Below are 474,812 nucleotides of genomic sequence, written 5' to 3' on the forward strand. Positions count from 1 at the left end.
ATAAAAATATTCCATCATAGTAATTAAACTCCCCTAAAAAACAATCATATTCTTATCCTCTCGGGACAAATAGACATACAGCAAATTTCTTTTTTCGAAGTTAACGCGGTTTTTCTATATAATATTATTATTAATAATATGATAATGACGATATACTCTTCCAATATAAATTAAATATTTTTGATAGGCTTACACCTAAGCCATGTGAGATGCACATGACACCGACTTCTTGCTGCTCTAATAAATGCTACTCTTATAGGATTTTCACAATATATAATATGCAAAACTCACACACATTTTAAGTAGACTACATCAAATGTACATTAAATGCAATACACACACACACACACACACATATATATATATATTAATATTATTTATGCTTTTTGTAGAATATAAGTAAGAGCATGTGGAGAAAATACTCAATGGAGTTACTGAAATTCGATTAATAAACATTCACAAGAATATATATGAATTATAATTATAAATACTTTTATAAAGGCTCGTGTCAAAATCGTCTGACAAATCTAAATTTATAAAATTGTTAGTTATATTCGAAATCAAACTCACATTTAACTTTATATTTTGTAAGTAATTTATACTACTCTCTTATGGGAACAATTTGATAAGTCTATTGATACGAATTTATTTCATTATATTTTAATTGTAATGGATTCCTCACTCTCTTATAGGGGAAGATGTGAAAGCACACTATCTTTTTTGTAAGCTATATAGTAAATAAGAACATATTCCCCTTTACCACTTATAAAGAAAATTCCTCCATAACGGCAACAAAATTTACGTAATTTAATGTTTAAGACTATTTTAACTAACTATGATGATATTAATTTGTTAAAAAATTGACAATTATATGATGAATATAACATAAAAATTAATACTATGTCAAGATAGATTTTTTTAAAAAAAATCACAAATGGTATATATACAATCAAATAAGCAATCGTATATAGACGGAACCATTATTTAAAGATGAAAAAATAATCGTACACAAAATTAAATCCAAAATCTCATATATAGGAGAGTTTTTGGATGCGTCAATTTTGTTACTTAATTCATAGGCGCCAAGATAGAATTTTTAATTAACGAATAAAATTAGAATTAAGTGATAGGTAGTGCAATTATCCACACAAAGAGTAATATTCTCCACTTTTCACCTCTTACCGTGTCGCAAACAGCAGCTCTGTCTCTCTCTCTCTCTAAAAGTTTATCTCTCCAACTCATTCACTTTGCAAAGCCCCTTTTTCAGTTTTCCCCCATATTTACATGCTTGCATTAGAGATCATCGCCAACGATCTAGGAAACTCCATTTTTACAGCTACATATTCTCAAACCTCGTACACGCTTTCGCCCCTCGAAAACCCAAAAAGGAAGAAAAAGAAAAATCTATTCCCATTAAAAAGGAAGTCTTCAACTCTGCTAACTCGTTTCAAGATCATATTGAATTCTCCAGCTAGCCTTTCTCTTCAAGTGTTGAGGGTTTTCACTTGAGATATCATCTGGGATTTCTTCAAAATTTGTTCTTTTATTTATTTGCTCAATCAAGTCCCTTCATTTTTCGATCCAAACTCGGTTTGAGGCTTTTGCTGATTAGTCAACATTTCTTGGTTTCTTTGTGATCTAATCTTTTTCTATCTATATTGCAAAATTCAATTGGGATAATATGCAGCCTGATCAGCGGAAAAAGGTGACTTTTTTTTGCTGGAAATTAGATGTAGATTTTATTTAACCGGATTATTCTGAGTTGGGATTATCTAGTTTGATTTTGGGATATGTGTGATTTCATAAAGATTTGATTTTGGAATTTCTGAGATTTGTGGTGGAATTTCATTTTCAAGTGTTTAAGAAGATGGGAGATGCTAGGATTCATATAGATGATTATTTTGGTCTTAGTGTGCATTACGCTAAATATTACTAGCATTTTATTTGAGTTGCATCAATTTCTTGATCTTCTCTTTTGTTACACCACCTTGATAAAATAGTAAATTAATTCACAAATGTACTTTCCTCAGTTATGTATAATTGCAATTATTTGGTGAATTAGTTTATCTAGAAATTGTAAGTTGAAAATTCAAGCTTCCTTGGTTGGATTCCTGTTTGAATGGAAAATCAAGACTTTATTTTTCTTTGTGTGTGTGTGTATAGTGAGATAGGATTTGTTTAAAATGTGTGGTTTTGTTTAAATGTGAAGAAATTAGCAGTGTTGGCCAGTCGTGAAATGATCATGTTTTGCCAAGAATAATAGATCGGGCGTTGCAGTGATGTTGATTTCGTGTTGATGAAATACTGGTTTTTGTGTAGTTTGAATCTTGTATGCTTGCTGTAGTAGTCTAGTCTTCAATCTTATGTTCTTTAACTTTTTTCGTTGATCTATCTCATAACGGTTCCTGCACGATTGTAGTTATACTGTTTTAATGAGATTGTAGTTTGTAATCCATGGTGATGCACTCATTGTTTTATCTGAATTGTTATCAAAACCCTATTCGTGAATAAATTGTCCGTTTCTGCCTCCTCGTCTCACTACCCCTCGTTTTTCCAGTGCTCACTTTTCTCCACGTCTGAATAAGTTCTGCTGTTATCTCTATTTTCAGTCCATAGATGTGGATTTCTTCACACAATATGGTGAAGGGAGCAGATATAGAATCGAGGAAGTGATAGGCAAAGGTAGCTACGGTGTTGTCTGCTCAGCATATGATACGCGTTCAGGGGAGAAGGTTGCGATCAAGAAGATAAATGATATCTTTGAACATGTATCCGATGCCACACGAATCCTTCGTGAAGTTAAGCTTCTTAGACTTCTTCGACATCCAGACATCGTGGAGATCAAGCATATTCTGCTGCCCCCGTCTAGAAGGGAGTTCAAGGACATATACGTCGTGTTTGAGCTAATGGAATCGGATCTCCACCAGGTCATTAAGGCAAACGATGACTTGACTCCGGAGCATTACCAATTCTTCCTATACCAGCTCCTTCGCGGCATGAAATACATTCATACAGGTTATACAACTGTAGTGATCTCGTTTCGTCTGACTAGGATGTGCTTTTCCTTTTTTTTTGTCTTTCTTAGAAGTTTTATGTGTTGACGAGATGCATCCCTCTGTGCAGCTAATGTGTTTCACCGTGACCTGAAGCCTAAGAACATCTTGGCAAATGCCGACTGCAAATTAAAAATCTGTGATTTCGGCCTCGCGAGAGTGGCCTTCAACGACACTCCTACTGCAATCTTTTGGACGGTATTATTCTTTATTTTCTCGAGCGCTGTTTTGTTTTCTATATCGACTAAACTTCTTATCTTTGGCATTCTTGTAGGATTACGTTGCAACGAGGTGGTATAGAGCTCCTGAATTATGTGGCTCGTTTTTCTCCAAGGTATAAGTCGACGACTCTTTATTACTCGTAGCAAATTCAAACTCCACACGTCTAACGCGTTTAAAATGCCATTTCTTTGCAGTATACACCTGCCATTGACATTTGGAGCATTGGCTGCATTTTCGCGGAACTTTTGACCGGAAAACCCCTCTTCCCCGGAAAAAACGTGGTTCATCAATTAGACCTGATGACCGATCTATTGGGAACCCCGCCTCCCGAAACCATAGCAAGGGTGCGCCTTTATTATCATTTTTTGAGTCTTAAGACCTCCAACGTGAGTTAGCTTATTCGATTGTTGATCATATCTTATGACAGATAAGAAACGAGAAGGCTCGGAGATACTTGAGCAGCATGAGACGGAAGAAGGCGATTCCATTGTCCCACAAGTTCCCGAATGCTGATCCCTTTGCTCTTCGCCTCTTACAAAGAATGCTCGCTTTTGATCCCAAGGACAGACCTTCGGCTGAAGAGGTTTTGATCCCTTTTTCTTCTGTCCAAACTGTTTTACAAATCGGGATCTCGTCTTTTGTTGTTCGAGTTTGTGAAAGTTAATTGTTTCGAGCTGTCAGGCTCTTGCAGATCCGTACTTCAGGAACTTATCTCGAGTAGAGAGAGAACCTTCTGCACAACCTGTCACGAAAATGGAGTTCGAGTTTGAAAGGCGAAGGATTACAAAGGACGACGTTCGAGAGTTGATATACCGCGAGATTCTTGAATATCACCCGAAGATGTTGAAGGAGCATTTGGACGGAGCAGAACCGACGAGCTTCATGTATCCAAGGTAACGCCGTTTGCCTCTGAAATTTCGAACTCTGTCATACGTATTTGCCGTGAAACGACGTATTTTGATTGCTTCGTCCTCGTACACAGTGCTGTCGACAAATTCAAGAAGCAATTCGCGTTTCTTGAGGAGCATTGGAGAAACGGAGGCGCTGCTCCTGCTCCGCCTGCTGAGAGGCAACAATCGTCGTCTCTGCCCAGGTAAATATAATTCTCATTTCTGCTCGTCGTCTACGCTTCGTCTGCTAACGATCTCGTTGCAGGCCTTCCGTACTGTATTCTGGTAATTCGATTCCGAGTATGAGCGAAGTTGCCAACGATCTCTCCACGTGCTCCATTAATGAAGTCGAGAAGCCGCACGTTGAACGGTCATATGCGATTCCGATGACGCGATTGCCTCTCCAAGTTCCCGAAAACATCCAAGGTACGACATTTTCGTATACGGTGTGAGACTTCACGTGTATCGAATGACATCACAAGTATACACACGTCGTGCACTAGTGAAGCGAAATACGAGATGTAACTTGTCGACCGTCTTTCTTATCTCAGCGAGGCCAGCCGCAAGGCCAGGGAAGATCACCGGCCCCGCACCGCGATACAGCAACTACGGAGCGGCACCGCCACCTGCGCCGGTAGACGCAGCCGAACACCGCAGGACGATGAGAAATCCCACCGTGCATGCTCAATACATGGCTCCTAACCCTTCGTACCCAAGGAAGCACGCCCCCTGCAAGGCCGAAGACGGAGAGGGCGTCGTCGGTGATGGGCCCAACGGGCTGCAGCGGAAGCAAGAGATGTACATGGCAAGAAAAGTCGCCGCTGCGCAAGGCGGAGCCGGGAGCCTCTGGTACTAAATTCTTGATTCGATGATGGCGAGGTGGAAACGGGTCCAAGTTGCCGAGGTATTCTGCGACCCGGTAACGGCGGATTTCGTCCGGATTCGGTCAGCCAAAGCTCGATACGTTCGGCAAAACGCAGCCATACCATCTACGGGCTCGACAGGTACGGATACGGCTCATGTCGGTGCTTCCGAGTCGTTAAGATCAGATGATTTCGCTGCTATAGATGCGCACGTGATATACCGACCTCGATCGACGAAACTTTTTAGGGTTTAGTGAGATCCAGATTGAAGGTGAAGATGATGCAGAAGTTTAAGAAGGCTTAAGTTAACAAAGAATGCCATGAGAAATTGATCTTGTTTTCTAGTTAGTAGTATTTGCTAATTTATGTTATATTGTTGTATTTTGTGATATATTCGACGTATTTTATCATGTGTAGCATCTATGTTCAAATACTCAAATATATCCTAAATTATATCACTCATATTTTCCATTTTATTATGAACTATCGATTTTGATAAATTGATATCTAAGAGATGCAGGTGTGAAAATAAATAAACATTTTAATGCTCTGGAAATTTAATTTTTTCAACTTTTTTGAAATACAGCCTCAATACTACTTCGTTTTGAACTTACCTGACATTAAAAAGAAATCAATTTTACACAAGAAAACGTGCACTTTATCATAATCCAATGGTCCCAAAAGTGGAAGAAGGAATGTCAGCATTTCATATCTCTGCCAACCAAAAAAATGTGGCATAGAAAATCCAAAAAAAAAAAATTAAAATTTTTTTTGTTGCAAATTGCTTTATCTGAAAAATGATGATTCTAGTAGTTGAATATGTAACAGAATGTCTATTTTCAGACAGTATTATTTGCATTTCGGACATGAAAATATTAGTTCGTTGGCTTCCAAGATCAGTTTTTTATGTCATTTTGAGCCATCAAGATTCTAGATTTTTGAAGCTGCTGTTGTTGTTTTCTTTCTTGGGGTGGTGGGGTGGGTTGGGGGGGGGGGGGGGGTGAGGGGTTGACATCAAACAGTCTGCATTACCAAAGATCCTAGCATTGTTAAAGCAGCTTTGAAATCATCAAAGTTGTGGAAATAAACAAGAAACTGATTCAAAACTCCCTGTCTGTATAACTCTACTGCAGCACATGTGTGTGTATATGTGAGAGAGAGAGAGCCCTTATCTATGTTTGTCAAATTTCTTCAAAACCTTAGAAAAGATCAAAAACTATTTTCCTCCACAAAAAACACACTTGCCCCTATCTACTCTGTAAAAGCCATAAAACTCTTTATATTCTTGAAAACATTCTGTTTATTTATCCTCTCTCTCTCTCTCTCTCTCTCTCTCTGCTTGCAGCTGATATCCAGGTATATTCTGCTGTTTAATCTCAACCTAAATGCATTGGATGCCAAAATGTGATCTCCTGATAGACTCCCTCGGCGTGGGCAGTTATGAGATTCGAACTCGTGATCATCGTTTACCATTTTAATGTTCCCTATCTCCTATGCAGGGATCAGTGTGAAGAAAAATGGCACAGATTTTAGCACCTTCTGCACAATGGCAGATGAGAGCTGCAAAGAAGTCATCACATTTTAGTCCATTGAGCTCAAATTTTAGCTCCCTTGTTATGAAACAACACAAAAAAGGTGCAGTCTTTAGAAACTCAGCCAAATTCAGAGTTTTTGCTATCAAGTCTGAAAATGGCACCATCAACCGTTTGGAGCAGATGCTCAACTTAGATGTCACACCCTATACAGACAAGATCATTGCTGAGTACATTTGGTAATGTGTATACGACGTCGTTTTGCTCCAAGTTTAGCTGCTCAATGACTCCACATTCTCTGTTTGCAATCCACATTTGATCCCATCATTGAAAACTTGCATTCAAGATTGTGTTGCTTGCTGCTTGTATGGCAGGATCGGAGGGTCGGGAGTCGATGTTCGTAGCAAATCAAGGGTACTACAGATCAATGCTGGTTTAATTAGTTTCATTTTTTTCCAATATTTTTTTTTTTTGAATTTTCTTGTTTATGTTGTGGTTTTGACAGACCATTTCGAAGCCGGTTGAGCACCCCTCGGAGCTGCCCAAGTGGAACTACGATGGCTCGAGCACGGGGCAGGCTCCCGGAGAAGACAGTGAAGTCATCTTATAGTATGATCATCTTCATAAAATATGCATCATATTTTGACAAAAAAAAAATTAACTAAAAGGAAAAGTTCCACATTTTTGCATTGTTTTTTAAATATAAAGTGTGAACCATCATGCTTGAATAAACCATGTAGCCCTCAAGCAATCTTCAAGGATCCATTTCGCGGTGGCAACAACATCTTGGTGAGTCTCAAAAATGTTTATTGCATTTTGCTGATGAAGTCTGCAGTTTGATGGATACGAAGCCGTTTGTTTGGGTGATACGAGAACAGGTGATATGCGACACGTACACGCCTGCAGGGGAGCCGATTCCAACGAACAAACGCTACAGAGCTGCTGAGATCTTGAGTGATCCAAAGGTTGTTGCAGAGGTTCCATGGTAATAAACTACAAAAGGTCTCATTTTTTTTTTCTTTTCTAAAATTCTGTGTCTTTGCTATAATAGCCTTGTTTTTGGACTTGAGTTAGGTATGGCATTGAGCAAGAATACACATTGCTCCAACGCAACGTGAAGTGGCCGTTGGGGTGGCCCGTTGGGGGCTACCCCGGCCCTCAGGTGCCTGCCCGTCTCTCAGTTTCATCAAGAAACGCGTTTCTTGCTCAGTTTAACACTAACACCTGATTTTGATTGATTGTCTGGTTTTAGGGGCCTTACTACTGCGGAGCCGGGGCAGACAAATCATTCGGGCGCGACATATCAGATGCTCACTACAAGGCTTGCTTGTATGCAGGGATCAACATCAGTGGTACCAATGGGGAAGTCATGCCAGGACAGGTCTCTCTCTCCCTCTCTCCCTCTCATCTCTCTCTCATCTCTCTGACTCAGTCTCTTCTTACCTCAAGTGGGAGTTTCAAGTTGGGCCGAGCGTTGGCATTGAGGCCGGGGATCACATCTGGTGCGCGAGGTACCTGCTCGAGGTAACTGCTGCAGACAGCAACCTAAGACAAGAAAGAAACCAACACAAGATTGCTCTTTTTTCCCTTTTTTTTGTGTGTCTTATTCTAACATTTGCCTAATCTTGATTGTGTAGAGAATTACAGAACAAGCTGGAGTTGTTCTCACACTTGATCCTAAACCAATAGATGGTGATTGGAATGGTGCAGGATGCCACACCAACTATAGGTTTTATTCTTTTCAAGATTCATAGTGAATGAATCAAATCCAATGCATAGAATGTTGCATAAAGATGCTGTTTTTTTTTTTTGCAGCACAAAGAGCATGAGAGAGGAAGGTGGCTTTGATGTGATCAAGAAGGCGATCTTGAACCTGTCGCTCCGCCACAAGGCGCACATCAGCGCCTACGGGGAAGGGAACGAGAGGCGGCTGACGGGGAAGCACGAAACGGCCAGCATCAACACTTTCTCATGGGTACAAAACACACACACACACAAAAATGGCCTCAAATTTCTGCTGACATTATTTATGAGCTCAAACTGATGGTGTGCAGGGGGTTGCTAACCGCGGCTGCTCCATTCGTGTGGGACGAGACACCGAGAAGAACGGAAAAGGTACGCACGACACGAGCACTCGTAACCAGACAGCAAAAAACAACAGCTAAATTGGTATAATCTTATGATAAAAATGGGGTCTTTTTTGAAGGCTACTTGGAGGATAGGCGCCCGGCTTCAAACATGGATCCCTACGTCGTGACCGGGCTTCTAGCTGAGACGACGCTCCTGTGGGAGCCCACGCTCGAGGCGAAGCTCTCGCTGCACACAAGGTCTTGTTGAAGGTCTAGATGAAGGTGGTGATGACACACACCATAGATATATACATATAGAAGCAGCTCACTTGTGAGAGATGTTTGTGAATAAAGGGTGTGATTTGAGGAATTTTCACTTTCAATGTAATGGTTCTTTGTTGTCTTGAAATAATAAGGTTATCCAATTTTATCAGATTGTTTCTAAATAAAGGGGCTTCAAAAAAGTTCAAGAAAACTTCTTGTTGTTGATGATGATCTATGTCAATTCCAACTATGTTCAAAACTTTGAATATAGTTAGTTTAAATAAGATTGTAATTAGTTTGAATTTATCACTTAATAAATAAGATGAGCTCGAACCTATCTATACATTTATTACAAGGTTATTTGTAAGAGTGATGAAATAAAATACGAGACTGAAACACAATATAAACGATTTTTTATAGCGTATCTATACCTTTATTATTATGTTTATTTAAAATTTAAAATTCACATCACGAGCCATTGCGATGTCATAAAAAATAAAAAATATATATATAAATATAGCATTAAAATGGCCATATTTAAAATTATAGCATAAATATTTTTCGTTTTTGTGTAGAAAATAAACGTAAGACTAAAAACCACAGCGGAAATAACAGAACTTCCCACCTTCTAAATAACCGACCTTCCGCTTCGGCTGCGCCGCCGCCGCCGCCGATGTATCCGGCGCTTCTCACCGCACACCCCAAACCTCCGGCGACAGCTCTACCTCTCCGCTCGCTCCTCTCCGCCAGAAATCACACACGGCTCCTGCTGCAGCGCCGCCGCTGCGCAACACTGAAACCTAAAATTCAATGTGCAGCAATCAGCAATAATGGAATTGGGGGAAATAATAGCTGGGAAAAATGGTTGCCCAAAAATCTGTTTGCTGCGGAGAAAGTGTTTGGAGCAATATCAGGAGCGACGTCGAGCCCCATTGCGCAGTACATATCTTCTCCCACCACTTTCTTGCACAGCGTGGACCCCAGAATCAAGATGGTATATTTCCTTTTTTTCATTTAAATTTGTAAGAATTTATCAAGAGTTTGATTTTGTTGCTGTAAAAATTGTATCTTTTCTGGTTTTGCAGTGTTGATTTGATCTCCCCCTTTTCTACTTCTCTTACCTTTTGTGTGTGTGTGTGTGTGTGTCTTTTTTGTGTTGGAAATTCAGCAATGTTTCTGCCTTTTTGTTGGGTGAAGAATTTGGTGAAAGTTCATGTATTTTAGGCGCAATTACCCCTAAATTATATATTCTGTGAGTGTTTAAGGACTTGATGTATGTATCTTGTATATGAAAAGATCATCTCACTGTGAACTTTTGGGAGCTTGTTCTTGCTTCATTATGTCAGCTCTAGTAAAGAAAAATAATGTGAAGAGTGTTTTGATATAGTTTATCTTGTTTGTAAGTATAGGCATGGCTGCTCGCGTTTGTAGTTTTACCAGCGAAGTCTAATATGGCGGTGCGTGTGGGAGTGGTAATCTATCTAGCATTGTTGTCCGTGTGGGTTCAGCCGACTGAGGTGTGGAAGGTGAGGCCTAATCACAAACGCTTAGACGAGAACCATTTCTTGCATACATACGAGGAGAGTAAAAGTTTTTTGGGACGTACTTGTAGTAATTGTACTTTCGTTTATGCAGTCCGATGTTGTTGTAGGATCAATTGGGGAGAGTGACATTGCTCTGTGGTATCTTGTTTGTTTTGTTGGGGTTGAGTACTGACAGTGCGCCTTCCCTTCTGCGCTCGAGAAGCCCGCCATCTTCAGTGACCGGATTGCCAAACCTTGCCCCGTCTTTTGAAGGTTATAAATACGTGATAATGAAGTTTGGACCGTTGCAGCTGACCAGTAAAGGCTTGTCAGCTGCTACTACGGCAGCTTGTTTAACATTCACTGTAAGTTTCGCCTTGGCTTTTTCGACTAGTTGGAATTACTCCTTCACCTTTGCAAGATTCTTGGCTGCATACATTGTTGTAGTTTCTTAGAGCTTATATACAATGTCTGATTTCTTTATCTTCATATCATATATTTATGCTTGATGACATTGTGATTGTCATTTATCGAAGACATTGAATAGATCCAACGCCATCCCCGTCCCACCTATGAAAGATGGTCATCAAACTTTAAGAAATGTGTGAGTTATCCAAATATTTGGGTGAAGTGTGAATCAATTAGGTTGTTTCTTCTCCACTTAGTTCCTAAAGGGAAGTATTAGTGATAATGCTGAGTTCTCTTATTTTATACCACATATATCTTATTAGTTATTACCCTTTTTTGGGGTTGTTTATTTTTCTCTTGAAAGATCTTCCAAAGTGCTAGTCTTTGCTTGACAACCACGACGTCGGAGCAGCTCGCGTTTGCTTTGCAATGGTTTATTCTTCCTTTAAAGAATTGTGGTGTCCCGGTGGCTGAAATCATCCTAACCCTCCTACTCTCGTTACGATTCATCAGTTTGGTGTTCGATGAAGTGAGATAGGCTCTTCCTTAGTTCTCCATTTACTTTTTCTTGTAGTGAAAGTCTTCGTCGTTCTTAAATCTCTCTACGCCTCTACAGGTTCGCAACGTGGCCCTGGGAATCGTATCGCGTAGAATCCAATGGGAGCAGTTAACGACACTCGAGACAGTAGATGGTATTTCTCCATCTTAAATTCTCTAGATTTTTAGCTCTGCTTATTGTTACAATAACCTCCTTTGCAGTTTTCTTCACATACATTCGACGGATCTTCAAGAATATCTATAACCACGCGGAGCAGATAAGCCAGGTTCGTATTGTTCGTTCATCTTCAGCCGAAAGGGCCGCCTGTCATGGCTCCCGCAGCAGTAGAAACCTAACTGTTGCTCTCTGCAGGCAATGATCGTTAGGGGTTTCCGTGGAGACTGCAATTCCTATCGCGTTTTCTTGTCAGCCGGCTCGTCTACGAAGATGGCGAACATCGTCTCTTGCTCTTGCCTCATCGGCTTCTTCGTATGTGCTACCACTTTGTCAAGATTCTAGCTTTGCTGTAACTATAATTTTTTCCCCCCCAAATTGGGAAATACTTCATGTTTTGTTTAGATATTGAATTTGGCAGAGAAAATAATTTTTTACAATAGCTGAATAATCCTGTCTTGATCAGCTTAATTGAACTGCAAACCCAGTCGAATTGGGACTTTTTTGCAGTAAACTAAAAAAATCGATCGGTTTATGTTGTAAATAATTACTTATAATTGTTAAACAAATAAATATGTATATGAATATATATAAGGAGGGGTTCAAATGAGAGCTTTTATGTAAAATAAGAACGAAAAATCATTCTCAGCCTTACGATTAGAAACAAAATTTACCGAATCATATAACCCTAACTCGAGAATCGAGAAATCCATCGAATTTTAAATTTTTGAACTGAACCAAAAAACCGCGTAACGAAAACTATTGGTGGTTCGATCGGTTTTTTTGATCCGGTTCACGGTAGACGAAACGGATATCAACAATTTGAGCTGAGTTTTCCATTAGAACTACGATTCTTGCCAAGACTCAGCTAGCAAATACAGATTGCAAACAAAAAAAGGGGTGATGCTATCTAATTACATGGCTGAAACAGGAGAAAAAACTAGCCCCGAGTTACAAACGATTCAGAGGTGAGTTCAGCTCCGAGTCGAACGAGCTCGAACCGAGATAAATACATGTGCACAATTTCTAACAGATACACAAACACAGCCCTAGTTTTGCCAGCACAGATTCCTCCTACCTTCCTGCATGATCTCGAACGCGAGTTTGTATCTCTCGAGAGACGCGGCCCCGGCCTCGATGTAGTTCCGCGCCTCCTCCCTCAGGCTCCACAGCATCAGCGCCTTGAAATCCTGCGCCCCGCCCGCTGAGTCAGCATCCCTGAGGATGCCGTATTTGGCGTTCTTGCTCCACCGGTGCAGGATATACCGCGACGGGAGCTCCCTTATGTTCATGATTTGGAGCACTTTGAGCGCATGCCTGCAGAGCACGCCTTCGAACTCGAACATCTTGCAGCTGCAGTTGATGTTGAGATTGGACGCGTTGAAGGCGACGGTTTTCCTCTCGTCGCCGTTCCCGCACTTCTGCACCATGTACCTGCTGATGGCACCTTCGACGTTTATCTTCATCCCGACGTAACTGTAGCACTCCAAGAGCTCCTTCTGGAAGACCTTGAACATTGTGATTGTGTAAAGCCTTCTGCATTGCTCCTCTATTGGGTCCTTGGTGTGCAGAATTGATTGCAGATTGAAGGAGTTGAAATCCTCCTTCCTTTCCTCTTCGCGTCGCTGCTCCAGAGCCTTCTCGTATCTTACAACGAATTCATTCAGAGGTGTCTGAGCCGTCAGGAGCGTGCTAAAATATGACTTTAAGCTCCCGTCCACGGGGATGCCGGCAAAGAATGTTCCCTTGAGGTACAACGGGACCCAGCTTTTACGCGTTCTGTGCATATCCTTGAACCAAGAATTCTCTCTCAGGTTGTATTTGTCCATGAGCATATCCCAAGCGGAATCAAACTCGTTAGCCGTCTGACTCTGGAAGACGCAAGTTTCATAATCGTATCTGAAATCGGCATACATGGAGAACAATGGGCCTAAGTTCTCCTGTTCTTTAGCCAGGATTTGCCAGGCAGAAAACCGGTGATGCGTCCCCGGGAAAACCTGAGCAATTGAATGCTGAATGGCGTGGTCTAGGTCGGCTATCATAGAAATGGGGCGGTGCCCTGACATTGCCCTAAGCCAAGCTTGAAAAATCCAAGTAAACGACTCCTCAGATTCGTCCGCTACTAATGCGCAACCAAGTAGTACTGGTTGACGGTGATGATTAACGCCAACAAATGAAGCCAATGGCAGTGAATAACTACCTCTTCTGTATGTTGTATCAAAGACAATGGCGTCTCCAAATTGAGTGCATGAAAATCTTGATCGTGAATCGGCCCAAAAAATGTTTGAGGCCTTACCTTCACGCATTTCCACACCATAAAAGAATCCTGTGTCTTCAGCTTGCCGAGATTGAAAGTACTCGAGAAGCAAAGGATACCAAGCACTACTGATGTTACTCTCTGAAACTCGTTTAACGAGGCTCAGACCTCCATTCGTCTCTACCAAATCCAAATTCTCCAGCATATTGCTTCCTTCCTCTCTGTACCCCCCCTTTGATGCAACGGTTACAGTTCTACTAAGATCTGTAGGAGTTTCAAATTCATGATTATGCTCCTTCTGTAGACGATCAACGACCCACCTTCCTGATTCTTGCCTCTGTATTCTCATATACGCCCCACAGCCAACTCTTGAGGGATGCTGATGCCCTTCTTTGGAGCACACAAATCTTCGAGATGTAATTGACCCGTCATGCTTGGAACGGAACAACTGACCTATTCTGATCCTGAAACCTGCACTAGCTGCATAAGTGTAGTAGAATTTATAAGCTTCATTGGCAGAATTAAATTCTAGCCCTTTTTGTGGTTCGGCTACAGGCCCAACCATTCCATCCATCTCTTCCTTTTTGAGACGTTTCATATCAACTACACCAGTCGGACTATCATCCTCGTGTGATCTGATTCCAGTCCGACTTGCCCCACCAGCCGATGATGACCTTGGAGTTGGAATAGTTTTCCTCTGTATCCGAGGTGGACAAAGTTCTCCAGATGCTTCGAATTCATGATTGTGCTCCTTCTTAATATTAGCTAAAACCCACTTCCCAGAATCAACCTTTTGCACTCTTATGAAAGCCGGACAACCAGTTCTTGAGTTGGTCTGGAACCCCTCCTTCGAACACACAAATCTCCGGGAAATAACAGCACCGTCAACTCGAGATCTATATAACTGCCCAATCCTAATCTTGAACCCAATTTGGGTAGCGTAGGAACTATAGAACTCCTGCGCCTCTTCAGCCGAATCAAACTCTAACCCCACATGTGGCTCCATCTTAGACTGCCCAACATCTTCTCGGTGGCCATTGCTTTTTGGAATAACTAGAGCTGCTGGTTTTGTCCTGACAGTCATAATATTACCCAACTCTTCCCTATTCATATCAGTATCTGCAGTCGCCAACAATAATTAAAAGTTATCACACCTTAATTGATAGTGAATAACCAATAAATGTAGAGAGTTGGAGCCTAATGGCTTTTTCTCCTTCATGTCTTCAGCAAGCTCCCTCATGATATTTCATTTCAATTTGTATATGAATCTAAGGCGTTTTCCCTTGTGAGGAACAATAGGCCCTTGTATAGTAAATTCCTACAAACCGAACCCTTCTATCAAGTAGCCTTATCAGGATACATTTCATTAACATAACACCATTTACAAATTTCAAGAAGCAACTTTTCAGAAATCCTCTCAAAGGAAATTAGCTGCAAGTTGCCTACCATAATCACAACTTGTCATTGTTAATCAAAAGAAACCATATTGCAATACCAGAAACTTTAACTGTCTTTTTCCATATAGGGTAAATACTGAAAATATGTAAGGATCCATCGCTTTGTGAAGTAGAACATTTCCCGTGACTAAAAAGATTTCATCTTTGAGTTAATTTTATTGCGACTAAAACTAAAAGTAATCAAAGTAACATCCGCCACCCCGCCCCAACGTAAATTTACTCACTAGTCACTCCATGAAAAAGCATATCGATTCTTAATCCTTTCGAGAAGCTCGTATTCCACGAAGCAGGTCGCATCAAGTTCCAAAAGGTTACCACCCAGTAACAGCAATATCTACCACAAAACTATTACATGATTCTCTACCTTCATCTCATCCCATTTTACTAATGCCTGAACATTGGAATCAGCTGTTTATGGCCTAAAACAATGTCTTGGTATGGAATGAATAAGAGAAAACATGCATATAAAAAAGCACAGATACAATGTCATATAGAATGAACTTCTTGGGAAAATAGAGAGAGACAAAATCCACACAACTTCCCCATAAGGTTATTGAAACAAAATCCGCATGCAATTTCGAGAAAATCAATTTTTAAAAACTACTATTCCCAACCCCAAAAATCAAATATCCAAACAAAAAACATTAGTCCAGGTTCAGCTCAAACCCACAAATCCTCATTCCGCCAGCACAATTGAAGTTCCGCGGCAGAAAAAAATAAAAAATAAAAAGCAAAAGTAATACTCGAAAGGCCACAGCCTCGAAACGCACGGAGGAATCTAAGGGAGAAACGAGAGGAGCTAGGGTTTTACCTTTCGCATATCCGCTGAAGCTGAGACAAAAAATCCCCAAAATCTAGGGCTTCAACCGCCTAAAATCCCAGTAATATTTCGGCAAATTCAACAGAACCAGCTCGCATTGCTGAAACCACCCCCAAACACGCGAACAATCACACCCCAAAACTGGAATACAATGCGGAAAAACCCATCATTTCAACCGCAAAATTGATCAACGCCGGTTTAGCAAATAATACTCCAAAATCCGAAAGATAAATTGGTTTTTATCTTTCCGAGATTAATTTAAATTTGAGCAGTGGATTTTGTGGGCTGAGATGGGGTTGATGCTGAGCTGAGGTGGATTTTCAGTACGTTTCGCCTTTTCACGGTCGTTGGAAATGGGCGTCAGAGTTTCTATACTGTGGTACGGAGGTCCATGGAATCTTCGGTACGCCCTCTCACTAATTTAGGGGAGGCAATGGATAAGCTTTAATTTCGAGATTACTCGAGTTTGAATTGATTTGAAATTATATCATAATAAAGTGATTTTAAAATTAAATTTTATAATTAATTTATCAATGTGAATGATATAACATGATATCAAATACTATCTCCGTTCCACAACTAATTTTTTTTTTTGGGACTTCTCCAAATAATTTTCGCTTTTTTTTTTTTTGACAACTAACTCACTACTAATAATACTTTATTTATTCTTACTTTTTATTTTTCACTATTCTCAATACTCTAATTATAACGCATTTTCACAACTTCCAATAATAATTATGACACTTTTTCTCCATTATCAATAATAATTATAATATGCACACACATGCATATTTATGGGAGATGAATGCTAGATTTGATCGTGCAAATAAATGCCTACATATAAATAGGATAGTGTGAAAGCTAAATTATTTTTTATATATAAACTATATCAATTTTATAAATCATGGAGTATTTATATTAAGCAATTAATAAGTTCACTTATTTGAAGAAAAAAAATTATGGTATTCGAGTAATGTACAAAATATACAAATTTTTATAGCTAGCATTACTGTATGTTGTGTATATTCCTATAAAATTGGGGTTAGTGTTTTTTTTTTCATATAACTATCATATTTTAGTACTTAGCTAATGGGCTTTAACCCAAAAGAAAAGGCTCTGGTTTCACTGGGCTCAAATATACAAGTGAAAATTTGAGGCCCAAAAATGAGAACAAAAATTGGGCCCATAATCGGTTCTTATATTATGCAGGTTATCAAATGCAAGTACTATTAGTATTTTCCCTGAGAAAACACTACGAAATTTAATATTTCATATTCTACTGTAGTTTTTTCCCGGAAAATTCAAAAATCTATTATTTATAATATCCTTATTTATAATTACGAGTAAATTAATTCAAGTTATTTCTATAGCGCTTATAAATGGGCCAGCCCAATCCTTGGGCTACCAACATATTTTGTTGAATGCAGTCCAAGATGGAGTAATGCCAAAAATATTAATTTTCTTAAATTTTGTGTATAATTACTAATTAGTAGACGAAATAAACCTTAATCGACATAGTAAATAAGTGTAAGACACATGTTATAAATTTTACTCCCTCCGTCCCACTTCAATAGGCTCGTTTTTCTTTTTGGAATGTCACACTCTAATAGACTCGTTTTCCATTTTGAGTAAAAAAATATGTACTTAATTGGTGTGGACAACACCAATTTTCTACCACTTTCCTACTAAAAAGTAATTTTTCTTAATCTCCGTGCCCAAAAGAAATGAGCCTATTAGAATGGGACGGATGAAGTATCATTTATCATGTCTATTTTAAACGATTAACAAATAAAATGTTGGAATATAAGCTTGCGGGCGTAGTTACAATGAAATAGAAAAGTAGGAGATGAGATTACAAAAGAAACTGTATATAAATTACAATAATAACGAAACCAGGAAAACAGCCGAGTCGAGGAAGATCCTCTTTCCGCAAGACGAGATACGCCCCGGTAGTGCTCTCGGTTTGGCGTGTCGTCCCCAAAGATGAAACGGCTTCGTCTCGTAGGTAGCAGCACCGCAGACCAACGAGCTCCGGCGAACTGAAACGAGGTGAGAACAGAGCTCCTGTACTATATGAGTGCACAGAGTATGTGGATGCTAGAATGCAGATTTCAGAGTGTTTGGATGCATGGAGTGACAATCCTATTTATAGGCACAGTCCACTTATGGAGGATCCCGTCTAATAATGACGGCAGTTACCAAGTAACCCCCACCCGTCCAATAATGACGGCAGTAATGCGGCAGTTACGTTGTAACTCCCTCCCGTCCAATAATGACGGCAGTAATAACAGCAGTTACGTTGTAACTCCCTCCCGTTCAATAATGACAGGAGTTATGGAGGTATGGAAGATTCTAGTTGGGAGACCAACGGGTCCTCCCGTCGGGTCGAGCCCCTTGTGCACGTGTAGGCCCAAACGATTGGGCCTCGTTCTTTGGACCGAGAAATCGTTGGTCCTTTGGGAGCTAAGGGTAGGCCCAAAGACCAACCCAATAGAACCAATTGCCAAGATCCAAGTTCACGGCCGAGGTCGGGGACCGGGGCCGAGCGAGCAGCGGCGGCGCGCGCGTGTGGGCTTTGCAACCCATCACTTGTGCACATCTCTTTTATTACATGCACTGATGTAATAACTTATATAATGTCTTAATTATCATCCACATAATAATGTGGCATAGGCATTAACATCTTTTTAATGCTTATCTCTTTCCACAACTCCATATTTCAAGTACCCAACTTTAAATAATTATTTCTCACTCACCGGAAATCGGTTTTGAGTAAATAAATATACTACGATTATCTACTCGGAACGTAGATCAATCATGTCCCAGTTAATTATGCTAAATTAAATATTTTCGGTACTCGAAAAATTATCAAACATTGGTTACTCACAACCAATTTCCAACATAAAATATGTAAACATACTACAATACTAAACTAAATTATATTCTAGAAATTATGAGAATGAATAAATGGGGGTGAGAAATGAGAATGAATCTGTAACGTTAGATTTTTAAATCATAGAGTTGATATTTATTTCGAGGGAACGAAAATATATCTGGGATCAAATCATGGAGCGATCGAAAACTTTATCGATACGGGGAAATATCACATAAGAAACAAAGAGATGAAAGAAATAATTAATTATAATTTGCGTGGAGCAATGAATAGAAATACGGCTATGTATATATAGAAGTGTATGAGAGAGAATGATGGAGCGTGTTAGAATTTCATTAGTGATATTATACAAAATACACACACATATATGTATGTGTGTGTGTCTTTTTCTATAAAAGTGTGGAAGAATTATAATTTGTAAGCACTTGAAAGTCTACTAACATGTCTTGTTTTCTTCAAATATTAGATGATGAATGCATGAGACCTTCCAACTATGAGCCATCATTGGCTCATGGGGTCTCTCCAAGATAGATTGGTAAAAAAATAAAAATCTATATATGGAGAGAGAGAGAGAGAGAGAGAGAGAGAGAGAATTAAGGAATAGAAAAATTGTTTGTGGATAAATAATTGATAAATAAATAAAACCCTAATATATGCCTATTGTCAAATGATGTCAATCAACTGCATGCATTTTTCATTAATTTACACTATGTACTAGAAGGTTCCGTACGTACATTGCATAGGTATTAAAAATATAATTAAAAAAACATTTATTTTTCTTGATCAACGTAAAATATAAATGTTATGTATGTATTATTCATATATATATCGTTGATGCATGGACGTAGTAGAAGTATGAGGTTGTATTTCTTGGTAAAACCAATTTGATATCTATATATTTTTTATTTTTATGATATTTTCCTATATATGAGCTTTGCCTTTGATGGGAGTTTCTAGAAGCAACACATAATCCCATGTTTGTCGATTTTGATTTGAATTTTATTTATATAAAATGTGTTCGATATACTTAAAATAAAATTGATTGAAGTTTACTTAAGATTAATTTTAACAAATGAAAAAGGGCTAAAACTCATAAGTCAAAATTATATGTAAAAGATATACTATCTAAGTGAAAGAAAAGAGAAAAATAAATATCTTCATATGTATATAAATGTATACTATATAGTAATTTAGGCGTGCAAGCATGTATGGCGGCTAAAAGTCACTTTTAACCCTCTCAAGTTTGTTCCTCTAATGTGTTTTAATTTAGACATATGGGCCTTGCTTGCCTTTGAGTTAGGGCACATGCTTATACCATACTATGTAGTTTTATATTGTTTTGATGAAATTTTCTAGTTCATAGGAATTGTATTTCATTATTGAACTTTTGATCATGACCATACTTACATGATAAAGTGATTTTTCGTATTTAATTCGACGTTGTATCTCTTTGATGCTGAAATTAAGTTCAAACTCGAAGTATGAACTGCGGATTTGGTTCGATTTCTCGAACTATTTAAGAAGAGGTGAATTAGTTGGCATATACGTAACATACATAATAAATACATAAGTAAAAAAAGCTGATGAGGCCTAGCTCAAGTGGCAAAGTTGAGGCACCCAAAGACTCTCATTTGTGAGAGGTCTTGGGTTCAATCCCGTACGCAAATTTTCTTATTTTTGTGCGGGTAGTGTTCTCACCTTTGTGTGGGTAGTGTTCCTTTCGTCTACGTGCAAACTGCAAACTATATTAGATGCCTTTTGTAATTTTCAAAAAAATACAGAAGTAAAAAAAGTTAGATAAAATGTATTGCAAACTATACTCAAAACTATAATTAACCAAATTCTAGCCCTAATAACACACACGTACATGTGTATGTGTGTGTGTAAGGAAGTTGGTGGTAGGCGTGCAGGAAATGAGGGGAGAATGTGGCAATAATGTGAGTGTGCCAACATTGCATTATGAGTATTAAAATTTTTGCCCTCTTTTAAATAGAAACTGCAAAATTTTGATTTTAAAGATGAGAATTTGGAATGACTATCATTCCAACTCTTTTACCCATTCTTGATGTTCATACACTCTTTCACTTTTTGTCTTTGTTTTCACTAACTTTACCATCATATACATACTCACTAGAGATATATATATGTACTTAATTGTATACATGTATATATATATATATATATATATATATGATTCACCTTGTCTTAGAAGCTAAGTGTTTTCATTCATTTGTGTATCGTGAGTTGGTACATTATCGCTGTTATCTTTAAAACTTAGACTACTCCTAGTAGTGATCGACCCAACCATCTAACCTTTTAATATTTAATTAATTTCTCTTTCTTTCATACCGGGATCTGTCCGTCAGGGGCCGTGGGCGGTCTTGCTTCCAAGAATTGAAATGATTTTTTTTTCCTTAATGTAATACTGATGTGGCGGCCGACCTTGACACCATTTGGGCGCTGCTAGGGAACGTCTTAGGGAAAACAATTTGCACTATCACAGTGTGCGCGTGTTGCTCAAGTGATAAGAGGTTAATGTCTAGGGTTCGAGTCCCCTATAGTGCGACCTTTAAATTTCTTTATTTAATATTGTTAATTTATCAAAATAAAAAAATAAAAAATTACAGTGTCACAACGCATTTGATGTCATTTTCAATATAATGTCATGCTCTTCAATTTATGGTAAACTTGTTCACAACGTTTCAGTATTTTTTTAAAACATGAATGTAAACCCTAATATTCCTAGTTTTTGGAGAAAAAAAAAAGGATATATCCAAGAGTATGGTATAATAATTTAAATTAAATGTGGATGGGCTAGATATATATATTATATTATATATATATATATATATATATATATATATATATATATTGAAATAAGCATGGATCTAATTATTTTAGATGTCACGCCTGATTCCCCAATGTAGATTTTGAAAAGGAAATTCTTCAAAAAAAATTGGGAACAATCGATGATTTTGGGGCACGACTAGCATTCTTTATGCACACTTGCTAATTTCTGTAAAAGCATATTGTTGTCCCTTTCAACCAGTTATTTTCACTCACTAATTAAGTTCTACCCATTTCTATAATTAATGTGGAACCCCCCAATTTAATTTCTCTTATTATATTTTATATTTCAAATAATAAATGTAATGTATATTATAAAATTTTATTGAGAATTTTGTACTAAATAATGTATAGAGAAAAATAGTTTTTGGTAGGGAAAATAATAACAGCTTAATTAAACACAATGTATAATGTCAATGTGTGTGTATCTATATATATATATATATATATATATATATATATATAGGGAATGGATCAATAAAGAATGCTAAATGTAGAAGGAAACAACGAATGCTGAATAACTCAATACATTTACTGAATAAATCACGTGAGCGCATGAACGAAAAATGTACGTGTTTATTCAGTAAAATAACTATTCGTGCGGTTGCGTGATTTATTCGGTAAATTTATTGACTTATTCAGAACGAAATATAGCTACTTCTTCATAGATATATATATATATATATATATATATATATATATATATATGTGTGTGTGTGTGTGTATTCATGTATATAATATAATATTTGCTCTTTCAAATCATGTATGGAAATGGACCCCTACACATGGAAGTCTGCTTCACCTTAGGAATTCTAATAATTGTTGTCATGCATTGAAGCATCTAAATACATAATTATGTTTTCTACTTCTTCTATCAATTAGTCTACCACATGCATGCCAATAAAATTGGCTATATTAAAGTGATCTCACTTAGACAATCTAAATTGAAGCACATATACGTAATTTCCACCATATATATATATATATATATATATATATTTGGACTAATAAATTAGTTGGTTAATTAGCACATTCTTCAAACAAAATTTGAATATTTGACCACTCTCTATATGTAATTAGTTAGTATATAATTAGTTCCGAGCCCATAATTAAAACCACAAGAGATTATCTAGCAAATACGTGTTTCACTTTCAATTATTTTTTTATTCAATTTAATTTATTATATTTATTTGAATTAATAACTGGTCATTAGAGTTGATTAATCTAAAGTTGTGGTACGTAATTTTTTTTAAATTTTAAATTTTAGTGACAAATGGTATTCCATTAATTAGAGTTCATTATATAATAATAATAATAATAATTTGATTTCTGTAATAAATAATTATACAATAACAAAATTAAGAGTGAGACATGATGGAAAAAATAAAAAAATTATGGGAACAAAAAAATATGGAGATGCAAAACCCTTGATCGTCACTTTCTTTTACATATAATTAAAAAAAGTAGAATATTAATAAAGAAAATACATAGGCATGAAGTTACATGCATTCATGTATTTGTCTTCCAAAAGATCTTACAACTCACAAAAATCACCATCATCTTGCACTCATTTTGCCTCTCCAATCCTATTTATTAATTTACTCTTGTTTCAACCCCCCCCCCCACCCCACCCCACCCCACCCCCAACTATGAATATATATACACACTCAGCCATAATAACACTTCAACTTCTTCATGCAAAAACACACACTAATCCTATATGTATAGCTATACAATTTCATTTTCCTAAATTAAAATTCCACTTGTTTTGCAATGGCGGTTTCCGGGTTCGAAGGGTTCGAGAAGCGAATCGAGCTCCGCTTCTCTCCGGCCGCCGGAAAAGGGCTCCGGCAGCTGGACTTCTTCTCGCTGGAGAAAGTGCTGCATGCGGTGCAGTGCACCGTAGTCTCCGCTGTGGGCAACGACCACTTCGACGCCTACGTGTTGTCCGAATCCAGCCTCTTCGTCTACCCCACCAAGATCATCATCAAGACCTGTGGGACCACCCAGCTCCTCAAATGCGTCCGTCCATTTGTCCACTTCGGCATGATGATCGGCCTCACCCTCTGCGGGTGCAGGTACACCCGCGGCAGCTTCATATTCCCCGACGCCCAGCCCCCACCCCACACCAATTTCGAAGAGGAAGTCTCTTATTTGGTGGAGAATCTTCCTCGGAATCTCTCCATCAAGAAGAGTTTGATAATGAACCAAGGATCTTCTCACAAGTGGCACGTTTTCACCGCGTGTGATGACGTGGCTACTGTGGGCGCGCGTGTCGAGGATAATTATTACACGGTCGAGATCTGCATGACCGAGCTGGACCGGGTCCGGGCGGGAAAGTTCTTCCGCCGGTCCGAGTCCCGGGGGAACCGGGGACTCGGACGGGCGGGAGATGACGGTGGACACGGGGATCGACGCCGTCAACGAGAGCGCGTTGATCTGCGACTACGCGTTCGATCCCTGTGGCTACTCGATGAACGGGGTCGACGGGAGCCGTTACTCGACGGTGCACGTGACGCCGGAGGAAGGGTTCAGCTACGCCAGCTTCGAGTGCGTCTACTCCGCCCGGGGCGATGGGGAGGAGATCCTCGAGGCGTTGCGGAAGGTGGCGAGGATTTTCGGACCCGGGGAGGTGTCGGTGGCGACGACGGGCCCCGCCGGAGACGGGACCGTGGACGGGCATGGCGGCGGCGGTCGAGCCGCTAGGGTTGGGATTGACGAGCTGCGCGACGGATGAGTTTCCCGACGTCGGGACCTGTGGTTTTCCAGACGTTTAGCACTCGTCGGGAGTAGGGTTGCCGGCCACGGGGGCGGCGGCGGCGGTTGTGGACATGCCAATTTGTGTAAAAGAGTGAAGTTGTGCATGCATGGCGAGTGGAGAGATTAATTAGTAGGAATGTTTTAGAATTTAGGTGCAAAATTTTCAAAAATCTTTTTCTATTTCTTCAATTTAATTTTTTTATGGTCTTTCATTGTTAGGAAATTAAATGATTAAATTTACGTGCATGCCAATTTGTCACTGCATTGGATGATGATGACAATTTGTGTGGGGTTGATTTGTCTATAAAAACGCATTAAGAAAAAATAGAAAATTATAATAAAGTGGTCTTCATAATATTGGGAGTTAAAGAATGTCATGATGAATTAACACGCGACTCTTAATTCTTTAATACAAACTTGCAAGTGCCATTTATGGTTGTGATTTGGATAGTGGAAATATTTTGTTTTCGTGTAATAATACAAAAATCAAAGTATATATTAAAATATTACTTCCTTCGTTTCATTGATAATATTTTATACTCAATTTATTTTATACTGTAAATAAGTGATTCTCACTTACTATACACCATAAAATTAATAATTTGACAATTTCACATGTATAAAAATACTCATCTCATTGTCATTTCGATTAATTTAATACTTCTTTAGTTGATAAAAAAATTATCACACTGTAAAAGGCATAAATTTTAATAAAATATGAATGGAGTAAGAGTCAAAATATAATCTTTCGAGTTTGTAAAAAAAAACTCTTGTAACTTGTTAAAGAAAAAAGAGATAAAAGTTCAGAAGAACGAGCTCGAAAATCCCAATTTTTATTTTATTTTTAATTTTAGAATTTTAAATTTTAATTATGTTAAACTTAATCATAAATTTGTTATTATCAGTTAATAGAGGTATTAAAAAATGTAGGGAATCTAGGGATTTTCTCAAAAAAAAAATGTAGGGGCCTAAATTGAGAATTAAGACATTCCTAAAGGACTAGCTCGCAATATTTTCGCTAATTGAAAAGCAAACGACGTCGGATTTGTTAGTCTAAATTCAGATAGGCGAAAGCAATCCCCTAAACCCTTCACACATCCGCCGCCGCCGCTGCCGAATTTCCGGCGGTTTTTGTAGCACGAATCCTTTTGTATACATGGAGAATGAGGACGAGAAGAAGCCGGAAAAATACGAGAGCTACGTGGTTGTTCACAACATAGCGAAGCGGCACAACGTCGGGACGCTCGCCCGCAGCGCCACCGCTTTCGGGGTGGCGGAGCTGATTTTGGTCGGGCGGCGCGACTTCAACGCCTTCGGCAGCCATGGATCCACCTCGCACGTCCGTTTCCGCCATTTTCACTCCCTCTCACTTGCCCGTACCTATCTCAAGGTCGCATCTCTCTCTTACATACGTCTGTATATGTTGAATTGTATGTATTTTTTCCATTTAGATTCGCGTATATGATTGAATTTGAATGCAATGTGAGCTGAAATTTTGCTTCTGAATAGTTCACACTATGCTAAGATTTCACCTCACCTCTTTGCTTTGATTTGAGCTACGTGATTTTCCATTTATTTTCGCGTATATGGTTGAATTTGAAGTCAATTTTTTAGCTGAAACTTTACTTCTGAATAGTTCACCCTAAGCTAAGATTTGATCCATTCTTCATTTGAATTTGAAAGAAAGCAAGTGGATTCTCCATTGAAAGAGTAATGCTCTTTGTTGATATGATTTTTCTTAATATGTCGGTCTTTCTTGAATGGAATGTGCAATATGAATTCTAGCACAATTCTAATATGGATTTCTTTGTTATTTTTCGCGTTGATTAGGAGAGGGACTGTGACATATGTGGAGTGGAGATTACAGATAATGCTATGCCAGTGAACGCGCATCCTTTCAGAAAGAGCACAGCTTTTCTCGTGGGCAACGAGGTTGGATGCTGTTTCGATTCTTGCATCTGAAATTCCAACTCTTAACCCTAAAATTAATGGCTAAATGTGTCCGGTGATGAATATAAAGTCGAGCTTGTTGTAGATCTCAGTAAACTGGTTGTATGTTATTGATTAGGAAATGAGGGGTGTTTACTGTTTTGTACTATGTTTTAGTACCGACTATATTTTCATTTCTGCTTACGACAACTTGGCCTTGCTTCCATTGAGTTTCTTTCTGTCGAGGGCGAACTATATATCTCGATGCTGAGTATGAAATGCGGGTATTATGTAGGGAACAGGGCTTTCTCCGAAGGAGTGTGAGATGTGCGACTTCTTTGTTTACATTCCACAATATGGCGGTGGTACAGCTTCTTTAAATGTAACAGTAGCTGCTTCCATTGTCCTACAACATTTTGCAGGTATGCTTATTAACTCTGTCGATCTTATCTGAGTCGGTGTTTTGTGCTTTCATGTAGAAATTGCTTATCAGCTTAAACATCAAACACTTGCAAATTGGAAATTGAATTGCTTATGTTTTTTTTTTTTCTCTCATCACTGCTATTATATGTACTTTTTAGCAGAAGTTTGTGTTGGCCTTCCCAAATTCTAATGAGTTCCAACATGATAAAAGTAAATCTGAATATCGGTTTTTGGTACATATACTGACTTTCAAGAAAAAAAAAAAAATCAGTTTGGGCAGGATTCTCTGAAAGAACTCGTGAAGGGAACAAGTTTCTTGTGGCCGATAGACCTGCTTCGTCGGGAAGGAAGTTCTGTGAAGAAACAGCTGAATCCATAGCAGAGGAACGAAAACTGAGAAAGGAAAGCGCTGCAAATGGTTTCTTCTCTGAGAGCGGAAGCAACGAAAATCCTTCCAACCTCTTGGATTCATTGTTCGACTCATAACGGAAGGGACATCAGAAACGATCAATTTCAAGGTTCTTTCGGCACCCCCTTGCTCTAGATTGCACTATTTTTTCGTACTAGAGTTCGTCTGCAATTCCAAATACCACACACTTATTCTGTATCTGACATTAGTATATATGCTAAAACACAGTATTTATAGAATGTTAGGGATTTTTCATTTCTGCAGTTCTGAACTGAAAATGGTTAATGAAGCAGTTATTTTGTACATATACACCAACTCTTTTGTCAGCTCATAACTATAATTGATTTTGCTAGTGTAATTTTATATGCTTATTGTTTAAGTTTGCTATTAATCTTCCTATCCTTTTCTGCCTTACTGTTTTCTTGTTAGTTTTTTGAGAGGAAAAGCGAACTTCATTCATTCAAATCAGAACGAGTAATATCTACAAGCCAGGTAGGGAAACCCGACTTCCAGATCATTACATCATTACAGGAGAAAGCAAAGCGAGCGAGCTCGTGGGCCGCTCTATTCGCCTCACGGCGGGCATGAAAAAACTCAAGCACAATGGAATTCCGGGCATGAAAAAAGGCCTCAAGGAGATCATCACTGAGTGATTCGGAGCCCGAGTGGGAGTCATGGAGCACGTGGATCGCAAGGAGAGAGTCTGAAAAACACACCACCGGGCCAAAGTCCTCCTGAAGGCAGAAGCCAATTGCGAGTAACATGACGTGAAGTTCCCCAAGGAGAACGGTCTCGGTGTAACCAACTGGCTGACAACCAGCAGCCATAATCTTCCCCGCAGAATCCCGGAGAATGAAGCCTGCTCCCAGTCGACGACCCTCTTCCTGAAAGGCGACGTCCACGTCAAGCCGAAGAACGTCCCTTGGAGGAGGATACCAGTAGTCCACCCCTTCCGAGGGCAGAGCCTGCTGCTCGATTGCCACTTGATCGCGAGCTTTCTGGAATGAGGTGAGCAAACGATCACTTTGCTGGAGTTCAAGAGTGCAAACACCAGTTTGCTTGCCATGTTTGGCTTGACAAAGGAAGCGCCACACCATCCACAACTTGAAAATCCACTGTTCCAGCCCTTCTTTGTCGCATTTATCAGCAAAAATACACCCAAGCACCTCAAGACTGACATGTTTGTGTTGGCTCAAGACCTCCCAAAACCCCGAGCCCTTCCAGAGGTCTCTGACAAAGTCGCACCAGAGAAGGCAGTGGGTGGTCGTTCCCCAATCTTTATTGCACCACCAACAAATACCAAGAACTGGAACGTGATGTCTAGCGAGATTCCCATCAGCTGCAATAAAATCATGAAAGGCTCTCCAAGCAAAATGTTTCACTTTAGGTGAAAGGTCCAACGCCCAAATTTTTTTCCACCAACCGCTCATGTGGAAAGATGAGGACGAAGAAGGAGGCTCATAGAAATTGGTTCCACAGAGATAGCCGGACTTGACGGAATACCTGCCTTTCTCATCGAAAGCCCAAAATCTGGTGTCATCACAAGCTTCCTGTTTTAATTCAATCGAGCAAATGAAATCCACCACAAACTCCGGAAAATGATGCAGAAGCTTTCCTCTGTCCCAAGTTCTATTTTCCTGGATAAAATCTGCCACCAAGACAAGATCTGTAGCCGATTTGTCCCAAGCACCCAAACCAGGGATCCAAATATCACGGAAAGCATTGATGTTTTTACCGTTCCCCACCTTCCAGCGTAGCCCCTTCATCAAAAGATCACGTCCCCAACAAATCGAACGCCAAGTGAAAGAGGCGTTGTTTGACACCGGGACGTCCATAATATCCCCATCCCGAAAGTAGCGACATTTGAACACACGGGAAAGAAGAGAGTGTGGATATTTAACAATCCGCCACACTTGCTTGGCGAGGAGAGCTTGATTAAAAGGAATCAAGCGCCGGAAACCAATCCCACCACGTGACTTGGGTTCACAAAGCTTGTCCCATCTTGCCCAATGCATTCTCTGGCCATCGTTGTCCTCACCCCACCAAAAATTAGCACAACATTTCTCAATATCAACACAAGTACCAACCGGAATGCGGAAGCACGACATGGCATAAGTAGGTAAGGACTGAAGGACTGATTTGATGAGAACCTCTTTGCCGCCAGAAGAGAACAGCTTGTGGTCCCAGGAAGAGATTTTCTTGACTACCCGATCCCGAAGATAAGCAAATTGAAGCTTTTTCTTCTTGACCACAAAAGTTGGAAGGCCCAAATAGAGTGAATGACCGGTGGTTTCACGGATACCGAGAGAATCTGTGACTGCATCAATGTCCGCCTGGGTGGAATTGGGGCTGAAAGAGATCGTGGACTTATCAAAGTTGATAATTTGGCCGGAAGCTTTGCCGTAGCTGTCCAAGAGAGCGCTGAAATTTTCTGCAATCTGCCTAGAAGCCTTGAAGAAAACCAGGCTATCGTCGGCAAAAAATAAGTTCGTAATAGACGGGCAGTGCCGGGCCATGGTAATTCCACTGATAAGACCTTGATTCTCGTAGCTTCGGATGAGTGAGGAGAAGCCCTGAGCACAGATGACAAAGAGAAAAGGGGAGAGTGGGCACCCTTGTCGAAGACCCCGAGACGGAGTGAGGCGGCCATAGATCTTAGAGTTGATGACAAAAGAGAACTCCGCAGAACTGATACATTGCATAACCAAGTCGATGAGTGGGAGAGGAAAGCGGAGAGCCACCATCATAGCTTTCAGAAAACGCCATTCAACTCTGTCGAAGGCTTTACTCATATCAAGTTTAGCTGCAGCGAACCCCTCCTTACCACATTTCTTGTTTCTAAGCCAGTGCATACACTCATAGCCCAGAAAGATATTATCGGAGATAAGACGCCCTGGGATGAAGGCGCTCTGCGACTCATCAATGATATGATTAAGCACGGTTCTCAAACGGTTTGCCAATACCTTAGCAACGATCTTGTAGGTCGTGTTGCACAAGCTGATGGGCCGAAAGTTCTTTAACTCCTTAGGATGCTTAGTCTTGGGGATAAGAACAATAAGTGTCTTATTCCAGTGCCGAATGCTGCATCTCCCATTAAGCACATTGAGAACATCCTTCGTCACTGCATCGCCAATTTCGCCCCAGAATCTTTGAAAGAAAAGCGGGGGATAGCCATCTGGCCCTGGTGCTTTATTAGGGTGCATTTGGAAGACGGCCTTTCGAACTTCCTTTTTCGTGAACTGAGTGCTCAAGTTTGTGAGGGGAGTATCGCCAAGGACCTGACCAACCGTGCTCGTGACTTCCTCCACTTGGGGTAAAGATGGGGTGCTTGACTTGAAGAGTTGTGCAAAGTACTCCTGAATAACATCTGCCATCTCCTCTTCTTTCTTAACTTCGATCCCATCATTTCGAACCAAGCACGAAATAGTGTTCCTCTTTTTCCTCTTGCTGGCGAATGCGTGGAAATATTTGGTGTTTCGATCGCCAAGGCCAAGCCAGTTGACACGAGAACGCTGCTTCCAGTGTATCTCTTCCACCTCCGTCATCTTCTCAATTTTCTTTGTAATGGTTTTGAGCTCAACGTTGAAACCTTTGTTACCTCGCATGGATTTAAGAATTTTCAACCTCTTTTCCCGCAGTTGCATGAGCTCCCTGGAAGGCCTCACAAACTTGTCTTTGGACCATGAGTCCAAAAAGTGCTTGCACCTTTCAAGTCTTTCATGCAGCGGCTGGTAACCCCACGACCCCCACTGGAGCATCAAGTCGGAGGCGAAGGTCTTCTCAAGAAACCATTTCTGCTCAAAGTGAAATCTCCGCTGCCCGTTGTCAGATGTCGTCGGTGCGTCCCGCAGTTGTAACTTGAGGAGAAGGGGCAGGTGGTCAGAGCCAAAGGGATCGAGGGCCTGGACTTGATCAAACTGAAAAGCGTCATCAGCTTGCCTGTTGTAAACAAATCTGTCAAGTTTCAAGAATCTGGCGTCATCGCCTTTCCGTTGGTTGTACCAAGTAAAGGCGGTAGAGCACGGCATGGAATTCAGCCCGCAAAATTGGAGTGCTCTATTGAAACTAAGAATCTGGGTCCACGGCCTGCGCCCCCTCTGACAGCTGTCTTCCATGCAAGTGATTTCGTTGAAATCGCCCCCAACAATCCAGGGTAGGTCCATAGTACCGCTGCAAGCAAGTCGCTTAAGAAGCTCCCAAGAATGGGGTCGTTTCTGAGTTTCGGGATTACCATAGAAACCGGTAAATCTCCAAAGAAAGTCATCAAGTTGAATAACACAGTCAATGTGGCCATCAGAAAAGTTATTAATGCTCACAGAACATGGGTGTTTCCAAAAAATCATGAGACCACCACTCGCGCCCTTAGCATTCACAACAAAATGTCCATCAAAGTAAAGAGAAGAGCGCCACCATTTACATTTATTAAGAGAAACTTTAGTCTCGCAGATAAAGAGAACATTTGGGGAGAAACCGGTAGTCAACCGGCGAAGTTCATGGAATGCCCGGGGGCTCCCCAACCCCCGTGCATTCCAAACGATGACATTCATGGTGATCGGCGGGACTGCTCAGCAGTCGCCGCCGTTAGATCATTAGAAGAGTCCACTGTCTCAATCCTCATCATGGTTTTGCATTTCTTTCGGTCCTCTCCTTCCGCCGTGGGTCCTTTGCGTTTGAAGACATTTTTTAGAGTTTTATGTCCAACATCGCCTTCACTTGTGGTCTGCCGGGAGAAATGTCGCGCGAGCCTCTTCCAACCCCGGCCACAAGGATTTGTGCGAGCTTTGGCTGGAGAGATTCGGTGGGAGTCGGAAGTCGCTGTGGAATGGGAGGGGCTGCTTGTCGTCCTTTTCCCTTTGTTGCTTCCCTGGCTATTCCTCATGTTCCTTTCAGCGTTCCTACTATCGTGTGCAGGTGCACACATCCCTTTGTTGAAGTTGTTTGGGTCCTCTTCCTCCTTCCTGCTGGCCAAAATCTCGGTAAGAGAAACCGCATTCATGGGTGTAGAGTTGGGCAGTTGGGGCTCCACAGCAGCTTGCTCTGTCATCTCCTCCGCGCTAATGGGAATAAGCCCATGTTGGGCTTCAGGAGTGTCATAAATAGCAATGTCCATCGCCCTATCGTAATCTGCCTCATCATGCTCAAGTGGACTAGGGCTGGAACGGGCACCAGGAGGAGAGGCATGCCCTTTCGAGGGCTCTGACATTTGAGGTTCCAATGCCAAGATGCGCTGATGTGCTGGTCGAACTGAATCACGCGGAGGGGGTCGAGGACCGTTTGGGTTTCTCTGTGGCTCAATCGGGGGGCTGCTCAAAGAAGGCCGAGAAGTGAGGCGGGGATAGGTGTTGCGACGGTAATCGACGCCACGTCCTGCTCTAAGCCAAGTTCCGAATTTGGGGTTATTTTTCTGTTCTTCAGAGCTGTCACAATCTTTCTGTTCCGAATTTGGGGATAGGTGTTTTCTTGTTAGTTATTGACATTTATTTCATCATTTTGTTTTGTCCCTAAGTTGAAAGGAAGACAATATTTGATAATAAAACATCATTGGACTAATTTTCAAGTTGATAGTATATATTGATAAGCATACTTCTAAACGTTGTATTTGTATAGTAGTAATAGATATGAAGAAGGTATCAATGTAAAATTAATGAGGAAAATTTTATTGATGAAAGAAGGGAAAACCCTAAAAACCCCAAGACTACATGATTGGAGGCAGACTTTGGGGCCGAGTCTCGTCAAAACTTCTCCAGAGAAAACCTAAAGGGAAAAATACCCTCGTCTAAATATAATGAGCAAAGAAAGCAAAATAAATATCCCGACCATCGTCTAGCATCGTATGGGAAGCCATCCTATCGGCAATTCGATTGCCCTCCCGGTAAATATAAGAAACACGAACATCCATTAGGGCCAAACATGTGCAAACTCCGGCAAAAGAGATTGCACAAGACTCACAACATAAATAGAATCCGACTCAATCCAAAGCTTGTGCCAAGTTATACAAAGTTCATTTATTTAATTATAGAAATAGGAAAGTTCGGGGCATTTGGTTGCCGAGATTGACTATTCGTGACATCATCCCGGGATTAAATAACTATTCCCGCGTGCTCTAATGGAACAAAATATCATAAAATTAATCTAAAGAATACAACTCAATCCAAAGCCTGTGCCAAATTGTACAAGATCATTTATAGGAATTGGATATAAACATAAAAAACTAAGTAAATACATTTCACTGATAAATTAGTAAATTACAAATCCCTAACCAATATCTACAGAAATTTCTGCAGTCTTCACAACAATCTATAAATAATAGTAATAAAAAAAACTACACAATTAACCAAATTAAAAAGCTAATCACTAAAAATAAATACAAATCTTGTGATTAAATACAGAAAAAAAAAATCTAACTAAATCGCCTTCCAGTTTCCTCCGAAATCCCTAAAATCTGGTAGAATCCCAATCCGTAATCTCAAAAAATAAAGTTACCATGAAGGATCCACGAAATTCCGAGCTCAGAAAAGCAAATTAGTTACCATTCATCTCTGCATCAAATCGCCGATTTGATTCATTCTAAACGAAGCATACGCCGCAGGGATCTCGTCGCCGCCTCGTCTTTCTTGCTGCAGAAAGTAGGCTGCGGCAGGCATCGCGGCGACGGCGATGATTCAAACCCCGCTCCGGCGTACACGTCCACCATCGGCGGCGGCGCCGCCCCTCGGACCTTCCTCGGCACCGCCAATTCCGAGTCGGATCTGGCGCGGATCTCCGCCGGCTCTACAGCGCTCGAGTCTCCGATCCTGGTAGCGAGCGAATTTAGGGATTCGCCTCTCCTCAGCAGGGTTATCTTCACCGCGGCGCCGCCGATCTCGCTCCTCCGCCGAGGATCGCCGCGCTGATTCGGTCTCCTCGTCCTCTCCTTCTTGGTGGCAGGGCTCGTGGATGCGCCGTTCGTCTTGGTGGCAGGACTCGTGGATGCGCCGCTCGCCGGGAAATTTCTCCGCCGGGGACGCGGCGTCGCGTGGACGCGGAACCGCTGGACCAACACGTCTTGGGGCACTAGAACCTCCGTCGCCATCTTGAATTTTGAACAGAATGTATATTCTTGAAATTGGAGAAGTTCTCCGACGAAAGGGGAATTTATGAATGTGTGATTGGGAAAAACCAAAATTAGGGTTTGTGGGAAAATTGAGAGATCTGCAACTGGTTCCTCGATGGCGAGGAGACCCCTCTTTTTTCCTATAAATTCCCTCTCTCTCGCAAGATGCTTTGTGGAAGAATTGGATGAGGATTGACTGCTATATGTAGGAAACTAGAGAGAGAAATTTGAGATATGACAAATTTCATCTCGTATTTCTATATCTATAAGGAAAATGAGTATATTAAAAATAAAATAGAATTTTTCTATTTGATTTATTTTCTTCTTTTTTTATATAAGTATTTTATTTCTTTTCAAAAGTATGAAATTCAATTAGTTATAAAACATTTAATATGCATATTAAATTAAAAATCACAATAATACTTTAATTTGATATGTTTTATGTAAATATTGAATTTAAAATATAAAATTTATGTATATTTAAAAATTATATTCAATAAATACATCAATATTTATGCTCGGTTTGATTCCGAATCAATTTAGAAGATATATAGATATGTTTATGAAAATATACTAATTTTTTTATGAAAAAATCTTTAATATTTTGTTAAATAATAATGGTGCAGATTTGATAATTATCCTAAATGATGGTGCTTATCCGCAATTTCTGCATAAGTCGGTCGTGGCGACGCGTTACCAAATTGGAATAAAAGAAAAAATGAAACTTGATGAGAAGGAAACAAGAAACTTACTATACAATTTATAAATAAATAAAAGAAAAAAGAAAATAAAGAAAGTTGACCCGTCGTATTTGACTAGACCTTGTCGTTGACGTGGATACGTGGGGCCCAACCCGTTAGTTTGATTTCAACGGCGCTTCGTAGTCAACGTCAGCATCACCTAACAACGTCTATTCGTCCGTCACTTCTTTGTCCTTATCATCATGCCACGTGGAAAATTAGAATAAATATTTGTTAATAAAATGCTAATACATGTTTTATCTAAAATAAATAAAAAGGAAACTATATAACTATCTAAATTAAACATGTATTTCTACGAGAAAACCGATCACCTACCCACCGTGGGCAAGAATAATGTGCCCACCACTGATGTGGCAATGTTAATTAAGAAGGAGAATCAATAAATCTTACTCTAATTAAAATAATCTTACTCTAATTAACATTGTCATATCAGTGGTTGGCACAATATTCTTGCCCACGATGGGTAGGTGATCGGTTCTGATTTCTACGATACTCGTTTTTCTAATTATCAAGTGTGGCTAAGTGATCGAAGAGTGCATATAATCTCTGATTTTTTTTTTATATATCAAATAATTATGTCTTACACAACATGATTTCAAGTAGATTGAGCTCTAAAATTGTTGGTTCAATAAAATACGTGTCATATTAAAAAAATTAAATGTGCACACGACCTTCACTTCATCATTAAGATAAATTTTAGATTATTTTAGGCACATAATCAATTTCTAGACCCAATTCAATCCAATTTTTTCCTTTCATTAGAATAAATATTTGTTAATAAAATGCTAATACATGTTTTATCTAAAATAAATAAAAAGGAAACTATATAACTATCTAAATTAAACATGTATTTCTACGAGAAAACCGATCACCTACCCACCGTGGGCAAGAATAATGTGCCCACCACTGATGTGGCAATGTTAATTAAGAAGGAGAATCAATAAATCTTACTCTAATTAAAATAATCTTACTCTAATTAACATTGTCATATCAGTGGTTGGCACAATATTCTTGCCCACGATGGGTAGGTGATCGGTTTTGATTTCTACGATACTCGTTTTTCTAATTATCAAGTGTGGCTAAGTGATCGAAGAGTGCATATAATCTCTGATTTTTTTTTTATATATCAAATAATTATGTCTTACACAACATGATTTCAAGTAGATTGAGCTCTAAAATTGTTGGTTCAATAAAATACGTGTCATATTAAAAAAATTAAATGTGCACACGACCTTCACTTCATCATTAAGATAAATTTTAGATTATTTTAGGCACATAATCAATTTCTAGACCCAATTCAATCCAATTTTTTCCTTTCATCATTTGAGATCGGGTCGAATTAGTTAAATATTTTACGCATCACAATTTATCATAGGATATATTATTATCATTCACCATGTGTATCAAAGAAACCATGCAATTAGCATAAATAAGTGATGTATTTTTTCTAAATTCTAATTTTAACATATTACTCCCTCCGTCCCACGAAGTTTGAACAATTTCTTTTACTGTACAGATTTTAAAAAATTAGTATTTTGTGTGTTAAGTGTGATAGATGAAAAAATGGAAAAAAAAATAAAGAAAAAAACTTTTACAATATAAGAAAAGTGTTCAAATTTCGCGAGACAACCGAAAATAAAATATTACTCAAATTTCGCGGGACGGAGGTAGTATTTAATACTAAAACATATTTTATTAAGCATTTTAACAATTTTAATTTTAAACTTAATAAATGGACAATGTCGCAATAACTCAGTGGTAGTTATTGTTCAAAATAATATAAAAACCTCATTTTTATATGAAAGATCCGTATATTCCATTTTCTACAATTTCAGAAGTTCATGTTTTATTTTTTCTTATCCTTTTCTTTTAATTTCTAAAATCGCTGGGATTTGTCGTCATCCCAACTTAAGTCGCATTTGACAATTGGAAAATCGCACCGCAGAGAACTGGATTGTTTTCTTCTCAAGTTTATTCACTGTGTTCTTCACTGATCCACGCGACACAGCTGAGCTCTCCAATTTCAGGTATTTATTTTTTGAATTCTGTCTTTATCAGTAGGGTTTTTGGTTTGTGTAATCAAATTGTGGAAAAATAGGCTTTGATTGTGTGTATTATTCGTCGATTTGATTGCTTTAGCAAGTTTCAAGACTCGATTTTTATTTTTATTTTCAATCGCAATTTTATGTTATTTTTTAAAAATTCATTGCCAAATCAACAGCTTTCTGAAATTTGAGGTTCTATTTTGTGCGATATTATATTTATATCATGGCATTCTCTCGTTACATTTATCTTAAATTTGTGAATTATCTGAACTTTCCTGTCCAAAACTGCTGTTTTTGTGGACAACCAAGTTCGTAATATATCTAGATTAACATCATTTATGTTTAGGGCTTCGAGAATTTGTAAATGCTAGTTTAGTTTGAAGAAATTAAGGGATTAATCTTGAAGCTTTATACTTGTGGTGCTAGAGTTGTTTATATGCATTATATCCAAATGGGTCTCTAAGAGACAAAAAAAAAGACATAAGTTGAATTTTGAATTAGGTTTTTTGGCATTTGTTAGTTGTTACTAGCTCATAATTTCATTTTTATTTTATTTTTCCCCAGCTGATTGGTTTGTGGGAAAGAATTGCCTCCATTGTGGACCTTGTGGTTGTGCTGATTTTACTCATGTCAGTGGCAAAAGAGGATGGCATGCCCTTCAGTTCCGAGGTAACTAATGATCGTTTCTTCGGGTTATTCGATTTTGAGGATTATTTCTATGTTGTTGTTTTCCTTTTTGCATTTCTTAGTTTCAGACATGTAGTTATGCAGCTTATATGTGTTGATCAACAGCTGATTACTTGCCTGCATGTTTTGTATAATTTTGTTTGTAAGCTTCTGTGCTTCGTTTCTTGCGATTTTGTGCCCCTTTCTTTGTTCATTGACAAAGAGTGGCAAGAATTCAGTGAACGATGGACACTCTACTGTGAGAAATTTGATTGATGCGCTTTGTTTCTTGCGATTTGATGTGCAGCTCTTATCAAATATTTTCGAAGAGCTTCTTGATTGTATTATTGTTGATGTGCTTTGTTTCTTGCGATTTCGTGCGCCCTTTCTTTGTTCATTACCAAAGAGTGGCAAGAATTTGGTGAGCAATGGGCTCTCTACTGTGAGAAACTTGGATTGAAATTCACTTGTTCTTAGATTTGATGTGCAGCTCTTATCAGACGTTTTCGAGGAGCTTCTTGATTGTATTATTGTTGATGTTGCATCAGAGTCGCACCGTATAGCTAGGCTAGGGACTTGACCGTCATCTGGACGAGGAGGAGGAGGAGTTGAGGCTGTCGGCTGAGGCACGGGCGAGGGCATCCGACCCTAGCCATAGTGGGGAAGCCAATGGCAAATACGTCGTTGACATATTCGGGCAAACTCACCCTGCAATTGCTGATGAGATATTTGAGTGCATGAACTGCAGCAGATCTATTGTGGCTGGAAGATTTGCTCCTCACTTGGAAAAGTGCATGGGAAAGGTAACTAATTCCTTTGAAATCGAGCTCAAACTTGATTAAGTTGACACTCTTGGCAAATTCACAAACATTTTCTGTTTGGGATATAATAAAAATAGGATCTTGATTCTTGAAAGCTGCATTCTTGGTTACCTTGTGTTTGCTGGTTCGTTCTTGAAATGGTTCGCTTTTCAGGGTAGGAAGGCGCGTCTCAAGTCAACCAGGAGCTCGACTGCTGCACAGAACCGGTACTCTCGAGGGAGCCCTAATTCCAACACAAACCGTTTGAATAATGGAGGCGTTGGAAATGCAGGTCATGAATATTCGAATGGAGCGTTGGAGGGACCATGAGAAGACACGGTCCGAGGTTACTTCGAGCTCGAGCTTTAGGCGTAGCGTGCACCCCCTGGCCCCATCGAGCCTACGGCACCCCCGGATTCTTCTATGTATTACTTAGAACAGATTCTAGTCTCCTGGCTCGTTTCTGAGATGGCATGTAAAAATGTAGCAAAAATGGATCATTAATATTTTGAATTTGATACTATTGCTTCTTGGATAAGGAGTTTCTTGATATATTAATGTGATATTATGTTATAAATATTATCCTATTCCTACCAAAAGCAGCAAGAGGATTTTCGAGATCTTGAGTTTGAATTCTACCAATTTTTTTTTATCTACCCAAAAAAGATGTGCAAATTTTAGGTGTAAAAGAATTATGTAGCGTAATAGATACATTGTAAAAAGAATTTATATGAGCAAGTAAGAAACGTGTGGAATTTTTAAAAAAAGTTTTGATTGAAGGAGAATCGAATCATTACCTTTTTTACTATTGCAAATGTAGTGGGCATCTTGACTGTGCGTTTTATCTTCTTGTTCCCTTTTTTTTCCCTTCAATCTTGATAATTATATATGAAAAAAAAAGTGTTACTTTTTGTCAATATAGTATATTAGTGGTGGAAATTAAAAGGATGGATGAAAGTGAGATTAGGAAGAAAAACTTATGTATATATATAAAAAAGATGGAATAAAATTATGCATATTGAACAAGCCAAAAGAGGTGGTGGCCTGTAATTTGTAAATATAGAATTTAGATAATTTAAATGCTCCTCGAATAATCTAAAAGGGAAAATCTTGGACTTGTCTCTCTACATTAATAAATGCAATCAAATTCCCTTTTGAGAGAGAGAGGGGGAGAGAGAGAGAGATGGAGGTGGAGCAGCTGCAGAGTAGCTTCATTGAGTATACAAGTGGTCTGTTTCGTGAGGTGAGTATTGTTTTTGGCAGTTCTGAAAAAAACAAAAATTTAAAATTCTTTGTATATATTTAGTAGTGTGTTTTTGTTTGGGATTTTTCTTCTTCTTCTTTTTTTATACTACTACTATTTTTGAGGGTGTTTGGTTATTGGTGAAGGGATTCTTGGATGGTCAGTTTAGTCAGCTGCAGCTGCTTCAAGATGAAACCAATCCAGATTTTGTGTTTGAAGTTGTTTCCCTTTTCTTTGAGGATTCTGAGAGGCTCCTCCATGATCTCTCTCTAGCTTTGTAAGAGCCTCTCCCTCTCCCTCTCCCTCCCTCTCTCTCTCTCTCTCTCTCTCTCTCTCTCTCTCTCTCTCTCTCATTAAAATGGACATGTTTGATGCAGAGATCAGCAGAATGTGGACTTCAAGAAGATTGATGCTCATGTTCACCAGTTCAAAGGCAGCAGCTCTAGGTAAGCAGGAAATGTTTTTCTATAGTTTACTATATTCTTTATATTTTGAGTTTGAGATTTTGGAAAGACAATTTTCTCAATATTATTTGGTAATAAGGGCTATAGTATTGTGTAAGGATTCCCACAAATGTTTGATGGGGGCTTAAGCCCCCCCTAAATCTGGGATAGGTCGGGTCGGTCTAATTTTGGCAGCTCTACTGTCTGAATTCTTTGCAGATATTGATTACATTTGCTCTGTCTTGTAATAGAAACTTTGTTGGTTTTGGTTGTGACAGCATTGGTGCACACAGGGTTAAGAACACTTGCATTGCTTTCCGCGGTTTTTGTGAAGAACAGAACGTCGAAGGGTGAGGTGTTTTCTTTGTCGAGTTTTTCGCCTCTAAACCCCAAACTCTAAATCCGGAGATTTGCAGGTGCCTGAGATGCTTGCAGCAAGTGAAGCAGGAGTACTTGCTAGTCAAGACCAAGCTCGAGGCGCTATTACGGGTTAGTTTCCCTCCTGCAAGCGTTGTTCGTTCCATTCGAACGAACGACGTGTTTCCCGAGATGCGACCCGAGATTGTGATTCTTTCTGCTGTTTTTTTCTTTGTTGCAGTTGGAGCAGCAGATTGTGGCAGCTGGTGGAACAATTCCCATGTTGAATGAGTTCTGCTGAAGCAAATGCAGAAAAATAGAAAGGCAATGTTAATCTATTTTTGATATGTTTAAGGTTGTGAGAATATTTTCAAGATCATTTGTGATTTCTAAATGTGGGAATTCTTGCATCTGGTTGACAATGATTGTAGTTGTGTTTGGATATTGAGTTTCAACATAAATGCTCTTAAATCTTAAAAAGGAAAAAAAAAAAAAATCAAATTGCATCCTATATCTGATTATGCTCTTAATCAACAAATACATATTTTTGCCATCATGCGATCTTTAAAATTATTTATTAATTAAAAAAAATACAAACATGGACATTTTTTACTCAAAAGTTACAAAGAAACCGATACTAGGTATGTAGGATAACATTTCTCGAACCAGAAGGAAAAGGCAGAACAACATCCTAGTACAAACAATTTTATGATTCCTAGTTAAGAGTTGCTCTTCTTTCTTTCCCCAAAAATACAAAATTGTACAAGAACAAAACAAAACGCTTATACACTAGGTCGTGCGAAACGACCAACGGTTTCTAGGTCGAACCAACGGTCATAGCGACGCGAGCGAGAAAATTTACAGATGGAAAACGCCCCGAGTGACGAGTTAGCGTTGGGAGATGTCAAATAGGCAGCTGTGTATGGTCAACGTGATCTGGCCGACCCGTTGAGGGTGGAGGACGGCCGCACACACTCCGAAACAGACACCGACGGCCATAACCGCCACTATGAGGAGCCGCGAAGTAGAAAGTGTTGTTGACAACGAGCGACTGCAAGACCCTCTCGGCCTCTCCTGAAGATCGACGTTCATGATCACTTTGTCTTTCAAGAGAGGAACCGTCGCATCTTCTTCGTCTAGAGAGGACGGGGGCCTCGCGACGAGCCCCAGCAGACTCCTCACCGTGCCTACGGAGACCCTGAGAGATTAACTTCCGCACATTATAATCATTAACATAACCAACACGTGTTGCTCGTTGAGAGGTATCGAGACACTTGATGCATACCTGATTAGCATGACTGGGACGAAAGGCGAGGTATCGTTTTCCGGAATGTGGCTGCAACGATCTCCACTCGGTGCAGGCGTATCCGCAACCACTTTTTCATGTGATCTCGGAGCGAGCCTCCTTTGTGCAGCGTCGATATTTTTCTGTAGTAACCTCATGTTGGAATTAGAATCGCCGTCAACCAAGTTGTTGTCTATCGCGGATCTCAACGAGCGACACAGTCCCTCCAGAACGACGGTAGACTCCTTTTCCATCAAGTACTCCAATAAACAGTTAGATCTTAGAATGTGGGACGATGTCAGCTTTTGCATCTGATGCTGGTTTCTTTAGCAACCACGCCACATCTAAGACGAGCTCGTTGAACTCCACTTGTCGAGAAGCAAGAACACTGCATGCAGGCTGTGGAGACAAATGTTCTCGTTCGTGGGAGGAGGAAGGCGTGCCGGACTTCTGTTGCAGGATCTCCATCTCTGCACACGTTTCTTTGTCACCAACGAGGACCGGGATGAAGTTGGACAAGCCAGACTGGTTTTCAACCTGCAGAGACGGGGCCATCTATGTAAGAAAGAGGCTCAACAGCAACCACAGTAGTTAGGTCTCGACTCAAGTATCAATCGGTTCTACATCACTTCTCAAGTCAAGGATTCTTTTGGTTTCACACACCAAAGCATGTCGGTCGAGCATACGTTTTTTAGTAGTTGACAGACGATATACTTCAGACGTTTCAGCACGAGCTAACTGCCAAGAAAAGCAAGTTTTCAAGGCGAGAAAGTTAATTTACAAACAAGCCTCAAATAAGGTCGGAAGCATTGTACAGAATGGTAGAACAATTAGATAACAGCTTGGATCGAAAGGGATAAGGTAGAAGATAGCAAATATACTCACCTCGACAAAAGCGGGGCCAGAAAGAGCAATATCAATTTGAGGGACATATATCTTCAACAACTGATGGTCAGCACTTTCGGCGTCCCCTTTCTCACACGGAGACGAAACACGGATTTTATATGCTAGGTACTGTCCAGCAAATGAAATTAGAAACCTACAAGGAATCATGCATGATAACAGAGATATTCATTATCAAGTAGAAAAAAGAGTAATCTAATGTCGAGCCAAACTTGAAAGCTGAAAATGATAATTTGGCCAACATATATATATATATATATATATATATATATATATATATATTTTTTCCGAAGTATTGCATTGCATAAAATCTTACCGGAAGTTCGGTTGAAGTAGATGGCTTCCACAGGCCACGAATTCCATTGGCCTGCCAGCCTCAAAGCAATTTGGATGAATGTAATGAAGCTTTGGAGCTCGATCCTTTACTTTAACCTCGTGTACCAAAGATGCATCTGTTTTAACAAGAGTCCCAAAAATTAAAAGAGGACTATGACCATAACGAGAGGCTATTTAGTATTTCTCGTTGAAATAACGACTATTCTGCCAACGGACCTTTTGTGATTCGAAAAATCATGTCATTTAGATAAACATGCATTGGGCCTCTTCCCGACAAAAGGCTCCCAGGTGACAAGACAAGATCTTTTATGCATAAAGACGGTTCCTCCAATAACTGATCAATGCAAAAAAAGAAAAGACGACAAGTATTTATGACTATCAAATCAATATATTTAGAAACCCTACGAAGTAGATAGTGATGCAATATTTGATTGGTACGCATAAATACGAGAATGGTATCCATAGTACCTCATGCCACACTGGCTTTGGCATTGCAATAAAAGCAGTCAAGATTGTACAACCCGGACGGATATACCCCTCCAACTCGACAGGCATGCTAGCCAACCATTGGAATATCTACGAACACAGGCACCAACATATCAATAACAACTCCACGCGTATTTAACACAGAGAAGCAGTTTAAGTAAACTGAACTGTAACAATTAGAATACTTGAAGTCGGAGTCGTCGAGGAAATTCAGCTGGATTCCAATCGTAGAGCTTGAAAGAGACCCTACCTGCAGGGCACTGCAAGAAATATCAAACAACTGCAGCTTAACCAAACCAAGATTCACCGGAAGAATAAATAAAGACATGGCCATACCGCGGAGGAAAAACTGCTCTTGTTGTCACAGTAGGGTGGAGACTGCTTGATTTTCGGATTCTGTGTATCAGCTTCGACGTGAGGTTCGCCAGAGGTGGATAATGATACAACACTATCACTTTGGAGAGTCTGCGAGCCTAGAGCAGAGACCTGCCCATCCGACTCCAGCAAAAGCTCCTTATCTTCAATCTGACCATTCACACTTATTCCATCTGGACACGAAAAACTGATTAGTTAGTATACCCAATCACCCTAAAAAGTTGGATTTGAGAAAGATTTTGTTTCAGAATCTAGCAAACTTTACCTGCCGAGCATTAAGTAAATATCGAGAACAATATCACTTATATAAGCGAATGAAACAAAAATGGTAGTATGTTGGAATGTTTAATTGCGGCATACCTTTTCCAGCATCATCATCGCCGCTGAGATCATCAGCCAAGACTATCAATTGAGATTCCTTTTCCGCACCTTCTTTGGAATCATTCGGTTTTCTTCTACGTCTGTTATTGTGACGTTCTAGTTTCCTCCTACAACTACGTTTCCCCTCATCAAAATCTGACAAGATATGGAACCTGCAAAAGAGCAGCTTTCCAACAGCAATTAGTTCCTCAAAACAACTTCCATCTGCAAAATTTAATGCATTAACAGCATGGTTTTCTTTTCAAAGGGCCAACGACTAAGCACGAAAAAGGACTCTGCGGCTACCTCAATGTCTTCCCAGCACAAATCAAGAAAAACACCACACAAGAAAAAGTATCACCTCGACAACCAATCTGCATAACTCATCATCAACGCTATCAAGAAGTCACCTATACAAGAGCATTACATATGAATTGACCAACGCCAAATCCATTTCATTTTAAGGGGCATTTAGTTTTGAGATAAACATAGCATAGGCTAATCCATTGTTTACTAAGATATATTGGAACTTTGGGATATACCAAGGCCCTTCATAATTCATATCATTTGAGCTAATTTTGCTTGATTCATATCCCATTGAAGGTAGGATTGGAGAAATCATGATAATACTCAATCACGCATTTTATCAAGCCATAAAAAGTAACGCCCCTTACAAGATTATCCGAATATCAAACACAATATGCATCATCCCACTAATCTAAAAAGAAAAAAGAACCCAACTTTCCACATCGTCATCAATCCATCATCAAACTCAAATGCATAAAAATAATAATAAGAAGAAGAACAACATACTTTCCACACTGCTGGCAATATCTCTTGCTATCGCCATCAAGAAGCACAGAGCCCGCATTGGCGCACCGCAAGCAAACACGGTGCCGCCTGTGGTACCCTTTAAGCTCACTGATATCAGCCTCGCAGCCGGGCACCTGGCACCGGGCCGGGCCGCCGGGCCCTCTGGCTATCCGGGTCCGCTTCTTGCCGGGGAGCTCGCGCTCCTCCTCAGCCAGCTTCTGATCCAATTCGGGGCAGGCGCAGGGGACCCGTGCCAGGAAATTGGAGCACAGCAATCTCGGGTCCCTCTTCCTCACCGCGCCGGGCTTCTCCTGGCCCGGGTCAAACCCCCCGGGCTGCTCCTGCTCCTGCTCGGATTGGGGAAGCGACGGCGCGGCGTGGAGGCCGCCCTCATCGAGGTTGAAGTCGAGGAAATCCGACCAGTCGAAGAGGGACGACGCGGCGGGGTCGTCGGCCGGAATTAGGGCTTCGGTTGGTGGAATTGGGGTTGGGTGCGATGATGGATTTTGCTGCATTATTGGAGGGATTTGGGATTTTTGAGGTTGCCGAGAAAATGGGAGAATTGGGAGAAGGGGACAGAGGATTTTACCGATTAGGAGTTAGAAAAGTCTCCCTCTTTCCACTCTCTCTCTCTCTTTCTCTCTCTCCACTCTCTCTCTCTCTCCCTCTCTCTCTCTTGACTCTTGAGAAAATGGGTGTCGTTAGGTGGCGACACGAAGAGGAAGCTCTCTGCGTCTGCTTGTAAACAACTTTGATTGATGTATTTTTGTATTGTGGAGAAGAATCAAATTCTATTTTGGTCAATTTTCAATATTTTAGTATATCAACTTTCAATATTTTGTAATTTGGTTCAAATTAATATATTTCAATATAAATTAATTCTACTTATCAAAATGTTATTACTCTTAGAAGGCTAAAGTATGAGTATGTTTTTTCTTTCTTTGGGTGTAGAAATTTTTTTTTCTCTTAAAAAAATGCAATTACTCGACATTTCAATTCATAATAAAAGCATTACTATATTTTTCCTATAGTATGAAAACGATGTCGTTCTCTTTCATATTTCGTGTTATGTTACGAGTAATAATTTAAAAAGCGTGATTTTAGGAGAAAAAAAAAATGCATCATTTTATATTATGAAATAATGAAACGTAACGTTTTAATTATCAGCTGAAATGTCACATAAGATAATTTTGACATCTTATGATTAATTATGGTCGAAATTTTGATTTGGACTAAATTTTAAAACGATGAAAGTTCATATATTAATTGATAAAACAAAAAATAGGTATATTTTGTGTATTTACGTAAAAATAATTCATTCTATTTTTTATTTTACTTCATCTTGTTGTTGTCTCTTTTTTGCCCTTGTGTTGTTTTGTATTTTTTGGGCCCATGTTGTCAATTATTCCTTTTTGGGAGGCAGAAAACGTGCTTATTTGGGAATATTTCTTATTAAAACGGCTCTTCGCTTAATTTTAAGGACAAGTCGCGTTTTGATTTCAGATTTTTTTGTGGATGAAGTAAATCACGAAATGGATTTTTAGTGCATATTGTTTTATCTTTTTGTATATTATATGATGCATACAATAAAATATTTTGGATTCACTTATTTACATTTTTTGACTTTTTTGTGATTTATTATATGTGCTTTAATATTTTTATATAATTGTGCCTTTGTCTAAATTTTCAGCTTCTACTTATATAAAATTTCATATCAGAATCCGATGTGTGAATGCGTGTTTACATGCCTAAAATTACCTCTCTTTTTTTGCATGAAAAATAAATAATAATTGAAAAATTTCAATAAATTGACAAATGGTTTCTTGGGCAATCTATAATCTATACAATTTTTTAAAGTAGTTTTCATCATGCACATAAAATAAGGTGCAAGAAAAAGACTAAGATTATCAATGAGGCAATGGAATCCATCAATAGTTAGAATAAAAATGAAACTGGAAATTAAGTATATTATCAATAAGGGAAAATTCCAAAGTCAAATTTGCGGCTGTAATAAAATAAAATGTGAAGCTGTGTTCAACTGAATTAGTTGGTCTGACTTGCATTAATGACTTTATAATTGATAAATGAAGTCTTTTTTTAGCTAAAATTAAATTGAAATATTAAATACACTACTCACTCTTTGTAATCGAACACTGAAAATTAATTACAAGCAAATTGTTTTATATTATAAAGAATATAATATCGCAGGAGATGTGTGTGTGTGTGAGAGAGAGAGATGAAGTAAAAATGGCGACACCTAAATTCTCTATAGCGAAGTGAAAGGAACGGATGAAATTGAACGCAAAAAATTCTTATATGAGAGAGAGTTGTGTGTGTGAGAGAGAGAGAGGTTTCATTATAAGCAAATTTCATCAAATATAAATATATTAACTACGGGCTCGTTTGATTTTTAGTAAAGGATTATGTAGTATAATTTATAATTAGGATATTTAGCGTGGATAATGACATATTATTAATACTGAATTGATGTTTGTTATCATGGCTAAATACAGAATATCCTGATTTAAGTTAATCCTAAGGGAGAGGTGATATTATTAATCATAAGAAATTTGGATTAATAATACTGGATAGTAGGATTAAATCGGGTCATCCGCATTATTACTAAATAATACCAAACACTAGACTGATCTGTACTAAATTAGTTAATACAATGTATTAGCCAATATCAAACACGTCACAATTCTAAAAAAAAAAAAAAAATGTATTACAATGGGTCAAATGTGTGTGTGTGAGAGAGAGAGAGAGTAAAAATGGCGACACCAAAATTCTTTATAGCGAAAGGAACATATGACAAAATGAAGCCAAATCTCAATCGTACATTAGGAATCAAACATTATTGTTCTCATATATTTATGTTGTCTATTTTCAATTTTATTTTCCCATAAGATCTTTTGTTTCGGGATAATTAATACTCTCCCCGTCCCACGAATCTTGATATGTTTGGTTTCGGCATTGGAATTAAGGAGTTGTAGATTAGTGTTTTAAGTGTGTAGTTAATAAAGTATAAAAGTGATAAAGTAGGAAAGAGAAGGCCTAAAAAGGAAAACACGTCAAGATTTGTGGGACGGAGGGAGTATGACTTAACGACAATTAACAAAATCAATCAATATCAAATCATTTTATCACATGCGATAATTATAGCAATTAAAATATATAGAAACATAGGAAGTAGATGTACATAAATCCACATACATAGGTTAGTGGATTTTTATTTGTTTTATCATTTTATAGAAAGAAAAAGCATCTAATTGCAACTATAATTGAATTATAAACATAAAAAACGAATATAAAAGCACAAATTAAATGGGTTTATCATATGTTTGTCCCGATAGAATAATATAATTGCAACTAAGAGGAACATTGATGCCACGACGACATAATTATAAATAAAAATAAAAATTTGTACATATTTAAAATAAAAAATTCGTATATATTAATTACAATTTTACAAGTCAATGATGGTGGGCCCAACATTTGTTTGTCAATAGTTTTCTCAAGTACGTATCTGAATTTTGTAAACTATATATTATTATATTATGATTATGATATCCACTATCTTAATATCTCAAATGATTTCTCCCTTTTTTCAGATACTACTTTTTAAATAAAGTTCAACTTGTAATCATCATAATCGTCTTTAACATTAGGCTCTCAAATTGAAAAATGAAACTCTTATATTTTCAAAATTTGGTTGAATGCTAATCTTATATAATTCTATGATGCTTTTTGTTAATTAAATTTAAATGCAATATATAAATGTAAATAGATTCTAGTGGAACTAAAGCCCAAACTTTCAGCCCATTAAGCAGGCCCACCTAACTAGTTATACAGGGCTTATTGCAATACAGAAAACTTGAGGGGAAAATCTGTAAATAGCGAAATATGAAAGGGGAAATATGCAATTTTCTCCTCTCCCTCCAAAACTTATCTCACACAATAGATAAAGGCGAAGAAATAAAACACTAACGAAACCGACGCCACTCGATTTCTCATTTAGGGTTTCTGATTTTCGCATTCTGAATCGAATTAGGGTTTTGAAACAAGAAATTGCGGCTTAGTTAGGTGATCGGGAGCTGAATTTATGGCGAGGCATCGTAGCAGAAGCGGGAGCCGCGGCCGCAGCCGTAGTCCGGCCAGAAGAAAGTTGTACGACGAGCCGCGCGACCGCCGCCGTGATCGTCGCTCGCCAGCTCCTTCCGGTCTCCTCGTTCGAAACATTGCTCTCAGCTCCAGGTTTTATTCCTTGAGGCGTTTACTAGTGTAGAGTTTTTCACGTTTGTAATGTTGTGGAATGTGTTTGTGTTTTGATTTTAAATTTATGCGGGAATGACAGATGATTTACGGATATGTGATGTAAGGGTGGGAGAAAGGGAGAAAGTGGCCGATGATAAATGTTGTTGAAATTTTGGAATTATAAGGAGTGCGTTGTGTTATTAATGTAGCTAAAGGATAATAGGCTAATTTATTTTTGTAAATGATTTCATTCGGAACTAAATTATGATGAATAATTCTATATATTTATATTTGGAGTCCTGATTGTTCCATTAAAGTTAATCTAGGATTAGTTAGATTGCCATAATTTAGCAAATTGTTGAGTTTCAAATTTTTAATATTTCTTAATTCCATCCCGGCTTCATAGTTGAATGATGATCATATTTTCATAATTTACTTTTCTTGAAGGCCTGAAGACCTGAGGGTTCCCTTTGAAAGATTTGGTCCGGTAAAGGATGTTTATTTGCCGAAAAATTACTATACAGGGTAGGCTTCATTATTTTTTCAAGGACATTTTAGTGGTTATATTGTTGCCATTGAAGTTTATTTTCTGGTGACAAAAACTTAGGGAACCTCGTGGCTTTGGATTCGTCAAGTTCCGTTATCCTGAAGATGCAGCTGAAGCAAAAAGCCACATGGATCGCACTGTTATTGGTGGACGTGAAATAAGAATTGTGTTTGCTGAAGAAAATAGGAAAACTCCTCAAGAGATGCGTAGAGTCACGCGCACAAGGTTGTGATTGTGTTGCAGCATGCTCCCTTAGTGGTTCCACTAATTCCGATCAAATGTTCTTTTCAGGGAATTCCTGATACATATTGTAAGTTTAACTGATCTTTTTCACTTTGTTCTGAATTTGAAGCTCTCGAGGAAGCCATAGGAGACGAAGTCCATCATATTCCCCTAGAAGGCGATATCACTGTTAGTATAACTCTCACTGGGCATCTAATCTTGTACATGTTGAAACATGGCATGCATCTTATACTCTCAGTATTTACATAATTTACATGTAAATAACTGTTCTGTTAGCATATTAGAACACTGTTATGCATGAACTTTGATGTTTTGCTTGCCTTTCTGAGTGATTGCTGTTTCATAAATGGCAGCTCGATCACACTCCCCTTCTCCAGCAAGGCACCACGATTCAAGGTCTGTTTTTTAAGTCTTGCCTTTAATTTTTCATTTTGAATGAATACAGAAACTCCGACTTGAACGTTGATTGTCTGTAGTAGTCTTATGTGATTACCACATTAGTTTTGGATAATGTTACAAAGCCATTCATACCATCTGATGGGAATATCTATTAGCTGGTTGGCTGTATGTTTCTGAGAATCCATGTGAATGTACAATGTCAGTCAAATACCCTGGCGATCTAGACATAGTAGTTAGTTATTTTGAAGAATGCTTTGTTATAGTGTTTGAGTTGATTCTCTTGCCTTTTGCCTTTTAGGCTTAAGAGGATGCAAAAAGGTTGGACGTAGTTTGCTTTTTAAGTTTTACATTTACCAGCTTCTTCATATTTCTTGTAAGCCTAAGTTTGTTTAAATCCTAGTCATCCGTAGATCTGAAAGATAGGTTTGTTTTGTTTTGTTTTGCGTTATAATTTTGTTTTTCGAAGCAATCATGGGGATTCATTGATCAATTAGGATATACCACATCAGCAAATATGTTTGCTTATAGCTAAATCCAAAACGTTTTCTTTTTTAGGAATTTCTCTTCACAATTTAAAAAATTTATGATGGGTTTGTGTAGAATCATTCTTAGTTCTTCCACTTCCAGGGACTTAAGTCTGATATTTTGTCACTATACTTTCTTGGAGCTGTATCTGAATCTCTCTTAAGTTGAATGTCTTTCAGTGGATATGAATGACAAAATCTGCTGATGGCCTTATCTATGCAGATCTTAATTGACAAAGAGCGGTATAAAGAACTCGAGACTAATATGTTAAAGTCAAAGCTTACATTATTGTCCATGCGTCTCCAGAAGTTTCTAATTGCAAATTCATCATGGATAATCTTCAAAATCCACGGAATTATGTTTGTTTATGCCTTTGGGCTTGTAAGGCTTTGCCTTGCGTCGGATAGCGAGCTGACTTTGGTATGATCAAATATCAATGTGTGAAATGATTCCAGGACTAGAGATCCTCTTTTATTTTTTGTTTTAGCTTTTAAGATTGATTTCCTAATGTTGCATAAATAGTTGGCCAAGAAAGAACTCATCTGCAAAGAAGCAAAGCCTTTCAAAGTTATTATGAATGAAGTGTGGTGAAATTGCCCATGAAAAAGATAAGATGAGGTTTCTAAATGTCGAGACAAGGACAGCTTGGAAGTTTTGAGCTGCTGATGAACCACTGCTATAAAGCCTTAAACAATGAGTGGATCAAAGTTTATAGTTTTTCAGAAATTCGGGAAAAGATGCAGGTAAAGGTCATGTCTTCCATCATTAGATATTCCGAGGGAGGTTCTCTTGTTTCATCATTACTGTAAGGGTCGTTCTTAAATTTGTCACTACTGGTTTAGTTGAAATTAATTGTGGAGTCTGTCAAATAAAATGATTGCACAGGTATATGTTGTACGAGAATCAGAGTGTGTGCCAAGTGATTCATGTTATGTTTACTATCTTGTGTTGTTATATATACTTGAAATGCTGGGGATAAATGTTTAAATATTCTCCAACTTTTTGCTTATTACCCTTTTGTGTTTAATAGAGATAGGGGCTACGGAACCAGTGATGGTCGCTACTCTGGACACAGATCGAGATCTATTTCTAGATCAGTTTCTCCTAAGGATGACAGAAGTTACAGGTCCCGTGAGAGGCGTTCCGGACCACTCCTGAGATCTGTTTCCCCACTCGATGAGAAAAATCATTTGCCGAGCCTTCATTCCCCAAGTCCTCGAGAAAATGGACATCCTGGCTATGCAGGGAGCAGATCCCCGACTCCAAGAAGAAACTCTTTGAGTCCGATCAGGTGTGTTTTATTTTCTTTACTACTTTGCTTGGTTTTTGATTTTGAAGTCTTAAACTTAACGTGAGAGTGCCGATTTTTCCTGTTAAATTGAAGATAACATACTACCCTTTGCCTTTGCTATTATGTTGCTGCAATTTCTCAAATTTCTATGCTCAAACCAAACACTTGCTGCAGTTCAATTGATTGACTTACTATGAGTCTTTCCTGTGCAGCCGTCGCTGAAGGCCCCTTCAGTTTTTCTGCTGTCACGAGTGTGGTTTCTGTACCGTCTTGGGGAGGTTTCGAGCATGGCGTCGTCGCGTAGGCTGTCTGACAGTGAGCATGAAATGAAAGCCTCTGCAGGGACGAGATCTGAGTTCACTAGTTTGCTAGTTTGTATGTTTTTAACATTGACTATGTTTTGCTAGACCTTATAATATATGGAGTCTCTGTGGTTTTTGGATTTTCATTTTGTCATAATATCAGATGCTTTTTTCTTCATCCTGCTTGCATTCTATGCACGTTTTGGTAAAATGCATTAAAAAAAATGTATGGTATATTCACTCAGATTCGGTTGAAAATCAAATCGAAACACTATGCAAAACATAGGAAAGCCAATGCATATATACTATAAGAATGTGATGTAATCTTGAACAACTGATAAATCAATTGCCGAGTGCAGTGTAATATTATATTTACCTCATTTAAATAAAAAAACTTATACAAAATTTCTATTAAAATATATGTATGTGTGTGTTTGTGGGTGTTAATATATATATATAATATTATATATATATATTATTTAATGAATATATAGTGCAATTTTAAAATTTATATTTTGATAAAATAAGTAACAAGTACAGCCTAACAACAACTATCCTAAAATAGAAGATCAAGAATCATGTCATTTAAAATATTTTTATGTATTAAATGCATAAATTAATTTCGATCAAATTCGGGCATCAAATAAATAAATTTTCCAACCAAAATAATAAGTGATTTTGTCAAAATAAATAAATAAGTATAGAATTTAGAGTTACACAAATTATTATTAAAATTATATATATTCGTTATTAAATTTTTGGACAATTAATTTAGCTTCTATATTTTTGGAGTATATAGATTCGTTATTCACACAATCATTTATGAACCAAAAATCTTGATAATTACTTTTGCAATAAATGTACGTTCGAAAATTCGACGAACCCAAATTCTTGTTTTCAAGAAAACGATTTTTTACGCTTGAAAGAAAAAAAAAAGAGAAAATCCTTTTTATGGTTGAAGCATGAAGCACATTACCACAAAAACACAATTACTAATCACAATTTCAATCCAAAAGTCTCGACAAATTATTGAAAAAAAAAAAAAAAACACCCCTAAAAACCATTTCAATCAGTTGTCCAAGAACATGGCAGCGTCAACATCGTCTGAGAAATCTTGTTTGGCACCCATTTCCTCTCTCACTGCAAACTATACGTACACTATTGTATATCTATCCAATTTGTGGCGGCTGCTGACGTGGCCAAACGAGATGGTGCCACCTCACTCCCATCACAATAAATCCTCAAACAAGGTGAATTTGATACTTGCATTGTCAGCTTTAGTGTTGTGCAAGAAGGCCATTATAAGAGAGGGAATCCCATCAACTTCTCTTGATTCTTCAAGAATCCTTGAAATTTAATGCCCTCTCTCTCTCTCTCTCTCTCACACACACACACACACACAGAGTTGCCAGCATCCAGTGGGATTTCCTTCTAAGGTCTAAATGAAAGTAATCCAATATCAGATTTTGTGCATTGGAACTGAGAAATCAGTGATGAAACACATTTTTGTGTGTGATTGGATAATAAAGTTGCAATCTTTTTAAGAAAGTAGAGAGAGTTGATATCCATAATCCATAACCCATAATCCATAATCTTTGTTAAGCTTTCTGTGATTTTGGCTTCTATAAAACTCCACCCTCTCTCCCCCTCCAAAAAAAAAAAGAAAAAAAAGAAAAAAAGAAGAAGAAATCTCTCTCTCTCTCTCATGGCTCTGAACACACTCTCCTTTTGTGGGAGTCTGAGAAAGGGAGTGGGCTCAGATGCTCACAGCAACAGGCTGCATGGGGTGGATCAACAGTGTCACTTTTCTTTCAAGGTCTGAAATCTTCATCCTATTTCTCATATCATTTAAACCAACACAGATTTTGGAATTTTTGAGAAAAATAAAATTAATTTTCCAAAGCTGCAATTTTCTCATGTCTTTGCTGATCAAGATCTTTTGAATTGTTTATGCTCTATTTTTGTGCATCCCAAAAATTTGTAACTTTGTTTATTGAAAAATGTGTGTTTTTTGCTGTGATGTTGTTGGACTTCAAAAGGCAAAGAGAAGTTCAAGTGGGATTTGTGCATCATCTTCAAAAAGAGGGGAATATTTCTCAGGATAAGCCTCCAACTCCTCTTTTGGACTCTATCAACTATCCAAACCACATGAAAAATCTCTCACTAAAGGTACAAAAACCAAACACCACATTCTCACCAAAATCTTGATTTCATCCTATGATATCTCAACTTGATCATTTGTAATTTTGTATCCAGGAGCTGCAGCAACTCGCGGATGAGCTGAGGTCCGATCTTATTTTCAATGTGTCGAAAACGGGGGGCCACCTTGGCTCCGGCCTCGGTGTGATTGAGCTCACCGTGGCTCTTCACTACGTGTTTGAAGCGCCTCAAGATCGAATACTTTGGGATGTTGGCCACCAGGTGGTGTTTCATTTTGTGTTGCATATGAACTTTGTGATTGTCTTTGTTGTGATCCTTTTGTGTTGCTGCAGTCTTATCCTCACAAGATTCTAACTGGACGAAGAGACAGGATGCCGACCTTGAGACAGACAGACGGCCTCTCTGGCTTCACTAAGCGGTCTGAGAGTGACTACGACTGCTTTGGCGCTGGCCATAGCTCCACCACAATCTCTGCAGGATTAGGTACAAATCTTGAATGATTTTGTTATGGATCAAGAATCATGAGAACTAGTCATTTTTTGTGTTTTGTATGATATGAATGTTTGAGATAGTGATCTGTGATGTTACATTCATGAGAAGAAATGCTGAAATATGTCATGGCTTTGGTAGTGAGGAGGAGATTGAGATTTTAGTGTGTTGTTGTGCCTTATGATCAAGTTTTTGTTGAATGAATTTGTTATGGATCCAAGAATCATGAGAACTAGTCATTTTTTGTATTGCTTCGCGTGTTTATATGATTATGAATGTTCGAATATAGTGATTTGTAATGTTACATTCATGAGAAGAAATGTTGAAATATGTCATGGCTTTGCTAGTGAGTGAGGAGGAGATAAGATTTTAGTGTGTTGTTGTGCTTTATGATCAAGTTGTTTGTTTGTTGATCATTTTGATGGTGAAATCGGCGATCCGTTTCTTCGTGTGAATAGGAATGGCTGTGGGAAGGGATCTGAAAGGAAGGAAAAATCATGTAGTTGCTGTGATAGGCGATGGTGCCATGACGGCAGGTCAGGCATACGAAGCAATGAACAATGCCGGCTATCTTGACTCGGATATGATTGTGATTCTCAACGACAACAAGCAAGTCTCTCTCCCGACTACAACTCTGGACGGGCCTAGCCCTCCCGTTGGAGCACTGAGTCGTGCCTTGAGCAGGCTGCAGTCCAATCGACCTCTCAGAGAGCTAGGAGAAGCTTCCAAGGTTATTGTCATGAACCAAAAACTTGTGTTTCTTGGTCGTGAATCCTTCATCTTAACGTCGTTTGGGACTGATTGCTGCAGGGAGGGTCGATGCACGAGCTTGCAGCAAAGCACGGTCGTGGCCTCATGAGTGGCTCTGGCTCTACTCTGTTTGAAGAGCTCGGGCTTTACTACATCGGCCCCGTTGATGGTCACAATATACATGACCTGACAACAGTTCTTGCACGAGTTAAGAACACGAAGATAATAGGTCCGGTGCTGATCCACGTTGTCACGGAGAAGGGCAAGGGGTATCCGTATGCAGAACGAGCTGCAGACAAGTATCACGGTGAGTTTTGAGACGACAGGTTGTTGGAATGAATGGAACGAATGTATGGATTTTGGTTAGGTTTTGCTGTGTTTGCAGGTGTGAGCAAGTTTGATCCGGCAACGGGGAAGCAATTTAAGGCCCATGCTCGGACGCAGTCCTACACGACGTGCTTTGCAAGGGCGTTGATAGCAGAGGCCGAGGTAGACGAGGACGTGGTGGCCATCCACGCTGCAATGGGGGGCGGGACGGGGTTGGACCTCTTCAATCACAGGTTCCCGACAAGGTGTTTCGACGTTGGGATCGCGGAGCAGCATGCTGTGACATTTGCTGCAGGTTTGGCATGTGAGGGCATCAAGCCATTCTGTGCAATCTACTCGTCTTTCATGCAGAGGGCTTATGATCAGGTGGTGCACGACGTCGATCTGCAGAAGCTGCCGGTGAGGTTTGCAATGGACCGGGCTGGTTTGGTCGGGGCGGACGGCCCCACACATTGTGGGGCTTTTGATGTGTCCTTCATGGCCTGCTTGCCTAACATGGTGGTCATGGCTCCCTCGGATGAGGCCGAGCTGTGCCATATGGTCTCGACTGCTGCTGCCATAGATGACCGGCCGTGCTGCTTCCGTTACCCTAGAGGAAACGGGGTAGGCGTGGAGCTGCCACCGGGGAACAAAGGAGTTCCCCTTGAGGTATTTTCTCACTTGTAGTATCGTAGAGACAAAAAATACTGGCCTCATGGTGCAACGAGTAACGCGTTTTTCGTGTGTTGGGGTTAGGTCGGTAGGGGCCGGATACTTGTTGAAGGCGAGAGAGTCGCGCTCTTGGGCTACGGGGCAGCTGTGCAGAGCTGTTTAGCTGCAGCTGCACTGCTTGAGCCCCATGGCCTGCGGTTGACGGTTGCGGACGCCCGTTTTTGCAAGCCGCTCGACCGAGCCCTCGTTCGGAGCTTGGCTCGAACGCACGACGCCCTCATCACGGTCGAGGAGGGATCGGTTGGTGGCTTTGGATCACACGTTGCTCACTTCTTGGCTATCGATGGACTTCTTGATGGCAACTTGAAGGTATATATGATCGAGTTCTATATTTGCAATTTCAACGTGGGTTTTGAAAAAATTGTTATCACAATATTATGAATTGCAATATTGCCATTTTTGCGCGTTATAAAACCACGTGGTTTTATTGATAAACGATGTTGTTTATGGTATATGTCATATAAATTTCATTAAAATATATGAGTATATGTTGTAATTACAACATTTTAAAAACCACGTGCAAAAATTGTCATATTTAAAATTTATAGATGGAAAAGTATATTTCTTTATTTGAAGTCATACTATTTAAAATTTCTGAATGCAAAATTATATGATTAGTAACTTAATCAAACAGACTACTTGAAAATCACCATGAATCTTATCAAATAAACTTTACCTTTGCAGTGGAGGCCACTAGTACTTCCCGATCGATACGTCGACCACGGAGCTCCGGCCGATCAGCTGACGCAAGCAGGGGCTAACGCCGTCGTGCATCGCGGCAACGATCTTCAATATACTTGGGAGTTGGAAACCCAGAGAAGCTTTAGAGATCATCTTTAGAAATTAGAGCTACATAAATCGATATTTTTTTTCTCCCAATTTATAAACTCAGTAGATATGCATATTGAGTTAGGTCGAGCTTTGAATTCACTATATAGCCTCCATCCTTAAAGATACTGTAGAATGTAACGTAAAATTTTCATATAGATAAAAGATATTGTGTTTGTGACCAATAAATTTATTCTCCCATTTATATATAGAGACCGAGCTAAGATTTTAAAAATATAATTGGACAAAATTATAAGATTGAATGGACAGAATTATAATTTTACATATAAAAATCGAAAAAATATAAAACACGACTTAAATATATATAAATATAATAACTAAATCTTTTTTTTTTGACCGGCCCGATTGCAGAGTCGGAGTGCATATATATATAATGGGCCCAATTACTTTTCTGTATAAATGGGCTTGACTATCTGAGCCCAATTACTGACCCGAGTGGGGTGGCGGGTTGAGCCCGACCCGTCAGTTTGTCGAAGCTATTTTTCGTACAACTCTCTCTCTCTCTCTCTCTCACTCGCTCGAGCGATAAACCCTATAATTTCCCCCCCAAAACCCACTCGAATCACAATTGGATTTAATTTTGTTCACCGATTTGAATTTTTTCTCGGATTTATCAGAAATTCTCTCACTAATGCCGCGGTATTCGTCTTCTTCTTTGTGGATCAGTCTGTAGATTATTGGGAGTATTGTTCTCGGTTGCTGAATATAACCATTCCTTGTTTTTGTTGTAGGTACTACTGTGATTATTGCGACACGTACTTGACTCATGATTCTGTAAGATTACTCTAAAATTTCTGTTTATGTGTGTGTGTGTGTGTGTTTAGTTTTGATTTGAGCTCAATCAATTTCCGGTATGGTGGCGATTGACTAAGCCCTAAATTTATAGTTTGGTTGTTGGAGAAATTATTAGAGAATGTCAGAAACAAATTTTTGGCTCCGGAATGCGCTTCCTAAATCATGATTGTGCTATAGTTAGTTTTCAAAAAGTTTGGGTCTCATCTCTCATCAACTGCATTGCAAAAATCGATCTTTTCAGCAATGACTCGAATTTAAATAGCTATTTTGTGTTTCTGGAATTGCAGCTAATCTAATGATTTTTATGCAAGTTGATGCTGCGTTGGTTCTAATAAATTTTCAAATGCTTTGTCTAGCTGAGCTGGTTGTCTGTGTTATGCTGTTTTTGCTGGTAATGACTAGTTGTCCTTTTCTTTTATTTTTTCCAGCCTTCTGTCAGAAAGCAGCATAATGCTGGCTACAAACATAAGGTATACCTCTCGTCCTCCTCGATGATGTAGTACAGTATTGATGTTATAACCGTCTTCAGTTATTTACTTTGGCTTCAATTTCGCTGGCAATTAATATATGTGGGTGTCCAGGCAAACATAAGATCCTACTACCAAAAGTTTGAGGAACAACAAACTCAGATTTTGATCGATCAGAAGATCAAGGAGCATCTTGGGCAGACAGTAGTATACCAACAGATTGGTGCAGCTTATAACCAACATCTTGCTGCTTTTCCTGGAGCAAGGCCGCGCCTACCTGTGATGCCGCCTCCTATGTTTCCGGGACCCCCTCAGATGGTCCCTGGTATGAGGCCTCCAATTTTGCCTATACCCGTTCCTGGTGCTCCCTGGTAAGTAGTTACTCAATACTATTCGTCTCTTTATTTCATTTGCTATTATTAATTTGTCGTGCTGTGATAAGATCATGACCTGTGGGAAAATCTGGTAATGTGTTTCTGGCAAGATGGTCATGAAATAGCTCTCTGCCTTGCCCTTGCGGTCTAATATCATGGGGGGTTAAAAAAATCGGAATTTTGACTAATATGATGAATAGGATGTGTGATAAACAAATCTTGGATGTATTCAGTTTAACACGGTGATTGCTGTTAGGTTATGGAAATTCTCCAATGGCGCCAATGCAGCCTCCGCCTGCTCCTTCATTGCCTCCACAAACCGGTGGGCTTCCACCTCCACCAAGTACGAGTACCCCGTCACCAGTTCCAGGAGGAGGCCAACCCCCCAGCTCTAGCAGTGTGCCACCTAATGCTACTCAAATGTACAATGTTAATCCTCCAGGAACTTCTGCTGCTTCTGCAACTGCCGGTGGCTATTCTTATCCACAATACTCTCAAACCGGCCATTAGTTACTAGCCACGGTAATGTTTTGTACTTGTGATTACCAGTTCCTTTTTCTCGATATTTTTAGTTTAAAGAAAGGTCCCTCTGAAAAGATAAACCGCACATTGAGTGTCATATCTGCATCTTGCGTGATTTCGACTCTGGTGTTTCTTCCTGATTTTAGAAAAAAATAGGTAAATCGGTAGGAGAGGCAAAGAATGTATTTTCAGGAAAACGAGCCCTTTTTACCCTATGTATGCTATGTAGAGTCCGAGCCTCGTGTCACCCCTTGCTCGCTAATGAAATCAACTGAATTCGATGAGATAAATTTGGAAAACATCGATTGTTGTGGAATTCGATCTCTATGCTCGTTTGTGTGGTCTAACATGATTGGTCGTTCTTGATTTTCTTGCAGGCTAGAGTGTCGAAGAACGTACAGATTATGCTGAGCGCAGAGTGTTGTATTTCAAGCATCCAGTGAGATATTTGAATGCATTTTGTGGAAAACTGCTGGTTTAAGCATTGGAGATGTGAATTGGTGAAGGAATTTCTTGTAATTGTGGTGATTTTCTTTTCTTTTTAGGGGAATTTTGGTGGTGATTTACTATTAACAAAATGCTGAAGTTCTAACAATTTGTGTCTTTTCTTGGCTCAAGTCTAAAGCATACACTAATTTCTTGCATTTTCTCTAAAGCTTAAAATGATGTTTTTGAATTTGATGGGTTCATTTGCAACTTGATATCATCATAACAAGTAATTCAACCTCAAAAATGCCAATAAAATGAAACGAAAAAGAGGAAGATATGCAGACAATATCAACTTTCATTCACAAAACTGAATCCATCTCTACATGTAGAACGAACTGTTGAGACGAACTTCAAGACTAGATTATACATACGCTATGGCTCGCCGGCAACAACGAGCGACGAGGCGGCCCCTAGTAAGAAGCAAACCTCATCCCTTTGCAGGAAGAAACTTGTTCGTCTTCTTCAACCACATTGTCGATCTAGTCCTCTTGACATGATCAGCAAAGAGGCTCGCCAGCAACGAGCGACGAGGCGGCCCCTAGTAAGAAGCAAACCTCATCCCTTTACAGGAAGAAACTTGTTCGTCTTCTTCAACCACATTGTTGATCTAGTCCTCTTGACATGATCAGTAAAGAGGCCGTGCCTGCCGATGAGAAACGAGTATAAACACAATGCAATGAAACTATACTGGTAAACAATCGTAGCTGCAACTTGACTGAGATGAATTAGGACGCACCTTTCATATTCTAGCTTCTGTTTCACTATGCCATTCAACAGCAGCTCCGAGCTATAGATGGTGCCACCTGCAATGATCGTCTGATGAGAAGCTCGTTCGTTTAGTTTAGGGTGGCAGTTATGGCGCGAGGGAGGGATTACTGACCTTTCTCAAGAAAAGGAACACATGCTTCATAATCTTCCTCACAAGATAGAATCAACAAATCGTCTGGAAGTTGCTCGTCCTTGAATACAGATCTGCCAAGTCTCTCAACCGGCTGGTGAGCATGCGAGAATCAGTATTTTTTTCCATAACCTGTACAATTTTCTAGGAAAATATGACAAATTGTAGTGCAGCTCATCAGGGATGGATGTATCAAAGAGAAAAAGCTCTTCTACAAACTGGCTCTTCGACTCATAATGCATTTTCATATCTTGAAATAGTTCAAAAGAGAACAGGCCTAGACATTTAGGCTTTCAACTAAATGTTTAATAGAACAAAAAAAGGAAAAAGGAAAAGCTGAAAAAGATGAGCAGGAAGAATCAAGCAAGTAACCATGCATGGAGGAAGAGGTGATATCTTACCAAACCATGAACAGCCTTGACCAAGTTGACTATAATGTCTTTACCAGGCTTCGTATTAGGGGTAACAAAGACCTTTTGTCCCTGCATTATGACTGTGAGGAAACTGTAAATTTACATAAGCTCAATATTGTACAAGTCGGGCATTTACCTGTAAAAGTGGATGTTGAGACGCCCTTGCCAGAGAAACTGGCAAACAGAAGCCAAACTCCTTTTCCTTTTTCGCATCTCTAAGTATGTAATTTTTCTCGTCGATGAGACAACTAGCTTGTCCACAACTTTCAATCCAAGAGCTAGTAACCACAGGTTTCCCGGAAGCAATTGCTTCTAGCATATTCCTTGTGCGGACAAACTCATCTGCGACAAAATGTGTAGCATCTAACATAGAGGATACAACTGTACCCCCCAGCCGAGCCAATATCTGTAAAAAATAATTCTAGCTACATAACTTGCTTTAACATAAAAAGTTGCAAAAGATTACCAGAATGAAAGCATACCTTTTTCTGCTTGTTGACAACATCCACATCCAGGTGCTGGCTAAACAGGACTCTTATAGTTGTGATATCCTTCCTCTTCCTCGATTCTCTCATTCCACTACATGGTTCCGATGAACCAGTACGAAGGTCATCAAGTTCTTTCATTAAGGACATTGCAGACAGGTTCTTTCTGCAGGACTGTTTATGATATTCATCCCCCATGCATATAGGAGATACTTCGTGTCTCAGTGTCGTACGAGTAGTAGGTGTAGCACAAGTTGAGTATGGAGTTCCACATCTTGGTGACGCTTCTCGTCTGCCATCTCTTTCTGCACCTCCAGCAGGTGCCTCATCATAATCTTTCTCATCACCTTGCTTAGATGTGCTCGTGCCAACAGCATCATCTGGAATCGATTTCTCATTAAGGCGATCAGAAACACATACAGCAGCATCATTCCTTGATTTTCTTGCTGTTCACAGTTTTTCTTGAGATAATTTTTCTGGATTCTGAATCTAAGCGAGGTGGCAAGTGATTTGAACAATCTTTGTCCGGATTTATAGGAGTACTTGCAGCAACCTCACTTGATCTTGCTATTCCACTACACCATCTATCAGCTGATGTTTCTGGTCTAGATCTTTTTTCTTGTAGATTACCTACTACGTTAATATCAGAAGTACTAGATTTATCACATGTTTTATTTGATTGCTTTAACCGAGTTAATCCAACCCTTCTAACTTCCTCTATGGTCATAGTGACAGCATTTTTCCTTTTCCCACGTCCAGGGGCACTCACCTGTTCATTTATCGCATCCTTGGCAATAACCGAATTAGCAGGCACTTTGGGGACAATTTACTTTTGCAGATCTCCGGGTTCGATGAGCCACTGGAATAGAAAAATCAAGTTGATCCACCTTGTAAGACTTCTCTGACCTTTCACCCAGTTAATTTGGTTCCATCATATTTAGAAACATTTTCAGCTGCCGACCTCTTCTGTTCTGCTTTACCTAGCACCCTATCGTCTCTCTTCTTTGTTATTCTGCATCGATCCGGTGCAAGAGAGGACGTACCACTGTTTCTGGTGCTGATCCTCTTTGTTCGTTTGGCTTGTCTAGTGACAACTCCAATACTAGTGGAATATGGCAAGTGTTCTTCTGAATGAACAGTAGTATTTCTCGACTTATTTCGTGGAGCAGTTTTTTCTGTGCTGCTAACAGCTTTATCGCACTTTTATTACTGTCAGACAAGTGTACTTCAAAACATAAATCCCCCATAGCTTCAGCAGCCATTTGAGTATCAGGACCTATATCTCTTATATCCAGAATGTTCTTGTCTGCACAATTATCTGACACCTCAGGCCCAGACACCACATGTAACTGTTCTTCCAAATTCTCTATAATATTCTTCGGCACCACCTCTTCTCCATGAGAGTTTTGCTTTGATCTTGTTTTATGCAACAATCCAGAATCTGAGTACAGTAAATCCCCTAGTCTAGTCTTAGTGCACGGTTTCTCCTTTTTATCACTATCTCTAAGAGACTTGGATTTACGAGGTTCAGTGAAGCATCTCGGCTTTGGACCTTCATTGTCGAAGAACAGTTCTTTCTTCTTCAGAAAAAACTCTCCCCCACCATCATCTTCACGAGTATCATCCCAATCATAGATCCCACGTTCTCCGACTGTATTTTGGAGAGTAGATCTTTTGGCCAAATCTCGAGAACCTTTTGCAGCAGAGACACCTTTTGGTTTATGTACATCTTGAACTTTCTTGCCAAAGCCTTCATCATGTTCCATGAAACTAAGATCAAGAAACCTGTCGACAACCTCAAGTGCATGTGCCTGTGACAGCTCCCCTGGTTCCTGAGAATTGACATAGCTTAAACCCGCCATGCTATCTGAAGCAAGCAGCTCAGGCATATCATGATTATCATCTTTCTGGTTGATTTCGGTTTCTGATTTATCAACTTCTGCATCTTGATCCTCTCCGAAAAGTTTCCTCACAGCTGTACAAGGAATCTTGTATCTGTTTGAATTCCTCTCACATTCACTATTGCAGTCATTCTCAAGAAAATGTCCATCACTTTTCCTGCCAGACTTAGACACATGTCCAACAAGAGACGAACCATCTAGCTTCAGGTGTCTGTTGTTCCAGAGAAGATACATCAGTACAAGTGGGAGACAAACCATGACTAGCTCCTCGGCTACGGGCTGACAAACCAGAAGCCCTAATTGATGCAGCACGTATTGAGGTAAATCCCCTGGAAGCACGGGCTGCCAAACCAGAAGCCCTAATTGCTGCAGCGCGTATTGAGGTAAATCCTCTGCAAGGTGATTCTGAAACAACGTATTATACAGCCAGACCAACAAAAGGAATAGATGCATATCAACAAAAGCATAGATATTGTCAAACCAAGCAATCTTAAAGCCAAAAACAAGGATAAACGTACAAAAATGCAGAGGCAAAACTGGCACAATGATTAGGCAAGAATACTATCGTAATCTCCAAAAGTTCTGTAAAGTTAGGAACTCTTCTACGTTATATATCTTATGCACAGGGCAAGCATCAATTGTACAGGTTAATACTGAAATAATGAAAAAGAGATGATATCATATGGGAAAATGGGTGTCCTGGACAATGCTAGAATTATAGGGATATAAAGGAGAAATGAAAAGATTAACTGAACACATAAAGATAGCTTGACATTGTTCAAATATTCACCTTCCTTGGGAGGATCCTTGTCCACTGTGCTATCCAGTTCGACGGAGACACTGCCATCAATATTAGCAGAGTCTTCCTCTGATAGTCTTTGGGTCTCACATGTGACATCAGTTTTATTTGTTTGTCTGTATTCAGCAAGATCAAGTTCGGCATTGAACTCATCCAACACCTGAGTTTCACCTGGAAGATCCACCACTTGGGTTTCCTCATACAAATCCACCATTTGGGTTTCGTCGCCAAAATCCACCATTTGGGTTTCCCCATCAAGATCCATCGCTAGGGTTTCCCCTTCAAGATCCACCACTTGTGTTTCCTCAGCAAGATTCGCCATTTGGGTTTCCTCAGCAAGATTCGCCATTTGGGTTTCAAATTCATCTTCCATTAGATAAGTATCATCAAAGGGCATATTCTTGATGTTTAGGAAATCATAGTCTCTGCCTACCTTCTAAAGCACAACCTGCCACGGAAACAAGAATGTCCGAGCTACTAAGTAAAGAAATGCAACCGATAAAAGTACTCCTATCTGCAATAACTTTGTTTAGTTAATTCATTTTTCTTGATTAAAAACTTATTAGTAAACAAAATTCCCCATGAATGTGCAAATAGGCTACGCCAAAGTAGAGTTTTGTTGCTTGGCTTCACAACAACAAAGTTTATGCCAACGCGACTGCACCCATCGATAAATTATACTAGAAGCCGAATAATCAGAGCTGGTTCCTCACTAGTCATAAACCCAGTACATAACACTTAATCAATGCTCTTGCGTTCATCAAAAAGTTGTCTCCTTTCACAAATAGATATGCATTGAAGTGTATAATGCCTCATTGACTAAAGCAATTCAAACTGCATGCTCCTAAGCAAATAGTCCTCCATAAAATAAACCCCGAAAATAAAATGAACAAGGATCAACGCACTGATTTCTCGGCTTGAAAAACAATCTTTCTCGAAAAGCATAAAATCTTGGTCATAAAACCCTAAGCTTCACTATAAAAGATACAGTTTCCAGAAATGAAAATGAACACCCAATGTTATTTTATTATCAAACTTTGCACAAGTACAATTTTTCAAAAAATTGCATGCCGAGATATAATAAACCACAGCCTGAAAATACAGAAAATAAATAAAGAAAAACAGTACCTGGAGAAAACTGAGTGTCAATTTGCTGAGCTGCGGCGCCGGTTGAATCGGCATTCGAATTTTTCCGGTTAGAATCACTGTGGTTGCGGCTTCCTTCCACAGTCCCCATATCAATTCATCTACAAATTTGCTTAACATATAAATAAAGCTAAAAAAGCATCACCGATCAGAAAAAGGGAAGTATGGGCAGATCCCGCGATGACATGTAAATGGAATGGACTCAAAAACTTACATAATAAAGAAATAAAGAATTCGGTGGAGACGAAAGTGGGAGTGATTGCGATGGTGTGTAAGTGATTGAAGGGCGACACGGTGTGAAAATTGGGGGCAAAATTGACGATTTTGGAGGGAAAAATAAAAACCGAGCCCTAACTTTTAATGAGGAAACTGTTTGGGTCGCGGTTTATTTATTTTATTTAATTTAATATTATTATTGCTATTTGCTATCAAATAGTATTAAATATTTATCGACATATCGGATTCAAAAATAAAAATATTTATCGACATATTTTTTCGTAGATCATCAAACGCAATTTGAACCCATTGGACTTTTTTATATTTTTAATCTAACATCAATATTTTAATATTTGATTTCCCAACTTACGAGTTATTTTTCATAAGTTTTTCCTTTTTAAAGATTTTTTTTTGTTTTTAGTCAAGAAATACGAATACAAGTATTTATTTATTTATGTCTATGGAATAATTGTTTTTTTTTTTTGTTGAAAATGGAATAATTGGATTTAGTGACTAGTTAAGAAGCCCAACACCATGAACAATTTTAATTTCAACAATGGGCTCAAATATCTTTACATCAAAAACAAAAGCCCACCAAAATTATCACCAATTATTCATACATGTTAAAATATTAAATATGTCACCAAATAAGAGCTTGTTATATGTCGTTAGTCAAAAAAAAAAAAAAAAAGACATGGCTACGCATCCATCACCAAATTTATCTTCACAAAAAAAAAACCAAAAAACAAAATAGACAATCACATTAAAAAGACATTCACAAACACGTCGATCTTCATAAAAAGGGATTAGACATAATCACATCAAAAGACATTTCACGATCACAAGCGTCATCACAAACGGTCGATCCTACGCCACGATCACTAAATTTATCTTCACAAAAAAGGATTAGACATATTCACATCAAAAGACATTTTGCACAAACAGTCAATCCTACGCCATGATCACTAAATTTATCTTCACATAAAAGGATTAAACATATTCACATCAAAAGACATTTCGCAGCCACATGCATCTTCACAAACACGTCGATCCTACGCCACGATCGAGCCCAACGAGGCCGGATCGAGCTCGAAGAAGCTCCCCACACCACCAACACTAACCGGGAAGGAAGGAACCCTATGTGAAAACCTCAACCTATCCTTCACCCCAATCACCTCCCAACAACTCCCCTCCTTCCTCTCAAAAACACACCCAAACCCCTCAACCCTAACCAACACCGCCACACTCACACCAAACTCCCCGAAATAATCCGACACGATCTCGACAACCTCGTACTCGAATGTATCAAGGCACTGCGATCTGACCGTCTCCCAATTCTTGAAAACGGCCCAAGTCTCGCCCTTCCGAGGCCGGATTGTGTACACCTTCCTCAACACCGCGTCCCTCTTCCATTCGGCCCGGTGCGAGAACACCCCGTAGTCTTGGATCACCTCGGTGTACCCCAGCTTGAACCTCCCGCAGGTCGCGGGCAGCCCTCGGTACAACCACTTCATCTCGCCCTCATCTTCGGGCAGAGGCTCGAGCCACGTGATCTGCAGCTTGTTGTTGTCCAGGATGCCGTCGATCATGGCGTAGAACCTCGGCATTGCGTCGAGCGTGTCGTAGACTGCCCAAATCTGCCCTGTTTCAAAGCATTCCTTGCTCCTCTCCCGCTCGAAATCGTTGAACTCAGCCACCGTGTATTCGAGAATCGCGGAATCCGGCTTTATCATGCGAGCCCTTTTGCAAGCTTGCCACTCAGGTGCCATGGTTTTCGGGGTTTTAGCAATCTCCCCTTCATCGTCATGGCCCGAGGTTTCCACGTTTCTGCCCGGCCCTCTGCCCCGTCCACGGCCTCTGCCCGGAGGCCTACCTCGAAGCCTCTTAGGTTTATCTATGTCTTGCTTGACACTACTCGGCTCGTTTAGCTTTTCAGTTTGTGAGGTTGAAAAACCATTCTCACAACTAGGCCCTCCACTAGTATTCATTTGAAATTTTTCATCATGATGAAATCTTGAAATCCCAAAATCCGAATTTCCAATTTCCAAAGGTACTAGCTTGTCACTACTCGGCTCGTTCAATTTGGACCCTATGCCACGAGGCCTACCCCGAGGCCTCTTAGCAGTAGCTTTTTCCTTGATATTATTCGGCTCGTTTAGCTTTGACCCTCGACCACGACCAATAGTAGCTTTTTCCTTGATATTATTCGGCTCGTTTAGCTTTGACCCTCGACCACGACCACGACCTCGACCTCGACCGCGACGATCATTTTGTAACATCAAAGCAGCATTATCCCAATTAAACCCTCCACTATCAATCACACCATTACTACTCCAATCAATTTTCTGATCATTCAAAAACCTCGAAAACCCAAAATCCAAATTCTCATCTTCACCGTCGAGCTTGGCAGTACTCGGCTCGTTCGTCTTGCCACGAAATCTTCCAAAGCCATTGCTCTCTGCACATTCTCGAAACCTCGAGAAACCAAAGCCCCATTGCCCTTCCATGGCGTCAGCCCTACGCGAGCTATCATACACCCTCCTTTTCTCGCTATCGCCGAGCACGGCCTTCGCTTCGACGATCAACTGGAAGGCCTCGCTCGCCCCGGGAAGCCCGTTCTTGTCGGGGTGGAGGGCCATCCACATCTTGCCGCACTGCCGCCGGACGGCCGCCTCGTCGGCCTCCTCCGCGACGCCGAGAATCTTGTACCAGTCCTTGCCGTCGCCGCCGCCCGCGGCGGCGGCGCAATGCACGTTGCAGACGGTGATCATCTGATCGAAACCCCCAACGCCGGGGGAGAGGTTGCGCGCTTCGACTGCGAGCTCGAGGGCGCCGGAGAAGTCGCCGTTTCTCATCTTCTCGAGGGCCGCTTCCTTCGCCGCCGCTGTCTCCATCTTTTTCTTTTTTTCTGCGGCGGAGTTATGGAAAAAGGGGGAATTTTGGAGGGGTTTTTGTGAAGAGGAAATTTGAAGGTTGGAAAATAAGGAGACTGTTTGTTTCCGGAAAAAGAAAGAAATAAAGAATAAAGAATCCTAGTGGAAATAGAGTGCTAGAAAATATTTATGGATATTCATGAAAGTTAGTTAGATGTTGTATAATGTGTATATTTTATTTGTATAATATATGTGGAGAAATTATCACATAATAATTGTTGATTTTAATGTGCATAATTGCTATGTGATTAGGGATTTATTAGTGATGTCACGCTATTGATGGACGCTAATGGCATTATAATGTGAAAAAAAGTTTGGAGATAATTAGAGGGTAATAAATAGATGTAGCATCTAGTTATGTCAATCGAAGCAGAGTCTATCTTGTAGAGATTAGATTTTTTGAAATCCAAAACCAAATCATATTAGTTAATTTTCCTAATTATCGTTTTGGATCACAAGGGAAAATATATTTTTATTCCTTCTCCAGAGTCCAGATTGCAGATATAGTCAAAGAAAATTAAATTTGTTGACAAATTGAGTTTATTTCCTTTTCTTAGGAGTTAGGACACTTTGAAAAATTGTAAGTATTACCTAAATCCATAATATATTAAAAAAAATACTAACTTCTAATTTGAAATTAATTTCAAATGTATACATTGTATTTTTTCAAAGATTAAAACGTAACAAAATTCTCTCCTCTCATCTTTTTTTTGAGTAAATCCATTTTTCAGTTCTTTTTTATTTTCATTCTTCAACTTATTGTTTAAGACAAATAACACACCATTTTCTTTGGCAGACTTTATTATTTCAGACAATTTTTAGAATACTCAACCATCATATAAAATGCATGGGCTCAAAATGCATATATGCTGCGATGATCAGACACAAAATATTTGGATAAAACAGATAGGTACAACTGCAATGCATCAAACCCTTCCAACAAAAGCTTTTATTAAGATTCTAAGAAAACTCTAGGTAGTAAACTAGAGTGTCTATTGCAACGAGAAGTAGCGCACACAACGGGTCGGGTGTCGTCGTGTCTTCAGCCTTGGAGGCCGATGATACCTGCGTAACATGGTTATAGCTGTAAGTAGGAATCGCGGATGTAGCTATCTTATACCGTCAGTTATAACCTAAATAGTAGAAGGTGGTCGAAAACGGGTCTTGTTTATGAGATGGTCGAAAACTGAGGCCTTATATTAGTTATCAAGAGTAATGTTTCGCTAATAGGTTGACAATTTTCTTGGCACTTCAATGGAGATGACAATGGTCGAAAATGGAATATCCAAACCTTAAGTTTGAATTATTAGCATCGCGTTTACACGTCAATATTGTAGAGAAACTTATACTCGACAACATGTCTGAATAGCATTATAAGATATCAGAATAATGTTTTCCTTACCACAAGCAACTCTTCCACCAGCATTTCCAGTGGCCTTGCTAAGTTCATGTCCACCTGTAGCAGAAAAAGGTGATTTCACACATTAGTTTAACACCGCGATGACTTCATAAAGAGGCCAAATAAGCGTATACACGCAGAGAGAGCGAGAGAGATCTAAAGAGCCCTCTTGTATGATTTTCTAAAATAGTTTCCAAATACCCAAGAAAACCAGACATCAAATAAAAGCAATAAGGCTAGTTTAGTTAGGGGAAAATATTTATAACACTACTTCAAATTACAGGATTAGCACAGCTGGCACCAAATTATAATATCACAACCATATAATTAAAGGCCCCCTTGTAAGTTCTCTAAAATAGTTTCAAACGACAAAGAAGACCGGAGGTCAATAGCTTATGACTTAATATGAAAGCTCTAATGCTAGTTTAGTTAGGACAGGGAATGGAGACGACTGACCTCTTCCAAGATCATCAGGATCGGCATGGACAACTACAGCTCTCCCAACAATGGAATGTGGTCCCGAAAGTGGTATCTGCAAAAAATTCGAAAAGCTTCCAATGGTCAAGCCATGGAACCACTTCAATAACTCTAGAGAAACGGGTGGAGAGAAAACTAACCTGCTTGTCAACAATGGTGAAAGTAGCGGTACCTGGAACATTTGAAAGCATGATGATGAACATTGGAACATAAATTCTCACCTAAGGAAGCTAAAGAACAAGAACCCTTTCTTCTTTAGTCAGATAGAGAGGATGAGGTGATGTTTCAAGTTAATTGTCGGAAACACTAATCTCAAGAACTTTTTAAGAACGAAAAATCTAATTACCGTCGTCTCCAGCTGTGACGTTGCCAAGATCACCAGCGTGTCGAATCTCATCATCAGGAGCACCGTGATCTTTGTCAGTCGGATTGAAATGGGGCCCTACAGATTGAGGAAACCACAAATATGAATATCAAAGTTCCACTTCTCCAGCATTGAAATAGCCACAACATAGATACTACAGAGGATACCTGCATCGATGCAGGCAACAAATATTTCACATACACGTTAGGAGTCGGTAAATAAAGGAGAAATTACCAGTTGACATGCAGCCATTGGTGGTGTCACCGAGGGCATGCACATGAAGGCCGTGGAGCCCGGGCGGCTTAAGGCCGGAGATATTTCCCGTTACGTTCGTGGGGCCTGTAGCATGAAAGAAACAATAGCAAAAGCACCTATGAGAAACTTTTAATCAACTATTTACTACACGATTATATGACAAAATGAAAAACTACCATCTCCTTCCTGTGTGAAGTAGATAGTGCCCTTGACACCCTCACTGCTGCTGAGCACTGCAACAGCCTTCGCCATGGTTTCGCGTCTTCTGCAAAATCAACAACGACACGATCTTACTAGCCAATACTTCACGCTGATCAACCAAAATGGTAATCTACATTGTAAAAAAATCATTACGCAACAACTCAATGGCAACTGATTTCTCATAAAATAAGAAAGAAATGGATAAAAATCTGACTAAATCTCATTTATTCAGCTCATTATTAGTATAAAAGCGATTCAACATTTCTAAAGGGATAGACATGCAACCATACTTCAATACACCTTAATCAATACATGTTATAACCGGGTACACGATCGAGATATTACAAAATGAATATTTTGAGATAATACAACTCAAAATAATTGAAAATATTACAAAGAAAATAATTTGAGAAATTACAACTCAAATAATTGTATACAACTGAAATATACTGTATAAATAAATTATACGTATAAAATAAGTCGAGTCGAGATGAATCTCTTCCCGCAAGAAGATTATCGCCCCGGTAGTGCTCTTCGGTTTGGCGTATCTTCCCCAAAGGTAAAACGACTTCGTCTCGTCGGATGTAGCACCACAATCCGGCGAGCTCCGGCGAACTGAATAAGGATCGAAAACTGAGCTAGAGGTTGAGGTGGAATGCAGAATATGTTGTGAGTTGTGAGTTCTCAGAGTCGTTAGTTCTGAGTTGTGAGTTCTAAGTTGTCAGTTATGAGTTCACAACACACCCGTATTTATAGGTGTTAAACCTAGTGTGAACGGCCGGTGTGAACGGCCGGTGTGAACGGAACGTCAGTCAATTCCGGCGGGTGCGGTAGGTGGCCGCAATCGTTGAACGCGGTAGGTGGCCGCAATCGTTGAACTCGGTAGGTGGCCGCAATCGTTGAACGCGGTAGGTGGCCGCAAACGTTGAACGCAGAAGTTGAAACTGATTTTCCCTCTTCAACATCCAAACTTTGACATACAATATCTCACTCACCGGAAATCGGTTTTGAGACTTCAAGTATATCACGTTGATCTACTCGAGATGTAGATTAACATCCAATCATTATTTTAATTAAATAATAAATATTTAATTAAATAATAATTTTCAGATATGGCATAAAACCATATTTCCAACAATCCCCCACATGAGTGAGAAATCAGTATGCGAATGTATGCAGACACTTAGCTCAGTCCTCTTAAGATACAACATTGCATTTGGAAAGGTAGCTTGTGGCTTTGAACCTGCCATAGTCAATATTATCGAGTATACCGGCGGCCTAGTGGATTGTGTTCCTTGAACTAGTCCTCCTCGGTGTATACTGAGTCAACAATATTGACACAATATTGCTTCAATCCTTATTCGTTCTCACGTTTGTGTCCATTACAGGCCTTGGAACACCTCTTTGGATTCATAAGTGTTTCAATCGAAGCGGCCCCACTTCACACTTACATAGGTGACTCTTAACTCAAGTATCCTGCTATACTTGTCCTCTTCGAGGAGTTCTAGAGTCATTAAAAGTCAAAGACTTAACCTCACCACGTGCAGGTTTCCGAACACTCACTGTTCTACAAGGAATAGGCAATTCGAGTGTTCAACACACGGATTTTCATAGCTTAGTTGTCCCATTGAACCAAGTTCTTGGGATCCTCCAGTCATCATGGTTGGGTTGCCACTATGATTATCCTTAATTTGTGGACTTCAAACCCATTCCCCCTAACAGTTTATACATCTGATCTCGAGGATACTTTTTGTCAAAGGATCCGCTATGTTATCAATTGATCTTATATAATCAATTGTGATAACTCCACTAGTGATCAGATGTCTCACGGTATTATGACGTCGACGAATATGTCTCGACTTACCGTTATACAAATGATTTTGTGCTCGTCCGATAGCAGCTTGACTATCACAATGAATTATCACGGACGACACAGGTTTCGACCAACATGGAATATCCTCGAGGAAATTTTTAAGCCACTCGGCTTCTTCACCAGCTTTATCCAAAGCTATGAATTCTGATTCCATGGTCGATCTAGCAATACATGTTTGCTTCTTGGATTTCCAAGACACAGCACCACCCCCCACAGTGAATACATAACCGCTCGTTGAAAACGAGTCTTTGGCATCAGATATCCAATTTGCATCACAGTACCCTTCAAGTACAGAGGGCTCCCTAGTATAATGAATCGCATAGTTTTGAGTATATTTCAAATATCTCAAAACCCTTTCAAGAGCTTTCCAATGTTCATTACTAGGGTTAGCTGTAAAGCTGCTCAACTTGTTGACCGAGCATGCTATATCGGGACGAGTGCAATTTGTTAGATACAACAAGCTCCCAATAATCTTCGCATATTCTATCGCGTCAACAGGTTCTCCCTTGTGTACACTCAAATGCACACTAGGTTCCCATGGTGTCTTAGCTATTGGCTTGTCAAAAGCGTTGAATTTCTTTAACACTTTCTCAACGTAGTGAGATTGTGTTATAGTAATACCATCAGGTCTTCTTAGAATTTTAATTCCAAGGATAACATCAGCTAAGCCCATATCTTTCATGCTAAAATTTTTACTTAGCATGCCTTTGGTTTCTTGAATCACTCGGGAATTACTTCCCATGATGAGCATGTCATCTACATAAAGACAAACAATAACATATCCGTTATTAGAATTCTTAATGTAGACACATTTATCGCACTCATTGATTCTGAATCCATTTGACAACATTACACTGTCAAATTTTAAATGCCATTGAAGCGGTGCTTGCTTCAACCCATATAAAGACATTTGAAGTTTGCATACTTTGTGCTCTTGCCCAGGTACTACAAACCCTTCAGGTTGCTTCATATATATTTCATCTTCCAACTCGCCATACAAGAACGCAGTTTTCACATCCATTTGGTGAATCTCGAGATTGTGCAAGGCAGCAATAGCGAGAAGCATCCGAATAGATGTTAGTTTAGTCACAGGTGAATAGGTATCGAAGAAATCGTACCCTTCTTTCTGCCTGAAACCTTGAACGACAAGTCGGGCTTTGTACTTATCTATAGTACCATCAGATTTGTACTTTTTTTTTTTTTTAGGATCCATTTGCATCCTAAAGCTTTACTTCCAGGTGGTAGATCCACTAACACCCAAGTATGATTCTGCATAATGGAATCAATTTCAATATCTATGGCTTCTTTCCATAGAACTGCATCTGAGCCAGACATAGCTTCTTTAATCGTCACCGGTTCGCCATCTAGCATCAAGACAACATAATCCGGTCCATAGACATTAGCTTTTATAACTCGTTCCCCACGTCTCGGTTCTACATCCATAGGTTTAGACCTTGGTCTTTTCCTATTAGGTGGTACATGATTAGAACCCGTGGCATCATCTACTTGAGTAGAATTACTAGCTACTTCCATAGGTTTAGAACTTGTAGCATCATCATCAACTCCATCATTAGAGTTCGATGTACCTTTATCCTTGTTAGGATAGATATTTTCAAAGAATATAGCATTCCTTGATTCTATCGTTGTCCCAACATGTATATCAGGTATCTCCGATCTGTGCACTATAAAACGATAGGCACTGCTATTAAGTGCATGGCCAATGAAGATACAATCCACCGTTTTAGGTCCTATTGTAACTTGCTTTGGTAAAGGTACTTCTACCTTGGCTAAACACCCCCACACTTTGAGGTATTTATACGAAGGTTTCCTTCCTTTCCATAGCTCATAGGGAGTTACATCTTTCCCTTTGAGTGGAATCTTGTTCAAGATATAGTTGGCCGTTAAGACAGCTTCCTCCCACATGTTCTGGGGTAATCCTGAACTAATCAACAAGGCATTCATCATCTCCTTAAGAGTTCGATTCTTGCGTTCAGCAACGCCGTTAGATTGTGGTGAATAAGGAGCCGTCGTTTGATGGATTATACCTCTTTCGTTGCATAATTCAGCAAACGGAGCTACATACTCTCCACCTCTATCACTTCGAACCATCTTAATTCGACATCCAAGTTGATTCTCGGCTTCATTTTTGAAGTTTATAAAAGCTTCAATAGCCTCATCTTTACTTTTCAATAAGTAAAGGTAACAATACTTTGTGCAATCGTCTATAAAGGTGATAAAGTACTTCTTGCGATTGTTATAACCGGGTACACGATCGAGATATTACAAAATGAATATTTTGAGATAATACAACTCAAAATAATTGAAAATATTACAAAGAAAATAATTTGAGAAATTACAACTCAAATAATTGTATACAACTGAAATATACTGTATAAATAAATTATACGTATAAAATAAGTCGAGTCGAGATGAATCTCTTCCCGCAAGAAGATTATCGCCCCGGTAGTGCTCTTCGGTTTGGCGTATCTTCCCCAAAGGTAAAACGACTTCGTCTCGTCGGATGTAGCACCACAATCCGGCGAGCTCCGGCGAACTGAATAAGGATCGAAAACTGAGCTAGAGGTTGAGGTGGAATGCAGAATATGTTGTGAGTTGTGAGTTCTCAGAGTCGTTAGTTCTGAGTTGTGAGTTCTAAGTTGTCAGTTATGAGTTCACAACACACCCGTATTTATAGGTGTTAAACCTAGTGTGAACGGCCGGTGTGAACGGCCGGTGTGAACGGAACGTCAGTCAATTCCGGCGGGTGCGGTAGGTGGCCGCAATCGTTGAACGCGGTAGGTGGCCGCAATCGTTGAACTCGGTAGGTGGCCGCAATCGTTGAACGCGGTAGGTGGCCGCAAACGTTGAACGCAGAAGTTGAAACTGATTTTCCCTCTTCAACATCCAAACTTTGACATACAATATCTCACTCACCGGAAATCGGTTTTGAGACTTCAAGTATATCACGTTGATCTACTCGAGATGTAGATTAACATCCAATCATTATTTTAATTAAATAATAAATATTTAATTAAATAATAATTTTCAGATATGGCATAAAACCATATTTCCAACAATACATGCATTAACAAACTGTCAAATTCAATCAAGTAATCGATCCTATATAAAAAATCAACAGCCAGCTCAAAAATCAGCTAAAGTAAAGGCAGTTGCCATAAAAAGGCGCACTAAACCATCAACTCATCCGATCAAACCACAAATAAAGCTAGGAAAACAGATATCGTTACAATGAATCCAACAATTTTGCGGAAATTGTTTGAATTAAGCGATTTAAAGAGATGGAGAAATACCTCACAGCACCTCTGCACCGTTTGCTGATTGAAAGAGCGAGAGTAGAAGATTCTAGTTGTGAAAAATGCTTTGGGTTAGTAACTTATAAGGTTTATTGTTTTTTCAGATTATTTTCGGAAAAAAAAGAAAAAAGAAAACATTGAAACGTGTAGGTCATTTAACAAGTTGATGTTTTTCAGATGTAATATGTGAATTATATATATACACATAAATTCTCATATATTAGTAATAATTCAAATGTTATTGTATTCGGAAGAAAAAATAAATTTCATGATGGCCAACCCTCAATGATTGAATATACGAGGTGCTTCAATAAGAATTGTTAATTATTATGAAATATATAATTATTTTTATTTTAGATTGGTAAAGATGCACGATAAATGCATTGCCTTATTCAAATCGAACAAGGAACAATAATTTCATTTTTTGAATGCACTAAATTTCAGTGTAAATGCAATAAATAATTTTATATGTTTAAAATTAGACATTAAAATTATTTTTAATTTTTTGATCGCTAATACCATAAAAATCAGCCCTCTATTTAATCTCATGTTCCAAAAATTTCAAATACTATTTTAATTCTGTAGGCACTGTTTGGCTAAAAAGCCCACACTACTGCTTTTTCTATTTCCCCAAATTTGAATTTCAGTAACTCTCTTCACCCGCTCTCGCTCTCTCTCTCTCTCTCTCTCTCTCTCTCACACACACACACACACACACACACACACACACACACCTCACACAGAAGGCGTTGATTGACGCACAGATTTGAAGAAGCCCAAGCATGAATCACTACCACATTTACGAAGCCATCGGCCGCGGCAAATATTCGGTAATCCTAACTCAACCGCAATTGCTGTGTTGCTCATCTGAACTGTATTTATCCGAAATTACTGTGTTGCAGACTGTCTACAAGGGAAGAAAGAAGAAGACTATTGAGTATTTCGCCATTAAGAGCGTCGACAAATCTCATCGGAGCAAGGTTCTTCAGGAAGTAAGCATTTCCACCAGCAGTTTTTTATTTTTTGACGATTTTTATTCAATTTTGGGTGATTTGAATTATTTGAAACGGCCTGGTTTATGCTTTCAGCACCATAAAGCTGTAGATTTAATGTGGCGCCCACGAATTGTTCAACTCTATGTAAATGGGTTTATTTAGACTTAATTTCTGAAGCATGCGATCATGTTCTACTCATTTGAATGAGTTGAATTGCCTCGTGATCTAGAGCATAGAAGGCCCGGAACTACGGCGGGATTTTTCGTAGAATAGACATTTGTGATGTTGGAAACTCATTGATGAATGTGGATGCTACTCGTTTGTTAGTAGTTCAGTACTGGATTTCAATATGATTCAGTTTTGTTATTTTCTTTTTACAGGTGAGGATTCTTCACACTCTAGATCATTCTAACGTGCTAAAGTTCTACTCATGGTAAGTTTGTCCAGTGAGAACTTAGAATCTTTGTTGACTTGCTAATGACCTTTGATCGATTAGTATGGTATTAGACACTTTAGCTTCATTCTTACTCTTTTTTCTCGTCAACTGATGTTGTAGGTACGAAACATCAGCTCATTTGTGGTTAGTTCTCGAGTATTGCGTTGGAGGAGATCTGATGACTTTATTGCAACAGGTGATTGATTGTTATAACTGTTCGTGTGTATCAACTTGTTGCCTGAATCAAGATATGTGACAATATTTTTTTGTCACATGACTCATATTAGGACCTAAAAGCTTTAAGCTGTCCAGATTACTGTGAATTGAACCCCGTTCTCTGTTTTTTAAGTCCTTATCCTTGCTATTTTTACAATAAAATAACTAGAGGGGTCTCCTCTTGAAAGTGTGAAAGAAGGAAGGTCATGATGAATTCATGCCAAGTTGGCTTTCTTAAAATTTGGATAGAACTGGTTCAGATATTGATAAAAAATAAATCTCGTGCTAGTATGTCGCATGTGTGTCTCATATGGCACAAGCTGAACCTTGAGCCTTGCCTTAGTACTTATTAAAAAAGATTATCTCATGAGCCTAAGTTTGTTATGTCATACCTGTGCTGGATAAAAGAAACAGAAGCTAAAGCTTTTGGTTTGTTCTCTCACATAATGTTATGTTCATTGATCAACTAACCTCTGTGGTTCGTTGTTACATCTTATGTATTGGACCCTCTTTGTGTTATTACCCATTTATCAACTCCCAATTGTTTTGGCTCTCATGATCCACTAACAACTAAGTTTCATGGCAGGACGGCAAGCTTCCTGAAGAGTCTATACATGACTTGGCTTATGGCCTTGTAGCAGCTCTGCAGTAAGAATCAAATTTACCTAAACTTTCTTGTTAATTATGGCAACTAGATTGCTTTTGAAAATATTACTGGCCTGACCAACAGGTACTTGCATTCAAAGGGAATTATTTACTGTGACTTAAAACCGTCAAACATTCTTTTGGATGAAAACGGACAGACAAAGGTATTATCTTGCTCCCCCTCTCCATGTAGATCTTTGTGAGTGCTTCGAATAATTCTGAAAATATCCCATTTAATGTTTTCTATGATCAGCTATGCGACTTTGGATTAGCAAGAAAACTGAGTGACATATCCATGACCTCCCAGGTGGGTTTTATACTTAATACTTTTTTGCAAATTGGAAGTAGGGTTAGCTGACTTGTGACTTGATTTACTGGATGAAGTTGTTTCCTGTTTCCCTACTTGATAATATGATTATATTTTCAATTGCATGCCTAGCTACCCCAAGCAAAACGTGGAACACCTTGCTACATGTCTCCCGAGTTGTTCCAAGATGGAGGTGTTCATTCATACGCTTCTGATTTCTGGGCTCTTGGTTGTGTGCTATATGAGTGTTATACTGGCAGACCTCCATTTATTGACAAGGAATTCACTCAATTGGCGAAATCGATTCTTTTGGAGGCACATCCTCCTCTTCCTGGGAATCCAACCCGTCCATTTGTAAATTTGATAAATTCTCTCTTGATCAAAGATCCAGCTGAAAGAATACAGTGGCCTGAACTTTGCAATCATGCTTTTTGGAGGACAAAATTTGTTTCATTGGCATTACCTCCTCAGCCTGCTTTTGCTAACATGATTGAGCTGCCTTCTGAACCACATCTTACGGAGCGCAATGGAGATAGACCTCTCCGAAACAAGACTCCAACAAGATCTTGTGGAAAAGATTCAAGAATGCCTAGTAAGCAAGATGAGAATCTTAGTGCTGCTGTGAAAGGAGAAGAGACGCCGACTAAAGGTATATATAGTGGCCGTAAAGCTCAAGGCAAACCTTCTGGCAAAGTACCTGATGCAAAGAAAAAAGATGGTTCAAATAATATAGGTGGTGTGAATCTCCTGCGTCTTTCGAGAATTGCAAGATCTAATCTGCACAGGGAAAACGAGAAAGAGAATTACCGAAGGCCATTACCTAATAGCTCTAAGAATGATGCAGAAATCAAAATCGAAAACAATGACATGGAACTTGATTTTAATGAGAGCACAGAAGATGATGGGCATGATGAAGCTGATGTATCTGAAAATGAATCATCCATTACAGAAGATAATTTATCAACTCCTCGAAAGCATGAGGGAAAAGTTGAAGAGACGGACAACATGATAATCCAGTCTGAAGGATCAAATGTTGTTGACACTCCTTTGACTGATAACTCAAGAGCAGAAGAGCAGGAATCATCTTCAGACATGGATGTGAGCCCAGTAGTATCCACACCAACCAGTGCTAGCCCTCACCTGAAGACTCCAAGAATCAAAGATGTTTCTGGGCGTGTCCTTGATTTTGATGCAGCCAAATCAACTTCAGACCTCTCCGAGGTGCTGTGGCATCCATCTGATCTCTCTGTTAGGCCAGTAATGCCTAGCAGAAAAATTGATAAAGGATCGGATGTAATGCCTTCCCTTCCCTTCCACGCTATTCCCCCAGCTGATTTTACAAAGATGCCCAAGGATAAATTGGATGTTATGTATAACAGGATTATAAGTATCATGAATGGGAATGTCAATGGTGAGAAGCAAAATGTGCTTAGGTACCTCGAGATGTTGAGCACCAATGCTGATACTGCCAATATTTTGACCAATGGGCCAATAATGCTAGTTCTTCTCAAAATGCTAAGGCAGTCTAAGGCTTTGGCCTTGCGGGTGCAGCTGTCTTCACTTATAGGCTTGCTGATTCGCCATTCCACCTTCATTGGAGATGATTTGGCAAATTCTGGAATTTTAGGTGCTCTAACAGATGGTTTGAGAGACAGACAGGAAAAAGTGAGGAGGTTTTCCATGGCTGCTTTGGGCGAGTTGTTATTTTACATATCTACTCTAAATGATCCTACTAAGGACAATAATCCTCAGGAATCTCCATCGAAAGACAGCAGACCACCTTCTAGCTGGCAGGTTAGCTTCTTTCACTATTTTCCCATGGCGTTTGGAACATATTAACCTCCTATTATTTTCTTTCTGATATGCCTTTTCCAATGTTATTCAGGTTCCCAATTCATTAATCTCTTTGATATCATCTGTCTTACGGAAAGGAGAGGATGATCTTACCCAGCTTTATGCTTTAAGAACAATAGAGAACATCTCGAGTCATGGAGGTTATTGGGCCACTCGTTTCAACAGCCAAGATGTAATTACGAACCTCTGTTATATGTATAAGGCTCCAGGAAAACAAGAAAGTATGAAACTTACTGCTGCGTCATGTTTGGTGCGTCTGGCTCGCTTCAACCCACCTAGCATTCAACAGGTTGTTGAGAAAATTCCGCTGAAGGATATTAGTTCTAGTCTTTTCAAGGGAAACCAACGTGAGCAGCAAATCTGCTTAAATCTTCTAAACATGGCTATGCTTGGAAGCCAGTTTCTGACAAATATAGGGCGTCTCCTTCTTCCCGTAATGGAAGACAAAAATATTGTTTCAAATCTTTTGTCTCTTATTGAGCAGGGAAATGAAGTTCTGAAGGGAAAGGCTCTCCTCTTTGTGGCTCTACTCTGTAAGCATGGGAAGAGATGTCTCCCACTCTTTTTCTGCAATGCAAGATTGCTATCAGCTATGGATAGACTTGCAAAAGAAAAAGATAAATATGTGCAGCATTGTCTGGACGCATTTGTGCATGCTGTGGTATCAACTTTACCAGGTTTGCTTGAAACAATAACAGGGGATATTCAACAAATTATGGGAGGCAGGCGTCAAGGGCTCATTCCTGGTCTCAGCAGTCGGAATACTCCAAAAAACAGTATTCATTTCTTTCCTGTGGTTCTCCATCTTCTAGGGAGCTCTTCATTCAGGAATTCAGTAATTACTCCACAGGTTTTGCTACTGGTTGCGAATCTGCTTAAATTGACGGAATCACCTTTCCAGGTATACAACTGAAAAAATGTTGCTGTTATTTTTCTGAAATCAGTCTTCCCTTTCATGTTACCTACTATTTATTTGGGCCATGACTTTTGGTTATTGGCGAACATGGTATTGTAGCCATGTCTAATACTTACAAGTAAATAGGATGTCAAAACTTGGGTGCTTGTTACGATTCTCTTATAGCAATCAAGATTTGCGCAATAACGTCTTATTACTTATTGATTTCAGGGCAGGGATGACTTCCAAATAACTCTTCTGCGAGTTTTGGAATCAATATCAGAGGAGCCAACAGCAATCAATGATAACCCTGTCGTCTTCATCCGCCAGATCCTTCCTAGCCTGGCTGCCCTGTACAAGGGAAACAAAGATGGAGATGCTCGGTTTTTATGCTTGAAGATATTCTTCGATGTGATGGTCCTTTTCCTGAGTGAAACGGTGGAGGACGAACAGAGGGCAGAAGATTTAAAGTCTGTATCTAATGTTCACTTCCTCCCACTATACCCATCTCTGATTGAGGACGAAGACCCGATTCCCATGTATGCTCAGAAGCTGCTTGTGATGCTCATCGAGTCCAACTACATAAAAATCTGTGACATCCTTCACATGAAAGCTGTCTCCCAATGCTTCGAATCTCTGCTGGGTGATTTCTCAACTATAAACGTGAGCAATGTGATGCTGTGTCTGGCTCTAGCATCCGCCCCTGAGCTAGAAACGAAGATGATCTCCCAATTAAAAGTTGTGAGGAAGATAGGAAATCTCTTGGAATTCGTATTAGCCAAGGAGATGGATGATTTCATCGAGCCAACACTTGGTCTGTGCAGGGCATTCCTCTTACGCTCTGTAAACTCCAGGCCAGGGTTCGTCTACTCAAAACAGCCCGCACTCTTATATGATGGCTCAAGTGAGAGCAGTGCTGACTGCATAAGAGATATAACAGACTTTGCCAGCAACGTAGGAGCCCTCCTCGAACTGAGCAAATCCTCCGAGGCCAACGTTGCAGATTTAGCCTCCGAGTGTTTGGTTCTGCTGTTCAAGGCAGCTCCAAGAGAAGCAACCATGAACTTCTTCATGAATCTCTCCAAAGCATCTGCATCACTCGAGGCCGGGCTCAATGGCAGCATCTCCGAGCTGGTGGTGGAGCGAATTCTGCATGTTGTTGGTTTCTCTTGTCGACAGTACATGCTACACTCGATGATACTATCCATCTGCGCGTCAGAGCTGGCGAAAATCGAAGCAATTGTTTCTAATCTTAAGGGCTCTAGCACAAAAGGTATTGCCAATGCCTCTGTTCAAGTAGCACAGGAGTTGCAGAGGATCCATCGCTAGCTTCCCAGCTGCTGAGGTTCGTATTTCTTCACCTACGTTGTCTTGCTTTCGAACATGGAGAGGTTTTATCTCGAATTAACTGTCGATCTTCGATCTTTTTCAGAAAGCAAAGGTGGTTTTTTCTTACAAGCAGGATCGACGCAACCTTATATAGTGAAGGTGCATCTTGCAGAGAGATATGGTGAGAGCTCATTTATGCCTTTTTTTTCTTTTTCTTTTTGTATTACACAATTCCTATTACATTTTGTATCATAATGGTATGTGTTGAATTCAACACCATTTCTTCTAGCATCTCTTTTGTTTTGGTCTCACAAAATCAAGTAGTCCATTAAGAGAGAGAGAGAGAGAGATGTGGAAAATGCCTCTGTCATTCAAAGTTAACAGTGAAAAAGAAAATCAAGCTTTGAAATAAGATAAAGTTAGGTTAATTCAAATTTTTGCAGTTAGTGACAAAAAAAAACACTTCGTTTCCCTTTTCCCATTTTTCATTGAGTGGTTGGTTGACAACCTATTAAGGGAATCTTTAGGAATTCTTTTAAGGGGTGGGAAAATAATAGTTTATATGCACCAATCATATTATAAATAAACAAATTATATGTATTTCTCTAAAGCCATAAGTTTTCAATTTCGATATTAACCAGTTCCTGCAAATCAAATCCAAATTTTAGGATAAATCATGTAACTTGATTATTCAAAACATGCCCTCATCAACTATGATTACAAGATCATTTGAGTACTATTTCACATAATTTTTTTAAGGGTGAGAAAATAATAGTTTGTATGCACCAATCATATGATAAATAAACAAATTATATGTCAAATACACAAAAATAGTAAAACGTGAATACATGATCATGGGCCAAAACAAAGTCAAGCGCCAATCAAGCATTCTCAAAAATAAAAATAGAAATAAAGATAAATCTAAATATATACTATTGCTAAATTCACCCTTAATTTTCCCCTACCTTTTCACCACATGCAAATCCCACTTATTACATATTTTCATCAACTCCAAATGATCACAAATTCTCGTGACACTTTCTCCTATATTGATTTCACACCCTCAATCATAAAACCTCAAAGAAAAGAAAAAAAAAAAAAAACATCTCATATAAGTGTGATCATCTTCATTCCACCATCATTACATGTTCAAAATGACTTCTTTAAACTTTCTTGCAGCAGCCATCACTACAAGCTTCATTGTCTCATCCACTTTGGCATTGTCTCCATACACACAATTGCCACCCTACATTGCTCCTCTCCTCCCTTCCGCCGCCGCCCCTCCCACCGGAGCAACCATGCCGACGATCCCCTCCACCCGTAGCCCTCCCAACCCCGATATAACGGGCTCGACCGGCCTCGACACCGCCTTCGGGCCGTCGGGCCCATTGCAAGATTCATCCGCAGTGCCTCAAGTTGGACTCAATTTTTTTATGGCTTTTGGGTTAGTGCTTGTTTTAATCATTATTATGTGAGGTATTTTAATTCTCTATAGCATGCAAACTACCTACATATATGTAAGTATGTTTAGTCACATTTCCAATTTAAGCACAAGCATATGATGGACTTAATCTGAGTGTGACATAGATTCTTCTTGGGTGCAGCATTTAATGAGGTTGAAGGTTGAGTTCTTGACTAGTATATTTCTTGAAATTTAGTTACCTTCCCACTTGAAGCACAAACACATGAATTATGTTGTTGATAGACCTTTATTTGATGATGTCCCCATTAGTGATATCTACTAATCCATTCGCGTAGTTCATCGTAACATTGTTGGTTTTAACGTATAATTCATCGAGTTTAGCATAAATTATTGATCGATTCAATCGAGTGTAGCAAAAACCCTAGCACGAGCCTTCGTGCTAGGGGGTTTTGAGAGTTTGTTGGAAGACAAAAAAGGGAAAGTGGTTGTGTGCTTTCCAGTTAGGTAAATTAAATGTAAAAATGCTAGCTGGAGACACCACCCTTTGTTGAAAGCGCCATGCCAAGAGGGCCACTCAACCTATTACTCCCTTCGTCCCATTACAAATATCTCACTTTCTATAATAGAATATTATATTTCACTACAAATGTTCCATTTTTTTGGTAAAATATTCTCTCTTTATATCTAATATTTAAATAATTTTTACCGACTCACTTTATCTACTAATTACACATTTATTAATCTACGTGCCAAAAAGTAGCAGGACATTTATAATGAGACGGAGGAAGTATATATGTTCGATTTTTCGACATCCTATGTACAACTGTCTCGAGACCAAATTTCGAACCGAATTCACTTAACCAAACAACATATCATGAAACTAAATCTTATCTAATTCACGAAAGCAAACACTCCACATCTCTCTCTCTCTCTCATTGCATGCTTGAGTTGATTAATGACCAGTTTAATTATTTAGTTTCTCGTAAAGTGTTGAAGTAATCTTTAACGATAGAAACCAAATTAAAATCACAAATATCTATTTACTTCAAAATAGTATCAGTAATCAGAAATGGACACTACATCACAATCTTTTTGCCATGGATGGCAGAGCTTTTTGCAAATGAAAGCGAAAGCGAAAGCTCAATATCGCCCGATGCAACGAGCAAATTTTTCGATGCTATCTTTGGGGACACTGTATTCGGCTTCGGGTGTGAGCATAATCGAATCGAAATCCAGAATTCGAACCGGACCAAAGGGGTCCGGTCGATGGAGGAGTTCCGCAAACAACGATCTAGAGATAGTAGAAATACGGATAGGGGTGAGCATAATCGAACCGAGACTGAAAAACCTAACCGGGCTACCTGGTCGAAATTGTCGAAAATTATCTTCAGCCCTTATTGAGCCGTTGCCGTTGCCGTTGCCAAAAATGTTTAAACAAGGAATATAACCCTACCAATATTTTATTTCTTTCCTGCGTTCGCACCTTATACTAAAGATGAGAGACAAGAAAAATGGTTTCTTTCCCCATAATAAGATTGCATTCAGAGATGATAGTAAACATTCATGTCTGACAGGGAAAACTGCAAACGAAAACGAGCTAGTTCCTTCGATGAAATAAACCAAGCACCCATAAAAGGCTGGATAAGTTATCGCGTTTTCCTTTTTTTCTAACCAAGTCCCTCGTGCCGAGCACAAACCTAGGAGAGATGGAGCTGTCGTTCATCATTTCTTCTCAAGGAGTTCCTCGATGAGATCTGCTGCTTCTTGAACGGTTGTGATGCTCTGGGCACTCTCTTCCTCAACGCATATCCCAAACTCCTCCTCGAGTCCCATCACAATCTCGACCTGTATGGTGAAACGTTGTTTATCAATGGCGAGATATTTATCAGGGAAGCAAAATTCAAGATTATATCATTTCCATACCCAAAAAAGGCCTTGATATTCATGAGAAATGCATAGTTACATTCCTATACTTTAATCATCTCAAAATTATATTCTTGCATCAAATTTGAAACCCTATTTATATCACTTATGTTAAAGTTAGGTCCTTGTGCTATACAAAAACATCGATTTTACTTACAAAAGAAAGTTGAAAAGTGAAAGTATAAAAGACTCGATACAGAATAGACTCGGAAAGTGCAGGGACCTAAGTTGGTTTCATTCATGAAATAAATAAACACAAGAAGATATGTGTTGTCCAATTACACATCACACTAGATTACATCAGTGATTAAGTAATGATGTCGTTTAATAATCCACATTTAGCATGCAGCAATACACGATTATGAACGAGGCAAACACTAAGTATATACCAACAATATGACCATGATGGGGGGAAGTATTACCGTGTCAAGAGAGTCAGCACCAAGTACTTGAAACTTCGAGTCTCCACAGACCTCTCGATCATCAGGAAGAGCCAACTGCTTCTTCACGATTTCAACCACTTTATTGACTGTCTCGGGCTTGGCCTGCTTAATGGAACAATCAAGAATTGTAGTCAATCTTGAAATCTCAAAGTTCATTGCATGTTAATGATGAAAAAGCTAATCTGCGAACATCTAGTATTTCTTGATTCTTCATCACAAGCATACTCAAAGACAAAGCATAATGTGAGAACTAGAACCAATGTAGATCAGTGGATCAAGCTGCAATAATCATACCGCGCAGGAAACTCGGAAACGAGGTAACGGGAGCCTGTGAGAAGGGAAGCTCTTTCCACTGAAGGAAACTGATGCCTTCCTCAAATTAGAAGCCTGCTTAAGTTGAAAAACAACAGAATTAACAATTACCAACACAAAATCAGCCTTGAATAATTAAAATTTGGTGAGAGAAAGCCAACTGACTCACATAGCTGAGAAAATACAAATGATATATGAAAAAAATCCTTCAATTTAACAGCTTATTTAGGCTGAACTCAATAATCCAAAACGAAATTGCAGCTGCAAATCAAAGCAAACTAAACGGAATTGTTCGATATTTTTGGCAGAAATCATCATTCACAACATTGTTAGTGCATTAGATTTTCTTGATAATTTCATCACATGCAAGAATAGGAGCTTGAAATATAGTCTATACTCAAAGATGAGGAAAAAACTCTATTTTGCACAAATGAAATTAAAAAAGGATATTTTATATCAGCTTCTGATTTGCAGAAACACATTACGCAACTTCGACATTAATCAGCAGATAAAGCCATATTATATCAAATCAGAAGGATTAAAACTAAAAAATCAGATGACCTAATGAAAACAGAATCGATTTTTAACACATAATCAACAAATACTAAAGAAAACAATATAGATTTACAATTGAAAAAACTTCGCAACTCACGATCCATCAAAAAATGAGATTTTTGATCATCAAATTAAATAATTTAACTATAGCTATCACTAAAACCCTTAAACACAAAAGCTGAAAAAAAATCAGAATTCAGTAAGCACGAAATCATAACTAGAGATCATAATATAGATTTACAATTGAAAAAACTTCGCAACTCACGATCCATCAAAAAATGAGATTTTTGATCATCAAGTTAAATAATTTAACTATAGTCTATAGCTATCACTAAAACCCTTAAACACAAAGGCTGAAAAAAAAAAATCAGAATTCAGTAAGCACGAAATCATAACTAGAGATCATAATATATCACAATGATTTAAAAATCGAAACACACTGCATAGCTACAAAAACCCAATAAATTAAAAAATGAAAATCCCGAAAAACTACAAACAATTTAAAAAACTAACCTGGCTCTGCTTGAACGAGCAAAAGGCGGAGGATAGAGAAACAGAGGAAGCAGTGAAAGAAGCCATATCTGATGGGATCAAAAGGAACAGGAAAAAACTCAATTTGGATCTGAAAATTTGACAAGGAAGAAGAAAGAAGAGAAGGTGGCGGAGAGCACGAAGAGTGTGAATGGCTTGAGTGTAGAGTAGAGAGGGAAGAGAGAGAAGTGAGAGAGAGTGGAAGAGTTCTGCCGCTGTTTTATAGGCACTTTTGAGTTTTTTGTTTTATAATTTTTCATCGCTCGTATCGAAAATTGGGAGTGTTTGGATGCGGGTTTAGTGGAATCTTTGATTTTTATTTTTATTTTTTTTATCTATATATATATATATATACAATTTTTTTTACTTGGGGAAAATCCAAATTTCAATTTAACCAGTCCTAATTAGAATAATAGGATGTGTTCTTGGTTTTATTAGAGCAACTCCAATGCTTGTGTCTTAGAGGGGTGTCTTAGGAGTGGGCCCCACCTAAGACACACCCCTCTCTAATGTATTGTGACTTAGGTGGGTGCTTAAATCCTCATTTCCACAAAATTCATATTTCTACACTTTTATTTTAAAATTTCTAATTTCATTAAAAATAAAATTAAACATTACAATAATTAAAATAAAATTAAAAACATAATTAAAATACGATAATAAAATAAAAATTAACATAATTTCCTAATTTAAATAAGCCCTCGACGCATGAGCATTTCCTAATTTTGTCTCCTTTTGAACACGGGCGAAGTGAGACTTGAGATGATCCGGCTTTCGTGGCGGCGCTGCCGACGTATTGAGCGCGTTGAACTTCTCGGCGATTGCTCCCCAATATTGGAGCAACTTTTGGGAGGTCCCCAAAATAGGATTGTGGGTTGCCTCCGCCCACAATATTGCCACGAGCTCGGACTCCTCGCTAAAATATGCAGCGCGGGTGCCCTTGGCTTTCGGTTTCACCTCCTCCGGCTCTTCTTGAACGTTGGCGCTCGCCGCCGGCGTGGGAACATTTCCCGTAGCCAAGACATTGGAGGCTTGTGAAAATGGAGCAAACCCCATCATTGGAAGCCTCGATCCGCCTTGTTGCTCGAGGTATTCATCGAATTCACGATCCATTTTTGGAAATGTAGAAGAGAGAATTGTTGTTGGGAGAGAATTGTAGTTGAAGATATTGGTGAATTTGAAAGAGTGGAAGAGTGGTATTTATAGAAGGGGAAAAATAAAAATAAAAAAAAAAGAAATTCAAAATAGCCGTTCAAATCAACGGTCGAATTTAAAAAAAATAAAATAAATAACCAACGGTCGAATTTAAAAAAAAAATAACGATTTTTGATTTTTTTTTTAAATTGGGACGCGCCATACTCCTTCAATCCTCGCCCCGGGTCCAGCCTTCGACCTCGCCTCGCACCTGGCCGGGTCTCCAGCGCACGCCCCTCTCCTTCGACGCGGATCGACGCGTCCTTTGACCTCCGCGCTGGAGGTGCTCTTATGGCGATGTTTGATTTGATAATAAACATTTTTAGACACTTATATGTTTTTATTTACAAATAATAAGATATGGTACATGCTTTATACAAATTTTTAATTGCAAATTGTTTATTAATTTTATCCGGGCATGTTTCGTGGTATTTTGAAACGATTATAAAAATCAAGTCGTACATCATATTTGATGTTGTATTCTATTAAATTATTGTTTATGAATATAAAAAAAATTAAATTCAATGTCTAATGAGAATTTCATAATTTTCTATTAATTTTATTCTTTAATCACTTTTTTTTAATAATCATATCTAATAGTAATGAATCATTATCAATTAAATGGAAAAGAGTGATATTTAGGTACACATGGCCTATACAATGTACACATGTGGTGGGGCGCCTAAATATTTAAATATTCAATTGCCCCAAACTAAATGCAAGAGAAAAGCACCAATGTTGGAGAGAGTTTAGCTGTCTCTACTCAATCAGTTTCACATAGTCATAATTGTATCCAACTGTTTAGCATATGCCTATTTAATTTATTTGACCAATCTAGCATTAAGACATAGCAATAACAAAAGATGTACTATTATTTCGATTTTTTTGGTATTTTGCCATGACTTATGTTCAATCGATTAGTTATTAGTATTACTCCCGTGCACGCAATATTTATTTAATTAAAATAATAAAACAAATTATATTTTTTAAAATAATATATTTAAAAAATAAAATTATATAAATTACTTATATACACATTATATTAAAATAATTTATACAAAATTTTTACTAAAATATATACAATACTAGAAGAATATACACATATGTATATGTATATATATGTGTGTGTGAGTGTTAATATATTATATCTATATATACTTTTTTACATTTAATGAATATATAATTTAAATTTAAAATTTATATTTTGATAAAATAATAACAAATACAACCTAGCAACAATTATCCTAAAATAGATGATTAAGGGTCATGACATTTTAAATATTTTTTATGCATTAAATGAATAAATTAATTTGATCAAGTCTGGCCAACAAACGATTAAACTTTCCAACCGAAATTATAAGTGATTTTGTTATAAAAAAAATGATGCGATTATAAGTCATATTTAAGAGATAAGAAATTAATTAATACTAATTTGATGAATTGTATCAATAGAAAAAGTTATAATAAAAAAAATATCTGTATAATCTAGAGTAGACGAAATGAATAAAAATTAGAAACAAAAAATTATTTCCAAAATTAGTAAGGCGATTTTTGACAGAAAAATATAACTTACTATTTTTTAAAATGGTTGTACTTAATAATAATAATAATAATAATAATAATAATAATAATAATAATAATAATAATAATAATAATAATAATAAAAGGTAAAAATAATAAACTAATCCGTATCCAGTAACAACTTACCTAATTTATTGATAGATGAAGAAGATCGATGTTTATTAAAGATATACTTGCTATGGCTCGGCAGAATTTATTGATCGGTATTCGTCGTGTGTTTAGAGAAGCAAATGTAGCTGCGCATGAGCTCGCTAAATATGCTGGTAGAGGGGATGGTTCGGTTTGTTGGACTTGTAATTTCCCCTGTTGATCGAGGGACATTGTTGATTCCGATATTTCTTAATATATGAGTATATTGTCTTCTTAAATAAAAAACAACTTACCTAATTTTCTATAACAAAAACTAAATGTGAAATTAATTGAGATGATTCAAACGTATATTATGTATTCCGGAGAAGTTACAAAATACAAATAATAAAGAAAATTAATTACAACATAGACTATACATACCAAGACCACATGCACACAGCCTTGCTAACAAAAATTCACACCAAAAACTGGTGTTTCTGCAAAAACTAGACAACATTTCTTTTAAAGTTATCATAGAAACAGAACATTAATCTGTTTGAAGTCATAGGCTAATCTAGAGGCCGATCACCAACTCACCTAACACAAGGCCAAATATATGTGTATATATATATATATATATAGAGAGAGAGAGAGAGAGAGAGGCTTAATAATGAAAACAGGAAATGTAGAAAACCTGAGAGTGAAGTTAGAGCAGCAGCAGCATGGCTAGTCCTTGGCTTCTTCTGCAGGCCATTGATGCACGCTTTGTTCGGTCGGGGAGCCCGGCACGTAGGGGACGAAGCCTCGGCCACCAAAGACGGGGCGCATGAAGGCATTGTCGAATTTCCTCCAGTAGTAGTGAACGGTGCGAGTAGGGGTTGTGAGAAGCATGCGTAGGCTGCTCGGGCGGACTACAGGCTGCTCGTCTCCGTGGGCTCCGGACACCTGCCCGTTGCCGCTGAAGAGTTCTGAATCCGAATCCTGACTGGCAAGAAGAGGCACGGTGAAGGACTTGGGCGTGCCGGGCTCTGAAGACATTGATCTGTTGAGCTGTTTTGATGAGGGCATCAAGAATCTCACCAATGGTTTCGTAATCAGCCCGCAAACCTGCATCAGTGTAGAGGATTATTCGTATACGCAGCCGTCGGCAGACACACGTAGGGGCGAGGAGGGGCTTAAGCCCCCACCAAGCCAATTCTTCTCTTTTCGTGCAAATTGTTGTGCAAAAGCCCCCCATTAATGAACCAAACACATCACACTAGGAGGAGTTTTTAAGATGTCTTACCACGGTGCTGAAGAGCACGACGGTTATGGTGCTGGTGATCATGATGGCATTGCCGCGTAACTGAGTGTGGCCTGCCCTGGTAAACTGCGCGGCAAAGAAGAAGAAAGTCGGGTTAATACGACACGGATTGGTACCCGTTGAGTAAGGATGTTTGTTATAAGGGTAGTCTTGTGTAAGACTGCCAGACGGGTAATGAATCAGATCCATACGCTATACAACACCAGCAAAATTACGAACACGGAGCTCGGTGGAGCAGAGGATTCCTTTTTACCTGGTTGTAAGCAAGAGCCATGGATACAGCGCCTCGCATAAGTCCAGCCCACCATATGGTAATCTGCAAATCAAGGTTGGTGAAACTATGCAGAGGCAAGTAGATATAGGTCTTGCACAAATGAAGATTATAGAGTTTGTACTTGCTGCTTAAAGTCGATTTTCTCGCGTGGAGACTTCTTGAAGTTGGACAAGATTGACAAGGGAAAAACAAAGGCTGCTCTTCCAACCATGATCAGTCCAAGTAGAATTGCACTGACTTTGATTGAGGTTTTCGGGCTGAAAAATGGAAGGCGATGAAGTAAATAAAATAGAAAACTCGTGAATCAGGAAAATGGTACGATGTGCAATACGTACCTGTCGCTTACAACGCTCCACTTCTCAATGTCCAGAGCATCCATGCCAACATATAGAAATATGAATGTCTCAGCAACAAATGACAATGCTGCAAAGGTGTGTCTGCATTATGGTTGAAGATATACTTTGAAGTAAACATGAAGCAAAGAGAAATGGAAGCAGCAAAAGAAAGAACTTGATCGAATGGTCTGAAAGTTTAAGGTGATATCATACTTGGTTGTAACTCTCGAGTTCTGAGTCACATTATGCCAAGTGTAATGTGACATTACAATCCCACAAAAGAAGACGGTGAGGATCCCGCTTAGATAGAATAACTGCAAGACACCTCTGACGTTATACAAAAAGTTTAATTCCATAATGTTGGGATCTAGAACTCAATATAGTCACTAAGTTGAACCTTATAAATAGCAAAAATCTTACTTCTGCCGACATGTATGATAGGTAAGCCATGAGCATCATGATTGCAACCTCGCGGTCAGTTGAGTGCCTGCAGTTGATCAGAGTACTTGAGCTGTAAATATTTTTCCTTTTCTTTAACATCATCAAAGCCAAACAGCAAAAAGGTTATTGAAAGGTTCCACAATTTCATGATGCATCGGGGGTTTAGCAATAGCAAATCAGCTGTGCAAGCTCATTTCTTGCATGTCTTTGGTAAATTATGTAAGCTCTGGTGAAGTAGCAATTTTCAACAGTGGATATAATTTATACGAGTCAAAGACACACTATTGGTATTACCTTCCAAAATAAAGCTTCTTTATGATATAAGCGCTGAGCAGTCCAAGCTGCAGTGAAAACAAGATGTTTAGTAGCAAGTAGTAAATGGCATTTTGGAAGATAAAATGTATTCACACCCCCAACTGAAAAAAAAGAAGAGGAAAGAGTAACTCACGAAAACTCCCAACACAGTGCTTGAGATAAATAAATAAATAAAATTTCCAATCAGCTGCAAAGCTATAGCTGAATTGATACGAGAAAGGTCAAAATCCTGGATTGCGTTGAAAAGCACCACTGATGTTGCATCATTAACAACGCCTTCTCCAAACACTAGACTGTATAGTAGTGGTGTCTCATCCTGACATAGCACCTGTGAAATTGCAAACATGTTGCATCATCCCATAAAGAATTTTTTCGATGAGGATTTTAACATCAAACAAACAAAACCACGAAATGAACCTGCAATGTACAAACAGAATCTGTTGCAGCAAAAATAGCTCCAATTGCTGGAAATACAAAAGGTGGTTAAAAGCAGAGATGAATAAAAATATTTAAATGTGTGTGTGTGTACGCGCAAGAGAGAGAAGAAGAAAGGGAGAGGTTTTACCAAGATAATCCCCAATTACAAGACCAAGATCCATTTTGCCAAAGATGGCAATAGCACCTGCCATAATATAGAAGATTAGAGTAACGCAAAAGTCAATTAACATTCCACAGATAAAAAGTAAGCAAAATATTATTTAGCACATAATAGTTCCATTTTCCAGCACCAACTAACTCTATTCTCTCCCTCTTTTCTCTGTCTCACTCCATTTCATAAGTTTCCTCACACCAAACAGAATCATCCTTCTCAAGATATATAAAAATACAAAACAAGTATGTGAACTGATTTTCAATAAGTTGTAATTCTATATATGACTTTCATCTGAAAATACCATTTAAGCCTGTAACATGTTACAAATAATTTTAGCAGTGTGCTATCTCTCTCAAGCTTTCTTTCAACTTCCAGTTAATCAGGAAAAGCTAAGAACAAGGTCAGTCAAAGATGTAGAAACTTCAATGAAACAGCTGATGTAGACTTTCCTTCACAAGGAAGAGCACTGCATCAAACAGCACTCACACAGGGTCTTCCATTTTCACTTTAAGGAAATTCAGTTCAAACCACAAGAATGAAAAGAACAAGTAAAAGGTACACGACAATGTGCATCTTGAGAAACACAGGATTGCAAAGAATGATATGTCAATAGGCAAGAATCACCTTTGCGGAAATAGATAACCATAACTGAGATGTATTAAAGGTAGATTGCCATACCTAGTGATATGATTGTGAAAGATACTAGTGTACCGAGTGCTCCAAACATCATTATAGTCGCAAAATTGCGGAAGAATTGTTTCTTCTTAACCTGGAACCTGATTTTTAAATTGAGCCATGAAAAGGGCACTCAGAATATAGTAGTACATAAAAGGGTGACTAAAATTAAAGCAAAACAGATATGCAACTGATAGAGTGAAGAGGAGACTCAAACAACTAAAGAGGCACACAAAGCAAACTGTGACCCTATAGTAGAAAAATCTTACCCAGCATTGAAGATGATTGGAGGAAGGAGATAAATGAAGAAAAGATCTTCGCTGAACACAAAAAGATGTGAGCTTTTCCCTCCACTTACAAGTAAAATCATAACTCCGGTCCCCACACCCTGTCGATTTGAGTTGGTAGTAGTCATTTTAAAGGATCAAAGATACACATAATGACTAAAAAATATGCCATCCGAATCACAGGCAGCCAAATGCATTGAACATGAATACTCACAATTATAAGGGCAGTGATTGATTCATTCATCCAAGGACTTTCCTCCAATAGATGACCGATCACAATACACGCACAGAGGAGCGTGACAAACAAGGTGATTGAGACCACTGAAGCATGGTCAGAGGTTGACAAATTTCTCACCGTCTCCAACACAGATCTCAAATCAATCCCCATTCCTTCCTATATTCAAATTTTCCACACCACGTTGGCAAGATTAGCAGAGTTCTTATACAACTGAAGATTCTAGACTCAAGGATTAAGGCAAAGGCAATAACTTCACACCAGCTAAATTTCTGTCAAATTATGCCTCTTGTAATTAATTACCATGTTCAAACGTCACCAGCTGAATCCAACAAAACCACATAGATTACACGAGCATGCAATTATTAAATACATCACGTGAATCAAACTCTGATATCATCTTATTATGAATATCATGTTTCCCACCAGTAGGCCAAATTCGCACTACGTTTTGTCCACATCTTAATAAACATTTTAAAATATTGCATCGGTTATTTTGTAAATTAACGGCTACACGATCGAAACGCAATCACTACACGAAAACTCATGCAAATCCACATCATTAATTAATTCATTAAAACAAAAAAACGACGCAAATACGGCTACATGATTGCGCAAACGAACACAAAACCACCAACTTTTCCACACAACTACACCTCGAAACAGAGCAATATTACCTGCGGAGTTCGAGACGAAAAAAAACTATATGAATATTGAACTCCGAACTCCGCACGCGAGCGATCTGAGCTTTCAGATTCCAAACGCGAATAAAAAACTTCGTTATTCAAACTACGTTTCCTCTCAGAACGCGGCGAATCGACGCCATAAAAAAAACCAGCCGAACAGCGGAGAAATGTTAATGCAGACCTTAAATCTGAGCTTTTCTTCTCGAACTTGCGCAATGAAAAAACAAAACAAAACAGAATCGAGAAACTTCTAGCTGCGAAACTCAGCCTTTCTTCTCCTTCAAATACAGCGAGGAAATTGAAGATTCCAGAAGAGCTCCTATACAATATCACGGATTTTGACGCATCTTTGAAAAAGTTCCAAATATCTTCTCTACATTGATCACTCTTAAATCGGAAACGAAAAGGAAAAAAAATCTACGCAGAAAATTGTGGAAGTATGTGTTGTGTGTGAAATAGAGGGAAAATCGACGGGCTAATAGAGAGTCCGTTTATGGGAAGTATATATACGCAACATATATGTGAGAGTGAAAACGATTGGAGTCTGGTTCTTTTTTCCTTTTTTTTTTTAAATCTAAATATAGCAAAATGTAAGTAATTAAAAAGGACACGTGGAGCCACGGATGTGGAGCCCGCTATTTTCAAAGCAATAATCCCCACCGTCCTATTTCCCTAGAGTTGAAGACGCCTTTTTTTGTCATCTAATCCAACGGCTGAAAATCACGGTTGAGTTGTCGTGTTGGAAACTTTTATTGATGTAGTATTAAATATTAAGATTATTTTAATTTACGCAATTAAGTAAAATTGGACAGATTTAAATTTAAATTGCTTTTGTATAAGCCAAGTCACATGATAATTGATAAGTGTGTAGGTTAGGAGAAGGAAAGAGCACCACGTATTAAACTAGCTTTTAATTTTACATAATTAGTGTAATTAATTTCGATGAACACGTGCTTTCAAGACTCTTCTTCACAAGGATTATATTTATTCAAGTTTACAATTCTTAAAATATTAGACTTATAATATACTCAGCCCGTCCCATTTGATCTGATCTGTTTTTTTTTTTTTTATGTTTGTCTCGTTTAACTTGATCTGTTTTCTTTTTGGATAATCGATTTTCACTATAATCAATATAAGTTCACACATTTTTACAGTGAAGTAAAATGAAAAGAGCAATTTTTATTTATTTTTCACAATTCACGTACAAACACGGGCAATATTTTTAAGACAATGTCTCATGTGAAATCGTTTTATAGAGCCAAATTTACATTATTTATTCAATATCAAGATTCAAATATGAATTGTGACTTATAAAATAGTTTTCCCAATGATAAAAGAAAATGTTTTAATATTTATATGTGTCGAGCAAAGGCCATGATATCTGCTTGCTTATCACAGACAATAAGTATTTTTCAATAGTATTCGAATTTGTTTTTAGTGATACACGAGGGCCTTAATTTATCCAAATGATTAAATTCATTAACCATATCTTGGCACGTGCAATGAAGCCAAGGCTCCTTTCTTTAATCATCATTCAATCAAACAAATATAAAATTATTTATGGGCCATGAGTATATTCAAACAAACATGAGTATAAAATTATTTATGTTAATGGATAATTAACACAATAAAACTACTCAAATTTGATAATGCATACATTAAAATAATTGCTTCTATAAGAATATATATTAGAAAATATCCATTTTTTAGTGAAAGGATTAAAAAACCATTGAATGTGATAAAATTTGCGTAGAAATCAGTGACATTCTGACGTTAATTGCTCAAAATATATTTTATCGATAAATTCATTAGTCGGTCAGCTGGCAAGTCTACTAGCAAATATATTTGTCTATTGAAAAAATACATTTCAAGCGATTAGTCTCATAGTGTCATTAATTTCTATGCAGATTTTAATATTTTTTACTTAAAATTAGATGTTTTTTCACATATTTTTATAAAAAATGAATAATTTCTACTTATAACTTAATAAAATGAGCATTTTATTAAAGTTTTAACCATAAAAAAATATTGTCAAAAATATAATTATTGAATATATATAAACTTCGCTTTATTATTGAGCTTACAGAAACAGTGTTTGCAGAAAAGGAGTAAAAACCTCACTGCACAACAGTTTCAAATTTGCCTAAGTAGAACTACAATCCTCTTATGATATCAAATCATCATGGTTTAATTAACCACATTGTTTCTATCTAAATCATATTTATATATATATGTATATACATGTAACTCATCCTCTTATGCAGTTTGCAGGCGACGCCGAGCCTAGAATGCCTCGTCGTCGCGGCCCTCCTTTGACGCTACGTCGTCCGACCTCCGGATCGGCCGGTTCAGGCACCGGGCAAACTGCGCAAACGGAGAAAAGTGCTCGGGGGTGAAGAAGGAAGCTCCCATCCGTTGGTACGTGAACGCGGCCACTGATGAGTTGGCGGCCAGCACCGTCTTCTTGATCTGGTCGAAGCCCCCGGAGAGGCCGGAGGGCAATGAGTTCTGGCCGGACACCGTCACCCCGTGCTCTCTGCACGAAGATGTTATCTCCTCGAGCAGCGCCTGCGGGCTCGAGCGGATCTCGGCTGGCTGGTGCTCGTCGGCTAGGTCCATCCCCGGGAGTATCATGCCGCAGGCGTTTCTCGAGAAGATCTCGGCGACACGGTCGTATCCGTCGCGACCGGCCGGGTTGTAGAACCCGGCCGTGAGCTCGGCCGGGCGCGAACGGGTCCGGTGCCATGAGTGGACGAGGGGGACTCTACCGGACACGGTAATGCCGGCATCTTTGAAGGTCGAAGCCGCGAGGGACAGGATACGGTCGCCATGAGATAATAGCTGACTCGAATACCACGAGAGGAAGAAATCGCCGTACGGCGTCTCCCAAGATCCGCCGTTTTCGGCAAAGAAGCCATCGGAGAGCGGAGATAGGTCGTCGCCGGGGGCGTCGTGGGGACCACCAAGACCCCATAGAGGACTTCCATTTGTTTCAGCATGCTGCTTCAGATTCTTTAGCATATATCTGTCATAACACTGGAATTCTCCAGCTCCGCGGATGCTTTTGTCGAGCCGGTGATGCGATGGATATCGAAGCTCGCCATCTGGGCCAAGCCCAATCGTTACACTCTGTTGAATTCAAGGAAAATAAGCAGCTAGTTCGAATGACTTACACTAATATCCAATCACAAAAACTAGTGTAAGACGGCCAGACGAGTCAAGATGTGTAGACGGGTAAAGTATCCAGATTCAAGTTGCATATCGGTGTTTGGATCCGTATCATGACACGTATGGCAAATCTTGACCCCTCGGACCGTCTTATACAATACTATCCCTCCCTTATTCGATCGATCAAAATGAAATGCAACTAAAATCAGCAAAATCAGTTGGAACGACACATGATTATCCGATAGAAGAGTAGTCCATCAATCAAGATAGGTGAACTTACCGTTATTGTAGAACCCAAGAAAGGCGAGAAAGTAGCTTTGAAGTCATCACAAAACTCCTTGTACACTTGGACCGGAGTCTTTCCATCTAAGACAGGAATGTCACCCACGGCAAATGAGAGACAATCTTTGTACTGCTGTCCCAACCTATCTGAAAAGTAGATGTCCGGATCGCCTTCACCAATCCGAGAAACCCATTCCGGGAGGCGAATCCCGCATTCTTCCGAAGCATGGAAACAGAGCGAGACGTGAAGCTCAAGGCCCAATTTTTGGACCATATCCACAACAGCAAGGTAGCTTGTCCATTCATATTTCCCCATAGCTTCCCTCTCGGCTACTCCCCACCAAATCGGGAGCTCAACACCGTTCACACCCAATGCTTTCAAAGCCTTCAGCCCTGCAGCAATTGCTCGTGCCCGGTTTATCTTATTAGATTTGGAGACGGTATCAAGCGGCAGACCAACGAATAACTTGATCCCATCAACCTCCTGCAATAAAAGGCAAAAAAGCCTCTCATATATCTCTCTTTTTACAATTTGTAAATGCAGAAGACCATCTAGAGAGATAAGCATTTCCATTCCTATCAATCTCAAAACCGTAGGGAAGCACATGGAATATCAAGAACAATGCCACACACAACACATGTATGATGAAGCCACATTGATTTTTGATGAGTTCATAAGCAGTTTACTTCATCTTTTGAAGGTGAAATTCAATATAATGGAACAGATTCAATAAACATTATACATTCCTAATCGATCTCATAACCGAAACGAAGCACATGTAAATACCAAGAACAATTTCCACACACAAGTATTATGAAGCCACATTGATTTTTAGATGAGTTCATAAGCAGTTTACTTCAGCTTTTGAAGGTGAAATTCAATACAACGGAACTGATTCAATAAACTTACACATCCTTATCAATCTCAAAACCAAAACGAAGCACATGTAAATACCAAGAACAATGGCACACACAAGTATGATGAAGCCACATTGATTTTAGATGAGTTCATAAGCAGCTTTTGAAGGAGAAATTCGACCGAATATAACAGGTTCAACATAATATACTACATGAAGAGATTCATCTTTACCTTATTTTTGAACATTTAAGACCTCACATTGGATTGGATCTTGTAGCAGATAAATTAAAACAGAATTCCAGCACCAACCACATAAACTTAATATAAATTCTAGTTCTAATTTCTCAAAACAAAGCTCATACACAATTCTCTTTTTCATTTTACCAATCCTCTAAACAATGCAAAACATATAATCAATTTCAAGAATACTTCAGCCTTAAGTAGATAATTTCTGCAAATTTGAAAATCATGAAATAACAAAATATCAACACACACAAACACACACAGAGTAAAAAGTCCATTTCTCATCACTTCAAATGTAACCCAATTAAGAAAATACTTAGGAAAAAAGCAGGGCTTAACACGAGAGAGAGAGAGAGAGAGAGAGAGAGAGAGAGAGAGAGAGAGAGAGAGAGAGAGGCAACTTACATGCTTGGTTCTTGAAATTATTGGAGCTTTCTCAGAATTGACAGCATCTGCAATTTGAGCAGCAGCAGAGGCTCTGAGAGTGAAACCCACAGCAGATTTCGAAGGCCATTTCAAGCTTTGATTGTGAATGAAGCAGCACGTTTTCGGATTATTGTTCTTCAAATTGCAGATTTTGGCACCCAAATTCTTGCTAAAACTAAACAGCCCAGCATCAAAACTTCTTCCTAAATTCACCTGTGAGCTTCGAATAGCTGAAATCTCCATACTTGCATAAAAGCCGGATGAAAAAAAAAAATATTTAACAACCCCCCCCCAAAAAATTGAATCTTTAGCCCCAAATCTTAGGGCGTCTTCTTCTGCGAAAAAATTGACTTCGTTTCTGGCGTGATTGGTCTCAAAATCTTGATTTGAATAAGCGAATATTGGGGGAGAAGGGCCCGAATTTGGATTGAGAATTTGAGAGGAAAAAAAAAAGAAAATGAATATGAAATGGAGAAGATAGAATTTGAATGAAATATTTTTTGGTTGATTAAAGAAAACGGCAGAAATTTTAGGATCACATCACAAATGCAAGGAGCGAGAATTTACTATTTTTAAATCGATAATCCATTACACCAAAAAGAAAATCTTGTTTTTTTTTTTTTTTTTTGTAATCTATAAAAAAAAAACAATTTTTTTCACCGTTAAACCCCGGAATTAAACGAAAAAAAAGAAAGGGTAATGGCCTTGATTTGGGATAAGATTGCTTTTCAATATAAATGAGTTTGATTTATTATTTTTCTATTTCCCTTTTCCGACATGCAGAATCCCAATTAATTTGCGATCACAGGATATTTTTGTGGATAAGAAAACGTGGAGACACATATGACATGTACTGAAAAAAAAACATTTAATAATGCTAAATGTGCCATTTTTTGGGTTTTAAATTGGGAGAGATAATAATGATCTGACACGTGGCGGAGGCCCAGATGCAAGATGACTAATTGCTGACTCACTTCCAACACATTTTTTTAAGGATTGCACAAACCTCAAAATCTGAGCTGCAAATTACTGTGGATAAGGTTTTTGGCCTCCAAGTGTGACTCGTCGTTGCTCAAATTATGGAAAATAAATAAATACTAACATTATAAATAAAAATCACATAAACTTTTTTTTTTTTATCGGGTAAAATCATGTTCAATTTAATATCAATTTAAATAAATAAGTTCTTTCCCTTAAAGATTAACAACTTTCTCAGAAGGCCAACACACACTAATTTTTCTTCTTCTTTTTCTAAAAGATCATAAATGGTCTATACAATAATCTTCCAATCCAAACAAATTGTTTATTTATTCCCCACAAGTTTTTCGTTTCCAGCTAAACTTTTCATTACCGAAAAAAATAGAGAAAAAATTACAATTAAAATAAAATAAAATGATATTGTTAAGAATGTAAAAATTCTTGAATAAAAAGGCAAGACTTTGATTTTTTTTTTTTTTATGATTTTTATCCTAATAAATATATCAATTAGTGACAAATTCCTACCAATTAGTTTAGTGTTGTAATCAAGGCCAAAATTATGGCCACCAATAATTGTAAGTGTATTTAATTAAAAAAAATGGTGGGTGCGTCTAGAGTTATAGAAATCATCAAGTCACCGTGCCGGGCTGGGCCGAAAATTAGAATTCATTTCGGGCCGGATCAAAAATCAGTCGGGCCCATTTTTCCGCAGCACGGCTGGCCCGAGCCCACATTCGAAAGGGCAAATTTTACACCCGGCCCAAAAATTGTTTTGAGTTTCAATATTTTGTAACTTAAATCGGACTAATAATATTTATATTCAAATAAAATTGACAATTTTTAACAAAACAAAATGTAAGAAAATAAAATTTTGCATTTGGTAAGACCAATTATATCATAATTTAAAAAGGGACCCATTTTTTCAAAATAAAAAATAAAATTCTCTCATCATTTTCTCAAGTGGTGGGGATGATCAAATTGGCATAACAAATACAAACACATGTGAAAATGCTTAGTAAAATGTAAATTATTTCATTGGTTTTTTTCAGGTTCACTAAAAAAATCAAATCAAAGCTAAAAAAAGAACAACTACATTTAAGATATTCCGAGAAAAATAAATAAATGCCTTTTGAGTAAATTAAATTATAATCGTATATACCAATGGAACACCTAACATTGGCCTTTTCCTATTCTAGCAACCAATCAACTGCCTTCTTTACTCATGAGAGTGTGGTCTCATTAGCTCGACTTAGAAGGCGTTGAACCCGAACCCGAACCCGAACCCGAACCCATGACTACACCAACGCCCCGTCCGGATCGAACCCGAGCCGGGAAAGGGTTCAAGAGATGAAGATACTAAACCTTGATGAGGCCAAAGAAAAATGTGAGTTAACATACACATAAGAAAGGCAACCAGGGGGCTTAGCCCACTGGCCACCAGGTCCTCACTTAAGTGAAGTGACCCGGGTTCGATCCCTCTTGGGAGCGAATTGGAGATTGGAGATATAAGGTGGATTTGGTGAATGAAGAGATAAGGTGGTTCTTGAAGTGGATGGGGAACTAACTACTAACATCTAATATGACTTTGCCCGATCAAAAAAAAAAAAAAAAAAAAAAAAAAAAAAAAAAAAAAAAACATACACATAAGAAAGGCTCTGCTGATTCCCAAGAACAGTCGAAAAACACGAGAACCGGATTCCGTCACCTCTCGAGGCAGTCCGACGTTTCTTGGCTCGGACGCAGCGCGCGAGTTTGCAGCATCCGCACCTACATTGTGTTGAACAAGTGTCGAAAACGATGCTACGTCACCGTGCTCGTCTCGTTGCCTCGGGCGGAGTTCTTGTCTCTGCGATGATCCTTCTTCGACGGCTTGGATTTCCTCCGGGGAGCTCCGAACGCGGAAGGGTTCACCAACGGGCCCGACCAGGCCTGGATCGGGTCCTTGGCGTAGGAGAAGTTCATGGAAGTGAATGGCACGTCGGGAGGATCAAAGGCCGGATCGACGTGATGGGACGAGCCAAGAGGGAAACGGAGCCCTCCTCCGTCCTGGTGCGGAGGAGGGAACTTCTCGCTCTTGCTCTTTGCGTTCGCGTGACTGATCAGCCGTCGTCTCTGTTTTGTCGAGGGCAAGATCGTGAGAATACGTCGTAGAATCATAAAAAAGGCGATAAACATGAAATGCCAACAGGTAAAAAACATACATCGATGTTGGTTTGTAGCTCAGCGTTGGCTTCGGGGGCGGGCATTGCCCGGATTCCTCGTTCCCGTGGACGAGGAGCCTTCTTGCCAGCGTCGTTTTGGGCTTTACCGGCAGCTCTCAACCTACAACCACATAGATCCATCTAAAATCTTGAATTCGATCAAGGTAAGTAAAAATGTATGGTTGAGAAAAAACCTTCGAGCTTCTTCATCGCGACGTTTGGCATCCATCTCCTTACTCGGTGGATACTTCGGGAGGCTGGAGGGATCGCACGCGTGAGGCTCGGTCGTGAAGAACTGTGACGGGAACAAAACGAGATCTCTGTAACGCGTAACCCGCAACGCATCTATTACTATTATAAAAGTGTGTATTTTTACGAAAGAGAGGCTTACTTTGCTCTCTAGTGCCGATGCAGCAGTTTGACGCTCGCTCGGATCAATCGCAAGGAGCGTGTCGATCAGAGACAACGCTGATGGCGGGAAGTCCTTAAACGTCTCGTGTATGCATCTTTTGTACGACTGCTGGGGCTTGAATATGGTCGCGTGAGGAAGCTTCGCCTTCTTCCAGTACTCCTCCGATGGAGAGCCGCATAGCTTGAAGATCCGGTGCAGCTGCTCCACCTAACGCAAATTCAAGAGTTTCGTCTCAAACACGAGGAACCCTAGACGAAGAAAGCTTGCGAAAAACCAACTATTAAGTGGCTACACAAACTCGTTCAAACGAAAACCTCATACATCAGACAATGTATCAGAAACACCTAGATTACGAAACCTAAGATCATCAATTGTCGATCATCATATATATGTCAGATGGAATTATACCTCGGTTCTTCCGGTCATGATAGGCTTCCCAGCGAATAGCTCGGCCAAGATGCATCCCGCGCTCCACAAGTCCACCCCGACACCATACTCAGTCGCACCAAGAAGCAGCTCCGGCGGCCTATACCAAAGGGTAACCACGCGGCTAGTCATGAGCTGCTTGCTGTTAGGGTCGTAGGTGGAAGCCAATCCGAAATCAGCAATCTTGAGCACCCCTCCGTCGTCAATGAGGAGGTTCGACCCCTTGATATCACGGTGCAACACATGGCGGCTGTGGCAGTGCTCGAGGCCGGATAACAACTGACGCATGTAGCATTTGACCTATCATTCCATTCAGATTACGCATATGAGGAAAAACTACGAAGCCAACTGCGAAAAGGATACGAAATGAGTATATGAGAAGAGCCCACCTGGGGCTCAGTAAACTTGACCCCGGGGCTCGATGCAAGGCCGGCTAAATCATGCTCCATGTAATCAAACACGAGGTACAAGCTACACGACATCCGAGATGTCACCAGTCCTTGCAGCTTCACGACATTGGGATGATCCAAGCGGCGCAGGATCAATATCTCCCTCGCCATGAACCTCACGCTCTCGGGTTCCAAGTTATCAAACCTAACCTTCTTCAACGCGACAATCTTCCCCGTTATGGTATCTCTAGCTTTATACACATTACTATAAGTACCTTGTCCGATCTAACACATAATCACAAACACAACAAACCATACACACAATTAGGTAACGCAACAAACTAGGAAAAAAGAACTAAACCAACTTCTTACCTTATCAATTTTTTCGAATGAATCAGCACGACGAGGTGTCCATCCGTTGATGGCCTCCCCGGCCACAGCAGAGAGCCAAGACGGCCAACCGGCAGCCACTTGCTCGCCATGGATGTGCTTAGGAGGATTACTTAGCCTCGGATTTGGCCTCGACCTCCTCCTCCCGCCCCTTGGCCGTCGTGCATTCTCCTCCTTCCGCTCCTCCTCCTCCTTCTGGCCCCCATTCTGAACCTCACCACCCCCTCCTCCTCCTCCACCACCACCTCCCTCCTCGGATTTACTAACTGAACCAACCACTACTTTCTCTCGCCTCCCTGATGACAAGGCCAAATCTTTCTCTCTCTCCTTCTCAACTACAAGATCCCTACTCGACTGGATCTGTTTCCCAAAAACACACCCCATTTCTCAATAACCCAAAACCTCATTTCTCACCACATACTACACTCTTGCACAACATCCAAACCCCACCACAATATAACCACACCCCTCCAAAAAAAATCAAAACTTTACACCATAAAAAAAAATCTTGAATTCCCAAATCAGATCAATCTCACTCACTGCACCACCTGAAGTATCCAACAGCAACCAATGAAATGTGCATTTTTCCACATCGAATTAATGAGTAATGAATAAAGATACAGTCTTTTACTCAATGGAAAAGAAAAAAAACCCTAGCTTTAATTGAATCATAGCAATAATTGAAATACAACATTTCAAGAATGAACAAGCAAAGACAGCATACCTACAAAAGGCAAAAACACAATAATATAACAGTAGAAACTATTAGCCAATGGATTTTATTGCGACTTACCTTTTTTTTTTTCAGCTGCCCTTTTCTTGTGGATTAAACAAAAAAGATCAAGAAGTGAGCTAAAGCTGAACAGTTGAATTCCCACTTTCCACTTTGGTCAGAAAATGGAAGAGGAAAAAGAATGGGTTTTTTGTGTTTGGTGTGAGTGGGGCAAATGATCAAACACCAGATCTGCGCTTGTGAGTGTTCGATTTGCGCATATTTTTTATTTCTCGAATAAAATATAATGCTTTTAGAGAGAGAGAAAGCGTGTGCTTCGATTTTGACTTGAGGCAGAAAATTAAACTGTTTTTTCTTGCAAACTTCCTAGTCAAGCGAATTGGATTTTTCTTGTGATATATTTTTTTTTTCAAAAAAAAGTAGATATATTGATTTTTGAAAGAATATATACATTTTAAATTTATACAGTTTTGTAGCATTTATGCTCTGATTTAATATTGTCAAATTAGTAAATCAAAAATTGTTATTTAGTGCGAGAAAGAATCTAATGCGAATGATCTGTAAGTTGAAAAAGCTCGAAACAGCTCGGAGCTTAGCTGATTTTGTTATTTTTTTTTAAGATGTAATAATTTGAAAGTCGAATTTCTTTTTGAACTCCTAATATATTGTTCATTCTGATCTGGACTTGTTCATTCTGACCTAGAATAATACTACGGCTATCTTTTTCCTCTCATAAAATGTATACGAATAAGGTTCGAAATATTAAATCATCATATGCATATTTCAAAATATACATAAAAAGGAATATATGTCATTTTCCGTTCAAGATCTCCAAACTATACAAGACAAAATAAAAATTAATTTTTAAATCCAATTGAAGAAAACATTAAAATCACTTTCATTTAGAAAAAAAAAAGAAAGAAGGGCATAATCAAACAAAAAGAAATGCCTGTATAAAGTAGACAAGTGAAATCCCCAAAAAAAAAATTGACAGTAACCTAACAAAATTTGGAAATGAATTATTTGTGGTAGCACTTTTTGTCGATAGAAAAAAGTTATACAAAATATTTGGATATTCAATTTATACCATGGATATTATTTAGTTCCTACTTATGTAATATAATTCATCCATATAAATATACAAATGTTGTCTATGCATGTATGTATCTATTAAGAAAATGAGGGAGATTTTGTTATTGGAATTTAAATTTAAGATATGGTGATAGCAACCCAACATCCAAAATAGCTATTAGTGGACTAACATTGACAATGACACAAATATGTCACTACAAAATGTATTCATTCAAAATCATTTAAATTCAAAGCTAGTTCATGTGTGAATGACAAAAGTTGATATAATCATTGTAAGTTGTCCAAATCTTTCCCTTTTCTTTTCCTTTTTTCCAACCATACATAATTCAAATATCTAAAAATGCATACGCAATATACCTTGTTAGATATCGTAATTATTTATTGTACTCAATAAAAGAGTAATAAATATGTCACACGCAATATTCTGAATCACGTAAAAGAATATTTATTTCCAAAGCTTCCCTTTCCCTTTTCAATTCTCACTTCATTACCTAAATTCTAGTATCAAACTTAGCGTAAACTCAACAAAAATACATAACTTCTAAGCGAATGATAATTAACCTAATCCATCGTATGAGAAAAGAAAATTACTAATCCATCTTATTAAATGTGTTGTTTAACTATGATCATTTTTCATAGTGAACTACAAAATATATTTATAAAGTAATTAATTTTTAAAGAAAATGTATATATTGCATTTTTTTTATCACCCGTAATATTATTTTTTTCTAGTGAAACAAATAATAAAACTAGGAGTAGAATTTATCTCCCCCTAAATGATGTAGATAACTGACCATGTGAGCCCAATTCAATAATCACCACAAAAGGCCCAACTAAGCCCAATAAATAAAATTTCAAGGCCCAAAAGGCCGAAATTTCTTAGGTTGGATTTTCATTAGGACCAACGAAGCCCAAATCACAAAAAAAAATCAGTAAAAACACCATTTTTATTAATTAAATACTTGAAATAATTAGATATTCACTACTATTTGTCTGAATCTTTAAATTTAATTTTTTTCAGATTAAAATTTCCTGAAGTCAGATTACATATTCGAATCTTCGTTAAAGCTTGGCACCAAATTAAAACTACAAGAACTATCACTTCAATTCAACCAAATTATGCACATGACGCATTCAACAAATCAAATATATACACATGCAAGAACATAACTACATTTTCACAAATGGCACAAAATGAATACACAAAGTCATGAATCAATTCACACACACAAACACACACTAGTTCGTTGTTGTGCAGCGTTGTCTATTTTGGGACCTTCTTAGAGAGAGAGTGAAGAGAGAGAAGAACCAAGAGAGCCAGCACGACAGAAGCAAACAACGAGACAGCGACGGAAGCTCCGACGTATGTACAAAACTTGTCGTAAACGTCGCAAACTTTCCCCCATCCCAAATGAGAGTTTCCCTTCAAACCGGTGTAAGCAATCGAACCCGCAGATCCAGTTGCCGCAGCCACAATTCCTAGCAGTATCTATAAAAAATGATAAAAAAAGTTCTCCTTATTAGGGTTTGATTAACAGATCCTTCCGTCTACAAAAAAATAGTCCATCTTCCATTTCGGGATGTCCACAAAAATTAGTCCATTTCTATTTTTGGAAAATATCTATCACATGGCGAGCTCTATTCTCCACTCACAATACAATTAATTATCATTATAAACACTATTTTTTAAGTGAGACATATTCTCAACTCACAATACAATAATTATTTTTTATTAAAACTTGTGTCGTCCCTTATTATGACTATTTTTTGTGGACATATGTAGTATATATGTAAATCCAGCTAGTGAGGGCTACATTTTCTAAATTTTGCATTCGATCGTATTTTGAAAAGACAATTTTCTTACGATTCGATCTGATGATGAAGCTCCCATACAATAATTCATACAAAAAGCCGATAATTTGACGACTTTAAAATGATAATAAAAAAAAATCTTTTATTTGATGAGGGTTTAAAGGCCACTCGCCTCCTCTTGAGTCCGTCACTATATGTAATGCAAACATATGGTGATGCCGTCTAAAAGCCATTTCGGGCTTAATTTTTTTTAACCTAAAAAAATATGGTTTCATCCCAAAATTTGGCGGGCTATATACGTTTGATAATTTTAGTGAAAATAAATAATTGAAGTATATATTTAAATTTGTAAAAAAAAAAAAAAAAAAAAATAACTTACAACATCAACAATGACGAAATGAGATAAGAGTTGTGGACAGCAGCCAGGTTTCAGGAGAGCATAAAACGACAAAAGTGTGGTGATGAAGCTGTACAATCCCGCAACTGAGAGTGCTGCTACGAAATATCTGCATTTTTATAATTAGTACAATAAATTAATTAAATTCATATTTAGAGAATAATAATTAACTACCTTTTCAAAAGTAATCTTGAATAAATGATAATTTTTTTTATGATAACAAATGTAATACTCCTATTAGTTAGTGAACAGTTTTGCAGTCAAAGCATAATTTATTTACTATAGCGTTGTCTGTCAATTGAGGTGATGGCAAAGTAATTAATTAAATCACCAATCAATTTTGCTTTATCTAATTTGTTGCCTTCCACAACTTTATATAGCAATATTAAATACATGTAGCTCAAAATTAAGCTTGGAAGTATATATTTTCCAAACCTTTCTAAGAATTTCAAAAAAATAATATACTTAACAAGTATAATTGCAAGGTGCATGGGCCTAGTATAATTAAACAAAATAATTTAAATTAATTTGCACTTTAGTTCGTCAATTAAGTACTCTGAACTTGCCAATTAATCTCAGAAGGTAGTCTATACGCAACTCTAAATATTTTTTAAATAAGTATATATTCTTAGAGGTTATGGTTTAATCAATACTAGTATATTTTAATATTTGAAAAGGAAAGTAAGATGCACATAATTCCACTCATATTATGATAATTAATAAATTGCATGTAGCCTTCATTTATTAAGTAGGATATGATCAACTGCACAACAATAATTATCACCATTAATTTTAAAGACTTGCTTGATTATTTTTTTTTAAAATAAAAATTAATGCATGCATGCATGCACGTGGACGTGAAAATATCATTAACACGAATTCCATTTGAATTTATCTATTATAACTTCGTATCATCAAAGCAAGTTAATCATTTATAATTTCATCATTACACAAAGTGACAAAACTACGTACATAGTATTCTAAATCATACTATTATATTTGTGTGTGCATCATATATATATAGGGGGCCGCTCCAATGAGACCCCCTAATTTTAATGAGATCTAGGGCACGATCTGGTTCGTTTATTTTATTAATCATATGGCTGATATTGTATCTGGAGGATGATTTTTTTTCGCAGGGTTCGAATCCTGGAGGGATCAGAATATTTTAAATTTTGTTATTCATCAGTATATACTGCATTGTTCATCAGTATATATGGCCTTGTTCATCAGTATATATGTCTTATTTATTACGAATTTTTTAAATTTTATTTTTCATCAATATATGCATCTTGTTCATTAGATATACGTTTTGTTCATTAGTATTATATGTCTTATTCATTGTACTCATGTTACACGAAAAATAGGGGGCCTCACTGGAGCGCGCCCCTATATATATATATATATATAGGGTCAAGTTAAACAGAGAATTATTATATATTTCATTTTGAACAAGTCTATACATTTTACGAACAGATCAACATAACTAACGAACAGACGTATTTAGTAAAAAAAGAGAAAAACTCACCACCAGCAGGATTAATTGAACCTGGGGCAAATTGCTGTTCATGCGGTACATTGATTTGTTCGTAAAAATTGTAGATATGTTCGTTTTTATTTCACGAATTCTCTATTCTCTAAATATTTAGCATTCTCTGTTTAACTTTTCTCTCTCTCTATATATATATATATATAGATTGACAAATAAAAACCTTTGTTAATTAACGTATAATTACAAATCGTTTGCACTAATCTATAAAATAACTACGTTTTTTACTTATAGAGTATTTGCATTTTTGTGGTCAGGTTCTAATATCAAAAGGGGCGGAATTATATACAAAACAATTGTGTACGTTACCACGAAAGTACAATTGCTTTATTCGTTAAGTGCAGTTACTCTATAGATTAAGCCGAGCGTAAGATTCATTGTATTTAGTTTAAGTGAAATTTGTACTAAAACTCAATTATATATATACATATATATAACTCACATGAGAGCTGGTGAATAGTTGAATTTGGCATCTCTTGAATTCTTTGTTTGCTTGCTTGTAACAATCACCACAACCGCCACTAGAGCTGAAGCAAACAACAAAAAACGCAGCACCACCTCAGCTAGGGCTAGGTAATCGAGGGGCGCCGCCGGAGTTTTGACCTCCGGGGGTGGCTCCTCCACCGCCTTCTCCACCTCCGTGGGCGGCGCTTCCTCCGGTTCTGGCTCGGGAACCGGAGTCTCGACGACCGGCTCGGGCTCCGGAACCGGTGGGGTCTCTACGGAGGCCATGGTGTAGTTAGTGTGTGTTGTGTGTGTGATTAACTTTTGGGGGTGGCTTTAGATGTGGAAAGATGATTTAAAGTGTGTGAATATGATGTATATATAGAAAGAGATGTGTTATTTTGGTTGGGAAATTAATGGGAATTCTATACATGTACGTAACGTGATTTTGTATTATTTTTTGTTTTTAATTCAAGTATTAATATACGATACATCTAATTGTGGAGTGACTGATCTTTTATTTTCAAAATTATGAATATAAAATATAAGGTAGTGATAATTAATTCCTCACATTTGTATTGGTGAACGATGTTGGAGATCAATCTCTAAATCCATCTACCTCACTTTAAAATTATATAAATAATAATAATTCCAATAGCAGAAGTAGTATGATTTAAAAAAAAGTAGAAGTAATAAATAATCCAAACCATTCGTTCTATAAATTTGATTTGAGAAATTATAACTTAAATAATTAAGATTAGAACAATGATTTATAAGTTAACTTGGAATACATATAATGACGTAATAAGCCACTAGATATTGAATATACCATTCTCATCTTTTTCTAGTATTTTATATTATTAATATATATATAGTTATTGGTCTCATGTCATTTTTTCTCCTATAAATAGTTAAACTCCATTTTAAACTATTGCCCTTAAACCCCTTTCTTCTCTTTGTTTAATAATCAAACTTTTAATTTAATGTAATATGCTAGTTGGATGTGGGCCCTGCAACCAACAACGTTGCTGGTTTCTTCAAATACCTAAACATCTTCAATGATTGAGGTCATTATTTTTTCTCCTATGATAAGTGACAATTGCGACTTATTCATCAAATGATTGATTGAAAGCTAGAAACAACTCAAATTAAGCTATATTTATGGACCATTAAGTCTAATTATGAATTAAGACATTAATCATTATAAATTTGCCTACAAGTTTTCATCTTATAGAAATATTTGAGTTTTTCTTTATCTCTTTTTTTTTTTTGGCGCACATAATAAGAGAAATTACTAAATTTGTATCTAAATTAATAATGTCTCATTTTTATTCTTTAATTATAAGGGTTGATTGGGACAAATGTTCCAAGATATAATTAACTCTATATAGTTGTTTTTGGAGATATAATCTAGAGATAAGATCCTAGCTCTATTCAATTTCAAACCATCAAATGGCACATTTTTAAGGAATTAATTAAAGAGCCTTTTCAAAAAATCAAACCAATCATACGTAAACGCCTTTTGATTTTCTCATCTATAATTATCGATAAAATAATTTTATCTTTATTCTCGAGTGTAAGTAGTTCAAGACTCTTAATTTTTTCTCAACTAAAACATAAAACAGAAAAACAAGCATCTTCACACGAAAAGTAAAGATATACTAATAAAATAAAACTCAACTCACCTAATTAAACACGTCACTGAAAATAGTTAATTAATTATTTCCCATTAATTTCTCGTTGGTAGCTGAAAAGTCCACATTAGTTGATCTAAAAGCCATCACCATGAATCAAACTGTTATACGAAAACATACTTATCGTTTAGAAAAATAAACCAATAAGTAAGATTAAAAAATATGTATTGATATATTAACCTAGTTACCTAAGTTGCTGTTTGTTTTGAATCTATACTTGTTTACTACTACAAACATTTGCCTAAACCTTTTGAATTAATTCCAAAAAATGCTGATTTTTTTTTTTAAAAAAGGTGGTGCTAAACAACCACGTTATGGCCACCTACAAATTATTTAAATAGAAGAAAGATTAATTTATTTAACTTATTTTTAAAATTAAAATAAGATTTAGTTATTTCGTTATATTCTCTACATTATATTTATTTTTTTGTAACTTTTTATTTTTATTAAAAAATAAATATAAATAAAAATGTGAAAAAAAATTAATTATAATGTAGAGAATACAATAAAATAACTAAATCTTATTTTTATATAAAAAAATAAATTAAATAAATCAAAATTTTTCTTATTGAACTAGTTTGTGGGTGGCCAGTGGCCATAGCATGCCTGCATAGATTTATTGTTAAAAAAGAAATCCACAAACTCCAGTTAAGGGTTGGAGATTAGTGGTGTTAACTTCCTATGGGTTGCTCGGTCGCCGGCGGGGGACGACGACGGCCCACTGTACCGGACGGGAGGGTGGTGGTGGTGCCGGGGTGGGCGCTGCAGGCGGCGATCTTGACGCACCGGAGCGTTGGGGGGTTCATGACGCACTGCGGGTGGAGCTCCGTTTCGGAGAGCGTGTTTTTCGGGGTTCCGGTGGCGGCGGCGCCGCTCAAGGACGATCAGCCGGTGAATGCGCGGCTGGTTGTTCTTATTTTACATATAAAAGCATGATTGATTCTTATCTTTAAATATTTTAATTATGCATGGGTGCCACTAACACATGCAAGACACTTTCTTACGACTTTCTTATTTTAAAAATTAAAGAATCAAACATTTTCCTTTTTGGGATTACACATTTGCTTTTATTTTTACTTACGGAAAAAAAAATCACTAGCGACATGAGGTTTCGTAGCTATTATGATGTAGTTAATTATTAATGATTACACTTTCAAACGCCACTAATTTTTATAACACAAATATTAACTACCAAATCTCATATCGTTAATTAACAATATAAAAAAAAATAGAATGAAAACCGAATTAAAGCTAGCGGTATCAAATCCGATTCACTTGATTATATTAACAAAAGTCAAATATTGAAGGAGTTTATATTAATAGTGGCAGCGTAATGAGGGGATGGGCATTGGGCAATGTGACTGCAGCTTCATAATTGGACTTCAATTAATTTTCAAATGAATAACGTGGGATTAAACAAATGTTGCGTGTATATTTTCAAATGAATATAAGGTGTTTTCAAATATATTTTCAACATGTACCTTTAAATCTAAAAATTTAATCAGTTTAGGATCCGAAAATCAAATTAATTAATGCATTGGACAGCCAACCACCAGAGATCTCGAGTTAATTTTCCTCGATCCACCAAATTATTGAATCACTACAACAAAGTGATCTTTGAGAGTTTTTTTTTTTTTTTAAGAGTTTTTTTTATGTCATATAATGAAGCTTCGTTAGAGAGATCGAGATAGAGTTGTAGCAACAATGGATGCAAAACAAAGTGATGATTTGAGGGTTTTGATGTTCCCATGGTTGGCTCATGGCCATGTTTTCCCCTTTCTTGAACTAGCCAAAGGCCTAGCCAAGAAGCACTTCCACATTTACTTTTGCTCCACTCCCATCAACCTCGACTCCATCAAAAATCACTTGAACAACAACAACAATAACAACAACAACGACGCTGATGATCATCGTGTCTCGATCGAGCTGGTCGAGCTCCATCTCCCAACCCTACCTGAGCTCCCACCACACTACCACACAACCAAGAACATCCCACCCCACCTCATGCCCACCCTCATGGGGGCCTTCCACGCGTCGGCCCCCGCCTTCTCCGCCATCATCGCGAGGCTCAAGCCCGACTTGCTCATCTACGACGGCTTCCAGCCCTGGGCCGCCAGGGCTGCGGCGGCCCAGGGCATCCCGCCCGTCCTCTTCGCCACCTCCGGCTCCACCGCTCTCGCGTTCTTCCACCACCTCCACACACACAAGAGTTGGGACACATTCCCTTTCGAGGATATAAGACCGAAAGAGCATGAGAAGAGGGATATGATTGCGGCAGGTGAATCCATCAAAGTTAGCAATGTTGATGGAGCCGATCTCTTCTGCTTTGGGATCTTCGAACTATCTTGTGAGATAGTCTTGATCAAGACGTATAGAGGGTTCGAGAGCAAGTACATGGATTATCTCTCTAGGTTATGTGAGAGAAAGCTCGTCCCAACCGGCCCCTTGATCTCACATGGCGATGATCATGAAGATCAAGATTTGGAGATGATGAAGTGGCTTAATGAGAGAGAGGAAGGCTCAACTCTTTACATTTCATTTGGGAGTGAGAATTATTTATCTAAGGAGCAAATGGTGGAGATAGCAAAAGGGTTGGAGCTGAGTGGTGTTAACTTCATATGGGTTGCTCGGTCGCCGGCGGGGGACGGCGGCGCCGTCCCGGAAGGAAGAGGGGTGGTGGTGAGGGGGTGGGCGCCGCAGGCGGCGATCTTGGCACACCGGAGCGTGGGGGGATTCATGACGCACTGCGGGTGGAGCTCGGTTTCGGAGAGCGTGTTTTTCGGGGTTCCGGTGGTGGCGGTGCCGCTCAAGGACGATCAGCCGGTGAATGCGCGGCTGGCGGTGGAGGCCGGCATCGGCGTGGAGGTGGCGAGGGGGGAGGATGGGGGGTTTGATGGGGATGGGGTGGCGAGGGCTATCAAGGAGGTGTTTGTGGAAGGGAGAGAAGGGTTTAAGAGGAGAGTGGAGGAGTTGAGGGAGAAGATGAAGGTGGAGGAAGAAGGAGCCATTGATGAAGTTGTGGAGGAACTTTCTAGGGTTTGTATGAAGAAGTGATGCTAATTTTGTTTTCGTATAAATCGTGTCGTATTCGTATTCGGATTGAATGATTTTCCTTCATAAAATCGTGTTGTATTTGAATTTAGTTGTGGAGTTATATATATGCTTTTGTGACCTCTTATCATATTGTGTTAAGTAAATCGTGATGTATTTATTTTCCTTCATAAATTTTTGGTTAAGGAAATTGTATGATTGTTGGATTTAAACTCTCCATTATGGAGTATACACCTCACACACGGTTTGATTCTTAAAGACAAGTATAATAATAATAATAACAAACAATATTTTTATAGATTATATAATTTCAAATAACACAATTATCCTTAAATTAAGTATATATATAAGGGAATATAACAACCAAATAGGTTTTTCTAAAACAAAATTCTTTTATAATAATATATGAGAGAATATAATAACCAAATACTTTTTTATAAAACAAAATTCTTTTATAATAAATATAAACATATATCTATGTATATTAAAAAAAAAAAAAAAACTCGAAATTTGGGAGGGGGCTCCATGGCTCCGCCCCTGCGATACAAGCCAAAGCTAAGAGTCTAAGACAACAAAATTATTAACATCTAACAGTCGAGTTGTATGCATATTAATTAATATTGAATATTTAAAGCCTCAAAAAAAAAATATTGAATATTTAATTCAAAGTATGCGCTTCATTATCCTTTTATCCACCATCCAAATTAAAAATCAAACAATGTGAATATTCTCACGACCTGCAGTTTAACTCATTAATACAATCAAGATAACTAAATGATAAAAAATAAAATCTTTTATATATGTCCAAATAAGTGCTATTTTCTAACGTTACCTATTCATGGAACCAAACACGTACGGCCAAAAATCGTATTTCGTCATTTTTCAAAATACTTCCACTATATAATGCACTCCGAATTTCAAATTCCTTCACATCCAAATATCCAATTTTATTTTAGAATCTCGAAATATATTTTCTCTTATTGAATTATTATTAGCTTCGCAAGAAATGGAATCTCAATACAAGGATAGTGACAATGGAGTTACCAATGGTGGAGAGGAGGAATTTGTAGCGGTGGCTAACAAGAGAAAAATGGTGGGATGGGGTTTGTTTCTGCGTGCGGCGGCGGCGGCGCTCAGCCTAGCAGCAGCGGTGGTTCTCAGCCTTGATAACCAAACGACGATGGTGGCGCTGCGGCCGCGGGTGATTGTTCCGGTTACGGCTAAGTGGCATTACTTGTCCGCTTTTGTGTAAGTCATGTAATGTACTCCCTCCGTCCCATTTGTATTGGGATCCCTTCAGCGAGAGTAAAGGGGCCAATACAAATGGAACGGAGGGAGTATATAGTGTAAGGGTACGAACGTTTTACTTACTTTTGATTTTGCAAATGAACTAAAAAATTATGCTTTCAAATTAATATATAAATTTTCAATTATTATAATTGTTCACGTAGTTATCAATTTTCAATGAATTAATGCTATTATGGTTAGTTGAAGTGATAAAGTGATAAATTAGTGGTATCGTAACTAACTGAAGTGGTGTGCATCCAACTGCATCTTTATAGTTATATATATATAGTCACGTAGGCATTTCAGGCGTGAGGCGACCATCAAAATAATTTAATATTCTTGAATTTGGAGGCATATATATTTTTCGGATGAAATATTCTGTCACACAATTTATAATGTCCCACTCTCAATTTATTATATTTTTAATTATTTTTTCTTAAATTTTAATTTATTATGTATTAATATAATTTTAAGATAATTAACTAGGGTTCACTCGTTCAATTATTTTAATTTTAATTAGTAATGATAAATATTAATTAGAATTCATTATATAATAGTAATATTTTTTTTATCTTTATAAAACTCTCAATATTAATTATAACACATTTTCACCACTCCCAATACACTCAATTACCTTTTATCCACGCTTAATACACTCAATAATATTTTTTCTTAAAACCCGTGTCACTCCCTCCTAGGAAGTTCTTTCATGGACGGAGGGAGTATAAAATAGGGAGATTAAGAGCGAGACACGATGAGACACAAATTACGCGACAAATGATCTCATTCATGTTTTTTTCTTAATTTATGTACAAAATCAGAATTGAATAAAAATTTGTGTGTTTAGACGTAATTAACTATAAAGTTAAAATGTTATTTATAAACGTTGCAAATATATATTTTATTGTTATAAAAGTATTGAATCTACTTCATATGTTCTCTATTAGAAAAATAATTTTTTTAAACTACTCAAATCTTACTATATATTTATTTCGAGTTATATTATACTTATGTCATAGGTACTTTGTGGTGGCAAATGCTATAGCAAGTGTATATGGAACCATCTCATTACTCTTGACATTGGCAAGTAGTAGAGGCGGAAAGAGAAGAATTGTTGTGGTGGTGGTTGTTTCCGATCTAGTGACGGCGGCGTTACTATTTTCGAGCTTCGGAGCCGCCGCGGCCGTCGGCCTCATCGGCCGGGAAGGGAATTCGCATGTCCAATGGCGGAAGGTTTGTGATGTGTTCGACAAATTTTGTATGCAAGGCGCGGCGGCGCTCTTGCTCTCCGGCGGAGCCTCGGTGATGTTCTTTACGTTGGTGGTCGTCGCAATCTTTAACCTTCACAACAAAAACTAATTAAGTCCTCTTTATTTGAAGATTTAATTATGATCATGATTGTATTGTAATTATTTGTTGGTAAATTATAGTACGTTTATTTTCGAGTGTAAGTGTATACTTTTCTTTTCATCTTTTCAATATTTTTTTTAATGGTTTTTAAGCTAAAGAGTTCTAAAATTTAGATTTTAAGCTAAAGAGTTTTAAAATGAACAAATATAAGTTTAATATTTGTAATTACATTAAATTGTTATAATAAAATATATATATACAAATAATACTATATAGTAAAAATATAAAAAAAAAACAAAATAAAATAAACAAATTTTAAAATGTTATGATCCTTGATCATTTAAATTTCATCTTTGCTAGGTTGTATATGTTAATTTGATCAAAATACAAATTTTAAAATTAAACTATATATTCATTAAATATATATATATATAGATATAATATATTAACACACACACACACACACACATATATATATATATATATATATATGAAATTAAAATTCGGGCAAATTTCGGAATGAGCTAAAGTTTATGTATTTATATTGCAACTTTATATAGTTGAAAAAATAGCAAAATTCACTAATAGTTTGTGGATTTACAGTCAATTAACACCTCAAAAAAATATATTATGAAATGCTAATCAGTAAAAAGTAATTAAAAGTTCCAAAAAAACCTTTCAAAACTAATAGAAAATTTGAAAAAAAAAATATCTAGATATTTTAGTGGAATTTTTTAAATAGATAATAATAATCATTAGTTAAAAAGCTTTTGTCAAGATCTTGGTCATTCATTTTATATGCCTCTCATTATAAAATGGTTTTATCTTCATTTTAATGCTATTATCTTTATTAGAGTATAATAATATAAGTAACTTATAAAATTTTATTTTCTAAATATAATATTCTAAAAAATATAATTTTTTTAGTGTGCATCACACGAGAGTAATATTAGTTTTGTAGAAAAAGAGATTAAGAGATTTTAGATAACATAGATTTGAAGATGTCGCAGATGATTTTGCAAGTAAAATTTGCTAGAAGAAGTGGATAGAGTTAGAGTTTATAAAAAAAATAAAAAAAATAAAAAATAAGGAAAAAATGGATCAGAGTAAGATTTCTTTTGAAATGTATGCCAATTTGTTTCTAATGGCACGATTACTTTCACCCTCGCACCAAGGCTTCCCGTGGCTTTCTCCAAAGACTAGGCAAGAAAGCACTATAGTAGATATCACAATTCGGTGGCAGCATTATTGGGGATAAAATCTCCGACGTAATTTTTGGGCCCTCTCCTTCCTACCACTGTGGCTGATCACCCCCGCTCTTACGTCGCCATTTCCTTCAAGAAATTGTTACAAAGTGTGCAAGAACTCAAGAATCGAATCAAGATCGAACTACATAGATTCAAGAAAAAAATGTGCAACTGTTACGTAGGCAATCGTGATGGCCTGTGCTCCTTCCTCGGTCGCTGGAGGATGATACCATAGCTGCTCCGCCGCCATTTCCACGGTCTATCGAGGATCATACCACAGCTGCTCCGCCGCCATTTCATTGTTCCAACATCGGACACCGCTGCTGGTATGTCGACCTACGAAAACTTTCTCTGGGCGGCGCAGTTTATCACCATCGCCTATGTGATTTGGAGGCATCTTTTTCTTTGATATGTGTGGGTCTTGATTTCGTCCTTATAAATTCTTGATATATTGCAATATTTCGCAGACCTACTATATCTGTGTGGTTCTTGATTTCATGTATGTAATTCTTGATCTATTGGCATTTTTTCAAGTTTAGTGCTCATTTTTTATTATTTCACTGTTGTATATATATAACTATTTATTGAAAAGAAATACTCACTCTGTCCCGAAATAAGTTCATCTTTTTTTTTTGGGACGTCCCCAAATAAGTTCCTCTTTCTTTGTTTCTATTTTTGGACAACTACCCAACCACTAATAATACTTTATTTATTCTTACTTTTCACTTTTTCACCTTTTCATCACTCTCAATACTAATTAGTATAACATATTTTTCTCCACTATCAATACATTTTACCATTTTTCCTTAAAACCCGTGCCGTCCCCAAAGATGAACTTATTTTGGGACGGAGGGAGTATTATATAATGAAACCTAACTAATATTCATCATTAAAAATTGATTTTTTTTTTTAAAAAAAATATACTGTAATTTTAACTTGATTAACCTTATAAACAAATAATTTAGAAATTCAAAAATAATTATAAACTCTTACTCGGTTGATGAACTCTAATAAATTATTTTTAAAATATAATGAAATTTAAATTTAAAAATTATTTTTTAAACAAAGTTGAAAATATGACATGGAAACATAAACTGCAGATACATATTATATGGCTTAGTGCTCATTTTTTATTATTTCAAAATGTACTCTTTAGTGCTCATTTTCTATATATGACGAATAAAAACAGATGTGGTGATTCAATATAATTTCTATGATTAGAGAGTATTAAATTGCTCTAATTTATAAAAATATTTATATATCCTAATAAAATAGAATAAATTCTAATTAAAAATCTCTAATTTAAAATAAAGTATATAAAATTAAAAATTAGAGATACACTAGTAAATATTAAATGCCAACACAATCCAACAAAAATTCGAATCAACAAAAATATCCACTACTTAATTAACCATCCCATGTAGCTGCCGACTTCTTCATGCAAACCCTCGAAAGCTCCTCCACAACTTCATCCATGGCTCCTTCCTCCTCCACCTTCATCTTCTCCCTCAGCTCCTCCACTCTCCTCTTAAACCCTTCTCTCCCTTCCACAAACACCTCCTTGATAGCCCTCGCCACCCCATCCCCATCAAACCCCCCATCTCCGCCCCTCGCCACCTCCACGCCGATGCCGGCCTCCGCCGCCACCCGCGCATTCACCGGCTGATCCGCCTTGAACGGCACCGCCACCACCGGAACCCCGAAAAACATGCTCTCCGAAACCGAGCTCCACCCGCAGTGCGTCATGAACCCCCCCACGCTCCGGTGGGCCAAGATCGCCGCCTGCGGCGCCCACCCCGGCACCACCACCCCTCTTCCCTTCCGGATGGCGGCGCCGCCGCCGCCCCCCGCCGGAGACCGAGCAACCCATATGAAGTTAACCCCACTCAGCTCCAACCCTTTTGCTAGCTCCACCGTTTGCTCCTTGGTTAGATAATTCTCACTCCCAAATGAGATGTAAAGAGTTGAGCCTTCCTCTCTCTCGTTGAGCCATTTCATGATTTCCAAATCTTGATCATCTTGATCATCGTCACCATGTGAGATCAAGGGGCCGGTTGGAATGAGCTTTCTCTCACATAACTTAGAGAGATAATCCATGTACTTGCTCTCGAACCCTCTATAAGTCTTGATCAAGACTATCTCACAAGATAGTTTGAACATCCCAAAGGCGAAGTGGTTGTCTCCATCAACATTGCTAACTTTGATGGATTCACCTGCAGCAATCATACCCCTTTTCTCATGCTCTTTTAGCCTTATGCCCTCGAAAGGGAATGTGTCCCAACTCTTGTGTGTGTGGTGGTGGTGGAAGAACGCGAGAGAGGTGGAGCCGGAGGTGGCGAAGAGGACGGGCGGGATGCCCTGGGCCGCCGCGGCCCTGGCGGCCCAGGGCTGGAAGCCGTCGTAGATGAGCAAGTCGGGCTCGAGCCTCGCGATGATGGCGGAGAAGGCGGGGGCCGACGCCTGGAAGGCTTTCATGAGGGTGGGCATGAGGTGGGGTGGGATGTTCTTGGTCGTGTGGTAGTGTGGTGGGAGCTCGGGTAGGGTCGGGAGGTGGAGCTCGACGAGCTCAATCGAGACATGATCGTCGTTGTTGTTGTTGTTGTTGTTGATGCTGTTTTTGATGGAGTCGAGGTTGATGGGTGTGGAGCAGAAGTATATGTGGAAGTGTTTCTTGGCTAGGCCTTTGGCTAGCTCAAGGAAGGGGAAGACATGGCCATGAGCCAACCATGGGAACATCAAAACTCTCAAATCACTTTGTTTTGCATCCATTATTGCTACAACTCTCTCTCACATGAAGTTTTAATAATATATGCTATATATGGCAAATACAAACAGCTGTTGTGAACTTGTGATTCAATATGATATCTTGGAGGAAAAGTCTCTTCGACAGAATCGTCACATAGTTGGATTTTAGTGGGCTGTCCAACCACCTCCCTATAGAAGGTTCTGTTACTACTATTCATGGCCTAACCTAAGAATCAAGAAAAGTAGTGCAGTATTTATTGAAATTAGGGAGAGAGAGAGAGAGAGAATCACTTCAAAAATGACCGACCTAAATATGTAGAAGAGTCCATTAACCTCAAATATATGTGCAATTATTTCATATCCATCATCGCTTAGTCAAAATAGTTTAACACAGATTGATAGAAGAGTCCATTGCCAAAATGCTTAAACATTTAGTATTACTTTTCGACGTGGGATGTCGCAAGATTTCATGAGGCGATGAGGAAATAGCATTTTCAACAGAATGTTGCTCAGATCAAGAAAAATCTCAAGCCCTTTTCATCACTTCATTGTCTATCTTTTCAAGAAGCGCAACGACTATTATATGCGCTCGTGCAGATTTAAAGGAACAAGCAAAGGCGTCTTTCATTTTCGGATTTGCAGTTGTATAAAAAAATTGCTTCAACAGAGATCTAGAATTCTACTAGCCTGGCTCGTAGCAAAACTGCTACTTTGCGGTATGAGAGTGAAGTTTGAGGCTTCTAAGAAGAGATGGGTTCGTTTTAGCTAAATTGTAGCATGGTGATGTTTTCTCTCACGCCCAGGCTTTGTAGAGCACTGATCAGCTCTGAGATATCTGTTTGTAGTGCTGCGGCAAACACCTGACGGAAACAACACGATATGAGTTTCTCACGTGCAACGACCTCTAGCTAGTCTTTGGAAAGCTAAACTTCGTCTAAGAACTTGTGTATTACCAAGAATTATAACATGGCAAAGATCGAGTTCATTCCCAAGATGCAAAGAGACAATAGAGTCCTTAAAGTAAAAATTTGAAGAAAAGGGAAATGAGAATACCTTTCTGTTGTCGTCGTTTTGATGCTTCATAACATCCAAAGGCCATTCGCTAACTAGCTTCTGAAGCTCAACCGCAATAGATGGCCTTCTGACGTCGGGCACAGTCTGGGCATTTGAAAATACTCAGCTTCAAAATTCTCGATAACGTGTGGGGGCTTAAAATAGAGTTATCATTCTGTAGTAAATCATGTATACAAGCCTAATGTTTTACCTGATAAAGTACTTGAATGATAGCAGCAGCACTTTCAAGCTTATGCTCAAGAAGGAAACCCTGGACACAACCATCGAGGTTAAGCTTCATGTACAACTATGCAAGCATGCTTTATATATGATATAGTGGCTATATGATAGATTTCAAGTTAGACAAATAAATTTCAAGTTACTTGTAACTACTCCTTCCAATGCATTCAATAAAAATAATTTTAAGAAAACAGTATTATATAAACTACTGTTATATATTCAATATTTAGAATGTTGCACTTGAAAATTATCTTGAGATAAAGTATGGCAAGTAACTGATAGAAATAAACTAAAATCTTACTGAAAATAAACGACCAAGTCATATGTAATAAAACATGAATTGAAGGAGAATGAACTAATCTTTAAGGGGTCAGATCAAAATCCTCAAAATTCTCAACAGCACAAGAAGACAATCGCAGAACCCTTACATTACCTTTGCACAGGAAAATCCAGTCGAGACACTATGCTGTTTCATAGCCTGTGATCTCCAATTCTCAATCTTCCATAAGGATTCAACATCTCCTGCAAGACTAAGTGTTAATGAACTAGTTCGTCATTTCTCCCCCAAGGATAAAATAAAAAACAAGGAGATAATTGATGGAACCGCAAGAATTTAATTCCATTATTGTAGGATCAAATACTTGTGTTGAACCAATCATTTGAAATGACAGGGAAAAATGATATCCAGAAAGTGGACTCTAATCAGGAAACAAACAGATTAAGACCTTTTCTGGCAGCAAATTCCATCCACTTTTCAAAGGAAGTCTGTCTGAGGCTTACTCCTGATTTGACGAACCTTTTCCCATTTTTCGTTATCAGATCCCATCTGTCCGTGTTACAACATATGCTGCAATAGGCAAAATCCAGTAGGATAATGTAAAGATACAAGTGAAACAGGTGGAGCAAAATGAGGAAAAGAATATTCCCATCAGTAAAAAAAATGAATAAAAATAATAAGAAAATGCTAAACAACAAAGACCAGATCGAAGCTGCTATAATTTTTTTTTTTCCTGCAACATCAGAAACCTAATCATTTCTCCATCATGACTCTAGCTACATATGCATGTCTTGTCATAACTTCCAATTGAAAAGAAAGGCTATGGATGAGAGAAAGAAAACAAGAAAGCACACAAAATACAGAAACCAGATACTCAATATTCAAATCCATAATGAAAAACTGGAAGGGATTGTTACTTGACATATACCTGAAAACTATATCCGCTGTGCCAGGTTGCAAAGGTAAATCATTTTTCAGCACAGCTTTTATTACTTTGACCATCAGTTTAGCATCATTATGCTCTTTAGCGTGTAACTGCATCCATGAAAGAAGCACTATTTCCCATGTCTACACAAGCTTGCAAATACACACAAAAAGAAGACGATTACTAGAACACTTACGTACCAAGAGCTGGTGAGCGCAGCCAATGTCAGGAGTCAATCCATACAAGTTGTGCTTCCACAGTGCCTTCATACCTGTTTGAATATAATTTCGTTAGAATTCCATACTGCTAAGGAAAAATGGGACCATAAACGACAGATCATCGAAGAGATTGGACCTTACAAATAATGATGCTATGAGTAAAGGGTTATAGAAAGAAGAAAATCATAAATCATGTAGAGTTTGATTGACTGCGGCAATAGGAAATAGCTGACCGCAATAAAACTAACACTTTTTTCGTACTCAAAATACACAAGATAATGTATGATAAGTTGACGCCAATCACTAGTAACACAATTCTTCTCTTCCTTCATTTTATGGAAAGAATGCATTCTTTCTAGGAGACCATGTCCTCGGCAGCACAGGCTTACCAAGGGCTATTTGTTGAATTTTCTGCTAGAAACCGTATGAAAACATGTTCTAGGCATCTTAGCTTACATCATATAAGGCCAGAGCATTAAGTTTGTGTGTGACTGAAGAAACAGAAGAAAGAAAAAGAGGAAAATACACCTTGTCCTAATATAAAAAGATGACTCTTACCAAAGTCAATAGCTCCTGCACGAACACAAGCCTTCGTAACTGCCCTACAAAGTGCGATGTTAAAGTCATTGTGTATCTTGAGATTGGAGAGTCTCTGCAAGACATAAAACAAAAACGACATATAAACAAATAAACAAAAGAAACACAAACCAAGTCTTAGTACCAAATCAATAACTACTGACAAAAGTACGAAGTTTCGGCAGAATATCAAACAAGAGCTTAATATCTTCAGTGGTAGAGCATTTAGCAATGAGCGACCACAGCCATGCATTCGGAGGTGCAGTTCTTGTCTTTACAACACTGTCCAGCACCTTATCATATATTTCCTTCACTGTCTCTGCACCAAAAACAACAAACGGATTTGCAAGCTAAATATCCTTCAAAAAACAAATTCTTAACCCGTAAAATTCATAGCAAATTAGTATAAGTACAACCATCTGCAGCAGAATCATTTCCACTCCCTGCTGCTTCTGATGAAAATAATCTGCTTGGTGTCACCATTGATGATGGTGGGATTTGTATTTTATCTCTCCGATTATATAATTCAACATTTGAAAAACCACCGTGCATATTCCCTGCAAATTTTACCATCTCAAGTTTTCTATTTTATATCAATTTAATAGAGGAAAAAGAGCACATTGCCTCATAAATTTCTAATCTATCACCTCATTCAATTCAACATCACAGTAAGCGTAAAATCGAAAGAAAAAAAAAAAACAAACAAACAACAAAGCATTAACGCTTCTAATGCCTAACATATTTTCTTTCAGATTCAGATAGTGCAAACCAAACCAGAAAATCATTCAATAAACTACATAATAATAATAATAAAAATCAGCTCCAATCTTCATTTTCAGAATATCGGACTTCACATGTGAACTTATCCATTCTAAATTTAGCTCAATGTGGAGAAATCATACCTGATGAAAACGCTGCGGAGTGAAAGCCGCGGCGCGGTGAGCTGAATTCACAACACGAGTCGACTCGTTCCGTCGACACTGAGTTGAGCAAACTCGGCGGAGGGTTTCTCAAAACCCTAATCGACCTACGCGTTAGCAATCCAATGGCTTGCATTTTTTCATACATTCAGCAAAGAGCTGATTCCACAACTGCGTTTAATCAAAAATGGGGGCGATTTCTCACTGCTGTTGTGGAAGAAAAGACTGAATTTTTTTCTTTCTAAAAATTCGATATTTGAGTTACTGCTTGCTTCTTCTTTTTTTTCATTTTTAAAAAACTATTAATTGAGAAGTAAAGATATTGGGCTTGGGCTTGGGCTTAAACTTGATATTGATTTTGGGCTTGGGCTTGCTTTCTTTTCATTTTAATTATACTTTTCTTTAAGCATATTTATTAAAATATAAATGAGACATCGAGTCTTTATTCAACTTAAAATAATTCACATAACTCCAACAACGCATTATTGTTAGGGAAAATAGTAACTAAATACATAAACGTTCACACATTTAAAATTTTGCACATATGAAGTATAAATTTCATCTCTAAATACGTGAATTTTTATTTATTTTACTCACGACAAAAATTTCAACGCTTACAACTCATTAATTTGATGGAAATATTTGTCATTGTAAAAAATTAGAAGAAAAAAAAAAGTTCGTGCATTTATAAGTAAATTTTATAATTCATATTCAGAGCTATAAATATATGAAAGTTAATGTATTTTAGGCGCTATTACCCTTATTTTTAATACTTGCCTAAAAGTACAAATATTTCTTTACAATTATCAATAAACTGTTTTGTGTGTTTTATTGTAATTATCAAGAATTAATGACATTTTTGTTAAATGGCCAATAATTTAGAATATAAAATTATATTTTTTATCAATTAATTAACAATTAAATTTAAAGACTGCATCATGTAAATAGTCGTGTGTGTATATTTACACATGAGCTAAAAGTGTAAAAGAAGAAAATTTCACAGATATTTACAGCCATGAAGACTCATCTTCCTTTTCAAATTCTTGAAGATTCTGCTACTGTTTCATTCTGCATATCTACAAACAGGTAGCTCAATCTCCTTGATCTGCATTGAGTTTCAAGATAGACTTCGAAGGGTCCCTCGAGAAGACGACGTTCCCATCATCATCTGTTCTTCTATAAGCAGCGAGGCGAGGATCTGTCACGATCTTACAGCCACTAGGCGAATCACATCCCATGTGGACACCGTAGTATGTCAAGTGATCGGAGATACTTCTGCCACTCACTGATCTGCAAATGGTTTCGACAATACATAAGATTGCGTATTTTGGAGGATTACCTGATCGAGCAAGCTCAAAATTGTTCAATCCATTCATCGCCCAGGCGACATGAAGATGCTATTTGGTGTGAAATCAAGAAAATAAAGGAGGCTAAAGACATTAGGGAGCTTGGAGGTAAGTGCTTGCCTGCTACAGGTTGGATCTTCACCGGAACCGTCACAAACCTTCTCAACCATACTTCCGTCGTTACTGTAAAGCCAGACCTGCAACGAGACAATTTCATAATTCAATAAACAAGAAGCATTATTAACAACTACGGATAACAACAAAAAAGTGAGATGATTCAGGTGGCATCAAGCTAGATGCACTACTTGAAATGAATGTAGGCAATGGATTTGACATACGTAAACACGGGGCTGGAACAGATAAGAAAAGTCAATAGCTACTGAAAATTATATGCCGTAGATATGGATGGCTCGAGGAGATGGTATAGCTAACTACACCATTAAGCTACCAAAAAGCATTACCTCTCTTGGGAAGTGGTGGTATGTCTTCTGCGGAAAATAATGATAGTAAGGGGGCAAATGGGGTACAACGTCATGTCCATTTGTGACTCGAATGGTGTCCGGAACCACTTGGTTATAGTAGGATGCAAAGGCAGCATTTCCAATCCGTGGTTGCCCGAATGTCATCACCTGAACATTCTGCTCACCAAGGCTGAGCTGAGAACATGATAAGTAGTTGAGCACAGAAGTCGAAAAATTAACTATTTTAATGTTAACAGCATTGCTAATCGCAAAGCACATGCACGATCCATCACACAACTCAACTAAACATGTAACCTTATACAGTATTCAATCATCACCAGCAATAGTTTAAGTATCCAATTTGTATACGATCCAAAACTGTAAAAGATCCCCATATCCAATCTTTAGAACTCAAAATAAATGGTTCTGGCACTTGATAAGATGTATGAAAGCAACACGGCAAGTTCATTATGTATGAAGGATGTAGTGTATGATAAGATATTTACACGGAGATCGAGTCCACAAAAAGAAGCCATTGCCCCTCCCATCGAGTGCCCAGTTACGATAACCTTGATGTCTCCATAAAATGCCTTGACTTTTCTAATGGCACTTATAACTCCAGGTCGTAATGTAGTGTTGTGGTAAGCCGAATAGAAACCATGATGCACCTGATTGGAAGATGAGCATAACATTAATGCAAAGAATAGGCCAAAGTACTTTCAGAAGAGACTCAAAAGACCAATACTTACTTTTGCATCTTCGACTCCAGGGTAACTTGTATCTAGCTGCTTCCAGAACAAATCTTCCACCCAGTTCTGCAAGCTGCAACCAAAAGGGCAACGTGAACATGATGAGATTGAGAGAGCAGCACAGACAGCATCCAGAAATGTACTATAACTTGCAGTCGACAAAATCATAGGGTAGCATATAGAATCACAAGAAGCATGTTTCAGAATTAGACAAGTTAAGGTCACATGACTTGATCATGGAAGTAACGTGAGCACATAAAGCATTAGAGGTAGGCCAACCTGGTTTCTTGAGTTCCTCTGAATGCAATCACGGTAGCGTTTAAATCCGCTGCAACCCCAACAAATGCCTATACCAGGCATAAACAGTCTATCATGTATCATGATCTACTAGATAAAAGAGAGAGAGAAATATCTTCTCAAAGCGAAAAAACACCAAGATGAGTTCGTCAAAGAAAAACATTATGATCAAAACATAACATTTCCCCAAACCTGTAAGCAGCGTTTAACATCAACAATCAGCTCAACGATTTCAAAATCCTGGAATCCAAAAAATGAAATGGAGTTAATGACTATATGGCAAAGAACGAGATGAGACCATGCAGCCTCATCTAATGTTAATAATAGCACTATGTTGTATCACTTCACCTCAATAAAACCATCACACCTTGAGCAAGTCCATGTAAATAATTCGGTCAAGTCTGACAAATAGACCTGCAAATCAAACCCCTTCGGTTGACATTTGAATCAAGACTCAAAAGTTACAATTATCCAACAAATTGAAAACCTCAGCACTATCAAGAACTCTGCCTCATCATAGTGAATGCAATCTATGAGACTAATAGCACAATTGGATGAACGTGACCAACACGAGAGAAAACTCAGTCTCATTTATGATTTGGTAAGAAGACGTTAGCTAAAAACATGCTATATCACAATCCACGTATAACAGCACATATCTCTCAGGAACAAGCATCAAAAACAGTGGACTATACCAGTATATTTCTTGACATAGATACATGCCATTTCTTTCTATTCGATAACCAACCAAATTAAACTTACTGCAGAAGCATATTGCACCACAATTCTTGCAGCTGTGTGATTGTAAGGCGCCAACTGAAGATGCTTGTGCTTCACCTTCAACTCTGCAACGAAAAGTGAACACAAAGTCAAAAAGCTTCACATGGATTTGAAAAATCTAAGTTAAAAAAAAAAAAAAAAAAAAAAAAAAAAAAAAAAAAATCTTTCAGATAAATAATGATTCTTTCTTCCATGAATTTATGGCAGTAGCACTAAACCCGCATGTATATCCCATAATTGGTTCATAACAAAGCAATGCAATCAGCAAAATTTCCTCATGAAACGGAGAAAGATACAATCATAATAACATTTACATGATCAAATAATTACAATTCGATACCTCTGCAAGATGTAACTGCAAATAAGGTAATGAATACTCCCACAATCAACAAAGCCCTTTTCTCCATACCTGCCAGCATTCATCATAAACTCGAAATTAATCAACAAAAAGTGATAAACGTAAGTTTATAACTAATAAAATCTTCGAGAAATTCGAGCTGAATAGCATACGCGAAACGCCGTCGTATGAACAGAAGAGGATTGCCGGCGTCAAATTCGAAGGTCCGGCATGAACCGGGTCGCCGGTCTTCCGATGATCGGCCGCCGCGAGAAGAAACCGAACGTCGTCGTTTTCGTGTTTTCGCGGATTGGGACATAAAAAATACCGTAGTTTTAAATAAAAAATCCGCGAACTTCAAATAACAGCCCAAACCCGAGTACACGACCCGACTCACGGCCCATTTATGATTCAAATGAATCCGCAAACTTGAAATAACAGCCCAATAAGCCCAAACCCGAGTACACGACCCGACTCGCGGCCCATTTATGATTCATATTTTGTCATAGCTTAAATAGCTTTGGCTGCTGACTACTCAAACAGCACGTCGCTTTTCTTCTCTTTATTTATTTCAATTTATTTTTCCTTTTTTTCGATCGATCACTGCATTTTTCCTCTTCGAATCGGCAGAAAACCAGCGCCAATGGCGAAATCGTCGCGAGCTGTCGACTCATCCGACGACTACATGTCGAATTCATCTTCGGAGGAAGAGGAGGTCAGGGATCAACCCGACGACGTGGACGACGAGGAGCTGGAAACCGTCGCGGGGTCCGCCGACGAGGAGGCGGCGGAGGAGATGACCGGAGTCTCCGGAGACGATGAGGATGACAATGAGGTTTGTTTGTGTGAGATCTGGTTTTTGCGCCCGTGAGAATTAGTGGAAACTAGCTCTGCGGTTGTTTGTTTGCTATTGCTTGGAGTGCTTTGACGGTCTGACAGGCGGAGACGTCGCGGTGGTGTCTGCATGTCTGATATCTAGGGCTCCGCTGCTAGACGATGAGCTGGAGATTGTTATTTTCGTTTGTTTATTTGTTGATGTAACTTTTTTTTTCTTTTTTTTGGGGAACTGTAGCATGATGGATGGGTATTTTTGGTTCATCATCGAGTTTCTTTTTGACGGAATTGATGTTGGGTGCGTTTTTGGTCAGTCGAATTTGGTGCTAATTTCACCTTGCATGTAATTGTTTTGCATACATTGGAGAAAAGTGTCTTTCGTTTCTAGGAAGTTAGTGGTTTGTTTTCTTGGATTCAGTTGGTTGCATGTGTTTATAGAGTTTGGGAGTTTAGTGTTCGAGATAGTTGGATAACTTGAAAAAAAGGTGGTCATTGATTTCAATGAATTTCTGTTTTGCTTTCTTCGATTTTGGAGTATTTACCAGGAGTATGGTATAATAGTAGCTTTGCTACTTCTTATTTTAGCTACGTTGAGTTATACTTGAATTGATCATTTGGGTCGATTTGCAGGTTGATGATGCTGTCAAAGCTGAAGTATCCAAGCGTGAAAAAGCCAGGCTCAAGGAAATGCAGAGGATGAAGAATCAGAAGATACAAGAAATACTCGATGCTCAGAACGCTGCTATCGATGCTGATATGGTTAGTTGTCCATTAGAAGTTATTACTTGATATCATAGCTCTATTGTGCTGTCTAAGTAGATTGGACGTTTTGAACTGGTTATAATGTGCAGAACAAGAAAGGAAAGGGCCGTCTGAATTATCTATTGCAGCAGACGGAGTTATTTGCTCATTTTGCAAAAGGCAGTCAGTCTGCGTCTCAGAAGAAGGCAAAAGGAAGGTGAGCAATATATTTACTTTTTATGTTTGTTGGAGTTGGGTTGGGGGACAAGGGAGGGTTGATAATTCTTGGTGAGTATCCTTTGCAGTATAATTGCATGACTTGATATTTCTCAAGAATTGGTTTCTCTCGATCTTTCAAATGTAAATATGTAATTACCTTCTTCAGATGTTCCTATGGGAACTAAAAGATGTAGCATTTAGCTCTTTAACAGCTTTGCGGTGTTCTTTTCTTGGTGACTCAAGATGACCTAAATAATGTGTTTTATAATATAGTGTAATAATGGCCTACTCGGCCATGCAAGTTTGTATATGGAGAGAAAAAAATGGGCAAAAAGAAAAAGGGAGGGAAAACAGGGAAAGAAAAAACCATCTTGTTCACAAGGTAATTCACATGATATATGTTAGTGAGGTGTTCAATTGATCAAAGTAAATGATGCATATAGATATTATGGTAGCCATTAACGAGACAATAGTAAATAAATTATTTATATGTTACTCATCCATCTTGTTTGTCATTCAAATTTATATATCACAAATCCATCTTGTTCTATGGAAGTAAATGAGGCCTTCGTGTTTTCTATTAACTTCACATACATCCTAAGTTGTCTACATATAGTTTTCAAAGTCATACCTTACGTTGAGTAGTTGACATAATTGAACTGAACTTTCTGTACTAGCCAATTATGTATGTGTCACTAAGATGATTTTAAGTAAGGAACTGAATTCAATGCTATTTATGACCAAGAGGCGACTTGGAATGGAAAAAAAAAAAAAGAGAGGCTTAAATTCCTATAATTATAGAACAACGGATGTATTTACTTTGGAAAAGCTAGGTTGGAGGAATTAAGAATAAAGACGAGAAAAGACAAATAAAATACTAACACATTCAAGAAAATAAGGGAAATAAACAATTTGTGACCAAGGGTATTTTGGGAGTATAGTTTTAGTTTCGGCCTTTCAATATTCCTTGATTAAGTACATGTGCATTTTACACACACAAATACATTATACACTAACCATTCAAGTAAATGAGTCGTAAAGTTCCCACTTCTGTTGCGTTTCATGGTTTGACAAGGTTGTAGCATTTATTGACTAGGTGCCAAGGGAGAGCCAAGGAGCCATGTATTCTCATAAACCTGAAACATTAATTATATATTTAAATAGATGCATCTTTCAATGTTCATTATCTTAAATAAATGAGCGAATCGATGAGAAAAACATGTAACAAGCCAACACCATCATATAAAATTTGTCCTATTTATTCAAAAATAAAAGCAGACTCATGAAATGACATATTTGGCTTCAGCAAAATATAAAAAGGGAAAACTTAGACCAAAACGACATCGTTTTGTTCATTAAAGTAAAAAGAAAAGGATAAATCAATGCGGCCGACCTCAGGCCAGATAGATCTAGTCCGTATTTACATAAGTTTTTATGGCAGTGTAGTGAAAGAGTTACGGACACTGAATCCACTGCATAAATACACTATACAAGTATGTAGGCTTACGTATTAAAACAGGTGTTGAAGCTTTCTTGGTAATGCAATCTTTAGACAGCTCACTTCATACATATTTATTTTTTGAGATTGCCTCTCTCTATCTTTTGTTTCTTCTGTTTGTCCGCCACTGTCAGTAGAGATGTGTACTGTTAATCAAGGGAGTGAGGATAGGTTATCCATTTATTGAACATTAGGTAATGTCCAGAGCCCCCATTCAGTCCAAAGGAGATATACTAGTTGGAAGGAGCAGAAATGGATTTGGTTAAGAGAAAGGGGATTCCAAATTAAGAAACTACATATAATTTTTTTTCTCAATTTCACCGAAGTAATCTTATGTTAGATAAAGTTGATCTTATCTAGCCAAGTGATTTTGTACTTTGAGATTCAACCTAATGTTTCTTGTCATTTCCAATATATTTTTTCAGAGGTCGGCATGCATCTAAGTTAACTGAAGAAGAAGAAGATGCAGAATATCTGAAGGAAGAAGATGATGTCATTTCTGGTGCTGGGGGTACAAGACTAGTGGCACAACCATCTTGTAAGATGATTCCGTCTCCCCTCACCATTTTAATTGTTTTGTCATTCTTTTCTTCAACATTGCTCGTCCTTAACATTTGCAGTTTTGATCACAGTTTGGTGGTGAGTACTATGTTATAGTCGTAGTCATACATGTGGTTTTGTATCCCAATGATGTCCGTATAGAACAATTTTTTGTTTGCAAAATACTATGGCTAACTGAAAAAAAACTATGTTGGTTGGTATCAGGAGGTATGATGCTTTACTTCAACTTTTGTCTGACAGGTATTCAAGGAAAGATGAGGGATTACCAACTTGCTGGTTTAAACTGGCTTATACGGATCTATGAGAATGGCATTAATGGAATACTTGCTGATGAAATGGTATGAAGAGAGGGAACGAGAGTAGGATTTGTATATACTAATTTCATATATTTGAATAGGGATGATGTAATTGCTGTTTCTAATTTTTAGGGGCTAGGTAAAACATTGCAAACTATATCCCTACTGGGTTATTTGCACGAGTTCAGAGGGATTATGGGCCCTCACATGGTTGTTGCTCCGAAATCCACACTTGGGAATTGGATGAACGAAATCAAACGGTTTTGTCCTATTTTGCGTGCTGTTAAATTTCTTGGAAATCCTGAAGAAAGAGTAAGCCTGTTATAATAGATGACATTGCTTCACTTGTCCTACTTGGCTACTTCTAGTCTAACTTCCCATTCACTTTATCCTCCAGAGATATATACGTGAGGAATTACTTGTTGCAGGCAAGTTTGATGTTTGTGTGACAAGTTTTGAAATGGCCATAAAGGAGAAGACCGTCTTGCGCAAATTCAGTTGGCGCTACATCATCATTGATGAAGCTCATCGGATCAAGAATGAGAATTCTCTTCTCTCAAAAACAATGAGACTTTTTAATACCAACTACAGACTTCTAATTACAGGAACACCACTTCAGGTATTGTTGCAATAATTTATGGCTTCTAATGTCATTTGCTTATTGATACTAATATTTGTTATACTAAGTTTTTACTAACCATATACTATTATTTGTTATTAGCTTCTCTTTTGGTTGCCATAACCATCATCTTCTGGAGCATATTTTCTGCAGCTGTAAGTGTGTGTTAATGTGATCATGCCTCGGTTTTGTTTGCAGAATAATCTTCATGAGCTCTGGTCTCTCCTAAACTTTTTGCTTCCGGAGATATTTAGCTCTTCTGAGACTTTTGACGAATGGTTTCAAATCTCTGGAGAAAATGATGAACAGGAAGTTGTGCAGCAACTTCACAAGGTAATGCTTGTTTTCAAAGATGCTTTTCCCTGTGGTAAATTGATATCTCCTCAGTGGGACTATAGTAAATTTAAACGCTGAAGAAGAATTAAGAATTTCCAAAGATGTGTCGGAGCCTGATTGAATCATATAGTATGTAGTATACACTTTCTCTATTACATTGAAAGTCTCTTAAATTGTTAATATGATGAACAAAACTGCATGGGATGATGCCCTTTTCAGACTGTTATGCGTCTTTGTTCCTGAATATGTGCATTGCTCTTAGATTGTATCTACTACACATAGTTGATTTGGTAAAACTGCCAGGCATTATGCTAAAGTTATCAGTTCCAGTGAGTTGGTTTACTGTAAATGCAGTTAATATTTGGTTAGGCTTATTTTATTGCCTATGGCTTATTGCTGGGGCACAAAAAAGATATGAGTTAGTTGGTTTGATTTTGTCTTAGTTGTTTCTTTCTCTGGTTGACTGCTCTTTCATTATTGATTAACTAGGTTCTTCGGCCTTTCCTTCTAAGAAGGCTGAAATCTGATGTTGAGAAAGGTTTGCCTCCGAAGAAAGAGACGATACTTAAGGTTGGTATGTCTCAGATGCAAAAGCAGTACTATAGGGCATTGCTACAGAAAGATCTTGAGGTTGTAAATGCTGGTGGAGAACGCAAACGTCTCCTCAATGTAGCCATGCAACTAAGGAAGTGTTGCAATCATCCATATTTATTCCAAGGTGCTGAGCCCGGTCCACCGTATACTACTGGAGAACATATAATAGAAAATGCCGGTATGCTCTTTTGTTTGACGTCAAAGGGAAAATGATGATAACTTTTCCTGCTCAACCTATCTTTCATTCTTTATAATATGGCATCATCGGATACAGGCAAGATGGTTCTTCTTGATAAGCTGCTTCCAAAACTAAAGGAGCGTGATTCCAGGGTTCTGATATTTTCACAGGTTGGTTATCTGGACCATGTGTTCTTTTTATGCTTTTCTCTCTTTCTGAAAACCTAAAATAGTTTTGATTAATTATTACTGCATCCTCTCTCAAGTTATACTTTTTGCTTCTTCCAGTTCTCTTTTAAGAGATTAATCCCACTTGATGAACCTTTTCATTGTATGGACAGATGACAAGGTTGCTGGACATTCTTGAAGACTACTTGATCTTCCGTGGTCATTATTACTGCAGGATTGATGGAAATACTGGTGGTGAAGATCGAGATGCTTCTATTGAAGCTTTCAACAAGCCAGGAAGTGAGAAATTTGTCTTTCTGCTGTCTACTAGAGCAGGAGGACTTGGTATCAACCTTGCTACTGCTGATGTCGTCATTATTTACGACAGTGATTGGTAAGGCTTCTGTTTGATGACTCATTAAATTGACTTGAAGATAGTGTGTCTTAACTCGGTTTTCCCTGCAGGAATCCACAGGCTGACCTACAGGCTCAGGACCGTGCTCACAGAATTGGACAAAAGAAGGAAGTCCAAGTTTTTCGATTCTGCACTGAGGTTTTCTGGTTCTCATATTTATGGAATTTGTGTTGATCTTCCTGAGCACAGCAATGTATTCATAATCTAGTCTGATGATGTTTGACAGTATACCATTGAGGAAAAGGTGATTGAGAGGGCCTATAAAAAGCTTGCCCTCGATGCTTTGGTGATCCAACAGGGGCGGCTAGCAGAACAAAAGAGTAGACTATCTTATCACTATTTTCCTCCTATTGTTGGAGTTCGTTGCTACTATGTAAATACTAACACATTCAACTAATTTATGTCATGCAGCTGTGAATAAAGATGAGCTGTTGCAAATGGTGAGATTTGGCGCGGAAATGGTTTTCAGTTCCAAAGACAGCACAATAACCGATGAAGATATCGATAGAATTATTGCCAAGGGAGAAGAAATTACTGCTGAACTCGACGCCAAGATGAAAAAATTTACTGAAGATGCCATCAAATTTAAGATGGATGATAGTAAGCTTCTAACTACTGAATTAATACTCAAGATACTTGGTTGTATTTGTTATTTTGACATTCTTGGCTGCTGACACTTTGTGTAAATGTCTGTAGATGCTCAGTTGTATGATTTTGAAGATGAGAAGGTAGATAGCATACTTATGGATAACTATAATGACTTCTTGTTTAATTCTTACTTTGACCTCGTATTCTCTTGTTTGTAAAGGATGAAAATAAATTTGATATCAAGAAAATTGTCGGTGATAACTGGACAGAACCTCCAAAAAGAGAGAGGAAGCGCAAGTATGTTTCTTCAATTGCACAAATTACGTCTCTTTACTTTTGGTCAGTGAAATCATATGTCTATTGATATTTCTTTAGTTACTGTGAATCGGAGTACTTTAAGCAGACACTGCGCCAAGCTGGTCCTGCAAAACCAAAAGAACCTCGGATTCCTCGTATGCCGCAGTTGTAAGCATTTTGCTTGATCCGACTGTTCTGTTTGTTGATTTCTTCAACCTAACACATATTGCTTTTTACAAGGCACGATTTCCAGTTCTTCAATACGCAACGTCTCAGTGAATTGTTTGAAAAAGAAGTCCGCCATCTTATGGTGGGTGCCTCAGCCACTCTGAGCTTAATCTGCTTGAAGTATAAATCGTATTTTTACTTATTTATTTTGTGCCTCAGCAGGCGAATCAGAAGAGTCAAGCTAAAGATGCTATTGATGTTGACGAACGTGAAGGTACTTCCTCTAATTATGGCATCTTTAATTGGTCTTATATCACCATCACTGGACATTCTCTTGATGCATGGTCGTTGACCCAGATGTCGGAGACCCTCTGACTGCTGAGGAGCAAGAAGAGAAAGAGCAACTGCTGGAAGAAGTATACTTCTCTAACCTTCAACCTCACTTCTTCAACTTCTCTACTTTGGGTCACCTGATATTTTGTGTTATATGTAAAGGGATTTTCAACATGGAGCAGACGAGACTTCAACAGTTTCATTAGGGCCTGCGAAAAGTATGGTAGAAATGATATCAAGAATATTGCCACTGAAATGGAAGGGAAAACAGAGGAAGAGGTCGAAAGTTATGCAACAGTTTTCAAAGAAAGATACAAAGAATTGAACGGTAAGTAATATGAAGTTAGCTTTTAGTTGATTGCTTATTTGCTTGCCATTTTAAGAGATTTCATCCTTTCCATTTGTCTTTTTCCTCAGATGTTCTTGTTTATAAATATTTGATATAGAGGAGGTTGATGAAACAATTAAATAATTTTTTTTAACTGATTCATTATGTTTCCTCCAAGGCTATCGAACATAGATTTTACTCTACTTTTTATTTTTGTAGTTTTACCACACGCTCTTTAGGTCTTTCTCTGCCCGTGATGCTTGATATTAATCAATGATTATTGTATTTCCAGAATATGATAGAATAATAAAAAACATTGAAAGAGGGGAGGCGAGAATTTCGAGGAAAGATGAGATCATGAAAGCTATCGGGAAGAAACTAGATCGCTACAAGAACCCGTGGCTAGAATTGAAGATCCACTATGGCCAGAACAAAGGGAAGTTATACAATGAAGAATGCGACCGTTTCATGGTGAGACTTCTTATAATCATTTTACTTTTTAGTTATGCCTTGATTCGGTTACTAACTTCTTCGTAAAACTACTCTCTCTCAGATGTGCATGGTTCACAAGCTTGGGTACGGGAACTGGGATGAGCTCAAGTCAGCCTTTCGTACTTCACCATTATTTCGATTTGATTGGTTTGTCAAGTCTCGAACCACTCAAGAACTCGCAAGGAGATGCGACACCCTTATTAGACTGGTGGAGAAGGAAAACCAGGAACATGATGAGAGGGAGAGACAGGCTCGCAGAGAGAAAAAGCTAGCCAAGGTATGCTTATACTCTTTTATTTGTTTATTTATTTCGCTTAGAGCGTATGAACAACTAAGAATTTAAACCATGTTATCGACTGTGCCTTTAGAATATGACCCCACCCAAGCGCGCTTCTTCAAGGCACGCCGCAGAGAGCCCTCCTTCGACTCTGAGGAAGCGCAGTAAATTCTCAATGGACGACAATGGGAGCTCGGTATGTTTCTTATCCATAATCATCTACACCTTCTCTTGATTGCTTTTATTCCAAGTAGGAATATATCAAATAAATAATTTCTCTATTCATTTATTATGGCAGGCAAGGAAGAGAAAATGATACCAACGCTGTGTTTGCCAGGGCCCTCGCTGAGGGCGAGCCCAAATTTTTACATCCTCTTATATATACTATTGTTGTTACGGGCTCAAAATTTATTGTGTACACTATTATTATTATGGGCATTGAAGGAAAAAAAATGGGGGCTCAAAAAAATGGATTATACATCTTGTTTAGGACTATTTAATATTGAAGATGTTATGGGTCAAGGTTATGATAATGGTATAATATAAAAGAAAAACACCAAGGAGTTTAAAAGAGATTGCTTGAAATAATGTCAGCTATTGAAATTCTTGATTTTGTGAAAATTGTAGATTGTTATCCAAATGTTGCAATAGCTTATAAGATTGCAAGAATAATTTTTTTGACATGAAATCCATTTTCATGCATAAAGACCATATTTGGAGCCCAAAAAAGTTCATACATTCCCAATTTTCTTTATAACACCAAGCCTCTACATACACAGATTCATCCATTTCTCCCATCTAATAGCAGAGATGCCTTAAAAGGGCATGCTCTAAACCCCATCTGTTCCCACCCCAGTAAACATCCAGCCCCTTGCTGAATCACAAGAAAGATTCCGACGACTGCTCGAGCAGTCCGGAAATCGAGATGAAACGACGCCGACATACTCGATTGTCTTGATCCCAGAAGAGCAAACATATGGTGTGAGATTCATTCATTCATTGCCATCGAAGCTACCCACTGTAGTTGTCCTCTTTCTCCCCCTCCAGTTCTCACCCCACACCTTGGCCAGAGCAACGGCACGTTCTCGTTCAAGATCGCGATTCCTCAAACTCGCCGGGCTGTCTCGCTGAGAGCCAGGGCGATCCGGCTCGTCTGAAGCCCACCTGCTCCCTGACCCGCCGGCGGTTTCAATCCTCCGGAGCTCTCCTCCGCCGACGTTGAACTCCCTCGGAGAGTCTCTCTTCCTCGAGTCGGGCGAGTTCTTGTGTGCGGAAGGGGAGCGATGGAGGCCTCCACGCCATGCGTCATCCAGGCCATCTGTTCCATTGGATGCGCTCCTCCTCTCGTCCCTGTGCCTCGGAGTAGACGAGCCGGTTTTGTTACTCTGCGCGGAGGAGGGTGAGTTAGGATCGTAAGTTTGGGACGCCAGGTACGTCAGGGCAGTCACGACGTCCCCGATTAGAGGTCTCGTGGCAGCTTGCTCTTGCAAGCACATGGCCGCCACTGCTAGCGCTTGATACAGCCCGCGGATCGGGTACTGGCCTTGCAACTCCGGATCGGCCATTTTCGGGAACTTTCTCCGATCCTTGAAAAGCGGCCTCGCCTGAATCCATGGAATCATTTTCATGTATCATATATACACACATAGTAAAACAAGCACAGCAATGGAAGGAAAGAGCGAGCCACGTACCCACGCAACGAGATTATGCTCCCCTGCGCCTCTATTATTGTCGATGGCCTTTCGACCGGTGATGAGTTCGAGGAAGACGACACCGAAACTGTAGACATCAGATTTCAAAGTCAGCTGACCAGTCATGGCATATTCCGGAGCACAATAGCCGTAGGTGCCCATCACCCTCGTTGAGACGTGAGTTTTATCGCCAACCGGACCCAACTTTGCAAGCCCAAAATCTGACAATTTAGGGAAATATCCCTCGTCAAGAAGGATATTAGAGGATTTTAGATCTCGGTATATGACCGGTGGATTGGCTTTGTCGTGCAAGTATTCTAGTCCCTTGGCCGCCCCAGCAGCGATTTTCATCCTTGTATTCCAGTCCAAAGGTTGTTTATCGGGTGGAAGATCTGCACACGGATACATTAAATGGTAGACAAACGAAGGCATGCAATAATCTAAATCCATTCAAACAAACATCTCTCTAATGGATTGCTTTAGCATCGACTATCGACCCCATTTTTAACCAAAGTCGCCTCCAAAACTAGCCCAATGCAAACCTATAATCGGATTATAGACTACTGATCACTCGGCCAACAGATATCCATTGGCTACTAGAATACCTTGCCAATCTTCGCACGCTTTTGTTCCGATTCTATGTGAGAGGGTCACCCACATCATATAAGTTTTCCACTTCTAATATCATTCAAATCTTAGATCATACCATTATCCCCTAATAATAATAATAATAATAATAATAATAATAATAAAGATTATGAAAGCCAGTTTCAAGTTATGACACTCAATAAACTGTTCGTGAGAGGTCGTGCAAATACTATATACAGACTATGAATGTGCTTCAATCTCAAAGCCGGGACACTCACTTATTTCAAGATATTTTTTGTCACGTGTGAGTGGGGGGAAAACCAAAAGAGAAAAATATCAGCAATGCATAAAAATCGACTCACCATGTAAATGATCTTCCAGAGACCCCAACGGCATGTACTCATAAACAAGTAGACGCTGATCGCCGTCAGCACAATATCCTATCAAGTTAACGAGATTCGGATGGTGTAACAGGCTAAGCATGAGAACCTCAACCAAGAATTCTCTATTCCCTTGAAGACCATTCCGGTCAAGTTGTTTAACCGCGACCACCTGCTCGAAAAAAAAAAACAAATTTTGAGACTACGAGTTTCAAACACTTAATAGTATGGTTATATGATTTACAAGGGATCTAGCATACCTGTCCCGACTCCAACTTGCCTTTGTAAACTCGTCCGAACCCACCTTCACCAAGTAAGCACTCGGGTCTAAAATTCTTTGTCGCTGCAGCAAGGTCCCTAAACGTGAAGGTCTGGGCAGCAATATGAGCTGTTGGCTCTTTTGGAATCCCTGGTTCCTTCTTGGAATCACTACTATTTCGAGCTTTTGATTTTTCTGGAAAACAACGATAGTGTGTATAGAGTGAAAAATACCGATTATTTTATGAAAAACGAAACAACCAGTTCTACTCATAACACTTCCTCACTCTGCATTCCATACACGAAAAGCAATTACATTCGATAGCTATAGTGCATAAGCGCTCCTACTCGTGCAACGATGGATAGATGCATACAGAAACCTTTGCCTCTCCAAGATTCCAACCGCTATAAACCATCTAACTACAATAACTACATTTCTTATAGAAGATGAAAACTAAGGTCATAAGTAGACCAACGCGATTATCTTGCATTCGGATAGATAACGTTTAGTAGCCCGAATTCAATATCACATTCTCGGAAACATCCAACTAAAGCCAGGTTCTGTTCTAATCTAAAAATTGAAAACACAAACTTAAGAAAATTAACTATGAATTGCTACATTATCAACACACAATTGGATGAAAAAGCAATAACAAATAATAACATCATCAACCAACATTTTGCCCTTTCATCCAAGATTAGGAAAACCATAATATTGACTAAAATTCATCAAAATCACCAAAAATTAGAAAACACCACAGATCAAGAAGAATAACAGATCTCCCTACCATACCATAAAAAACACAAACATATCTTTCCAAATTCAACACATTCAACCACATATATCAATCCACCAAACCCAAAAATAAAATTTTAAAAAAGAAAAAGTAAAATGCTAAACTATATACCTGAACTCACTCTATTATTAGAATGAGGAGCTGAACCGTCTTTGAAAGACTCCTTTTTCCCCATTTCTTTCACTCCATTATCACAATTATTGCCATTTCCTTCCTTATTTGATGATCCAAAGCAAGGAACACACCCACCCATATCAACTCAACCTCAAAAACCCCTCTTTTATTATATAAACTATACCTTTATATACATCTATTCATGCACACGAAATCCCAACACCAGAAATGCTTGTTTTCGAAATTTCAAAGCAGCCAATTCATAAAAATTCAATCTTTGGAACTTTTTTGGAGGGGTTTTTTGTAGCCGTGAGGAAATGATCAATTATTCCAATTAGCTCAATATTCGGGATCAGCACACTGCTTAAAAAAATAAAGTAGATCAACAAATCGAAGAAAATCGTTGATTCTTGAAAAGTATGGTGAAGGAAGAGGAGCAAAATTAAAATAAAATATTAAAAATAAAATAAAGCTGAATTCGAAGAAGAAGCAAAAGGAAAATCAAATAAATTAATGTGCAAGAATTTGTTTTTCTGCTGCTCGATGTGTGTTGTGGGGTTTTTATATGTGGAAATAAGGAATTAAGTGATGGTGAAAGTCAAAAAAGTAGGATTTATCTTTTTCAGTAAAAACAATTAAAAAATAATTTTAATCAAATTTCTGTAATAACGAGATTAGGTGAATCTTATCTGCATAATCTTCTTGGAACTGTGGAATGTATGTAACCATTAAATTATGTAATTTGTTATTCCCTCTGTTAATGTATGTATATTTGTGTCCAAGAAATTCAAATTTAATAATTTGTGTCAGAGATTGATAATTTATACTATATAAAATTTAGTTATTCAATTATTTCTTTTATATTGTCGTTATCCAATTATTTTCTTTAGCTTACCAATACCATTTATGTTCTTTTTTACTGCATACTGCATAGCATTAAATAATGGTAATATGTGAAATTTAATTGAACACTAGTACTAGTACTAAATATTGCAGTACATTGTATACAAATTATTAACTGGCAATATTATATGACGGACTTCTAATAAAATTAGACTGGATTAAAAAAATCAAATCATTTATCAAAAAAAAAAAAAAAAACAAATCATTATGGTTTATTATAAGTTTCTACAGTATAATAAAACATTAGTCACAAAAACCTATATGAGACCGGTCTCTCCTTGTATAATAACGACTTTTGTCGAAAACAACCACCCGAGATATTGAATGGTGCAGCGGTAGAAGTGTTGTAAATTTAATGATTGAAGAATTAAGATTTGTTACATTCGTTTTATTTCTGATTTTATATAATTCAGTTCTTTCAATTGCTGTTTTTTTTTAATTATGTTTTATTTTGCTATGTGTGGCTAGTTTCTTTATCTGATTCTAGGGTTTGTAAATAGTTAATTGAATTCATGTGATTAATTTGTTAATACTTATTTGTCTTCCAGTTTATGATTCATAATTCCTGGTGCTTGAATTCTTGTGAATTATCTGATCAATAGTTTGCATGTGTAGCTATTCGGTTTGAAACCTAGCGGAGATAACTGTTTAGCGAATTCAGGAATGTATGATATGATTTTAATCATGAGACCTGACGAAAATAGGTGGATCATAAGGAGCTATTTTTAGGTGTTTTTGAGAGTTAGCGGCTATTAAATGTGTGATCTCTCGTCATAACTGGATTAAATTGGTAAATATGATTAATAGATTGATTGTATAAATTTGATTAACGAATTTACTTCCCTAGGATCAGTTATTTTATCATTATAATAAATGCAAAATATGGTTTAAAAATAAAATACTAATTACTCAATAAAATTTTGAATTTAAAAACGTAATTTTCAATTATGTATAAAGTGTAATGATAATTAAAATTATTAAATTATTTTAAATTACTTATTTGATAATGAAAATTACACATTATTATTATAGAGTATTTCTCATAATAATAATAAATAAATATTTTCATACACAAACATAAATAAAAAGTTGTAAAATTTTAACAAAGAGAAAGAAAATAAAATATTTTAAAATTTTAATAACCTATTCGTTTTAAATTCATTTTTTATAAATTTTATATCATATTAAAGAACTTCTGACGAACTTAAACTTAAGATGCACATTGAATATTTTTTTTATAAAATAAATTTGACAATGTTTAGAATAGAATTAAAATTAGAAAAAGAAAAGAGAAAAAAATAGTAAAAATAATTGACGGGAAAATAGAGGGAAAAAATAATTGAGTTTGGTAAGCAATGGAACGGCGATGAGGGGTTACAGAGATAAGAGAGTTTGAGGAAAAGGATTTCAGATATTGGATATTTTTCATTAAAATCGAGAATTTGATGTACACGTACGTGGTGTGCTATTACGCGCTGAATGGTGGAGGTGGGTTAGTGGAGACAGTTCTCTCTAAATTAAATTGAATTAATCTATTATAAATCCAATCACCAACCCTAAAACACACACCGCACTAGCAAACAAATTTAATTAAGATCTAAAACTAAAATCTAACTTTGATAATCTCACTTAAACTCTCATAATAATTTTATATATTTTTTTCATATTATCGTGTCCAATTACATGCAATTAGAAATGTTAGTTCATATCGAAACTTGTGAGTTGACCTGATTATATCGATAATCAGAGAATGTTAGAGCTGATTTTTTTTTAACTCGATAAAATTACAAATCAAATAGCTCGTAATTGAATAGCCCGACACCGTCAATAAGGTTAGTTCGAAAATAAGCCGAACTCTATAGGGTTGACAAAAAACCAATGTATTCGTCTGATTATATTAAATTTTTTTCGTTATTTTATTCTCAACTTCGTTACTTTACTTTTGAAAATTAATATAATAAGAATTTTTTCCTAAAAGTTTATAAAATATATTTGATTCAATATTAGTAAGTTATACTCCGTATTCATCATTTCCTTGCTCCTAATAGGCCGAGGCCGGGCCATTCTGCTGTATTAGAAAACTAAGGAATTTCTTTTAAATGGGCAGGGTCGGGTGGGTAAACAAGCGGGTCGACCCAGACTCATATATGAGACTTGGTTTCATGCAAGTCCACCTCTTCTCTGAAACGCAGGGCGTATTGGAAATCTCAAAAAAGGAAAACAAATTTCTTTCACCGTAATTGCGATCGCAGTTATGCCATCGCTGCCTATTGTCATGGACGGTTCTGGATCTGAGAGCGAATCAGAGGAAGATGATGTGGTCATGGAAGACATGGACGGTTCTGGATCTGAGAACGAATCAGAGGAAGATGGTGTGGACATGGAAGGATCTGGATCTGAGCACGCAGCAGAAGAAGAACCACCGATAGAAGCATTTAAAGCTGGTAATGAGTTTTTAATTCCTGAGCCTCCGCTGGTTGTCACACTCGATGCTTTGGCCTTTCATAAATGGAATTCTGCGTTCATCAATTTAGAGAATAGGTATATGAATAGGATTAAGTTCGAGCCATTTGTTGATGTTTTTGGTGATGATGATCAGGGCCGGTCCTGAGAAAAATGAGGCTCTGGGCGAAATTATAAAAATGGACCCTCAATATATTGAAAAATAAAATTTTCCATTACTTATAAAAAATGACTTTATCTAGCATTTTTAGTTGCATGTTATCTAAAATCTCTTAATCTCTCTATACATAACTAGTATTAGTTCCGTGCGATGCACGGTAAAAAAATTTATATTTTTTAGAATATTATATTTAAAAAATAAAATTCTACTATTATTATAAAATAGTATTATATAAAATAGCTCTAATAAAGATAATAGCATTAAAATGAAGATAAAACTATCTTATAATTGGAGGATATAAAATGAATGATCAAGATCTTGACAAAACCTTTTTAACTAACTATTATTATTATCTATTTAAAAAATTTCCACCCAAATATCTAGATATTTTTCTTTCAAAATTTCTATTAGTTTTGAAAGGATTTTTGGAACCTTTAATTACTTTTTACTTATTTGCATTTCATAATATATATTTTTTTGAGGCGTTAATTGACTGTAAATTCACAAACTATTAGTTAATTTTGCTATTTTTTTCAACTATATAAAGTTATACTAATATAAATACATAAACTTTAGCTCATTCTGAAATTTGCCCTGAATTTTAATTTCGTTCATACATGAAAAAATTAAAGATGATATAATATATACACATTATATTAAAATAACTTATACAAAATTTCTACTGAAATATACACAGTACTAATAGCATATATATATATATATATATATAGGCAAGAGTTCAATTGTGAAGTGCAAATAATTTGAGAATTGAGAATTAATCATAGCCTTTGAAATATTAAGATCCAATGGTTTCAAGGCATTCAAAGATTCAGCCGTTTATATTTACTTTAAGGGTACTATAGACTTTTGAATATCCACAATACAATTTACGTTGCTAATTTTATGGGATAGGATTTTTGTATTTTTGGAAGGTATGTATTAAGAGTATATCTTTTAATCCTAGTGCGTAAAACCTAGGTATTAAAAAAAATTCAATACCGTCGCCGCAACAGTTTTCTTAATCACACTTTGCTTTCAAGAGATTTCTCAGTATCATGTTAGAAACCAATTGTAATGCTGGAGATTCAATGGATAGTCAAGGTATGTTTAGAGAAGATCAACATGATATATAACATTCCTATTTTGTTTGATGATGTAGTTTAATTTGTTGTGTTGTTGAAGGAACACGGATAATATATCGTGTTCCTTCAATAACATTATATAAATAACACAACAAATAACACAACTAATTATGAAATGCAACTCATAGTATTTTAAAGATATTAAAAAACTCTAAAGCATCTAATAAGTTATTTTTCAGAATTTATAAGCTCACCCAAGCACACTCTTAATTTGGAATCTAATGTTTAAGGCATTATTTGTGTGAAGAAGCTTATTTTATTAAGCCCTCAAATCGATAACACTACATTACAAGTTACAACACAAACATATACTTCAAAATTTAATAAAAAATAATGTAGATTAATACTTTAAAAATTAACAAAAAATTTCACCAATAATCCATGCAAGAACACTCCCCATCTTTAAAATGATGAAATCGGCTTCGATCCCTCGCAACAATCTCTCTCTTGAAAATCTTCGAAATCTTCTTCGTCGCAGCATGGCAATCACCACAAACCCTTAGATTCTTCACAATCCTCAACGTTGTTCCCGGCTTAGTACTAATCAACCCAAAAGCTATCGCCAACCTCTCACTATGCTCACACACCTCCTCTCGATCGGTCGACGCGTCGGGGGAAGATGAGGTTTCCCCCGACGTGTCGGCCGCCCTCAGCAGCCCCTCGACCTCGTGGAGCATCCGGTGCACCTCCTCGCTCCTCGGGTGCGCCCGGTCGCTCACGAGGAACTCGTGCACGACCCCGCCCACCTCGATGGAGGTCGACCCGGGGACCTTCCTCAGCCCGGCGTCGTTCAAGAACGTCCGGACCCTCGCCACCTCGTCCCACCGGCCGGCCCCCGCGTAGATGTTCGCGAGCGCCACGTAGTTCCCCGGGTTGCCCGGCTCGAGCTCGGCGAGGGCCCTGGCCGCGTACTCGCCGAGCTCGACGTTCCCGTGGAGCCGGCACCCTCCGAGGACGGAGCCCCAGATCGCTCCGTCCGGCTCCTCCTCCATCGATTCGACCATCGCCACCGCCTCCTCGAGCAACCCCGCCCGGGCGAGGAGGTCGACCACGCACCCATAGTGCTGCACGCGCGGCGCGATCCCGTGGTCCCGGATCATCGAGGCTAAAAGCTCGCGCCCGCGATCCACCAAACCGGCGTGGCAGCACGCCGACAGCACGCCCACGAAGGTGATGTCGTCCGGCTCGACGCCCTCGCCCGCCATCTCCGTGAAAAGGCCGATAGCTCCGGCGGCGTCCCCGTGCATACCTAAACCCGAAATCATCGCATTCCAACAGGCCAAACTCCTCCCCTGCATACCATAAAAGATCTGTTTTGCAGCCTCAATATCCCCACATTTAGCATACATATCAATGAGGCTAGTCCACAGAGCCTCGTTAGGGAACTCCACACAACACTTCTTCACATACGTGTGCAGCCACTTGCCAAGGTCGAGCGCGCCCAAATGCGCGCAGGCGGGGATCACGTTCAACAACGTGACGTCGTTAGGCTCCACGTTGTCCAGCAGCAGCAAACGGAACACCTGCAGCGCCTCCTTATACTTGCTCGTGTGAGCATACCCTCCGATCATGACATTCCACGAGACGAGATCCTTCTCCCGTATAGAGTCGAACAAGCCACGGGCCGTGTCCGGATCTCCACACTTGGCATACATATCAACCATGGCGTTGAGAAGCTTGAGGTTTGAACCGTGCCCGTGTTCCTCAATCCAAGATCGAACCACGCCTCCCGTTTCCATATCACCCCGGTGGGCGCAGGCGGAGAGGATGGTCACCATTGTGCTCACATTAGGACTCACACTCTGTTTCCCCTGTTTCCCCTGTTTCCCCTGTTTCATCATCTCATGAAACAAGCTAAGAGCCTCATCAAATCGGCCGGTTTGGGCGTACCCCGACATCATGGCGTTCCACGACACCACGTCTCTGACAGGGATGGCATCGAACAGCTCGCGTGCTTCGTCCACACGGCCCCTCGAGGCATACCCCGTTATCAAGGCCGTGAACGACACTGCATCTCTGTAACCACCCTTATCAAACACCATCCTCGCATCACTCAAAGCCCCATGCTGAGCATACATGTTGATCAGCGAAGTGTGCGCGTACACATCATCAACGAGCCCGAATTTAAGCACCTGCCCGTGAACCTGCTTCCCTGCATCCAACGCCGGGAGCCTCGTGCAACATTTGAGAAGGAAAGGGAATGTGTAGGAATTCGGGTGAAGGCCGAGAACCAACATGTTTGCATAGCAATTCAGGGCTAAACTCGGGGAAGAGCTCAGCGAGTATCCACGGATCATCATGTTGTATATGACGTGATTCGGATTGTGGATGGAGTTGAGGATTGAGACGGCATAGGGGAGGTCCCCGTGGGGGCTAACGGCACAAAACTCCACGAGTTTGCTCAGCGCAAACTGCGTGTTGTGGAGGCCGAACTTGATGAAATGGCAGTGGATTAGCCTAAAGGTGTCTAGACTCTTGCATTTGGAGAGGAGGGCGAGGGACGGGTGGGCGTGGATGAGCTCGTAGGGCGGATCAAACGAGCCGGGGAGGAAATGTAAGGGATCTGAGGGCAGCAATGGTGCTACACTAGCCATATCATATCTTGAAAATCCACTCTTACTTCACTACAGCCTTAACAACTCAACATAGTTTCTTCATGTTCAAATTAGACTACCAAATTCCTGCAAAAAACACAAATAAATACATGATTTAAGTGGGAAATTACTTCAACACTTGCAAAACAACCAAGAATTGTAGCAATGAACTTCGAATTCTCAGCTGTCCCTAAATCAGCACATAACAACAAAATCACAGCCCATTATTAAAAAAAAAAAAAAAAAAAAAAAAAAAAAAAAACAATACTTCCAAGTACAAGCAATAGTGCCTACTCCATGCTTTTACACAATACATGTATGCCAATCTATATTCCATTTTTCACAATTTTACAAATAATTCATAAGTTTTCTCTCACAAGAAAGAACCCCAAGAATTTCATCAGCTGGGTTGATCCGAGCTTCCATCATCCATCAAACTAACAACAACAGGATCTTTCATAAAAGGTTTCATCTTCAACTCATTTAGTATGTCAATTTCCTTAAAGCCTGAACCGAGCTAGGACAGAGAAACATTCTCATAAATTCACCCCATCATTTACAGAAGTGCATACATGAAACATACATATATATACATGATGGCAGATCATAAAGTTCATGTTTTTAAATGAGCTATTTCGATTTCAAGAAAACTAATTTTGTTGTAAAGAAGATAGAAGAAGTAGAATTTTTTAAGTTGATTCATTTTTGGTCTCTGTTTTGGCTTTTGAGCCGGTGGTGTTGTCTGAGTCGAGTCGGGTCTGGTGTAAGCTGCTGTCGAATCGAGTCGGCGGTGAGGTGGAGACCGTGGAACCGCCGCGGTCGCCGGAGCTCGGTGAGGGTGGCTTCTGAGAGGACAGGGTCTGGCTGGAGAAGAGAGAGTGGTTGTTGTGTTGAGCTAGTCGAGAGGGAGAGATAGAGGGCGGCGATGGTGGCGGCAGGAAGCTGCTGCCGTCGGCCAAGGTTGAGCAAGGGAGGCTAGGGCACGGTGGCCGCGAGGAGTCGTCATCGTCGTCTGAAATTGGAGAGAGGAGGCGGCGGCATGTTTCAGTGTGTGTGTGCTGTCGTGAGAGAGAGAGGCAAGAGGGGGGGGGGTTAAGGAGCGAGTGGGCGGCGGCCGGCGACGCTACCGCCGCCGGAGAAGGAAAAATGGGGTGAGGGGTGCTGCGCCGCTGAGGTGTGTGCGTGTGTTTGTGTGTGTGGGTGTGTTGAAGAAGGGTGTTAAATGATGCATTTCTCAAGCAAAGTAGGTAACGAAAAGATGCCAGATAAACACACCATACACGATTCAAAGGCTCAACTCAAAATGATAAAAGAGAAGAAGCTTACCTCCATGAATAGCCAAATTGTTGTATGCCTCTCAAATGCTCCTATCCTATTTATTCACCAAGATTATTATCTCAATAAAAGATGTGGACTTGGGCTTGGAAGAAAGAAATTGGGCCAAATAAATATTTGACGCAGCTTTTTTTTTTGAAGGAAAGAGCGTATATATTAAGACAAGTCGGAAAGAGCAATATCCAAAAGCCAAGGAGGAAATCCCGACTTCCAGATCATTACATCAGTAGAAGAAAAAGCAAAACGAGCCAACGCGTGCGCCCGCTCTATTAATTCAAAAGATATTTATTGATTGAAAAGATAGGTTAGGTTGTATAGAATTGTAGATGGTTATGGTTTCTTCCTTAATCCTTATATATCCAACTTTTATTATTTTGATAATATGGCTGCGGTGATGGAGATATTCAAGCGATTGTTTACTGGGAGCGTGCTGAATAATCATGCAACTGATCTCACTTTGATGGCTGAGAGGGTAAGTATTTTCCTAGATTAATTTTGTGATATTAAAATTAATTCATTAATTTTAGGTAATCTATTAATGCATAAACTCATTAAACCAATTAATGTTGGTTTGAATTTTGTAGATTTTCGCGATCGACATGAATAGTTTGGTTGTCGGAACAAAAGAGGAGTTTGAGAAAAGGATGAGAGGTGTGTTGGAGGAGGTGAGGCGAAGTGAAGGTAGGGTGATATTGTCCATGGATGAGCTGCATACTATGATTAAGAGCGTTGCCAACATTATCAAACCGGCTCTCTCTAGAGGAGATTTTATGGTATGATTTAATGTATCTTGTGTTTTTATTTCGATATGTCCAACAATATGAATATCAATCCTAAATTTATATTTATTAATTGTAATTTTGATGTTGTATATATAGTGCATTGGTGGTACTAGAACGGAGGAATACACGAGATACATAGAAGGGGATGCAGCATTAAAGCTCAGGTTTGAGAGTATACATGTGCGTGATGAGACCCATTGCGCCTTGATCTGCAGTTCCGTACAAAGGAGACTAAAGGCCGGCGCAACCGACTTCCAGTCTGTTATATCCACGCCCACAGGAATTTTGGTGGATGTCAACACTATTAAGTTTAGTCTGATCGGACAAGAAGAAGCCTTGGTGGCCTTGAGTGGCGGCGCTCTCCTCCGTGGAGGAGTCAAAGATGAGACGAAACCCATGGGTTGTATATTGTTTGCCGGCCCCACCGGAGTCGGGAAAAAGGAGATGGCTAAATTGTATGCCGAGGTGTATTTTGGGTGCCATCTGCGTGTATTAGTTTTATTAGTTTATTGTGACATAATGTTATTGATCAAATCTTAATCAATGGAATGTTGCAGGTCTGGGATGCGGTGCTCGAGATTTTAGATGAGGGGAGGTTGACCGACGGCAGGGGCAAGACCGTTGATTTGAGCAACACCATTGTGATACTAACTTTGAATATGGAAAGGGAGAAGAAGTTTCGGGACGCTTTCAAGCCGGAACTGATCAAGAGATTCGACCAAGTGCGAGAATACGACCAATTTCTTGCTTTTTAATCTATCGGCTACTTCATTGACATTTGACAACGTTTAACTTATTGCGCCCATGGTAGATATTATCTGTGCAATAGTGGAGTTCGCCTGGCCAATCTACAATATGATCATATGTGCACATGTTGCTACCTCATTGGTAGAGGCATGTGAACCTATAACTGAAGAATTGCAGGCTCTTGACACCGTGGTTCAACAAAAATTTGATACAATTGATGTTAAAGTAGAAGAGAGGATAGAGATTTCAAGAGACAATTTGACCGAGTTATGTTTATTTAATAATAATATTAATTTAAGAGTAATTATTTTATATTAATTCATTTGTTCATTTTGTAGATTGGCCATGCGAACTCCACTACTGCGAAGACAATCAACTTTTGTGAGAGTCCATACATCAACTCCTATGCAGAGGAACAACTTTCGAACTTTCGAATTCCACTACTGCAAAGACAATCAACTTTTGTGAGAGTCCATACATCAACTCCTATGCAGAGGAACAACTTTCTTGTTTGGGTGGTAGGTTCACTACTTCTTTATTTTCACTAGCTAACTTCTTATCGTCCATTCATTAACAAATATTTGCTCAAACTAGTTGATGTTTTAAGATAATTCTCTATGAAGGACTAGGCACAACTTTCATAAATGTAGATACATCTGTTTTCACTAGCTAGACACATCTTTCTCGCTTTGGTACTTCGTGTCTTAGGGCATAGGACTAGTTTAGTACTCAATAAGTTGCATACAGAAATGGGACCAAATAGTACAAGATTACTTCATTTAAACGGCATTGTCTTGAATTGCAGCTTGTTCTACTTGTTGGCACAAAGTTGCAACATATCATAGCAACCTTGGCATTAGAGAGTGCGGGAATTACTGGGAGTTTTAATGTACCTAAGTTTAGACCACGGGATGAACTGTTTTTGGTTCAAGAAGCCAGAACTGTTGCTATCCCTGATTCATTTTGTCCTGTTCCAGGTTGGCCACTTTTTTCACTATTGATTTGTGTGTGTCTGGGGTTGTCGCGTGTTTCCTTTGACACTAACGATTTCTATGTTAATCAATGAATGTTCCAACATACACCAACATTTATTTCAAACTAAAAAAAACATGATATTTTTGCATAAAGAAAAGGCCAATATGAGGCAATTGGCGCGGCCGAGTTAAAAACATGATGTTTTTGCATAAAGAAAAGGCCAATATGAGACAATTGCTGCCGCCGAGTTTTGAATGCTACTATGTTTTTATTGAGCTTACCTTACCGAAGCAGATTGCAGTCTTTTTCTATTCATTTTCCGAGGACCGCTCATTCTTCCAATTTTGCAGGCGTGCAGGCATAGTCTTTTGCAGCGCCTCGATCGTTATAATCAAGGAGCTGCAAAAGACTCTGCCTGCACGCCTGCAAACTTGGAAGAATGAGCAGTCCCCGGAGAATGAATAGAAAAAGACTGCAATCTGCTTCGATAAGGTAAGCTCAATAAAAATACAGTAGCATTCAAAACTCGGCGGAGCCAATTGCCTCATATTGGCCTTTTCTTTATGCAAAAAATATCATGTTTTTAACTCGGTGGTCCCAATTGCCTCTCATATTGGCCTTTTCTTTAGGCAAAAACATCATGTTGTGGACTTCAACATCGGAGCTTGCCTCGCTAACCTACAAAATGTAACAACAAATTAATATAAATTAATTGCTCTTTAAATTAAAACTATTATTAATTGAACATACCCCATTTCGAATCTCTTTTGTCTGATCTATCTTTACTTCAAGACCTACCAAACCCCATTCACTTCACTCTCACTCTTCTCTTAAACTCTTCGACTGCTACAGTAATCTGTTCACCCTGCTGCACCAGCGGAGCAATGGCCTGATTAAGATCATCAGCCGTAGCTGGCATGACTTGAGAAGCACCACAGAAGATCTAGAAAAAAAATAAAAATAAAAATAAAAATGTGAATAATCTCAACACACCAAAACATAATCAATAGCTTACTTTTTTGCACAAGTAGGCGACAATCAAGATGAAGGCTATTTGTATAGCTATGGCAGACCAGACGAAGTACTCTAAAGTAACAAAAAATGAATGGATCATATCAGCATAATTGAAAAAGGGGAATGGAATCACCATTGATCAGCAGCATGCGGCGTCATGATGAATGTGTGTGATGAAATTGTGATGTTGTGATGACCTAATGGAGCCAATATGATTATTTACAAAATAGTCTCAGCTGAATTATTTATTTCGCAAAGTTCCCCGAAATTTATTAAATTTTATTTCGCATCTCTATGGCACAACGTGCACACATAGAGTAAAACGCTTGAAAGGGGATTTTTAATTAAACGCAATTTTTTAATTAAATAAATATAAATATTAAAGTATAAACAAATACAAAATATATTTTAAAAATAAAATTAAATGATCCACATTAATTACTCAATAAAATATCAAATTTGAAAATTTAAATAATTAAATTAAATATAAATATTAAATAAAATTAAAATATAAATAAATACAAAATATGTGAAATCCGGGAACATGGTGTCATTTCACAGTATATTAGGTCGTAGGACATGCAAGATGCTGTAATAATTGGTACTCTGCCTCCACCAATTGATGTAGAGGCGCTTGATGATGATGTTATTATTTCTTCGCCTACAGCATTTGCAGAAGTATACCATTGAGACTGATCATATTTTGGGCCAGGTTGGCCCGACCTGGCCCATTTGATAGCTCTATCAACGGGTATTAGTTTATTGTAACATAATGTTATAATTAACTAATTGATCAATCTTAATCAATGAATGTTCCAGGTCTGGGATGTGGTGCTCGAGATTTCAGATGAGGGGAGGTTAACCGACGGCAAGGGAAAGACTGTTGATTTTAGCAACACCATTGTGATACTAACTTTGAATATGGAAAGGAAGAAGAAGTTCTAGGACACTTTCAAGCCGTAACTGATCAAGAGATTAAACCAAGTGCGAGAATTCGACCAACTTTTGTTGCTCAAGCCGTTTTCGAAGAAGGATACACAGATAATCCTCGAATTCTTGATCCGCGAAGAATTCGTCAGAGTTGCTGCCAACAAAAATATTAAAGTTAGGGTTAGCAAAGGATTGAAGGAGAGGTTGGCTTCAGAAGGATGTGATAAGAGGAATGGTGCTCGGGCCCTTCAGAGGGCTATGGCTAGATCGGTTGAAGATAAGTTAGCACAAGAAATCTTGAACGGGATAGTTGCGGAACAAGATTCTATTATCATCAAGTTGGCAGACGAAACGGTGGCGGAACAAGATTGTAAGGTCGTGGTTGAAATTGGATTAGGGATGAGCAAAACCAATTTGATGGTGGAACAAGATTGTGAGGCCGTGGTCGAAATTAGACTAGGGGTGAGCAAAATCAATCCGAAACCGAATAATCGAACCGATATTTGGTAAGTTTGGTTTGGTTTGGTTTGGTTTCGAATTGTTTTTATATTGAAAAACTCGAAAAAAAAAATTGTCGGATCGATTTTGTATTTAAAAAATTCTGATGGAACCGAATCGACCGAAGTGTTTTTATTTAATCATTTATTATATACAGTGTTCATGCTATAAATCCTACCGATATTATTTTGGTGATTGTTCCTAATTGTTAGTATTTCATATTAGGATCGTTGAATATCATTTCTTTTTGGATTTTTGGTATTATTTCTTTTTTAATTTTTGGTTTGATAGTTGTTGAACTTATGGTATCTTATTAGGATGGTTGAATATTATATTTTTCCATACAGAGAACTGCTTTACAAGATGGTAACAAAAAGGCCTAGAAATATGTAAGAATGGGAGTTGAGCTTGGTTTAATTTATTTTATTATAAAATTTTGATTATTTTAATGATAGGTAACATGTTTCTAAAATGGATCATTAGTGAATAAATACATAAACTTTACTCACTTTTTGGTATTTAACGTAAACTCTAAATCCTAGTTACCCATATGCAATCGCCAACCTCTCACTATGCTCACAAATCTCCTCTCGATCCGACATGTTGGAGGAGGTTTTCCCCGACGTGTCGGCCGCCCTCAGCAACCCCCTCAACCTCGTGGAGCATCCGGTACACCTCGTCTCTCCTCGGGTGCGACCGGTCATTCACAAGGAACTCGTGCACGACCCTGCCCACCTCGATGGAGGTCGACCCAAGGACCTTCCTCAACCAGGCATCGTTCAAGAACATCTGGACCGTCACCACCTCGTCTCATTCTTTTCTCTCTAAATAGAGAAATAATTTAACGAGGTATAAATTTATAATTTAAAATGGGGACTATATTTTTATATTTTATTTGTTTTGGATGTATATTAATCTCAATCTTTATAAGATTGTATAAAATTATAACATCCTCCCTTAAATATAAACTAGTGTGTAACCCGTCGAAATTCAACAGCTATTTATTTTAGTTATATTTACAATTGTAATAAATAAAATAATATTTATATTAAAGTGATGAATTTGTTTTGTAAATAACGATTACTATTTGTTCTCATCAAAACAATGTATAGTAACATTTGTAAAATATCCACACATATATATATTTATAAATATAATTTATCACAATAATTGATTATTCGTCTCAATAGAGACTCGAATATTAAATAATAAACATTCATATACAAAATTAAGATATTATAAATTAGAAAAAAAAATCATGTAAACATATTGATAAAATATTCGTACCCGTAAAAAATGTATGTTACTCATACCCAGATAATTTGAATAACATAACATTTAAAATTAGAGAAAATTCTACGAAGACATGTTGATAAATGTTCTTACCTGTCTAAAATGAATATACTCGTACTCGTCCCAATTTTGATTAGTTACACGAACTCATTTAATTTTATAAATATAAGTTGTTATATTTTAAAATATTTATTCTCGTTTATAATTTATTAATAATCTCAAATTCAATTAAAATATATTTTTGTACTCATTCATGTCTCAATCTCTTATAGTAATATCCGCTACTTAAACAATATCTCAACACTAATATTCGGTATTTAAGTAATATTTTAATAATCTAAACATTTATCAAATTAAAGCTCTTGCAACGATCTTTAATTTGATATGTATATTGAATATTTGTTATTAACTAAAAAATATTTTTTTTAGGAAAAAAGAAAGATAAAAATTAGAATAAAAAGGAAAAAGTAAAAAGAAATAAAGAAAGTATGATAATTATAAAAAAAAAGTTTACATGTGTAGTTTGAGATATCCATACTGAAGAAATTTCCATGTTTAAATTTATGCTAAAGGATCTAGAATTGCAGATATTTGAAATAAAGCTCTTTCATGAAGCCATGTATGACCTAGAATTAAGGAGAGGCCAAGAATCTCCAACCGTATTATATAATGATGATGATTATACCTTACAGATTTTTTTGGTAATATCTCAAAAAAGACACGCTCATAGTGATCGAAGAATAAATCTTTTTTGATAATAGGGCCACTGAATAATATTGCAAAATCAAAAGAGGCGTTGGAATCTTGTGTTATTGGCATAACCTTTGTTGAGGCTTCATCTTTTTGCTTTGAGTAATCCCCCTTTTTATTTAGAGCAAAACTGTTCCATTCTGTGGAAAATAAGCTTAGTTTAAAAACTAAAATTGAAAAATTCCATAAAAAGAATTGCCCTAAAGAGTCTTGAAAGGCCACACATACTGCACTTGGGCAACACTTGCTGCAGAAGAATATGCAAAATTATAAGTGTCATTTCAGTTTGGTTTTTGTGTTTTGATCAAAGAATATATCCACACTCACTCAGATTCTTCCACCATCTCATGTTCGTGTTCGTGTTCGTGTTCGTGTTTGTGTTCGTGTCTTTTTACTTGGTCTGCAGTGAAAACAGACAGCAATCACTAGGAAAAGATGCTATCTTGATCACATCTTCATGCTTAATACATGAAAAAATTTAGTTAAATTTTTTTTGGCTGATAAAGTTAAGTTATTGTAGATTGTAGCAGCAATCTATGAGCTTCAAACTGGTCTGTTTAGATTAAAGAAAGTCTATCTACACCCTCCATACATTTGTGATGCAAAATCCGCGACGTCTAGCTAAAGATCAAAAGGGAAAAAAGAAGAAGAACTAGACAAGATTTGTGGAGCTGGATTAGGCCTTATTGAAAAACCACAGCCTTTTTTCTTGTTGATGTTTTTGGGGTGATTTTTCTATAGCCACAAGGCCCCTGCATCCTTGAGCATCTTCTTGAGGGAGCCGTTGAGCTGCAGAGTCATCACGGTGTTTGCAGAGCCCACGAGCTTGCCCCCAACGAAGACTGCAGGTGCAGCAGGGCTGCAGCCCAGCTTCAACAGAGCCCACTCCATTTCCTTCCCCCTCGAGTCCTCATCCAGCTCATGGATCAGAGGGCTCACGCCTTGCTCGTAGAAGAGCCTCTTGATGGCGTGGCACATGCAGCATGTGCTCTTGCTGAATATCACCACAGCCCTCTGCGAAGAGATCTTAGCCACACGATCCATGGATCAATGCAGTAGTTGAGTTGAATGGACTTAAGAAGTGTTGTTGTTTTTCTTGATGTGAAAATGCTAAGTTTTGTTTTGTTTGTATTTTGCTGCTTGTTGTTTTCTGATTGCTGTTAGGCTTTGTATTTATAGAGGGTTTTGATTGTTTAGAAATTCTTGGAAAAAATGAAGAAATTCTTGCAGATATTTGAGTAGATGCTAATAGTCTTGAAATGACATCTGTGGTTAAATTGCATATTTTTTGAAAGTTTTTTCATTATATTCTTGGAATCTCTTGAGGCCTAATAAACTATGCAGATAACCAAGAATTCTGACTTTAGTTAAAAGCAGATTCACAGCTATGTTTCTGAGAACTACGAGCAGCCCGATTTTTCATCATCTTTTTCAAGTGGATAGGAGGCGCCTACGTGCTGCAAAACGCGATCATGTGAGAGAATGTCAACTCAGCAAGATAGGAGGGAATCTGATATGTGCAAGGGATGTGGACAGATTTTCTTGCATCAGCTGATGGTGAGGCGCGACGAACATGCTTTAGGCGAGTGGATAGAACATCCTACTACATGTGTTGGAAGATTTTTCGAGGCGAAGATTGAGGAAGGTTTGGACCACCATCATATGTGTTATAAAAGTGAGTTTGGATAAGGCCATAACCACAGACAGAATCCTCAACTTTCCCAAGTTGTAGAGTTGTTTGCTGCTGTTAATGATATCATAAACTTATGCAAAAGAACTTTTACACACACAACACACACTAGCTTGTAACAGAATTATCTGTTTGATGTGAGATGACAGCAAAGTAGAATCAAATGTGGAGAATACTGTCCTAACTGAACATGCTATCCACTTGAATCTGGCCGCGATTTATCGGTCATCACCACATAAGCCTGATAACAGAATCTGTTCTTCACTCTTGAATGCTCTCAATCATGCTCCTCATGTTTTGAAACGAGGCGAAAACCGGCTTACAAAATTCATTCTTATCAGAAAGAAAAAAAAAAACCACTGGCTCCTGTGATGACATGAAATCTCCCAAAAAAAAGATATTCCTTTTCATCACATATTCTGCCACTTTGTGCTGCTCAGTGTATTTCATTCTGTATCAGAGATTCCTTGCAATATTCAAATATATTTGTGATAGACACATTATTGAAAATGACTAATAAACTGAATTAACTCCATTGCTTCCCTAATTTGAATCCATTTCTTAATCAAGAAACACTAGTTTCTACTTAATCACATAGTAATCCACAAAACATGGCCATTTATCAGCTGATTATTTCAAGAATGTATATATTTGTGATTAAGACAATGAAAAAGACTTGTATAAACAGAACTCCATGCTGCTGTAAGAAGTTGATTGCTGTCCTAATTTGAATCCATTTCTCAATCCAAAAGAAAATACAAACTCTTAAACAACATAGTCTTAGTTTTACTTTCAATTTATCACATGGTGTAAATCCACAAAACATGGCTATTAATCAGTTGATTTATTTCAAGAATGTAGATACCGGGCATGAGTTTTGAGATGCGTTGCGTTTGATTCTATACGTCGTGCTTACTATAATAAGAAACACAAGCTAAAAATGCAAGACAGAGAAATTCACAAAGCATATCCCATTGAGGTAAGAAAGTTACAAAGAGTGATGAGTTGAGCCAAAGTGAAGCTACATTACATCAAAGCTCATGAATAAAACTGAGCTCTATGCTTCACCTTTCAAACTCATGCTTTAAAAAAAAAAAAAACTACAATTACAGTTTCACACAGTTCACACAGTTGGCCTTGTTTGATCCAACAGTAATGATGCTTTCTTTCTTTCTTTCTTTCTTTGTATCATACAACATGATTAGAGATCAAAGCCAGAGAGCTCCTGCATCCTTGAGCATCTTCTTGAGCGATCCATCGAGGTGAAGAGTGAGCACGTCGTGAGCTGATCCGACAAACTTCCCACCAACAAAAACTGCAGGGACAGATGGGGTGCAGCCAAGCCTCTTGAGGGCCTGCTCCATCTCCCTGCCATGCTTCTGCTCGTCTAGCTCGTACACCGTTGGATTCACGCCTTGGTCGTAGAAGAGCCGCTTGATGGCGTGGCACATGCAGCATGTGCTCTTGCTGAAGATCACCACAGCATTCTGTGCAGCAAGCTTTACCACATTTGACTCCATTTTTCTTGATCAAAAAAGGGGCAAGAAAAGTAGTTAGTGTTGTTGGAGTTGAACTACTTTGTATTGTCCAAATTTAGACAAATATCTAGTGAAGATGTTGAGATTGTTTGTTTGGTGATGATGGTTTTTGGTGCTAGCATAAGGTGGTGTATATATAGAGGTGGGAAGAGTTTGAGTTTTTGCAGTGTGTTGAATTTGTTTAATGCATAAATATTGGATTTTTGAGGCATTTTGAAAAAGGTCAAAATTCCTTGATATCAAGAATAGATGCTGTCATGCTCTAAATAGGTGACATTCTAACTATTATTTCATCCAAAACGTCTCTTGTTGAGCTTAAAAAGGTGGATTGCTTTGAGAATTATCAGATATCAATTATTGTCACGCAAGGATTAGATATATGTTTGCTCAATCATAATATAAATTAATTAATTAATTAAATTAAATTAAATTAAATAATAAAAAATATTTATATACGTTAATTAGATAGAATAAATCATAGTTAATAATTACAAAATTAAAATAAGGTATATAAAATTGAATTGAAGAATAAAATAATTTTAAAGTAAGACACATACTTGATCTCAATCCTAAATGCTGAAATTCACGAACGTTTTGTGGAACGCACGTAAAAATTATGAATTTAAATAATTATATATATGGCGATATATCAAAAATAGCTAAAAAATAATAATAACTTTGAAAAATTATTGATGCAAAGATGTTCTTAATTATTCTTATATCAAAATCAATAATATGTATACATGTATATATTAAATTACTTAATTATCCTTATAAATTAAAGTAGTAAGAATATAATAGTAATAGATACATGCAATGAACATAAATAAATAATAAAATAGTATTATTTTTACTACAAAAATTTATTGGATTAGTAATATTCTTTCTCCTGCATGTTAAGAAGGGCCGAAAGTTTGATCCTGATTCTGATTCCATGCTATCTCGTCAGAAAATAATCAGATAATTCCATAATCTAGCACAAGATTTTTGACAGAATATTAAAAATATTATAAATTAATACAAACAAGTTAAAGCAGTGGGACTTGTAAACTTTTTATGTTTATTTTATAAAGAATATATTTTTAATACTTTTTTAATTAGAAGCATAATATATTTGCAGATGCTGATTGCTCAGAAAGTGAGAACCGCCTCCGTACTAATTAGTGCTTTAATCTTTATTCTTCTTATTAATTAATATGGTTAATTAATTATCTCACTTTAATATTTGTTTCTAAACATGCACAGGCGTATAGGTTAATTCATTATATTTCCAGATATACTAGATTTTTTTTAAATACTTATATTCTCCAAATTGTCAAGTGTCAATACGTAATTGATTCGACATGCATGGTAGAGAACTAAGAAGTTATTAAGATTTAATTTTGGATAATTGACTTCTATTTTTCATCTATGTATTTTATAAATGTCCAAATTAATTCTTCGATTTTTAATAGTTCTATCTTTTTTGGCCATCGATAAAAAAAATAAAAATAAATAAATAAAATAATAATAATAATAATAATAATAATAATAATAATAATAATAATAATAATAATAATAATAATAATAATAATATATCGCAAATTATCACGAATTTCTAATTCCCTCATAGGAATATCGATGTTGACCTTATATATATATATCTCAAATTACAAAAATTATTCAAATTTATCTTTGGATAAATTTTTTTAGTATCTAAAAATTGAGTATGCTTTATCAAGTATTCGACATGACATGAAAAAAATACATATATAAAATGACTTCTTTTTTTTTTTTTTATGTTTATACTCCTATCAAGATCTCGACGATTCTATATATTCAGTTCCGCTTTATCGATAATAGGTACATAACTTTTTCATAATTTGGATATAATTGTTCAAAACGAGATAATTCAAAATAAAATTGAGAAAGTAGTCATAATTTAGAATATATTTAACTATTTTTTTAGGAGGAAATATATTTTAAGTATTTACCTGCATGAAATGTTGTCAAATAAAACCATCTATATCCAACTCTCATTTATCCTATAATAGAAGCTTCTATTTTGTTTCCCAATGAATTCTAAACGCACTTACAATTATTAATTATATATTTATATACTATGACGATTTCTCCAAACAAACCCAAGCTTATTGAATTGCCAAATGCATGTCTCTCTCGCTATGGAAGCTTTAATTCGATTTTTAATTGTGTTTTTCATTTGTTTTTCTTGTAGTTCACAAATCACACTCGTCTACTCTAAAGACTTTTTGGCCATGCTGCTTACCAAAATAACTACAAAAGCAAAAGTTTTTTTTTTAATCAAATGGGTTCCAAATTGTTTATTTATTTATTTATGAAAGGATATTTAAACAGTGTAGAGATCTCAGTCTATCAGTCTATATATAAACAGTTAGATTTAATTAATAATTTTTTATATATTTTAAAATTACAATTTACACCACGACTTTTAAAATCTTATATTATCAATTTATATGAATTTTTTTTAAAATTGGAGTTGAAAGTGAACGTTTTTTTACCAATTAACCTTGATTTTGTCGCCTCCTTATATATATATATATATCAATTGAACCAATTCCTATATATATATATATATATATATATATATATATATATATATTTGTTTCCTTATGTATATTTGTTTCTTACTTTTTTTCTTTTTTCTTTAGCAGAAAATGGCCTAAAATTAAATTAGAAGAGCCTTATTTAATACCGTCGACGGTGAAAACAAAACAAAGAAAAAAGAATAGAATATTTTCTTCTAGATGTATCGGTGCGTAAACATGCATGTAAATTTAATTTGACCAAAAAATAGACCAACAATTATTTTATTTGCCACCTAAAACGATGCCCATAATATAATATATTAACGTAAATTGAAAGCTACACACAAAATTTTCAATCTTCATATCTTTGAATAATGTATTCAATTCTTTCCATCTTCCTCCAAATTAAACTTCTCTTCATATATATCCCCTTTATACAAACATCAAACTTATATTTCTGCAAAACCCATAGAATCAACAAAAAAAAAAAAACCTAATTTTACTCAAAAAAGCAAAAAAATGGATTCCAATTCCAAAACTTTGAAAATCCTAATGTTTCCATTCATAGCTCACGGACACATCACCCCCTTTCTCGAACTGGCGAAGAAGCTTTCTTCCAGAAACTTCCACATCTACTTCTGCTCCACTTCAGTCAACCTCGACTTCATCAAAGACACCCTCACCGGAGATTCCTCGTACAGAATCGAACCGGTCGAGCTGCATCTCCCTTCTCTCCCTCAGCTCCCGCCGAAATTCCACACCACCAAGAACATCCCGCCCCATCTCCGGCCGCTGCTGATGCAGGCCTTTCAGCAATCGAGCTCGAGCTTCTCGACTTTGCTGTCGAAGTTGAGCCCTAATTTGCTGATATACGATGTTCTGCAGCCGTGGGCGGCGAAGCTCGCGGCGGCGGAGGGCATCCCGGCGGTCCTTTTCTTCACCGGCGGCGCGGCGGCGGGATCGCTCCTGCATCACTGGCACTCGCGCGGCGGGAGTTTTGAGGATTTCCCCTTCGAGGAATTGAGTTTGCGAGAGCACGAGAAGAGGGGATTGGTTGCGAGTAAGAGATTTGTGAAGGTTGAAGATGAAGAATTAGGGTTTTTATTTGGGGTTTTTGAGCTGTCGAGGGATGTCGTGTTGATCAAGAGCTGCAGAGGGGTTGAAGGGAAGTATATGGATTATCTCTCTACGTTGTGTGAGAGAAAGCTCGTTGCTACCGGTCCTTTGATCACGCGCGGCGGCGACGGCGGCGGAGAGATAATGGAGTGGCTGAGCATGAGGGAGAGGGGCTCGACTTTGTACATCTCTTTTGGGAGTGAGAATTTCATGAGCGAGAAGGAGATGGTGGAGATCGCGAAAGGGTTGGAGATGGTTGAGGTGGGATTCATTTGGGTTGCGAGGCCGCCGGGAGGGGCGGCGGCGGCGGCGGTGCCGGAGGGTTTTGCGGAGCGGGTGAAGGGGAGGGGGATGGTGGTGGAGAGATGGGCGCCGCAGGCGGCGATCTTGGTGTTAGAACCGGGTACACGATCGAGATATTACAAAATAAATATTTTGAGATAATACAACTCAAAATAATTGAAAATATTACAAAAGAAATAATTTGAGAAATTACAACTCAAATAAATATATACAACTGAAATACACTGTATAAATAAATTATACGTTTAAACAAATCAAGTCGAGTCGAGATGAATCTCTTCCCGCAAGAAGATTATCGCCCCGGTAGTGCTCTTCGGTTTGGCGTATCTTCCCCAAAGGTAAAACGACTTCGTCTCGTCGGATGTAGCACCACAATCCGGCGAGCTCCGGCGAACTGAATAGGATCAAGAACTGAGCTAGAGGTTGAGGTGGAATGCAGAATTTGATGTGAGTTGTGAGTTCTCAGAGTCGTTAGTTCTGAGTTGTGAGTTCTAAGTTGTGAGTTATGAGTTCACAACACACCCGTATTTATAGGTGTTAAACCTAGTGTGAACGGCCGGTGTGAACGGCCGGTGTGAACGGAACGTCAGTCAATTCCGGCGGGTGCGGTAGGTGGCCGCAATCGTTGAACGCGGTAGGTGGCCGCAATCGTTGAACTCGGTAGGTGGCCGCAATCGTTGAACTCGGTAGGTGGCCGCAATCGTTGAACGCAGAAGTTGAAACTGATTTTCCCTCTTCAACATCCAAACTTTGACATACAAAATCTCACTCACCGGAAATCGGTTTTGAGACTTCAAGTATATCACGTTGATCTACTCGAGATGTAGATTAACATACAATCATTATTTTAATTAAATAATAAATATTTAATTAAATAATAATTTCCAGATATGGCATTAAAACCATATTTCCAACAATCCCCCACATGAGTGAGAAAACAGTATGCGAAAGTATGCAAACACTTAGCTCAGTCCTCTTAAGATACAACATTGCATTTGGAAAGGTAGCTTGTGGCTTTGAACCTGCCATAGTCAATATTATCGAGTATACCGGCGGCCTAGTGGATTGTGTTCCTTGAACTAGTCCTCCTCGGTGTATACTTAGTCAACAATATTGACACAATATTGCTTCAATCCTTATTCGTTCTCACGTTTGTGTCCATTACAGGCCTTGGAACACCTCTTTGGATTCATAAGTGTTTCAATCGAAGCGGCCCCACTTCACACTTACATAGGTGACTCTTAACTCAAGTATCCTGCTATACTTGTCCTCTTCGAGGAGTTCTAGAGTCATTAAAAGTCAAAGACTTAACCTCACCACGTGCAGGTTTCCGAACACTCACTGTTCTACAAGGAATAGGCAATTCGAGTGTTCAACACACGGATTTTCATAACTTAGTTGTCCCATTGAACCAAGTTCTTGGGATCCTCCAGTCATCATGGTTGGGTTGCCACTATGATTATCCTTAATTTGTGGACTTCAAACCCATTCCCCCTAACAGTTTATACATCTGATCTCGATGGATACTTTTTGTCAAAGGATCCGCTATGTTATCAATTGATCTTATATAATCAATTGAGATAACTCCACTAGTGATCAAATGTCTCACGGTATTATGACGTCGACGAATATGTCTCGACTTACCGTTATACAAATGGTTTTGTGCTCGTCCGATAGCAGCTTGACTATCACAATGAATTATCACGGACGACACAGGTTTCGACCAACATGGAATATCCTCGAGGAAATTTCTAAGCCACTCGGCTTCTTCACCAGCTTTATCCAAAGCTATGAATTCTGATTCCATGGTCGATCTAGCAATACATGTTTGCTTCTTGGATTTCCATGACACAGCACCACCCCCCACAGTGAATACATAACCGCTCGTTGAAAACGAGTCTTTGGCATCAGATATCCAATTTGCATCACAGTACCCTTCAAGTACAGAGGGTTCCCTAGTATAATGAATCGCATAGTTTTGAGTATATTTCAAATATCTCAAAACCCTTTCAAGAGCTTTCCAATGTTCATTACTAGGGTTAGCTGTAAAGCTGCCTAACTTGTTGACCGAGCATGCTATATCGGGACGAGTGCAATTTGTTAGATACAACAAGCTCCCAATAATCTTCGCATATTCTATCGCGTCAACAGGTTCTCCCTTGTGTACACTCAAATGCACACTAGGTTCCCATGGTGTCTTAGCTATTGGCTTGTCAAAAGCGTTGAATTTCTTTAACACTTTCTCAACGTAGTGAGATTGTGTTATAGTAATACCATCAGGTCTTCTTAGAATTTTAATTCCAAGGATAACATCAGCTAAGCCCATATCTTTCATGCTAAAATTTTTACTTAGCATGCCTTTGGTTTCTTGAATCACTCGGGAATTACTTCCCATGATGAGCATGTCATCTACATAAAGACAAACAATAACATATCCGTTATTAGAATTCTTAATGTAGACACATTTATCGCACTCATTGATTCTGAATCCATTTGACAACATTACACTGTCAAATTTTAAATGCCATTGAAGCGGTGCTTGCTTCAACCCATATAAAGACCTTTGAAGTTTGCATACTTTGTGCTCTTGCCCAGGTACTACAAACCCTTCAGGTTGCTTCATATATATTTCATCTTCCAACTCGCCATACAAGAACGCAGTTTTCACATCCATTTGGTGAATCTCGAGATTGTGCAAGGCAGCAATAGCGAGAAGCATCCGAATAGATGTTAGTCTGGTCACAGGTGAATAGGTATCGAAGAAATCGTACCCTTCTTTCTGCCTGAAACCTTGAACGACAAGTCGGGCTTTGTACTTATCTATAGTACCATCAGATTTGTACTTCTTCTTTAGGATCCATTTCCATCCTAAAGCTTTACTTCCAGGTGGTAGATCCACTAACACCCAAGTATGATTCTGCATAATGGAATCAAACTCAATATCGATGGCTTCTTTCCAGAGAGCTGCATCTGAGCCAGACATAGCTTCTTTAATCGTCACCGGTTCGCCATCTAGCATCAAGACAACATAATCCGGTCCATAGACATTAGCTTTTCTAACTCGTTCCCCACGTCTCGGTTCTACATCCATAGGTTTTGACCTTGGTCTTTTCCTATTAGGTGGTACATGATTAGAACCCGTGGCATCATCTACTTGAGTAGAATTACTAGCTACTTCCATAGGTTTAGAACCTGTAGCATCATCATCAACTCCATCATTAGAGTTCGATGTACCTTTATCCTTGTTAGGATAGATATTTTCAAAGAATATAGCATTCCTTGATTCTATCGTTGTCCCAACATGTATATCAGGTATCTCCGATCTGTGCACTATAAAACGATAGGCACTGCTATTAAGTGCATGACCAATGAAGATACAATCCACCGTTTTAGGTCCTATTGTAACTTGCTTTGGTAAAGGCACTTCTACCTTGGCTAAACACCCCCACACTTTGAGGTATTTATACGAAGGTTTCCTTCCTTTCCATAGCTCATAGGGAGTTACATCTTTCCCTTTGAGTGGAATCTTGTTCAAGATATAGTTGGCCGTTAAGACAGCTTCCCCCCACATGTTCTGGGGTAATCCTGAACTAATCAACAAGGCATTCATCATCTCCTTAAGAGTTCGATTCTTGCGTTCAGCAACGCCGTTAGATTGTGGTGAATAAGGAGCCGTCGTTTGATGGATTATACCACTTTCGTTGCATAATTCAGCAAACGGAGCTACATATTCTCCACCTCTATCACTTCGAACCATCTTAATTCGACATCCAAGTTGATTCTCGGCTTCATTTTTGAAGTTTCTAAAAGCTTCAATAGCCTCATCTTTACTTTTCAATAAGTAAAGGTAACAATACTTTGTGCAATCGTCTATAAAGGTGATAAAGTACTTCTTGCCACCTCTAGTTTGCACGAACTTTAAATCACAAACATCGGTGTGAATAAGTTCCAAAGGTTGAGTGCTTCTTTTTACCGATTTAAACGGTAACTTAGCCATTTTGGCTTCAACACAAACTTCACATTTTTCTTGTGAGTTGTATTCATCAACTTTTAGTAAATTCATTTTTACTAATCTCTTTATAGCATTTAGATTAACATGTCCAAGTCTACAATGCCATAAATCAGAACACTCAATCAAGTAAGCAGAAGAAGTTGATGCATCTTTATTGATCTTAGCCTTGGCAGGCTTACAAGCTCTTACTCCAAGTTTGAAAAGTCCTTCGGAGGCATAGCCTTTCCCTAGGAACTTTCCCCACTTGCGTATTACAACATAGTCAGATTTGAAAAACAATTCAAAATCCTTATTCGTAAGCCTAAAGCCCGAAATTAAATTCTTTCGGACAGTTGGAACGTGTAATACGTCTTTTAATGTGATCTCCACGCCCGACGTGAGTTGAAGAATCACATCTCCCATGCCAAGGACTTGGGATGTCCGCTCGCTAGCCTCCATTATCGTTTTTGTTTTCCACTTCCTTGTAGTTGTGGAACAACTCACGATTTATGCATATATGGACGGTAGCGCCGGTATCCACGAACCAAGAGTTCGGGTTGTCCACATGATTCACTTCGGAGATCATGGCAGCAAAGTCATCGTGGTTCCAATCGTCGAAGTCCTTCTCGACGTTGTTCACGTTGCTCTTTGCATTCTTCCGCTTTGGCTTGCGGCAATCCTTAGCCATGTGACCTTGTTTGTCACAATTAAAACACACACCATCAAACTTTGATGGTTGATGTCCGCCTTGCTTCCCTTTACCCTTATTATTAGGGTTAGGGCGACCACGTTTGTTGTAGGGACCGCCTTTCTCGGTGAGATTGGCCTTTGCCTCCATCGGAGCTTTTCCCTTTTGATCACGACTTCTCACGTGATCCTCCATTTGAAGCTTGGATAACAATATCGGCACGGACATTTCCGAGCGCTCATGCTTCAAAAGGTTTTGAAATTTCCTCCAACTAGGAGGTAATTTCTCTATGATGATTGCAACGAGCAATGCATCCGCCAAGGGCATCCCTTCGGCTTGAACCTCATGTGAAAGATTTTGGAACTCTTCCACTTGGTCCATCAATGGTCGGGAGTCGACCATTTTATATTCCAACCATTTGGCAACGACATACTTGGTAGTATTCGCTTTGTCCACTTGATACTTTAGATCAAGGGCCTCCCACAATTGTTTCGCGGTTTCATGAACCTTGAAAACACGATAGAGCCGTTCGTCCAGAGACATGAGAACGGTGTTACGGCACAAGTAGTCGCCGCGGCACCAGTTCAAATATCCGGCACGAATTTCTTGGCTTGTCTTCCCTTCCCCTTCACTCGGGGTTGGAGGTTTATCCTCCATTAAGAATCCGGCAAACCCCACGGTTGTGAGGTAGAATAGCATCTTCTCTTGCCAATATTTGAAGTTCTTGCCTGAGAACGTTGATGGTTTCTCGGCAAGACCAATAGTTCTAGATGTTGACGATGATGCCCCCGTTGATGCAAACGAGGAAAAAATTGACGACGTGGTTGAACCGATGGTTGCAGAGGTGGTGGAGCCGTCCATATTGACGTCGGTGTGAGCCATTTCTCGAACGTGTATCAACGGCAGAGAAATAATCTTCTTGCGATTGTTAGAACCGGGTACACGATCGAGATATTACAAAATAAATATTTTGAGATAATACAACTCAAAATAATTGAAAATATTACAAAAGAAATAATTTGAGAAATTACAACTCAAATAAATATATACAACTGAAATACACTGTATAAATAAATTATACGTTTAAACAAATCAAGTCGAGTCGAGATGAATCTCTTCCCGCAAGAAGATTATCGCCCCGGTAGTGCTCTTCGGTTTGGCGTATCTTCCCCAAAGGTAAAACGACTTCGTCTCGTCGGATGTAGCACCACAATCCGGCGAGCTCCGGCGAACTGAATAGGATCAAGAACTGAGCTAGAGGTTGAGGTGGAATGCAGAATTTGATGTGAGTTGTGAGTTCTCAGAGTCGTTAGTTCTGAGTTGTGAGTTCTAAGTTGTGAGTTATGAGTTCACAACACACCCGTATTTATAGGTGTTAAACCTAGTGTGAACGGCCGGTGTGAACGGCCGGTGTGAACGGAACGTCAGTCAATTCCGGCGGGTGCGGTAGGTGGCCGCAATCGTTGAACGCGGTAGGTGGCCGCAATCGTTGAACTCGGTAGGTGGCCGCAATCGTTGAACTCGGTAGGTGGCCGCAATCGTTGAACGCAGAAGTTGAAACTGATTTTCCCTCTTCAACATCCAAACTTTGACATACAAAATCTCACTCACCGGAAATCGGTTTTGAGACTTCAAGTATATCACGTTGATCTACTCGAGATGTAGATTAACATACAATCATTATTTTAATTAAATAATAAATATTTAATTAAATAATAATTTCCAGATATGGCATTAAAACCATATTTCCAACACTTGGCGCATCCGAGCGTGGGGGGTTTCATGAGCCACTGCGGGTGGAGCTCGATCACGGAGAGCTTGTATTTCGGGGTTCCGGTGGTGGCGCTGCCGTTGAAGATTGATCAGCCGGGGAATGCGAGGCTGGTGGTGGCGGCCGGGGCCGGGGTGGAGGTGGAGAGGGACGAGGAGGGCGGGTTTGGCGGGGAGGCGGTGGCGAGGGCCGTGCGGGCCGCGGTGGTGGAGGGCGGCGAAGGGATGAGGCGGAGGGCGGCGGAGCTGGGGGAGAGGATGAGGGTGGAGGAAGATGGAGGCGTTGAGGAAGTGGTGGAGGAGTTGTCAAGAATTTGCATGAAGAAATGAGGGTTTTGTTGGTGGAGTGATAATTAATTTGCATGGAGAAATAAGGGTTTTGTTGTCGGGTGATTTAATTTGTAGAGTGATTTGAGTGTATGAGAAATAGTAAAATTTATTCGAATATTAATTATCGATTAGCTAGGTTATTATTGGTTAATTATCGAATTTATATGAATAAATAATATAATTTTCGTCGTTGTATTGTACGTAGTTTAGTTGGTGGAACGAAGAAAAGGATAACAATTACAAAAAAGTAAATTAAATTTCACTCATTTGTGGCCATAATCTTGATTCAAGTAACATTTGATATTTAATTACTACTAGTACGCATCACACCAACATTAAAATTAAATGATATTTTAAATAATTAAATAAAATATAGTACATATTAAACATAATTTTAATATGAGTGCAAACATGAATCTAAAAAAATTGAAATTATCCACGACACAATCTCGATTAAAAAAAACATGAATTTAAAAATATTTGAATTTTTAATTTTTGAAATACCAATTAATTAATTTTAATTAATAATGTGTATAAATATATACTCCATCCGTCCCAAACGAAATGTCCTGTTTTCCTTTTTGGGCTGTCCCAAACGAAATGTCATGTTTCCTTTTTTGGCAATACACTCTCTCTCTATACTTAATATTTAAATAATTTCCACCAACCCATTTTATCTACTTTATACACATTTCTTAATCTCCGTGCCGAAAAGAAATAGGACATTTCGTTTGGGACGGAGGGAGTACATCATAAAATATCAAAAGCAATTATAAATGATAATGGGTATCATTATGCATCAAAATTTGTATTTGTGTTATTTTATCAATATTTTTTTATTAATGGATAAGTAAAAAAATATGGGGTTGAACATGAGATATAATTAATGCGAGAATAATTTTTGCGAAGAAAACGTAAACCTAAAGAGATCAAGTAGTCAAAAATCAACCACTATATATTACTACCTCCACTTCGCCGGTCGGTAAAAGCACACTCGAGGTGACACATTTTTTTTAAATATTATTTATTTATTTAGTAAATAGAAAAAGAGTCTCATAAATTTAAAAAGATAAAAATAATTAATAAAAAAAAGTCTATGAATTAAAAAATAATGGATTCATAAATAATGAAATTAAGATATATTTTATGAAAGAATGAAAATAACATATTACTAGAACTTATTGGATTGAGGGAGTACCTTAATTTATTGCAACAATTATTATCCAAATTTGCAGTCAAAAGTTGCTGGCCTTCCACATGAGGAAGAGATACGTTCAACTATGGACTACCTATCACTATTCTTAGATTTTATTTAATTTAATCAGAATCGATCACCTATCCACTGGGCAAGCATAACGTGCCTACCATTGATGTGGCAATTTTAATTAGGAAAGATAACTAATAAATCTTACTATAATTAAAATTATCTTACTATAATTACAATTGTCATATCATGGTGGGCACGTTGCCCACGGTGGGTAGGTGATCGGTTATGTTAATTTAACAATTAATAATTTCATTAGTGCATGCACAAACGTTTGTGGTGTTGCCGACTTCTGCGGATGAGGAAAATTCCAAGAAGTGTGACATACTGCATCTCCTTCTCTAGGTAGTATTAAAATGGGAAACACAAGAAATTTAAATAAAACTTTCATCACTTAGTAGTCTTTCTTTGTTATTGTCATTAGGGGAACTTTACCTATTTGTCTTGTTATGTGAAATCACTCCCTATTAAGTGAGAGAGAGAGAGAGAGTTGAAGCAATGATGGATGCAAAGCAAAGTGATTTGAGAGTTTTGATGTTCCCATGGTTGGCTCATGGCCATGTTTTCCCCTTTCTTGAACTAGCCAAAGGCCTAGCCAAGAAACACTTCCACATTTACTTTTGCTCCACTCCCATCAACCTCGACTCCGTCAAAAATCACTTGAACAACAACAACAATAACAACAACAACAACGACGACGCTGATGATCATCATGCCTCGATCGAGCTGGTCGAGCTCCACCTCCCATCCTTGCCCGAGCTCCCACCACACTACCACACGACCAAGAACACCCCACCCGACCTCATCCCCACCCTCATGGAGGCCTTCCAAGAGTCGGGCCCCGCCTTCTCCGACATCATCGGGAGGCTCGAGCCCGACCTGCTTATCTACGACGTGATGCAGCCGTGGGCCGCGAAGGCCGCTGCATCACGGGGCGTCCCGCCCGTCTACTTTTCGACGTCGGGCGCCACGACGTTTGCATTGGCCCACCACTTGTACACGCACAAGAATTGGGACAGCTTCCCCCACGAAGCCATACGGCTTAAAGATTATGAGAAGAGGGGGATGGGAGCTGCGGCTAACACCATTCGAATCAAGGATGCAGGGGAAGGCTTTGTCTTTGGGGTCTTCCACCTATCAAACGACGTCGTTTTGATGAAGACGTGCCGGGGTTTGGAGGGGAAGTATGTGGATTATCTCTCTAACTTATGTGAGAGAAAGATTGTGACCACTGGTCCATTGATCACATTTGCTGACAATCAAGAAACTGGTGGCTCGGAGATCATGGAGTGGCTGAGTGAGAGAGAGGAAAGCTCAACTCTCTATATTTCATTTGGGAGTGAGAATTATCTAACAAAGGAGCAAATGAGGGAGATAGCGAAAGGGTTGGAGCTAAGTGGTGTTAACTTCATTTGGGTTGCTAGGGAGCCTGCTGGGAGTGAGGTTTCATTGGAAGATGCAGTGCCTGAAGGCTTTCTGGAGAGGGCGGAGCCGAGGGGGCTCGTCGTCCGAGGGTGGGCCCCGCAGGCGGCGATTCTGGCGCATCCGAGCGTGGGCGGCTTCATGAGCCACTGCGGGTGGAGCTCGATCACGGAGAGTTTGTACTTTGGGGTGCCGGTGGTGGCGCTGCCCCTGAAGCTCGATCAGCCGATGAATGCTCGGCTGGTGGTGGAGGCCGGCGTCGGCGTGGACGTGGCCAGGGACGAGGAGGGAGAGCTCGACGGGGGCAGAGTGGCGGAGGCCGTGAAGGAGGTGCTTATGGGGGAGAGTGGGGAGAGATTGAGGAGTAGAGCAAGAGAGATGAGTGGGAAGATGAAAATGGAGGGAGATGAAGCCTTTGATGAAATTGCAGAAGAGCTGATCAAAATCTGTAATAGAAAATGATCACGAAATTCACTTGCATTTTTGTTTCTCTTTTGAATTTATTTGGAAAAATGGGAAAGCACTATTTGATATGTAAAACTAGACAACAACAAAAACAGGATGAATAAAAGAGAGAGCTTCTTCAATATTTATTGGTTGTGTAGATGATAATTTAAGTAAAGAAGCATCCAGTGTTTAACATTAACTACAGATCTTACATGAGAAAGGCAAGTATACAAATTGCCCCTTAAATTAATCTGATAAATATCAAATTCTTCCACCAAAAAGCCCCAAGACAAAAAAAGAGGGGGGAGAGCAAGATCACCCTCACATTATTATTCATCCCAAATTGGTATGGTTCCTCCTAATAATGGAATGACAAAGAGGTGTGAGTACAACAAAATCCGGTGGAGAACGAGGGCATCACGTATTTCTCCGGGAAACGAGTTCCCGAAAAAAGCAGCACGAATAGACACAGCATGCTCCAAAATTTTGAGCAGTGACAAGAATTACCTAGAGGGGAGGCCAGTTGGGTGGTTATCCAAAATCGGACCGTCTGTTTTATGGGAGTTGCTCGAAAAGTATTAATGGGATGGGATATATGCAGTTTCATTCAACTCGAGATTTTAACCTCGCCTTCTGGATTAGAGCTGCTACCGCCGGTTGAAGAGGCAGTGCCCTGCCCAGAATGCTGAATGCCAAACTCAGGAATCGGCCCACTTCTAGAGAATGTTGAGCCAATGGAAGCGCTTGAGCTGTTCGTGGATGACAAATTTGCTGAGAAGGCGTCTTTGCTGAAACCCGAGAGAAGTTCAGGCCTCAAGTCCAAGGAAGATGATGACGATGGAGCCAAGGTCGCGTTAGTAGATCCCACAGGGTAAGGAGCTACTGGCATATCAGTCAGAGAAGATGCAGATGTACTGTAACTCAGAGCTCTCATTGGGTGATCAAATTTGCATGAGGGCCCGAATTTGCATACTCCGTTTTGAGCGTAGTGGGAGCAAAGCGGTGCGCCCTAAGAACAAAACAAACATGTTTTGAGAAAGATAATGTACGATGACACAACAGAATATAGTATTACCAATATGAGACATGAAGTGAATAGTATGAGCATATATTACTATAAATATGATCCATTCTGAGAGGCGAAAAGGATTGAACGACTTACAGGGCGCATCGGAAGGCCCATTGGATTCAGTATAACAATTGATTTTTGTGTACTCCACTCTGGTGGATGATGATATTTACACGACGCGCCGAATTTACAATCCCCAGTCCTCAAATAATACTGGCATTCCGGTTGACCAGGTCTGTCAGGAAAGCCATGTTCCTTTTGGCTGCTGCTTGAGGGGCCAGCTAAAGAAGTACCCCGAAAAATGTCCACCCATGTATGTAGTCGACGACGGAGGTAATTGTGTTAACCCATAAACTGGGCCTGCACCAACGGTAGGTTGAGTAGTTTGCAGGGCGCCATGACTAACTTGTGCCTATATCATTTATATCTAAAATTTAGTAAAAGACCATGACATATACAAGAAAGGTTGAGTGCTCTAACTCTGTGCCTATGACAGATAGATGATCTATCTATTATACTAAAAGAAAGTTGTCTTCTAAAATTTTCCCACAAAAAAACAAACATCCCATGCTTTATGGGACAAATATATTTTTTATTAGTCATATATGCCTAAATCCTAATCAATGAATGTTATTGTTCCACAATTCCTATGCATTCACTTTATCAATATGTATGAGTCCCTAAAACTACTCACCAAAGCATGCAATTTCACATATATAATTAAAAAAAATATGTAGCTCATCTTTCAAATATAACTTTTATTAATGATACAATTTAAAATTTAATAGATATGTAAAATTAATGATATAACTCAAAATTTTCAAAATAATATACACCTCCAAAATATAAAAAGAAATCACATGTGTATATATAAAGAATACATGTACATCATTCCAAATAACACAACATAAATGTAAAATGATATTTCTCAACTGTAGTTCTACTTTAAAATTTGTATATAATGAAATTTATTTTTTTAATACCACATTTATTTTTTCTAATCATCTCACGATTTTCAATAATTCTGATAAGATTTGTAATTAATTTTTATAAAATTTAAATTATACATGTACATAAATACAAATAATAAACATGGAGTAACATATTTAAATTATTTTTAAATTTAAAATTTAAAAAAATAACATGCAATATGCAATTCCGCACACTGCGCGGGGGCACAACTACTTTATATCTAAAATTTAGTAAAAGACAATGACACATCTACCAAATCTGCAAGAAAGAAGAAAAGGCTTCAAAGGGACCTACCGAATATGGATTCCAGCCAGGAACTGGAACAACGCCGGGGGCGAGGAGCATAGGACCATAACTTCCAGGAACATATGAACCCGGAAGCATTGTTGGCCTAGAAACCGGCCAGTTTCCATGAAGGATCCCATATTGTTGAGAAGATTGAACTGAAGGAGACTGCACAGTTGGATAAAGTGTAGGTGTAGGCATGGCTGCTGGACCAGCCAAAGGCCCGGGGCCAGCGCCAGGAGCGGGCATCTGTATCCCAGCTGGCTGTGGGTGATGAAATTTACATGTTACACCAAACTTGCATTGCCCAGTTTTGATGTAATACGAGCATTCCTTTTCTCCCTGCAATGAAGAACACCCTATGAGACAACTGAGTGATTTGAGAATAACATCCAAGTGAAAATATAGAAAGAATATACTGAAAAGTGTAACAAGCATTGAAGTTATTGAACAAGGACCTGTCGCAATGGATAACCATAAAAATTGAGTGTGATTGGAGATGAAGATCCAGCTCCATGCTTTGGGTGGTGATATTTGCAAGAGGCACCAAATTTACACATTCCCGTCCGCATGTAGTACTACAAATTTAGCACCAAAACATGATCTCAATAGATAGCATAAACTTTATAGATCATGAATTATAGAAATTAGCAATAATTGGTAACAACGAGAGTTCTGATAAACAATTAGATTGACATGTTTTTTGCTTAAAATGGTGAGTGTAAGATTCATCATGGTGTAACTGTCATGAAGATGTAGAGTTTGATGCTTCTATGAGTTAGCATGTCGTGTCAGTATATGAAGTTTTAGAACAGAATCCAGCAAGCACATAATCTGTGGATGATATCAGACAATAAACAGCCGCAACACCATGGAAAACTGCTAAACTAAAAACATTTCAGTGAGAACTAGTAAATAGGTGAATGACTTAAAGAGCGAGATCTAGCAAATGCACTAGTGGCAATTTGAACAAGATTTGATCCTGTACACTAGAGCTCAACATCATTAAACAGACAGATACAGAGAAAATGATATCCATCTGTATCGAGAATTGACTAACAGAACTTTATGTATTCAGTAATCAACAAGTTTTACAAACCACATGAAACATACAAAACAAAACGGACGACCATCAGAAACTTGCCTTTCAAGAAGAACTCGAGTTTATGATTAGGCTGTAGCATTCTAAGAATTAAGTATCTCCACTTTCCATAACATCATGTAATCAATTAGTGTAGTGAGAAAATAACAAACGGCAATTAGATTTTAAGCACATTGTACTATATTTAAGTAGAGAATTTTGCCCTTGTATTAGATATAATTTGAGCTGAGCATAAATTGTGCGTACATTCATCAAGGCAGACCCAAGATAATATGCAATTCTGTACCTGACAGACGGGCTCGCCATGGCGTTCCGGGTACTCACCTCCAGTAGCCCTTAGAGCTCCCATTGCCTATAATCATGTGAAAACAGCGAACTTACTTGATGCATGCTCACAAAGTAATATTATCACCAAACATCATGAACAATTTCCTCTGCCTATTTCATCAGAACCTAATTCAAAACGAGAAAGATTCCACTTGGCCCTAGTTGCTATCAAGTTCACATAAAATCCCTTGATTCCATTCAGTGCGCATGCACCAATTTGATGCAATAATCTAGAATGAATGTGTTTTTCCCCCAACCTAAAGCACTTCACTTTTATCAGAATCATCAAAAATTCCACTAAAACAAGAAAGGCGTGTTTTTGGTCCAGTACCTTTTCATCCATGGTGCTATCACCACGAATTCAGCTCGATGCATGCTTTGTCCAGTTGATGTGATCATCAATCAATTTTTTTCCAAATATTCTGTTTCTATTACATCAACCACTTAACCAATCCACCCCCCCAAAAAAGCGAATAATAAAACGTATATCCTCGATGATACTAGTCTCACATCTAAGAACAAATAAATGAAACAAGCACCACCAAATTCCCCTCTTTAACATCATGATCAAACCAGCCGTGCATCAAAAAGGTTAAAATCCAACTCCAATGCTAAAAGTTTAGGACTTTTACCGCACCACGATCGCGGGGATGATTGAACCGGCACCGATTGCCATAGCCACAGAATCCAGTTCTCAAGTAATAGATACAGTCGGGCTCATCGGGCCTCTCGGGGTAAGATTCGGGCCCCTCGCCGAGGTGCAGTCGCCACATAGGCCCTGCATTAACAAAATCAAACCTCAAATCAATCAGCATTACCCAGCTCAGAGCTAAAGTCAGTAAATTTGACTCAAATTGAAGCGAAATTTAAATGAAATTCACATGTAACTCGCCTTCCAGCTCGGTTTCGCCTCCCTGCCCCGTCCATTCCGCCGCCGGATCCACCGACCTCGGCTCCATTGCCTGCGTCGCGCTATACCTCTCCATGTACACACACACACACACACTCCCTCTCTCTCTCTTACCCTCCCCCTCTCTCTCTCTAAATATATACACGTAGTTGCTTCTGTATAATGATATTTACCGAGGCAATACACCAGTAGTCGTATGCATACGATATATATACTATACACCCAAAAACTAAGCTGTGTGTCTGATTGTGTGAAACGGAGGTGGTTTGATCAAGAGGGGGTTTGGTGGTTTTAGAGAGAGAGTGAGAGAATGAAGAGAGAGAGAATGGTTTATTTTCCCCTTTTTTCAACACAGCAACCTTTTATATACTCCACACCCAATGTGTGTGCTTCTGTGTGTAATTTTTCTCTGCACTTTTAAATCGTTTCTCTTTTTTTAAATGGGTTTTTCTATTTTTTTTATTTCGTCTTTTTCCCTTTTTCTCTTAGGCGCTGTTTGGTTCTTCTTCTTTCTTCCGACATACAAATTCATATTTTCACCTATTTTATCCTTTTTTCGTTCATTATTTTTCAGTTGGTGTTAGTTTTATTAATACGCGCCAAATAGGCGCGCCAGAGACGCTTGGTGTCGGTGGAACAAAATATTATTTAATTTGTTATTTAAAAATGAAGTAGTAAATATATAATTATACATTACGAGGGATACTATGCAAATATGCAATGTGTGTTTTAAATGGAATCAAATGTAATTTTTCAAATCGAGTTCAACTTATACTATGAGCTTATTCACATTTATATATGAACTAGTCAATGAGAATAGGGCTTGAAATTTTAGATTTGATAATATTATTTAAATTATTTTAAAAAAAAATTGGCAAATACGATTATACTATAAGAGAGGTAATATATCATGTGTCGAGATGTCAAAGTGCTCTGAACGAGATAGGAAGACGTAATTTTTTTTTAAATCGAATCAAACTGATGCAATGAGCCTAATCGCATCGATGTGGACTAATTCATGGGACTATGGCTTGTAATTTTAGGTTTTATATTCATATTTAATTTTAAAAAACACACGAGCAAATATAATTATGTTATAAGAGTGTTATTTTAACTGAAACTATGAGCTCATCGACATAGACTAACTAGTTCATGAGACTAGGGCTTAACGTCTAGGCTTGATCGATCTCGTTTAAACTTAGCGTGACAATTTATATTTCAATTGAGCTTTACAAATGCATATAGTCCAACCACACTAACTAACCCTTTTTTTTTTAGGCATGAGACTAACCAGTTGGGTAAAATTGAATTTAACAGTTGGATACGTATTCCCCTAAACCAAAAAAAAAAAGAAAAAAAAAAGTTAGATTCGTATTTTGTCTAAAAATAAAATTTAGTATTAGATATTTTGTCGCATGTCAAACTTTTAATGCATTTAATGTTATGTTTTTTTTCCCCAACTTGAACCAACTTAACGGCGAATATGACTAATTTGGTGATTTAAAATTTTGCTCAACACCATATTTTTGTAGGCTGTATTTAATATGATTAGTTTATTTAAATATATGAATATTACTCCGTAGTCCGTACTACTAAATGCCACTCCATTTAAGTATATATAACTATATTTTTCATTATTTAAGTATATAATATTATTAGTTAGTACTATAAAATATGCTTTTTCTTTATCAACCACACTTTATTTGTTGTATATGTTTGCTCAACTTTAAAATCTCAAACCGATATATATACGTGTATTATATATCGATACTAGTATTTCCAAACTCTACCTTAATAAGATGTCCTTGCAAATTTTAATTTATATTTTAATATCAAACCAAATCAATGTGCCTCACATGAAGTGGATGAATTAATAATCGCAAATTTACAAGTCAATGGATTGAATCCAACAAAGGCATTTCAATTTTCAAGTCTAACCGTCTAGAACATTCAAAATAAATATGATATTATTAATTTGTAACACTATTTAGGGACTAATATTTACTAGTATATCACATGTATTTTATTTTAACCGTGAATAGTAAAATATGTATTGGTGGCAAAATCTTTATAACACGAGAAAATGACATCTTGGCTATACAATTGTCATATATTATTTTGAAATTTAATCATGAATTTTCCTATTTTATGATCAAACCTCTAGAATAATTAATGGGAGTTTTCCGATATGTGAGTTTGCACATGCTTATTTTTAAAATATAAAATGACAACATATAATCAGAATAAATAAATTACTCCCTCCGTCCCACGAAGCATGACACAGTTTCCTTTTTGGTCTGTCCCACGAAGCATGACACGTTTATAAAAATAGCAAAAAAATTACCCTTTATTCACATTTTCACCTTTTCACCTACCACACTTAACACACAAAATACCAATTTCTTAATTTCCGTGCCGAAAAGAAGTGTGTCATGCTTCATGGGACGGAGGGAGTACAAAGCTCTCTTATCAGCCAATAAAAATGAAACACGTCTCCAACGAAGCCCACAAAAAGTCACAAATTCCTCCGTACTTTAGCAGGGCCCCACTAGTATTTATTTTTCGCGCGTGATCAAACATACAGTATTATTTATAAATGGAAAATATATTTTAGATTATATATAGTCAGCAACTTTTTTCGTACACGACGTTATTTTAGTGTTAAATTGATCCATGCAAATATATTCATGGTCAATATTTATTTTTTTCAAATTATTTTAATTTAAAAATTACAATTCATGTGACGGCGCCATTTCTCGTGGATTCATCTAAACTACAAACTAAACTATGTAAATAATAACTAGCTAGATAGTATTCTAAATTACACTTATAATAATTAATTTTAATAATTTAGTGATGAATTTTAAAACATTTTAAGCAATCCGCGAAATGAAATAAATTTCAAAAGGCTAAGATGGCGAACAATTAGTTAAAGACTAGAAAAACATAGCCTGAAAAAAAAAACTCATCTTTTTTATATTACTAATTGATAGGAAAACTAAATCAATGAGTTCGGTATCTGAGTCAAAACATGCTTTCTATATGATAAATTTTATTCATAATTAATATCACGTCATATTTGTGAAGGTTCTTAATACTCATCTAAAAAAATTGATAATCTTAATTTTTGATTACCAAGTCAGAATATATTAAACAAAAATTAGTTTAAAATAATCTTAATTCTGCTGAAGTACGTAATTTTTTATTTTTTTACAAAAAGCTGCGTCAGGATTAAAGTGAGCGTGGGAATTATTTAATTACTTTAAATAAAGTATAATATAATATCAGGTGATTGAACATCATAATGGAGGTTTATTCAGTTGAATTCTGTTGTGCAGGTAAATTACATGAAACCAACGATTCTGATTCGATCAAAATTAACGGCTGAGATTTAGCAGACGTTGGTGTCCAAAACGGTGACGTATGAACAAGGATTGGATGGTTGGTGTTCAGTCCATAAATAAATGCATGTGTTTTGGGGAAAGTTTCAATCAAAATCAGAGCTGAGGGTAAAAAAATAAGTGAATAATTTATACTCCTGTATAAAAATAATACTATTATTTATAAAGTGAGTCTGTGAAGATATTTAATTATTTATATGTCCCAAGTTTACGTGGAGTGTGTTTAATTATAAAGTAATTACGATCATGATAGTTTTTTGAAGGATGAAAAATCACATTCAATATGATTATTGTAGCATGGCACCTATGATTATTAATTTATGGTATTTATAAAAGAAATTAATGATGTGTATTGAACATTTATACGCAGAATACCAACACAATTTGATAATATTAACTGTGAGGAGAAATGAAACAAAGTGGTTGGTTATACACTTAAAACATGTCTATAAGCTAACATTTTTAAAACATAATAATGTATCTATCGCGTCGCACATTTATTATTAATATTTAAGAAGTTTTAAATGATCAATGTATGCTTGGTATTCATCGAATAGACGTAGGATTATAAGTGAGCATAATCGAAACGAAATAAAAAGATAAAATGTACCCCTTCGTCTCAATAAAAGTGACCATCTTTCTCTATTTTGGTTCGTCACACTAAAAGTGACCACTTTCTCAAAATGAAAATGTTTACTTTAATTAAGTCCAATTAATTAATCTAATTAAAATTTCTAACTAAACCTAAACCTGCTTTAAATAAACACACACAACTGCAGCATCCTCTCCCTCTCCTATGCACCCTCCAGTCGACGGCGGCGCGTTGCAGCGCCGCGACCGACGTCTCCTTCCCCTCTCGCATCTCTCTGTCTCCCCCTCTTTTAGGTGGCGACCCTTTAATAGCGAATTAATCGAAAAAATATTTTGTAATTATCAGTCGACTGGGGTAGGCGAAGGAGGAGGATGAGTAAAAGACATTGATTAGTGGGTCATGAAATTTTAAATTTAATTTCTTTTTTTAAGATTCAACACGTCACGTATTTTACTTAATTCACTCCAAAATAGTAAATATTATAAAATTTATAAAAATAACTATTTTGGAGTAGATGATAAAATATCTGTCAAATATAGTAGAGCGTGAATCTTTGTGAGTTTTGTGTGTGATTTGAGGTAAAATTAAAATGATTTGGTTGGGTGGGTGCACCGTATTTTGGCCGCATATGATTGCGCCCCCTCAAACCTGCGTCGGCGCATCATAGATTTTGTTACTATTATTGTTTCTAAAATACCAATGGGTCCCACCTTTAGATATTAATAATACTATTATAGATTAAAAAATAAAATAAAAATCAAATTATATTGTGTAATGAGAGACCTCCTCAATATAAAAAATAAAAAATCATCCTAAATTTCACTACACCAATTTCCCTTTTAAGATACTAGTACTATTTTTTTTTTTATTTTTTATATATAATAATGTAACACTTGTAAATTTTGAGCAAATTGTGGTATGAAAAGTTATGCCATTTTCACATTATTGTTAGATTTAAAATCCATGTGGTATATTGAATCTGACATGATATTATTTTTTAAAATCCATGTGGTATATTGAATCTGACATGATATTATTTTATGACAATATACGTATATTTTTATATCGGATTCACGTTTCATGTGAATTTTTTGAAATTGCAATTTGAGATTTATTTAATTATTACTGAGAAAACTCAAAAGTGATGAGATATTTATATTTATCTCACTTTTATTAGGGTTACCAAACACATTACTATTACTATTACTTTTTTTTTTTCTCATTTGGTCCCTCCACGAAATTGGACCACTCATTATTTATTTTTAGACAAAACACATGATGAAAAAAATGTGAATTTAATTTATTACGTTAAACGAAAGTCGAAATAGGGATTCTAGTGATTATGTTTTGCTGTCGTATGTGCGAACTGTGCATACATGAGTCATGAGTGTTTTGTCTCTTTTGAGAATAACAAATAACAAATAAATTTATTAAGAAAAAAAGAATAATAAATAAATGGATTATCGAACTTTTGGAATTTCTACTATTGAGTTTTTGAACTTTTGTTTGGTGTGACGGTCTTTGGACTTTACATTATGTCACGATTGAATATTTACACGAAAAAAAAGAAAAAAACAATTTGTTGATTCATGTTTTTAAACTTTATTATAGGTTAGTATTAGTGATTTCAGTTTATCAATCTAATTCGGACTTGACATGATTTCACCAATTAATTAATTGCCAATACAATTATTTATATTTGATATAATTTTTTTTATTAGCACATATATATGTGTGTCCTTATATTACAGTTCTATACACATTACTACTTGATAAAATGGAAGTTCGTAAATTAATTGATTTAGGATAATAAATTTAGGTTTACATTCGATTCGAGACCTAAATATTAAATTTACTTATTCAATATGTAAGTGATTGAAATTGTCAATCTATGATTTACAACCATGCAGTTCGATTCTTTTTTTATTTTAAATTATTTCCCAGTAAATTAATTATGTATTCAAATTAATAGATAAAGAAGTAACTTGTTGAAAATCAACAATATATATATAATTAAAATTGAATTACATGATTTTTTTAGTCTTTTTAGATTAATAGTGGCAATCGTTCAGCTTTGGATTAATAATTTCCATCTTTTAGACCCCAAATTTATAACTAGCCTATCTTTGAAATGAAATCCTAAATCATAAAAAAACACATAAGAAAATACTAGCAAATAAAAATTTCCAAATGGGCTTCAAGTTCAAATAAAGCTACTGGGCCATTATTTGAAGAAGTACTAAAGTCCAATAAGAAAAAATCGAGCAATTTTACTGACTAAACTTTGTTCAAATATTTTATTTTATTTTGAGGAAAACAAATAAAAAACTTTTGTTACAGCCTAAATTGTTAAAATTTTCGATCGTTAAAAAGTCTAAGCAAATTTACGTCTTAACCATAAAATTAGCGTCGTGTTTTAAATGTTATTAAATGTGTCTTGACATTTTCTTAAATGTGATCTGTTTATTAAATTCTGAATCTAAACTTAAAGTCAAATTTCGGACCAATGACAGATGAATTCAAAAGTATTTGCGCTAAAGCAGAGTAGACAGAAACTACGAGGACTCATTTGAAATAACGCTAAAATATGTGGGCTCAAGTGAAATTAAAGGCCTCTTTGAAAATCCGAAAATCTGAATGCGAAGAGAAAAGAGTTTCGCGGTTAATACCCCCCAAAATAAAAGAGAAAAAATACATTCTTTCTTCTTCAAACCTTCCTCTCTCTAAAACACACTCCTTTTCTCTCTCTAAACGCCCGCAAATTGTCGTTATCCTTTTCTCTTTCCTTCCACTAACAATCGCTTGTGAATTCGAATCTGAGAGCTTTCTGCAATGTGGTGAATTGAATTTATTGGAGGTAAAAGAGGTGAAAAAAGGGGCATGTTTTTTTTTTTTTTGCGTGTGTGTTTGTGGGGGTGGGGTTGGTATTTTGTTCTTAACGATTTGAATTTGAGTTTTGAGCAGTTCCGTTTTGCAGTAAATGGTTTTCTGTTAGTCTTTTCCAGCTAAATTTATCCCGATTTTTGTCGATCAATTGTGTGGTTTTGTCGAAGATATTTAAAAAATTTCGATCTTTGAATTTTTCGTTTCTCTGCTGTGTTGATGAGTTAGTTGAAAACATATCTCACTCCGCGTGATTTTGCTGAAAAATTGTGAAGCCTTTTTTTGGGGGGGCTGAGGATTTGAAGTATGCTTAATTTTGAGTTTTGAGACCTCGTAGCCGCGTTAGTTTTGAGTGAGCTATGGTGCGTGTCTGCGTGTTTTCATGTTTGGAGTGTGTGTGTGTGTAGCAGCAGTGCTGTTGGATGCAAAATTGGAGCTTTCATCTACTCGACCTTTGAAATTTAAAGAGTGGAAGGCGTGGTTCTTGCTATTCTGAAAAATTGATTTATTTTCTAGCTCTTTGAAGATTATGTCATTCACGCATAAAGTTAGCATTTGGTGGTTAGATTTTAGGTTTTTCCATTGGAATTGTGTGTTAGATTTTGCTTTTCTTTTTGTTGCTCACGAATCCTGGTTAAAACCTTAGTTTTTAAGCTAAATTTTGATGTGGGAGTGCTCCAATTCATGGTGTGTTTTTCCATTGTACTCTGTCTGCTATTCGATAGTTGTAGTAATCTAATAGAACACTACCGGTGTAATTTATTTGGTGCCTTAAGCACTCTTGCATTTGGATAATTAGTCCAATGGCACTGCGAAGAATGATATTTGGAGGGAAAGTACAATGCGTACATGATGTTCTATTATCAAGTACTGTATAGGAAATGTCAAAAACATATCATTGGTAGTTGATTATTAAAATTTTTGCAATTGAATTTTCTAATTTTTGTTGTCCATGTGCATTTGTTCTTAGCTGATGATGGGACCACCGAGAAAATCTAGAAGTGTTAACAGGCGGTATACCCACGAAGATTCTCCCAGTAAAGACGATGATAGTACCAAAAGAAGCAATGGCCGGGTGAGACTTATGGAGTAATTCAGTTTCTTGTTGTAATTAAATTGTCTAAATCAATAATTTTTCTAGTAGTATTTATCCCTAATGGATATCTTCATATGGGTTATTTGGTTTTTGTATTCTCATGTATATTTCCCACGAGGGTATTATCAAATATAGAAATTCATGTTTTGAACTTTCTCCTCATTTATATACATTCTCAAATTGTTGATGAAATTCTTTACTACACTATATCATTAACCTTATAGAAACTCTTTTTGGGTTCCCTTGTGAAAAAGTGTAAATTTTGGATAATTATAAACTGAGTTTTTATAATAAGTGCAGGATTCTCGTTGTTTTGTTCTTTGTTTTAGCAACTCTATTTTTCCCCGAAGCATTTGAGTAACTTGAAAACCTGGGGATTATTTATTTTTGAATTGAGAGATTCACCATTTCTTCTTTTCTATTTGTTTTTCTTTTTCCAGAAAAGAAAGTTGACCGACATGCTTGGGCCTCGGTGGACCACTGAAGAGCTATCCCGTTTTTATGATGCTTACCGCAAGTACAATAAAGATTGGAAAAAGGTTAGTCTTTATATTGGACCCATTGATGGCAAGCCACTTTCTAGAGTGATACTAGTTTGTAAATAAAAATTGTGCTATCTTGTAATCTGATCTGTAAGACTGCTGTGGATGTTATATCTCAGAAATATAATTAAGAGCCAAAAACGAAAAGAAGAAAGAAAAAGATATCACTAGCAAAATTGCAATTGGTTATTCGTGACATGGCTAGTTTGGGTCTGTTTTACTTTATGAGTTACTCAATTTGATTGTTGTGGCTGACTTTTGCTGTTTGCATATACAGATTGGAAGTGCTGTGAGAAATCGCTCCCCCGAGATGGTGGAGGCCCTTTACACAATGAATAAGGTAATTTGGTTTTTGATTTATGTCTCCAACAGTGATGACTACAATTCATTCTCACTTTGACAAGAAAATCTCGTCCGAGCAATTGATACCCTATCATCACTACGCACCAAATTTATGTCTATATAGCTCAACTGTAAATGGTCTATGACTGGACAGTCTATTCTCAGAAGGCCATTACAATCTCAGTTCTACTTATATATCTCACCAAATTGCTGCTGTAAATTGCCTTCAGTAGAATTAAATAACGTATTAAATCTGGACTAATGGGCCGATCTTCACTAACGAATGAGCACTTACCATTTAATTGAAAATTTCAGTTTAGTCCACCTTCTCTACTCTGTTACAGATCTACTTTATCAGTACAGGGGCTGTGTTAGACCAAATTGGAACTTTTTGATACCACTAATAAATTAAAATTAGTGCAAATTTTGGCGCCCAGGAAATTCACAAAGGAGGCCTGTGCTTCAATAACACAAGTATTGTAACCATTCTGAGCTCTTCAATTTCAGGCGTACTTATCTCTTCCACACGGAACTGCTTCTTCAGACGGGTTGATTGCTATGATGACTGATCATTACTGCAATTTGGTGAGACTACTTTAATTCAGTTAGCTAGCTGAACATCTACAAACAAATAGTGCTGTCAAACTTGATATTGGGATGTGCTGAGCAGTTCTTTATAATATCAGTGTTTGTGAAAACCATGGTACTAGTAATCAGATTGTTGAGACAGATTTTTTGGTGCATTTTCCACATCTGGTCTGTGTGCATGTTTTTATTATCATTTTTTCTTGAATAAAGTGGCATTTCATTTAGCGGGAAATTACTTAAATAATGATAACAGAAAGTGGTATCCCATTTGAAGGCAACTGTTTCCAAGTACCTACCTATTTGGAATTTGAATTACAAGACGGAGTTTACTGTTAAACTCACAAATCTTAGGCTTTCGTGTATCAAAATTCATATGCCTAAAATGTTTTTGTTTGTCATTTGGTATCAGTTAAGTTTATTTCTATCCAATTACTGCCTTCTTTTAATGCCTCTACTAAGTTAAGTTGATCTTTGCGTGACAGGCAGGAAGTGACAGTGACCTGGAAAGCAATGATGGGACTGGATCATCTAGAAAGATTCAGAAGCGTGCCCGTGGCAAAGTCCAGCCTACTACATCTAAAGCATCTGATGATCAATTTGTTTCACATTCCCCGGTCACTGTGCCCGATTATGGTTTCCTATCATTGTTGAAGAAGAAACGCTCTGGAGGTAAAGCCTTATTTTATAAATAGTCTAGGAATTCGAGTGGTTATGCGGCATTCATAAATTCTCCTATCCGTGCTGAATTTTTGTTTGCTCTATATTTCTTGGCTGGATGGACCATATAACATTTACTTCTAGACCATATAGGTGCCAGGAAAGGTCCATAAAAGTACTAAAAACATCAAACTGCACGATACATGTTACATAATTCAGAACCTTTACATGGCTAAACTGAATTATTGATCTGTATGTGGACATTCTTTTTTGCACATAATATCCCTAGATAGGCACCAGCTTTTCTCCTCAGGCTGAGGTTATGTATTTGAGTTTTCTTCAGGAAGCCGACCTTGTGCTGTTGGGAAAAGGACACCAAGGTTCCCTGTTTCATTTCCAAGTGAAAGGTTTAATGCGGAAAGTAATGTTTCTCCCAGAAGGCCAGGCTTGAAGCTAAAGGCTAATGCCAATGATGATGAAGTAGCTCAGGAGATAGCCATTGCTTTAGCAGAGGCATCACAAAAAGGTGGCTCTTCCAAGGTTTCACGGACACCAAGTAAAATAGCTGAAAGTGTTATGTCATCACCTTTTAGATATGCTCAGAGAAAGGTAGTGGTTTGACTTTATTTTCAGAAGCAGAGTATATTTTTACACCAAACTTATTTGCCCAAACTTGGTAACAGCATTCGCTAGCAGAAATGACCAGCCACCAGAATGCTGCCTTGGATGAAGAAGAATTAGAAGGAAGCACAGAAGCTGACACTGGTGAGCTGTCTAGGTACAAACCTTCCGTAGTGAAAGAGAAGACAAAGAAACTCAAAGGCAAAAATTATGAAATTGGTAATAATGGCGAGCATCTCTTGGATGACATCAAGGAAGAATGTAGTGGAACAGAAGAAGGTCAGCGGTTTGGAGCAATGAAAGGCAACTTTCATGTGGAGGTCACCGATACCAAGATTTCGAGGTCCTCTGTGCAGAGTCAGAGAAAGAAGAGCAAAAAGGTTCTCTTTGGAAAAGGTACACAGTCATCGTTCGTCTCTGAATTATTATCTTGCATGTCACTGTGCAAATGTGGCATGGAGTATTTGCCCCTTCTGATTTTCCAATTTACAAATGTTGAAATATGAACTATAAGGCTTAGATGTTGTAAGAACAAACATATATAGTGTAGAACTAGTCTAACTTATTTATGTTCTGCAGCTCATTAAAAGGTTTAGTTCTCCTTTTTTGGGGGGGTCTTGCACCAACTCTAAAGCTCTATCATTACCTTTGTAATCTAAGAGAATCTTCCATACTGGTTGGTCAATGCGCAGACCAAACAGTGTGTTGATTATGGGCTCTCAAGAGGCTAGACATCTCATTGTATAGCATATATTTATTTGGTCTTGAGGAATAGTATTTAATAGCATATGTTTTATGAGCATTAGCATCAGCTTAATCTACGCATGTTCCCTTTTAGATGATGCTCCAGCCTTCGATGCCCTGCAAACACTGGCTGATTTGTCACTGATGATGCCCTTAGGAGATGAAGATGGTAAGTTATCTAACATCCACCTTTTCCTCTTCTGAATAAATAATGGCTGAATAAATGATGTTTCCTCAATTGTTTGGATCTGTTGATGATATTGTTCCAGAAATTGCCTAGGATCCATTGGATCCTCAAAATTTATTTCCTCACAAAATTATTTAATTTAAGGATTATACCATTACCATCTTCAAATGATACCATTATATGTTCCCAGCTCATTACCATTTGCTCTGTGAAACTACTTTTCCGATTCGTAAATATTCAAGTTTCTCATTCATTAGATTCAAGGCTGCAATTCAAAGACGATCCTGTTGATGAGTTGCTGTCTACAGAATCTTTGCCAATGAACCAGAAAAAAGAAAAACGTAGATACTCAGTGGTAAGAATGAAAGGGCACAAACCAATATCAAGTTCTGAAATTGCACCCAGTAAAACCTCAAAACCTGGAAAAGCTTCAGCTATTGGTTCTGTTCCTGAAGAAGATCAGGATCTTCAACTAGCTATCACCAAAACACCAAGAAGAAAACAAAAGATGCAAGCGTCTAAGGTGAGGCAGACATTATTTCTCTTAATGTTGCGAACCAGATTTCTTCTATGGTTAGTTTTACAAAAACAAGTTATTGCAGATTCTAAAAACTGAAGCTCATCCAGATATTCATTTAAGTCGATCTCCTCAGGTTGAGGTATTTTACTTAGTGCTCTATAGCCTCTCTCTTTTCTTCTGTTAAGGTTTTAGCTTCTTCGAAAATACTGGGGCTTTTCTTTTTCCAAATTCGATAGCTTTTTTTTTCCTTCCTTTCCTGAATGAGGACTTTATTAAGTCTGGAATACAAGTTTTTTCATAATTTTTTGGAGTTCGTAGATGCTACCAGTCCTAATGGTTGGACTCTTCTTCCCTGTGGAAATAATGTAGTTACCGTGATCTGTAAAAGATTTCCTTTTCTAGTTGAGAGCTCTCTGATTTATGACATTTATTTTCTTTAGGATGGAGATCCTGGGAAGAAGTTAATGAATAGAAGTAAGAAATCTTCTCAAAGTGGCTCACCACATTTACTAAGAAATTCAGAGAATTCTTCCAGTGCTGATATACGAAAAGAAGCATGTGAGCCAGCACAATCAGTTGCACATGTTCCTGTGGCTCATCAGGTCAACTTACCAACTAAAGTCAGGAGCAGACGAAAAATGGACCTCAAGGAACGACAAAAACTTCTTGATAAAGTCTCAAATGACCAAAGTGATCCGTCTATTGCTTCAGTACATGACAGAGCACTTAATTCCAAGGTTTGGTGCTCTCCCACTTTTTTCAGTATCGAATTTGGATAGGCCAAACTCAACATCCTTTGCCTTATCCTGTCGTACAGAAAAATATGTCCATTTGCTTGTCAAATCCTCGTCTGAGAAGATGGTGCACTTATGAATGGTTCTACAGCGCCATTGATTATCCTTGGTTTGCAAAGAGGGAGTTTGTTGAATATCTGTATCATGTTGGATTGGGTCATGTGCCAAGATTAACACGTGTAGAGTGGGGTGTCATTAGAAGGTATATGTCTTCTTTTGATAACTTCAGTCTTTTGCTAGTCACCATATTAGCTGATAATGATGTAAATGATGTTGATGTGAAAGCAGTTCTCTTGGTAAGCCACGACGATTTTCAGAGCAGTTCCTAAAGGAAGAGAAGGATAAGCTTAATCAGTACCGGGATTCTGTTAGAAAACATTATACTGAGCTTCGTGAAGGTGTTCGGGAGGGACTGCCAACTGACCTCGCGCGGCCTTTATCGGTTGGACAACGTGTCATTGCCATCCATCCAAAAACAAGAGAGGTCCATGACGGAAGTGTGCTGACTGTTGATCATTCTAGGTGTCGGGTCCAATTTGACCGTCATGAGCTAGGAGTTGAATTTGTCATGGTAATCTACATCCTCACTTGTGGTTTCCACTCATAGATTTCATTGTATGTGGTAATTAACCCATCATTTAATATCAGGATTGGAGCCATCAGCGTTTATGCTACTATTAATGCCTTATGTTTGTGTTTATTGTGAATCACTGATGTGGGCTTCTCTAGCATTATGTGCCTCAGTCTTCCTAATTACTTGTTTCTCAGTCTGGGTATTTGATGCTATGTTGTGGTAGGACATCGACTGCATGCCTTTGAATCCTCTCGAGAATCTGCCTATAGCATTGGTTGGGAAAAAACCAATTTCTGCTGATAGGTTTTTCGAAAATTTCAACGAGCTAAAAGTAGGTGGACGAATACAAGAGTGCATGAAGCTTTGCCCCGGTGACAAAGTTGATGCCACTGACGATATCTCCCACTTGTCTCTGTCAGCTGATCCTGCAACTTTGTTGAATCAGACAAAGGCATGAATCTTTTCCTAACTTTTCATGCTGCATTTTTCCAATAATCATTAATATTCGGTTTGGGTGCTTTCAATATACATCAAACTGTTTCTTAACTAGGAAGTTTATATATGCAGTCTTGATTGCATTCGGTTCATACTTCATATTATGGTTCGTACAACCAGAAGATTATTTTCTTAGTAAAAGTATCTCAAGTTAATCGTTTTGATCAGGTCTCTACTGCAAATACTAATATGCAAATGAGGATTGGATCTGCTGAAACTGCCGATTACCAACAAATGGCATATTCTCAGCCTAGTGCACTGGCTCAGATCCAGGCGAAGGAAGCTGATGTTCAAGCTCTCGCTGAGCTGACTCGTGCACTTGAGAAAAAGGTCTGCAGCATTCATTGGCTAATCGTTGATTGTGTTTATCCTCATGTTTGATGTTTTGGTGCTTATAATGCCGCTTCATAATCAAATTCTGCTATAGGTTTTAATATTGGTTAGAATTATAATGTACAAAATCAGCATCTTTTCCGTGTCTCCCGTTAATGGTGCATGTTCAGTTGTCAGGATATTCTAGCTGCGTATCAGAATTTCATTGCATCAATGGGCTCAATCTAAGTTTCTTTACGTGTAGGAAGCTGTTGTTCAAGAGCTGAGGCGCATGAACGACGATGTGTCCAGATATCAGATTGACGGCGATAGCCCTTTGAAGGACTCTGAGCCATTTAAAAAACAATATGCTGCAGTACTTGTACAGTTGAATGAAGCCAATGAACAGGTAGAGGTCATACAGGAAACTGAAAAGCTGTATTTTCGAGTTTTCTCTTATCATTTTTTTTTTCTTCTTAATTTCATTTAGTGGAGCACATTTTTGTTTTTTGGGAGCAGGTTTCTTCTGCTTTATATTGCTTGAGACAGAGGAATACATATCAAGGAAACATGCCACTTTTATGGTCCAGGCCAGGCACAAATTTTGCTGATCCTGGCGGGGAATTTTCTCTCGACCGTTCTGCATGTCAAACGATCGAATCGGGACCCCACGTGAACGAGATCATCGATAGTTCGAGAACAAAAGCACGTGCAATGGTGGATGCTGCTATGCAGGTACATGTAGAAAGGCATCTAACTCAATAGTATCATGAATCGACTCCTGCAATAATGCTACAAGACGACAACAACCCCACATCCATTTAATTTCAAGAGCTTCATCATATGTGCTCCACTTTCATGATAAACAAGAACCCCTCCTCCCTTATTAGATTGAGTACAAAAAACAAACAAAAAAATCTCTATATTTTTGTAGGCGATGTCGTCTCTCAAGTGTAGGGAGGACACCACCGAGAAGATTGAGGAAGCTATAGATTATGTTAACGACCGGCTTCCTTCTGATGATTCCAGCACGCCTATGGTAAGGATTTTCACGTTCGAATATTTAGCTCATGGTTCTGCATCAAATCAGGATATGCTGATGAATGTGAGATTTTTTGCAGGCACCTAATCCTAAGGCTACAAGTGCATCCGACTCAGAGTCTCAAATTCCTTTCGAGTTGATCTCCAAATGCGTCGCGACTTTGCTTATGATTCAGGTACATTGATACGAAGAAAACACACTCACACACACACACACAAGCAGGATCCATTCAAGTTCTTGTTTCTTTATGTGAAAGAGATGGCTGGTTGCTTTTAGTGCTTGAAGAATCACCTGGCTTGTTGCCAATTTGTGTCATCGCAGAAGTGCACACAACGGCAGTTTCCTCCATCCGATGTGGCACAGATTCTGGATTCCGCCGTGACAAGCTTGCAGCCACGCAGCTCGCAGAATCTCCCCGTTTACACCGAAATACAGAAGTGCATGGGCATCATCAGGAACCAGATAATGGCATTAATACCGACGTAGACACGGCTTCGCCGGCGATCGGCTTCTGCTGGTAGTGTAAATAATTCATTTCTTGATTCTCTTAGCTTTCATTCTTTGTTAACATTGAATGAGGGAAATGGAGTGAGAGCCATTGAATGTTTGATTGCTGAGTAGTTTTTTTCTTCTCAAGGTATTGTAGCTTTGAACTTAATTCGCCTTGGCATTAATTGTTGGATTGAGATGCTGTTTTCAATTTTTGTAAGTTGATTTTAGGCTTGAATTAGTCCCTATAATTAATCATCTTTTAGTGAATTTTGTTTGAGGATTTGATGCTTTATTTTCCAATACAGAAGGCGTCGTTTTCTTTCAGTAAATACAAAGTGTAAAAGCTAATAAAATCATGACTTTACATATAGTTTTACTTTATTTTAGGCACGCCTTCATATTACAATGCATACAATTCAAAAATTATGTCAAAAATAAAAATTGGTATAAGAAACCATGATTTTAGAAAGTTGTTTATAACACCATGTTTAAAATTAGTCACTCAAATCAGATTGAATGCATTATTTCCCATTATTAAGTTATTTTTTGAATTAATTAAAATTATAAATTTGTCTATGAACAATTGACAAAGACAAACAGGCACCAGAATTCATGGGCCTTAATCAGACATTGATTCAACAAAAAATGTGCAGTGGAATTTTCCTTTCAATTGTAGCAAAAGAAGCATCACCAAAAAAAGGTGACCAGATAAGAGAGGCCTAACAATGGCAAGAATCATACATAAATAAGACTAAGGAAATGAAAATTAAAAAGAAGAAAAGAAAAATCATCCCATTTCATTTTTTTTTTATTTTTCCTCCAATTTCCATAGCAGAATAAGCAGGAACTTTTTGCCTATTTCTAAAAAAAATTGAGATGCTAGACATATTGAGCAACGAGAGCTACATTCACTTACATTTCTCATCTTTTAGCCTATTAACTTAAAACCAGGCCAAGAATGAGAGAGGAACCATCCATTGTATACACTGTTGCATTTGCTTAACGGCCCATGAGAAATCGGAACGCGTCGCTCAAAGAAACGATACCTTCTACGTGCTTGCTTCCAGCTTCAACGACGACGAGACGCCTCACTCCTGAGAAGAAAAGCATGCACACTGGGAATTAGGGGAAAAGTTATACATGTATCTGAATAACGTCTTAAAACGGACGAGAAGAAATGGATAACCTGGCTGGGATAACCTCTCCAAGACTTTATGGAGAGGATCGGTACGTAAACACATAAAACATCTTTGAATGTTAGAGCCGTATGCTGAAAATGGGTCGTCTCTGTACTGCAACGCCTGCAATTCGGATACGAAGAAGATAAGAAACTCGAAAGAAGGAAAACAAAAGATATAACTATAGTTTCATAGAATAAGTTTTCAAACTAACATAAAACTGCATCTTCTATCGTGACTTGGCACTGAGATTGTCGTACATGCTTAAACCATCCAATAAATATTCACAGATACAGCGATTATAGCATGAAAGCTAATTGGATAGATGTGTTTACCTGATGAATAGTAGTTTCTTCGAGATTAATGTGTGTATAGATTTTGTCTCGGGCCAAACTAGTTATGTCACTGCAAAAATGATGACTTATTAATACAATTCCAAGTGTGGGAAATTAGTTCACCTATGATTAGACAAACAGCAGCGCATGTTTCTAACCTTCGAGAATATACATCCAATAAAGAGTCATTGTCATCGACGATAGGGATTGAACTAACTTGTGCTGCAAAGGAATGGAACATGTTAGATGAAGAGTGATATGTATATCCAAATATAATGTAAATCTGAAATGACTAGGGAATATCTATTCTGATCCCAGCATTTCATCAAATTCATAATCTCTTTGAATTAGTTTCCATTTCACCTATAATTGCTTTGTGCAGAACCATATAGGATAATAGGAATAAGCAATGCTTCCAAGTTAAAATTATTGAACTACAAGGTGAATCAATTTTCAAAGAGCCGTGCTATATCAAAATAAAAAACCCATCATATGGGAGTACAAACTTTGGGCTACACCTAAAAAAGTGATTTGATTAAAAATTTTCTTAAAATTTGAAGTTTCAATACATAGCTTTAGTAAAAGAAATTTAGCGAACAAATGTGTCACTACAAAAAGTAGACTGCATAGAGACGAATACGAAACAGAGAGGCGATTACTCTAAAAGTTTCCCATTTCGAGTTTGTATCTGGATACCTTGAATTAATAAATTTAATGCTGCACTAAGAGAAGCACTAGGTCTCAACATTGCCAATGGCCTGCGATTTGGCTCTCCAATCTTAGGAACCCAAGTGCCCAAGGGAATTGAACAAATTGGCAATTGAAGTACTGGCAACGAACCAGGTGAATGCCTAAAAAACCTGCATATACCTGCAAAGCTAAGTGCTTGATTACTACTACCCCACACTGAGAAATATTGTCCAGAAAATAGTTCAAACACACTGAAAGCATTAGTTACTGATTCACAATACTGACATTTTAGTATCCCGGAAAGTGAAGCAAGATGTAATAGATTTTTGTTCGGGGAATCTGCCGAAGGAGAATGAATGATGGGAACTGTTGCAACACCACTTTGCAAAATCTTCAGAGCAACTTCGTTCAAAGAGTCATCTGGCCCAGCCTGGAAACTTCATCAAGTTAACATAAAAGAGCATCCTATATGCTAATTCCAGTGTATAAGATAAGAATTTTTGTTTGCAGCTCAACCAGATAAAACTTTTGTCAAGCATATAAAGAAATCAATGACGTTGAGGAATGAACTAGATCGTGCCAGAAACAAGAACAAACGACAGGTCCAACCAGGGTTTTATAATATGGTGGAAAGCTTCAATCAAAATAAGGGCAAAGGGCAGGTATTCTACATATTGTTTAATCAGCATCAGTATCATATATTCAGACGGATATCTGTATAAAAGATAGAACTAATACAGATCATCCATCCATCCGACCTGTGCATAGAAGTTTAAAATGATCGGCCGAAGGTGCACAATTTGCATGATGGCATTTTGCAAATCAATATGAACACTTACTTGTACAAGTTGTCTTGGAACTATTGCTCCTTGCCCATTAATTTGATTATTCAGATAAGACTTTGCTTCTTTCCAAGCAGATATGGTATGTGTCTCGAGCTCTTCCTCTGTCAAATTTGACCCATGCCTGCCAAGCTGCCAGCACATATTGAAAACATCACAAGGAGATCTTTGAGATTTCCCAGTGCATATACCGGTCAAATATGAGAGAAAATGGTCCCTATTTCGCAAAAGAGGAGAAGAGCAGCTATGGCAAAGGGGGAAAGAGCATATTCAAGACAGATAATATTCAGTATAAAATATGGCAGAATGTTCTACCTCTCTCATAATCAAGATAAAATCCATTGCACTAAGAACTCCAACAAATTTCCCCTTCGAGAAGTCCCACAAAGGCGCCATGGAGATCCCCTGAAAGAAAGTAGGTTAAAGAAAGCACCAAGACCAGGCAGCATATACATCCAAGACACCATCTTGCTAGAGACATGTTAAGTTATAGACTTATAGTCCATTAACACTAAACAAGGCACTCAACAAATGAAGGTACCTGTTCATGCAAGATATGAAATGCTTGCTTTACAGGGAGTTCAACATCCAAAGCAATAACCTGAAAAACAGCCCAGTAAATCAATCAAATAAAAAACAAACAGGGACAGAGACAATGTTGGGACAGAGAGGGTCATCCAGACCTTCCCAGATTCCGGGAGCAACTCATATGCCTTGTGAGCTGACAAGAATACAGCTATACGATGCCGAGAAACATCTACATCAGCCTCTGATATTGTCGGGAAGGGCTCAGGAGATGTACTATCTGACACCCGAACCTGTAACCAAGATGAACCATAAGATAAACTTACTTCCACTATGATTGAATAAGATTGTACGCATAAAATTAACTTATGAAAATAAGTGCTAGGCGAAAATTATGGGTATGGCAGCAGAACTAAAGATGAGTACAGAAACATCATACCACACGCTGGAAGCCCTCATTATCGACATCCATGCTTGAACCATGACCAGATGGAGGCGCTTGTGGGCTCAGCATTGGAGTAAGGTAATCAGCTTCTGTAGTTAAGAGGATAGTGTTCACTGTTCCAATGTTACTATTGACAGAAGGCTGGTGCTCATCATGTCTCCATTCACCGTCAACCACAAATTTGTACTACAAACAAAGAGAAGCAGTGTTTGAATTGAAAATGATACATAACTCCACAAGCTAGCTTCAACAAAATCAAAACTAGCATCTTCAATCAAGATTCATGTTATTAGAACAATTAGTCCTTTCCAAACAATCAAGATACATGACCCTCCCCCCACACGATTTGTGGTTAGGGTACTTGTCAAACTGAAATTATCGGGTCTATTTTAAAAAATATATTCCTCCTCCATTCAGGTTATAATGTCATTACATCATTAGGAATATCCTTTACGAGTTAAATGCTTGCAGTTTGGATACAATAATAACTAAGTACAACCAGCACTCCCACGGAGCACCAGCAGGACTTGATAGTAATAAGGTTAGGTAGCTCAATCCTTGTATTGTTAATGATTGTACCACGCGTACAGTTTACAGCTAGCAACATATTGAACACCTATTGGATTAATTATAGGCATTTATATCAACTTGAGATTTTTCCTGTCCCAAGATTTAAAGGCATCCAGCAATCACTTAAATAAAGATGCCACTATGGTTTCTTATCAATTCAAGGTTGATAAGCTGTTAGTTTGGCAGTAGCGTCATATATAAACAGCTGTGATTTATCTCTCTCCAATCATCTAACCCAATCATCTCTGTACCACCTAAACTTTCAAATGTTAGCTCAAAAAGGCAACACATTGACAATTGCACTTACTCAGTATTACTTAATTCTCCAAGGTATTAAAAAAAAAAAAACCTTTACAAGTGTCATGCAAAAGTCATACTAATTATATCTGTTACCCAATCAGTCTCTACAGTCTAGGATCAACCAAAAATTATTATTCCTAGCTACAAGTTTAATTACAAATACGTTAAAAGTCAGCAACTTTTCTAGCTCATTCGCTATCAATCAGCATCAAATATACAGTAAAAAATGGGTTAGGAAAAGGAGGCAACAACACTGGTAAAGGGCAAAAAAGAGTAACACAGATAAACACCAAATTAACTGCTGATTAACAGTAATCTAATACTATATGGCTATTTCCAGTCAAAATCGGATCAACCCCAAGTAACTAAATTTGCCTTCTCGGTTGACCACTTCGAACAATCGGGCAACTCTTCACCCTAGTAAGCTCCAAGTACATGAACAACCAACCTGGTGATAACCGGGTGGAAGACTGCAAATTGTTTGAAACACTGTAGGACACCCCTCAACCGGGGTCATTGGCCATTGTGTCCACCTTTAAAAAAATAAAAAAATAAAAAATAAAAAAACCGCCATTAACAACAAAAGTAAGAGTTAGCTAAGCACAGCTCAAATTCGAAACCTAATCCTACAAAGAGTAAAGCACACACAAAAAATCAATTGCAAATCGACTAACCCGGTAAAAGAGCCACTAATATACACAATTCTCCCACCATAACGCCACACAAACCGCGTCGGAATCAACACCATTCCACTTTCGCGCGAATAATCCATATCAAGAGGGTACATTCACTCCTTAAAGATTTTAAATTTTCCCGAAAAAAACACTTCCCCAGGAAAAATCCAAGCATTCGCGTGATCACAACTAAACAGCATCAACGAAATAAAGCGATAATTGCGAAAACCCAGTAACCCATTCAGATAAAACACGCAGAATTCGAATGAATATTTACCTAAATTACTTCCAAAACCATAATTTGATGGAAACACTCAACTTCTTGAATCTATAAAAGCTAATAATCAAAGCTAAGAACGGAATAATTCAAAACCCTAAGGAAGAGGAACAATTGGGCGGAAAACGCAAAGCAGGGAGCATCAAAATGGAAAATTTTCGACAAGACGAGAGAGCTGAGGGTATTTAGACATAGAATTCAATGAGAATATTGGGAGAGAGAATAAATTTCCTAACCCTAAAATATTCCAGTTTTGAATATTTTTATTTAGAAAACGGACATTTTTATTTATAGATATAATATTTTTATTGGAAGAAATTATTACGTGGGCCCCATTTTCTAAGATACCCATTCACTTGCCAAGTCAGCAGCTCAGCGGAGGTGAGTTTATTAGTTGGCGACTTTTTTATTGGTTTATTAATATTTTGTCAAAAATTCGGAAATTTACTTTTATTTTCTTGTTATTCATATCTTTCAGATTAAAGGAATCGGAAAACTATTATTTAAGTTATTTTATTTTATTTTATTTTATTTCTTTAAAGAATAAAATATTATTCTTTCTTGCAATGCCGCATTTTGCAACCACCATCCATTATTCATAGCTACACAAAAAATTTAATTAGCACAACAAATCAAGATTTAGATCTAAATTCATACTTCAATAGTGTGTATATATATACTCCCTCCATCCCATGTACATAAGCTTGTTTTCTTTATACAAATGTCCCAAATATATAGGCTTGTTTACATAAAAAAAAATAATACTTTTTCATTCATTTATTATTATACTATTTAATTCTTTAATTTACTTCAACTTTAAGTCATCATTAAATAATAAATATGGCTATATTAGAAAGTTTACTCATATATTTTTATTTTCAATGATTTCTTTTAATCTTTATGTAAATTCCAATAAGCATATATATATATATATATATATGAGGGAATACATATTTAATTATGATGATAACATATTTTGGGCTTTGATATCATTAGTGAGCCAATTCCACGACTTCTCCGAATTAAAACTTTTCAAGTATCCTTGCTCTCTCTCTCTCTCTCTCTCACACACACACACACACACACACACACACACACAAATAACAAAATAAAAGGGATTAAAAAGCAAACTTAAAAGACTGCATAATCTTTACATAAAGTTCATGGAATAGCCAATCACAATAAACGACAGATAATTTTGGACAATTACGAGTCAAAATGCAAGAGTTAGGGCTAAAGGAAATCAAAAGAAGCAATATTTTGTCTCACTGCTCAGAAATGTAAAACTACATCTTTGCCTCAATGCAGATCGATCTATGTAAATGGTTCCAGATTTTTAAGTCGGAATGTACAAGAATTCTCAAGCCCCTCCACCTACGAAATCGAGTCATTGAAGGCCCTAGGCAGCACTTACAGTCGTTTCGAGTCCAAAACCTTTTTGCAGCGTCTTGAAGCAGCCGAAAGAGTCGTGTGTTTATGCCAAGTATTTGAACAAGTTGGGGTTATCCTTGTCGCGTTCAAGATAGTCGCGAGTGATCAAATCTTCAATCCTCTTCTTGATTGCTTTAACATCAGGCTGTGAATGATGCAGAGTTGAAACTCTGGCGATTATAGTCATTTGAAGAGATAAAGAATGTCGAGGATAATATCTAAACACATCGTAAGGGTACCTTGAACATTCGACCCAATTGCTCAACGCATTCCATGACCAATTGCTGGTAGCCTAAGACTTTCCTGCTCTTCATGATACGGACAATTGAGGCATCAATGGCGTACCTTCTGTCCTTGTCAACATCCTCTACGACCTTCTTCTTCTCGTCCACAGGAGGGAGAGGTATCTTCGTTCCCAATAACACGTTTAACAGCAGAGTCAATATAAGTGTTAGGCATGCCTTATCCTACAACGTGGATACGCAGGAAACACACGGTGGGTGAAATTAGTACCTTGATCCTTCTCATTTTGTCAGTGAACTTTGAATTGAACTCGAAAACATCAGTTGGAGAGATTGTTTTGGTGCTCGGTTCCTTGTTCAGAATCTTGTACTTGGCACATGAAAGTGAATGAAGCAACCTAACAACATCATCGTCAGACAGGTTCAACTGAGTCATGATTTCCTGGTAACTTAATCTATCCGCGGCATTGAACAGCAAGAGCGCAGCAGCCTGAAACATGGAGCACGGGAGCTTTAATCATTTATAAATCACTCAGAAGACACATAAATGAATCGTGATCGTGTTCTGCACTTCACCTGATAGGTTGTCACAATAAGCTCTATTGTCTTTGGTTCAAATTTACCATTGATGTTGCAAGTTCCCAATGAATATATCCATGTAAGTTTTCGGTGCTTAGTTTTCGTTTGGTAGAACTCTCTAAATAATTCTACACACTTGACCTAGAGAAAATTCCAGGCAATCAGCGAGAATATCAGTTAGTAAATGAACACTATCCTTGAAGCTGTCAACGGTAATTTTGTAATTAATCTTAAATTTCAATATATGCAAGCATTACCATCTCAGCAGGAAGGTTAAGATCAAAAGATTTGTAACTTGGCCAGAAACCTGTTGTCAGGACAGTCACTGTTAAGTCAATCCCCGGATTTGCATTCGGATTATTACTAAGATATTCCTCAAAGCTGGCTTGATTTTCCCTGGCTAGTGTCAAATCTGTGACCTGAAATAGAGAAAAGCATATAAAAATATAAAACACATAAGCTTGTTTTAGTAAAAGGCAAAAGAATTGTTCGCTTCAGCTCAACGTGCGGCTGCATAAAAAAATCACATAAGTTTTGCTGATTCAGAATGTAAAAATAAGAGAACTGACCATCCCCTCCATTTTTGATGTAAATTGGCCTCCGCATTGCTGCTTCAATTTTGTCAGGATACTTCTTTCATGTTCATCATTAGCACTTTTGTCAAATAGCAAGCGGCGAGCAAGCTTTTTCCTGTCAACAACAGCAGTAAGAAAAGTATAAATATAATAATTTGTTCACTAGACCGAAGCAACAACCAGAGTGTATTGGGTAACTCACCTATAAAACTCAGCAAATAGGTCCTTATCACTGATATAGGCAAGCAATTTTACAACCTAAAAGACATTCCAAACCCCAATTACAACCCTTAAATGTGATCATAATCAATACTAATTCAAAGTTCAAATGCTCACAAATCAACACCTTTTCCAGTGTTTCCTCAATTGCTTCATCGCTCAATTTTTCACTTCCGCCCTTTTTGAGAATGTTATCACAAAAAGTGGCTAGAAGTTCTGCACTAGAACTACCAGCAACACCCTTGTTGCAAAAGACTTCAAATGCTTCTTTGAGAGCCTATTAATTGGACAGAGAAAAATAGTCATACTAATGCTAGAGTTGAGGACAGGGTAAAATAAATAGGACGCTATCCAGATTATTCTAACCTTGTGAAAGAGCGTGTGATTTACAAAACAGTCATTCACATATGCCATGAATTTGTCATGGAGCTCAATTACTTTTCTGACGAAAACCTGGATTCCATACACAAGTAATGTCAGTGGGTGAAAACATGACAAAGGTTAAGAAAGTTCAAAATAAGTTACCTGTTCCTGCAACCCAACAACATCTTTCTTTTCTGCCTGTAGAAGATATGCAATAATTATTGATTACAAAAGGGAAAAGTATTTATACATTCCGCTGCCACATTTAGCACACAATTTTAACCACTTCATTAAAAGAATATGACAAACAATCTTCTTAGAAAGTGAACGGACCTTCTTGTTACTTGCAGCATCTTCAGCATGTTTAACCAATGCGCTACCTTCAGCAGTAACATGCTGGGATGGGAGTAAATCACAAATTAGTACACATACAGCTATGTGAAAAGGTGCAGCTCAAAATGCAGAAACAGTACTAATTTTAAAAAGGGGGGTACCAAAACAATCACACACCTGCTTAAAAATATTAGCCACGGGTTCCAGACCTCGAGGTATTTTCGAGAAGAGTCTATACATCCTTGACAAATCCTCTACCTAAATAACATCAGCAGAGATTCAGCTTCAAAGAGAATTAAACAAACCGTCTAAATACATAATAAGGTGCTTTAGTATAGGTACCTTGTCATCCCTAAGTAATGCATGACAGCCTGAGTGCTCCTTCTCCAGGAGTTGGGTGGCATATACAGATAATAACTCATGTTGTACTTTCTACCAATAAAACAGAACAGTTATCAAATTGATTGATTAACTGTTACAACACAAGATATCGGGCTAACTGAATCAAAATATTTAAGCCATTGAAAACCCCATGAAGATACTTGTAATATCAGTCTCAGTCAATAACTCACATCTAGTATCAAGAACAAGAGCATACCTCAAGCAACTTTACTTCACTACTTGAATGAAGATAGTGAGCAACTCTGTCTTTCTCTCGTTTCAAACATTCCTCAGCCTGGATTTACAAAAGGACTCTTATAAAGTATGTGAAAAGTAATTTCAGTATAGATATTTTAGCAAACATAATCCACATCTCGGCACCATGGTGTATGTATCGTTCTCAGTGGACAGAGGTGGCACTCTGATTTTGTCATACATATATATATATATACCTTCAGCATATAGTCAGGGCACGAGTCGTCTAAGATCCAATTAGAAGCCTTCCGGGAATAATAGGCAGCTGTGTCCTTCAGCATAGCTGCTTCAAAGTCATTGTCATAATAATCCATCTGCCCCATTCCAATTTCAACAAAAATATCCAACACATTCTTTAACAAAGCTCGATCTATTTGCTCTCCTTCTCGCTCTTGATCGACCTGGTCAAGAGAAATTACAAAACAAAACCACTCATAAGAGAATAAGAACATGGTATGGTAAAGAAGGAAAATGTAACACAGACATACCAGAGATATGACAGCGTCCCTTGCTTTCACATGCAACTCTTTGTACACCTGAAATCATAATATAGGTTCCTAAATGTCCAAAGCTGAAGAGGAAAAGTGAAAGGAAAGGATAAAAATATTTTTGGGGGCGGAAGAATAGGAAGAAAGGACAAGGATAATCTCATTTTTCCAGAAAGCATTAACTTTGGTTGTTGATAAAATTAAGGAAGCTCAACTAGAAATCAGCCAAGAGTTACCAGTTCACGGAAGCACGTCAAACCAACTTCTTGCAGTGGCGGAAGTGACCTTCTAGCTATGAAATACCGGTCAAGATAGTAAAAGAATCTTGAAAGCCATCGCACCATGATTTTATGATTCAACCACCTTTTTACCAGCTCCCTTAACATGAACTCGTCATGCTTCTCCCTCAAAGAAGGCAGCACCTAAACCAGAGACGGGAAAGTCCGAATAAATGGCTGTGAGAAGAAATAAATTGATTTCAACGAACTTTGTGAACATAGAACTGCTTGTAAGATGTGGTAGAACTTTGTTGTGTTCCTAAATTATTTTTTCGGGTGATTAGATTCCAACCCAAATTTTCAGGTCAACCTTGAGATTGCAGCGTACAATAGAGACGAGCAACATGCACCTGAAACACCGTCAATGAAGATGCTAATGCAAGCGCAACTTAGTGACATGACATCTGACGAGTGGTAGATCAACAAATGTAAACAACCATCTACGTTAACTTTCGGCAACTCCAAAATTTGGAACACCAAAAAATATCAGGTACTTAGACAGACATTTATGAACATAATTGCGCACTTTACAGTGTCACGCCAGAAAAAGGAAACATATCCTCACCGTCGACGTTATATACTCTTCAAAAGACTCCCGATACTTGTCGTAAAGCTGCTGGGAATAATCATGAGGTGGCTTCTGAGTACACATGTTATATATTGTCCTGCGATTAAGAATAAAGAAAACTCATAATGCATAGATGAACCCACAAAAAAAGAACCATGTAACTAGAATACAAAGTACTCAAATAATACGTGTAGAGCATCATGTAGTCTTCGGAACTGAATTGTGGCTCCGGCAATCCTTCAAGAATATTTTTAAGTTTTGTAATCCCTTTCTGCATAAAGTCCCATCCTTGATCTAGATCAATCGTATTCCGCTGGTTCATCGTCATCCTCTTACCAGCCCAAGATCAATGCAGAGCCAAAATCTGATCGCCAATCAAAATGCCATAATAAGCTTGACAGACGAGAAAGGAAATCTGAAGATCATTGAAAGTCACCAGTTAGAAGAGATTAAAAAGAATCGCAACATGAGATAAAATATATAAAAACACGATAACAAAGTAAATTGGTAATACATGTCATGATTGCTAATTGTGCTGATATTCAACGTCATGGGGATCATGAAGAGTCAGCCAAAACTTCAACAAAAGTATTAATGCATTCAACAGAATAAGTAGCTACTAAGAGGGCCAACTAAAGCAACTCAGTGAGAGAGAGAGAGAGAGAGAACGCACTACAGAATTATCTCCATTTAAGCAAATGAAATCAAAATTCAACTCGGCACGAGATGCTGACCGTGAAAAGAATACAGAGAATGATTTGGTGATTCACACTTAAGTAGATGATTAACAGCACAAAAGTGAACATAAACACAAATCACTACATTAGGTTTCACAAATCAATGTATGCGAACATTGAAGTATCTACAATAAGCTCCTCAGGATCCTCGTCACTGTTCAACAATAATGAAAGCTATGACCCATCTTTTTCAGCCTAACCGCACACACAGGCTAAGAATTTATTACCAAGCCAATACTGCGCTACCAAAAATCCCCTGAGCACCCACAAAGGAAGTAAACGACTCTAACTAAATATCCCGCACCACAACCTCATAAAAGACTGCAACAAAACCCTAAAGAAATCCCTAAATCACAGCAAAACAACTAAACCTAATCAAAACTCCTTCCCAATCAGAGTTACTTCAGCAGAGCTCGAAGCGAAACTGAAGCTAAAATGGCAACAATCATCTAAATCTGGTCCCATGATTGAAAATAATCGCAGCAGTTTCCAATACGGTGGCGGAAATGATAATCGGAAATTACATAAACGTACACAGCCACTAATACGCACAATAAACCCACCAGAAAGCGTGAAATACAACATGTATCGAACACAAAATCTTGATAGAGAGAGAAAACACCTGAAATGGAGAAAGAAATCTTGAGCAGGAGGTGTGATGAATCTCTCTCTCGCTCGTCTCTTTTTTTCCTTTGTTTTTTCTCCACATATTTTATGTGCTTCTTATTTGCTATTCAAGTCCTCCACTAAAGTTTGCCTAATTCCTTTTAGACCACAAAAATATTTGTTTTATTACAGTTTCGCCCCTGTAAAATGGAAAGGCAATACCAAGGAATTAAGCTTTTGTGGTCATTTTAGGATTTGGAACTTTATAGGGATTGCATATTTGGAATAAAAAATGAACATTTGAATTGAGTTTTAAGGAAAACCACTCCCTAAAAATTAAATAAGTAAATAATAAATAGTAACTAGTAATTTTCTTAATTATAAATAAAATTTATACAATAACACATGTTGGGCCAGGCCATATTAATTATATTGGGCTGGACCAGTTAGATTTAGAATATAATAATCTGCAATCCCACTTGTATTTATTTGGGGAGGCCCATGCCATGAATATCCAAGTGACGTCAATAAATACAAATTATTTCCACACAAAATTGAAAATCCTCTCTCTCAAGATTGAATTTGTTTTACCAATACGTCGAGGGTTTGAGACGTCAAGGGGGAAATCGAGAATTATTATTGATCCATTTAAAAAAAAAAAAAAGAGAGAGAGAGAGATTGAATTTGTTTTTTTATCTTACATGAACTATATCTATTATTAACTGAGGGAGACTTGTGTGAGACCATCTCGATCAAAATAAATTAGTGAGGCGGGCCAATATCAGAATAGTTTAGGAATTTTCTCAAAAAAAAAAGAAAAAAAAAATAGTTTAGGAATAAAATACATTAACATTGAAGAAAATCATTTTTGTGGATGTAAGTGAAGAATTATTATTATTATTATTATTATTATTATTAGGCGAAAGGGGAGCGACCGTACCGCCATGCAAATAATCAAATGTCAACTGTAGCTAATTAATTAAGTGAACTAAATATTGAGCTCATTTATGATCTCAATGCACGCAACTAATTAATTAACTCAGTGGGGGAGCAACTAATTAATAAACTAATCACATAGATGCAGTCTCATAGTCTGGAATCAATATTAATTAATTAATACTATTGTCTTGAATGAATTTATGATGTCCCTTTAGGCTTTAATAAATCATTTTAATTTGGACTGTCATTTTTATTCTAAATAATTGTCACTTTTATGAATTAGAACTTTCACTTTTATTTTAATAATTTAATAATGACGAATTGAGGGTACGAATTTTAATAAAATGGCTGGAAGACGTTAATGTAAAAGAAGTTTCATAAAAGATAATTATTCTTATACTTTAGGTGTCTTGGGCCCACCAAAATGGAAAAATAAAGGTTGGATTTTTTATAAATATTATGTGTGGAGGTGGTTTAAAATACAAGGAATAATTTTCCAAAAATGATGGACGAAAGTAATAATAAAACTACAATCTTCATGAACGTACAAAATATATAGCAACTCATGAATTCGGTAACATGTTATAAGCTATAGTCCATGTGTGTAGCACGAGGCGCATGAGTGTTTTCTTCTACATATTTGTTCCCCATAGTAACTTAAATCCACGTCTCATTGATTGGAGATGAAGCTTCTTACCAACTAAGTAACACTTCAATTCTTTATCTAAGATCTATATATTTATAAATACATATTTTTCCCAATAAAACTCCATGCATGACCAAATTAATGCTTTGTGTATACATATAACTTTCTTTATTACAAACATTCATCCATCCATGCATGCATGTAACATGATAATGAAACACAATTTATTAAGGAATCACATATCAAAAACACAAGACTCAAACCTCTCCATCTTCTCCTTGTCCAACCCTATCCACACATTAATCCCCTCCCCCCCCACCCCCACCCCCACCCCCACCCCCCAACAACACCACAAACTCATCATTCCCACTCACCACCGGCCCGGCATGCTTCGGCCTCCCAAACCCTAGATCCACCTCCCCGAACGGCAGCTTCCACCACGCCGACACGTAGAACCCGCCGCCGCCCGTCGCCGGAATCCCCTTATACACCTCCAGCCAATCGATCACCGACCTAATATACTCCGCCGTCACCCTCTCCCTCCCCCTCCTCACCATCTCCACCGCGAACGACGCCGGCCTCCGCACCAGATCGCCGGCGCCGGCACTCGCGAACGCCGTGATCACCGCGTTCCCTGCGAAATTCCCCGGCAGCGGCGGCGACGCCCTCGATCTTATGTCCACGGCGAAGAGGACCATCGATTCCCGATCCCGATCCCGATCCCCGTCGACGTCGAAGTAAGCCCTAGTCCTCGCCCTCCAGACGTGCGCGACGATCGCCTCGAACGTCGAGCACTCGGTCGCGGCGGCGCTCGCCTTCAGCTGCCCGAGCATCTCCGGCGTGAAGGAGAAGAGGCGGTGCGCGTATCTGTCGGAGAAGATCAGCGGCGACGGCGACTTCCGAGCTTGGGAGGTGAAGGATGAGGCAAGGGATGAGGTCTTGGCGAGCTTGATGTATTCGCGGTGGGGGAAACGGATCTGCGGCGGCGATCGCGATTTGATGCAGGTGCGATCGTTGTTGATGATCAATGTGTGTGCTGATTTTAGGGTTTGGGATTCTCCTCTGCAGATTGCGGCGAGAGTGTTGAACATTTGGCTGGCTGATTTGCCGTCGAGAATTGCGTGGTTTGTGACGAACCCTAGTGCGAATCCGCCACATGCAAATCTTGTCACCTATGAAATTCATTATAATATTCAACACACAATAGAAAAATGAATGAAAATATTATTATGTTTTCAATAATCCATGCAAAAAACAGTACGTGTAACGTGTAGTATCAATCGGGTCGGGACATGCACAAATAAAAAAAATCTTGTGAATGTTGTATATATTTTTCAAATTTTGAGGATCGGAGGCAATTTTCCTACTATTTGATTTAGAATGTGACAGGGGCTTTTGCACAATAACTCGAGCTAATTGTTAAAATATGACCGTAACTTTCAGTATTTTCAGAAAGACGACTATATGTAACGGAATTTGAAAATGAGGACTATAGCTTCCAATTTCTACATTTACACTCCTATTTTCGGCCGTGATAGAAGCTATCATTTTCAAATTCCGTAACATATAATCCTCTTTCTGAAAACACTGAACGTTAGGGTCATGTTTGAACAATTAGCTCCAATAACATACAAATTAAATACGATAGCTTATGGGTCCATGATATATAAATATATATACACTAGCTAGGGATGGAGCAAGATTTTATAGGAGATTAAATAAATTAGATAAAGAAAAACCCCAAAAAAGTAGCTAGCCACCAGGCACATCATGACTTGAATCATAAAACACAGAGAATAAATTGTTAAAATATTGTAAGTTTATGTAATATTATAGAAATGTTTAAAAAGTATATATTAAAAGTAAACACATGCGAATTATTCAAAGAAAATACATATACATATATATGAATGGATTCAAAATGAGAACCCGGGAGAATGGAGAGTTATTTTCACCCCTTCAATCCCCAAGACTTACGTTGTATACATCTCCTTGATGGATGAATGCAACTCCTGAATTTGAATCTCATGAAGAGCGGAAATTCCATTTTTTTTTTTAATTTCTGGTGTAGTTAATTTCATGATGAATACAGTAACGTTACCTGAATTGTGAAAATTGCAGTATCGGCTAGGTTTTTATACAAGCCGGGGCGATGCACGAAGCCGTGGAAGGTCGGGTTGGGTTGAGAGAGGTCACCAAGATCCTCGAGAGCGAGTCTTGACTCCGCGGTCACAAACACGACTCCCCCGTTGTTGCACTCGAGCTCGAGCCTCTTGCTCTCATCGTTGAAGCTGAGCCTCCCGGCCATGAAATAGTATGGGATCAACAGCACATTCTCCACCGCCCTCTTCACCATCTCCGCAACTCCGGCCGTGGATGAAGGAGGCGGTGGAGCATCGTAGAAGAAGACGGTCTCGACCGGGAAAGTCACCGTTTGATCGATGTTCGAGAGGAAGATCGTCTCCGTTGGCGTTGGATTTTTTGGTGAGAAGAGTGAAATTGGCTCTTCTTTCACTAGATCTTCCTCCCTCAACGAGATAATGTTGTTAGCCATGGTGACAAAAAATTAATATATTAAAACTTTCTTTTACTTGGAGTAGGGTTTTGCATGATTTAGGGTTGGACGTGTGTGGAATTATTTATAGGGTGTTTGTGTGTGTGTGTGTGAGTGAGAGAAAGAGATTATGTTGGAAATAAGAGTAATGTGTTGATGGGTGAGAAGAGTATGAATGAGGTTTTTGTGGTTGGAATAGTGTTTGATTGGATGAAATGGAGAAAAATTTGTAGTTGAAATGAGTTCGTGAATCGAAAATGTAGAGGCATGAGATGGTCCTTTCTTTTTATTGCGTGTGTGCTTCACTATATTTTTTGCATGTTGTGCGAGATTATATATTTGGCTAATCTTATTTCAAAAAGTTTATAAGCTTATATAATTTATAAAATATTTTGATATACAGGGCTTATAAGTTGTGAAAGTATTAGAATAATTGAGAGGAGAGAAAAATGAATAAACATAAATTTGAATAGTGTACGATGAAAAATGAAATATAACAAATCATAATTGAGATTTTTTTATAATATGCATTAATGATTATGAAAAATAAGTTCGGTATAAGAACATATCTATGGGAGAGTTTAGTTTATAAGTCATCGACCTTATTTTTCTAATTTATAAGTTATTTATGAACAGATTTTATCAAACACTTTAAATGAACTTATAAACTGCTAAATAAATTATAATTATAAACCGTTTCAAGAGACTTATAGCCAAACGCCCTCTTAATTAAATGTTGCTGATCTATTTTTTTTAAATGCATAATATAAGTATATCACATCATATGTAGGGTACCTAGAAAATAATATTTTACTAGTGTAGTCTATTTTTATTTTTTTTAGTTATTGTGGCTATTAATTCATTAATTATGTGATTGTTTTGCCACTTAGCGAATAAATGGTATCTATAACTTCAGATAGAGACTTGAGAGTCGCCAAGAAGTAATGCTGAGTTCAAATTTTCAACTCCTTCCAAACTAATACGGTAGTATTTATTTAATTGGAAAAATAAAGTAGTAATTTACAATGTTATTAAACCATTTTATAATTCTTTCTAAGATTGAAGATGGTTAACCCCTATTTCTTACTAAGATCATTAAAATTAGTTATTTGATAAAATTCCTATATCTGATCATAGTATGCACACAATGACACAAAATTTTATTCGTGTGCAATATTGAAAATTCTACTTATCCTATGCTTATATTGAATTTATAGCTTTTAATTACATGAAAACAGGAAAAAATGATAATATTTGGGCCAAACTAAACTCTCATAGGGTCCAGATTTGCTAGTGGGCCTTCAATGGTAGCTGTTTTCAATTGGGCCAATGCGGATTTTTTTCTTTTACCCACTATATTTTATACAAATAAATTACAAATATAAGTGTCTAAAAATTTCACATATCATATTTGAATATTTGGGTGTTTTATATTCAATTGTAATCTTATCAAAATATGGATACTTATTGATGATTAAGTATATAACAAAAAAATTTATAAAGTTTCAATAAAACCAAATTTAGAGCAATTTTACGTAATTGAAATGTATTCAAATATATTAATATATGGATTTATAATTCGAGTTGTTAAAATATCGGACTACATAGATAATTCCACCCTAAAAATTTGTTGGATTACAAATTATGATATGTCACAAAAAAAATTATATACTTAGTAAATCAATCAATTTCTTTGCGTGACACCAATGTTTAATTTTCGTAAATTGTGCTTGATTAATATAGTAATAAACTAAAATATAGATTCTTATCAAATACAAGCAACCGCAGCCAACATGGATCCACCGCTAACCACTAGTAAAAATAATATCGAAAACATAATTAATATTTTAAATTGGGTGCATCTTTATTTATGTATTTGAAAATTAAATACTCAAATTCATTAAAATGGTCATTTTCCCTTTTCCACAGCAGCCTTAATCCAAACCCCATCCCAACACAGAATTGAAAAAACATTTCGATTGAAACGATCACTTAGTTTAGCTATACAAAGAATATGGTTAATTATTTAAAAAACTTTAAAAGTTTAGCTGGTTTAATTTGTAGTTACAACACGATTTTAGTTGTAGCCAATACAATACTATTTTTCAATCATTCCATAGTTAATAAAATATCAATCATTGTGATGATAAAATAAATTCCACTTGTCGGCCAAATCCAACTAAAACTACATCGTTTCTTGATTAGATAAATTGTAGTATATGTTTTAATTGTAAAGAGCTAAAAAAAAAAAAAACAATTTTGTAAATTCTACGATTTCAAGTTGTGTAGTGCCAGTAATTAATTTAATTAATTAGTATAAGTTTAGGTTAAAACTCTAACAACAATACAAAGGATAATTTGTTTCGAAATTAGGCTCGCCTTATAGTTTGATTTATAGTAATATTTATATTTTAAATGTTATTTGTGAAATATTTCATCTTGTTTAATTTGGAGTGATCTTTTTACCAAATTAAATATATATCAACGGTATAGCTTTAATGAGATTAAAATGTAAGATAAACATCATCTTCATTTTTTCACATATAATCATTTGCATGTAGACGTGAAATGTAATTTGGGATTGATGGATTAATTATATATATATATATATATATATCAAATAATTGGCCAAATATTGTCTTTTGGAGTGAATTGCATTTAGCAAATATATATATATGTGTTGCTTTTTTCAATATAACAAAACAAAATTGAAAAGAAAATGTTTTTCGTCTAAAATATAGAAAAAGAGTAAGGATCGAAAACCAAATAATTAAATAAATAAATAGTTAAAACTTTGTGCCCACTTGCAGTGGGAGCGTGTGAAAAAAGCGTTGTATTTCCATTTTCTTTATCATTTAATTTTAACACGGCACTAAACAAAAAAAAATAAAATTAAAGTGTAGAGCTTATAAATTATCAAATCTATTGTGAAAAAACAAGCTTACTCAAATGAGTGTTTATATTCAGCTCTAAAAATTTTATTGTAATTATAAATTAATATTATCAAGGAATATATAAAAGTATATTATTTACAAAGGAAATTAGGATTCTTGGCTTGTTTGAATTTGAAATCAACTTATGCCTGTGACATTTTAGGCAACATATCTTCTTTAAAAAAGCTTATAAATTAATTTACGTAGCTTAGTGTAAGCTTTAATTAAGGCATCGTTTAAATAAATATTATCATAATTATTTTTACATACTCCAACGAATATATGCATGAACAAATACGATGGATAATACAATCGACGTATTTGATTTGTAAGCTCAAGCAGATTTCATTGCATAACAAATATAGTGAATAAAAGGTTTTAAATTAATTTCATTAAAACGACACCATGAATATAATATAACATACGTATGGTATGTAAACTTATGTTAGTGTTTTAATTCAATAGCTCAATACTAGTTGCATGGGAGGTTTAGAATAAAATAATCATCACAAGTTGTGTTTTTATTTCTAATCCTACATATTTGCATATATTTACACAAAAGTTAAATGTTAATATACAAATAAATAAATAAATAAATAATCAAATTGATTTGCAACTAACATATTAATGCAATAATAACACGTGGATAATAGGCGTTGATAAACGTGTCGTGATACACTTGCATGTAATCCTATCTGTCTCACCAATTGAATCGAATAAAAACAAAAGTCGAATTGATGATACAATAAATGAAATTTGCTACATTTCACTAAATTATCGAGTGATTGAGATTGAATTGATGAAATCTATGAAGAATTTCGATTTTTTTTTTCTTTTTTTCCTTCTTTCTTTCTTTAAGAGAGAACGAATGCATTCACTTTTCTTTATATGGCCAATAGCACTAGTTCACACTAAACGACTGCAACATGATATCGCAGATAAAGTTTTGTAATTGTAGCTTTCCAAACAATCCGACAATCCAACAATATTTTACGATAAAATCTATTGAATTGTGATTTCCATTTTGATTTATAAGCCACACATTCTGTTGAATCCACCTTATTATTAAAAAGAACGAACGCAATCAGTATTCACTCTTCTTTACACGAACAATAACGTTAGTTCACACCAGCGAAATACAATACAGTATTATAAATAAAGTTTTGTAACAGTTACTTTCCGGTTATCCCGGCAACTCAACAACTTCGTATGACCAAATGTAATAAATGGCGCTTTCCATTTTGTTTTGCAGGTAACATCTTGCGTTGAATTCAATTCACCGTATTCCACTAACTTATCAAACGATGACTGAATCGATGCAATTTATACACACAATCCTTCACAAATACAAATCACTCTCTAGTTCATTGTTTTAATTTTGCCAACTCAATTTTTCTTCAAACCATAATAATAATAATAATAATAATAATAATAATAATAATAATAATAATAATAATCAATATGAAGAAATATAATAAAATAAAAATAAAAATAAAAAATAAAAAAATAAATATTAGTACTTCATATATTTACACGAAGTACGCGTCGACTCCATGCACCACCCACCGCGAGTGGGCTCTCTATCTCTCATCCGCTCTTTAAATTGGTCATTTTCTCCTTCATCCTTTTCTCTCTCTCTAAAACCATTATATAAGAAAGAAAAAAGAATTAAGTAATAGCAACAAAGCAATCGCTCTCTCTCTCTCTCTCTAAGCAACAAGCAAAAAACTCTCCTCTCCTCTCTCTCTCTCTCTCTCTCTCACTTCGATTTAATTTACCCCCATGAGAACTCTGCTCACATAGAAGACAACAAAGGTTCTCCCTCTCCTCCTCCCTCTCCTCCCCCCACACACACACAACACGCACCTCTCCTATGCATATATGTAAACTGTTATTATTTTCTATGTATATGTATTTTTCGCTACTTGTTTTTTGTATTTCTCATTTTATTTTTATTTTTCCTTGCTCCACATCTGAACCCACGACTCCTGCAGCCGCTCCACACGTTGCCCGCTGTGAGTTTCCTCCTCGCATATACATGCAAAAACTCGTATATATTTATGTATTTTTTCTGCTCAACAAATGTGATGGGGTTGTGGGAATACGTGAGTTGTGAATTCTTGGAAGACTTTAATTTGGTGGGATCACATTGGAATTATCTCTGGAGTTGTTGGTTTTTCACTCTTTGAGTTGGAGCTTTTTTGCATGATTTATGTTTTATGCATAATATATATTTTATATTTACATATATATGTCGTATATTTGGCTTTCGGGTTTTCGGGGGAGTTGCTGATATGGATGAAAATTGCTGAAATGAGATTTCTTGATGATTTATTTTTGTTTGATTTGGGATTTGGTTTTGTGCTGGTGTATCGGTATTGGGATTATTTTTGGCTTAGTTTTTTCGTGGTTTTTGGTTATGCATTTATTGTGATAAAAATAGTTTGTGGCGAAATGTGGTTCAATTTAGATGGAATAATTCGATCTGTTGTGTGTTTTATTTGGTGCTTGATGAAGTTTGATTTGTTTCTGAAAGAAATTTCATTTATGGTGTGGATTGACATGTTGTTGTGATTTCACGATTTTGCCTTTTAGTCGAAATGCTATCTCGTTGTGGTTTCGTGTTTTGGCCTCTGCAGAATGAAGCATCTTATGCATCAATGAGAGTTTCTATTTTTGGTAAGCAGGTGATGTAGATATAGATAGGGATGAAGCTGCTTCAAGATGCTATTAAGTTCAACTGAGATAGTGAAAATCTAGTAGATAGTATCTGAGATTTCGAGATTAGAGGAATTTCTTGGACAAGAGCATTGTCTTGCATCGTTTGTTTTGTCATAGATATTAAAAGGTATAACCTTTTTCTTATCCGAAGGCAGTGCGTGCTTGTGTTGGAGGCTCGTGTTGTCTAATTTCAGTTGTGAAAAACGGATTAATCTGCTTTCTCGTCTTTCCATTTGTTCCTACTTGGTTCGATAGCCTTATGTCTGTTTGCATTTTGGTTTTCTAGGCCTTAACTAAGTAGGAAAAGTGCCACCTTTTCAATGCCTCGTTTTGCTGCAGAGATTTGAGATTACGGCTTTTTGAACATGTCTCGGTTGATGCCTTTTTGCATAGGCATTTTAATGGGGACTTGTGTGAAGGAACTAATGCCTTAAGCCCTAATGAACAATATATTGATTTTCGTTGGCAGATGTCTTCATTTGCTCCACATCAGAATGGAGATTGTGTTGATGGCGTTCCTGTTAAGGAGTATGACGACTCTGGAGAAGCCAACGCCTCTCCTCTAATCCAATCAGATTGTTATGATGTGGGCGAGGAATTCGGGGAGCCTGATATTCTTCCCCGTATGGGAGATGAGTATCAGGTTGAGCTTCCTCCATTTACTAGAGAGCCCAATCACGTGTCCTACGCTGAAATTGGACACCATTCTCTCCAAGATTTCTTCGTTGGGTTGCCAATACCACTGATTTGGATTGACTGTGGGAGGCGTGAGGGCCCTAGGACCGTTCTAGGCTCCAGACGTCCGTATTGTAAGAACGTGATTGAAATGGGGATTTTGTGCAATGGTGATAGAGAGCCTTCACACAATTCAATGAAGTCGGAGATGAAGAGTTTACCAGCTGCAGAGAAAACACAAATGTGCATCGATGAAGGTCATGTTCTGGTTCCCGGATTACTCAGTGAAAAATGGAATGACGCTGAAAAAGCTAGTTTCCTTCTCGCTTTATACATCTTTGAGAAGAACTTTGTTGAAGTGAGGCGGTTCGTTGGATGTAAAGGTATGGGTGCAATACTCTCGTTCTATTACGGGGAGTTTTATGGCTCTGATGCGTACCGTAGATGGTCAGAAGGCCGGAAGACGAGGAGCAAGAAATGTGTTTACGGGCAGAGGATATTCTCCGGGTTGAGGCAGCAGGAGTTCTTGTCTAGATTGCTCTCTCGAGTCCCGGAAGAATGCAAAAGTGCTTTACTCGAGGTAAATTCTTTTACTTATAGTTGAAAATTTTATTTCTTGATTTTTCGGAGGCTTGAATATGAAGAATACTTCTTTATTTATTCAACATAAAAATAAAATCAAGATGACATTAAGTAAAGAATTTTATTGAATGGATAATCTTGATTGATTTGAATAAGGTTGTGATGGTTCTATACTGCTTATATAGGGCGTTTACTTTGGTTGATAGATTGGATTTACGATATATAGAAACGAGTATTTGAAGGATTACATGATCCAAAAAAGTAGCCTACGTTATTTTTATCTATCCGAGCTAATCATCAAGTGTTTGAATTCTGCTGAAGTTCGTTCCTTGATTCGTTCGTAGGTATCTAAGACTTTTGCAGAAGACAAGATATCATTAGTCGAGTACGTCTCTTCTCTGAAGACCACAGTGGGGATGGACCTCATCGTGGAAGCTGTTGCTGTTGGTTCAGGCAGACCAGACCTCACGGGGATGGCCTTGGAACCTCTGAAGTCGAACCATGTGACCCGGTCGGAGATACCAGCAGGAAAGGCATGCTCCGCGCTGACAACTTCTGAAATCATCAAATTCTTGAGTGGAGATTACAGGTTGAGCAAAGCTCGTTCCAATGACCTGTTCTGGGAGGCCGTTTGGCCGCGTTTGCTGGCACGAGGCTGGCACTCGGAGCAGCCCCAAAACCAGGGTTACGTTGCTGGTTCAAAGTGTTTGGTTTTCCTTCTTCCCGGTGTTAAGAAGTTTTCGAGAAGGAAGTTGGTGAAAGGCGATCACTACTTCGACTCAGTCACCGACGTGCTGAGCAAAGTCGCAAAAGATCCCGGCCTGATCGAGCTCGACAGTGAGGAAGCCAATGGCGACCAGAACACGGAGAAAGATGAGTGGACCAGTGACGTGAAGGTGGTGGAAGACGAGAACCATCCGCCTTCAAGGCAGCGACATTCGTATCTGCAGCCTCGGACTCCCAATCGCAGTGTGGAAGCCATCAAATTCACTGTGGTGGATACGGGCCTCTCCGATGGCAAGATAAGAGAGCTGAGGACCCTTCCTCGTGAAATCTCGAGCACGTTGATCTCTCTCGACGCTCCTGAAGAGGAAAACATGGCCGAATCCGATACAATGAACTCCAATACGTCTGAGAGGCAGACGGATAAGTCCGGATCGAAGAAGCTTGCTAGCAGAAAAAACCGCGATGATAATGCCTCTAGTCATGATATTCATCCCGATGTTGGCAAACCATTGGCCCCTTCGAAGAGAAAGAAGGATTCGAACGACAACCAGAAACCTCGGAAGGTCTCGAAACCTGTGCCATGCCGGAAGCAGAAACAAGGCTACGTCGATAATATCGCTCACTTCAGCAAACATTCAGGGAAATTAGCTGCCAGCACTCATGAAGAAGCAGGAGATGGAGTGATTCTTCACCCTCACTCGGCCTCCACCGCGCCTAGATTGGAAAACGGAGTGTCTTGCAGCTCCTCAGGCGTGCACGAGTCTAACGAGACGGCTCAAGTTAGCTCATGTCAGGATAAGTTGTCGTCTGCCAGCTCATCGAGAGGTAGCCCGAGCGAGAGCACTGAATTTCCTCAACCTCAGTTGTTGATTGATCTGAACGTAGCCCCGGAAATTGAGAACAACGGCCTCGCTCCAACTCCGTCAAACGAGCTGGATAACCAGCCGGTTCAGCCAGCTAGCCGTGGCTTACCAGCACCTTCACCCGTTGAGGCTAGCTCCGAGCAGCAATCTGTTGCGAACACACGGAGGCTGAGCACAAGGTATCGCCCTCCAACAACACGGGCATTGGAGGCCGTGGCGGGTGGATATCTGAGTATAAGCCGGAGGAGGAAGGGTAGGGACACGAGCTCTGTCGATGCACAACCACCAAGACCCTCACAGCAACCCCGTGTCGGGCCTGGTCCAAGTGATTCTCCCAGCAGCTCCGTGGCTTCCCCTTCCCAGATCGGAGAATCCTCTTCCCAGATCGTGGAAGCTGACAGAGGCGCAAGCACAAGTGGCACCTCGAACGCAGACAACAAAAACGACGATCCACCACCAGAAGCTAACCATCAAGAAGAACAAGCCCCCGGACAGTGAGTTGAACACCAGAGACAGGAAAATGTGGTACAAATTCTTGCTGTTTTCTTAACAAAGATCGATCACTCTACATGAAATCATAGGCTTCTGGTTCTTGATGCTCCGTGAAAACGTAGTTAGGTAGCGATTCTTGATGATCAGAGATAGTTTCTGCTGATGATACATGCTTCCTTCACCCTCAAAAACCCCCTTGCTGTTTGGTGAATTTACGCGATGCAGCAGAAACAGTTCTTCATGTGGCGAACGAGGGTGATCTGAGGAGACGAATGTCTTGAAGAGTCGGGTACGAACGAGCCCTCGAGGAAATCATGGCCATGGCTACTAGATGTGATTAACAGATTTTTTTTTTCTTCTTCTTCTCATCTCTTTTACCCTCATTGCTTTAGTCTTTGCTGTTATTGATGATCATATGGTAATGATAGTATTTTTCTATATTTTTTTCTTCCTTTTTTCTTTAGATGGGAGCAGTATTGATAACTAGAAATCTGTTATGGGAGTATTGATCAATAAACTACATTTTGTTGCATAGTAATAAATGATTTTTACTGTTAATAAGGGAAGCATGAATAGTTATGCTTGTCAAATTGCATGTGTTTCATTATGTGATGCTTTTTGTGTATAAATTTACGTCCAGATTCAATGCTTTCATGCATGCAATGCGAGAGGCGTAGCTTCCTTTTTCTTTTTATAATAATTTATTATGTTATTTTATGAGAAATTAAATTACTATGTCATTAAAAGGGCCTCAAGTTTTATTGCCATATTTACATTAATTATTGAGTTGCATCAGAAAATTGACCAATATATCGTCAAAATATATTAGTGTCAATTATACTTTTGATTTTAAACTATAAATGTTTTAACAAAAATGTCCTCAATTATCAATGGTTACAACTAAATACAGGAATTAATACAAAATTAACAAAAACCCCATAGAAGTCAACTAGAGTGTAGAGAGCTCATGGGCCTTCTATTCAGCCCATTAAATGAAGGCCCAATAATAAAAGGGCCCAATAAGAAATAAGCAAGTATACGTGGAAGCTCAGTTCTCGCACCAGCTACCAAACTCGAATATTTCTGCAATTACTGGAAGAAATAACACAGATTTCTCTGATTTGCATTTCAGTTTTTGATCGAGATACGTTTAGAAAGAGGATACAAATTTCTGGGCTACCCACGAAATTCAGAGAAAGCAAATACAGCATCGAATTTTTTGATTTTGTTTTGGTAAAAAATGGGTCAGGCATTTCGTCGAGCAACTGGAAGGATTGGCAGCTCCGCAGTCGATACGACGTCGCAGCTCCGGAAACCCATTGAGCGGCCGCCAGCTCCGCCTCCACCACATTCTTCTGTTCCCGTTGACAAAAACCCAGCTGCTGACATCACTCAAGGTTCCGGTAATTCTTTTATTATTTTGAATTACTTTATTTAATTTGTAAAAGTGCAGTTTCAAAATTTCAGCTCATCTATGTTTGAAATATTAATATTTGATCATAGAATTTCGAATTTATGGTGATGTTTTCTGATTTTATTATTTATGGATCAATTAGAACTTTGCCTAGTATTACTCAATCTCTGCTTGTTGTAGCCTGAGCAAGGAAATCAGAATCCCTAATTTATGCAATTTGTTTTTTTATTATGTTGTATCTTCGTCATCATAGTTTTGGCTTTCGATGGATTAGTGCCATGATTTTGAACATATTTTTTCTTCAAGAACAAGAAATTTAATTAGCTAAGAAGCATTGGCATTGAAGGTTTTCTTCTGATAGCAAAATCATTGCATTTCAGATGAAAATAGTAAGCTTGAGTGGTGAAAAATGGCGAGATAACAAAGAAAGTGTATTGGATTTGAGTAGAAAAATTTCATGACAGTTATATTGCTTTTGTGGAATCTTGTTGTGAAGTAGAGTTCATACTTCCAATTAAGCACATATTTGTATTGTTAAATAAGAGGTTAGAGAGTCTTTTACCTGCAAAGGATAATACGAGCTGCTTCATCAGCGTCATGACTTAGATAAGAGCATCTTGGGTTGTGTAGTAGAGTTGGTCGATAAACACGTATATATGGTGTTGGGTAAATCCCTTTATTTTCTTCTTTATCCATTTGGGGTGGGGTGGAATTACGATCCAAATCCAACTTCCAACTTTATCGGCATTATGAACTCAGATCAGAGCATCTCGGGTTGTGAAGTAGAGTTGGTACTACAAATACACGCATGTATATATTTTTCTAGTTTTCTTGCACATGGGAAGATACAAGTGGAATTGAGCTTCTAACTTCTTCATCATTATGAACGTAGATAACAGCATCTTGTCGTGAAGTAGAGTTGGTGTCAGTTCACACCTATATATATTGTTAGATAGAGGGTTGGAGAATCTTTTGCGGATGGAAATACAAGAGGAATCCAACTTCTAATTTTGTCAGCAATCTTAGCTTAGACATTGTCATAATTGTCTTTTAACAAGTTGGTAATAACTTAATGTTTTTCATTTTATTAACTCTTTCAAGAGGGTGCATCAAGAGTGAAAGCAGAAAATGTCCTTGAGGAACGAGACCCGCAATATGATTCCATGCTCAGCCAAATGGTGGGTAGAATTCAAGCAAAGCCTGGAGGGAAGCTCGAGATGGGCGAGGTAAGGATCAGAACTTGTTATACACACTCGCATGATAGAGAGCTTTGATTTTGATAAAATTTCTCGAAGCTAAGTATCTAACGAACTAGGCAAGGCTCAAAGATGCTTCCTACTAAAAATTGTCTAACCAAGAGAAATCTGACTTCATGAAAGATCTTCAGAAACTTGCATATGTAATTGCTTGATAGATGAAAACGAGACTATTTAATCCCGATGAAGTTTTCAAACTATAGCATGTTTTGAGTGATGCTAATTCTTTGTTAATTTAACGGGACGAAGCTACCCTTCTCTTTTCCAACTTCCGCGCCTCTTCTAGGAACGGCCTTCATCACATGAGCTAAATTTCATCTTCAAAATCTACTGTTTATAGCGACTACACCAATTTGCTCTGATTAGATTCCTTGTGCTTTCACAATCCTTCACTAATAACACGACCAATGACTGATATATTTATGTGAAATTTCATCAGGCCACTGTGGTGAAGAGTTACAAAAGGCCTTTGCCGAAGCTACGGAATACAAAACCAGATTCCAGCAGGTACGAGGACCGGTCTGCGCCGCCTGGAACACTGAAGATAGCGCAGCTGCGCCAAATCATTCTCTTGCACGAGGGCAAGTCGGATGAGCACGATGGTCCCATGGATGCCGGTCAAATTGCCGAACGGTTCCGGATCGACGTTGCACAGGTTCAAAATATCCTCCAGTTTGTATCTCTTCCTCCGGAGGATGACAGTAAAAAGAAAAATGATCAAGAATGATCACTTATTGTGTTCCAAGAGCTTCATTGATCAAGTTTTTGATTAACTTTTTGTATGAGGAATAGATCTTCTAGAGGTGAGAACTGCAAATTGTACTAGGTGAATGTTGCAGTGTTACTTGATAGGGATTTTCTTTTCTTTTTTTCTACAGAATTTTGTAACATTATGCCCCTCTATATATTTTTGCTTGTTGGAAATAATACTGTCAAAAATGTTGAAAGAAAAATGCTTTTGGACTCAACTGTTGAGATTTGTCTTTTTTGAGAGCTTACTTATTTTATACTCCTCCATTCACTTTCATGGTACTAATGTGTTAATCTCCAAGAAGTTGCATAATAAAAATTCCAATAGTAATAACTATTTTGATGGCTTAATGAAAACTTAATAATTCAATACTAAATGCTATGCCAATATTATTGGAAACAATAGAGAAAAACATGGCCTAAACTTGAGAGGCTTCCCCTTCTTGTTTTCTTGAGAGGCTTCCCATAATAAATGGCTATACACAATTCAATGTGAACCTGAAACAAGGAATACCACTAAGCTACAAAGCTTGCTTCAACTCTTCAACCATTTCGACGCGAACTCGAAGGCTACAAATGTGACGGCGGTAGCCGGCGCAGCTTTGATGACCGACGGGACGATGCCCTTATACAGCCCGGCCGACCCCTCCGCACGTAGGATTTGGACGACGGCGTCGTGCATGTTCCGGTACGCACGGGGCTCGACTCGAGCCCCGTATCTCCGATCCCTCTGCAGGCCCTGGACCTACGAGTCGAGTTTTCGTAAGACGGTATCAACTCTGCCCATCGAGATCTCGAATGCCGGAAACGACGTACCTGAAATCTCTTCTTCACCACATCAAGGGGATGGCAGACGGCTTTAGCGCATATTCCGGCAGCTAGGCCGCAGACAGAAACCTCGACGTCCGTGAGGACGTCGTTCTCTCGTCCCGGATAACGAGACGTGCTCCGATTCCAAGCCTAGAAGAACAAGTAACCACATCAAGCATACTACATTACACATTACATACAAATAGACCATATAACTGAGAGATCAGAGAGAGTCTCACCATGGTCCAACGCTTGAACGTGTCGTAGGTTCCAAACTGCAAGCCGGCATAAGGGACGATCTCAACGAGCGTAGGTGCCAAGCCAGCGTACAAACCACGAAGCCCACGAGTTTCGAGTATATTGGAGAGTGCAGACCTCATGTTTGGATAAACCTGAATGTGGGAACATCATCTTTCATTTTTGACAAAAACTGCCTTCTACTATGCTATGCACAAAAAGTAATGATCGAACACGACAAATGCTACTTGTGGTGCGGTGCACGTGCAGGATCAACACCTTCGGCTCGCCCTGTGATGCCAAGATCGTCCTAAGAAGATCAAACGGGTATGAGCCGATAGTGGCAGCACACCCCGACACTGATCCACTAACGTACGAAAGATACGGGCTTATCCTCAGATGGTTTTCTGCAGCAACGAGATAGCAGAACGTTATACAGCAAATACGACTCTCAAGATATCAAATCATACGATTTCGAAGTTAGGAATAAGCATGAATCGACAAGGGAAGAAGATGTGTATTTACCAAACCTGGGTTAGAAGAACCAGAAATTAATGCCTTTAACTTCTGCATAACTACAAACTGTATTGCAGTATACGGCATGACCATAAGAAGTGCCGGAACGTTGCCCCTCCAGAAGCCCTATTACGGAATAAAGAAACCAAGAAGATGGAGAAAAAATAGGTCGAGACATGAACAGAAAACACAAAAGTGATATATTCACTTCTGTCATCAAATTCCAACACATCACTACTTGTTCTAGCTATGACAGAGATTTGTTCAAAGACTTGTATGTATATATGTGAGAGTGAGTGTGTGTGTGTCAAAAAGGCAGATTGCAATGTCAATTACCAAAGGAAAGAAGGCGTGACAGCTTACAATGGAGATTTTACATACAAAAAGCAAACTAGATAAGGAAAGAAATTCAAGAATGTTGATTAGGATATCCATGCAGTGTTGCAAATTGGCAAATAATGTGTTTTCCAATACCAAAAATCCTTCTTCCCGAAAGATGTCTTTCGTTGCTTGCAGCATACCGGTATACTTTGACGGACCATACACATCTCTACGAAGCAAAGCCCACTGCGTAGTTGGTTCCAGCTGAACCTGCACATGGTAATATTACTTTGATGGAAAAGGAGAGGAAATATATTTTTTCACCATTTTCACATATTTACAATCAAAGTAAACGCACCCTAAATATACTACCCTTCATCTACGAGTATATGATAAAACAAGCCCGCGTGATCAATAATTCCAACACTCTTCAATCAAGACTACACAAACGCCCATCAAAAAACACACATTCATACATGGGGTGTCATCAATCAAGAATCCCATCATACATCATACAGCAAATACTGTAAAACAACAACATAAATGCAGCAATGTTTGGTGCTGCAACAATTCCTATGCCATCAAGATAGCTATCCAAGAACAGGAACAGAAACAGTAATGTGAGAGCAACACAATTTCTACACAACACACCAAAATCAAGGCTACATTTACTTTGACACCAAAACCAAACCAAATCAAATCAAATCAAGAACACATGAACTAAAAGCCTCTCTACCTGAAACCTAATCTTGATTACATCAAGAGGGGATGTCACAGTCCTGGCAACAGCACCAGAAATCGCGCCGGCGGTGGCATCAATCAAAGCCCTCTTTATCTGCCCTGCCTCTCCCATTCCTCCTTCTTCAACACACAACAAAAAGTTCCTACAAAACAAGAATTGCCCAACATACAATAATTGAATAACAAAGGGAAAGGTAAGACAAATAATTGAATAACAAAGTTCAAGTTGCCAACTTTCACTATAAAATTCTATATGGGCTCATAAAAAACAAGCGAAAATTCAAAAGGGTCTCACCAAGAACACATACAATTCAACAAATACACATTTGTGGAATTAAAAAAAAAAAAGACAACTTTAATCACAAATCATGCATAAAACCCAATGATAAGAAAAACTGACAGAAATCTTGAGCAAAAAAACATGCAAACACACTGTTCACAGCGGGAAACAGATTGTGATTGAGCTCATAACATTAACCTCTACATGCAAAATTACCATTGAATTTCGGTAGCTCAGGGGATCTTTGTGTCATAAACTTGTGTTGGGCTTTTGCCTCTTTGGTCGTGTGTGTGTGTGTGTGAGAGAGAGAGGCAACGGGTTTTGGTTTGGTTGAATTGTAGAGAAGCACATGCGAATCATTGATTGGTTGTGACAAAATATATGCACAAATAATAGCAGAAGTAGTTTTTCTTTTATTGGAAATGCGGCATATTATTATGGCTACCGAAAAAGGGAATATTCAAACACATTTGAGGTCGGTAACAGTTACTGAAAATGAGACAGAAATGCATTTTCATTTACGTAGTAATTTACTAAATATAATTTGATGAAATAATACTCAACAAACTATATTTAATTGTGATTAGTAAACTATAATTAGGGATATATTCCAAAAAAAAGATCATAATTAGGCCTCAGTAAATTATAGTAATTGAGAATTAATAAATTAGTTAAGAACCTCATTATCCCTTTTCCCTTTTGCCCCTTATACTTCACAATGTAAATTATACATTTAAAATAAAAACTCCCACATTCAAGAATGGAAAAAATACAATAAAAAATCTTGACTTAATCAAATATACTATACCTATCAAAATCGAGAATTGGACTCCCTTTAAATAATAAATAAATAAATAATCGAGATTTGGACATACAAGAAGTAGTCACTTAGCATAGAACTTTCCAAGAAATGAAGAAAGCTTATACATTAAGTCAACCAAAATATTGACTTCATTATTTATTTAACTAATTTTACACGACATCCCAGCTTCGTGAAAGATACCAGAATAAATGCTATTCAAAATAAATAAATTAGGCCTAAAAAAAGAAATTTAATTTATATATATTACATTTACATATGATGTGCTCATTGCTCACAATATATCTCAGAATTTCTTGTGGAATTCTGGGAAGCTTCCCTCTCTCTCTACAAATAGTGGTATTTTATTTGAGATTTAAAAATAGAAAATAAAAAATGGGTTGCGCAACTCTAGAAATCACGGTTCAATACGCCGAGGATTTGAACAAGGTAAATTTCATCTCGAAAATGGACGTCTACGTCGTCGTTTCGATCTCCGGCGGGGACGAAGCCTCCAAGCAGAAGACTAAAACAGTGGTGGATCACGGCGGCGACGCCAACCCCACGTGGAGTTTTCCTATGAAGTTCGCGGTGGAGGAGGCGGCGCTGCTGCAAAACCGCCTCGTGCTGGACTTCTATATCAAGTGCGAGAGGGCTTTAGTCAACAGACTCATCGGCGAAGTCCACGTGCCCGTCAAGGAGCTTCTCGATTTTCCGGCCAAGGGCCACGGCGGCGCCGCCACCAAGAATTTCGTCAGCTACCAAGTCAAGAAGCCCGATGGAAGGCCCAAAGGAAAACTCACCTTCTCTTATCAATTCCACGGAAAAACCGCCGCCTCATCAATGCCGCCGCCGCCGCCTCCGGCGGCGGCGGCGGCGTTGCATGGGAGTTCCACGATCGCGTACCCGGTGGTGGAGCCCATCTCGCCGTATCTGGTGATGGCGGCAGGAGGCTACTCGCCTTTTCAACCGGAGTCTGCGGCGGCGGAATACACTCCGTCATATGTGCCGGCGGCGTTGGGAGTTTATCCGCCTAATGTTCCACCGCAGCCGGCGGCGGTGTCGCCGGAGGTTTGCGAAGGACAATATCCACCACCGCCGTCATACCTGCCGGATTGTAGTATGATCAAACCGGAATGGTATCCTCCGCCGCCGCTGCCGCCGCCGTGTTTTGTTTCAACGCCGCAGGGGTATTTTGGTCATTCGCCGCCGGTGATGCAGCTAGCTCCGGATTGGTGGATTGTTGATTGGAGATATGATACTCGATGCAGCGGATTTTAATTGATTTTGATTTTTTTTATTTTTTATTATTTTATTTTTTGCGGAAAAAGGAACCATGCAGATTGATTCCTATATGTTTTTATTAACACGTAAGGTTTTCATGAATGTTTCAGATAAAATTTTAATTAATTTTTTTTATTGGAATTAACTTATGACAATTACAAATTTTGTATAGATCGAACTAGATACTTAATTCATTAAACACTTTTTAGTATAGTTTTGATAGGCGTAAAATACATAATTAGTTTTTGGAGTATTATTTATGTCTATTATTATTGAAATTGTACCTATCCAACAATCAATTGTCTCGACCACGCACAAAGAGAGTAAGCAGCGAAACTTAAAGCAAAACGTGCAGAAAGTAAAGAACACAAGACACCAACAATGGTAACCCAGTTCGGTGATAAAACACCTACGTCTGGGGGGCCTCGCCCAGTTCAAACAGTTCACTAGTGAGGATAAGAAATACAAAGGACTTACACGCGAAGACTCGATCTTCCTAGCCTCTATTTCTTCCCAAATCGTCACCTATGTGAACTACCGAGAGCAAGATAGGACTTACTCTCAACAAACGTGATTGCTTCTCAATCCACGTTCAAACCAACAATAAGAAACACTCCAACAAGCTGGAGTACAGATCAACGAACATAAAACCAACTCACACTTCCAATGAAATAAAGTGTAAAACAACAGCACACACTCACGGATGGTATGCTCTCACACTGCACGAAAATAACTCTCTCCAGGAAATAGAATCACCAAGGCAGCCGCCGCCTACGATCGACGACCTCCCTTTAAATATGAAAACCCTTGCCAAGATGTATAGAGCCCGTGAGCTGCCAGATCAAACCAACGCAGGGCCCATGTAGGGTTTCCATAAGGCGGCGAGTCCTAGGGTACGAAGACACCCTAAAGAAACGGAGTCTTCAAACAAATACAATATCTTAAAGATATCTTTCCAAAAAGCTTCAAAAACCCGCAAGGAAACAAACCAGAAAGAACCTTGCAACCGAACAAGTAACCCAACAAGAGACATTCCGAGGAACTCCTGAAGAAACATCCTTTGGTCTACACAATAACAATTAAACAAAGAGTAAAGAAATACTCTAACAATTATCTAATGTCAAGTACAACATTTCTTAAAAAAATGTGCACAATTTAGGAAAATTCTAAATGTAAAATAATATTTTATAATCATTAGAAGAAAAAAAATGATGCAAAGAAATGAAGAAAAAAAATAAAGAAAAGTGCATATGTGGGCTATGGTTAAAAATCGTTTGAATTTTGATTCTACGATGACTTTTAATATAAATTTATAAAAATTATAAATATTACCTGAATTTATCTCTTTTGTTAAGTTTATAACTTAGATTAAAATTTTGATCAACTAAAAAGTGACATGGCTAGTCAAAAGTTGCATTAATGGCATAATTAGGCCGTTATTCAAATTAACCTAAATCGTTACACAAATTTGGGTAAGTATCATATTGTGTTGGGCATTGACACAGTCAAGAAAAAATTGGTGGAATTTAACAACCCTTCAAATTCGTTGGAAATATCTTTAGTGCTATTTAGATGAATGACCGAATTTTATTTTGATACAAAAACACCATTCTTCCATTTTCTTGGTGAGAAGTCAAAAGTCTAGCGAGCAATCGTTTTCGTGTTACTCTTTTTCTAATTCCTAATAATAATAATAATAATAATTCATTCAATTTTTTTTAAAAATAAATTGTAGTTGTATTACCATTTAATACAGTGGGACTACGCAAAAATAAAATTAGTGGACTTGGTCTAAGTTAGATGCATAGAAAAGGACATTTGAGTATTTTGTTCCAACTACAATTAGGAAAATAAATCCAAATATTTTTGTAAGACTCGATCGGTAGTATCGTAATTAAACTTATAAAATATCGAATTCACTATTTAAAAATATCAAATTCGAGGAATAAATAATTAAAGTTTGATTATATCCCCATATTCATGCCTACCACAAATTTCAAAACAAGGATAAACCTCAAACAAGTTCATTAAAAAAATTACAAAGTAGAAAAAATAAAATCTAAAATGTTCGATTATATTGTACTTGTATATTTTGTTTGAGGTTGAATCCAATTTGAGATAGGATTCACTCACAATATCCAACGTTGTAAAAAACTTTTGTCACTCCCTTTTTTGTCCGAATTTGAGAAACCTGGAAATTGATCAAAATAAAATGAAAATGATCAAATTACATTGTGTAAGAAAAAGGGCAATCAGTTCATATATCCAACATATGATTCAAGGGAACCAAGTTGAATACCTTCAGGCTCTAGATCTCAGTACTAATGTCTCCAACGTGTGTGCCCCTGCACGAGCATCCTAGGGTTTGGCCTAGCTGCACGATCCGGGGAGTGCTGTCCTGAAAAATTCGAGGGCCGGAGAAAGTAGTCTCAGAAACACTTGCAAGATAACAAATTTTCAACCCAAACTCATCCGGTCGAATATATATATATATATATATATATATATATATATATATATATATATATATATATATATATATATATATATGGGAAGGCTAAAATAAGAACGCTTCTTAAAATATAAATTAGGAACCATTTTCAGCCCTTAGATCATCAAGATCTACGGTTGATTCATCACCTTGTTGGATAAATTCATGGTCCTGAGTTCGAATCCCAAAGGTAGCAAAAAATTATTTTTCGTAATTCATGCCTTTATACAGTTTATTCATGCGTGTTATACATAAAATTCATGCATTTTTGCTGGTTCGTAATTCTTAAAATAAGGGTAGTTTATTGAATAACCGCCCCCTATATATATATATATATATATATATATATATATATATATATATATAGGGTAGGGTTAATTTAAAAACCTCTCTTAAGATGAAAACTAGGAACCAATTTAAAGCCATTGATTTAAATAAAATAGAGGGCTGAGATTAAACTACAGATGCACAATTTCGATTGCATAGATGCACAGTTTCAATTGCATAGATGCACAATTTCGATTTGCTTGAGTATTTTGCATTGTTGGTTTCAATTGCATAAATTGCATATTTTTTAAGTGCACAGTAAAATATAATAGATGCACAGTTTCTTTTGTTGACTAAATCCTAACCATTGGATCTAATATTTAAAAGGTCAAAATTAGGTTCCTAGTTCTCATTCCAACAAAGGTTTTTATTAGAACCTCTTCCTATATATATATATGGTGTGGTTCTACCGTTCTAGAGAGAACTACATTATTTGTGAGAACATGAGAACCATCAACTCTAATGCATTCACTGTAAAAATTAATGCATTCGCTGTTAAAATTAACGCACTCAAAAAAATAAAAATAAAAATTGCTCTCTTTAGGATTTGAACCCAGGATCTGCATTCGGACCTTTGTATGTGAAATATTGTGAAGGCTCATGGTTTTATGTTAAAATAGTTAAAGACACATATAAAGTACAATTTTATAAAGAAAAATGTAATTTCTTTGCAACATAATCTGATTCATAAGACAGAGGAGTGCTGACCTTCATATGTGAAAAATTGTGAAGGCTCATGGTTTTTAGAGAGTTAAAAATAGAATTATGAAACCAAATTCATGTTAACGTTTTTAGGTTTGCTAGATGCGTCACAAATAGAATAAATAAATTTAGAGAGGCGGGAGCAATTCCTATTGTAGTTTTTGTTGGTGCAAAGTTGCAATTGAAGTCGAAGACAAACGAGAAGAGGAGGGAGTATGTACTTAATAAGTTTATAAGAATGTTTATTATTTTAATATTTTGTGCTTGTTATTTGAGTAAATCTATTATTATTAGGGAAAGGGAGAAAAAGCTTGCACTTGCTAGGGAGCATGAGACAACGGCATGTGAGCCTCTTGCTAAAAATTTGTACAGAGAAGCTGTTGAAATTTTTCCCACACATGTCCTTGAGGTCATAAAGGTAGATTTTTTTTTTGCATGCTAAAGGTAGAATATCCTTGACTGATAGATAATATGCTATTGATAGATATGAACAAGAAACTGAGATTAATGAGAGTATTTTCAGTTTTCTTCTTCATTCAATCCTTGCAAAAAGTCAATAATAATTATTGTGTTTAACAGATGTTAAAGACCAATAATGTAGATTTCATAGTGGCACCATACTAGGGCGATGCACAAATGGCCTTCTTGAGTAAGACTAACTTGGTTGATGCCGTCGTTTCAGATGACACAGATTTAATTCTGTATAGATGCTCCAGAATTGTTGAGGCCCAAAAAAAATGGGCCTATCTGGCCCGACCCAAATTGGCCTGATCAGTTAGTTTATAGAAAATATGCATTTTTTTTCCAATATAATAACTAAATAAGTCTAATAAGTAATATAAAACATTTTTTTCCATCACTTGCAAGCTTTTACAAAACGTTTTATGAGACCAGACATATGAGACGAGGTGTTTTTTATTGCCTCACGGTGGTTTAAGGAGTAAGACGACGTATGTGTAAATCATAAAAAATATCTATAATTATTACTAATATAACAAATATATGAAAACACATAAAAAAAGTTCTTAACTAATTATACGTCATAAATCTTTAAAATTTTAAATTTAAGTCTAATAGTCATAAATATTAGCCATAATCAAATATTTAAAAGCCTAAAAAGCTGGAATCATCCTCATATCCATCTTCATCTTGATGACGTTCATATTCATCTCCTTCATTCTCACCAATCAATGTAAGGTTAGACTGAACACTCAACTATTGTGCTATGTTTAAATTTCAGATCATTTTTCGTTGGGACAAAGAAAAAGGTGGGAAATGTTTGGAACTCAAGCGATCCAATTTGCTAAAGAAGACTAAAAAACATGATTTCAGCGAATTCTCTTTTGAGATGTTCAAGCAAATGTGCATTCTCAGTGGTTGTGACTATTTGGAAAGGTTGACTAACGTACGGCGGTATATAAGTTGATCGAGACGCACAAAAATTACAAAATTGTAATAAATCTTTTCTACATTTCACATATGATTTCTACATAACATAATCGTATACTTGATGCAATATAGGCGATTCAAGAAATGAGGAACTCTGGATTCAACGTTTCCTGATGATTATCAAGATTCATTCCGTAAAGCGCTTTTGACTTACGCACATCAACGTGTATATAGATCTTCAAGTAATTAAATCCGTAAGTAACCATCATCATCATTGCAATAATTTATTATGTCACTTTACAAAAAAAAAAATTACGCAACTTTCTTGTTCACAATTGATACGGGACAACATAATCTGATTCATAAGACAGAGGAGTGCTGCTGTTGAAAAAAAAAAAAAACAGAGGAGTGCTGACCTTCGTATGTGAAATATTGTGAAGGCTCATGGTTTTATGTTAAAATAGTTAAAGACACATATAAAGTGCAATTTTATAAAGAAAAATGTAATTTCTTTGCAACATAATCTGATTCATAAGACAGAGGAGTGCTGACCTTTGTATGTGAAAAATTGTGAAGGCTCATGGTTTTTAGGGAGTTAAAAATAGAATTATGAAACCAAATTCATTTTAATGTTTTTAGGTTTGCTAGATGCGTCACAAATAGAATAAATAAATTTAGAGAGGTGGGAGCAATTCCTATTGTAGTTTTTGTTGGTGCAAAGTTGCAATTGAAGTCGAAGACAAACGAGAAGAGGAGGGAGTATGTACTTAATAAGTTTATAAGAATGTTTCTTATTTTAATATTTTGTGCTTGTTATTTGAGTAAATCTATTATTTTCAGGGAAAGGGAGAAAAAGCTTGCACTTGCTAGGGAGCGTGAGACAACGGCATGTGAGCCTCTTGCTAAAAATTTGTACAGAGAAGCTGTTGAAATTTTTCCCACACATGCCCTTGAGGTCATAAAGGTAGATTTTTTTTTTGCATGCTAAAGGTAGAATATCCTTGACTGATAGATAATATGCTATTGATAGATATGAACAAGAAACTGAGATTAATGAGAGTATTTTCAGATTTCTTCTTCAGACCAATAATGTAGATTTCATAGTGGCACCATAGGAGGGCGATGCACAAATGGCCTTCTTGAGTAAGACTAACTTGGTTGATGCCGTCGTTTCAGATGACACAGATTTAATTCTGTATAGATGCTCCAGGATTGTTGAGGCCCAAAAAAAAATGGGCCTATCTGGCCTAACCCAAATTGGCCTGATCAGTTAGTTTATAGAAAATATGCATTTTTTTTCCCAATATAATAACTAAATAAGTGTAATAAGTAATATAAAACATTTTTTTCCATCACTTGCAAGCTTTTACAAAACGTTTTATGAGACCAAACTTATGAGACGAGGTGTTTTTTATTGCCTCACGGTGGTTTAAGGAGTAAGACGACCTATGTGTAAATCATAAAAAATATCTATAATTATTACTAATATAACAAATATATATCTTTAAAATTTTAAATTTAAGTCTAATAGTCATAAATATTAGCCATAATCAAATATTTAAAAGCCCAAAAAGCTGGAATCATCCTCATCTCCATCTTCATCTTGATGACGTTCATATTCATCTCCTTCATTCTCACCAATCAATGTAAGGTTGGACTGAACACTCAACTATTGTGCTATGTTTAAATTTCAGATCATTTTTCCTTGGGACAAAGAAAAAGGTGGGAAATGTTTGGAACTCAAGCGATCCAATTTGCTAAAGAAGACTGAAAAACATGATTTCAGCGAATTATCTTTTGAGATGTTCAAGCAAATGTGCATTCTCAGTGGTTGTGACTATTTGGAAAGGTTGACTAACGTACGGCGGTATATAAGTTGATCGAGACGCACAAAAATTACAAAATTGTAATAAATCTTTTCTACATTTCACATATGATTTCTACATAACATAATCGTATACTTGATGCAATATAGGCGATTCAAGAAATGAGGAACTCTGGATTCAACGTTTCCTGATGATTAATCCTGATGATTATCAAGATTCATTCCGTAAAGCGCTTTTGACTTACGCACATCAATGTGTATATGATCCGAAGACAAAAGAGAATGTATTTCTCAATGATGTTGATAATGATAAAGAAGATTTAGAATTTCTTGGCCCATATCTTGTTTAAATAATTATTAATGTCATTTTTCAATGCATAGACACCTTAGTATAATATCACCCAGATATCAAAGGAAGTGTGTATAAACATTGCAGAGGGCATCTGGAATCCTATTACTAAGGAACCCTTTTGAGGTATTTTTAAATTTAATACTACATCCGTCCCATTAAAGTTTATATATAATTGCCAAATACCGACCACCATCGATTTGCAGATAACAATCATCTTCAATACTGCTGCTGTTGTCCGCATAATCCATAGCGATAGAGAGGGACAGAGCGAGAGCGGGAGCCGTGGGTAGGTTTCTCTCTCACAGTTTATATATAATTGTAAATAGAGATAGCCTCTATTTTGTGGGCCTTGTTTACATATGCTCCATTGGGCTCCATTTTGACTTTTAATTAATATTAAAAGTCAAAGAAAAGATGAAAGAAGATAGAGAAATAATATATTTACATTAAAACTTATTTGTTTTAAATTTATATTTGATTGTTTTTATATCAAACTAAATATTTTATTGTGATTTTTCATTTAAGATGCATATTAAATATTTTTTTAATAATTCAAGAATATATATTTCATTCATCTACAATATCGTTTTCACTTTATAGACGTCACGGGTTTTAAATAAACAATGAATATTAGTTGATAGTGGGGATTATTGTGAGCGAAAATTTGGTCTTATTAATTATTACTTGTGTTTGTGTAGTTTGTGGACTATATGTTCTCATTTATCATACAATGACACTTGTTAATATATGTTCTCATTTATCATACAATGAACATTTTAGAAGAACCAACAAAATCAAAAGGATAGACATAAAATAAAAGGATGGTACAATTTTTTATTTATTAACTCGTCATTTGGAGATATAGTTAAGCTAATTCACTGAAACACTTGTGTGATTCAAATCAACTAATCGAAATTAAACTTATAAAATATCGAATTCACTATTTAAAAATATCAATTTCGTGGAATAAATAATTAGAGTTTGATTTTATCCCCCAAACATATTCATGCCCACCACAAATTTCAAAACAAGATAAACCTCGAACAAGTTTATAAAAAAAACTACAAAGTAAAAAAAAAAAAAAAATCTAACATGTTCGACTATATTGTGCTTGTATAACTAGTTTAAGGTTGAATTCAATTTGACATAGGATTCACACAAACTATCCAACGTTGTAATAAACTTTTGTCAATCCCTTTCTAGTCCGAATTTGAGAGACCTGAAAATTGATCAAAATAAAATGAAAATGATCAAACTACATTGTGTGAATCTCATTATAAATACGGGCAAGGAAAACATTTTTTTTTTCATGAAAGAAAAAGGGCAATCAGGTCATATATCCAAAATATGATTCAAGGGAAATAAGTCGAAAACCTTCAGACTCGAGATCTCACTAATGTCTCCAACGTGTGTGCCTCCGCACGGACATCCTAGGGTTTGGCCTAGCTGCACGATCCGGGGCGTGCTGTCCTGCAAAATCCGAGGGCCGGAGAAACTAATCTCAGAAACACTTGCAAGATAACATATTTTCGACCTAACCCATCTTGTCGAAGTTTTATTTTATTTTATTTTATTTTTTTTAAAAAAATTGGCCCTGTGAGTCGATGCTCGTTAGGTAAACACATCCCTCTCGGGGGCAAGTTACACATAGGAGGGACAAGCGGACCTTAGGTATGTAATCGGGGAGTGATCCACCGCAGAGTTGAGAAGCTTCGTCGTAGGGTAAAATAGAGACGGACACCTAGACGAAGCGTGGACATATCATAGTAACAACACACAAACATATTCAAAATTCAACTACAAAAACAGAGGAATTAGAGTGAAAAAGTTGATCCACAATGCCATACTTTCCCTCCTTTTGTGATCAAACTGCTAGCTTCCTCTTGCAGTTCATTCTGCTTGCTCTGCAGTTCATTCTGAGGAACTGCGCCTTTGTATTCTACATACGGCCTGCAAACAAAGCGATAACCAAGAGAAACGAGCCGGGAGAAAACTATTATCAGGAGACGAACACTGAGCTCAAACTAAACTCGGGTTGACACTACAATCATTCTGCTTCTACACGAGTGTGGAATGCGTGTTATCGAACTAAAACTCGACACCATGAAAGATGTAATCAGTAATTACTCAAATTGTCTGAAAAACGAGGTTGTAAGGTAACGAAATATTTCTTGACATAACTAGTGAAAATGCATACCCATCCGGAAAGTGGTATCCTTTTGAAGGCTCCAAGTGCTCCCAACCCACAATTCTCACACACAAATCAAGCAGATGCCCAGCCGAGTGTAGCCTGCAAGAACATTACATTGCTCGTACTATGTTTTAGTATAGCAGCATCGGATTAAAGAGAAGCTTGCATATGCTAATTGAACCTAAAAGCTAAAGACATTGCTCCTTCTCTCTCTGTTTAGTATAGTAGTATCAATAGTTGGCTAATCAAAGAACATATCTCATACATAACAATTCATGCTACCTACATTAAGAAGAAGCCACAGAATGTGAAATAACAATTGCTTCGACTCTTATATAGTTTAGTACGAACCACGTGTGGCAAGTCGAGGAAAAGCTCGAAGCTACAACTCAAACAACCATCAATGGGAGGAAGTGACAAACTGTGGAATCAAATTTCCACTCAATATACTATAGCAGCTTCAATATGTGTCTAATTGTGGAAAAACTTGCACAAGCTAGTAAATGTTGAAAGCTACAATTCTTCAACAACTCAAACAACTAGCAATAAGAGAAAATCCCAACTCAAACATTGAATAAAAGATTGAATGAACTAACAAAAAACCTAAAATCAAAAGGCTAAAAATTTCAAACAATTAGTAGTAATTAGAGAAAATCACTTGATAAAATGGGGTTCCATACCTCGAATTAAGACTACGCCTATCTTCATCCACACTCAAGGAAACTTGGGCGCCTTTCCCAAAATTCTCATCTTTGGAATTCAAGAACCGGCCATAGTGATACACCTAAAACAGAGACAAAATTCAAGAAATAAACAAAAAAAGAACACAAGAAATGATCCCAAAAAATGGAAGAGTGAAACAGACGATCTTATCCTTGGATCGGACATCCTCAACAATGAAGGTGAGCTGCGCGGTGGAGATGGAGCCCTTGTCTGAAGGCTGGCCGCCGCCTTGTGGGTGGAAAATAGTGGATTCCAGCACCAAAGTCTGCCGCCCATCATCACTCTTTTCCAAGAAACCATCAGCAGAAAAATCTAGTCAGATTGCAGAGAGAGATTCTTGATTGCTTATGACTGTGTATCTGTGTGTGTGTGTGTGTGTGAGAGAGAGAGCTGACCAGGAAGGAAGAGAGGAGGGTGGAAGTGGATTGGAGTTTGAACATGTCATCGAAGTAATCTAGTTTTGTTGGGCTTAGATTCTCTGCCATCACTGTGAATTTCTGAAGAGCTCTGTAACTCACAGTGTGTGTGTTTATTTTTGTTGTATTCTTCTCCCACTTTGCGGGTGGAGTTTGGACTTCTAAATTTATTACTATTATATGTTTTTCATAAATGAAAAATATGTCTCAAAAAATATTTAGGACATTCTACAGTTTAAATCTATACATATATAAAATCAGAACCTATCACCATAATTATTTTTGTGACATTTTACTTAACCCATGTTTAAAAAGTTAAATAAACAATACATATATTAAAGGGGAGATGCCAGTACCAAACGAGCCCTAAAAATACAAATAAATAGGTGATCAACGAAGCCTGAGTTACACACTAACACCATAGTTTACTCATAATCCTCCATTGACATAGAAGATGAAAATCACACACACACATAACACACCAAATCTCACGCAAACTAATTTCCTCTCAAGAAAAACGAGGGGATGATCAACATGGGGAAAATTAACCAGTTGAGACCAAGAAAAAAACATATGAAGCTGAAGCTCTCATTGATTAACTATCTTCAGCTGACTTTGGATCTTCTACAGACTTCGATGGAGCTGAAGGCGACGGAGCACCACCATCTTGACCCATCTCGGTTCTTAGGTCGTTGATGCTCTGCTCTAGCTCGTCAACGCGGTTTCCCATCTCATCGAGTGGAACATAGTTAAGGAATTGAAATGCAGTAATGACTAATGAGCAATATGTAAATATGCTGTTTTATATGATAAGATGGGAAACAAAATAGTACTTTGAAGGATATTTTTAGAAATGATGGACTCAGACATTGTTTGGAACCTAGTTTGCTGCAAAAGAGAGATGCATTAGTAAAAAAGTTTCCAAGTGCAAAATATATGCTGAATCGACTGAGATTAACATCAGTTACCATTTGCTGGAGAAGGTTTTGCACCTACATAAGAAAAACAAGGGTTAGTGCCAAATGATGAGCATTAGAAATCCAATCGATCCTCCCACCAAAAACGAAAGGACTTGGGAAAATACGATAGGAAATAGACTGAAAGTTGCAAGGATACTGATTTTAATCGGAAACACCAACTCTACTCCTATTCCTTGAGACGAAAAAGGAAATGTACAACACAATAGATGGTCATAAATAAATTTGACTTACAAATGCAGTCATATCACCCGTACTTTGTTTAGAACTGTCTGCATCATGGCCGTCCTGCAAGCAAAGGAAGACATCCATTACATAAATAAACGAAGGAAGAATGAAGCGTGCAAGAGGAGCATTGAAAACAAGCATCTACAAACTCCAACGGATCAATACAACATTGCAACAAAGCAAGAACACCAAATGAGAGCAAAAAAAACAGCAAACACCCTCGTTACTTGCCTGATCTGAAAAGTATTGTAGAAGGCTAATGAATTATGATTAAAACATCGTGCAAACTTCCCACTATCAATACACATCAAGTTAACAAATTCAACATGCTAGCATTTTATAGAGTAAAAAACAGAATCTTGTAACCATTTGAACAATTTTGGAATGCCAAATAGTAAGTTATACAACAAGCTCACCAAAGTGAACAAATAGCAATCTTTCTTAACAAACATCGACGATTGATCGAAATTTCATCAGCAGAAAACACAAGCCAGCAAACACATACATGCTTTAAATTTCCTAATACATTGTGATAAGATAAAAGACCACTAAATGAATCAAACCTTGATTACAGAACAGTAAATCTACTCGCTATTCTCCAAGATTCACCACCTCCAGATTAACCACAGTAATTATACACATTGATCTTTCCCTTTCTTCAATCACTTATTTAACTTCCTCTACTTCGTACTATTCCAGCTAAAATTACCAGTAAAAAGATTAAAAAATAAAACGAGGAAAACCTAAAAAATCAATTATTCAAAACATTTCAAACAAGAAAAGGAAGAAAACTACGCATAATTAACGAAAAGTTGGAGCAAAAGTGAAAAGGGCAAATCTCTAGATTTCGACAGAAATTGTAAAAATGAGATCGAACAAACTTGAACACACTGACGAGTCACGATTCAAAGCGAAAAACGAAACAAATTAATCGGAAAAAGGCAGATTAGTAGATTACCATGTGTTTTTACGAGTGATTTTGAGAGCTGATTTGAGCTGGCGAGAGAAATTGGACTGAAATTGTTTTTGTGAAATTGTGAGAGAATTTGTTGAATTTGAAATTTTGAAATATAAAAGAATACTTAATTGGGTTGGGCTCTCAATGGGCCTAGCCCGCATTACCAAAGTAGAAGTCGGGCTATCGAAATTCGAAAGTGGTCTACTAAAATATGATAGAATCTAAAGCTATGTTTATAAATAATTTACAACAATTCAATTTTTTAATAAAAAAATTTATTTATTATTACAATTCATCAACAATATTTATACTTAATCAATAACCTACTTCCACATGCATAACCTATACTTATCAAATAATAACAAGATGTCAAGTGTTATTTCTCTATTTCGTAAAAGAGATTTTGAGGTGAGTTGATCTGCTACATACTTATGCAATCGATTATTGCTTTTTAAAATATATTATCCATTTATTTTTAAGTAATCTTTTGTCCTATGATAATAATAGATGTGTTGGTCTTTAATAAAGATAATCTAAAGTCTCGACAAAACAACTCAAACAAAATCCAACTTAGATAATTTAAATATATCATTTTCAATCTATTTAGTCAATCAAGCATTATATATCCTTGCAATCATCCAAACTAAATCACATATTGATTAATGTCATTAGTTTTGTCGGTACCCAACAACTATGACGGTCAACCTTTGATGGAACTGAGATCATATTATCAATAATAGTGAAAATTAAATTAAAATATCATTAAGCACGTTAACGTCACACGTTTTTGTTGGTTGGAAATATTCACCTTTTTATATATATATATATATTTGAAAATATCACCTTTTAATTATTACGGTTTCAATTCACACGGTTAATAGTAGTTTTGTGACAACTGCAATCTGTTGTTGAAGTTTGAAAAAATATACTTTAACAGAAAATACTGAGTAGTGAGTACTAAACAATTAAATAAATAAACCTGATTATTCATTGTGATTTGGTTAAAATAGCTCAAGACACCACATTTTGTACATAATTGCCCAATCTTTGGTGATATAATGAAATGAAATTATTTTTGACATAATTTGTTGTCGACTCATCACATCCCATGATAATGTATATCTTTTCCACATTTATATTACACACATTTTTTTTTTCTAGTATCAATTCACAAAACAGTAAAGTGCCAGTTTAAATGAATGCCAATAATTGAGTATTTGTCTATTGATTAAATCACAATCAAATGTTTCATAATTTAACAAATTATTTCACTTGACTAAATCTTGTAAAAGTATGGTAGCAATAATATCAAATATAAGGCAGATTTTGTTCCACATGAACAAGATTTATAGTGTATCAAAATTTAATCAACTGTAAAATAATTATAATAACTACCCTCTTTTCTCATCGCATGAAATAAAATTATAAAACCAAAAGAAAAACAGAGATTTATTTTTTGAAAAAGACACAAGACTTTCTTACAAACCAAAAAGGGCATACGAAAAAGAAAAAGAAAAAGAAATTAAAAGAAATTATTGTCTGAATTCCGAATCCCAGCTTTCATTCTCCATTTCTCATCTCCAATTCAACTCTCCCACTCTCGACCGACACAAAATCATCTCCGCCGTTTCGTAAAACCCATCTCAAATTCCATCCAAGATCCCATTTTTTATCAATATTTGTTCACGAATCCCTTCCCCAGATGAAGCAGAAGCCGCAATTCCAAACCCATTAATCCAATTTTCCCGAGCAATTTTGCTCAAAGAAAACCTCCCCAATTCCCGAATCCGGGCTTCTCCGGCGCAAAATTTCTCCAGCTCGGGCCGCCCGTAATCCGCCATGATAGGTCGGCTGCTCGGCCCGCGCCGGGCCCGCCAGCTGCAGCGGTTCGTGCGCAACGGTAAGCTCACAATCCTCTGCCTTTTCCTCACCGTGATAATGTTTCGCGGGTATTTGGGCGCCGGAAGATTCGGCACGCCGGAGAAGGATCTCGACGACATCCGCGAAACCCTCTCCTACATCCGCAGACGGGCCGAGCCGCGGCGGGTTCTCGAGGAGGCTTTAATGGCGGCTCAAGGGGAGCTGAAATCAGCCGAGAATGCGGCAGCTGGGAGCAACAATTATACCGATTTTGATATCAGTAAGATTTTTAGGGATGAGGATGATGGCGTTGAGGAATTTCGGCGCGATCCCTCTCAGCCGTATAGCCTCGGCCCGAAGATTTCGAATTGGGACGAGCAGCGGGCCGAGTGGCTGGAAAGAAACCCTAAATTCCCCAACTTTTCAGGTCGGATTAATAAACCTAGGGTTCTATTGGTCACGGGTTCGTCGCCGAAGCCGTGTGAGAATCCGGTGGGGGATCATTACCTGCTGAAGTCGATCAAGAATAAGATTGATTACTGCAGGCTTCATGGGATTGAGATTTTTTACAACATGGCATTGTTGGATGCTGAAATGTCTGGTTTTTGGGCTAAGCTGCCATTGATTAGGAAGCTCTTGCTGTCTCACCCTGAGGTGGAGTTTCTATGGTGGATGGACAGCGATGCCATGTTTACGGACATGGCGTTTGAGCTGCCGTGGGAGAGGTACAAGGACGTGAATCTCGTGATGCACGGCTGGGACGAGATGATCTATGATCAGAGGAATTGGATTGGGTTGAACACCGGCAGTTTCTTGCTGAGGAACTCCCAGTGGTCTTTGGACATTCTTGACACGTGGGCGCCCATGGGGCCGAAGGGGAAGGTCAGGGAGGAGGCCGGGAAGGTCTTGACGAGGGAGCTCAAGGACAGGCCGGTGTTTGAGGCCGATGATCAGTCTGCAATGGTGTACATCTTGGCCTCGCAGAAGGAGAAGTGGGCTGACAAGGTCTACCTTGAGAGCGCGTATTATCTGCACGGTTATTGGGGGATTCTGGTGGATAGGTACGAGGAGATGATCGAGAGCTACCACCCCGGTTATGGTGATCATAGGTGGCCTCTCGTGACACATTTTGTGGGCTGCAAGCCTTGTGGGAAGTTCGGGGATTACCCCGTTGAGCGCTGCTTGAAGCAGATGGATCGAGCGTTCCACTTTGGGGATAACCAGATCCTGCAGATGTATGGATTCATTCATAACTCTCTCGGCAGTAGGAAGGTGAGGCGGATAAGGAACGAGACGAGCAATCCTCTCGCGGTGAGGGACGAGCTCGGGTTGCTTCACCCGGCGTTTAAAGCTGTCAAGGTGTAACCTTTTTAGGTATATATGTGATCAGAAATCAGGAATTGTGATGAGTTTTTGTTGATCTTGTTCGATTTTTATTCGTATAGTACATGTTGATTTTGTATTCTATGGTTGTGTCCATTATGCTGCTTGCTCCATTCCTTCATTCATGGCAAATTTCTAGTGTGAAATATTACTCCATTTGAGCAGTTTTCAGTTGGCATAGCTTTGCTCAAGTTCCATGAGTTTCAATGTAAATGTTTTCTTTGTTTTGATCATTGATTTATGATGAAAACCATTGCTTGAACTAGGGTTGTTGTGGTAATGAAATTTATGCATTTCATGTGTTCTTCTCAATCTTGTTGTAAATAGTCTTGGTTTGTGTCAAATTCTCTACAAAATTCATTCTTGCATTCAAAGGGAGTTATCACTTTTGAATTGTCATGTAACTGAGTTCGAGCTTAATTTCAAATTATTAAAAATTTCTCCTTTTTCATCAAAGTAAGAGAATTTAGCCAAGAAGCATTACCAATCATTCCACTATAATCAACAAGAAACTATCAAAAATTGCCCAAAAATTCAATGTCTTAGCACAATCGAATATTTAAGAGCTACTATCTCATAACATACATGATCAAAAACGAAACCAAAGTTAAAGAAAAAATAAAAATAAAAATAAAAATTAAAACCTTTCAGCGAGGCGAGCTGTGACTGCTCTGAGCTTCGAATACACCTTAGCAGCAGGGGATCCCAAAATTAGGCTACAAAGCGAATCCCTAGCGACCTTGATATTAGCAAACGATCCAAGCATATGAATTTTGGAATCCGCAATCACGATCCGCGTTCTCGTCGAATTCTCAATCGCGAATTTCGTCTTCCCCCCTTTCCCGCTCAGCCGCCCGATCGCTCGCGACAGGTGCTCCCCTTTCAACGTCTTCACGTCCTTGATCTCGAACGACTCGACGTAGAGCTCATCCATCCGGAGCATCGCGACGGCGTCGATGACATCGAAGCCGAGCATGAAGGCGTGCACGAAGTCGGCGCACTTCTGCAGGTTGCTCGCGTCGGGGGTGTCGGGCCGGGTCTTGAGCTCGACCCTGCGCGCCTTGAGATTCATCCGGATGTCGATTTTCATCTCCTCGTAGATCGGGGTGTAGATTTCGAGCCACGCTTTCTTCAGAGGGGTGTAGCGGTGCGGCGGCACCGAGATTTTGCGGAACTGGATCTGGCCGTCGGAGATTTCGTGCGCCTTCAGAGGCCGGAAGTTCGGCTTCTGTGCGAATAGGACCGTAGGCTTCTGCGGCGCTGCGGCTGCGGCTTCGACATCCATGGCGACGGGAGTGGAGGCGGAAGCGGCGGCGGCGGCGACGCTTTGGAAAGGAAAAGCGGTGTGAGAGGCGGCACACACAATTCAACTGAAGAGAAAATTTGCTCAATTAAAAGGTTCAATTCAACTAGGGTTCAAAAATGATTTATTTTTATTTTGGGCCAAATATGTGAGAGAGGAGTCCTGGTTACTGCAGCCCATATAAGCAAGGATTATAATTCGAACCGGGCCCATCTTTTAATAATTTTGTGATTAATTTGCTTTTATTATATATTTTTGAATATAAGGTACCCCCTCCGTCCCAAACGAAATATCTCATTTCTTTTCGGCACGGAGATTAAGAAATGTGTATAAAGTAGATAAAGTGGGTTGGTGAAAATTATTTAAATATTAAGTATAGAGAGAGAGTATATTGCCAAAAAAGGAAACATGACAATTCGTTTGGGACAGTCCAAAAAGGAAAACAGGATATTTCGTTTGGGACAGAGGGAGTATGTGATAAGGTTATGTTTTTTTTATTCATGCAGATAAAAAATAAACTGTAGATTTAATTTCTTCAATTTAGCCACAAAAAAGTGGTGTGAGAGGAGTTCTGGATGCAACACATACAAGTAAGGTCGAATCAAAATTAAGCCTTTTCTAAGTAATTATAAATACAGTATTTTTTTTCTGGTAAAGATGAAAGCAAAGTGTGATTAATTAATCCTGTATTTAGCATCAATTAACCCTTTTCTAATTTAACAATAGTAGTCCATAAATACGTTCGAATTTGTATTAAACAATGTCAACTAAATATTGAAGTTCAATTAAACTTATATGAACTCATTGATACAATGTGAAACGAAAAAAAGTCCCACAATATTGGACTCGCTATTACAAATACAAAGTGAAACAAAAAAAATATTTATATAAAAAAAAATGAAATTTTATTAGTTCAAATCTCATCGACATCTTCTAAATCGAAAACATATAGTAATATTAATTTCATTCAGAGTCGTCGCCACTGTTAAAGACGAACACTTTACTATATAGAAGCAGCAGCACCAGCAGCAGGAACGCCACGACCCCGGCGGTGGAGCCTCCGCCGCCGCCGCCGCCGGGATTGCCGGCGGATAAAATTCCGGCGACGGATGATCCGGCGTCGGAGGAGAGGAAGCGGATGGCGAGGATGAGGCTTATGGGGAGGAGGAGGAGGCCGAGGGGGCTGAGCAGCTCGGCTACGGAGTCGGCTACGGCGCCGCATTGATCTCCGATGAGTGTCGGCAGCACCATCACCACCACCACGACGGCTGCGATGACGGCGGCGTGGGGCGCACCGCCGCGGCGCTCTTCCATCATTGTTTTTATGTGAAATTGGTTGAGAGGTTGGGTGACGTGAAAGGTATAATAAATTGCTGGCGACGAAAGCTGCAGCTGCTATTTGCTGAATCATTTTTTCTTACTTGTATATATGTGTGGAAAGAGACCAAATATGTATATTATATGTAAAAAAAATTATGAATGGATATTGGTGTTATAGTATAAGATTTTAATGAGATTGGAACTTGTGGCCATAACTTCACTACTCAATCACTAGTAAATATTTGCATTGTGTTTGAGGAAATGTTACAGTTTAATTAATATCTGAATTATATATATATATATATATATATATATATATATATATATATATATATAGGGAGAGGTTCAAGAAAGAACCATAAATAAAAAAAGAACGGAGAACTATTTTCAGTCATTCGATTATCAAGATCTACGGTGGATGTATCATCTTGTTGGATGAATGCAGATCCTGGGTTCGAATCCTGAAGGGAGCAATTTTTTTTATTTTTTTGAGTGCATTAATTTTAACAGCGAATGCATTAACTTTTACAGTAAATGCATTAGATTTGAGGGTTCTCACGTTCTCACACTAGTGTGGTTCTCTCTCTAAAACCACACCATATATATATATATATATATATATATATTAAACAATATTTATCACTCACAAACTAGTTTAATAAGATTTTCTTTTGATTTATTTAAATTATTTTTTGGAATAAAAATAAGATTTATTTATTATATTGTACTTATATTTTTAATTTTTTCATTATTTTTTTCTTTTTTTAATAAAAATAAAAAAGTTACGAAAAATAACTATAATATAGACAATATAATAAAATAATTAAAATTTTATTTTATTTAAAAAATAAGTTAAACAAAATATTTTTTTCTATTTAATTAATTTGTGGATGACCACAACGTGGCTCTATACCAGTATCTATTTACTCTTTTAGATATGTATTTTTACTCTTTCTAAAGAGTTTGTACTTAGATGATGACTCATTTTCCCACCCAATTTTTTTCCCCATTAAATTTTGGTCGGTTGGATTTGAGTGAGGTTGGACCTCAAGTGAACAACTTATGTACTATGAGGTTTTGTTTGATAATATTTCGAATTATACATAATTACAATTAAATAATCCAACTATGTCTCATCGTAAATTATTAATAAAAGTGGTAGCTCAATTTCAATATATCTGTGCTAGTGTTTGTTCACGTGAGTGTTTATTGTGATTTGTGATAAATTGAATTTTTTATATTTTTGTTAGTTATGTGATAGTTGGAAATATTAGCTACATTTCTCCTAAGGGCTTTAGGTATTCTATCGACATTTTTGTGATTTGATCCTTCATTCAAAATGGAATATTGATAATTTTATCTTAAATTACTAAAATCTAATTAGTCATTCAATCCAAACCCATAACAAACTACTCACTTATTCTTATTCAGCACATCGCATTAATACATGCATGGGCTTTTGGCAACATTCTATTGGGCCCAATGTAGTGGGTATTGGGTATTATTCACAAGGCCCATAATACCTCCTGTTTAGGCCCAATAAGATTTTAGCCAACAAAATCAACAAAGAGTATAAAAAATAAATCTTGATGCATAATTGTTTCACTATGTGTTGTGTGTGTTTCTCACTTTTTGTAGAAATTGACTTGATTGGCGATGGTTCAATTAATCAACGACTAATTAATTCTTAATAAAAATTTAGAAATCCACAATTATGATTTAATCATCACAATTAGAAAGCAAGAGATTAAACTATTGAATCAAATGGCCCAATTAGGGTAGAGAAAAATGAGATTTGGATAATATTTTTGGGCTTAATTAGGCGGCAGCAAACCTCAACCTAACCTATATCAAACACTTCTTACATGCTTTCTCTTCAACATTATTTTTCCTAAAAATTTATTAGCATGATAATACTAATTTACTCCATCAGTTTTAACTAATTAACACCTTCTTAATTATTATGCCGAAAAGTTTTGAGTCAATTATAGTGGGATAATATTTTTTGGGAATAAAGTAAATCCGAAATAAGAGACATGAAAAAAACTAAATAGGCTACAATATCTGAATTGAAGTGACAAGATACAAGAAGATATTTGATCTGACATGAGATGAAGATCAGCTACCCCTACCACGTGACACTTTTGCATAAATGCTTCGATTTGATCTCTCATTTACTAGTTATGCTTCTTGCTTTCTTTAATATGTTTTGAGGTTTTTTTGGGTGAAATAAATTTTCAAGTTTTTATGTGGTGATTTGCAAGTAAAAAATACAGTATTTTTTAGTGTAGTTGGCCGACATATTTATTTTATCATTGTCTTCATATATATACATCCGATTTGTAATTCACAATGTATTTTTAGAGTGTATATATAATTTTGAACATTGAAATCCCATTTTCCTCGTGGGACATAATTCTACCACCACCAACTATCAACATCAATAACATGCTTCGACAATAAATTGATAAATGCATAATTTTTTTTTAAAAAAAATGTTTATGTTGCAAGAGTTTTACGCAAAATATAAACTCAAAAATAAACTCCATCTTTCTACTATAGTTCACAAACTATATGAAAATACAAGACATGTAAAGTGAGTGTGGGATGAGTTTAACTAGATAAAACATTGATGTAATTCACAATCTACTATCATTCAATATAAATTCAAATAGTTGTATATATAATTATAAGATTTTTCCCATCACCAAATCTTAAAAATTTAAAACTTTTTATGTGAACCTCCTTAAACCAATTGTCTCGTTCTCTTTATTTAATGTTTACTATTCACCTTATCCTACACGTCATGCTTAAGATGCAATATATTACAATTATGGAAGCAAATTAAATTGCACCACAATAAAAAATTACCCAAAAATTCAAGGACCTCCCAAAACTTTCTAATATCTCACAAGTTCCCCATATCCAACTATTGTGGGTTCTACATGTCCCTTTTGAATCTCATGTTGTGTAATAGTCATATGCTCCACCATAATCAAATTTTCCCTACACTATTTTTTTTTTGGTGGGTAGCTTTTGTAATTTCCCAACAAAATTGTAGTGGTTCATAAATGTGTAGGTTTAGTTTTATTCTTTTAGTTTATTGTATGGTGTGATGATGTTTCTAGCATGTTAATTATTGCCTATTTGAACACTATTTTAGTACACATATTTTTTCAATGTTGAGGCAATTAGAGGGAGCACTAAGCATGTTTCTTTGTCTTGAAAAAAAATGGTTAATAATTGAATAAGATGAGGATGAGGATATGACACAAATGTGTTTTCTTGTCAATCTACACTTAATTGCATTTGTTGAAATTGTTGGCAATTATTTGTTGAGAAAAGTGCTATGATTATTAGCTAAGAATAAGATCAAGAAAAAGGATAAGGTTATGGTTTACAATGCAACAAAAGGTGCTCTCAAAAGTTTTATATCATTCAAATCTTTATCCACATTTCTTTTCTAATTATCTATGGACAAAATCATGTTCCCTTAAACAAGTCCTGTCCAAAAACAATGAGCTCATTAGATTTGAAAGCTCAACTTAATGATAATTGAATCTTTAGTTAAATAAATTACCCTTTTCATCTTTATAAATGAGGAATGTTTTTGCAGTTATATATGTTGTAACCAAATTAAGGTGCTATTTTGTGAGCTTAGTTTTCACTACATCTAATTAAGGCCTGTCAAATGTGTCCTTATCTACCAAAATCTTGTGACCTAAATCTTGTATTTCATCTTCTTATTTTCCTTTCTTCTCTCACAATCATTACACACAACCAATAGTGGGTCCTCACTCCTCAATTAATCTTGTGACATATGTCTTCAAAAATGATTTTTTGTTTTTATATTTTTTATTTAATTTTTTTAGTTTGTTTTAGCCATCTACAAAGAAACTAGACAGACTCCCTCATGGAGACATAAAGTGGGGATCAAAGACCAAATCCAATAAAAGCCTCTTTTTTGCATGAAAAGGAACTATGAAACCATGCAATAAAGTGAAGTCATTAATCAACCAAAAGAAATTGCTTTCTTTATCAACTTTTCAAGTGCTTAGCCTCTCAGCTTTTGAACTTTCCAATAAATTCCCTCATCTGATAAAAGGAATGAATAAAGAAAGTAAAAAAGCCAAACTCCAAATTCTTGATTCAATGTCCAAATCACAAGTATTGTAAAATCAGTGTGTGTGTGTGTGTGTTTGCTTTTACCATTTTGGACACAAGTGAACCTTGTTTTGGAGAGAGGTCAAATAATTAACCCAAACAAAAAGAAAATTAAAAAAAAAGTAAATATAACATATTTATTATTTATTCCCAAATATTTGACCAACCACATTACCTACATCATCATCATACACACAGATCACCAAAATGAAAACTACACATCAACACTAGTAATCAAAAGTTCAAAACCACCATGGATGAAAACATAGCAATAACCAAACATCAACCAAGAATGTAAATAATGTATACTATCTTCTAACATGACTCATCAAACCTAACCCCTCTCTCTCTCCTCAGCCACCCACAGCCAAGAGAGAGGGAATAGCAGCCAAGTTAGGAGCTGCATTCTTGGCTGAATCATCACCCCTTTTCACTGCAGAATTCTTACCAAATGCCCTCATTGGACTTGCCAAAGCCCAGCCCCAACTCCTACTCCTCCCATGAGAGAGATGCCCCAATCCCACCATTGATTTCCCACCTCCATTGCTGCTGTCCGAAGCTGCAATGAGATGTGAAGACGATGAAGATGAAGTCAGCCCAAATCCACCAAAAATCCCACCACACCTAACCCTCTGCCTACTGCAATCCTCCCCACCTCTTAAAGATTGAATCTTTGGCCTCCCTTCTCTTTGAGACTCAACTCTGCGCAAGGTACAATCGCCGAAGCCTGTCGAAATCCTCTCGAAGAAATCACCTGAGAAGCTCCTGCTCCCACACCCAACAGATCTGGATCTTGAAACCTTCCTATCAAATGCGGCCTCTTCCTCCACCACTACGAATTCCTCCCCCTTTCTTGATTCCGCTGCGGTGGGAGATGAAAAGATTTGATTTTTAACATGCTTGCTGCTCTTTCTTGATGTGGGGTGTCTCGAAAGGTGGAGAAACTTCCAGAACCTTCTCTTGCTGGGGCTGTAATCTTCGTCGAAGAAATGGATGCCTCTCGTTGAAGCCGCGGCGGTGGACTTGCTCCGCTTGAACACCATCTCCGAGCTCTCGTCCTTGCACTTCTTCTTCTTCTTCGAGGAGAAGCTGGGCAGCCGCGGCTTCTGAGAGTGGTGGTGGTGGGCGGCGGCGCGTGGGTCCGCGGCGGCGTGTGTGGATCTTGAGGAAGGGGAGGAGGAGGAGGAAGGGGAGGAGGGGAATACGGCGGCGGCGTAGGAGGAGGAGACGAGCTTTCCTAGCTTTTCTTGGAGGCAGAAGGCGCAGATGCCGCCGGCGGGGGCGCTGCTCTTGAAAGGGTGGCGCGCGCACTGCATGCTGCCTTCTCCTCCGTCTTCTTCATGAACCGCTTCCATTTCCGTTTCTCTCTCTAGAAATCTCGAGGAGCTAGCCCAGAAGCCAAGATTGCGTTTTTTGATCGTGATTTTGAGGCCCGGATTGTAAAAACTGAATCTTGGTTTCTCTTGGAAGAAAATGGGAGAAGAGAGAGAAAGTAAGTTGGATGAGAGAGAGAGAGAGGAGTCAAAGGGGTGAGTGATTTAATGGGAAGAATGGAGTTGAAGCAAAGTGGTTAATGGCGAATGGGCAGATGAAAGTCCCCATGAGCACGTGCAAACCAGACTATACTAGCTATTAATATCTACAATTTAATGAGTATATATAAAAAAATAATTTACTATCGAATATATATAGAGTAAAAAAATTTAGAGACGAATATATGACAACCAAGCTCTAGTTGTTCTTTTTTTTTTTGTTGTTGTTCGATTTTTGCCTAGTGCATCCCCATCCACAGAAATATTACGTCTCATTGATACCATATTTGAGACGAATTTATCCATGAAATGTTATGGTTTTCTAGAGATTTTTTTTTTTTTTTTTTTTGTGAAATTGAGATGTTGTAATTTATAATATGCGTTTATACTTGTATCTCATAGGGTTCAATCGATTTGAAGAATTAGATAATGTTAGATTAATTAATTTTATTTGATCTTATTTGGTTTGATGAATACGGTCCATATTCAATTTCGAAAAAATGCCACATAGAAATAAATCTCAGATCAACTCGATCTCGAATAATTCTGAGCTAATTCCATCTCCGCAATCAATCGCCTCCCAATTTGTTAAATTGCAAAAACATGGTGTGTGTGTGTGTGTCTGTGGAGAGAGAGCATCATATTGACAATCACAGCAAACTCTAAATAAACTGATTTTTGAAGATGAAGAAAGTTGGTCTCTTTCTGCTATGCTGCCTGCAGAGATAATAAATGTTATCCTATTTCATCCCTTTTTGCTTCAAAAGAATCAAAAGTGTCTTAATTGTATAAGAGGGACCATCTATATAAAAGACTTATTGTATCAAATACTACTAGTTATTTTTATATTGGAAAGATTAAATTAATCATAAAAAAATTGTTATATATATACATATAATATAGTAATTTGTTAACTTTTAAACTACTATTTTGTATTAAATTGACTAATTCAAAATTAAATTCACAAATTCACAATGTATTATTAAGTGATTCGTGGTGTGTGTCATCTTCAACCACGAAATCCTAATTTAGAAAAATAAGTCATCATAATAAGCCACACGTGAAGATAGGGATCTGCAAATCTAATTTTGTCTTTTCCATTGGAGAAAAGGAAATAATTCTTGAAATCTAAATTATTCTTTTTTTTTCTTCTTTCTGCATAGAAACACACTTTAGTCAAAAATAGAAATCTGAATGATTATTATCAACCAAATAGGAGTAGAAAATAATATTAGATGGAGTAATTGTTGGATTTTCCTCTATCACTATTCCTAAATTCTCTTCGATAATTGAAATAAGTGAATACTTAATCATCACTATTTGCTTTCGAGATCAATCCTTACAATCACTTTTTTTTTTCCAATCACACATTGCTTGTTGAATTCGATTTTAAGCAAAAACAAAATCCTATTGCGAGAGTGCGTTTCGCCTCTCGCAATAGGTTAAGTTCGATCTAGACGACGTTAGTGAGATTCGAACCCGAGAAAACTAACTTGAGCAACGGCTCAAACTTAGCATAAGTAGGGAAACATGAAGCAACAATTTCACCAAACAAGTTTCATCTGTAATAAAGTTTGTATGATTCTCTTTAATTCTTGCAATTACAATTTCTTATTCTACTTCACTTCTCCATTATTTTTGCTCCCTTCATGCAACCACGAAAACGAACAACGAGCATCGAGCAACGGGCATACGAGCCTGAGATGCAATAGCCAGCAAACCACACATCGACCTCACAAACGAGACTTTGCAGGGCTCGAAGTTTGACTCTACATAAACAGAAAAAGCGCGTATCAGCACAGGCATGAGTCGACAACTGTAGAGAAAATCGAGATTCCGGGTTCTCACCAGAGGCGCGCCCTTTGCGGCTCGTTCGGCTAGATACGAGCAGGGCTTGAAAAATCCTCCGTATGAGCTCGACCATTCTTCCAACCGCGAGCAGATATATTTGGATCCAAGAGAATCGGCCCAGAATATGAGGCCTCCCCTGTTCAATACGCGAAATTTATTACATGAAAACGACGAGTTCTTCCCATCATCGACTGCTTAGAGCATACCTGTACGGAGGGAATCCCATGCCCATGACAGCAGATACGTCGAGATCAGCTGCTTTGACAGCAATGCCCTCGTCTAGCACACGACACGCCTCGTTCACCACCGGGAAGAATATCATTTCCACAATATCCTTGTCCGACAATTTTGTTAACTAGATGCGATTGCAATTAGCACAAGTTAGTCAAAGAGATGCATTACGAGAATCTCGGCCAAAAAATTATAGAATGAGATGAGACGGTAACCTTAGGGTCGATGGTAGCACCGGACATCTCCCTAGCTTTCTCAATGTACTTCTTGATTTCGGGATCGGGGTTAGCCCTACGCTTGTCGTCGTAAACGTAGAAACCTCGACGAGTAGTTTCACCTAGAGTCGGTACATTGCCATGTAAAAGGTATTTTAAGTTTTAAGAATTGCCAAGTTTAATATCTTTTTTAGGTTGAATCGAAGATTTACCCGCTCGCTTATCCTCTTGCATGAGCGGTATCAGCATCGACTTGTAAGTTCTTTCCGGAAAGTTCAGGACGAATTGTCCCCCGGTAGCGACTGCCACTCCGAACCCAACGAGGTCACACAGCCTACGAGCATGTAACATACCAATGATGTCAAAATCTCGATAGTTTTTTGCTAGAAGGAAGGTGGATGAAGTGTTCGAGTAGAAACGAGCAACAAACTACCTGAATGGACCCATCGGCATACCAAATTTGGTGATCACCTTATCGATCTTGTAGATATCGGAACCATGTTCGACAAGTAGGAGTGCAGCTTGAGTGTAAGGAAAGAACATTCGGTTGACAGCAAAGCCCGTGCAATTCCCAACCACAACCGGCGTCTTCCTTATCTTCTTCCCGACATCGAGCAAGTCAACAATAACCTGAGGAGATGTCTTTGGAGTGCGAACGATTTCTAAAAGTGGCATCACATGGGCAGGGCTGCAGTAAATACCGAACCAGGTTTATGTTAGACATTATGTGCAGAGGGACATAGTTCAGTGATTGCAACGATTTTTACCTGAAAAAATGAGCTCCGATGATGCGATCATGAGACCTAGTCTTCTCCCCGATTAAGTTCAGGTCAATGGTAGAAGTGTTGCTCGCAAGAATGCAGTGTGGAGGGCAGAATTTCTCGAGGTCTGAGAAAATTTGTTGCTTCAAAGATACATTCTCGATGACAGCCTATATTACACAGCGGAAACGAACAACTTCAAAAAAAGTTGGCCAAAGACAGCACAGAGTCGGAGCAAACACAGGTAGATGAGTTTTTTTTTACAATACCTCAATCACCATGTCTACATCTCTAAAGCTTTCATAATCGAGGGCGCCTTTGAGCAAAGAAAGAGTTTTGTCAAACTTCGCTTGAGTCATTTGCCCCTTCTTTACGCGACTTTTCAAGTTTGCTGAGAGAAACAAATACGAGTCAAAATAGATGCACGTTTAACTCCGCAGAGTTGGTAATGAAACACGAGACGTCGGGCAATTCTCACCTTTCACTCGATCAATTCCAGCTTGTAAGAACTTATCATTGACTTCTTTCAGGATAACTTCATAATTAGCGAGAATCAGAGCCGTTGCTATTCCGGAGCCCATGAGCCCTCCACCGAGTATAGCAACCTTCTTTACACTCCTTGGTTTCAACCCCAGATCCGAGACTCCGGGAACCTGTTAGCATCAAAAATAGCCAAGTAAACATCTGTATTAACATGGAAAATCACTTGAACTAGAGGAGTAACTTTATTAAATGGATATGTTATGGTTCAATTATTTAATGAATCGCAATTGATGATAATTTCGACCTTTGTGGTACCACGCTGGGCGAAGAAAAAATGCACCAAGCTCTTGCAAGTATCCGACTCCAGGAGTGATTGAAATGCTGTAGCTTCCTGAATTGAAAAAAAAGTAGAAAAGTATTTCACATATTTAAAGAGATTTCGGTAATTAAAATTTAATAAATTAAGAATCGGAGCAGAAATTAACCTTCCAAAGTCCAGCACGAGCACCAGAAACTATACCCTCCTCAATAACATCAATGCAAACCAATGGATGCGTGAGGTTCGGAGCCTGTTTACGAGTCTGAGCTCGTGCAAACTTTAGTATTTCCCTTGCTTCACCTAGAGGCTCCAACTTATCAGTCTTGTAGTAACTGATAACCCATGGTCTTTTAAGCTCCAAAATATCAAGAGCCCAGCGACGAGCGGTATTCAGCAATTCATTTGGTGGAGCAATAGCATCCACAAGGCCCAAATTCAAGGCCTCCTCCCCTTTTACAGGCTTTGACGTCTGCAGAAGAGAGAGAAACAGATAATATGATGGAGAATAGATTCAAAGCCGAAAAATCAACCAATGCTAACAAATTGAAAATAATTTACACATATAAAAGCAAATTTTAAAGCTTACCAGCATCATTTCAAGAGCCTTAGCTGTACCTACAAGGCGTGGAAGCGCCTGCGTTCCTGAAATACATAACAAATAGTACATAAATTTTGATGCCGCACAGAGCATTTCAGTGTATGTGCTAATAAGCCTTCGTTAATGTTATAAAACAAAAACACCAGATATCAATTAAACCATTTGATGAGAGAACTGAAAGCTGAAAATCGATATGAATGATATTTTCCATTGAAGAGAACTGATCTTACCTCCAAATCCAGGAATTATTCCGAGCTGCAGCTCAGGCAATCCTAACTGAGCCATAGGTGTAGATATACGTGCATGACAGGCCTGTATCAAAGCAACAAAAAATCAATCGCATCATCAATATAGCAAATTTTCTTATGGACCAGAAATTAGGCGCAGAACTTACCATTGCAACTTCTAATCCTCCACCCAACGCAAGGCCATCAACGGCAGCCACAAATGGTTTCCGTGCAGCTGACACAAAATTGATCAAGTCATAATACATTCAGCACAAAAACAGAAAAATAAAATTTATCCCATAGGGTGAAAAGATTACTCGAGAAATTAAAAAGAGATGTCTTAACATACCTGCAACAACATCACTGAGAATCTCCAGTGATACGAAACCAGGTTTTGGAGGTTGGACTGCGATTAGAAAGCAAACGAGCTCAGATGAGATACTTAATCAACAGACCGAAAATAAGATACAAACAGCCACACTTACTGCTTTTATTCTGAATTTTAGTAAACGCGCTGATATCAAAACCACCAGAAAACTTTCCTTTTGCACCTGCTCAGAACATGAAAGGAACCACCCAATACGTCAGCTATCCTCGGTGTTTAACATGAAGAGCAGTAATATATGAAATTTACGTACCTGTGATAACAACTGCCTTCACATCCTGTCTTCTCAATGCCTGCTCGCAGGTGTCTTTCAAGCTGTACAACACTAAAAGGCAGAATAGAGAGGATAAGTGAGCATTAATAAATCAGCTGAAAAAGAATTTCATTTAGCCCTACCGCTCTAAGCAAAGATATCGAATGAACCAATTCTGGTCCTCGTCTACCATGTTCGAGGTCGAACAGTTATCATCAGGTTCATGTCACCAAACTAAACTAAGCACATTTGCACCATCCCTGAAGTTACAGAAACGTATCTTTATTCTACACGGCTACCTCCTTTGGGTTCAGTCTGTGATTTACTTAAAATTTACTTCACACATAAAACAAACTTATGCTGTGTCATAATCTTGGTACCTCAAGACAAAAATGTTGAAACTCTATCAACTGATCTACGGTTTTGAAGAGGAAAATACATACTTGAAGGCAAATATAGTTTAGGACACTTTGATTATGTAAAACACATGCTTATAACTCAGTTCAAAATATCTACCAGGAATCTGAAGCCCCAATCTCCGACGCCTTTTCGTTCCCAGCAGAACCTCACTCGAACTAGACAGCTAAGTCAATAGATTACCCAAAAATTTACTCTTCCCTTATTCACAAATTAGAACAACCAGCTCAACACTAGACCCCTCTCTCAAATTTATCCAAAAAAAGCATATATATCATTAACAGCTGATAATGAAAATGCTAAAACTACCGAGGAACAGCAAAAACATTAAAATCTCCTAGAATTTTCAGCCATCATATATACACTTAAAATTCTGATAAATTATCAGAATTTTTGGTAAAGACTAGCTAAACTTTGCCACATGAAACAAATCCCCAATTAGTGATAATTCAAGTCAAATTACAGAAAACTAGAACCCTCATCATCCACACACATCAACAATTTCACAGCACTATTCATCGGAAAAAAGAAAACCCATCAAGTAAAAATGAAGATCATGGATAAAAGAGTATAAAAAAAATACTTCTTGATAATCCACAGAATTTTCAGAGCAACCATACCATCAAATGAAAGAGAATTGACGGGCGGGTTGATGATGGTGATGATGCCAACCCCATCAGCTCCCACATCAAGAGTCGTTCTTCCACTCGAGCTGCTCATTTTTTTTTTCTTTTTTTAATTAATTCTTGAATATTCCTTCAGTTTCTCCGAAATGAAATACTTCTTGCTAGAGAAAAATGAGATCTTTATGTGGTAATATCAAAGGGTATTTATTGTGCCAAGAAAGAAGCGAGATGGAGGTGTCGTGTCCGGGAGTGTGAACTGTGATGTTGAAATGCGGTTTTGGATTGCGAGTCGAGACAGATACGGATAAGCTTGCTGTATGTATGTATATATGTATGTATACGTATACACGCACAGTGTGTGTATTGTGCGTGTAATGGTAGTTATTTATCTCAAAAAAAAAATTAAGAATATTATGCACTTTTATTCTTCAAAACTAATCTATATGGGGATGGAATGAGATTACTATAATAGAATACAGTCTCCTTCTATACCTTGAAAATTGGGAAATTTAGTATTTTTTATTCTTAATACAATTAACATCATTTAATGAAATATTAACTCTATTTTTTTTTTGTTTTCTAACTTTGTGTACCTTCTAAGACTAGCTTTAATTTAAGTCGCTACTGATGGATTAGTTGGGGCATTAATGACCAATTAATTTCACTTGCCAATTACTCCTTTCATTTATGAATATTGCTTTAGAATAAGTGTCTCATAGGGTATTTTTTTTTCCATGTAATAATTAGAGATAAAATAAATAAATTGCTTGATAAAACTATCTAGTATCTACCATATTCCAATCATTTATAATTGGTTGATATTTATGATTTGGTGATGTGTCGAAGAATGATTGGGCATGTAGCGGCCCAACAACTACCCTTGTTTTTTTATTAATAATTATTATTATTATTGATTATTTTGGATACATTTTCAAAATTGATTTATGATGACGATGCTTGACGAGGTATGGGAAGAGGTATCTATATTATCCACGTGCACACATTTCAAGATGGTGAATTATTTTATCTGATCTTATACAATATCGAGATAAAAACAAAACAAAATATAACATTGGTATATAACAAATGATCATTACATTTTACATAGCATAAAGCATTTTCAAGATGGTATGAAATTACCACGAGTCTTCAATTTGACATTGGGATTTTATTAAAGGAAAATAATGCTATCAATAAATATTTTTAGAATTTGAGGAAAAAATTGCGTTTTCACTAATATAGAGTCATGGATTAAGGTGATTAGCAGTTTCAAGATGTCAAATGTTTCAATTAATAATAGTAATAATATATCATCAAAAAAGGTGGGCAACACTTCCACTATAAGTGGACATGACAAAAATTTCCTCCAAAGAATGTAAAATCACAAAAACACAAGGAAAAAAAACCAAAGAAATAAATAAAAATTTGGCAAAATTTTGTGTGAGGGGTTGTGAAATGGCTGTACATTGTAGTTAAAAAATGAGCAGATTCTCAGCTTTGATGCTATCTGCAGTCAGCTCCAACAGCTTCATAAATAGACTTGAAACCATCCTTCTCTAAGCATTCAGCAAGTTCAGCCTACAAATACCATCAAAACAACATAAACGCAACAAAATTTGCATAAAATCCATCTCCGTTAGCTTTCCTCTAAGGGGGCGTTTACTTCGAGCATAGGATTGAGTATTTGAAGGGGGAGATGGTCAGACAAGTTTAAAATTAATCAATCAAAGTAAATGGTACATTAACTTGATTTAGTTTTATCTATCCATTCTATCACTCAAAGTAAGCGCCACCTAAAGGATAACATTCGGCAAGTTTATTTCTCAAGAATGGAAGAAATAAAGGGTTAGGTGGCCTATATGCATGCCATTGAGGTTTATATGTTCGAGAGAGAATAAAAAAGGCGATCTTCATACCTTTATCTTGGGTATGAGGGCAGGCCCACCGTATGCAAATGCAGTATACAGCTGAACGAGAGTTGCTCCAGCTCGTATTTTCTTGTATGCATCCTCTCCACTGTACAATTTATCAGGTTAAGTTCATGTGTGGCTATGATACAAAAAAGATGCTAACAAAAGGTTAAACTTCCTCTACCTGCTAATACCTCCACAGCCAATCAAAGGAATCTTTCCCTATAATAAGATTAGACGTGTTGCATCAATCAAGTGTTACAGGAACGATATCAAACAGCATGTACGAGAAAGATCTCTTCAGTACGCCGATATAGAAAGCATTTTGAAGCTCAATACCTTTGTAAGAATATACATGTCCTTGAGTATGTCAGTCGATAAACTGAAGAGCGGCTTCCCACTCAAGCCACCAGCTTCTTCAGCAACAGGGTTACCTTTAACAGCTGCCGGCCTTTGAATGGTTGTATTCGATATGATCTTCACACACAAAAATAAGAGACAGAAGAGTGATCATGGATTTCGAGAGCATATTTTAAGCCAAGAAGATCTCTATAAGAATGATTATGTTATTGTAGAGCCAAACTGAAGAAATACAGTTATTGATCTGAAGCATGCTACAGAGTGAGATGAAGAAATTAATTGAACATACCAATCCGTCTACTCGAAGAGCAAGAGCAACCTACACAAAAGAGATCAAATCTTCAAAAGCCTGTTGGAGGAAAAATACTAGTGAGAAGATAGATGTGTGCATACCGCTGCAATATCTTCAAGATCCTGTTTAGACAAGTCGGGTGCAATTTTCACAAGCAATGGAGGTGGACCGTCCTCGGCCCATTGCATTTCATCACGAGCTGCTTGGACCTGGCCCACAAGCAATCAGTGTGTATGGATCCAATCTAGATCAGTCGTCAGATTAACAAAGTGGACTATTACCTTCTTGACAAGGTCTTTCAACTGTTTTCTCCCCTGAAGTTGTCGCAATCCAGGTGTATTAGGGGATGAAACATTGATAACCTACACGACGACAACTCAGTGTCATATTATCAGAAAATAGTTATTCAACAATGATACTGAAGGATCAGATATTTTGAAGTGAGATATCACATAAAAAAGCGGAACAGAGAGAAAAAGCAAACAAAGATTTTCTGACAAAATATCGACAAGCCCCTTTAGCAACACCCTTCCCTTAAAAGAAGGTCACAACTAAGGTATGCCCTTATAATTTGATTGCTACATAATTATTCTTCTAGGTCCCTTGAATTCTACATAATCACAGCCACTGTTATATTATCCAAGAAGAATGAAATTAAGCTTATGCAGGTCTCCTTGTTTAGCTTACACATAACGTCAGAGTGAATATTTCTAAAATAGAAACATTATTTGCTCAAAAAAGGTGATACCAATATTATATAAGTACCATTGAAAAGAATAAAATAAATCATATACCAAGTAATCAGCATACTGAGATAATGTATGAACTCCTTGTACGTAATCAGATGCTGCATCTTCACTGGTCTTATTCTTTCCAAGATTAACTCCAAGAATCCCAGGCCCGGCTTTCCCTCCTTGTACAACATCGTCTCCTGACAAAGACGTACTGCTGGATGTTTCCAACTTCCTTTTACCATGTTGGGCACCCAGCCGCTTTGCAACGGCAACAATTCCTTCACTATTAAAGCCACATCTGTTGATGATAGCACTGCAACAAATACTCAAATAGTTGAATAGGAGGATCCCAATTTCACAATTACATATAATTAAAGGTTACAAAATCCCATGGATGACAGTATAAGCATTTTGATAGTGGAACTCGATTAGAACAAACAATCTTACTCTTCTTCTTTCAATCTAAATATACGAGGCTTTGGATTGCCCTCCTGTGGAACTGGAGTGACTGATCCAACCTCCACAAAACCAAATCCTAAAGCAAGTAAGCCTTCAACAGCCTCCGCATTTTTGTCAAAACCAGCAGCAAGACCAACTGGATTGGAGAACCTCCTCCCCCATACTTCAATTTCCAACATTGTTGGATCGGGCCTCTTTTCTATTGGGACCCATCCTCGTGCTGCAGCAGTAACTGCCAGCCGGTGGGCAGCCTCTGGATCCAGGAATGCAAAGAAAGGATTGACTAGCTTTGTTGCAGAGAATAGCCAGCCACTGCATGTTCAAGATGTGGCAATGTAGATATTTACCTCAGATTAAACATGTAGAAAAGGTTTCATAAAACTCTAACTTGTTTGTACTATTCAATTCAAAACATAACATCTGAAGATAAAAGTCCTGTATATCTCAAAGACGGTTTAATAATCTTACTCCAACCATAACCATGTTACCATGTTTTCCTAGTGAAATTAGTAAGGGCATTTCCAGTCTAGTGTTTAATATAGGCTGTGGCCGCGTCCCACAAGATTAATACTATCACACATGTAATAGTAACTGAATCTTCAACCTCATGTACATCAATATTTTCATTTTGGTGTTTGAACTATTCTTTCTGCCTATTCTTTTGCGACCGTTAAACACCATTTAACAAAAACTTAGATAGCGGTAATTCTCTGCAGAAAGCAAGTGCATTCTTATGAGAAATCAGAAACTTTATCCAATCTTTGCAAAATCTGAAGAATGCAAACCCGAGTTCCATCAAAGTACAGCATTTAAAAGAAGAGAAATGATCGTTCATTTACCAGAAAGTTGCTTCATCTACGGTACTTGCATATGCACCTCCACCTATAAGTAAACCTATACCAGCTGCCGTAAATAACCTACCCTGTAGTTCCAATACACACAAGAAATTTGAAACAAATAGAGAAGTATAACTAAAACATACTAAAAAATTTTGAAATCGCAATATCAAATATATCAAGCTCAAATAAACTTCGATCTAGTACACATTCCGCCTGTACTCGCACCAATAATCACCATATCAATTACTTACTCAAGAAGATGATCTCATGGATAGGGCAGATATGATTGACTGAAAAAAGTCAAATTTTGTATTCTTCCATTCTTGGAAACAAAAACTGAAAAGTAAGCTGTTTTACAGAAGCCCTTTCCAAATTTCATAACAAGGCAACTTAAATAAGATCAAGATAGCAAAAGCTGAAAAACTCGAGATCTCACTCCATTAATTTCATTTCCTTTTTTTTTTTTTCAAATTCATTCCACAAAAATGTATTAGCCCATTATAAAACAACTCTCACATAACATTAAGATAACAAGAAGTGAAAAACCAAAATATCCCAACTCCATTTTCTCAACCTAAGCAGCTCGATATCATAAAAAATATCACATATTTACAAGTTAAAAGCAAAACGCACACAAAATAGCAAAAACTAAACAAATTTTTTTTACCTTTTTTGGAAAGTGGGGAACTTTGTGGCGAGTTGGAGGCGGAGCAGAGCCAGCTGAAGCTCCGCTGCAGAAATAATGCCTCGGAACATTGCTGGCCCTAACATTCCGATTCAAAGAGCAATTTCTCGCGAATTTCAGAGCCAACCTCGTCGCCATTACTAATTCCAACAACAAAAAATTAGGCTAAAAAAATTTGCTCGACGACGCCCAGCCTCAGCAATACCCTTGCGTATATACGTTTTTGTATATGTATATTATTATGTATGTATATGCGCAATTGTGGTTTCACGAAACAGGGCTGCGAAATTCTACAGATTGTGTGTGGGAGAATCTATCTATGTATGTTTGAGGGGAAAAAAGAAGAAGAAAAAGGAAAATTTTTTGAAGAGAGAAAGGAGCGGCGTACCATAATCCAGGGTTCGCTTTTCCCCATTTTTCTATTATTTTACTTTTATTTTTTATTTTGTTAATTTTATTGGGTGAAAAAATATAATTTAGTTGAGTTTTTAAATGAAATATATACATGAGTATGCTTTGCTATATATTTGCACAAAATTTACATTTATTTACATTGATAATAAAGTAGGAATATAATGGACCATTTTTTGCCACATTTTTACAGTTAAACCATAACTTTCAATTTCTATTTTGTGCTAATTCTTTTAGGAAAATCCTCAAAAAAAAAAAAAAAAGAATCTTTTTACCAAAAAGCCATTTCAATGGAACGTACAAGTAATCGGGCGAATGGTACAATCTCTCTTTCTCTCTCTCTCTACTGATACTTGAACAAGCCGTATAAATGTCTGCTTCCATACTCAGATTATCGCCGCCGTGGAGTAGCGCACTCTTTCGGAGTAGTAAAACCACCAAAACAACACTAAGACATCGGAATATGGCGACGTCAGCGTCGGCGATTCAGAAGCTTCTGACAGTCGGAACCAAAATCATCGGCGTCGGCCGCAACTACGCCGCGCATGCGAAGGAGCTCGGGAACGCTGTGCCTAAGGTTTTTTTTTTTGTCAGATTTAGCTGCATTTTTTGGTCTTATAGTATTTATTTTTTTCCAAATTGTGCGTGATCCGGCGTTGATGCTTGATTGAAGGAGCCGGTGCTTTTTATGAAGCCGACGACGTCGTATCTGGAGAACGGCGGGAAAATTGAGGTGCCGGAGCCGCTGGAGGCGCTGGATCATGAGGTGGAGCTGGCGGTGGTCATAGGTCAACGCGCACGCGATGTGCCGGAGGCGGCTGCCATGGACTATGTTGGAGGTATTATTGTGATCAAAATTGAGTTTTGTTGCTGATCGGAAAGTGGAATTCCTCTGTTGCAAAGGTGTTTTGCGTCACTTTTACCTGCTGTTCTGAAATGATGAATGTGCGCACGTGTGTTGGTGATGTCAATTTAACTTCCACCTGCGGAATTTGGTTGTATTGTGGAAGAATTAGATGAAATACAATATGGAAGAGATAATTTGTGTTGTTCTACTATTGGCTTGATCATGAGTTTGAATGGTGGATAGGATTCTGGATGCACTCAATTCAACGTCTTGAATCTATTGAGATGCATATATTATCGAGTGTTACGTGGTCTAGATGTTGTTTGTTTTCGAATTCTTGCTGTATATGTCATACCTTCCAACATTATTAAGCAAGCTGCAGAATTGAGCGATTTGATTGCACATGATTTGCATATCCGAGATAATGGCATGTTTGTTTAGATCACACGTGATGGGTATTTAAAGTATAAATCTTTGCGAATTGCATCATGGATACTATATTCGTGTTCAATCCTATGTATGGGTGGCTCCAGTTGCCATATGGATGACTCCCCCATCTGGTTCAGTCATTCTTGCTAGAACGAAAGGAAAGACTAAATATCTTGCAGTGTCCGTTGATTTTGAAGCATCTTATATTTATGTGTTATCTTGCTTGATCATGAGGTTCTGTGATTATCTTATGATTCTGATTTTCGTGCCGACACTCTTGTGTTTCAGGTTATGCTCTTGCTTTGGATATGACTGCAAGAGAGATCCAATCTGTTGCTAAGGTTTGTGCGAACTTTTAATATAATGTGCTCAACACAAAAACTTTGTCATTAGAAGTGTGCTTGTGTCCTTTTTAAGTGCATTTATATTTTTCTCCGATTTAATTTTGTGCCAAAGTCTGCAGGTCTTCCATGGTCTGCAGCTAAAGGGCAAGATACCTTCACCCCGATCAGCTCTATTGTAAGAACTAAGAACTCATCATTATACTTTTGTCTTGATATAATATCTAGATAGGAGCATATTGAATCGGCCTAGTAAACTAGTATTTTCTTTTTCCCCTTTCCTTTGGGTGGGTTGTCTGATGGATTTTCTTTCTTAAGTGAACCAAATGTTGTGGTTTCCTTCAAAGACTGATGGCAGAAGAGTTTGTGGTTGAAGAATGAATTGGCTTTATGTTTATTATGTATAGCAATTTTCTATAATAAATTTAGATTTATGGAGATTAATTTATAAGCACTTACTTGTAAAATGCTTTACACCTAAGTTTTTCAACTGTTTCTGCACAGCTGCCTAAATCCATGTTGCCAGACCCTCACAATGTAGAACTCTGGTTGAAGGTACTACTTTTTTTAAGTAATACATTAGTTTCTTGCTCTTAAGACTTAATCTACTTCAATTCTATTTCTTCTGTCAATAAAACCTCTCTTTGTAGGTTGATGGAGAAATTCGGCAAAAAGGGTCAACGAGTGATATGATATTTAAGATCCCATTCTTGATTAGCCACATCAGCTCTCTCTTTACTCTTCTTGAAGGCGACGTCATTTTGACAGGTATGCTTCGTAACGTGAAACAGTGATTGCTGTTTTATCACATCAATCACAAATGTCCATATTCCATTAACTTCAGCATGAACTTAGAGGTACTTTTCTGCAAGTGCTAAAAATAGGCATGTTACCGAATATGATGGCTTAAAACAGCAAACGTCGTCATCTCTCTCTCTCATTTGGTTCCCGGTTTTATATTTTCCCTCTGCAGGGACTCCTAAAGGTGTTGGCCCTGTGAAGATAGGTCAAAAAATCGAAGCTGGAATAACCGACTTGTTGGACATTCATTTTGATGTGGAAAGACGCAGTAGAGTGATTCATTGATGAGCCAAATACATTCACTCCTGCAGCAGTTAAAGACACCCCATGTTGCATTTGCTCGTCTTCTTCTCTAAGTATCAAAGCCTACCATATAAAGAAGCATGTGTAATGACTTCAAAAAAATTTCAGAAATCATCCCACCATGAAATGAGAACTGCTCTTTTTGAGGCTTACAGACTATGTAGAGATTGAGATGTGAAATTTACAATCTATAAAATGAATCTTGTTGATCTCCATGAATGTTATTTGTTGTTGATTGTTGTTAAGATTTATATATTCCTTAAAACAAAAGTAATTCTTGAAATCTCAAAATATTTCGGAGAATCAAATGTTTTGCTTCATCACAATGCAAAGGAAGCGCGTACACTAGGAGTGAAATGATACAATGTACTAATTCTGCAGTTATGACAATACAAAGACAAATGTTACATACAAATTAGCTTTCACTTGGTTAAGTCAATATCCTAAAATTGCTATGCAATATCTTCATCTCTCTTCCACCTCCACTTCCTGAAAGTGTATAAACATGTCGTCTGCCTGCCGGGGTAGAGGATGCACAGCTGCATCTGTCTACCAGGTAGAATCATCATCCCACAAAGTTAATGTCCAACGGTGCAACTACACGTGATTTCCGTCTCTTCTTGCCTTCAGGGGTGCATCGGGCACTGTTAGATTTTCCTATGCTTATGGAGAATCTGTAGCTTGAGGAATAAGCCTGAGCCTGAGGTGATGAATCTGACACGACGCAGTTTTCCTTCCCCTTGTTCTTGATTTTGGCCTTGTTCTTGACTAGAGGAGATTTGGCTCTCTTTTTACATGACTGAAGGAGGATTCCTTTCTTCCTCTCATTCTTGAGCAGTCGGAGATGGAATGAATTTTCATCTGAGTGGCAAGTCGACGCGCTAGCTTGGCTGCCTCTCACCAGATCAACGTCGCCGTTGTTCACCTGAGAAGTTGAGGCTGCAGTCAGAACTCATCTCCTAACTATGAATGTAGTAAGTTTAGTTTTTTTTTTACCAGTTGCAGAAGAGCTGAAAAGGTTCTAGCAACATCATGCTTCTTTTGGCCTTTGACTACATCACCAAATGACAAGGCATTTCCACCATATCCTTCCGTGGATAGCTTATCAAGAACTCTTTCACCATATACGTGAATGTCGAATGGTGGGCGTGCATCCTGAAGATGCATAAATGGCGTAAATGGCTACTGTTCTATGTTGACAACACACACACACACACAAGCACACATAATTTAGTAAATTTGTTTACTTGCTCTTCCAGATTCTGCTCGATTCTTTGCTTCCATGAAGAAACTCGAGTAGCTAATTCTGTCTGCTTCTCGTTTTCAGCAAGGGTTTCAAGAAGCGAATCCTACAATGACAGGTCGACAAGGGTGAACAACATCAAAAGGAATTTAATGTTGCTCTAATGATTTGGGCATTAAACTATTCCCTCAAGAAAACAACATCAAATGATACAAATCCAACAGCCAAAATTTCCCGAAAATAGCATTATGTATCATTTCAATGGAAGGAGGCTGAAAAAAAGGTCCTCACCAAGTGAGAACGGCACAGGTCTTCAAGATTTGCATGAGCATCTGGATTTTCCTGCATAAGTACGAGAGGCTTAAATTAAAAGGCACCCTGCAAGATTCTGCTCCTAGGTGCATTGAGCAAACCAAAATAAAACCAATCAAACCTTTTCTTGGTGAGGAGGTTCATCTTCATGATTGAATGTTTTATCCGGCATGTCAAAATATGATGGCCCAGTATCTGGATCTCCACTCTCGTATCCGTTGCCTTCATATCCATTATCTTCAGTATTATTTTCAGGATTACAGGTATCCTTTGTTCTTTTCTCCCCCATAACTAGTGATTGCCGCAGCTGCAGAGAGCAGTTTAGTTCATGAAATTTAAGAAAGTTAACTAGAAAACATAATCATTAAAGCAGCAACCTTCTCATATAGGGTTAGAGATTCTGATCTTCCAAGATTTTCGGAGGCATGTAATTTTGCTCCCCAAATTCCGTTTAGTTCAGGGCTAACAAGACTGTCAAGTTTTGCAAGAGGGAATTCCGCAGTCAAAGATGGATGCTTCTGTGAACCAACATTTAACCTTGTTTTACCTTTCACTGCATGGCGAAGAATGAGATCAGAAATGCATTTTACATATCAGTTTCCATGCTCATCAGATTAAAGTGGAAAATCAAGAAGAACCTCTTTTGTAGGGTTTCACTTTCAAGTTCCCTGGTTCATGAGGATTCAGAGGTTTCCATGGATCATTATCATCATCAGAGTCATCGAAGTCTCCAGGTTCTGAATATGCATCTCCCGTTCCAAATCCATCATCATGGTTTGCAAAATCACAAGCAGGAGGAGTATGCCCAATATTGCAGTCATTCGATTCAAATCTTTTATCAACACAAGGTGACTGGAACGGATTTGCATCATTTTTCTTTTTAGCAGACAGCTTTTGTGCAGTTCCCCCAGATCGTCTTGATGGCGACTGAAAGCTCTTACGGCCCTTAGAAGTTACAGAGCTGATCCCATACACATTACTTGGCCCTTTACCAGCTTTAGAATCAAGAAAATTGTCAACAGCTATGGCATCACAAGAGTCCAGCAGAATGAAATCCCGGTAAAGATCACATGTGGCTAACTGCAATAATAAAATCATCCATTATTTTTGAATTAGGATGTGAAGAATTAATCCACCAATACCAACAAATAACATTACTTTACCAGATACGACTCCAGCTCCCCACCAGCATCACCACCAGCATCCAAGCATTCACCTTCAAGCACGACTATGTTTGCAGGGGGACGCACAAAATGACTGGGCGGTACATCTCTACAGGTTGCATTATCCAGCAAGCTCTTTGCATCAACTGCAATGTGAATTAGCCACATGTCTTCAACCAGCGTGTTACAAATACTTTCAAAATTGCAAGGCAGAAACACGTAAACAACCTACCGGGTATATCATCTAAACCCCAAAAAGGATCATCCCCTTCTTCTTTTGCACTATGTGCGCCAGTTGAATTTCGGCGATCAGATGGACCTGCTTCTTGATCTTCTTCACTGTTAAAACAAACACATAAACCTATAATTTTCCAACATGAAAGTTATTCGTTACTCTTCAAAATGTTTTAGGCTTTTAGCAATCAAACCTCCAGCACCAAGAAACTAACTATTCTCACAAACATTCCTACTACAGATAACCTCCCACTGAAACAAGTCAACAAAAATGAACCACCCACTACAATTCAGCGCTCTCAGCTTGATTCTAACTACGAACCAAACAAGTCTTTTGGCTTCTACAACACTTCAACCAAAAGCGTTTTGCCACTACTTACTCAGTCCAAAATGATCATGCCTAGAAGGAACCTACAATTCTAGCAGTCGTTTTATGAGAGTTCAAACTTTTTAGAAGTACTACAAAGCATCTCTGATCATCCCAAGCAAAGCATTGCACTAGATGCAAAAAATCCTTCGCACCTCTCCCTGAACTTCATATATTGAGAAAATAAGAGCTACATGTCTATAACCCTCAAACCATATCCCAATTTAAGAAAAACAATAAGAAAACTCTAACCTTTTCTTTGAAATGAAATCCAACGCATGGAGAACCAATGAATACAAATACTCTACTTTCCTACTGTACACCTGCACTGATCCCTGAAGCAGCAAAGCAGCTGCAAAAAATCGACCCAACGAAAAATAATTCACAAATATGCCCGATAAACAAGAACACCTCATAAAAAAATTACATCCTTTGGTCTACCTTCAGCGAAATTCACAGATAACTTGGCATCTTCGCCGGAGATTTGTCCCGAGCAAACCTTGAGCAAGTATTCCTCCAAATTCTTCGCCAAATCGACGGTCCAATTCGACTCGAGGTCGCGGAGAGGCCGTACTGTCTGCAGAAATCTCCCGGAGGAAGATTCGGAGCTGTCCAAATCGTCGTTCATCTTCTGCAGATAATCTCTAATCCTTCCATTAGTTCTATTCAGCACGGTGCCACCATTGCAAAGAAACCTAGGGCTATCAAAATTGGGGATTTTGATGGGCGAGCGAGTTATCGGGATGTAGTATTATGCTTCTCTGTGTGTATGAGTATGTGTGTGAGAGAGAGAGAGAGAGAGAGGCAGAGATTTGAAATTTTTATACGAAATATTTTCCCGCTCTAAGCTCAGTATTTGACTATTTGTTGCTTGTTTTGTATCAGTGAGAGAGAGAGAGAAGGAGAGAGAGACGGGATAGTGCCTATGAAGAATTGGGCTTTCATATTGGCCCAATGGGCCGATACAATAGGTTACTTGTTTTTGACAAAATACAATAGGTTACTTAGTTATCTTAAATTGTGAGAAATAAAACATTTTGTTGGTTATTTATCAGTAATTTATGGTTACTTTGTTCTCTTGAATTGGGAGAAAAATGAAACATTTTTTTGGTTACTTTTTAGTAATTTATAGTGGACAAATATACACCATATAGTTGAACTATAAATTAATAGAAGTAAAAAAAAAAAAAAATTAATAAAGACCAACAAAAAACTGTAATTGGCATGATTAGCGTGAATTAATTTATCGAACTCGTCCATGAGTGTTCACAACCATCGACAACTTTCTCAATAATAATTCTTCATAGGGTTAAACAACATATGTGAAAAATGAGTCTCGAATAATAAAAGAGAGTGAAATTCATGCCTCCTTTAGATTAGGATCATATTGAACTCCGGATTTTGTGATCCACGCATCACTAGCGTACATTACTGATCCAGTCCAGGTCTTTGCTATTTCTGATGTGATTTTACGGATACCCGGCCACGTAACCCGATTCTTCATCTCCGAACCGGGTCCAGTGTTCTCGTACTCACCATAGTAACACGTGTCGAGCCCGACCTTGCCAATCCAGCCCGACCAACCGGCGGGGTCGATGAAGTTGTCGATTTCAGTGTGCATGATGATGGTCCGAGAGTAAGGCTTCCACGGACGGCCGAGGTATGATCGAACCGGCGGTTGGGATTCGAGCAGTGTCGATTCGGCCGTTATGTGCCCGTTTTGAATTATGAAGGCGCTATTGCTATTGGAGTCGTTGCGGCCTTGTGCCACGACCACGCATTCTTGGTTCGGGCCGGGCTTTCGGGCTATGAACGTGCAATTTTGGAAAAGGGTGAGGGCATCCCCAAAGACAAAGTCGATGGTGCCGATGATGGTGCAGTTACGGTAAAACTGACGATAGACATCAGCACATAAACTATTTTGATAGCCATCGACCTTAACGTTGTAGAAGATGGCCCGGTCGCCAGAAACACGCAGGGCGAGGGCTTGATATCCGTCGGGACCGGCCGTATTTTCAAAACCAATGTCCTTGGCCATGAAATCTTCTGAGTTCACGTCTGCACGGATCAATGTGAATGATTTAAATTTTCAACTAAAGCTAAAAACTTGTAAATTTCAATTATTTTAATTATTCAAACTGTTTTCATAATTTACTACATGAACGACTCATCTCAAACATATGTGATTATTTCCTTTACTTTTGAGTTGGGAAATAGGAGATTGAAATTAGTACTCACTATTTACAAAACGAAGTAAAGGAATATAACTGAGTTACAAGACTTGTGTTGCTATTTAATAATGGGAAGTGAGACTTTAATCAAAATTTAATTTTGCACACTAATTTAAAAATTCTCTACGATAATTACTGGACATTTAATTTAATATGATTTTACTAAGAGGTCAGAATTTACTTGTCAAAACATAATATAGATGTCAACAATTTATAGATGTCGTTTTATTCGTCTGTCTAATTTGATTATCTCGAATTCTCTAGCGGTCATGTTATTATAAGATTGGATTATAATTGCCTTAAAAAAAAAAGATTGGATTATAATTTAACTTGTCACTAAAATTAGATGAATTTAAATTTTTTGACAATTGTTAGATATATTTTTAAGTTGGTGTGTAAAACTAGAATTTGTTCAAATTTTAATAATTTACCTCATGCTAAAAGGTAATTGAATTAAACAACATAATCCATATCTTAGAGCATTCACAATGGTTACACGATAGCCATTACACGATAGGGCTATCGTGTAAATGAGCTATCGTGTAACCGTTGCGGGAGAGGTTTACACGAGGGCTACACGTTCTATCGTGTAGCCCTTTAAGCCTTTGAAAAAAAAATAAAAATTTGAATATAATGAATTTTAACTAAAACTATCATGTAAGCTATCATGTAACCCCAATGCAGTCTCTTTACACCATGTGGTCCTCCCTCATAAAGTAAGCTATCATATAAGCTATCATGTAACCCCATTGCGGATGCTCTTATACATTACCAACTGCATAATCATTCAATTCCTAAAGAAATATTGCTAATTTATCTACGTGGCTTATGAATTCATCATCATCATCCATAAAAAAAAAATACTCAGTTAAATAAACTCACCAACCGTGGCGGTGTAGAAGGTCGGAACACCGCCGGCAATGCTCTTATTGCCGGTGATTTTAGTCGCCTCCGCCCCGTCTCCGATCATCACAACCTTGTTCTTCCCCTTCGGAATCGATACATACTCATTGTACACGCCGGCCTTCACATAAATCACGGTCGAATTCCCGGCGCCGCTTTTCACCGCCGCGACGGCCTCGCCGATCGTCTTGAACTGCCCGCTGCCGTCCTGCGCCACCACAATATCCGGCGCCGCCGCCGCCACGCTCTCCTGCGCCAGCCGCCGACTCACAAAATTAGCATCGCCGTCCTCCTCCGCCCCCGTCAGCAGCCGCCGGCTCCCGCCGAAGAGGTCGCCGAGGCTGCCGAGGTTGAACGAGCTCACAACCGTCGCTAGCTCCGTCACCATCGCGAGGCCGTTGCTCGCCAGCTCCGTCGCCGTTTCCAGAACCTTCCTCATCTTCTCCCCCGTGTCGCCCGTCGTGTTCGCGAAGGCGTCCACGCACGTCTCCTGGTTCGTGACGACGGCGCTCAGCCACGTGCGGAGGTCGGCGACGAACGCGTCGGTCTTCGCGAAGTCGAACTCGGCGATTTTTCCGACGGTGCGCCGGAGGTCGGCGGCGGCTCTGTCGAGGACATCCTCGCAGACTTTGAACGCCTCCTTCGTGGCCGGATCCCTCGCCGCCTCCTGCAGCAGCGTCGAGTTCTTTAGAGCCTCGCCGACGTTGGCGACGGTCGCGTTTATAGCGGCCTCGACGAGCTGCTTCGTGTCCGTCGTGTTGGCGTCGGCGAGGCTCTCCTCGCACGTCTCCTTGTACGCCGTCGGGGAGCAGATGGCCTGCACGGCCTTTTTCGTGGCGGTGACGCCGCCGCCGCCGGTGCCGCCGTCGTCGGCGTCGCCGCCGCCGCTGGTGGATATGTCGATGCCGTCCTTGGAGGAGCCGACCGCCACCGCGATCACCGCCGCCACCAGGAGGATGGAGGTTAAGCCGGCGACGGCGAGCTTTCTCTTAGATTCCTCCCCTGGCATTTTTATTTTTTATTTTTTATTTTAAATTTTTCTTTTATTTTTTCATGGGGTTGTGACATTATTGTGTGGTTACCTAGCCCTATAAGGGTTGATGAGAAAATTGTGGAGTAGACATGAATTTATGTTTTGGAATTTGCTAAAAATTTTGAGGTTTGTGTGTGAGATGCTAAAACAAGATTTTCAAAAATGGTGGTAGCCATGCACGTAGAAAATTTTGGAGTCAAACAAGGTTGACCTCATTTTACTTCCACGAATGTGATTATAATATTCGTTTACAATAATGCACATTTATCCCCTAAAAAAAAAATGCACATTTACTATAAAAAGTCGCAGCTAGTATTTAAAATACTAACATATGGTTACAATATTCGAAATTTATATATAATAACTATATTTTATATCTAAATAAATTCATAATATGCATGGTTCATGGTAAAGAAAGAAAGTATATAGAGATTGTCCTCATTTAATATAATGCAAGTGAAAAAAAAAAGCATATAAAAACCATGCGTCATATAAAGTATTAGTCTAATTTAATATACGTCGAATGTTGTATAATTCACCAATCGACTTAATTTATCTATATAGTTTGATATTACTACTATTTACAAATAATACTATTCATTAATAAAAATAAGATACCATATCTAATTTACTTTGACTTCTTCCCCGTTCTTCCCAACCTCCTACAAATTCGAGTAGCCTTTCATTTCCTTGACACTACCTTAATTTTTGGATCACAAATTAACGATCTCAATTTCATTTTAAGTAAATTCTCATGTATAAATATCTCCTTATTTTCACCAAAATTTTCATCACATCCGATCAGAGCTCGGATGCCATAATAAAAAATAAATAAGACACCGAGCTCTGAAAAAAAAAAAAAAAGAAGGAACATAGGAAAATAAATAGTTAATTAAACTATTTATGGGGGACTCCAAATCGAGAGTCGTCGTCCTCGCCGTCCTCGCCACCGTGCTCCTTTTGGCGGCGGTGATCGCCGCGGTCGTGGTCTTCTCGAAGGGCGAAGAGAAGCACGATGGCGGCAAGGGCGGCGGCGGCAGCGTCGTCGTCTCGGCCTCTAAAGCGGTGAAGCTCGTGTGCTCCCCGACGGACTACAAGGAGACCTGCGAGAAGAGCCTCGCCGGCGCCAACACCACCGACCCCAAGAAGCTGATCGAGGCGGCGTTCGACGCCACCGTCGGCAGCATCATGGGGGCGCTCGAGAGCTCCGCCGAGCTGAAGAAGGTCGCCACCGACCCCTCCACCAAGGGCGCCTTCGACGTCTGCGACGAGGTGCTGCACAACGCCGTCGACGATCTGAAGAGCTCGATCACGAAGGTCGCGCACTTCGACGCCGGCGAGGCCAAGGCCCTCGCCGCCGACCTCCGCACGCGCCTCGCCGCCGTCGGGGACGACCAGGAGACGTGCACCGACGCCTTCGAGAACACCACCGGCGACACCGGGGAGAAGATGAAGGCCCTATTGAAAACCGCTAAGGAGATGTCGAGCAACGGCCTCGCCATGGTGAGCGACCTCTCCGCGATCCTCGGATCGCTGCAGCTGGCGAAGTTCCTCGGCGGCGGCGGCGGCGGCGGCGGAAGCGCGAGGAGGCTCATGGCGGAGGAAGCCGGCGATTTCGTGGATCGGAGGATCCTGAAGGTGGCGGCGTTGAAGCCGACGATGGTGGTGGCGAAGGACGGGAGCGGGCAGTTTAAGACAATCTCGGCGGCGTTAAAGACGCTGCCGAAGAAGAATAATGAGACGTTCATCGTGATTCATATCAAAGCCGGCGTGTATGCGGAGACGGTGATCATTCCGAAGAAGGTGAATAAGGTGGTGTTGCTCGGAGACGGCCCGAAGAAGACGGTGATCACCGGAAAATTGAGCTTCGCCGGAGGTGTTAAGACCTACCACACCGCCACCGTTGGTGAGTATATTCATATCTCTCTCTTATATATTCTAGTAAAATATCATGATAATTTTAATATTAATTAATTTTTGAATTAATAATTACTTGTTAAGGTTAATTAAGTCTAAGTTAGCGAGTATATAACCTTTTTTAAAGTTTACTAATATTTAGTGGGAAACAATAATGGTGGAAAATAGGATATCATATCATTCACATTTTTAGTTTCAAAAGCTCATTAATTCATTATTTAATTTTCATAGCTAGGCACAACCTTAAAAAATTTAGCTTGTGAAGTTACTTTTTGCCTATTTAGGGTTCTAATTTTCAAAATTAATGCATATATATATATACATGCATCAAATTTCTTTCTTATTATACAAGTATCACCTTAAAATACTTATTTAACAAAATCAACATGCATAAATCAATAATCATTAATTTCCTCTTGTTGCAGCGGTCAATGCCGACGAATTCATCGCCAAGGACCTAACGATCGAGAACACCGCTGGGTCGGCCGGCCACCAAGCGGTGGCGCTGCGCGTCTCCGGCGACCGGGCCGTCCTCTACAACGTGAACATGTTCGGCTACCAAGACACCCTCTACGCCCACAAATACCGCCAGTTCTACCGCAGCTGCGTCATCTCCGGCACCATCGACTTCATCTTCGGCGACGCCCTCGCCATCTTCCAAGACTGCACCTTCGTCGTGCGCAAGCCCGGTCCGAACCAGGCTTGCATGGTGACCGCCCAGGGCCGCATAGACCCACGCAGCCCGGGCGGTTTCGTCCTCCAGAGCAGCCGGATCGTGGCCGAGCCGGCCCTTCAGACCGCCAAGCCGGCCGTGAAGGTGTACCTCGGCCGGCCGTGGAAGGAGCTCTCGAGGACGATCATCATGCACTCCGACATCGGCGGGTTCATTGACCCGACCGGCTGGTCGCCCTGGACCGGGGATTTTGCGATCAACACGTGCTACTACGGCGAGTACGAGAACAAGGGGGCCGGTTCGGACACGTCGGGCCGGGTGACTTGGAAGGGCATCAAGAAGATCACGTCGAAGATTGCTCAGAGCTGGACCGGCGGCGCCGCCTACGGCGACGATTCTTGGATCAAGGCGGCGGGAGTCCCTTATGTTCCTACCATGATGCAAGTTTGAGAGTGTAGAACTTGTAATGGTTGATATTATCAGTTTTAATGAAATTTAAAATAGTATTGATGTGTCAATCATTTTTTTTTTACATAAATAATTCCATCTACTCGTGAGACGTGACAAATTGGGAAAACACAATGCTCGAACGACAAATTATAATCATCCTATTTATTTAATATTGATTAAAAAACACGGAGTAGTTAATTAATTAAATCAGAATTTGTAATCCTTATTTATAGATTGATGAGTAATAAGAGAGAAAAAATTAGTATCAAAACAGAGGGAGTAATTAATATTTATTACTAATTCTGGAGGGTTAATTAATCTATCTTAATTATTGTTAATTAAAAAACTCCAATTAAATATTAAAATATAATTATAATGTAATTGGATTAATGAATCCTAATTAAGTATTTTTTTTTTAAGTTAAAGCTCTAGTCTAGAGATTGAATTTGAAGTATAATAATAATAATAAGTATCAAAAAGTGGGATAGCCTTGAGAATTTAATTAGAAGCAATTATAAGAACTCGATTAAAAATAATAAAAATATTTAATTTTTCATTACAACACAAAACCAATTTTTTTTTCTAATTATTTAACGAGAGATTTTGTTAATTCCGAAAATATTTTTAAGGTTTTTAATTGTATTTCGCATCGCATATTCGTTAAAGGATGGTGATTAATAGTTAATATAACAGGTCGAGCTATAGATAATTTTATCACAGTGTGATTAAGTGACCTGAAATAGATTACTTTGATTTACTTGTGTAATGATTATATGTAAATTAATAACTCATTTACTTCATTTAATTTGAGATGCGGAGAGTTGTTGAATTCATACTTTATCTCGTGTCGTGATAAAATCCATTTAATTTAGGTAGTACTTACTCACAAATAAAATCCATCTTATTATTAATATAACTAGCATTAGCACCCCGTGCAATGCACGGGAAATATTTTTATATTTCTAAATTTATATAAAATTGATAACAACTCAATATCACATTTATACATATAATAAAAAAATTAACTTTAACTAATTAAATATATTTTATTGAATATTGAAAAAAAAAAGAATCCACAATAATAAAAAAAATTGATATTATGTAAATAAAAAAAATAAGTTAAAAAATTAAAAATTTAAACAATTAAAAAAATTATTCAAAAAAAATGAGAGGAGAGATAATTTTTAAAAAATTTAATTTTTAAATAAATATAAATTTTATATTATAAATAAAATATATCAAATTAAAGTTCTTATCACAATCTTTAATTTAATATGCATATTAAATATTTTATAATTAAACGAATTTCAAAAATTTTGAAAGGAACAAACAAAGAAATAAAAAGATAAAGAAAAAGAAAATAAAACCCTTTTTATAGATTCTAGAACTGTAAATAAACGCTTGTTAGAAATGTGAGTTAGTTGACTTAAATATTTTAATATTTTATTTTAAATTATGAATCGTAAAAAAAAGTTTACAAAATTAAAAAATAATGAAAAATGAATTAAAGAATAGATTTAGTAAAAAAAAAGATGAGAGAGGAGAGAGAAATTTTTAAAATTTTAATATTTAAACTAATATAATTTTTACATTTTAAATCTTATATTTACATAAACTATATCAAATTAAAGCTCTTATCGTGATCTTTAATTTGATAGGCATATTGAATATTTTATAATTAATCGAATTTCATAATTTTAGAAATAAATAAAACAAAAAAATAAGAAGTTAAAGAAAAGAAAATGAAAATAATAAATAGAGTTTATAAATAAATCTTCAATTTTGTCTTCACTACAAAATCGCCATTCAATTTTCAAATTGATTTGAAATCAATTTCTAATTGAAAACTGCTGTTTTAATATAGTATAGATTATAAATAGAAATTAAAGTTATCGCGTTATGCAACCGCCTTAATTAGTTTGGCACAAATCAGAGGGAATGAGATCTGGTGTCCCACAATCTTATGCGTGTCATTGTGTCTCATGCTTATATTTATTATATTAAAAATATTTTTTATAAAAATAAAATTTATTATAATACTATGAATTATATTTAATATTTATTTTTAAAAAATAATTTTTTAAAAAAGTATATACCATCACTTTGAATTTATCAACCTATATTAACTAATAAAAGTGAAATTAAATGATAAAAAATAATTATATACCCTAGATTGATGGAATAAACCTTACTTAATAATTACAAAATTAAACTAAATCATATAAAATTGAAATTGAAGAAAATATATACAAGAAATTAAACAAAATTGAAAGTGGGACACATAGTGGGACATAAAGTGAGACCCATTTTTTATCCTTCTCCTTTTTCTAGAATTTTAGCATTTGAATTATCGATGGCAATCATGATTCGGACGAGACAAAAAATATATACTAATTTCTTCACTGAATAAAACATACAAAAAAAATTACTATAACTGAATTAAAACTATTACAAAACCCAAGATGCAACTCATGAAATTAATGTCTCTTAACTTGCATCATTGTCGGGACGTACGGAACGCCGGAATCCTTGATCCAAGCATCGTCGCCGAAGACAACTCCGCCGGTCCATCTATTAATCTGCTCCGCCTTCAAAGATTGAATGCCCTTCCACGTGACCCGACCCGTTCTATTCGCTCCGGGTCCCCGGTTCTCGTACTCGACGTAGTAGCATGTGTCGAGCCCGTAGGCCCCGATCCACGGGGCCCACCCTTCCGGTTCGATGAAGCCCCCGATGTCGGATTGCATGATGATGGTCGTGGACAGCTCCTTCCACGGTCGGCCGAGGTACGAAGCGATCTTCGGCTTCACGTCTAGGAACGCCTGTTCGGCGATGAACCGGCCGTTTTGGATTATGATGGCACTGTTGCTCTTTAGGTCGAACCGGCCCTGAGCGGTCACCACGCACTCCTGGCTCGGGCCGGGCTTCCGCGTCACGAACGTGCAATCCTGGAAGAGGGCGACGCTGTTCCCGAAGACGTAGTCGATGGTGCCGGTGATGGTGCAATTCCGATAGTACTGGCGATAGATGTCGGCGCATAGGGTGTCTTGATAACCGTCCATGTGGACGTTGTACAAGATGCTCCGGTCGCCGGAGACTCGCACGGCCAAGGCTTGATAGCCTTCGGGCCCCGCCGTATTCTCCACGGCGAGGTCCTTGGCCAAGAAATCATCTCCATTTGTAGCTGCAAGAGAAGAACAAGTCTAAAAGCTAGTGGGATAGAGAATTTATGTATTTTAAATAGACTGCGTGACAGTAAACTCGAATTCAAGACCTTATATTATGAATATTAATTACCTGCCGCTAGACCAACACACACCGCTACTAGTGAATTTAATTCAATATTAATCGAGTCGAGTACTAATTAATCAATTGGATTTTGGCTTGGCTACTAGCTATAAATATAATCAATTGGAGTAACATTTATTAATATTGTCAAACTATTAATTTATAGAGATTTTACTGTATGACATACCGAGTGTGGCGGTGTAGTAGGTCTGATGACCTCCGGCCATACTCCTCTTTCCGGTGAGTCTGGTGGCGGTCGGCCCGTCGCCGACGAGCACGATTTTATTGAGCCCTTTGGGGATATCGACGTTCTCATTGTAGACGCCGGCCTTGATATGGATCACGATGAATGAATCATTGTTCTCCTTCGGCAACGAAGCGATGGCGTCGTTGATGGTCTTGAACTGGCCGCTGCCGTCTTTCGCCACCACGATCGTCGGCTCCAACGACACCGTGGCCGTCAGCCGCCTGCCGACGAATTCGTCGCCCTCCTCCACCGCTACCTCCCGGCCGCCGCCGCCGCCGCCGACGAACTCCGAGAGATCCGTCACCATGGCCAGGCCGTTGCTCGAGAGCTCCCTGGCGTTCTTCAGCAGCTTCCTCATCCTCTCCCCGACGCCGCCGGTGGTGTTCTCGAAGGCGTCGACGCACGTCTCCTGGTTCGCGACGACGGCGCTCAGCCACGTCCGCAGGTCGGCGACGTACTCCCCCGCCCTGGCGGGGTCGAACGCGTCGACCTTGCCGACGGAGCGGCGCAGGTCGCCGGCGGCCTTCTCGAGCACGTCCCCGCAGACGGCGAACGCCCCCCTGGTCATGGGGTCGTTCGCCGCCTCCTGCAGGACGGACGTGCTCGTGAGGACGTCGCGGATGCTGCCGACGGCGACGCCGATCGCCGTCTCGATGAGCTTCCGGGGGTCGGTGGTGTTGGCGTCGGAGAGGCTGTCCTGACACGTGTCCTTGTATTGGGTTGGGGAGCAGATGGCCTCCACAGCCTTAGTGGTGGATGCTACCTCCGGTGGGCCGGCACCGTTCCGGGCGGTGGTGACGGCGGCGCTGATGACTGCCACCAACACGAGACCGAAGAAAATGAGGGCCATCACAGTGCCCGCGTCCGCGTCCGCATCCACGTCCCCCATTTTTTGTATGCACCTATATATATATATATGTCAATTTATTTATTTTGAATTATTTTGATTTTTTCGGTGATATATGTGTGAGTTCGAAGGGAAAATTTTAGAGTTGTTCTTGCAAAACCCTTTTGAACTCTAATTATCGTGAAATTTGTTTAGGAGGAAGTAATGGTATTTATAGTAAGAATGTGTGAGATTTGAGGTTTGAGGTTTAGTGATTGAATTACTAAATTTAGTGAGAATTTTAAGGAAAAGATATGACTACTCCATGAGATTTGAGATTTGAGATTTAGTGACTAAGTTACTAAATTTAGTGAGAATTTTAAGGAAAAAAATATGGCTACTCCATGATGTCGGGAAGCGGAACAATATATGGTGACACTGTGACACATATATGCATGCAAATATGAGGTCCAGAAATTAATATTAATAAAATGGATTGTTATTTTTATTTATATTAGTAGTGTAATTTGCTCAATCTGTATAAATCTGAGAAAATTATTCTAAAACCAGAGTTAATAAAAAAAAATATAGTTGATGAAATTTTGTCCGAGGCGCAAAAAACATGATGAAGAACAATCGGAGTCAATCAGCATCTCTAACCTTTTATTTTTATTGAAGAAAAAAGCACTTAAAAATGTTCTCTTCTTTTCTTTTTTCTTTATATATATATATATATATATATATACAGTTGATCAATATATAATACTATTACCAATTTTTTTTATTCTTTACAAATTTGTACCTATATATATCTATACTGATTTTAATTTATATTAATGATAATTTAATAATTTAATACAATGTATTTAAGATATATCAATTTTGATATAAAACTAATAAGAATCCTTTAATATAGTAAAATTCTCTATAAGTGTGACCAAAATATCAATTAGAATCCAAATAAGCAAATATTTAGGGGCCCTTAATTTGCATGTCTGGCCGGCTTTGATTCAAACATTACTTCCATGCACGTGTTACCATAAAACGTGGAATATCCCTAAAAATTTCTTACTAAAATTGGGAAATCAATCAGCAACCTCAAATTAATTTCACAAACAGCTATAAATTCCCAACACATTTCTCCTAAAAAAGTTTAATCACCATCACAATTCAAAAGTGGCATCAAGAAGAGGGAGCAAGAGTTCCCCTATAATCATGAATTGATCACTGATTTTGTCTTTTTAATAAAATATACTATAAAATATCAAACAATAAAAAATAAAATCAGTGATCAAAATATATAATTAAATAGAATGGGGGAGCCGGCTGCAAAGAAGAAGGGCCTAATTGCAGCCGCGGCCTCTATTCTCTTAGTCGCGGCCGTCGTCGTCGCTGTCGTCACCACCAGCAGAGGCGGAAGCGGCGGCGGCGGCCGCGGCAGCGGCGCTACGGATGTAGAATCCACCACTAGGTCGATCGCAGCTATCTGCGCCCCGACGCAGTATCAAGAAACTTGCCACGCCAGCCTCGACGGGGCCAACACCACCGACCCCAAGAAGCTTATCGAGACGGCGATCGACGTCGCCGTCGATAAAGTCAGCAGCGTCCTGAAGCAGTCGAAACTGCTTCAGGAGGCCGCCGCCGATCCGATGACGAAACAAGCGTTCGACGTCTGCCGGGAAGTGCTCGAGAAGGCCGTCGACGACCTGAAGCGAACCGTCGAGCAAATCGACGCCATCGACGCCGCCGAGGTGAAGGAGTACGTCGCCGATTTGCGGACGTGGCTGAGCGCCGTCGTCACGAATCAGGTAGGGACGGACGCAGAAAAAATTCTCGATGGAAGCTCTTTATTTTAATTTTTAAATTTAAAAATTTTAAAATCTAATTTTATTTGACAATAATAATAGAGGCTTTTAATTTGCACGGAAAATTACTTGATTAAAAAATTTAAAATTTGAGGATTTTATAAAAATGTATATATATAGAGATAAAAGTTCCATTGAGAAATTAAATATTTTACAAAATTGCGAAATATTGAACATAGCAATAATTTTGATGAACGAGTCAATAATATTGATGAATAGACGTACTTTAGAAAATCTCGTCATCCCAGGACTCAAACTCAAAACCAAAATGTTTGTTCATCAAAATTATTGACTTATTCAACACTTCATTTAATTTTTGAATTTGAAATTTTTAAAAGATAAATTTCTACTATCATTTTATTTGATAATCATAGAAGCTTTGATTGAAAAACTTAAAATTTGGTGATTTTATAAGAATATATTTATACTCTTTTTTCTTTTTTTGTTTGTTTGGTGGGGGCTTAAGCCCCCCTCATCTCTTACCGTCTCGGCCTCTGGAACCAGGAGACTTGCCTCGACGCCTTCGAGAACACCACCGGCGACGCCGGCCAGAAGATGAGGAACCTGCTGAGGACCGCCCGGGAGCTGTCGAGCAACGGCCTCGCGATGGTGACGGATATCTCGGAGTTCGTCGGCGCGCTGCAGCTCGAAGAAGTCCTCGGAAGCGGCCGGAAACTGGCGGCGAGGGCTCGGGACGAGGATTTCGTCGAGCGGCGGCTGGTTCAGGCCACCGCGCTGTCGTTGAAGCCGACGATCGTGGTGGCGAAAGACGGCAGCGGCAAGTTCAACCGCATCAACGACGCCGTGGCTTCGCTGCCGAAGAGGAATAATGATTCGTTCATCGTGATTCATATCAAGGCCGGCGTGTACAATGAGAATGTCGACATTCCGAAAGGGCTTAACAAGATTGTGTTCATCGGCGATGGACCGAACGCCACCAGAATCACCGGAAAAAGGAGCGTCGCCGCCGGAGTTCAGACCTACTATACCCCCACGCTTGGTAAGTATGATACTATTCATTAATTAAAAATAAATCTTTAATCTTATATATAGAGTATATATGTAGATAATCTAGGGTAAATTTCGTTGCGTTACATTTCATTTTTTACTATTTGACTCGATTAGTTAGTATAATTTGACTTAATTTCACATTTATGGAGTCAATCTGAGTAGCGCCCTAATAAATTTTCATTGTAGAATAAAATTGATGAGTTCGAAATATAAAAACGGAATTCTACAATGACTTTTAATCGTATGAATGCATCATGAATTTAAATTTGATCTTTGTAGCCATTAACGGGGAGGATTTCGTGGCCAAGGACATCGGCGTCGAGAACACGGCGGGGCCCGACGGATTTCAAGCCCTAGCCGTGCGCGTCTCCGGTGATCGGGCCATCCTCTACAACGTACACATGGACGGCTATCAAGACACCCTTTGCGCCGACACCCACCGCCAATACTACCGGAATTGCACCATCTCCGGCACCATCGACTTCGTCTTCGGGAACGGGCTTGCCCTATTCCAAAATTGCAAGTTCGTCGTGCGAAAGCCCGGCCCGAAGCAAGAATGCATGGTTACCGCTCAGGGCCGGAACGACCCCAAGAGCAACACCGCGATCATAATCCAAAACGGGAAATTCGCCGCCGAGCCGGCACTGCTGGCGATGAAACCGCCGGTGCCGTCGTACCTCGGCCGGCCGTGGAAGGAGCTATCGAGGACCATCATCATACAATCGGACATCGAGGGATTCATCAACAAGACGGGCTGGGCCCGATGGATCGATGATATCGGGCTCAACACGTGCTACTACGTCGAGTTCGGGAACCGCGGGCCCGGGGCAAATACAACGGGTCGGGTCACGTGGAAGGGCATCCGCAAGCTGACGGCGGAGCAAGTCCGGAGTTGGACCGGCGGAGTTGTCTACGGCGGCGACACGTGGATCAAGGAATCGGGAGTTCCGTACATTCCGACGATGATGCCGATTTAATTTGAAGAAAAACCAAATAATTTTAGATTGATTAGCTGCGCTTTGAATTTTGTGATGATTCAAACTCGTTTGTTGTAATCATATCGTATGATTTCTTCATGAGCGAAGTGATTAGTATATACCTTTCGTTTTTATTTTAATTGGGCGGAGAATTTGTATTGACCCGAAATTAAATTTATGGATTACTACTCCCTCCGTCCCACGAATCTTGACACATTTGGATTCAGCACCGGAATTAAGGAATTGTAGACACTACAAGAAAAATGAGTATACATGACACTGCATACATGACGCTTTTTCATAAAAAGCGTCATGTATGAGCGCATTTTTCATATACATGACGGTTTCAAAAAAAAGCGTCATATATGCGGTGTCATGTATTGAATACTTGACACTGAGCTGACACTTTTAGGAAAAGCGTCATGTATGAGCGTCGTTTATTCATAGTATACATGACATTTACTATAAAGCGTCATATATGTGCGTTAATTTAAATGTTATACATGACAGTTATGCAAACTGACATGTATGTTACTAAACAAACCGTCATTAATTGTATTATTCTTGACATTTGATATAAATCGTCAAATATATTTAAATATAAGCGTCATATATGTACATTAATTTAAATATTATACATGATATTTATGCAAATTGCCGTGTAAGTTAGTAAATAAATCGTCATTAATTATATTAATCTTGAAATTTAGTACAAAACATCAATTATATTTAAATTAAACCGTCATAATAATAATAAAAAAAAAAATGCAAGTGTGAAGGATCAAATACTTGGACTCTAACTTAATTTTTTTCAGGTGCACCAATAAGAATTTTACAAATAATTTCAACTTTGTTACTTTATAATAATTGTATTGAAATCATAAAGAAAAATGATTTTAATTTAAAATATTTATAATATAATGAATTTTAGTAATCAATTAATATTAAATAAAAGTGAATATATATTTTAAATTGAAATAAAAGAATTTATTTATAGTATAAGCAATAAGTTTTATTTTAAACCATTTAAATATTAAATAAGATAATTTTGTAATTATTAAAAAATAAATATTTTAAATAAGAAAATATTGTAAATAATGATTTTTATTTAAAGTCATTTAAATATTAAACAAAAATAATAAATTTTAAATGTTAATTTTTTTTAACTAAGATTGTTTTGATATCATAGTGAAAAATGATTTTAATGAAAAATATTTTATATTAAGAAAATGAACTTATCTTTTAAACATTACAAAAAGAATGAATTTATGCTATAATGGTTTTTATTAATCAATTCAATATTAAATAGAAATAAAATTATTTATCACATCATATTAAGATAAAACCCTTAGTTAAATTTCTTAAGCACTCCCATCCCAATTCATTCTTCCCTCATACACTGCTATCTCCCGCTATAGGAATTTTGAACCCGCCGCGCTCAGCCGTAGCTTCCGTTCTCGCTCGCCGCCCCTCTCCGTTGTTATCGCGCACCGCTGTAGTCTTGTCGTCTGTGCGGCTAGATTATTTCTTCTCATACCCACTCTCTGCCGCTCTAAATAATCGAACCCGCCGCCTCAAACCCTAGCCACGCGGTTCTCGCCGCCCTCTTCACCATTCTCGCGCTCAAACCCTCTTCGTCCGGTCAAACCGCCACTCCCCGTCTCAAGCAGGCATAGTCGCACATCCGCCCTCTGCCTCGGCCGTCGGCCTCTTCCCCATTGCCAACCGCCGCCCTCCTTCTCTGTCTTCACTTCTACACGTCCGTTGTGCTGCCGTCACTGCTCCGCTTTTTTGATGCTCCATTGTTCGCTGCTCTGTTCTAGGTATTTCGGATTTAAAATCCTAATTTGGTTGCTTCCTGGGAATTTATGTTTGTGATAGTCTAGGGTTTCGATTTTATGCTATGATTTTATTTTGCTACTTATGAATTTATGTTTGAGATAGTCTAGGGTTTCGATTTTAGGCTATGATTTTATATTGCTACTTACGAATTTTCGTTCTAGGGTTTTTCTGCAATTGGATTTTGCTTGTCGATCTAGCATTGTGAATAACCATCATCCATGATATGCAGAGATAAAAGAAGAGGATGTTGAACTTGTGTTTTGGATTTCAAATTTGTGTGTGTTCTTTGCTTATCTGATTTATAAATCTGAGTGCTTAGTTTTATTCGCTTTTTTGATTTCTGAATTTGTATGTTTGCTTCATTTTTTCAGCGACCGTGTTGAAAACAAGGGTTATTCATCGCTCCTGTCGTGTACAGTAATGGACATCAATAGTTCTGTGACGAATGTCTGATATATTTAAGTAGCAATTTTAATGTGGGCAAGGTAAATGTGTAGTTCATAACAACAATATTCTTACTGCATGATAACATCTAAATTTGTTAAATTATAGCAAATATATATGAAGACAAATATGAACACATGTTATATATTGACCTTTTGCAGGTGACTTTGCAAATTATTTCCGAAGAAAGATAGTACATCAAATATGGTAGAGGGTTGTCATAAATTTTGGGTATATATGTTTGTAAACAGGGATAAATGGTGGAAGGGGATGTTTGGTGGCTGTGAAGAGGCTCAAGGATGTCACCATTTTGGAGAACGAATTCAAGGACAAGATTGAGAGTGTTGGAGCTATGGATCATCACAATTTGGTGCCTCTTAGAGCTTACTACTATAGTAGGGAGGAGAAGCTTCTTGTCTATGATTATATGCCAATGGGAAGCCTCTCTGCACTCTTACATGGTTAGTTTCCATTTTTTGCAATTCTTCTTAGATGCATTGTGATTGTTTATGAACAACTATCCTGGTATTAATCTCAAGCCAGCTAGGGAAGCCACTCTAATCTCCTAAGTTTATGAACAACTATCTTGGTATGTTTTGATTTTATTTTTCTTCTATCTTATTACAAACTTTATTTCACCAAATCGTGAGAGTCTTGATATATATGCAGAGATGAAGTTCCTTCTCATTCATTGCATGATACTTGTGACATTTAATTGCTTATTATTTAGTAGTCACCTTTCCTGCTGAAGATGAACCTGTTGCACCATCTGTAGCATTTTAGCATTTTAGCATTTTACAGTGCCTCCATTGATACTTGTTCACATTCTCTTGTAGCTGTTTCCATACAGATTTTTTGCTTTTCTTTAGAACAGTAAATTGCTGCAAAGTGTCATAACTTATAACTAATTATTTGTTTTCTATAGATAGTAGATACTTTTGGTACTGTTGTGTGTATGAGAGTTATATATTTCGTTAGTTTCCTTTTAAAATTAGGTAATTGCCTTAGGGTATTGTTTAATGCCTTCACGCTATCAGGTTGTCAATGATTTGCTGAACCTGCTGGACAAAATTTGAGAATGAGAGAAGATGCACAGGTGATATTTTCATTTACTTGTTATTGGGAGATTTACTTTAGTGTATTTGAAGAACTATGATCTGTGCTTTCTTTAATCTTTTTCTGATATATTAAGCTTGTACCATATTTTACTCAAGTGATTTACTTCTTTTATAAGAACCGAATTGAATGTCTCTACTGATATTATATTTTACTAAATCATAGAAAATTTACTATATTGGTTGTAGGGAACCTTTGTTGAAGGAGTTAAGGAGGAAGTTATAGTATCCTCGATACTAATTTCAGGTTATAGCAAGAGGTGTAGAGTGTGATTTAGCTCTTATTTTTTGGTGAAAGCAAGGAGTTATGAGAAGGCACCGAGCCACTGCATTTCAGATGCTAGCTTATGTAATTTACAGGTTTGTTTTCTTTGCTTTCCAGTGAGGAAACCGGCATGTTGTCCTGTTTTCTTCTTACATATGTTTTCTTCTTACATATGCAGGGGATTGGTTCGATTGGATATTCACTTTCTCACATAATGCTATTTAGTTTTTAGATGCCACTTGTTTACTCATGAAAACTATTTAGTATTGGTGAGGTAAGACTTTGACAGGATTTTACTCTTCTCTATTCCCACGATTTTGATAGAAAATCTTATATTCTCAATTCAATATGTTAGATTTTTTTTAATTGTTCATACTAAATCTAAATTTTGTGTAGTAAACATTGGATCTTAACAATTATTGAGCCTTACAAAGATTGTGTCTATGTGATGGATCCTTTGTCTCATCGGAATCGTGATGCCACTTGGAAATCCGTAGTTGACACGTACGTTTCTCATCATCTTAATTGCTCTTTCTTCTACTCTTTTCTTTTATGTGTTTATTTCACAAGCATCTCTATCTTTATATATATTAGTTAAACTTTCCAGGTCATACTCAAGTTAGGGACAAAGAATAGGCACCATTTACCTTGCTAGGAAAAAATATTGATTTTGCGTATTAAAAACCTAACGATATACATATGTTTGTTTTCCAGCGCAATGGTAAGAAGTTATATTAATTATTAGTAATATATTAATATAGCATTTTATGTGATATAGGTTTTATGTGATGAATTTGTTTATTGTCAGTTTAAAAAACGTGAGTATTCTATGAGTGAGATAAATGAGGTTTGAGAAGATTGGGCAACTTCTGCCATTAATGAGGTTTGTAATATCTAATGATTAGAATTTTTATTAAATATATCTATGGCTTTATAGTGTTGTTAATATATATACTTGTTTTCTTTGTCTTGTAGCTTTGACATGTGACATGGAGAAGTTCTTGCGCGTTGATATGGCATTTTGAAAGCTTTTTGGAACAATTATAATTTGTGGGTGTCGTATGTAGGTGAATTTTGTTGTTGGGAGATGTGGTAGAACATTGGTTCTTATTTTGTTGTTGTTGTTGGATGAATATTGGTTATCAATGTTTAATTGGTCATTTTCAGTATGTTTTGATTTCTTTTTTTGTACAATTTAATAATATTTATAAATTTAAAACAGGAAAAAACCAATATAATATGAAATAATATTTCAAAAATCTGAATAAGCATATATGACAATTTTAATATGACTATAGATGACGCTTATAAACCGTCAAGAAAACTAAATATAATGACATATTCTGGCTGAAATGACGGTTACAAAGTGTCAAGAATAAACATAGAAACGTCATGAAAACCTATATACATGACATTCAAAAAGTGTCAAATATAATCAATAAATCGTCATGAAAACGAACATACATAACGGTCAAAAAATGTCAAAATATAAAACAAACCGTCATGTATTATATTTTTCTTGACGGTTAGAAAGCGTCAAGAAAATAATATAAATGTCATGTTTAAAATTATAGTTGACGGTTATCCACCGTCATGTATACATATATAACCGTCAAGAATAATTAGTATAGATGACGGTCATTAACCGTCATCTTTACTAGGTACTATACTTGACACCAGTATACTTGACGGTCGACGGATATCATAGATGACGGCTAAAAACCGTCAAGTATGAGCGTTTTTCTTGTAGTGAGATTAATATTTTAAGTGTGTAGTTAATAAAATATAAAAGTGATAAAGTAGGAGAAAGAAGGTAATAATTATTACCCAAAATGGAAACATGTCAAGATTCGTGGGACGACCCAAAAAGGAAAACGTGTCAAGATTCGTGGGACGGAGTGAGTATATGATTGATTAAAACAAAAGAATAGAATTTATATAAATTAAACTCGTTATATCCTTATATACTTACACTTTTTTTTTTTTTGCATTATGTAATTTACTTTCTGAAACATAAATTAATTTGAAACGTAGGTGAATTTGCAAGACTGTTCTTTACCAATTAATAAGCCGAGGATTTGAGTCATCACAACAAATAAATAGAGGTGATTATTGCTAATCTTTTAGAATTAAAGAAACAAAAATACAACACTTAATCATGGTATATATATAAAAAGCAACCACTACAAGAAAATAACTAATATATGACAGGCCAGAAGCGTTATCTATTAGAAATTAAAATCGCTTGTCATTAATGAAGATGTAATCTATTTAAAAAGCGCTGATAGATCCTGGCAGTCATCTATTAGATAATAGTAATTGTATTATTATTGGCTAAAAAGGTATTGCATATTACAACACGCCAACACCAACACTTAATCATATTGATACACTTGCAACATTTATTCAATCGTCAGTATATAAATAGTAATTGTATTATTATTGTCTAAAAAGTAATTATATATAATGCATTATATATATATATATATATATATATATTAATATATAACAAAAAGGAATGGTTCTACGAAACTAAAGGGATGGATAAGACTATATATTAATCTAGCTACTTGATTCTATCTCTCTCCCTCTCTCTATTTTCTGTTCAAATTGATGTAAACAATCCTTTATATTTCAAATCCTAAATATAATTAAGATGATCTATTTCTAATATAATACTAGTATAATTTAAATTCAATTTTTTTTTTACTTACGTTGCACATTCCATGCACGTAGCTAGTTTATCTAGAAGGAAGCAAATATCTAGGGGCCCTAATTTGCATGCATGCATGGTCAACTCGACTATGACTCAAACAATATATTTTTAATAGTTTTCATGCATCGGTTGCAATTGTTTCCATTTCCTAAAACGTGGTATATCCTTAATTTTTTTTAACTTAAATTAGAAACCCAATCGAAACCTCAAATTTCACACATATAAATTTCAAATATTCTTATCATACGCGATTTAATCACCCATCACATTTCAAAAGTGGCATCAAAATAGGGAGCAAGAGTTCCCTAAACCATGCATCAATCACTGAAGCAATTTTGAAAAAAAAAAAAAGTGATAAAAAAAAACTCATAATTAAAAAAAAATGGGGGAGTCATCTTCTAAGAAGGGCCTCATCGCCGCCGTGGCCTCCGTTCTCTTGGTGGCGGCCATCGTTGCCGCCGTCGTCACCACCAGAGGCAGCAGCGAGGAGTCGCCGGATATAGGATCCACCACTAAGTCGGTAGACTCGATCTGCGCCCCGACGATGTACCAAGACACGTGTCGCGCCAGCCTCGCCGACGCCAACACGACCGATCCCAAGCAGCTCATCCAAAGGGCGATCGACGTCGCCATCGACAAAGTCGGCGGCGCTCTCAAACAATCCAATCTGCTCAAGGAGGCCGCCGCCGATCCGATGACGAAATTGGCGTTCGATGTGTGTCGGGAGGTGCTCGAGACGGCCGTCGGCGACCTCAGGCGATCGGTCGATCGGATCGGCGCCATCGACGAACCCGGGATGTTGAAGGGGTTCATGGCCGATCTGCGGACGTGGCTGAGCGCCGTCATCACTAATCAGGTAGGGGCGGACACAGGAAAAAAATCATTTATTATTATTTTGAGTTCGAGTTTTTTTGAATATATTTTTCCTAACATTAGATCAATGATTTTGTATTCTCAATTTTTAAAGTTGATAAGGAAATGTCCTTAAATTTTTATTTTTATTAAAAAACTCTCCGACTTCCGGCGGTTTTAGAAAAAATGTCTTATTATATATTGATTTTTTTACGATTTTTAAGTGGAAACCTATTGATTTTTTTACGATTTTTAAGTGGAAACCTTTTTTCAACGTCACCAAATCAAACGACGTCGTTCAATTTTAAGAATTCAGTAAAGTGACTCATCATTTTATATTGGAGTACCATTTTTTAGGGGTTTTTGAATAAAAAAAAATTAAAATTTGAAATATTGGAGTACCATTTTTTTTTGCTTGGTGGGGGCTTGAGCCCCCTCGTCTCTAACTGTGTCCGCCACTGGAACCAGGACACCTGCGTCGACGCCTTCGAGAACACCACCGGCGACACGGGCGAGAAGATGAAGAAGCTTCTGAAGACCGCCCGGGAGCTGTCGAGCAACGGCCTCGCGATGGTGACGGATATGTCGGAGTTCGTTGAGACTCTGCAGCTCGGAGATTTATTCGGTAGCCGGAAACTGATGGCGGAGGCGGAAGGCGAGGGTTTCGTCAACCGGCGGCTGCTTCAGGCCACCGCGCTGTCGGTGAAGCCGACGATCGTGGTGTCGAAAGACGGCAGCGGGAAGTTCAAGCGCATCAGCGACGCCGTGGCTTCGCTGCCGAAGACTCCTCCTAGCCCTTCCTTCGTCGTGATCAAAGTCAAGGGCGGCGTGTACCAGGAGAATGTCGACATTCCCAAAGGGCTTAACAAAGTTGTGCTCATCGGCGACGGGCCCACCAACACCAAGATCACCGGAAAAAAGAGCGTCAAGGGCGGTGTCCCGACCTATAGCACCGCCACACTTAGTAAGTAATTAACTTGAATTTTTACTATATATGTAGATAATTAATATTGTATGCAAGATTCAATATAGATAGTTGGAATATATAATGCCCTTTTAGCTCATCTCATTTAGTAAAAGGAAATTATAATCATGCAGATAAAAATGTGAATATAATATATCCTATGTTACTATTTTACCTTTATTGTTTTACGAATTTTTCGTGTAACAGTATAAATAACAATATTATTACACGAATGATAAATTCGTGTAATAGTTTGATTAAATACTGTTACACGAATTACACGATTCGTATAATCATGTAAAGGCTACTATTTTTGTTTCCTCTTGTAGTCGTGAGCGGCGATGATTTCGTGATGAAGGACATCGGCGTCGAGAACACGGCGGGGCCGGAAGGCATGCAAGCCCTAGCCGTGCGAATCTCCGGCGACCGGGCCGTCCTCTACAACGTCAAAATGGACGGGTATCAAGACACCCTCTGCGCAGATATCTACCGCCAGTACTACAAGAACTGCATCATCTCCGGCTCCATCGACTTCGTCTTCGGTAACGGCCTCACCCTCTTCCAGGACTGCACGTTCGTCACGCGAAAGCCCGGCCCGGGGCAGGAATGCGCGGTGACCGCCCACGGCCGGGCCGATCAGAACAGCAACACGGCCATCATAATCCAGAACGGGAAGTTCACGGCCGAACCGGCCCTGCTCGAGGCCAAGCCGCCGGTCCAGTCGTTCCTGGGCCGGCCGTGGAAGGTGCTGTCGAGGACGATCATCATGCAGTCACACATCGAGGCCTTCATCAACCAGTCGGGCTGGGCCAAGATGATCGGGGACAACGGGATCAACACGTGCTTCTACGCCGAGTACGGGAACCGGGGGCCCGGGTCGAACACCGCGAACCGGGTCAAGTGGAAGGGCATCCGCACCTTGACCGGGGAGCAGGTCCAGAGCTGGACCGGCGGAGTCGTCTACGGCCCCGGCGGCGACAAGTGGATCAAGGAATCCGGAGCTCCGTACGTGCCGGCGATGATGAAAGTTTAGTTTTAGCTTAATTGCTTAGGTTTAGATTGATTAATTAGCTGCGCGTTGGATTTGTGATGATTCAATGTTGTTTCTTGTAAATTGTGATCGTGTGATCATTTTTAGGATTGTTGTATAATTTTTTAGTTAAGTGATTAGTATAAATAATTTATTTTTATTTTGTTGGGGAGCGAGTTTCTTCCGTGACAACCATCTTTCTCGATGAAGTTGATACGAGTTTTTAAAAAAATATTACTTTGTGAGTGAAGGAGGGGTCACACAATATGTGTAAATATAGGAGAATTTTTTAAGGGTGATAATTAGTGAGATATGTCTAAAAAAATAAGATGTTTTAATAGACGACTAAAATAAAAGAATAGAATTATAAAAGTTGTCTAATTTGATTGGTGGTTCTATTTCATATTCTATGATCATTATTGTTACCATTATAATTTTTCATCCAAACTGTATTTGTGGGTGTTTCATTTTGTGCGTTTTGGTATGCATTATGCAATTTAAGTATTTGAAATACTCTAATCGTCCATAAAAAATAATTTTAAAAGAAAATAATACTAATTTTAAAAAAATAGTTGAATATATTATTAATAGAGAATTGATCTCACCTAAAAGGTGGAGTTAATAATAATAATAATAATAATAATATCAATGGAGAAAGAAGCCAACATGTGATAAAAAGTTTTTAAAAATAGAAATAGACTAATTTTTATGAATATCTCAAAATAGCAAAAATGAATTATATTTTGTAGAGGGAGAGAGTATTAAACCTTAGTAGATAAAATTATGAATATCGCCAACTAAAAAAAAAAAAGAATTTTTTTATCCGTATCACTTGATGGCATATTTGTACAACATTTTATTCTATTTTCGTGTACATAACAAGCAATTGTACAACATTATTATCCCATGATGAGAAGTCTTTCAAAGCTTAGCTCTTCTAAGCTCTAGTTTTGCAATAGTTTCCAAATGGACTTCATCGGGACCATCTGCAATTCTCAGCGTTCGTGCGGTTGCCCAAAGGTGAGCGAGAACCGTGTCGCCCGATAAACCCGCCGCCCCGTGCACTTTCAGCGCCATGTTCGGAGCCGCAACCTGATCGAGCAATTAGGGTTAGGAGAGAACGTTGATAAGTATCGGGGTTCGAACTTTGAGCATATTTTGGGATCGTCAATGTCCCTAGAGAGATTGAATGATTTGACAATATCTATATACATATATAAAAGCTCAATCACTTTCAAAAATAGTAAGTTAGTTTTCTTACCAAAAATCACCTTACTATTTTTAAAAATATTTTTTTTCTTTCTATTTTTTTTTATCAATCTACTCTAGATAATAATAATAATAATAATAATAATAATAATAATAATAATAATAATAATAATAATAATAATATAATATTCATACAAAAACGTACTAAAAATTTAATAAATGTAAATCATATTAGAAATTCTATTTTTAAGTTATATATATATATATTATATATATATAATTATTTATCTACAAATTTATATTTTAAGCTAAAGAGTTCTAAAATGAAAAAATATAAGTTTAATCTTAGTAACTGCATTAAATTGTTATAATAAAAAATTTAAATATAAAAATAATACTACTATATAGTAAAAATATAAAAAAAAGAATAAAATAAACAAATTTTAAAATGTTATGATTCTTGATCATGACAAATTTTAAATTTCATCTTTGCTAGGTTGTATTTGTTAATTTTATCAAAATACAAATTTTAAAATTAAACTATTTATTCATTAAATAATATATATATATATATATATATATATATATATGCTATTAGTACTGTGTATATTTCAGTAGAAATTTTGTATAAGTTATTTTAATATAATGTGTATATATTATATCATCTTTAATTTTGTCATGTATGAACGAAATTAAAATTCAGGGCAAATTTCAGAATGTGCTAAAGTTTATGTATTTATATTATAACTTTATATAGTTGAAAAAAATAGCAAAATTAACTAATAGTTTGTGAATTTACAGTCAATTAACGCCTCAAAAAAATATATATTATGAAATGCAAATAAGTAAAAAGTAATTAAAAGTTCCAAAAGTCCTTTCAAAATTAATAGAAAATTTGAAAGAAAAATATCTAGATATTTGGGTGGAAATTTTTTAAATAGATAATAATAATCGTTAGTTAAAAAGGTTTTGTCAAGATCTTGATCATTCATTTTATATCCTCCAATTATAAGATGGTTTTATCTTCATTTTAATGCTATTATCTTTATTAGAGCTATTTTATATAATAATATAAGTAACTTATAGAATTTTATTTTCTAAATATAATATTCTAAAAAATATAAATTTTTTTACCGTGCATCGCACGGAACTAATACTAGTTATGTATAGAAAAAGAGATTAAGAGATTTTAGATAACATGCAACTAAAAATGCTAGATAAAGTCATTTTTTATAAGTAATGGAAAATTTTATTTTTCAATATATTGAGGGCCCATTTTTATAATTTCGCCCATAGCCTCATTTTTCTCAGGACCGGCCCTGAGTATTTCAGCCAGTGAAGGATCAGTTGCAGGCGGCGGAGAAGGTGGTGGAATGGGAAGCCTTTCCCTTTGTGCCGGAGCGTCGCGGCCTCGAATGGCTGTCCACCATTCATACAGTTGCTACAGGAATTCTGGGTCTCGAATGTAGGGTTTGATGGAATTCCATAAACTTCGAACTATACTTCCAATAACTGCCATTTCAAATTTTGATTGATTAACTGTATGATTTGCTTACTATATACATATACATATATATATACGTATGAGGGGGAATGTGCATGCCTGCCTTGTATGAGGGGGAATGTGCATGCCTGCCTTGCTGCTGGTGCGCGATATACATATACATATGATTTGCTTACCCACATTTTCGCTGAGCATTTGTAAGTAAGCTAAACAAATAAATGAAAAATTGTGTAAAATATAGTATTAAACTTGTTCATTAGCTTATAATATTTCATTAAAATATTTATATTAATATTCTTGTAATAAAGCAAAAAAAGTGTATAATCTACCACAAATGTGTGTAATGGTTCAAACTACACTGCTACACACAATTTCGGACGATAATGTGTGTAATAGTGTAGTTTGAACCATTACACATATTTTTTTTATAGGAATTCCGTATAAAAAATGATAGTTTTTCAAAATATTATGCATATTAGTACAACATTTTATTCTATTTTCGTATTTATAACAAGTAACAAGTAATTGTACAACATAATCTAAAAAAAACAAGTAATTGTACAACATTATTATCCCATGATGGGAAGTCTTTCAAAGCTTAGCTCTTCTAAGCTCTAGTTTTGCAATAGTTTCCAAATGGACTTCATCGGGACCATCTGCAATTCTCAGCGTTCGTGCGGTTGCCCAAAGGTGGGCGAGAACCGTGTCGCCCGATAAACCCGCCGCCCCGTGCACTTGCATCGCCGTGTCGAGCACTTTCAGCGCCATGTTCGGAGCCGCAACCTGGTCGAGCGATTAGGGTTAGGAAAGAACGTTGATAAGTATCGGGGTTCGAACTTTGAGCACATTTTGGTTTATTATGTATACCTTGGCCATGGCGATGGTTCCACGCGCCTTCTTGTTCCCGAGGCGGTCGAGCTCGTCTGCGGCCTCGAGAACCAGCAATCGAGTCCTCTCGAGGTCTACCCGACACTGCAGCGGGAAAATAGTTTGAGAGAGTTAAAATCGGAAAATTTTGGGTGCGACGAACGAGCTCGTCCAGAGACGAAGACGAGCTCGTTTGGCCCCCGAGGATCTATCCGAAGAGACGGGAGATCAACCTGCTAATTTCACAGCATTATTTCGAGATGCAAGTAGAAAAGGAGACAGACCTTTGCAACGTCCGAGAGGAACGAGCCGTGCTCGGCTATCAACTTGTCGAACGCTCTCCTGCTGATTGCTCGTTGAATCATTAACTGCATGCCGCGCTCAGCAGCGCCGATCAGCCTCATGCAATGGTGTAACCTGCCGGGGCCGAGCCTACCCTGGCGTAGAGCGGAAGCATAAGTGAGAAGAGCAGCATTCGAGAAAAGAGTTGAGAAAACGCGATTGCATATGTTGACAAACGGGTCGAAACCCCACCTGTGCGATTTCGAATCCACGACCCTCACCGAGCAGGATGTTCTTGGCCGGTACCCGTACATTCTCGAATGATATTTCCGCGTGGCCGTGAGGCGCGTCGTCAAAGCCAAACACTGTCAACGGCCTCTTTATGTTTACACCGGGAGTATCGATGTCGACCAAGATCATGGATTGCTGTTTATGCTTGGGGGCTGCAAAATCAGTCTTTCCCTACATATTTTTCTTGAGTTAGAATATAAATTTTGTAACATTATCTTGAAATATATGAGAGAGCAAATCTAACCATCACAATTAGAACTTTGCACCTAGGATCCATGGCTCCGCTCGTCCACCATTTTCGCCCGTTTATAATGTATGAATCTCCTTGCCTAATCGAATCAACGTAATCATGTATATTTCTTCTACTTTAACACACTTGCATTTCCGGCACGGGACGAATATATCCCATTCAAAGATCAAGAGGGCATAGCAAGGTTGCAGCAATGTACCTTGTGATGGAGCACTCTATGTTGGTAGCGTCGGAAGATGCCACTTGTGGCTCGGTCATTGCGAACCCAGACCGGATATTTCCTTCGAGCAAGGGAACGAGCCATTGGCGCATCTGCTCAGCATCTCCGTAGCGCATTAATACCTACGAGAGAGATATGCTTAAGCACAACCAATGTAGGGTCTTTCAAGTAGAAAAAACACAGAGAGAGACTGAAGAAATATTTTCTTGTTCATGATTTAACCACAGGAAAGTTGCTCTTCTAACCTCCATATTTCCCGTATCCGGTGCTCCGCAGTTAAACACCTGCGGCGCCCACACAGAACGGCCCATGATCTCACAAAGGTATCCATACTCGAGGTTTGACAGACCAGCACCGAGTATTTTATCAAATGTGTTGTCAATGGCACCATCTTTTCCTTGGCCAGAAATAACTTCCTTAACCCTAGCAGCACTATCGAGCTGCATACAAACATGGATATATTATTCTAAAGAATCGAGCTTAACGCATGATTTTTACTTCGATGGGAAATGAAACGAGAAGTAAACTGATTTTAGCTGCACATACAGGAACCCATAAGTTCCATAAGCCTTCTTTCTTTGCTAGCTCCTTTAGCCTCTCCTCTTCAGGGTGAACGGACCAACGCATGCTCGACTGAGCAAGTTTATAGAACTCGTCTTCCATTGGATATATGCGGTCCTCCATAAACTTGATCAATCTATTTCTCAAGTCCTGAACTTTTTGATTTGGAACAAATTTGCCTCCGCTTAAATAGAGGCTATCTCGGCTTTCTCTCCCAAGTGGTTTCGCATGTTCTCGGGGAATTAAGTCTGATATAAAGAAATGGAAGCAGCATTTCAGGTAAGATTCAGTTATAATCTCCGTTTCTCCACATCGTGAATATATTGGGAGTAAGAAACTCAGTTAGCATATTCATAGGCAAAGTGCAAGCGAACTCAAAAGACAATCTCGTATATGTTAGAAATCGAGGTTACCCCGTGGAGGGTGCATGGGAAGAACAGATTCCCTCTGAGTAAATGCCCACGCAATCTCGATCATAGCATCAGCCTTCTGTCCAGCATGGCGGGCACGCTCCCCTCCTGAAGCATTTCCCTACAAAGGTATGTTACGAAATATATGTCACTACTGAGCTCCTATACGGAAGGCATCCAAACAGGCAAGCAAACCATCTAGCAGATAAGTTCAATAGCCATACCATGATCCATCGAGAATGCACTCCAGCATAGATAGATGCTCCACGGAACAAAGAGAAGGCGATGTAAAACTTCCATTGAGAGGCGGCGGGCCATGCTTTCCCCTGAGTTGCAATCACCAACCAGAGTTAAGAGCTCCCAACAATGACATCAAAGAAACTTCGATTATAATTGACATATGTTAAGTGCTGACGGTGTTTCCTTGTTTGACTCGTTCCTAACTAAAGTTTTCTGGTTTAATTATTTTATTCCAGCACCAAAATAACTTAAGATGACGACAGTCTACTCGGATACAACAAGATTTGACTATTGTAAGGAAAGTAGAAATTCGAGAAATCATCAAGTAGTCCTTACAGTAACAGCACAATATTCCGCCAGATACTCTGCCAGTGTAGGAATCCCTTCCGGTATTCCAGTAAACTCAAGACCGTCATTCTTCTCTACTTTGTCCAAAGAAATATCCACGACGTAATGCTGACATGGCGCAGAAGAAATATGCAGTAAATAAGTGCAATCATCTACAGGACTAAAGACTTAAAATCCCGTTTTAACAGAAAGCAGAGTTTCAAAAGGTCGAATAGCAGGCACACAAAGGAGCCATAAGGGACACAATAGACATGATTACCAAGCAGCTGTATGCAACATCGCACATTTGATTGCCCAGGGTGGAAAGTTCCCAGTCGAGGATGCCGATCACTCTATCCTGAAATAAGGAGCAAAATTTATCTCGGTATCTTCTCAAGAAAAACTGAACTTTTTGAATGATATCAAAAGAACGCATGAAAAGTTTTAAGTAAATACTGACCTCGGTAGGATGGAAGACAAGATTGTCAATACGAAAGTCACCATGGACTAAACCTGCAGCTTCCCCCGAAGAATCTTCAGGAGGAATATGCTGACGCAACCAATCAGCGAGTTCTAACATTCTGGGGTTTCTGTTAGACTTTCCCTCACCGGTAGAAACAAGATACTGTCTGGCCCATCTCTCGACCTAAGGAAGTTCAAACAGCACACATAATCATCTACAAATTTGACAACACACAATGCCTGCTGGAGAGAAACAAAAATAGCCTACCTGCCGTTTACAGTAATTGTTTGGTTTTCCATAGCTACGCAGACCGATGGCATCCACGTCGGTAGAATGAAGGGACTGCCAAAGCTTTAGCAGTAGCATGATATATGGCGCGCCTTTGCCTAGGTTCTACAGTTCTAAACAATGAGTAATGAGATAAATTAGATCTTCCTTACTGAATTGCCTCAGTTTACAAGGTAACCAGAAAGAAGGTATCAGAAAGAGTGAAACTCATACTGGGAGCATGGGCTCGATAAATATACGTCCTTCCAGATACTCCATAATGTAAAACGTGGTCCCAATAACACTTGGGTCGGTACACAAGCAGTAAACTTTAGGCACTGGAACCAACGAGTGAGTACCTAAGGCGTGTAACACCTGCCGTGTTCCAAATGGCAAGGCAAATTAAGTAGGGCCGACTGGAAGGAAACACTTCGATAATCTTTGAAGCTAGTAATAACATCCCAAGTGATTAAACTAGAGAAAAAAATGGAGTATAACCTGAAACTCCCTCTCAACAGCATGTGCGGATTCAAGTAATTTTCCCGGGGGTTTCTTTCTCAACACATATCGCTTCTTCAAATCTCCAGCTGTGAACTTCCAGGAGGAACGTTGGATTCGATTGACCATGCCCAAACTGAATTGAAATACAAAGTAGAAAAAAGGTATACTCAAAATAAGCTCTGCATACATAAGCTTTTATACATATGAGACCATCGCAACACATTCAACTAAACAAAATGGATACTGCATATCAACTTCCCAATGAAACAAGGTAAATCTATGGAACAATCTTTAGGTTTTACATATATGTGATTATAGACTACTATGCCAAGCTACTTTCTCACTTTTATTAGCTCAAAAATATGAAAAATACAGAATGTAAATCAAAATCCCCTTAATTCTTTTCTTGTCATCTATCTCAATTTCCTAAAGCATTCATTACAGCTAAACTCAAACAATTCACAACTTCTGAAGTAAAACCACAATAATCAGTTGCTCTATTTTTGCAGAAACAAACTATCATCAACTCTTAATAAATCCAACCACATGTCAACACTCATCCGCAAAAAAATAAAAGCAAAAGATCAAAACTTTTTTGACCGATCACAAATTCAGTTATGCACGATCAACTTTTCCAGTAACCAAATTCATCAAATCCAATAAATTCAAAAACCTCAGAATTAAAAAAGAAAGAACCTGAGAAACAGTGAACTGTGAATGGCGCTGAGGAAACCCATCAACATTCGCGATCGCGTAACGGAGCAGAGCATCAACGTCGAAGCTCTGAGCCGGGTCGACCCGACCCACGAGTTCAGACGTCCGGGTCGCCATTTTTCAGCAGTTTCTTGCCCCGGTAGATCTCAATTCTTGAAAAACAACTCCAAAGAGAGGGGAAAAAAAAGATTGGGTTTCGGTGATTTTCAAGAATTGGATTATAAAGAAACAATCTTTTCCACCTTTCCCATTGTCCTAAAAGTTTGTTTTTAGTTCGGAAATGCCAATGCTTTTCGGCCGAATTGCGTCGCAGACAATACTTCGTCAAAAAGTGATGAACACTGGATAATGTCGAATTTATTACTACTATTTTTTGTTTAATTTATCAACCGTGGTAGTGGAAGATCCCACGATTCATCGATGCTGAGATTTTCGTTCCAAGATGAATTTATTTAAGTTCTTGTAATTTATAAGTAGTAGATTGAAAATTCATAATAAAATTGAAAATTCATATATACGATTAGTCTAATTTTATGTTAAAATTTTGAGCAGGTTATAATAAAAAAAAATTTTTTTTTGAGGGAAAATACGAACACATATATTACTTCAAATCGGAAAGAGCGATATCCGAAAGCCAGGCAGAAAACGCCGACTTCCAGATCAAAGCAGGTTATAGTAAATTAAAACTTAACTTTTTCTATTATTAGTTGCCTATTGGTGGAGTTCTGGCCCATAAATATGACTTCTTTTCTTTTCTTTTCTTTTTTTTTTTCTTTTTTTTTTTGTCTCGAACCGGCCGTTTAATAACTCTAATCGTGAATATTTTATTTTTCATAAACAACTAAAGAAAAGTATAAAATTTATCTCATACTTTTACTAGAGTGATCTTCACAATTAGATTAATAGCTACACATAAATATTATCTCGGAATTTACAATCGTGTAATGGGCCTGCTAATAAAATAGCCTTTAGTTATTATGGGCCTGCTTACAAAATGGCCTATATTATTGATCAGCTAAGTATTTATTAATACTCCCTCCGCCCCGATCAAAACGCTATATTTGCTTTTCGGCACGGGATTTAAGGAATTGTAGATTAATGTTTTAAGTGTGTAATAATAAAGTGATAAAGTAAGAGAGAGAAAGTAATAAAGTGATAAAGTAAGAGAAGATAATAAAGTGATAAAGTAGGAGAAAGAAGATAATAAAGAAATATTTAATTAGTGTTAATTAAGTGTTTAAAATTCCTTATTTTTGCCAAATATAGAAATGTAGCATCTTCGTTGGGACGGCCCGAAAAGAAATATGTAGCATCTTGGGTGGGACGGAGGGAGTATTATATAGATTCGTCACTGTCGTGGGCCCAATCTGAGTATAAGATTTAAAAATGGTACTAGTACTATCTTTTTTTTTTTAATTAAAAAAAGAGAGTATTTAGTAAAGAAGGAAAATTGCATTTAATTAAATGAAGCGTCGGTTCTATCCTACGTTATCTATAATTTATTTGTTGGTTTTTGCAAGTTAATGTTTGGAGGGATCCTCTTTGGTTGTTTACTCCATTCAAATCTTGTTAAGAGTAGTTTTGACAATTTAAGCATTATAAAATGGTTAACAAATACTCTTTAGAAAAAATATATATTTATTTAATTTAGGTAGGAACAGCCAAGATTATCTTCACTAATCCAATTGAAAAACACCAAAAATGGTGTGAGATCGATTGTCTTACAAGTCAAAGTCTAATTATTGACTCGTGAGATAATCTCATATAAGATACCCCTTAAAAAAGCAAATGATTTATTCGAAGTATTAAATTTGTTTAGTTATTTTACAGTTAAGATTCATGTCCACGGCATGGAGTATGATTCATATCCAATTAAATCATTTGTTTTTTTTTTTTGTTGGATAAATAAATAATTTAAAGAGTTGATTTATTTTCTAGGTTATATCTAGTTTATCGCTTCACTATTACATATTTACATGTCATTTTTGTATTATACTTTGATAGCTAGTAGCTACTAATGATTTCGGACATAATGAATGTCATTTTCTTTCTCTGTTTCGGATAAATATTTCGGACATAATGATTTACATGTCATTTTCTTAGCTTCCGAATATTCTTTGCTAGCTAGTAGCTACTAATGATTTCAAACCAGGGGGCTTAGTAGCCCACTGGCCACCGGGTTCTCACTTAAATGAAGTGACTCGGGTTCGATTGGAGATTGGAGATTGGAGATATAAGGTGGATTTTGGCGAATGGAGAGATAAGGTGGTTCTTGGAGTGGATGGGGAACTAACTACTAACATCTAACATGACTTTGCCCGATCCAAAAAAAAAAAAAAAGCTACTAATGATTTCGGACATAAAAGAAAATTTGAAATATACAAAAAAAAAAAAAAAAATGGTGGCTTGAGTTTTGCGGCCAACTCTTCACTGTAAAATAACTAAACAAAATATGAAGAAATTAAGAAAAGGCAGGCCTTGTTTCCATGCATTTGTCTTGTTTCAGTTCATTAATCTATACCTACTGTAAAAGAGCCTTGTTTTACAAAATTTGATTAGCCTATTATATCCTTCATATATATACTTAATTTAAGGTCAATTGTGTAATTTAATATATTATACATACTAATATATCTATAAATATATTATGGTTTATCCTTTATATTTTAATAGTTACTTAAGTAGTAGTATGAGTATCCATTATGACTCTTCATCATATAAGTTACTATTTTTTATTATATAATTTTAATAATTTAGAATTAAAAAATACAAAGAATTACAATTTTAATTTTGCTACAATCTTTGGAATTAAAATTAATTAAGATGAAACCTATAAATAAACATGAAGACAAAATTAGGTGATGTTTAATTAAATAAAATTAAATTTTTTATTTTTATTTTATGAGTATAGATTAATCAATAATTGATTCAAAAAATACATTAAAATGATAAATATTGCTATAAAATAAAATATAAATTTACATGCATAACAATTTATTCATTAAAATAATTCATTTTTAGGTGCGAAGGCACGTCATCTCTGCTAGTCCTTAAAAAAGTAGATGCATTTTTGTAATTTCTTTGTCTGTTTATGTTCATGTCCGAATCAATGCCGGCCTTCTGCATTGATCTCTCCATCCTTTTGTCCTCTAATAGCGAAATGATTCTCTAATTTTTGCCTTAAAAGAGCAGTCTATTGCTTCATCTCTGCATAATTAGCATCTTCTTAAAAATTGGCAGAAAACGGCGTTTTAATTTGTTGAAATGAATATGCTGTTTCCTTTGATCATTTTCATGCAGATTCTTGCTCGTGCACTCTCTCATGAGAGTGTAGATGTTCTTGAATCATGCCTGCTTGATCACAGTGTGTTTAACTTCTCTCTTCATCCGAATTCGGGAAATGATCCCAACACTTACTTGAGCTTGCTGGATTTCTCCATTCAAAACTTGCGGTTTGCGGGGGCCGAGGCCCCCAAGCCGGCTGCCATCGTCATGCCGGAGAGCAGGCGGCAGCTGGTGGCCGCCGTCGTGTGCTGCCGGCTGGGGTCGTGGGAGATCAGGGTGAGGAGCGGTGGCCACAGCTATGAGGGCACGTCGTATATGGCCGGGGACGGGCGGGCGTTCGTGGTGATCGATATGATGAATCTCGACCGCGTGTCCGTGGATTTGGAGGCGGAGGTGGCTTGGGTGGAAGGCGGGGCGACGCTGGGCCAGACGTACTTTTCTATCTCTGAGTCGAGCCGGTCGCACGGGTTCTCCGCGGGGTCGTGCCCCACGGTGGGGGTCGGGGGCCACGTCGGAGGGGGCGGGTTCGGCCTGCTGTCGAGGAAGTACGGCCTGGCCGCGGACAATGTGGCGGACGCGCTCCTCGTGGACGCGGAGGGGCGGGTGCTGGACCGGGCGGGGATGGGGGAGGACGTGTTCTGGGCCATCCGCGGGGGCGGGGGAGGGAACTGGGGCGTGGTGTACGCCTGGAAAGTCCGGTTGTCGAGGGTGCCGGAGCGAGTGACGGGTTTTATTGTGTCGAGGGCCGGATCCGAAGCTCGCATGCTGAACCTGGTCAACAGGTGGCAGCATGTGGCCCCGGAGCTGGACGACGGGTTTTACCTGTCGTCCTTCCTGGGGGCCTCTCTCCCCGAGGCTAAAGCCCCGGGGATCACGGCCACGTTCAAAGGGTTTTATTTAGGATCAAAAGAGGAAACTCTGATGATCTTGAATGAGACATTCCCCGAATTGGAAATCTCGGAGGGGGAATGCAGTGAGATGGGCTGGATCGAGTCCGTTCTCTACTTCTCAGGGCTCGAAATCGGGAGCCCGATTTCGAGCCTAAAAGATAGGTTTTTGAAGAGCAAGAACTACTTCAAGGGCAAATCAGACTATGTGAGAGCTCCAATTCCCATCAATGGAATCAAGTCTTTAATCAAAATTCTACTCAAGGAGCCAAAAGGGTATGTGATTCTAGACCCTTATGGTGGAGCCATGCACAAAATAAGCAGTGAATCCATAGCTTTCCCTCATAGAAAAGGCAACATTTTCACAATCCAATATCTTGTTGATTGGGATGAAGTTGACAATGGCAAGAGCCAAGACTACATAGCTTGGATTAGGGGGCTCTACACGGCGATGGCGCCCTTCGTCTCGTCCGAGCCGAGGGCGGCCTATGTCAACTACATGGATCTTGATCTTGGTTTTGAAGGCATGATGAGTGTTGAGGTAGATGATGATGCTGTTGAGGTTGCAAGAACTTGGGGTGAGAAGTACTTCTTGAAAAACTATGATAGGCTTGTGAGAGCCAAGACCAAGATAGATCCTCTCAATGTGTTTAGGAATCAGCAGGGGATTCCTCCAATGCCACCTTCTGCATCCAAACAAATGTAAAAAGAATTGCTTAATTTTGAGTGTTTTGATCAGTTTTGTGAGTTTTGTTGTGCTGAATTTGGGATTTGGAGATTTGGAGATACAATCTTGAATGGATTTAGATAGGAAGAAATAGAATCACATTCCCATATATGAGAGTGAGCTAGTGTCATAATAATGTAGGGGAAGGGGGCATATCCTTTATTCCATACAACGTTGCAAGACTGTGTAACACTTCACCAGTACACGCCTCGTTTCATGTCGTGTTACACAATATACGGATTCAAAAACACGATTATTCTAGGCATAACAAGCAAAAGTGCTTGTGCTTTGAGGAGTCAATATAAAAGAAAACAAAAAAAAGAAGAGAAAATCATGGATTATTTCAAAAAATATATACCTTTCCTTGCCACCTTTCAAGAGTGATTTGATGCTCACATCAATTGGCATATTCTCACTTAAAGGAATCCAAGTGAAGAGTGAAGAAGTCTTGATATAGGCCTTAGAAATACCATATTTTGTCACAATTTTTGTTTTTTTAGTGGCAAATTTGTTTGCAACGTTTCAACATTTTTCTACAAATGATTGAAAGTTGCATATCATCTTGCTAAATGACGTTAATTTCTCTTAAATTTTTAAAATGATATCTAAGTCGACATGAGCTCAAAAGGAATATATAAGAAAATATATAAAGGCATCTTGAATTTATACCTTTTCTATTGATAAAAGCAAGCAATATATAGTTATCCCAAAGGAATCACTAGCTAGTGGCGAATCTCAATTCCTTCCACTTGAAACCAAGACTTTCATTTATGTATAAAAGAGGAGCAAAACTTGATAGTTTTTATCCTAAACAAAAAAACACAAAAATCCTTGCAGCATTAAACATGAAGTTCTTTCCATTTGTGGATGAAGAGAAAGTAGAAGAAGAAGACCAATGCTAGAGCTGCTTCAGACAGCCTTCGACTCGAATGCGTGTATCAGTATCAGTCTCAGCAGGCTCAGATATGTCAGGTGAAGCCCGCCTTTGGGAGTGAGAATTTGATCAACATTTGTGAGGCAGTGCAGTTTGTTGATGGATCGTCGATCTTGGACAATTCCAAAAGGAAATCTGTGGCCATGGCTTGCTAGATTTTGTCGAGGATCGGTCGTGTAAACAGTAGAATCTGCCTGCCTTGTTCTTGTAGTGGTTAAGTAGGGGTTTCATGTGTCTGATGTTGAAGATCTCAGCACTGTTTTATGTCATGTATGAAATGTAGACTGAATTAATTATATATGTCTATGTTTTTTAGGTTCATCTGTCACAATGATTCACACAAAATATCGATAATTTGATGATTCTGTTCGGTGGGGGGGGGCTTAAGCCCCCCTCGAGACGAAGTAAATGGTGGTTGGATTCGATTAGATAATAATCTTTCAATCATGAGACCACTCACTTTACCGATTAGGTCACCCTCTTCGTCGTGTCCTTTTCACACGGCACTAGAAGATACCAAGTTTGGTTGTTGTCACTATGAAATGAAAGCACAATGCCAAAGACTAATATGCATATGATATTTATGCTATATATATATATTCCATTGGAAAAGAGTAAAAGAGCATCCAATGCTTATTGTCTGCTATAAGGAAGCTTACTGTCTTACAATGGCATTATCAGACGCTGCAATCTGTTGCTTGCAAAGGCTAAGCTCCATCTTGAGAGCGTTGATCCGAACATCAACGGGCACGTTGGTCCGTTGAACCATCTCCCTTTACTGCCAAACATTCACTGCAACGGAAGCTTGCCTGAGAACATCACAAGTCCAAGATTGGCTTAAACGACAAAGAGGAGCAAACTCGAGATACTAACTACTACGTGGCCACAAGCATATCAATATTCATCGTATGATTCAGAAATGCAGTATCCTTATAGACTCAGAAAATCAATTTATGAGCAATTTCCTCTTCTAACAAACTCCTCAACATATATACCTCTTCATGCATCATAATAAGTTGCTATCTGTTCAAAAGTAATCATCTACAAACTGTAAGTTCCTGCAATTCTTATCAACAAAGTGAGTGTCAAATAGCTCTAATTCATCCACGCAATCACTGAAAAGAACAAAACTGGCATCTGCAACTCATACCATCTCCGAAAATAAGAATTTCATTACCTTATCCTACACAGATTGAAAAGCTCAGCAACTGCCTTATTCATCTTCTTTTTCTCCTCCAAGGACTGGAGCTTTATCTCCCCAATTTTCCTCAAAAGCTCAGTCATTTCACTCTCGATTCTAAGAATAGCTCTTCCGTATGCTGGCCTACCTTCTCATACCTGTCATAGATTTTGCAACCAATCAATTGAAACTTTGTTGATATCATCCATAGAAGTTCAGATTAAGTAATCATGATGATCTCTTTTAGCTATTGAACAAATAATCGGCAGTTACTCAACAAAACTATCTTTGCAATTCCAGTTATTTTCTCAATCGTCTTAATAATCTACTTTTCTCAATAAGCAGAAATCAAAGCCCCACTGCAACTTCTTCAGTGAACATAACCAAAGTGTATATAACTTGACAAACGTTGATATTTTCTATAGTATTACCAAAATCAACCACTATTATAACTGAACAGGAACCAACTTGATGTTATATCAAAAACACGTAATATGAAAATAATTTAGGACGAGAAATGGACACAATTTCTTGACCACCAGGCTGAAAGAAGTTGAATAGTAGTATCACCTGTTTCATCCATATGGGAAAGTAAGTTGCCGAGCTTTTCATGGAGCCAGGTCTGGACCTCCAATAGAGATAAGAGCAGATACATAAACAGGAGCTCGATTTCTCAAATGACCTCAATATATGAAGAGAAATCATCATATTCTGAAGTTAATGCTAGTCTCTTCATATTATCAGTTAGATTTCTCAATACAAAGATAATTGTCTCATTTTCTGGATGAGAAGTATGCTGCGTGAAAAATGGGGTGATTGTACCATGCAATTCAATGTTACTCCACCCGGGAGTTTTCCTTAGACCACGCGATTTCATTTGAATCCAAGCTTCTCCCACTCCATCCCACCTCTCCATTGAAGCAAAACTTTGAGCCAACTGCACATACTTGCCAGCATCTGCATGCTCAAATTCGGAAATCTCCTCAACAACGGCACGCCCAAGCTCTTCATCACCATTATTCCGGCAAGCATCAAGTAGTATGCCTAGGACATCAATCACTGGTTTGGAAAACATCTTCCTATAAAAGCTATATGCATCCTGTACCCTGCCAGCTCGGCAGAGGAGATCAACAACGCATGCAAGGTGTTCAATCTTTGGTTCGATCTTATGGTCATGAATCATCGACTCAAACAATCTCATGCCACTATCAACCAGCCCATTATGGTTGCAGGCATATAGGACAGATAAAAATATGACATCATTAGGCGCACGCCCACTTTGCAGAAACTCCGAGAACATTTGCAAAGCAGCCTCCCCTTCCCCATGACTACCATATCCTGCAATAATAGCAGTCCAGGAAACACTATCGTGCTCTGGCATTATGCTAAAACACTTTCTAGCACGGTCTAGATTGCCACATTTAGCATACATATCGACTAAGGCTGTACCTATCCGGATACATGGTCCGAGACAGCTCCTGAGGACATAGCTGTGAATCAACTTCCCCTGATGATATGCCCCGATTGAAGCACACGCTTGGAGAAGGGAAACGACGGTTATAGAATCAGGTAGTTGGTTAGCTGCCCTCATCTCATAGAATAAAAGCAATGCTTCACTTAAATATCCATTTTGTGCGTAACCAGCGACAACTGCATTCCAGGAGACAACATTCCTTTCATCCATTCTGCTAAAAACAGTAAAACTCTGCTCTAAAAGGCCACATTTCGCATACAAACTAACAAGAGAATTCTGTAAAGTAATATCTACAACCATTTGCTGCCGTAAAATGTAGCAATGTATTGATTTCCCATGTTTGATAGAATCCAGCTGTGCACAAGCTGCAATAACACTAGCCATTGTTGCAGAAGATGGCCTCACTCCTGAAAAGAACATTTTCCGGAAAACTCTTAACGCATAGTCTGCAGAATCATTCTGTACAAGCCCAGAAATCATGGCAGTCCAAAATACTACATCTTTATCTCCTGCTCGCTCAAAAATTCGAAATGCATCATCCACATTCCTGCATCTGGAATACAAATACACGAGCGACGTCCCAACATGCCTGTCTAATTCAAATCCATAAACGATTATCTGACCATGTGCAACTCTTCCCAATTCAAGACTGCCCTCTCTTGCTAAAGAAGAGACCAACGATCCAAAAGTCTTCTGATCCGGCTCTAACTTATTCAACCTCATTCGGGAGAAAAAGACATACGACCTCCCTAAGATTCCCTACCACAGAAAAAGCATTAATCAAACTATTCCAAGAAACAATATCTTTCTCATCCAACAAGCTCGAACAACTTCCTAGCATCTTCAACTCTTCCGCACTTGAAATAAGCACTCAACAAACAATTCATGAGCGCTAACTCACAGGCCATAACCACGTTTAACAATGCAGGCGTGCAAAACATCGACATGTCCACTCTCCTTAGCCCCGGAGAGCACATTCAAAATCGTGACCGGGCTAGGCACGATACCTTCATATTGCATACTGTTATACAAAGCAAATGCATCTCTAATGTCACCAGCGTGGGAGTAACACCAAATAATGCTGGTCCAAGGGACGATATTTCTGTGAGGCATTCTATCAAACACCTTCCGCGCATCACCAACGTTTCTGAATTTGGCGTAGAAGTTGATCAGTGAGGAGGATATGTAAGAATCGGACGCGAACCCATTGACGGTGATCTGTTGGTGGAGATGGAGGCCGAGGGAGAAGAGGCCGAGCGATGCGCAGGCCTTGAGTACGGAAGGGTATGTGAAGGCGTCTGGGTGAGTATTGGGGGATTCGAGCATGGAGGCAAAGGCCACGACGACTTCGCGGTGGAAGCCTTGGGCGGATAGGCCGGTGATGGTGGCATTGAAAGATTTTGCGGTGGTGGCTTCGGCGGCGGTTGGTGGCTTCGGAGGGTAGTGGTAAGTCAGCTTGAGCTTCTTCATGATTCGAGTACACTCGGGTCGGGTATTGATTTGGCGGTTTATACTGTGGAAATTCCGGGTCGAGTACCGATAATACCCGACCCGGATTGATTTTACACACCTAGACGTAGAGCAGCAGTGCAGTTCGAGTGCCTCCGACATTTCAGCCATGGCGGCCTCGCTCTTTGCCACCCGGCGCACGTTAGCCTCGCTGTTATCCCGCCGCTCTCGTACTTCCCTTTCCGCTCTGATCCACGGCCTCAACGACCACCACCAGCAGCCCGCGGCGGACCGGTTCGCATCTCAAACCCGGTTCAGCTCGTCGCGCACCGGCTATTCTCCGCTGAACGACCCGTCGCCCAACTGGAGCAACCGGCCCCCGAAGGAGACGATTCTCCTCGACGGCTGCGATTATGAGCACTGGCTCATCGTGATGGAGTTCGATTCCGATCCTAAGCCCACTGCCGACGAGATGGTTAATGCCTACGTCAAAACCCTAGCTTCCGTTGTTGGAAGGTAAAGCTAAATGATTTCCCTCCAATTTTTTGAGACTGCATTTTCCTATTTAGTGTTGCGTGATATCTTGTTGATTCTCTGCTGTTTCCAGGAATTACTCTGTTACTCCTCAAAACAAAAATGAAGAAGAATCACTGTGTTTCATATGTTTTTGGTAGGAATTGGGGCATAAATTCATAGTTTTCATGAATTGCAGTAGCCTGACATTTTGAAATTAGGTTAATTAGGTAGAAGAACTATCGTTTTGATGCATTGTAGCTTGATATATTAATTAATTTGTACTACTTGAGAGTTAGAAGCATGATTCTTGCAAAACAGAGCTCAATGTGGGCAAAACTAGTAGAATGCAGGTATATATTGAACCATGGATGAGACTTCTGTTTTGTTGTAGCTATAGATAGCCTCGAGGTTGGGAGGAAGAAACTCGATTTGGTCGATTCAAGTCTATTATCTATAGATTTGATAGAGGTCTGAAACCTTTATTTGTGTGCAACTGGATTTTCCAAGTAGGTTTATTTTGCTTAGTTTTCTGGTTGTTCTGATATGCAGTGAAGAAGAAGCGAAGAAGAAGATATATTCTGTGTGTACAACGACGTATACTGGGTTTGGAGCTCTGATCTCCGAAGAGCTTTCCTACAAAGTCAAAGGTATTGAACATCCGTGAACCCCGACTCTTTCATCTTAGAAAATCTGCTCGTCGTGCTCATATATTATACTATGAATTTTGAGGATCATGCCCATGACTTCAACATTTCAGATGGATTCCTTAACTTCTGTGTTCAAGTTTCCTCTCTTTGTGGTTGTTGCTTCTTTCATTTGCTTTCGATCAGACTGGTTTGGTTCATTTTTTATGAGATGCAGCTGATGCTACATTCATTTCAACTCTTTTGTTGCTTTCTCTGTGATATATTGGATACACGTGTCATGAGTCGAACGTGTTTCTTGGAAGTTTAGTTGAGCTTTCTGCATTCCGCTCCTTTGTCTCTTACACACAACCTGATTCATTATGCAACATTGCCATTCGCAGCCCTTCCCGGTGTCCTGTGGGTGTTGCCCGATTCATACCTCGACGTTCCCAACAAGGACTATGGAGGTTAGTGAATTTACAGAGGAATCCTTCTCAACACTCCCTTTCTAACTTTCTTTGTGGGATGTTTAGACACACAAAATATTATGGGCTGAATAATTTTGTGCTTGTTTGATTGTCTACTGCTTCAAATACTCAAATCCTATGTGTTATCAATCCTAAAGTAAACATCCTCTTACTGCATCTCTCACATAGTCACATGCCTTGTCGAAATGATTCTTAGGTGATCTCTTTGTTGATGGCAAAGTCATTCATAGGCCACAATACAAGTTCACTGAGAGACAACAAAACACGAGGAGTAGGCCTCGCCCACGACACGACAGTCGTCGTGAAACAATGCAGGTTCGGAGGGGAGAGGCCTCGACTCCCGATCTGCCGCCTGCCGCACAATCTGGAGCGTCAAACCGTGGTGTTGGTGGAGGCAGTGGCCGTGCATGAGGGTTATACTTATTTTCTCTTTACATGATGCTTAGGAGTTAGGATAGAGAAAGCTTTTGGATTGTTGCATCTTCTTCATGGTGAGTGGTTGTGCACTTAAACATGTCACACTTAGAAAAAATTGAGGATGCAGTTTGCAAATATTTTGAAATAGTGATTTCAACTTTTAGCTGCATTTTACCTTCCTTTTTTCAACTTCTCTAAGTTCCATTTCATTATTATTATTTTTTCTTTCGTTTTTCTCTTTCAAATAGTGTTTAATAAAGGGATTTTGGAGGTGAGCAAGTATGAGATTGTACAAGTAATAATGAGGACTTAAACAATGCGTTTCATTACAATAAAACTTATGAACTTCGCACCGATTTTCAATCTCCTCTTTTAATTTTGTCTGAATTTTCATGAATTTAATAGGTCGTTTAATTTTGCCACAATTTTTATAAATCCTCAAATGAGAAATTGATATGACATTTTTTAAGTTGCCGAAAATATGACATAGAACCACCGGATGATTAATAAAATGACGTCGTTTAGTTGGTGTAATACAACGTCGTTTAGATATTATCCCCTCTATCTCACACACACATATACACTCGAATACCACTGCCGTCTCTCCCATCTTCAATCGACGGCAGTAGTCGCAGCAATTGCCTCGATCACCCCTTCACCGTCTTCAAACACCACCATCAACACCAATAACTCAGAACTTACACCAATTCTTACAGATAGGCAAGGATCGGCAATAGGGTACGGTACCCTAATAGCGATCCAAAACTCCACCTTGTGACTTAGAGGAACGTTGCGGCTAAAACCCAACGCCGCCTTGCTAATTTGAATCACACCGCCACAAGAAGCCCTAGGTATGCCAAACTGCCACATAGAGTTGAAGCGTCACCTTGTAAATCAGAGGCAGTGGTCGAAGGTGGCACTGTTGTTGTCCAGTTGGAGCGATTTAGAGGGAAAAGCGTGCGACGGTCGATGAGTGTGTGTGTGTCTATGAGTGCAGAGTGAGATGAGGAGGTTGAGACGAGGGTGGGCCAGGCCAGCGCTCTTCACCGGAATTTGAAAGGTGGCGGCATAAGTGATTGAAAAAAGAAAAGTAGATGGTGAATTTAGGATCAAGGGCGGCAGTGGAAGTGGTTTCTCATCAAACGCCCCGCCCTTAGTGAGCTCTAGAACTGTTTCCATTTACGGCTAGAAAATGATTGGAAGTATGAAGTCTATGTAAGAAGGCCATATTTCGTCCAATATGGTGGGGGAAAATTCGTGCTTAATTGCTCTCGTCATGTAGTCGAGAATTCTCATGTTCCCGCTATATGTCCCCCCTCAGACTTGTTGTCACAGCTCCTAGTTTTATTGTGTAAGTTATTGTATATCTTAACTTTAATAGATGATTTCTTGGGCGAAGCCCCCAGATATAAATACTCCCTCCGTCCACCAATTCAAAGCCTACTTGCCTTTTTGGTCCGTCCACAAAAACAAGACCTACCTATTTTTGGTAAGTTTTTATTCATTATTTAATCAAAAAAGTCAAAGATTCTTTACAAAAAAGTGGGACTTTTTCTCCACTCAACTAATAAAAATACACTTTTTCTTAAAAAGTGGGACCCTTTCTCCACTCAACTAATAAAAATACATTTTTTTCTTAAAACTCGTGTTTTTTCATATAGGTCTTTAATTGGTGGACGGAGGGAGTATTTTATTACGGAACTGAATTATCATTCTTGATGTTTTATTTGTTACAACGGAGTTACTTTTTGTGATACTATATAAAAAATGAGTTCAAAGTTCAAAATAAAATAATGAATTAGTTCTCTTGTCCTAGCGTTTGCTTGTTGATTCCCCAAACTACCCTTCTACAACTTTCCAAATTCCAAACTGAGCCTTCTTTTTTTATTTCTGAATCCCCAAATCTCAGCTTTAATCGAAAATCTCCGATCACAACATAATTCCAGCTCCACCGCTAACGACGGCGCCACCCACTGCGCAGGTTAGCTCGAAGACGGATAAATCCACAGATTATATCTCATTTAGGTTCTCCTATTTCCCTTGATCTAATTTCCATTCATTCTGATTTGCAATCTCAGAATTTTTCGCGTGATTTAGTATGATCGGTTGATTTAGTCTTCCTTTGAATCCGATCTAGTTTTTCTGTCATTTCAATTTCAATTGTCGGATCGTTTATCGAGAGGTAGAATAAAATCATGAATTCGAGCTACGGGAAATCGAACAACAAATCGGGCTCTGTAAACGCCTTCGATTTCGATCTCGGGCTGGGTTCGGGCCGGTCGCGACCTATGAATGATAAGAGGAATCAGACGCCGTCGTATTCGCCAGCTACGTATGCATATTCGTCAGCTCAACAGAAGCCGACTACCGCCTCGTCGTCCTGGACCCATCAACCCGTATTGCCAGCTCAATCGGGCCCGACGTCTATGGTGGGAGATATTTTCGGGAAGAGCTGGAACTCCCCTGCCCCTCCGAGTTCCAGTGCATCCGTTGTTGGCGTTGTGAATGGTAAGAACCCGAATCTGTTTAGTGATTTGGTGAACTCAGCAATTGGAGGGAACAAGAGTAGCAGCAATGTGCCACTGAAAAACACGGCTCCTGCCCCGAGCCAGAACACGTTCTCGATGGGCTCTGTGGGGAATTCGTTGCCAAAAACTAGTTATTCGGTCGGTGGGGCTGCTGGTGCAGGATCTAATGTCAGTAGTAGTGGTGGTAATGTGAACTATGGTGGCAGTTATAGCAAGAGTTCAAGTCTTGGTGGTGGCAATTCGAATTTGGGTGGTGGTAGCGTTAGAAGTCCAAATATTGGGGTTCCATCAATGAAAAGTATGGCAGGGAGTGGAGTAGGAGGTGTGGGGATGGGTTCGAGTAAGGACCCTTTTGGATCTTTGGTTGATTTCGGGTCTAAGTCGTCTGCTGGTATGAAGTCAGCAAGTAAAGCAAGTGAGAAGAGTGGTTTTGGGGATGATTTGTTTGGTGGCTTTCAAAATGCCACTTCGAATTCATCAGGTGCTGCTTTTCCCACAAGTAACAATGATGATCCATTTGGTGATTCATTTGGAAATTTCCAAAATGCCTCTTCAAAAATGAGTGGAAGTTCAGTTTCGTCTGGTGCCTTTTCCACTAATAACAGTGATCCGTTGGGCGATTCATTTGGGAATTTTCAGAACGCCACTTCTAAAACTGGTGGATCCTCATTTTCATCGGGTGCTTTTCCCACTAGTAACAATGATCCATTGGGTGATTTTGGGTTTTCTAGTAGTGTATCCACCAGTCAGAGTCAGCCGCAAAAACAGTCCTCAGGAGCTAATGGCTTTGATGTGTTATTTTCTTCGTCTGGTGGTGGAGGGACCGGTGGGGCTGAAGGATTTACTAGCCAGCAGTTCTCGGAGGGTGATGATTGGGGAATAAATGAAGAGTTTGGAGGAAGCGATTCAGGGGGTACGACTGAGCTTGAGGGCCTTCCTCCTCCCCCTGCAGGTGTTTCTGCCTCCTCTGCCAAGAATAAGGGTATGGAAAATTACAAGAATGGCCAATTTGCTGATGCTATAAAATGGTTGTCTTGGGCCGTTGTTCTTCTTGAGAAGGCTGGTGATGATGATGGCACGACGGATGTGTTAGTCAACAGGGCTTCGTGTTACAAGGAAGTCGGAGAGTATAAGAAGGCTGTAGCTGACTGTACAAAGGTACTAGTTTCTTCTCTAAGCTATTTCACGATCTATCCAATTACTTATTTGAATGTTCTGCAGTTGAACCTATTGGTTATCCAAGTCCTTATTCTGCAGTTATAATATCAAAAACGTGAAGAATAATAGACATGAAATTCTGTTATCTAATTATGGAATTGGTCTAATATGTATTTAAGGCTCTAAGTAGGATTGCATTTATCGTATATAATGTACCAATTGGTCTCACTTGGGCACTATGATTCCTTTCCGCATATTGATCATCAATTACCCTGTTTCTCTTTCTCTGTGGATGATAATCAACATTGATGAATGTTAGAGCAGCCTTATGATAGAATCAAGTATGTATTTCGAACTGAAATTTGTAGCAATGATGAGCATTAAATTTCACAAATATGTATAGATCCAAAGCCCCCGCCCTCCCCTAAATAAATAGTACTTCATCTGGTCACTGCTTGGGCCCTTATGTTTACAATTTCCATTTTTGCCATCCAATAAGTTAAATTCTTTACCTTTATCTTTTGCACGTTTGCGAGTTGCTATCTTGTATTTACCTCAAAACTGTGCATCTTGAATGGGTTTCCAAACTGCCTACGACGAATGTAGATGGAATCTCCCCTCCCCTCATTAAGTGGAATCCTATAGGCTATAACTTTTGAGACATTACATTCTCAAGCATTCAATCAATATTGAGAGAGCTGTGTTATCTTGTGCAGGTGCTTGAACGCGAAGGGAAAAATGTGTCCGTTCTAGTCCAGCGTGCCCTTCTTTATGAGAGCATGGAGAAATACAAGCTTGGAGCCGAAGATCTCAGAACTGTCATGAATCTTGATCCTGGTAATAGAGTTGCAAGAAGTACGATCCATCGCCTCACCAAGATGGCGGGATAGAGGTTTTTTTGTTACATCTCGTATTTCACTTTGTCACAGTCGTCGTATATGAAAGAGCATGCGGGAGAAGCATTTTTACCGTAAGAGTGTTTGAACTATTCATAAGTTTTCTTATTTCATTTTCCCCCTCTGAAATGTGATGATATTACTATAGTCCATGAAACCAAAGCTTGTAAACTTTTTTCTTTCTTTTTCTTTTTAAAGTTCATATTAAGTGATTTTGTTACTGATTGATCATATATTCTGGTCTCGTTTTGTACGATTTCTAATTTCATCAATTATTGAGATTTGTGATGAGTTTTTTCAGCTGTATCTTATTTGAAATGGAGGAATTATTGGGCGTATCAGTTGTGAACTGTTCTTGGCTGGTGGGATTCTGAAATTTAATTCGAGCCATTTATGTGAAAATCTAATTAGCGCATTATTATATATTTAACTTGTAGTATAGTAATAATTAGATAATTTTGTTATGCGTCAATAAATGTGAAGATCACATTAAAATATATGGTAAATATGTCACTTTGTATTGAATAAAAAATTATTCAAATTATTGTTGACCAGTGTGGAACACGTTTTAGGAAACGCTTTAATGGTGGGCACATGTACAATATTCTCTATATGTATAATTAAATGCTTATATATCAAATAAGTTTTAAAGCAAGAAAATCATTCGTCACACACATATATAATTTGAATTATAATTACAAACAATGATCCCTTCCAAATAAAAAAAATAAAAAATGATACGTTTTACGGTGGTTTATAAAGAGGATTCATGGTTTTAACTTTTTTATAAGCATGTTAGAGAAAAATACAAGCTATAATTCAACCATAGACACAAGAACATTCAAAAACAGAGTTAAAATGAAACATTTAAAATAGAAATATACTTTGCAAAGACGTATCGATTACTCTGTAATTGAATTAATTAAATTTTTCTTTAAATAACAACGTACTCCACTGAATTAAATTTATTTACCCAACAATTATTGCATTAATTATTTTTAAAAAATGTTAATCCGGACTATTCGCAGCCATCACCATGACTATAGGCTAAAATTTTAAATTTCCGCATTTAAAAACTAACTATATAAAATTAAACACCAACCATCAAAATTAACCAAAAATTGGGAGAAAAAAAAATTAAAATTAAAATTAAATAAACGAAACACAAACAAATATCACGAAATTCCGTTTCTTACCTTCTTTCCTTCTCTTTTAACCTCCTCAAATATCCATTACAGTTTAGATCTCCATACACTTATATTCAAATTTTGATTTTTTCATTTGGATTTTGAATTTTCAATACAAACATACATTCATACATACATATATACATATATATTTTTAGAGAGAGAGGGGGAGAGAGAGAACAGAGGGGAGATGTCGTCGACGGAGCAATTGATGGGCGGCGGCGGCGGCAGTGGGGCGAAGTACGTCCAAATGCAATCGGAGACGGATTTTACGTCGATGGCGTCGTCGTTTTATTCGTTCCATCACCATGATTATGCGGACGGCGAGCCGGCGCGGATTTTTTACGAGCTGCCTAAAGCTATGATTATTCAAGTTTCGCGGCCGGATGCTGGTGATATAAGTCCCATGCAACTGACATACACGATTGAGTTCCGATACAAACAGGTGCGCCGTCAATTTCGGATTGCGATTTTATGATCTCGATGAGGCGTTGGAGGATGAGATTTGTTCTGATCGTATTCTAGCTCATATAGGAAGATCATCAATTGGATTTCTGTGATTTTGTGGTCGAGTGAATTCTGAATATGTTGTAGTTTGCAATGGGATTTTTTGTTGGTTTGATGGAAGTTGTTGGAAGGTCAATTTTTATTTTTTTTATTTATATATATATTTTTTTGAGTTTGTGGAGCTGAGTTTTGAAAAAGTTTTCACGTTCTGACTCTAAGTCTGCTTGATTGGAATGGCTTTTGAATTTGTGAAGAATTGGGATAAGCCTTTGTGCTTTAATCAAATGGGAAATTGTGGTTTGATCGAGTGGAAGTTACTCATTCGTGGAAAGGAAAGTAATGATGTCAATCAGAAGGAAACTAGATCTCCCCTCAAGCTTTGAAGAAAATAAGCATCACTTTCAAGAAGTTATGGTTAGAGTTGAGTACGGGGAGCTTCTTTAGTAAAAAAAGAACAACGAAAAAGAACGAAGAAAGGAAAGGAAAGAGAAAAGATCATATGAATGGAATTGTAATTGAATATGTAGTTTTATAAACAGAATCATTTGCTTCCCGCAGTTGTAACTTTCTTCTTTGTGTGGGCATTTATCTTTAAACAAAACTGGAGCTCCAAGTATGATTTATAGTTTATAGTGATTATTGTTGTCGTGTTTGCAAACATATAAGAAACTATGGGAAGGTCTTGCATGTACCCTTAAGCAGTTTAGCTACAATGAGGATTGATATGATAGCGAAACAATTCTTATACCCTTTACGCGTCATGACTTTGCTCTTAAAGTTATATTATTCAGAACTAGACTGTCTTTTTGCTTGTGTGGGAGTTACTTCTTTGTGGAAACTGAAGTGGTGAAGTAAATTAAGTGCAAATTAGCCCCCCTTGCCCCTCCTCATTCTGCTTCGAAGTAAACTGAAAATCAGTTTCTAGTAGTTATGGTTGTAGTTGAATGCTAGGAGCTTTGTGGATATTTTATATAGTAGCTCCTTTCCTTCTCCCCCAGTTTATCAACTAAGGACCACTTGCTGATTATTATTCAATTGTACTACAGTTCAAGTGGCAGTTAATGAAGAAAGCTTCGCAAGTTTTTTATTTACACTTTGCATTGAAGAAGCGAAAATTTATTGAGGAGATCCACGAAAAGCAAGAGCAGGTACTACTACACTTTAGAATATTTACCATGCATCCAACTGATCATTTGTTTTTAGTTTTACAACAACTATCTTGGTGGAAACAAAGACATTTTCATTTTATACATGACTTGAATTTCCTCAGTTTTGTATTCTACTTTTGGGTAATGTATTCAATTAAACTTTTCTGCAATACTTGTCTTGAGTTTTTGTTTTAATTATTTATCAAATAATCTAATTTGGTTCCTAATTTTTAAGGTCAAAGAATGGCTTCAAAATCTAGGAATAGGAGACCATGCAACAGTTATTCAAGATGATGAGGATGCAGATGAGGCTGTTCCTTCACGCAATGACGAGATTGCTAAAAACAGGTGCTTCTTTGTCAACTTGGCGGATTTAGATCTAAAAAAAGTGAATACACTCATTTCTGTTGTAATAGTTATAAATCTTACAGGTCGTTTTTTGTTCAGAGATGTTCCATCAAGTGCTGCACTTTCAATTATTCGGCCGGCACTTTTAAGGCAGCATTCAATGTCTGACCGAGCAAGAGGAGCAATGCAGGGATACTTGAATCACTTTTTAAGTAACATAGATATAGTAAATTCCCAGGAGGTGAGGCTTCTCAACGTTAGTTTATTTGTATTTGCTTCTAGGAGATCTATGTTGATCTAAACATTTTCTTTTGATAAAATTTTCTGTGTTTACTGGAAGGATACATGAACTGGCTTTGTGATGGGGGCTCAAGGATTTAACTTGTGGGTAAGGGGTGGGAATGCTCGATACCACAAACTTATGACCGTCTCCTTTTTGTCTTGTGAAGCCAAGAGTACTTGACTGCTCCATAAGGCAAAGTTAGTAACCGACTTCCTGTGTGAATTTTATACTGGGACACTTGCTAGCTATGTCTCAGGCAGCAAAATGATGATCATGCAAATGTCATTGGCAATTATATATAATAGTGGTTTGGTCAAGACTGTACATACGGATACTAACCCTTATAAAACTTTAGCATAACTCGTTTCACCATAGACAAGATGTATGTGCATTATAACTCTCTGACAAAATGCCTATCTTCCTGACTCCTTTTGCATGCTTTAATCTGATCAATTTTTTGTACATTGTAGGTGTGTAAGTTTTTGGAAGTTTCCAAGCTGTCTTTCTCACCAGAGTATGGTCCTAAGCTAAAGGAAGATTACATTATGGTCAAGCATTTACCAAAGATTTTGGACAATGAAGATCGCATAAAATGTTGTGCATGTCCATGGTTCTGTTGCTGCAGAGATAATTGGCAGAAGGTTTGATCTTTCATTAGTTATTGCCTGATATGAGTAGTTTGATTTGAATACTTTGTCCTCTCAAATTGCCTTTTATGGATTTTCATTTGTAGCTCAACAGTTTTGACTCTGAATACTTGTGAAATTTGTTTTTCTTGTTATAGAACTCCTGTTTAGTGAATTTGTTTTCCCTTGGGAGATCTTAGCTCTCTGACTTGATGCAGATAAGTGTTTATTGCCATAGTAAGCGTATGTTTATATGCAATCTGGTTGCTAGCTATTTTTAGATGTTCAATGAAGTCACATAAACTTGCCATTTGTTGAAATTTGATTTCCTTTTTTCACTGTGCTATTGCTATATGAGCAATTTTAGCTTATAGCCTGATAGGAAACTCTTGATTTTCGTCCATTTCCTGTGATTAAGTTCGTTCTCTTTTCTCTTATGCTTCCTGCATCTCAATTCCCGAAGGCTAATAACCATCCAGTCGCATCTGTTAATTTGTGAAATTTTAGATATTAGCTTTCTAAGTAATTTGAATAATCTGCAGGTATGGGCAGTGCTAAAACCTGGGTTCCTGGCCTTCCTTAAAGATCCTTTTGATCCCAATCCCATAGACATTGTAGTTTTTGATGTTCTACCAGCCTCAGATGGCAATGGAGACAGCCGAGTATCCTTGGCAAAAGAAGTTCACGACCATAATCCATTACGTCATTATTTCAGGGTAAGTCATGTATTAGTCATTTATTTTCTTGAAGCATTTCTATTTTGGTTTTATCTTTTTTCACCAGCAACCATTTCGAAACCTTCTTCGACCTACTAGGAATTAAATGTGCACTGGGCTTCACTGAAGCTCAAATATTTCATAACATTGTTGGTTGTGCTGATGACTTGTTCATGTTTTGGGACTTCCAAAAGGTTTGTTTCAGCTGATTTAGTAGCCTATTTGGATATTATAACTAAGTGGTTCTACATGGTTCGTGTAGTTTTGCAAGTACCTAGCAAGGACTTTCTAGTACTCCCTCCGCCCACAAAGAGTATACAACATTAGGTTCGGCATGAGTTTTAATAAAATAGTTGGTGGATGTGTGTTTAGTGAATAAAGAGTCCCATCATGTAAGAATGAGTGGTTGTGGTTGAATTGAGTGTGGTCTAGGGGTAGTTTTTTTGGTAAATAAGAGAGAGTGTGAGGTCCTGTCCTAAAAAGCAAATGTAGTATACTCTTTGTGGACGCCAAATAAGGCAATTGTTGTATGCTCTTCGTGGCCGGAGGGAGTATATAACTGTGTTTTAACCAAGTTCTTTGTTTTCTTGAGTTTAACTAGAAATTCTCTTGCAATATGCTTTCATAGTTAACCTGTCTTTTTGAAGTTCATTGAATTCTATTTTAGGTGACTTGTGGGACTAGGAGCATAAAGCTCAGAACAAAAAGCGATGAAAAAGTTAAAGATTGGGTGGCTGCAATCAATGATGCTGCTATTCGACCACCTGAAGGTTGGTGTCACCCCCATCGATTTGGTTCTTTTGCTCCACCCCGAGGTCTGACTGAAGATAGTAGTCAAGCTCAGTGGTTTGTGGATGGACGTGCTGCATTTGAAGCTATTGCTTTGGCCATTGAGGAAGCTAAATCAGAGGTTTTTGTCCTTTTTGTGTCATAAACTGCTGATTATTTTCTGTTTGTGACCAATTACTGGATATTTGATGCAGATTTTCATATGTGGGTGGTGGATGTGCCCAGAACTATTCCTACGGCGTCCATTTCGTGCTAATGCATCCTCTAGGCTTGATTCTTTACTGGAATCTAAAGCCAAGCAAGGTGTTCAGGTAGTTGAATATGTAGATAATATCAATCAATATTCTACAGAAGTTGTTTCTGAATTACTAGGTTTTTTACTTGTCATTTTGTTCATGGTCCATAAAACTAAATGCCTAGAAGTATATAAGAAGAGCTTGCTATACCCGTGAGGCCAAGTGTAACTCCAAGAATGATGTTCCCCTACCAAAAAGTAAATAAATAACTCGATAGAAGTGCAAGAATGATAGAACCAGTATTCACATGTGGGCAATGGGCACTCAGTTAGTGTAAAACTGAAGATTTCAAATACCTTGCTTGAATTGTAAATATGTAAAAGGCTGGAAGATAAAAACTATCATCTCTAAAGAGTCTTAGTTGTACTGAAAAGAACTTCAGAAACTGCCATATGTATTTTACCAGTCTTTTGTTGTAAGCATGAAAATTGCTTGGGTTAATATTCCTTTTATTTGTTGTTTCTGATTCACTTGAATGCTTGATGATTTGTATTTATCTATTTTATCTAGATCTACATTCTTCTATACAAAGAGGTTGCCCTAGCTCTGAAAATAAACAGTGTCTATAGCAAGAAAAAGCTTCTGGGCATTCATGAGAATATCAGAGTACTTCGTTATCCTGACCATTTTTCTTCTGGTGTCTATTTATGGTATGCCTCCATTATAAGTTTGTTCACATCACAGTTTTTGTCTGATAGCTTTCCATATTCAAATCGGTATTCTTTTATACACAAATTGCATCTTGTGTGTAGGTCCCACCATGAAAAGATTGTTATTGTGGACCACCAAATATGTTTTGTTGGAGGACTTGATCTGTGCTTTGGTCGTTATGACTCTGGTGAGCATCAAGTGGGTGATTATCCATCTCAAATTTGGCCTGGCAAAGATTATTACAATCCAAGGTATATTCTAACTTGTAGTGGTTGAAGACGGTATATTTAAAGTCTATTAGTCGTACTACTTCTGTGCAACACTAATTTGATAAGTCCAAGTATAAAAGTGATATAATCATTTTAGTGAAAGTCCGAAAGCTTTAGTAGTTGATCCTCATTGAGTTCTTCGTCAGTTATTTATTACTTGTGACTTCATTTAATCGTTGAGTTGTAGCGTTTTTGTTCCATGCCTTTTCTGGTCATGGCAAGTTGAGGAATCACCATAACATGATTGTGCGAGTGTTGTTGATATGTTCTGAAAATTATTGCTTGCTTTTTTCATCACTCTATGTACTACCAGTACAACATTTTGACTCTTTTCTGTTGAAACACAACTACAGTATTTCTCCTTTGATAAGTCCAATATTCCAGACTTGGATTGAAATACTCATGTTCAACACATGCAAATTGCTGACTTAATATGCTATCTCAGGGAATCTGAACCTAATTCCTGGGAAGACACAATGAAGGATGAATTAGATCGATTCAAATATCCACGCATGCCTTGGCATGATGTCCACTGTGCTCTCTGGGGGCCTCCCTGCCGTGACATAGCTCGACATTTTGTACAGAGATGGAACTATGCAAAGGTTAAATCTTTTCACTGTCAGTTTCGAGTAATATAAACCATGAGATTTCTTTCTGCTTACTTTTCTTCGTGATCTGCCAGAGAAATAAGGCTCCAAATGAACAAGCAATTCCACTGCTTTTGCCTCAGCACCACATGGTTATCCCTCATTACATGGGAAAAAGCACAGAGACAGAGATTGAAAATGAGGATAACTACAGCAATAATAAACCAATCAAAAGAAATGACTCCTTTTCCTCATCGTATCAAGATGTCCCATTGCTTTTGCCTCAAGAGGCTACTGGGCTAGATGATGTAAAGATTGAACCTAAACTAAATGGATTTAACGCACAGCATGATCATCATGGTCAGCCAAGCAGGAGTACCAAGACTTCTTTCTGCTTCCGTAAATCCAAAGTTGAACCACTAATCCCAGATATGCCCATGAGGGGTTTCGTGGATGATCTGGACTCCCTGGATATCCAGCGTGAGTTCTCTTCCCATGTGAAGAAGTCTGGCCCAGAAGTTTCAGAGATGGAATGGTGGGAAGCACAGGAACGAGGTGATCAAGTTGTTTCTTCTGATGAAATTGGGCAGGTCGGTCCTCGTGTTTCATGTCGCTGTCAGGTGAGTTTCAATCTCAATAATAGTCTTAAGATCATTAATATGGTATCTCCTATCACATTTCAATTCTTCAATTCCTATTCATCTGTACTGTACGTAGATATGTAGTTATGCTACCCTTTTAGTTTAAGACTTCACATGCTATTTATTATTTACATATGAAGCGCATACTCTCTGCTTCTAGTTCTATATGTGTTAATACTGTTAAAGGATCGTTACATCAATTTCCTTAAATTTGTGCATCATCAAGAGAAGATTCTTCCAGCCATTGGTTCGGCATTGATCTGCAGAACGACTCCATATCATTTTCATAGTGAATTAGGGAAAATTTTAAAGTGGCCTGCTGAGTTACCAATAGTCTAGTATATCTAGCCTGTTTCCTCTATCTTATAGCCCAATGAACCTTCTTTCTCCACTATATCTCATGAAAACATCAATATCAAGTTCTGACTTTCCTACTGATATATTCTTACTTGTTTCAGAAAAATTGCTTGTGATGATTATTATGCTTGTTTCAATATTGAATTCTCCCTTATCCTATGGTTTGTGATTCTCAGATTATACGGAGTGTCAGCCAATGGTCAGCTGGCACAAGCCAGATTGAAGAAAGTATTCACAAAGCATACTGTTCACTTATTGACAGAGCAGAACATATTGTTTACATTGAGGTTTAACTAGCTTTAATCTCTAATTTCAATTTTCAGTTACTTAAATCAAGAGGTTTTGGGAGGAAGTAGCCTTTCAGTATCTCTATTCAATTTTCTCTGACATGCTTTTGATGAAATTTGTGTCCAGAATCAATTCTTCATCTCTGGTCTATCAGGTGATGAAACTATTCAAAATCGTGTGTTGGATGCATTATATAGGCGTATCGTGCGAGCTCACAATGAAAAGAAGTGTTTCAGGGTTATTGTTGTCATACCTCTTCTACCGGGGTTCCAGGTATTTATATTCTTGAAGAGCCTTTCTATTTTCTGTTACTTATTCTTCTTTGTATTTTTCACCTTTTTAATTTGTAATAGGGCGGTGTGGATGATTCTGGTGCTGCATCTGTGAGAGCCATTATGCACTGGCAATATCGGACAATATGTAGAGGACACAAGTCAATACTGCATAATCTCTATGAATTTCTTGGCCCTAAAACGCATGATTATATATCTTTTTTTGGTCTGAGAGCATATGGCAGACTTTTTGATGGTGGACCTATTGCCACTAGTCAGGTACATATGCAATTTTCTTTGTGATAATCAAGGCATGCATGTTCCTTGATCATAGAGTTCGTCAAGCATAGCAGTCTCTCATTAAGCTTCTCTAAATTCTGTTCTTGAGGTTTCTATTTTTAATTTTTTATAACTTTAAACCCCATTGATCCTTTATCCTTTTCGCGTTTACTGAATTTTAGAGTTGAATGACTGCTAACAATTTCTTACAATGCTTGTGTATTTTCAGGTATATGTTCATAGCAAGATAATGATTGTTGATGATCGCTATGCATTGATTGGATCTGCTAATATCAATGATAGAAGTTTGCTTGGATCTAGAGATTCTGAGGTATGATCTAAGTTGGTCACTGAAACTTTTTAAATGATGAAACCACATCCTTGATTCAGCAAACAATAAAAATGCATGTGCGTTTCACTTTAGGCTGTCTGTGGTTTCAAGCAAACATATGATTGATTCACTATCTGTAAATGAATGAATGATTTTCAGATTGGAGTACTAATCGAGGACAATGAATTTGTTGATTCATTGATGGGAGGCAAGTCTTGGAAAGCTGGGAAATTTGCATTGAGTCTTCGCCTTTCACTATGGTGTGAACACCTTGGTCTCCATGCAGGAGAGGTTTGTTTATTATTATTTTTTTCACAACTAAATTGCATTTGAAGAATAGATAGCTAAAACAATGCTGCTTTTGTTTTTATTCAGGTTAATAAAATAAGAGATCCAGTGATTGATTCAACCTATAAGGATATATGGATGGCAACTGCAAAGGTGAGAATTACGGCATTAGTATTTGGGCTGTTTCCCTTGAAACTATACGGAGTTATCGAATTCTGATGTTTGTTTCCCACATTTTGCTATAATTGGAACTAAGCACATGTCATGATCATGATTGCTACTGCATTTGCATAAACGTTTGTACGTTACCACCGGTCCACCATAATCCGTATTCAACCAGTTTGTTTTGAATTCTCCTATTGACAGACAAATACAATGATCTACCAAGATGTGTTTTCCTGCTTACCAAATGATTTGATAAATACAAGGTGCGTCTACTCACATCTCATCCACATAGTTCCCCTTTAGCTTGTCCGTTCCTCGCTCATTCATCCAACTTCAACGCAGGATTTCCCTCCGACAATGCATGGTCTCGTGGAAGGCCAAGGTTGGCCACACGACTACTGATTTAGGTATAGCCCCTAACAAGCTAGAAAGCGACGCCACAAATGCTGACCCCATGGAAAGATTGAAATCTCTTAGGGGACACCTCGTTTCATTTCCTCTGGAATTCATGTCCAAGGAAGATCTGAGGCCCGTTTTCAACGAAAGCGAATACTACGCTTCACCTCAGGTTTTTCATTGAGATCAACCCGAACTCCATCAACTGGGACGAGGGCCGTCGTCTACTCTTTCCCAATGGGTACAAATTGTCATTTGGTAACCACACACTTGCTCTTCTACACAAAGCCGGTTGTTGTATATTAACAGTTAAAGGAGATAATTTACAGCTGCAGCAGTAAATAAAGGTCTCATCCATGTATTTTGATAGCTACAATAATGATGGAAGTTTCTTGTTTAATTATTCATGGACATATAGATATATTTTTTCCACATTGCAGAACTCTTATTGTATTGTGTATATCTCAATTTTGTGATCCAGATAATTGATTTTTCTTTTAGTTGTTTAATTCCCTAGTGTTTTTGTTGGAGAGCTAACAAAGTAAAATAAGCCCGAAATCATCGGGCAGCCTTGGCCCCACAACTTTACCAACTATGGTTGTAAAATTTATTAGGTTGGATGCAGAATTTTGCTATGTTTTGACTAATAGCCTAACTTTTCTTTTGCCCTTTCAATTACTCCCTTCGTCAAAAATAAATAATTGTGGTTAAAATGTAAAAATTGTGTCATGTACCAAAATGAAAGTGAATACTTTTTTCGTATATATAGGCTTGTTTTCCTTTTTCAGATGTTTCATTTATATAGACTTATTTTCATAGTGGAGTAATATTTTTTTACTCATTTACTATTATATCTCTATTTTAATTTTGTAATTTACTCTAGTTTTAATACATTATTAAATAATAAATATGGATTTATTTGAAAGTTTATATATATATATATATATATATATATATATATATATTTTTAATATTTGTAAAAATCTCAATATGCCTATATACGTGGGGACGTAGTATTTTTATTAGTATTTCCCAAAATAAGTGGATATGTTTTGTTTAAGGTCGAATGTCGCCCTCATTTAGCTCGTTGAGGTTAGGCATCGGATTCTCAGTTTTTTTTAGTGATGATGACATTCTAAAACAACCGTCGCTATGTAATTAGAATTTTGAGCTCAATTAATAATAGGACAATATAAAACTATGTCCAAATAAATGGAAATATATGAAGGACCTTGCTATTTGGATCAATTTGATCCGGATCAAATGTGAAAATTTATTGCATTTTAACATGAAAAGACATTCTTATCCTTTATATATTTTTTATTATATAATTTTAATATATCAATTAAATGTATATATATTTATTGGGAACATTAAATTCATTGAATAATTTTGTATTTTCAATGAGAATTTTGACTAGTTTATAATGTGAATTAAATTGGCTCAAGATACATTAATATATTTAGTTGTAATTGCTTCATTTTCAATTGAAATATTATCTCATTTGGATTATTGCTTTACATATACAAGTTTTTTTTTTATTATTATTATTTTGCATAATGTAAGTATATATATGCAGTTTCTTTTTCTTCTTCTTCTTCTTTTTTCCATGAAACACGTTCTTTGATACAACTCAATGTATTTAAAATACATTGCATCCACCTCTTAAAAACATAAAAAGAGAATCTTAATTTATATTCATATATATTTATTAATTGAATAATAATTTATAGTTAAATTTCATTACAAAATCGCCATTGAGTGATATTTGTATTTAATTTTTTTTATAATTTATTGCTTCAAAAAAGTTACTATAATTTGTGTTAATTAAAATTTATAATTTTTCATTTCATTTTTAAAATATGTTACATATATTAAATAAAAATAAATACATGTAAATCAAAATTTGAACTTAATTTAATACATATAAACACCAAACCAAATTGTCAACGCTAGTCCAATTATTACAATTGAAGTATAGTTTCGTCACTAATATATATGAGTAACGACCTACATTTAGTCATCGCCAACATAATTTAAAAATATATTGTAAAATTTTAATAAATTTTTTTTTGGATTTCTTAATGCATTAAAAAAAATTAACTACAAATAAAATACCAAATTTTAATAAGGCCTGAAACGTACGACTAAAGTCTTCAAACAAAAATGTGAAGATCTTTTCTTAACTCTTGTAAAATTTTCGTCTAAAAAGCACCACTAATTTTTTTTTTTTTGTTCAATTAATTTTGTTAAAACTCATTTGTATAATTTTATAGTGATTGTATTAGTTGTATTATCATTTATATACAATTTTTTTAAAGAATATATATATATATATAGATATATATAAATATGTTTGTATGTATATATATATATATATTTATGTATGTGTAATATATATATATATATATATATATAATGATTGTTTGAGTTTTATAATGATTGCCTTAGTTTTTTGTTTTTTATTTATGTAATTTGTCGAAATAAATTATACTTTATTAAAATATAATTAATTTATAATTTTTAATAAAGGGTCAAAAAATTTGAAGTTGCACAGACCGTCCCTAAATATATAAATGATTTTTTTGATTTCACAACACAAGCACAAATTACTCGATCCATCGATTAAAGTTAGACAGAAACTATTTTATCAATTGAATTGCACTTTATTATCATATGTGTACGATTTTTTTACTTGAATATATACATATATATATATATATATATATTTTAAACTATTTTTTTTCGTAGACAAATTTATAAATTGTATGTAGATGGTCATCTTTAAAATATATTCACCAAAAAAATAATAAAATATTGCTAAAATATTCTATGATTGAGAATGAATAAATTATAATTGACACTTAATAAACTATAACTAAAATTAGTAAACTCAAATCCTTAATTATTCATAATTTGATTGGAGATTACAATGGGCCAAGTCTCACATAATTTTTCGTCATATTAAAAAAATTGTAGTAAATATTCAAATTTAATTTAGTATGTGATACACACACATACACACATATGTATGTATGTATGTATGTATGTATGTATGTATATTCGTAATTAATTATAATTTATATTATATTACATTTTACGACTTTTTATATTGTTGCTTGTGTTTCGAATTATTATGATTTCATGGAAATAATAAAATCAAGATGATGTCGAAAAGTACACAATACTTGATAAATACATAACTCATAATGATTTATGTAGAGAATTTTATTTTAGGAATAATGTCTGATATCATATTAATAATTTATAATTATTTTAATATACAAATTGAAATGCGTTTTATAGTAATTGGGGGTGTTTAAACAAAAAATATTACAAAAAATGTCAAATAAAACATAAAAATAAATTAAAAGACACAATATAATGTTAGTGAATTCATTTAAGGTCAGAAGTTTATTGAGACTAGTGTTTTACCCGTGCGATGCACGGGATTACATATGTTGTTAAAGTTTTATTGTAACATTCTCGAAGACATTTTTGTATAATCTCTAAAATAAATGAGTTTTAAAAATATTTTATTATACAATTGTTATACCAATTATATTACTACTAAAATATATTTAAGACTATCATTTTTAATTACATAAAAATCAATGTAAAAATAATAATACATGAAAAGACAATTGGAAACTTCTCATCTTATTATTATAAATTTTGGAAAATTTCTTTATATACAACATTTGTAGTAGACGAACATTCTACTTTGTCTTCATTACATATCAAGATTTCAGACTCCTTCAACTTGTCTTCCATCATTGCAAAGTACAGTTTTGACTACTTTGTGATAAACCACACCAGTTACATCTACATATATAAATGCATACCAATAATGTAGATATATCAAAATGTTGAGTTTATAAAAATATGAATTTTGAGATTATCAATTGAATATGCATGTATAAGGAAATAATGAAATAAACACATTACCAAATAGCATATTGTCATTGCAATGGAGGCCACTTCTTCAAAACTTTTAAAGTTAAATAGTTGGCGTGGAAAACCTTCTTCATAAATTTCAACTAATATAATAGACATTTGTCGTTGTTCTATACTTTTTGTTAGAATCATGCATCACCAAAAAAAATTTTATGGCATAAACACTGTCTTCTTTCAAGATATGTTTGAACTTGGGGATCAATGTGCGATCAAGTGTAGCATGGATGCGGTCACCCTATATTAAAAAAACAAATAAATTAGAAAAACATAATAATGTTGTAAAAATGCTTAAATACGTAATAGTTTAGTGAATAGAGAATTGTTACCTCACGATCATGAATAATACACCCATAGCTGATAACATTGTTGGTGCTTTGAGATGAGCGGTTGTATGCACGCACAAGTCTCATTTTAATTGCAGATCTGGCATTATTTGGTTGCAAGTTTTTTACTAAAGACCACATGGTCGGCATGCCTGTGATTAGAGAAATGATGAATATCAAAATGAGAAGGGAGTGTAAGTAAAATTTTAACACGAAAAGTTAGTTTATATAGGCCATGGGGACAGGGACGGATCCAGAATTTTTTTATTATGGGGGCACAAAATATAAGCATGCTATAAATATAAAATACGTTAAAAAAAATTATACTACATAATAATTAAAGTCTATTAAAATTAAAAATACGAGTTTCATTGCCTTAAATATTTGCATGATCAACAATCAATTTTTTTTTCTCAATATATATAATCACACTATCAATTATCCATTTATCTCTTATCTGACTGCGTAGACGATTCTTTATGAAATTCATTGCAGAAAATACCCTTTGAAACTAAGTATATATTTATTGGAGATTGAAGATTTAAAACTTTACTTCTTTGTTATATATTTTAATCAATTTTATATATATATATATATATATATATATAAAATATATTAAATTTAAGTAAAAACATTGTGGGGGCACGTGCCCCCGTGCCGGGGAACGTATATCCGTCTCTGCATGGGGATGCACATTTCATGGGAGATATATATGAAACTTATATATTTAATATATTATATTAAATGAGATGCTTTGACAATGGAGTTGATTTTGGTTTGATATAATAAAAAGTTGCTGCATTTTTGGAGATATATAAGGAATGTTGTCAAATTACACATTTCACTCTATCACCCTCTCTATATCTCTCTCTCTCCCACAAATTTGACGCCATGTATACCTTGAAATAAGGCTTCTTCATCGTCTGTTTAGCTGTGAAGTTCATACAAAAAATCCCATTGATCATGCATACCAATCCCTTTGTTTAGCGTGTAAATCAATAAGAATTAATATGAGATATTGCTAGAGTTCGTAAATAAGTTTTTATTCTCTTAAATTGAAAAACAATCTATAGTAAAAAATTGCGTGTAAATGAAAAATAATATTCACTTTTGCAAATGACTACAAGATCCCATGCAATTTATATTGTGAATTTTAAATATTGGATGTTTTTCACAAAAGATTTAATTGAAATTGATAAATTTTCACAAAACTATAAATTTATATTGGATATTTCAATATAAATTTATCTAAAAATATATAAATTCACAAGAAAGGGATATTTTTCAAAAAAATATAACTTCTAAGTATAAATTCATAAATTTACTATTGGTGATTTTAAATTTTAAATATTGGATATTTAAATTCACACGGGTAAATTCACAAATATATATATATATATATATATATTTAAAAATTTATATAAATTCACACTGAAAAATATTGGTGACTTTAAATTTTAAATATTGGATATTTATATAAATTTATCTAAAAAAATATAAATTCACAAAAATAAAGGATATTTTTCATAAAACTATAAATTGCATGATATAAAAGAGCACTGTATAGATTGTAGCAAGTGGGCCCCGCAACTTATATATATCATCCTATGAATTAGTGAACTTTCTAAATATAAATCAACTTTCCAAAAATAGATTGAGTAAAAGAGCGGGAAATTTTTTTTGCTAGATGGACCAGCTTTTATATATGTATAGATTAATCGAAAATGTATGATGAATTCATTTAAGTTCATAAATTTAAGGATACTAAACAAAAAATTTATTTTCATGAGTTTAATTAATGGCCTAGAAAAATGAAAAGGCATTGAATTTATATTCATAAATATATGAAATTTAGTATTTTTATAGTTCTAAATTTTTCTTAGGGACATTTAAGGTAAAATACATTTTAAATTAAAATATTATGACTATTTTATCCTCATTGATCCGGATCAATTTGATCCGAAAGGATTTATCCATATATGAATAGAAGCATTCGTGATTGTACAAAATATGTTGCACGTGCTTGAAATAATGTCTGCACTGCACATTGATTGAGACAGCAGTCTCAGCTGCTTTTGTTCACTTCCCCCCAAAATGATTCCACTAACACCAACAATTCCTCCGCATTTTCCACGTGCCTCTCTTCGTTCCCTCTCCCCCACTTTCCCCCGCCCCTTCGCCACCTCGCGCCGCCGCGTCTCAGCCATGCCGATCGGCGATTCTTCGACGCCTCTCCGCCAGAGTTCGTTGCCTCTCGAGCTCAAAGACGAGTCCGATTTCGATCAAATCGTCTCCTCCGACGAACTTGTTTCCATCTGCGGTTTCGGCTCTCTGCTCTCCGGTTCGTGCCCACGACCTGTTCGATGAAATTACTCGGAGGAAAATAGCTTGATTATTAGAATTTTCTTAATTTAGAGCTTTGTTGGTGAAGTAAAAAAAAAAAAAAAGGAAATTGGGGTTAATTGAATATATGAGGTTGCGAAAATCAATGTTCCTTTTTTCTTAATTCAATTTCTCATGGAATGGTGTGGATGATTCTGCAGAGAGAAGTGCGCGGAGCACATTTCCGGATTTGATCAATTTTCGAATTGCAAAATTGAATGGATTTCGGAGAGTTTTTGCACACGCAGCTCCTATTTTCTTTGAACGAGGCATAGCTAAACCCGAAACCAAGGTGCATTTTTTTTTTCTTCAGCTTTTTTTTTTGTCAAAGTTGAGTCATTTTTTTGGGTGCTGTTACTGTTAGTTGGTAGAATCAACCTAGTTGAGTTGTTGAAGGCTTGAAATATGATGCAAATCAATTCTTGAATTCTTCTCTGAAGTGTCTCTGTTAACATGTGATTACTTATATGAATGCTCACATCATGATTGAAGGAAAAAAATAAAAGGAACTGGATTAGTTGAGAGTTTGTGGCATTGATTCAAGCCTTTATCAACTGAAATTGGAAAAGGAAACTGAACTGGTCATGAGTTGATTCCGAGTTTCTAGTGTTTGATTAGTAGTTGTACTTACAAAATATCCTCTGTTTTTTCCACAAAACTAGCACAAGGACTTGGTTATGTCGTAGAAGGAACTATACAAGAGTTGGTTTGGTTTTAGTTCTGATGTTTTTCTCATAACAGGAGATTTCAAGCTTGAGTGTGGAGCCTTGCGAAAGTGAAACTCTTATCGTCACCACTTTTGAGATTCAGAGATCGGAGGTACATATGATCGTTTGCTATGTTATTCTAATTGGAGTCTGATCTTGAGAAACAGATTCTAACTGGGGAATCTGCTTGATGAAAATGCAGATACCTTCTTTTATTGAAAGAGAACATGAATTCCGGTTTTTAGCTGTGAGTTGTTTAATTACTCTAGTAAATATCTTTGATTTAGTCGCAGAAAATTCCTTGATTCGTTGTTAAAACTTAAATATATGTGTTTTTGTTTAGGTGACTCCTGAAACACTCAACGGGTTGTTTTACACAGCTCCAGCGGTGAGCAAGATTAGACTAATCCCTTTTCATTGTCATGACTGTGGCATAACTTTCTCACTAATGGTTGCATCTCGAACTTTCTTACTCTGTCTTGACGCAGGTATTATGTGCACGTTATAGTGACGAAGAGTACTTTCTGAACAGATGTAAAGGTGGTTTTTTTTACTTTGTATCGAGCACAGATACTTGTATCTTTTGCACCCAATGATGTGAATATGTGATAGTAAACTCAACCCTCGATTTTCATTTCATGCCATGATATTTAGTCGTCTAAAATATGAGGCAACACTTAAAGAGCACGATTTGATATTGAGACCATATAGAAGTTTGAAGATTAAGGATCATCTTGTTGATCAATTTGGCTTTCCCCCTTTTCTTTATGAATTCGATACAACTATATGTGTTACTAATTTTTCTAGACATTTGGTGGCAGGGAGCGAGGATATCTTGTTTCAACGGTATGGGAGGTATGGCATCACCAAGATTTGGATGGACGACATCTTACCTTGTCGTGCTTATCTGCGCCACTGGTGAGTTCAACAAGCACGTATAATTGATTTCTCGTATCCCAAATACAAGTTTTTCGCATCATTGTACGCCCATGGTGCTTCGAATGCCATTGCCACCACAAATGAGCTGACAAAAATCTTGAAAAACTCTGCAGTGTATTGGCAGCAAAGAACCTTAGCGATATGGCTTATGATAACTTCCTAGATCATACGTTTCTTGGTGATCGTAGCACAACTATTCGCGAATACTTATCAACCTCAGGATCGGGCATAATGGAAGAGGAGCCACCCGAAGATCTGAAACATCGCTATGGAGGTTGATACGAACCACTCCCGGATGTGTCTTCCAAACACTTGTTCGGCTCTTGCCACGATCAAGGTATTTTTCGACAGGTATAAATATAGTTTTTATCTGTCTGGCTGCTAAGAATGTCGGGATTCGGGTTATTTGCTTCCAGAAACTTCCTAGGAGAGTAGTTAAGAGCAAATAGGGGATCAATCAGAGATGATTCTTATCTTCTTGTATAGTTCTATTGTTATCAGTATTTCAAGATTTCAATGAAAATCACTTTGATCTTTATATTATGCTCTCTTGGAGAAGTGATTGTAATCTTAGTATAAAAGCATTGAGCAGTGCAACTAGATTTCAATGAAAAAATATATGATCTTTGTTCATGTTTCCTTTCTGGATTAGATTTGGAGGTTGTAAATTTAAATTTAATATGATTATGCTATTTTATTTATTTTTATATGACTTATTCTACTAGTAAAACAATGGTTACATAAATGTCACTAATGCTATAAAAGTGGAAGAGCAGCAGGTAAGACCTATATTTGAGGTTATATAGTTAAACTTGCACCTTTTTTTAAAAAAAATTAATGTTTATTTTTTATTTTTTTTAGAGGAATTTTAATGTTTATTGGTGGTGAACCACTCCAACTATATATGTGCAGGCATCACAAGCTGCTCTAAAATGCTTTCACAAAATACTTGAAGCTTTCACGTGCATGGTCGTTCCGCTTTAAATATTGTACTGTACAACTGTTGAAGCAGAAACGACCTAATTTTATGAAAATGGGAAATGAGTGAGGGGCTTTATTATTAGGGTTAATTGCCGCTAAATTCAAAAGCTTTTAAAAAATTCGCGATATTCTCACCAACTTCAAAATCGGCATATAAATACATGAATTGAAAATCCGTTCTTAATGTTCCCAAAATTATTAACTCCGGCGAGATGAGGTGGCAATCACTGATTATGTGTCAAATACATGGCAATTAGGTATTACATGTCATTTTTTTCATTTTTTTAATAATCTTATTTTATTAAAATATAATACTTTATTAATAAATTAATTTACAAAAAAATAAAAAAATCCTACCCCCATCCCCAAACACCCCCAAACCTACCCCCCCAACCCCCCGACCACCTACCCCCTCTCCCCTCTCTCATCCCTTCCCCTACCCCCCAACCACGCCACCACCGCGCCGCCGTCATTCGTCTGCCCAAGCAAACGCCACTGCGCAAGGAGGCCGTGAGGAGGGTTGCTGTCGTCGGGAGTTTTAGAGAGAGAGTGGAGGGAGGCAGGCATGGTCAGCGGTGGCGGCGGGAGAAGGAGGAGACCAGGAGGGTGAGGTGACGCTTGGAGGTGGTCGAAGAGGCCGGAATCTCTGTGGGAATTCGATTGTGATGAGCTTGATTTTGAAGCCGGAATCTTGGGCCTTCTTCACTGGGTCGGAAAAGACAGGGGTGGAGATGATGGTGGCTAGGGTGCGATTTCGAAAACTGCAATTTGGGGCCTAGGGCACGAGCGGCGGTGAGCGGCCCGGTTTTATGAGGAGCAACGGCGGCGAGGAGGCCGCGAGGAGGGAGGCCACGCCGCGTAGAGGGGAGGGGCGAGTCGCTCCCCCCTTCTTCTTGTTGCTCGAATCCTTGATTTTCCATTGTTGTTGCTCGAATCGTGAGCAACGGCGGCGGGGGTGTTCTGGTCTAGCTGGGAACCTTAGATCGAGAGAGGGGAGAGGGGAGAGAGTAGAAAGGAGAGGGAGACCAGAGACGAGGGAGGCTGCGATTTGGGGCCTAGATTCAGGGAGGGAGGCCGCGATTCAGGGCAGGGAGGGGCTTCGCCATCCGAGCTTGAAGCTCTCGCCGGCGACCTGGAAATCAGAGCCCCAATTTTGCTTTTTCTTTTTTCTTTTTTTTTAATTGTGGTTGGAAATAAAAACGACGTCGTATTGTTTTAAAAAAACGACGCCGTTTTCTTGCACCGCCGACTATGCCACGCTGTATTTACGGTAGTCCACGTCACCTTCAATTTGGGGGTTTTTTCTGAGTTTGGGAACATTAAGAACAGATTTTCAATTCATGTATTTATATGCCGATTTTGAAGTTGGTGAGAATATCGCGAATTTTTTAAAAGCTTTTGAATTTAGCGGCAATTAACCCTTATTATTATTATTATTATTATTATTGAAAATAAAAAACCTTCGATTTTCAAATTCGTTTCTCATCGAGTATTTAACAAAATGAATAATTAAGCACACGTGACTGAGTTTGAAACTTAACAGCAAAGACAAATTAATAGTCAATTTAAAATGTTATTGGGAATTTCATCTACATGGACTAACTAGGCGTAGAAGGATTAAGGAGAGTTATTTAATTGGATCAAATGAGCCAAAATGATTTCAAATCTCAAGAACCAGAGATTCTGCAAATGAAATTCAAATAATTCTGATCCATTTTCGAGAATTCAAAAAATAAAATAAATTAGTAGATAAAAATGAGACTATCAAAAATCGCCTAAAATCCAGCTCTTTATTCTTAACTGCTCCACTTTGACTCTTTAAATGTTACATTTATTGAATATTTAAAACAATTTATCATCCATTTATGCACCCATTTCCCCCACGTTACCTTCTCTCTTTTCTCTTCTTTTTTTTTTCCCTTCTCTCATTCTTTCTTTCTTCACTTCTCTTTTCTTCTTCTTCTTCTTTTTTTGTTATTTTGTTTTCTATCAATGGGGCTGGTAGCAGGAAATGAACAAGAAAAATCCCAGTTAGCAAAAACGATTTGTGAATTATCAGCATGTGCAAATCCTCATCATCCTCGTACAAACAAATCTCATTTTATCAATTGGTATCTTGTGCTTAATGTATGTCTTTTCTTTATCTGAGTTCTTGATATTGTTGTTTTCGCTACGTTGTGTAGCTTTAACGTGCCGTTTTTTCGTGTTTTCCGATGCTGCATTTTGGCTTCGTAGGTTGATGAAAATGCAGATACATGTATAGTAAGAAGGCAATATCATAAACTCGGTAATGTTTTCTTGAATGATGAAAAGATTTGGATTCTTCAACATGGATTATAATTTTGCTGATCGATGATAGTCAACAATTGTCGTGTCGTGTTGTGTCGTGTCGTTGTCGTGTAATCGTGTTTGTATGCAGCTCTGCAGCTGCATCCTGATAAAAACAGCAACTCCATGGCTGAAACTGCCTTCAAACTTGTAGCTGAGGTGAAAATTATGTTCATATTCAAATCTCTCTCTCTCTCTCTCTATCATGTGAAAAACTCCACTGCATGCATGGCACAGGCATACTTGTGCCTATCTGATAGCACAAGAAGGAGAGCATTTGAGACAGAGAGGAAGACCATTTCTTGCATCAAATGCAACCCAAATTCTAGCAAGAAAATTGATGCAAAACCAAGTCAAGAAGCATCGAGAAATAGTCGACTCCTGACCCGCATGAGAGAGCTTCGCGCCCGACTAGCAGAGGAATCCACCATCATCGACAAGTGTTTGATGGCCAATGCTGCATCGAGGAGAGAACCGGCCAACGCCCTTGGAACACGAAAAGAGTCCCCGATTTTCAACCCGTCCGACTACCAGCACAAGAGCTATCCCCATCACCGGACGGCAGCCGGCCAAAAGAGGCTTGAAGATTTGAGGGCAGCCCTCAAAATGGGAAACACAAGCTTTCACAATGGAGCAAATCAAGACTACCCAATATTTCAATGTAGAAAAGAAAGAGTTCCTTCAATGTCTAGATGTGCTAGTACCAGAGATTATTGAATAATAATACATTTCTTTCACAATTCACATAATTTCATACAGAGAGAGAGAGAGATGACATTTTTAAGAGTTTGAATAAAACATGACACAACTGTTTTGCTTCATAGTCAGATCAAGATCAGAGCTACAAAAATTTTCATCTTCTGCAGGCACAGTAAAACCGGAGAACTCGTTAAACGGAACAGAAGACGACCTAGAGACGAAACCTCAAAAGGAATGCATATTCCTCTATTCATCTATTGAACTACTCGTCTTTAGCTGACTCGTTGGGCTTCAGTAAACTTAGGTCACCACTCTTTATCAAGGGCCTCAGCTCCTTCTCTGCCAACTTCTTCACCGCTGAGTTTGAGGTTTCCAAGTAGGCATTGATCACCTTTGAACTGAGAATATTGCGACGATATCAGAAAAATCAATGGCTCGAGATCAGAAGAAAGATGTTTTGATCAATGTTTACTAACCTGTGACCTTTGGCCCAGACTGCACAGTTTCCTTTCAAAGCTTTTTCCCATAGTGTGGTAGCGAATGAAGGGCAGTCGAGAACGAGTTTCCTGATGGTCCGGCTCGAATGGAACTGTTCCAAAATATGCTCTTCTGCTTCGACCTTAGGTTGAGAAGCAATAGATGCTATAGCTTCATACAGCTCGAGCAACTTTTCATCCAAAGTTGGATGGAGTATTCCATCGCTGCCTCCAGTAGCAACCTACGTGCATTTTCCGATACACGGTAAACTCACAAACTTTTCCTACCAAAATAACCAATATATAAGTTACAGTTTGTTGGAAACAAGATACCTACCTCATACATGACCTCTCTCCCATATTTCGATTTTAGTAGAACTTCCGCCATCTCAGAACATGTATCGATGAGTTTCTGCAAAAATGAAATTTGCAGAATGTAAAGTAGCCCCTAATAACATATGTCATATTTTCCCAAAATGCACCAACATCATGAAGGATGAACGAACCTCAGCAAGTCCACTGTCGACCAGCAACTCCTGCCTCCGCTTAAAAGAATCCTTCTTACCACCCTCATTCAGCTGTATATTTCCATCACCATCTTCTTCCTTGTCCGCTTCAACAGCTTCCTTATCATCTGTTTCGCCCTGAAATAATGAATAGAGCATGCATTGTTAACTATTCGACATTCCAAAGGCAGTTGAATGCTACAAGCCTAGAAGGGTACAGAAGAGAGGTAAAAGAAGAAGACTTGCATTAGCTTTTAGGGATGGAATAGATAGATTCAGTGAAGCCAAGTCATCCTTATTGAAGTATCGGGTACAATCCGGATGAAGAAGCTGCATAAAAGGGCGCCGTGTATTCTGCAAAGCGAAGTATTAAAAGTTTGATTAGTATCTGAACAATTTGCTGAGTTGTCAAGGTTTTAATGAAGATGTAGATCGGATGTGGCATCTTAACAACATTGGAAATGACTAAGAATCATATGCTAACACCATCAATATCTAAAAAGAATATCAGGATCAGACGCAATATCTGATCTAATATAAGTATAATATAATCATAGAGTTAATCAACCTGATCTAATATAAGCTCCTTCAGTTGTTTTTCAAGCTCACGAATGATTATCTGCAAGAATGGAAAGAAAAGAGTCAGAAGGTGGCTCCTCGAGTAAGGAGCAGCAGAACCAAAGATATTAAAACCAGACCTTCGACACAAGTTTCGTGTCATCAACAACTGAAAGTATGCAGACAAGTACCTGAAATAGAACACAGGATGTTAGAAAATTCTGTATAAGCATGATAATTACAACTTCTGCTGAAAATTACAAGACATAAGTTAAAAACATAAAGAACCATACCATACTCCCGAATTTGTCAATAGCTATTTTTCCAACATTGCCTTTCATCCCTTTGATAATTTTCTTCCGATCCTGAATGAATAATAAGAAGTCAAACAGAATTTTCAGACGAAGTTTTCAACAAGGCATTAAACATAGATAAGTCTGAAACAAAGACATTGTCTATAATAGAGAAATTTCCAGTACCTTTGCACTCCCATGTCTGATACAGAGCATACCAAGCCTGGATCCATCCTTAGTTGCAATAATCCGAACGAAAGATGGACCTGACAACTGTTGAATAACATCTGCGGCAGAAAACTTCACAAAATTTCAATCAGATAGATAAATAATAAAGGTCAGAAATCAAACAGTAGTCTTTAAATAATCATCAAAATCAAAAGTACCTTATCTGCAATGGCCAAGTATTCCAGTAATGCTCTGTGGACAATTGAATGGTCTAAGATCCCTTTCTCCAGAATAGGTTGAAGCACAGATGTCATGTGACGCGCAACTGACGACTTCTGTAACTGCAGCTTTGAAATGATATCTTCTAATCTGTGATGATTAACATAAAATAAAAATCTATGAAACAGCAAGGGGAAGAAATATTAAGAATTGTCAATATAGTAAAAACTCATCAGGCACAGCCGCACAGGGGTAAGACATCCAATCAATAGCTGAACGAAATACAATAAGTTGCCATTTGCCAACTACACACACACCAAGATATACTGTAGAACAAAGTGATGTAACACAATACATTGGACCCCTAGTACTAAGCATGCAATTGTATACCTTTTCCAACTAACACACTGGATTTATCATATCCCTTGAAACCATGCTTTGCAGTCAATTAAAAATGCAACTGACAACTTTTAATCTGATTTGAGAGCTCGAAGTGATTCCCCATTTTTTGTGCATTGTCATTTAAATAACTAGCAAGTTCATGGAAAGACATCAATAAATAAAACTTCAGCTGTAAGAAGAAGGTATTTTACATCTTGAGATTACAAAGGCACAAAAGAACAAAAATGGATGCATCACCTGTTCTCTTTCATCGTAACCAAATCCTTGAATAGCTGAAGTTCTGGCGAATATAGTTCCATAAGAAGAGTTTGCTTCTGACTTGCATTTCCAAGGCAATATGCATGTTCGATAACTGCAAAAAGATGCTGTATATTAACTGTTTAAGCAATTAAGGTGACACAAGATAAATAAGGCTTATGTACTAGACAAGAGTTGCACTTGCATTCTGGACAAATAGAACGCAATAACAATTTAAGTTCTTAAATGAGATCATATGAACTCAAACAAGCTTCTACTAAACACAGCATACAAACCATAGAGATTATTTGACTGTGACACGATTATTACAGGAAACATAGTAACCAGCTTATCCGTGCCATATATTGAAGTTCACAGGTGTGCCATACCTAGAGAGCCAACCATTTGCCGAAGAAGAGAAGCAACATGACCATGGAGAGACGATATAAATTCTGCCAATTGTTCCTTGGATGCTGCAGAAGAAATAGGTTAAGAAAAAACTACACTGAGAACAAGAATCACATGGCTGCAAGTCCATTAAGAAAAAGGCAAGTAAGACATACCTAGATCTAACAACTTAGTAACAAGACGAACTGCGTAAGTATTGCTTGCAAGAGAAATAAAATGTGGCCGAAGCTCCGTGAACACAGCATTTCTTTCATCTTGTGTACAATGTTTAACACAGGTCTGTAGTTGAAAAAGACAGATATAGATGCCCATAAAGTAGAGGAACTTCAAAATCTTTGAAATAGATAAGCAGGCGCAAATAGTAGGTGGAACTATGGGAGGAGGTGAGCAAGATAACCTGAAGAACACGCGATGCAATGTGAGACCTTGCGATTTCAGAAATCTTCCCTTGCATCTTCTTGACGGCTTCACTTACCAACCTAAGATGCACCCAAAAAATATAATCAACCCACAAAAAGATTGTGGAGACACTAAATCAAACAGAAGTCCTTTACTCTATTAAAAAAGATGGAAGGAGTAAAACTAACAACAAAATACACACCTTGACCTATCTTCTTTTGAAATATTACGGCGTCTCATCTTCTCCCAAAGCAAAGCAAGCTCCTAAGTAAAAAAATGGACCAGACAAGTCAGCCTAAGCAAAGGGACTTAAAAATCTCAAGTAAGTCCACAAAATCAGATAATTAAGTTTTATCAAAGCATCAATAGTAAAAGGTAGACACCAATAGCATGTAGTGTCCTCATGCAACTGATGATACACAAAAAGAGAACCATAAAATTACTTCTCTAGCAACCATAAATAGAGCCAATACAAAATCCAACATATACGCACGGTTTCAACTTTCAACATATGCCATTTTTCGTCATGAATGAGCAAGGATAAGCATTAGTTGATTAGAAATGGCATATTTCGTCAAGAATAAACTGTTAACATCTGACAAGTATCATAGCAAGAAAAATTCAAGCAAAAAAAGACATAAATACTTGTTCCAGTGTGTAATGCTTCTTCCTGATCTTTTTCCTTGCTTGAGCCAACTCCTGGAGAAACAGAGGAAATTGAATAAAAGGTTAAAAATATATGAATTAGCAAAAATCATCTAAATTCCTCCATTTAATATCTTATAAATTCAAAATAGCACTAACTAACGTTATAAAATACCTAATGCCAACACTACACTTCAAAAATTCACAATGAACAAAGTAAACCAAAGACGCGAAACTTAAAAAAGGTCGAACCTTTGAACGCAAACGAGCTAGTTTCTTGGAGTCCTCCACTTCACCTTTCTCACCATTAGGTTTCTGGTATTCCTTTTTCGGCAAATTTGATGGCTGCTTCCCGACTTTATTTTGAGCGTTGGTCGGGTTAAACTTGGACTTTTTCGGATTCGAAGATAATTTAGGTTTCTTGAAATTTGAAACCGGTCCCTCCGATTTTTGGTTAGGGTTAGTCTTCCTCTTCATCGAGCCGCTGCTCTTCTTCTGTTGTGGCTTCGCCGCCATTGATACTGTTTGAGCTCAACGTCTGCTGTCTGCGAATTCGAACAGCAAAAAGAATTTTTTTTCTGCATTTATAGATGGGCTTTTGGGCTCATTGGGAAATTGGGTTGTGTAAACAAGGCCCAACAAACTCAAAATTAAGGCCCAACAAACATTATTTAACTTCATTACTATCACTATTGTTTGTAAAGTTTATGTTATAATTAACTTAATAATAATAATAATAATAATAATAATAATAATAATCTCCAAAAAAATAGCAAAGGCAAATCCGAAAGGTGTTGAATTTGGAGACTTTTTTCTGTTTCCCGTTTGAATTTCCGAATAAAAATACGATCTTGCATCTTGATGAAGTTGGAAGCATTTCATTCTTTAGCTGAGATAAAAGAAAACATTATTAGTGTTTGGCATAATGCTCTTTAATTTGATTGCGTCATGTGTTTTTGTACATAGTATTTTCGAGTTGTTCCTTTGTTTTTAGAATGCCATAATTTCAACTGCAAATTTTGGAATGAGGATCTTCAAAGTTTGTACACATTCTTGTTTAATTAGCAAGGGTTGAATCAAGAGAATTTGCAACCAAACCATTCTTGGCATACCACGGTTGCATTTTTCCTTAAATGGATAGAGCCATAAAGAGCCCTCTTGATATTGTGCGGGTGCAAACATTTGCATGATACGAGAATAGAAGATGAAACATTTGTTAGCAGACGACATACTTGTGATGCCATGAAGAGCCATCTTGATGGAATGAAACAGTCGTAGCATAATGTTGCATTCCATCCGGACCCTTGATTTCTACCTATTTTTTATGCGAAACAAGCATAAATCTCCGGCCAATGGAGGAGGAGACGATGGGTGTAAAGATGCTTTCATTGTAGTATTTGATTAGGTATGGATAAGGTAAGGGGGTATGGGCTATATGGTCAACAATGGTAAAGTAGCTTTGTGAATCTTGGGGAATCAATCCTTTTGTCACAAGAAATAAATCATCACTAAATTATTTCATGTGGAGTAATTTTTTGTTGTTGTTTAATACTAGAGATTCTCCTCTTATTCTTTACAAATGCCATCTTTTTTCCTTTTCTTAATTAGTATAAACCATGTACGTTTGCTTTATGTTCTTCCATCTACTTGTGTATTTGAGAAGATCACAAGTTGATTAATCTCAAGAAAATAATGTAGTCTTTTCTTTTATATAAATTACACGAGTAAATAAAGAAAATAATATAGTTTTAAACATGCAAAAATGTGATGTTGTGATATCTTTTACATAGGAGCGCAAATTGTAATGAAATCAAGATGGAATTTGTTGGTCGGGCTTCGTCTTACTAACTAAGTTGCGCTTCATTGTCACGACATGTGATTGACTAAGTTTATTTTTTAATAAATTGATAAGCCCATTTGTCCCATCCATTTATTTGGAATATAGCAAACATTAAATGTGCTTGTAAGTTATGTTTTTGGTCAAAACTACTGTTGAAATTCAACTACTAAATTATTACAAAAATAATTTGAAATGATGTATAAAATGTGAGGTTCAAATCATTCATTTCCCAACTCGTCTCCCCTACTCAAAGAAATTAAAATGTTTCATAATCTTTATTGTTATTTTGAAAAAAAGAAGGAAAAATAAGCTTGGTGGTGAAAGCGACTTGGGCTCGAAGTGAGCGTGGGATGGTCCCACTAATAAATATGAAGGTGGGCCAGGCCCAAGTACTTCTCCCGCGTTGGCCCATTAGTTCCGTACCCTATTGGCTTTTGGTGACTTCAAATAACAATTACAAATGGACTGTGGGCCCTCTTTTGGGGTATACATTTCTATTTAACCCTAAATGGCCTATGAAGAGGTTACGGGCCTTGCACTATTAATATTATTATTACATGGAATTACGGAGGTTGGATTTTTATTTTTATTTTGTGATTGAAAAAATAATTTTAAAATATCGTGTGACGACGAATTCGAATATAAGACTTTTAATCTCAAAATTAATCACATTACTACTAGATCGATTAACGCATTAAAAAAAAAAGGTTAATTGCACATAAATTACTAAACTTTCGATCACATGAACTTCAAATTTTTTATCGAAATTACTGAGCTATTAATTTTTTTTTCTCGTTTTTCATATTTACCAATTTTCATCAAAGTAAGTTAAATAACATAATTATACTCGCTTGGCATAAATATGCTCACATGTCATAAATATAATCATGTGGCAAAATAGAACCAACATCATATTGTATAGTTGGATGGAAACGATGTCGTTTTAGGCCCAAAATTTGATCGAAAAATGGACAAGTATGCAACACGAGAAATAATTAATAGTTGAGTAATTTTAGTAAAGATTTCAAAATTTGTGCATAAAATGAAGATTCGTTGAAAGTTCAATAATTTATATGCAATTAACCCTTACAAAAAATATCATGTCTTGTGTGTACTAGCCGACAAATTGAGTGAGAATACAAATTCATAACTTTTAAGTGACAAAGGCGATTTTACCATTTAGATAATTAGATAATCTCGAAGAATATAAGTGGGGTATTCTCATAGTTGGTCCTCTATAGATGTTGATTGACATATTGAATTTAATTATTTAGGGGAGGGGAAATAATTTTCCATTAGAATTATGAGAGGTTTTATTTATACCTTACCATTTTGGTGATATTTAAAAAAACTAACCAGCCAAGCCCTAGTATTTTTTTCCTTCCAAAAACTTGAAATGTTTTGGATTTTAGAAATTCTTATAGTTCCAACATAAGCAAAATGCGATAAGATTAAATATTGAAACTTTGAAAGTAGTTTAATAGTCATAAGAATTGTGTGAGATCGTGATCATCCACTATAATCAAATTTATGTAAGAGAATATTTATATCGAATCCAAATTTACATATAAAAAATTTGTGTGCAGAATTGTGCCAAAAAAAAAGGGAAAAAAAAAAAAACTGTCGGCTATATATGATATGATCAAATGATATTAAAAATATATACATAAATTATATATATTTATAACTTTATAATAAAGCACATATAAAACTATATATATATATAAAAAAAAAAACTATTGCAACATAGTACTACGTGTACTTTGCATCAAATTTAAGGGCCAAGAAAGAGCTGGATGTATGTGGGTCTAAATTTTCGAACAAACTTTATTCTCTATCAGAAAAATTAAATATTAACATAGATGCTGCATGCCCTTTATTTATTTTTCCTAAACTAGTTAGGAATCTTGTCTTTATTTTTTACCTAGTATTTTCCTTTTCTGTTTGGTTTTTTCTTCTTTTTCTGCACAATTGAATATAGTCAGAGCACAGTGATAAATGACTGGCGGAAGAGAAAATATATTTATTATGAAGCACCTAAAAACGTGGGAATTTTCCACAGCTCTCACAGTAATTTTGTTGAAGCATTTATTTTGAAGCATTTTTATGAAGAGCTCAGTTTTGATAAGATAAAGTGATAAACATTAGATATTTGAATTTTTTGATTGAAAGAAAATATTACAAGACGATATTAGAAACTAGTTTTGGGTCTTTCTAAGACTCTCTTAATTATTTAGTATACGATTATCTTTCTAATATGCATATCTAAATATTGGCTGTTAAATTATCTTGAGTAGAAAAAAGACAAGAAAGAAAGCATATATGTGTATTTGAAAGATATCTTGAGATTTGATTGAAAAAGAACCTCATTAAACATTTATTAATTTCATCAAGAATATACCTAAATCCACCGCATACCTCTTGCATTCTTATATTCAATGCACATAACCATCTCCATCCATATCCTAATTCACGTATATATATTTTTAATAACTTGACGATATTCTAAAAGAGTTTGACTTTATTAATTATTTTCTTCTTTATAAATAACTTGATGATCAAAGTGGTAAAGTGGTTAATAATGTCTGATCAAAGTTCTCGGATTCAAATTCATATAAACTTATATATATTTATAGATTTTTTTTAGTAAATACTCTTAGCTTGTTTGGGATGTAACACTATGTTATATAAGCATCTCATCCTTGAAAAGCTTTCACAAATTATTTTTACTATGCCATTATGCTAACCCTTCTTTTCATTAAAGGTTGAAAACAAACATTTGATTAATACAGTAAAAAGTAAAGAAAGTAATTAAATGGTTAATTAGTTTATTTATAAAAGACACAAAATTTTGGGTACATCTGGGTGTACCGTACAACCGGATTGATCTGTACTTAGAATAGTATTATTTATATGGATTGGGTTAGGATATGGGTTCAAATAAGGGTAAAAGCTATTTTCTCGATCGGTAAGACAATTATATTTTGCCCAAGATTTTTGGTGTTTAGGGCATGACATGAAATTGGAATTTTTGGATATTGCTCATGATCACTTCTAAGGCTATAAATTGTTTAGTGTTTTTGAGACGTGCAGAGTTCAATTTCCCTATTAAATTCAACCATATTTAATTTAAATATCATTCTCATTGTAAGGACGAAAAACTTTATCTGAAAATGAAATTTAACATGAATTCGTAAAACAAGAAGAGTGAAATTAATATTTTTTTCAAAAATATTGATCTCATTTCCAACTTAATTCCACCAGTCTCAATCCATCCAAATATGAAAATTGCCAAACAATTAATTAGTGGTTTTGACCATCAATCACTTATTGCCTTATTGGGGGGGGGGGGGGGGCTGTTTCATTTAAACCTAACTATATTATTTCTCAAACTATATAGTTATAATTATGGCTTTCGTATTATAGTTGAAAACGGTTCTTCACAAAGAAAGGTTATAAAGATATGTAAAAAAAATACGAACACAAGTGAAAGTGACATCAGTAGTGGTTTGCTAAAAGAGGATATGGAAGCATAATAAAATGCCATATATGGTTTTTTATTTTCCCAAAAATTTATATATTAATTGTGAAACATTTTAAGATAATGCATGGTATATAATAAAACAATTCCACTACCCATATAAAGACAAAACACAAAGACAAAGATCGATTTTACTAAAAAAAGCTCTCAAGCTCCTAATGATGACGGACACTCTCACACTTGTCAATTTAGGGAGGAATTATATATGAAATTGCAAACCCTAATATTTTTGTGATATTTATCTTATAAAAATAATAATGATCATAAAAAAAAACATCATTGTTTATATAAACAAGTGTGATTCTATAAATGAAAAAGTATGCTACGTTATATATACACTGCAAATTCTTAGTACTAATTAATATAATTATTGTCAGATTTTTAGACGATGAAGAGAAATTTTATGGGGGTGGTTTTCCCTAAACCCGTCCAGAAATATTATAAATATTTATGAATAATAAATAGTAAAATCTATTTGTTCAATTCATCACAACGTTTACAAAATTGAAAAACATGCATGAAGTATTACTAACCAGAAAGAAAGCGAATTTAAATAAGTTATTTTCTAAAATATGATGATGGCGACGATCATATATTATATCCATAAATTATGAATTGTAGATGCCAGTAATTATCAGCAAGTATTAGTACAATTTAAGATGATTAAAGTGAAGTTCAGTGGGGGAGCAAATTAAAATTTAAATAAAAAAATAAAGAAAAAAGTGATCACTAGTTTGCCTGGAACGGCGCCGTAATATGCTACAAAGGTCGTGCATAGAAACCAGCTTTGAAGGAATTAATGTCATGTCATATTTACTTCACTTGTTTACTTTTTAGTGATTAAAACAAACAAAAATTTAATCAAGCTCGATGATACTTTTATTATTATTATAAATTCTTAAAATCGTATCATTTTAAAGGTGAAATTATTTGAGGTGAATTTGATTACAATTGTGAATTAGAAGCCAGATTCTAGTGTGAATTGTTGCTAATTTCCTTTAAAATGCAAGATGATTCAAGATGATTCAAGGTTGGAGTATTATATATTTAGACTTCGAATCCTTGAATGCAAGATGATTCAAGGTTGGAGTATTATATATGTAAGTTGTAATTTTTATTTTCCTTATTTTTTATACATTTGCAAAACTATAATTTTGTCGATCCATTTATCAAATTATGGCTCCGCTCATGTTTGCATGCCTACGGAGAACTAACTAATTAATTCTTGAGAATGTTTTTCTTCTCTTTTTCTTCGCAAATCATATTTCTTTACTCTGTGCTTACATAAAACAAAACCTTATTTCAACGTAGATTCAATTATCACAAATTTACAATCTTATAATCTTCTTCAAATTAGATTCATATGTATTATTTGCTGAAATGAAAACTTTATTAAAAAAAAACTCCTAAAAATACAAAAATACTGGTCAAAGGCCGAACCTCGTTAAAACCTCATATGTATTATATATCATTGAGCTTTGGGGGCGGGGGTCTTCGCTTTTCACTTAAATCTCATTTAAACTTGATTTCTTGGCATAAAAATCATTAGCCCAATAATAATATTAGTTGAATATTAGTAAAGATCCAAGAAAATTGGAATAAAAAAGTATAGTGGCCAACTTTACCCTCCCTACCACCAACCTAGAAAGTGGGAGAAAAGGGGTGGACAATAATAAGAGGTATTGCAATAAATGCACATGTCATGCAAATAAAATTGCAACATTTTTGCTAGCAAATCTCATGAATGCATTATACCATGTGCTTAACACCTCAATAGCCACTTGTTAACTCGGCAACTCTCATTTAAATAATTCAACCTACATTGTAATTAAATATTTCTCTACGTGGTTGTATTATTTTCCTACCAGTTGTTTCCTCTTTCTGAAAATCTGATTATTGGGGAATTTTATTATTAAGAATTTAATTAGTTTTATTTAATGGTATGCCATTGCTATAAACATGTACTAGTATGTACTACAAGATGCAAAAAGTGAACTGTAATCATGAGTTTATAGATAGTGATTTACGTATTTTGTATAATTTGTAATGACGAGTTTCATTTGTAATCATGAATTTATCCAATGCATATCCAATGACGAGTTTCATTTTATCAAAAAGAATATTTAATAGATATTACATAATATCTTAGAAGGTGTTTATGAATTATAAAAATAATGGATTAAGAGTCAATAGGGTTGATTTTTTTTACGAATAACTTTGTTTGTGATTGATAACACAATGGTCTTCTTTTTTCTTTCTAATTACAAAAATAAGCACACATCAAGTTATTTTCATTTGAAACTACTCCCTCCGTCCCATGAAGCGTGACCCATTTCTTTTCGGCACGAGAATTAAGAAATTGGTATTTTGTGTGTTAAGTGTGGTAGGTGAAAAGGTAAAAAGGTGAATAAAGGGTAATTTTTTTGCTATTTTTAGAAACAGGTCAAGCTTCGTGGGACAATCCAAAAAGGAAAATGGGTCATGCTTCGTGGGACGGAGGGAATATTATATATTGCATTTAAATAATCAATTCCTAATTTAATTGAGATTATTTCTTAATAAGTATCCTCGTTCTCAATTCTTTCTTAGTTTTGACTTTAATTAGTTGCTTAACTAATTAAACTTAATTAAGATTATGATGTCAAAATTTTTAAATAAGACAAGCCATTAAAGTATGCATTTATTAAGCGCGTATGAAATCTCATTTAAACTTTTATTTTTTGGGCAGGAAGAAAATAGTAGTCCGACACAAACTAATGTATGCAAAATTAACTAATTTTTGAAAAAGTAAAAAAGTAACATAGGTCATGATTTAACTTGGTAGTTAATTTGATTTAAGGCAAGAAAATCCATTGATTTATGATAAATAATTTGTATTTAAATCTCTAGCTTTATGGAGACTCAATTGTATTTAAATCTTTACTTTATTAAGTCAAGAAATCTTCTGCCAAGGAAATAAAATCCTCTGCCAAGGAAATAAAATCTCCAAAAATTTACCTTAAAGAGAAATAATTAATAAATTTTAGCTTCAACCATAAATTTTTACCAATTTTATAACGCAGAAAATAATTATTATTTTATCTAAATATATTTGGCTGGCGTGGGGTTAGTTAAGCTCACAGGTGAGCTGGATCCACACTCAACGAAGTGACCCACTATCAAATGAAAATACCAAGAAAAATAAAGATCAATTATACCATATAAAATATTAAATAAAAAAATAAATAAAAGGAGTAAATTCCCAAAATCAAGAAGGAAAAAAAAGAGGAACTTCAATTCCTCAATCTCACAACACACAAACACATATAAAAGCAGCAAATTTCCTTAAGCTCGTCCTCTTCTCTCACTACTTCCCTTTATAAATAAACAAAATCCAATCTTGAAGAGACCCCTTTTATTTCCTCTTTATTCTATTATATGGGTGCTTTGAATTTTCAGTGACTGCATATGAATTATGTTAAAATAGCTCGAAACATGTGATTTTCAGCATATATCTTATGCGGGTTGTGTGAATTTCCTGGAATTATTGAGTTGTTTTGTTGAATTTGGCCCTAAAAAAATGAATCTTGGAGTCAATTCCATGTCTTTAACTACTTCAAGTGCTTCTTGGAAGTCCGGCGACGCAGTTTCCGACCAATTTCCGGCGGGGTTGAGAGTTCTCGTCGTCGACGATGACCCCACTTGTCTTAGGATCTTGGAAAAGATGCTGAGGAATTGCCGCTATGAAGGTAAACTATGTCTGAAATCAAGCATGTTTTTAATTGATTTTTGCTGGTTATGTTTGATTCTTGTAGTTTAAGATGTTGCTTATAAAGCTCAAATACCTATGTGTTTTGATGAGTGTGGATGAATTACAGATCTTATAGCAGAACTAGTGTTTTTCCAGCAGTTTAGTGTGTGTGAGCTTTAGATTTGATTGTGTGATTGATTAGGGGTTTTTTTTGTTTTAGAGAGAGAAGAAGTAGATGTTTGGAATCAGAAATCTAGAGAGAGAGAGAGAGAGAGAGAGAGTTGATTTGTAGATCTTGTGAGGGAATCCAAATGTAGTGGAGCTTGCTGTTTCATTGCCTTAGCTAACAATTATTGTGGAATCTAGTTCTTTTAACTCAGCTTTCACTAGGCTAGTTGGTTGTTTAGGTCAGTGATCTCTTGCTTTTGGGGTTTCAGTTACCAAATGCAGTCGAGCTGAGGTCGCGTTGAAGTTACTTAGGGATAACAAGGATGGATTCGACGTTGTTATTAGCGATGTCCACATGCCGGATATGGATGGTTTTAAGCTTTTGGAGCACATTGGGTTGGAGATGGATCTGCCAGTCATTAGTAAGTAGTGGCTTCTAAATTCTTTGATCGTTTTCGTTCTTACCTATACGTCGTTGTTTTTCTAATTCTTGATCGTTTTGTGGTTGTTTAGTGATGTCGGCTGATGACAGCAAAAGTGTCGTGATGAAGGGTGTCACTCATGGTGCTTGTGACTATCTGATAAAGCCGGTTCGGATGGAGGCATTGAAGAACATATGGCAGCATGTGGTTCGTAAGAAGAAGTACGAGTGGAAGGAGAAGGATATGGAACAGTCGGGGAGCGTGGAAGATGGAGGAGAGCGGCAGCAAAAGCCTTCGGACGATGCTGATTACTCCTCTTCAGCTAACGAAGGGAATTGGAGAAGTTCGAGAAAGAGGAAAGAGGAGGAGGATGACGGTGATGACAAGGATGATTCGTCTACATTGAAGAAACCGCGTGTTGTTTGGTCTGTTGAGCTGCACCAGCAATTTGTGACCGCTGTTAATCAACTTGGGATCGACAGTACGTCTCTAGACCCTTTCCTTTTTGCATCTCTTGGCTGTGATGTTTCTGGTTTCGTTGTCCTTTGCTACTAGATTCGCGGAATTAGTTTAATTTAATCTTACGCATAAATGTTAAAACAAAACAATAAATAAAGAAGGCATCGAATGGTAGAGAGACATTAGTACAAAAGGAAAGAGATACCTATAGCTTATAACTTCTATGCTAAAGTTATGGCCAAACAAATCAAACTCGGATAATTTTAGTGCTCCAAGAGATGTTATTTGGTCGCATCGTGATAATTTACATATTAGTGAAGTAAGTGATAAATCTTAAGAGATCTCAATTACTATTATAAGTTTATAACTTGGTAGTTGCAGTTCAACAGTATGAAAATGTATTCTTGTTTTAATGGAGTTTATTTGAGAAAGTTTCTGAGATGATGATTTACGTACTTGTATTCGTTGTGCTCCAATTCTTTCCACGAAAACAGAGGCTGTGCCGAAGAAAATCTTGGAATTAATGAATGTCCCGGGCCTCACTAGAGAGAACGTTGCAAGCCACCTTCAGGTTGGTTGAAATCAGAACCTTGCTCGTTTTTTGCTTTCTAAGTAATCGTTTATTAGAGCCTCCTCGTAATTCCTCTGAAATTCGACAATTGAACGATGCAGAAATATCGTCTTTATCTTAGAAGGCTTAGTGGACAACCCCAGAATGGACTCGGGAACTCGTTTCTTGGACCCCAGGATGGAGGTTTTGGTTCGATGAGTTCGCTCAACGGCCTCGATCTTCAAGCTCTTGCTTCTTCGGGTCAAATCCCAGCTCAAAGCCTTGCAACGATCCAAGCTGCAGCGCTTAGTAGGGTGACCAACAAATCCGGTATATCTGTGCCCCTTGTCGATCAACGCAACAACATCTTCAGCTTCGATAATCCAAACATCAGGTTTCTAGATGGGCAGCAACACCATAACAATGGTAAGCAAGTGAATCTACTCCACGGAATCCCTACTAATATGGATTCGAAACAGCTTGCTGCTATGCACCAGTCTGCGCAGCCCTTTGGCAATATGCACATGAACGTCCACTCGCAGTCAGGCCAAAGCAATTCTTTGCTCACGCAGCTGGTTCAACCGCAGTCGAGGACACAAATGTTAAACGAAGTTGGCAGCAACCAGGTCTTGAATCTTCCATCATCCGTGGGGCAACCAGGTTTGTCTCAGGCGATCCCCGGATCTGTCTTCAGCCGGTATGGAATTGATAATGTTCGTGCTCCGACATACGCGTCTCTTTCCCAGCCCTCGTCCGTGGTAGAATTTTCAAGGAGTCAGGGCATAGAGTTGTCTGGGAACACGATTCCACTCAGTAGTAACTCGGGAATCCCAAGCTTCACCTCGAAAGGGATGCTCCAAGAAGAGGTGAACTCCGAAATGAAAGGCCCTAGAGGCTTTCTGCCCAACTTTGACGTGTTCAATGAGCTCAACCAGAACAGAACCGACGATTGGGGCCTGCAGAATGTCGGATCGAGCTTTGAATCTCCTCAGCATTCGAATGCTCAAGGCCGTCTGGATGTTGCACCGTCCGTTTTAGTTCAACCGGGGTTCGCCTCTGATCATAGGAGTGGACATATCCGGGCTACATCCGTTAATAAGGCAGCTTTCTCGGCTGCCTCCAGCCTTAGCAACAGCACGAGCCTCGGGCAGCAGCAGCAGCAGCTCACGTCATCACATGGCGATAACTCTCTAAGAATCAAGACGGAAAGACTACCCGACATGGGCTTTGGAAGCAGCCTCTTCCCCGATCAGTTCGGCCAGGAGGATCTCATGAGCGCGCTTCTCAAGCAGGTAAACTACGTATTCCACAAATCTTATGTGATAAAATTGATGAACTCTATAGTAGTAAGACGGTTTCTTACTTACAGCAGCAAGAAGGGCTGGTGCCGGTGGAAAACGAATTTGGCTTCGACGAATACCAGCTGGATAATCTCCCGGCTTAGCCTGCTCGTTCACTGCAGCTGATCGCTCGCGTTTTCAGATCTTTGTACATAGTGTCTGATGCTGACCATTTGTGATCAACGCCCGCGCCTTTCTTGCATAGAGACGTAATCTCGGGCTTCAATTCTTTTCAAATTCAGAACGCGGGAATCAACGGTCTGGATGAGTCGGGTGGATCGTCGAAAATCGGCATGGTATGCGAAGCGTACTTGCTAAATTTTGGTTGCTTTTAGGGTTAGGTGATTGTAGGGAATTGTTACAGCTGATTTTCCTGATTCATTGTGACAACACCTCAAACAGGTGGTGTGCGACGTCTTTGTCTGCGTTTCTGGGGGAAAAAATAGGATGATTTGTTATGGAGAAATGACTCACATAGCTAGATTTGTGGCATTATGGTAAATTCACACGGATCCGATTCGGAAATATGGTTTAGATCCACATGTTTGATTATGAATGTAAGTAACTTTGATGATTCTTTTTTTTGGAATATTTCTTAATCGATTTGGGTACTGTTACACAGCTTTGTCGTATTTTATTTGGAGAAATTTATTATTGTGAGTTGTGAATAATATGTTTATTTGCTCCAAAAATTATTCTATTTTATGGTGGAAATATATACATTATTTGTTACAACACTAAAATTCTATAGATTATGCTCATTTTCTCATTCACAATTTTGCATAGTCTTATACAAATCAATCCCTTCATATCATTTCCTATCAAACAAATCTTGATTGCTTGTCAAACGTTCGTAAATAGTAATCCAATGTATGAACATTATGTTCATCTTGCCTCGGCAAAGTGGGTCCCTCGCCGCGATCTGCCTGGATGGCGTTGGGAGATCTTGGCGGGGAAGCATACATTACCGACACTTCTAATATGTCTCGTCGCATATTCTCTTGTATTTGAATGTATCGCTCCGCTCTTAGAGCCGTGATGTATAAGCCGGAGGCAAAGAAAACCGCCGCAAGACCTAGAACTCCGGCCGCCGTGAAAAGCCCTTGCCGGATGGCCAGGCAGCTCGCCCGCGGCGCCTCCCAGTTCTTGAGGTGGCCCGACTCCACGCTCAACCCGATCAATAGTTGAATCTCACCAACAGCAAACGTTGTCCTATTGTTATAAGATATCCAAGAAATATTCAAATTTGAATAGATATACATAAAATGCGTCAGGGAAAAATGATAATTGCACCTAAATATACGAATTTTCATCTAATTCTAATTTTGCATGCGATTAAAACTTTTGCTTCCAAATACATGAACTTTCATTAATTGTTCATATTTTTTCACACGGTTGTCAATTGCCTCCAAGTTAATGCCGAGGTGGATGCATGAAATGTGCATTGCTTAGACGACGTAATTAGATGTCTACGCTACTTCAGCTAGTAGCGATATTATTAATTCGCTGAAAATTGACAACCCTGTGAAAAATTAGCACAATCGGAAGTTTGTGTATTTGGAGGTATAATTTTTAGTTTACGTGCAAAATCAGAATCGGGTGCAAGTTCGTTTATCTAGACACAATTACCTCTAACGAAAATTATGAAAACTTTGGCGCATTACCACGTGGCGATGAAGAAAAACCCGGCTTGCCACGTCAGCGTCTTGGCGAATTCGGAGTCAGGGTCCCAAGTGATCTCAACTAGGGAGTTTGATCTGCTGACCGCAACCAATAGGAAGACATGCTGCACCACCATCGCCGCCGCCAGCGCCGCGAAAGCCGCGGTGGCGGATAGGAGGGGCAGCCTCCCGCTGCCCGTGTAAGTGCATTGCGAATCTCTCCATTTCACCTGCACAAGCTCAAACGCGTAAGGAGCTAGCATTTACTTTTGAGGATTAGCCTTGACACTGGGCCGTGATCGATACCTCGGAACGGGCGGCCTCGGCTATGAGGCAGAGGATGAAGCAGAAGAGGCCGAGTAATATGGACAGCACCATGAGAAATGCGCCGGTTTTGCTGCCGAGATTGCTGGTTTTGGGCGTGGGAGAGAGATCCGCGTGCGTCACCGCCATTTTTGGGTTGAGGGAGATTGGCTAGAATGGGTTGATGAGGAACATTTTGATGATCATCCTTTTTCTTTGTTTTTGGGCATTTTGGAGAAAGTGGAGGGAGTTTTAGAATTACTTGGAACAAAGGTTGCTTAAAGCCCAAATATTCCAATATTCTTGAGTTTTTTTTTTTAGCGAAGCGATGATGCGCTCGATAATACTATTTGCTTTGGTCTGTAGGCGCGTCTTGATGTCGAGGATTTGACTCGTTTTATAGGTATGACATGATCGACGACTCTAATCTAATAAGAAAAATTGGCCAACAATAATAGGACGGAGAGTGTATGTTCATCGGAGGGTGTTCAAATGAGAATCTTTATTTAAATTGTGAAAGTCGGAATCATTTTCATTTATTTTATTTTAAAAATTTATGTTAAAATGTGTTTTGTCTTGATTAATGAATGTATCATCTGAGTTTGAATATCACAATGAACGAAAATTTTATTTTTTCAATGAAATGTATTAATTTTATAAGTTCAATGTAATATTCTATTCTCGTGATGACCAACCATTATACTTACCATTACTTGGAATATTATATTAGAGGAATGTTTTTAGAAGATAAATAACTTTTCAGCATCATTTTAAAGGTTAGCATCGAAGTTCCGATAGGGAATTGATTCATGCCGTTTTAATTGAAAGAAAAAGAATAAAATAGTTTAGCCTAGAAAATTCGAATTTCTTGTTATTAATTATGATTGTTTATTTTATTTTTTAGAGAAATATTTTTGCCTTTGACGGGATCCAGAAGCCATTCTAAGAGTGTCGATTAATTAACTTAAATTTTATTCGCATCTTTAGTCGGTTCTGCACAAAAGTGGCCTTTTTTTCTTAGACTTTCATTTTATTTTTTTTCACTACCATAAATCTAGAATATATATAGAGGCATCTTATGATAATAATAAAGAATTTCTGTAGCAACTAATAATCGAAAAAGGTTTCTTTGGTTATTTTTTTAACTACTAAAGAATAAAGAGAGATAACTGTCGGTTTGCCTCCATATAATGAGCGATTTGAATGCTGCCAAATGTCCACCATTCAAATAATTGTAATATTATTATCCATATTTTTAATTTGATATTTTTTTTATGATAAATTAATAAGTAAAGAAATTTTAAAAATTGCACTACGATGAATTTTAAAGACCACACTAAGGATAGACCAACACATACACAAATCTTGTTTATAAATTGTGTATAAGTCTACAAAATCAACAAATTAAATTAGAAAATTTTTATGATTATTTTTTATAAGTTTGAAAGAAATAAATGTTCATAGTTCTTTCGGTCCCTTAATTAACTACTAGAATTTGCTTTTATTAATCTAAAGTCTTTATTTTGATTGCACTACTGAGAAATTGAGTGGACTTTTTCAACAAATATGTAGCACGTTTGATTTTATAATAATACTTATCTTTTCATTGTTAATGGATTTCATTTTGTCATGTGGTAAATTTAATAAATAAAATTTACACCAAATTTCATCCAAGAAGCGAAAACCTCTCAAACACCCCTAAATAATTTGTTAAAAATAATAATTTATTTATAAACAAATAGATTAACAAATCTGAGGCGAAATTAATCCATGGGGAATAAGAAATGAGGAGAAAAGGGGGCTGAAGATTTAAAATAGTTCCATTTATTTTTTTCACTTGCTTTTTTCATGTATGGCATTAAATAGCAAGTGTAAAGCAATAATTTTTCCTATCCAAATACTTGAAAATAAATTTGAATTGCAACTCTATTACTTTTGTAGTCATTGATAGTTCAAGTTTAGTAGTTTAATTCAGATGACATACAAGAATTAGCACATATTTTTTTTTTAATTATAATGGTTAAATATATAAGATTTTCACTATTTGAATGTATAAAAAATTACAGCACACAGTAATTACATTTTTGGTTTCAACTTTATCTTTCTTTTTTTGGCTACTTTTTTTTTTCTTTTGAGGGGATCTTTTGGATACTCTAATAGTAACAATTTACTAATTTAGTAAATTGTTTTTCTTTTCTTTCACAAAATGAAGAGAATGAAAAACTAGCCAACGTGCTACATGAGCTTGATGTAACGTAATTTTTCTATATTCAACTCCATTGACAATGGACAATTGTCTTATTTGTTGTATAATAATATAATGATGTGATGTGATATGATCAAATAAAGCAAAGCATAAGATTTCCATATCTTGAAATTAAGTGTTTTTTTTTATACTACAATTTAATTATTCTCTCTTTGCGGTTCATGGTTTTACTTAAAAGAAAAACATTATTCTTTCTTTGCGTTGTGACAAATCAATGCACATTAGTGACTAAGGGAAATCCTTATCATATTCTAGTGTTTTAACTCTTAAGTGGTTGGAATTTGGAATCGTATGTTAGTTATAGTTTTAACTTCTTTAGCATTTCCACATGTTCACATCACAAGCATTAATGTTGTTCAATTAAATATATCATAGACTAATAAATTTGTCCTTGTTTCATGCGCAAAATTGGTGGAAACATCAAAATAGTTGTTGCAATAAATATAAAATGGTTTTGGATATGAATTTAATAAACTATTTGTGCTAATATTTCAAAAATACTTTTAAAATGAACTTGTTAAAAGAAGAGCTCTCAAAGTTATTGGACATGTCCGAGTCTACGATCTAGATAAATAGTTTGGTCTTGCTCCGGTACTTTTGACGTCTCAACTTGGGCCGCCTACAAGCTAAGCCGAATTAATATTGGTAATTTTATTTTAAAATTGCAACTTTTTTTTTTCAAAATTAAAAAATTGAATAATAAGTTATTGAAGTAAATAAAATAAGTACATGAGTAAATAAGAGTATAGTATAAAATCATGTGCTAATGTTTTAATAAAATTTAAAGTGCTATCCTAATATACAACTTAGTACTATATGCCAAAAGAAAAATACTATTTGCTGCACCAATTAAATTAAAAAATATATAATAACTAAAATAGTTTGAACGCTATTGACAAAAAAGGAAAGAAAATGAATAATTTGAATATTAATTCAACCAAGATCGTAACTATGCACCGAGAAACACGCAATAATATCCCAACCACAAAGTGGGCCCACAAAACTCTGATTTGGAATTTGAAATTTCTCCTCCCTAACTCAAAGAGACGTTACAAGATTTTAACCTTTTCTGTGGCAATATCATTATTTTCTGTTTCCAAAATACTACTATACGTATAATTTTAAAAAGTCAATATATATATATACACATACTACTATTCTATTTTGTCATTTAATTTCTATTCAAATCTAAATTCCACTGTCTCCTCATTAATTGCTCAAACCATTCCACCACTCAACACTCTCCAAAGACAGCTCTAACTCATTCCTCTCTCACTGACCAAGAACATCCGTTTTCTCTCTCTAAAAGCTCTCAACTTCAGTCTCTATCTGAAGCTCTGCACACGCATTTGATGCTTACGCTGTTATGCATTAAGGGGGAGCTCAAAAAGTCCTGATTTTTCGAAGTGGGCTGTGTGAGTTTACTTGATTTCACATTGCTTTTTCTGAATTTATGCTGAAAAGGTCTGATTTTTATTTATTTTTTATTTTTATCTGGGTGCTTGTGATCTTTAGCATAACACTTGGTTGAATTGTGTTTTGTGTTTTCTAATTGCATTGGAGCTCCATTTTTAGCTAATTAATAGCATCTGTTTTCTGTGTTTTTTGCTGAATTGGTGTGTGATCTGAAATGAATTTGAAATACTGCACCACTTTAGAATTTTTTGGCTGGTTCTTGCATTTTATTTGAGACCAAATTCAGTTGAAAAGCACAATTCTTTTTTACTTTTCATTTTGCTGATCAATGATTCAATGCTACTGTAGGTACTTGCCGATTTCTCTAAGAGCTAATGATTAGGTGTTAAGGTTGTAATTCAGCTTGGGATTTAGATATTAGGTCATTTCTATTAACAAATTATTCTCTTTAAAGGGTGTTCTTTTTGACTGGTATGATGATCATGTGGATCCAACTCTGTCTGGTGGAATTATCTTGCTTTTAGTAAAGATTTAGAAAATGCATAAATATAAACTTTGAGTTCAACACTCATGATTGCATAGCACCATTGCATTAGGCACAGAATTTTTCAAGGAAGAAGTTGGATCTTGCTAGATATACAATAGAGTTCGTAATTCGAAGAGGGCGTTGGTTCGTCAGCAAAACGAATTATTTTTCATCACTGATCATACAACATATAATGAGATAATTATGAACACTTGAAATTATAATTCTGAACAAAGATTACTTTGTTTTGTACATCAAAGAAGCAGCTTTTGGTAACTCTGTTTTAGGTTATTGCAATCCTCTTGTACATCTAAGGCATGTTTACAAACTACAGCTGTTTTGAATGTCGGTAGCATGATAATGGTTGTCCTATTCTGCAATCATCATTTGCTTACCATACTTTTATATTGCTTACTATGATTTGATATTTCAATGCATTTGTTACTGTCCATATATTGTAAAAATAATATATCGTGTATGATTAAACTAGAATCATGACATTCCAGAATGTGGTGATGTGAGTTTTGTTTGTTTGTTTCTCCAAGATTTATCTCTTGTTTAAACATGAATATTGCTCACTCTTGTTGTTGCTAACTTGGTTTGAAAACTATTTTTGATGTGATTTGACTTGCCAGTATGGGGATTGAGAAACAAGGCTCCAAAGGTGGGAATTATGTTGGTGGTTTCCTGCAGATGTTTGATTGGAATGCTAAATCTCGAAAGAAGTTGTTTCCGAGCAAGTCAGAAGTACCTGGTATGATAGATGTTTCAAGTTTCAAGTTTGCTAAAATCGACAGCTTCCTTTTCCTCTGTCGTGTTACGTATGTGTGGAATTCGTTCGTTCTTGACATGAAATGATCTAAATGCCGTGGTCTGATTGATGCAGAGGAATCCAAACAGAAGAAAACATGTGATGGAAATTTACCAACGACCCGTCTTGCCATGGTAAGGATGTTCACAAATGATGGATTGATTGTATGTTTTCGATTTAGGAATTTAAAGGTTTCTCTTTACCTGCATTTAGCTGGACTTGGACGAAGGCGCTGCTGGATCAAGTGTACGAGGAAGCAATGATCACAGCTGTGCTTCGTCAGTCGTTGATGAGGATTTTTGTGGGACGAAGGCGCCTGGAGTTGTTGCTAGGCTCATGGGGTTGGATTCCTTGCCAAAATCCAGCATGACTGAGCCTTACTCTACTCCACTTTTCAGTTCTTGCTCGCTTCGTGATGCTTATTACCAGACCCAAAACCACGAATACCGTCAGGATCAAGTGATGCACTCCAGCAGTTTGCAGGGATTATATAGCCGGAGTGAAACGGAGCTGAACTATCCGAGGGTGATACACAAGCCAATCGAGAAATTTCAAACTGAAATCTTGCCACCGAAGTCAGCTAAATCGATTCCAATCACCCACCATAAACTTCTATCTCCTATAAAGAGTGCTCATTCCATCCCACCTAGAGATGCTGCTCACATAATGGAAGCAGCAGCGAGGATTATTGAGTCGGGACCTTCTCAGGTGAGTACAAAGACGAAGCTGCCTCCAGTAGGATCCTCTTCAGTCCCTTTAAGAGTCCGGGATTTGAAAGAGAAGGCTGAATCAGCACAAAAGCCATCCAAGATTTTTGAAGGTTCTCGAAGAAAAGGCGAATCCAGTGCTGTCAAGAATCTTAGGGGAAACTCGTTGAACAAGAGCTGGAACAGATCAGTTGATGCAACCCCAATAAGGGTAATGCCTGATTCGGATGACTCGTCTAATGGTGTGAATACTAAAGGAAAGTCTATTTCACTCGCCCTACAAGCAAAGGCCAATGTTCAGAAGAGAGGGGGCTTAACAGTGAATGGCAGTAGGAACATCGTCAGCCAGAAAGACTCGTGTGAGCTCAGTCCCAATCATCCCTTCAAAAGCCAGTCGGCTACACAGAAGAGTACAGCAAAGAAACAATCTGTGCAAAACGGTTCAAGTGTGCTCCAACAGAACAATCAGAAGCAAAACTGCATTGTTGATCGAGGAAAGCTGTCTTCAAAAGGGAGCTCAAAAGGAGGAAAAACACTCGGTGGAGAATCTTCCTCCACTAGGCAACGGCATTCTAGCAAAGTCTCCAGCAACTCTAGAGTTAATGCGAGGAAGTTGAGCTCAGAGGTTAAAGATGACAAACGAGAAGCCTTGTCTTCTTGCAAAGAAAGAGTTACTAGCAAGAAACGGTCTGTAGATGGGAGTTACCACTCGGGGAAAAATCAAGCTGTTCAAGACTTGCAGATGGATAGAAGTGGGAAAGGCATTCAGTCTAGGGATAGTACTACAGATAGGCAGAGTAGTTGGGATCAAGATATTGGAGGGACTGGAACAGATGTCGTTTCTTTTACTTTCACGTCTCCAATGGCACGATTGGGATCTGATTCTGTGAGGCCCGGAGAGGTTGGGGAAACTTGTACTATATTGTCAGCAGGCTTTCAAAGTAAGAGTGTTTCGAGAATTTCTTTCCGTGGACATAATGTTAAGGGCGGTGATGCATTAAACACTCTTTTGGAGCAAAAACTAAAAGAATTGGCTGATAAGGTAGAATTCTCCCAACAAAAATCCGTAATGGATTCTAATGATATGGTGCCTAGTCTCGAGGCCTCAACGAGCTCAAGCATGCCAGAATCATGTAAAGCCAAAGATGGGATGCACACAGTTAATGCTGTAAGCCAATCTGACTCTAATTCATGTTTTAGATTCCAACTTTCACTGTACAATTTGTGTAGTGACTTATCAGAAAGCGAAGTTCGTCATAGTTCTCACATATGCTTCAAAAGCTAATCATATAAATCCCAATGTTATCTTAGGTGGGGCTAGAAGAAACCAGCACAAGCGATGGCAACATATCTCGAGCCAGAAAGTTACTTGACCGCCGGCATCCTAGTCCAGTTTCAGTTCTTGAAAAATCTTCTTTTACAGACAGTTGCACTTCGTCGGAGACTGTAGACAGTAATAGCAGTGGAGGTAAGAGTTTAAGGCTACTATTGTTCTTCTGCATCATTACAGCGATAACCTCAGTTTTGATTTCCAATTGCAGGCAGCAAGCAGTTGTCATCAATCCAAACTATGGAAGTGCTTGATTCTTATTCCTTGAAGACGTATCTTGCAGTCGAACCAGATGCTGAGTTAGCAGACTCGGCTTCATCAACTTCGATTGGAACTGTGCCAAAGAGGCGTGTAACTGTTTTCACCTCAGCTGACAACGCGAATCCTAGAAGGTGGGAATTCGAGTATGTGAAGGAGATGCTATCCAATATAGAGCTGATGTTCAATGACTATGCCGTAGGCAGAACTCAAGGCATTGTGAGCCCTCATCTTTTTGATAAGCTCTCGAGCAACGGTGGAGACATTCTTATGATAGACCAAAGACTCCTGTTTGACTGTGTTAGTGAATGCTTAGACGTGAGGTGCAGACACTATGCTGGCGGGGGATGCAGATCGTTGGCTAAGGGTCTATCGTTGGTTAGACGACAGGAGATACTCGCTCAAGAAGTATACAGAGAGATCTCGGGTTGGAATGCAAACATTGGAGACTCCATGATTGATGAACTTGTAGATAAGGACATGAGCAATCAACATGGCAGATGGCTCGACTTTGATGTCGAAGCATTTGAACTCGGGGCACAGATTCAGACCCGCATTCTTAATTCTTTGATAGATGAAGTGGTAACTGATATATTGATACTTTAACAACCCCCTAAACTGAAATCACACCTTCAACATGATTGTAAGTTATTCTTCTGTGATCCCTTTTGTTTTTAAATTTTAATTGATTAATCTTCTTTCCAATTTCAATATCTGCCTCATTGCAATCTTGCTTCTTTATTCAACATGCACATTGTGAAGAGATCATGAATGAAAAGACAGAGACTGAGTTCAAGAAACTGCTTAACACAGACTTGATGAAATTTCATGACCAAATCAAGATGTTGTCCTCTTCGTTCCACAGGCCTTGCTCCCCCCCTGCTACGTTGCGATCCCACTGCAGCACGTCGTCATTGAAATAGGAAACGATGGGCGACAAACACTCATACAGGCTTGCAAGGTCTAAATTTGAGTTCCAACCACCATCGCCACAACAATCCCTTTCCTCACTGGCAGCCGTGTAGGCCATGAACCCGTCTCCATCGCCGCGACATTGGTTCGTCTTCTCGTTTCCTGGGAAGTTGTTGAGGTGCATTAATATGTCAGCGTCAATCTCAGTCGATGGTCCTAACATCTCCTCCACTTCCTGTGCATCATTAGGTGAGAGCATTAATGCATCAGGCGATCCCTTTGTGCTCAAGGTGTCACAGCTGGAGAACGAATCACTCTTTCCCTCGTCGTTTCTTTCTTCAGCTGGCACTTGTGCGCTGGCCACGTGGTGCTGGGCCGGGGGGGCTGCGTTCTTGCCGCGCCTGTGGTCTCGACACCTGCTCTTGGGGGCTATCTTGATCATGTCTGCTTGAGTGAGAGTGGCTTCACCTATGAACCTGTATCTGTATATCGTCCTGCTCAAATGAGAGTTCCAGTAGTTCTTGATCTCGTTGTCGGTTCGACCCGGTAGATGGCTCGCAATCAAGGACCACCTACAAACATCCACATCTTCTACTTCACAATAAACATCAACATTGAATTTTCTAACTTAGTGGGGCATGAAACAAGACAGGTGAGGGGTAGGGGGGGCTCCAGCCCCCACCAAACATTTAGTACCCAAGAAATGACAGGAATCTCTCTTCTATTTATTTATTTTGCTTAATTAGACATTCAAGGACAGACCACTGGAAACAGCAAAAAAAAAAAAAAAAAAACTGAATTTCTGAAACATATCACGTGAATCTGTCAAAATGCCAAAAATCACATTTATATAATATTGAATGAATTCTACATATATTGCACATGCAGCACATGACTTTATTGAGAGCTACCTGCATTTTCCAGCAGTTTTATTTAAGGAAATTTGTATCATGAATTTTGTCAATTGTCAGTAGGGGCTCACATGAAATTGGGTTTCATTTTTGGTAGTTGGTGTTTTATTGTAGTTTGGGGAAAAAATATTGTGGTTGATTAATCGTATTGTTTTTTGTTTTTTTTTTTTTGGTATTTTATGGTCGGATTTATTTTGGAATTATGGTTGGTAGAGATGAATATTTGGGTACTCGGCTGCATTGTCAATAATAGATTGAAAGAAAAAATGTTAGTACATCTTAGGAAAATAGATTAAAGGGGTGTTTAGCTGATTTTACAAGTTCTAATTAATTATTTGATAAAATAATTTATAGGCTGTAAAATAAGTTTTTAATAGCTTATAAGCATCCTAAAAAATAAGTCCTCAATCCCAATTTATTATTTCATAATTTTGTAATCATCAACGATCATTTTTACAAGAATAACCTATTAATTGTTTATTATTCCATCATATACCCTTTCATTTTAATCTCTTTTCGATTTTCTCTCTCTAATATGTAATTCTATTTATAGCTTATGAGCTCAATTATCCGAACACTTTGACAATTTATACATCTCTAAAATAAGCTAGCTCAATTTTAAATGTATAGTTATAGTATATAATAGAAAATAGAGGTTTGTGAAGAAAAAGAAAAACTACCCGTTGGGATTTTCATAATAATGAAGTTATGAACTGTATAATTTTTGTTTGTGGCAAAAAATAGGTCATTAACTATAATATAGTACGCATTTATTAATGTGAATGTGCTCTTTGTTGGTTATCATAAGTGCACCTGTTAAATAATTAATTTTATTTATTATATTATCACTGTGTTAGTAACTATTTTAGGGGACATGAAATCAAAGCACTCGACACAAATATTTTTTTGGTTGTGATTATAACAATATATTCTACATGAACACAAATACATAAGTAGCGTAGAGGCACCTGTCGCATAGTGATATGCATATTTGTGTGAAAAATGTATATGCGTATTTGTATTTAACTATATTTATAAGTATGACAATGATCGTGCGAAAAAAAATCGACAATTTTTTTAAAAAAATATTATTATTAGTATTTTTTAATTTCTAAAAGTTTTAGTTCTATTTTATTTTTATATGTATTTTGTTTTGGAAGACTTTAAAAGACATTTGACATGTATCGCGTGCTTAGTGCGCCACGTAGTGACACTCTCTCTGTATATACATGCGTGGGTTTGTGTTCCTCTTCAATTATTGTTTATTTCGATTTTTAGTTTTTGGTGTAGCTAGCCCGACCTCTTACTCTCACTATATACATAAAATTTGTCATATAGGAAAGTGAAGGTCCTAGTTCCATTATTTAGTAAAATCTTGTCATATAGTTGTATCATTGTGGGATAAAGTATCTTTTTAAATTACAGGGATAACTAATTAATATAGCCTATCTATTCTACTTTAAATTATTGCCTACCTAATTAATTCAATTCAACCTATCTATTCCACTTTAGCCGATTGTCCTAACTAATTAATTCAGCCCTATCCAGGCCTTAATTATTACATTTAATTCATCATATATCCCTTAATTTTCAACTAGACATTTATTATGTGTTGAAGTTGGAGTTCCGGTTAAATTAAGACTTGAAATTTCAGCGTGGGAAATTTTATTGGAACACACAAGAGTTTTTAGAAACATTTGGTAATATTTTTAAATTATTGAAAACTCCAAAAGGATGGGACAATTTTTTTTTTTTATAGCATCAAGTCATGTCAAAGGACCACTTCAATAAATTAAATTAATTCAATTATTTGCCTTGTGGTCATTTCGTTATACTCCTATATACCATAAAGCTTCAATTTTTTCAAAATTTTTGCACACGTTACATCGAGTATATTCTACCTATTTCTATCTATTTATTAATTTATCGTTCTATATACTTCTTTTGTCCCACGAATCTTGATGCATATTTATTTTTAGGCTGTCACACGAATCTTGATGCATATTCATTTTTAAATATAGTAATTAATAATTAGCTAAAAAATAAGGGTTCTTAATTATACTTAATTATCACGTTTCTACTTTATTACATACATACTTAAAACACTAATCTACAACTCTTTAATTCTCGTGCTGAAAATAAATGTATCAATATTCGTGTGACGGAGGGAGTACAATCGACTCCTACGTACTAATATTAAAATAAACACGATCCAGAACAGTAATACCATATACATAATTAATTAAAATCAGCCATATTGTGTCAATAAAAATAAGCACGTACATTTAATTAATTATTATTAAAAAAATTAATGTGGTTAAAAAGAAAGACTCGAATATGTTTACCTATTCCCCAAAGTCTTGTGCAGCTTCACAATGGTCTCCTCTTCTTGTTCAGTAAAGTTCCCTCTCTTCACATCAGCTCTCAAGTAGTTAATCCACCTCAGTCTGCAGCTCTTCCCGCATCTCAACAAACCTTAATCATCAAACAAAATAAGATTAATATATAAATATATATTAATCTATGACACTAATTATGTATCTACATTATTAAATCCAATAATATTCCAATGACAATATCTAGACATTATCATGGAGTGAGCAACTAGGAGTGTCAATGGAACATAGCCCCGGCTCGTTCGGCTCGCAAATATGTTCAGATTCATTTTCTCGCGAACCTTCAATCGAACCAGTGCACAAACCATCAAACAATAAAATTATATATGCAGAGAAACATATATAATCAAGAGCGCATTTTGAATAATTTCGGGCATCAGACAAGCCGAGTTCGAACTCGGTAAGTGAGTGACGAATCGAGATCAATCAACAAGACATACAGAAGCACGATCGAGCCGAATCTATATATACACCCGAATATTTAAACGAGCAGAGCTCGAACCGTCTCGCCTCGACTCGACTCGTTTACCGCCCTAAAAACAAATCAAACCTCTAGAGAGAGAAAGAGCTAGAGAGAGACCCGCATTCTTTGGTAGTGATCTCCAAGAGCCCTCGCCATTGGCCTTGATGTAGCTAACCAATTTACCATCTTCTTCAGCGGTCCATTTGCCTCTATTCAAACCGGTTTTTTCACAACAAGGACTTCTCCCCATTTTCTCTCTCGAAATGAGGAGAGATTTGACTGGCTCGTTCTCGTCCACGTCCACGTCCTCGTCCTCGACCTCCACCTGTATTTTATAGAAGTGAACTTCGCACTACCATGCATATATATTGTGTTCATATATATTTAAACACACACATACAACTCGTGATGTCAAGATTAATTATGGAGTTGCTACACGAAAAGAGGTAAAGAAAACAAACATAAAGAGAGTTGTTGCTTCTTGCCACTACGAGTTTGAATTTATAGTGATTTCTTACTTGACCATTTATTACATTTTAGATGTTCATATATAGATGTCATATTCAATAATATAAGACGCACTCCATCGTACGGACGGGTCTGACCCAATCTGGATTTGGATCCCACTCGACTCGACCCGCATGGGTCATGGGTTAGGGTCTGAGTTTGAACCGAATTATCGATGCATGTCGCGTGTATGAATAATGACATGTAATTCTTTTCAAATAATAATTCCCCTCCTTCAAATTTCACACTCTATTCATTCACAAAAAATATGAGTCAACTCTTTTTTATTACTATCATTTTGAGACGTGACAAAAATTAATTCATTTTTATTTTTGAAAATTTTCTATTATATGACGGACTCTTAGTATTATTAATACTATTTTTTAAGTGAAATCTTTTTTCTATTTATAATACATTCAATTATTTTTATTAAAATATGTGTCGTCATTTTTTAGAATTATTTTTGTGGACATATGAAGTATAATTATTTTATAACATCGTAATTATACATAATATTGTCATTACATGCAATGTGAAAAGTGTTACAAATGAATCGTGACGATTTGAAATAATATGCAATTTGAAAAAAGTGTTCGATAATCAGATTAAAATTTAACCTTTATATATATAAAAAAGATTAAAAATTAACCGCGCATGTGTTACACGAGCTGGTATTCGGACAAAACATAGTATTCCCCAATCATAATTCTTTTTAGGTCATACTCTCCAACATAACAAAATAGTAAAAACGCGCATAATTAATACATATTTAATTTAGGAGTATACTACAAAAAGAATATCTTAAAGTCAGTTGAATAAATTAAGGAATGTACAACAAAAAAAAATACTATATTTAAGGAATGTACAACCGTTGCATATTTAACTCAAAATGGAGTATAATTTTTCATGCGGATTATGGTTGATTTAGGATTGCCAAAAACAAAATATATTCTATAGTTTGTAAAAAAACATTTCCTAGCTCCTTTGTCAGCAAATCAATAGACAAGGACAGTCTAACAATTATGTGCAATATTTTTTAAATGAAACCCGTGTTACTTTAAATACTCCATTAGTACTGCTATAAAATATACTCCCTTCGTCTCGCATATATCAGTTTTTTTTTTCAAATATTTCATTTATATAGGCTTAATTTTATAAAAAGTAGTAGTAATATTTTTTTTTACTTATTTACTATTATATTTATATTTAATTCTTTAATTTACTTTAACTTTAATCCATCATTAAACAATAAATATGAGCATATTAGGAAGTTTATTTATGTATTTTTATTTATAATGATTTTTCTTATTACTTGTGTAAATTTCAATCAATCTATATATATACATGACAAAGACAATATAACTTTGGTCGAATTATCATAATGAAGTTATAAGTAATTAATGTAATTATCCTAGTTGCAAAAAAAAAAAAAAGATATTCAAGTTTTTTTTTTAATAACAAAAAAAGATAATTTTTGAGAGAAATGAAAAGTGCCTTTTGCAACATTTAGTGAATGCCCTTTTTTTTATTATTGTGGACCTTGAAAATAAATAATTGTCCTTCGCCTTTAATGTTTCCATACCTCATTGTCACATCGCACCCCTTCTTGTCTCGAATACGTACAAAATTAGATATTTATTGACGCTTATTTCGCTATTAAAAAATTTTTTATCTCTTCCAATTTGTGTCCCCTTATTTTGAATTGTCAAAAGGAAACTGCTATCACATTTTTCTAAGCGCATGCATAATTAATTGGAAAAGAAAAAAAAAAAGAAAAAAAATCTAAACCCTTTGTAAAATCAAAGACACGAGCCTCATTAAAATCTCTTCTAAGAAAATTCAGTGACAAAAACTTCGTATAATATCTTAATATTTGTTTTAAAAAATAGGTTTTATGTTAACTTACGTACTAACTGACTCAAATGAATCCAAGTGTCGTATAAAATATAAATATTTTTTCTATCATTAAATCTTGTAGATTTTCAATGAATAAATTCAAAATTCATTGTTCGAATCCCATATACGATGAAAACTAAATAATCGAAAAATACACAAAGTAAAACTGCTCGTCTCAAGTTTTCTCCGCTCACAATACATTATCAACTAATATTCTTAAAACTATGCCCGGAAAACACACGGATATATTATTATTATTATTATTATTATTATTATTATTATTACTCATTAGGTGTAGTATTAATAGAGTTTAATTGCCGCCTATATATGCCACCCACCAAGCTATTGTGAGAAATTAAGTTGTCATTTTCGACAGCTCTAACTACTTAGGAAATTCACTCATAAATAGAAATTGTAACCACTTGGGAAAAATCCATTTTTTCATTTATTCACAAAATTGGGGTAAACAAAGCAACAAAGAGGGGCTATCTAGAAAAGAAGCCTAGCTAGCTAGCTATCAATATCAAGACGGGGACCTGCCAGAATTAAAGAGTCGAAATTTAAAAAACGGGTTAATAGCCAGAAAATACACGAACTATCACGAGATTTGCATATTGCACATCATCTTTAAAATTAGCTCCAGAATACATCACCTTTTAATTTGATTGTAAATTGCACACGGTGAAGATTCCGGCAACTCTTAAGTTTGACCGGCGATGACATGGACAACCACGTGGTTTTTTTTTTACACGCTGGCAAGCCATGTGGGCAAAACGACGTCGTTTTGATATTTTGAAGAATTTTCAAAAAAAAAATATCCTGAAATCCGGCGAGCATTCTACTGCCTTCTTCCTGCTCTAGGCGGTCCACCGCGCCGCCGTCACCATTTCCAGAATCCGGCAAGCCATCACCGGCCTCCACTTCCGATTCAAAGGCTGAGCTTTAGCCTTTCCTTTCAATCGAAACACCAAGGCGTCACCTCATCGCGCCGGTGCTAGGCAGTGCACTTCCAAGGACGGGGCCGTCCTCACCACCCGGTTCGCGCCGCCTCCACCAACGCCCCTCTCCGATGCCGACCTCACCAACCAGTTCGTGCCGCCTCCACCAACTGCCCCTCTCCGACGCCGACCTCACCACCCAATTCGCGCCGCCTCGACCAACCAAACCAACCGGATTTGCAAGTAAAAATCTAGCGCACTAGTCGTCGGAGCAGATCTGGGGGTTTCCCCCTTTTAACCACCGTTTTCCCTCACCTCCATCATAACCACCACCACAAAAATCTCCACCACCATCGTTTTGCCAAAGAAAATCAAAGACCAAAACTTACCAAATCGATTGGGTCCGCGGTGATAGTAGCAATCCAACGCCTTGCCTAACAAGCACACAGATCTAGGTTTTTTTTTTGGGTTTGCAGATTTCCAAATAATTAGGTTTTTTTGGGGGGGAGACGTTGATGTTGTGTGGAACGAAGGTGGCGGTGGTTTGTCTAGAAAAGGTGGCGGTGGTGCTCGGCATCAACGCCGGAGAGGAAGAACGGGGCGACACCGTCGAAGATGTCTTCAATGGCGTACATCCAAAATGATTTTGGACTCCAATTCTTCTCTATTGGAGATCCTCTACGCAGTCGTGTGTGTGTGTGTGTCTGTCGTGCTTGTATTAGCGATGGAGGTAGAGAGGATTATGGGGAAAGAGAGCAACATCGCCGGAAATTAAGGAAACGACGACGGCGTCAAAGTAGAGAGAGAGGTGATGTGTGTCGTGGGTGAGAGAGAAAGAGAGAGAGAGATTTGCATATTTTCCATTTTTTTTTTAATTTATACTCACTCAAAACGACGTCGTTTTGAATACCGGTGAGTTCACGTCTGAAAATTCCGAGCGCCACGTCAACACCGATCAAGGTGATGGTCAACGCATGTGCAATTTACAACCAAATTAAAAGGTGATGTATTCTGAAACTAATTTTCAAGGTGATGTGTAATATGCAAATCTCGTGATAGTTCGTGTATTTTCTGGCTATTAACCCTTAAAAAACCAATAATTATTTATTTATAGTGCATGGGAGCATACAACAACTCATCTTCTTTAATTGTACAACAAAAACTAACATGCAAATTAATTTTGATGCTTTTGCTATTTTGTATGCATGGGGGACCTTATATAAGAGGAGCCAACGCATGCAATGGGATATTTGTTTTCTTTAAAATTCTTAATCTACAAAACGAACTAATTAAACAATAAGAAAGTTTGATAAAACCTCCATACACACAAGATCCTTCATCTTTCATGAATATTATTTCCCATAAACAAAATATTCATCATGTTGGTCCGTAATTAGGTCGGCATGGCTTTGACAGGTGTATTAATGTATTAAAAAGATAACTTTCAATTTATAATCAATTTTAAAATTGACTGACAATTTTACATGATTGTAATATAAAATCAAAGGTTTATTTGTAAATTGCTTATGAAATTCGGCTAAGTATAAAATGTTTGACATGCACATCAAATTAAAACTCACGATAAAAGCTTTAATATGTAAATGTTGGATTTAAAATGAAAAGTTATTTTTATTTAAAAATTAAAATTAACTTAACGAAATTCTCTCTCATCTAAGTAACTGCACTTCATAGTATACATATAAAGTTTCTGTACTTTTGTGGCATACAGTTGTTTCGAATCTAAGAGCATAAAAATGCAGATATATACTTTATATATTAAGAAAATGTCTTAATTCGAAGCCTACTTTATAGTAGTAAATTAGAGTGTAAAACGCCTTCCAATCCTACTCTATTTTGAGGTTAAAATTCAGAGCTCGAAATTCTGTTGTAACTATTTCAAGAGCTGGAAACTAGACTTAAAAGTTCACAATTATAGAAATCTAGTTAATTTAAATCATCTTCTTTTATGTGATTTATATATTACTAAATTTTAATTTGATTTATTGAATTCAATGTTTTTATTGATGATTTTCCTAGCTCCCTCTTGCGTTGAGAAGTGAGTGCATAAGAAGTACAAGGACTTGAAAATAATTAAGTGAAAGTTGAGGGATCTGATGAGAAGTATGTTAGGTGTAAGTAAGTCTCGTTCCCAGCTGCCTTCACGTGAAGAAAAAGAGGGAATTAATGCATGCATGGCTTGACTGCTTCTTGCTAGTCGGTTTTGTAAAGCATATTGAAATTAATCTGCTAATTCTTGATTAATAGAACATCTCGTTTACCAGCCTCACCAATTATTAATGCATGGCTAATTAAGTGCTTCTTGCTGCTCGTTTTTGTAAACCATATTGTAAGCTAATCCTTGATTAATAAGAACCTGCTCCTGGACATAAATTCCTCGTGAATCGAACCACGTAAAATTAAATTTTTTGAGTTCATCTTTATATTCATGCAAATTAGGCTCTACTCAATCATCTTCAGTGGGTGCTATATATGATTCATAATATTTACATATATGATTCCAATGAGATCCCATATGACGAGATCTAAGATTGATTTAGTGTATTATATGGCTGATATTTACTTCGAATGAGAAATTTTTTACCTAGATTCGAATCCTAGAGAGAGCTAGTTTTTTTAATATCGTTATTCAACATTATATATTATTACCTTATTGACTTATTTAGCAATATATATAACCTAACCCTATACACACACACACCCTGTAGCTAAATGGACCTTAGGTAGACAACACGCACCCACTCTACATAGATAGATAATTAGTATAATCCTTAAAGCCACATTTCATTAGATCGTAAAACAAATTAATTACGACGTATCGATTGACACAATTTCTTAATTAATTATAAGAAAGTAATTACGAAAAATAAGAAAAAGACACGATAATTATTTACCTTGTTCAAGTACAAGATTCATAGATTCCAACCCTATAACAATATATGTATGAGAATATATATGATCATTATGTTAGAATAAGACATGCCATCCCAGCATCATCAGCACTGCAGCATGGAAAGAGCTGTGCGCACACATTAATTTGCTTGAAATGTCCTCATCAACTCTTACATGCTCAAGAACATTGAAATCGCCTGCCCCCAAAATAAATTACATTTACTACACCAATTTAATTACTTAATTAAAGAGAGAGAGAGAGAGAGACCTCGTTTGGGGCCATAACTGCAGGCGGCGTTGATGGTTTCTCGCACATCGCCAACAGTAGCCTTGTTGTAGAATCGGAAATGGTGCAGGATTTCGTCGATGCATTCCAGTACGAGGTTGGTCTCCTTCCGACAAGGCCCCTCGCAGTATTGGTCGGCGCAGTCGCGCGGCACGTGCAGCTCCCCGTGCCGCGTCAGCCTGTATTCCTCGGCGCAGCCGCTGTAGATCTATATACCGGACACGTGTCACCACGTGTGGGGTGATTAGGGTTTTTGCTTCGGCCGATATATATATATAGGTAAGGGATCAGGTGAAAACTCTATCTTTCGGTGAAAACTAAATCCTATGAACAAACACATAAAATACGTGAACAAGAGATAATCAAGTTGTGAACAATTGTAATACATAAAAAACATGAACAAGAGATGGTCGAATCCTGTTCACGATTTGACTATCTCTTGTTCACGTATGTATGTGTTTGTTCATAGGATTTAGTTTTCACCGAAAGATAGAGTTTTCACTTTATCCCTTACCTATAGATATAGATATTACTATTAAGTTTAATAAATTAAAGAATATTTAATGCTTTCATCAATTAGATTATGAGGTTAATTAATTAATTAAGACTTACGTTTCTGTCGTTGAAGCATTCTAGGGCTTCCATGAAGACTTGATCGGGGTGATCATGGCCTTCGTCTTCTCCCTCTCCTTCCTCGGCTCCCGCTTCCGGCACGAAGTCGTCCGCTATCACTTCCGCCGCGCCTAGACGATCCCCGTCGTACGCTCTCCCTGTCGGAAAAATTATGATAATTAATTTGCACTGAAAAAATATAAATAAAAATTAAACAAGGGTTTTGATTTGAATTGAATCTCTTTTTTATGTATATACCGTATTTGGAAGTGGAAGCGAAGATGCAAATAGTAGTAGAAACGAGGAGAATCAAATTCCTAGTGAGTGCCATTGCTAGTGTTAGAACTAATAATTAGCAAGATTTCAAACATTATGTATAGATATGTATATATATATTTTTAAAATAAAAGTTTATCATATTAATAATTTGATTCTCCGTTTGTCAAAACTAACATTCCAAAAAGTGAAGAAGCTTCTTGAGTTCGAAAAATTGATACATTTTTGAAATGACAATATATGCATTGTGTCTTGCATTGGAAGAGTCGAGAATATGTTGCAAAATTTTATCTTTGGGCATGAAAAAGGGGTTGTTGAAATACAAAATTAGTTGGGCTACTGCGAGACCAATTTTTTTACAAACTGTCGGTGTGAGAGATGAAAATCAAACCTACCATATATAAAAGCCTTCATTACAAGTTAGTTCTTGACTTGAGAGTTTTGCATTGTATGAATTATTAGAGCATCCACAATGCTTGCACCCATAGTGGGTGCAATAGAAGGGGTCCCACTTCTATTGCACTCACTCCAACAATGGTATTGCACTCACTTAGGTGCAATAGATTTTATTTTATTTTTGAATTAGTTTTATTCTAGTTTTCATTTTAATTAATTTACAATAATTGATAAATTAAAATTTCATTGAATTAAAATTCAAATCCTACATTGATTGAAATAAAGTTGCAATACAAGAAATTACAATCCTAAATTACTTAAATTTAAACAAACATAAAATAAAAAATCCTAAAAATCTACGGGATGTTGTTTCGTTGCTTGATCTCCGCCACCTTGCACATGTGAAACGCCAATTCGTCGGGATTCATTTGAGAGGTGTCCCGGCTCATCAACATGCTATCAGCGAGGTCACGTTGAACTTGGGAGAACGTTTCCATTGCAGTCACCATATTCGCCATGTACTTGAGAGCTTTTTGGTTATCCTCCGACGTCTCTTCGGCCTTTTTCTTGCCTTTTCGTTTGTCTCTCTTGGCCGCCTTTTGCCCTTGGGGCCGAATGGAGATACTCGCGTCGCTAGAAGTCGTTGTGGGAAGACCGTTGGAGCCCTTTGATCGTTTGTCCGAATGGACATCGGAGTGAACATCCTCGCCGAGACTTGCAAATTTCTTGGACTCGCGCAAGATCTTCCATGCATGCGGATACTGGAACGGAACACGGTACTCGGCTAGCCACATTGCCTCTGCTTGCCCCAGGATTTGATTCGCCGGGGGATGGATTTTGAGGGTGTTCACGCCAATAGTTGCTCCAATCGCCTTCCATTGCTATTTGTTAAAATAATGTAGAAGATGAAGAAGAAAATGAGGAGAATGGATGAATGTTTGAGGATGAAGAAGAAAATGAGGTATTTGTAGATGTATATATAGAGGTGCTATAGAATTAAAAAAAAAAAAAAGCCAACGGGAAAAAACGGCTACTGCCGAGATTTTAAATTTTGTTTTTTAATTTTCCTTTTTTTTTGGTTTGAAAAGGGGCGTGTGTAAACACGCCCCCTCCTTCGCTCCCGTCTCCGCCGAGTGCGATGCATCGCCCCCCCCCCCCCCCCCTCACACCCGGGTGCAGCAACGGCGCTGGGTGTGATAGGCCGGGTTCGATCCGGCCATCGCACCCAGCGATGCTGATGCTCTTAGTAGACACAATTTATATGTATATGTCCTATCTAGTTATTAATAATAAATATTATTATTACAATTATTAATTGATTTATTGGTTTCATTTGATTTGTCGTCAATCGATGTCATAGCTTTATTATTATTATTATTATTATTATTATTATTATTATTATTATTATTATTATTATTATTACATATGTTAAAATTTGATATATACTTAACCGGACTAGTATCTATATATATATATATATATGCTGAAAGCATTCATTTCCACACATCTACTATTTTTAATAATTACAAACTAGTCCAACATATTTTACTATTTACTAGAGTTTGTCCAACAATTATCTAATTAATTACAGATCAGCCCCATAATTGGGTAATTACAACTAATATTTATCATTTCCTCCATAAATAATTGGCACTTCAAGATGTACAAGCAGGCCTTCTGGGAGGAAGTTGCTGATGAGGGGTTCTCTGCATATATACATGAATCACAATTGATTAACTTGATTTAGAAAAACAGTAGTAATTAATAAATTAATTTTATTTTTCGCGAGCTTTTATGAAATAATCGTGTTGAATAAATCAAGGAATAACTATTCGATAGTTAGTAGATGACGACATATTTTAGGGGGGGTAAAAATCACTGTGATATGTATCCTTAAATCATATTCAAATATTTCCATCAGTATATATTTTATATCTAGCTATCTATTCAAAAAGTAGAATACGAATTTATTAAAATCAATTTACCTGTAATTTAGGCTGCAAAGTTTCTATTGCTACTGTTGATTGTTGATTGATAGCTAAACCTTGCTGCTGGTAATTCAAGAGAAAAATATTCAAGCAATTATTACATTCATACAAACTGAAGCTCAATTGTAAGAATAATTTTAAGCTTTGACAGCCCACTTTTGGCAACTAGTTTGTTGATAAATACATCATCTTCTTTAAAATAATACATTGGGGAAAAAAAATAAAAAAATAAAACACGTACCTTGGACAGGGCCCAATCTGCAGAATCAAAAAAGGATCTACCATGGTCCTGCAATTGTAAGCTAATTTATGATTTTTTTAATAGTAAGAAATGCAAAAAATAAATATAAAAAAAAAAATTGTTCTAGCTCTAAGTTTAAATATTAAAATTCTTGCCTTTGAGATCAGAGGTTTCTTTTTGGGCGCAAGGCCACCATATTTTGGCTCAATAGAAACATCCTACAATATAAAATTTAAAATAATTGAGTACCATAATTAACAAATTTAAGTGCACATATTCGGGAATAATTTCTTAGCAATTGATGGACCACAAATAGAGTCCTATCAAAACCTTAAAAACACCTATATCACAAATAGAATCCCTATCACAAAACCTTAAAAAACACCTATACCACAAAATATCTCACACCTCACCTTACCTATACAATAAAGTAAGCCAACTACTTTGTCTATAATAATGTAAAAAAACATCCCCAACTCAAACAGTGGCGGATCCAGGATTTTAAAACTGGGGGTGCAAAAAATAATCTTATAAACATTGACGGAGGTAGGATTTTTTTAAGGGGGTTGAACTTTTACGGGGGTTCGGGGGCGGTAGCCCCCGAGAAATTTTTTTTAGGCCTTCAATACATTTTAGACATTTTTTTTTACTAAAATACAAATATAATTAGTAATAACTCTGCATTCCAAATACAAAATGTGTACGTTCAATTTTTTTATTTAATTAAGAATTGAGGTAAAGGATTGATTATACTATGTTAATTTGTTAATTTGGCGGAGCTAGGATTTTTTTGGGGGTATTGGGATTAGAGAAAGGGAGTTAAAATATGTTAATTTGGTGTTTGGTGTTTGATGTCTGTAGGCGTGTAACTTGTAAGTTGCTTAGGAAACACTCCAACCTTTGTATCTAAATATATTATACTATGTATATATACTAAAAAAAAAAATTTTTTTTTGGGGGTACAGCTGTACCCCCTTGCACCCATCTGCGTCCGCCCCTGAACTCAAATAAAAAAATTTCTAATTTTCGGATTGAAAAGATTTAGGAAAAATCGTGGAGAATGAGAAAAAAATATTGTAATAGTACCTCATGAGCTTGAGAGGCATCCATCTAGAGAGAGAGAGAGAGAATGCTTGATCTTTGGAAAATGGTGTGATGATGAACAAAATACTCCATATATACTGGTAAAGAAAATATTTACTAAGGAGAGAATCCAAAGCAACAGTCAAAATAAAATAAAGTAGGGAATATATTAATCTGAGAAGATAATAAAGAATCTCTATTTCCCTTGACAAGGGAGGAAACTAATCTCGCAAGCAAAGGTGATAATACAAACAAACACACACACACACACACACGAATATTATGTGTTTTGGAAGGTAGTAAAAATTTGATAACTTTTATATATGTTGGAAGTTGGCATCAATAGTTGTAAAAAAAGAAGATCGTTTATTTAACATCTTTAAATGATAGACCATAAATTTGGAGCGAATATAAACAGAAAATAGTGTTAAAATTAGAATGTGATTAGCATTCTAATGTTACGGCATTAATGGTCAAACTGCATATCGTTTTCAAATTAAAGTTCCCAATCAGCTAAAAAATATGCTACTAATTAATTTTATTATATGTCACCAATTTCACCTACCGTTGCAATGGAACATAGATTACTTAAGGCCATCAAGAGTATCTGTTTTCTGTGTTTTTTGCTGAATTGGTGTGTGATATCTGAAATGAATTTGAGATACTGCACCACTTTAGAATTTTTTCTTGCATTCTATTTGAGACCAAATCCAGTTAATATTAATCATAAAAAAGAAAATATAAATTATAATATAATCCACCAAATCTTGGGACTATTATTAAATCCAATAATATCCCACTGACAATTAATATATCTACACGAATGTAAAGCCTGACGTTCTCATGCATGGGGTGAGCAAATAGAACATGTTCAGATCCGTTTGTTCGTCAACCTTCAGTTGAACCAGTATACGACCCATCAAATCATAAAAAATATATTTGTAGAGAAACTTTATATTTTTTTCCTCGACGTCTTCGCACATTCTTCAGGGCCAGCAGAGCTGAGCTGCCAAGACGAGAGCCGGGTTAAACTGCCAAGATAACTCCTGATTGATAAAGTCAGCCATGTCAAGTCCGAGCTGCACCAAATATTCAAAATAACAATGATAATAATAATAATAAAAATAAAGATATATTCGATCCGTGTCTTCGGTATAATGATAATTATAATGCCACGATCCAGCTCTGCTCTTTCGTTGAAATTTGACTCTTCACTCTTATTCATATCTTTTATTCATTAGACTTGATCCAAACAAGAGACACACATACACTATACGTATAGATCATACATCTCCATTCATCGCCATACACTCATTAAACTCATTAGACTTGATGATCGATGTATATGTTGCATCATCATTCATCGCCATACACACATACACTATACGTATAGATCATACATAAAAACAAGAGACACAACTGGGCATACTATTTTCATAACCTGCTCTTGTTCACAGGTCCCATCTCCTTGGCCTTGGCCCTCAGCACATGTTTCTGTATCTTCCCCGTTGCAGTCTTCGGCAGCGGCCCGAACACCACCGATTTCGGGACCCAGTACGCCGGCATCTTCGACCGGCTGAACCTCATTATGTCCTCCGCCAGCCTCCGCTGGTCGGAAGCGTCCGCGCCCGGCTTCAGCGTCACGAACGCGCACGGCGACTCCCCCCACCGCTCGTCCGGCCGGGCCACAACCGAGACTTCGAGAATCGCCTCGTGCTGGTAGAGGACGTTCTCCACCTCCACGGAGCTGATGTTTTCGCCTCCGGATATGATAATATCCTTCGATCTATCCTTGATCTCGATGTAGTTATCGGGATGCTTCACGGCGAGATCACCGGAATGATACCAGCCGTTGGCGAAAGCCTCTTCGTTCGCCTTCGGATTCCTAAGATATCCCTTCATCACGACGTTGCCCCGGAACACGATCTCTCCGACCGTCGTCCCATCAGCGGGGACGGGCTTCATGGTTTGAGTGTCGACTACGTCTAAGCCTTCGAGGCACACGTATCGGACCCCTTGCCTCGCGTTCATACGGGCCTGAGCCTCGGGGGGTAGGGAGTCCCACTCGGGCTTCCACACACATAAGGTGGAGGGGCCGTAGGTCTCCGAGAGGCCGTAGGTGTGTGTAACTCTGAAGCCCCTCTGCTGCATTGCGGAGAGAACAGAAGGGGGCGGAGCTGCACCGGCTGTCATCACCTTGACAACACGAGGCAGGGGAAGAACGGAATCTTCCTTCGAGGCGTTTACTATGGTGTTGAGAACAACGGGAGCAGCACAAAAATGAGTAACACCGAGGTTAGCTATAGCAGTGTAGACTGCCTTTGCAGTGACCTGTCGGAGGCAAACGCTTGTGGCGCAAATGGAGGCGAGAGTCCACGGGAAACACCAACCATTGCAATGGAACATAGGCAAAGTCCATAAGTAGACAGCTTCCTCACCGATGCCCCAAATAACAGCATTACCTAAGGCCATGAGATACGCCCCTCGATGATGCAACACGACTCCCTTAGGGCTAGACGTCGTGCCAGAGGTGTAACCAAGAGCGATGGTGTGCCACTCATCCTCAGGCGGTTTCCAACCAAAATCGGGGTCGCCAGTCCCTAGAAAAGCTTCGTATTCAATTGCTCCTCTCTGCAGTGCATATTCGAGGGATCCTTTGTCACAGTTTGCATCAGCTATGACGATCAAAGTTGGGGGCTTGAATTTGTCCTTGCTTTTATCAGCCACAATTTTCAAAGCTTCCTCTGCCAAAGAATAGAACTCTTGATCCACCATTATTACATTGGAGTGCGAATGTCCCAAGAGAAACGCAATAGTCTGTGCGTTCAGACGGATATTTACAGGATTCAGCACTGCTCCGGACATGGGAACTCCAAAATGAGCTTCAAACATGGCCGGAATATTTGGAGCAATTACTGCAACCTGTCATCACAAAACATATAGAGAAAGCCACCATATTATCTGAAAATGTCACAAACACTCGACCTTCTATGATGAATTTGCATTATATATCCAACTTTAACTCTTCGAGACACGTTAATTCGACACCCTAATCCGTGGATAAAAGTTGAAACTGGAATTTAAGGCAGAAATCCCAAAAGGAAATCTATAGGATCAGTAGTATGCTATGCACTTATTCATGCTTGAGTTTTTATTAACAGCTAAAAAAGAGCCACAGAAAACAGCTATTCAAATTCAAATCTCAACATATTCCATCCTAGAAATAGAAAACAGTTACATACAAATCGTATCATACCGAGTAGGCAAACAAAATAACAACTAAATTACTTCAACAGAAATAGCATATGATATATGTGTGTGAGAGTCTGAGAGAGAGCACCTATGTTCTGAAACAAAGAATTCTGAATAATTTTTTTCAAAAAAATTGACTTTTACAAATAAATTCTTCAAATTCATCACTAGCTAGAAAGTACCTAAAAAAATCAAAACCTACTCATCATGAGAATTAATTAATTCTACATTTTCAATAGACCGACAATTAATTCATGAAATTAAGTAGTAATTGCTGATGATATATAGGTATAAAATTAATTATACTGACCGTACTACCGAAGGTGACGCGGCGGCTGGCGAGGGCGGACGCGAGGCGGCGGCACCGCCGGTAAGTTTCGTCCCACGTGAAGCTGATGGAGCCGTGGATCAATGATTTACGGGTTGGATGAACGAGCGCCGCCCGCTCCAGGAATCCGAGCGGCGTGAGCGCCGTGTAGTTAGCTGGATTCCTCGGAAGATCATCGATGTCTCTCTCTGGAACATCCATGAAGACGCCACTGTGTGTGCTGCGGAGGTGTGTTAGTGCGTGTATACGAATATGTATATATATGTAATGTAATACAGAGGCTTCCACACATGTCATCGCAATTCGCATAGATATTAAGGATTATATACTTTTCTTTTTCTGTATTAAAAAATAAAAATGAAATTTCTATATTAGGATTAGGAATATTTTTTACTATTAAAAGTTATGGGCCATAAAAGAGCCCACCGATCCAAAATAAGTCAATGCGGCCCAAATTTCTCAGCTCATTAAAATTAGGGTTTCAGAAGTCAGCTTTATCGAGACGAGCTACCCGTTTCCCATTCTCATTTCGACTCTCCCTCCTCCGCATCTCCGCCGCCCTCCTCTAGGTAAACCACCGCTGCTCTCCAGATAAAGTTATATATACGCATATTAAGTTTTTTCTTTTATGAATCTGTTTTGTTAATTATAGTAGTATTATTTTTTTAGCTGAGAAAGGTCAACAATGGCGAAATCGAAGAATCACACAGCGCACAACCAGTCGCACAAGGCTCACCGTAATGGAATCAAGAAGCCGAAGCGACAGCGTAACAGCTCCACCAAAGGGGTAAGGAGTCGTCGCCCTATTTTGATCGGAGATTTATTTGATTTTGTTTAATTTTTGCTGTGGTGTAATTGATGCAGATGGACCCCAAGTTCTTGAGGAACCAGAGGTACGCCAGGAAGCACATGAAGCAGAGCGGCGATGCTGAAAGCGAAGAGTAGATTTTTATTTCGTATTTGGGCAAAAAAAAATTATGTTTTTGTTATTCTATACAGTGTTTTGAGACTCTCCAATGATGTTCGCTTTGATTTTGAGCTGAATTCAGTACTGTTATTGTTATGTTATCCATCTTATTTTGAGATTATTTTAGTAGTATGCTTTTATTGCTACTCTTGTTCATCTCGTTGCTCATGATTGATTATTTTTTAAAATAATGATGAATATGTGATTCTATAAATTCAAGTTTAATTCATCCAATCAAAGTATGCTTTGCATACTTGTAATCTAAAATTGCTTTCATGGTGTAAATTTAGCGGTGATTGATGTTTGCAATTTTATATGTGATGCTCTGAGTGCGCTAAATTTGCTAAAATTTAGATGTTTTTCCCATCATTTGTGGTTTCTTGTTGCTGTGTAATCTTGTTTTTAATTTCAGAATGAAACCGTTTAATTTGGCGGAAAATTAGTTGTTTGTGTTGGAAATAGCTAGACTTTGGCCTTGTTTCCTACATTTTATATCATTATCATTTCCATCAGATTTAGACGTTTAGGTGTGTATTAGTGAAGCCTAGGAAATTTAAAATCTCTCAGCCTAACCCCATAACACATTAGAAATTGTGTGTTCTTGATGCCAACCGTCTTCTAATTTTCTGTTTTGCTTTCTGAGCAAACTTGTGAACGTCTTCTTCTTTGGTTATATATCTTCTTAGTTTTTCTATTTGAGGGTACGAAAATTTTGAGAAAGATCTCCTCACCTCATCTTCTTCTTCTCGTTCATTTTTGCTCTTGAGCTTTTGTTCCATTTGATTCCGAATCATTCAAAGTTTAAGTGCGAACTTGAGGTGGTAGCTGTGTGGGAGAGAATCGGCGTATAGGACTTGCAGAAAGAAGAGTATTGTCTCAGAGGCCAGCTTTTTGGGAAGCCCGTTCCCACCGCGCTCACGGCCCGGCTGGCCTGCCAGCGGTAGTGGGAATTCTCCCGTTCCCTGGTCAAAGACTTGGTTGGATGCGGGATCTACTCCACGAGGAGCGGTACGGACATTTTTTTCGCTACTTCCTCCGTCCGCCAAAAGTATTCCACAATTACTATATTTGGCGTTTGCAAAAAATATTCCACTTTCCTTTTTAAGCCATGGTCCCACCATCCACCTTTATATTTTATCCTTACAAACACACACATCTCATAAAATGGTGGGACCCTTTCTCCACTACATCAACATCATCACACATTTTATTAAACTTCGTGCCCAGCCAAAGTGGAATACTTTTGGCGGACGGAGGGAGTATTTTTTTTCGAGAAACACCTAAAGTTCCAACTAAAAAGGTAAAATGATTTTTCATTATCTCGATTGAAGTAATGAGCCTCCCAATGCACTGGTCTGGTGTGTAAGCAGAGCCTTCTGATCTTAGCAATTAGACTTGACGACCGACCAGGATGGCTCCTCATTTCGACTTCATTAATTAATAACTCTTAAGGGCGTGAGTGAATGTGCTTTCATTTCAGATGATCGGCCGAATTTTGCTTTCAAGGCAGTGGCCTTCATACCACTGCACTTCAAAATCTGGGCTTCAACTTTGATCAAACAGTTGGCTTCCAACACTTTGGTATTATTACATTCTAATTATCTCCAACTATTTATAATTTCTCTAATTGTCAACTTTGATAAACTAAATACATAAAGTTGAAAATGGAGTCTAGTGTGACTTATTGGTTGTGGCTTGTAAAAAATTTCGTATATGATACTGGTTGAAATTTGGAAGTACAACTCTAGCTGTAACATACAACTTAAATAAATCATTTGATAGATATGATTATAAAATACATGATCTCATAATTTTACTCCTAAATAGCATAATTTGAAAAGACGCCACGTTAGCATCCTACGATGAGAAAGACCGCCACGGAGTTCGCACCACAACTGACGCGTTTACAATTAAGAGACACGTGTCCTTCTCCCACCTAATTTAACCGCCTCCTTTACAAATTTCCAAACCGATCACTCTCTCTCTCTCTATCTAAGAAGCTGAGTTCTCAATTTTTTTTGCTTTGTTTAGTTTGAGAAAAGAAGTGGAAAAGGATGTCGGGAAGCAATTTGGAGACTAGATCATTGATCGATGAGCTGCGAAGCTTCGACAGCGGCGGTTTCTTCGATCTCGGCCACCCTCTGCTTAACCGCATGGCTGAAAGCTTCGTAAGAGCTGCTGGGGTATTTTTCCCTTTCCTTTTCTCACTCTTTTCTCAGATTTGATGAGAAAATGAGTATGCGAATTTAATATAATTGTGTGAAGAGGTTGTGGAATTTAAGAATCTGTAGGTGTATTGTTGGGATTAGTGACTTGAAATGCGGTGGTTTTGGGGTTAATTAGTGCTCCGATGGTTGGCAGATCGGAGCGATTCAAGCAGTAGCGCGGGAAGCTTATTTTACAGCAGTGGAAAGTGGGTTCGATTTTGTTGTTTTTTTTTATGTTGCATTTGGAAACATTTTGTGTTATTTGTGTTTTGGAAAATCAGGTGCCGGTGGAGACGTTAGGGGGAGCATCCCTCCGGCCGAGACCGGTGCCTCGAAGAAGCATCATCGGTTCCCGGATTTTAGAGGTATGGATTCGAGTTTTTTGACGTTTCTTGAATGTATATACATCGATGTCGTTGTTGGATATTTTATGACATAAGTGTGTCTTGTTCTCTGCAGCTGAAAACAACCACAACTCTGTGGAAGCATTGGTAAGCTCAAATGTTTTTCTATTATAACTAGTTGATTGCCATATGTTTCTATTAATCATGTGGCATGATGGTATGTTCATATATATCAAGATTTTGGGTACGTTTACTTAGATGGATAAAAAAAAAAAAAATAGGATAAAAGAGTGGGATTAGAGAAATCCAGAAATCCTGCTCGTGCGATCAATCATGCAAAGTAAATTGTCCATACATATATAATCGATAATCGAAGATCACGGGGTAATACATGCACTAGCTAGATACCTAGATATCAAGAAGTAGATGAACTTTAAAGTAATTTGATGTGGTTGAATTTGAATTTTTAGGTTGTGAGCACCGGAAAAGAATCGGTGCAATGGGGTAAGCTATTTGCATTTCATATGTATATATACATACATAATAGCCATTTCAACCAATTCATTTTTGCTCGTGTACGCAGGCTTAGCGGCGGGGGCGTATTCGGGTCTTACTTACGGGTTGAAGGAGGCTCGAGGAGTTCATGATTGGGTAATTTTTCTCTATCGAGTGTCGCCGTAGCAATGGAGTTTTGTGTGTATTAATTTATGGTTAGAGTTGTGGTTGCAGAAAAATAGTGCCCTTGCCGGAGCAATTACCGGGGCGGCGTTGGCCATGACGTGCGAGGATCACTCGCACGAGCAGGTGGTGCAGTACGCGATCACCGGAGCTGCCATATCCGCCGCAGCTAATCTTCTTACCGGCATTTTCTAGTTTGGCATGCTCTTGCGTTGCTAGAGTTTTTAGTTGTTTAATTTCATGTGTATTTGGATTTGGATGATCAATTACTTCGAGTTGAAGTGGACTATATCCGCATGCATTATGCCATTCATCTCTTTTTTTTTATCGGGCAAAGTCATGTTAGATGTTAGTAATTAGTTCCACATCCACTTCAAGAACCACCTTATCTATCCATTCACCCAAATCCAACTTATATCTCCGATCTCCAATTCGCTCCCAAGAGGGATCGAACCCGGGTCACTTCACTTAAGTGAGGATCCGGTGGCCAGTGGGCTAAGCCCCCTGGTTATTAACACTAAATCCTAATTTGCACCCTTAAATCTGTATTAATATACCCCTTTATTTTCGCAAATGCGAACGAAATTATTCAAATATTTTGGGTTACTTCTCCGCAATAATACTGAAATTTTTGTCGCATAGTCGAGGAGTGACTATTGATCGATTATTTAAAATCATGTTGTTGAAGATATATGTTCACTTTAATTTTATTAGAGATTCGTAATAGGGGAGAGTTAAAAGATTTGTATCTCTCGTACTCCCAACTTTATCTTATGTAATTGTCACACTTCTAACAATATTTGAGTTCTTTCATTATACAACTTGCCATAATTATGTAAAAGCTCGTTTGAGCTTAATATGTGTATACTTTCATATGTAATAAAACTAATTCGTAAAATTAATTACTAATCTAAAATTTGAAAGGATGAAATTAGAGAAACTTTAATAGTGAGGATACAAATACTCAATGTGTATTATTATTAATCATGAAAAGTAAGCATCACTTAAATAAATTACGATAATTGTACGGAGTCATGCAGGGAAAATAAATTGAAGATCATTATACAAAAACATTAGAGTTAATTATTTTCAGCAGAAACACCTAATAAAAGTGGAAAAGTTTTGTGATCGCATAGAAAAGGATTACATACTTTTCATTTTCTGTAAAAAATAAAAAATGAAAATTCTATACTGTTTTTTTACTATTAAAAGTTATGGGCCATAAAAGAGCCCACCGATCCAAAATAAGTCGATGAGGCCCATATGTCTCAGGTAATTGAAATTAGGGTTTGAGAAGTCAGCTTATTGAGACGAGCTACCCATTCCACATTCTCATTTCGACTCTCCCTCCTCCGCATCTCCGCCGCCCTCCTCTAGGTAAACCGCCGCTGCTCTCCAGATAAAGTTATATATACGCATATTAAGTTTTTTCTTTTATGAATCTGTTTTTCTTAATTATAGTAGTATTAATTTTTTAGCTGAGAAAAGTGAACAATGGCGAAATCGAAGAATCACACCGCGCACAACCAGTCGCACAAGGCTCACCGGAATGGAATCAAGAAGCCGAAGCGACAGCGTAACAGCTCCACCAAAGGGGTAAGGAGTTGGCGCCCTATTTTGATCGGAGATTTATTTGATTTTGTTTAATTGATGTTGTGGTGTTACTGATGCAGATGGATCCGAAGTTCTTGAGAAACCAGAGGTACGCCAGGAAGCACATGAAGCAGAGCGGCGATGCTGAAAGCCAGGAATAGATTTTCGTTTACTTAATTCGGCAAAAAAAAATTATGTTTTTGTTATTCTATTCAGTGTTTTGAGATTCTTCAATGGCGTCTGTTTTAAATTTGAGCTGAATTTCAGTATTGCTATGGTATCCATCTTATTTTGAGATTATTTTAGTAGTATGCTTTTATTGTTACTCTTGTTCATCTCGTTGCTCATGATTGATTATTGTTTAAAATAATGATGATTATATGATTCGATAAATTCATGTTTAATTCACCAAAGTATGCATTTTTGAATTAATAATCTAAAATTGCTTGCATGTTGGAAATTTACCGGTGATTGATGTTTTTGATAATGTGGCGATACTCTGTTACAAAATGGGTGTTGATTTGGTGGAAGTGAGGTGAATGGATGGAGGCTTAGAGGTGAATTATTTATTTGTGATATAGCAATTGAGGGTAAAAGAAGATGAAGTCTTGAAAGAAGATGAAGTCTTGAATGATACCAAAGACCTAAAAATAGGCATGATATCATCCCTACTACTTTTACTCCCTCTCTTACTCTCTCTCGGTCTCACTCCATGCATCACTCATAGCTCTCTCTATCTCTCTCATGCTCTCTATCTCATGGTGGGTGGGGTGGTAGCCACCCCCATTTCATGGGTAGTACCCCCTCTCACACACTCTCTATCTCTCTCATTCTCTCACATTCTCTCTCTCTCCCATCTCACCTCTCTCTCGGCGCTATATATGAAGGGCTCGGGTGTGGCTGGCTGAGCCGCACCCTCATCGCCGAAACACCCTCGCCAACCCCGCCGAGCCAACTACCTCCATCGCCGACAACCCCCCGTCTCTCGCCTCTCCTCTCATCTCTCCGGCGCCGCTGCCTCTGGACGAAGCCGTCTCAGCCTTGCCTCTCCTCTCTCGCGACGCCGCCACGGAGCATCTCGCCTCGCGCCTCTCTTCAGCCGGCGGAGCCGCGCAGCAGGAGGCTGCCGCCGTTGCCTCCGTCTCTCTCCTACGCGAACTCACCAGATATCCCTGCCCTACCCTAGGTCGAAGTGGAGCAGCAAGAGCCGGGGCGGGGCTAGGATAACGTAGGCCCTGTGCAAATTTTAAAAATTGGGCCCTTTATTTATAGTTAAGAAAAAATTATATTATGAAAAATATTTGATTAAAAAATACATTTTTTTGTCAAATTACTTTGTAAATATATATATATATATATATATATATATATATATATAGGAATGGGATCATATAGATCCCAATGCTTATAATAGATCCCTAGATCCAAATCTTGACCACACATTTATGACATGTGGCGCATCAAGATGGTGACACGTGGCAAGGAGCTTCCAAGCATTCCAAGGCAAAATCTGGAGGGGTAAAATTGGAATGTAATTTTCGGATTTAATAATTAAAAAATATATATATTTTTTTAGATTTTTCTCAAAATAGATATATTTTAGATGCATATAGTTTCACACAAAGATGCATAAAGTTTTCACATGAAATGCATAACTTTGAACAGAAAAATGCATTTAATTTTTCCAATTTTGGTATTTTCACCACCCCACCCCATACCACCCCCCAATCCAGCCCACACCACCCCCAACCCTCCCCATTACCACCCCCCAAAAATAGGCATGTTTCACATGCATATAAAATCAAACAAAAATGCATAAAGTTTTCACATAAAAATGCATTAAATTATACAAAAAATGCATTTCATTTTAATAAATCCGGTAGTTTCGCCACCCCACCCCTGCCCCACCCCCACCCCACCCACCCCCACCCCCACCCCCAATTTTTTTTTTTCAAAAACTGATTTTCTGATTGCTGGCCCACCCCCACCCCCCCACCCCCCCCCCCAAATTTTTTTTTTATTTTTTTAAAAACTGATTTTCCAAAAAAAAAATTTGGGGGGGGTGGGTGGGTGGGGGGGTCAGAAAATCAGTTTTTGAGAAAATAAAAAAAAAAAAATTGGTGGTGGGTGGGGGGTGGGGGTGGGTCAGTGGTCAGAAAATCAGTTTTTTTAAAAAAAAAAAATTTTGGGGGCGGGGGGGTGGGGGCTGGGTGGGGGGTAGGGGTGGGTGGGGGTGGGGTTCTGGGGTGGGGTGGGGTTCAGGGGTGTGGGGGTGGGGTGAAATCTTATGCATTTTTATATGAAACTTTATGCATTTTTATATGAAAGTTCATGCATTCTCGTATGAAACTTTATGCATCTAAAATATATCTATTTTGAGAAAATCTAATTTTTTTTTTTTAATTTCAAAAATTTCATTCCAATTTTACCCCTCTCCAGATTTTGCCTTGAAATGCCTTGCCACGTGTCACCATCTTGATGCGCCACATGTCATAAATGTGTGGTCTAGATTTGGATCTACGGATCTATTATAAGCATAGGGATCCACCGGAACCCAACCCTATATATATATATATATAGGGTGGGGTTAATATAGAAACTCCCCTTAAGATGAGAACTAGGAACCTAATCTAAACCATTCATTTAGAAAAAATAGATGGTTGAGATTAAATTAGAGATACACAATTAAATTAATGTTTTAAATGTAATTAAAATTGAAAGGGTAAAAATGTAATACAATATAATTAAAAATTACTCACGTCCTCATTCCCCATTTCAATTTCACAAATTCACTTTTATCTAGGGTTTAAAATGGAGAGGAGCCTCCTATGCACCTACCCGCCGATCTATTGAAAAACAGGTAATTCTCCAGTCGAATCTACCGTCGTTCTTTGCAAGTCGAAGGAGGTTGCCGGAATATTGGACGCCGATCTGTGCAAGGTGACGAAGATTCCGGCGGCAACGATATTATTGCTCGTCGGTCTGTAGCAGGAGGCGGCAGAGACGAAGTTGTTGAAGGCGGCTGCGGAGGCTGTCCGATTTGTACAACGAGGCGACGACACAGATTTTTGCTTAATTCGATTTTTCTTAAGGCGATTCAAAACAGGTAATTCAATTGCATAGATCTTGGATGTTATTGCAAAGTTGTTGGTTTTTTGTTAATTTTTTAAACATTGAATGATGATGGGTGTTGTTGCATAGATGTGAGAAGTTGTTGCAAAAATATAAAATTGCTTGCGGTTCTTGTTAAATTTTTTTAGATTGCATAGATAATAGTTGGCGTTGTATAGATGGTGGATGTTGATGCGTAGATGTCAGATTTCATACTTTTTTTTTGTATTGTATGTATGGTGATTGTTGTTGCATAGATGTTGGATGTTGATGCATATTTGTCAAATTTCCTACGTTTTTTTGTTAATTTTTTTAGCTTGCATAGGTGATTGTTGTTGTTGCATAGATGTTGAATTTTGATGCATAAATATCAATTTGCATTTGATTTTTTTTTTTTGAAATTGCATAGATGGTGGTTGTTGTTGCATAGATGTTGGATATTGCTGCATACATGTCAAATTGACTATGTGCTTTGTATTTGTTAATTATTTGAAGGTCAATTTTTTTTGGGTTCTATATGTTTTTTTTTTGTTTGTTTTTTTTCTATATTGATGTGATTTATATATCTGGATTTACCAATAAATAACTCATATTTTCAAACGGTGCTATGCATAGATGCACACATAGTTAAATTCATAATTATGGTTACCTAATTGTTTTAGTGCATATAGATGTTTTTTTAATTGCATCCGTAATAGTAATATGTTGCAATGTTGGAAATTTAAATGCATATTTATGATTACCTAATTTTTTTAGCATAAAAGTTGAGTATTTTTTTTATTTTTGGACAGTTAAATATGCCTCGTGTGAAGAAAGCATCTGCTATAATGATTAATAAAGAGCATCCAACTGGTACATTTTGATTTTTCCTACATTCTTATTTAGAAATATGTTAAATAATTTTATTATTTTTGCAAGATGACAATGGTGAACGACTAGAGGAATTCTACAATATTTTAGCTGATAAAGTTGCTGAAAGTATTCTAAAAAATCGTCTGAAAGGTAAAATATTAACAATTTTAAATATTATCATTGAGCTTGTTTTATTTTTTTTTTAACAAAATATGCATTCAAATTGGGTTACAAAACAGATGTTAGTAGCTCAAGACGTAAAGAAAATGATGGTCCAAGTAATGAGCAAATTGAAACTGATGATGCCCAAGGTATAATACAAGTTTGAAATATTTTTAATGTATTTTTATTTTATTTGTGCATTTGATTTTAAATGTATCGTGTGTTGCAGTTAATGCGTCTACAATTATTGATGAGTGTATGCAAGCTATTAGGTCGAAAAACAAAGGAAAGGAAAAGGCAAACACTTCTTTTGAAGACACACTTCGTAAGATCTTAAACACACAACAAATAATTTTATTAGTAAATAATATTAAAATGATTATACTTACTTGTTCAAACTTTTTAATATGCAGTTAATGAGCCAAGAGTCATAAATGCGAGAAATGGGGTTGTTCGTAAGATCAATGAAGCGTAGTGCATTTATGATGATGACTTTATTGAAAAAGACTTAAAATGTTGGGGCAGAAGATACTGTTCACAAGGAAGCTAAGAATCATCCTATGCTTCGATCACGTGGCAACCCATCACATTTGCAGAAGTTGATATCATCGCTCAACGACACCCAAAAGGCGACGGTGTCTGAATATTTCACTTTTCCAGCAGTTCTTCACACTTAACAATTGTAATTGCATAGTTGTTGGAATGTGATGCACAATTGTTTATGTGGTTGCATAGTTGTTTTAGTGTGTTGCATAGTTAATCCCAATTCCTCTAAATTTATTTTTGTTGTATATATTGTTTTTTTATTTTGCTATGAAGTAAAGTTAATTTTACTTGCATAGTTGATTGATTGTGTTGCATAGATTGTTCTGAAATTAATATAGTTATTGTGTTGAGTTGCAAATTCGGATCTAAAATTGCATAATTTATATAGCGTGTTGCACATGTCGACATATATATGCGTTAATTTAGTTTGTCACAATGCACCTGAATTTGTATGTGTTGTGTAAATTGCCGTTTGATATTGCTGGGAAATTGAGTAAAAATTTTAAGTGCATAGTAGGCTGATTGTGTTGCATAGTTGCTTGATTGCATATTTGCCTTATTATGTTGCACATTTAGCTTCATTACACAGTTGCATAGTTGCTAGATTGCATAGTTGCATTTGTATGTTGCAGAGTTAGTTATCTATTATTGAGTCAATAATTAAAAAAACAAGAAGAAGAAAAATCGGCACTAACAACTTAATCCACTATTTTAGAGCATTTAATTAAATAAGAATAATATAAAAGACTTAAATATCCTTCTAGTAATAAAAAACATAAAAAAACGGAAAAAGGGAACTAAACAAATCAAAAAAGACGGCTATTTAAATAAAATCAATCATAACCACTAGATCTAAAATTTAAAAGGCTAAGATTAGGTTCCTAGTTCTCATTTTAATAGAGGTTTTTATTAGAACCTCTCCCTATATATATATATATATATATATATATATATATATATATATATATATATATATAATTATGTCATTCATTTAAAAATATTTAAAATAATATAAGAATTTAGAGAGGAAATATCGCACCAATAATCTTTATATGAATATGATGAATATCTATGTTCACAATTAACACATACAACCTAAATACAAAATTAGAATTTCATCAATTAAAACGAGTTTAAAATTATTTAAGGCCATTATCTTAGGGCTATTTGCAAAAATAGGCCACTATTTTTCGGACTTGCAAAAATAGACCAATTATTTTAGTTTTTGGCATTTTTAGGCTACATTTGAGCTCAATTAAGCATTTATAGGCCATTTTCTGGGGTTAAAATGTGGCCCAAAATAGCCTGATTGAGTAAACATGTGGCCTAAAAATACCAAAAACTAAAATAATTGGCCTATTTTTGCAAGTCCGAAAAATAGTGGCCTATTTTTGCAAATAGCCTTAAGATAATGGCCTTAAATAAATTTAAACTCCAATTAAAACTATTAATAATAATTAATAAAAATAAAAAACTGATTGGTATAAAATACAATTAAAAGTTTTAAAGAAGTTATCTTTTTTTATTCTCTAATCCCTAGAATTGAAAAACCACTAAAAAGAAAAGCAAAGATAAAGAAAAGAACACAGTATTGATTAGAAAAGAGATTGTATTGATTAAAAGAGTGTGTATTTCTTAGAAGAGCCCAAATAAAAAGCATATCCATCACAAAAATTTCGCTTGTAAAAAATGGTCGGCCATTGTATTGATTAAAAGAGTGTGTATTTCTTAGAAGAGCCCAAATAAAAAGCATATCCATCACAAAAATTTCGCTTGTAAAAAATGGTCGGCCATCAAAAAAATTCGTCAAAATTTTGCTTTCAAAAGGAATCGATCACAGGTGGTTAAAGTTTGATAGATGGCCCTTCACCATTGCACTAATGTACACAATTCATTAGTTTTATAGGTTTTATTTCTGATACAGAACCGATCACCTACCCACCGTGGGCAAGCATAACGTGCCCACCATTAATGTGACAATTTTAATTAGCAAAGATAACTAATAAATCTTATTCTAATTAAAATTATCTTACTATAATTACAATTGCCACATCATGGTGGGCACGTTATGCATGCCCACGGTGAGTAGGTGATCGGTTCTGATTTCTGATATACATAATATATATGGATCTATAAATTTCGGGGCCCCTATTTTTTTGGGGCCCTGTGTGGTCGACCACCCCGCGCACCCCCCAAAACCGCCCCTGAGCAGGAGCACCAGCAACATGACGTATCATATATATGTTTTGTTTTCATTGAAAAACACGTACCATCCTCGTTTCTCACCCTCTCACTTAATCCTAAACTAGTAATGTACATATATCAAAGTTGTGCGGAGGTGGTGGTGCAGGGGTGGGCGGCGCCAGTGGTGGAGGTGGCGATCTAGGGCTATCAAGGAGGTGTTTTTGGAAGTGAAAGGAGGGTTTAAGAGAAGAGTAGAGGAGGGTGGCGATTCGAAATGATGAAGAAACGAATTGAATTACAGCAAGATCAAGAAACCTGTCGGCATCAAAATTTCGAGAAGAAACCCTAAATTGATCAAGAAACGAATTACAGACGAACGAACTCAACATTTAACTATCATATGTGTCCTCAACATTTAACATTAAACCCAAAATTTGAGAATTACAGACACGAACGAACTCAACATTTAACTATCATATGTGTCCTCAACATTTAACACTCAACATTAAACCCTAAATTCGAGAACTACATACGAGATCAAGAACTATCATATGAGAGAATTATAGAATCGGCCACTCACACATCTTTCCAGATTTTCCAAATCCCGTGCAGGGCCGGTCCTGAGAAAAATGAGGCCCTGGGCGAAATTATAAAAATGGGCCCTCAATATATTGAAAAATAAAATTTTTCATTACTTATAAAAAATGACTTCATCTAGCATTTTTAGTTGCATGTTACCAAAAATCTCTTAATCTCTTTTTCTATACATAACTAGTATTACTCCCGTGCGATGCACGGTAAAAAAAATTATATTTTTTAGAATATTATATTTAAAAAATAAAATTCTATAAGTTACTTATATTATTATATAAAATAGTTCTAATAAAGATAATATCATTAAAATGAAGATAAAACCATCTTATAATTGGAGGATATAAAATGAATGATCAAGATCTTGACAAAACCTTTTTAACTAACGATTATTATTATCTATTTAAAAAATTTCCACCCAAATATCTAGATATTTTTCTTTCAAATTTTCTATTAGTTTTGAATGGATTTTTGGAACTTTTAATTACTTTTTACTTATTTGCATTTCATAATATATATATATTTTTTGTGGTGTTAATTGACTGTAAATTCACAAATAATTTTGCTATTGTTTTCAACTATATAAAGTTACAATATAAATACATAAACTTTAGCTCATTCTGAAATTTGCCCTAAATTTTAATTTCGTTCATACATGACAAAATTAAAGATGATATAATATATACACATTATATTAAAATAACTTACACAAAAGTTCTACTGAAATATACACAGTACTATATATATATATATATATATATATATATATATATATATATATATATTCTTTAATGAATATATAATTTAATTTTAAAATTTGTATTTTGATAAAATTAACAAATACAACCTAGCAAAGATGAAATCTAAAATTTGTCATGATCAAGAATCATAACATTTTAAATTTTGTTTATTTTATTTTGTTTTTTTATATTTTTACTATATAGTATTATTTTTATATTTAAATTTTTTATTATAACAATTTAATGCAGTTACTAAGATTAAACTTATATTTTTTTATTTTAGAACTCTTTAGCTTATTATAAATTTTTAGATAAATAGTTATATATATAACTTAAAAATAGAATTTCTAATATGATTTACATTTATTAATTTTTTAGTAAGTTTTTGCATGAATATTATTATTATTATTATTATTATTAAGTTGATGGGAGAAGCTATTGTTGGTAGAGGGAGAAAACCCCCTTGTCATGGTACGGGATGTCCTGTTCTGGACAAGGGAGAAAATCCCTTGCTCGTGGTCCAGTGGTCCACCATGGCAAGGGAAAACTTGTTCCGAATCCTCCACCCTGGCAGGGAATATCCTTGGTGGGGCAGGAATTTCAGCCCCTCTTTTTCCACCGTGGCAGGGGAGGAAAATTTCCGAAGCTATTGGATTCACTCGATCCCAATTTTTAAGTTTTTTTTTAATATATATATATATATGTGTGTGTGTGTGTGTATATATAAATATAAAATATACTACTCCGTATAAGAAAAAATATAGCAATATATTGTTTATAGTATCCAATAAAATATTTTATAATTTAAATAAACTATTCGTTTTAAATTCATTTTTAATGATTTTTATACCATATTAAAGGTTTTGTTACGAATTTAAACAGAAGATGCATACTGCATATTTCTTAATAAATCAAATTTGATGATATTGAATTAATTGATTCTTTATTTTTATTTTTATACCAAATTAAAGATTATGTCATGAACTTTAATTTAACAATCAATATTGATTATATCTTTTTTATGCATCGAGTTAGACAATTTTTAAAAAGAATCAAATAGGAAAAGAGAGAAGATGCACTACAAGAAAAATACTAATAGACGACAGGCGAAGCGTGTCATCTATTTAAAAATTGTATGTCGTAAATGTGGGTGTAGTCTATTAGGGGGCGCTAATAGACGACAACGGACGCATGCAACAAATGCATGCGCGTCGTCTATTATCTAATAGACGACGAGCATGCGTCTGTTGTCTATTCGTTGAATTTTTTTCAATTTTAATTTTAATTTTGTAATTATATTTAATTTTTCTGTTTTTTCAAATAAATATTTTATTAATTTTGAAAATTCATAATAAATAATTTAAAATATATATATTCACTTTAATTTTATTAAAGATTCGTAATATGAGATAGTTGAAAGATTTGTATCTCTCGCACTCTAACTTTATCTTATGTAATTATCACACTTAAACAATGTATTTGAGTTATTGAATTATACAAATTGCCATCATTATGTAAAAGCTCGTTTGAGCTTATTATGTGTGTACTTTCATATGTAATATAAATAATTCGTAAATCAACTTGTTACATTGTTCGTTAATAAATTATTATACAAAAATAATAAATTAAAACATGTAAATTACTCTACGGAGATTCAACCTATGAATTGCGAATCCAAAATTTACTGGAGATGGGACGTAACAAATTAAATACTATGGTCAATGGGTGGTAATGGTTTAATTAAACTAATTTAGAGGGCCAGAATATAAAGAAAAACAACTTTATGGGTCTGAATTAGAAATACTAAAAAGTAGCGGGTGTTTATAATATATTACCGAAGTGTAGGTCGCGGAGTGCAATATACAAAGACATCCGATCCTTGGCCGACTCGGTTTAACATTTGCTTTATTTAAAATTCAGAAACGAGTTGTCGAAAAAAGGTTTCAAAATCGCTACCTTTCTTCAAGAGTAAAAGGTATGAAACTTGCCCTAGATTTCCAAAATCTCTTCTTGTTTGTTTTACTGGCTGTTAGTTTCTTGTATCATCTCCGTTGGGATCTGATTGATATATTTATTTTTGTCGTATTTTCCCGACATCAAATTACCTTGCTGTTGTTATTGCGTTGTTGATTTTCTCAGAATTGGGGAATTTCTCTTGAGAGATTAATGCTTTGACAACTGATTTGGGGTTTCGATTTTGTGAGTTGGAGGTTTTGTTTATCTTGTTCAACTTCATTTTGAAATCGTGTATTCAGTTTTGCACCCTAGCTCGTGAAATTGGATGATGATGTTGAAATGTTGGAATGCGATTGAAATTCCCTTTTTTTTTTCCCCCTTTTTGCCTTATTCTGGTGCTGGGGTTTAAGGTTTCCTGTTTTGACAGCTTTGGCCATGTCGAGCAATAAAGATGATGGGGCTGCGGAGAGAATCAAGGCAGCTGCTCTATCAGCTGCGAAGGGGCTGAGCCGGGCCCAGGCGGAACGCGCCGCAGCTGCGGCTGCACGGAATGTTAATGCGTATGGGCAGAAGGAAGAGGGCCCTAGCAGATGGCAAGAGAGGAAAGAAGCCAAGAGGCAGATGTATTTGATGAGCACTGAGAAGCAAGTGAGATTGGGTGAAAGGAAGGATCTCAAGAGCTCGACATCGTCAGTTGCTTCTTCTTCGCAATGCCAGAAGTGCTACCAGATGGGGCACTGGACCTACGAGTGCAAGAACGAGAGGGTCTACATCTCAAGGCCCTCGCGCACGCAGCAGCTGAAGAACCCGAAGCTCAGGATGAAGGTCTCCATCTCGTACGACTTGGACAATCCTGATCTCGCGGTGGAGGAGGAGGAGGAGAAGGCCGAGAAACGGGTCAAGAAGAGCAAGAGGAAGCATAAGTCGGATGCCAAGTCTGATAATGATAGTGAGGCTTCGGTGTTTGAATCTGACAGCGGCGCCTCCTCGGTCACGGGGTCGGATGATTCTTCCGGGGATAGCGAGTCGAGTTACAGCAGCTCGACTGATTCTGAGGAGGAGAGGAGGAGGAAGAGGAGGAGCAAGAAGAAGAAGCAGAGGAAGAGGAGGCATCGGAGTTACTCCTCGTCGTCTGAATCCTCAGAGTCGGATTCTGGTTCCGACTCTGATTCGGAGGAGAGGAGTCGTCGGAAGAAGGGTAAGAGCAGGAGGCATGGGAGAAGGCACTAATGGATCTTGATGTGATAAACCCTTTAGTTTTATGTGTTTCACTTGCAAAATTTGTGTTAATGGTTTGCTGAGATTCTCCTCTTGTATTAGGAACTATGCTTCTTTGCATTGAGCTGTGTTTGAGCTAATCTTTCTCTCTCTCTCTCTCTCTCATGATCTGGATGTTTTTGTGGACGTCAAGATTAATAATGGTTATGTTACAGTTAATCGATTGGTATTGAATTGTAATTGCTGGTGTTCATATATTATGAAGATGATTGAAAAGGAAAATCAATGCTTGATGTATAAATGATTATATCATGAGCTACCTAATTCCAGTAACTCTTGCATCGGTCTATCTAATTCCAGTAAATCCCAGCTAATTCATTGTTTATTAAGATGGAAATTTTGGAATATTTTAGGACTTTGATAAGCTTTGATCATTTGGATTTTTTTTAAAAAAAATTAGAAGGATGAAATTAGAGAAATTTTAATGGTGAGGATACAAATACTCAATGTGTGTTATCATCAATTACGATGATTGTACAAAGTCATATAGGGAAAATAAATTGAAGATCATTATACAAAAACATTAGAATTGTATATTTTCAGCAGAAATACCTAATAAATGTGGAAAAGTTTAGTGGATTGGGCTGGATGCTAAATGGCCCAATAAATCGGCCCAGAGATCCCTTTTTCGTTTCTTTTTTTTTCTTTTTTTTGTAAAACTTGCTGAAACTACTCCCAGCTTCCAGCTTCGAACTCAAGCACAGACGCAAACGAGAAAATTTCAAAAATTTCCCAACTTTCACCATGAGTACCATGAAATTTTGCCGCGAATGGTTGGCATTTTCGATTTCTTTGTTAATTGTAGTTGCATTTTTTTTTTTCATTTTGTGTGTGGGGAAAGAATTTCAAGTGATATTTGCTTATGATATCTTGCGATTAATCCGGTGTGTTTTCTTGTTGTTTTCTGCAGCAACAATATACTGTACCCGAAGGAAGACAAAGAGCAGAAGATTCTGCTTTACGCTTGCCGCAATTGTGATCACCAGGTGTGATTTCTTCGGCATTTTCCGAGTTTTTGGTGCTAATATGGGTTTTTTTTTTTTCTGTGCTTCAGGAAGTTTCAATTTTTTAAGGGTGGATGATTAGGGTTTTAATATAGTGTGGTTCATTTTTTCTTTTTGGGGTAATGAATTTTTGGTAATTGTTGACGACATATGGAATATTTTGGCTAAATAAGGACCTGAGTTTGTGTTGATGAAGGTGGGTTTGCTTCTTCATATTGACTCCTTTTATCTCTAACTGTGTGGAGTGAATTTGTGTGTGCAATTCTTCTGTAAAGAAAAATTGTTGTGGAACTTATGCCTGATTTATATGGACCTTGAGAGTTGAGAAGGACAAGCCATTAACTGACTTAAATGCACAATGTTAGATACTTCAATTGATGACTTGTTCCTTTGGGTACAATAAGGGAAACATGTATGCCTTCTTCATGGGATAGTTATGTTTCTCGTTGCATTCGGGGGGTGGGAAATTCTGTAGAGCAAGCACTAAATTTAGAGTAACATAGGGTGTGTTTTGCAGTGTCCACTTCAAAGTTTTGGTTTCTGTTGTATTTGCTAGTAGATTGAAGATGTTGTATTTGCTACGCTTGAATGCCATCTCTCTGTATTTGGATGAATTCTTTACTTGAGTTTAAGGATGTTTGTTGTTACTGTTTCATCTGGTCCTTTTCTTTTGCTAATTTTATGTAATCATTGGAGTGTTGCTTATATCAACGTTTCGGCATGTTACTGAATATTGATGCTTTCCCGATGATGAACTCGTGGTTTTGGGTCAACGTGTAGGAAGTTGCTGACAACAACTGCGTTTATAGAAATGAGATACACCATTCTGTTGGAGAGCGCACCCAAGTTCTGCAAGACGTGGCTGCAGATCCAACACTCCCACGAACAAAATCAGTTCGTTGTGCAAATTGTGGTCACGGAGAAGCTGTTTTCTTCCAGGTATCTTTTGTAGTTTGAGAGGAGAGGTTCAAGCAAATTATCAACCATTGGTTTGTAATATTTGCTTCATTTCTTTTTACTTTTTCACTTTTGTCAATTTGGAAACAATTGAAAGAAAGAATGGTGATTCCGTATCTCTCATACATGAGGTTGTTCCTGGTTGAAAATCAACTAAGCTCTATCTAAACTTGCATCAAAATTTCATTTTATTTACTCTAGTGTTCATTAAAGGTCATAGCATACATTCTCAACACTTTTAGCCTGCTTGTGAATTTCATATGTGTTTCGATTCTATGTTAATATTCCACTTTTATCGTGCAGGCAACTGCTAGAGGAGAAGAAGGGATGACATTGTTCTTTGTTTGCTGCAACCCCAACTGTGGCAATCGCTGGAGAGATTAGATTGCATATTCTGCTACTGAATGCAACTTGTAGACTGGAAAAGGCTGATTTTTTACTAAATATCTTCATCTGTATCGACTCGTTAAATCTGGTTTTGGATAACTGCATTTCCAGTAGAAAGTCTGATTTTTTACTCAATATCTTCATCTGTATCGTCTCGTTAAATCTGGTTTTCGATAACTGCATTTCCAGTAGGTTCACAGGCTCCGGTGGTTGTTATATTCCCATATTTGCTTGAACGTTTTCTTGGAGAATATTACTAATTTTGGCATATTATTGCGCAAGTGATCTTCACTTAGAGGAGTAACATTTTTCAATTTGAGAAGAAACAAGAAAGTGTCATATATTCCTCACTTCCCTCTTTTTAACTGTAGATAAATCTTTGAGTAAAAGAAATCATTTTTATTGACACTTTAAGTCCCACGTTACCTCTCAAATTCTCCTTGTTTGATCTGTATGTCTTTGTAATAAGACATTTGATGCCCACATCCAACAAAGCAACAAATGAAGTTTGATATCAAGAACCTAAACAGGCAGAAAATAAAAGCCACATAATTTCACTTTTTTATAAAGCAGGACAAAGTCTCCAGTCATAAGCCACTACACCCCAAAAAATGGAGTCAATTCCTCTCAACCACCTCTTCTTCTTCTTCCTCAGCATCACCGCCGTCCTCCGCCACTCCACCGCCGTGTCACCCTTCCCCAAGGAAGCTCTCCCCAACAGATCAGGCTACTTGACAGTCAACTCCACCACCGGTTCGGCCATCTTCTACACATTCTATGAAGCTCAAAACTCCTACAACAACACCTCAAGCTCCCAAACTCCAATACTGATTTGGCTTCAAGGCGGGCCGGGCTGCTCATCGATGCTAGCCAACTTCTACGAGTTCGGGCCGTGGCTAGTGAAGCAAGATCTCTCACTCGGGCCTAATCCAGGTTCTTGGAACAGAATCTTTGGATTGCTGTTTCTTGATAATCCTATAGGCTCTGGCTTCAGCATTGCTGCTTCAACTCAAGAAATCCCTCGGAACCAATACGATGTGGCTGAGCATCTCTTTGTAGCAATCAAGAAGTTCATTGGTTTGGATGCAACCTTCAAAAGTAGGCCAGTTTACATAACTGGTGAGAGTTATGCTGGAAAATATGTGCCTGCAATTGGGTACTACATTTTGAAGAAGAATCCCAGTTTGAAGTTTGAAAGTAGAGTGAATTTGGCTGGTGTTGCTATTGGAAATAGTTTGACTGATCCTGAGCTGCAAGTGGCAACTCATGCTGTGAATGCATACAATTTGGGATTGATAAATGACAAGCAGAAGGCCCTTTTGGAGGAGATTCAGTTGGAGGCTGTTGGTCATGTGAGACGAGGGCGTTGGGGGGAAGCAACGGATGCAAGAACCCGCGTGCTGAACACGCTGGAAAACATGACTGGATTGGCCACACTGTATGACTTCACAAGGCTGATTCCTTACCAGGATGATCTGGTGGCTGAGTTCTTGAACAATGTGGAGGCGAAGAGGGCTCTTGGGGCGAACGAGTCTATGGTGTTCGAGCTGTGCAGTGATGTCGTGGGGGACGTGTTGAAGGATGATGTGATGAAGAGTGTGAGGTACATGGCGGAGTTCTTGGTGAAGAACACCAGAGTGTTGCTGTACCAAGGGCAGTGTGATTTGAGAGACGGCGTGGTGTCTAACTTGGCGTGGATGAAGGAGATGGATTGGGACGCGATTGGTGAGTTCTTGGACGCGGAGAGGAAGGTGTGGAGGGTGGATGGGAAGCTTGCTGGCTATGTGCAGAGATGGAAGAGCCTTACCCATGCTGTGGTGATGAATGCTGGACATCTTGTGCCTACTGATCAGCCTATTAATTCTCAAGTTATGATAGAAGATTGGGTTTTGGAGAAGGGGCTGTTTGCTGCTCAAGAAAGTGTGCCACAAGACAAATAATTTTAGGACTTTGGTTTGTAACATGTAATAACAAGTGAGAAGCCAATGTTGATGAAATCAAACAATTTGTCATTCATTGCAAGATTGCTTTTTTACATGTACAAGATTAAACAAGTCTTGTGCAAATTAAGGTATAAGCTTCACATAGTGCAAGTGCTCATGTTCCAAAATTCATCTTCAAGCTCAAGCACCCTTATGAAGAGAGCCTCGGCTTTGGCTACCACTTCGTCAGACGCCTTCTCCAACTGGCGATTGGCTATGCTTTGGAGGGCGCGACAGTACTGGCCAAAGCCGTCGTTGCCCCATCTCTGGCAGGTCTCTTTGAGCTCATCTGGAGTGTTGCAGCCATCTTCCAAGCAGTGTGCAAAGCTCTCTTGATAAACAGCCTCAATCGCCCAGAATGCTGTCACGGCCTGCGTGTAATCCACGCCTGCGCTCATCAAGCTCTCCAGGAAACTGCAACAAGAATACACTCTCAGCAACAGCACAAGAATCAATATATATATATGCATACAACAATGTAGCCATTCATCATAGACACAGCACCTGCAGTAGGCGAGGTTAGCGTGTTGAGGCACGATGGTGTCGAGGGCAACGCCCCACTTCGAAGCTTCCCTTTTGAACCATGAAACCTCATCATTCAAAGTAGCTATGCCACTCAAGATTATGTCTACATCTGTGTTATCATCACTTTCCTTCCAAGCTTTCAGCAATATGCTAGCAATAAAAGGCACAAATGCTCTCACAAACACATAATCCTGACCCTGCATTCAATTTTAGCCTCAATATATGATATGAATAAATCAAGACCCTTTCTCAAATCTGACATAATATCAAGATTTCAGTATTCAGCAAACAAACACACACAAGTAATGCTTTTTATTCAAATCGGAGAAAACAAGAAAAGCAGGTATCAGACAACCGATCAAAACAGAACCCACAAAGCTCAAGAAACTGATTTTGAGTAACTGATTTTGAGAGAATTATGAGGTTGAAAATAAGTAAAAAAAGAAAGAATATGTGAAATGGGTATTACCAGCCAGCGCTTGAAGGAGGAGAGATGAAGGGAGCCGTCGCGGATTGAGAGGATGAAAGGGTGCCGAGTTGCTCGCTGGTAGATCTGACGGTGCTTCCTCAGCCACGTCTCCGTTATCGCCGATCTCTCCATTTTCTTCTCTCGTGCTTAGCTTTAGTGAGAGGAAAGAAAGACACAAATTTATGTGACTTTATCTGTTTAGTAACACATTCCCTTTTTAGTAAAAAATAAAAAGAAAAAGACTTTAATGACATATTCTTGAGATAAACTGATCTAAAAAGGGAATTCTTGTCCAATTTTCATGTACAAAATTCTTGAAACACTGTTTCTATTGCTGTAAAAGATACTATCAATACTAGAAAGAAGCAGCTAGCAATGCATACACACAACTTTTGACATTTACTTTTTAGTTTCTTCTTGCTTTTAAGTTGTTTCTTGTTTCTGCAAGCAGTGGCGGATTCAGGGGGGGCTAGGGGGGGCTGAAGCCCCCTCCCAATTTTTGAGTTTTTTTTTTTTTTTTTTTTTTTTTAATATAGAAATTTATTTCACTTAATATATCAATATATATGTATATGTGTATATAAATAAGAAATAGAAGAAAAAATATAATACATTATTTCTAGTATATCCAACTATCCATATTAATTCTTTGAAATTGTACATTGATTTGTTACATTTATGTTATTTTTATCCTATTTTTTTTTCTTAATTAATTTTTAATGTTGAATTTGAGTCCATTCTAAAGTTAAAAGTAAAATTACTAATTATTAATAATGAAAGTTAGTTTATTTGTTTAGAAAATGAAATATATTTTTTTAAAAGAATGCATAAAAGTATTGTTTTGTATACTTTCAATCTACTTGATGTTGAATTAATTGAATTGCAATTATATTAAGTGATTGTTAAAAAAATGCATGAAAATAAAGTGTACGGAATGTTCAAAAAAATTTGCTTCGGGGGCTCCCGCCCCCGAACCCCCGTGTAAATGTCTACATACGTCGTAGATCAATAAATTCAACCCCCCCTAACCTCAAATCCTGGATCCGCCCCTGTCTGCAAGTGCTAACAACTAGAGCAGCTGCAGCTGCATCACAATTAGGCGAAATCGTGGTCGATTTCGCCTAATGGTGGATCTTCCAAGCTGAAATGGACTGCAATGGAGTCCCTCTCCACCCCACAATCATGCATTTTCCATCCATTTGCAGAGTGCAATTGCTCCAATCAGCATTCCTGTTGATCATAAATCTTGCTTGATCCAAGCACAAGCTGCTCAGCTCTGTCTCAACTATGTCGAATTCTGCAAACATCTCCCTCCAAAATCCAATCTTTGCATGCCTATGACTAGTCCCTTCTTCCTCCTCTTCTGCTGTGATGATGCTTTGGATCATGCTCCTGAAGAACACCTCCTCCACCACGTTCCTGCAGCGCGCCTCGCCTCTCAGGCAAGTGTCGAGGCAGTCGAATGTCGCGATAGTGAAGGGGAGGGCCCCGCACAAGCGCTCCACAAGGCTCGAGCTATTAGTATCCGCTTCAATCTCATTCACCACCATCACACACGGATTGAGCTTCTTGACAAATTTCAAGAATGTTGTCAGCTTGCTTGGAGTTGCTAGCTTAGACCAGAGGTGCAGCCCCGAGTAGACCATCACGGCCTCGTCGGGCCCACCCCCCTCGACCAGCTGCTGCTCAACACCATCCTTATCAAGCTCTGCCACAACTGATTTGAACACAAAGGGCAGTTTCATGGAGTGAGCAAAAGATGACAGCCTCCTGCCTGTCTCCTCAAGCCTGTCCCCGGATGACCCTAGGGCCGTTATCTTGAGGCGCCCGTGACCTCGACTGGCAAGGCCTTGGATCATGACAGACCAGTGCAAGCCACTCTTGATGCCAAAATCAATCAAATGAATGGTTTTAGCAGAGCCAATGCTGTCTAAGATGGCTTGAATTGCTGTGAATTGAGCTATTTGAGATGATGGGAGTTTATCCTCACAAGCTAGGATCACAGATTGGTAGGTGAGGAGACACTCCTCAAGATCAAATGCCTTCCTCTCAAGATCAATCTTGCCTGTCTCGCTGTCGAGCCTCTCACGCAGCGCCTCAGCAAAGAACTTCACAGCCCTCCCACCAGCAGCATTCTTATCAGAGATGAGAATGCACTTGTCCAACAACATCTCTGCACATTCAAATTTGTGTTGGGAGAGCTTCTCCCCGGCCTCAAGAACGAGCTCCACGTCTCTTAGATTCTCGGAATCTTGAGGGGTTTTGTGGAGGAGCCTCAGCTTGGCTAGCCTAACAATGGCTTCAGCAGATGGCAGGTGTTGGTGTTGGGCATGGGGCGTGGCCACGGGGGCCGGTGTGATGGTGTTGCCGCGCTTGAAACGCTTCACTTGACTTTGGTACTTATGCAGGATTGTGAATGGAGATGAGGTTTCTTGCTTTGCTTCACAACAATTGCATGGAGTTTTCTCATTTTCTCCTCCACATTTGGCTGCCATCTATTGATCTCTTGTTTTTTGCCTCACTTCTTCTCAATTCTCATACAAAATTCTTGCATCTCCACACACATATATTTACCATTGTGGTGCATCTGTTTGAACACAGCAAACATCGAAAGCATGAAGAAAAAACTAAATCTTTTTTGGAGTTAAAACATGAGACAAATTGATCATTTCATGGTGGCCCTGGCTCAAGGTAACAAGAACTTTACTCAGAGAAACAACTTTCACCAACAGCAATGGTACCAATCAGGATATGCCACGTGCCAGCTCCGGACAGCCTATGGCCAGCTTCCTAATTTCATTGTGCACTTATAGATTGTATAGTGGCCAGCTTCCTAATTTCATTGTGCACTTATAGATTGTATAGTCCATTCACATGTGACAAATTCTAAACAATTAGTATAATCTTTGAAAAACATTTTTTATAGTATTTCTTTTTATATTCATGAAATAGATACAATAACCACAAAAACAATACATTTGAGGTTTGATTTCTAATTGAAAGCTGCATTTTTAATATAGACTAGTTTTACTCCCGTGCGATGCACGGTAATACTTATTTAATTAAAATAGCAAAACAAAATTATATTTTAAAATATTATAGTATGTGAATATAGTAGCATGAAAATGAAGATGAAACCATCTTATAGTTGGTGATAAAAAAAAATTATATTTTAAAATATTATATTTAAAATGAAGATAGTAGCCTTAAAATAAAAATGAAATCATCTTATAATTGGAGGTGTATCAAATGAATGACCAAGAACTTGACAAAACCTTTTCATCAAATGATTATTATTATGTATTTAAAATTTCCACCAAAATATCTAGATATTTTTCTTTCAAATTTTCTGTTGGTCTTGATAGGGTTTTTGGAACTTTTAATTACTTTTTACTGATTTCCATTTTACAACATATTTTTTTGAGGCGTTAATTGATTGTAAATCCAAAAATTATTAGGGAATTTTGATATATTTTTTTAGCTATATGAAGTTGTAGTATAAATACATAAACATTAGCTCATTTCAGAATTTGCCCTGAATTTTAATTTCGTCCAAATCAAAACATACATGAAAAAATTTAAGATGATATAATATACACACATTATATTAAAGGGCTAATATGCAAAAACACCCCTAACGTTACCACCCCAACTACACTTAAGCCCCTAACATAACGTTGATAGCAACTAACACCCCAAAGTTCATTAAGTACTACAATTAAACCCATAAACAAAATTTCTTTCACAAAATTAAGAAATTCATTTTTTAAAAATTTATATAATATATAAAAGGGGAGTTTTCTCCCTCCATTTTTTCTCTTTCTTCTCCCATCAATTTTTTCATATATAAATAAATATTTTCATACACAGACAAAAATAAAAGAATTGTAAAATTTTAACAAAGAGAAAGAAAATAGAATATTTTAAAATTTTAGGAACTTGTTTTAAATTTATTTTTAATAATTTTTATACCATATTAAATATTTTGTTACAAACTTAAACATAAGATACTTATTAAATATTTCTTCATAAATTAAATTTGATATTATTTAAAAAAGTATTAAAATTGTAAAAGAAAAAAGAGATGAAAAATAATAAAAAAATTGATTGGAGAAGAGAGAGGAAAAATGGTGGGAAAAAATAGAGGGACAAAACTCCTCTTTTATATACTCCATAGATTGTAAAACCATATGAGATACAGACTCAGGAATCACAATAGCAAGGGTATCAAAAGCGTTTTTAGTAGAAAAAACAAAAGCGTGTGAGTAGAAACTGTTAAATGCTTGAGCAATCAAGCAGCCTATGAAATCCTAACACGTAAGCACATCCACGACAGATGACGTGTCGCCCGCCTCTCTCTCTCTTCATAACCTATCCATCAGAGTGGAATTGAATCAAAAGTTGAATCTTTTTTTATAAATCTGTAGAATTTCGTGTCGGCGAGGGGATTTTGCTGCCGTGAAAGTGAATCGAGGTGGGGGAAAATGGCGGAAGATAAGTACAATCGGAAGAATCCGGCGGTGAAGAGGATTCTGCAGGAGGTCAAAGAGATGCAATCCAATCCTTCCGATGACTTTATGAGCCTGCCTCTCGAGGTTTTACTTCAACTTTTGGCTATTCGATTGCCGATTTGTGAAATTCTGTTGTTATTTGTGTTTGGATTGTTTGTTTACGTCATATAGATCGGCTGGATTCGACATGATTTTGATTTCATATTTTTTCCGGTTGGTTTGTTTGCTGTTGCTGATTATTTTCTGGATTTTAAATTGAGACTTCAATTTTGCACAGAGTTGACTGCTGGTAAAAGATGATTTTTTTTCCCCTTCATTTATTGGCTTAGGAGTTGGTATGTTGAGATTTCTATTAAGCTGTTGATTTTTTCAATCATGTCTTCATTTATTGGCTTCTTTTTTTTTTTGCATTTTGTTTGTACTAGAAATTTTGAATCTTCCACTGCAGAGCTCATTCATTTTGTAAAAGTTTTAGATTGCATAGCTGATTCTATAAATATATAAAACATTAAACAATACCCTTTCATGATTGAGGAATCATGTGTTCTCAACTACTCCTGTTAGGTTGACTTCATCTTTGCCATATCCTCTGCTGATAATCTATTTGATGTGTGCTTGCAGGAGAATATATTTGAATGGCAGTTTGCGATCAGGGGTCCGAGAGATTCGGAGTTTGAGGGAGGAATATACCATGGAAGAATTCAGCTGCCGGCTGAATATCCTTTCAAGCCACCTTCATTCATGCTGCTCACGGTATTCCACTCATCATCTTAAGCTGATCACCATCGCTTGTGTATTTGTGTTTGGTGATCTCTGATCTGCTTATAATTTACCTTACAGCCGAATGGTCGGTTTGAAACCCAAACCAAGATATGTTTGAGCATTTCAAATCATCATCCTGAACACTGGCAGCCATCTTGGAGTGGTAATTCTCATCTCAGATCTTGTCATTTGATTGAGATGTTATGTAATGAGGTTCACAAAATCGAGTTTTGCTTCGTTGGAGTCCAATTATATGGGATTGTGACAGTCTGTGTGGGATGAATTTCGCAGTTCGAACTGCTTTGGTGGCAATGATTGCATTCATGCCTACTAGCCCGAATGGTGCATTAGGATCATTAGACTACACTAAAGAGGAGAGGCGAGCTCTTGCAATCAAATCTCGCGATGCAGCTCCCAGATTTGGGTCTGCTGAGCGCCAAAAGTTGATTGATGAGGTTTGTTACATTGTACGACTTGCTCTTTCTTGATTGTTTTATATCATTTGTGATCATAAACTGATGAGGTACTCGCTTAGATTCACGAATACATGCTTAGCAAAGCGTTGCCCGTGCCTGAAGACACCGTAGTCCAGACTGGAAATGAAGAGAGTGCGGAGGTTGAGCAGACTCCTAACCAAGATGTTGAGGCTGCCGCTGAAGCCGAACCTCAAGCAGCTGAAGATGATGAGATAGTCGAAGAACCTAATAGAACAGCAACTCCTCCAATTGCTGCTGAGGCATCGAACCCGGTTCCTGCAAACGAGCAGCAGCTGTTGCAGAAGCCGGAAACAAGGGCTCCGAGGCAGGCCGATGATCGCCTGCTGACGTGGGCGGCGCTGGGGCTTACCTTAGCTATAGTTGTGCTTTTGTTGAAGAAGTTCATGAAGGCTGATGGGCATGGTGCTGTGTTTGTGAACCACTCGTAAATATCTATCTATACCTCTTATAAATGAGCATTGTTTTATAAAATTTGAATCGTCTATAAGCTTCTTGTTTCATACTATTAAGTTTGAGGACATATTGTATATTAACAAAATATTAGTAATATATTAAATGTTAAAGTTATATTGCTATTATTTTCGGGAAATAGTGTAATATAATATAGTACTATGTTTGTATAAATATAATAATTCATTAAAAATTAAGTTATCTTTATATTAATTTATCCCAATTTAGTGCATACTTTGTGTGATAGTGGCAAGTTGAAGCAAGCCATGGAGATTTCCAATTCAATATCATTTTCAATTTCTTGGTGAGATGTTCAAACCAATAATCTTTTATCAATGATAGGAAAAAAAGTTCAGATTCATTTTTAACTCTTCAATAGAGAAGAAGAAGAAGATTTATTGGATAGTAAATTGTTAGAGAGAGAAACTGTCAGAGAAAGAAATATTAATGGAGAAGTGTGAATTACCATGCTCTTATTATAAATATTTAGCCTTGACTTATCCTTATAACATGATCTCGTCAAGTAAATGAACACGATTCTCTAATCATTTCTTAATCTTGGGGCCAAGTAAAGAGTAGTTTTGCCACAATTAATTCAGTTTACTTATGCGATTTCAACATAATTAACGATGTCGTTGATTAAGCTATCTTTGAACAACTTTAATTTTGGATTAAAATTAATTTATGCACACCTTTAATGTCTTGTTTCAACCCTTCAAATTACTCCTTGCTTTATTCTTAATTATTTTATTTTTTTGAGGAGAAAACCCTTTATTCTTAATTATTTGCTTCTTCTTCTTTTCTTTTTTTTTTTCAATATGAAACACTTGTAACATTTACCGATAAGTAACATTAAACCGCTCATTTCACATTTAATACCCACTATATACATACGTGTAGTGTACATACAATATTCCAAAAATGTCTGTTCAAAGTTTGAATTAGATAACTCAATCAATGTTCAAAATCAATACCATTTCGCCGTTTCATTTGGTCTCACATTACTCCACATTCTTATTTAATTAACTCAATCAATGTCCAAAAAAATACAGTAATATACTTTATTCGTCTTATAAGAATAATCCTCCGAAGAAGTGATATGAGTTCTAATAATTGTAACTGAGTGTAGTATGAAGAGAGAAATAGACTGGCCTTAGCAGTCGTATTAAAGAGGATGGACTATATGTGATAGTATAGGTAAATAAATTGATATACTGAGAGTAATATGTATTAATTATGCATATATTAGGCAAATTAAAATCAAGAATATAAGGAAAAAAATGTAGAAAATAAAAGAAAAGTACACATCTATTCTGAAATTATCGATTTTGTATTTTTATTTAGTCACAAAATGAAGACAGAAGACTGAAATATATATTTGGGTTTCTACAAAGTCGATATCTTGTGCCTTTATTTGTGAAAATTAAATGTTCTAACTTCTAGTCTGAAAAAAATAGATATGTAATATCAAATCTGCAACGAACTAGTAGTTGTCAGATTTAATCACCTATAATTAGTTAAGTTTACGATGCTTTCTCATCAAGAGCAGCTTTGACATCAACACCGTCACCAAATTATTTTGGTGGTGACGGGCCTGTGAGCTCGGCCGCCCACGCAGCTGCTCTATGCATAGCTGAGGAGGCGGCCGGCCCCATCGCAGCTACTTTATCCTTAGCTGCGGAGGCGGCCGGCGCCAGTGCATCTCCAACAGATTGAATAGACGCGCCTGCTTTATGCATAGCCGCGGAGGCGGCCGGGACCCATTGCAGCTGCTTTATCCATAACTGCGGAGGCGGTCGGCGCCATGTCATCTCCGAGCTCCGACACGTACTTAGCTGCTTCACTCACAGCATCGTTTGCCGACGGCCCGTTGAATTCCGCCGACAAGTCATTCATAGCGACGGACCCTTCAGGGGAGTCGGATCCGTCGCCTTCAAAGAAGTCTTCTGATGGGAATGGCCACGGCGACGCAGCCGGTCCTCCAGGTCGGGGATACACTGGGGGCGAGGAGAGGTGACGAAGAGGGTTGTGGTCTTGCTCGGCCGACGGAAAAGGCGAGGCAGAGAGTGAGTACAAAGAGGGTTACGCTGCTGTGGGATTCCATGATTGGATGAGGAAGATGTGTAATTGTTTGTAATTTGGAGAAGAAACTAGGTTTCTTCAAGTTTATATAAGGAGGCTATTTTGATTGATTACTTATTTTCAGACAAGCAGTTGTGAGTGAAAACAGGATAACCCTTCCTTATTTAGAGTAGTCTTAAGTTTGGTTGACTCTTATGGACTAGATTATTTCATCCACAAAAAAACGAGCACCATTCATCATCAGTGCTCGTTTTTCTGATTGTGGACCAGAGGATCTCATCCGAGAAACAAGCAATGCTTGGATTTCTGTTCCTTGAAATAAGATCATCTACAAATGACAAATCACAACTCACAACAATAACAACAATAGATACAATAATTGAAATTAACAAGACAAGCTTCAACAAAAATACACACATAAAAGATTCAATGACTGAAACATGACAAGCCTCCTAACAAGCACACACATAAAAGGATCGAATACAAACAACGGGACGACCTGTTGAGCTCAAGACGCGATCTAGGAGAGTCTAGTCGTGGCTCTTCACTACAGTTACCGGACAAGGAGCGCTGTTCACTACAAAGTTGCTCACGCTGCCCATGATAACCCTGCAAAATCAACAAAATGCACAAACAAAACTTCAAGATTCAGTGTACAAAGCCCAAAATGCTCAAAATAATAAAGAACAAACTTCTCTTGATCAATCTGAGGTGATAAAGCAATGTTTCAGCACTAACATAGCTAAAGACAGACTACATATGAGTTTTTAGAAGAAAAACTTCAAGAGTTGGACCTTTTGATCTTGCCAAGGCCTCGATTCCCAATAACAATGCAGTCGAGTGGGATGCTATCAACTGCCTCAACGAGCTTCTCACGAGCATCTCCCCAGTAGATTTTCAAGACCACGACAATCTGATTGGCAAGCATAAGATGATTGAAACATCAACATATGTGAATGGAAAACTACTAGACTAGAAGATCAATTACCCCATGCTGCCTCGCAGCAGTGGAGACGATGTCCAATGTCTCTGGATCGGGGCTAACACCGTATTTCTTCATGAGATGGGGTTCCGAGAACTCGCTCAATGGAATCAAAGCTAGCAAAATAACAACAGAACCAAACTACATAAAAATGTAAACTTGGACAAGAAGCCAATAGATGAGAATGATAATCATATATGTGTTCTTGCAAGATCAAGACACTGTTCAAGAATGGTTTTTTTTTTTTTTAATAAACTGAAGCAAGCAAAACTCAAGATAAATTAAACAGATGCAATCATACAAATCCAATCCCATAAAATTACCAACTCAGAAAGCAGCAAACTTTATGTTCAATGGCGTTGCAAGCTTGAAGAAGGAAAAATCATGAGTTATTACAACAAGATCAAGGAACAGATTAAGAATAGTGCTAATTAATCCGGAAACAAACAAAATTAGGATAGCAGAAATAGAATTAAGCAAATCCCATCAAACCGATTACAAAGTTTAAGCAGCTTAATTGATCATTGAATTAGCGCAACACTCGATTAATCATCTGTTACTGTTACTAACCCCCAATATCCCAAAATTGCTAATTTTTATGACACAAAATAAATAAACACAACATCGGCAACTAGAAATGAAAAGACAGAATTCAGCAAAAGCTCATAGCCCAGAAATCAATCACAGAAACAAAGGAGAGAGAGAGAGCATACGAGAACCAGTGGCCTCCCATAGCTGCATCTCGCCTTCCTCATAGTTGCCTTCGGGGCGCACAGAGACGAGAATCAGGTGATCGCCGCTCCGGGCAACGTTATCAACAGCCCACTTCAAAGCTTTCCTGCTGCACGGTGAGAAGTCCACGGCCACCCCAACTCTTCTGCAATCTGCCATCTCTCTCTCTCTCTCTCTCTCTCTCTCTAAACGTGTAATCGACAGGAAATGGATGGTAGTGTGCGTTTGTTCAAGTCGAGACAAAACAAGTGAGTATTGTAACACTACTATCAAATTCTAATCATGCTCATCGTCTTTACATTCTGACCGTTGGATTATTTTAGATTAAATAGTTTTTTAAAATATTAATTTTGACTTTATAAGAGAAAACACCTAAATACTACTATGAATTGAATTGGTGCTTGTGTGTGTCTGTAAAGCACCCATATTCAACCTTTTTTTTTTTTCATGTGATTCTGCTCTGTATCATTAATTAAAATATGTTATTAATAAGATTAAGATTAAGTTATTAGATTTATATACTTTTCTCAAATTAGTGGCAGCCATGAGCTAGCATTTCGGCATAAGTGAGTTATCAAAAATTGAGATGGCTTCACGTTCAATATAGTAACAATGTCGCCAACTAATTTTTCTACATAAATACATGTGCTTTTTTGGTCTCACACTAGTATTTCATAAATTTTTCATTTAATTGTTCTAATTATTTTCGATTTTTTTTTTGTCTCTTGAAAAATGGGGAATGAGTCCAATTTTATCAAGATAGGTCCCATTGGAAGCCAAAATGGAAATTCATCACAACAAAATTGTCCAAATATATTTATTTCCCACGATAATGAAATTAATTTAATTCGGTTCAATTTCAGTATGCTCAAATTTGTGTTGTAAGTTTATTCATTCATCAACTAAAATTGGGTAATTTCAACATGTTTTCCTAGACATGAACATTTTCACACATGCACTATCAAAAGATGATTTAATTTTGTAGAATCAAGAATATTGCTCCATCTCATCTCATTCATCTCCCTTGTGTTTCCAATACATCTGCAAACGCAGCATCATTCACACTGTGTTGCTCCTCTTCCTCACCACCACTCTGCAGCTTAAGACAGTGTTCAAGATTCCTCAACACCTCACCCATGGAGGGGCGATCGATGCTGTCTTCAGACAAGCACTTCACCGCCGTTTCCGTGTAGCGTTTCAGACACTCCGCATTGATCTCGCCCCTAATGCTGGGATCAATCATCTCCTCCATCGCCCCTTTTCTGTAACTCGCCACCGCCCAATCCGCCAGGCAGAGCTGCTCCCTCGGGCGGCCGGCGTCGATGGCCGGCCGCGCGCACAGCACCTCGAACAGCACCACCCCGAACGAGTACACGTCGGATTTGTCCGTGAGCTGCTGCCGCCGGTAGTACTCCGGGTCCAGGTACCCGAAGCTGCCCTTCACGGCGGTGCTGACGTGGGCTTGGTCGAGGGCGTGCCTCGCCTTCGACAGCCCGAAGTCGGAGACCTTCGCCACCCACTTGTCGTCGAGGAGAATGTTGGTGGTCTTGACGTCTCTGTGGATGATGGGGTGCTTTGCGCCGGTGTGCAGATAGTGAATCCCCCTCGCCGCCCCGATGCAGATTCCCAGCCGCTGCTTCCACGACAGATGATCAGACCAGCCCTTGTTGCCGTTGAGGTTGATGTTGTACAGATGCTCGCGCAGAGTCCCGTTCGCCATGTAATCGTACACGAGCACCATCTCGTTGTTTTCCTCGCAGGCTCCGATCAACGAAACCAAATGCCGGTGTCTGAGCTTGGACAGGAGCTCGATCTCGTTCAAGAATTCATGCAAGCCTTGCTGCGATGAGGGGTTTGCTCTCTTGACGGCGACCTCGGTGGCGTTGCCGTCGATGCAGCCGCGGTAGACCTTCCCGAATCCTCCCACGCCCACCACGCACGCCTCGCTGAAGCCGTGGGTGGCGGCTCTGATCTCGCCGATGGAGAAATGGCGGCACAGGCCTTCCCCGAGGCGGCTCGAGATCTGGCTGCTGCTGCTGCTGCCGCCGTAGATTGGCAGCCACGGCGCGCCGCCTTTGCTGCTCTGCTTGAAACAGGCGGCGATGAGGCCGACGAGAACAGCCACGGAAGCTAAAAGTGAGGCTAATATTACAATTAGGCGACTTTTTTTTCTTGATCTTGATGGGAATTTTGTTGCTGTTGCATCTTGTGACATGTCTTTTTTGAGAGATGGGATGGGATTGGGGCCCGCTAAGTTCCCCTTGGTGTCGTTGAGTTTAAATACTTCGATTCCATTAAGGATTGAATCATAGTATTGAGGTTTGGATTCCACGTTTGGATGCAGAGCCAGCCATAGCTGGTTATGACCTGCGTGTAAGCGTGTATTAGCTAAAACTACGTATTTTATTAATTTATTTATTTCAAAATGGATATATATATATACCATTTTGGCGGACTTCATAATCCTTGTAGACGGGCACTCCTTTTCCTCCGGCCCACGCCGCGACATCGGCGTCGGTTTCCACCGTTTGATTGTTGATGAAGATGAGGAACACCATCTGATTCACCTTGCCAAAAAAAAAGTCGCAGAAATGCAGCCTCACGAGATAGCTGAAGTTGGCATCCACATCAAGAATCCAAGTGAGGTTGTAGTTGAGATTGAGCGTGGAGTTGGGGCCCATCGACCTCGCCGTGAGGTAGACATCCGGCGGGGCCGCGAGCCTCGACTCTCGAGAAGGATACGCGACGCCGGCGCCGGCGCGCGTGGTGACCCCGAAGCCGGCGCCGTATATGTGCGGGGAATCGTCGTGCCATGTCCGGGTCAGACCGGAGTCTTCGTCCGCCGCGATGAACCGGCCGCCGACGTTGAGCCGGAACATGGTTTGCATCGCGCGGGAGTAATACTCGGGCGGGAAGATCTCCGGGATCGGGATGATCTCGATGCCGTTGATGAAGGCGAAGGCGTTTGGACGGTCGTGATCGGGATCGGGCGTGAAGGTGAGATGGAGGAGCGGTGAGTTTAGGGTTGTGAGAGAATATTCTCTTATGATGTAGGCTTGTGTGAGGGCTTGGGCGGTGATGGCGGCGCTGAAGTTGTGGAGGAGGGTGAGGCCGGCGGCGGAGACGGAGAAGAGGGCGGCGGCGGGGTCGAGGGCGGCGGCGTAGGAGGTGGGGTAGAAGTGGAGGCGGAGCCAGTGGCGGGAGGTGGGGGAGATGGGGAGTGTGTAGGTGGATTGGGATTTGAAGATTCTTGATTGCATGTAAGGGACTGTGGAGGGGAGTGAGGGATCTTGGGATTTTGCAGTGGATGAGAGAGAGTGGTTGTTGGTAGTGAGGAATCTTGAATCTGGGATCCATTTTCTGCCGGAGGAATCTGTGGATTCAAGATTTGCACCACAGTCTAAGAGAAGTGGATGATCATCGAGTGTGATTATGGTGCAGGGGAATGTGAGGATGGCCCACAAGAATATTTGGATTTTGCACTTCATTTATGAGATTAAGCAAAGAAGAAGAAGATTTGAGGGATATTTTTCAGACATGTTCATGTGTTTGGGAATTGAGGGGGAAAAAAGCAAATTAGGGTTGAGTTGTGAGAAGGAGAGTGTTGGTTAGAGAAGAATGTGGAGTGATGTGAGACCAAATGAAACGGCAAAATGGTAAATTATGGTTTTGGACATTGATGGAGATGTAACTCATTCAAACTTTGAACTGACATTTTTGCTATCTTAATGGAAATTTATATATATAATGGAGTATATTATACGACTAAAAACTTCATTATTTTATGTACGTGTATATATATTGGGTATCAAATGTCGAATGAGTGGGTTACGTATTGAAATATTTTAATTTGCAACGTGAAAAGTGATCGAAATATATATATATGACATAAAAAAAAAAAAAAAAATTATGCATGTATATACTCTAAAGCAAATAGTTAAAGATAAAGCGCAAACCATTAATTCATGATTAATAAATAGTGTGTCGAAGGGGCCAAAATTAAATGATAATTAAGGGTTTATATTTTTTTACTTCATTGACATTAATGAGCTCCAATGACAAATATCTACACGATATATAAATTGGTTACGGGATACGTTAATTGAAACAATATGGAGTATAAGCAAACTTCTTTACACTCAACAACAAATAGATAATTCAGCTCAAATAACAAAAAAAAAACAAAAAAAAAAGCACATGCAACAACAACAACAAATACGTGGTTGAGCTCGAACATACCCTATAACATAAGTTATTTTCTTATGCAAATATGATAATGTGGAAAGATATTTATAAATGTTGGAGCTTTGAGGAAGCACACTCGTATTCATAGGAAGAGACAATATATGTTTGTCATTATAAGCATATACAATATATATGCATCTATACATATTACTTTTCAATAATTTATTTTAGGGGGTGTTACACTTCAATAGTTTTGTGGGGTTAATTCATTTGGTTGTTCATGAGATTATCCAATTTTCTCTTCGACAAGTATTATAAGTACAATTTGTAACAAATTTATGTCTCGCGCGACTCTCCAGCATGTGAATCCTTCATAATTAAAAAAAAAAAAAAAAAAAATCGGTTTCTGGGCCAGCCCGAGGCTATTTTCGATTCGGATCATTTGGCTAAAAAGAATTTTGGGCTAAAATTTTTCAGCCATAACCTTCATTTTTGTCGGTCTATTCAGATCGACCCGTCTGTTTTAAGCTTTATTGACATCGATATCTACATATATTAAAAGTGTTATTTAAATATAAAAATAATAAATGACACTTTTATTCATAATAAATGATACTTATATCGAAAGTGTCATTAACATTTTCATTTACTTATAAAAAATATCATTTACTAAATCAAAAGTATCATTTTTTTTCACATGGAAATTAGTGTCATTTACATATATTGAAAGTATCATTTACATATTATTTATTAAGGCAAATAATATCATTTATATAAAAAATAGTAGCAATCACTCGTAAACATAGTATCATTTATCATGAATTAAAAGTGTCATTGGCTGAAAAAGGCTTGATTCCTTTTTTTAAAAAAACTTGGTAAATTAAATCAAAAAATTAAGTTGGACCGATCACAAAGCCCAGAGCAAGCGCTGAAAAAAGTGTCATTGGTTTAAAAGGACCTGAATTTTATTTATTTATTCTTAAATAAAAATTGATAAATTGAAATAAAAAATTAAGCTGGACTGGGTGAAGCATTCGAACCGGTCACAAAGCCTTGAATAGGCGCTAAGAATAGCAGCCGAAAAGGGCAGATGAGATCCTCTGTCCCACAATATTGTGTGTACCACGTATACCACTCTTCATTTCTTTATTTTATAAATTGTTTTTTATAAAAATAAAAATTATTATATTATTATAAACTCTAATTAGTATTTATCATTGAAAAATTAAAATTTAAAAAATTATATACCCTAACTTTGAATTAATGAACCCAAATAATCTATTATTAATTCAAATAAATATAAAAAAATAATTATAAACCCTAAATGGATGAGTGAACCCTTGTTAATTATCTTTATAATATATAAAAGCATAATAAATTAAAATGAAATAAAAAATAATTTATAAATATAAAGAAATGAAGATTGGTACACGTGGTATACACTATATTTTGGGACAGAGGATCTCATTTGCGAAAAGGGCCTGAATTTTTTAATTTTTAAAGAAATAAAAATCTTTAAATTAAAATAAAAAATTAAGTTGGACCGGGTGAAGCTGCTGGACCGGTCACAAAGCCCAGAACATGCGCTGAAAAAAGTATCATTGGTTGAAAAGGACTTGAATTTTTTAAATAAAAATCGATAAATTAAAATAAAAAATTAAGCTGAACCGGGCAAGAAGCTGGACCGGTCACAAAGCCCATAACAGGCGTTGAAAATAGAGGCTGAAAGGGCCTAAATTCTTTTACTTTTTTAAAATAAAAACCGATAAATTAAAATAAAAAATTAAGCTGAACCAGTCACAAAAAGCCCAAAACAGGTATAAAAGCCATTTCTTAAATATATAAGCTGAAGTGGAGCGCACCATGCACTCTGAATTTATGAGCGCACATGAGTTTTTGTGTAAAGACAACAATGTTATAACATATACATAAATTAAAATAAAATAATTAAAAGAAAAACTATGAAATAAATTTTGTATATATGTAGCTTTCAAAAAATTATTTTACTTTTAAATTCTCGACAGCCCTTTAATTAATTTTACGTTTTCTTACTATTTTGTGGGAAAAAAAAATATAAAAAGCAACTAATTTTACGTTTTCTTACTATTTTGTAAAAAAAAAATCTTGATTTGTGGACTTCGAGTTATGAATAAACAATGATATATAGTTTACTACGCTTCACTGTTTTTAATTTTAATTTTTGTTTTATGTGAGTTTAATATTTACGAATATGTCACGAGGCATGAAGTGACGGAGATAACATAAAGAAGAGAGCGGTTGGTGATGGGTATCAATTCTTGTACAATTTCACGTGGGTAGAATGTGGTCGGAAAGAGAAATATGAACAAATTATTTGTCCCACCACTTGTTTTTTTTATTGATCGATCCTCGTTTTATTACACCTTTTGCATATTTCAGTCCAACAATAGAACAAGACAAAACACACAAAATAAAAAATTAAATAAAAAGAGTAATTGATCGTAATGACTTGGTTTCAAAGTCTTGTATTTTTTTGCCTTTTAATTTAATGTATTATCAAAATCAAATAAAAAAGGAATAAATTTGTGAATCTTGATATTCGAACGTGGACGGACTCCTCCATCACAAAGATTGAGCCAATAAGATTCTCTATTTTTGTTGTCAAAAATTTGCATGCTCTCCAACTCCACAAGAAATTCAATAATTCAAAGAAAATAAAAATAAAATCGACCACAACTTTTGGTGAGCTTAATTTTAGTAACACAAGTCTTCATTTTTCTTACTGTATTTGTAGATGTGGGAAATTACCAATCATATTCCCCCTTTCATTTTCTTTTTTCCTCGTTATTTGATGAGCTAAATGTCATTATAAGAAAATAGATACAAATTTAAATAAGAGTTAAAAAATAACTTTAAATAATCAAAATAAAAGCAAAATTGTCAATTTCTTTATTGACTCTTAATTACTTTGCGAATCTTAAGAAGAAAAAGGGAAAAGAAGAGAAAAAGGTAAAAACAAAACAAAACAAAAAAGGAAGTTTTCACTTTTTTGAAATGCTTTTAACCGTGAATAACTAACTAACTCAAATACTAATAGACATGAAAATTGAAAGCACGTGATGTGAAGAGCAAGGTTTAATGAAAGTTGAGTGAGGTCCCAGTTCCCAAATTGAATGAAAACAACCCCACAATTTAGTATCACTTCCGTTTGTTGCTTTCATTTATACGTGAAAGGCGCCTACTTTATGATAAGGTTTAAGCTCCGATTAACCAACTAGACGATCCAGATTAGATTACCGGCAAAATTCCCTTTACCAGTTTTGTTGAGGACTGGATTTTCTTGAAATCCGCCGAGAACATGACTGCACACGAGGTGTTCGACAAAATGTCTACTTTGAGAGCAAATTCAGACAAGAGTCTACCTTCTAATAGAACCCCAATATCTTCTTGAAAAATTCGAGTGCTTTGCGAATAGATATGGCTGCTTCTGGAGGAAGAGAAACACAGGGGAATAACTACAATACTTCACAAGCTCAGTCTTCAGGTACGCCCCATCATCAAAGTCGCAATTTTAACCAGAATTCGAGTTTAAACAGGGGGGAATCTATGAGTAAGGCTGTAGCTCAATTCACTGCGGATGCTAGGCTTCATGCGGTTTTCGAGCAATCAGGTGAGTCCGGGAGATCCTTTGATTACTCACAGAGTGTGAGGACTACTAATCAATCTATTCCTGAGCAGCAGATCACTGCTTATTTGTCAAAAATGCAGCGTGGCGGCCACATTCAACCTTTTGGTTGCATGATAGCCGTGGACGAGTCGGATTTTAGGGTGATTGCCTACTCTGAGAATGCCCGAGAAATGCTAGCCTTGACTCCGCAGTCGGTCCCGATTCTTGAGAAGCCGGAGTTCTTGACAATTGGGACCGATGTGAGGAGCCTCTTCACCCCCTCCAGCGCTGTGCTGTTGGAGAGGGCTTTTGGGGCAAGGGAGATTACCCTGCTGAATCCTGTTTGGATTCATTCCAAGAGCTCGGGGAAGCCCTTTTACGCGATTCTGCATAGGATAGATGTAGGGATTGTGATTGACTTGGAGCCTGCTAGGACTGAGGATCCTGCCCTGTCTATTGCCGGTGCAGTCCAGTCGCAGAAGCTGGCCGTCCGAGCCATTTCCCATTTGCAGTCACTGCCTGGTGGTGATATCAAGATTTTGTGTGATACTGTGGTTGAGAGTGTGAGGGAGCTCACTGGGTATGATCGGGTTATGGTGTATAAGTTTCATGAGGATGAGCATGGTGAGGTTGTGGCTGAGAGTAAGAGACCAGATTTAGAGCCATATCTTGGTTTGCATTATCCTGCCACGGATATACCGCAGGCTTCGAGGTTTTTGTTTAAGCAGAATAGAGTGAGGATGATTGTGGACTGTCACGCGACTCCTCTGAGGGTCATCCAGGACGAGTCGCTGATGCAGCCCTTGTGTTTGGTTGGTTCTACGCTTAGGGCGCCTCATGGTTGCCACGCCCAGTACATGGCAAACATGGGGTCTATTGCCTCGTTGTCGTTGGCTGTTATCATTAATGGAAGTGATGAAGATGGTGGTAAAGGAAGGCATACAATGAGGCTGTGGGGATTGGTTGTTGGTCATCACACATCAGCAAGATGTGTGCCTTTCCCTCTTCGTTATGCTTGTGAATTCCTGATGCAGGCGTTTGGGCTTCAGCTGAATATGGAATTACAACTCGCTTCTCAGTTGTCGGAGAAACGTGTTCTGAGGACACAGACACTGCTGTGTGATATGTTGCTTCGAGATTCACCAAGTGGTATTGTCACACAGAGCCCTAGTATCATGGACCTTGTAAAATGTGATGGATCTGCTCTCTTCTATAAAGGGAAGTATTACCCCCTTGGGGTAACACCTACGGAAGCACAGATAAAGGATATTGTGGAGTGGTTGTTGGCCGAGCATGGGGACTCAACGGGTTTGAGCACCGATAGTCTAGGTGATGCCGGGTATCCTGGGGCAGCCTCTCTAGGTGATGCAGTATGTGGAATGGCTGTTGCCTACATCACGTCAAGAGATTATTTGTTCTGGTTCCGTTCCCACACAGCGAAAGAGATCAAATGGGGTGGTGCCAAGCATCATCCAGAGGACAAAGATGATAATCAGAGGATGCATCCTCGTTCTTCGTTTAAGGCATTTCTTGAAGTGGTCAAGAGCCGGAGTAAGCCATGGGACAATGCTGAAATGGATGCTATACACTCCCTCCAGCTAATTTTAAGAGATTCGTTTAGAGATGCTGATGCAAGCAAGGCAGTGGTACCAGCCCCAGGTGGGGACATGGAAATTCAAGAGATGGATGAACTCAGTTCTGTTGCTAGAGAAATGGTTAGGTTGATTGAAACGGCCACTGCTCCCATATTCGCTATAGATGTTGAAGGCCGCGTTAATGGGTGGAACGCCAAAGTTGCAGAGTTGACGGGCCTTTCCATTGAAGAAGCAATGGGGAAATCCTTGGTTCATGATCTTGTCCACAAAGAATCAGAAGAAGTTGCTGAGAAGCTTTTGTTTAATGCTTTAAGAGGTGGCACTCTTCTGTCTATATTCTATTGAATTTCTTATATTTTCCATATCAAGTTATATTTCTCCTTTTGAAGCTATTATAGTTCATTTGTCAATATGCTTATATAAAACAACTGATTAATGCAGGTGAAGAAGATAAAAATGTAGAACTGAGGTTGAGGACATTTGGCACCGAACAACACGAAAAAGCTGTGTATGTGATTGTCAATGCTTGCTCCAGCAAGGACTACACAAACAATATAGTAGGCGTATGCTTCGTTGGTCAAGACGTTACTGGCCAGAAAGTGGTGATGGACAAGTTTATCCACATTCAAGGTGATTACAAAGCAATTGTACACAGTCCTAACCCGCTGATCCCACCTATATTTGCTTCGGATGAGAACACCTGTTGCTCCGAGTGGAACACTGCCATGGAAAAGCTCACTGGGTGGAGTAGAGGGGATGTCTTGGGGAAGATGTTAGTTGGGGAGATATTTGGAAGCTGCTGCCGGCTCAAGGGCCCAGATGCTATGACAACGTTCATGGTTGTATTGCACAACGCAATTGGAGGCCAGGACGCTGATCAGTTCCCATTTTCCTTTTTCAACAAAAGCGGGAAATATGTGCAAGCTCTGTTGACAGCAAACAGGCGGCTGAACATGGATGGCCAGGTTATTGGCGCCTTTTGCTTCCTGCAGATTGCTAGCCCTGAATTGCAGCAGGCTGTGAGAGTCCAGAAGCAACAAGAAAAGAAGTGTTTCTCAAAGATGAAGGAGCTGGCTTACATCTGTCAAGAAATAAAAAATCCGTTAAGTGGCATCCGTTTCACCAACTCACTCTTGGAAGCTACAAACTTGACCGAAGACCAGAAGCAGTTTCTTGAGACCAGTGCCGCTTGTGAGAAGCAGATGTTAAAGATTATGAAGGATGTTGATCTCGAAAACATTGAGGATGGGTGTGTTTTCTTTGAACTTCAAAATCATTGGTTAACACCTTCTTCTTATAGTATTTGGTAAAAGGAAACATTTTTTCCATGGATCCGACGGATGCTAAATACGCACAAAGTATTAAAAGAATGATAGACCCACCTTTTTTCTTGGTCCCCTAGTTCTTTTTTGACATAAATATTACTGATCTTCTTCATTGTCATTTTCTGGCAGATCATTGGAGATTGAGAGTGCAGAATTTGTGTTTGGGAGTGTAATAGACGCTGTTGTTAGCCAAGTGATGTTGTTGCTGAGAGAAAGAGGGCTGCAATTGATCCGTGATATACCAGAGGAAGTCAAGACTTTGGCAGTCTGCGGCGATCAAGTTAGAGTTCAACAGGTCTTGGCTGATTTTCTGATAAGCATGGCCCGATACGCGCAATCCCCGGAAGGCTGGGTGGAAATTCAACTTAGACCAAGCTTGAAGGAAGTTTCCGAAGGAGTAAACGTTGTGCACATAGAGTTCAGGTAAAGAAAATCCCTCTCTTTTTCAAGCTGAACTGACAAATCAAGCATTGCATTGCATTACAAAAAGTGGTGAATTTTCATTAGTTTGCTGAAATAATGACATCTATATCTCGTAGAAGTTATATGTGATTCTTGCCTCTCATGAGGGGACGTGAAGCACGTGCAGTTTTCCATGTGATTGAGGTGTTAGTTTCGCACATGTCCCACGTTCATATTGGGGCGACATTGTTATGAATCACGATGCCTTGGTTGTCGTTGTTTGATATCTGAGCAACCTTGCCACTGTAATTGACATTTCGTGTTTTGTCTATGAAGGATCGTGTGCCCGGGCGAAGGTCTCCCGCCTGAACTGGTCCAAGACATGTTCCACAGCAGTCGATGGGTGAGCCAGGAAGGCCTAGCGCTAAGCATGTGCAGAAAGATTCTGAAGCTGATGAAAGGGGAAGTTCAATATATCATTGAGTCAGAACGATGCTACTTCCTCGTTGCTCTCGATCTTCCCCTGCACCGGAGAGGCTTGCCGAGTGCTGGCTGATTCGAGGTAGCAATCTCTCGACCTCTGATATATACCTCAAACTGATACAACAATGTTAGCGTTGGCATTATTCTAAGACAGCCTGCCAACTGCCAAGTGGAATCACAAATTATTTTCTGTGTCGTGTCATGTTCGTGTTCGTGCTCGTGCTCGTGCCGTTTCTTAGTTTTCTGTTGACACCCTCATTTTGGTAGTCCAGCGCTAACTTTATGTAATGTTATATAGTGTTATATATATTAAATTTGTATGATTTCACCATATAAAATAAGCTCCTCCCACTGAGGATTTGTACACTTTTGGAACTGCTTGAGTTAGTTAGCATAATAAAATCATTTTGTTCTCTCTCTCTCTCTGTCTCTCTCTCTCTCTGTCTGTGTATATATATATATATAATATGATGATGATGACAAAATGTTTAAGATAAGATCAAGAAGGGCAGAAGCATATGAAGTATTGAGACCTACCACAGATTTTTGTGTGGTGCAATGAGTTGTAGGTGACATACTAAACCTAACCTGACCAATTTGACCAAACCTAAATTATCAGTTTGGACTTATCCTTTAATTTTCAAATGTCAACTCACAACTGGAAACAGAAATCCCTGAACCTATTTCATATTCATAAAATATAAAAATTAGGTGAAATCAATGTCCCCATATTCGTCTTTTATGATAAAGGCAAAGGCAATCACTATGTTGTGGTAGCACAGTCCAATCAGAATAGAGATAAGGAAGCATTTGGGGCCTGGACAGAAAAGGTGAATGCAATGCTGATGTAATTTCACACATACATATATATAATTCGAAATTAATACAATTTTTTAAAATTAGATTTCTTGTATGCTAACATAATGAATAGTAATTTTTTTTAAAATATTGATAAAAATAAAATAAAAAGTAGATCGAGTTCCTAATATGGATGTAAGATGAGGTGAGGAAATTATTCTTTTTATAGTAAAAATAGGAATGGAAGGCCTGACAATAATTACTCTTGCAATTGCATCATGTTCGACTGTCTCTATCGAAGCTTGTAATAATTGTAGTAATGCACGCCTTCCAATCATGTTGTGCACGCAAATACACATACCAAAAATACTTCCACATTTCTTGTACCCAAAGTCGAATTATAATATTATCACATACTAATATGAGTTTCGATTTAAATAATTTGTAAGGTCTTGATTAGACATGGTTAATTATATTCGCCCAAAAGATTGTGGAAAACAATATAGCTTTACCATGGGAGGAAAAATATTTTACGTAGAAAGAATACTTTTATTTATATAAATAAATAAGAGAAGTTCATTATTAAGAATAGAATTGGAAATTTGCAGTTAATTAACTTAAGACATACCAAACTTTAGGCGCTCTATTAAATAATGCCACTCAACAAAACGAACTCTACCAATATGCTTTAATGACTAGTATGATTATAATTAATTATACTCCAATAAATAAATGAGGTATTCTCCCGTGCAATCGATTGCACCGTGCAATTGATTTTTGAATAAAGTAGTGTTATTCTAAAAATTAGTTGCACATGAGCTCGTTTATCGTATATATATTTGAGAAGGTTTATATACGTAGTATGAGAATTTACGTAAGACTTAAAATAAAAAAACAAAAGAAAAGGAAAAATCAGGGGGCAACAGGGAGACAAAAAATAGGGGAGAGATCTATCTTTTCGTTATTGTATTCCTACTCTTTACTTACTGGGTGGCATTTACGCATGAAATTATCATGGAAAGACTCTACTTTTTCAAGTATGACAATATAAAATTTGGATTAAAAAACAAATATATTAAAGAGATACAAAATATAGTTATGAATCCAACAGTTATGTGTGTGTTGCTTATCTGGTATTTGCTATTTTCACGCCGTAACTGTTAGAAATGGACAAAAGAAATACTACAATTTATAAAGCCATTAATTAATTAGGTGGGATGAAGTCACGCAGAAAATAGGGGGAAAAAAAGAGAACGGCAAAAATAGGAAATTCTAAAATTATCAAAACTGATTGATTGTAAAAATCAGTTGAATCATTTGCTAACTCCATATTTGACTAACAAAGACATTTTAAATGGACAATCTTTTACATGTTAATTCATCTTAGATATTTACTAGCACTTTAATAATAAAATATATATTTCAAACTAAAATGGGAGGATACTTTTGGGAGAAGACAATATGAAACAAAAGTTCACACTAAAAAAAAAAAAAAAACTATAATATATAAAAATATAATAATTCATCGCATTTAAATAATGAAATTGATTGGAGCTGGTTGTTAATTGTTTATACCTTTTTCTGAAAGAAAAAAGCTGAAGAAGAAAATGATGGCCCACGCTCGGCGGATTCCGTGAGTTGCACGCACTGATGGTCGATCACTTACTCGATCTTTGATTGGGTAATTCACAGTTAGTGTAACGCACGCGCCATTTTGGCGAAGGGGGCTCGAAAATGAAGGTCAAATCTGTAGAATATTAGTATAACTAAAACCAAGAACCGCCCCTAAAGCTTAGAGCTCACAGAAAGTAAATACAGTTTAGAGAGAGAAAGCTATTTATATTTAAGAGAGATAGGGAGAGAGAATCAGGAGAGAAGAGGTAAGAGGGTGATGAGAACAAATCTGAAAAGGTTGAGTGACAGAAATTAGAGGAGAGGAAAACGCCAAAGCTGTAGTTTTAGAACTCGCAAAAAGATCATACTTTTGTTCATTTTGATTGCACATTATTCACATAAGCATAAGTTAGTGTTGCAATGAGGGAACTTTTTTATTCTGAATAAGGGCAGACATTGGCAATCTTAGTCATAGATCCATTCATTGCATATAAACAGTGGGAGGGGTAGAGAGAGGGAGAGAGAGATAAAAGGTGTTGAGGAATCTGATGTTGCTTCGGTTTCTAGTTGAAGTTTTCGTATTTCCGTGATTGGAATTTTTGCAGGGTTTTAAAGGGATTTTTGGGAATTCGTTGGGGTGTAAAGGGTTTCGACAGATTGTAGTACCGCGGAGGAGGAGCCCGAATATTTTAGAAATTTTCGAGATTTGATTTTTGAAGTGTCCCGAGAATTATGGAGAGCGGTGCCGAGCAATCACCAGCAGCGTCATCTTCGGCGGCGCCGCCAGCTGAGGAGCTGCTGAAGAAGATTCAGGATTTAGAATTAGGTCACGCCCACTTGAAGCACGAGATGTCTAAGCTTATCACTACTTCCACAGCTGAAATCTTGGCGGCTGATCGCCGGCAGAAGCAGAGGTCCCACTCCATTTCGCCGCAGCGGGGGCCGCGGTGGAGGACCGGCGGCGGAGATGCTAATTCGGTGGCGGCGTGGAAGAAGGGCTCCGCCACATTCCGGCATTCGTCTCCGCTGCAGAGGGAGAGTCATAGTACGGACTCGTGGACTGCTGGCGGCGGCCGTGGCGGCGGAGGTCATGGGCCGGCGGCGGTGAAGCTCACGGATAAGCAGTATCTGAATATATTGCAGTCAATGGGGCAGTCAGTTCATATATTTGATCTGAATTTTCGGATAATTTACTGGTTAGTTAGTTAGTTAAACTGAGCTGAATTCTACTTTCCAAATTTAGACAGTTACTGAATTGTTGGTGTTTTAGGCTATTTATAGTTATGATTATGACTTTGTTTAAATGATTATGCTAAATTTAGTCTTGAAGATTGTTTAACTATCAAATGCCTACAGATTTATGAAGTTCAGATACATGAATTGTAATGATCGATCCATAAGATTCTTGTTGCAAGTGATTGGTATTGGGAATTTGTATTCTTATAAGGTATCTATGCTTAAATTCTTTCAATATGTTTGTTGAGAAGATAAGATTATGTTGATTTGATGTAGGAATAAGAGTGCCGAGAAACTTTATGGATACTCAGCTGCAGAGGCTCTAGGGCAGGATGCAATCGAGCTACTGACGGATCCTCAAGACAGTGCTGTGGCGAGTAACATTGTGCGTCGAGTGGCGGCTGGTGAGAATTGGACTGGGCAGATTCCAGTTAAAAACAAGAGAGGAGATAGGTTCTTAGCTGTGGCAACAAACACCCCTTTCTATGATGATGAGGACACTTTAGTTGGAGTTATATGTGTATCGAGTGATTCTAGACCTTTTGTGGAAGCACAGACAGTAAATTCGGAACTCAGTGATTCAGGAACCGGTTCAAGATTTAGCAGGTCTAGGACCATTTCAGGCAAATTTGGACTTGATCATCAGCAGCCTCTACAAGTAGCAATTGCTTCAAAAATATCAAACTTGGTGTGTATCCTATTCTGTCGAAGTGTATGATAATTGTTTTATGTAGCATAATGCTAACTTCATTCAAAATCCCATGTAGGCTACTAAGGTAAGCAACAAGGTTAAATCAAAAATGAGGCCTGCAGAGAACTTAGATCGTGAAGGTGGCAGTGGTGATAGTCATCACTCAGAGCATGGTTTCCCAGATGTAGCAATGTCCGAGCATCGAGAGGACGCAGCTTCAAGTGGAGCTAGTACGCCTAGAGGAGATATACATCCTTCTCCATTTGGTGTGTTCTCTGGTGGCCATGAGGAAAATTCACCAAGTAAACCATCTAGAGATTCTGGTGACGAGAGCGAAGGGAAACCAGGAATCTCTAAGATTCTTAGCTCAAAGGCAGAGGCTTGGATTGCTAAGAAAGGTTTGACATGGCCATGGAAAGGACATGAACAGGATGGGACAGAACCAAAGTCTGGCCGATTCGGCTGCTCATGGGAGAACGATCAAGAACATGAGTTGGGGCCGCAAAAGAGTGCTGCTGGCTCATTAAAATCAGAAAACCAGGCCACGGAGGCCAGCCATACAGCTAATAATGAGGCTCCCGGGTCTTGGTCTTCTTCTATTAATGTGAACAGCACAAGCAGCGCTAGCAGCTGTGGAAGTACGAGTAGTAGTGCTCTCAATAAAATCGATATGGACACTGATTGCTTAGATTATGAAATCTTATGGGAGGACTTGACTATTGGAGAACAAATTGGACAAGGTTGGTGTTTTCAATTATATGAATGGTCATTTTGGAGCTTTAGCTTCTTGATAATCACACTTCTTTTTCATTTCTGTTGGATCTGGATATTAGGGATAATTATGTAGATGAAGTTTGGGTAAACTTTTCTGTAATTTTCTTGGTGACTGCCTACTTATAAACCTTAGAAGAAACACATAGTATCTGAACTGTATTGCTGCATTTGCTGCTACATGTTGTGTTATAATCACTTAGGACCTGTATTAGTCTATAGGATTTCAGAGTCGAGATTTCTCTACTTATGCTTGTTCCGTGGTTTGTTTCTAACTTACTCTCTCTCTCTCTCTCTCTCTCTCTCTCTTTTGGAGTTGGTTTCTCACTTGATCGTGCCGAATATTGATTACCTCTTACAATCTAACTTTTGTTATATATGTGCAGGTTCTTGTGGGACTGTATATCATGCACTGTGGTATGGATCAGTATGTTCTTTGACTCTTCATTATAGTCTCTTGCCATTACCCCAACCCCCACCACCCCGAAACAAATACCACAAATATTGCAATGAATCAGTTACTTTAAGAATCATAGGATATATTCCAGTTATTTTTTTACTTTTTATCTTATTCCTCATTTAATTCTAGTAAAGTTAATCATTTAATGTACCCCAAATAACCATGAAATTCTGGTCGCTTTGACTAGGCTAATACCTTTGCCTCGGTGATCATCTGTGCAGTCATTACGTAAATTTGCAAGTTGAAACTTATGAGAATGAAACTAAGCTATGCTCTTAGATCTTACATAGAACTCCTAAATATATCTTCTTGCTGTAATTTTTTTGTATATTAATATTAATATTCAAGGAGAAAATGCCCTAGTCTTCTCTGTAATAGAATGAATTTCAATCTTCTGCAGGATGTCGCTGTCAAAGTATTCTCCAAGCAGGAATATTCAGATGATCTAATCTTGGCCTTCCGACAGGAGGTCCGTGTGCTTTCTAATTTCAGTATCTCATTAGCTGTTCTTAAGTAAAACTTGTACATTACTTTTGATAGAACTGTTGGTGCTTTATTGAGTTTGAGTCCACATATTATAAGTCATGTTTCGAGAAGCTGCACCGTTGCTACTTAATTGAACATTGAAAGATTGTCTCATTGTTTTTGTTTCGAAGGTGTCACTTATGAAAAGACTCCGACATCCAAATATTCTCCTCTTCATGGGTGCAGTTACTTCACCTCAATGCCTTTGCATTGTGACAGAGTTTCTCCCACGGTATGTTCATCACCCCCCCCCCCCTCCCACCCCGTCGTACCTTAAAGCCATCTCGCATGAGCTGGATAGCTAACTAACTATAGCCTCTGCCCATTTATTTAATGCAGTGGGAGTCTGTTCCGGTTGTTACAACGGAATTCTCCCAAATTGGAGAGGAGACGGCGTATTCAGATGGCCTTGGATATAGTAAGTTTCTAACTGCATTAAACTTTGATGAATCTTTGGAATGAACTAAAGAACCCTTTGCTTAGTCTTTGTTGTTATGAACTTGTATGTATACAGGCACGCGGGATGAATTACCTTCATCATTGCAATCCTCCCATTATTCATCGTGATTTGAAGTCGTCGAACCTTCTTGTCGACAAGAACTGGACTGTCAAGGTCAGCTTGCAGTCCCTTTTACACGTCAATTCCAGTCGCTTGCTTTGCTTTCTTTTTATTTAATTTCGTGCATTATACACACACTTTGGCAGGTCGGTGATTTCGGTCTCTCGCGTCTCAAACACGAAACATACTTGACAACAAAGACAGGGAAAGGCACGGTACATAAACTGACACTGAGACTTGTTCTTGTTTCAAAATGCTATGGTTCCCGGTGCTTCACGAACCTTCTAGAATACTCGAAAGCTAACCATTCTCGTGTTTTTTCTCAAATGCAGCCTCAGTGGATGGCTCCTGAAGTTCTTCGTAACGAACCTTCAGATGAGAAGTATGGCCAACTGAATAGTGAAATCAATCTGGTTTCAAGCAAATATTTCAATTCTAAACCCTTTTTTCCTTTCTCTTTCTTGTTTTGATAATCAGGTCCGATATATATAGCTTCGGTGTGATACTATGGGAACTTGTCACACACAAGATTCCTTGGGACAACCTCAACTCCATGCAGGTATTTTATTTGTTTGTTGAAAAAAATGGATGCACTTGAAAAACAAAACCCCCTTGTATTGTGTGTGATTTGTTTAGCAACTTGGTAGGTGATTGGAGCTGTGGGCTTCATGAACCAACGCCTCGAGATCCCAAACGACGTCGAGCCACAGTGGACCTCCCTCATTGAGAGCTGCTGGCATAGGTTCGTATTCAACTCATGTTTTGATGGGATCATATGGTTTCGATGAGTTCATCACAACACATTCAACTGTTTATTGCAGCGAACCGCAATGCCGGCCTTCGTTCCAAGAACTAATGGAGAAGCTAAAAGATATGCAGAGGCAATGTGCAATTCAAATGCAAGCTGGGCGCGCTGCTGCTGCCAAAGAAAGGTAGATAGATGCAAATGGCAGCCATTCTTGTGCTCTATGTTTGTATCATCACTCCCACCTGCACATACTGTAACGTTACCGGAGGTAGGAGGCTCGTGGATCGGACAGCAACGCTGCACATTGCTCGTTGTTTAACGAGGCAGATAGTGCAACACATCGAACATGCCTTGGGACAGGGATAGAAATTCAGAGGATTCACAAGTGTGCTTTTGATTGAATGATTTGTGATTCTCATTTTTGGCTCCATCTGTACTCAAAAAATTTCAAGATGCACCTTTGTATAAAGATGGAAACTTGTTTGTTACAAAATTTACAAACACATCATCTCTTTCCAGCATTCGTGCAGACCAAACAGTATGTTAAAATGCCCACAAATTTGTCCTCGTATTATGATATAACAACGTGCAAAACAATCATAAGCAAATGTGTCTAAACAAGGAATATTGTGAAAGATTTCTGATCCCAGCAATCCTAGTTGAGATTTGCCAGAAAGTGAAGGTGCGCAGGCGCGATTTTCTTTGAACGGAAGGTGGTGGTTAGTAGAGCAAGGATCTGATGGCAGCAACAGCATCGCCTTTATGCTCGCGCAATGTTCTTTCTGCAACCTTTCTATCGAGCTGTAGTTCATAATCGAAGGAAATGAAGTCAGGTATATGGACTATAAAGTGAAGTTTCGCCTAAAAAGTTTACAAGAGTTTGAGGAAACAACCTCCAGTTCATTGGCAATGATATCGATGTCACCAGCATTAATCTTAACAGCCGCCAATTCTTTCTCCCTGCAACGGAACCAAACACCGATTTCATAGTCAGTTCTAGCTGCAAGGCACCCTCGAAAGGTAGAAACCAGAAAAGGAAAAGAACAAAGGATTCTATACATAACTTTGATGCCAATATCATCACATTATTCTAGTTTATTGCTGTAAAAGACACAAGACCAATATCTACGGGTAGACCATAGCCATGAGCAAATAGCACAAAAACAAGAACTCCATTATAATCGAGCACATCATATGCGAACCTACCATTAATTAGCATCTCAAGGCAATCATAAGGTTTAAGGTTTAAGGTTTAAGTTAAAGCAACCAATGATCAAAAAGCCATAATCGGACAGATTTAACTTGCTTGAGGAGAAAAATTTTATCCACCACACCACATGATGAAATGCCTATTAGTTTGCTCAAGTCGATAAAAATCAAAACACCGATTTGGTAGGGGAAAAATTGTGAGAGCTCAACAATCCAAGAATTACATTAAATGCCAGCAAGAATGATCATCATACCTCTAAAGATGTTTACACTACTTTAAGGCACTGATCACGACCACTACTACGGAATCGAATTTAAACAGAACAAGTCCTCTTAAATTGTGATATGTTGTAGAACCATATCTAATACCTAAAAAATCTTGCGAAACTCATGCGTTCTAGCTCAAAGATTCATCACAACAATCCAGCATTGAATGAAGCTCACTGAATTATCAAAAATATGATACATATTGCATAATTATCCGAAGAAATTAACATTTTTTACAAAAACTAATCAAAATTACAACATAAAGATCGAACTCGCTGTTGAAAAAGGGGGAAATTAAACTAGGGCAAGAAGGAAAAAGAGCTAATAACTCACCTCAACCTAGCAGCCTGTATGTCAGCTTCTTTTGATGCAGATATTGAAGCCATGGCCTACAAAGCCAAAAAAAATAATCAGAAGATCATCATCGAGCCATTTGATTCTTCTGCAAACAGTTTGTGAGCTCAATCTACAAATTACAGACTTCTTGGACTCGGGTTGAGTCGAGTTGGCGATCCTCGACTCGGTCGGTGAGTTTATCGAACGCTTTGCTCTGCTGCTGCATGTCTTTTGAATCCACAAAATTCTCCACTCCATCTTCTCCTCCTTCCATCCCTACCGATTGCGATTTCTCTCTTTTTTCCGAGCTTGAATTTCAGATATTAGTTTTGCAGAAGTTTTCTGCTTGATTTTGATGGTGATTATGAAGCCCTAGGATTTGTATTTTGGGCCTTTACTGGGCTATAAGATAGCGCTTCGATTTGGGCTCTGAATTCAGAGATAATTTACTTTAAATATTTGTATTTATTGGATTGATAAAATTATTTTACCCTCTATGATAATACAACAAATAATACAATAAACTAAAGTAAACAAGTTTTTTTTTTTTATAAATAAAGTAAACAAGTTAGAGAATTAGAATGTGAATGATTCTAGATTATTAACTAAATATTTCCCCCTTGAATTATTCACAAAGGGATTACTACAAATTGGTAAGAAATATTCAAACATATGGCAAAGAGGAGAGTGTTTGTGCAGGAGAGTGTTTGTGCCTCTTTTTTTTCTGTGTCTTTGTTGAAGGACTTCTTTTTTCCTTTTTCTAGTTCAAGTAATATTTTCCTTTTTTTAATCTAAAATTTATTAAAAAAGTTGTTGAGGCACTATCGCGTCGCCGTCGCCAGACTTGAAGCGCGGCTTCGGCCCTAACCCTCGCGCTCGGCTCTAGCGTGTTTGTGTATGGCACGTGTGCACACGAACCTATAATTAAAAAAAATATTTTTAAAATGACTCTTTGTAGATTTTTGCAATATTTTTTATTTGTTTTACCGTTCAACAACGATCTTCAATATTATTTTTATCTATTTTATTTATCTATAAATACTACATTTTTCTACATTTTTTTGCACCACAGTACACTAGGGGTGAGCAAAAAATCCGATACCGAATAACCGAACCGATCCAAACCGGAATTTTAAAATATGGTTCGGTTTTTTCGGTTTTTCGGTTCGGTTCGGTTTTTTTTTCATAAAATTTCGGTTTTTCGGTTCGGTTCGGTTCGGATTTTTTAAAACCGAACAAAACCGAAAAACCGAAATATATTTATAATATATATATATATATAATATTTTAATTATAATTTTATAATATCTAACTTCTAATATTTTTTTAATTTTATAGTTTTTTTTTTGAAATTTTCGGGTTTTTTTTTCGAAAATTTCGGTTTTTTCGGTTTTTTTTTCGAAAATTTCGGTTTTCTTCGGATTAATTCGGTTTTTCGGTTCGGTTCGGTTTTAATTATAAAAATTTCGGTTAATTCGGTTCGGTTTGTTCGGTTAATTCGGTTCGGTTCGGTTTTTTTTTTTAAACCGAACTAAAATATGGTTTGGTTTGGTTTTAGCAAAAACCGAACCATATAACCGAATGCTCACCCCTACAGTACACCAACTTCCTCTTCATTTTTTCTTTTGCATTTTCTACACCTTCTTCTTCTCAATTTCTTCTTGAAAAAATGGAATGTGACTTCAACGATTAGTGGAGCAACAAAGCTCCGTCCTTGGGGAATCCCAACTTCTTTCATGATGGGCTTCGTGCCATTCAGATTCTCCCAATGCTCGAACGCTTTCAACATGAATCTTGAAAGCATCAATTTGAGCGACACTCATTTCGTTCAAGACAATGATGTTTGCGGAGATTCCTTTTCTTCCAAAAAAGACGAAGTTACGCACCGGCTACACCCCGACCAAGATTGAGCTCGTGTGCACGTTTGGTAGACAGGAGTTCGCACCGCTTGGTATCCCCTTGGGGATAAAATAACCAACAACTTAATATTATAAGGTCTACGAAATTGATTATACAAAACTTAATAAATACACATTTTAAAGATATATATATATATATATATAGGGGTGGGCTACCGTGAGAGCACATCTTAAAATAAGAAATAAGAGCAATTTTTAATGTATGAATTTTATGTAGAACACGTATAAATTCTTTGTATAAAGGTATGAATTGTGAAAAATAAATTTTTGCTACCTTTGGGATTCGAACTCAGGACCATAAATCCATCCAACATGATTACGAATCAACCGTAGATCTTGATGATCTAAGGGCTGAAAATAATTCTTATTTTATATCTTAAGAAATGCTCTTATTTTACCCCTTCCCCATTATATATATATAATGAACTTGTATAACTTCATTGTTAAAAGCATAGTTTTGTACCAATGTGTTACATAATGTAAATATCTTATAGAATTTCTTGTATATAATGGAATATTTGTATAATAAGTACAATAACATGTATTAAAAGGTTATGGCCAAAAAATCATGAACTTTTAAAAAAGTTGTAATTTTCACATGAACTTTGAATTAAGCCAAAAAATACATGAATTTATATTTTTGGTGCAATTTTCGCCTAAATTTGACTTTCGATGAAATTAGAGCTTAGTTGACAGTCGAAATTAAATCAAATATATTAATTTTTGTCTTCTTAGACCTTCGAGTTTCTAAATATTCCTCATCATCAGAATTTAGACCAATATCAGGTGAATTTTCGACTGCCAATTAAGCTCTAATTTCACCGAAAGTCAAACTCATGTGAAAATTGCAACAAAAATATAAATTCATGTATTTTTTGGATTAATTGAAAGTTCATGTGAAAATTTCAACTTTTTTTTTAAAGTTTGTGTATTTTTTGGTCATAACCCCTTATATAAAATATAACAATTCCTTCATCAATTAATTATAGGAATTAAAAAAAAATCTTAAAATATAATAATGTAAACATAAATTATACTCCTTCCGTCCCACAAGTATGGCTAGCTCTCTACTTTTGTACACGATTATTATGAAGAATAATGATTAAATGATAAAAGTGATAGATAATGGAAGAGTCCGAGCTCACAATTTTTTTACGATAGTGAGTAGTTTTTTTTTTTTTTTAGGAATGAGTCATTATTAATGGGACAAACGAAAAACGAAAATGAGTCTTATTAATGGGACGGGTGGAGTAAATATTTTAGGCTTTTATTTTCTTTCAAATAAATTGCTTTGATATTGGATAAATGTCTATTTTATTTAACAATTGATCAAATCACCGCTAAATGATTATTGACTTTTATAATTTTTTTTACTTATCGAAGAGTATTGGTGAATAACAATCAACCTATAAATCAATAGTTGAATATAATATTTATTAGATAAATCAATAATATTTTTAGAGGAAAAATTTTGCAAGCAAGATTTTTGCTTTAATATATATATATATATATATATATATATATATAGGGAGAGGTTCAAATAAGAACCACTAAATAAAATTAGAACAGAGAACCATTTTAAACCATTCGATCATCAAGATCTACGGTGGATGCATCATCTTGGTGGATGAATGCAGATCCTGGGTTCGAATCCTGAAGGGAGCAAAAAATTTATTATTTTCGGATGCATTAAATTTAATAGCGAATGCATTAATTTATATAGTAGATGCATTGATTTTAATGGTTCTTATGTTCTCACGATAAGTGTGGTTCTCACTATAACCGCACCCTATATATATATATATATATATATAGAAATAGACTAATGACTAATGTGGAGGAACTGAGGAAGAGAGAAAAGAAAGGGAAGAAAGTGTCAGCGGAATTAATAGAGATAGAGGGAAGAGAGATTTGGTGGATATTCCAGTTTTTTTTAATAGAATCAGATTTATTTTTTTAGATTTTTTTATAAGGTTACAAAAATTTGTTGTTTTATTATTTATGAATAAAATAATATTTTAACGTAAAAGTGACTTATTTTTATTATAATTTTATACTCGTGGCATTATAAATTAAGTTTTACTATTCAAGAACTCATGCAACAGAACACTACGCAGACTCCCTCCGCCGCCCTTCCCGCCGCACAGCAGCCTGTTGCTGTTGCGACTCTCTGCCCTGCCGAGCGTCGCTGCCTCCTCCAGCCACCCAAAGCAGTCGCCAATCAGGTAAAATTATTTTGTGAAATTTATGTTGATTTATATCATCCTATTAATTTCATAAAAGGAGAATCTCAACCCATCGAATATAGCATATGTTATATATATATACATATGTAATGCGTACGCCATATATATTTCACTCAGTTGGAATCTCGATCTCGATCAACTCAAAAACTTTTCGATTTGTTCAAAAATATTAATTGGCCCGACGACAGCAATGAGACGCTACCGTATGGCCGAGAGCTTCACGGCGAAGATGTCTTCATCCGCAGCTAATGGAACCAACACCCCACCTCAATTGTAAGTTCTTGAATTGATTATTTGGAATGGGATTGTTATGTTAGTTTTTCTGAATTTGTATGCTTATTATTTGAAATGAGATTTGAGGTAATTAAAATTATACATAGTGGTTCTATTTCTTTTCTTGGTCAATTGACATGCATGATTGAGCTATATATTTAGATGCAGTGAGAGTGAGAGAATATTGAAGAATCTTCCGTTAGTCAAGCCATTCAAAGTTTCTGAGGAGACCACTGTATTGGATGTCTGTAAAATGATGGCAGCCATATGTGTAGATGTTGTTCTTGTGGCTAATACTGATGATTGGATTTCAGGAATTGTTACTGAGAAGGTAATAATTTATTGAATGCTCACTCTTTCTTTTGTTTGTTATTCATCTTTTATGCATCTGCATAATTAAAGTTTGGGCATTTTTGATGCACAGGACATAGCGACTAAGGTTATAGCAGAGGGGTTGAGACCGGATCAAACATTGATTTCAAAAGTTATGACAAGAAATCTAATTTATGCAGGCTCAGATGCTTCGGCTATGGAAGCTTTACAACTAATGGCCATAGGTTACCTTTTCCTTTGCTTGTTGCTTGGTGTTAATTGCCTAAATGCTTTTTGTGTTTCACAACTTAAACTATAGTTTATCTATTTTAACAGGGAATTTTAGGCATCTTCCAGTTGTTGAGAACAATGCAATCATAGGACTGTTAGATATCACTAATTGTCTTTATGATGCCATATCAATAATGGGGAAAGTTGCCAAGCAGGGAAGTGTTATTGTAGCATCAGTTGAAGGTGTTGAATATCGATATGGAAGCAACTTACTTGGTTAGTTTATTCTTTTTGTCAGTGTTTATTTGTTGTATCAGTATCACATTATGAAGATCATTTGCAGGTATTCCAATGAAGAAAATATCTCCTTAGGATTAGAGAACACATGCTCAATGTATATCTGCTGTAAATATTGGAGTCATATTAGGAAGACCAGAACTAAAATTCCAAATAAAGTAAAGATCTCCAATAGTGTTAGAGAACAAAACTTACTTGCATATGCTCACTTTCTGCTAGCCCTATCTTTTATAGGTATATTAATTTGTGTTTGGTTATTACATGTCTGTAGTGAACATATCTTGAAGTAGATATGCATGATAACCTTGTGGTAGTAAAATTAAGTTGCATTGTGTCCTTGCAACAATGTTATGAACTTGAGAGTTATAACAGTTAAATAAAGGGATAATATTATCCCTTCATTTCTGGTGCGATAATATTATCTCTCCTTGGAGTGAAAGAGATAAATGAGAAATGATGAAATTTTCTTTTGTAGATAATGAGGGGGAAAAATGAGGAATTTAAAGGTATAAATATTTGGGAAAAGGTGCAAATGCACCCTTGTAGTGGTAGCCCCTATAGCGTATAGCTCCTCTTACTCACTGTGTGTGTGCAAATAAGCCCCTAAAGTCCGAAAAATCGATCAATTAAACCCCTTTGACTAACGTTAGTCAATTTTTTTTAACCCCCAATTTCTTTCTTCTTTCAATTTCTACCCCCAATTTATATCCCCAATTCCAATTAAGCCATCGCCGACATCTCCATCGGCGCTGCCGGTAGCCTCTTCCTCAATCCAACGCCGCCATCGCCGCCGCCCCCACCGAGGTGCAAGTACACCGCCGACCTCAGCGACATCACCCCGAGGTTTTCCGCATGTCAATTACGATTCTCTACAATCTCTCTTCCCCCAAAATAATGGCGATTAGATTTGTGTGAATTTTGACGCAATTGCTCGCAGCTGGTTGCTGGAAACCACCGCCATGAACGACGGCGACCCCGCCATGGCGGCGATGGAACGCTTGCGCTTGAATTGAAGAATCTGAAGGTGATATCGCTACTCGGTAGGGGAGCTAAAGGCGTCGTGTTCCTCGTTCAGGCGGAGAGTGGAGAATTGCTCATGCTCAAAGAAATCCTACGATCTTCCGTTGAGAACAAGAAGAAGATTTTGAGCGCCGGAGACGGCGGCGAGTACCGGAGAATCTGCTTTGAACGAGAAGTGCTGGCGTCGTTTCACCATCCTCTGCTGCCGAGACTCCACGGAGTAGTCTTGGTTACTGATAAGATTGTCGGATATGCAATGGATTACTGCCCCGATCGCGATCTGCATTGCTTGAGGAAGAAACAGATTGAGAAAATGTTCTCCGATGCTCCAAGACAATCATCTCCTTGTGGGCAATGCAAGATGCGACGAAGCGACCTCGGTGGTGGCGGCGGCGATGGCGGTGCCGGATTGAGGAAGAGGCTACCGGCGGCGCTGATGGAGATGTCGGCGAGTGCTTAATTGGAATTGGGGGTAGAAATTGAAATAAGAAAGAAATTGGGGGTTAAATTTTTTTTTTTGACTAACAGCTGTTAGTCAAAGGGGTTTAATTGATCGATTTTTCGGACTTTGGGGGCCTATTTGCACACACAGTGAGTAAGGGGAGCTATACGCTATAGGGGCTACCACTACAAGGGTGCATCTGCACCTTTTCCCTAAATATTTTTTATCCTTCATTTTCTCATGATAAATTTACAACTAAAAAGAACACACCCTAAAAGGAATTGTAAACACTATCTTATTTTATTTTGGCACTTGATGAATGCTTCCTATTTTTCACTTGATTGGTTTGCTATCTTTTATTTGTATAAGGGTATGTAATTTTGACCAGAGTTTCTGTTGTTTGCGTTTATGCTTCAGAATTATCAAATTTCATGGGCATGTTTCGTGAAAACATGTTCAAATCTTCTCTGTCTACTATCATTTTGGAGGGTTCTAGGTAAGGTTTATACTTTGCATGAGATGGCACAATCACTTTTCCAGTATTGCTTATGTTACTCTATATATATTGTTTATTCAGGGTTGCAATTGTATCTCCCTCGGACACGGTTTATGTTGCTGCCAAAATAATGCGGGATTCATGTGTCAGTTATGTTCTTATTATGACAGGAAACAACATTCACGGGATACTCACGTACCATCTTTGATCAGAAACCTCAGCTTCTTTTTCTATTTATGCTTTTCTTTTCATTTTTTGGTTTTTGGTTTACAGTTCAAAAGATATTCTTATACGAGTTGTGGCCCAGGACCTCTCTCCTGAGGTGACTCTAGTAGTGAAGGTTTGACTACTTATTCATCATTTTTATTGATATGATTTACCCATCACTCAAGAAGGTGTCTTTGCACCTTAACGTAATTCGGATTAAGCCCATGTTTGATTGGGCTTTTTTGGAGCTTGGAAATGGTTCAATTATTTGAATCCATTACTTGTTGTTGGTTCGGGTAATGAGTTAATCATTACTCTTTACTTGAGAGTAACTCAATCATTTAATTTGTTACCCCTCAAAATAGAGGAGAAACAAAAGAAGACAATCCCTTACTAGTGATTCAATTCTATTGTTGAATCAAACACTCAATAAAAGTAACAATTATTGTTACTGTCTTTTATTTGATTCAATTCCCTTTTCATTCCTCCACTTGAACCAAACAATCACTAAATGTATTTCTGCCATGACCCCTTAAAGTTTAAAGTGATATTTTTCATCCCTCATTACCCTAATTTTCATCTTATAATAATTGTTTGTGTTGTTGAAGGTAATGACACCCGACCCTAAATGCACAACACTAGATACAACTATTTTTGAAGCACTGAACATAATGCATGATGGAAAATTATTATATCTTCCTGTTGTTGACAAAGGTCAGTACTAGTTTTCTATCTATGAATATGTGCATTGTCATATAAAAATAATGACATTTTCCTTTCAGATGGAAATGTTGCAGCTTGTTTTGATGTTTTGTGGATAAGTTATGGAGCAATTTTTAAGGTAAAGTTTCTTCCTGTTTGGTCCTCTGCATTTTTTTTTATTTTGTTGTGTTTCTTTTGGCGTGATTTTATTGATTTCTTTTTATTGTTTACTGTGACTACTGTTCACTGTGCCCCTGTATTTGAGGTTAACTTAAATTGGATCGATGCATTTATCTTTAAGTCATGCATATAAGATAGAGCTAGCTGTCTTCGTTCTTTTCATAAAAGATGTGGACATTTTTTTTTATCATTTCTCACAATGTATATCATATATCAGTATCATCTTTGTATCTCTCTTATTTTTCCATCAATATCCTTCTTAACTTGTGTTTCTTAAGTGACTAAACTTCATCCTAAGAAAAGTAAGGTGTTAGTTACTTCACACACATAATATCCATTTTGATTTGAGAAAATGTAAAGCAGACACCTTTACTTTCTTAAGTTTTGTAAGATAAAAAACATCGGTCCACAATTTTATTGTAACCTGACTTTTGTAGTGATAATTATAGAGATTTTTTAATTTAAAAAGTGAACGTCATAGTAGTGTAGATATGTTATTTCTCAGAGCAAAAATTTACATGCCTTCCATTTTGTTTCTAGCTTGGAAGTATCTTTGCTGCATCTACTGATGCTTTGTTTACGGTGATGCGAAAGATTTTGGATTCAGAACTTATCTTGAAGCCTGCTTATTACAGTGACACTGAAAGGTCTTATTTACCCATGTTCAGTATATTGATGATTGTAAACCATATATACTAATCATTTGCTTGATTTTTTATACAGTGAGATAAATATGTCCCCATATGTCCCATCATATGGTACACACCATTTGAAACCTTCTTACCTAGTTGAAAATTCATTTTCTTTTAAACTCAAGGACCATAAAGGACGTCTGCACAGATTTAATTCTGGTGAGTAAAACTTATATGCTACTTTGGTTCTTTCTTGATCTTTTGCCCTCCCTGACTTGTGGGATCTCTTATTATTATTTGGAATATGTTATCAATTCACGAGGTGCTGACATAGTGAATACACAGCAATTAACTTGTAGGTGAATTGTATGTTTTTTTTTATATAAAGTGTTATAGGAGACTGTGATAATAGGTCCAACATTTTTTTTTTTTGCGGATGGTGTTTAATTGAAACTGAATTTTGAGGATAACTAAATGTATTTTCTCTAAGAAATGCTATGATGCATGCTTTTAAATTTGAAGTAATTGTGATATTTGATTTACTTTGGAAGTATCAATGGTGATGTGTGTTTAGGGCCTCTTTCTAAATTAGCATTGTACCTTGTCAATCTAGTTTGATCTTTGAGGGATTTATATGCAAGGTTACTTCTTGTTATTGTTTTAAAGTGGTGAAAGTTTCATAGGTTTTGATAGATATCTTATATAAAGTTTATTGAGGCAATATGAGCTTTTATTTGTTCTAAGATTCTCTTCCTAAGCAGGTACAAATAATTTAGCTAAACTTGTTTATGCTGTTATGCAACGGGTGGGTGTGTATATTGATCAAAAGCGCTTTCGACTTTTGGTGGGTATACTTTCGTAGTAGATTGCTATTTCTGTGTTTTCTTGTTAATGTTTTTCTCATGCATATTATCTTTTAGTATGAAGATGATGAAGGTGAAAAAGTTCTACTGACAATGGATGAAGATTTGGTTGCTGCTGTTGTCCATGCAAAATCTGTGGGACAGAAAGTAAGCATACCTCTTACATCTAACTTAACTTTGTGTAGAGATATTCATGATCTGATACTTAGATACTTCCCAGGTCTTGAAGATGGATTTGGAGTACTATGATTCTAGTCAAGAAAAAGAGGAGATAACTACAAAAAATCACATTTGTAGTTTTCTATTTGGAGTGCTACTTTTCGCTGTGTTCTTCTACATACCTATGAAGACTTTGGTAGAAAGGTATTCATGATAACGTTGTTGTTGATTAAGCTATCTTTGAACACACTTTATTTTTGGATTAAAATTAAATAATGTACTTGATACTCTAGGTCTTCTCTTCACTTTGTTTAAGCTATCTTTGATATTCTTGAAGAAACTAGTAGAGTAAACGTGTGTTGCACGTGTTACGCTTGATAGTTATGAATTACCACTCTATCATCCCTTTATAGATATATTTATACAAATACTTCATTGCTTTGATACCAGAACATACCTCGACATTAACTTGACAATTATATATGGATAACAAATATGCATTGTATGGCACAACCCATCGGTTGTCTAGGTAAGCATTTTGAACTCTTATAACTAATCTATTATCTTGTCTTCTATAGATAGGATATCCATTTTTACCTTGTATTGTACTTTTGCAATATGATCGTGGGTAATGGCATTTGCATTTTCCTTTCACCATACAAGAATTTTTTCGATTCTCCTCTCCACAAGGACTGTGCATCATATGTTTTTTTAACTAATTCAAACGACTTTCTTCATCTGGAAGTTCTGCACTCACAAACTTGTCAATTTCATCGGTGGTATTTATCTTATTTCAGACTTAAAAATTATGAACATATAGACATGTGGTAACCATCTTTTTTGAAATTTAGTTACATCGTGTGCAACATGTCCAAAAATCTCATTTTTGAATAATTGATCTTTCAAGTCTTGCATCTTTGCTCAAAATACTTTAAATCAGGATGATCTTCAGCTGTTTGACCAACATATAATTTTTCTTGTATTTCCTTCCATTTCGGGTTGCATCTCATTGCAATAAATATATCCAATACAAGAATTTCTTGTATATAATGGAATATTTGTATAATAAGTACAATAACATGTATTAAAAGGTTATGGCCAAAAAATCATGAACTTTTAAAAAGGTTGTAATTTTCACATGAACTTTGAATTAAGCCAAAAAATACATGAATTTATATTTTTGGTGCAATTTTCGCCTAAATTTGACTTTCGATGAAATTAGAGCTTAGTTGACAGTCGAAATTAAGTCAAATATATTAATTTTTGTCTTCTTAGACCTTCGAGTTTCTAAATATTCCTCATCATCAGAATTTATACCAATATCAGGTGAATTTTCGACTGCCAATTAAGCTCTAATTTTACCGAAAGTCAAACTCATGTGAAAATTGCAACAAAAATATAAATTCATGTATTTTTTGGATTAATTGAAAGTTCATGTGAAAATTTCAACTTTTTTTTAAAGTTTGTGTATTTTTTGGTCATAACCCCTTATATAAAATATAACAATTCCTTCATCAATTAATTATAGGAATAAAAAAAAATCTTAAAATATAATAATGTAAACATAAATTATACTCCTTCCGTCCCACAAGTATGGCTAGCTCTCTACTTTTGTACACGATTATTATGAAGAATAATGATTAAATGATAAAAGTGATAGATAATGGAAGAGTCCGAGCTCACAATTTTTTTACGATAGTGAGTAGTTTTTTTTTTTTTTTTTTTTTAGGAATGAGTCATTATTAGTGGGACAAACGAAAAACGAAAATGAGTCTTATTAATGGGACGGGTGGAGTAAATATTTTATGCTTTTATTTTCTTTCAAATAAATTGCTTTGATATTGGATAAATGTCTATTTTATTTAACAATTGATCAAATCACCGCTAAATGATTATTGACTTTTATAATTTTTTTTACTTATCGAAGAGTATTGGTGAATAACAATCAACCTATAAATCAATAGTTGAATATAATATTTATTAGATAAATCAATAATATTTTTAGAGGAAAAATTTTGCAAGCAAGATTTAAATTTTCCTTCTATCTATTATTAAATAGAATACATAATGAAGAGCTCTCCTTCATTCTCTATCCTATGTGGCACTCCCACAAGTGAGTATTTTGATAATTCTCAATTCTATATTATATTGCATTTTTACATCTTTTCTTCATCCATCCCACATTGAAATTATCTTAAACTTCATCAATTCATAATCTATATAAAAGGCATAATCTTCATGTAGACATTAGGCCATCTATTTTTTTCACATTGATATTATATTTAATCATTGGAGAATATAGATAAAGAAATACTATAATATGTATTTCAAATAAATAGTTTTCCATATATTTTTATAACTTCAATAGATATTCACATTAAATTTATAATAAACTTCATAATTTAAAATCTAAAAATCGAAAATAAATTTCAATATTTGCAAACCTAAATAAAAGTATAGATGTTTCTGAAATAAATAGGTTCTTAAACTGAACTTGGTTAAAGTAAATAAAATGATCGTTAGATATATTTTAAATAAATAAGTAATTTAATTTAATTTGATCATATTAAATAAATAAGTTCTCCAATTTAATTTGATCATGTATATAATTTGAAATAATCCTCATTTTCACATTAAACTCATAACCTAAATAAAAAGCTTAATTTTCATTCATATTTTAGCTTTTCATCATTCTCACATTAATATTCTATTGAACTTAATCACTATTTATTTGAAATACATATCATAAGTATTTCTTTATCAATATTTTCCCATAGTTAAATTTTATAGAATATCAATGTGAGAAAGATAGATGGGCTAATGTATTCATGGAGATTGACCATTTTATTAAGGTTATGATTGATGAAGTTTAGTATAAATTCAATGTGGGATATATGAAAATAAATGTATAAATGTCATATGGTGTAGAATTGGGAGTGAAACTAATTTATATTTGTTTCACTCATTGACCCACATTGAATTTATACTAAACTGCATCAATTCATAACCTAAATAAAAGGTTCAATCTCCATGAATATATTAGCTTATCTATCTTTTCCATATTGATATTCTATAAAATTTAATTATGGGAAAACCTTGATAAAGAAATACTTATGATATGTATTTCAAATAAATAATATTCCATATTTTTTTATAGTTGCAATAGTTTTTCATATTAGATTTATACTAAACTTCATAATTCGAGTCTAAGAAAATTATAATTAGATTTCAATATTTGGAAACCTAAATAAAAGTATAGATATTCTCAAAATAAATAGGTTATTCAAATGAATTTGTCGTACAAAAAAATAATACATAAATGTATTTTAAATAAATAAGTTATTCAATTTAATTGGTCATATAAATAAAGAAAATGATACTAAGATATATACGAAATACATAATTTCTTCAATTTAATTTTGATCATGTTAAATAATTTGAAATAAACTTCACTCCCCCACTAATCTCATAAAGATATATCTAGATAAAAGGCATAATCTTCATTCATATATTAGCCTTTCATCTTTCGAGTTTTTGTTGAGACAGATGATCAGTTAAGATTACAAATTATATTTAGTTATCTATATATTTCAATAACTTAAATAAGTATGAGTAGTAGTGGGTATTACTATAAATTGGTCCTCAATCAAAATGTGTAGTAAATAATTCTTTATTAGTTTTCAAACGAATACGGGTATGGATTTATAAATTCAAAATGGGTTTAATCAATTATATAATATCCAAATATGTACATTAAATTTGATTTTTTATATATTTTTATTTATCTATGTACTATATCAATTATCTATACATATTAGAGAGCTCTCCACTCTTCTCTATCATATGTGGCACTTGTGGGAAAGATAGATGGGCTAATGTATTCATGGAGATTGACCCTTTTATTAAGGTTATGATTGATGAAGTTTAGTATAAATTCAATATGGGATAGATGAAAACAAATGTATAAATGTCATATGGATGTCATATGGTGTAGAATTGTTTTCATCTATCCCACATCTATATTATATATAAAGAAGGAGTTTAACGGTAAGTAATTACCGCCTTTTTTTAAATTTTAGTTTTTTAAACTACCTTCCCCTATTCATTTGGCGAAATCATTTAATCTCTCTACCCACTTCGTATATGTGGATATGACTCACAATGAGCCAATCTGGTCCCTTTTAATTTCTTTGTTATATTTCTTTTTTCTAACAATCATGTAGTTTGATCAATAATAAAATATTCAATATATATCAAATCAAATATGAGAAATAGATTATATAATTATTCATAAATATTTCATCCTCACTTATTCATTTGCCAATCGTACTAAATAAAGGCAAGACAATAAACTAACAAAAAACAAGAAGAAAAATAAGTTACATTATATCTTAATCAGGTTTCAATTTTGTAATGAAATCAAAACAATATTCAAAGTAACTATAACATATGCATGCATCAAAAAATAATTAGTATAATTTATATCAGGTCTCAATTAAATTTATATTGATATGCATATATATTAAAAAAAAATTATATTTATTTTTATTTTTCAATTTTTTCAGTGACGTGTTAAATTTTGATATAGAGTAATTATTTTATTGTTAATTACATATAAAATAGACTATATATTGTTCTATAATATATATATATATATATATATATATATAACAATTGATTTATATAAAATAAAATCAAATTGTGTTATTGCTATCATAATTCTATTATTTCATTGAGTTGATAATATTATTATCATACACTATTTCAAATAAAATAAGACATAATTGATAGGATTTTTTTTTTTGTTATCAATTGATCTAAATCATAAATGATGATTTTTTGGTCGGTATATATATATTACAAAATATATCATGACCTCATACATTGCACGAGGGGACTTAAAAAAGATATCGCTCAATTTTAATATTTTCTGTGCATCGCACAGATGGGCGTACTAGTTGAATTTATACTAAACTTCATCAATCATAACCTTAATAAAAGGGTCAATCTCCATGAATACATTAGCCCATCTATCTTTCCCACATTGATATTCTATAAAATTTAATTATGGGAAAACCATGATAAAGAAATACTTATGATATGTACTTCAAATAAATAGTATTCCATATTTTTTTTATAGTTGCAATAGTTTTTCATATTAGATTTATACTAAACTTCATAATTCGAGTCTAAGTAAATTCGACGGGATTTTAAATTTAATTGATAAGCTAATATATGAATAAAGATTAAACATTTTATTTAGATATATCATTATGAGATTAATGTGGAAATGCAGATTTATTTCAATTTAATTCATAAATATGCATTTCCACATTAATCTCATAATGATATATCTAAATAATTTGAATAAATATTAGCTTATCTAAATTCATAAAATTTTCAATTTAATTTTTCATGTAAAATAGTTTGAAATAAATATGCATTTCCACATTAATCTCATAATGATATATCTAAATAAAAGGCTTAATCTTCATTCATATATTAGCTTATCAATTATCATTGTTCCCACATTGATATTTTATCATTGCGCATTGATCTTTATTGAACTTCACCATAAAAAAAACATAAATAAAAGGATACTTTTCAGATGCATTTAAAATAAATAGATTCTTCAATTAAATTTGGTCATGAAAAATAATTTCAAATAAATTATCATTCTCGAATTGATCTAAGACATGCTCATATATATTGAATCTATATTAAATCTCACAATTCACAATTTAAATAAAATGATTATTAAACTTTACCATTATAAATCTAAATAAAAAAAATACTTAACTTTGAAAAAATAATAAAAATATATTTAAATATATTTGAAATAAATAGGTTCTTATTGTTTGAAATTTTATCGAGATTATTAACTAATTATTGTTTGATATTTTATTTGTTTATATACATATTTTATAAATTTAAACAAATTCGAGAAATTAGTTGATATTATTATATGGGTTTAGGACGAGAATAAGTATTAAAATCATCACATATCTAATAGGAAAATGGAATACTCCTGTGTGGCATCACCATATTTTTGCATTTTTATTTATCCTAATTCTCTAAACATTTTCATATTTATTCATTCTTATTTATCTAAACCTTCTCATCGAACATTGATTTTTTTATGAGATTTCACCAAAATAAAATCTATATTGAAGGGTGTTCTTACTCTCCAAATCAAAAACCCACATTTAATTGGTGAAGTGATTGAGATTAATACAATTTAAATTGCAATAAAAGTTGATCAAATTTATTTAGTTGAATAAAAAATTATTTAATTTTAAAAAAAATAAATACTTGTGATTAAATAAATTATTTCTTCATTTTAATTTGGTCATGAAATAAGATATTTTGCATAAATTTTTCATGAAGATTGATTTTTTATGAAAATTTACCAATTGAAATACTAAATAAATTGATATGATATAATTTGAATATCACATCAATTTTCTCAAGCCTTAGACGAGATGATTCTCACAACTTAGTTATAGTCTTTCAAACTTCAAGTAAGATGATTCTCACGAATCAGTTTTATTCTTTCAAACTCCAAACGAAATGATGCTTGAAACTCAGTTATGATATTTTAAGCTCTACTCCCCCTACTCCCCCTCCCCCAGTGTCTTGCGCGTACTTTCGAAGTCAAGCACGACTGTTGAAGACCCGATACATACAACATAAGAAAATCCGATGAATAACTTGGAGAAAAACCCAATGAATATATCATAAAATACCCAATAATTTACAGTTGAGGAGTTGATAAATTTATAAAAAGAATGCGGCCTTGTCATACAATATCAATAAATTTTTATTTTTCCATCTCCCGTTGAAACTAGAACACCCTCCCTCAATGTACAGAGCTAGAAATCTTCTTATGAGCGAAGACCCGACGAGCAGGGCTGCCAGGAAGTCCCGATCAATGCTGAAAATGATGCACCGAGAAACCTAAGAGTGCATAGCCCGGTTATCTGGTCTGTCTTGTTGTAGAGAAATGTCTCATGCAGAGCTGGAAATATTCGCCCAGAGCAGCTTGGTCAAGGCAGAAAATTTTCGCCTAGAGCAGCCCGGTCAGGACTGGAAATGTTCGTCCAGAGCAGGCGTCAGTGCTGGAAATGTTACCCAGAGCAGCCCGGTCAGGGCTGGAAATGTTCACCGAGAAGTGACCCGGCAGGGCTGGAAATGCACCCAAGCAGGACTGAAAAGTCGGTGCCGATAGGTGACCAGGCAGGGCTGAAAAGCCGGTGCCGAGAAGTGACCCCGCCAGGGCTAGAAATTCACTCGAGCAGGGCTGAAAAGCTAGTGCCGAGAGGTGACCCGAAGAGCTGAAAATGCATCCTAGCAGGGCTGAAAAGCCGAACAGAGCTAGAGACTCCCTTTGAGCATACCAAACAGAGCTGAAAAATCCGCGGAGAAGACTCCAGACATAGCTGCCTCAATGAGAGCTGACATTAGGCTGTGACCAGAGTTGGCTGTTCAGCTCGATACCAGAGGAGAGTGCAGATCAGAGCTGCCTTGGTGAGAGCTGACATTAGGCTGTGACAAGAGCTGGCTGTTCAGCTCGATACCAGAGGAGAGTGCAGATCATAGTTGTCTTGGTGAGAGCTGACATTAGGCTGTGACCAAAGCTAGCTATTCAGCTCGATACCAGAGGAGAGTGCAGATCAGAGCTGCTTTGGTGAGAGTTGACATTAGGCTGTGACCAAAGCAATGTCAAATCAGTCTGTCAAGTTCAGAGCTGCACCAAATATCTAAAATAAAGATATTAGCAGTATTAATAATAATAAAAATAATAGAAATATTTCGTTCCTGTTATGCACAATCATTAGTGCATACAATAATTAGTGCATATTTTACTCCTTAACACAAAAAAATATAATTAGATATGATGGGGGACAGAATACAAAGATATAATTAGATATGGTGGGGGGCAAATTACGAAGAAGTTGTAGGCATTGAATTAGCCGAAAATATAGGAATCATCAATTGAACAAAACTATTAAAAAAAAAAAATGGCGGTTTTTTTGTAAAATTTTGGGAGGAAAATAAGTAGACATTATACTGCTTTTTAATATAATACTAGTACGTATGCCCGTGCTATGCACGGCGAGCATTGAAATTAAACGGTATATTTAAATTAATAAATATAAATATTAGGTAAAATCAAATTATAAGCAAATGTAACTTATTATTTTTTCTTAAAGATAATAGATAATCCACATCAATTACCCAGTAAAAATTCGAATTTGAAAACATCAATTTTCAACTTTGAATAAAGTGTAATGATAATTATATTTATTAAAATATTGAAAATTATTTAATAATTATAATTAACATTATTTAGTGTAATTTTATTTAAGCATGAATTAAATATTTTTAGGTAAATATAAATTAAATCTAGCACTATTAAAATATAAAAGAATAATAAATTTAAGATCTTAAAGAATACATATATTATTAAAGAAAATTATAGTATTTAAACTCTTATAGTAATATATACTCCATGTATGATGTACTGTGGTGTACTGGCGTTAGGCATTTAGATCTATTTTACTCGCATCGCATCATATATAATATACATATAAATTGGGTAATTGCTTCTTTTTTTTGGACCTGTTTACTTATTTCTATGTATATTATATTTGAATTTTATAATTCTTTAAATTTGTAATGCTTTATTTCCTCTCGCTCACCATTACCCTACGGATACGCATAAATTTAATTTTTTACTCTGCATCCCCACCCTCAGCCCTCTTGCGGCGGTGTTTTTCTCTTATATATTACTCCATATAGATATAGATATATAGATTTGTAATAACTTAATGTTCTACAACTACACCCTTTAAATCTTCGAGTTTTTCTCTCCAGTCTTTCAGTCATGGGGCCTTTAATATAACCTATTTACCCAATCCAACTCAAATCTAGCCTCATTCTTCCACAAGATCTAAAAACTTTTATCATTCACAAGAATAAAATTCTAAATTTTCCCAATAGAATCGAAAGCAACTAAATGTCCAACAACGTCATGCAAATGTCAAGATTCATGCATGAAGTTCAATCGTTTTGAGGAGGCTAAATGCTTGATAAAAGCTTTACAAGTGAATATTTGCAAGATTCATGTGTGAAGTTCAGTCGTTTTGAGGAGGCTAAATGCTTGACGTTAAGTTGCTACAGGTGACGTCGGAAAGTCAGAAGAGGCGGAAGGATCTTTCTTTACGGGCGAAGTAGCTACCTCTGTACAAGCTTTAGAAGTGGAGTCATCTTCCTCCACTAGCCAAACTCCACCGACTCTACTTTTGCAAAGTAGATTGCAAAGCAGATACCGATGCTTGAAGATTATTAAGTCGGTAGATTATATCCGATTGAGTCGTGCGTATCTCCTGCAGCTGCTCGGCTATCTCGGCTATCGACTGGGCTGTGTCCCCTCTCAATTTAGCGAAAGCGCGTTGCACGCTTCCGCGGAAAATGAGAGAGAATAGGAAGGATATTGCGATGTTGACGACCTCATAATAGAGCCCACCGGTTACCTGTCCCGTTAGCACGTACCAAACCCGGATTGCAGTCGTGACGAGACCCACAGCGGTGACCATCAGTCCAGTAGCAAATGGCTGGAACAACCCGTATGTGATACTGCAAAGACCAACCACCCAGTATAGCGCAGCTACGGAATTCATCATGCAATCAACCAGTAGACTAGCATCGTCCCCACCCAATCGGATCGATAGGACCCCAACAGTGTAAGAACACAAAAGACCAAAAGTAACTGAACCACCACAAACATCCCTGCAAAGAAAATGATGTGAATCACATCATGACATCAAACATTTGCAGAAAAATAAACAGCCAGAAACCTTACCTCAGAATTTGTGAAAGCATTTCTGAAATGCCAAATACAGTAGTCCTACACCAACGAACAGAACAGAACTATTGTCGGATGCATTATAGAAATTACTCATTATAATCGGACTCAAGATGAAAGCTATTATTGCTTCAAGACTTCAAATCCTAGAGGGCAGAAATCTAATCAAACCCCATCCACCAACATTCCTCTCAAAACAAATAATACATAACCAATCACATATAGATATAAATAGTAGATTAACATAAAAGCTGGAAGAACTCAGCAAGATAGCCAACTTCACGGGTGGTTCAAAGAAATCTGTCGCCGCACATTCATTTTAGTGTCTGCAATTATGGATTGTATTACCCCTACTTTGTGTTGATATATTTATGATTCTTAAGGTGCAGAGCAGAGGTCGAAGAATGTGTTGATGTATTTATGCCTATTTATTCATTATCAGCCTCCATGACATTTTATATGCTCTCCTATTTCCCATTTCCATATAGGGAAAACTGGTGCAGACATTTTTAAAATAGATGTGTCATTTTTAATTAATAAATGACAAGGAAAGGAAATTGGAGAAAGAGAAAGGCACACTCTGTTGCTTATCATTCTCTATCTCCTTATTTAGCTTGACAGTTGCTAAGTAGCATAGAAAGGTTGAATAAAGCAGAGGTTAGGAGCAATAATTAGAGAATGGAAACATTGCTTTCAAGCTTCTACCTCAAATGATGAAAACTGAAAAAACCATTATTCCTAAATTGTTTTTTTCCATGACATAAACCTTTAACAAATTATTTTTTTCCAATAAGCAGTACCTCAATAATCTGAAATCCTTGATCTCTGGCACAAGCCACTCTGCAAGACAAAGCAAGCAATGTAGATCAACAACAAGGGAACTTGTATTTTCTCTTTCTTTAAGTATGACTTGTGGCTATCTTACGCATTAGTTATTCATTAACTGGAAGAAACTAAGACTAAAGGGATAACATTTTCTGTGAAGCTATGATGGATGGGACTTAAAGCTAACTTTGTATGAGATCTCCATCAAGGTAATCACAGAGTAGGAATGAAGACTAACTAAATCTAAATTAGTTAAAGATATCTATAATCATAACAAATACCCAGAATGAATCATAAATTGGGAGGCTATGTCCCTCCAAAAAAAAAGTGATGACAAATGTAAGACCTAGGGACATAGCCTCCCAATAGATAGATATAGTCGAGAAAAGGAACAAACAAATGCTTACTCCCTTTCTAATAAGCTGGATAGAATCAAGGGTGCTGGAAAACGAATAAATCACATACGAGAGAATGTAAAACAGCTGAGCAGGAACTGGAATTGATAACCGAACCAAACAAAGAAAAAATGTGAGTATTTCCACAACATGAAGTATGCCCTCATATATAAGAAATACTTACAAATCAAAGAATCATAGCAGAATATCATACCAACTACAACTAAATCTGAAGATAATGAGAAGGTACAGTAGATATCATAGCAGAATCAATAAGCAAATACAACAAAGTATGGATCAAATGTTTCCTCATACTATACTAATTTTTCAAAAACCTCAGATGACACTATCAAGTTTGCTTATCAAACTGTTGCTAGAACCACACATAGTATTAAAGTAATGGTTCCTATTTGTGGCAAGCATAAGTCTAGTCTGCATTATAAAACAGAAGCAGCATTGCATTTTATCATCTTTAGATTTAGTGGTCTATTAGGCTACAATCTTGGTCTCTACAACTACAACTCACAATTACCTATTGAATCGGGTTTCTTATGGCCACAGGTAGCTATTAATGGAGTTTCACTAAGTAAATTGTTATGATCAATTTCAGGATCTAAACTTACCAATTGACGGCGGCTGCGGGAGCGTGGCGCCGCGGCTGCGACAGTGAGCGTCGGAGCGACGACGGTGGCGGCGGCACAATAATCTATGAAAGAGAGAGAGAGAGAGTGAGAGAGATAGATCCAGATAGTGGATGTGGCGTGAACGTGAACTCTACCTTGGCGGTGAGAGGAGGGCGGTGAGAGAAACTGAAGAGGAGCCGCGCCGGAACAGTGAGATGAATTGGCGGGAGTGATATGTGAGCTTTGAAATTGGGGGTAAATGAGGGAATGTGATACAACCGTTGCTGAGGAAGCTCAAGCCCAAAGTGTGGACGGCCCAATAGCAGCAGACCGGCCCACTCGTGAGAAGAAAATACCAATCCGTTATCAAGACTTTGTTATGAAGTAGCTAAGGAACAGGTGGCATCTAGGGTCCCTTGGTCCCCACCTTTCTGTTATGTTTTTCAGTAGTTTGTTGAATCAAGCCGTTTTGGCAGTAGAATTAATAGGGAGCAAGATGTACATTGGAGCAGACAATTAATGAAATATCTGTTCTTTTCCCTATCTCTCTTCTCTATCTGGAGTTAGACTCACTCAAAGTAGTCTTCATTTATTCACTTCTTATCATTGGTGCTTTCATTGTTGCTCTCTCTCATGGCTGATTCCGATATTTTGGCTGCTATCAAAGCCCTTGAAGGTCAGATCGCCGCCACCAACTCCACGCTCACCACTTTTATGTCCGCTGTGGACTCACGTTTTCTCACCACGTTCGGTCAACACCCACCGCCGCCACCACCGCCACCACCGCCACCACCGCCCGACCCTCATGGCCCACTTCCATTCCGATCCATGAAAATGGAGGTTCCGACTTTTGATGGTGCAGATCCCACGGGATGGATTTTTCGCATCGAGGAGTTTTTTGCTTTCCACCAGACGCCGGAAGATCAGCGGCTGCGCATCGTCGCCTTTCATATGGAAGGTCGCGCTGCCGCCTGGTTCCAATGGATGAAGTCCAACCAGCTGATTTCGACATGGCCGGTGTTTCTCCATAGTGTGCGCCACCGTTTTGGAGGGTCTCTTTACGACGACCCCCAAGGCAGCTTGTCCAAGCTCACCCAGAAATCCACCGTTGCCGATTTTCAGGCAGAATTTGAGGATCTAATGAACAAAGTTACGGGCATCTCCGAACCCTTGCTAGTAAGTTTCTTTGTCACTGGTCTCAAGGCAGATATTCGACGCGAGCTCTCCTTCGCCAAACCTTCATCTCTTATGGAGGCTTTTGCCTTGGCCCGTGCGCATGAGGCTCGACTCGAGGAGTCCCGCGCTGACCAACGTTGGTTTGGTCGTTCATCGGTAAGGGCCACTCCGATCTCTGCTGTTCCACCTATCACTCCGTCCTCTGCTCTGGTTCCACCCAAGATTTCTGCATCGCCATCATCATCTTCCCAGATCTCATCTCCAAAGACTCCGACCGCACCTTTGTTACCGACTCCGACCCTTCCGATCCGTCGTCTCTCGCAACAAGAGCTTCGCGAGAAACGTGAGCGCGGACTCTGTTATAATTGCGATCAGAAATGGTCCACTTCACATCGTTGCCGAAGTCGTTTCTACGGTCTATTTGGAACAGACGATGACATCGATCCCACTGATGCTCCACCGGTCGATGAGGTTTCGACGGAAGATATACCAGATCCAGTTATCTGCGGCGACATCTCTACTTTGAATACTCTTTCAGGTTTGGGACGCCCTCGGTCTCTACATCTTATGGGCTCCATTCAGCGTAACGCCGTCCGTGTGCTTGTGGATAACGGTAGCACCCACAATTTCTTGCAGCCGAAGGTTGCCCAGTCCCTTCAACTTCCTACACGCCCTATTTCCCCTTTTCGTGTGTTTGTGGGCAACGGGGACTTTATTGAGTGTGACCGGATCTGTCCCGACGTCACCATCGATATTCAGGGCCACCAAATCACCGTCGACCTCCACTTATTGAAGATAGTTGGCCCGACGATTGTTCTCGGTATCCAATGGCTGCAAACTCTGGGCCCGGTGACCCACAATTATGCCGCTCAGACGATGGAATTCCAAGTAGACGGAGTGAAGAAAACCTTGATCGGTGACCCGACTGTGGATATCCAACCCATTTCTTTTTCCCAATTACAGGTACTGGCCCAACGAAAGGAAGTGGATTCTTATTGGGCTATTTTTATTCGGCCCACTCACTCTATAGAGGGACTCACAACCCAACATGAGTTTTCGGTTCCCGAGTCCACCCCAATGGCGCTACACTCTCTCTTGTTGCAGTTTCAGCACTTGTTTTCTCCACCCACGGGCCTCCCACCGCATCGGGGTACCGATCACCGGATTCACCTAAAACAGAACACCGAGCCGGTAAACGTGAGGCCTTATCGATATCCCCAATTTCAAAAACAGGAAATGGAAAAACTTGTAGCCGACATGCTCGCACAAGGGATTATTAGGCCGAGCCACTCTCCGTTTTCCTCTCCGGTGCTGCTTGTGCGCAAGAAGGACGGCACTTTCCGCTTTTGTGTCGATTATCGAGCACTCAATGCGGTCACGGTGCGAGATAACTTCCCGATACCCACGATCGACGAGCTATTGGATGATTTGGGCAATGCTCGGGTGTTTACTAAACTGGATTTACATGCCGGTTACCACCAGATCTGCGTACACCATCGTGACATAGCTAAAGCAGCATTTCGCACCACCGACGGCCATTTATAGGCCACTTTTTAGGGTCAAAATGTGGCCCAAAATAGCTTGATTGGGTACACATGTGGCCTAAAAATACTAAAAATTAAAATAATTCGCCTACTTTTGAAAAAACCCTTGAAGGATTCCACAGACAACTAGACAGGTAGTAAAACCTATTCCCATGTTGACCATTTCAAAATGTAGACTGCCACGAACCTCACCAGTAAACACCCACCAGGCTTGGATGCCACTAACACATATCCCAACAGATGACATTAGCAGCGGAATGGAAAAGGGCGCATCCTTCTTGAAGCAGATACTGAACAAAACCACTAGCCAAAATAACACCCATACAAAAATCATCAGATAATCGATTATCGGCTGCACAAGATTGTTGCTCCTGCCGAAGCGGCACCCAAGGACAAACACAATAAATGAACAAATCAAAGCCAAAGCGCTCATGCTGCAAATCAATTATATATGTTAGTATGTGGGTTTATCTTACAAGACCTACTAAATGCTGATAAATGATAATCATACATGAGGACAGTTGCGTTCTAGAACAAAACAGAGGCAATCTTACAAGATAAGCAAGAGACAGGTCTAAAACAAAGCAATAGAAACAATGTTTCACAGCAATAGATAATCATACATGAGGACATATTGCTGTGATAATATCTTTCACAGCAATAGAAACAATGTTTCAACAATTTTGTATATGAAAATTGGACAAGAATTCTCTTTTAGATCAAAATCAAAACAGTTTCTACTAAAACGCTTTTTGTTTTTTCTACTAAAAACACTTTTGATACCCTTGCTTTTGTAATCACTGTATGACTGTATCTCATATTGTTTTATCTTACAAGACCTACTAAATGCTGATAAATGATAATCATACATGAGGACAGTTGCGTTCTAGAACAAAACAGAGGAAAACAGATGGAAAAACAGAAATTTTCTGTCGAGTAACCATCAAATACAAACAGTAAATGCAGGAAGTTTTAAATGAAATTGAAATTTACCTTACAGTTTGTGAAACAAAAACAAAACTAATCAAACATTTTCGCTGCAATCTGCAGAAATGAACAAACTAATCAAATCAAATCATTCGCTTGAAAAATAAATTATTGAAATTACACTTTACCTTACGCATTGAGGAAGAAAATCTTGGAAGTTTTCTTTTAGTAGAAGAAAAAAAGAAAAGAAAAGAAACTTTAGAAATTTTAGTAACCGTCGACTACAAAAGATGAGTTGAGATGAGCGGGAAAGAGTTGAGATGAGCTGAGATGAAGTCTCTAGATTGAACACAATTGCATGAAGTTTGTTGAACACGATTTCTTGAACATGATTTCTTTGTTGTTGAGCGGGAAGTTTGGCTTCACTCCCACAAATTACGATTTCTTTGTGGTGTTAATTACAAACGATTTTTTTTTCGTATTTTAGAATTATAAAATAAGTAATTTTAAAAATTGATCTTTTTGCTTCAAAAAAAAATTATTAGAGATAAAAAAAACTTATCATGTACTACATTTATCCACACCACTATCCCAAGATAATATTATCCAGCATGGAAAAGAAAATGAGTGAAAAAGAATGTTTGAGACAATATTTCATCCTGCTTGAAGAATTTTTTTTATTATTATAATAAACATGTGAAAATGATGAAAAATTTATGAAAATATATGTATTCTCTCATTTTCTATGGAAGTAAACAACGCCTTAGAGTTAAAGCTATCTCACATTTTTTTTTTTGGCACTTATAGGGTATTTCAATTGAGGTAGTCGGACTTGTGAAAGGTGGTAATTCTGAATCTCGTCAATCTTAAATAAATGGATATGTATAATATGGAATCATTATACTATACATAAATTATAGTAGCATTTTAGAGAATTGTTTATGAAATTAATCTGTAGAGGAACCTACATTGATTTTGTATAATTGTATGTATATATGAGGGGAATGAACTTAACAAAGATCTCAGGCCGTCTAGAATGGCGTCGTCACATTAACCGTATAATTAATATAGATACATCTTCATCATAATTTGTGAAATAAATGCTCACTAATTATTTCCCCCATTCTTGCGTATTATGCATATACTTTATTAATTTCTGGGATGAGATAAGATCTGCTTGTCGATATGTAGCTCAAACATGCTGTAGGAAACAATATAAACTGAGCCAAAATAAAAATAAAAATCACCATAGATTCTCTCTCTCAATAATGGTATTTTGAAGCAAAACTATTTTAGCATTGACAAAGATATTGTCCAAATGCATGCAGCTAGCTGTAGTTGTTTGCCTTTGGGTGCAAAAGTGTGAGTAATACCTATTAAAGCAATTTTGACCCCTAATCTATAATAAATAAAAAAATATCTAAAATAAATAAAAGGAGTTATAGCCAAAAAATACATGAATTTTGAAAAAAATTATATTTTTCACCTGAACTTTTAATTAAGCAAAAAAAAAAATACATGAATTTATATTTTTGTTGCAATTTCCACCTAAGTTTGATTTTCGACGAAATTGGAGCTTAGTTGACACTCGAAATTAAGTCAAATATATTAATTTTTGCTTTCTTAGACCTCCGAGCTTCTAAATACTCATCATCAAGTTAGATCAACTAAGCTCTAATTTCGTCGAAAGTCAAACTCCGTGAAAATTTGCAACAAAAATATAAATTCATGTATTTTTTGGCTTAATTGAACGTTCAAGTGAAAATTACAATTTTTTTAAAAATTCGTATATTTTTTGGGCATAACCCCTAAATAAAAAGTGTGTGTGTGTGTTTAAAATTGGGATGATAATTAGGTTAATGTGTGCTCAATTGAACTGAGTTTAGCTTCTTACATTAGCTAGTGAGCAAAATCATGGATATCGAAAAATCAAGAAATGAATTAAATGATAGAATATCGAGATAATTCTACTCACGATTGAATCAATGATTCAAGATATGTGACCTTCAATTCCAACACTATTTTAAAGGAAATTCAGAGAATTTAGGAGGCAACCATCGTAATATATATTTGTATAATAGGACATACTCACGAGATGGTTGATTGGTAGCTCCAATTATATGTATGATTTTTCTAATATAAAATAATAGAAGATTATTAAAGGGAAAGCACTTGATACACAGCAGAATTTGATAAACCACGAATTAATTAATACTATATAATTCTTAGATTATACAAATAAAACAAATTCAAATAAGTGATTTTCCGATTCAGAGGGCACTAAAATTAAAGACCAACCTTATACTAAACTCTCACTTCTAATTGTCTCTTGGTAGGGCGGCAATAACGTCTGGCTTATGATGATGACATAAATGCTTCTATATTTTTGTGCAATTGGGATTATTATTAGTATTATTTTTATTTTTATAATACATACACATGGTAACCATTATTTTCTGTCAGAACTTGGATTAGGTTTATGATTAGAGTACTATGTATGAGATTAGGACATGTTATCATCTTTAAGACATTTTTAAGTACTTCTTTGGATGGCTGTTTATTATTTTAATCCTTTGGTACATGAAGTGACTAAAAGTTCCACATGGGTGCCAATTTGGCTCAATAATGCCCCCAATAATTTTTGCTACATATACTCTTTGGATTTTGGTTTTAAAAAAGGGCCTCGTAGAAATTAAAAATAATATTATTTAAATATATATATATATATATATAGGGAAGGGATCAAAAAAGAAAGCTAAATGTATGAAGAATAAGGAATGAAATCCGGCCCTTCATAATTCTAAATCCTACGGCTGTGCAATTTTCGGATTTTATACCTTAATAATTCCAAGAAGGCTATGTTTGTCATTATACTTTTAGTTGTAACCGAAAATATCTTTAATATGTATGGTAAGATATGGTTAATCCCATAATTCTTGCTCATTATTTCAAACGACTGATTTCCTTAAAGAATTTGGTCCTTCTTTTTTCCTTTATTATCTCACGCCATTAAAGTATTAATAATAATAATAACTCTTCTATCTCATGCCATTGACGTATTATTGCTACTACTTTGATTTGCTGTATTTTTGTATATATATGTTGATGTATTATTTTTATTTTTATGTATTCCTTATATTAATATTTAAAATTCATGAAATAATATGTCTTTGCTTTAGATAAGACTTTAATTTTCTTCTGCTCTTTCGTTTTTTTATGCAGATCCGTTAAATGTTCATTCATCAGAGTCTATATTTTATTCGCAAACATTGAAAGTTTATTCACTAAAATTATACTGAATAATATTCACTTTATTTACAAAACTTGAAAGTTTATTCACTAAAATTATACTGAATAATGTTCACTTTATTCGCAAACATTGAAAGTTTATTCACTAAAATTATACTGAATAATATTCACTTTATTTACAAAACTTGAAAGTTTATTCACTAAAATTATACTGAATAATATTGAAAATTAATCGAATACCACTTTATTATATTTGTTCGAATAAGGATATCAATTCGTTGAATAACTTTCTTTGTACGATAAACATAATTATATTGTATTTTAATATTGTTAAAAGTGTACCCAAATAAGAATTATATTTTTGCGAATAAGGATTAAAATTTGCTGAA

At 37.3% G+C, this 474,812-nt stretch overlaps 87 protein-coding genes, 1 long non-coding RNA gene and 2 pseudogenes across 136 annotated transcripts; 44 read left to right on the forward strand and 46 right to left on the reverse strand.

Moving 5' to 3' along the window:
* Window positions 1–1,152: 1,152 nt before the first annotated feature.
* On the forward strand, window positions 1,153–5,486 carry LOC131020939 (mitogen-activated protein kinase 15-like). The gene is made up of 10 exons (XM_057949990.1): window positions 1,153–1,705; window positions 2,610–3,015; window positions 3,124–3,251; window positions 3,328–3,387; window positions 3,470–3,619; window positions 3,703–3,858; window positions 3,957–4,168; window positions 4,258–4,368; window positions 4,431–4,591; window positions 4,717–5,486. Exons 1-10 carry the CDS (start codon window positions 1,682–1,684, stop codon window positions 5,019–5,021), a joined length of 1,713 nt encoding a protein of 570 aa, XP_057805973.1. The 5' UTR covers window positions 1,153–1,681; the 3' UTR covers window positions 5,022–5,486.
* Window positions 5,487–6,119: 633 nt separating this feature from the next.
* LOC131020940 (glutamine synthetase leaf isozyme, chloroplastic-like) lies at window positions 6,120–9,062 on the forward strand. Its single transcript, XM_057949991.1, has 13 exons — window positions 6,120–6,384; window positions 6,528–6,799; window positions 6,935–6,974; window positions 7,066–7,169; window positions 7,301–7,349; window positions 7,439–7,545; window positions 7,635–7,722; window positions 7,813–7,941; window positions 8,010–8,084; window positions 8,198–8,289; window positions 8,376–8,535; window positions 8,615–8,675; window positions 8,767–9,062. The coding sequence occupies exons 2-13, from the start codon at window positions 6,546–6,548 to the stop codon at window positions 8,895–8,897; spliced, it is 1,290 nt and encodes a 429-aa protein (XP_057805974.1). The 5' UTR covers window positions 6,120–6,384; window positions 6,528–6,545; the 3' UTR covers window positions 8,898–9,062.
* A 381-nt stretch (window positions 9,063–9,443) lies between these two features.
* LOC131020942 (protein ABCI12, chloroplastic) lies at window positions 9,444–11,987 on the forward strand. Its single transcript, XM_057949993.1, has 7 exons — window positions 9,444–9,887; window positions 10,303–10,419; window positions 10,545–10,781; window positions 11,189–11,353; window positions 11,441–11,516; window positions 11,584–11,648; window positions 11,735–11,987. The coding sequence occupies exons 1-7, from the start codon at window positions 9,567–9,569 to the stop codon at window positions 11,879–11,881; spliced, it is 1,128 nt and encodes a 375-aa protein (XP_057805976.1). The 5' UTR covers window positions 9,444–9,566; the 3' UTR covers window positions 11,882–11,987.
* Window positions 11,988–12,348: 361 nt separating this feature from the next.
* Window positions 12,349–16,470, reverse strand: LOC131020941 (protein FAR1-RELATED SEQUENCE 7-like). Its single transcript, XM_057949992.1, has 2 exons — window positions 16,062–16,470; window positions 12,349–14,912 (listed from the first exon to the last, which is right to left on the reverse strand). Exon 2 carries the CDS (start codon window positions 14,902–14,904, stop codon window positions 12,586–12,588), a length of 2,319 nt encoding a protein of 772 aa, XP_057805975.1. The 5' UTR covers window positions 14,905–14,912; window positions 16,062–16,470; the 3' UTR covers window positions 12,349–12,585.
* Window positions 16,471–23,489: 7,019 nt separating this feature from the next.
* LOC131020943 (S-adenosylmethionine decarboxylase proenzyme 4-like) lies at window positions 23,490–24,816 on the forward strand (annotated as a pseudogene).
* Window positions 24,817–25,616: 800 nt separating this feature from the next.
* LOC131020945 (uncharacterized) lies at window positions 25,617–27,710 on the forward strand. The gene is made up of 4 exons (XM_057949994.1): window positions 25,617–25,960; window positions 26,401–26,502; window positions 26,795–26,921; window positions 27,194–27,710. Exons 1-4 carry the CDS (start codon window positions 25,727–25,729, stop codon window positions 27,406–27,408), a joined length of 678 nt encoding a protein of 225 aa, XP_057805977.1. The 5' UTR covers window positions 25,617–25,726; the 3' UTR covers window positions 27,409–27,710.
* Window positions 27,711–37,060: 9,350 nt separating this feature from the next.
* Window positions 37,061–39,273, forward strand: LOC131020946 (SAGA-associated factor 11). Its single transcript, XM_057949995.1, is given in 5 exon segments — window positions 37,061–37,212; window positions 37,795–37,899; window positions 38,387–38,467; window positions 38,469–38,699; window positions 38,871–39,273. Coding segments are annotated over 4 exon segments (510 nt in total). The 5' UTR covers window positions 37,061–37,212; window positions 37,795–37,857; the 3' UTR covers window positions 39,027–39,273.
* Window positions 39,274–39,528: 255 nt separating this feature from the next.
* Window positions 39,529–41,181, forward strand: LOC131020948 (histidine-containing phosphotransfer protein 1-like). Of its 2 annotated transcripts, XM_057949999.1 has the most exons (6): window positions 39,529–39,939; window positions 40,086–40,216; window positions 40,317–40,385; window positions 40,661–40,732; window positions 40,799–40,871; window positions 40,981–41,181. In XM_057949999.1, exons 1-6 carry the CDS (start codon window positions 39,880–39,882, stop codon window positions 41,038–41,040), a joined length of 465 nt encoding a protein of 154 aa, XP_057805982.1. In that variant the 5' UTR covers window positions 39,529–39,879; the 3' UTR covers window positions 41,041–41,181. The 2 variants fall into 2 exon arrangements, with proteins under 2 accessions (XP_057805982.1, XP_057805981.1); XM_057949998.1 differs by having other exon boundaries at window positions 39,545–39,939; window positions 40,799–41,181.
* Window positions 41,182–41,283: 102 nt separating this feature from the next.
* LOC131020947 (squamosa promoter-binding-like protein 7) lies at window positions 41,284–46,023 on the reverse strand. Its single transcript, XM_057949996.1, is given in 11 exon segments — window positions 41,284–41,937; window positions 42,025–42,329; window positions 42,331–42,561; window positions 42,910–43,063; window positions 43,244–43,379; window positions 43,480–43,597; window positions 43,732–43,839; window positions 43,935–44,009; window positions 44,086–44,297; window positions 44,485–44,657; window positions 45,298–46,023. Coding segments are annotated over 11 exon segments (2,337 nt in total). The 5' UTR covers window positions 45,813–46,023; the 3' UTR covers window positions 41,284–41,627.
* A 3,155-nt stretch (window positions 46,024–49,178) lies between these two features.
* LOC131020950 (serine/arginine-rich SC35-like splicing factor SCL28) lies at window positions 49,179–53,036 on the forward strand. Its single transcript, XM_057950001.1, has 7 exons — window positions 49,179–49,551; window positions 49,999–50,076; window positions 50,159–50,323; window positions 50,451–50,509; window positions 50,695–50,737; window positions 52,296–52,556; window positions 52,769–53,036. The coding sequence occupies exons 1-7, from the start codon at window positions 49,400–49,402 to the stop codon at window positions 52,776–52,778; spliced, it is 768 nt and encodes a 255-aa protein (XP_057805984.1). The 5' UTR covers window positions 49,179–49,399; the 3' UTR covers window positions 52,779–53,036.
* Window positions 53,037–54,203: 1,167 nt separating this feature from the next.
* On the forward strand, window positions 54,204–58,336 carry LOC131020949 (probable 1-deoxy-D-xylulose-5-phosphate synthase, chloroplastic). Its single transcript, XM_057950000.1, is given in 10 exon segments — window positions 54,204–54,674; window positions 54,898–55,027; window positions 55,115–55,279; window positions 55,351–55,501; window positions 55,966–56,237; window positions 56,318–56,564; window positions 56,643–57,232; window positions 57,320–57,604; window positions 57,980–58,048; window positions 58,050–58,336. Coding segments are annotated over 10 exon segments (2,058 nt in total). The 5' UTR covers window positions 54,204–54,618; the 3' UTR covers window positions 58,143–58,336.
* Window positions 58,337–58,604: 268 nt separating this feature from the next.
* Window positions 58,605–60,946, forward strand: LOC131020951 (U1 small nuclear ribonucleoprotein C-like). Its single transcript, XM_057950002.1, has 6 exons — window positions 58,605–58,783; window positions 58,876–58,918; window positions 59,368–59,409; window positions 59,521–59,775; window positions 60,036–60,302; window positions 60,680–60,946. Exons 1-5 carry the CDS (start codon window positions 58,776–58,778, stop codon window positions 60,288–60,290), a joined length of 603 nt encoding a protein of 200 aa, XP_057805985.1. The 5' UTR covers window positions 58,605–58,775; the 3' UTR covers window positions 60,291–60,302; window positions 60,680–60,946.
* Window positions 60,947–61,068: 122 nt separating this feature from the next.
* On the reverse strand, window positions 61,069–66,754 carry LOC131023650 (uncharacterized). Its single transcript, XM_057953194.1, has 10 exons — window positions 66,416–66,754; window positions 65,279–65,735; window positions 63,604–64,880; window positions 63,131–63,356; window positions 62,585–63,033; window positions 62,239–62,508; window positions 62,091–62,171; window positions 61,672–61,783; window positions 61,528–61,594; window positions 61,069–61,434 (listed from the first exon to the last, which is right to left on the reverse strand). The coding sequence occupies exons 2-10, from the start codon at window positions 65,682–65,684 to the stop codon at window positions 61,347–61,349; spliced, it is 2,976 nt and encodes a 991-aa protein (XP_057809177.1). The 5' UTR covers window positions 65,685–65,735; window positions 66,416–66,754; the 3' UTR covers window positions 61,069–61,346.
* A 679-nt stretch (window positions 66,755–67,433) lies between these two features.
* On the reverse strand, window positions 67,434–69,629 carry LOC131020952 (uncharacterized). Its single transcript, XM_057950003.1, has one exon. It carries the CDS (start codon window positions 69,541–69,543, stop codon window positions 67,702–67,704), a length of 1,842 nt encoding a protein of 613 aa, XP_057805986.1. The 5' UTR covers window positions 69,544–69,629; the 3' UTR covers window positions 67,434–67,701.
* Window positions 69,630–70,419: 790 nt separating this feature from the next.
* LOC131020953 (superoxide dismutase [Cu-Zn]-like) lies at window positions 70,420–77,772 on the reverse strand. Of its 4 annotated transcripts, none has more exons than XM_057950005.1 (8): window positions 77,463–77,772; window positions 72,254–72,342; window positions 72,057–72,161; window positions 71,805–71,900; window positions 71,599–71,630; window positions 71,438–71,513; window positions 70,985–71,038; window positions 70,420–70,647 (listed from the first exon to the last, which is right to left on the reverse strand). In XM_057950005.1, the coding sequence occupies exons 2-8, from the start codon at window positions 72,327–72,329 to the stop codon at window positions 70,625–70,627; spliced, it is 462 nt and encodes a 153-aa protein (XP_057805988.1). In that variant the 5' UTR covers window positions 72,330–72,342; window positions 77,463–77,772; the 3' UTR covers window positions 70,420–70,624. The 4 variants fall into 4 exon arrangements, with proteins under 4 accessions (XP_057805988.1, XP_057805989.1, XP_057805990.1 ...); XM_057950006.1 differs by having other exon boundaries at window positions 72,254–72,387; XM_057950007.1 differs by lacking the exon at window positions 77,463–77,772 and adding an exon at window positions 72,959–72,962 and having other exon boundaries at window positions 72,254–72,339.
* A 346-nt stretch (window positions 77,773–78,118) lies between these two features.
* On the forward strand, window positions 78,119–85,783 carry LOC131020955 (serine/threonine-protein kinase RUNKEL). Of its 3 annotated transcripts, none has more exons than XR_009100810.1 (12): window positions 78,119–78,295; window positions 78,368–78,457; window positions 78,841–78,893; window positions 79,017–79,092; window positions 79,699–79,760; window positions 79,843–79,921; window positions 80,011–80,064; window positions 80,197–81,858; window positions 81,950–82,819; window positions 83,045–84,158; window positions 84,246–84,323; window positions 85,325–85,783. XR_009100810.1 is itself a non-coding variant. In XM_057950008.1 (11 exons), the coding sequence occupies exons 1-10, from the start codon at window positions 78,248–78,250 to the stop codon at window positions 84,140–84,142; spliced, it is 4,092 nt and encodes a 1,363-aa protein (XP_057805991.1). In that variant the 5' UTR covers window positions 78,119–78,247; the 3' UTR covers window positions 84,143–84,158; window positions 84,246–84,433. The 3 variants fall into 3 exon arrangements, 1 of the variants encoding a protein (XP_057805991.1); XR_009100811.1 differs by having other exon boundaries at window positions 85,322–85,460; XM_057950008.1 differs by lacking the exon at window positions 85,325–85,783 and having other exon boundaries at window positions 84,246–84,433.
* Window positions 85,784–87,080: 1,297 nt separating this feature from the next.
* Window positions 87,081–89,552, reverse strand: LOC131020957 (acyl carrier protein 1, chloroplastic-like). The gene is made up of 4 exons (XM_057950013.1): window positions 89,312–89,552; window positions 88,226–88,318; window positions 87,911–88,033; window positions 87,081–87,410 (listed from the first exon to the last, which is right to left on the reverse strand). The coding sequence occupies exons 1-4, from the start codon at window positions 89,375–89,377 to the stop codon at window positions 87,288–87,290; spliced, it is 405 nt and encodes a 134-aa protein (XP_057805996.1). The 5' UTR covers window positions 89,378–89,552; the 3' UTR covers window positions 87,081–87,287.
* A 2,962-nt stretch (window positions 89,553–92,514) lies between these two features.
* LOC131020956 (sodium/hydrogen exchanger 2-like) lies at window positions 92,515–97,809 on the reverse strand. Of its 3 annotated transcripts, XM_057950011.1 has the most exons (16): window positions 97,498–97,808; window positions 97,308–97,377; window positions 96,610–96,789; window positions 96,378–96,496; window positions 96,112–96,209; window positions 95,407–95,463; window positions 95,259–95,305; window positions 94,975–95,169; window positions 94,821–94,867; window positions 94,506–94,572; window positions 94,299–94,399; window positions 94,086–94,187; window positions 93,872–94,007; window positions 93,730–93,792; window positions 93,459–93,542; window positions 92,515–93,280 (listed from the first exon to the last, which is right to left on the reverse strand). In XM_057950011.1, exons 3-16 carry the CDS (start codon window positions 96,781–96,783, stop codon window positions 92,900–92,902), a joined length of 1,671 nt encoding a protein of 556 aa, XP_057805994.1. In that variant the 5' UTR covers window positions 96,784–96,789; window positions 97,308–97,377; window positions 97,498–97,808; the 3' UTR covers window positions 92,515–92,899. The 3 variants fall into 3 exon arrangements, with proteins under 3 accessions (XP_057805994.1, XP_057805995.1, XP_057805993.1); XM_057950012.1 differs by lacking the exon at window positions 97,308–97,377 and having other exon boundaries at window positions 97,498–97,809; XM_057950010.1 differs by having other exon boundaries at window positions 97,308–97,808.
* Window positions 97,810–99,369: 1,560 nt separating this feature from the next.
* Window positions 99,370–103,165, reverse strand: LOC131020958 (inactive beta-amylase 9-like). Its single transcript, XM_057950014.1, has 3 exons — window positions 102,274–103,165; window positions 100,765–101,250; window positions 99,370–100,445 (listed from the first exon to the last, which is right to left on the reverse strand). Exons 1-3 carry the CDS (start codon window positions 102,535–102,537, stop codon window positions 99,600–99,602), a joined length of 1,596 nt encoding a protein of 531 aa, XP_057805997.1. The 5' UTR covers window positions 102,538–103,165; the 3' UTR covers window positions 99,370–99,599.
* Window positions 103,166–104,912: 1,747 nt separating this feature from the next.
* Window positions 104,913–108,142, reverse strand: LOC131020959 (probable serine/threonine-protein kinase At1g54610). Its single transcript, XM_057950015.1, has 8 exons — window positions 107,884–108,142; window positions 107,073–107,638; window positions 106,701–106,985; window positions 106,294–106,611; window positions 105,865–106,092; window positions 105,668–105,768; window positions 105,474–105,594; window positions 104,913–105,384 (listed from the first exon to the last, which is right to left on the reverse strand). Exons 2-8 carry the CDS (start codon window positions 107,472–107,474, stop codon window positions 105,073–105,075), a joined length of 1,767 nt encoding a protein of 588 aa, XP_057805998.1. The 5' UTR covers window positions 107,475–107,638; window positions 107,884–108,142; the 3' UTR covers window positions 104,913–105,072.
* Window positions 108,143–110,048: 1,906 nt separating this feature from the next.
* On the reverse strand, window positions 110,049–113,606 carry LOC131020960 (CASP-like protein 1). The gene is made up of 3 exons (XM_057950016.1): window positions 113,116–113,606; window positions 111,107–111,233; window positions 110,049–110,404 (listed from the first exon to the last, which is right to left on the reverse strand). Exons 1-3 carry the CDS (start codon window positions 113,403–113,405, stop codon window positions 110,180–110,182), a joined length of 642 nt encoding a protein of 213 aa, XP_057805999.1. The 5' UTR covers window positions 113,406–113,606; the 3' UTR covers window positions 110,049–110,179.
* Window positions 113,607–116,380: 2,774 nt separating this feature from the next.
* On the forward strand, window positions 116,381–118,036 carry LOC131020962 (UDP-glucosyltransferase 29-like). Its single transcript, XM_057950017.1, has one exon. It carries the CDS (start codon window positions 116,516–116,518, stop codon window positions 117,863–117,865), a length of 1,350 nt encoding a protein of 449 aa, XP_057806000.1. The 5' UTR covers window positions 116,381–116,515; the 3' UTR covers window positions 117,866–118,036.
* A 771-nt stretch (window positions 118,037–118,807) lies between these two features.
* LOC131020963 (CASP-like protein 1E2) lies at window positions 118,808–120,595 on the forward strand. Its single transcript, XM_057950018.1, has 2 exons — window positions 118,808–119,110; window positions 120,169–120,595. The coding sequence occupies exons 1-2, from the start codon at window positions 118,869–118,871 to the stop codon at window positions 120,506–120,508; spliced, it is 582 nt and encodes a 193-aa protein (XP_057806001.1). The 5' UTR covers window positions 118,808–118,868; the 3' UTR covers window positions 120,509–120,595.
* A 2,449-nt stretch (window positions 120,596–123,044) lies between these two features.
* On the reverse strand, window positions 123,045–124,942 carry LOC131020964 (UDP-glucosyltransferase 29-like). Its single transcript, XM_057950019.1, has one exon. It carries the CDS (start codon window positions 124,513–124,515, stop codon window positions 123,154–123,156), a length of 1,362 nt encoding a protein of 453 aa, XP_057806002.1. The 5' UTR covers window positions 124,516–124,942; the 3' UTR covers window positions 123,045–123,153.
* A 40-nt stretch (window positions 124,943–124,982) lies between these two features.
* LOC131020965 (uncharacterized) lies at window positions 124,983–128,984 on the reverse strand. The gene is made up of 11 exons (XM_057950021.1): window positions 128,683–128,984; window positions 128,197–128,337; window positions 127,945–128,099; window positions 127,763–127,856; window positions 127,187–127,257; window positions 126,990–127,096; window positions 126,510–126,631; window positions 126,218–126,306; window positions 125,756–125,815; window positions 125,545–125,649; window positions 124,983–125,351 (listed from the first exon to the last, which is right to left on the reverse strand). The coding sequence occupies exons 1-11, from the start codon at window positions 128,846–128,848 to the stop codon at window positions 125,253–125,255; spliced, it is 1,209 nt and encodes a 402-aa protein (XP_057806004.1). The 5' UTR covers window positions 128,849–128,984; the 3' UTR covers window positions 124,983–125,252.
* A 593-nt stretch (window positions 128,985–129,577) lies between these two features.
* Window positions 129,578–133,047, reverse strand: LOC131020966 (lipase-like). Of its 2 annotated transcripts, none has more exons than XM_057950023.1 (11): window positions 132,844–133,047; window positions 132,674–132,742; window positions 132,316–132,398; window positions 131,902–131,967; window positions 131,746–131,793; window positions 131,536–131,603; window positions 131,257–131,329; window positions 131,014–131,175; window positions 130,508–130,702; window positions 130,167–130,243; window positions 129,578–129,990 (listed from the first exon to the last, which is right to left on the reverse strand). In XM_057950023.1, exons 2-11 carry the CDS (start codon window positions 132,738–132,740, stop codon window positions 129,792–129,794), a joined length of 1,038 nt encoding a protein of 345 aa, XP_057806006.1. In that variant the 5' UTR covers window positions 132,741–132,742; window positions 132,844–133,047; the 3' UTR covers window positions 129,578–129,791. The 2 variants fall into 2 exon arrangements, with proteins under 2 accessions (XP_057806006.1, XP_057806005.1); XM_057950022.1 differs by having other exon boundaries at window positions 132,878–132,995.
* A 155-nt stretch (window positions 133,048–133,202) lies between these two features.
* LOC131020967 (ISWI chromatin-remodeling complex ATPase CHR11-like) lies at window positions 133,203–142,091 on the forward strand. Of its 2 annotated transcripts, none has more exons than XM_057950025.1 (25): window positions 133,203–133,505; window positions 134,135–134,263; window positions 134,356–134,462; window positions 136,388–136,500; window positions 136,764–136,861; window positions 136,952–137,131; window positions 137,217–137,438; window positions 137,637–137,771; window positions 138,264–138,546; window positions 138,643–138,716; window positions 138,887–139,107; window positions 139,179–139,266; window positions 139,355–139,448; window positions 139,540–139,728; window positions 139,825–139,856; window positions 139,937–140,013; window positions 140,092–140,181; window positions 140,254–140,323; window positions 140,404–140,455; window positions 140,539–140,597; window positions 140,677–140,842; window positions 141,135–141,313; window positions 141,396–141,611; window positions 141,703–141,807; window positions 141,910–142,091. In XM_057950025.1, exons 1-25 carry the CDS (start codon window positions 133,314–133,316, stop codon window positions 141,925–141,927), a joined length of 3,189 nt encoding a protein of 1,062 aa, XP_057806008.1. In that variant the 5' UTR covers window positions 133,203–133,313; the 3' UTR covers window positions 141,928–142,091. The 2 variants fall into 2 exon arrangements, with proteins under 2 accessions (XP_057806008.1, XP_057806007.1); XM_057950024.1 differs by having other exon boundaries at window positions 133,205–133,505; window positions 140,401–140,455.
* A 167-nt stretch (window positions 142,092–142,258) lies between these two features.
* Window positions 142,259–145,981, reverse strand: LOC131020969 (serine/threonine-protein kinase PBL27-like). The gene is made up of 5 exons (XM_057950027.1): window positions 145,437–145,981; window positions 144,531–144,724; window positions 144,253–144,442; window positions 143,303–143,694; window positions 142,259–143,215 (listed from the first exon to the last, which is right to left on the reverse strand). The coding sequence occupies exons 1-5, from the start codon at window positions 145,576–145,578 to the stop codon at window positions 142,604–142,606; spliced, it is 1,530 nt and encodes a 509-aa protein (XP_057806010.1). The 5' UTR covers window positions 145,579–145,981; the 3' UTR covers window positions 142,259–142,603.
* A 4,494-nt stretch (window positions 145,982–150,475) lies between these two features.
* Window positions 150,476–152,912, reverse strand: LOC131020968 (pentatricopeptide repeat-containing protein At1g08070, chloroplastic-like). The gene has a single exon (XM_057950026.1). The coding sequence runs from the start codon at window positions 152,699–152,701 to the stop codon at window positions 150,476–150,478; it is 2,226 nt and encodes a 741-aa protein (XP_057806009.1). The 5' UTR covers window positions 152,702–152,912.
* An 8,650-nt stretch (window positions 152,913–161,562) lies between these two features.
* Window positions 161,563–162,971, reverse strand: LOC131020970 (monothiol glutaredoxin-S10-like). The gene has a single exon (XM_057950028.1). The coding sequence runs from the start codon at window positions 162,067–162,069 to the stop codon at window positions 161,761–161,763; it is 309 nt and encodes a 102-aa protein (XP_057806011.1). The 5' UTR covers window positions 162,070–162,971; the 3' UTR covers window positions 161,563–161,760.
* A 700-nt stretch (window positions 162,972–163,671) lies between these two features.
* On the reverse strand, window positions 163,672–164,458 carry LOC131020972 (monothiol glutaredoxin-S10-like). Its single transcript, XM_057950029.1, has one exon. It carries the CDS (start codon window positions 164,233–164,235, stop codon window positions 163,924–163,926), a length of 312 nt encoding a protein of 103 aa, XP_057806012.1. The 5' UTR covers window positions 164,236–164,458; the 3' UTR covers window positions 163,672–163,923.
* A 2,714-nt stretch (window positions 164,459–167,172) lies between these two features.
* Window positions 167,173–175,197, forward strand: LOC131020973 (UDP-glucosyltransferase 29-like). The gene is made up of 2 exons (XM_057950030.1): window positions 167,173–168,301; window positions 174,652–175,197. The coding sequence occupies exons 1-2, from the start codon at window positions 167,319–167,321 to the stop codon at window positions 174,995–174,997; spliced, it is 1,329 nt and encodes a 442-aa protein (XP_057806013.1). The 5' UTR covers window positions 167,173–167,318; the 3' UTR covers window positions 174,998–175,197.
* A 1,414-nt stretch (window positions 175,198–176,611) lies between these two features.
* LOC131020975 (UDP-glucosyltransferase 29-like) lies at window positions 176,612–178,276 on the forward strand. Its single transcript, XM_057950033.1, has one exon. It carries the CDS (start codon window positions 176,760–176,762, stop codon window positions 178,143–178,145), a length of 1,386 nt encoding a protein of 461 aa, XP_057806016.1. The 5' UTR covers window positions 176,612–176,759; the 3' UTR covers window positions 178,146–178,276.
* On the reverse strand, window positions 178,246–183,135 carry LOC131020974 (zinc finger CCCH domain-containing protein 34-like). Its single transcript, XM_057950031.1, is given in 8 exon segments — window positions 178,246–179,139; window positions 179,293–179,490; window positions 179,492–179,611; window positions 180,466–180,798; window positions 180,915–181,034; window positions 181,845–181,910; window positions 182,518–182,663; window positions 182,778–183,135. Coding segments are annotated over 8 exon segments (1,479 nt in total). The 5' UTR covers window positions 182,872–183,135; the 3' UTR covers window positions 178,246–178,737.
* Window positions 183,136–189,470: 6,335 nt separating this feature from the next.
* Window positions 189,471–198,954, forward strand: LOC131020976 (protein ALWAYS EARLY 3-like). Of its 2 annotated transcripts, XM_057950034.1 has the most exons (21): window positions 189,471–189,645; window positions 190,642–190,746; window positions 191,208–191,306; window positions 191,587–191,649; window positions 192,159–192,236; window positions 192,722–192,908; window positions 193,240–193,505; window positions 193,580–193,913; window positions 194,356–194,430; window positions 194,706–194,971; window positions 195,051–195,107; window positions 195,409–195,705; window positions 195,786–195,964; window positions 196,051–196,333; window positions 196,560–196,787; window positions 197,000–197,161; window positions 197,409–197,552; window positions 197,663–197,878; window positions 198,078–198,182; window positions 198,265–198,360; window positions 198,507–198,954. In XM_057950034.1, exons 2-21 carry the CDS (start codon window positions 190,645–190,647, stop codon window positions 198,669–198,671), a joined length of 3,402 nt encoding a protein of 1,133 aa, XP_057806017.1. In that variant the 5' UTR covers window positions 189,471–189,645; window positions 190,642–190,644; the 3' UTR covers window positions 198,672–198,954. The 2 variants fall into 2 exon arrangements, with proteins under 2 accessions (XP_057806017.1, XP_057806018.1); XM_057950035.1 differs by lacking the exon at window positions 195,051–195,107.
* A 312-nt stretch (window positions 198,955–199,266) lies between these two features.
* LOC131020977 (sucrose nonfermenting 4-like protein) lies at window positions 199,267–204,784 on the reverse strand. Of its 4 annotated transcripts, XM_057950039.1 has the most exons (14): window positions 204,514–204,767; window positions 204,237–204,425; window positions 204,011–204,095; window positions 202,687–202,878; window positions 202,406–202,540; window positions 202,264–202,323; window positions 202,038–202,127; window positions 201,720–201,854; window positions 201,166–201,310; window positions 200,887–201,060; window positions 200,349–200,412; window positions 200,191–200,260; window positions 199,864–199,978; window positions 199,267–199,771 (listed from the first exon to the last, which is right to left on the reverse strand). In XM_057950039.1, the coding sequence occupies exons 2-14, from the start codon at window positions 204,347–204,349 to the stop codon at window positions 199,677–199,679; spliced, it is 1,473 nt and encodes a 490-aa protein (XP_057806022.1). In that variant the 5' UTR covers window positions 204,350–204,425; window positions 204,514–204,767; the 3' UTR covers window positions 199,267–199,676. The 4 variants fall into 4 exon arrangements, with proteins under 4 accessions (XP_057806022.1, XP_057806021.1, XP_057806020.1 ...); XM_057950038.1 differs by having other exon boundaries at window positions 204,237–204,784; XM_057950037.1 differs by having other exon boundaries at window positions 199,267–199,978; window positions 204,514–204,766.
* Window positions 204,785–205,622: 838 nt separating this feature from the next.
* Window positions 205,623–211,739, reverse strand: LOC131020978 (cullin-1-like). 2 transcript variants are annotated; one of them, XM_057950040.1, is made up of 20 exons: window positions 211,585–211,739; window positions 210,414–210,640; window positions 210,223–210,322; window positions 209,616–209,801; window positions 209,380–209,427; window positions 209,089–209,292; window positions 208,854–208,931; window positions 208,598–208,687; window positions 208,433–208,513; window positions 208,256–208,318; window positions 208,085–208,120; window positions 207,926–208,012; window positions 207,687–207,836; window positions 207,543–207,598; window positions 207,335–207,455; window positions 207,023–207,184; window positions 206,763–206,906; window positions 206,458–206,676; window positions 206,184–206,351; window positions 205,623–206,089 (listed from the first exon to the last, which is right to left on the reverse strand). In XM_057950040.1, exons 2-20 carry the CDS (start codon window positions 210,551–210,553, stop codon window positions 205,988–205,990), a joined length of 2,235 nt encoding a protein of 744 aa, XP_057806023.1. In that variant the 5' UTR covers window positions 210,554–210,640; window positions 211,585–211,739; the 3' UTR covers window positions 205,623–205,987. The 2 variants fall into 2 exon arrangements, with proteins under 2 accessions (XP_057806023.1, XP_057806025.1); XM_057950042.1 differs by having other exon boundaries at window positions 211,526–211,646.
* Window positions 211,740–212,996: 1,257 nt separating this feature from the next.
* LOC131020979 (acyltransferase GLAUCE-like) lies at window positions 212,997–215,748 on the reverse strand (annotated as a pseudogene).
* A 4,536-nt stretch (window positions 215,749–220,284) lies between these two features.
* LOC131020980 (uncharacterized) lies at window positions 220,285–225,257 on the forward strand. 3 transcript variants are annotated; one of them, XM_057950044.1, is made up of 5 exons: window positions 220,318–220,455; window positions 220,635–220,655; window positions 221,328–221,488; window positions 221,831–222,616; window positions 222,963–225,257. In XM_057950044.1, exons 4-5 carry the CDS (start codon window positions 221,831–221,833, stop codon window positions 224,703–224,705), a joined length of 2,529 nt encoding a protein of 842 aa, XP_057806027.1. In that variant the 5' UTR covers window positions 220,318–220,455; window positions 220,635–220,655; window positions 221,328–221,488; the 3' UTR covers window positions 224,706–225,257. The 3 variants fall into 3 exon arrangements, with proteins under 3 accessions (XP_057806026.1, XP_057806028.1, XP_057806027.1); XM_057950043.1 differs by lacking the exon at window positions 221,328–221,488 and having other exon boundaries at window positions 220,285–220,455; XM_057950045.1 differs by lacking the exons at window positions 220,635–220,655; window positions 221,328–221,488 and having other exon boundaries at window positions 220,308–220,455.
* A 468-nt stretch (window positions 225,258–225,725) lies between these two features.
* Window positions 225,726–228,337, forward strand: LOC131020982 (uncharacterized). Of its 2 annotated transcripts, none has more exons than XM_057950048.1 (3): window positions 225,726–226,102; window positions 227,215–227,339; window positions 227,809–228,337. In XM_057950048.1, the coding sequence occupies exons 1-3, from the start codon at window positions 225,940–225,942 to the stop codon at window positions 228,094–228,096; spliced, it is 576 nt and encodes a 191-aa protein (XP_057806031.1). In that variant the 5' UTR covers window positions 225,726–225,939; the 3' UTR covers window positions 228,097–228,337. The 2 variants fall into 2 exon arrangements, with proteins under 2 accessions (XP_057806031.1, XP_057806033.1); XM_057950050.1 differs by having other exon boundaries at window positions 225,741–226,096.
* Window positions 228,338–228,484: 147 nt separating this feature from the next.
* On the reverse strand, window positions 228,485–231,422 carry LOC131020981 (mitochondrial thiamine diphosphate carrier 2-like). 2 transcript variants are annotated; one of them, XM_057950047.1, is made up of 8 exons: window positions 231,241–231,422; window positions 230,740–230,887; window positions 230,157–230,273; window positions 229,697–229,808; window positions 229,446–229,573; window positions 229,169–229,321; window positions 228,936–229,079; window positions 228,485–228,864 (listed from the first exon to the last, which is right to left on the reverse strand). In XM_057950047.1, the coding sequence occupies exons 2-8, from the start codon at window positions 230,854–230,856 to the stop codon at window positions 228,655–228,657; spliced, it is 981 nt and encodes a 326-aa protein (XP_057806030.1). In that variant the 5' UTR covers window positions 230,857–230,887; window positions 231,241–231,422; the 3' UTR covers window positions 228,485–228,654. The 2 variants fall into 2 exon arrangements, with proteins under 2 accessions (XP_057806030.1, XP_057806029.1); XM_057950046.1 differs by having other exon boundaries at window positions 228,485–229,079.
* Window positions 231,423–232,089: 667 nt separating this feature from the next.
* On the forward strand, window positions 232,090–233,252 carry LOC131020983 (protein SRC2-like). The gene has a single exon (XM_057950051.1). The coding sequence runs from the start codon at window positions 232,220–232,222 to the stop codon at window positions 233,102–233,104; it is 885 nt and encodes a 294-aa protein (XP_057806034.1). The 5' UTR covers window positions 232,090–232,219; the 3' UTR covers window positions 233,105–233,252.
* Window positions 233,253–241,129: 7,877 nt separating this feature from the next.
* LOC131020984 (uncharacterized) lies at window positions 241,130–243,759 on the reverse strand. The gene is made up of 8 exons (XM_057950052.1): window positions 243,503–243,759; window positions 243,250–243,390; window positions 243,065–243,168; window positions 242,391–242,483; window positions 242,041–242,143; window positions 241,860–241,934; window positions 241,568–241,663; window positions 241,130–241,412 (listed from the first exon to the last, which is right to left on the reverse strand). Exons 1-8 carry the CDS (start codon window positions 243,590–243,592, stop codon window positions 241,356–241,358), a joined length of 759 nt encoding a protein of 252 aa, XP_057806035.1. The 5' UTR covers window positions 243,593–243,759; the 3' UTR covers window positions 241,130–241,355.
* Window positions 243,760–243,876: 117 nt separating this feature from the next.
* On the reverse strand, window positions 243,877–245,839 carry LOC131020985 (heat shock factor-binding protein-like). Its single transcript, XM_057950053.1, has 5 exons — window positions 245,687–245,839; window positions 244,735–244,788; window positions 244,492–244,515; window positions 244,369–244,411; window positions 243,877–244,261 (listed from the first exon to the last, which is right to left on the reverse strand). The coding sequence occupies exons 1-5, from the start codon at window positions 245,687–245,689 to the stop codon at window positions 244,119–244,121; spliced, it is 267 nt and encodes an 88-aa protein (XP_057806036.1). The 5' UTR covers window positions 245,690–245,839; the 3' UTR covers window positions 243,877–244,118.
* Window positions 245,840–247,113: 1,274 nt separating this feature from the next.
* LOC131020986 (xyloglucan 6-xylosyltransferase 2-like) lies at window positions 247,114–249,011 on the forward strand. Its single transcript, XM_057950054.1, has one exon. It carries the CDS (start codon window positions 247,526–247,528, stop codon window positions 248,909–248,911), a length of 1,386 nt encoding a protein of 461 aa, XP_057806037.1. The 5' UTR covers window positions 247,114–247,525; the 3' UTR covers window positions 248,912–249,011.
* A 416-nt stretch (window positions 249,012–249,427) lies between these two features.
* Window positions 249,428–250,492, reverse strand: LOC131020987 (uncharacterized). The gene has a single exon (XM_057950055.1). The coding sequence runs from the start codon at window positions 250,212–250,214 to the stop codon at window positions 249,567–249,569; it is 648 nt and encodes a 215-aa protein (XP_057806038.1). The 5' UTR covers window positions 250,215–250,492; the 3' UTR covers window positions 249,428–249,566.
* Window positions 250,493–251,195: 703 nt separating this feature from the next.
* Window positions 251,196–251,546, reverse strand: LOC131023652 (uncharacterized). Its single transcript, XM_057953195.1, has one exon. The coding sequence runs from the start codon at window positions 251,544–251,546 to the stop codon at window positions 251,196–251,198; it is 351 nt and encodes a 116-aa protein (XP_057809178.1).
* Window positions 251,547–256,069: 4,523 nt separating this feature from the next.
* LOC131023653 (uncharacterized) lies at window positions 256,070–257,071 on the reverse strand. Its single transcript, XM_057953196.1, has one exon. It carries the CDS (start codon window positions 257,069–257,071, stop codon window positions 256,070–256,072), a length of 1,002 nt encoding a protein of 333 aa, XP_057809179.1.
* Window positions 257,072–258,790: 1,719 nt separating this feature from the next.
* On the reverse strand, window positions 258,791–264,024 carry LOC131020988 (glyoxysomal fatty acid beta-oxidation multifunctional protein MFP-a). Of its 2 annotated transcripts, XM_057950058.1 has the most exons (18): window positions 263,609–264,024; window positions 262,572–262,643; window positions 262,419–262,484; window positions 262,283–262,339; window positions 262,101–262,168; window positions 261,937–262,018; window positions 261,695–261,750; window positions 261,275–261,577; window positions 261,094–261,180; window positions 260,785–260,959; window positions 260,576–260,697; window positions 260,313–260,476; window positions 259,979–260,233; window positions 259,758–259,879; window positions 259,546–259,667; window positions 259,306–259,454; window positions 259,097–259,235; window positions 258,791–259,017 (listed from the first exon to the last, which is right to left on the reverse strand). In XM_057950058.1, the coding sequence occupies exons 1-18, from the start codon at window positions 263,706–263,708 to the stop codon at window positions 258,982–258,984; spliced, it is 2,175 nt and encodes a 724-aa protein (XP_057806041.1). In that variant the 5' UTR covers window positions 263,709–264,024; the 3' UTR covers window positions 258,791–258,981. The 2 variants fall into 2 exon arrangements, with proteins under 2 accessions (XP_057806041.1, XP_057806039.1); XM_057950056.1 differs by having other exon boundaries at window positions 258,791–259,235; window positions 263,609–263,915.
* An 850-nt stretch (window positions 264,025–264,874) lies between these two features.
* LOC131020990 (dihydroorotate dehydrogenase (quinone), mitochondrial) lies at window positions 264,875–269,307 on the reverse strand. The gene is made up of 11 exons (XM_057950060.1): window positions 268,876–269,307; window positions 268,209–268,291; window positions 267,358–267,681; window positions 266,971–267,223; window positions 266,458–266,538; window positions 266,278–266,385; window positions 266,174–266,203; window positions 265,864–266,001; window positions 265,709–265,746; window positions 265,531–265,630; window positions 264,875–265,192 (listed from the first exon to the last, which is right to left on the reverse strand). The coding sequence occupies exons 1-11, from the start codon at window positions 269,029–269,031 to the stop codon at window positions 265,118–265,120; spliced, it is 1,386 nt and encodes a 461-aa protein (XP_057806043.1). The 5' UTR covers window positions 269,032–269,307; the 3' UTR covers window positions 264,875–265,117.
* On the forward strand, window positions 269,275–272,238 carry LOC131020991 (probable acylpyruvase FAHD1, mitochondrial). Of its 2 annotated transcripts, XM_057950062.1 has the most exons (8): window positions 269,275–269,622; window positions 269,695–269,881; window positions 269,978–270,143; window positions 270,869–270,921; window positions 271,037–271,099; window positions 271,426–271,476; window positions 271,572–271,689; window positions 271,895–272,238. In XM_057950062.1, the coding sequence occupies exons 2-8, from the start codon at window positions 269,768–269,770 to the stop codon at window positions 272,005–272,007; spliced, it is 678 nt and encodes a 225-aa protein (XP_057806045.1). In that variant the 5' UTR covers window positions 269,275–269,622; window positions 269,695–269,767; the 3' UTR covers window positions 272,008–272,238. The 2 variants fall into 2 exon arrangements, with proteins under 2 accessions (XP_057806045.1, XP_057806044.1); XM_057950061.1 differs by having other exon boundaries at window positions 269,607–269,881.
* A 61-nt stretch (window positions 272,239–272,299) lies between these two features.
* On the reverse strand, window positions 272,300–276,199 carry LOC131020989 (condensin-2 complex subunit H2). The gene is made up of 11 exons (XM_057950059.1): window positions 275,786–276,199; window positions 275,597–275,696; window positions 274,976–275,082; window positions 274,744–274,889; window positions 274,219–274,660; window positions 273,958–274,133; window positions 273,702–273,887; window positions 273,560–273,610; window positions 273,273–273,374; window positions 273,022–273,180; window positions 272,300–272,950 (listed from the first exon to the last, which is right to left on the reverse strand). The coding sequence occupies exons 1-11, from the start codon at window positions 275,970–275,972 to the stop codon at window positions 272,591–272,593; spliced, it is 2,016 nt and encodes a 671-aa protein (XP_057806042.1). The 5' UTR covers window positions 275,973–276,199; the 3' UTR covers window positions 272,300–272,590.
* Window positions 276,200–276,536: 337 nt separating this feature from the next.
* On the reverse strand, window positions 276,537–279,703 carry LOC131020992 (pectinesterase-like). Its single transcript, XM_057950063.1, has 2 exons — window positions 278,458–279,703; window positions 276,537–277,402 (listed from the first exon to the last, which is right to left on the reverse strand). The coding sequence occupies exons 1-2, from the start codon at window positions 279,485–279,487 to the stop codon at window positions 276,705–276,707; spliced, it is 1,728 nt and encodes a 575-aa protein (XP_057806046.1). The 5' UTR covers window positions 279,488–279,703; the 3' UTR covers window positions 276,537–276,704.
* A 593-nt stretch (window positions 279,704–280,296) lies between these two features.
* LOC131020993 (pectinesterase-like) lies at window positions 280,297–282,619 on the forward strand. The gene is made up of 2 exons (XM_057950064.1): window positions 280,297–281,417; window positions 281,854–282,619. The coding sequence occupies exons 1-2, from the start codon at window positions 280,415–280,417 to the stop codon at window positions 282,549–282,551; spliced, it is 1,701 nt and encodes a 566-aa protein (XP_057806047.1). The 5' UTR covers window positions 280,297–280,414; the 3' UTR covers window positions 282,552–282,619.
* Window positions 282,620–284,834: 2,215 nt separating this feature from the next.
* LOC131020994 (pectinesterase-like) lies at window positions 284,835–287,099 on the reverse strand. The gene is made up of 2 exons (XM_057950065.1): window positions 286,027–287,099; window positions 284,835–285,735 (listed from the first exon to the last, which is right to left on the reverse strand). The coding sequence occupies exons 1-2, from the start codon at window positions 286,973–286,975 to the stop codon at window positions 285,029–285,031; spliced, it is 1,656 nt and encodes a 551-aa protein (XP_057806048.1). The 5' UTR covers window positions 286,976–287,099; the 3' UTR covers window positions 284,835–285,028.
* Window positions 287,100–288,063: 964 nt separating this feature from the next.
* On the forward strand, window positions 288,064–290,905 carry LOC131020996 (pectinesterase-like). Its single transcript, XM_057950066.1, has 3 exons — window positions 288,064–288,720; window positions 289,282–289,777; window positions 290,068–290,905. Exons 1-3 carry the CDS (start codon window positions 288,226–288,228, stop codon window positions 290,763–290,765), a joined length of 1,689 nt encoding a protein of 562 aa, XP_057806049.1. The 5' UTR covers window positions 288,064–288,225; the 3' UTR covers window positions 290,766–290,905.
* A 1,187-nt stretch (window positions 290,906–292,092) lies between these two features.
* On the forward strand, window positions 292,093–295,600 carry LOC131020997 (uncharacterized). Of its 9 annotated transcripts, XR_009100817.1 has the most exons (9): window positions 292,093–292,588; window positions 292,979–293,092; window positions 293,213–293,512; window positions 294,089–294,147; window positions 294,356–294,526; window positions 294,610–294,705; window positions 294,828–294,935; window positions 295,240–295,314; window positions 295,407–295,600. It is a non-coding gene; the product is annotated as an uncharacterized LOC131020997 (long non-coding RNA). The 9 variants fall into 9 exon arrangements; XR_009100815.1 differs by having other exon boundaries at window positions 294,610–294,935; XR_009100819.1 differs by lacking the exon at window positions 295,240–295,314 and having other exon boundaries at window positions 292,094–292,588.
* A 1,896-nt stretch (window positions 295,601–297,496) lies between these two features.
* On the forward strand, window positions 297,497–300,156 carry LOC131020998 (pectinesterase-like). Its single transcript, XM_057950068.1, has 3 exons — window positions 297,497–298,003; window positions 298,468–298,963; window positions 299,293–300,156. The coding sequence occupies exons 1-3, from the start codon at window positions 297,530–297,532 to the stop codon at window positions 299,994–299,996; spliced, it is 1,674 nt and encodes a 557-aa protein (XP_057806051.1). The 5' UTR covers window positions 297,497–297,529; the 3' UTR covers window positions 299,997–300,156.
* Window positions 300,157–303,147: 2,991 nt separating this feature from the next.
* On the reverse strand, window positions 303,148–308,503 carry LOC131020999 (probable acyl-CoA dehydrogenase IBR3). Its single transcript, XM_057950069.1, is given in 19 exon segments — window positions 303,148–303,489; window positions 303,574–303,678; window positions 303,858–304,010; window positions 304,108–304,317; window positions 304,391–304,475; window positions 304,596–304,738; window positions 304,862–305,056; window positions 305,163–305,425; window positions 305,591–305,708; window positions 305,812–305,913; window positions 306,164–306,283; window positions 306,435–306,512; window positions 306,615–306,800; window positions 306,885–306,959; window positions 306,961–307,015; window positions 307,117–307,259; window positions 307,383–307,469; window positions 307,471–307,518; window positions 308,082–308,503. Coding segments are annotated over 19 exon segments (2,493 nt in total). The 5' UTR covers window positions 308,217–308,503; the 3' UTR covers window positions 303,148–303,297.
* Window positions 308,504–311,048: 2,545 nt separating this feature from the next.
* On the forward strand, window positions 311,049–313,018 carry LOC131021000 (berberine bridge enzyme-like D-2). The gene has a single exon (XM_057950070.1). It carries the CDS (start codon window positions 311,364–311,366, stop codon window positions 312,975–312,977), a length of 1,614 nt encoding a protein of 537 aa, XP_057806053.1. The 5' UTR covers window positions 311,049–311,363; the 3' UTR covers window positions 312,978–313,018.
* A 789-nt stretch (window positions 313,019–313,807) lies between these two features.
* LOC131021001 (pentatricopeptide repeat-containing protein At4g04370-like) lies at window positions 313,808–318,056 on the reverse strand. Its single transcript, XM_057950071.1, is given in 5 exon segments — window positions 313,808–314,741; window positions 315,110–317,312; window positions 317,314–317,406; window positions 317,408–317,488; window positions 317,490–318,056. Coding segments are annotated over 4 exon segments (2,268 nt in total). The 3' UTR covers window positions 313,808–314,741; window positions 315,110–315,785.
* A 132-nt stretch (window positions 318,057–318,188) lies between these two features.
* LOC131021002 (multiple organellar RNA editing factor 3, mitochondrial) lies at window positions 318,189–320,251 on the forward strand. Its single transcript, XM_057950072.1, has 4 exons — window positions 318,189–318,551; window positions 319,101–319,198; window positions 319,579–319,644; window positions 319,862–320,251. The coding sequence occupies exons 1-4, from the start codon at window positions 318,205–318,207 to the stop codon at window positions 320,074–320,076; spliced, it is 726 nt and encodes a 241-aa protein (XP_057806055.1). The 5' UTR covers window positions 318,189–318,204; the 3' UTR covers window positions 320,077–320,251.
* Window positions 320,252–321,840: 1,589 nt separating this feature from the next.
* On the forward strand, window positions 321,841–324,964 carry LOC131021005 (stress protein DDR48). The gene is made up of 2 exons (XM_057950075.1): window positions 321,841–323,768; window positions 324,485–324,964. The coding sequence occupies exons 1-2, from the start codon at window positions 322,278–322,280 to the stop codon at window positions 324,656–324,658; spliced, it is 1,665 nt and encodes a 554-aa protein (XP_057806058.1). The 5' UTR covers window positions 321,841–322,277; the 3' UTR covers window positions 324,659–324,964.
* Window positions 324,965–325,887: 923 nt separating this feature from the next.
* Window positions 325,888–335,588, forward strand: LOC131021004 (phospholipase D zeta 1). 2 transcript variants are annotated; one of them, XM_057950073.1, is made up of 20 exons: window positions 325,888–326,296; window positions 327,405–327,506; window positions 327,742–327,854; window positions 327,954–328,095; window positions 328,608–328,778; window positions 329,306–329,479; window positions 330,147–330,389; window positions 330,463–330,579; window positions 331,075–331,214; window positions 331,317–331,466; window positions 331,930–332,086; window positions 332,167–332,691; window positions 333,246–333,356; window positions 333,484–333,630; window positions 333,711–333,908; window positions 334,138–334,239; window positions 334,399–334,530; window positions 334,615–334,680; window positions 334,894–334,955; window positions 335,035–335,588. In XM_057950073.1, the coding sequence occupies exons 1-20, from the start codon at window positions 326,042–326,044 to the stop codon at window positions 335,270–335,272; spliced, it is 3,345 nt and encodes a 1,114-aa protein (XP_057806056.1). In that variant the 5' UTR covers window positions 325,888–326,041; the 3' UTR covers window positions 335,273–335,588. The 2 variants fall into 2 exon arrangements, with proteins under 2 accessions (XP_057806056.1, XP_057806057.1); XM_057950074.1 differs by lacking the exon at window positions 325,888–326,296 and having other exon boundaries at window positions 327,938–328,095.
* A 5,764-nt stretch (window positions 335,589–341,352) lies between these two features.
* LOC131021006 (uncharacterized) lies at window positions 341,353–344,029 on the forward strand. The gene is made up of 8 exons (XM_057950076.1): window positions 341,353–341,709; window positions 341,912–342,042; window positions 342,492–342,569; window positions 342,660–342,704; window positions 342,801–342,845; window positions 342,946–342,997; window positions 343,279–343,375; window positions 343,510–344,029. Exons 1-8 carry the CDS (start codon window positions 341,463–341,465, stop codon window positions 343,673–343,675), a joined length of 861 nt encoding a protein of 286 aa, XP_057806059.1. The 5' UTR covers window positions 341,353–341,462; the 3' UTR covers window positions 343,676–344,029.
* A 1,805-nt stretch (window positions 344,030–345,834) lies between these two features.
* LOC131021008 (uncharacterized) lies at window positions 345,835–347,445 on the forward strand. 2 transcript variants are annotated; one of them, XM_057950079.1, is made up of 4 exons: window positions 345,838–346,504; window positions 346,613–346,664; window positions 346,797–346,864; window positions 346,943–347,445. In XM_057950079.1, exons 1-4 carry the CDS (start codon window positions 346,370–346,372, stop codon window positions 347,420–347,422), a joined length of 735 nt encoding a protein of 244 aa, XP_057806062.1. In that variant the 5' UTR covers window positions 345,838–346,369; the 3' UTR covers window positions 347,423–347,445. The 2 variants fall into 2 exon arrangements, with proteins under 2 accessions (XP_057806061.1, XP_057806062.1); XM_057950078.1 differs by having other exon boundaries at window positions 345,835–346,504; window positions 346,797–347,445.
* LOC131021007 (pumilio homolog 24) lies at window positions 347,416–352,280 on the reverse strand. Its single transcript, XM_057950077.1, has 17 exons — window positions 351,968–352,280; window positions 351,716–351,769; window positions 351,273–351,334; window positions 351,069–351,150; window positions 350,827–350,950; window positions 350,653–350,736; window positions 350,264–350,378; window positions 349,624–349,774; window positions 349,424–349,537; window positions 349,238–349,309; window positions 349,085–349,135; window positions 348,955–349,005; window positions 348,633–348,740; window positions 348,387–348,524; window positions 348,218–348,292; window positions 347,881–348,122; window positions 347,416–347,802 (listed from the first exon to the last, which is right to left on the reverse strand). Exons 1-17 carry the CDS (start codon window positions 352,229–352,231, stop codon window positions 347,667–347,669), a joined length of 1,923 nt encoding a protein of 640 aa, XP_057806060.1. The 5' UTR covers window positions 352,232–352,280; the 3' UTR covers window positions 347,416–347,666.
* Window positions 352,281–360,324: 8,044 nt separating this feature from the next.
* Window positions 360,325–364,386, forward strand: LOC131021009 (two-component response regulator ARR2-like). 5 transcript variants are annotated; one of them, XR_009100822.1, is made up of 7 exons: window positions 360,332–360,824; window positions 361,264–361,416; window positions 361,508–361,897; window positions 362,370–362,446; window positions 362,548–363,717; window positions 363,795–364,061; window positions 364,168–364,386. XR_009100822.1 is itself a non-coding variant. In XM_057950082.1 (6 exons), exons 1-6 carry the CDS (start codon window positions 360,656–360,658, stop codon window positions 363,867–363,869), a joined length of 2,031 nt encoding a protein of 676 aa, XP_057806065.1. In that variant the 5' UTR covers window positions 360,325–360,655; the 3' UTR covers window positions 363,870–364,386. The 5 variants fall into 5 exon arrangements, 3 of the variants coding, with proteins under 3 accessions (XP_057806065.1, XP_057806064.1, XP_057806063.1); XR_009100823.1 differs by having other exon boundaries at window positions 360,351–360,824; window positions 363,798–364,061; XM_057950082.1 differs by having other exon boundaries at window positions 360,325–360,824; window positions 363,798–364,386.
* Window positions 364,387–364,440: 54 nt separating this feature from the next.
* Window positions 364,441–366,026, reverse strand: LOC131021011 (uncharacterized). Its single transcript, XM_057950083.1, has 3 exons — window positions 365,733–366,026; window positions 365,430–365,656; window positions 364,441–364,977 (listed from the first exon to the last, which is right to left on the reverse strand). Exons 1-3 carry the CDS (start codon window positions 365,877–365,879, stop codon window positions 364,587–364,589), a joined length of 765 nt encoding a protein of 254 aa, XP_057806066.1. The 5' UTR covers window positions 365,880–366,026; the 3' UTR covers window positions 364,441–364,586.
* Window positions 366,027–369,182: 3,156 nt separating this feature from the next.
* On the forward strand, window positions 369,183–374,842 carry LOC131021012 (uncharacterized). 7 transcript variants are annotated; one of them, XR_009100826.1, is made up of 8 exons: window positions 369,183–369,459; window positions 370,573–370,691; window positions 370,824–370,882; window positions 370,962–372,623; window positions 372,767–372,923; window positions 372,997–373,686; window positions 373,806–374,100; window positions 374,205–374,842. XR_009100826.1 is itself a non-coding variant. In XM_057950087.1 (8 exons), exons 3-7 carry the CDS (start codon window positions 370,574–370,576, stop codon window positions 373,647–373,649), a joined length of 2,649 nt encoding a protein of 882 aa, XP_057806070.1. In that variant the 5' UTR covers window positions 369,183–369,410; window positions 369,760–369,801; window position 370,573; the 3' UTR covers window positions 373,650–373,686; window positions 373,806–374,842. The 7 variants fall into 7 exon arrangements, 5 of the variants coding, with proteins under 5 accessions (XP_057806070.1, XP_057806067.1, XP_057806068.1 ...); XR_009100825.1 differs by having other exon boundaries at window positions 373,909–374,100; XM_057950087.1 differs by adding an exon at window positions 369,760–369,801 and having other exon boundaries at window positions 369,183–369,410; window positions 373,806–374,842.
* Window positions 373,710–378,247, reverse strand: LOC131021014 (myb-related protein 330-like). Its single transcript, XM_057950089.1, has 4 exons — window positions 378,187–378,247; window positions 377,843–378,050; window positions 377,212–377,341; window positions 373,710–374,527 (listed from the first exon to the last, which is right to left on the reverse strand). Exons 2-4 carry the CDS (start codon window positions 377,973–377,975, stop codon window positions 373,870–373,872), a joined length of 921 nt encoding a protein of 306 aa, XP_057806072.1. The 5' UTR covers window positions 377,976–378,050; window positions 378,187–378,247; the 3' UTR covers window positions 373,710–373,869.
* A 5,704-nt stretch (window positions 378,248–383,951) lies between these two features.
* On the reverse strand, window positions 383,952–385,424 carry LOC131021015 (uncharacterized). The gene is made up of 4 exons (XM_057950090.1): window positions 385,133–385,424; window positions 384,875–385,032; window positions 384,245–384,470; window positions 383,952–384,173 (listed from the first exon to the last, which is right to left on the reverse strand). The coding sequence occupies exons 1-4, from the start codon at window positions 385,203–385,205 to the stop codon at window positions 384,052–384,054; spliced, it is 579 nt and encodes a 192-aa protein (XP_057806073.1). The 5' UTR covers window positions 385,206–385,424; the 3' UTR covers window positions 383,952–384,051.
* Window positions 385,425–387,019: 1,595 nt separating this feature from the next.
* Window positions 387,020–389,078, reverse strand: LOC131021017 (uncharacterized). 2 transcript variants are annotated; one of them, XM_057950093.1, is made up of 5 exons: window positions 388,862–389,078; window positions 387,931–387,993; window positions 387,776–387,823; window positions 387,532–387,594; window positions 387,020–387,252 (listed from the first exon to the last, which is right to left on the reverse strand). In XM_057950093.1, exons 1-5 carry the CDS (start codon window positions 388,883–388,885, stop codon window positions 387,202–387,204), a joined length of 249 nt encoding a protein of 82 aa, XP_057806076.1. In that variant the 5' UTR covers window positions 388,886–389,078; the 3' UTR covers window positions 387,020–387,201. The 2 variants fall into 2 exon arrangements, with proteins under 2 accessions (XP_057806076.1, XP_057806075.1); XM_057950092.1 differs by having other exon boundaries at window positions 387,532–387,597.
* A 971-nt stretch (window positions 389,079–390,049) lies between these two features.
* LOC131021018 (acetate--CoA ligase CCL3-like) lies at window positions 390,050–392,736 on the reverse strand. The gene is made up of 2 exons (XM_057950094.1): window positions 392,421–392,736; window positions 390,050–391,780 (listed from the first exon to the last, which is right to left on the reverse strand). The coding sequence occupies exons 1-2, from the start codon at window positions 392,733–392,735 to the stop codon at window positions 390,293–390,295; spliced, it is 1,803 nt and encodes a 600-aa protein (XP_057806077.1). The 5' UTR covers window position 392,736; the 3' UTR covers window positions 390,050–390,292.
* On the forward strand, window positions 392,730–393,531 carry LOC131021020 (60S ribosomal protein L29-1-like). 2 transcript variants are annotated; one of them, XM_057950096.1, is made up of 3 exons: window positions 392,730–393,007; window positions 393,108–393,225; window positions 393,303–393,531. In XM_057950096.1, the coding sequence occupies exons 2-3, from the start codon at window positions 393,124–393,126 to the stop codon at window positions 393,381–393,383; spliced, it is 183 nt and encodes a 60-aa protein (XP_057806079.1). In that variant the 5' UTR covers window positions 392,730–393,007; window positions 393,108–393,123; the 3' UTR covers window positions 393,384–393,531. The 2 variants fall into 2 exon arrangements, with proteins under 2 accessions (XP_057806079.1, XP_057806080.1); XM_057950097.1 differs by having other exon boundaries at window positions 392,891–393,038; window positions 393,105–393,225.
* A 568-nt stretch (window positions 393,532–394,099) lies between these two features.
* Window positions 394,100–396,607, forward strand: LOC131021019 (outer envelope pore protein 16-2, chloroplastic-like). Its single transcript, XM_057950095.1, has 6 exons — window positions 394,100–394,413; window positions 395,437–395,588; window positions 395,767–395,818; window positions 395,894–395,977; window positions 396,072–396,103; window positions 396,540–396,607. The coding sequence occupies exons 2-6, from the start codon at window positions 395,460–395,462 to the stop codon at window positions 396,543–396,545; spliced, it is 303 nt and encodes a 100-aa protein (XP_057806078.1). The 5' UTR covers window positions 394,100–394,413; window positions 395,437–395,459; the 3' UTR covers window positions 396,546–396,607.
* A 1,252-nt stretch (window positions 396,608–397,859) lies between these two features.
* On the forward strand, window positions 397,860–398,527 carry LOC131021021 (60S ribosomal protein L29-1-like). Of its 2 annotated transcripts, none has more exons than XM_057950098.1 (3): window positions 397,860–398,011; window positions 398,113–398,230; window positions 398,308–398,527. In XM_057950098.1, exons 2-3 carry the CDS (start codon window positions 398,129–398,131, stop codon window positions 398,386–398,388), a joined length of 183 nt encoding a protein of 60 aa, XP_057806081.1. In that variant the 5' UTR covers window positions 397,860–398,011; window positions 398,113–398,128; the 3' UTR covers window positions 398,389–398,527. The 2 variants fall into 2 exon arrangements, with proteins under 2 accessions (XP_057806081.1, XP_057806082.1); XM_057950099.1 differs by having other exon boundaries at window positions 397,897–398,011; window positions 398,096–398,230.
* Window positions 398,528–408,240: 9,713 nt separating this feature from the next.
* Window positions 408,241–409,806, forward strand: LOC131021023 (uncharacterized). Of its 2 annotated transcripts, none has more exons than XM_057950100.1 (2): window positions 408,241–408,388; window positions 408,797–409,806. In XM_057950100.1, the coding sequence occupies exon 2, from the start codon at window positions 408,805–408,807 to the stop codon at window positions 409,597–409,599; it is 795 nt and encodes a 264-aa protein (XP_057806083.1). In that variant the 5' UTR covers window positions 408,241–408,388; window positions 408,797–408,804; the 3' UTR covers window positions 409,600–409,806. The 2 variants fall into 2 exon arrangements, with proteins under 2 accessions (XP_057806083.1, XP_057806084.1); XM_057950101.1 differs by having other exon boundaries at window positions 408,343–408,612.
* Window positions 409,807–410,270: 464 nt separating this feature from the next.
* On the forward strand, window positions 410,271–414,017 carry LOC131021026 (DNA-directed RNA polymerases II, IV and V subunit 9A). The gene is made up of 4 exons (XM_057950104.1): window positions 410,271–410,420; window positions 410,558–410,633; window positions 411,432–411,590; window positions 411,912–414,017. Exons 1-4 carry the CDS (start codon window positions 410,392–410,394, stop codon window positions 411,990–411,992), a joined length of 345 nt encoding a protein of 114 aa, XP_057806087.1. The 5' UTR covers window positions 410,271–410,391; the 3' UTR covers window positions 411,993–414,017.
* LOC131021024 (serine carboxypeptidase-like 50) lies at window positions 412,607–414,017 on the forward strand. The gene has a single exon (XM_057950102.1). The coding sequence runs from the start codon at window positions 412,607–412,609 to the stop codon at window positions 413,933–413,935; it is 1,329 nt and encodes a 442-aa protein (XP_057806085.1). The 3' UTR covers window positions 413,936–414,017.
* LOC131021025 (probable bifunctional TENA-E protein) lies at window positions 413,984–415,180 on the reverse strand. Its single transcript, XM_057950103.1, has 3 exons — window positions 414,972–415,180; window positions 414,482–414,699; window positions 413,984–414,391 (listed from the first exon to the last, which is right to left on the reverse strand). The coding sequence occupies exons 1-3, from the start codon at window positions 415,101–415,103 to the stop codon at window positions 414,076–414,078; spliced, it is 666 nt and encodes a 221-aa protein (XP_057806086.1). The 5' UTR covers window positions 415,104–415,180; the 3' UTR covers window positions 413,984–414,075.
* Window positions 415,181–416,058: 878 nt separating this feature from the next.
* Window positions 416,059–417,758, reverse strand: LOC131021027 (DELLA protein RGL1-like). Its single transcript, XM_057950105.1, has one exon. It carries the CDS (start codon window positions 417,464–417,466, stop codon window positions 416,093–416,095), a length of 1,374 nt encoding a protein of 457 aa, XP_057806088.1. The 5' UTR covers window positions 417,467–417,758; the 3' UTR covers window positions 416,059–416,092.
* A 1,517-nt stretch (window positions 417,759–419,275) lies between these two features.
* Window positions 419,276–421,308, forward strand: LOC131021028 (ubiquitin-conjugating enzyme E2 32). The gene is made up of 5 exons (XM_057950106.1): window positions 419,276–419,566; window positions 420,104–420,235; window positions 420,323–420,407; window positions 420,536–420,699; window positions 420,780–421,308. Exons 1-5 carry the CDS (start codon window positions 419,456–419,458, stop codon window positions 421,167–421,169), a joined length of 882 nt encoding a protein of 293 aa, XP_057806089.1. The 5' UTR covers window positions 419,276–419,455; the 3' UTR covers window positions 421,170–421,308.
* A 2,314-nt stretch (window positions 421,309–423,622) lies between these two features.
* LOC131021030 (universal stress protein PHOS34) lies at window positions 423,623–425,444 on the reverse strand. The gene is made up of 4 exons (XM_057950107.1): window positions 424,969–425,444; window positions 424,262–424,371; window positions 424,068–424,186; window positions 423,623–423,882 (listed from the first exon to the last, which is right to left on the reverse strand). The coding sequence occupies exons 1-4, from the start codon at window positions 425,144–425,146 to the stop codon at window positions 423,804–423,806; spliced, it is 486 nt and encodes a 161-aa protein (XP_057806090.1). The 5' UTR covers window positions 425,147–425,444; the 3' UTR covers window positions 423,623–423,803.
* Window positions 425,445–425,860: 416 nt separating this feature from the next.
* LOC131021031 (receptor-like protein kinase FERONIA) lies at window positions 425,861–428,690 on the reverse strand. Its single transcript, XM_057950108.1, has 2 exons — window positions 427,431–428,690; window positions 425,861–427,354 (listed from the first exon to the last, which is right to left on the reverse strand). The coding sequence occupies exons 1-2, from the start codon at window positions 428,473–428,475 to the stop codon at window positions 426,003–426,005; spliced, it is 2,397 nt and encodes a 798-aa protein (XP_057806091.1). The 5' UTR covers window positions 428,476–428,690; the 3' UTR covers window positions 425,861–426,002.
* A 3,561-nt stretch (window positions 428,691–432,251) lies between these two features.
* Window positions 432,252–437,042, forward strand: LOC131021032 (phytochrome B). Its single transcript, XM_057950109.1, has 4 exons — window positions 432,252–434,729; window positions 434,855–435,662; window positions 435,868–436,161; window positions 436,477–437,042. Exons 1-4 carry the CDS (start codon window positions 432,629–432,631, stop codon window positions 436,694–436,696), a joined length of 3,423 nt encoding a protein of 1,140 aa, XP_057806092.1. The 5' UTR covers window positions 432,252–432,628; the 3' UTR covers window positions 436,697–437,042.
* A 1,871-nt stretch (window positions 437,043–438,913) lies between these two features.
* Window positions 438,914–444,518, forward strand: LOC131021033 (uncharacterized). Its single transcript, XM_057950111.1, has 13 exons — window positions 438,914–440,231; window positions 440,548–440,959; window positions 441,039–441,702; window positions 442,120–442,160; window positions 442,594–442,662; window positions 442,850–442,950; window positions 443,058–443,136; window positions 443,233–443,331; window positions 443,424–443,492; window positions 443,610–443,659; window positions 443,755–443,836; window positions 443,925–444,019; window positions 444,099–444,518. The coding sequence occupies exons 1-13, from the start codon at window positions 439,768–439,770 to the stop codon at window positions 444,211–444,213; spliced, it is 2,340 nt and encodes a 779-aa protein (XP_057806094.1). The 5' UTR covers window positions 438,914–439,767; the 3' UTR covers window positions 444,214–444,518.
* Window positions 444,471–446,211, reverse strand: LOC131021034 (uncharacterized). Its single transcript, XM_057950112.1, has 4 exons — window positions 445,983–446,211; window positions 445,835–445,890; window positions 444,919–444,985; window positions 444,471–444,826 (listed from the first exon to the last, which is right to left on the reverse strand). The coding sequence occupies exons 1-4, from the start codon at window positions 446,109–446,111 to the stop codon at window positions 444,746–444,748; spliced, it is 333 nt and encodes a 110-aa protein (XP_057806095.1). The 5' UTR covers window positions 446,112–446,211; the 3' UTR covers window positions 444,471–444,745.
* A 3,662-nt stretch (window positions 446,212–449,873) lies between these two features.
* LOC131021035 (CBS domain-containing protein CBSCBSPB3-like) lies at window positions 449,874–456,108 on the forward strand. 4 transcript variants are annotated; one of them, XM_057950113.1, is made up of 15 exons: window positions 449,874–449,981; window positions 450,191–450,275; window positions 450,438–450,606; window positions 450,700–450,832; window positions 450,924–451,094; window positions 452,995–453,073; window positions 453,155–453,268; window positions 453,347–453,413; window positions 453,889–453,994; window positions 454,063–454,121; window positions 454,703–454,809; window positions 454,886–455,013; window positions 455,556–455,638; window positions 455,715–455,804; window positions 455,878–456,108. In XM_057950113.1, exons 2-15 carry the CDS (start codon window positions 450,193–450,195, stop codon window positions 456,028–456,030), a joined length of 1,542 nt encoding a protein of 513 aa, XP_057806096.1. In that variant the 5' UTR covers window positions 449,874–449,981; window positions 450,191–450,192; the 3' UTR covers window positions 456,031–456,108. The 4 variants fall into 4 exon arrangements, with proteins under 4 accessions (XP_057806096.1, XP_057806098.1, XP_057806097.1 ...); XM_057950115.1 differs by having other exon boundaries at window positions 450,444–450,606; XM_057950114.1 differs by having other exon boundaries at window positions 449,875–449,981; window positions 450,120–450,275.
* An 8,683-nt stretch (window positions 456,109–464,791) lies between these two features.
* On the reverse strand, window positions 464,792–467,777 carry LOC131021036 (uncharacterized). Its single transcript, XM_057950117.1, has 5 exons — window positions 467,683–467,777; window positions 467,528–467,610; window positions 466,485–466,524; window positions 465,682–465,726; window positions 464,792–465,608 (listed from the first exon to the last, which is right to left on the reverse strand). The coding sequence occupies exons 4-5, from the start codon at window positions 465,699–465,701 to the stop codon at window positions 465,116–465,118; spliced, it is 513 nt and encodes a 170-aa protein (XP_057806100.1). The 5' UTR covers window positions 465,702–465,726; window positions 466,485–466,524; window positions 467,528–467,610; window positions 467,683–467,777; the 3' UTR covers window positions 464,792–465,115.
* Window positions 467,778–474,812: the final 7,035 nt, after the last annotated feature.

This window comes from Salvia miltiorrhiza, chromosome 4 (genome assembly GCF_028751815.1).
Source record: "Salvia miltiorrhiza cultivar Shanhuang (shh) chromosome 4, IMPLAD_Smil_shh, whole genome shotgun sequence".
Taxonomy (NCBI): Eukaryota; Viridiplantae; Streptophyta; class Magnoliopsida; order Lamiales; family Lamiaceae; genus Salvia; species Salvia miltiorrhiza.

Excerpts from the sequence above, each read along its gene's own strand:
- LOC131021030 (XM_057950107.1), bottom strand. The coding sequence starts at position 425,146 with ATGGCAGATTGCAGAAGAGTTGGGGTGGCCGTGGACTTCTCACCGTGC. Across the intron at positions 424,372-424,968 it reads ATGGGAGGCCACTGGTTCTC|CTTTGATTCCATTGAGCGAG; the intron begins GTATGCTCTCTC and ends TTATTTTGCTAG. Across the intron at positions 423,883-424,067 it reads GGCCTTGGCAAGATCAAAAG|GGTTATCATGGGCAGCGTGA; the intron begins GTCCAACTCTTG and ends TTGATTTTGCAG.
- LOC131020984 (XM_057950052.1), bottom strand. The coding sequence starts at position 243,592 with ATGGCAGAGAATCTAAGCCCAACAAAACTAGATTACTTCGATGACATG. Across the intron at positions 243,391-243,502 it reads CCCTCCTCTCTTCCTTCCTG|AGTGATGATGGGCGGCAGAC; the intron begins GTCAGCTCTCTC and ends TTCTTGGAAAAG. Across the intron at positions 241,413-241,567 it reads GTGAGATCTCGAGTCTGAAG|GTCTCTCAAATTCGGACTAG; the intron begins GTTTTCGACTTA and ends ATCAATTTTCAG.
- LOC131020962 (XM_057950017.1), top strand. The coding sequence starts at position 116,516 with ATGGATGCAAAACAAAGTGATGATTTGAGGGTTTTGATGTTCCCATGG.
- LOC131020985 (XM_057950053.1), bottom strand. Across the intron at positions 244,516-244,734 it reads CGGGTGATATGACTGCATTT|GTGCAAAACCTTCTCCAGCA; the intron begins GTAAGTCAAATT and ends TTTCTTATGTAG. Across the intron at positions 244,412-244,491 it reads AAAACCTTCTCCAGCAAATG|CAAACTAGGTTCCAAACAAT; the intron begins GTAACTGATGTT and ends TCTCTTTTGCAG.
- LOC131021007 (XM_057950077.1), bottom strand. The coding sequence starts at position 352,231 with ATGGCGGCGAAGCCACAACAGAAGAAGAGCAGCGGCTCGATGAAGAGG. Across the intron at positions 351,151-351,272 it reads TCAAAAGAAGATAGGTCAAG|GTTGGTAAGTGAAGCCGTCA; the intron begins GTGTGTATTTTG and ends GGTGCATCTTAG. Across the intron at positions 349,136-349,237 it reads TTGACAAATTCGGGAGTATG|GTACTTGTCTGCATACTTTC; the intron begins GTATGGTTCTTT and ends GTTCTATTTCAG.
- LOC131020996 (XM_057950066.1), top strand. The coding sequence starts at position 288,226 with ATGGGGGAGCCGGCTGCAAAGAAGAAGGGCCTAATTGCAGCCGCGGCC. Across the intron at positions 288,721-289,281 it reads GCGCCGTCGTCACGAATCAG|GAGACTTGCCTCGACGCCTT; the intron begins GTAGGGACGGAC and ends CTCTGGAACCAG. Across the intron at positions 289,778-290,067 it reads CTACTATACCCCCACGCTTG|CCATTAACGGGGAGGATTTC; the intron begins GTAAGTATGATA and ends TGATCTTTGTAG.
- LOC131021015 (XM_057950090.1), bottom strand. The coding sequence starts at position 385,205 with ATGGCACTCACTAGGAATTTGATTCTCCTCGTTTCTACTACTATTTGC. Across the intron at positions 384,471-384,874 it reads AATGCTTCAACGACAGAAAC|ATCTACAGCGGCTGCGCCGA; the intron begins GTAAGTCTTAAT and ends TCCGGTATATAG. Across the intron at positions 384,174-384,244 it reads CAGTTATGGCCCCAAACGAG|GCGATTTCAATGTTCTTGAG; the intron begins GTCTCTCTCTCT and ends TTTTGGGGGCAG.
- LOC131020948 (XM_057949998.1), top strand. The coding sequence starts at position 39,880 with ATGGAGGTGGAGCAGCTGCAGAGTAGCTTCATTGAGTATACAAGTGGT. Across the intron at positions 40,217-40,316 it reads CATGATCTCTCTCTAGCTTT|AGATCAGCAGAATGTGGACT; the intron begins GTAAGAGCCTCT and ends TGTTTGATGCAG. Across the intron at positions 40,386-40,660 it reads TTCAAAGGCAGCAGCTCTAG|CATTGGTGCACACAGGGTTA; the intron begins GTAAGCAGGAAA and ends TGGTTGTGACAG.
- LOC131021018 (XM_057950094.1), bottom strand. The coding sequence starts at position 392,735 with ATGACATGTGTGGAAGCCTCTGTATTACATTACATATATATACATATT. Across the intron at positions 391,781-392,420 it reads GCGTCACCTTCGGTAGTACG|GTTGCAGTAATTGCTCCAAA; the intron begins GTCAGTATAATT and ends TTGTGATGACAG.
- LOC131020973 (XM_057950030.1), top strand. The coding sequence starts at position 167,319 with ATGGATTCCAATTCCAAAACTTTGAAAATCCTAATGTTTCCATTCATA. Across the intron at positions 168,302-174,651 it reads TGGGCGCCGCAGGCGGCGAT|CTTGGCGCATCCGAGCGTGG; the intron begins CTTGGTGTTAGA and ends ATATTTCCAACA.
- LOC131021019 (XM_057950095.1), top strand. The coding sequence starts at position 395,460 with ATGTCGGGAAGCAATTTGGAGACTAGATCATTGATCGATGAGCTGCGA. Across the intron at positions 395,589-395,766 it reads GCTTCGTAAGAGCTGCTGGG|ATCGGAGCGATTCAAGCAGT; the intron begins GTATTTTTCCCT and ends GATGGTTGGCAG. Across the intron at positions 395,819-395,893 it reads TTATTTTACAGCAGTGGAAA|GTGCCGGTGGAGACGTTAGG; the intron begins GTGGGTTCGATT and ends TTGGAAAATCAG.
- LOC131020969 (XM_057950027.1), bottom strand. The coding sequence starts at position 145,578 with ATGGGTGGGTGTGTTCCTTGCTTTGGATCATCAAATAAGGAAGGAAAT. Across the intron at positions 144,725-145,436 it reads TAATAATAGAGTGAGTTCAG|AAAAATCAAAAGCTCGAAAT; the intron begins GTATATAGTTTA and ends GTTGTTTTCCAG. Across the intron at positions 143,216-143,302 it reads AGCATAATCTCGTTGCGTGG|GCGAGGCCGCTTTTCAAGGA; the intron begins GTACGTGGCTCG and ends CCATGGATTCAG.
- LOC131021034 (XM_057950112.1), bottom strand. The coding sequence starts at position 446,111 with ATGGAAGGAGGAGAAGATGGAGTGGAGAATTTTGTGGATTCAAAAGAC. Across the intron at positions 445,891-445,982 it reads ACTCAACCCGAGTCCAAGAA|GCCATGGCTTCAATATCTGC; the intron begins GTCTGTAATTTG and ends TTGGCTTTGTAG. Across the intron at positions 444,827-444,918 it reads TCATTGCCAATGAACTGGAG|CTCGATAGAAAGGTTGCAGA; the intron begins GTTGTTTCCTCA and ends TATGAACTACAG.
- LOC131020940 (XM_057949991.1), top strand. The coding sequence starts at position 6,546 with ATGGCACAGATTTTAGCACCTTCTGCACAATGGCAGATGAGAGCTGCA. Across the intron at positions 7,350-7,438 it reads GCGGTGGCAACAACATCTTG|GTGATATGCGACACGTACAC; the intron begins GTGAGTCTCAAA and ends ATACGAGAACAG. Across the intron at positions 8,085-8,197 it reads GCGCGAGGTACCTGCTCGAG|AGAATTACAGAACAAGCTGG; the intron begins GTAACTGCTGCA and ends TTGATTGTGTAG.
- LOC131020992 (XM_057950063.1), bottom strand. The coding sequence starts at position 279,487 with ATGCCAGGGGAGGAATCTAAGAGAAAGCTCGCCGTCGCCGGCTTAACC. Across the intron at positions 277,403-278,457 it reads CTTCTACACCGCCACGGTTG|ACGTGAACTCAGAAGATTTC; the intron begins GTGAGTTTATTT and ends TGATCCGTGCAG.
- LOC131020957 (XM_057950013.1), bottom strand. The coding sequence starts at position 89,377 with ATGGCTTCTTTCACTGCTTCCTCTGTTTCTCTATCCTCCGCCTTTTGC. Across the intron at positions 88,034-88,225 it reads GTTTCCGAGTTTCCTGCGCG|GCCAAGCCCGAGACAGTCAA; the intron begins GTATGATTATTG and ends TCCATTAAGCAG. Across the intron at positions 87,411-87,910 it reads GTGCTGACTCTCTTGACACG|GTCGAGATTGTGATGGGACT; the intron begins GTAATACTTCCC and ends TTCACCATACAG.
- LOC131020950 (XM_057950001.1), top strand. The coding sequence starts at position 49,400 with ATGGCGAGGCATCGTAGCAGAAGCGGGAGCCGCGGCCGCAGCCGTAGT. Across the intron at positions 49,552-49,998 it reads AACATTGCTCTCAGCTCCAG|GCCTGAAGACCTGAGGGTTC; the intron begins GTTTTATTCCTT and ends CTTTTCTTGAAG. Across the intron at positions 50,324-50,450 it reads CGTAGAGTCACGCGCACAAG|CTCTCGAGGAAGCCATAGGA; the intron begins GTTGTGATTGTG and ends CTGAATTTGAAG.
- LOC131020968 (XM_057950026.1), bottom strand. The coding sequence starts at position 152,701 with ATGGCTAGTGTAGCACCATTGCTGCCCTCAGATCCCTTACATTTCCTC.
- LOC131021011 (XM_057950083.1), bottom strand. The coding sequence starts at position 365,879 with ATGGCGGTGACGCACGCGGATCTCTCTCCCACGCCCAAAACCAGCAAT. Across the intron at positions 365,657-365,732 it reads CCGAGGCCGCCCGTTCCGAG|GTGAAATGGAGAGATTCGCA; the intron begins GTATCGATCACG and ends GAGCTTGTGCAG. Across the intron at positions 364,978-365,429 it reads TTTTTCTTCATCGCCACGTG|GACAACGTTTGCTGTTGGTG; the intron begins GTAATGCGCCAA and ends TTATAACAATAG.
- LOC131020981 (XM_057950046.1), bottom strand. The coding sequence starts at position 230,856 with ATGGGAGAGGCAGGGCAGATAAAGAGGGCTTTGATTGATGCCACCGCC. Across the intron at positions 230,274-230,739 it reads TAATCAAGATTAGGTTTCAG|GTTCAGCTGGAACCAACTAC; the intron begins GTAGAGAGGCTT and ends TACCATGTGCAG. Across the intron at positions 229,080-229,168 it reads CGTTCAAGCGTTGGACCATG|GCTTGGAATCGGAGCACGTC; the intron begins GTGAGACTCTCT and ends TTGTTCTTCTAG.
- LOC131021032 (XM_057950109.1), top strand. The coding sequence starts at position 432,629 with ATGGCTGCTTCTGGAGGAAGAGAAACACAGGGGAATAACTACAATACT. Across the intron at positions 434,730-434,854 it reads TTTGTTTAATGCTTTAAGAG|GTGAAGAAGATAAAAATGTA; the intron begins GTGGCACTCTTC and ends TGATTAATGCAG. Across the intron at positions 435,663-435,867 it reads CTCGAAAACATTGAGGATGG|ATCATTGGAGATTGAGAGTG; the intron begins GTGTGTTTTCTT and ends ATTTTCTGGCAG.
- LOC131020955 (XM_057950008.1), top strand. The coding sequence starts at position 78,248 with ATGAATCACTACCACATTTACGAAGCCATCGGCCGCGGCAAATATTCG. Across the intron at positions 78,894-79,016 it reads GTGCTAAAGTTCTACTCATG|GTACGAAACATCAGCTCATT; the intron begins GTAAGTTTGTCC and ends CTGATGTTGTAG. Across the intron at positions 81,859-81,949 it reads GACCACCTTCTAGCTGGCAG|GTTCCCAATTCATTAATCTC; the intron begins GTTAGCTTCTTT and ends AATGTTATTCAG.
- LOC131020939 (XM_057949990.1), top strand. The coding sequence starts at position 1,682 with ATGCAGCCTGATCAGCGGAAAAAG. Across the intron at positions 3,252-3,327 it reads CTACTGCAATCTTTTGGACG|GATTACGTTGCAACGAGGTG; the intron begins GTATTATTCTTT and ends GCATTCTTGTAG. Across the intron at positions 4,592-4,716 it reads AGTTCCCGAAAACATCCAAG|CGAGGCCAGCCGCAAGGCCA; the intron begins GTACGACATTTT and ends TTCTTATCTCAG.
- LOC131020967 (XM_057950024.1), top strand. The coding sequence starts at position 133,314 with ATGGCGAAATCGTCGCGAGCTGTCGACTCATCCGACGACTACATGTCG. Across the intron at positions 134,264-134,355 it reads CTGCTATCGATGCTGATATG|AACAAGAAAGGAAAGGGCCG; the intron begins GTTAGTTGTCCA and ends TATAATGTGCAG. Across the intron at positions 137,439-137,636 it reads TTACAGGAACACCACTTCAG|AATAATCTTCATGAGCTCTG; the intron begins GTATTGTTGCAA and ends TTTTGTTTGCAG.
- LOC131020978 (XM_057950040.1), bottom strand. The coding sequence starts at position 210,553 with ATGACGATGAACCAGCGGAATACGATTGATCTAGATCAAGGATGGGAC. Across the intron at positions 208,013-208,084 it reads TTGTTGGGTTGCAGGAACAG|GTTTTCGTCAGAAAAGTAAT; the intron begins GTAACTTATTTT and ends TATGGAATCCAG. Across the intron at positions 207,456-207,542 it reads CTATTTGCTGAGTTTTATAG|GAAAAAGCTTGCTCGCCGCT; the intron begins GTGAGTTACCCA and ends TGTTGTTGACAG.
- LOC131020960 (XM_057950016.1), bottom strand. The coding sequence starts at position 113,405 with ATGGCCTCCGTAGAGACCCCACCGGTTCCGGAGCCCGAGCCGGTCGTC. Across the intron at positions 111,234-113,115 it reads AACTATTCACCAGCTCTCAT|ATATTTCGTAGCAGCACTCT; the intron begins GTGAGTTATATA and ends ATAAAAATGCAG. Across the intron at positions 110,405-111,106 it reads ATTTCGTCATTGTTGATGTT|ATACTGCTAGGAATTGTGGC; the intron begins GTAAGTTATTTT and ends CATTTTTTATAG.
- LOC131020952 (XM_057950003.1), bottom strand. The coding sequence starts at position 69,543 with ATGGAGACAGCGGCGGCGAAGGAAGCGGCCCTCGAGAAGATGAGAAAC.
- LOC131020970 (XM_057950028.1), bottom strand. The coding sequence starts at position 162,069 with ATGGATCGTGTGGCTAAGATCTCTTCGCAGAGGGCTGTGGTGATATTC.
- LOC131021000 (XM_057950070.1), top strand. The coding sequence starts at position 311,364 with ATGAATATGCTGTTTCCTTTGATCATTTTCATGCAGATTCTTGCTCGT.
- LOC131021009 (XM_057950080.1), top strand. The coding sequence starts at position 360,656 with ATGAATCTTGGAGTCAATTCCATGTCTTTAACTACTTCAAGTGCTTCT. Across the intron at positions 361,898-362,369 it reads TAATCAACTTGGGATCGACA|AGGCTGTGCCGAAGAAAATC; the intron begins GTACGTCTCTAG and ends CCACGAAAACAG. Across the intron at positions 362,447-362,547 it reads ACGTTGCAAGCCACCTTCAG|AAATATCGTCTTTATCTTAG; the intron begins GTTGGTTGAAAT and ends TGAACGATGCAG.
- LOC131020976 (XM_057950034.1), top strand. The coding sequence starts at position 190,645 with ATGATGGGACCACCGAGAAAATCTAGAAGTGTTAACAGGCGGTATACC. Across the intron at positions 195,965-196,050 it reads GAGTGGGGTGTCATTAGAAG|TTCTCTTGGTAAGCCACGAC; the intron begins GTATATGTCTTC and ends ATGTGAAAGCAG. Across the intron at positions 197,553-197,662 it reads TGAATGAAGCCAATGAACAG|GTTTCTTCTGCTTTATATTG; the intron begins GTAGAGGTCATA and ends TTTTGGGAGCAG.
- LOC131020989 (XM_057950059.1), bottom strand. The coding sequence starts at position 275,972 with ATGAACGACGATTTGGACAGCTCCGAATCTTCCTCCGGGAGATTTCTG. Across the intron at positions 273,888-273,957 it reads CTCTAACCCTATATGAGAAG|CTGCGGCAATCACTAGTTAT; the intron begins GTTGCTGCTTTA and ends TGCTCTCTGCAG. Across the intron at positions 273,611-273,701 it reads AACCTCCTCACCAAGAAAAG|GAAAATCCAGATGCTCATGC; the intron begins GTTTGATTGGTT and ends GTACTTATGCAG.
- LOC131020951 (XM_057950002.1), top strand. Across the intron at positions 58,919-59,367 it reads CGTACTTGACTCATGATTCT|CCTTCTGTCAGAAAGCAGCA; the intron begins GTAAGATTACTC and ends TATTTTTTCCAG. Across the intron at positions 59,776-60,035 it reads TACCCGTTCCTGGTGCTCCC|GGTTATGGAAATTCTCCAAT; the intron begins TGGTAAGTAGTT and ends TGATTGCTGTTA.
- LOC131021020 (XM_057950096.1), top strand. The coding sequence starts at position 393,124 with ATGGCGAAATCGAAGAATCACACAGCGCACAACCAGTCGCACAAGGCT. Across the intron at positions 393,226-393,302 it reads GTAACAGCTCCACCAAAGGG|ATGGACCCCAAGTTCTTGAG; the intron begins GTAAGGAGTCGT and ends TAATTGATGCAG.
- LOC131021023 (XM_057950100.1), top strand. The coding sequence starts at position 408,805 with ATGTCGAGCAATAAAGATGATGGGGCTGCGGAGAGAATCAAGGCAGCT.
- LOC131021017 (XM_057950092.1), bottom strand. The coding sequence starts at position 388,885 with ATGGATGCCTCTCAAGCTCATGAG. Across the intron at positions 387,994-388,861 it reads ATGCCTCTCAAGCTCATGAG|GATGTTTCTATTGAGCCAAA; the intron begins GTACTATTACAA and ends TTTATATTGTAG. Across the intron at positions 387,824-387,930 it reads AGAAACCTCTGATCTCAAAG|GACCATGGTAGATCCTTTTT; the intron begins GCAAGAATTTTA and ends TTACAATTGCAG.
- LOC131021012 (XM_057950084.1), top strand. Across the intron at positions 370,692-370,823 it reads GAGCAAGTCAGAAGTACCTG|AGGAATCCAAACAGAAGAAA; the intron begins GTATGATAGATG and ends TGATTGATGCAG. Across the intron at positions 370,883-370,961 it reads CAACGACCCGTCTTGCCATG|CTGGACTTGGACGAAGGCGC; the intron begins GTAAGGATGTTC and ends ACCTGCATTTAG.
- LOC131020975 (XM_057950033.1), top strand. The coding sequence starts at position 176,760 with ATGATGGATGCAAAGCAAAGTGATTTGAGAGTTTTGATGTTCCCATGG.
- LOC131020972 (XM_057950029.1), bottom strand. The coding sequence starts at position 164,235 with ATGGAGTCAAATGTGGTAAAGCTTGCTGCACAGAATGCTGTGGTGATC.
- LOC131020963 (XM_057950018.1), top strand. The coding sequence starts at position 118,869 with ATGGAATCTCAATACAAGGATAGTGACAATGGAGTTACCAATGGTGGA. Across the intron at positions 119,111-120,168 it reads CATTACTTGTCCGCTTTTGT|GTACTTTGTGGTGGCAAATG; the intron begins GTAAGTCATGTA and ends CTTATGTCATAG.
- LOC131020994 (XM_057950065.1), bottom strand. The coding sequence starts at position 286,975 with ATGGGGGACGTGGATGCGGACGCGGACGCGGGCACTGTGATGGCCCTC. Across the intron at positions 285,736-286,026 it reads CTACTACACCGCCACACTCG|CTACAAATGGAGATGATTTC; the intron begins GTATGTCATACA and ends CTTCTCTTGCAG.
- LOC131023653 (XM_057953196.1), bottom strand. The coding sequence starts at position 257,071 with ATGGAAGCGGTTCATGAAGAAGACGGAGGAGAAGGCAGCATGCAGTGC.
- LOC131021021 (XM_057950098.1), top strand. The coding sequence starts at position 398,129 with ATGGCGAAATCGAAGAATCACACCGCGCACAACCAGTCGCACAAGGCT. Across the intron at positions 398,231-398,307 it reads GTAACAGCTCCACCAAAGGG|ATGGATCCGAAGTTCTTGAG; the intron begins GTAAGGAGTTGG and ends TTACTGATGCAG.
- LOC131021026 (XM_057950104.1), top strand. The coding sequence starts at position 410,392 with ATGAGTACCATGAAATTTTGCCGCGAATG. Across the intron at positions 410,421-410,557 it reads ATGAAATTTTGCCGCGAATG|CAACAATATACTGTACCCGA; the intron begins GTTGGCATTTTC and ends TGTTTTCTGCAG. Across the intron at positions 411,591-411,911 it reads GAGAAGCTGTTTTCTTCCAG|GCAACTGCTAGAGGAGAAGA; the intron begins GTATCTTTTGTA and ends TTTATCGTGCAG.
- LOC131020982 (XM_057950048.1), top strand. The coding sequence starts at position 225,940 with ATGGGTCAGGCATTTCGTCGAGCAACTGGAAGGATTGGCAGCTCCGCA. Across the intron at positions 226,103-227,214 it reads TGACATCACTCAAGGTTCCG|AGGGTGCATCAAGAGTGAAA; the intron begins GTAATTCTTTTA and ends AACTCTTTCAAG. Across the intron at positions 227,340-227,808 it reads GGAAGCTCGAGATGGGCGAG|GCCACTGTGGTGAAGAGTTA; the intron begins GTAAGGATCAGA and ends AAATTTCATCAG.
- LOC131021033 (XM_057950111.1), top strand. The coding sequence starts at position 439,768 with ATGGAGAGCGGTGCCGAGCAATCACCAGCAGCGTCATCTTCGGCGGCG. Across the intron at positions 442,161-442,593 it reads ATGCACTGTGGTATGGATCA|GATGTCGCTGTCAAAGTATT; the intron begins GTATGTTCTTTG and ends AATCTTCTGCAG. Across the intron at positions 443,137-443,232 it reads TTCAGATGGCCTTGGATATA|GCACGCGGGATGAATTACCT; the intron begins GTAAGTTTCTAA and ends GTATGTATACAG.
- LOC131021035 (XM_057950113.1), top strand. The coding sequence starts at position 450,193 with ATGAGACGCTACCGTATGGCCGAGAGCTTCACGGCGAAGATGTCTTCA. Across the intron at positions 450,607-450,699 it reads CAGGAATTGTTACTGAGAAG|GACATAGCGACTAAGGTTAT; the intron begins GTAATAATTTAT and ends TTTGATGCACAG. Across the intron at positions 455,805-455,877 it reads CAAAATCTGTGGGACAGAAA|GTCTTGAAGATGGATTTGGA; the intron begins GTAAGCATACCT and ends GATACTTCCCAG.
- LOC131020956 (XM_057950012.1), bottom strand. The coding sequence starts at position 96,783 with ATGGGGATTGATTTGAGATCTGTGTTGGAGACGGTGAGAAATTTGTCA. Across the intron at positions 95,170-95,258 it reads ATTCTGTTTGTACATTGCAG|GTGCTATGTCAGGATGAGAC; the intron begins GTTCATTTCGTG and ends GCAATTTCACAG. Across the intron at positions 93,281-93,458 it reads TCGTGCTCTTCAGCACCGTG|GTTTGCGGGCTGATTACGAA; the intron begins GTAAGACATCTT and ends ACACTGATGCAG.
- LOC131021004 (XM_057950073.1), top strand. The coding sequence starts at position 326,042 with ATGTCGTCGACGGAGCAATTGATGGGCGGCGGCGGCGGCAGTGGGGCG. Across the intron at positions 332,087-332,166 it reads AGAGATGGAACTATGCAAAG|AGAAATAAGGCTCCAAATGA; the intron begins GTTAAATCTTTT and ends GTGATCTGCCAG. Across the intron at positions 333,631-333,710 it reads CTCTTCTACCGGGGTTCCAG|GGCGGTGTGGATGATTCTGG; the intron begins GTATTTATATTC and ends AATTTGTAATAG.
- LOC131020983 (XM_057950051.1), top strand. The coding sequence starts at position 232,220 with ATGGGTTGCGCAACTCTAGAAATCACGGTTCAATACGCCGAGGATTTG.
- LOC131020945 (XM_057949994.1), top strand. The coding sequence starts at position 25,727 with ATGGAGAATGAGGACGAGAAGAAGCCGGAAAAATACGAGAGCTACGTG. Across the intron at positions 25,961-26,400 it reads TTGCCCGTACCTATCTCAAG|GAGAGGGACTGTGACATATG; the intron begins GTCGCATCTCTC and ends CGCGTTGATTAG. Across the intron at positions 26,922-27,193 it reads TGTCCTACAACATTTTGCAG|TTTGGGCAGGATTCTCTGAA; the intron begins GTATGCTTATTA and ends AAAAAAAATCAG.
- LOC131021024 (XM_057950102.1), top strand. The coding sequence starts at position 412,607 with ATGGAGTCAATTCCTCTCAACCACCTCTTCTTCTTCTTCCTCAGCATC.
- LOC131021028 (XM_057950106.1), top strand. The coding sequence starts at position 419,456 with ATGGCGGAAGATAAGTACAATCGGAAGAATCCGGCGGTGAAGAGGATT. Across the intron at positions 420,408-420,535 it reads CTGGCAGCCATCTTGGAGTG|TTCGAACTGCTTTGGTGGCA; the intron begins GTAATTCTCATC and ends TGAATTTCGCAG. Across the intron at positions 420,700-420,779 it reads GCCAAAAGTTGATTGATGAG|ATTCACGAATACATGCTTAG; the intron begins GTTTGTTACATT and ends GTACTCGCTTAG.
- LOC131020977 (XM_057950036.1), bottom strand. The coding sequence starts at position 204,349 with ATGTACCCTCTTGATATGGATTATTCGCGCGAAAGTGGAATGGTGTTG. Across the intron at positions 200,261-200,348 it reads TTGGATGTATATTCTCGAAG|TGACATAACTAGTTTGGCCC; the intron begins GTTAGAAACATG and ends TCATTTTTGCAG. Across the intron at positions 199,979-200,190 it reads AAGAAACTACTATTCATCAG|GCGTTGCAGTACAGAGACGA; the intron begins GTAAACACATCT and ends TCCGAATTGCAG.
- LOC131020993 (XM_057950064.1), top strand. The coding sequence starts at position 280,415 with ATGGGGGACTCCAAATCGAGAGTCGTCGTCCTCGCCGTCCTCGCCACC. Across the intron at positions 281,418-281,853 it reads CTACCACACCGCCACCGTTG|CGGTCAATGCCGACGAATTC; the intron begins GTGAGTATATTC and ends CTCTTGTTGCAG.
- LOC131020988 (XM_057950056.1), bottom strand. The coding sequence starts at position 263,708 with ATGAGCAGCTCGAGTGGAAGAACGACTCTTGATGTGGGAGCTGATGGG. Across the intron at positions 261,751-261,936 it reads AATAATTCCTGGATTTGGAG|GAACGCAGGCGCTTCCACGC; the intron begins GTAAGATCAGTT and ends TATGTATTTCAG. Across the intron at positions 260,477-260,575 it reads ATGTAGACATGGTGATTGAG|GCTGTCATCGAGAATGTATC; the intron begins GTATTGTAAAAA and ends TGTGTAATATAG.
- LOC131020986 (XM_057950054.1), top strand. The coding sequence starts at position 247,526 with ATGATAGGTCGGCTGCTCGGCCCGCGCCGGGCCCGCCAGCTGCAGCGG.
- LOC131020991 (XM_057950061.1), top strand. The coding sequence starts at position 269,675 with ATGTCTGCTTCCATACTCAGATTATCGCCGCCGTGGAGTAGCGCACTC. Across the intron at positions 271,477-271,571 it reads ATGTAGAACTCTGGTTGAAG|GTTGATGGAGAAATTCGGCA; the intron begins GTACTACTTTTT and ends CTCTCTTTGTAG. Across the intron at positions 271,690-271,894 it reads AGGCGACGTCATTTTGACAG|GGACTCCTAAAGGTGTTGGC; the intron begins GTATGCTTCGTA and ends TTCCCTCTGCAG.
- LOC131021008 (XM_057950078.1), top strand. The coding sequence starts at position 346,370 with ATGGGGCTGGTAGCAGGAAATGAACAAGAAAAATCCCAGTTAGCAAAA. Across the intron at positions 346,505-346,612 it reads ATTGGTATCTTGTGCTTAAT|GTTGATGAAAATGCAGATAC; the intron begins GTATGTCTTTTC and ends TTGGCTTCGTAG. Across the intron at positions 346,665-346,796 it reads AAGGCAATATCATAAACTCG|CTCTGCAGCTGCATCCTGAT; the intron begins GTAATGTTTTCT and ends GTTTGTATGCAG.
- LOC131021036 (XM_057950117.1), bottom strand. The coding sequence starts at position 465,701 with ATGCTTTCACAAATTCTGAG. Across the intron at positions 465,609-465,681 it reads ATGCTTTCACAAATTCTGAG|GGATGTTTGTGGTGGTTCAG; the intron begins GTAAGGTTTCTG and ends TTTTCTTTGCAG.
- LOC131021027 (XM_057950105.1), bottom strand. The coding sequence starts at position 417,466 with ATGGCAGCCAAATGTGGAGGAGAAAATGAGAAAACTCCATGCAATTGT.
- LOC131021025 (XM_057950103.1), bottom strand. The coding sequence starts at position 415,103 with ATGGAGAGATCGGCGATAACGGAGACGTGGCTGAGGAAGCACCGTCAG. Across the intron at positions 414,700-414,971 it reads CCTCCTTCAAGCGCTGGCTG|GGTCAGGATTATGTGTTTGT; the intron begins GTAATACCCATT and ends AATTGAATGCAG. Across the intron at positions 414,392-414,481 it reads GCTAACCTCGCCTACTGCAG|TTTCCTGGAGAGCTTGATGA; the intron begins GTGCTGTGTCTA and ends TTCTTGTTGCAG.
- LOC131021031 (XM_057950108.1), bottom strand. The coding sequence starts at position 428,475 with ATGAAGTGCAAAATCCAAATATTCTTGTGGGCCATCCTCACATTCCCC. Across the intron at positions 427,355-427,430 it reads TTATGAAGTCCGCCAAAATG|GTCATAACCAGCTATGGCTG; the intron begins GTATATATATAT and ends GCTTACACGCAG.
- LOC131020953 (XM_057950004.1), bottom strand. The coding sequence starts at position 72,329 with ATGGCGAAGGCTGTTGCAGTGCTCAGCAGCAGTGAGGGTGTCAAGGGC. Across the intron at positions 71,631-71,804 it reads CGTCACAGCTGGAGACGACG|GTACCGCTACTTTCACCATT; the intron begins GTAATTAGATTT and ends CAAATGTTCCAG. Across the intron at positions 71,514-71,598 it reads TCACCATTGTTGACAAGCAG|ATACCACTTTCGGGACCACA; the intron begins GTTAGTTTTCTC and ends AATTTTTTGCAG.
- LOC131021005 (XM_057950075.1), top strand. The coding sequence starts at position 322,278 with ATGAATTCGAGCTACGGGAAATCGAACAACAAATCGGGCTCTGTAAAC. Across the intron at positions 323,769-324,484 it reads CTGTAGCTGACTGTACAAAG|GTGCTTGAACGCGAAGGGAA; the intron begins GTACTAGTTTCT and ends TATCTTGTGCAG.
- LOC131023652 (XM_057953195.1), bottom strand. The coding sequence starts at position 251,546 with ATGGAAGAGCGCCGCGGCGGTGCGCCCCACGCCGCCGTCATCGCAGCC.
- LOC131020942 (XM_057949993.1), top strand. The coding sequence starts at position 9,567 with ATGTATCCGGCGCTTCTCACCGCACACCCCAAACCTCCGGCGACAGCT. Across the intron at positions 9,888-10,302 it reads TGGACCCCAGAATCAAGATG|GCATGGCTGCTCGCGTTTGT; the intron begins GTATATTTCCTT and ends TTGTAAGTATAG. Across the intron at positions 11,517-11,583 it reads GACACTCGAGACAGTAGATG|TTTTCTTCACATACATTCGA; the intron begins GTATTTCTCCAT and ends CCTCCTTTGCAG.
- LOC131020987 (XM_057950055.1), bottom strand. The coding sequence starts at position 250,214 with ATGGATGTCGAAGCCGCAGCCGCAGCGCCGCAGAAGCCTACGGTCCTA.
- LOC131020980 (XM_057950043.1), top strand. The coding sequence starts at position 221,831 with ATGTCTTCATTTGCTCCACATCAGAATGGAGATTGTGTTGATGGCGTT. Across the intron at positions 222,617-222,962 it reads GCAAAAGTGCTTTACTCGAG|GTATCTAAGACTTTTGCAGA; the intron begins GTAAATTCTTTT and ends ATTCGTTCGTAG.
- LOC131020959 (XM_057950015.1), bottom strand. The coding sequence starts at position 107,474 with ATGGGGTGTGTTTTTGGGAAACAGATCCAGTCGAGTAGGGATCTTGTA. Across the intron at positions 106,986-107,072 it reads CATTCGAAAAAATTGATAAG|ATCGGACAAGGTACTTATAG; the intron begins GTAAGAAGTTGG and ends ATTATGTGTTAG. Across the intron at positions 106,093-106,293 it reads TCATGACCGGAAGAACCGAG|GTGGAGCAGCTGCACCGGAT; the intron begins GTATAATTCCAT and ends AATTTGCGTTAG.
- LOC131020998 (XM_057950068.1), top strand. The coding sequence starts at position 297,530 with ATGGGGGAGTCATCTTCTAAGAAGGGCCTCATCGCCGCCGTGGCCTCC. Across the intron at positions 298,004-298,467 it reads GCGCCGTCATCACTAATCAG|GACACCTGCGTCGACGCCTT; the intron begins GTAGGGGCGGAC and ends CACTGGAACCAG. Across the intron at positions 298,964-299,292 it reads CTATAGCACCGCCACACTTA|TCGTGAGCGGCGATGATTTC; the intron begins GTAAGTAATTAA and ends TTCCTCTTGTAG.
- LOC131021006 (XM_057950076.1), top strand. The coding sequence starts at position 341,463 with ATGATTCCACTAACACCAACAATTCCTCCGCATTTTCCACGTGCCTCT. Across the intron at positions 341,710-341,911 it reads TTTCGGCTCTCTGCTCTCCG|AGAGAAGTGCGCGGAGCACA; the intron begins GTTCGTGCCCAC and ends ATGATTCTGCAG. Across the intron at positions 342,846-342,945 it reads TGTTTTACACAGCTCCAGCG|GTATTATGTGCACGTTATAG; the intron begins GTGAGCAAGATT and ends GTCTTGACGCAG.
- LOC131021014 (XM_057950089.1), bottom strand. The coding sequence starts at position 377,975 with ATGGGGAGAAGTCCTTGTTGTGAAAAAACCGGTTTGAATAGAGGCAAA. Across the intron at positions 377,342-377,842 it reads ATCACTACCAAAGAATGCGG|GTTTGTTGAGATGCGGGAAG; the intron begins GTCTCTCTCTAG and ends TTGATGATTAAG. Across the intron at positions 374,528-377,211 it reads CACAAGACTTTGGGGAATAG|GTGGTCCTTGATTGCGAGCC; the intron begins GTAAACATATTC and ends GGATGTTTGTAG.
- LOC131020966 (XM_057950022.1), bottom strand. The coding sequence starts at position 132,989 with ATGTCCCAATCCGCGAAAACACGAAAACGACGACGTTCGGTTTCTTCT. Across the intron at positions 132,399-132,673 it reads TGCAGTTACATCTTGCAGAG|AGTTGAAGGTGAAGCACAAG; the intron begins GTATCGAATTGT and ends TTTTCGTTGCAG. Across the intron at positions 131,794-131,901 it reads GGTGTGATGGTTTTATTGAG|GATTTTGAAATCGTTGAGCT; the intron begins GTGAAGTGATAC and ends TTTGGATTCCAG.
- LOC131020964 (XM_057950019.1), bottom strand. The coding sequence starts at position 124,515 with ATGGATGCAAAACAAAGTGATTTGAGAGTTTTGATGTTCCCATGGTTG.
- LOC131020941 (XM_057949992.1), bottom strand. The coding sequence starts at position 14,904 with ATGAATAGGGAAGAGTTGGGTAATATTATGACTGTCAGGACAAAACCA.
- LOC131020990 (XM_057950060.1), bottom strand. The coding sequence starts at position 269,031 with ATGGCGACGAGGTTGGCTCTGAAATTCGCGAGAAATTGCTCTTTGAAT. Across the intron at positions 267,224-267,357 it reads TTTAGATTGAAAGAAGAAGA|TGCTATCATCAACAGATGTG; the intron begins GTAAGATTGTTT and ends TATTTGTTGCAG. Across the intron at positions 266,539-266,970 it reads CTCAGTATGCTGATTACTTG|GTTATCAATGTTTCATCCCC; the intron begins GTATATGATTTA and ends GTCGTCGTGTAG.
- LOC131023650 (XM_057953194.1), bottom strand. The coding sequence starts at position 65,684 with ATGCCCTTTGATGATACTTATCTAATGGAAGATGAATTTGAAACCCAA. Across the intron at positions 62,509-62,584 it reads TTGTCAACAAGCAGAAAAAG|ATATTGGCTCGGCTGGGGGG; the intron begins GTATGCTTTCAT and ends TATTTTTTACAG. Across the intron at positions 61,595-61,671 it reads TGTTCCTTTTCTTGAGAAAG|GTGGCACCATCTATAGCTCG; the intron begins GTCAGTAATCCC and ends CGATCATTGCAG.
- LOC131021002 (XM_057950072.1), top strand. The coding sequence starts at position 318,205 with ATGGCGGCCTCGCTCTTTGCCACCCGGCGCACGTTAGCCTCGCTGTTA. Across the intron at positions 318,552-319,100 it reads CTAGCTTCCGTTGTTGGAAG|TGAAGAAGAAGCGAAGAAGA; the intron begins GTAAAGCTAAAT and ends TCTGATATGCAG. Across the intron at positions 319,645-319,861 it reads TCCCAACAAGGACTATGGAG|GTGATCTCTTTGTTGATGGC; the intron begins GTTAGTGAATTT and ends AATGATTCTTAG.
- LOC131020958 (XM_057950014.1), bottom strand. The coding sequence starts at position 102,537 with ATGGAGATTTCAGCTATTCGAAGCTCACAGGTGAATTTAGGAAGAAGT. Across the intron at positions 101,251-102,273 it reads TAATTTCAAGAACCAAGCAT|GAGGTTGATGGGATCAAGTT; the intron begins GTAAGTTGCCTC and ends CTTTTATTGCAG. Across the intron at positions 100,446-100,764 it reads TCTTGGGTTCTACAATAACG|AGTGTAACGATTGGGCTTGG; the intron begins GTAAGTTCACCT and ends TGAATTCAACAG.
- LOC131020965 (XM_057950021.1), bottom strand. The coding sequence starts at position 128,848 with ATGTATGAAAAAATGCAAGCCATTGGATTGCTAACGCGTAGGTCGATT. Across the intron at positions 127,097-127,186 it reads GCTGCGCTCACCAGCTCTTG|TTACACGCTAAAGAGCATAA; the intron begins GTACGTAAGTGT and ends TCATGGATGCAG. Across the intron at positions 126,307-126,509 it reads GGAATTTGCTGCCAGAAAAG|GAGATGTTGAATCCTTATGG; the intron begins GTCTTAATCTGT and ends TTAGTCTTGCAG.